This window comes from Lepidochelys kempii, chromosome 9 (genome assembly GCF_965140265.1).
Source record: "Lepidochelys kempii isolate rLepKem1 chromosome 9, rLepKem1.hap2, whole genome shotgun sequence".
Taxonomy (NCBI): domain Eukaryota; kingdom Metazoa; phylum Chordata; order Testudines; family Cheloniidae; genus Lepidochelys; species Lepidochelys kempii.
The window spans coordinates 27136076-27712791 of record NC_133264.1 but is presented as its reverse complement, the minus strand read 5'-3'; the positions used below and the strand labels follow the sequence as shown (position 1 = coordinate 27712791).

At 41.7% G+C, this 576716-nt stretch overlaps 13 protein-coding genes across 31 annotated transcripts in view; 3 read left to right on the top strand and 10 right to left on the bottom strand.

Annotated features, from left to right (window-relative positions):
- SELENOT (selenoprotein T) overlaps positions 1-3898 on the top strand; it is a 21605-nt gene extending 17707 nt beyond the window's left edge. Inside the window, exon 6 of the mRNA XM_073359696.1 lies at positions 3175-3898. The gene's annotated coding sequence lies outside the window, so the exon portion shown is untranslated. The remainder of the gene's footprint in view (positions 1-3174) is intronic.
- Positions 3899-14026: 10128 nt separating this feature from the next.
- Positions 14027-15369, top strand: LOC140916880 (glucose-dependent insulinotropic receptor-like). Its single transcript, XM_073358770.1, has one exon. The coding sequence runs from the start codon at positions 14027-14029 to the stop codon at positions 15065-15067; it is 1041 nt and encodes a 346-aa protein (XP_073214871.1). The 3' UTR covers positions 15068-15369.
- Positions 15370-16955: 1586 nt separating this feature from the next.
- On the bottom strand, positions 16956-58744 carry ERICH6 (glutamate rich 6). Of its 3 annotated transcripts, none has more exons than XM_073359692.1 (18): positions 58555-58744; positions 55979-56033; positions 54365-54450; positions 53306-53366; positions 52347-52453; positions 43613-43688; positions 41618-41733; positions 37588-37650; positions 36617-36675; positions 36399-36515; positions 35369-35470; positions 35132-35289; positions 28309-28376; positions 24729-24886; positions 23511-23596; positions 20090-20242; positions 18329-18560; positions 16956-17227 (listed from the first exon to the last, which is right to left on the bottom strand). In XM_073359692.1, exons 1-18 carry the CDS (start codon positions 58643-58645, stop codon positions 16964-16966), a joined length of 2052 nt encoding a protein of 683 aa, XP_073215793.1. In that variant the 5' UTR covers positions 58646-58744; the 3' UTR covers positions 16956-16963. The 3 variants fall into 3 exon arrangements, with proteins under 3 accessions (XP_073215793.1, XP_073215794.1, XP_073215795.1); XM_073359693.1 differs by having other exon boundaries at positions 58612-58744; XM_073359694.1 differs by lacking the exon at positions 37588-37650 and having other exon boundaries at positions 58555-58743.
- A 17622-nt stretch (positions 58745-76366) lies between these two features.
- Positions 76367-95981, bottom strand: SIAH2 (siah E3 ubiquitin protein ligase 2). The gene is made up of 2 exons (XM_073359691.1): positions 95015-95981; positions 76367-77870 (listed from the first exon to the last, which is right to left on the bottom strand). Exons 1-2 carry the CDS (start codon positions 95420-95422, stop codon positions 77313-77315), a joined length of 966 nt encoding a protein of 321 aa, XP_073215792.1. The 5' UTR covers positions 95423-95981; the 3' UTR covers positions 76367-77312.
- Positions 95982-126857: 30876 nt separating this feature from the next.
- On the bottom strand, positions 126858-158446 carry MINDY4B (MINDY family member 4B). The gene is made up of 13 exons (XM_073358889.1): positions 158403-158446; positions 151896-152015; positions 151637-151664; positions 149738-149914; positions 147057-147176; positions 143473-143567; positions 140356-140521; positions 139846-139911; positions 139141-139211; positions 138197-138269; positions 135866-136039; positions 129118-129298; positions 126858-126997 (listed from the first exon to the last, which is right to left on the bottom strand). The coding sequence occupies exons 1-13, from the start codon at positions 158444-158446 to the stop codon at positions 126858-126860; spliced, it is 1455 nt and encodes a 484-aa protein (XP_073214990.1).
- A 9345-nt stretch (positions 158447-167791) lies between these two features.
- CLRN1 (clarin 1) lies at positions 167792-181251 on the bottom strand. The gene is made up of 3 exons (XM_073358769.1): positions 180999-181251; positions 169377-169556; positions 167792-168060 (listed from the first exon to the last, which is right to left on the bottom strand). The coding sequence occupies exons 1-3, from the start codon at positions 181249-181251 to the stop codon at positions 167792-167794; spliced, it is 702 nt and encodes a 233-aa protein (XP_073214870.1).
- A 26672-nt stretch (positions 181252-207923) lies between these two features.
- On the top strand, positions 207924-529076 carry MED12L (mediator complex subunit 12L). 13 transcript variants are annotated; one of them, XM_073359674.1, is made up of 45 exons: positions 207924-208035; positions 226074-226178; positions 231007-231198; positions 233758-233917; positions 257182-257351; positions 262112-262222; positions 262692-262961; positions 265510-265659; positions 266253-266352; positions 267467-267603; positions 292277-292408; positions 293886-294012; positions 303791-304005; positions 304909-305013; positions 305502-305678; positions 434635-434782; positions 435383-435501; positions 436871-437014; positions 437845-438008; positions 439455-439586; positions 446874-447101; positions 451775-451916; positions 452865-452985; positions 453883-453984; positions 455349-455462; positions 459884-460080; positions 460736-460924; positions 468604-468678; positions 468802-468992; positions 469339-469500; positions 474004-474115; positions 475483-475572; positions 477364-477473; positions 478049-478184; positions 478568-478735; positions 480549-480911; positions 483215-483371; positions 488203-488414; positions 497817-497867; positions 504513-504602; positions 505282-505502; positions 512503-512674; positions 513864-513935; positions 521016-521097; positions 527971-529076. In XM_073359674.1, exons 1-45 carry the CDS (start codon positions 207937-207939, stop codon positions 528021-528023), a joined length of 6567 nt encoding a protein of 2188 aa, XP_073215775.1. In that variant the 5' UTR covers positions 207924-207936; the 3' UTR covers positions 528024-529076. The 13 variants fall into 13 exon arrangements, with proteins under 13 accessions (XP_073215775.1, XP_073215771.1, XP_073215772.1 ...); XM_073359670.1 differs by having other exon boundaries at positions 460718-460924; positions 478568-478729; XM_073359671.1 differs by having other exon boundaries at positions 460718-460924; positions 483227-483371.
- On the bottom strand, positions 311824-328669 carry GPR171 (G protein-coupled receptor 171). Of its 3 annotated transcripts, none has more exons than XM_073359688.1 (2): positions 328612-328669; positions 311824-313430 (listed from the first exon to the last, which is right to left on the bottom strand). In XM_073359688.1, exon 2 carries the CDS (start codon positions 313373-313375, stop codon positions 312425-312427), a length of 951 nt encoding a protein of 316 aa, XP_073215789.1. In that variant the 5' UTR covers positions 313376-313430; positions 328612-328669; the 3' UTR covers positions 311824-312424. The 3 variants fall into 3 exon arrangements, with proteins under 3 accessions (XP_073215789.1, XP_073215791.1, XP_073215790.1); XM_073359690.1 differs by lacking the exon at positions 328612-328669 and adding an exon at positions 322569-322628; XM_073359689.1 differs by lacking the exon at positions 328612-328669 and adding an exon at positions 315270-315426.
- P2RY14 (purinergic receptor P2Y14) lies at positions 322878-328700 on the bottom strand. Its single transcript, XM_073359687.1, has 2 exons — positions 328612-328700; positions 322878-325916 (listed from the first exon to the last, which is right to left on the bottom strand). The coding sequence occupies exon 2, from the start codon at positions 325890-325892 to the stop codon at positions 324900-324902; it is 993 nt and encodes a 330-aa protein (XP_073215788.1). The 5' UTR covers positions 325893-325916; positions 328612-328700; the 3' UTR covers positions 322878-324899.
- Positions 369745-373990, bottom strand: GPR87 (G protein-coupled receptor 87). The gene is made up of 2 exons (XM_073358867.1): positions 373921-373990; positions 369745-370781 (listed from the first exon to the last, which is right to left on the bottom strand). Exons 1-2 carry the CDS (start codon positions 373988-373990, stop codon positions 369745-369747), a joined length of 1107 nt encoding a protein of 368 aa, XP_073214968.1.
- P2RY13 (purinergic receptor P2Y13) lies at positions 397500-399259 on the bottom strand. Its single transcript, XM_073359683.1, has 2 exons — positions 399179-399259; positions 397500-398592 (listed from the first exon to the last, which is right to left on the bottom strand). The coding sequence occupies exon 2, from the start codon at positions 398575-398577 to the stop codon at positions 397564-397566; it is 1014 nt and encodes a 337-aa protein (XP_073215784.1). The 5' UTR covers positions 398578-398592; positions 399179-399259; the 3' UTR covers positions 397500-397563.
- On the bottom strand, positions 416221-424738 carry P2RY12 (purinergic receptor P2Y12). Of its 3 annotated transcripts, XM_073359686.1 has the most exons (3): positions 424454-424738; positions 417937-418986; positions 416221-417828 (listed from the first exon to the last, which is right to left on the bottom strand). In XM_073359686.1, exon 2 carries the CDS (start codon positions 418961-418963, stop codon positions 417971-417973), a length of 993 nt encoding a protein of 330 aa, XP_073215787.1. In that variant the 5' UTR covers positions 418964-418986; positions 424454-424738; the 3' UTR covers positions 416221-417828; positions 417937-417970. The 3 variants fall into 3 exon arrangements, with proteins under 3 accessions (XP_073215787.1, XP_073215785.1, XP_073215786.1); XM_073359684.1 differs by having other exon boundaries at positions 416221-418986; XM_073359685.1 differs by lacking the exon at positions 424454-424738 and adding an exon at positions 421466-421551 and having other exon boundaries at positions 416221-418986.
- A 2872-nt stretch (positions 529077-531948) lies between the features above and the next one.
- IGSF10 (immunoglobulin superfamily member 10) lies at positions 531949-554171 on the bottom strand. The gene is made up of 7 exons (XM_073358888.1): positions 554129-554171; positions 551111-551360; positions 548601-548730; positions 546257-546647; positions 540209-544648; positions 538658-539558; positions 531949-534233 (listed from the first exon to the last, which is right to left on the bottom strand). The coding sequence occupies exons 1-7, from the start codon at positions 554169-554171 to the stop codon at positions 532325-532327; spliced, it is 8064 nt and encodes a 2687-aa protein (XP_073214989.1). The 3' UTR covers positions 531949-532324.
- Between the last annotated feature and the right edge of the window lie 22545 nt (positions 554172-576716).

The following is a 576716-nucleotide window of genomic DNA, read 5'->3' as shown; positions in this document are numbered from 1 at the left end:
TTTAGCAAAGCTTTTGACACGGTCTCCCACAGTATTCTTGTCAGCAAGTTAAAAAAGTATGGGCTGGATGAATGGACGATAAGGTGGATAGAACGCTGGCTAGATTGTTGGGCTCAACGGGTAGTGATCAATGGCTCCATGTCTAGTTGGCAGCCGGTGTCAAGTGGAGTGCACCAGGGGTCGGTCCTGGGGCCGATTTTGTTCAATATCTTCATAAATGATCTGGAGGATGGTGTGGATTGCACTCTCAGCAAATTTGCGGATGATACTAAACTGGGAGGAGTGGTAGATACGCTGGAGGGTAGGGATAGGATACAGAGGGACCTAGACAAATTGGAGGATTGGGCCAAAAGAAATCTGATGAGGTTCAATAAGGATAAGTGCAGGGTCCTGCACTTAGGATGGAAGAACCCAATGCACAGCTACAGACTAGGGACCGAATGGCTAGGCAGCAGTTCTGCGGAAAAGGACCTAGGGGTGACAGTGGACGAGAAGCTGGATATGAGTCAGCAGTGTGCCCTTGTTGCCAAGAAGGCCAATGGCATTTTGGGATGTATAAGTAGGGGCATAGCGAGCAGATCGAGGGACGTGATCGTCCCCCTCTATTCGACATTGGTGAGGCCTCATCTGGAGTACTGTGTCCAGTTTTGGGCCCCACACTACAAGAAGGATGTGGATAAATTGGAGAGAGTCCAGCGAAGGGCAACAAAAATGATTAGGGATCTGGAACACATGACTTATGAGGAGAGGCTGGGGGAACTGGGATTGTTTAGTCTGCAGAAGAGAAGAATGAGGGGGGATTTGATAGCTGCTTTCAACTACCTGTTAGCCGACGGCCAAGGATGTTTGGTGAGGTGCCAGCTATGCCCGTTTATACCATCCGTGACTTTAACCGCTAGGACGCACTGTCCCTTCGCGGCGGGCAGCCCGGGCTAGGCTGACGGATGCCCCAAAGTCCTAACCACCCGTGACTTTAACTGCTAGAGCTCAGAGCTCCTTCGCAGCGGGCAGTCAATACTGACTGACAGGTGCCCCAATGGCAGCACTAAGAGCCTCTCCACACCCGTGACTTTAACTGCTAGAGCTCAGAGCTCCTTCGCAGCGGGCAGCCAGGATTGACTGACAGGTGCCCCAAGAGTTTGCCCCGTGGAGGTGGCACAACTCAACGCTAGGCTCTTAGTACTCTCACCTAATGGCCAGGCTTTAGAGCCAAAACGGCTGAGGTTCTTTAATTGTGTTGGCTGCTTTACAGTAAACCAGAGAAAACAAGTCAGGCTTATGCATAAATGGTTACCAAAATTTATTAAGCTAGATTCTAATCATGTGGTTACAAAATTGCTAGTGCCTACTTATTTAAATGTAGAGATGTTACACACACAAACAAGTTACAAAACTGAAGCCACAATCCCAAAGAAAGAAAACAAAGTATAGAGCTCTATTTCAAAATATGTGTACACTAAAGATAGGAGATCAGGTGTGGGTGCTTCTTACCCTCCTTGCATCTCTCGATTCCAGCGGTGCCAAACCAGGATCGGTCACTCAATTCCGCGGAAAGACGAATAAGGGACAAGGCTTAGGGACCCTCTTAGCTGCACAAGCCTTGGGAGGCTGTCACTTATCTGACCAGCAGATAGATAGTGAAAAGCACTCAAAAATCATGGTGCTGTAGGTCCCATACTTATACCTCTGTACTCCTTTATTCTCTTTCTCCTTTCTTATGCCAAATTGGGGCTGGTCTGTCTGGGTGACGCCAGCTTTCACAAGAGTAGTTTACACTTGCAAGGGAGAGAAACAATAAGTTTCGACTACTGGACATTTCTTTTATCAGGGTAAATATTTTCCCACCTAGGATGTTGGTGCGTGTGCATCACGCTATTTAGTAGGGGCTAAGAGCCATGTCTGTCACAGGGCCTCTGCCTGCTGTGAGCTTAATCGTCGTATCTGTTCCCAGAGGCACATTGTAGCAGCACACCTGTGCTTTCACAGCTTCAAAGGCTGTGCTGGAATATATGTTAAGTGCCCTGTTCCGGCTTCCTCCTGTGTTTCCAGCAATGCTGGTCTGAGAGGGGGGGCGGTGTCTGTCTGGCTACACTACCTGAGAGGTGGTTCCAGAGAGCATGGTTCTAGACTGTTCTCAATGGTAGAAGAGGACAGGACAAGGAGTAATGGTCTCAAGTTGCAGTGGGGGAGGTTTAGGTTGGATATTAGGAAAAACTTTTTCATTAGGAGGGTGGTGAAACACTGGAATGCATTACCTAGGGAGGTGGTAGAATCTCCTTCCTTAGAAGTTTTTAAGATCAGGCTTGACAAAGCCCTGGCTGGGATGATTTGGTTGGGGATTGGTCCTGCATTAAGCAGGGGGTTGGACTAGATGACCTCCTGAGGTCCCTTCCAACCCTGATATTCTATGATTCTAATCCTTCACTGGGAGGTGGCAGCAGAGCTCCCAGCTGTCAGCCAACAGGTGATGTAAGTAACATGGTATCTACACAGAAACTGTCTCACCCTAGCTACGTTTACCTAAGCACTATGTTTCTCACCGAGGTGGAGTTAGGTCGATGTAGTGGGTGACCTGCATCGGCAGGAGCGCTATTGTAGTGTAGACACTTACATAGGTTGATGTAAGCTGCCTTCCGTCAATCTAACTCTTCTGTAGACCAGGCCGAAGGCAGGTTTTATTGTACTATACTGTTTCTGGCTATGCACTTTTTTTCGTCTAGTTCTTTAACTAGATTTTGGCTAAATGTCCCAATTAAAGATCTTCCATAACTACCCTCTGGAGATGATTCTGCAGCAAATTCCTCTGTTAGAAAGACTCTGCTTTTCAGCCGTAATTTTTCCTTTCCTCAACTTAATCCCAGTACTCCTAGTTATAGCTCCTGTACCTTCCTATGTAGTTCCTTTCCCTTTTTAGTGTTTACATGCATAATATATTTATGGACAATGTCCCCCTCACACCCATTAGTTGTCACTTAACTGAATTATACGTATATATTTCTAATATAGGTGGAGTAGGCTATGGAGTCACATAGGTTTTCTCCATAGTTCAGGATTGAAGATGTTCAGACTTGCAACAGTGTGTACAAATACATCATAGAAACAACTTACTGTGGTTTTTATTGTTTTGACCTAATTGTCCACTGATACAATGTTTTTGTCTCACTGTATTTTCAGCCATTAAGTGACACTTTCCCAAAGGCAGCGTGACTGAAACCTATGAAGGCCTGTACTGAAGACAGCAAGCTGTTAGTGCAGACTGGATGCTTTCTTTTCAGTCATGTTGTACCTCCTGAAAAAACCTTAATGCAAGACATCTTTCGGTGCTGGCATGTTTCCAAATACTGCACAGTCATGGAGTGCAATAATACTGTATAGTGGTTTTTTTAAGAGTTAAGTCAACCAGTTCATAGCTAAACAATGCAGGCATTACTAACTGTAACTTTTGTTTTATATTCATGTGTCACACAATGGAAGATTGAGTTGATATCTTTTTTTCTTGGAAAAAGTTTGTCTAATCTGTTGTAATTTTATATGAATTTGTTCTTTTTGTAGTTTAAAATAGAATTGTAGGAATACTGATTTATTCCCAAACTGTTTTAAAGAGACAATTGCCTATCAAACATCTCTAATTTGGTTATGTTAGATTTGTATATTTTTTAGAATATATTGCAGAGTGAACAGTGCATTATAAATTATATGAACAAAGCTATATGCAGAGTAATTACCACTTTTGTGATTTCAGGAAAAACTGAAAGACCAACTGCTTCTCAAATTGTATTGGCCAGCTCAAGAGCTTTCCCTTGACCAGTCTATAGAATTGAAAAGCTGGGCCTTTATATGTCCTAAATATAAAGTAAGCAAATTAATTTAAATAAAGAGTTTTCATTTACTGTGTAAAGTATTGGTGTACTTTTATTACTTGTGAAAGTATGACCACACAGAATAATCAAACTGGATTCTTCCAGTTAGAGCTGAAAACAAACCTAGAAGAGGTACACTTCACAGGAGCGCTATTAGTCTTGTATTGACTTCTTGTTACTATTCCATCTCAGTGAATTCTCAGAGATACAAGACTGTTATCCAAATATGTTTAACTTAGCCTTGGGAAGTTCATACTGTAATATGTGGTGTTTTTTTTAAAATTGCTGAGTGCTATGTGTTCTTGACATTTTGGACATATGAGGCATGTAGGAGAGGGGAGAGAATGCAGTGTCACAGTAGTTAAAAAAAAGTTATTGAACGTATTGTAAGATACGGATTTCAGGAAACAGGTGCAGTTTAACGAAGACATACAATAGTTCTGTCATATGGAAATGACTAGTGCAAAGGACTGTATGCCCAGTCAAGTTCTGTGAACGCTGACAAAGTGAATTCAGACTAGGTAAGGATGTGGATGTGCTCAGTTAGATGTAAGTGGATGATAAGCCAATTCTAAGGTTCTTTGGGTGCCATGCTGAGGAGAAAGGTAGCATTATAGCTGTTGCAACATGACCACTTCTACCTGAAGGGAGTCCTGTGTTTTCTGTTTGCTTGTCTCAGGAGCTACTCCTTTACTTAGATGACAGTCTCCGTGACCACTGGATACCAGCACCTGCATTAGTTACAGAATCCTGACTGAGGTTGGCGTAGTGGCATATGCACTGGAATTCACAGCCATAAAGTCCAGAGCAAGCAGTACACAGAAGACCAAGAAAGCTCTTAACAGGTGTTGCTTAGCTACATGGGACACCTCTTCAAATGGTCATAACAGGTGCAGGGAGAAGGGTAGGAAGTGGGAGGAAGGTTTATTCAAATAGTTCCCTCCCCACTTTCTGGAATAGAGTTCTTCTAGGAGGGAAATTTAGGGGTCAATAGGCTCTCACTCTTTTGTGCTCAGTGAACTTCCTGAGAGAGATTTATCTAAGGGTTTTTTCAAGATGACATTGTAGATCACCAAAGTTTGCCTTTAAGACGTATGGGAGCTGGCCTTTGGGATCTGGACCAAACATAACGGTAGATCTCTTTGAGAAGACCCCAGATCGGTTCACAGCTATAGAGAGTAATGCCCCAACCCTCCTTCTGATGGCTTTACGGCCACTATTTCCTCCTTAGCTCAGTCACAGGAAGGCAGTTATATCCAGTGCTGAGATGTGATTGAAACTACTGGCTACAAAGATGCAGAAGTTCAGTAATGTGCCTGGCCCTTGTCACATCCAAAAATCCAGAATTGTCAAACTTAAAATTGGACACCTAACTCCCAGAGTGCTGAGCACCTGCAGGTCCTGTTGCCTTCATATGTTACCACTGGATATTAAGACCTGGTGCTTCTGACACTATTTAACAGTTTGGCAGTCTGAATAGAAACAAAGTGAGTTCCATAATCAACTGGAGGCATCTGTCACCTTAAATAGGAATTATTTTAGGCCCTTCCTCAAAGATTTTTAGGGACTAATTTGAATAGTGCAGTAACATCAAGACATTCCACCCAGCCACTCTTCAGTGAAACCACATGTATGCCTTTCAGCATACAATAACCTGAATTTGAAATTCTCCTTGCTTGCTTTTTAAAGGATAGCTATGTATTTCTGATGATCCATAAGCATGGCCACCCCATAGCATCCCATGTGAAACACAATTTCATGTGAAATAGATGAATCAAAATGTTTTCTAGTGTCATTACTTACATATTTCAGCCAGGTTTGGTGAAATTACTTGTTTTCCATCTATGTATATGACTGCTTAGGTGTGTTGCTAGGCTATGAATTTCCATACACCGTTATCAAGCAAAAAAATTCTGATATTTACCTAGTCTTCCCACTTTGATATTAAAATAATTGTTGATCTCTTTCCAAAGAGAATCTTAGAGCTCAGCAGTTTTCTTATCAGATCAAGACTATAAACAATGTTAGGTAAAGTGTATGGGTAACTATGCTGGTGTTTATTAAGTATGCAAAGAGTATAACCCTCTTTTACTGGCTTTTGTTATGGGACACACAGCTTTTCCATTGCCTCAATCCTGTATTTAATTTTGGGTCATAGAGTTCACCACATAGGTTTCAGTATAAATCATAAAAACAAAACTATTAAACAGTAATTCTATAGAATGTTTTCAATCAGAAAAAGGTGGTTGAAAAGAGATGTTGGCAGTCATTTAAAGGAAGTGTCACATGCACACCCTCTTAAGAGACAGTTGTACAGTGTTATCAGAATCCTTAATAGTTTGTGGTACTTTAATCAGGGTGACTTGTTTTACTCAGAAGATAGTTCTGTGAAACGGTTCTAATTTTCAGTCATATCTTCAGTTTTTGTGGTGGTCTTTGCAGTATTTTCCCCCCTACAGATCCTAATTATTTGCTGTCAAAAACATGAACACTCAATATGGTTTATCTATGCGTTATCTTAACATTGGAACTACAGTTTTAGTTCATCTTTCATGTGAAACCGGTTATTCTGACATAATGTTTCTCCAAAATGTTCAATTTTATAGGATCTAATTTTTAGTTCTCCTAGAAATCTTTATCAGTTATCATGAATCCACATGCAAAGAGCATGTAGAATTCTAATAGCACTATAAGAGGCAAACTCTAATTTCGTAATCTTTTTACTCGGTGTTCACTTAGCACAAGTGTAAATGAGGATACAAAACATCACATAGTGGTGAATCAGGCCCATTTATTCTAATGTTATGTGGATGTAGCTTCACTGACTTATGGGAGTTACTCTGGATTTATACCAGTGTGAATATCAGAAGCTGGCACTTATTGTGTAAACTGCTTGAGGTACAAATCAAGTCTCATTCTCATCTCAGAATGGTGTAAATCAGGAGTAAATCCATTGAAGTCAAAGTTGCAGTACTGAGTGAAATCTTTGTCTCTGTCTCTGAAACACCAAGGCCCAGATTTTCAAAGGTATTTACATGAATCTTTTCCAATTCTAATATCTTTTTTGAGATGGAGTGGCCGCATCTGCATGCAGTATTCAAGATGTGGGCATATGATGGTTTTATATAGAGGCAATATGATCTTTTCTGTCTCATTATCTATCCCTTTCTTAATGATTCCCGACATTCTGTTTGCTTTTTTTGACTGCCACTGCACACTGCGTCGATGTTTTCAGAGAATTATCCACAATGACTTCCAAGATCTTTCTTGAGTGGTAACAGTTAATTTAGACCCCATCATTTTATATGCATAGTTGGGATTGTTTTCCAATGTGCATTACTTTTGCATTTGTCAACATTGAATTTCATCTGCCATTTTGTTACCCAGTTTTGAGAGATCCTTTTGTAGCTCTTCACAGTCTGCCTGGGACATACAAAACACCTCAAGATAGTTATCTGCAAATTTTGCCACCTCACTGTTTGCCCCTTTTTCCAGATCATTTGTGAATATGTTGAATAGCACTGGTACCAAGTACAGACCCCTGAGGGACACCGCTATTCAACTCTCTCCATTCTGAAAACTGGCCATTTATTCCTACCCTTTGTTTCCTTTATTTTAACCAGTTACGAGTCCATGAGGACCTTGCCTCTTATCCCATGACAGCTTACTTTGCTTAAGAGTCTTTGGTGATGAACCTTGTCAAAGGCTTTCTGAAAAGCCTTTTGTGCCTTTAAATACGTCTCCATCCCAATTCTTATCTGTGCCTGGTTTTTGCCCAAATCATGGGAGCTGTAACCCCTGAGGGAGCAAGCGACTGAGATGGATCATGTGCTAGGAGACTGATAGCAGGGCCTGGTGTGAAAGCAGTAACCTTAGAGGGAAGAGACTGGGGGTGAGGGAAGACCTGAGGTCTGACTTGGCTCTGTAGGGTGATCTGGGGAAAAGACTACTGTAAAGTGATTAGGGAGAAGGCCTCAATATAGAGATTTTGGGGGGAGGGTGGCGGAATGTTATCCTGTGAAATGGGAAGACACACATTCTGGGAAGAAGGTGGTAGTCCTTGAGAGTTTAGTGTCCCAGAGCTGCAGTCTGTAGCAGAGGGAGGACTTATAATGCATTTTGAGGGTTGGTGTGGAACCTCTGTAACTCAGAGGAGAAGGGCTTATGATGCTAGCACTGAGGAATAAAAGAACAAGGATCTAACTAACCTGGGAAAGGCCAAGCAACTGTTTAGCGTGGTGAAAGCAACTGGTGAAGCCACAGAGATAAAGTTCCATGGCCTAAGGAGGGTCAAGGATGTATTTTGCTTTTGGGACTCTTATTACCCTGAAAATGGGGGGTGGAGGGCATTGTTGTAACAGAAGAGCTAAAGTATTAAAATTACCCAACCACCAAGAGAAGGAACTGTGAGTGGATGCATCCTGATGCTGTATCAGGTAAGCCACTTCTACTGCTTTTAGTATGTGATGGTGCTCTATGGATTACATGGTAGATAAATATTTGGCTCAGATTCATATCTCAATTAAACTGCTGAAAATTTGGATTTACTTCCATTACTTCAGTATTCAGAGTAGCAGCCGTGTTAGTCTGTATTCGCAAAAGGAAAAGGAGTACTTGTATTCGATGAAGTGACCTGTAGCTCACGAAAGCTTATGCTCAAATAAATTTGTTAGTCTCTAAGGTGCCACAGGTACTCCTTTTCTTATTACTTCAGTAATTTCTCCTGATTTACATCATTGTAAATGAAATCCAAATCAGATCCTTTATCTTAGTTTATTGAACGTGAACAATACTTAGTTTAACCATGAAAAAGCAATACTATTTTCTCAAGATAGATAGAAGCTTTAGTCCCTAAAAGGTTGACAAACACTGTATGTGAACTACCTAGATAAAATGGAACGGTACAAATCCCATTAAAACGGTGTTTGCAAAGCTGTTAGTGGATCTCTCATACTGGTCATTAACAAGGGCTGAAAATAATATCTTTCTTGGATTGGTTGACTTAGCATCAAAATCTGTAATAAAGGCGAGCTAAATGATTATAGAATGTTTGGCAAGAGGCTTAATTGACTAATTATTGGATTTTTTTTAGGTGAACCAGTTCACTCTGTGAAGGTGAAGTATAGGCATACAGAAGTGAAGATGACTATATATAAAATGATTTCTAATCCATAACAAGATATGAACCTCGTATAAATGATTTGATGAGTGCAAACTGTTCAGTAAATGAGGCCACAACTTTAATGAACATCACAACTAATCAACTCTAGCAAATTGCTAATAGTCCTTCAGCCAACCTGGGACCACACCTGCACTTGTCCCCTGCGCTGTTATAAATGAATACTCCCCATTTCCTTCTAGTCTCTACCATATTAAGAAATTGCCACATGTGGTTATTGCGGGTATATATGCACTGAAGCAAACAGCCAGATACTGCTTCTAATTCCCCCTGCAAATATTAAAGATACCTTCACCTGATGTCACAGATGTATGTTAGCTAGAGCATGGGAAGGAGCTGAACCCAGTCCTATCTCTTGCCCCTACGGCTCTTGTAATTAAGCCCCCTGGTATCTAGACCAAAGCCCATCTGTGACCCATGATTGGTGCCAGCTACATCAACCAGAGTGAAAACCAGGCCCCTCTGAGGTTGGGCACACACAGGATCAGAGGTGTAGCTTGGGCAAGTTCCAGCAGGTGAGGAAGTGGTGAAAGAAGGGATACAAATTCTGTCTCCCTCAGGGATCTTTCCTGCCACCCTGGTTAAAGTACAGGTGCAGAATTGGGTATCTCATGCAGAGGGAAAAGGAAGGTTTTCACACAGGTTTCATTCAGGCACATACATCTTCATCCATCACTTTCTTACCTCACATGACCAGACTGCAGTCCAGACTCCAGTATTACAAAATACTGGTTTATGTAAGAACCAAACAGGTGTGCTCCTAATTTCTGGGGACAGATAGCAGGAACCATCCTTTTGTTCTGTGTTTGTACAGCATCTAGCACAATGGAATCCTGGTCCATGACTAGGGCTTCTAAGCACGAGAGTAATACAAATAATACATCATAATACTCTCAGCTGTTCTATTCCTAGCTTAATGCATGCTGCTGGATAGCTATGCAGATCTGAAAGCAATGATTTAGGCAATGAGAGTCCTAGGAAGAGAGGTGCTGTGGCTGATTAATTTACTGGGCCAGAGGAAGCATAGCACTTTGGAGCTCAATAAAAATGTGTTTTTTTTTCCTGTATAAAAAGAAAACAAGGTTCAGTTAACTATGACATGACTGGGAGCATCCTGCAGCCACATTTCTTATTCTGAAGGTGATTCAAAATACTGTGAATTTGGAGTGTTCGAAAGTGTGTGGGCCAGAGTCAGGAAAGCTGTAAACAAAACCAGCTGCCAGGGTTATGCAGTACACATGCTGACAATGTTTGCTTGAGGCATGGGGCAAAAGGGTTTCTGTAAATGATACCATGTCACATCTGTGACACATGTATCAGACATATGGCCCATTCCTTGTCTCAGGCCAAAATACCATATGTTTTCATGGAGATTTCAAAATGCTTTTATATCTTAACTGCACTGGAGGGGATATTTGTTTAATTTCCTTCTCTGAGTTGTTTCCCTATAAATAAGGTCATTTTCTGTAATCTCACTGTGCAAAAACATTAAATGAGGACAATTTGGCTTCTGTTCATTGATTTTATAGTTCGTTCTAAGAGGTCACCCTGCATTTATACATATATATATATATTATAGTGCAGGTGATACATAATGCTGTTTCCTTGCTTGCATCTATATATAACCATGAATATTCATATGCTAGTTCTGATTTAGTACGGGGATAAATCACAATGCAATTATACATACCCCTCAGATGTGGTATGCTGGTGATGGTTGTGATAGGTATTTATCACCTGATTCCACTATTTATCCTGTTCTTTTAATCACTGCTCCTGCACTCTGGCTACCAACTCTTCTCCCCTAGCAATGATTTTACCAATCAGACCTTCTGAGCAGGTACCCCAGAAATGCTTTCTCTTCCCCTCCAATTGTGGAATTCCTCACAACTTCAGAGGTTCTCTTTCCCCCTGCCACCTGTAGGAATCTTCAGTCCTGAGTTAGCCACCTGGGCTCCTCATATAACATGTGGAGAGAGCGAGAAAGGGATCCCCAGATGCCAGCAAGCCAAGTGTGGAGCTGCCAAAGCTAGCCAGGAACTAAATGCCAAGGAGAGGGGAATTGGAGCCTACGCAGCTAACCTGGCTGAGCCGTCTGCTCAGGATCCTTAGCTGCAAATGCTCTCCTGCAGTTAGGCATCTAAGCTAGGTCAGACACTTTAGGTAGCACATGCCCTAGCAGTTGAAACAGTCTTATCTCCTGATCACACTCAATACCTTTCTCATATTTGCCCTACATTTCCCTGTGCCTACTGTGTGAGTGCTGGTCTGCCCCCTGTGACGGGTTGGACCCCCTGGGATGTCACCTGGTTTGCTGGGATGCCCCTGAGGCAGACTATTCTGCCAGCCTGAGCCCCCTTTTACCTGGTCTTGCTGGACTAGGCTCCCCTGCCTTTTCCAGCTAAGCACACAGGCAGGGCCACACCCAGTTTCACAGAGAGACAGAGATCCTCTCTGAGAAGGCTCACCTTAAGGGGCTTGCCACAGCACCCAGATGACCACCTACCACACACACACACACACGGAGTATAAACCCAAAATTATATGAAATTCATCTCCTCCCTCAATGTGGAGGAGGGTATGCACAACTTCTCTTCCTGCCCCCAACCCCATTAGAAATCGCATAAACTGGGTTATATTGTAAACCATAAATACATTTCTGAGCTATAACAGGTGTATTTTAAGTAGTTGAGGTAGCAGACAGAACAAGACTGATTACTAAGAAACTAGAGCACGCAAACTCAGCTTAATACACTAAAGAAACTGGTTACATGAAAGTTCTTATCCTAAATGTGGTTCTAATAATCTTCACAGGTCAGTCGCCCTTCCAACCTGGGTCCAGTTCTTTCCCCCAGTTCAGTCTTAGTTGTTTCCAGCAGTCATTTTGGGTGGGATAGCAGGGGAGAATTGATGACCTGGATTACCTCACTCCCCACCCTTAAACAGGATTTGCATGAGGTGGGAGTCCTTTGTTTCCTAGTTGCCCCTCCCCCCAACTTCTCATGGAAAAGTACAGAATTCAAGATGGGTTCCAGTATCAGGTGACGTGGTCACATGCCTCTGTAGGGCCCCTGTAGCCATTCTTCACAGGCTGACCCACATGTTCACGGGGAGACTAGGCTCTTTTACAGTCCATTGTCTCTCGCTGATGGGCCATCAGCACTATTGGGCTTTTCATTGTTGTACCTGAAGGGTTAGCAGGGGGTGTCACCCAAAGTAACATATTTGAAACATAGTCAATATTCCTAATTTCAGATACAGAAATGATATATGCATACAAATAGGATAATCACATTCAGTAAATCATAGCCTTTCCAATGATATCTCACATGATCCTCTTGCATGAAGTATATCTCAGTTATGGCATATTCATATCATAAGCATGTTGTCATAAAGAATATGGAATGACATGTCAGACCCCTCACTGGTGGCCTGCATCCAGGCCTTTGGGTGTGGGGTCTGACAGGTCTCTGTGCTCCGAGCACACCTACAGGATGGGGCCTGTGGGTGAGATAAGTGTTACTCATCCTTGTTTGAAAAGCCTGCTTTGGGGCCTCCATGATTTCCACTTGAACTAGGGCTCTGTGCTGCACATCAGCTGTGGGGTGGGATTAGGGGCATGTGGGGCATTAGGACTTTCGTGGCTTTGTGAATGGTGATCAGCAGAAACCTAGGTGCCTGGAGTCCTATTCGGTTAAGTGGCACAAAAATGTCAATGGTGAATGGTGAATTCAAGAGTCCTAGCGTGCGGTAGTGCAGCCTAGCTGATAGATCACTGGACTGGGCCTCAGGAGACCTAAGTTCTAGTCCTGGCTCTACCACTGGCCTGTTGGGTGGCCTTGAGCAAGTCTCTTCCCCTTGTTGTGCCTCAGTTTCCCCATCAGTAAAATGGTGATGATATCGATCTCCTTTGTAAAGCACTTTGAGATCTAGTGATGAGTTAGGGATTATTACTAGTGATTAGTCTCATTGCTAGATAACACTTTCCTGTTACTTGGCTAAAATTAGCCTGCTATACAAAGGTGAATTATTTTACACTGAAGCTTCTTTTTATCATTCCAGTCAGTGTTACATGCAAGATCTGAAACAACAATATGCTGTGCTGGGCACTTCTTCCTAGTGCTAGGCTGCTGTCCTTGGTGTTTTTAGCTGGGATTTTGGTGCTGTGTCTCAATTTAGAAGCACTGTGTTTAATGTTCATTGGTTACCATAGTTCCAAGAGTTTCTCACAGTCGATAGAAGAGAGATTTCTGAGAAAGCCATTTAACTGATAACCTTAGTCTGGTGTTCGGCACATAGCACTCACTGAGCATATTTTGTGAGTCTCTGTAGTAACTGAGATACATTTCCCTCTTTGGAACAAATCCTGGTCTCTCTATTATTAGCACTGTGTGTTTAACAATAGCAGTTATACATGGGGGATCATTTCCTGTATGGGTCAGGAGACTCTTCTAGTTTGCACTTATTCTAGACACCTGTCAGGGGTTATAATTTATCTTTGCTTTATTTGATAAAGACCTTTCTTATCTTTCTGCGTCAAAGACACATACAGGAACTGATTGAACAAGCAAACATCCCCAATCACTTTCTCTTCCCACCCACTGAGTTTATTCTGCCAGTAGCCTCCTGCTGCCAGCAGCTGAGGACTTCGGGTTTTTTTTTCACTCCCAGCACATCTCTGCCAGCAAAGAGAAAAATCTGAAAGATCTGGAAACTGCAGCAGACTGATGGCGGCTTGAAGAACAGAGTATGGCCATTCCAAGAGAACAACCTGTCTCTTGAAGAATCAGCCAAGAGTTAAAGGCACCAGGTCTTATTTTTTTTCTGCTGAAACCCCAGAAAGCATTGGGTCCTGCTCTTTTAGTCCAGACTTCAGCTGCACATTTCCTTCCAGCTTGGCTTTCTCTGTGATGGAGTCAATATAGACTGTGGAGTCAGTTACGCCTCTTGGAGCCAATGTGTCTCCCATCCTCACCTCCTAAGGAAGATGAGCCACATCTTTTATGCAGTGTTACATTCTCTCCTGGGCTTCTTCATCCCCTCAGCCAACCTGCTGGTAATCGTGATTGTCTACAGACTAATGAAGAAGCAGCAGGGAAGAAGCTACATCTTCATCCTCAACCTGGCTGCTGCAGACCTGCTAGTGGGAGTGATGTGCATTGCAGAGGCACTTGATGATATTCTGGATGGAGACTTTGACAAGAATTTATCCTTTTGTCTCTTGCGGACCTGCATGAGCATGACACCTTGCATTGGCTCCATTCTCACCTTGCTTTTGATTTCCCTGGATAGATACTTGGCAGTGAAGCGCCCCCTTTATTATCCTACCCTCTTGAACAAAAAACCTGTGGTCTTCTCTCTCACCATCCTGTGGGCCGTCTCCATCTTGTTTGGGCACATGCCTTTGATTTCTTCCTCCCTGCAGCAAAGCAACTACACAGGTTACTGTGGGCTCCTGTATGCAGCCAAGAGTGACTACCTATATGTGACCTGCTTTGGGATCTTCATCCCTTCCTTGTTGGTCATGATCTGCCTGCACATCTCAATGGGGAGGATTGCCTACTCGCAGCACAAGCGAATCAGGCGCATCTGCCTGCAAGCAGAACCCTTCACTGCTCACCTCCGCCACTTCAAGGCACTGCGGACAGTACTTATAATGATTGTCAGCTTCACCACCTGCTGGGGACCTTATTACCTGGCAGGCTTTGTGCAAGCTACTTGTGACTCCTGCAACCTGGCTGACCCGATTACAGATGTCTTATTCCTGCTGGGAGAAATCAACTCCCTCATCAACCCCCTCATCTATGCTCTGTACTGCAAAGATATAAGAAGCCAGCTGCCCAAACTGATGAAGTTCAAGAAGAAAGGCCAAGTAAAGCCTCTGGCTGTGGTTCACTTTAATATCCAAGCCCTTGATGGTTTATCCAATGGAGAGGCTAAAAGACCCAATTCATCTGGGGTTCAAGTCCCCAGTACTACTTCCTTCAACAGTTCTAGCCCCTGCAAAATAGTCTTCTCAGTGTCATGATCCAAAGCAGAAGAGAAGTTCTGCATGAACCACCAGTGAAGTGGAATGTGAGACTGACAGTTTTCTAGCGTAACAACCAACCAACCACCTGGACCTGGAGCACGTTGACTGGTATCCAGATTTACTACTTTCCCTTTTGTCCTTCTCTGTGTAAAAGGTAGCTGAGCTGGCTGGGAAAAAAAATCAAAACTTTGACACAAAATGGTGGGGGTATTGTTTTTTAAAAATAGCCTGTAACAGTTCTGTTTGGACAATTAAACTCTGCAATACTTTACTACCAGTTTTGTAAACCTGAACATACTCTGAGCTGCTGTGCACTCTTGCTCAGACCTGGGTAAATCAGGAGTAACTTCTTTTGAAGTTATGTATTCATCAAGGGCAGTTACGCACAGGATCATTTCCTGTGTGGGCCAAAGAGACTCTATCTGCACTTGTTTAGAAACCCAGCGGCAGCAGGTTATTACTTTATCTTTACTTTGTTTGGTGAAGTCCTTTCGTATCTTTCTGTGCCAGCCACATTCTGTGAATGAGTGAACCCGTCATCCTACCCAGCTGCTGTCACCAAGTGAAAGCCAGATCAGTCAGGCTCTGTATTTCCTCTGTATCAAAATATATTGTGCATTAGCTAAACAACACAATTCTGCTTTACCATATGTAAATATATATTCCTGAGCTTTTAAAATATAGCGGTGGTCAGAGGGCAGTGGCCCAAAGTTGCGGCCACCTATCAAGTGACTGGCTGATGGTTTATGTGACTTCAGCTTGAGCCAAGTAGTGCTCAGTGGATTGGTGTCCATATCACACAGGCCACCAGAATGAATACCATTTGGCAATCTTTGTTGGTCATCTCAGCAGTGGGAGCAAGAATCAGGTGGATATGGAGTTTGAACCATCCCTATAAGAAATCCCTTCTAGTTAAGGGTAGGAATGCACTTGAAGGACAAAATAGGAAAGCCTGCAGTGTTGCTAGCGGTGTGCAGAGAATGTGGTTAAGGCACTGGACTAGAACTTAAGGGAGCTGGATTCAGTTCCTTGCTCTTTCATTGACATTTTGTGTACAAGAGACCTTGGTCAAGTCACTTAATCTCTCTGTGCCTCATTCCCCAGCTGTAAAATGGGGATATTAATGCTTCCCTTCTGCATGCTGCTGATAGGGGAGTGAAGATAAGTCCACAAAATCCTTGTGTGGATTCAGCCACTACAGTGAGGAGGGAACAAAACAAACAAGACCTCTAGCCCCGGCCAACTTTTCTCTTTTTAACACAAGGTGAGTGTAATTCCTACTCAATACAGCACACTTATGTGCGCCTCTCTACTAATACTGATGTTAACTAGTCACAACCTTGAACATACACTGTATTGTTTGCACACCTCCTTCTAGTTGTGACTTAGCATTAAATATACTATTCTAATATAGGCGACACACACACTGGAATTTTACATTTCTGAAAATGAACAGATTAAAAACATTATTTTTATAGTTTGGGGGCAGTTGTTCTTTTTTTAAATATAGATCAAATGGTTCTACTCTCAACCACTATTAGAAATGAGCAAAGGCAGCATCTCTGACTCATGCCCCAATAGTGCATGCTTTGACTCAGTTAACATAAATCAGTGCATCCCGAAGGGCACCATTCCGTAACCACTTACCACTAGGTATAATGCATGAATAATCCCACTTATACTAATGGGACTACTAAAGGTAGAAAGCACTGTCTTTGGTGGACGGTGGGTTACTGGCCTCCTGGATAGGTGTTGAAGTAAGAGAAGGAAAAAAACTACTTTTTTTGAATGTGTATCAACAATGCAATTCTTCAATACACACACAGCTGCAAATATTTCTCAGAATAATTAAACTAATATTGTCTTTATGCAACACACACACTGCTAGAGACTTCAGACAGGTGCATTTATTACAGCTCTTATTGAACAGTCAACATCATCACTTACATCAGAATTCTTACAAAGGTACATTAATTTTAAAGCCTGTGTTGCAAGGTAGGAAGGGGGTTTGATTTTGTCCCACTGCTCAGTAGAAGGGAAGTTTAAACATCCATGTAGTCTATCAAACAGACGCTGAATCTTTATTTTGCATGCAAACAGCAGCAGGTCTTCTTCGCGTACATGTTTTGGTGGTGGACGTTCATCAGGCTGCCTTACCTTTGAAGGAAAGAAGGTGTGGGGGAAGAGTTATAAAATGTTTATATTTAGAACAGCAATCAACAGTTCCTCGAGGATCAAAACTCACAGGAGCAGAGAGAAACACGAGAGCAAAACTTGCAAGCTACAGGTGCCCATAAGCAAAGCTACACCCAGCAATGGGAGCATAAGCCTGGTTCTCCCATCCAAACCTGTGAGGGGGAGGTGCTCTCTTTCTCGTAGTAGTAGGTTGCATGTCCGGTACTCCTGCTAATTAAAGATTTAATTTGCTGTTCTCATTGCTGGCTTGTGATATTAGAAACAATGTGAACCAGGTAAAATGCTCAGTGATTGAAATAAAATATTTGAAATAAATTAAGATGGAGATGCCCCTCTGCATGCATCTTTCCTGACTCCAACAAACAAGGTGCTCTGAAGAATTTAATCCATTCCCCATCTCTCTACAATCTAAATAGCTCCCAGTGCAGATTACTGGTGCTTCTGACAGGAATAATCTGTACAGAGGGGCTGCGTTTGGCTGCTGCAGATCAATATATTGACTATTGACAAACTTGCAGACAGACTAATTTCTGCATAGAGGGACAGAATGATCTCTATTTTGAAACATATCACATGTCCCTTTGAGTTCAATCTCCTTCTCTGAAATTGTAAGTTTCATTTTATATAAAGATGTTTGCTGAAAGTTGTAAGGCTATTTGTAAAGAGCAGGGCCAACAGGGTCCAGATCAATTACTTCCTGAGAAGAAGAAGAAATCTAAAAAATGTGAGAGACTGTAAAGTGATCCTAAGAGAGAACATTGCAGAGCAACACAGATTGCTTGTAATGGATTCCTGTGTGAAAAGGCTAGTGCGGAACAGAAGCTGAGTTGTTGCGGTTTGTGGACAGGGAAGATAGTTTGACACTTAAGGATGAGGTTCTACGGAGGTTCGACAACGAACAAATTGACCATGATGATACCAGTGAGGTGTGGGGGAAATGGCCAAACATATTACAGAAAATGCCCAAGCTGCCTGTGGCCAAACAAAAGGAGACAAGTTTAAGGGCAAGGCGACGTGCGGGTGATCCAATGGGGATGGGGGGGTGTGTGTATGCTAAAGTACCTGCACTTTTGTTCCCACGTTGAATTTGGCTTGTTCCCCCTTGGCAAGAAAAGAAACCGCAATCTTGTCTTGTCCAACTATCCTGACACCAACATATTGGTTCAAGGATATAAATATGGGTTTAAATGAAACGCGGGGTACAGAGTCCATCAAACTGCTTGGCCAGGTCCACATTCGCACCCTGTTGCCTGCTTGGTCTGAATAATGTCCTCCCTGAATATTTATGTTTATCCTAAACAAGAAGGAAATAAATTAGTGCTTTACATAACAGATCATGCCTTGCTGTTACTAATACAATGTAGACCCACTCCTGCAAACTTTTTACTGTCCTGCAATCAAGGGACTACTCACGAGTAATGGTCTGGAGGTACAGGCCCTTACTAAACCTAGTCCACAGTCAGTGGGAGTCTTTCTCCTGCTGAGGTAGGTCATAAAACAGAGCCCTAAGGGCTTGACTTCACACAGTGTTGAAAGCACTCAGCACCTCTAAGCCCTGGTCTACACTAGGACTTTAGGTCAAATTTAGCAGCGTTAAATCGATGTAATCCTGCACCCGTCCACACGATGAAGCCCTTTTTTTCGACTTAAAGGGCTCTTAAAATCGATTTCCTTACTCCACCCCTGACAAGTGGATTAGCGCTTAAATCGGCCTTGCCGGGTCGAATTTGGGGTACTGTGGACACAATTCGACGGTATTGGCCTCCAGGAGCTATCCCAGAGTGCTCTATTGTGACCGCTCTGGACAGCACTCTCAACTCAAATGCACTGGCCAGGTAGACAGAAAAAGAACCGCGAACTTTTGAATCTCATTTCCGGAGACTGCGGGAACTGTGGGATAGCTACCCACAGTGCAACACTCCAGAAGTCGACGCTTGCCTCAGTACTGTGGAAGCACTCCGCCGAGTTAATGCACTTAATGCACTTAGAGCATTTTCTGTGGGGACACACACACTTGAATATATAAAACCGATTTCTAAAAAACTGACTTCTATAAATTCGACCTTATTCCATAGTGTAGACATACCCTAAGAGATGCTCAACTCCTATTCAAGTCAAAAGTTGCTCACGGGGGTTTTGGTCCCTTGCAGAGTTGAAACCCAAATACCCAGAAGTAGAAAAAGGAGAGGCTTTCACCCCACTGTTTTCTCTTCTCTTTAATTCACTGCAAAGTTTCCAGGGCTTTACAGTTACTGACTTTGCTGTATGGTATTTTAGGCAAATTTATTGCTTGTGTGGGTGGGGAGTAAAAAGTGGAATTGGTGTTAACCGTTTCCCCCACACATCATCCCCCTCGAAGGCTTCTCAGCTCCCAGGGAAGAGTCCCCGGTGCACAAAATGCAGCTCTGCAAATACTGTACATTTCAGGGGTTGTTACACGTCTAGTTCAGAGGGATTTACAGTTTTCATCTTAAGTCTTCACCTGTGATTTAGGTTGGCTTTGTATGTTTTACAACAATGGGCCCTGATCCTGCAAACATTTCATATGTGCTTAACTTTAAGCATAAGAGTGGTTCCATTCACCTCAATGGGCTTGCTTATGCACAACATTACTGGGCTGCATGATCATGGCCTCGGAACATAAATAAAACTTCAAGTTGGAAAGCACCCAACCTATGCTATAGCTTGGCATTTGAATTTATTTAAAAGGTGCTATTAAAATGCTCATTTTTAAACAAAGGGGGAAAATAACCCTGCTGAGCTACAGCTGTGTCAGCACATGCTAACCAGACAACCAGGGTGATGTGATTTACATGGACATACCATACAGTTCCGTTTGGATGATAGCAAGTACCTTTGCCACTGGACTCAAACACTGCTTGGATGTCTGCATTTTTTGGTTTGTCTTCCTGTACTATACAAATATAACCTCTCCGCTTTTGCACAATGATAATGGCCAGATTGCCAGATGGATAGCTGTGCTCAGATAAGGTGTTCAAAGCCTCATTGTTTGGCGAGTAGAACTGCCCTTTTATCAAGCATTCAATAGTTTTGATAAGTGTTTTATAATACAAAAGTTATCACATCAGCTAGAATATTGTTTAAAGCCTGTGAGACTGAGCTGCCAACATTTTAACCAAAGGGCTCTGTCTCAGGCTGGCCTTTTAAGGTAAGCTGGGCTCAGCCTTGCCTGGGCCCTGGCAGCTATCCCCCAGCTGAGTATGATGATGACTTAATTATAACAACTGACCCCAGCTGTAAGGGGGTGAGAGACAACTGCTTACACAGAACTGTCAGCTCAACAGAGGGAGACCTAGGAGAGGTGTTTTCTTTCGGGGAAGGCCCTGGGGGAGTTAGGTTGCAAGAGATCCCCAAGGAAAAGGTAAGGCTCCTGTGGGGGCAGTCCTGAGACAGGGCCTGTTGAAGCAGGGCTATCCTTGGGGGAAGCTACCACACTTCCTAGGGAAGGGAAGGAGTGGAGGGAAAACTTACTGGGCGGAAGCCAGCCTGGGAGATGCTTTTCAGGACCTGGGCTTAGTGGCCAAGAAGAGAGAACTCCAGTGCAACCCAACTGGGCAAAATAATTATTAGTTTCAATATTTATGTGGAATTATAGTTGGGAGAGGACTGAACTTTTAAGTGGCTTTTAACCTGGGGATACGACCATGTTAGGAAGAAGACTCTGACAGAGAGAGGCCATTTTTGGGCCAAGGAAATGGCCACCAGGGGGTGTTAGAGGCCAAGTCCCTTGCAACAATGTGTCTTGATGTCAGAGGATGAATGGTGGTAAGAGCAATTGCTTACAGGTTTCCAGAAAAATGTCTCGCTGTAGCCTGTGAGGAGTCCTGTGTACAGGTGGTCTGTATGCAACCAGCAAGGAGTGGTGAGGGATGGAGGACTCTATTAACGTGTTCCCTCATTTAAACAGAAATGATTCCTTACAACAGTAACCAAAGAGGCAGGTAATGCCATTTAACAAATATACACTAAAAACACATACATGGGCACCGACTCCGGGACTGGAGCACCCATGGGAATAAAATAGTGGGTGCTCAGCACCCACCTGCCACAGCTGTTCAGCAGCACCCCAATCAGATAGGCTGGGGGCACCGCCAAACAGCTGATTGGCTGCTGAGGCAGGGGTTTGGGGGAGGGTGGAGAGCAGCAAGTGGCAGGTGGGCAGGGCCTTGGGGAGGGGGTGGAGCAGGGGTGGGAAGAGGCAGAGCGAGGGCAAGGTCGAGAGGGGCTGGAGCACCTCCAGAGGAAAATAAAAGTCAGTGCTTATGGACACATCTGGAAAAATGTTCTGGGTATACTGAATCAACTTGTGTAATTGTAATGGAAGCAGTGAAACCCTGTAAGGAAATCTGGGTCAGGATGTATCCTCCCCATAGAAATAATCATGCAAATAAAAAACCAACCCCCCCCCCCGCAAAAAAAAAACAACAACAACAACCCCAAACACTTGGTGCAATCTGAAAACACTTGCTCTTTAGGAGTATCTTTATGAGCCCAGGGATAAGCTATCTCTGGTAGACTTGATTTAACATGCATCATACACATTTATGGCATCTTGTCATTTGACAATATTAATTAATAGCTCTATCCCTGGAACTGAGTAGGCGTGGGGGTGGTAGCAAAGGCAGGGAAGTTATCTCAAACCCATGTTCACTTTGGGAGCAGTATTTTAATAAATCCTCTCTGGTGTGTCACTGAGTCAGAAAAATGTTACTGCAAAGGAAAAACAACAAGAGGATCTTAGAGGTAACAATGGACAATGGCAAAGCTAGTTTCAGGACTAGACAGTCACTTGGAGATGTTCTATTTCTGTTGGGTTTAAACAGGTCTTGATGTCTTGTAAATTCATGGCTTGTAACTGTCTCTAGTATCTTTTACATGCTCCTTCTTAAACATAGGACACTTTTCCAAAAGGTTAATCTTAGATCTACCATTTGAAAGTCATTTTCAAGAATGGACACCCATGGGTGGGGGTATATCAGCATAGCTCAGGTTATAAAGTGCTTGCGCCTCCTGAAGAAGCTTGCGGGTGAACTTGGCCACACATTGCTCCAAATGATTGACACTCCAGTGCTACGCGGGCGGGGCAGGCTGTTTCACTGTGAGAGGTGCAACTCCATTTGAGGTTGTTAGACCGAAGCTCCAGCTGCAGGTAAATGATCTCCCAGTGCTCTTTCCAAGAGAGTGGCAGATCTACCTGGTGCCCTGGCCAACCGTCAGTACAGTACAAAGGTTCTAATCGCTGAGCCTCTGTGTGACATGCTGCAGGGCGCCCACTGGGAGCCTCAGTGCAGCACGACCAGCGTCCAGCTTGTGGCTTTGCAAAGTGCTCTAGGATACTTAAGGGTATTAAAGGTATTGTTATTTCGAACCAAGCTCTGTTCTGTTTTGAATGCATATGCTTTAAAATAGAGTATGCCCTGAAGCAAGCCAGTTTCATTACAGTGTGGCAGTAACCCCACTATCATTAAGGATTAGGAGCTTACTGTGTCTGTTCTTGATATCTCTGTAGCAATCAACCCAGTGACAGCTAAGACTTCAGGGTAGGTTTTGTCCTTTGCCATTCCCAGGTTTGGGGAAGCTTTGCTTCCCCATCCCCCACTGATTCTAAATTAGTATTTCCATGCCTTCTGTTACTGCAGGGGCGGGGGCAAATGAGCGGCTCCTATTATTGTGTTGCCCTGCCACCCTCTTACATAGAAATCCAGTCTAGTTCTCCAAACAGACATCCTCTTGTCATGAAATATTACCAGGCACTGCTCAGTCAAGAACGCATGGTGTTCAATTCTTGAACCGATCACAGCAGTTACACTTAGTACTTCTAGAGCAGCTGGAGTTCCTTGGCGAAAAGAGAAGTTATTCCGGTAATCAGAAACAGCCTTCTCAGATTGAGACTGGCGTCGTTTGTAGAACATGCCTTTATCATCATACAATACTAGTTAAGATTTAAAGCCTAAATTGTCACATAAGCAGTAATTTTTGGGTGCCTAACTTGAGACATTAGGAAGGGATCTGACTTTCACAGGGCAGATGTTCAGTCCTTCCTGAAAATCAGGGGCCATTTAAGGAGTCACTAGTTGGTCTTAAAAATCTAAATCATTTTGTTTGGGTGGCGATAGCAAAAGCGAGTGAGACATCAAGTTATTCTGAGGTAAAAAGGAACTAATCTTTTAAAATGTGATTAAATTTCTCGACTGCTCAGGTAAATGAGCCTTGTGAAGGATACAATAATTGTGCTGTGCCGTCTGGGAATATGGTAAGGAACTTTCCTCCTTGTTTGTAGGATTTTTCCAAGAACTGTTGCTTCACGAGCTACATATTAAAAAGAAGGAAAAAAAATGATGAGTTGGATCTTCACATCAACCTCACTATGAATGGCACAATTTCCCAGTTGTTCATGTGTTTATCTTGTTAAGAGCTTAGTGCCTTATTACACCCACTGCAGCAAAGCCTGGCTCCTAGCTTGGAGTTAAAACATTTGATGTTGATTTTTTTTTTCCCTCTCACTCACCCTCCACCTGTTACTTGGATCTGTGCCCTGAAGACCCTTACAGTCTAAGGCCATGGCTACACTTCCACTTTTGTCTTTATAACTGATGTTGCTCAGGAGTATAGAAAAAAATACCCCTGAGTGACATAAGTTACACCAACAGACGTACAGCGCTCATGGAGGTGGTTTTATTATGTTGACAGGAGAGCTCTCTCCCATTGGTGTAGAGTGGCTACACAAGCAATCCTACAGCGACACAGCTGCTTCGGTACAGCTGTGCGACTGTAAGTTCGCTAGTATAGACATCTTCTAAGTCTACAAGATGACTGTGGTCATGGTGGTCATACAATTACTTTAGACAGGCACAGAGAGGTTTGAAGGGCTAGGATTAGAACACTGATCTCATGAACCGCTTGTCTAGTGCTTTCATTACTAGATCATACTCCCCTGCTACGTGTTACAGCTCATTTTGTTCCTCAACAAAAGGACTTCACTGTATTCCCATTTCAGGCATAAGCTAAAATGGAGAGGACTACCAGGTAAAGGCAAAAAGAAAAGGAAATTAGCAAGACTCTGACTGTCAAGAAACACTATAAGCTTACGTTGCTAAAAGTGTCTCAATGGCTGCAGGCAAAGCAGCAAATGGATGAAGCTCCTTTGCTGGCCATGACCTCTGATAAAGCAACTGACACAGAACTGTGGGTCAGAATATGGTGGAGGGTGGAGAGACCAGCTCTCTAAACTCCTCGGTGTTGTGAGTTGCTGGCCTATTGCACACTGGGGGGTGAAACTCACCCCAATGACCAGAGGCAGTGAAAGTCCTACACATCATTTAAGTCCCACTAAGGCCCTTCTTAAGTGGTGCATGGCCTTGTGCACAGAGGTGAATGTCACCCTGGAAGGGTCAGACCCAAGAGTGGGGATCTATCACAGAGAAAGTACAGGAGCTGTTACCTTTCCACCCGCAATGGTAAAGTCACAGCAAGTAGTACTGTAGTTAATTCCCTCTTTCTCTACTCTTTCAAGTGTCTCATAAGGCATGAGAGTCCAACCTCCAGGGGAGGGTGGCTCATGGGAGAGCTGGTAGGAAATGGTTTTGAGTTGCTTTGAATCTATAGAGAAAAGAAAAGAGTTACATATTTATAGGTGGAGCAATAGTAGCACCATGTATTATTAAGTTTGCCCAACATTTCCCATTAGAAGACCCTGTTTTCAGTTGCTTATAACTTGCAAACTTCAACTTTTTGGAGCAGAAATTTTCCATGGTGGGTGTCTGCCACGGCTTGAAAATTTTTTGGAATATTTCAGCCAAAACAGATTAGCGATTTCAGAGAAGGTGGCTATGAAAAACTAAGTTGTTAAATTCTTGAGACCTTTTCTCTGAAACGCTCTGTCACCTACCCGCTTTGCAGCAGGGACTTGAAAGTTGGCAGAGGGATGGCCTTTGTGTCAAGGATGTGCATTTTGCCATCCCTGTGGAAATCTGCCCAAGTTATAAGCATTTGAAAAATTCACACAGTCTCTTTAGAGACTTGCTAAAGCTTAACAGCTAAAAATCTCTGAAAATTCTGTCCTCACTGGGCATGCTCCCTTCTCCGAGCTGTTCTCTTCTTTATTTACTACTCCCCCAATTTCTGTGTCTTCTGCAAGCTCTCAGTGATGATTTTATGTTTTCTTCCAGAACATTGATAAAAAATGTTAAATAGTGTAGGGCCCAGAACAGATCCCTGCGGCACCACACTAGAAACACACTCGCTCAATGACAATTCACCATTTACAATTACATTTTGAGACCTAACCGTTAGCCAGTCTTTAATCTATTTACTATGTGCTGTGTTAATTTTATATCATTCTAGTTTTAAATCAAAATATCATTCAATACCAAGTCAAATGCCTTACAGAAGTCTAAGTATATTACATCAATGCTATTCCCTTTATCAATCAAACTTGTAATCTCAACAAAAACAGATATCAAGTTAGTCTGACAGGATTTATTTTCCATAAATGCATGTTGATTTGCGTTTACTACATTACCCACCCTCTTTTAATTATTAGTGGCTCCATTATCTTGCCCAGGATCAATGTTGACAGGCCTATAATTCCCAGGTCATCCTGTTTACCCTTTTCAAAAATGGCACATTAGCTTTCTTCCAGTCTTCTGGAACTTCCCCAGTGCTCCAACACTTATTGAAAAGCATTATTAATAATCCAGTGAGCTCTCAACTTGCATCCAGGAATTTCAAAGGAGCTGGCTATCTGGACCTAACTTTAGTAGCTTCTGTGTAACATGCTCCAGAGATACAAATGGAATGGAAAGAGTGTTATCACCGGATGTGATTAAATCATTTTTTTTCCCGAAGTACAGAACAAAAATATTTATTGAATACTTCTGCCTTTTCTGCATTATTATTGATAATTCTTCCATTTCCATCTAGTAATGGACCAATACCATTGTCAGGATTCTTTTTGTTCCTAACATTTTAAAAACTAATTCTTATTGTCCTTAACTGTACTCTTCTGGCCACAGATTTCTCCTTGTGTCTGTTTGCTTCCCTTATCAATATTCTACAATTCCTAACTTCTGATTTATTTCATTCCTATCTATTTCCCTTTCTTTGTTATACATAATTTTTTCATAGCTGTCTTTACTTCTCCTCTAAACCAGGTCAGTTTTTTTTACCAGCACGGTCTTCTTCCTCAATTGTAGGATTTTGGGCACCTAGTAAGGTGTTCTTAAATGATTCCCAATTATCATTCAAGGGGAGATACAGATTAGAAAGGACTGGCTGGGCAAGAAGACAAACTCGGATGATGGAGCAGAGGAATGGAGACTAGGACTGGGTAGGAAAGCAGAACGGGATTGGGACAAGGAGTCAGTGGTGGGCAAGAGAAGACAGAGGCAGAGGGCAGAAGGGTCTGTGCACACTGGTACACAGTCACTTCCAGAGCCCAGAATGAAACTCAGGATTCCTGAATCTCACCATTCCTCTATCAATGAATTTCTGTGAAACCCACTGGTAATGGGCATATCCTATATGCTTCTGTGCTGGTTTGCATAGAGGATGACAAACCTCAATACTATCAGTTACTCAGCTCAAGTGACAGAGGTCTGTGCAGTGAATCCAAAGGTTCTAACCCTGCTGATGACCCATATGGGTGACAATATGATGCCACATGATGGAATTTTTTTCAGTTTGCTTTTTTCAAAACCTAGGACATTACACACAACCTACATTAAAAGATTATTATTAAGATTGCAAAGTCAAGCACTACAAAGTTAGGAAATGCCAGAATTAAGGTTAATTTGCCCCCCTTGTGTATATGTATTATGATACAGTCTTTAATTACATGATCACATGTTTTTTTCCCCACAGGACCCCTGTCTCATTCAGTGCACAGGCTAGACCTGCTTTGAGGATAAATCAGGGTTATGCAGTGAAGGAGACTGTTCTTTGTAGGACCCCTACTTCTTCTCTCCTCCCCCTGCCCCGAAATTGGAAGCTGTTTAGTGAACGAGGTTGGGGATTGCAGGAAGAGGAAGGATGGTCTCATGATTAAGGCAGTTGAATGTGGTCCTGGAGAACTGGATTCTATTCCTGCCTCTGCCACAGCATTCCTAGGTGATCCTGGGCAAGTCACTTAAATCAAACTTTTCACAGTTGGTCACTAATTGTGTGTTCTTCCTTTCACCCTGAGACCATGGGGCTCAATTTGCAGAGGTGCTGAGCACTCACAACTGCAACTGAAGTCAATGGGAGTTGTGCTTGAATACATAAAGTGCTACATAATAAATACACTGAAAAACCATGACCCAAATAAGTATATACTTTTTACCTTAATCTCTGTGCCTCAGTTCCCCATCTGTAAAATGGGGATAATACCAACCCTCATGTCACAGGGGTTTTGTGAAGATAAGTTAATATTTGTGAAGCACTTAGACACTGCAGTGATGAGCCCATTAAGAAATTAGTAATTCTCTCTTCAGGAGAGGCTTTGAATAATGTGCAGCAAAAAGGGCCCAGGACCACACATTGAACAATGAAGATAAAACAAAATGTTTGAATAGCTTCTCATAAACTGAGCACCACCCATCCTGTGCACTGAATGAAGCATGGTCCTGTGGAAGAACCAGTATGTGCTCACGTAATTACAGACTGTCATCATGCATACGTGCAAAGGGGCCAAATGAAGATTGCACAGGCAACCTTAATTCTGGCATTTCCTAACTTTTCAGGGCTTGACTTTGCAACCTTCATGTTCTATTAAGGTAGCTTGTGTGTGTGTAAAATTGTATATTAAAGCAAACAGTTCAAGCATAAGCCTTTGATGTCTGAATGAGAGAACCCACCTGGTGTAACACAACTGTGCCTATTTCTTTTTTCATGCTAGGAGCCACCTTAACGTAAAAGGCATGGCACACTTGATAATAAATTTGAGAGGAGGCACTGAAATCCACATTCCGTGAGAAAACCCGTTCCAACTCTGGCACAAATTTTCAGTTGAAGTTCGTAACAATAAAAAAAATCCAACTCACATTCAACAAAGCTGGCCTGCTCTGCAGCCATGAAGGCAAATTGTTTTGCTATTTGTCTTTCCTGTTGCCTATAAAGCAAAAACATACAGGACATAAATTCCAAACATCTTGCTTTGAAAGGTACAAGTACAATTCAGATGTCCTTGCAACAGTAATGCAAGTTAGCTGCTGTTTGATGGCTATTTGGGCCTGATTCTCCTCTTACTTATGCAACTGCAAGTAACTCCATTGGCTCCAGTAGAATGATGCCACTATGAAATCTGTGCACAAAAGGAGAATTGGGCCCATGTATAGATTACTGTATGATGTAAAATTTGACTGTTACTTGATTGTTTGACCAACTCTGCATACATTACAGTTTTTAGCTCATTAGTAAATATGCATCTTATATAGAAGAGATTTGACATCTTGCAAGATTCTGTAATTGATATTCTGTAACTGATATTCTGACAGAACGTAAGAGAAAGTACAGAATATGGAGTTATGGTGGCAGAGTTGGAAATTTCCTCTCTTGCTTATGATGATACTCACTGTGGTGATAAAATAACAAAAATTCTGCCAGTAACTCTGAGCTGGAAAACAAAGAAAGAATTCCTAAGCTCAGAATGGCTGAGATCCAATAAAAGATTGAGTCAGAAGATCTGGTTTTATTTTGCACTGAATGGCTGTGAAGTCTCATGAGACCTAAATTAACAGACTGTGTGCCAGATTTTATTTCACGGTGAAGACTCCTACCCTGCCATCAGTTATCTTGACAAGCTGACCCAGCCTTTGAATGTGCAACATCTTTTGAAACAGCTAGGGCAGTGGGAATACTGGATTTCAAGATGGAATTTATCCAGACTATGCAGATTTCTTAATACAGAAAATAATGGCCTCTCTCTTGCAGTTTTGTATCCAGCACAGCTTCAGGTATGTTACGCTGGCTAAACATACTTCTAAAGTCTGCTCGAGAATCTGTCCTAATAGCCAATGCTGGGCAAGCCGTGGCAAGAATGGATTAGGAAGAAACAAAACACATAATTGGGGGGCTGCTATTTAATGCTATTGTGAGGTTATTCTCTTTATCTAAGTTTATAATGTATTTGTCTTAATTTTAAATTTGGTACATAGTGCAGCATACTTACATTACAGGAGTGCATGGAACTCCTACTGTAACTGAGTGTTCAGGGACAGAAATGTTCTTAACATTTCCCCTGCCACTTTATTTTTGTTCTTTAAGTTTATGGAGTAGGCGCAGATATTTGCACGGGCTTTTGGCTTCCTTTTAAGGGCCAAGAAACTGGACATGCACAGTAAGATGAGCAGTAAAATGGGTGACCAGCCCATACTGCCGTGGGGATACCACTATCCAGCTAATCTCTTTTTATAACTCATTAGTTGTGCAGAGGGCTAGAATTCATTTATCTGGTTATTAGCCTTCAGCTTGGACAGGAAAAAGGCTCTACCAATGCCTTCTCCAAGGGCATAGCTACACTTGCAAGTTAGAGCGCATTAAATCAACCCAGTGCGCTCTAACTCACGACACAGCCGCACTGGCAAGGCACGTAGAGCGCTGCGTGGCTAGAACGCTCCTGGTACTCCACCCTAGCGAGTGGAATAATGTTTGATGCACCTCTGCTGGAGTGGCATGGCACCAGTGTGGATGCCCTGGTCTGTTCGTGCGCTCTGATCAGCCTGCAGAAGTGTCCCACAATGCCTGTTCTAGCCACTCTGGTCATCACTTTGAACTCTACTGCCCTGCCCTCAGGTGACCAGCCGTCAGACCCGCCCTTTAAATTCTCTGGGAATTTTGAAAATCCCCTTCCTGTTTGCTCAGCCAGGTGTGCAGTGCTCTCAGCGAATCTTTCCAGGTGACCATGCCTCCACGCGCCAGGCGAGCCCCAGTATGGAGCAATGGCGAGTTGCTGGATCTCATCAGTGTTTGGGGGGAGGAAGCTGTCCAGTCCCAGCTGCGCTCCAGCTGTAGGAATTACGATACCTTTGGGCAGATATCAAGGGACATCATGGAAAGGGGCCATGACCGGGACACACTGCAGTGCAGGATTAAAGTGAAGGAGCTGCAGAATGCCTACCGCAAAGCCTGCGAGGCAAACAGCCGCTCTGATGCTGCGTCCACGACCTGCTGTTTCTACAAGGAGCTGGACACGATACTTAGGGGTGACCCCACCTCCACTCTGGGGACCACCATGGACACTTCAGAGCCCAGTTAAACAAGGCAGGAGGAGGAGGAGCAAAGCAGGAGTGAGGGTGCTGAGGAGGAGGAAGACACTCCAGCATCCCTAGATGCATGCAGCCAGGAGGAAGGTAACCAGTCATGGCAGTCACGGTGCTTGGGGAAGGACAAACACCAGAGGTAAGTGGCTTTTATTTTGGGAAGGAAGTTATTTGGTGCGGGCTCTTGGGGCGAGGAGGGTTAGGGCTGCATACATGCCTAGATGCGGAATAGGGCGATGATGTACTCTCTCACATCGTAGTAATCGGCCTCAGTGATCTCTTCAAAGGTCTCAGCCAGAACTTGGCAATGCGCTTGTGCAGGTTTCGTGGGAGAGCCACTGTGGTCCTTGTCCCAGTCAGGCTAACTTGTCCGTGCCACTGTGCCATGAGGGGCGGGGAGACCATTGCTGCATACAGGCAAGCTGCATATGGGCCAGGGCGGAAGCCGCATTGCAGTAGAAAACCCTCCCTTGCTTCCCAGGTCACCCATAGCAGCGAGATATCTTCCAGGACGAACTCCCGTGGAAAATGTGGGGACAGTGTTCAGTGTAGGGGCACCCTGCAGCTGTTGGCTCTCCCCAAGGCACAGAAACCCAGAGGACAGTACAGCCATGAAACAATCAGTCCCCCTTGACCCTGTGCTTATTCACCATTTTGGAGCTCCCTGGGGTTATGTGCGCTCGCTTTGGGACAGGCAAATTATGCAATTGTGTAGACTGTGCTTGCCCTCCTTAAGTACGGGGGAATCATTGCTCTGTCTGGTGTGAACAATGCTGCCTCTGTTAAGTGTTGCATTTTGCCTTTACAGATGCAACCTCGAGATCTCAGCCATACGTGTTAGCACCGGCCGAGAGGCTGCAAAGAATCAGGAAGAGCCCACGTAGAAGCAAAGAGGACATGCTACATGAAGTCATGCAGCACTCCCTTAATGAAAATCAAAAAGTGCAGGAGTGGCGGGAGAGTGAAAGGAGGGTCCGCCAGCAGAATGTGTATCGCCAGCACCAAAGCACAGAGCGGCTGATAAGCATCATGGAGCACCAAGCGGACTAGATCCAGGTGCTCGTAGCCATGCAGGCGGAGCACCACCGCACCTGCCCCCGCAGCCCTCGTCCCAAAACTCTTTCCCTTGTGCCACCATGTCACCTCCAACCCACTTTCCTCAACATCCAGGTTCTTATCGCCACCAGCTGCCTCCAACACCTGTAGCTTCACCACCCAGCCCTGAAAACTACGACACTTACCCGCTGTGCTCAACCCCCATCACCATGCAGTATAACCATCCTGAAGAGCAGCACTCATTGCACAGCACTCCCAACAGGAAGGCTGAGTATGATAACAGGACATATGCAAACCTGTGATTGTACTGTTTCCCAAGCAGTTGTGTTTCTTTTCAATAAATGCATTTTCTTTTCATTAAATGGATTTTTTTGCTTTGAAAACATTCTTTATTATTGCATAACAATAATATACCTTAGCCCAGGAAAACAGCAGGCACTGCAAGTCAGTGCATCATACGTAGCAAACACAGATGCCTACTAACATTGGAACCACTGCACTTCACTCCCGTGCAGGGCACCAGACACTACTGGTGGCTTTCAGCCTCAAATTGCTCCCTCAAGGCATCCCTAATCCTTGCAGCCCTGTATGGGCCCCTCTAATACTCCTGCTCTTTGGCTGTTCAAATTCAGCCTCCAGGTGTTGAACCTCCGAGTTCCATGCCTGAGTGAATTTTTCACCCTTCCCCTCACAAATGTTTTATGGAGGGTACAGCACGCGGATATAACTGTGTGGATGCTGTTATCGGCCAGGTCCAGCTTCCCATTCAGAGAGCACCAGCGGCCCTTTAGATGGCCAAAAGCACACTCCACAGTCATTCTGCACCGGCTCAGCCTGTTGTTTAACCACTCCTTGCTTCTGTCAAGGCTCCCTGTGTAGGGTTTCATGAGCCACAGCATTAAAGGGTAAGCAGGGTCTCCGAGGATTACAATGGGCATTTTGACTTCCCCTACGGTGATCTTCTGGTCTGGGAAGAAAGTCCCGGCTTGCAGCTTTCTGAACAGGCCTGTGTTCCGAAAGATGTGGGAGTCATGCACCTTTCCAGGCCAGCCTGCGTTAATGTCAATGAAACGCCCCCTGTGATCCACAAGCGCCTAGAGAACCATAGAGAAATAACCCTTCCAATCAACGTACTCGGAGGCTAGGTGGGCTGGTGCCAAAATTGGAATATGTGTCCCATCTATCGCCCCTCTGCAGTTTGGGAAACCCATTTGTGCAAAGCCATCCACAATGTCATGCACATTACCTGGAGTCCCGGTTCTTCTGAGCAGGATGCAATTAATGGCCCTGCAAACTTGCATCAACACGATTCCAACGGTCGACTTCCCCACTCCAAACTTGTTAGCGACCGATCGGTAGCTATCTGGAGTTGCCAGCTTCCAGATTGCAATAGCCACCCGCTTCTCCACCATCAGGGCAGCTCTCAATCTTGTGTCCTTGTGCCGCAGGGTGGGGGCGAGCTCCTCACAGTCCCATGAAAGTGGCTTTTCTCATCCGAAAGTTCTGTAGCCACTGCTTGTCATCCCAGACTTGCATGACTATGTGATCCCACCACTCAGTGCTTGTTTCCCGAGCCCAAAAGCGCCGTTCCACACTAGTTAGCATGTCCATGAATGCCACAAGCAATCTCGTGTCTTATGCATTACTCTCATCGATATCATTGTCAGAGTCCTCACTGTCACTTTGGATCTTAAGGAGTAACTTGACTGCCAAACGTGATGTGCTGGCGAGACTCATCAGCATATTCCTCAGCAGTTCGAGCTTCATTCCCGCAGCCTGAAAGGGAAGACAGAGCATGCAGTACAAAAAAAGTAGAAACATGGCGCCAATTGTGGATGGAAGCAGAGGGATTGCTGGGATGCAAACCGATGCATCATGGGGCATTGGGATAGGACCCAGAATGCCCCCGCGTAAGCCACAGTGCCAGAATGGGAAGAGGTCCTCTGTGGGATAGCTGTCCACAATGCACCGCTCCCAGTGCCGCAAATGTCAACACACCAGTGCGCTTGTAGCTGTCAGTGTGGACAGACTGCAGCACTTTCCCTACTGCTCTCTATGAGGGCTGGTTTAACTCAAAGCGCTCTACATTTGCAAGTGTAGCCATGCCCTAAGAATAAAATTTGTACTGCTAAGTACTGGCATTAACCTATTTCTACCACTCCCTGTAGCTCCATCCTATTTTGCTTTTCTCTTTCTTTAAGGAAGGTGAGATTTCTATAAAGTCACCAATTCATTTGATTGATGGTACTGGAAAGTGTTGCTACTGTAGGTAGAGATGGAGTTTGGAGAGAACAGACAAACCTTTTACTGTTTTCTCATTATCTTGCGGTCTTGCACACCTGAAAGGTTTGGGCTTTTTTCTGTATTGCTACTGCTAGAAGTATCACTTGTTGCTAAAACAATCTAATACATCCCTCTAAACAGACTTCTCTAAGTAGTAATAATGTGGGATTGCAGGGTAGTTGCCATTGATCTTGAGTGCCACCTTAATACCAAGGACCTGGCCTGCTATATATGCATTACATACGCATACCAAATATAACTTTTAAGAAGTGCTGAGCACTCACAACCCAAATTCATGTCAATGTCGCGAGTATTCAGCACCTTTGACAAGTGGGTTCGAAGTGTCTCTCAGTTTGGTTACCCCAAAAACCAAAGGCATCCAAAATCAGTGTCTCACTGAAAGAATAAATGGACACAAATCTGAGATCAGGAATCATAACATTCAAAAACCGGTAGGAGAACACTTCAACCTCTCTGGTCACTCAATAAAAGACTTAAAGGTGGCAATTTTGCAACAGAAAAGCTTCAGAAACAGACTCCAAGGAGAAACTGCTGAGCTTTAATTAATATGCAAACTAGATACCATTAACTTGGGTTTGAACAGAGACTGGGAGTGGCTGGGTCATTACACATATTGAATTTATTTCCCCATGTTAAGTATCCTCACACCTTCTTGTCAACTGTCTAAATGGGCCACCTTGATTATCACTACAAATTTTTTTTCTCCTGCTGATAATAGCTCATCTTAATTAATTAGCCTCTTACAGTTGGTATGGCTACTTCCACCTTTTCATGTTCTCTGTATGTATATATATATCTTCTTACTATATGTTCCATTCTATGCATCTGATGAAGTGGGCTGTAGCCCACAAAAGCTTATGCTCAAATAAATTTGTTAGTCTCTAAGGTGCCATAAGTACTCCTGTTCTTTTCACTGAAAAATATGGCTTAGGCATTTGGGGCTTAACGCTGTCAGTTTGTGATTATGAGTCTGGCTTCACTTACTTTCTGGAGATTACTAAAGCCAAAAATGTCATATCACTAATATCAATGAGAAGACAGTTCAAGTGGGGCATGTGCTAACACATACTGACCAGGTCCTCTGTGGACTTTTCCTGACATATATTCCTCCTGTTTGGTGCAGATTCTTTTTTTTAATCCCATTTGCTATATTTTGAATTTCTCTGCATTGTCTCCCCCAGGTTAGAATGTTGCTACCAAAAAGAACTAACTGCACAGTTCACTATATTTTACCGGCAAATGGTACCTCTGATATTCTTTCTCCCTTGCTTTCTGCCTGTCCACTTCACTGCCGTGGGCTGCATGAGGGTGAATGGAGATTGACTCATTTCTAGCATTCTCATAAATCTTTTTTTCAGTAATGATGTACTCATAGAGATCCTGATTTTGCTCACAACAGAAAAACTGAAAAGCAAAGCAGTGGTGTTACTCCAGTAGGGGGTGATTCATGGAGAAGCTCTGTTAACTCTTTGCAATCGCTTACTGATTCATAATCTTCAGAGGCTGGGTCAAGCTCTTCATAGGAAGGAAATAATTTCAGCAAGCTGCCACAGTACTCACATGTTGCAAGAGATTCCTCTTCTATCTACAATGGGGGGGGTCGGAGAGGAAAACAAGGATTTGCACGTTGATGTAATGTTTCTATAATCCTCCTATTCTAGGAAAAGGAGGCACCTTCAAAAACGCCATGTTTTAAAGTCCTTTATTTCAGTCTATGCATGCACAACCAAGCTTCTGAGATGATTAGCATGACAGTTTGAAGACTATTGGCTCACTTTTACTTTCTAAGGCGATTGCCAAACACTGTAAGTTATCCAACTTATTTCATCAGGGATCTTGAAGAGCTGTCTAGCTTCTGCAAAGTGGTGACAGAGGAGCCTGGGCAGTGCTGCAAACTTTTTGTTGCCTGGGTTCCTGGCAAAAAGTATTTTCAGAGACTGTTTTTCCTCCTTCCCCTGTGGCTTATTTATTTATTTCACAGGGTGTTTCTTAGTCCCAGCACCCTGGATCAAATTCAGATAAATGATCAGGTGTGTTTCAAGGGCAGCTCTGGACAGTGGAACACTGTCTGCTTCCGGCTCCCAGCCTTACAGAATGATATTTAGATTGCTTGGCCACTGTCTCATTTCTGAAGCAGTGTTAGATAAACTCTAATAGACTCTATTAGATAAACACATACCACTTTGGGCTAACCAGAACTATGTACTACCAAGAACATTATACATAAACCAAAATAAGATTGTATATCTCAGTTTTAGTGAAAGAACTAGATTTTGCCCTAGAAATGTATCCTCAGCATGAAATAGTGTGGGATGCTTGCACAGTCTTAATGTATTTTGGTATGTGGATTACACATTTCAATGCCCTAGTGAATGACAACCTCTCACTGCTAATGAAACCCTTGCAAGTTGAGTTTGACAGATGGCAGCATCTTACAGAGATTTCATTTTTCCCTCCTGCAGCTCTTGGGGGTTAATACAAACACATTACCATGTAGCAGAAAGAAACATCACCTGTATCTCCACGTCTTCTCTTGATGATTCTGGCCTATATGCTAGAATAGTTGGTGGCCCAATATGGGACAGTGTGCGCAGAGATTCCTCAAACAGTCTTATGAAGTCTTCATTAAACTTAAATTTGAAAACAGCAAATTCAATGTAGAGTCAGCTCTTTTTCAGAGGGAAAATGGTTAAGAATAAAATGTATAATTGTAGGGACCAGAGAACCATACCTCCATGTCGCACAAAATGCCTAAACTGCTGAGGTCTTGTGACAGCACTGCATGTATATCTGAATAGCAGCAATGAGAATTAATTAGGGAAGGCGTTGTGTTCTAGGAGAGCATTTCTTCCTAGCATCTTGGGAGGAATTCCCTCCCTGGCTTTTCAACACCCCTTCTCCCCCTTCCCTTTCCTTAACACACGCCAGCTAGCTGGAACATCTTTGGAGTTTATCAACTCGCTGCTCCTAAACCATTGGTAGGGTTGCTGTCCACCAGTGTGGAGCCCTTCCCCGCTTTGGTGTGGGAAGGGACATATGGGCCCTGATCCCATACTGTACTTAAGCATGTGCAGTAAAGCATGGGCTTAATTTTAAACAAGGAATAGTCCCATTGAAGTCAACAGGACAGCTCACTGCTTAAAGTTAAGCATTTAAGTGAAGTGTTGGATCAGGGCTACAGTGTCTAAAGCAGTTCCCACCTCTGCTGTCTTGAGAAGCAAGAGACTGGAAGCTAGATATGGGGAAACTCCTATTAAGTCTTCTAATCCGTCCACTGCCAATGCAAGACTGTTTCCTATATTTAGTCCACACATAAATATCCCAAGTGAAGGGGTTTGCACCACTCCCCTCAGACAGCTATTCCCAATCCAATAGAAATGGTTGGCCAAAAGCTTTTCCTGATATCCAATCACAATGAATCCCATTACTCAGTTATATTTCCGTGTGCCATAATTCACCTTCCACCTTACTATTTACTTCCTTCACAACCTTGCAACAAGCCATATCCCCCAGTTATGGCTCAGAGAAGCCACACTTCTAGTTCTTTTAATCTTGCCAGTCCTTCTAATCCCAAACCATTTTTATTTCTCTTTTCTGAGTTCCCTGCCCTTTGTCACTATCCGATAGGTACTGGTGTGTGCAGAATAGAATGCAGCCCTCCAAGACGGAAAGCAGAAGCAGCTCCTCTGGGTATCAGTTTACCATTTTCATCAGCAGAAGCAATGTGAATGCTGTCTTTCTTGAGCTCTTCAGTCTTTCTCTGAACTAGAATTAAAATACACAGTCAACATAGGCAGTAGCCAAGCTTTGACAATGTGTTTGATCTCATCAAAGAAAAGAGCGGCAGGGAATGCACAGCTGGAGGAGAGGAAACACCAGGGAGGGATACCAAAATACATTGAGTGCTACTCTGTGGATGGGCCTCTCTTTAATATAGCGGTGTGGTGCTGTGAGACTAAAAGCCCCCGACATTCAGTGCTCCGTCTTGTCTCCAGTATTTCCTCTTGCGAAGTGTTTGTATTGGATTTTACAAATAAGTATCCGTTAAAGTCTAATTGAGCAGCCCTTTTGCACACGATACCCCAATCAACAGTGGTTGTCCAGATAACATTTGGATGATGCAGTGTAGTTGTAGCTCTGTTGGTCCTAGGATATTAGAGACACAAGGTGGGTAGGTAATATCTTTTATATAGAGACAAGCTTTTGAGCCAGTTTCCTTCAGGACACAACCAACTTTCTCTATAAATTCTGCAACATTAACCACCTGCCTCAGAACACTGTCCTCGCCACCATGGATGTCACTTCCCTATACACCAACATCCCTCACAATAACAGCAGAGCTGCCTGCCTCAAATATTTACAAGACAATGACAACCCTCAGATATCCACCCCAAACACATTGCCAAACTCATCCATTTCATCCTCCCCCCTAACAATTTTACATTCAACAACAAACACTTTGTCCAAACCATGGGGACAGCCGTGGGTACTAGGATGGCTCCCCAATGTATCAACCTCTTCATTGGCCACCTTGAAGAAGAATTTCTGGACAAATGTACCACAAAACCAATGATATACCTGAGATACATCAATGATATTTTCATCCTCTGGACAGATGGCTTGAACTCCCTCATAGATTTTCATCACAACTTCAACAATTACTACCCATCCATTAAACTCTCTCTAGAACACTCCTACACCAGCATCAGCTTCCTGGATGCCACAATCAGCTTCAACAATGGAACCCTACAGATATCTATATACAAGAAACCCATGGATCACCCCACTTATCTTCACAGATCCAGTAATTATCCCAAACAAACCAAGAAATCGATCTACAGCCAAACACTCAGATACCACAGAATATGCTCAGAGGAGAAAGTCTGGGATATACACCTTAACACACTCAAAATCACCTTCACCAAACAAGGACACTCCACCAGAGAAGTAGATTGGATCATGGAATGGGCCACCCAAATACCTCAAGAGAACCTGCTTCAATACATAAACCCGCTCCAACCGCACACTCCTAGTTATCACCTACCACCCCACATTGGAACCCATATGGGATATTATCAAACCCATATTTGATGGGGACCCCATCCTGAAAGAAATCTTTCCTGAACCCTGACTTCTGGCCTTCAAACAACCCCCCATCCATCACCTCTCCAAGCTTATCATCAGAAGCAAGCCCCTGACAGACCAGGACACACCATCTCAAATCAGCACCAGACCTGCCAGAACAACGATGCAAAACCTGCAGACATATATCCACTGATCAACATTCCCCACAACATACCTTTCAAGATCCATGGATCCTGCACATACATATCACAACATCTGGGGTACTGTCATCCAGTGCATTAAATGTTCCAATAACGACGTGAGTAAAACCAGACAATCCCTATGTTCTCAAATGAACTCAAACAGGAAAATGATAAAAGATAAAAACACCCTATCACACTTTTCACATAGGTCGGATATAGAGTGATCGCTATCAGTCCTCATCCTCAATGGAAACCTGCACAATACTTTCAAAAGATGAGCCTGGGAGCTTAAATTCATTACTTTGCTAGACACTAAAAATCACGGACCGAACAAAGATCTGTAATTCACTAACCCCCTCTTTTTGTCCTGTGACTGCAGAGTGTTAATGGGCCACTCTATCTTGAGTGGTCCCTTACAATATGTGCTAACTATTTATGCTAAACAATCTTGTCCACCTTGCATTTAGCTGTGATGCTCTGAGTACCTTTCCCAGATATCAGAGTAGCAGCCATGTTAGTCTGTATCCGCTAAAAGAAAAGGAGTACTTGTGGCACCTTGGAGACTAACAAATTTATTTGAGCATAAGCTTTCGTGAGCTACAGCTCACTTCATTGGATGCATGAAGGGTCTGTCTGCCTGTGTGATGCTTTTGCAGGGAACAGAACAGGAATGGAGTATTAGAACTTGTTAGTAAGTAATCTGGCTAAAAACGCATCAGATTTCGTTTTGTTTAAATGGCTGGTAAATGGTAAATAAGCTGTGCTGAATGGAACGTATATTCCTGTTTTTGTGTCTTTTTGTAACTTTAAGGTTTTGCCTAGAGGGATTCTCTATGTTTTGAATCTGATTACCCTGTAAGCTATTTACCATCCTGACTTTACAGAGGTGATTCTTTTACTTTTTCTTTAATTAAAATTCTTCTTTTAAGACCCTGATTGCTTTTTCATTGTTCTTAAGATCCAAGGGTTTGGGTCTGTGTTCACCTATGCAAATTGGTGAGGATTTGTATCAAGCCTTCCCCAGGAAAGGGGGTGTAGGGCTTGGGGGGATATTTTGGGGGGAAGTAGTCTCCAAGTGGGCTCTTTCCCTGTTCTTTGTTTAACACGCTTGGTGGTGGCAGCATAGGGTTAAAGGACAAGGCAAAGTTTGTACCTTGAGGAAGTTTTTAACCTAAGCTGGTAAGAATAAGCTTAGGGGGTCTTTCATGCAGGTCCCCACATCTATACCCTAGAGTTCAGAGTGGGGAGCTGTAGCTCACGAAAGCTTATGCTCAAATAAATTTGTTAGTCTCGTTAGTGCCACAAGTCCTCCTTTTCTTTTTCCCAGATATGAAAAAGAGCTCTGTGTGGCTCGAAAGCTTGTCTCTCTCACCAACAGGAGTTGGTCCAGTGAAAGAACAGATTTAAAAATTTTATTAAGATATTTTAAAAAAGTGAATGGTACAGAGTTTAAGCGTAGAAGTTTCTGGTAATCAGGGAATAACGTACCGATTATCAAGGGGTGTGAAGTTCGGTTTAGGATCGGATGGCGTAAGGAATACATAATCTGCAATATCCCCGATTGGGGGTAAAAGGTTGACGGGTCAAAGTACAGACATGGAGATATGAGGGTATGTTCATATAATGGCTATGCTCAGGTGTGGAGTCTAATGAGCGGATACGATGATGAGGATGGATTGACCCTCATTTGGTGAGATTATTACCTCAGTCATCCACCTCTCTAAGGGCCAGTCCACACTGGCAATGCTAAAGCACTGCTGCAGCACCACGTTAACGTGGCTTGTGTGGTCGCAGCGCTGGGAGGGAGCTCTCCCAGGGCTCCAAAAAACCATCTCAACAAGGGGCGTAGCTTCCAGCGCTGGGGGCATAGCTACCAGTGCTGGGGCACTGTTTACACTGGTTCTTTACAGCGCTGCAACTTGCTGTGTTCCGGCGGGTGTTTTTTCACACCCCTGAACGAGAAAGTTGCAGTGCTGTTAATTGCCAGTGTGGACAAGCCCTGACATTTGGTCCAATTTGGATGACTCAGTTGAGCAGCAGAAGGAAAGAGGCCATATATTTTCAACTCTATTTAGAGGCTTTGAAAGTTACCTTCCATAGGGATATGATACACAACTAGGTCTGTCATCTGTTGAGCATTCCCCCACAGACTGCTGTATATTCTTCTTACTAGCTAAACATTCTGTCACGTGTTTAATAATAGTTGTATTTAGAAGAAGTGCTAGCTAGTAGTTATAGCAAGGAGCTCTCCTGGGTTCTGTTCCCAAGTCTGACATTGACTTGCTGTAGAACCTTGCACTTGACTTCTGTGTCAAGTTTACCCTTGTGTAAAATAAGGAATTACACAAATCCTTGGTTACTAGGCACCTTATATAAAAAATATTATAAATGTGCAATTACTACTATACATGTTGGCTCTTATACAGTAAGCATCAGATATTTGAACTAGCAAAGCCATTTCTTACCGGTTTTTCTGTAGATATGTTCATAAATCCAGCTTGTTTCTGTCTGCATTGACACTGAAATTCCTAAAGATTTCTCATGAGTTGAGTGATCAACGTTATCAGATGTTTTTCTTTCACTACATATAAAACACAAATTGCAAATTAATCATGTATGGTAGCTGCAAAGAAGTTGCTTTTGAAAATCTATTCAAGCAGGAGGTTTTTCCAACTTGAGTATTTAATACACTATTAGAACTGAGAGTCACACATGTATGTAGGAAGGAATAAAGGCCTAGAAACATATTTTTGCTATCTCTAAGATTTATAGACTTACTCTCAATCAAGTCAGTCTCTGAAGGTCTCCAATGGACTAGACAATGAAAATGTCCTTAAAAAGGCCTTTGAGATTAAACTATGAAAATCTCAGACCAGTTTCTCTCTCAAAGCATTAAGTAGTAAATGAACACTAGGTTTGTTTTATACATTAAATACTTTAACACACACATTCTTGTCTTCCATGGTAAGAACTGAGATGAAAGATGTCAAGTCTGGGAAACCAGGATTAATCAAACCAGCGTTTAAAATTCCTGTGCTCCACCATCAAGGCTGACTGTTCCAATATTTGACATTTCTCTTCTTGTGTCTGATCGCAAAGACCCTGTTAAGTATCTAAGGCTTTTTGATTTATAAATCAATGCCAAGGGACCAAGACTCATGAGCAAACTTAAAAACAGCAAAAAAATAGATGCAGGCACGGGGAAGGAAAAAACGTTCAGTAGGTGAAGCATGATCAACTTTAAGTATCGTCTATTTTAAACAGCAGTGAGTTAAAATTTGCAAATCTACTTGCATATCCCCTTAATTTCCAACACCTTTCATATGCAGAAGATTATAATCCACATCAGCTGTATCATCCAATTTATAGTTAAAGCATAACATCATGTCTAAAATTAGGGCTGATCTACACTAGAAAATTAGATCGACTCAGCAACGTTGCTCAGGTGTGAAAAATCCACCCTCCCATCTCCTGAGTGACATAGTTAAAATGACCTCAGTCCCCATGTAGATAACACTAGGTTGATAGAACAATTCTTCCATTAACCTAGCTACCGCCTCTTGGGGAGATGGATTTATTACGGGGATGGGAAAACTCCTTTTTGCTGCAGTAAGTGTCTACACCAGTGGTTCTCAGGCTATTTACCACTGTGGGCTGCATATGCAGCTCTCTATTCAGTATATGGGCCGCATCCACATAATATATATACTACCTGTATGGCCCTGAGGATGTCACATGGGCCCCAGCTGTGTGCTGATTGGGCTGCAAGAGGCCCACGAGCCGTGAGTTGAGAACCACTCGTCCACACTCAAGAGCTATAGTGGTGCAGCTGCAGCTGGACCACTGTAGCATTTTAAGTGTAGACGTAGCCTTACAGACTAAAAGCATCATAGAGCCCTTCCCTTTTCCACTACATAGTGCAGCTGTCCTACTACCTTGGAGAGGTGAATTCAACAGTTGAGTTGAAAGCTTTAGCCTGCTCAAAGCTGTGAACAAGTAATGTATATGAAATATGTTGGTGGTCCTAGTACAGATCCTAGTGAACAGGCATTGCAAAAACAACCACCGGACAGACGTAGCACAAATAATCGGCACCCTTGTTGGTTATTTAAGTAGAAGCCAAAACAGGATGGACATAGAGAATGAACTACCCTTTCACTCGCAGATACTTTCCCTCCAAATCCAGGCTGAAGCTTATTCAAAAAGTAGCCCATGCTACCATGGCCCATGCTGTACCAGCTTTGTGGATAAATAGAAGACAGCAGTCTCTGTGGCTGTCAGACACCTTTTGAGAAGGCCTACATCTTAAAAGCAGGCGTGAACTATATTCAGGAAAAACAATGAAAGCAATGGAGATTTGTAAGTAGCTTTCTTCACTGGTTCTAAGTTTCCCAGCTCATGATCCTGTTTGACCACCACCAAGTCATATTAAGTTCTGTGGTAATTTTGCATGTGCTTACCAGCTTAACTTGTGTAACGAGGGAGAGGAAGTTTCTCTTCTAATTCCACCTAATATTGTAGGAAGGCCTTTTGTACCTGTTGAACACAACAAACTAGTCAATGCATACAATACAAACAATACTAAATGATTAAACACACAGACTCTTCAGTGCATCTGCTGGTCTAGGTACATGAGAGAGAATGTTAAAATCCAAACTCAAACATATCCTATTTTTAAATGGTAGTTCCATAGCAAGGTGCTTCTTAAAAGCAGAAATTTGTTACCTTAGTTCAAAAAGATGAAGTGTTGAGGACTAACTCCTGAATCGGTTTTGAGGGATTATTATTGCTGCATGCAGTCTAAACCTACTGTAAACCTATCCTCACTGGGCTTCCCAGGCTTCTGACCTGGAGATTCCAATCCCAGCAGAATTCAGCTACTCAGGGGCTCCTTTTGTCTAGCACTGAGGGTCACTTATGCCCACCCTTCTCACAGTGCCCTGCCTGCCAATATGCTATGTGTCTGTTTATAAAGCCCATCCAAATCAAGGACGTAAATACTTCAATGATCATCTTTTGCCCTAAACCCCTCCTTGGCTGTGTTGGGTCTGCTCTCATTCCCTGTGTTCTTTTTGGTTGATCATAGAGCACAAGTTTCTCAGTCAAAGACTTGCTTGTGGAACTAAGTCTTGGAAGAGGTTGACAAAATTTCTTCCTTAGTTGCCTTCGGACACATGGTAAGACACATTCACTGTGGTTAGCTAGTTCTAGATAGCTTGTTGCCCCCCTCCCTGCTTTATTGAATCTACTAACCCTTCCCCTCTTGCTCCCTTTTGTAATAATTGCACCTACAACTTTATCCTAACTGTGAGCTTACCTGTGAAAAGCAACTGAAAGGTCATTAAATGTTCCCGTAACCTATAATAATAATAATAATCTATTTGTGGGAAAATGTACAAAAGAAAGACAGACTACATTAATCTAAACAAGAAGGCCTATTGATAAAACTGAAGGACTATGTTAAAATCATGCTTAGTAAACAAGGGGAGTGTGGAACTGGAAATTAGGCCTAATTGCTGGACAAAATAATGAGGGGAGGAGTTATTTCAGCCAATCACCCCTTTTTGGGGCCCTTAAAAACAAATTTTGGGAGGGCAGGGAAGGACTACCACCACCACTGCTACAGTCACTGCCATGAAATTTTTCATCATGATACCCAGATGTTGGCACATAGTAGGGACATGTGACCATCACCGCTGCACCAGCAAGGACTCTAGTCTGCTACATGAGAGATCCTGCTCTGTCTTCCTCTCCCTTTTGTCTCTCTTTCTATCCCCCAATCTCTTGGCTTTTCACTTGAGCCTAAATAAAACTGCGCAGCACAGCTGGAGCACAATGAGATGAGACAGCCCAAGCAGCTCTGCTCAGCCTGAGAAGGACGAGTGAAGGAGAGGGACCTGACCACATCAGATGTCCCTGACAGGGGAGGCAAGCCAAGGTCCACAGCAACAGCTGTTGTGGGTGATGTGCCAGCCCAAAGCACCTATTTATGACCCACTAGCCCCCTGTTTCCTGAGAACATCAACAAAAGCCATATTTCCCCATCTTATCTCTCTTCTCTCCCTTCTAGGTCCATCTGTTTTGTCAAAAGCAGGAAAGTGACTATCATTCCTGACTCAGGATTAAACAGAACTAGCCACTTTCTTCCTCATCAAGGAGGACTGTTTGATAGAATAAGACTCACTGTGGTGTCCCAGGACTTGAAGTTTCCAATGTTCGCTGAAACCTGGTGGGCTGAGAAGCTGATTGGAGGAGCGCCCAGTCTCCACCGATTGGTCCAACCACGCTATTTAAGCCAGACGGTGGTACAAGAAGTTGTTTGAGCAACAAGGTGATTTCCTGTTGCGGCTCCATGGGACCCTGTTTCCTGCACCCAACCCTGTTTCCAATTCCCGCTCTGCTCCTGGCTTCTGCCTCACCCCTGCTTTCACTCCTGTTCCCACCGGGCTCATGCACCATGCTTGATTCTTGCCTTTCCTCCATTTCCTGCCCTTACCTCGCTTCCACCATCACTTACTAGTCCTGTCTCTGACTTGATCCCTAGCTCTAGCATTTGGTTTCTGACCTCGGCTCTGACCCTCAGCTTCGATTCCTGACTCTGACTTGATTCCTGGCTTTGGTAATTAGCAGTTGACCATGGTGCTGACCCTCGGCTTTGTTTCCCCAACCTGGGTGCCTGCTAGGCCTCTAGACCTGACTCCTGCTCTGACTACTAGACAAGACTGCCTACATCCCAGTCCACAGCACTCGAACCAATATTCCCTCTCTAAAAAGACTAACTTTGTTTTGCATAATCACTCAGTTTCAATTTTTTTTGCCTTCTTTTAATTCTTTTCTTTTTTGTGTGTTTCAATCAATAAATTTCTGACCTTTGGTATAAATTTCCTAGTGTGTTTTCCATGGTACTGATCTGGCTAAAGTCTCATATAACAAACTTTGTTTAGAACTGTTTACTGTGGAACAGTTACAGGTTATGTTAATACCTCTAACTTGTTGGGCCCATATACTCCATCATAATTAATACAACATCCCCTTTATTTATATAGGTGGGACACTGATCCCTTTTGTTGATGGGTGCTTCCCTGAATGTTTTTAGATTTCCACTTTCATAGATTCCAAGGCCAGAAGGAACCACTGTGGTCATCTAATCTGATCTCCTACAGGGTTATATCCAGATGACTTTTAATTTAAGCCTGGTCAACACTAGAAACTTCTGCCAGTACAGTAATGTCACTTAGGGATTTGAGGTTTTTTTATGACATTTTTATATCAGGAAAAGCCCGAGTCTGGACACAATTATATTGGGGAAAAATATGTTTTTGCTGGCATAGCTTGTTTTCTTTGGGGAACTATGATAAGCTACAGCAGTAAAAATGCTCTTTTTAAGCTACAGCAGTAAAAAAGCTGTGCCTACACTAGAAAGTGTTTTTGTTCTAAATGGGAAGTAGATACTTTGCAGGTGACCTTATAAACTACATAAAATAGGTTTCAGAGTAACAGCCGTGTTAGTCTGTATTCGCAAAAAGAAAAGGAGGACTTGTGGCATCTTAGAGACTAACCAATTTATTTGAGCATAAGCTTTCGTGAGCTACAGCTCACTTCATCGCATGCATACTGTGGAAACTGCAGAAGACATTATATACACAGAAACCATGAAACATAAAATAGGGTTACTATTAAACTGAATAGCCTAGTTGGGCCTGAAATCACTGTGGAAGGGAGGAACACTGTTCTTTTTAAGGTTGCAATTGTATTAGATTTTCCAACTATCTAATGAGACACCACCTCTCAGAGGGCAGATAACTAGGCAGGCAGGACACGTCTCTCCGGAATCAGATTGTGAAGGGTGGGAAATCCAGTAGTTACACTGTGCATATGCAATATGCATCTGGCTTTTATTCTCTGACCAATGCTTATTCTTAATCCTTTCTATGCAAGGAAAAATGATGCGCTTTGATACTGCCAGTTTTGGTGCTTTTTCAAGATGATGTGCCAGCTTCCAGTATGATTCTAAGGAAAGGAAGGCGTGAGAGCAGTAGAATAAGGACAGTGGACTTCAAAAAAGCAGACTTTAATAAACTCAGAGGACTGATAAGTTAAGGTCCCATGGGAAGAAAATCTAAGGGAAAAGAGTTCAGGAGAGCTGGCAGTTTCTCAAGGTGGCACTATTAAAGGTACAACTGCACACTATCCTGATTCTAAGGAAAGATGGGAAGAACAGTAAGAGGGAAATATGGCTCTAGGAGCTTTTTAATGACCTGAAAATAAAAAAGGAATCCTACAAAAAGTGGAAACATGGGCAAATTGCTAATGAGTACAAAAGGATAGAAAAGCATGTAGGGACAAAATCAGAGAGGCTAAGGCACAATATGAGTTACATTTAGCAAGGTAAATAAAAGGCAATAAGATGAAGTTCTTTCAGTACATTAGAAGCAAAAGAAAGACAAAGAAAAGTGTAGGTCCTCTACTTAGCAGAGAAGGAGAGTTAATAACTGATGACAAGAAGAAAGCTGAGGTATTTAATGCCTATTTCTCTTCAGTCTTCATTAAAAAGATTAATGGTGATCAGCTACTCAACACAATTAATATTAACAACAAGGGGGAAGGAATTCAAAGCTGGGAAAGAACAGATTAAAGAATATTTAGATAAATTAGAGACAGTCAAGTCGGCAAGGCCTGATGAAATTCATGGGTACTTAACGAAGTAATCTCTGAACTGTTAGCAATTATCTTTGAGAACTCCTGGAGGATGGCTGAGGTCCCAGAAGACTGGAAAAGTGCAAACATAGTACCTAGCTTTGAAAAGAGGAACAAAGATGACCTTGGGAATTATAGACCAGTCAACCTAAATTTGATACCTGGAAAGATACTGGAACAAATTATTAAACAATCAATTTGTAAGCACCCGAAGGATAACAGGGTTATCAGGAATAGCCAACATGGATTTGTCAAGAACAAATCATGCCAAAGCAACCTAATTTCCTTTTCTGAGAGGGTCACTGGCACAGTGAATAGGAGGGAAGCAGTAGATATGATATATCTTGATTTTTAGTAAGGCTTTTGACCAGGCCCGCCAACAAGGGGGGCAAAGAGGGCAATTGCCCAGGGGCCCAGGCAATTTAAAAGGGCCCAGGGGCTCCTGGCTGCCGCCACCGGCAACAAAGCAGGGCTAAGGCAGGCTTCCTGCCTGCCCTCACATCCATAGGCGCCGATTCCGTGGGTGCTGCGGGGATGGAGCACCCACAGGGAAAAATTAGTGGGTGCTCCGCACCCACCGTCAGCCAAGCTCCTCCCACCCCCACCCCGTCCTTCTCCCCTGAGCGCGATGTCCCCACTCCTTCCCCTCCCAGCGCTTCCCGCCTGCCGCCTAACAGCTGTTTGGCGGTGCTTAGGACTTTCCAGGAGGGAGCGGGAGGAGTGGGGATGTGGCATGCTTGGGGGAGGAGGTGGTAAAGAGGCGGGGCAGGGGCAGGGACTTGGGGAAAGGGAGTGGAATTGGGGCAGAGCAAGGGTGGTGCAGGGGAAGGGCCAGGGGCGTGGCCAGGGGCGAGGGGGGGGGTTGAGCACCCACGGGGCAGAGGGGAAATCAGCGCCTATGGTCGCTCCGCACTGCTCCCGGAAGCGGCCGGCATGACCCTGAGCCCCTGGGGGAAAAGGGGGTCTCCATGCGCTGCCCCGAGCACTGACACCGCACCTCCCACTGGCCGGGAACTGTGGCCAATGGGAGCGGTGCATGCGGGCAGCGGTGTGCAGAGACCCCCTGGACCCCCCGCCTAGGAGCCACTGCCAGAGGGATGTGCCTATAGCTTTCGGGAGCCACCTGAGGTAAGCGTAAATCCCCTGCCCCGCCCCCCTGCCCCCCAACCCCCTGCCCCAGCCTAGAGTCCACACCCCCTCCCACCCTAAACTCCCTCCCACAGCTTGCACCCTATACCCAAACTTCCTCCAAAAGCCCGCACCCCAACTACCTCCCAGACCCTGCTACCCAACTCCCTCTCAGAGCCTGCACCCCTCACCCCTCCTGCACCCAAACTCCCTCCCAGAGCCTGCATCCCACCAGGGCCATCCCTAGCTATTTGGGTGCCCTACACAGCCCCAGGCCTCCGAGGGGAGGGGGGCACCTGCTCTCCCCCACCCAGGGTCTAGACTGTGCTCAAGGCCTGTGGGGCCTGGGAGGCAGGAGCTGTGAGGAGGCACTTTGGGGGGCCGCACAGGCCCACAGTGGCTCAGGGGATTAGTGGGGGGCCAGGAGCAGCCCGCTCCGCTTCTCTCACCTTAGCCCCAGCTGTGTCGCTTGGAGAAGGGTGCTTGGGGAAGGGGTCCCCCGTCCCCTCACACTCACCGGCAGCAGTGGGAAGTGGAGCAGCCCGGCCCCAGCCTGCATAGGCGCCAACTTTTCCCGGCACTGGTGGGTGCTCGAGCCTCATTAAATACCCCAGGCCCACCCCAACTCCACCCCTGCCCCACCCCATTCCAACGCCTTCCCCAAATCCCCGCCCCAGCCCCACCTCTTCCCCGAGAGTGCGGCGTTCACCCTCCTCCCCCCTCCCTCCCAGCGCTTGCTGTGCAAAACAGCTTTTTTGAGGCAGCAAGTGCTGGGAGTTAGGGGGAGAAGGAGTCGCGGCGCGCTCAGGGGAGGAGGTGGAGGTGAGCTGGGGTGGGGGTGCGGGGCAGGGAGCTGCTGGTGGGTGCAGAGCACCCACCAATTTTTCCCTGTGGGTGCTCCAGTCCCGGAGCACCCATGAAGTCGGCACCTATGCCAGCCCGCTTTACTCCGCCAGCTCTGAGCCACGGCGCTCCGCTTCCTGCCGCCGGTGAGTGCGGGGGGCAGTCCTTTCCCCAACCTGACTGACACGGCTGGGACCGGGGTCGGGGGAGTGGAGCGGGCTGGGGCCGTGTTGCTCCGCTTCCCGCTGCCAGTGCGTGCGGGGCCCGGTCCTTTCCCCACAATCACCAGCGGTGGGAAGCGGAGTGCCGCGGCTGGGAGCTGGCGGAGGGGAGCAGGCTGGGGCTGGGTTGTTCCGCTTCCTGCCACTGCCGGTGAGCGTGGGGTCGCTGGGGGAAGAGCTGGAGTGGGGGCAGGGTGGACCGGGGGGAAGGCTAACAGGCGGGGTTGAGGGAGTTGTCCGGGGCCCCACACTCCCCTAGGGATGGCCCTGCCCCTTGAAGTGGGCGCAGCCCGCGGGGGGCCGGCCAAGGGATAGGGCTGGTTGCTGGAGCTGGTGCTGCCGCATATGCGGCACGCAGCTGCCTAGGGCACCATGAAATTTGGGGCAATTTGGTGCCCCAAATTTCATGGTGGCCTATGCAGCTGCATATTCTGCATAGGGACTTAGAGACGGCCCTGCATCCCCTCCCACCCACAATCCCCTGCCCCAGCCTGGTGAAAGTGAGTGAGGATGAGGGAGAGCGAGCGACGGAGGGAGGGGGGGATGGAGTGAGCAGGTGGCGGGGCCTCGGAGAAGGGGTGGGACAGAGGCATAGTCTCAGGAAAGGGGCGGGGCAGGAGATGGGGCAAGGGTCTTTGGGTTTGCACAATTAGACAGTTGGCAACCCTACCAGGCAGGCATGTGGAAGCCCTGTCTGTGCTGGAAGAGCGCACCCAGCAGCGCAGCCGGCAGCTTAATGGGCACCAGCCAGCACAGGAGCAGCACCACCCAAGCGTCAGGTGGACCGCGTCCGTGCAGGCGCGGGGTTTACTTGCGTGGGGGCCCATTGATTGTTCTGCCCTGGGGCCCGGAATTGCTGTCAGCGGGCCTGCTTTTGTCATAGTCCTACATGGCATTCTCATAAGAAAATTAGGGATATGCAGCCGAGGTGAAATTACTAAAAGGTAGGTGCACAACTAGTTGAAACACTGTACTCAAAGAGTAGTTATCAATGTGTCGCTTTCAAACTGAGTGCACAGGTCAGTCCTGGGTCTAGTACTAGTCAATATTTTCATTAATGACTTGGATAATGGAGTGGAGAGTATGCTTATAAAACCTGTAGATGACATCAAACTAGGAGGGGTTGCAAGCACTCTGGAGGATAGGATTAGAATTCAAAATTACTGTGACAAATCAGAGAATTGGTCTGAAATCAACAAGATGAAATTCAATAAAGACAAGTGCAAAGTACTACACTTATGAGGAAAAGAATCAAATGCACAGCAATAGAATGGGAAATAACTGGACAGACCATAGTACTTCTGAAAAGGATCTGGGGGTTATAGTGGATAACAAATTGAGTACGAGTCTTCACTGTGATGCAGCTGCAAAAATATCATTCTGGGGTGTATTAACAGGAGTATGTAAGATACGGGAGGCAAGTGTCCCAGTCTACTTGGCACTCATGAGGCCTCAGCTGGAGCACTGTGTTCAATTCAAGGGCACCACACTTTAGGAAAGATGTGGACAAATTGGAGAGTCCAGAGGAGAACAATCAAAATGATAAAAGGTTTAGAAAACGTTGACCTATGTAGAAAAGTTAAAAAACTGGTTATGTTTAGTCTTGAGAAAAGAAGACTGACAGGAGACCCGATAATAGTCTTCAAATATGTGAAGGGTTGCAATACAGAGGATTATGATCAATTGTTCTCCATGTCCACTGAAGGTAGGAGAAGTAGTAATGGTCTTAATCTGTAGCAAGGGAGATTTAGGTTAAATATTAGGAAAAACTTTACCCTGATAGTTGGAGTTATGCTCTGGAATAGGCTTCTGGGGAAGTTGTGGAATGCCCATCATTGGAGGCTTTTAAAAACCGTTTGGACAACCACCTGTCAGGCATGGGCGGCGGGTATAATAGGCTAGGGAGGTTGTCTCCCCTAAACCAAGCCCTGGCTCTGCCCATGCTCTGCCCTCCCCCTGGAGGTGCCCAAGCCAGCAGGAACTCAGCTATGCAGCCAGCTGGAGGCCAGTGGGCTGGCACTGGGGGCAGTTTGGCTGTGGCTCCTCTGGCTGCAGGGGCGGGGGGACACTTAGGGCTCTGGTAGACAGGGTGGGGTGGACACTCAGGGCTCCCACGGACATGAGGTAGGGGTGGGGCCTTGGGCAGAAGGGGCAGGGCTGTGTGGCTAGCCTCCCCAAAGGGGGAGCTCATGCGCCGCTAATGCTATCAGGTCTAAGTTTACTCGGTCCTGCCTCATTCAGGGGGCTGGACTCATTAACTTCTTGAGGTCCCTTCCAGTCCTACATTTATTTGATTCTACAATACCTATGTTGGGAGCTGGTTGCTGTGTGGCCCTCTTCTGGAGGCTGGTCTCGGCTCTGGGTTCTGTGGCCCCATCAGACTTTTCTGCTGAACTCTTGTCTTGAGGTGATCTAAGCAGGTGAAAGGCAATATGATCAGACTTTAGGGTAAAGGCTTTTTACCCACAGTGCCTTACTAATAGCCATGGTTAAGTCAGATGGCTTGCCATCTCCCAAGGAATTTAGATTCCCTGTTGTTAAAGACAAAATGCTACACTTAGCTGGCTGTTTAATGATTTAGATGAAATAAATGGGTACTCCTAATGTAGTTCCTAGTGGATAGGTATCCATATTCTAACAGCCCCATAACTGTCCTCATTAATCAACAGGAACAGAACACACAGTAATAGGCTTATACTGTAGCAGGGAAAACTTAAGTTAAATATTAGAAAAAATCTTTCTCATATAAGGGCCTAATTCTGCCCTGTGATACATGTGCAGAACTTTCACTAAAGGCAAGAAAAGTTGCACACAAGTTATCAGGGACAGAATTTCACCACTGTGAAGTTTCACAATGAAATATGTGAGTAAGGAAAGCTGTGGAATCATCATCACTGGGAATATTAATATGTAGGTACCCCTCCTGATGAATAACCAATTTTGCTGTGAAATTAGGGTGAGAGAAATCTACATGACTGATCATGGTGCTTTCCAACAAAATGATCATAATATAATGAAGGACCAACATCTGGAGAAGAGTGAAAGCAAAGAAGACAGTTAATTGTACTGATTGCATTGACTTCCTGATTGTACAGTCCCCATGTCAGGAATGGTTACAGCGTGCCACAGCTCAGACAATAATACAAACAAATTAAGTTTTATGTTGAAGTAATAGTTCAGCTAGAGCCTCATCTAACTCCCGTTGAAATCAATGCAAATAATTCCACTGAGTTCAAATGGGAGTTGGAGTGGGTCCTTCCTTACCTGCTTAATGTATCTAATGATGTGGAAATTTCTCTTCTAATTTCTTCTAGTACTCTGGAACCTGTAGCATACAAAAATCACTAGTATTTACACTAGATTGTATCTGTAAACTAGTAATAAGCATAATTCTGACCTGCTATAAAAGACTAAAGAATTATGTATTCACATGAATGTAAATTAAAAACAAAACTTGTTTTTTACTGAATTAAATACAACCAACAGAGCAAATGCCCCTTCTTAAATGAGAATGATAGTGAACTCCTTTTTCTGGCTTCAGAGAAGGGTGACCACCTTCCCTTCCCCACCTGAGCAGTGATTTTATGCTCCAGATTACTGAGGCAAAAGTGCTCAAATTTGGGTGCCTATAGCCAGGGCCATCCATAGGGGGGTGCAGGGCCCGGGACAACCCCCACCCCTCCAGCCCAGGCCCTGCCCCCATTCCACCCCTTCCTCCAAGCCTCCCACCTCTTCCCTCCCCTGCTCCCTGCCCCACTCCCCGTCCCTATTGCACCCCTTCCCCCAAGCCCCCGCCCCGCCTCTTTCTGGCTTCTGCCCCCTCCCCTGAGCGACACTGGGAGCTGGCGGGCGGGCTGGGGCTGGGTTGCTTGCTGCTGCCGGCGCCAGGTCTCCCGCTAGTCCCCCAGAACCCCGCATCCCAAAGTGTGGGGCCCTGCAAAGCACGGAGCCTGGGGTGGTTGCCCCAGTCCATCCAATGTCTAAAGCTAGGCACCTAAATCTGTAGCTAGGTACCTAAATGAAGTTAATAGAGAATGTGTGTGCTCAGCACCTCTGGAAAATCAGGCTACATATTTAGGAGCATAAATATAGATTTAGGTGTCAAAGTTTAGGCATCTAAAACTGAAAATATTGCTCTGACCCTATACCCCATTTCTCAGTGCACCTCTCCTTCTTGCCCCAAGGTATTTACTTCCTTTTCCTACATGCTCCAGATCACTGCCTCCTCCCTTTTTGTGTGCACTGATTTTTCTCTTCCCTCTATATGCCCAAGGCATTATAATCCCAGTCTCTAGCAAGGATGGAATTACATCATAGTTGTACCTGGGCCTGGAGCTGGCTGTTCTGTGGCCCCATCTTGGAGGCTGCTCTCTGATTCCATCTCTGTGGAACTCCTGTCTTCAGATGAGCTAAGGAAGTTGAAAAGACAGTATGTTCAGCTTACAGGGGAAAGACATCTCTGCAAAGCATTATTGTCTCACTAATGACCGCTGTTTATAATAGATGGCTTTATCGCTAAAGGAATTCAATTTCCCTCTCCTTGCACAAAGAAAATGACACATTAGGAAGAACATTAGTGTACTCTGTCTTGTTCCTAGTAGACATATTCATACAGTCCCTCCTCCTCCACTGGCACCTCTGCTGATCGTCTCAGCAGAGGCTCAAGGACTGAATAAGCACAAAGACTGAAATAAGGCTAACCTAGGAAAAATGGATACAGCTAGGTTTATTCAATCTGGGAGTGGGGAACTGGAGGGAGGAGGACAGTAACTAAAGATAAGGAGACAATCAATGAGGAAAGAACAAGTCATAACAGATGTAAAGTGCTATGCTAAGAAAGGTTTCAGAGTAACAGCCGTGTTAGTCTGTATTTGCAAAAAGAAAAGGAGTACTTGTGGCACCTTAGAGACTAACCAATTTATTTGAGCATGAGCTTTCGTGAGCTACAGCTCACTTCATCGGATGCATACCGTGGAAACTGCAGCAGACTTTATATACACACAGAGAATATGAAACAACACCTCCTCCCAGCCCACTGTCCTGCTGGTAATAGCTTATCTAAAGTGATCATCAGGTTGGGCCATTTCCAGCACAAATCCAGGTTTTCTCACCCTCCACCCCCCCACACAAATTCACTCTCCTGCTGGTGATAGCCCATCCAAAGTGACAACTCTTTACACAATGTGCATGATAATCAAGTTGGGCCATTTCCTGCACAAATCCAGGTTCTCTCACCCCCTCACCCCCCTCCCAAAAACCTTTACACATTGTGTAAAGAGTTGTCACTTTGGATGGGCTATCACCAGCAGGAGAGTGAATTTGTGTGGGGGGGTGGAGGGTGAGAAAACCTGGATTTGTGCTGGAAATGGCCCAACCTGATGATCACTTTAGATAAGCTATTATCAGCAGGACAGTGGGCTGGGAGGAGGTGTTGTTTCATATTCTCTGTGTGTATATAAAGTCTGCTGCAGTTTCCACGGTATGCATCCGATGAAGTGAGCTGTAGCTCACGAAAGCTCATGCTCAAATAAATTGGTTAGTCTCTAAGGTGCCACAAGTCCTCCTTTTCTTTATGCTAAGAAAGTTATACAGGCCATTTGGTAGGTGTAACCTAGGTTACAAAATCATCTTGGCTACATTAGATGCTAGACATCTTCCTATCAAGGATGGTTTTGGGGAAAAACCTCAATATTGCCATGATGCAAGGAATGATGGACTAGTTGACCCACTGGAGAGCTGCATAAACACCCAATGTTTCTAAGGTGATATAAGTAAGGACGGGTGGTGCATGAGGGAAGCCAGTGAAAGCAAAGAAGATTCCCAAGTAGAATATTGTGCTGAATATTGTATTGCTAGCTCTAAGATCACGTATGGCAACTGCGTAACACTGCTCAGCCCAGAATAAAGCAAATCAAAGTTATATTTCCATTTTCTTACCTGCTTCGCCCCTCATAGGATGAAGATGAAGTTTCTTTTCTATTTTCCTTGGCATCTGTTGAATGCAAATATATACAGACTAGTTGGACTGCAAGATATGCATCCGAACATGCAAGCATAACTCCCCAGTATGTGAGCTGGACTAGAGGAAAGGTAAAGAATTTTAAGGTAGGGTATTAAGGCTGTGTATACAGCATCTCCCATTCTCTTTATTGTCCCCACAGCAGGGGTGGAGGGGAGAGAAAGGCTACTCCATGTGAAGGACTCAAAGGGTTAAGTTTTGCCAAGAAGCCAGGTTCTTATAACTCTTTGGCTTCAGCTATCAACGGCATGGCCCCAACATGTGCTTTCTCCCAATTCACTCTCCAGTCACTATGCTTTACTCTAGAGCTGCTCAGAACATTTCAACACAAGTGAAATTTCCAACCAGCTCCCACCCCAGATGATGTCGTAAGTGATAAAACAAATGAGGCAATGGCTACAGCATCAGGGGCAGAAGTCTTATGCCCCACGTCTGAACAGAAATTATTTTGACACATTCCGCCATTGCGGTGCAAAAAGCAAAACATTTATTTTTCTCCACCCTGGGCATCAACAGTATCACACAGCAGGACTGGTCAGGATAGATGATAATCTTGTTAATCTCAGCTGCCCCCACTCAGTTACAGAGTTAGGGTTTTCTTCTCTATGAAGAAATTTCAAATTACTTTGCAGGTACCAGGTTGGATCTGGACTGAGAGGTCTGCCTCTGTGGCAACAGAGTGATGTCTTGAGGGGACAAATACTGAGTGCTCTCTTCTTGACTTTCAGAGGGTTATGAGTTCAATCCTTGAGGGGGCCATTTAGGGATCTGGGGCAAAAATTGGGGATTGGCCCTGCTTTGAGCAGGGGGTTGGACTAGATGACCTCCTGAGGTCCCTTCCAACACTGATATTCTATGATTCTATGATGTGGGTTTGCTTTGGGTCACAACCTGTATGTTCTTCTTGGCTGGGTGGAAGACCTGTGGGAAGTACTGAGCTTGTTGATTAAGACTGTCATTTTCCTACAAGGAGAGAAGTGCAGAGTGCCTGGAGTCCTTAAGGAGGCTCTTGCTAACCATTGACTCGTATCTCGTTTTTCTGTTTTGGGAGATCATTGAAAAGGAGGTGGCAGGGCAACTCTGGTACTTTCTGCAGTTCTTGTATTTCATTATCTTAGTCTATCACACTTTAGACCCTATCACAGACTGGACTGCCCTTTTAAGAGGAAACTGCTCCACCCCACCTATGCCTCATTAACAGTCTCTTGATTGGGTGTGACAGAGGAACTGATCTCTATAAAGAGTTAGAGGAGTGAGGACTCTCTGATAGAGGTTGCAATGAGTTGGAGGCTTCTGCAGGATACTGTTGACCAAGGGGAAGAGTTTGGGCCAGAAAGCCAGAGCAAGCTATAGAGAACCTGCAGGGACAGACCTTCAAACTAGGGGAGCTGCTTCAGCTAGGCTAGGCTAGGCTGGGCCGGGTGTGGTATGCCAACGTAGAGAAGATGCTGAGATACCAGAGGAGGTTTGAGACCATACCTCAGGTAGGAGGGGCTATGTCCAGCATAAGATATTTTTGTGTTTATTTTTATGCAAATAAAAATAGTCTCTAAGCTAGTCACTGAACAGAGAAAAGTCTTTCTGTAAGTTATTGAGATAGTGTGACAGGCACCCTTGACCACAAGAGGGTGCTCAGGAGGCAGCTGATGTAACAGGCCCAAATACCTGTCTATATGCACTTGTTTCTGTGGCTGTCTTAGCAATGGATAAAGACTGAATATCCATGGTGCTTTCTTAAAATCTCAAAGTCCTTGATGCTTGTGGCCATGAGGTTTTGCTGGTACTGCTGTGGTTGCTAGTAGGGATCTTTGGGGAAAGTCCTAAAGGGTAGTTTTAGAAAATCGCTCTTCCAGCCAAAGGACTCTCTGTGAGCCAGGCTACTCTGAGGTTTTTCTTGTAAATTTTTGCTGATACAGACTAACACGGCTACCCCTCTGAAACCTGTCTTTTGTAAACGTCACTGTCTCTATGGCCATTGGAAATGTTAATGAGGAGATATGGGCTGGCTGCAGTGTGCTGGTGGCACCCACTGCTCCATCCCCACCTACCTGACCCAGCTGATGCAGCAGAAAGAATAAGCCAGGCTCTTTATGAGACACGGGTGTAAACAAAGGGAAGCTAGCTCGGGCTCAGTCTTACAGATGAGATGATGTTGGTAAAGGGGAGGTGCAGCTGGAAAATGGGAAAGGCGGATCTCCCCTCTGCCGGCCCAACAAGGGACTCCACACTGCTGTCAGGAGGAGAGTCAAGCGCAGAGGTCATTGGATCTAGAGTAGCTCGAGGAGCAGCTGTAGCTAAAGGCCTTTAAAAACCTGCTTCTGCTGGGAAGCCCCGGTTGGCCTGTGACCCCCTGCCCCAGAGCACAGCGCAGGGCCCAGCGCCCTAGTTCCGCTACGGCCACCTCCAGACACACAACCCGCCGGCAGTCCCCGCTGAGGCGTGTCACGCTGGGCCGCGCCATCCCCGTGACCCCGCTGCCCCGGGGGCCACGTACCCGTCCCTGCTCCCCGCAAGGCCGGCTGTTCTCCGGGCCCCGGCTCGGCGGACCCACCGCGCTTCCGCCCCGCACTGCCCGCTGCCTCCATGGTGCGCTGCTGCCCGCGGGGCTGCGGCCCCTTTGCACGCGGGGGGCCCCTTCCCGGGTCCTTGTGACGCCAACGGTGGTGCGTTCTAATCGCTAGGGAGACGGCGTCGCGGGGCGGGGCGCTCAGAGCCCGCCCCGCCCCGAGATTTAAAGGGGCCGGCTGCTGCCTGCCCCCGGGGTCCAGGCGCCCCTCCCCGCTGCGGAGCAGCCGGGCCGCTCCACGGCCGCGCGTGCCCGCGGGCCGGATGCACTTGGCCCGTGTACAGGGGTCTGGCTTATTCTGGGGTGTGGCAGGGGAGGTGTTTGGGCGCGGGGCGCGGGGATGCTGCGTCTCCTGCTTTGCTGTCCCAGGGGCGCGGGGCCGAGGCGATCTCGCGTTTGTGAAAGCGGTGGCAGGTCTCCAGCCCAGCAACCCTTGGCGGCAACCAGCTGCCTCGCTGCACCCGCCCCACCGGTGTTTCCGCCAAAAGAACCAATAATGAAGTAGGTTTTAGGCCATTAAAGATCCCCTTGCATTTTCTGTAAGAGATCTCTGGACTGTTGGCACCTGTTTACCACCCTCGCCTTTCCCCTAGAAGTGGCGGCTTCGCAGTGGTGCTGGACAAGTGTATGTGACGTTTGTAAGTGCTTCGAAGTGTCCACCAGAGCCCGGCTTTATAAAGCTTGTGGTCTTTGCAGTATGCTCAGCATTTTGGGGAGGGGTATGGATTAGTGCTCTGGAGGAGGGGAGGGGGCTGTTTGAAAAGTTACTTGAGGGTTTTCTCTGGCAGTTAGAGCCATGACTTCAATATTCATTTTGAAAATCTCCAAAGGTATGAAAAAAAATCTAAATAGTCAATATTCTAGCCTCCTGAGATACAGGTGGGGGTGGTTGTTTTAAGAGATCAGGTGGGAATTTAAAAACAGTTCAGTACAACACAATGTACTGTAATCTGTACTCAATCTAATGTGGCAGGTAAAATTGAGCAGAGATAATTTCACTTCAGTTTACACTAACTCAGCTTCTTAATAGCTTTGGTTTGTCAAATTTGAAAATAAAAAACTACAGGAATTCTAGTCTGCGATAGGATGTCACGCTGTAGGTGGCGGCTAGGGGGAGATGTTGAATAATCTTTGTCAGACTGTTTTGTTAAACCTCTAGGACTAAATTCATCCTTGGTGTAACTCCACAGACGTCAATGGAATTGTGTGTGTGAATGCTGTAATACAGAACTCTGCTCTGGCTGGCATTGTTGGGTAATGCTGTTAAGCTTCCTTGGGTGTGGACAACAGTGTAAAAAGAAAAGGAGTACTTGTGGCACCTTAGAGACTAACCAATTTATTTGAGCATAAGCTTTCGTGAGCTACAGCTCACTTCAGCGGATGCATATTGGTTAGTCTGTAAGGTGCCACAAGTACTCCTTTTCTTTTTGTGAATACAGACTAACACGGTTGTTACTCTGACAACAGTGTAGTTTGCACTGCTCTTTTGCACTCCCTTGCAGTCTCTGAGAAGGCTGCCTAATTGTTAGTCTCGAGATGGGTGGCAAATTCTGAAGGAGGGGGAGATGCCATACTGATTGAGGGGAGCCGGAAAACAGTCTCAAAGGAAGTGCATTACAGTCTTACAACTAGAGCTGGTTGAATAATGAAACTTGTCTAAATGTTCCTGTGAAATTTTTAGATTGGGAAAATAGGGTCAACGTTTTCACAAGTTTTCAACCAGCTCTAGTTACAACTCTTAGAGGAAGGATGTTCCAATGTTTAAAACACTAGCCAGGGTTATGGGAGACCCCAGTTCAATTCCCTGCTCTGCTATACACTTTTTGTTTGTCCCCGGAAAAGGCACTTAGACCCAGATTTTTAAATGTATGTAGGCATGTAAGGCTACATCTCCACAGCCCATGATAGCAAGTCTCAGAGCCTGGGTTGACAAACTCAGTTTTGCATTAACATGCTAAAAATAGCTGTGTAGATGGTGAGAGTCAGGCCGGAGCTTGGGCTCTGAAGCCCCATCTCTAGGCTTCAGAGCCTCAGCCTGAACCTGTACATACCTGTTTTTAGCACGATAACATGAGTTTGAATCTGTTGGTCCTGGGGTCTAAACATAAACTTTGTCAGTTAGGCATTGCAACGCAGACTAGAGCAGTGCCTAAATGCCTCTAAAAATCAGTGTCTTTTTGTGCCTCAGTTCTTCTGTAAAATGGGGCTAATAACATTTCCCTTACAGGGGTATTTGAGGATAAATACAATAAAGACTGTGAGACCACAGAGACTATGAGAGAACTCCTTTCATAGAAAGGCTAACATTCTCTGTTTCTACCCATGTGATGGGTTGGATCACCGAAACCCCTTTGGAACTCCCATCTGATGTGCCTAGACTACCTCTGAGCCCCTTTTCCCTGCCAGCTTGGGACTTCAGTACCTAGCCTTGTTTGAGCCAGATAGGCTTGCCTGCTGCAAACACAGGTCCAAGTCTGAACCACATCCTTCACAAGCTGCAGGCTTAACTGAAAACCGCTTAAGAAGTGGTCCTGCTCCAGTATTCAGATACCCAGCTCCCAATGGTATCCAAACCCCAAATAAATCTGTTTGACCCTGTATAAAGCTTATGCAGGGTAACTCATAAATTGGTCGCCCTCTATAATACTGATAGAGAGATATGCACAACTGTTTGCCCACCCCCCAAGTTGTTAATACTTACTCTGGGTTAATTAATAAGTAAAAATTGATTTTAGTAAATACAAAGAGTAGGATTTAAGTGGTTCCAAGTAACGACAGACAGAACAAAGAGAATTACCAAGCAAAATAACACATGCAAGTCTAAGCCTAATACAGTAAGAAAGTGATTACAGATGAAATCTCACCCTCAGATGTTCTAATAAGCTTCTTTGACAGACTAGACTCCTTTCTAGTCTGGGCCCAATCCTTTCCCCTGGTACAGTCCTTGTTCCAGTTCAGGTGGTAGCTGGGAGATTTCTCAGGACTGGAGCCCCCTTTGTTCTGTTCCACCCCCTTATATAGCTTTTGCACAAGGTGGGAATTCTTTGTCCCTCTCTGGGTTCCCACCTCTCCTTCTAAATGGAAAAGCACCAGGTTAAAGATGGATTTTAGTTCAGGTGACATGATCACATATCACTGTAAGACTTCATTACCTACTTGCCAGCACACATGTATACAGGAAGACTTACAAGTAAACAGAGCCATTTACAACCAATTGTTCTTGTTAATGGGAGCCATCAAGATTCCAAGCCACCATTAATCACCCACACTTTGCATAATTACAGTAGGACCTCAGAGTTATATTTCATATTTCTAGTTTCAGATAAAAGGATGATACATTTATACAAACAGGATGACCACACTCAGATTTTAAACTTTGTAATGATACCTTACAAGAGACCTTTTGCATGAACCATATTCCAGTGACATTATATTCAAACTCATTTGCACATTTTCATAACATCATATGGAGTGCACCATGACAGCCCACACTAAGCATACTATAACTGGGACTGACTGTGTGAACTTGAACTCTTGAAATTTCTGTCTGTCTGTCTCTTATACGTGCATACACTCACAACTCTTATATATTAAAGAATAGATTGGAAAGAAAAGTAAATTACATTTATTGTATCTATAAGTACCTTTTGCTTGCTTAGTCCTCTGTAGGTACAGGGAGCACTTAGACGCCAAACAGTTTATCTGTGGCACTGCCTGAGTGTTGGTGCATGCGATTACCTAACAGTCTTCTTCCAGACTGATGGATAACAGTCGTACGGTGGACTCTTCGGTATTATTAGGAACATTCATACATGGTACATATAACATGTTTCTCATTTTATCTTACCTTTTTATCCCAACCCCTCTTTTTTAACATATAGCTAAGTCTGTTATCTGGTTAAATATGGACATTAGCTATTGTGGCAAGGCACCTTCTCAGTCTCGCTAGCCTGCACTGTTTTTAGCCTTGGTGAGATGGGTTTGGGGAAAAACAGTCCTGTTTGGCTGCACAGGGGCAGTCCGTCCTTCTCTCAGCCAGTGTTTTGGGCTTGTTTTTCTCCCTTATGGAAGGGAATACAGCCTCCTATCTTGCTACTCACCTACTGGTAACTTGACTCCTTTCCCCTTGCACCTAGGGGAGGGTTTAAAAAGGTCTCAGGCAGCCCTTAGTTGGAATCAGATGATCCTAACTGACCTCAGGTAACTCCCTCTCAGCTGAACTTGATTGACCTGTAGTCACCCCTCCCCAGTTTGATAGGGAGGAAGGCCTTTTAACCACCTGGGACTGTTTTCTACAATCCCGCCCCCCCCCCACCCCTGTGGCCATTTGTCTGAGTTTATCACACAATGGATATCAATGTTAATTTAAAATATCCTAGCAGGATCAGCTTTAATTTTTTTTTAATTTAGCATATTTTTGGATTAGGAAGGTGATATTTTGTTTGTCTGGTTGGTGTCCTTTTGAGGTTTAAAGTGTAAACCTATATTAAGTCATTTTAAAGAAGTAACCTCTTCCCCCTACTAAACAATACTGGATGTTATACCTCAGAACTCTTTTGCCAATCTGTGTAGTATGGGTGGGTCACAATGGTAATGTGTTTGTTATGTCCTAAGTTGTTTGTATGCACTAGGCTGCATTGTCTTGCAACCCTGAAAAATGGTGGTGGTGTTATGATGTATTATGGCAACGATAGCAAGTACCATTGGAATGCATCTCCAGTAGTTTCTCTGCAGTTTATGGAGACTAAGGCTTACTCTACGCTGGAAAAGATTTGCTGGTGTAGCTAATATAGATCGTTTCTACCAGCAGAAATGTCCTTTTTTATTGTATAGCTTATACCAGTTCCCTAAACAAAATAAGTGATAGTGGCAAAAGCACCTTTTTTGGCTGGTATAACTGCATCTGCACTAACAACAAAAGCTTCATAAAAACCCCAACCTCCCACCCCCGCAACACCCCGTTAACTGACGCTATCATATTGGCAAGTTTCTAGTGTAGATCTATCCTATGAAATGTTTTATGTGCAAATTTCATGGGCCTCCACATAACTCAGCATGTGTATATAAATCTATATCTATATCTATCTATCATGTGGAAAAAGATAATGTACTCAATGCTTTTTTTTGCCTCTGTCTTCACGAACAAGGTCAGCTCCCAGACTGCTACACTGGGCAGCACAGCATGGTGAGGAGGTGACCAGCCCTCTGTGGAGAAAGAAATGGTTCGGGACTATTTAGAAAAGCTGGACGAGCACAGGTCCATTGGGCCAGATGCGCTGCATCCGAGAGTGCTAAAGGAGTTGGCGGATGTGACTGCAGAGCCATTGGCCATTATCTTTGAAAACTCATGGCGATCCGGGGAAGTCCCGGATGACTGGAAAAAGGCTAATGTAGTGCCCATCTTTAAAAAAGGGAAGAAGGAGGATCCTGGGAACTACAGGCCAGTCAGCCTCACCTCAGTCCCTGGAAAAATCATAGAGCAGGTCCTCAAGGAATTGATTCTGAAGCACTTAGAGAAGAGGAAAGTGATCAGGAACAGTCAGCATGGATTCACCAAGGGCAAGTCATGCCTGACTAATCTAATTGCCTTCTATGACGAGATAACTGGCTCTGTGGATGAGGGGAAAGCAGTGGACGTGTTGTTCCTTGACTTTAGCAAAGCTTTTGACACGGTCTCCCACAGTATTCTTGCCAGTAAGTTAAAGAAGTATGGGCTGGATGAATGGACAATAAGGTGGATAGAACGCTGGCTAGATTGTCGGCTCAACGGGTAGTGATCAATGGTTCCACGTCTAGTTGGCAGCCGGTATCAAGTGGCGTGCCCCAAGGGTCGGTCCTTGGGCCAGTTTTGTTCAATATCTTCATAAATGATCTGGAGGATGGTGTGGATTGCACCCTCAGCAAGTTTGCAGATGACACTAAACTGGGAGGAGAGGTAGATACGCTGGAGGGCAGGGATAGGATACAGAGGGACCTAGACAAATTAGAGGATTGGGCCAAAAGAAATCTGATGAGGTTCAACAAGGACAAGTGCAGAGTCCTGCACTTAGGACGGAAGAATCCCATGCACCGCTACAGACTAGGGACCGAATGGCTAGGCAGCAGTTCTGCAGAAAAGGACCTAGGGGTTACAGTGGACGAGAAGCTGGATATGAGTCAACAGTGTGCCGTTGTTGCCAGGAAGGCCAATGGCATTTTGGGATGTATAAGTAGGCGCATTGCCAGCAGATCGAGGGACGTGATCGTCCCCCTCTATTCGACATTGGTGAGGCCTCATCTGGAGTACTGTGTCCAGTTTTGGGCCCCACACTACAAGAAGGATGTGGAAAAATTGGAGAGAGTCCAGCGGAGGGCAACAAAAATGATTAGGGGACTGGAACACATGACTTATGAGGAGAGGCTGAGGGAACTGGGCTTGTTTAGTCTGCCGAAGAGAAGAATGAGGGGGGATTGGATAGCTGCTTTCAACTACCTGAAAGGGGGTTCCAAAGAGGATGGCTATAGACTGTTCTCAGTGGTAACAGATGACAGAATGAGGAGTAATGGTCTCAAGTTGCAGTGGGGGAGGTTTAGGTTGGATATTAGGAAAAACTTTTTCACTAGGAAGGTGGTGAAACACTGGAATGCGTTACCTAGGGAGGTGGTGGAATCTCCTTCCTTAGAAGTTTTTAAGGTCAGGCTTGACAAAGGCCTGGCTGGGATGATTTAGTTGGGGATTGGTCCTGCTTTGAGCAGGGGGTTGGACTAGATGACCTCCTGAGGTCCCTTCCAACCCTGATATTCTATGATTCTGTGTTTACCAAGGGCTGTTGCTGCCAGTGCAAAAAATGTCCAGGATATATCTCATTAACATTTCTCCATCACAGTCAAGTCTGGCCTAGGAATTGATTACACAATATAACTGGGGCAGAGCTTTCCCTTGAAATCCATGTGTGATCACTCTACTTGCTCTGTAGCAAGCTTTATTAAATGACAAACACTTTAATCATATCTGTGCACCATATGCAATCAGTTTTCATTTAAAAGCATTTAGCTTCTGCTGGAAAATGATTGTACAGCCCTAGCTGACAAATGAATGAGAATTTAAACACCGGCACACAGTATTCCTCTACATTAGCTCATTGCCATACGGGAGCAACTTCAATTACCTCCAGTCAATGGAGCTGTGCTATTTTGGGGTTACCTCATTACCTTTATTAGTATGGCAGCCTAACCAAATGATGTCAAAGTTAATCCAGCAAGTATGTGATTGAGTTGGCTAGACACGAGTAGTAGAGTTTATGCTGGTGAATTCCTTACAGGGAATATCAGAAGGCTAGATTTAATGACCTGTTGTCCCCCTGAGTTTGCAGTGCTCCAGTATCCTTCCTGTTACTCTCATAACAGCAGAGGGGGTGCAACTCCACCCCAGTCAGCTCCTCTTCTGCAAGCTACTCTCTTCCCTTGGTCAGCTGTACTTTGTCTTGGCCAGCACACTCCTCAATCCCCTGCTCAATTCCTGCCTGCTGCTTTCTCATAAGCTTGGCAACCTGCTGCCTCCACTTGCCCCAGTTCGCCACACTTTCTCCTGCTCTTCAATTTCCGCACTTTCTCTGGCTCCCTCTGTTGCTTACGAACCCTCAGCACAGTGCCACTATGTATCTGACCACCACCACCCCTTTGGCCAGTGAAGCTGTCGGTAATTCCCCATTGCTACCAGGGTCAGAATAAGACATCAGAACTATAGGCCCATGTGTAGGGCGCCAGCTCCAGGAATCAGATGATCAGGTGAGAATCTTAGCTGTCATTTTGAAAAATGAGTAAGCCCTCTAGCCCTCATGGGTTGTGAAGAAAAGCTTGAAAAGGTGACCTAAATGTAACTGATGCATGGTTCTAGATAGCATGAAACAACAGCACGGAGAGATATGAACAGGGCCATCCTCTGGGATGTTAACTCCATGACCCACTGCAGCAGGAGGTCCCACCAACAACACCCCAGCCTAGGACTTTGTGCAGCAGGACAGCCTACCCATGCAGATACTTACACGATAGCTGTTGGGATATTTGGAAGCTGCTCTCCTGTTACCCCATTTCTCCAAGGGAGAGAGAAGGCCCCATCATGCTCTCTCTGCCTTTCTGGGAGGTTGTGGGCATTCCAAGTCAGGGTGGAGCCATGGGAGCATTTCTTGGTGTGAAGGACCCTTCTGGATTGCCTTAATCTGGCCCTGAACACCACCCCAGGCTTTTCCAAATAAACACTGAGGAATGAAGTGTTCAGTCTCCTACAGCATTCCAGAGAATATGTTTGGAGGGGGCAGTTCATAACCTACCTTATTACAGATTTTACTTCCGAAAAATCACAAGTGGGAAACCAAATATTAGTAAGGGAGAACCATTCCAAGAACAGACACTTTTAATAACCCTGGGTTCTCAATTTGCACTGAGGAAAGTGTTCGGAACCCATCTGTAGGCCTGGCTGTTTTCCCCATCTGCTCAGATAGTTTAAATTCCAGTCCGCATGTGTCATTCCAGTTTAAATTCCAGTCCACATGTGGCCCTGAGGAAGTTGCAAAATTCCTTGCCCAAGCAGTAGGTTGCACTCAGTTGTCATTAAAGGAGCAACTTCCATGATATGATCAAAAGGTAATGTATGTCCATTGGCACCTCAGTGTAAGTGTCCCCACAGAGATGTAGAAACACCATCCTGGGAACTGACTAAGAAGGACAGGTGCAATCCATTCTGTGTGACTGTGAATGAGGTAGCTTCTGGAATGTTGAGTAGCTATTCTTAGTACCTGTCTCACTTTTTAGAGAGGACTTGAAACAACCCTAGGTGATTTAGGAAATGGGTGTTTGTACCTGGGCAATGATGCTTGGCTACAAAGAGACTACCCAAGAACAGGCACACAGGAGTAAAATAATACATTAAAAGAGGGGGAAATGGCTGACAGCAGCAGCTGCTTTGGAATCATTAGTGGCAGTGCACAGTTGCTATTCAATCTCTGCTATTTGTATCGTGTGAAAAATTCAGAACAGTGTTAAGAGCATGAGCAGTGTTGTCAGATTATGTAAGTGTGTCCACATTTTTCTGTTTTAAAATCACACTGCTTATCAAATCAGATAAATGACTTGCTAAGGACTCACTTGTCATATTCTAGAAGGGTTGGTGTAGGCAGGCATTTCTCAGTCATTTCCCCTCCCGCTTTCCCTCCCTCATGTGAGGTCTGAATTTGGTTTGTGAGTACAGAGTTGGCAGTGAGTATGATTTGATGGGAGGCACCTGGAGACTGAAGTGCTGTGAAAAGTAACTCTGCATAAAGCCTTCCCCCAGAGCCACAGTGGAAGACAAGTGAAGAAAATTCATACAATCCAGACCATCAAAACTAAAAAAATTCTTGACTTAATTAAAATAAGTATATGTAAGTATAGTGATCAAAGATCCTGTCTAGTAATTCGGGCCCATAAAGCCCACTTTTGTAAATACAGCAAAAACAACTAATATCCCTAAAAGCTAGTTTCAGGCCTATGCACAGCTTCACAGACCATACATGCGATGCTGGTGCACTAACAGAGATAAATTGGATCCCTATTCCTTTCTGCTTATGTAAGTGGCTTGAGGCAGGTTCTGCACTTTGTTTGCTGCACTTAGTACAGTGGGGGCCCTTGATCCTGGCTAAAGGCTCTTGATACTATTGTAACACAAACAACAAATAACAATTAGAAATATGGGACAGGGGAAGGGGTGCCTACTAAATAAAAAAGGATTTTCTTCTGAGAGGCCAAAAAACCTTAAAACAAATCTCAACCCCTTGTCCCCCACAACCCAGCACCATTTAATGGTTGGACTCTGAGTAACCAAGACAAAGAAATTCAGTCTTCCCTTGAGGGCCTGACTTGCAATTAGCTCAGCTAAACCAATTTAAAAACCAGTTAGGGGCATAGGCTGAGATTTTTTTGAAGCCCCCTAGGATGCCCACTTCCCATTAATTTCAGTAGGAGATTTGGACATCCAATTCCCATGAGGTTCTGAAAATCTGTTAATGTAGACCCTGTTTTAGGGGTGGGGTGGTTTAAGGCAGCATCACATTTTTACTGAACCTAGTGGTCTCAAAGCCAATTCAGTATAAAAAGCTCTACACAACAATTTAAACCAGCTTTGAGATCTGGGTAGTTGAATCAAGTAGGTTTTTTTACTCAATTTTTTTTATTGATTTGTCATAACGAAAGAGACAATGAAAAAACACAAAACTGTAAATAACCTACAGCTTGTCTATGTTTCCAAATACCACATGCTTCACAGGGTTGCTAATAGAATAACAAAAGTTTGGTCTAGCAGCTTTGACAAGTTGTAAGACAACGCTACACAGACATGTTAGGGTGGTGGTAATAGTAATAAAATAGGCATACATGAATAAGGAGGGGAAAAGAGGCAGGGTTAGGTGGAATGTAGGTCTAGTATTCTTTGAGCAATCTCTTCTTTTTTATCCAAATGTATCTAGAACTAGTTTTAAACCACTTAGAAAATGTCCCCAAAGTAGGCTGGCCCTAAGTGACATCTAAGGCCTGGTCTACACTACGGGGTTAGGTTGAATTTAACTGCGTTAGATCGAATTAAAAATGACTGTGTCCACACAACCAACCCCCTTCCGTCGACCTAAAGGGCTCTTAAAATCAACTTCTGTACTCCTCCCCGATGAGGGGAGTAGTGCTAAAATCGACCTTGCTGGGTCGAATTTGGGGTAGTGTGGACGCAAATCAACGGTATTGGCCTCCAGGAGCTATCCCAGAGTGCTCCATTGTGATTGCTCTGGACAGCACTTTGAACTCCGATGTACTCGCCAGGTACACAGGAAAAGCCCTGGGAACTTTTGAATTTCATTTCCTGTTTTGTCAGCGTGGCGAGCTCAGCAGCACTCAGCAGCACAGGTGACCATGCAGTCCCCCCAGAATCTTAGAGCATAGAATGTTTCTACGCTCCCCCTATCATCTCTGTCCCTGAGGTTATTGCAGATTAGAAGGTGAAAAAAATGCACTCGCAATTACATGTTTTCTGAGCTCATGCAGTCCTCCAGCACTGATAGGGCACAGCTTAATGCATGGAGGCATTCAGTGGCAGAGGCCAGGAAAGAATTTAAGTGAGCACAAAGAGCGGAGGCAGGATGCGATGCTGAGGCTAATGGGGGAGCAAACGGACATGATGAAGCATCTGTTGGAGCTGCAGGAAAGCCAACAAGAGCACAGACCCCCGGCTGCATCCACTGCCTATCCTCCTACCCATGTTCCATAGCCTCCTCACCCAGATGTCCAAGAACGTGGGGGGTGGGAGGAGGCTCCGGGCACCCAGCCACTCCACTCCAGAGTATGGCCCAAGCAACAGAAGGCTGCCATTCAAACAGTTTGATTTTTAGTGTGGCTACAGTAAGAAATGTGGCCTTTTCTTTCCCACTTCCCCCACTCCACCTGGGCTACCTTGTCTGTTATCTCATTTTTAAAAAATTAATAAAGAAAGAATGCATTGTTTCAAAACAATAGTTGCTTTATTTCGAAGGGGGGAGGGTGGTTGGCTTACAGGGAATTAAAATCAACAAAGGGGGTTGGTTTGTGCTCTTCTAATAGCCCTGGCTGCTGGTGTCTGGCTGCTCAAAATCGGACGCCAGGTGATTTGCCTCAACATCCCACCCCGCCATAAACGTCTCCCCCTTACTCTCACAGATATTATGGCGCACACATCAAGCAGCAATAACAATGAGAATGTTGGTTGTGCTGAGGTCTGACCTAGTCAGCAAACAGCACCAGTGAGCTTTTAAATGTCCAAAGACACATTCTACCACCATTCTGCACTTGCTCAGCCTATAGTTGAACTGCTCTTTACTACTGTCCAGGCTTCATGAGCCATGGGAGCAAGGGGTAGGTGCAACTGCGCGGTGCTGCCAGCTGGGAGAGCAGCCTGAGGCAGAAGCCTCCAGCTCACATGATATTCCAGGCAGGACTGAATTTCCATGAGATGAAACTTAAAGAAGAGAATGACCTGGAGTTTCCGGCTCCCATTTGGTGCTCTAAGAGGAGAATAGCCATGTCTGACCAGGCGTCCCTGATCAACCTCACTGAGGTCTGCCAGGAGCACCCAGGAGATATACGATGGCTATCAGTCCTACTACACCATCTGCCGTGAAGGCAAGGAGCTGCTGCTGTGTAGCAATGCAGTACCACGTCTGCCAGCAGCACCCAGGAGACGTAGGGTGACAGTGAGCTGAGTGGGCTCCATGCTTGCCATGGTATGGTGCCTGCATGGGTAACCCAGGAAAAAAGGCATGAAACGATTGTCTGCCATTGCTTTCACGGAGAGAGGGAGGGAGGGAGGGGCACCTGACGACATGTACCCAAAACCACCCGCGACAATGTTTTTGCCCCATCAGGCATTGGAAGCTTAACCCAGAATTCCAACGGACAGCGGCGACTGCGGGAACTGTGGGATAGCTACCCACAGTGCACCGCTCCGTAAGTCGATGTTAGCCACGGTAATGAGGACTCACTTTGCCGACTTAATGCGCTTAGTGTGGTCATACGCAATTGACTGTATAAAACCAGTTTCTAAAAATTTACTTCTGTAAAATCGACCTAATTTCATAGTGTAGACATACCCTAAATATTGCTTCAATTGGACAGTGCTAAGTGGTATAAGTTTAAACCAATACCCATACACAAAATTGTGCTTATTTAGAATTAAGGTTGTTAGTTCTTTGCTTTTTACATTAGGTATGATGGCCAAGCAGTTACATCATTTAAAACTCCATCTGCACTCCATTCATTTGTTCTCTTTCTAAACCTCCACCACACCTCCCTTGCAACCACAGCCCACCCTCATCATAAACAGACCAGCAGTCTTAACTCTGACCATATGTATTGGTTAGACGTTACTGTGTTCTGTACAGCGACGTGTAGTGTCAGATTGCAAACAGCAGTTGCCAGTGGTTTTCCTGTAATGTTTAGGAAAACTTATGTGAATGGATATCTATGTATGTTGTAAATTTGGTAGACGTAGAAATTACAGGTTCTGGGGTATACACTGGTAATTATAATTGGGATTAAGACTATTTTATTGATTCAAGATGAACTGTGATATAGGGTAGGGGAGACCTGATTGGGAGGGAAGGATGAGGTAGTATGGAGGAACATGAGGAAAATCGGTGGGAGCATGGCAGCTGTGCTAGCAATCTGGAAATGGCACACATTTATGGGAGGGAATTATGGATTACAAGAGGAGTTTGTGCTAGCAGAGGGGAGGTACATTTCTGATGTGTACATGCAAAAGTAACACTTACCCCATTAGGGAGCCCAAAGTTCCATAAATAAAGTCACTGATGCAGAGTTTACTTTGGTAACTTATTGGCATTAAGACAACCTTAAAGGTAAAATAGAATCAAACCTGCAAGAGATTTTCCCCTAGAGAGTCACAGCCTAGAAAACCACTGCTCATTTAGAGCTCCTTCCTTGGAAGCAATGGTTACAGTAGTGAAGTAGTAACAATTACCAGCAATTAATTTTATTGAGCCTCATTAGGGATGCCTTCATGGCTTTGGGGTCATAATTTTGATCAATTTGATAATAATTATTGAATCACTGCAATGTCCTAAATTCACTACTGTATTATTAATATGCAGTCTGCTAATGATGCCAAATTCCATGATCAGCTTCAGTATAAATGTAACATGCATTTCCTCACAAAATAATCAGAGTCTCCTGGATATGGTAAAAATGGCCACCAACCAAGCTGAAAATACACTTAGAAGACCAGCTGCAATGCTTTAAAAAAAACTATTCATGAGCTCTTCACTAACAGAATACAACACAGAGAAGAGCTGAGGATTAGAGGTTTGTACAGTATGATGGGGTTCACTGCAACAGTCGTCAATTACCTCGACTTACTCCACTTGAACCAGCCTCACTGGAGTGAGTGATTGTACTGCAAAACAACACTTGGCCTACACAGAGTGACTGGGTTAGCAGCTGTTCCATCCCCATTGCATTACTATCTAGTGTCAGCAGCACTTGAGATTCAATCTCCCCTCTTCCACAGGCCAGCTAGCTGGATCTTAAATCTCTTGAACTAGAATGTGTGTGTGGATGGGAAATGGGTTGCTACAAAACTTGATTTATAGCTCAAGCTAACAATGAAGGGAAGACAAGCCCATATACATGCTAAATATTAGACACATTATATATGTTGACTTGTTACAAATAAAAACACCATATGAAAAGTTTTACATGAATTTAACTGTTATTCACCCTCTAAGACAGAGGTGGGCAAACTACGGCCCGCGGGACCGTCCTGCCCGGCCTCTGAGCTCCTCCCCCGCTGTTCCCCAGCAGCCAAGCCGCTGTGAGGGCAGCTCTCTGGGCGGCGGGGCTGCATGCTCATGCAGGGCAGAGTGGCAGCATGTCTGGCTCTGGCTGGGCAGCTCAGCAGCCAGATATGCTGCTCTGAGCAGCATGGTAAGGGGGCTGGGGGGTTGGATATGGGGCAGGGAGTCCCAGGGGGCAGTCAGTGGACAGAAGGCGGTTGGATGGAGTGGAGGTTCAGTGGGGGGGGGTTGGTCAGGGGATGGGGAACAGGGGGCAGTTGGATAGGGCAGAGGTTCGCGGGGGCAGTCAGGGGACAGGGAGCAGGGGGTTAGATAGGGGGCGGGATCCCAGGGGGCAGGGGATCCTGGGAGGGGGTGGTCAGGGGACAAGGAGCAGGGGGGGTTGGATGGGTTTGGGGTTCTGAGGGGGGCAGTTAAGGGGCAGGAAGTTGGAGGGGTCAGATAGGGGGCGGGGGCCAGGCTATTTGGGGAACCACAGCCTTCCCCACCTGGCCCTCCATACAGTTTCGCACCCCAATGTGGCCCTCAGGCCAAAAAGTTTGCCCACCCCTGCTCTAAGAGATGAATTCATGACAGTGTGGATTTGACTGATTACAGAAGTCTAACATCTCTTTATCTATTGTTTTAGGTGACTGCGATAGGATCAGCTCTGACAGGAGATACCAAAGAACCTGAATTCAGAACCTGGCAAGTAAGTGAATGAAAACTACTTTTAAAATTATATGGTTTTGAAATGTAAGTTTCTTAGAAATTTAAGACTGCTTAAATCAGGGGTGGCCAACCTGTGGCTCCGGAGCCACATGCGGCTCTTCAGAAGCTAATATGCGGCTCCTTGTATAGGCACCGACTCCGGGCTGAAGCTACAGCTGCCAAGTTTCCAATGTGCCGGGGGGTGCTCACTGCTCAACCCCTGGCTCTACCACAAACCCTGCCCCCACTCCACCCCTTTCTACCCCCTCCTCTGAACCTGCCTTCTCCTTCTCCCCCACCCCCAGAGTCTCCCACATGCCACAAAATAGCTGATTGGGACGTGCGGGGAGAGCGGGGGAGGTGCTGACTGGTGGGGCTGCTGGTGGGTGGGAGGCGCTGCTCCTTCTCAGGCTCAGGTTGGCCACCTCTGGTTTAAATATCAATTTATAAAAGTTAGCCATTATTTGTTTTTAGGCAGCACCTTTCATATGATTATCAGTTGCTTTACAAACACTACTTAAGCCCCATAACAAAAAGACGCAAGCATTATTCCTATTTAAAGATGGGGAAACTGAGGCACAGGGAGACTAAATGACTTGCCTACCTGCACACAGCATGACCATGGCACAGCCAAGAATGGACCATAGAATTCTGGCTCCCTGTTTACTGCTTTAGCCTCTACACGTTTGTAGTGTGAAGCCAATCCCTACAAGTCTTTTCAACTCATTTGTCTTTAAAATGGAAATAATTCCATTTCAGGGGGAGTTGCCAGCAGGATAAGGGTTAAACTAAAAAAAAAAAAAAAAGCTTCATAAGCAGATAAATACTCTGTTACCAGTATTATCTTCTGCGGCTGGAATTAACTAACTCTTTAAGAATATGCCATAGCGGAGCAGCAAGTATGATCAGTTTTGTTGGTCTGTAAAGTATTTCTCTGTCAGTTGTCAAAATGCTGGACAGACAAGAAGTATGATCAGAGACGTCCGAAGACGTGGTTCTAGGACTTGTTTCCAATTCCATACTACATAGCTTCTCTTCTTACTGGTCACTTCTTTAATAAAAAGTTCACTTGGCTTCCGTGGGGTTATCTAATATACTCCAGAACAGGACATGACCTTGCACCTATGCTACTTTCTTTTTTCTTGACGCACTACTGCATGGCTAGCGTGTTCTTTTTGTAACCCTGAGCTATAGCCATCAGAGAGTCACACCAGTAAAACGGTCTCCAAGAATATGTTTCAGGTTTGCTTCCTTAAGAAGTTAATCTGGTTTTTGGATCAAGTATCAGCTATCTGAGTTTATTGTCTAAATGGATTACACTTCTAACTTCTTGGCAGCAGGGGTTACGTATTCTGTATTCGAAGCAATAGATACAGCAAAACACCAAAACCAGGCACCGTAAAATCCAGAGTGAAAGGACCTCCCCCACAACTAATTTAACAAGAACTAAATGATGTCTCAGGTCTTAACTATGTGAGTAAATTGGTATACCAAGTCTTCATAAAATACACTTACTTCCAGTGAACCTTCATTTCTCCAACAAAGGTGTTAAATCATCTACCATGAATTGTGCAGTGTGATTTACAAAGAGTGTTAGGGAAATTTAATCTGGATTCATGAATACTGTTACAAACCAGGACTTTGTTTTCACTTTACATTTTAGTTCTGTTTAAATTATTGTTGTGATTCTGTCATGCTTAAACTAAGGGCCTTCTGCAGCAAAATTTGGAAAACGTGCCATTTTTCATTGTAAGCATTGCTAGGCTATTGGAATGTGAATTGCTTTTGAGAATTCTTGGTTAACTGGTCCTACGCAGAGCCTAGGCATTACCTTCTGAAGACCCAGAGCCTAAGTCTGATCTTGCGACAGCAGTGTAAATCAGTTCAATGAAGTCACTGGAGTTATGGAGTTATTGGAGTCATGAGTTGAAGTCATTGGAGTTACGCTAGTGTGAGATCCACCAATAGGACCCTGAACTATACTGTGTCATTAATAATAGTTCCAGGGAGTTCTTTCCATGATCTCACAAACCCTCATTTCCACAAAACAAACTAATACATATCCTACTATTGGTTCTGGTGGATTATTTGGGAGTACTAGCTTGCATTCTCAAGAAGTTGTACAGAAGCCCCCCTCCTCATATGAACTAGATCACAGAAAGGAAGGAAACATTTTGCCTGGAATATCAGATTCTTCTTCCATTTTGGAGCACATAGTATATTGTCCCATATGGTCACAGACACTGCTACACTATTAAAGGGAAGTCAGATTTCTACTATTCTCTAAGAAGGTGATGTGCTAGATCTCAGACCCTTTCTGGAGGAAGAAGCAGCATGTGTAAAGACCTAAATCTGCTTATTTTCTGTTTTTTTCTCTATATAGCCTAACTGGATAATAAAACTGTCGTCCCAATCCTGCAAACCTTCTACATGTGGAACTCTCACTGATGTCTATGGAAGTTCTGCATGTGGAGAGCTTACAGAATCAGGCCATAATGTGGTATCCTTTCCTCTGATTTGATTCAGATTAAAAGTTGATGTAAATGACACTTAAGAGTGAGAATGTGGTCTCAATTCACAGTAGCACAAGAGAAAATTTACATGTACAGAGAGTAAAACAACTTTGAAAACAACAGCTGCCACCATAATTTCACACAATTAAACTTTAATATGTGGGCACCTCTATCAATTAAACACGCCACACAATGTTGTTTTTGCAAAATATTTATTAAAAAACTAAAGTAAATATGGCAACAAAAACTTAAATAGCAAATGACATGACACTGGCCATAAAGCTTTTACTATATTATTCTAATCAGTCTCTGACAATATCAATAATCAAGTATGTCTCCAGGGGAAGCCACATGTAAACAACCTGAATGCACCTCTATATGGTCAACTGCTAGCTGTTTGAGAACTATTAGATATGCGCCTCTTACTTTACTAGCACCTGTTCCAGGGCCCTTGTAAAATGTTCCAGGCATACTCAACTTTAAACGAAGTGAATGGGAGCAGAAGATGCTCAACACTTTGCAGGATCAGGCCTGGTTCATTTTTAAAGACACAGCAAGTGATCCAACACAACTGTTTTTTTTTTCTTTTTCTTTTCTTTTTTTAAAATAAAGAAAAGGGAATCAGAGCAGCAAGGGAACCTACACCAAAGTACCTTTTGTTCCTCTCTGAGTCACAGTAACCTCTCATGGGTACCACACTTGAAGCTATTTGTTTATTCTCTTTTTAAAAGCCCAGCAGGGGGAGTAAGTCAAGAGGTGTCTGTTTTCTCCTTGGATAACTCCTCTTAAGGGGAGCTTTGGGTGCACATCAAAGAGAAAAACAGACCCTCAAGTCTATTAAAGACATATGTCTAATGGAAGCTCTGTTGTTTTTAAAAAGCGGTAAAAAATCTTCAAAAAGCATTCAAGAATTCTAAAAAAAACCCTTTTCCGGTTCAGATGATTGACAGGACACGCACTCATTTTGTCCGGTTAGCCATGACTTAAAACCCAAAGAGAAAGTTGTTACAAAATGTTGGCTAAATTAGGAATCCTAAGAGATATATATGAAGACATAGTTGAAGATCATTTTAAAAAACCCTTAAGAATGTAAAGCACTATGCCCAGACAACCCCAGGTTTCACTAATGACACAGATATAATCACGGACAACACGTAGAAATAGTCACATTGATGCCAAGGTTTCCATTGTCTGCAAAAAGATGTGCTATAGCTGTATCGAAAACTAGACAGTCGCTGTTCATGATGGCAGCAGCCACCCCATCGTGAATGGAGCGGGGCGTTGCCTCCCAGGTCAGCCTGCGCCGGTTACCATTCAGCTCCAGTCGATAAGCAAAGTTTTCTGCTTGTTTGCGAGTGCCAATGAGCAACACAATAGCAAAAAACTGCTGGTGACCCTCATACTTCTCCTGTTTCTCCAACACCAGCATGAAATGGTGGCCAAAGCAAGACTGCATCATGACCCAGTCGACGGCACCTGGCAGGTTAATGTCCGTGGCGAGAAAGACTATGTCTTCTCCCTGAAGGGTGGTAATGCTTTTGTGGGCGTGCATGAGGTGGGACATCACAGCTTCCAAAGAGCCCTGCCATTTACAGGAGGCACCAGGACATGGACAGGAGTAGGGACGGTATTCACAGATATCTTCATGCTCCGGCTTTTCTGTATGGTGGAGTGTCAGGGAACAGCCTGTAGTGGCATACTGGAAGGAGACAAAACACAGGCCATCAAGATATACACGCAGATTTAATGTTCTAAAGCTCCCAGCTGTGAACTGCAAAATGCAGCATCAGTAAGAGCCCTCATTTCATTCTAAATTTTACATTATATTTTTAAGTGCTCTGGATTCAGAGCTGAGATTTATTTTACCCCCAAATGGATTCCTGCTTCATATGCTTTTAAATGGGAATTGCAAGCCGTTAGATAAACACGAATATTTTATTAGAACACACACTTAGAAAGTGCAGCATTACTAGAATTTATGTCCCATTCAATGAAAGATTTTATTTTAATTTAAATGTTTGCAGTCTCACTCTGCCACTGCATGAGAATCAAAGGGAGTGAAACTGACTATTTTCACCATACAAGTAAGGTGAAAGCCTAAATAAGTGAGATTTTTGTTTAAAGCTCTGTTTTAATAGTCCCTGAGTCACACAGGTAAAGACATGTATTTATTTGTTTTAAATCAGAAAGTGCACCTTTACATTCTTATAGCAAATTCAACATTCCTTAAACAAAGCACATACTTCTGCATCCTTACACAGCAACAGTCCCTTAATGGGAAAGCTTTTCCCCTTCATCCCAGCACCTGATTATCACCATTGTCACAGCTGTGAGACAAGCCAGAGCACTTTCTACACTGACAGCAATAAGCCCTCCACAATACCTACATCCACAATTCAAAAGACAAAGGATTAAGCAAGAGTTTTCACTCTCCACCTGGCTAAAGAATAACAGTGTCTCAGACCGGAGCATAACAGGGGAGGCAAACTTCTTTTCTCAACCTCATCCCTTATCTTTTTCATGCACTGATTTATTTAGAGTCATTTTATTCCCAGTCTCTAGTTAGGGACAAGTCCAAAAACAACCACTAGCTGAGTCACTTTCCTGGAATACACAATGTTATATATTAAGTTTCTATGCAACACAGTTAGGAAATGTCAAGTGACCATTCTCATAGCAACCAGTACTTGGCCCTTGTGTAAGGGCCTCATGAAAAGTGCATCATGGAGTTTCCTGACTTTGTATCATCTAGTGTTTCCACTGATGTGCTGGTGTGGTGGTTTTTGTGTATGTATAACATGAGGGGGAAACGAGTCCAGGAGAGCTGGCTGTATTTTAAAGAATCCTTATTGAGGTTACAGGGACAAACCATTCCAATGTGTAGAAAGAATAGTAAATATGGCAGGCGACCAGCTCGGCTTAATAGTGAAATCCTTGCTGATCTTAAATACAAAAAAGAAGCTTACAAGAAGTGGCAGATTAGACAAATGACCAGGGATGAGTAAAAAAATATTGCTCGGGCATGCAGGAGTGATATCAGGAAGGCCAAATCACACCTGGAGTTGCAGCTAGCAAGAGATGTTAAGAGTAACAAGAAGGGTTTCTTCAGGTATGTCAGCAACAAGAAGAAAGTCAAGGAAAGTGTGGGTCCCTTACTGAATGAGGGAGGCAACCTAGTGACAGAGGATGTGGAAAAAGCTAATGTACTCAATGCTTTTTTGCCTCTCTCTTCACGAACAAGGTCAGCTCCCAGACTACTGCACTGGACAGCACAGCATGGGGAGAAGGTGATCAGCCCTCTGTGGAGAAAGAAGTGGTTCGGGACTATTTAGAAAAGCTGGACGTGCACAAGTCCATGGGGCCGGATGCGTTGCATCCAAGAGTGCTAAAGGAGGTGGCGGATGTGATTGCTGAGCCATTGGCCATTATCTTTGAAAACTCATGGTGATCGGGGGAAGACCCGGACGACTGGAAAAAGGCTAACGTCGTACCCATCTTTAAAAAAGGGAAGGAGGATGATCCTGGGAACTACAGGCCAGTCAGCCTCACCTCAGTCCCTGGAAAAATCATGGAGCAGGTCCTCAAGGAATCAATTCTGAAGCACTTGGAGGAGAGGAAAGTGATCAGGAACAGTCAGCATGGATTCACCAAGGGCAAGTTATGCCTGACCAATCTAATTGCCTTCTATGACGAGATAACAGGTTCTGTGGATGAAGGGAAAGCAGTGGACATGTTGTTCCTTGACTTGGAGAAAGCAGTGGACATGTTGTTCCTTGACTTTAGCAAAGCTTTTGACACGGTCTCCCACAGTATTCTTGCCAGTAAGTTAAAGAAGTATGGGCTGGATGAATGGACGATAAGGTGGATAGAAAGCTGGCTAGATTGTTGGGCTCAACGGGTAGTGATCAATGGCTCCATGTCTAGTTGGCAGCCGGTATCAAGTGGAGTGCCCCAAGGGTCGGTCCTTGGGCTGGTTTTGTTCAATATCTTCATAAATGATCTGGAGGATGGTGTGAATTGCACCATCAGCAAGTTTGCAGATGACACTAAACTGGGAGGAGAGGTAGATACGCTGGAGGTAGGGATAGGATACAGAGGGCCCTAGAAATATTGGAGGATTGGGCCAAAAGAAATCTGATGAGGTTCAACAAGGACAAGGGCAGAGTCCTGCAGAAAAGGACCTAGGGATTACAGTGGACAAGAAGCTGGATATGAGTCAACAGTGTGCCCTTGTTGCCAAGAAGGCCAATGGCATTTTGGGATGTATAAGTAGGGGCATTGCCAGCAGATCGAGGGACGTGATCGTTCCCCTCTATTCAACATTGGTGAGGCCTCATCTGGAGTACTGTGTCCAGTTTTGGGCCCCACACTACAAGAAGGATGTGGAAAAATTGGAGAGAGTCCAGCGGAGGGCAACAAAAATGATTAGGGGACTAGAACACATGACTTATGAGGAGAGGCTGAGGGAACTGGGGATGTTTAGTCTACAGAAGAGAAGAATGAGGGGGAATTTGACAGCTGCTTTCAACTACCTGAAAGGGGGTTCCAAAGAGGATGGATCTAGACTGTTCTCAGTGGTTGCAGATGACAGAACAAGGAGTAATGGTCTCAAGTTGCAGTGGGGGAGATTTAGGTTGGATATTGTGAAAAAGTTTTTCACGAGGAGGGTGGTGAAACACTGGAATGCGTTACCTAGGGAGATGGTGGAATCTCCTTCCTTAGAAATTTTTAAGGTCAGGCTTGACAAAGGCCTGGCTGGGATGATTTAATTGGGTGTTGGATCATATTAAAGAAGTTCTGTATTAAAATCACAAATGAATTTGATTCCCCATAGTTTAAATTCCAGGGTATTACTAATTAAGAGGTCTCTTGGCTTTTGGTACTGTTTCTCTCCCTCTATGTGTGAAACCTGCAAGCTGCTAATTGCATTAGTACATTCTAGACAAAGTCTAGACAGAGTCTGTTCTCAAAGCAATTCACACAGAGAGAGACTCAAAGCAATACTCTGTAACAACAGAAACAGCATCCAGAGACTCCCCGCCTTTTGTTGTATTAACAATTGTGATTAAAATAGAGATAGAGGATGTATGTGGATGGATGCTTGGTGTGGATAATAACTGAATGATCAGGGAGGTGCCAGCCTAAGAATCCAGTGTCCATCGGCTGAAGAAGGCGTCAAGTGGAAATAACCAGAGGACCCCCTGGAGGGCAGACTGGAATCCACCCAACAGCCTCAAGAATGGGAGAACCAAAGAACAAGATAACATTTGGCAGCACGGAGCCGTCAGGAATGTGCCATCTGCTGATTGATTCAGCAACAGCATGATGAAGCAATTCCCATAGACTGGCATAGGAAGAAATTCCTATAAAAATGGACTCTAGAAAGGGAGAACTTTGGGGTCTGATTCTGCAAACCAACTTCCAGGAGCATCAGACAAGGCCCTGCTCCCTCCTCATGTCCAGGCCAGCTGGCCAGTGGCTTGGCATGAGCAACTCTAAGGCTGGTAACTATGATAACAACCTTGCAGAACGTGTGTGTGTGTGTGTGTATGAATGTGTGAATAAATATGAGATTGAATGGAATGTTATAGCTATAACTAACTGCTTACTATGATTCTTTCTGTATTCACAATAAATGTGAAAAGAAAAGGAGTACTTGTGGCACCTTAGAGACTAACCAATTTATTTGAGCATAAGCTTGCGTGAGCTACATCGGATGCATCCGATGAAGTGAGCTGTAGCTCACAAAAGCTTATGCTCAAATAAATTGGTTAGTCTCTAAGGTGCCACAAGTACTCCTTTTCTTTTTGCAAATACAGACTAACACGGCTGTTACTCTGAAACCTGACAATAAATGTGGTATTTTGCCTTTTTCCCTTTAATAAGATCCTGCTGGTTTTTAACTTATTGGTATAACATGAGGATCAGTCCTGCTTTGAGCAGGGGGTTGGACTAGATGACCTCCTGAGGTCCCTTCCAACCCTGATATTCTATGATTCTATGAGTGGAGGGGGAAATGGTTACACTTCCTTCAGAAGGAAGAGAAAAATATACTTAGCTGTGCAGTCAGAACTCTAGAAATCATACATTCAAAGAGGAACTTCACATAAAGAATAGAAACAGCTGATCAGGGAAGATTCACAGTGGACAAGGTTAATGCTGACCCCCAAAAGTTTGTTTTGTTTTTTAAATTGGATTTGCACCCTTTGTTTATACTTTATACAAAGGAGGCCCCAAAGGATGTTTTTATTTAAGTTAGCAATATCAGGAATGTCAAGATCTGATGGAGGACCTTAGATGTTTATTAGAACATCTTACATGTGAACAGAGGACAGGTGAGTTGAATCTTTAAACACAATACCCTTTATCCAAAATGTTCCCCAATCCTTGGAGTTAAGAGGTGATACCAAAATGAAGCAAAAATAATAATAAATAGTAATAATAAAAAAAAAGGCCCCTTTCCCAAGGAATGGGACAGAGGACTAAGCTACCAGCTTTAGGTGTAAGAATGGCAAAAACTCAGTGATCTAGAAGCTGAATTAAATACCAAATACGAAAATACGAACAAGTCTGGAGAGAGTTTCTGGTGATATGAACAAGTAAAAAAAGGGTTGTTTCTTAATAATTATCTGACCAATTTTTTAAAAAATCAAGGTTAAATGCAATTTTTCCAAATGTTTAAAAAAGAAACAGCTATTTCTGAGTCAGAACAAGCACAAGGAATTTCAGTTCCGAGGGTTAAATGCCTGAGAAACAAGGGCTTAGATTCAATATCATCTCAGTTATTATACATATCATGCTGCTAACGTGTATAGTGGAAGAACACGAGAGTACAGACTTCTGTTTCAGATGTCACTAAAGAGTTAATGCATTTACTGTATCCACCCCTCCCCCCCACTAATTAATCCTCTGCTAAGAGATTTGTTTAGGTATGCCAGTGAGCAGACAAGCCATGAGTTCTGCACCACCACAGTGACAGTAGAAAGAAGTGGTCCGAGTGTCAAAAGGGGGGGTGCGCCACAATTGAGGCCAAATGCTGCAATTTGTCAGGATTGCAGCACTGCTGTTTGCACACGCATGTATGCAACAGAAGATTGTCCCAGACACACAATGATAGGTGCAGGCAGACGTGAAACAAGTCAGTCTTAAGCCTAAGCATTCTTCCCAGGAAGAGATTTTAGCCCTATTGCTGCTCATGGTGCAAATAAGTCTTTATGATAGTGACACACTTGTTTAGAAGTTAAAACAAAACAGAGAGAGAACTAAAGTTCAAGTATATTGATGCTCGTGGCACAGAAAAGGCAATGTTTTAGAGAAAGTCCAAGTGAAGGGACAGTTAGAAGAACCATCACTCTAAGTACTTTACATTTCTTTTAAAAAACATAGCCTATCACTTACCAAATTTTTTAAAAACCAACTTTCAACAATCCCCAAACACTGCACTTTGTTGCTGGAAAGCTGCTCTCGTGGCATAACACTCTTACTTGTCATTTAAGGACAGTGCCCCAAAGGGTTAAATAGGAGTTTCCGGATGGATGTTCAGTATTTGAAAAGTGTGAGCTCTGGTGATGTGGATAAGCCTTGCCCAAAATTATATGGTATGTGAGAGTGCTGCTTTAGCTTTTGACCTCATCCCTGCCACGTGAAGCATTCAGTTAAATATAGATTTAGATCCCCAACCCACAATGATATTTTTCTAAGCCTGTTACATAGAGTGTCACAGCCCTGAATCCCAACCGTCTCTTGTATGCTCCAGTACCTTCCATTTGTTAGCAGGCTTCTTAGTTAGAAGTAGCTAGCCCTATAGCACCCTTCGCAAACCTCTGCTTCTCTAGCAAAGCTGCATTTTCTGCTACTGCTAAACTAGGCTGAGGCCAAACAATTTTATGTAAAACGAAGCCAAGTAACTTCACTCAGAACGATCAACCTCAATTCAGCACAGTGCAAACAATGCAGAGGGGCTCCACTATAGAAGCGAGGTCTACATATTAAAAAACAAAACATAAGAACAATAAAATATCAGAAGGGTAAATACTGGGAAAATAAACATCCATCAGGAAAAGATAGAGAATGAAAGCAGAATTGGAACTATTGATAAAAATGTCAAAACATCATCTACTTCTTTCACAGCCTTGTGTCCTGCAAGCCTTAAAAGAACCTGTTATGCCTCAAAATTAGAAAGTATAATCTGATGTTAGACTCTTGTTAGATCTTGGACAAATGGAATAAGTAATTCAAATCAGAATCATAAAGCATAAGGACAGAAGGGACCACCAAACCACCTATATCACAGGCCACCAACTCCATCTCGCATGCACACACTACCCCAACAACTGAAATTAGACCGAAGTATCACAGCCCACAGGATGCTAAAGTATTATGCACCACAGTGAGAAAATAGAAGGGACTGACATGCACTTTTGCCTGAGATGCCTACAATGACAGTAAAATGGTTGAGATAATCCTGGCAAGTGCACCACACCCACACGCTGCAGAGGAAGGCAAAAACCCCCCCCCGCCCCCTAAAGTCACTGCCAATCTGCCCTGGTGGAAATTCCTGTCTAACCTCATCCACATATGCCTATCAGTTAGACATGTGAGCATGTGAGCAAGAACCAGCCAACCATGCACTTGAGAGCGAGAGAATGCTTGTTTTACCTTTCTAGTTTTGGAAGACTTAAATTAAGGTTTGAAGTCATGGGACACAATCAGTGCTAGATTACCGGGAAGAGAGTAAATAATATGCATCACATAAATATGAAATGCCAAACAACTGGCATAATATTTACCTGACTGGGAAAGCTGCCATTCTACCACCCTATGTGATGTGTTTATTTCTGTCTGGACAATTAAAATTAAGGGTCGCATATCTGTCTATGTATGTTAACAGTCAGACTTAGTTTGCCTTGTTTATGTAAACTTCTGATAAAGTTGCGAGGTAACCGTGAAGCACAGAAGGAAGTTCAATTTTTTTCTCAAGTCAAAAGTTAATTACACAATACTGTGAGTTTATCAGGTTTTCTTGTAATAAGTACACTTGTCTTTAGAGGGCTTAGAAGCATCTGATTATCTGGTGGTAGAGTTGGCTGGAAGGCAAGATGTGCAACTGGCGTATTTCTTGAAATGACATCTCTATATCTAATGTACCTGTGGTCTAACTTCATAAAGTGCTGAGCACCACCGTTCCCAGTGATGTCGGGAAATGTGGGTTTAAAACCCCTGAAAAAAAAATCAAGCCACTTACTTCCCTGAGACTCCTGGAATATATGCATAACGAAAAATACAGAAATCTGACTATTTCCTTCCTAATTTGCAAAATGTATTCTTATATCAAATTACTCACATCACTAAGAACCTATTTATTTGGCAATGGGGGGAAATCCTAAAACATTTTCAAATATATATATTTGTATTAAATGTAACTGAGCACATTCCATGTAGTTGCCCATTAGCAAGTTTGCTACAAATGTATAGGTTTCAGAGTAGCAGCTGTGTTAGTCTGTATCCGCAAAAAGAAAAGGAGTACTTGTGGCTCCTTAGAGACTAACAAATTTATTTGAGCATCAGCTTTCGTGATCTACAGCTCACTTCATATCCGATAAATAAATAAATAAAATAAATAAATTTGTTAGTAGTCTCCAAGGGACCACAAGTACTCCTTTTCTTTTTACAAATGTATAGAAGACATTCCCCCCAGTGGAGTCCTCAAAGCTAATACAAGGGGACTAAGTTTATGGCTGTGTAAATCTGAAGCAAATTCTATTAAACTAAAACACAAGCAGGCAGTAGCATGTGTTTTAACACTATCAGGAGTGCAGTTCTGCACAGGGTTCTGTCATTTCTGTGGCCACAGCAATGATCACTCAGGCATGAATGGTTCTGTTTGTGAAGTACTATCATGAAAGGTAATGCTAAAATATTGCAGAATAGACAAATATTGGTTAACGTGTAAATATATGAAGTCTCTGCAGTTTTATAGCTCAAAGTAAACAGCAGCATTTAAAACTCTAATTATTTCACTGCAAATTTCTGAATAAGTAGTTCATCTATAAAAGCACATTGCACCACTCAGTTCGCTAGGCCACATTGCAGTAGTTCAGTTGCTTAGGAAGATGAAATTTGGCAATAATTAATTAGATTTAATAGCCCTTCATACATCTGTGCGTTCACAAGGTTTATTTTCTCCAATCTACAGCATCCTTACAAAGACACCTGAGGCCACAAGAGAAGCTAAATCCATATAAAAAAGCCTCCCTGACTAAACAGCGCTTTTCTACAGCTAACCAGTTCCATATTTATTTAAAAGAGGAAAGGTAGTAAGATGATATTTCAGCATGTCTTTAACGAGGATTTTGAGTCAGAGGATGATGTGCATTTCTAGTTTTGAAAGCGTGCCTAGAGCATTCCGTAAGTATTTTAAAATTTCAGTGACTTAACACTTATCTCCTGTAAGACTCACCTCTTTCATAATGCCTATAAGAAGCACATAGATAATTATACAATGCTATATATATTTTCAAAAAGCCTTTGTAACCCATCCAAACGGGCACAGGGAAAAGTAAGAAACCACATGACCCCATTCCTATAAACCTTTCTGTTTTCTCTATTGTACACTTTTGGGCACTGTAAAACCAATAAATAGATGCTTTCTAAGCATGGAAGACAAATGCCAGTGAAAAATACCCCGGTTAATGTCACTTTGTTGCTGTTTGGGAGGAGTATGTGCAGCAGCATAGAAATTACTCGTGGTAAAGAAAGACACCCCCTCTCCCCCATAAAAAGAGAGGTTGGGAGAGGAGTAGAAAGTAGAAGAGATTCTTAGTATTTCCACCCCTTTTCCATCCATGAGAGGCAGAAAGCTCCTTCTACTTCCCAACAGCTAGCAGGAAGTAGGATTTCCAATTTAGCAGATTCCTACCAGCTGGAGCCTGAGGCGAAGGATGGAGCTCCAAAGATCAGAAACATCAGCCCGGGAAAACCCCAGCCGTCTCCCCATTCTCCAACAGTTAGGGAAGATAGAAGAGTAGTTAGTTGCCACTCCATCTTTCATATCCACCTCTGGCATGCTCTTCAGACCCTGTACTAACTGGTGCCTATATATGGCAATGACCCAATTCTATGTTTTCTATAGGCCTCCTGTGGGAGACTTGGATGCATAAAGAAATGCAAGATCAGGTCCCAGCCTGTTTCACACAGGCAACTGAACACTATCAGCATTAACAGCTTTCAGTCACTCAGGCTACATCTGAACTCATAAGACAGAGATGAAAAGCTCCAAATCCCATCACCAAGTAAGTCTCTGAGCTATCCAGTCCCCATGCCCCCCCCCCTCAATTATTCCATCTTCCAATCTAAGCTACATCCCTCCCCCTTTCTCAGTCAGTGTTAATGGTATCAGAGTAGCTCTGCAGGGTCAGAACATACCAAGCAAGATAAGTTAATTGCAAAGGTAATATTGGAAAGAATTTTGGAAAAATGGTTTCCTCAACTGCAACAGAAGTAAAGGCTCCAAAATGCAAATTTAAGCTTTGTAATTAATGTTGTGCTATCTACACCTCCACAAATGTTTCAAGCAACAATTGAACACTTTAACGAATATGTGGACTCAATTCACCATAGCTGGCGTCCTTCCCAAATGTATACTGACACAGCACTTAAACTATTAGTTTGGAACTTCCTGTGAATTGAATTGCCTTGCATCTGCACTGAAGATCAACAGTGGATCTGCTGGGACTCGCTGCCCAGAAATAGACCAAAGAGAAAGTCTGAGACAATTCTAGAGACGAGGGGAACGATATAAGTGCCCAACAGACAGTAAGATTATTTCTACTTGTTTTCTTCCACTCCTTATTTTATATTGTCTCTGTCTCACAATTAGTAGTAGTTTGCAGGAAAGTTTTTTTCCAATTAAACTATTAAGGTCCATGTACTTAATGTTTCCCATGACCCTACCCAAAACAAGATAACTGAGCTGCAAAAGGGAGTGGGGTGGAAAGGGTGTGTGGGTACATTTTCTTGCTTCTTTACGATGTTTAAAGAAGGCGCAAAAAAAATTCCGCTTAGTTTTATTTACATTAGTCAGTCAGGGTTTATCTGTGCCGAGAGCTTCTGGCCAACTGGAGAACTGACAGGTTAATAACAGATATACCAAAGAGGAGAAACTTGACTCAGAAAGAGATGAGGTGCTTTTTATTCAAACTGTTTAAATCTTTTTAGGTTTTATTGGTTACACCTTTTTATTTAAAGAACAGGAGAGAAAAGAACTTGGTTAAAGAATCAACAAGCCAATCTTTTGTTTTATCCTGTAAAGTGAACTGGTTTAATGTATTTGCTTTGCTAAAAATATCACTATAAAATGGAGAAAATAGCTTGATTAAAGGAAAGCCTGAGCAGAGGGAGCTGTTTTCACCAAGGTTTGTAATCGCTTGTAAGTATTTCCTACCACTAGCAGTGAGGCTAGGAGACATGTAAGTAAGTGTTTTTGAACTTGGGGGGAAAAAAAATCATCCTTTCAGGTAAGGTCTCAGAAAGCTTTCTGTGCCCATTTCTGAGTCATCCAAGATGCTCTCCAACAACAAAGACAAGTCTTGACATTTCCAGTATTTAACATCTACATTCACACACCCCTTTCAGGCCTCCTTTAATCATCATAAAGCAGCAATAAATAAATAAATAAATAAATACAATAAAGCATAAGTCCAACCTGTCAATGGCAGGTTTTCAGCCTAGATGGACCTCTAGTCAGTTTCAATACAAAATGAACTGTAATTTGTGATCAGAATAGTTGCTTTGGGGAGTGATGCATTGATTTTGTTAAGGGCAACTAGGAAATACTAACTGTCACTGAAGATTAAGACAGGACACTTTAAAAAATGAAAACTAGGCAAGCAAGCATATCTGAAAAGAATGCATGGAACGTTTCGGTCTTTTTAGGCCAAGAATGCATCACAGTGGGGCATCTGACTCGCTGAACTTCTTCCTATATTGGATTTAAAAAGAAAAGCTGTGTTTTAGTTCTACATTCCATGTTATTACAATCATGAGATTAATTCTCATTTGAAAATGGAATAGAGAGAAACAGACTCCTATGTTCCTAAAAACTCAATAAAACACCTAAACTCATCCCACCTTGTCCTGTGATCTAGTTCACAAGCTAAATAGGTGTCCCAACCAAGGACTGTCACTGAACTTAAAATGTTGAAGTAAGTGGCACTGATGATTCATTCAGGAGGTGTCATTCTTTCCTCTGAGTCAGTAATGAATCTTGCAGATTGTTATGGGGCACTATATGGCTATGGACTGGCTTTCAGAGGTTATACAGAATTAATGACCATAAATATCCCATGGCACCCTTCGTCAGTGAATGCATCCGAGGAAGTGAGCTGTAGCTCATGAAAGCTTATGCTCAAATAAATTGGTTAGTCTCTAAGGTGCCACAAGTCCTCCTTTTCTTTTTGTGAATACAGACTAACACGGCTGCTACTCTGAAACCTGATCTTAGCAAGTGTTCTGTTCAACCTGGGTCATTATGTTCTGCCTCCTTCTGTTATCAAGCATTCTCTCTCACGTCTTGTCATGAAGTTACATTCAACAGCAAAGAGAAGCAACACCATTCGGTGTCACAACCACTATTGGCTTCAGCCATTATTGTTGTGAGGCTTAGCTGTCCTGTCAGGTGCTTTGAGACATTATGAAAGTAAAAAGGGTTAAAGGATATCTAGCTAAAGTTTTAAGAATAATTGAATTACATTTGCAGCTCCAAAACCTATATTGGGAAAGATATGTACTTCAGAACAGTTCACTAAGTTTTAAAAAGAAAACAGTTTAAAAATGCAGTAAGATTTAAATATTTAATCTGCCTACCTGAAAAACTGTGAAGTTCTGAATTAAATCTAAAGATGTCAACTATAATTAGTGACAGGACAGCTTGTTCATCCCTCTCTCTCTCTCTGAAGGACTACAGAAAATTGGCTGAAGAGATGTAACAGATGCCCCATTCCCATGGCTAAATAGTTCTTTTAAAAACAGAATGAAGCTACCTCGCAAAACACTTCTAACTTCATAAAGGCAGGATGACTGTGCCAAATAGTAAGAACAAAAGAGACATTCTGCATCCAATTTACTGCAAACTAGAACGAAAGTAGTCAATTTAAAAAAAAAAAATTAGTGAAATTCATTTAATGCTAGTGATGTATGATGCTCCACACTGCTGAAGCATGTAGCTGGCCTATGGAGTGTCAGGTAAATGCCCTCTTCTTAGTACAGCGTGTGTTCTGTTTGCAAAGCTTTAAAACTAGGAACTGGAGACTTAGCAGAGCCGTACATACACTGTACTACAAAGGGCATTTACCAGATTCTTCACAGGTACAGCAGTGGAGTTCCACTGTGAGAATTACTTCACCTCCTTAATGTACACTGGGGCATTGCATGGAGCAGCAGCCGGAGACTCACAACTTCAGGCCTTGAAAGAAGGAAAAGCTCACAGTAAATATTATTTAAATTGAAAACCAACAGAGCATCTACCCCTACAAACTGCCAAACAAACCTGCCATTGTTTGTTTTTGATTAATCTGAGAAAAATCCTGGAAATCCTCCCGTAACTGCAAACTATCATATCTCTTGGTCTTGCTAGCAATGGGAATTTAATATAAACTCACTTATATTATAGTTCAATTAAGTGCTGATTATCAGAACTCTTGTGCATCAATCTCCCTGTGGTAATTTAAAATCATTCTTGAAGGAAATCCAGCAATAGTAATGTTTATTACAACTTTAGATTTCCAAACAATGCAGTTGGCTGAGAGTCACACAACCAAATACTCATGCATTCTTGCTTCACTCACCGATTCAGAGGGTCTGGTCTTTGCCCTGTAGCCTATGACCAGTCCCCTGGGAGTGACTCTTAAGCATATCAAATCCCCCGGGGTCACAGAGTTCCACAGAGACAGGCCCATGGCCTCCAAGACTGAGTATTTGTCTCTCTCTGTCGCTCCCTGTAAGGAATCTAGCCAAGCCAGACTCCTGCAGGAGGCTTGTACCCTTTGGACGCAATGGTCACAGTGAGCATTTGCTGTGATATGGGAAGCCTTTTCTAAACAAGGTAACAATTTATTAGTCACTTGGCACACAGAACCAGAACGTCCTTGGGTTAGCAAAGAGAGAAAAGTTCTGTCAATTCTGGTCAAACCAGTGCCATGAGCAAGCCAAGCTCTAATCTAATGGATTCCATCTCAGGCTCTCTCTCTCTCTCTTTGTCCACCCATATGACAGCAGCCATCCTCTTCCAGAAGAAAACTCTTGAACTCAGTGGTGGGCAAACTACAGCCTGGGGGCCTCATCCGGCCCTTCAGATGTTTTAATCTGGCCCTTGAGCTCCTGCTGGGGAGTGGGGTGGGGGGGTGGGGGGGGGCTTGCTCTGCACAGCTCCCTGAAGCAGTGGCATGTCCCGCCTCTGGCTCCTACAGTTCCACACACTGCCCTGCCCCAAATGCCTCCCTCGCAGCTCCCATTGGCTAGCAAAAGGAGCCAGAGCGGGGACATGCTGCTGCTTCTGGGAACTGTTTGAGGTAAGCACAGCCGAGAGCCTGCACCCTTGACCCCCTCCCACACCCCAACCCCCTGCTCCAGCCCGGAGTCCCCTCCCACACTTTGAACTCCTAATTTCTGGGCCCACCCCAGAACCTGTATCGCCAGCCGGAACCCTCACTCCCTCCCACACCCCAGTCCCCAATTGTGTGTGCATTCATGGCCCACCATACAATTTTGATACCCAGATGCAGCCCTCGGGCCAAAAAGTTTGCCCACCCCTGCCTTAACTCCTTTCTGTCCCAGATCAGTTCTTTGTTCTCAAGCTGGGGTCTCTTCTCAACTTGCCTGCTGAGAGGTGGGGAGAAAACCACCTTCCTCCTGGCCATTGTTTCCTAGGTGTCAATGTTCTGGCCCCTGAGGCTTTCCATTGTCTCTTTTGGACTCTGCATTAATAGGGGTTGCTTTCAGCAGGTTTCAGCCAGTTCCTCAACAACCCTATTCATTGCAGCCCAGACAGCAAGACAACACCCACACCTCATGTCCTGTGTGCTGCTCCCAAGAGCAGGCTTAACTCTTTTTCCTCCTCTGGGTAGCAATGCAAAGTACACAGGTGTTTCATAAAAATATTACAGAAAATCCTAACTTCCTCACAGCTTCTCTAGACGGTTAATAGCTTTTTGGAATTGATTGGCAAGACACTGGCCAAAAGAAGAGTCTGACCTGTCCTTAAAGACTTCTCAGCACCAGGCAACAAGGCTGGCCTGAAAGAGACTTCTCAGCACAAGGCAACTTTTATGCTGCAACAGCTAATATTCTGCTGATATCCCCACAATGTTCCCAGCCAGGTTTTAAGAACACCCTAACAGATCATGATCATACAATCCACCTCAGGTTTTACACTGAGACCAGTGCATAGGTGGAACAGGAGTTACTGACTTTCCACCCAGCACTGACTTAACTCCTCTAGTGAAAGAAAACAACATCAGTAACATTTATGTAAAAGCAGCAAAGAGTCCTGCGGCACCTTATAGACTAACAGACGTTATTGGAGCATAAGCTTTCGTGGGTGAATATCTACATGTCTACATGCATCCGAGGGAGTGGGTATGCCACAGGACTCTTTGCTGCTTTTACAGATCCAGACTAACACGGCTACCCCTCTGATACTTATTTATGTATCTTGCTATCAAGTCTCAGGGCCTTGCCTAAAAGAGCTCTCACTTTTTTCGGGGGTGGGTGGGATACTTTTGATTGGACACATTATGCATTAGAACTTGAGCCCAATGAGTAAGAATTCCAGGTAAGAATAAAACGTTTTAAAAAACAGGTGATGACAGACACTAAGAACTGAAGTAAATATCACTCCTGGAGCGCTGCTGTTGGCTGCATGTGACCCTGCAAACTAAACTACAGAACCTTAAATATTGGCAGGACACGAGGAAAAAAAATACTTAAAAAGGAATATGTAAAACAAACTGGAGTTTTAAGGACAAGCCTCACTTTGGAAAATCAGAGTGAACAAAAAATACTCTTAGCTGTAGAACACAGGACATATAGGGGGGTGGAAAATGAGCAGCCATTAATGGCCTGCTGTCACTTTTTTCAACCAGAAGGAAAATCCACTATAAGCATCAACTCCAGTCAAGGCTCTACATTAACGCAATGGAGTAAAACAGTCTATTCCTTTTGTAACATTTCCTATTGCCCCAGTTCTTCAAGTAGATGTGATAATATGAACTCTTGAGCTTGTGTGCAGGCTAACTGCAGGATCTGGGGTTGTTTGTAAAAATCAAAGTTCTGCTAGATGTAGCAAGAATCTGTATAATACACCTTGTATGCTTATTTCCATAAGGAAATATTTTAAGATATATTTCACACAATCTACTTTCAATGAACAGACACACCAAAGAAAACCAAAGCTCTTAAATTCAAATGAAACTTTTCTAAATATTCTTTGGGGCTTATTTTGGAGTGATCAACACTTTATTTAAAAGGACACTGACAATTTGAAATCTAATCAATTACAGAAGTGAATGAACAGTAGTCTCAGGTACTACATCTGTCTCTGATTCCCTTGGTCTATCAATCACATTACCTATTTTTTAAAATATATTTTTCTGTCCCTTGGTACTGTAAGAGAGACCCACCCAAACTACAGAGAACTATGCCAGGGGAAACTGATTAAATACGAAAGTGCTGTCTATAGGCATAAAGTAAGCAAACTGAAAATGAGAGGACAGGTTTTTTCTCTCTGATCTCTTGGAATTATAATAGTGTTCTAAACAAATAGGTAAAATGTATTCAGTGATCATGACTTTTAAAATATATTGTGTCCCTCTTAGTACAAAATTAAATCACAGGCCTACTTATATAAACCTTAACCCCCTACTTCTTTCCAGTGATTTAATTAGAGATGGCCATTTGTCCTACAAAAGAAGCAGTATATTGCATGAAGAATAATACAGTAGAGTGGTCTAAACCCTCTGCAACAGTGAAAGAGGTCTCTGCAAGAGTCTAAGTGTGTGAGATATTACTTTTAAAAATTAGATGCTTATGTAATTTTTAATCGTTGATTGTTTTAAAAGCCTTAATGGTGTAGTTACGCATTATGCCACTGTGTACCAGCATGGCTATCAAACAGGATTAAGGCAAGACAGCAGCTCTAAATTGTAAACAGGTATGCAGAAGAGCCACGCTGTCGGTATCTTTAAGACAAAGAACAATAGGATATATATTCTATGTATTCTTATTGCTCATGGGGGTCCCCCCCCAAAGTTCTCCTGGGTAAAGGAACTGTGCTCCTAGCAAGAGGCCATATGTCTATTGACCGGGCTAGGAGTGGAAGACCCTCTGTGTTTCTGCTGGAAGGGGGTGAGACAGGCTGCTACTGGGGTTCCTCAGGCTCCTACTGATGTGGGGAGCTTCTTCTGCTTCTGCTGGGAAAGGGGGCAGGGATTTGTTTAAAAGCCATATAAATAACTAGGACAGGAGCCTCCCTCTGGTATGGCGGAGAGGTGCAGAATGTTTCTGTTGACTGGAATCTGGAAAGGAGAGGCGAAACTTTCACGATCTCGCCTCTCTGCAAAATTCTGCGACATCTCGGGAGTTGAGAGGGCAGGTCCCCTTCTTAGTGACCCAGGGGGCAAGGGCTCCCTACTGGCAGCTCTCGGAGGAGCCTTTGCTTTGTGGCTCTGCAGAAGTGACAGCAGCATTCCGGTCCAGAGGCGATCAGAGGCACAAGGAGTTTAGCTCCATCCAGGCACCCCCGGGACCGTGTCGGCCGGAGCAGGCAAAGGGCTTGGAGGATGCTCTTACCTTGCAGGGGAAGAGGACAGCCGAGGCCACTTTCTCCATGGCCAGGTTCCTGATGCTTGGGGTCAGGGATCCCCTGCACGTGGGGCAGCAGCTCAGTTTCTGCCGGCATTGATTGCACACCAGATGCCCGGCCTGGCACTGCAGGATCGGGGGCAGCACATAGTCGAAGCAGACGGGGCACTCGAACAGCGAGGTCAGCTCGTGGTGCTGAGGCGAGACCGGCCCGCCGCCGCCGCCGCCTCCTCCGGGGCCTGAGATCACAGCGGCCGCGGCGGGTAGCGCGGAGGAGCCGGGGCCGGCAGCCGAGATGGTGGCGGCGGCAGTGGGGGCAGCAGCGGGGGACGGGGCGTGCTGCTGCTTGCCGCAGGGTTTGTTAGCACTGGGTCCGGCGGAGGACGGGCGGCTCATCGCGGTCCGAACCAACCATCGAACTGCGGGCACCTGGGTGGCCACTCACCGAAACCCGGCGGGACCCGCGCGACGGACCGGCTCCGGGGCCGCTGTCGGGAGCGGGCCGCCGCCAGCAGCCGATGGGCCGCCGCGGACGTTCCAAAGTGTAGCAGCGTTCCAGAGGGCTGTCCCAGCGTTCCGAGAGCGGCCCCGCCAACCGCCGCGCTTCCCGGGCCGAGCGCGCCACGCGCGGGTCCTCAGCCCAGCGTCTGCACCATTGGTCTGACGCAAGCGAGAGAGGCAGGAAGAGGGTGTAGCGCCGAAGCCTGCTCCCCGGCGGGTTCTGCTCCCAGTGCCTGGCTCTTACTGAGCATGCCCCAGCCGCCCAGGCTGCTGTCCCTCCTCGTCCTAGTCCGCTCTGGGATCCGCCCGGCGAGACGGCGAAAGGGAGAGGAGACGCGGGGGTGGGCGAGGAAATGGGGTAGGAGTTGCACGAGCAGAAGAGGAAGGCGTTTGCTGACACTCCACTGGGGGAGGCAGGCCCACACTGGCATGTCTGACGTGTAGGAGCCCCCTTCCACCGCCCGGGGGTGGTGGGGTGAGGGCCGCCTCTGCCTGTCTCCATGGGACTGCGTGGCTGCTGACATGGCTGGCGCAATCCAGTGGGGGAAACGGCACAGAAAGCGCCAGCAGGCACCGAGCTTGCACCAAGGGAGCTGCGATCTACTATGCATCCATCACCATAGCACTTTGCAGCAATAAAGGGTGGTGGAGGGGCTGCCACGCGGTGAGGTTCATGGGTAGGGTGACTAATTGCGATTCACGGTAGCAGGCCGAGCTAGTGTTTTTGCAGCGCACAGGTATGGTAGTTATTCTAAAAAATGGCCTGTGGCTGCAGGAGGGTACGCCAAGGCTCCTGCTGCCCAAGAGCTTCTTTGCGACGAGTCTCCGCCTCTTCGGAATCTCGTGCACGCTGTGGGATGCATTTAGTCCAAGAACAGATTTTTTTAATGATGTCATGCACCCATGTTTTGCGCTGAAACATGTATGTTGCTGATTTGACACACGAGTACTATGTGCGTTACAAAGAGACTGATCCTGATAAGGAGCGCACGTTGTGGGAGACCTGATCCATTTTTATGTGAGATGTGGTTGCAGTTCAGCAGATCCACTCATGTGCGGCTCATCAACTGGAGGCTTGATGTAAAAGCCACGTCTTATTGCTCTGCTGGAGTGCACACGTAGGTGGGGGCGGAGGCTAAAGTTTCCCATGCATTCCCTTCGCTCGGAGATGACGACCGGGTGTGTGGCATGTGGCTTTTTTAGACACAACAAATCCTGCATCTTGGCAGGGGCGGGGGTTAGACTGGATGACCCTTGTAGTCCCTTCTAACCCTACGATTCTATGTCTGCTGGAATTGCAAGTGTGTGTGTGTGAGAGAGAGAGGGCAAATAGAGTAAAGGCACCCTCCCGCATAGTGGATTATTGGTGCTGTGCACCGTGGCACATTTAGCACACTTTTAATACGTAAATTAATCTCAAATCATGTTACACAAGTCTTTTATGACTACCAGTCACACCATATATTTTAACTTTACATGAACACGTGACATAATCACTTCAAAAATTCCTTTGGCAGATTTTAAGATAATGTAAAATTCAGAGTGCTTTTTCAATATTTTCTATGGTTAACATCAGGGATGTGAAAGTTAGAAACCCTTGTTTGGCAAACACTAATGCATATACAGAATTTTGATACTAATCACTTGACTAAAGTAATGCACATGCCTAAGAGTTCGCAGGACCAGGGCCAAAGCAAGTGTAATTAAGCGTCAGAGAAAAACACAGTTCTCACTCTTCGGGTTGAGTGCAGCAAGTCAGATACACTTTATTTTCTCAAGCAATTGCACAGAGGGAGAGAGTGCACAAGGACACAGGGTTTCCCCCACCTAGGCAGATCTCTCAAGAGATAAACAATTGGAGCAAGCATTTATACCTTTATTACAGACAATAATAAGCAACAGCTGCATATTGTTTATACATATTCCTTCATGATATCTTATTTTTCTCACCAATTTCTCTTATAGTATACATTCTATTCTTATCTAATACAAGGTCACAACAGCCTCTCTCACGGTTCTTTTCCCACTCGCTTCGCACAATCCCTGCTTCTACAAATCCCACGTTATTAAAACTAGAGTTAGTCTGACTCCTGCTCATTTCAGAGGCCTGAATCCAAAGTCCCTTTATCTACTTCCACACTTCCCCCTTTTTGTGCTTCCAGCAAAACTATCAATTTTAAACTTCCATTCTCATTAAATTTTGTATTTCAGATTCTACATCAAATACTTCAACCTTCAGGGTTTTAATTGGATACAATGACAATGCATGGTTAGTATGGACATGGAGAGTATTATTATTACATCCTTTACAACAATAATAACATAACCCTAAACTAAAGAACAACAATACAAGCAATAACATGCCCCCAATGATAATATAATGGGGTTGTTGCACAGTTTTAGTCACAAAATACAATACATCATACTTAGTATATAAAGTAGATACTCTATGAGCGGTATGAAGGGCATACTTTTCAACTTGATACATATTTTGAAGCATATGAATTTGCCCTTTCAGAGTAGCTGCCGTGTTAGTCTGTATTCGCAAAAAGAAAAGGAGTACTTGTGGCACCTTAGAGACTAACCAATTTATTTAAGCATAAGCTTTCGTGAGCTACATGCATCCGATGAAGTGAGCTGTAGCTCACGAAAGCTTATGCTCAAATAAATTGGTTAGTTTCTAAGGGGCCACAAGTACTCCTCTTCCTTTTGCGAATTTGCCCTTGTAATTCAGAAATTTTCTGAATCTCTGGTAGGAGTAAAAGTAAATTTTGGAATCAATCAGGTACTAGGGTGGTCCAATTAAAGGGTATCTGAAACTTAAGGGCTGATTGTAAAATTCTATCCGCAGGTCAGTAAATAATATGATTGCCTGCAGCAGTGGTGAGATTAAAATGGATATCTTGTAACATGGTGGCCTGAACATGCACACAGCTATCATTAGCTTGGAAGAGTAGGTGTCCTGTCAGGGTAGTTCCTTGTCCCATACCCTCCCAACAAACATTGTCATGAATAGTTACAACTTCCCCTGGCTTCAGTTTACATACACACTGAAGCTGTGGGGGTTCTAATAGCCAGAATGTCCATTGTATCCCTATCCAAATGTTGGGTGTTATTCCAGGAGCACTGACTAAAAATCGATTAGGCATACTAGGTAGTCTAAGTTCCCAAATGTCTCAGTGAATTACCCAGTCCCACCTGCATCCTCCCCACGGACCTGGCAGGATTCGGTATGTGGGAGCCCACATCCCTCCAACTGGTCCGTATGCTTGGAAGGAACGCTGCGAACGTCTGCACCTCCACGCAGAAAATCTCCAAGTGTGTCTCCATGGCCATAGATCAGATGATACTCCTGACGTCTCTGTAAGGGCAGTAGGCCAGGCCTGATGCTCTAGAGTACTCTGAATGGCCGTCAGCTGGTCATTCAGGAAATCATGGATTTCTGAGCAAGCCAGATCCCACTGCAATGATTTCCCAGCCTCAGTGATATTCAGTACCATCTCTGTTAACAGCTTCTGGGTCATTGAACTAAGGGCGGAGATAACACGTAATTCACCCACTGCAGCCTGAACCTGCTCCAGTTATAAGGCCAGTGGCTTTTTCCAACTCTCCTAATTTCTCTTCATGTTCTTGGTTTCTATAAATATTCCAAATTGCTGCTGCACTATTGGCCCCATCCCATAGGGATCCAGCTAAGTCCCTCTTCCTTCTAGAGGAAACCTAGGACCTTTGTTGTGCTAACCTAACGGCAGCCCCTCTTGAGCAATTTGGATAGGTAGAGGTGATCTGAAAACTGGACAAGGGCAGAGTGAATTTTATAGTCCCTAGTGTAGTACTTTACCACATCTGTTGGCTAAACACTTTCACTTTCAACACGAGAGGCATTAGCATTAATGGTATAAGAAAGGGTATATTGCAATATGGTACAGGTTAAATTATTAGTTACTGCACTAACTTCAGTACAGGTAAAATTTCCAGTGACAGAACAAACTCTTTGGGTATACGTTTGGTTATTCACTAATTGGGTGACAAATAACAATAAGGGCCTCTTTCATCTAACATTTTACAAACTCCAGGAATGACCATCATCTCTACCTTGCTATAGAACCCACTAATCTCAATTTCTGATTCTTGGGGTTCATCTGTAGTGATATCATATGTTTCTATTTCCACTAGTCCATTTGTTTTCCATTCAGTTGTTCTCTCATATGAACTATTCAGAACCTTAAAAAATAGGTTTTCTGAACAAAATTTCAATAAATCACTTAGAAGAGTGAGAACTGTGTTTTTCTCTGACAATTTGGGGGCTTGTCCGGGATGGCAACGCCTGCGGAGACAACAGCAGCTGCTGCGGACTGTTCCCCTTCGAACCCCATGGCACCACAATTGAGGTAAGAGACCTTTCGAAATCTCTGTTGGGGTATCGGAGAAGGACTCCCGTGAGGCCATCTGTCCCTTTTGGGCTTATGCCATCTGAACTTATTGATTGTGCAGCAAGATCAGATGCAGAGTGGTACTGGGGATTTGTTTGCTTCCCTGAATAAGGTTAATTTGAAGTGGTACTGGGGATTTAGTTTTGCCACCCCAATAAGGTTAATGCATAAGGTTAATGCATTAGGTTATTGTACTGGTGCTGAGGGGTTGTTACTGCCTTAAAGGTTGTATTAAGTCCGGACATAAAGCATTAAGGTTACTGTACAGGAGATGCATCGTGGTGTGAAGATACAAGAGCCTTGGTGTGTATTTGTGGGAATGAGGGCCACCGATGTTGTACCAATAAAATAAAAACCAGCAGGATCTTATTAAAGGGAAAAGGGCAAAATACCACATTTATTGTGAATACAGAAAGAATCATAGTAAGCAGTTAGTTATAGCTATAACATTCCATTCAATCTCATATTTATTCACACATTCATTCATACAAACACACACCCACACACACAGGTTCTGCAAGGTTGTTATCATAGTTACCAGCCTTAGAGTTGCTCATGCCAAGCCACTGGCCAGGTGGCCTGGACATGAGGAGGGAGCAGGGCCTTGTCAGATGCTCATCTGGTGCTCCTGGAAGTTGGTTTGCAGAATCAGACCCCAAAGTTCTCACTTTTTAGAGTCTATTTTTATAGGAATTTCTTCCTATGCCAGTCTATGGGAATTGCTTCATCATGCTGTTGCTGAATCAATCAGCAGATAGCACATTCCTGACGGCTCCAAGATGTTATCTTGTTCTTTGGTTCTCCCATTCTTGAGGCTGTTGGGTGGATTCCAGTCTGCCCACCGGGGGGGGGGGGGGGGGGATCCTCTGATTATTTCCACTTGACGCCTTCTTCAGCCGATGGACACTGGATTCTTAGGCTGGCACCTCCCTGATCATTCAGTTATTATCCACACCAAGCATCCATCCACATACATCCTCTATCTCTATTTTAATCACAATTGTTAATACAACAAAAGGGTGGGGAGTCTCTGGGTGCTGTTTCTGTTGTTAGAGTATTGCTTTGAGTCTCTCTCTCTGTGAATTGCTTTGAGAACAGACTCCGTCTTAGAATGTACTAATGCAATTAGCAGCTTGCAAGTTTCACACATAGAGGGAGAGAAACAGTACCAAAAACCAAGAGACCTCTTAATTAGTAATACCCTGGAATTTAAACTCTGGGGAATCAAACTCATTTGTGATTTTAATACAGAACTTCTTTAATATGATCCAACATAATCCCCCTTTTGACACTAAGATTTATAATCGTCAGTGTCACTTTCTATGTAGCCTATTCAAGAGAAAGTACTGTGAGGCAATTTGAGTTTGTGATTCCAATTCATGCCACATACATGATCCTAGTGATGTATCTTTACTACAAAGTTCTGGGGCAACAGGCAAGGTGAGGCACACCCACTTTTGAGGAGTCCATTCGGTACAACCTCTAGTGTCCAATAGCTTCCCTCCCTCCCCAGCCCACTGGCTCAAGGTCCAGGGTAGCCAAAAGGATCCCATGTGTAATATGGGGAGTGGGTTAACCTTCAATACCTTTGCCTCCAGGGACTGTTGGTGTGCAATTTTGACAACAATTTCTCCCATTAACAAGTCTGGTTTACAATAGTGGAAACATATTGCATCCATTCATATTGATAAGTGTCAAACAATGATCTCTTTCTTTTTTAACAAATGCATCAAACCCTTAATATTTCCCAATAGGACCCAGAACATTTTGTGTTCCAAAGTAGCTAGTGCAAGTATCTGCATTTCAGTGCATCCCATAGTTATGGCTGTGTAGTTTCCTATTTCTAATATTTTTTTTTTCTTATGGATAAGCCATGTGGTAGTATTAAGCCATTACTAAAGATTCCATTGGCCTTTTAGGTTACCCAGACCAATTTGGACCAAGTCTACATTGGCATGTACTTGTTTTTGTATCAGGCTGTCCTGTAGCTGGGACAGAAAGCTTAATTTATTTTTAAGTTCCTGCAGGTCTTCAGTATTTTTTTTTTTAAACACACAACAGTGCGAGCAACAACACAAAACACAAGACAAAACATAGAACACAGAACACAATTTCTATTGTGACAGTAGATTCATGGTATTGGGTTGCTTTTCAGCTGGCAGCTTTTCCTGATTTTCTGAAAGACAAAAAGAACATGTTTCTACCCCTTTTGGGGTGGCAGATTATTGCTTAAAATATTTCTTTTAGAAATACCCTTGCTGATTGCAGGCAAAACAGAGAAATTGCCCCCATATTTTCCTGTTTTTGTTCTATAGGCAGGCCAGGTTTCAAAGGCTTTTATCTTTTAAGGGTTATGGGGAAATTATCCCACTGTTTAGTCATTAAATCCCTGAGTTTTCCTTCTTATACAGCAGACCAAGTTTATAATGTTTTTCCTGCTGTGTTAAGCTTTAAGTTGTATTTACAGGTAATAACTGAGAAGCATCATTACCATACGACCTTAAAGGATTTTTCCAAAAATCATACACACTATACGTTGTTACAGGGATACTTATTATCATTAAATGTATTAAAATTATCTTGTTATCCCATGCCTTTTATTTAGACAATTTGTTTGCTGACCAGGTATGTCCTTTATCTGCAGCTCCTTTGTGCTGCTAGTTCTTTCCTTCCTTTATCATTTAGGTAATTTGCATTTTCACAGAAACTTCCTGCTTTTGGATTTAAAGCCATCAGCAGCTCAGAGACTCTATCTTAAAAGGGACACAATCAACTTTCACCAGAGTTTTGATTACTTTTAACTTCTGCTTCCAAAACACACAGCAATCTGAAAAAGAAAACCCAACCTATTGTGGCTCCCTTTGGAGCCCTAATAGCATTTTAATTAAGTAGCATGGTATGTTTGCATTTCTTTTGCCCCTTCTACAATATACCCTGCACATGTTCTGGGGCAAATGCACATTTCTTCCATAGTTTAACTTCTATAACATTATCCAGATCCATTTTTACATAAGGTGTCACTATTTCTTTTTTTTGCTTACAGAGTTTTCATGTACCTTTATCAAAGTGACAGTCTGATTACTCAGAGCCATTTTAAGACTCAGTGTTTCTAACATTGCTTCTTTTTGTTTTGTGCACCTCACCCCTGCTGTTGCTTCAGAGAGGCACTGTCTTTTTTTATTTTTTTTTTTTTACTACAACTCTCATCTGCTATTTTGTTACAAAAACAAACAAACAAAAAACAAACAAAAAGAATCCAATTTTTTTTTATATATATTCTCCTGATTTTGACTGCCCTGCTGCAGCCACAACTTAAAAGCATTTTAAATTTTGTAAAGCATTGAGTTACCTTTTAAGGGTTAAATGCCAAATCCCAAAGCCAAACAACACTAATTACCTGTGTCTAGCAAAAAGGTCTGTCAGTTTTGCAACTTTGAATTAAAGAGTCAAATGGATTTTTAGTGGCATTAACAAAAACAAAACTAACTGGTCCTTAGAACTTTACATATTTACACACACACAGACAGATACATACACATTTTCTTTTCCTTCAACATCCCTTCCACACTGCTCTGTTTTTTACATCTTACATTCCCTTTATACATTTGACGCAGTTAAGTTCCAATAGAACCCTCTTATGTTCTTTTAGCAAATTTGACTAAATTGTCCAGTCAAATGATTTTAATCAGATAGTTTATTTTTGCCTGGCTAATTTACAGACATTCCTTTGGAAAAGGGCCCATTTTTCTTTCAGAATGGCTGCAAAGAAACCAAGAATGCTCTAACACTTTTCCTTTTTAACATTTTCGGTTAAAAGTTGTTTGGGTGAAATACAAAGTTTAACTGCTTAATTCCCTCCAGCCTCTGCAGAGTTAACTTTTTTTTTTTTTTTTTACTCTCTTTTCTCTTTGTAATTATGCCTGGGGGTGCCGTACATAGGACCTTCTCCCCCTTTACCTGCCTCCCTCCAGCCTCTGCAGAGTTAACTTTTTCACTCTTTTTGTATTCCTGGAGTGCCTCTTTCACTATTTTCAGCTGGCTTTGGATATTTGTAGCCAGCACCTTCCAATTGTCTGCTCCCTTTTCCATTTGTGCCTTTTCCTCTTTACATGAAGACAAGCGGAGAGAAGAATCCTTACATGCCTCCCACAACAACCAAATTGCTGCTGCATCTCTTTTGGCAGCACTAGAAGGTTTGTATATGAGGATATACTGAGCCAATCTATCCTCTAGGTCCGAAATAGTGCAGACATCAGCTAGGGCTTGTTTAGTCCAAGGACTGTGCCCAAATTTTTGAAGGATTTGTTTAAAAGGTGTAATTTCTTTAACAAAAGGTGAGGTTGGAGTTCCTTCTGACTCCATTCCTCCCTCTAGTACTGGCTTACCCTGTTTTCTTTTAAACATCTTAACATGGATATTTCAATCTCTTTGTCACTGCTGGTATTACTTAGCAAGTGACACAGCCTAGATTCTGAAATCATAGCTTAATCTATGCGTTTTTCCCCTGCTACCTTCCCGGAGACCAGCAGGTCCCCTGCTACCTTCCCAGAGGCCAGCAGGTCCAGTTAACCTATTTCTCCCTGCTACCTTCTCGGAGGCCAGCAGGTCTGGTTAACCTGTTTCTCCCTGCTACCTTCTCGGAGGCCAGCACGTCCGGTTAACCTGTTCTTCCCTGCTACCTTCTCGGAGGCCAGCAGGTCCTCTGCTACCTTCCTGGAGGCCAGCAGGTCTAGTTTAATCTGTTTTCCCTGCTACCTTCTCGGAGGCCAGCAGGTCCCCTGCTACCTTCTCAGAGGCCAGCAGGTCTGGTTTAATCTGTTTTTCCCTACTACCTTCTCGGAGGCCAGCAGGTCCCCTGCTACCTTCTCAGAGGCCAGCAGGTCTGGTTTAATCTGTTTTTCCTGCTACCTTCTCGGAGGCCAGCAGGTCCCCTGCTACCTTCTCAGAGGCCAGCAGGTCTGGTTTAATCTGTTTTCCATGCTACCTTCTCGGAGGCCAGCAGGTCCCCTGCTACCTTCTCGGAGGCCAGCAGGTCTGGTTAACCTAATAGAAATGCCTAGCTCACTAGAGCTGGCGGTGTGCACACCAATATTTACAATAACTGAGGTTTTTTACCAATATTCCCCCTTTCGCAATTCTCCACCAAAATGTTGTACCAATAAAATAAAAACCAGCAGGATCTTATTAAAGGGAAAAGGGCAAAATACCACATTTATTGTGAATACAGAAAGAATCATAGTAAGCAGTTAGTTATAGCTATAACATTCCATTCAATCTCATATTTATTCACACATTCATTCATACAAACACACACCCACACACATACACACCCACACACACAGGTTCTGCAAGGTTGTTATCATAGTTACCAGCCTTAGAGTTGCGCATGCCAAGCCACTGGCCAGGTGGCCTGGACATGAGGAGGGAGCAGGGCCTTGTCAGATGCTCATCTGATGCTCCTGGAAGTTGGTTTGCAGAATCAGACCCCAAAGTTCTCACTTTTTAGAGTCTATTTTTATAGGAATTTCTTCCTATGCCAGTCTATGGGAATTGCTTCATCATGCTGTTGCTGAATCAATCAGCAGATAGCACATTCCTGACGGCTCCAAGATGTTATCTTGTTCTTTGGTTCTCCCATTCTTGAGGCTGTTGGGTGGATTCCAGTCTGCCCACCGGGGGGGGGATCCTCTGATTATTTCCACTTGACGCCTTCTTCAGCCGATGGACACTGGATTCTTAGGCTGGCACCTCCCTGATCATTCAGTTATTATCCACACCAAGCATCCATCCACATACATCCTCTATCTCTATTTTAATCACAATTGTTAATACAACAAAAGGGTGGGGAGTCTCTGGGTGCTGTTTCTGTTGTTACAGAGTATTGCTTTGAGTCTCTCTCTCTGTGAATTGCTTTGAGAACAGACTCTGTCTTAGAATGTACTAACACAATTAGCAGCTTGCAAGTTTCACACATAGAGGGAGAGAAACAGTACCAAAAACCAAGAGACCTCTTAATTAGTAATACCCTGGAATTTAAACTCTGGGGAATCAAACTCATTTGTGATTTTAATACAGAACTTCTTTAATATGATCCAACACCGAAAGACGCCCAGAGCTCCCCGCGAAGCTGTAAGCTCGTGATTGCGGATATCTCTAACACAAGCTCAGTGGCTTTATCTTAGTGGATCGGTAAAAGATCCGACCCAAGGCGGCTGTCTCTGCATAGCATGACCGGCGAGGGGTCTGCCTGGGTCTAGGATTGTGTGACCCCATCTCTCCTCCTTGTTTGAACCACTGACTAGTCTAATCACCTCACCGGAAGCAATTAGCGTATGCGGCCTTGTCTGTCTGAGACTAGCCGACTCTCTTTGCTGAAGGGGGTGTTGGAGGGTCGTGGACATCCTTGATAAATCTTTCCTGTGTGAGTGCCTGAGGAGAGAGAGAGAATTCCTTCACTCATAAGCTGCTGAGCAGACAAGGCTCCTCCCCTGGTGTGTGTGATTGGAAAATGGGTGGGGGACAGTCTAAGAATTCCCCCTCACCCCCAAAGGGTACCCCTTCATACCACATGTATGTGTATTATGGTCCCAAAACCTGCAGATATTTAGAAAATTGGAATTCTTGCACGCATGATAATCCATCTAAACAATTCCCACTAGAAGGTACCTTCCATTTAGATAAACTTACATACCTCAGAGGAACCCTTACATCACCAAAAGCCTCTGATACACAGTGGGAGCAATTTGTATATTGATGGGAGGAAGTGACAAAGAGAATCCACAAGTCTCGGGTGTGGAGTCTAAAGGACTCCCAGGAAAATTAAAAACTCAAGGACAGGATTTAAAACTTAAATGCAAAGCATCCGGATGCCTCCCTGCCCGAGCAATTCCCTCTGTCCCTGTAGATCCCCAATTGGTCAAGACTGAGAGTGAGGGGGAAGCTGCTGAGGACATTGTGGATTTTTTCAGCAATGTTCCACGGCAGCAGCCATTGTCTCCTCTCGCCCCTCTGCAGGCTGCACTTTCTGGTGATCTCCCTGCAGCAGCAGCAGGCTCATCGCCGCATGTCTTGACTGTACAAATTGTTTTCTTCTTCGGGGGAAGGGCCTTCTTCTTCTCTGCCTTCTACCCGCAGAGAAGTGATTCCAATAATACCAGCCCCTCCAGCAGCTCTCCCGACCCTGTTTCTCCTGTTCCAATTGCCCTCCATACTAGAAGCCATATATCAGCACTCCAGGCTCCCTTAAGACAATTGCCTAGTAGTGATGGAAATAATCTGATTACAGTTCATGCCCCTTGGACACCAGAGGACCTTAGAAACTTGGTAAAGGAATTTCCTAATGTTTGGGAGGAGTCAGAAAAGTTTAGAGACGAGCTCTGGACAGTGATTCAGTGTTATAATCCATCATGGGCGGATGTTAATCAGCTCTTTTGAGTAGTTATGCCAGCCGAAGTTCGACAGTGGCTTTCCAGGCAGGCCGATTGGCCTGATGCTGACCCTGGAATTGAACGTGACTTAAGAGAGGCTAGGGACTGTCTTTTGAATCCATTTCGGAGGTTTGCCCTAAGAAAAAGGGTTGGACAAAGACTAACAACTGTAAACAGAACAAAGGAGAGCCCCCTGCTGATTATCTAGACAGACTGACTAAGGTATTTGAACAACACTTGGGAATTGCCCAGCCAGCTGAAAATGCCAGAGAGGCAGTAGGGGCTGCCTTTGTTCAGGGACTGTTGCCTTAGGTCCAGCAGCAGTTAAGGACTATCTGTATTGGTTGGCAGACTAAACCCCTTTGTGAATTGGTGGCAGTTGCCAACCATTGTACAGCTTGCATAAAGCAGAAGAAGGAAAGTACTGAAACAAAACTCTTTGCTTTGCAGTTGCAAACTTATCAATATAGAGGCCGTGGGGTAATGAGGGGAGGACGAGGACAAGGGCGAGGTTGGGGGAGAGGTCCCTCATATCCTACCGCGATAGGGAATACTCCATGCCACTTTTGTGGCCAAGAGGGACACTGGAGGAATGAATGCCCAAATCGACCATCTCAGAATCCTCCACCCCCTTTCCCAAATCCTGAAGCGCCTGCCTTTCCCCCACCAAACAATTCTTATTAGGACAGCCTGAGGGAATGTAACTGCATCGTGAATCCTTTAATTCCTATTAATCAAGAAGGCCCATATGTAACTTATAAAATTGCAGGACAATCTGTTGCTTGTCTTGTGGATACTGGAGCTAGCTGGTCAGTTTTAAGATCCTTAGAGTTTCCCTCTGTTCCTTTTTCATTCTCATCTATTAATACCGTTGGCATTTCAAATAGAGTAAAGGCATTCTCCTGCATAATGGATTATTGGTGCTGTGCACCGTGGAACATTTAGCACACTTTTAAAATGTAAGTTAATCTCAAATCATGTTACATAAGTCTTTTATGACGAGCAGTCACACCATATATTCTAACTTTACATGAACACATGACATAATCACTTCAAAAATTCCTTTGGCAGATTTTAAGATAATGTAAAATTCAGAGTGTTTTTTCAGTATTTTCTATGGTTAACATCAGGGATGTGAAAGTTAGAAACCCTTGTTTTGCAAACACTAATGCATATACAGAATTTTGATACTAATCACTTGACTAAAGTTATGCACATGTCTAAGAGTTTGCAAGACCAGGGCCAAAGCAAGTGTAATTAGGTATTATCCAGTGGTTCTTCATTTGGTGAGGTAAATGCTGGAAGATTGCTTGTTTTGTCCAACCAGTGAACATAAAACCAATTGACTCTGACATTACTGAATCTGCATTAAAGAAGACTGCCTAATGAAATGACACATATTTTGTTTGATTGCATCTTGTTTACACAGCATCATTTCAGACCATATCTCCTCTCATTAAAAAGGGATCAAAGGATCTTACTTGCCTAAAGGAAAGTGACTCTTAAGTATTCCCTGGGCTATGGACTATTGTTACCCTGGAACTCTGGGTAAAGACCTAAAAGCACTTAGCCACAGTAATACTAAGAAGTACGAAATGCATCTTCAGTGTTTTTTAGAAATTGACTTTTGCTGATGTTTTTGGATTGTCTCAAGATTTCCGTGTCTTGAAGCTAAGGCTCTGATTCCATTATTTTGAGAGCTGCAAACTCCTGCATTTCCTCCTGTATCCATTTAGCCATTGCAGCTATTGGTTCTCTAAGCCCCAATTCAGCAACAGCTACTTTAAAATTCTTCTGTTATATACTCTGATTAACCATGTAATGCATCAGCTGATAATGCACAAATCTGTTATAGTCGAGTTCTAGAAGTCAATAGCTGCAGTTCCTGGAAGGATAGAAAAAGAATCGACTTGTACTATCTGCATGCCAGAATGAAACATGCAGTACAGCGTTGACTGTATCATGGAATACCTTGTGACACAAGTAGAAAAATATAGCAGGCAGCATGTTACTGTTACCTCTGTGATTTTGGTGCTTGAAATTAAATTGTTTGTATGAAATCCATTCTCAGGAGTGGATGCAACAAAAACTGCCAGCATGTATGAATGAATAAAAAATACATCAAATGAGGATGTAACCCAAACTTCAATGGGATTGCTCCTGTGTAAATATAAACAGGATTGTTTATATTTATATACATTAGTGTTTGCAGGATTGGGGCCTGTTTTCATGAGATCTGTCAAGGTTCCTCCCCCACTCTGAACTTTAGGGTACAGATGTGGGGACCTGCATGAAAAACCTCCTGAGCTTATCTTTACCAGCTTAGGTCAAAACTTCCCCAAGGTACAAAATATTCCACCCGTCGTCCTTGGATTGGCCGCTACCACCACCAAACTAATACTGGTTACTGGGGAAGAGCTGTTTGGACGCGTCTTTCCCCCCACAATACTTCCCATAACCTTGCACCCCACTTCCTGGACAAGGTTTGGTAAAAAGCCTCACCAATTTGCCTAGGTGACTACAGACCCAGACCCTTGGATCTTAAGAACAATGAACAATCCTCCCAACACTTGCACCCCCCCTTTCCTGGGAAATGTTGGATAAAAAGCCTCACCAATTTGCGTAGGTGACCACAGACCCAAACCCTGAGAACAATGAAAAAGCATTCAGTTTTCTTACAAGAAGACTTTTAATAAAAATAGAAGTAAATAGAAATAAAGAAATCCCCCCTGTAAAATCAGGATGGTAGATATCTTACAGGGTAATTAGATTCAAAAACATAGAGAACCCCTCTAGGCAAAACCTTAAGTTACAAAAAAGATACACAGACAGAAATAGTTATTCTATTCAGCACAATTCTTTTCTCAGCCATTTAAAGAAATCATAATCTAACACATACCTAGCTAGATTACTTACTAAAAGTTCTAAAACTCCATTCCTGGTCTATCCCCGGCAGAAACCAGCATATAGACAGACACACAGACCCTTTGTTTCTCTCCCTCCTCCCAGCTTTTGAAAGTCTCTTGTCTCCTCATTGGTCATTTTGGTCAGGTGCCAGCGAGGTTACCTTCAGCTTCTTAACCCTTTACAGGTGAGAGGAGATTTCCTCTGGCCAGGAGGGATTTCAAAGGGGTTTACCCTTCCCTTTATATTTATGACAAGATCTAAAAAGAATTAATGACAAATAAAGAGTTTTGTGGTGGTGAATGTTTTGTTGTTTTGCTTTACGTTTAATATTTTCCTAGAGTGCATGAGAATCAGAAAGTGGAACTGATTTGGTTGTTTTCATTGTCTATGCTAAGTGAAGTTAGAAAATCAGATTTGATATTTTCAAAATTCCTTTTGTTTTAATAATATTACAGATGTGAGGAAACGGTTGTGAGGAAAAAATAATCTTACAGTGCCTCTTTACAATTTGAGTGAAATAGAGGAAAAAGAAGGAATCGTTTGATTATGGTTAGTAAAGAGTCAAACTTAAGTCTGGGTCTGTTTGTCTTTTTGTTCGATGACCATGTGTAGAGGTTAAAAACAAGGCTGAACTATTTCCTATATACAAGCGCCCATGTTCAGCATAACCCATCATAATGATCAGTTAGTCTTGAAGGAGTGGTATAACTAGTGTGCGTTTCCTTGTCAGCAAAATGAGACTATTTTCCAAAGAGTTGTTGTAATTTGACTCCGAGACTATCTGTGCTTACAGGAACAGTTTCTTACCTCATGGAGGCGTACATGTTTTTTTTGTTTGTTAGGCCTTCTATAATTAGAAAGGTTGCTATGGTATGAGCAGCTGCATGACTCATTCTTGACTTTAGCCACTAGCAAGATTCTTAATTAAGTTACTATCTGTACAGAACTTAGATTAAAGGGAAATTGTCATAGTTCCAAGCATTGGAGATCATTTTTTCCCCCATGTTCATAGAGAGTCCAGAGCTGCCCTGTAAAATCACAAAATCATATAATTGATAAGAAGAAAAAATGTTTTTGGCATTAGTACATGCATTTCTAGTGTCAATACAGCACTTTACAACTTTTTTAACTTTTTAGTAAACTGTTCAATAATGCATAATGCAGTAATACATAGTGAAAAAAGCTTGCATTTCATCTGACATTCATTAGCAATATCATAAGGGAAAAACATGTTGGGGGAAACGGGTATCAAAACACCAACTGAATTTTAATGGAGGATGAATACCCAAGTCCCATTTGTGCCTTTGCAAATCTTTTCCCAACTTCTAATTTTTCCTGATGACCATTGATTTTCTGAATAGTTTTTTAGTCAGGTTTTTTCTCAAAAGAGTCAAATCATACTAAGAAGTATAATAGCTTGAAGAATATTCTTAACTGTGGCTGTAGAAGTGACTAAAGAAGTAATGGATTTGATTCTGAGGCCTTTATGGGCTAAATTCATAGCTTCCCATACAGTAGCTAACAATAGAGGAAAATAAGCAAAGTATGTGAAGAGAGAACAAAATGTCTTTCTTACTGTTTTGTCCGCTCTCTGCCCTGTGCATCTGTGATGATAAAACTCAGAAATAATCAACATATTATTAGATAGCTAATATTATATTATAGTCACAGATGACTCCAAGGAGAGCCATTGATTATTAGAAATATAGAAAAGACTGACCAAATATTAGAATAATTTAGATAATTATAAAACTCTCATTTAAACAGTATCAAGAATAGATAATTACTGCACGGCAAGACACATAAAAGGCAGTCAGCACAGAAAGTTCAGAAACTGAAGTACTACAAGTAAAACAAGTGGAATGAAGCACCGATGCCGGCAAAATTAATGTTGCTTAGTGGGGTGCTTTTTCACACCCCTCAGCAACATAAGTTTTGACGACATAAATGGTAGTGTCGACATGGCCTTAGTTTTGGTGTCAGTGGTTGCTAGAATCACCACAGGACATTCTCAGATCATTGCAGACTTTCTCTGATGTGTGTTTTCTCAGGCTTGGTCTTCGTTTGAAAGCTATATTGGCAAAGCTATGGCGGTATGGGGTGGGGGAAAAATCACACCCCTGACTGACATAGATCAGCTACCATAACTCCCAGTGTAGACATGGTAATGTTGGTGGAAGAATGCCTTATCGATGTACCTTACGTCATGCAGGGAGGTGGTATTGCTATACTGATAGTAAAACCCCTTCCGTTGGTGTAGGCTGCAGGGCCATACTGGCATAGTTTTTCTGGTGTAGTCTTTATAGGGTAGAGATATTCTTAGTGAAATCATCTCAAGAATGCAAAGAAGGCAAGGTAGGCAGTAGCAATTATTCATTTTTTTTAGTCAAGCGGCTTTGTCTTTTACAAGGATCATGGTCTGTATGTTCTTAAAATGTCACTGAACCACACACTACACAGGGTCAGTGAGATTTAAATTGAAATAAGGTAGTTTTTGAAATACATGGCTGAGGCTTTTGAAAATTCACTGTCCTTGACTCCATCAGATGAGAGGTCCCTTCACTGCAAGCCATTGCTGCCAGTGCTTGCCATTACCGTAACAGTGAATAGTTCAGATCTTGCAGTTTCATGTCTGCGACTACACTGGTATTCATTCTCTGAATTTTTCAATCCATTTAAAATGCTACAACTTTACAATTACAGGGGCCAAGCCTGCATTCATTGCACAGCGAAAGCTCCCACTGATGTCAGGGTGGATTTATTAACGGGGATACTCTATACCCTAGTACTCTATACCCTCCATCATTGGAGAGTTTTAAGAGCAGGTTAGACAAACACCTGTCAGGGATGATCTAAGTAATACTTAGTCCTGCCATGAGTGCAGGGGACTGGACTAGATGATCTCTTGAGGTCCCTTCCAGTCTTATGATTCTATGAAAGAGTACAGGATAGAAATTGATAAAGTACAGGTAGGGAGTGAAGAGAAAAAGCCAAACAAAAAAAGTCTCATTCAGTTACATCACATGAAGGCAGACAACTAAATACTGATACATGTTATAAATGCTTGTATACAAATGCAAGAATTCTAAATCCTAAGATGAGGGAACTTGAGTGTCTGGTAGTAAAATGAGGATATTGATACAATAGGCATCACAGAAACTTGGTGGAATGATGATAATCAATGGGACACGGTAATATCAGGATACAAAACATGTAGGAATGACGGAGTAGGTCATGCTGATGGGTGGAGTGGCATTGTATGTGAAAGAAAGCACAGAGTCAAATACAGTAAAAAATCTTAAATGAATCAAAAAGAACTATTGAATCTTTATGGATAGAAATTCCATGCTTGAATAATAAAGAGTATAGCTGTAGGAATATTCTACCAACCACCTGACCAGGATGGTAATGGTGACTGTGAAATGTCTAAGGAGATTTGAGAGGCTATAAAAAGAGAAAACCCAATAATAATGGGGGATTTCAACTATCCCCATATTGACTGGGAACATTATCTCAGGATTGGCTGTAGAGATAAAATTTCTAGACACCAGTAATGACTGCTTCTAGGAAAGCTTAGTCCATAAGGGGAGAGGCAATTCAAAGTATTAAGTGGCGCACAGGATCTGATCCCAGAGGTGGACATAGCTAAACCGCTCGGTCATAGCAATCATAATGTAATTAAATTTAACATCCTTATCAGGGGGTGGGGGTGGGGGTAACTAAAGAAACTCACCGCAGTAGCATTTAACTTCCAAAAGGGTAGCTACACAAAAATGAGGTGGCTAGTTAAATGGAAATCATAGAATATCAGGGTTGGAAGGGACCTCAGGAGGTCATCTAGCCCAACCCCCTGCTCAAAGCAGGGCCAATCCCCAATTTTTGCCCCAAATGGCCCCCTCAAGGATTGAGCTCACAGCCCTGGGTTTAGCAGGCCAGTGCTCAAACCACTGAGCTATCCCTCTCCCTGAATGAAAAGGAACAGCCACAAGAGTGAGATGCCTGCAAGCTGCATGGAAACTTTTTAAGATACCATAATAGAGGTTCAAACTATATGTATACCCCTCCTATCCAACCTCCCCGCCTGAAACAAACAAACAATAACGGAGGACCAAAAAAAAAAATGCCACCATGGCTAAACAACAGAGTAAAAGAGATGGTTAGAAGCAAAAAGTCAGTCTTTAAAAATTGGAAGTCAAATCTCACTGACAAAAATAGAAAGGAACATAAATTCTGGCAAGTCAAGAATAAAAGTATAATCAGGCAGGCCAAACAATAATTTGAAGAATAACTGGCAAAGGACACAGAAACGAGCAATTTTTTTTAAAGTACAAAAGCAGAAAGCCTGCCAAATAATCAGTGGGGCCACTGGAGGATTGAGGTGCGAAAGGCCATTGTGGTGAAGCTAAATGAATTCACTGCAGAGGATGTGAGGGAGATTCCCACACCCAAGCCATTCTTTTTAGCTGACAGATCTGAGGAATTGTCCCAGATTGAGGTGTCAGTAGAGGAGGTTTTGGAACAAATTGATAAATTAAACAGTAATAAGTCACCAGGACCAGATGGTATTCACCCAAGAGTTCTGAACGAACTCAAATATAAAATTGCAGAGCTAGTATACATGGTATGTAACCTCTCACTTAAATCAGTCTCTGTACCAGATGCCTGGAGGATAGCTAATGTGATGCCAATTTTTAAAAAAGGCTCCAGAAGCGATCCTGGCAATTACAGGCCAGTAAGCCCAACTTCAGTACCAGGCAAATGGTTGAAACTGTAATAAAGGACAGAATTATCAGACACATAGATGAACTTAGTATGTTGGGGAAGACTCAACACAGTATTTGTAAAGGGAAATCATGTGTCACCAATCTATTAGAGTTCTTTGAGGGGGGCCAACAGACGTGTGGACAAGGGTGATCCAGTGCCCATATAATATACTTGGACTATCAAGAGACCCTCTGACAAAGTCCCCCACCAAAGCAAACTTAAGCAAAGTATGCAGTGATGGGGTAAAAGAGAAGGTTCCTCTCATGGATCAGTAACTGGTTAAAAGATAGGTAACAAAGGGTAGGAATCAATGGTCAGTTTTCACAGTGAAGAGAAGTAAATAACGGGGTCCCCCAAGGATCTGTATTGGGAGCAGTGCTAATCAACATATTCAGAAATGATCTGGAAAAAGGGGTAAACAGTGAGGTGGCAAAGTATACAGATGATACTAAATTACTCAAGATAGTTAAGACCAAACCTGACTGCAAAAGTTACAAAGGGAGTTCACCAAACTGAGTGACTGGGCAACACAATGGCAGCTAAAATTCAGTGTTGATAAATGTAAAGTAACACACATTGAAAACATAATCACAACTATACATACAAAATGATGGGGTTTAAATTAGCTGTTACCACTCAAGAAAGAGATCTTGGAGTCATTGTGGATAGTTCTCTGAAAACATCAGCTCAGTGTTCATCAGCAGTCATAAAAGCTAGCAGAATGTTAGGAACCATTAGGACAGGGATAGATAATAAGACAGAAAATATCATAATTCCAGTATAAAAATCTGTGGTGGGCCCACACCTTTAATACTGCGTGCAGTTCTGGTTGCCCCATCTCAAAAAAGATATATTAGAAGTGGAAAAAGTACAGAGAAGGGAAACAAAAATTGTAAGGGGTACAGAACAGCTTCCATATGAGGAGAGATTAAAAAGTCTGGGACTGTTCTGTTTAGAAAACAGACATCTATGGGGGGGGATAGGATAGAGGTCTATAAAATCAGGATTGGTGTGGAGAAAGTGAATAAGGAAGTGTTAATTACCGCTTCACATTACACAAGAATCAGGGGTCAGCCAATGAAATTAATAGGCAGTAGGTTTAAAACAAACATAAGGAAATACTTCTTCACAGAGCATACAGTCAATCTGTGGAACTCATTGCCAGGGGATATTGTGAAGGTCAAAAATATAACTGGGTTCAGAAAAGAATTAGGTTAGTTCATGGGAGAGGTCCATCCATGGCTGTTAGGCAAGATGGTCAGGGATGCAACCCCATGCTCTGGGTGTCCCTAACCTCTGAATGCCAGAACCTGGGACTGGACAACGGGATGGATCACTCAATAAATTGCCGTTTTCATTCCCTTTGGAGCATCTGACATTGGCTACTATTGGAAGACAGGATCCTGGGGTAGATGGACAATTGGTCTAACCCATTCTTATGTTCTTATGTCATAGAGTTCAATAAGAAAGGATCAGGTTCCTTTTTGGAATATCTTTTTCTCAGGAATGTGTTTTAAAATTAAGCATAACACTTCAGCATCATAGGAGAGCATGGGAATGCTGCTATATGGAGAGTTGTCAGTTTCCACTACAAACCCCAGCGTTGAGATTGTTTTAATTTTATATCTCAAATTAAATTTGAGCTGTAACTTCACATTTTAAGTGTCCATCCAGAACATTTTTATATATTAATACATTTTAAAGTTCGCTTGTTTTTTTAGAATTCACTTGCCAAGTATTTTCATTATTTTAAAACAGTGTATTTTTGCTTGTGGTTGGACCTCTCTTCTTACCAAAATATTTTTCCTCATTTGGGTACACACACTGAATTGTTGTTGTAGAGTTGCGCCTGAATGAATTGATGTGTATTTGTTTGTTTGTGGTGTTTGCATCTTCATTTTTTTTTCATTTTGAATAGAAGCATTTGTTTGGAAACACACTCATTTGTTTAAAAAAGACACAGATTTGTGTGTGTATTTGTAATGTGTGTATCTGATGTATAATTTAGGATCTACTAACCATAGCAGTTAGACTCAAGTTTTGTGGCTTTTAAATGCTTTTCTGTGCTTTTCAAAACAATTCCTGGTTAGTTTATACATTGAAAAGGTCTGTGTTGTTATACTGCTGTGGCTGCAGACTGTCAACAGTGCCAGCAGTGTAAAAACATTGTTCAGCTTCTGTGCAAGTAACTCTTAAAGGTTTTTAGCAGGTCTTGATACTCAGGTGTGACACCCTGGGCCTGATAGGGATTAGTGTGTCAATGGATCACACACTTGGTAGGATTTTGCAGTGTAATCAATAATAGCCGAGAAGGAAAGGTTAGTGTTGTCAGTAGTTGATTGCCTGTGTGTTCTCTCCGTGTGCTGTCCTGGCTCTGGCCAGGTTGCCGGCCCAGCAGACCTCGATTGAACAGCCCAGAAAGATTACCGACTTGGTTCTGTGGCGGAGGTGCTCATCTGGGTTTATTGCTGACAAAGCATGGTACCAGCCCCCCATGGACTCTGCATGGACACTAATACATGTATGCTTGTGACAGCGGACCAATTCAGTCAGTGGCAGGATCTCCCACTGTCCCTTCGGTCAGACAAAGACACTCCTCCTTTGACCCCTTCTTTTATACACGGATACAAACAAGTTACATAGTACCCTTCTGATGTGGTTAGGGATCACCCTACACCTTGTACCTGTTGGTTCAAACAAAACATCTCCATCCATTATCCTGTCCTTATCTTTAGGGCGTGCCTTTGTGTCCTTGTACCATCTTTGGGCAGTGTGTTTATATCATAACTTTGTATCGGACTGATCTAGTACTACCCTTCCAGAATGTGTTTATGTGAATGCCTAGTGCCTAGCCCAGAGGTGGGCAAACTACGGCGCGCGGGCCACATCCGGCCCGTGTGACCATCCCGCCCGACCCCTGAGCTCCCAGCCAGGAAAGCTAGCCCCTGGCCCCTCCCCTGCTGTCTTCCCTCCCTCGTAGTAACACCGCCGCGCGGGCAACGTAGCTTGCTCCCGCCCACCTCCCAGGCTTTCCAATAAGCCTGTCATGCCGCTCTGACCGGCATGGTAAGGAGGTGGCGGGAGGGGGGGGTTGGAGGTCCTGGGGGGGGGGCAGGAGGTCCTGGGGGGGCAATCAGGGGACAGGGGGTAGTTGGATGGGGCAGAGGTTCGGGGGGGGGCGGTCAGGAGACCGGGATCAGGGGGGGTTGGATAGGGGGTGGGGTCCTGGGGGGTCCTGGAAAGGGGGGGGAACAGGGAGCGGGGGGGTTGGATAGGGGGTGGGGTCCTTGGTGGGGCAGTTAGGGATTGGGGTCGCAGGAGGGGGCAGTCAGGGGACAAGGAGTGTGGGGGGGTGTTGGATGGGTCAGGAGTCCTGGGGGGGCTGTCAGGGGGCAGGGGTGTGGATAGGGGTCGGGGCAGTCAGGGGACATGGAGTGGGGGGGTTGGATAGGGGGTGGGGGTGTGGATAGGGGTCGGGGCAGTCAGGGGACAGGGAGCAGGAGGGTTGGATTGGGAGTGGGGTCCTGGGGGGGCGGTTAGGGGTGGGGGTCCTGGGAGGGGGTGGTCAGGGGACAAGGAGTGGGGGGTTGGATGGGCGGTGGTTCTGAGAGGGGCAGTCACGGGGCGGGAAGTGGGAAGGGGTGGATAGGGGCGGTGGCCAGGCTGTTTATGGTCGCACAACCTTCCCTACCCGGCCCTCCATACTGTTTTGCAACCCCGATGTGGCCCTCGGGCCAAAAAGTTTGCCCACTCCTGGCCTAGCCCATCTTAGGAGTGCCTGTGTTTTATCAACACCAGCCATGTTCTTGCCAAGTCCATGTACTGGATAGTGAACTTGTAAGCAGGCATTTGCTTTATAGCAGGGCCTGACCTTTGATCATAGCCTGACTTCTGCTGACTTTGGTTCAGGCCTCAGGCCTTGTACTAGGCCCCATGTGTCAGGGTCTCTCTTTCTACTACAATTAAGTCAATAATGTTAAAAGTGTGTCTTAAGTGTGTTGTTTAGAAATCCCCAAAATATACCTAATCACAATAGAATAAGTTAAAGATGGCATCTGAGGGTTAACTTTGGTCCTATTTATACTACACAACAACTAAACCAGTCAGGGGAATCAGTTACAACACACTTAAAACTTGGAGATTGGATTTAGCTGTGTCCCTGTAACAGTGCTAAAGCTTTATTTTTGTATCCAGTTCCCCTGATTTGGCTTTAATTTAGTACAGATGGGGGCCTTCAAAGGTCCTTGCTTTTGAGGGCCAAATTCTGCTCTCATTTACACATGAATTCTATTCAAATTAGTGGAGTCATTTCAGATTTACAGTGGTGTAACTAAAGTCAGACCTTGGCTCTGCAGATTTAAGTTAGACCCTTACAGCTAAGCTTTGCCTATGCTACCCCAGGAAAGTCGGTGCAATTTCATGAAGTGAAAATGAGGGCAGAATGTGCCCTTGTTATTTTTTGTGGTTTATTGTGTGTGCTGTGGTATGAGAAAGAGACAGAGAGAAATAACAACCTGCCGACAAATGGAGTGGAATAATATGGGCGTTTGTAGCACAAGAGTATCGTTTTGTGTAATCAATTAATAGACATTAATTTAAAATCATGTTACTATATTTAAGCAGGATCTAGTTTTCAAATCTTTGTATGTAGCTATTTCACTTTTTTTTCTATCAAAGGCTCCTGCTAAATAACTACCCTATCTAACACTTGTCAAAGACTTTTTGGGCCTGATTTTCAGTGCTAACACCCACAAAACTGACTTAAATAAATGGGAACTCAGCAAAATCAGGTCCTAAACCAGTTAGATCGGTACCAAAAGAGCATGCACATTTCCACTGCCTCACACTGGCTTGTCTACCAAGTTATGACTGTCCATTCTTGAAGACAAAGATGCTTGGAAAGGGTAACCCACCCTTGACACAAAATAGTACAGTACACACCAGTGCCTAAAAGGCTTGACAAGCCCATAGTGACCATTATTTCCAGAAAAAAAGGGTGATTCACAAAGCAGATAGTAAAAAAAATAAGAGCAAAAAGGATACATGCAAAGAGCTATCCATACAACAGATAGATCTATGTCAACAAAACAGAGTAAGCAGATACCTAAATAACTGAAGGGAGTTAGATCTAGAGCAAAACAACATGCTGCATATGGTGTTATGTATGTTTCTGTGAGTACCTTTGAGTGTCATTGCACTTGTTTATTACCTATAAGTAAGATGAAGAGAATATCATTTATGGCAAGAAGGTAGCTGATATCTAATCTAGCTGCAAATGCACCTTTCCCTGTAGGCATATTTTTGTTTTAGCCAATATTTTTTGTTTTTACCAATATTATTGTCGTTTTAAAAATAAAAGCTTCCATGTTTCATATACGATGTTACAGTCTAAGGACGGAAATATTTAAATATAATTAAAAAAGGAAGAAAAAATAGAGGCAGTATCGGATACACAGATGTACCCAAAATTTTCTGTGCACTTTGTAAGATTATGATGCTATAGTGAGGGAGAGAAAATTGAATTTCAAAGACCTACTGGAAAAAGCATTTTTTGCTAGGCTTGTGCATAGGGGAGTGTGCACAGTTAGGATTCCTATGTCTTGTCACCAGCATTTGGATGGTCTTTGTTGTTGCTGATGGGAAATGAAGCCCATGTAAAATCAGTCTTGTTTTGTTTTGGAAAATGGAGCTGACCTGTTTCAAAGAGATGAGGGCTTTTGTAACCTACATTTATTAGAAATTATAGAGGGTCTTTAGACCAGCATGGCCCTCAGAGGGATCATATGGGTGAGTTTAAAAGACACACCATCAATTTCAATTATCATAATTAATTATGCAAAAATTTCAGAAGGGATATTAACATGGGCAGCCGGTGGAGCCCCACTTTGGGAAGGCTAGTTCCCAGCTCCGCCCCTTCTGCCCATGCCCCTCCCCTGGGGCAGAGCCCCGAGTGCCACCCCTTGGACGGAGGAGCCCTGAGCCCCCACAACCTGCCTGAAGGAGCCCTGGGCCAGCTGTGCCACCCCTTCTCTTCCTTCCACTCCCCAGACCCCAAGCTGCCCAGGAAAAGCTGCAGCATGACACTGACTCTTCCCGGAGAATAAACTGAGCTTTTGATATGCCCCATGCAGATTCTGGGGCGGATGAGGAGGCAGTATGTGTTACTCAGATTCCTCAGTTCATCAGTAATCTCTCTGGAGTCCAGGCAGATTACTGATGAACCCAGGAAGCTGAATAGCACACACCGCCTCCTCAGCCACCCCAGAACCTGTATGGGGCATAATAAAGCAACACCTTCCCCCTGCCAAACCTGTAACTAGGCATCTGGCGGCAAGCGCCATGGGAGGCAGAACCGCCCCGGCCTATTATATCCTCCACCCATGGATATTAATCCTAGTGTGTCAGAGCTTAAACCTAACCATCAGAGAGCAGGATGAGGCCTATGTGGTGGGCAGATTATGCCACATCTGCCAACTGCGGGGCTCTTCTGAAGTGTCTGGTGCTGTTCACTGCCGAAGACAGGATACTGGACTAGATGGACCTTGGGTCTGAGCCGGTCAGGCAATTCCTGTGTTTCTAATTTTAAAATTGCACTATTCTCTGAATGTTTTTACCTGCTGTTGTTACCTAAGGTAGTGTAAGTGAATGAGTGAATGTGTCTAGAAAAGGGAAAGTTTTCCCCTGGTTTGCTTACATTGTCCATTTGATAGCAGTTTAGTCAGTTCTGTTATTTCCTATGGATAGTTAGCCAGCTTTCCCATTTGTTTGTGTGGATCTTTCACACAGCAATAGAGAAGAGAAAAATAGTTAAAAAGCAAACAAACAAGTGCGCCCCCCCAACCCCTGGGCCAAAAAAAATTCTGCTTATAAAACCACAGGAATTGGCAGGAGCACTCAGATACGCCTAGTGCTTGAAACTGCTTTCAAACTCCTATTTTTTGTGGCTTTAAGTGCATTTTTGTCCACTAATGTTTCTTTACAAAGACATAAGAGTCCAAAAAAGGGGGTTGTTGCTTTAGATTGTAGGGAGGTTGGCTTGTATGTGTAGACATAGACACAGGAGACAGTGTTCACTATGCTTTGAAGAGCTTCAGCACTTTCTCATGTGTTAAAGCTGGGCTGTTAATACTGAGCCATAATCTTTGTATCTTGGGGTGTGCAGTGGCCAAGTTAATTGGGTACAGAAGTAGGAGTTAGAAGGCCTGAATTCTATTCCCAGCCATGTCACTTTCTTATTCAAACTCTGTGGGCAAATCACTTGGTTTCTCCATGACACAATTTCCTCATCAGAAAAACAGAGAAAAAAAGCATACTCATGCTTTGTAGAACATGAGACTGTGGGTGAAAGTTCTGCATTATTAACAGTAATTAGTGAGGTGTGTACCACCTCTCCTGGCTGGATGGTGGCCATTCTTGTTTTCTAAATTACTTTCTAATTCCCAGTTTCTGGGTAATTGTTGGATATGGAAGCTACACAGCTTGGTGGTATGGAAAGATGTCCTGTCTGGTTCATTCCCTCCTCTAGCCTCTGATAAAGGTTGTTCACTGTGACTTCATATTTTAAGATGCCTGAGGAGATGGCAGCATTTAATCTTTTTTTAAAAATAGGAATTGTGTGGTAAGCTAATGTGGTGTGGGTGTAGGTATGTGAGGAGGGGCGTTGAAAAAGAATTGCTTGTGGGAAGTTACAGTGCTATGTATCCTATAAAAAGTGCTTTGCACTCCCCTAGTGCCTCCTGATCAAGGATGTCAAAATTCCTGGCAAACATTAGCCCCACAACACCTTTATGAAGCAGACATTATTACCCCCCATTTTACAGATGCTAAATATCCGTGTGACAGAGATGGAAACCCAGACTCCCAGTGCTGTGCTTTTCTGGATGCTGTTTCCTCTCTTTCGGCTTGTGTAAGCTGTTGTTATAATAAAGCACAATATTGAATACTAGGGGTAAAATCCTGGTCCCTTTGAGGTCAATGGCAAAACTTCCGTTCTCTTCAGTGAGGCAGGATTTCACCGCACGTGACTTCACCCACCTAATCCATGCAATATCCCCTAGAAATGCAATGTGTGAGCTGGCTAGCTGCTATTATGAAACAGAATTTATAAAGAACAGTGAGGAAAATGTACCCACTCAGAGTATGGGGCTCTGAATAGGGTGTGCCACCAACCATAGGTAGTCAAAAAGTTGAATTTATGTCCAGCTCTTGAAAGCCATCATAATCATTTTCCTCACTGTTTGATTGCTCTTGGAGTAATAAACTTTCCAGCTCATCCAGGAGTTTTCAAGGAGTTACATTGTTTGAATATTGAGGCTGGCTCAGGTAAGGTACCAAAATGAGTTGTGAGTTTCATTGTTTACATTGACTGGATTTGTTTGTGAAATACTTTGTCATGGCAGATAGTTGGCTTAAAAATGGAAGTCTGGCCTGCCTAGACTACTCATGGGTAAAGTTAAGTAGGTGTGTGAGTCTCTGCAGGTCTGGAGCCTTAGCCTGCCTTCTGAGAAGGAATTTCTGTGCTAAAGGTGGAAAGCCACAGTTATTTTAATTGTGATTAATCTCTTGAATGCAGAATTTCTCTGAGCAGTCAGAGCTGTTTAATCTCCACACCTGTTTTTTTTAAACAGGCTTAACTAATAGCCACCAGTCTGTTTGTTATTTTTAGAGCCCCCCAAAATGTGCTGCAGCCTCAGAGAAATGAACGAAGACACTGTCCCTGCTCAGAGGAACGTACAGCCTAGATTAGACATGATGCAACAAGGGGGATATAAACAGATGCTAGGCCAGGGCGTGGGGAGGGGCAGAAGAGAGGAAATCAAAGGGAAACAGTGAGGTCAGATAGTTTCTCAGCTCAGTGAGGCATGTGCACATCTTGACGTTTCTGTTCCCCTTTTTCCCCTTTCTTACTTCTTTTAGGTAAGACAGCAGAGATGAGGTGGCAGGGGAGGGGGGGATTTGAATGAGGCGAAGGAGGTGGTTTGAGGACCAGTGTTTAGGAAGGTGCTCCAGGCCCAAAATGGAAGTGGTGAGTTGTTTGCAAATCACAAGTCATGTGCATTTAGGGTGACCAGATGTCCTGATTTTATAGAGACAGTCCCGATTTTTGGGTCTTTTTCTTATATAGGCTCCTATCACCCCCACCCCCTGTCCTGATTATTCACACTTGCCGCCTGGTCCCCCTATGTGCATTGCCCAAGTTTACATGGGAATATTGCATAGAGCTTGCCCACATTATGCAGTCTCATGGTCACTAAAATCACCGAATACACCTGACAGATATTTGAAGAGGTTGCTTTTGGCAAAATACTCAGCTTCCTGCGTATGTGTTTTTGTACAGTAAAGGGTAAATTAATAGCTGTAGTAGCACCATCTTGTGGAGAGCTTAAATAACATTTAATGCAAGAGATTTTATGTAGAGCAGGTGTTTTAGGATATTGTTTATTGCTAAAAATGTTTGATTTACATGGGGTTTTTTGTGTGCAATAGATGCAAATTGTTCTCAGTAGTGACAAGTTCTTTACACTTTTATACTGTACTGACTATCTGTCTGTGCACACAATCAAAGGACACCATTCTGATAAGATCAATTTTCTGTTTATTTCATGGAACAGTTAATATCATATGACTTTTTACTTTTAGATGTTCAGGTATGTCATGTTACATAACGTTTACATGCTTATACATATAAACAGAATATTTGTATGTGTTTTCAGAGAAAAAGAGACAAAGAATGACAAGAAAACTGAGAGGAAGTGTATTGTAAAATGCAGTCACTAGAATACTCTGTTCCTGATTTGTCAATGTGTCTGGGTGTCTGAGGCAGGAATCAGTCACCAGTTCTATACCAGAGCTCTACCACTGACTTGTTGACATGATGTTGTTTTTCCTCTCATTGAAATTAAAATGCAGTTTTCAAAAGGGTTGGATGAAACTAACCCAGGGTGAGTGTTTTTTCTCATCACTGTAGTTCACCAAAATTATAAAGAAATTGGTCTAGATAAAATGTTTTGTCAGAAAAGTCCAAGTCCTATAATGAAGGGGAATTGTAAGAATTAATTTACAGTGGAAATTAATTTCCTGTTACAGTTTCATTTGAACAGACTACCAGCTTCTGTTTCCTCCATACCTATTATGGTAGCACTCAGTTGGTTAGTTGCCAGGGCTCTGTTGTTCCAGAAATAGATACTCACTCCATAGTAATAGTTTAACTTTTTTACTAGCAAAGTGGTAGCGACTCTGATTACAGTTAAGTTGGTGTGTGCAGTATATGGATGGGGTGACCACCTGTCCCGAATTGGGTGGGACAGGCCTGAAATGCAGAGTTCAAGTTCCGGTCCGGGGCTGAATGACTCTGGGACAGCATTTGTCCCAGAATCCCTCCGGCACAGCTCTGCACTTTCCCTGAGGCTCAGGGGTGGCACTAGTCTCTTCCGTGGCGGGGGTCTGAGGTGAGCCAGGCAGTAATAAGAGCTGGTCAGGTAGCTTGGGCCGCTGTGGGGAGCCTGGGACTGTCCACCTGCCCTTGGTGGTGTGGCTCGGGGGGGCAGGGACACTGGCTGGGGTCTGGTCTCGGGCACCCCAGCCCCCCATCCAGGGCAGGTGGAGGGTTTGGGGCTCCACACAGTTGCCCGGCTCCTTGGGCTGCTCTTACCATAGCCCGGCTCCAGCCTCTGGCCTGGCCAGGGCCTCTGGGTTGGGTGGGGTCTCAGGGGAAGAGGAGGAGGAGAAGCAGGGGGAGGGGCCACAGCCGGGGGTGCAGGACTCCTGCATATGTCCCGCTTTTGCCTTTTGAAAAGATGGTCGCCCTATATATATGGAATGCACACAGGGAAGGGACAGCTGTCCACAAAAGACCTTGTAGTAATCACTGGGCCAAAGGAATCCCTGTGTGAAACTGAGTCCTGGCACAAGGGTGCAACTGGAGTGCAGAAAGTGCAGTTCTACTCTCCACCATCCTGAAATTCAAGGAATGAATGTCATTCAATATTTGAAGCAGGGCTACATTCTCACATTTAAAGTCTTCGGGTGGGACTTTAATAATTGGTCAGAGTTGCCTCATATTTGCTCCCAGTGCGAGCAAAGTTAGGTCAATGCTGAGTGCATTTGAAAAATCACATGCTATTGTACCTTGCAACCAAAAATGCCTCAGAAGTGAGCTGTATCTAGTTCCCAGCTTCAAATCCTATGCTCAGTCCACTAGGACGCTTTCTTTACTTACAGTAGAAGATTTCTTTTTTTAAAGACATTAATTAAGTGACAAGTCAGAAGTGCAAAGAATTTGAAACATTGAGCAGCTTACATTTCATACACATCAGATGAACATAATGGTCATTTATACTATCCTCGCTTTATTGACTCTGATTTTATTTCCCCTACGTACAACACATATAGGAGATACTATTATTCAGTTAACATCACTGCTTGCCCTGGGAGAAAGTGATAGTGTTGGTGTGGCCCCTTCTTCCTCCCAAAAAGTTGCCATGCTCCACTTTTCTCCTTACTCTTTTTTCAGCCTGCAGCTGTGAGAAGTGTGTGTGTGTGTGTGTGTAGCATAAACTACACCCCCTCCCAGAATTCTTGTATAGATTAAAAGAGTTTAATAATGAATTCTTCTGTTTCATAAATGATAATTTATAACCAAATGCAAAGTGATTCGAAATGCCAGTCTAAGCTGGGAGTCCTGTTAAGATGGCAAAGATTGTTCTAATGGTAACAAAGCATTCTTTTCCTCAGTGGACTTCCGTACTTTACAGAGCCAGTCACAGGGCCGTGGATGCCACATTTGTGCAGTCTCTTTCTTCAGAAGAATGGGACAGCCCCATTCCAGTTGATGGCTGCCCCCTCCCACTTAGTTCTGATTGCCATCTCCACAGAAGGAAATCTCTTTTCTGGGTCACTTTCTTCACAGTGATTCTTTTCCCAATGATGAGAATGAGTGTCTGAAAGAGCAGTGCCCCAAATTCAGTGAAAAAACCCCAGCAATATGAGTCTAATTGCTACAGCTCCATTGGCTGTTTTGTGCAACCGCTGATCAGATTTTAAAATTCCACATTAGAAGCCTAATGGGACTGTGTGGTAATATTCGGCTCTTCTACATGCAGAGCTGGTCTAGAACTGCTAGGCAAATGCAGCTATTGCAGATGAAACTCTAGACTCATGGCAATATGCAGTTTAAATTTAACATAGGTGGCACTGCTTGCTTTCCAACAGTTCATAATTTCAAAGGCGACTATTTTAAATGTTCAATTTTTGGGGTCAGAATTTCAGAAAGTGAGGCTTGAAGTCTGTGGGCATTACAAGCATATGGGCATGCAACTGGAACGAACTGTTGGTGTAAAAATGGACAAGGACCTCACATCCTAAAAATCTGACCCTAGTTTACAATAGCAGTAATGACCTCTGGGTGGCACACTTCCTGGCAGTTTAAGACCAGCTATGTTAAAGGCCCTTGGGCTCTCAATCCTTCCCCTTGATTATAAATAGGCTGGAGAGGCCCTTTCCATCAGTTATTACTTGATTCTGAACTCAGTGAAACGGTTCAGAATGAAGTCTTGCTTTCCCATGGGTTATTGTGCCAGTCATTAGCTGTTTAGAAGGCTGTTATTGAAAATACATCAAAGTCTGCACCTGCAGCAGCATGCAAAGCTCAGGATATACAGTTTATTAAATCAGAGCAGCCATAACGTCCCCTAGTGGCTTTTAGATAGCAGTGATGGGGCAAAGGGTGGTGGGAAAGCTGCAGGTGGGGTTACAATGTAGTGCATGGAATGAAAGTATAATCGTTGAGTCACAGTTCTAGGGCCCATCCAACCAGAATGGCAGTCCCTGAGCCACCTCCTACAGATCCAGTTCCCGGCTCCAATAAACTGCTGTACCCCAAAAGACCTAGCCTCAGCGGCGTACAGTGCAGTAGAGTAGCAGCAGACTGGCCATCGTGGCACAGTCTCTTTCTGTACCTATTAGACACAAATGGATGATCTGGCCTATGGGCTGCAACATCGTGATGTATCTGTGCTATTGATTCATTAGGGGAGGACAGTTTTGCGATTAAGTCACTGGACTGGGACTCAGGAGATCTGGATTCAATTCCTAGGTCTGCCATTGACCTTTGGCAGGTAATTTAATCTCTCTGTGCCTCAGTCTCCCATCTGTAAATGTGGATAATAATACTTCCTCTCTTCCACCCTTGTCCATTGAGATTGTGAACTCTGTAGGGCAGGGGCTGTCTCACACTAGGTGTCCGTACAGCACTTGGTACAGTTAGGCCCTGATCTTGGTTGGAGCCTCAAGTCACTACTGTAATACATGTAATAATAATAATGTGATCCCAGTCCTGCATTTTGCTGTGCTCTCAATTCCTATTAATATTGGTGGGTATCGAGGATGCTCAGCATCTCAGAGGATTCTTGATATTCATATATAGATTCAAAAGTGGTCAATTCTACTGACAATGTTCTTAGATATCGCCCCAATAATAGAGCTTCTGCTCAAGAATATTGTCCCCACCCAACTGATTATGTCTCTTAAAATCAGCTTTTGATTTGAAAAAAGAAAAGGAGGACTTGTGGCACCTTAGAGACTAACCAATTTATTAGAGCATAAGCTTTCGTGAGCTACATTTGTGTGGGGGGGTGGAGGGTGAGAAATCATTTGTGTGGGGGGGTGGAGGGTGAGAAAACCTGGATTTGTGCTGAAATGGCCCAACCTGATGATCACTTTAGATGAGCTATTACCAGCAGGACAGTGGGGTGGGAGGAGGTATTGGTTCATATTCTCTGTGTGTATATAAAGTCTGCTGCAGTTTCCACGGTATGCATCCGATGAAGTGAGCTGTAGCTCACGAAAGCTTATGCTCTAATAAATTGGTTAGTCTCTAAGGTGCCACAAGTACTCCTTTTCTTTTTGCGAATACAGACTAACACGGCTGTTACTCTGAAACTTTTGATTTGAGCCATCTCTTATGCACTGTTTACTGTATCTTCTACATGAACAGACTAATATTAAACACTGATAGTGATATACATTTAAATACCTTTCTTTGATAAGCTTAAATGCCTACCTACTGTTAGATGTACTGTTTTTTTCTGTGATGGCTGCCCATTATATAAGTAAAGATCAAAGATGTGTTCCATTTTCCAGTCGGATAAGAGCAGCCTGTTTGTGCTGAAAAGAACACTGTATATGCCACTGATGTTGCACAGCCAGATGGGTAATTTAGGAGTCTTTAGCATGCTTCCAACCTGGGGGGGAAAAGGGTATTTCAAACATACTTTCATTATTAATAGGCACTTAATGTCTATGTTGCTTTAAAGGAACATTAGTTTTACTGCTCTGAATACAGAGTTACTAGGAGGTATTACTGTCCATTCCCTCTAGTAATATCTCTGCAGATACCTTTTAATCAGGACATGAGTAAATAAGTCAAGGTGGTATAAATGATATATGTCTCAAGTTGAACTCCAGCGCGGATGAAATCCTCACCTGTGCTTTCATGTCTATTGATTTACAGCAGCTGAGGATCTCACCCACTATGTTTTAGCTTGAGAAGTGCACTTTGCTTTATGGATAGTGTAATAAAAAATCTCCAGTAGATCCTAAGCCTGGGAATACATTTACGGGAATCAGCTTTTAAAAATAACACTGACATAATGGGGTTCCAAATGGTCTAAGAAAGGGTGAGATAATGAATGGGTTGTAGCCAGTTCAACAAATTGTGGACCCAATTCCACAGTCCTATGTTCATTCTAAAGTGCATTTGTGCAATTGCTACTGAACGTTGGTGCTATTCTGTCAGTAGGTCTATGTGGTAATGTAAGCAGCTAACATCAGCATCTGAAAATATAGAAAAGAAACAGTGGTATGATGTGGTGTGACCGTGGAGAGGAAGGTGTATTCAGTGGGGTTTGAAGGGCTGAACGTTGCAACAAGAAAAGTCTTTCTAAAAGTATGTAATCTATTTCTCCCCATGAGTAGCAGTGAACTCTCCCAGTCCAGTATGTTTCCAGGTAGTCTGAGCATTGCATTATCCTCCAGGACCTGCTTCATAATGTCTCTTCATAGAAACCTCAGACCTCTGGGCTAGGTTGTGATCTCAGTTACACAGGTGTAAATATACAGGAACTCTCTTGGGCATAATTCTCATTTCGCTTACTTATATAGGTTTTAGGGCTGTCAATTAATTGCAGTTAACTCATGCAATTAACTCAAAAAAATTAACTGCAATTAAAAAAAATTAATCACGATTAATTGCACTGTTAAACAATAGAATACTAATTGAAATTTATTAAATATTTTGTATGTTTTTCTACATTTTCAAATATATTGATTTCTATTACAACACAATACAAAGTGTACACTGCTCACTTTATATTATTATTTTTTATTACAAATATTTGCACTGTAAAAATGATAAACAAAAGAAATAGTATTTTTCAGTTCACGTCATACAAGTACTGTAGTGCAATCTCTTTATCGTGAAAGTGTAACTTACAAATTTATATATTTTTTTGTTACATAACTGCACTCAAAAACAAAACCATGTCAAAACTTTAGAGCTTACAAATCCACTCAGTCCTACTTCTTGTTCAGCCAATCGCTAAGACAAACAAGTTTGTTTACATTTATGGGAGATACTGCTGACTGCTTCTTATTTACAGTGTCACCTGAAAGTGGGCACAGGTGTTCGCATGGCACTTTTGTAGCTGGTGTTGCAAGATATTTATGTGCTAGATATGCTAAACATTCATATGCCCCTTCATGCTTCGGTCACCATTCCAGAGACATGCTTCCATGCTGATGACGCTCCTTAAAAAAAATAATGCGTTAATTAAATTTGTGACTGAACTCTTTGAGGGAGAATTGTATGCCTCCTCCTCTGTTTTACCCACATTTTGCCATATATTTCGTGTTATAGCAGTCTTGGATGGTGATCCAGCACATGTTCGTTTTAAGAACACGTTCACGGCAGATTTGACAAAATGCAAAGAAGGTATCAATGTGAGATTTCTAAGGATAAATGCAGCACTCGACCCAAGGTTTAAGGATCTGAAGTGCCTTCCAAAATCTGAGAGGGAGAAGGTGTGGAGCATGCTTTCAGAAGTCTTAAAAGAGCAACACTCTGCTGCGGAAAATACAGAACCCAAACCACCAAAAAAGGAAATCAGCCTTCTGCTGGTGGCATCTGACTCCGATGATGAAAATGAACATGTGTCAGTCTGCACTGCTTTGGATCGTTATTGAGCAGAACCCGTCATCAGCATGGATGCATGTCCTCTGGAATGGTGGTTGAAGCATGTAGAGACATATGAATCTTTAACGCATCTGGCATGTAGATATCTTGTGACACCGGCTATGACAGTGTCATGCAAACGCCTGTTCTCACTGTCAGGTGACATTGTAAACAGGGAGCAGGAGGCATATTCTCCTGCAAATTGTAACCAGACTTGTTTGTCTGAGCGATTGGCTGAACAAGAAGTAGGACTGCGTGGACTTGTAGCTTCTAAAGTTTTACATTGTTTTATTTTTGAATGCAGTTTTTTTTGTACATAATTCTACATGTGTAAGTTCAACTTTCATGATAAAGAGATTGCACTACAGTACTTGTATTAGGTGAACTGAAATATACTATTTATTTTTTTATAGTGCAAATATTTGTAATAAAAAATAAATATAGTGAGGACTGTCCACTTGGTATTCAGTGTTGTAATTGAAATCAATCTATTTGAAAATGTAGAAAACATCCAAAAATATTTAAATAAATGGTATTCTATTATTAACAGTGCGATTAATTGCTCAATTAATTTTTTAAATCGCTTGACAACCCTAATAGGTTTTATAGTGATGTAACACCACTTAAGTTGCTTTGGATTTATACAGGGGTAAGTGAAATCAGAACGTGCCCCCATAACTTAAAACAGAAAAATAATGGGGGTGCTCTCTAAATGGTATAAAATGTAATAAATACTGCTGTTACAGAGAACAGGCCAAATTCAGTTCTGGTGTAAGAGGACATAAGTCCATAGACTTCGATGGAGTTGTGTCTGCTTACAACAGGGCTGAATTGGCCTCTCATGAAAGGTCTTGTGTCTCTGTTGGCAGGCTATTGTGAGGATCACTTGGGGAAATGCAAATTTAATGTCTCTGGATGTGGCCTTTGAACCTTGTTTTCATTGCTTTTCCATTAAGTTTGGACTCTGATGTCATATGATATATATTTGGCAGTCTCAGACCAGTGCTTCATCGACAAACAGCTTGCATCCAATGACCATTAACATTAAGTCTGGTGTGTAAAGATGAATTACCAAGGTGAAATGAGATATGACCAATCTAGAGACAGAATAATTCCTCACTTTGAGAACAAAATCTGTCAGGCAGAATTAAGTACTGAAGAAGAAGGAACCCCCTAAACAGTTTATAGACTCTAGTCCTTAGACATATCCATGCAGTAGTTTATTAGGAAAGACAGCTAAGATTAACTCTAGCATTTGATGGTGTAAATAATTCCTCATACATAAAAGAAGAAAAGAAACTTTATGTTTTGCATTATTGTGTATTCTCTCTTGTTTGGGGAAGGGGGAAAGCATCCTATCTAGAAAGATTAATAATGCAAGTCAGCTGAAAAAAGTGAATTGGACAACAATGTCTTGTATGTCAAGTTTGAAATGATCACCATGCTATTGATGTATGTAAGCCTCAAGAGCATGACAATGAGAGTAACACATGTAAGGAAAGAAAGAACAACATGTATTGAGTCTTCTCTGGATAAGTGAAATTAACCCCAGAGGGTCATGTTTGCATTTGTTCTGCATTAACTAGATCTGTGAAAATATTTCAGTCTTAAAAAGGGAACTAATATAAGAAAACCTTGGCTCAGGTCCACAAAGGTATTTAGGATTCCAAATTTGGATCTGGGCCCTAGTAACTCAAGACCTTAAAATAAATGTCCCAAGACATTAAAAGACTCTTCAAGCAGCTTAAATCCCATCTTCATAAAGGGCAGACTGTGTTGTTTTAAACTCCTATGGGAGTAGGCAAAAAGCAGATGGAAGTAGCAGTTTCCCAGCATTGACAGTCTAGAAGTGTATTTGAATCTTTAAAGCAAATCGTGACTGACTAAACTTCACAGCACCTCTGGGAGATAGGTAAATCTTATCCTGATGTAAGCAGTGTCAGGATGAGCTTCACCCTGACATTTGGTGGTGAGGTGTGGCAAGTTGTGGAAAAGAACTTCAGGGGCTGATCTCATTTGCATAGGCACACCCACCCCGCCTAGAATGAGGCCATAGCTGCCCAAATGGTCACTTTGGCTGCTGTGGGATCCCCAGTGTCTCTGTTATTGGGGCAGGAAGAATAAATTGTTATTACCCTGATTATGGGAACTGTGCTTGGAACTGTACTTGGCCTTTTGTTATGATGGAGGGACTCACCATCAACTAAGTAGCACTCGCTAGGCAAGGGTCGTGGGTTTTAAAACTCTGTGAATTGAGAGAGGCTGGGGACAAGTATTAATACTTGGTGGCATGGGCCCCTTGGTGAGGGCCTTACATGCTAATTGCACTTTCTCCTCTCTCCACTGTGGAATATCAGAGCTAATTTTGATTCCATTAGGAGTCTAGTTACAGGCTGCTGAGCTCACTTTGGGCTAATGATGTACCAGCACTGAGGCTCCCCTACTACAAGCTGAATTCACCAAAGAGCTGAACTGACTAAGATTTCAGTGAACTGAAATCACTGAGCGTTGTGTTAAGTAGTGGGGGAGCCTGAAGATATATTGTGGAGCAGTTTGTGGGACGGCTGGAGTGCCTTGTGGACAGGCTGGTGGAGCAGTTCGTAGGATGGCGGAAGCTGCTGGTGGGACGCGGAGCAGTTTGTGGACCGGCTGGTGGAGCGCGGAGCTGAGTGAAGGAGTTCGTGGGGCGGCTAGCAGAGCGAAGCGAAGGCCTATGGAGCTGTGGGGTGGTCAGCTTCAGATCATGTAAGGTGCCTCTTACCCCCGTCCCATCTCCACCCAGGTTGGGAGGTAAAGCTCCGCAGATAAACTTTCAAACTCTGGGGCTGCCCTGACCAGGGACAGAGACTTTTGGGTCATTGGACTTTTGGGACTTTGGGTGATTTGGGGTTGCTGGACTCAAGAACCAAAGGGAAAGGGGCATCCCCCAATTTGCTTGGGGTGGGTTTTTTTGCTCATGGGTTGTGTTATGAATCCTGTTGCTGGTGTTTTCCCAACATAATGCCACATTGTTTCTCTCTGTTATTAAAAGGCTTTTTGCTACACTCAGACTATGTGCTTGCGAGAGGGGAAGTATTGCCTCTTGGAGGCACCCAGCGGGGGTGGTATATATTTGTCCCAGGTCACTGGGTGGGGGCTCGAGCCGGTTTGCATTGTGTTATTGGAATGGATCCCCTAGATATTGAACCCGGCCCTTGTTGCTGCCAACTCTGACGGGCAGAAGGGTTACACTTATTTTACAGAAAGGGAAACAGAGGCATTGACAGGGTATTTGAACTGCCCCAAAGCCACACAAGTCAGTAGCAAAGCCAGGGATTAGAACCCAGAGAATCATGACTCTCAGTCATGAACACCATCCATCAGACCACACTGCCCTTCTTTACATATACATCAGAGTGTTTCATTGTCTTCATTCTTTCCATCAGCGATACTTTCACTCTTCAGCCAATTTTATTACTGTGTTTGATGTGTTACTCTGAGGGCTGTAGCTTTGAAGCCCTGGAGTTTGCAAGGCAACACACTGAGTACTGGGGTTGTTCTCCTATGGCCTGAACAAGGGTGCTGGAAAATCCTTAGGGAACAAAGGAAAAGAATAGGGAGCACTGGAAACTATACAGCAGCTCCTCGGATCTGCTGGTGGTGTAGGCACGTGAGCAAAGTGTGGTTGTTTTAGCCATCTAAGTGGAAACTCCTGTGATGCAGCAGGCCAGGGATTGGACAAAAGGAGGGGGCAGGAGTGTGCCTTAAAGGTTCAGCATATGGGCATCTAGCGGTGGGGATTGAGTATGGGAGGCGGGTGGGAAAGTGTGGGAGCTGTAGACTGAGAATGTGTGTGTCTGTGTCCAGCAGTAACTGTAAATGTGTGGCCATCCATTGCCCTTCTGCATTGGCAGTGAGTGGAGTGTGACTTATACAATGAGAATGTGTGTGTGTGTAGACCTGGCTAACTGGGGCTGGCTGCATTTTGGCTTAATGCAGACATTGTCAGCTTTAGTTCAGATGGCTTTCTACAAATGTATTTCCATATTTTCTTTGCATGATCCTCCTTTTCCCCCTGTCCCTCCTCCCACTGACTCCACCTACTTTCTACCCAGCTACACTCAGATTATGTGCCTATGATCTGTTTTTATGCTAGTTTTGTGTGTGTCACTGTTGGCACGTTTTAGCTGCATGGCAGGGTGGCATTGAGACAACAACCCTGTAATTACCTAGTCTTCAGATGCTTTACTTGATCACTTATTGCCTATTCCCTTATTCCACTGCCTTTTTCCAATGCCATGATGTGGCCCCCACCCTCAGTAACCGTTGTGCTTTCATTATATTGCCCAACAGGAACCTTTCTAAGACGGTTTGCAGGTTTCACATGATTTGTCTTCATTAGTATTTTATCTTGAGTTACCTAACTCAAATTAAGAACACACTTTATTTTCCAGTGAAGATAAGCTCCCAGTCTACAGAGGCTAAATGAAATTTAAGGGGAAAGCTGATGATATATAGTGCACTCACTGTAATAATCTGAAGCCAGGGGAACTGAGCATAGGCGTGTCAGTGCAGCTCAGTGATTTGCATACGCTCTCACCTGGAGGGGTCTGTAACGCTCCACTTCCTCCTTGTTCCAGCGTAAATAGCCCACATCACTGCGGGCCAGGACTCCATGCAATAGTTCTTGCACTCCACCTTCACTGTCAAATTTCTGGAACCCATTAAATACATGTGGACTTGCTCTGCCTGTTAAAATGACGTTGAGAATTGCCTAGAGGGGAAATGACCTACAATTACACTTTCAGGCAGCAGAGCAGAAACTACGCTCTAGAATTCCTTGCTGTTGTTCATCTTTCCTATAGCTCCTTTTTTTTCTCTATATAGAGTAGGTGGCACAAAAGCATGATTTCATACACATCTGTCTTAGGCATTTTCAGGACACCTGTCACCCTGGTACCTACATGCCAGTAATAATACTTGTCATTACATAGAGCCTTCCAGATGTCACTTCCCTGTGACAAAGATAAGTATTTTGAACTCCGTTTTACAGATGGGGAAATTGATGCAGAGAGGTTAAGCAACTTTCCCATGGCCACATCGTGAGTCAGTGGCATAGCCAGGACTAGAACTCAGAAGCGTTGCCTCTGAACCCAGGCTCATTCTGCTAGACCATGCTTGTGTTGATGGAAGTTTCAAAACTGTATAATCAGTAGTAAAAACCCCATTGTGTCTATGGGAATGTGAGGATGGATTCATTATATTAATTAATGAAAATATGGGCAGGCAGCAAAACCAAACTCAGACTTCTGCTTACAACAGGTTGCCATCCATTACTTCACCAGGATGTGCTTGCTATTAAAGACAACTTCTGTTCTCTTCTCATTTCCACTTGTTTTGCAAGCATCCTCAGAGAGGAAAAGCAATTGCTATGATTCTGAACCCTAGGCACTTAAATCTTGCTTGTCACTGATGTCTCCCACAAATAATTGCATAGGTGCTGAAACTAGGGGTGCTGCAGCACTCCCTGGCTTGAAGTGGTTTCCATTATATACAGGGTTTACAGTTTGGTTCAATGGGCTCTCAGCACCTCCACTATAAAAACTATTCCAGCATCCCTGAATAACTGAGGTTTATTTTATGCTGCACAAGCACATATATCTATTTGCTTCCCCCTAACACCTGCTTGTACTTCTGTATTATCCTTTAGTGTGCCTTGAAGATAGACCTAGGTAGGCAATCTGTACCTTCTGATGCCTTTTGATTCAAGTAACTAGAAGTGGGAAAATATTTGCATTTACATTTGTAATGCTTGCCATGTGAGCATTTTTGCATTTTGTCAAAAATCCAAAACTGGCCCTATTTTTGAAAAAATCCCAAACTAAAACAAGCTCACTATCATGTGAACCTTTTTAATTTTGCATGTTTTTAGACTTAATTTCCTGTTTTTATGATCTTTTGCCCCCAAAGCCACATAATTTTCAGAGGTGGAAAAATACCTAATGAAGCCACCATAGCAGATGTCAGGAGAATGCCTGAAGCTTTACACAGCCCAGCAATGCCCTTGGCAATAAAACACAGCATTTTGCGACAGTAAAAACCATAATGATGGCTCTCAATCCTCATTGTCATTTCTGGATATAGACATCCAGCACACAGTAATCTGCTTTTCTTCTCTGCAAATAATAGGTGCCAGATCCTTAGCTGGTGGAAACTCATGTTACATCCATTGAATGAGGATCTGTCCCATAACCCTTTATGGCCTAACATTTGCCTTTTAGCAAAACATAGTAAAAGTTATGACTGTTTTTCTACCTCAGCCACCAAATGATGTAGGAAATCATCTTCATCATGGGTAACATTAGTGATTCAAATTCTGGGAGACCAACAGTCAGCTATGGTAGGTATATGAACCATGAACAGTAAAAATCATCTGTTTGATAGGACTTGTAGAGGCTGACGCAAATAGTTTTTGAGTGGGGTGGGATGGGGATATCTACTGGGCCTACTCTTTGCTGCCTGGTTTGTTCTGTTTTCTCATTGTATTTTGGTGTGTGGTGATATTTTTTGAGACTACAAGTTTAGTTGTGGCCAGGACATCTAGAGTTTGTGTACAGATGTTCTTTTTTATATTTTAAATGGAAAGTAAGAAATCATAAAAATATTTTTGTAATTGGGAAGACCTTGATGGATTCTTTCTGAAATTGAAAAGACTAGAAGCAATAATGGAAATTGACCTAAAATGCGTACACTAATGTTAAGACAGTCAATTAGGAGAGCACGATTCTAAAGTGTCAGAAATACCTTTTGACCATATTTGGAAGTGGAACCATTTACCTTTAGGGAGGTCTTATTAAGAATTGTGAATATTAGGTAAACTGATTACACATATTTTACAAGAACCATTCAGGAAAAAATCACATAGTCCTACCTGTCTACAGATGAAGTTTCCAAGACTGAATTGTAACAGATGAGATGTTGTGAAGTCTAGGTCTTTTTGGAGCCTGTGCAACCAAAAACAAAGTATTATTGTGGTGTCAGCTGAATGATAGGAATGACTCTGTACATCATTGTATGATTGTCAAGAAAAATTAAAGTGGCAATATGTTCCTCAGGGTTCTTTTGTTTTTCTTTATTACAGGCAAGGCAGTGGTGATTGAGCTATACTATTATTTATAAACCCAGGTTTAACTTTTATTCGAGTTGGATCTGAGATGCAAAATTCAAATTTAGACCCAGACCCAAACTTTCCCAAAATGTATGTATGTTTGGTTCACAAGGTTTGGTTCCGGGTGGTCTTTAGCATTTTCTGGTAACTATTATTAACAATTCTAATACCTATCTTTAGGAATTGAACTGAAAAATTAGTGGGTAACATTTTGAAAAGTGCCTAAGACCTGGTCTACTCACCTATTTTGTATGGCTATATCTATTTTTGTTAGGGGTATAATTTTTTTAAAACTAAAATACTGATACAATTCTGGTGTGGATGCAGTAATATTGGTATAAAAGTGCCTTATATCAATACAACTTATTCCCTATCCCACATAGGAATAACTATACTAGTATAAAGCACCTTTACACCAATACAATTGCATCCATTCTTAGGGTGGGGATAGAGGTTGTGCCACTTACCTTTATTAGTATAGTTAGAGTGATAATTTTTGAGTGTATACAAACCCCTTAGTGATTCAGATGTCTAAGTCCCATTGACTTTCAGTCACTGTCACCACTATCTATGTGATAAGAGTTGGTACAATACAGGTATAATTTGGCTTCCCTCTCCTAATTCCTCCCAGTGTCATGAGGAAAGAGACCACTTCATATGATATTGCTAAACATGTATAGAAGGTTTTAAAAAAAGACATAATTTACCTTTCCAACGTCCTAGAGAAAAGCAAGCTGTATAGAAATAAGATCACACCATGGCTTCCTTCACCTTTGAACTGATTAAAAAACAATAAAGAAGGAATTATGGCAGTTACCCATGATTGGTTGAGATACCCCTTCTGTTAACTCTTCAGATTTGTATCCCTTGCGCCTTTTGCTACAATCTTAGATGAAAATACTGGACCAAATGCATGAGCTGCTACTGCAGTCAATGGGAGCTTTGCCACTGACTTATTAATCACAGTAGGATCAGATCAAAAGGGGTGATAGCAATCTTTCATATCATTTCTATTATTTCATAGAACAAACTACAGTCCTATTTGTTGTTTTCTTTGTATGCAGATTTTAACAAATGATTTTAGTGACTTTACAATTTTTTTGTATTTTTACAAACCACTTTTTCATTAACATAAAATTTAGCTCCTGATTACATAGAGTGGAGTATCCTGATCCCATTGAAGTCACTGGCCAAACTCCCATTACTTTCACTGAGAGCAGGATCAAGCCGTGTAATGTATTGTTCTAATTTCCTGTAGTGAAAATCAGAAATGATTCATGACATGTTCATTAAGTTTCTGAAGATCACATTAAATATGATGTTATAAGCAAGATCAGTTTTTATACGAGAAATAGAATGGGTGGGAAGCAGCAAAATAACTCAACATAAGAAATTGCTTATTCCTCACTTACACATTGTATATGATCACAGATAAATTTCTGAGCTGCTTCTTTCTCAAAAAATTCAAACAGCTGGAGCTGTAAGTCAGGAACATAAGAAAAAAATAGAACAGAAGACATTAATTATATCCAAAAGTGGAGTTTTCAACCCACTGTTTTATTTCTTTCAGACAAACAAAAGAATAATATAGGAATCTAATCTGACTCTGCCTGAACTAAGGCATTCAATTATATACAGGAAAACTAAATAAATAGTTATAAAGTTAACATGTTTGCCCTTTTAGGAGGGTGGGAGAAATCATAGTTGTTAATCAAAAATAATTATAGCCTCTGGATTCATATAAAGAGATAGAAATACCTTTCAGAGCTCCAGCTGTGACATGGATCTTAAAGTGCTTATAATTTGTAATGTATCATAAGGTAGGGCACGGGGTTTTATGAGATTTTATATTTGTCTTTAAAAAAAAACCCACTTTTTTCTGCAAATCTTGTTTATAACAGGTACTGTATTTTCTTACTTACTCTTTCAGTCAAGTTATCTATTTTGTAGTCTATATTGGGTGTAAAATAAGTATCAGTGGTGACAAGACATACAATGGCTTTCCGACATTCCCCTGCTGTCCACAGAATATCTCCCAGAGATTTTGCAAGAGCGTTTTCTTGTTCTGTTTGGCTCATTTCACATAAACTGTAATGCAGGACACAAAAGAATATGAAAGGCATGGCAATGGCCAATGAAACTACCACAGGAAAATTCTAAGGCATTGTGTACGCTCAGGGACATCCCTGATTCAGCACTCGGTGCTGGCATCTAAACATAGACAGTGCCATACTGGGCTTTGTATCAAATGAGCTAAAGGACCGGCACAAACGCAGCTACACCAACTGCTGGCAATTGTTTGCTGAATCAGGGCTGTGCCTGAGGATAGCCAAGGTTGTCATGAACATTATGGTGTTGAAGGGTTTTCTTATTATAAACGAGAGCCCTGTGTTCTGACATGATTTGGTCTTTCCTGTGTTAGAACCATTTTATAAGCATGCTACAGAATTATGATACAGTTCAATGAAGGTTAGGGTTCTAATATTCATTCTCTAACCTGGGTTGCCTCTGTCTGCGAGGGGTGAGACCACGATGTGTTATGATATGGTCAGGATACTATATCATGTAATAACCTGATCCCTGACACAATAAAATATGTATGTAGATCGGCCTTAGTTGACAACCAAATTCTATCCCCACAGTAAAACCTGTGAGAGGAGGCCAGAGGACCTTGAAGTGTTTCTGGCAGATGATCCTCTCATGGGGATGAGCTTAGAGGGTTGGAGGAGGCCAGAGTATGAAAACGATAGCACTGAGGTACCTGCTTCTCTGCAGCACTGCCTCTGCCCCTCCCTAGAATCATGCTGCCATTGGCTGTCCATGTCACAGGCAATTTTGTAAGTTAGTGCTATTAGCAGCTGCATTAGCTCCTGCCTGGTTATCTGCCGCTGTTAAAGGGGGATGGGGAGCATGGCTGGAAGAGGTTTTAGGAGTTCTGAGAGGGAGGACCTTGCCACACTGGCTTCCAGCCCTTCGGATGCGTTCCCACTCAACTTTAGTGTATTAGCTCCCCTCCAAGCCTCACTGAGAGGGGTTTAAAAGTTTCTGTTAGATCTTTGCTCATGTTTTTGTCTCTCTCCTTTGGTTTCTCTGAGGGTGCTATTGAAGACTGTCACTGCCAGAGAAAGGAAGATCTGCCTTTATAGCAAGTGCAGCTTTACAGAGCTATCCTGATTACCCTGTTTGCCCTATCACCTGAACTAGGGCTAAGCAAGTTCCTGTTAAATCCTGCCTGATCTCTCTGAACCTTGGGCTGCTTTTTGTGGGTTTCAGTGCTGCATGGCATAACCTATAAAGAATTAGGGCCTGGTCCCATTGACAGCAATGAGGTTTTTTGGTTCATCAGGAAAAGGATTGGGTTCTTGGTTTGACCATATTCTTGTTGATTTACTTTCTAAATAACACATTATATGAGCCATTGAGTTATTTTCAAATAGTGTTTAGTGCAGGGGTAGGCAAAGTTTTTGGCCTGCAGGCCACTTCTGGGTATAAAAATTGTATGGTGGGCCATGAATGCTGCAAATTGGGGGTTGGGGTGTGGGAGAGGATGAGGCCTTTGGCTGGGGGTGTGGGCTCTGGGATGGGGCTGGAGATGAGGGGTTCGGGGTACAGGAGGGTGCTCCAGGCTGGGACTGAGGGGTTCGGAGGGTGGTAGGGGGATCAGGGATGGGGCTCAGGATGGCAGGCTCCAGGCAGCGCTTACCTCAAGGAGCTCCCGAAAGCAGTGGCATGTCCCTCCTCTGGCTCATACGCGGTGGTGTGGCCAGGCAGCTCTGCACGCTGCCCCATCTGCAGGTGCCACTGCCACAGCTCCCAGAAGCAGCAGCATGCCCACGGACGGCTCCTACGCGGAGGCGTGGTGCTGGCCATGCAGTTCTGGACTCTGCCCCATCCACAGGTGCTGCCTCTGCAGCTCCCATTGGCCATGCTTGGCGTGGGGGCAGTGTGTTGTGAGCCCCCTGTCTGCCCCTACATGTAGGAGCTGGAGGGGGGACATGCTGCTGCTTCCGGGAGCCGAATGGCAAGCTCCTGACCCAGCTCCCAGGCTGGAACACTGGAGCGGGTCAAGCCCTTGACCCCACTCCCTGGCAGGAGCTCAAGGGCAAATTAAAAGGCCTTATGGGCTGGGTGCGGCCGTATTTGCCCACCCCCGATTTAGTGGTTTTGTGCCTGTCAAAGTGAAATACTTGTCAACCCACATAGCCTGGTTTTCAGCTCCTTGACACCAGTGTAACTCTATTGATTTCAATGGAGGTCCTCCTGATTTACACCAGTGTGAGGAAAGAATCAGGCCATGAACGCCATGTGTCACAGCCTCAGCTAGTGTAGAGTTAAGCCAGTTTACACCAGATGAAAATCTAGACCGATGTGGTTACTCAGATTTTGGATCCATCAAGGAAGATATCACATTGGAAACTGGAAGGATTTGCTAAGAAAGGAGCTGCAGCAAAAACGGTTAAATTTTTTCCTTTAAAACACCGGTGAATTCCTGTTACAATATATTCAGCCAATTAGCCAGCCTGAACCCCAAATCTGGCTCTTTACCAAACAGTGCAGTCAGCACATGCATTTGTTATCTTAAGAAGGACCACACGTGCAGAGAGGGATAGCACCTGTGTTTTTCAGGGCTTTCATTCATTTTAGCGCTATCACATTGGTGTCCTTTGCAATGACTGCTGACCCCTGCCTTCTCCTTTCAAACACTGACAAAGAATGTGCTTGAGATCAGGGGAGGGTTTTAATTTCAGTTGCCAGTACAAAGGCCAGCCATGCAGCATGGAAATTGTCCATAAGTTCTGGTCACCACAACTCAAAATGGGCCAAACAAGCAAGTCCCTTGGCCATAAAACTAAAAGATTTCTGAGAGAAAAATCTATAGCAAATGGACCAGATTCTGCTCTTCACGCTTGGATTTGCAGAAGCATAATGGAGAGTAGACTCTGTCTCTGTATAACACATAGGACAACACTAATCTTTCTGTTTATGTCCAAATAATTTAAGTAATTCGTATTTTTTTGTGGGAAAGTACATTTTCTTACCCTTGGAGGGGAATATTTTCCTCTCTATTTCTTACGAACAAGCAGTATTTAATGATGTACACCTGTACAGCCATCAGAATTGCTCTTGCTCCCCCCTAGAAAAATTTCAGAGAGTTAAAAAACCGTAAAAGACAAACCCCCTGCCCCATATACTAGTGGAACCAAACTACAATGCGCTGTGTGGATTTTATGCTAATTCCAGCTGTCTCTGACCAAAGTTTTAGCTTTCAAATACCAGTGTCAGTAACTTGTCCAGCCTGTCTGAGACTCTAAAATGGCCACCATGCTACTGACAGCTCTGGAGATAAATGGAAAAGTAAGTAGAGAGAGGGCTTATGAGCCTAAAATTAGGAAATCACTACCCAAGAAAGGGCACAATTTTGACCCTGCTAGATGCCTATGCTGGGAAGATGTCCCCTTTACTCCTTTATGCTGGCTACAGCTATCTGTATGGTGCAACATGGGGAGAGAGCAGCTGCTGCCCAGTCACTACTTGTCATTCTGTGCAGTGGGCATGCAGGGGCAGAGCGTAGGTGGAGCCTTGAGTAGCTAGCACAGCAGTCTGCTCTAGATATAGGACAGGTTCAGGTTGCATCTGGCTACTTTCTCCCCCTCCCCAACAGAGTCCCAGAGCACCAGAGGGACCAGATTCTCTGAATTGCAATCTGATTCCTGATCTGCTTCTAGAGTAACACAAATAGCTCCTGACCCAGGGCTCATTGCAAAGTCCAACTAAGGCCTAAATTAATAAATTAAGCAATAGCAGACCCTTCAAGATTAGAAAGTTTTGGCCGGACTAGCTAAAAGTTTTTCAGTGAGGTTAAATGGAATTGCTAGAAAGAATTGCTACATAAATAATAGATTGTGGACATTCACAACATTAATTGCTTACTGCCGTCGTCTTGCTTTACTTTTAAGGCCCTGACCCAGGAAAGCACTTAGCATGTGTGTAACTTTAAGCACCTTAAAAAGAACAGGAGTAGTTGTGGCACCTTAGAGACTAACAAATTTATTAGAGCATAAGCTTTCATGGGCTACAGCCCACTTCATCGGATGCATAGAACACCCTTACTCTACTTGCACTACATTGATGACATCTTCATCATCTGGACCCATGGAAAAGAAGCCCTTGAGGAATTCCACCATGATTTCAACAGTTTCCATCCCACCATCAACCTCAGCCTGGACCAGTCCACACAAGAGATCCACTTCCTGGATACTACAGTGCCAATAAGCGATGGTCACATAAACACCACCCTATACCAGAAACCTACTGACCGCTATACTTACCTACATGCCTCCAGCTTCCATCCAGGACACACCACATGATCCATTGTCTACAGCCAAGCTCTAAGATACAACCGCATTTGCTCCAATCTCTCAGACAGAGACAAACACCTTCAAGATCTCTATCAAGCGTTCTTAAAACTACAATACCCACCTGCTGAAGTGAAAAAACAGATTGACAGAGCCAGAAGAGTACCCAAAAGTCACCTACTACAGGACAGGCCCCATAAAGAAAATAACAGAACACCACTAGCTGTCACCTTCAGCCCCCAACTAAAACCTCTCCAGCACATCATTACAGATTTACAACCTATCATGAAAAATGATCCATCACTCTCACAGATCTTGGGAGACAGACCAGTCCTCGCTTACAGACAGCCCCCCCAACCTGAAGCAAATACTTTCCAGCAACCACACACCACACAACAAAAACACTACCCAGGAACCTATCCTTGCAACAAAGCCTAATGCCAACCCTGTCCACATATCATAGGACCTAATCACGTTAGCCACGTCATCAGGGGCTCGTTCTCCTGCACATCTACCAATGTGATATATGCCATCATGTGCCAGCAATGCCCCTCTGCCATGTACATTGGCCAAACAGGACAGTCTCTACGCAAAAAAATAAATGGACACAAATCTGACATCAGGAATCATAACATTCAAAAACTGGTAGGAGAACATTTCAACCTCTCTGGCCACTCAGTAAAAGATTTAAGGGTGGCAATTTTGCAACAGAAAAGCTTCAAAAACAGACTCCAGGGAGAAACTGCTGAGCTTGAATTAATATGCAAACTAGATACCATTAACTTGGGTTTGAATAAAGACTGGGAGTGGCTGGGTCATTACATATGTTGAATCTATTGCCCTAAAGTTAAGTATCCTCACACCTTCTTGTCAACTGTCTAAATGGGCCACCTTGATTATCACTACAAAAGTTTTTTTCTCCTGCTGATAATAGCTCATCTTAACTAATTAGCCTCTCACAGTTTGTATGGCAACTTCCAACTTATCTGTATGTATATATATCTTCTTACTCTATGTTCCATTCTATGCATCTGATGAAGTGGGCTGTAGCCCATGAAAGCTTATGCTCTAATAAATTTGTTAGTCTCTAAGGTGCCACAAGTACTCCTGTTCTTCTTGCAGATACAGACTAACACGGCTGCTACTCTGAAACCTGTCTTTAAGCCCCTTAGTAATTACATTGAAGTTACATTGGGACTGCTCATGTTTTCAAATGTAGGTACATGCCTGCTGGATTAAAGTGAAATGTGATCACATTTGTTCCTTATGTGGATCTAGAAACATGTTGGGGCTTTCCTTATGGGACATATTTTAAATTGCCATTGGGGAGCATGCATATGATTTGAAGTCCTCTACAGTGCATTTCATGGAGAAAAACAACAAAAATAGTGTACGGCTATTTAAAGGATGATTAAAATGTTTAAAAGAAGTTGGAAATACAGACCTCAGGATTGACTCTATGGACTAGGAAATGACAGAAATCATGAGAAAAACTGTCTAGAGAGGGGACTGGATGAGGAAATCTGAAGGGACTGGATTGAAGAAACAAGTTTTATAAATAGGAGACGGTAAATCAACAGAGGAATCTGAACACCAGCAAAACAGAGCTGGTAAATCAGTGCAAAATAACAATACCAACAAAAGAAGAGCAATAGTAATCATATTTGGACAGTTATTACAGAGAAAAACAAAACCTTGAAGAAGCAAGACAAAAGAAACAGGAAGGAAAATCCCACTGCTAGATAGAGGAGTAAACTGAAGAGTTCTCTAAATGGTTAGATTCCTGTGTGCAGTTTCACTGCCTAAAGGAAGAACAGAGCACTTCATTACAAATCTCCTGGAAATCTCTAAATTAAAGAGTCCGCCAAAGGCATGAAAGGGGAAAAGTGCAGAAATGTCTCAAACTCTATTTCAGCCCATTACTTCTAGTACTATTATAAATAAATCCTCTCTCTTTTTGGTATTTATAGCCTTTAGATATTTGCAGACTGCTTTGTCCCCCCTCAGTCATTGCTTAGCCATGCAATATATTCAACTCTTGTAATCTCTCCTCATAAATCATTCTCTCCAGACCCATAATTATCACCTCTGAGCACATTCGAATTTGTCCATATTTCTGGTATTTAGATGCCTGGAATAGAGCACAGTGTTCAGGTGTGATCATGCAGAATTAGAGTCTGGTAAAATTAGAGTACATTTGCAAATCCCCGCAGTTCACTCTGTGATACTGAAAATACGTGGTCAGTCATTACATTAAAAAAATTTACCTTTTCTGCCTCCAAAGCATAGGATAGATCAGAATATGGAGCGTGGAACTTGAAACATGATTTTTTCCATTCATAGCTGAAGACGTGGAATGTGTTTCCAAATAACATTTTTCGGAGCCCCTTAACATGAGAGGAATAAAGATAGAATGGGTCAGATTCTCATTTACACTAGGGCCAATTTACACCATTTTGGCAATGTAGAGGGGCCTTCAAGTAGGAGTAAATTACATTTACATTCACTTTCAGGCACCTTCCCTCACATTGCCAGCGCACTGTAAAGTGGTCATAGGGTGCATCTACATTTGAGCTGGGAGATGTAATTAATTCCCAGCTTGCTTACATGTGCCTGTGCCTAAAAATAGCAGAGCGTCCCTCATGGCAGAGGCAGGGGCGTGACTAGGGGCGTATGGGCCTGAGTACATACCCAAAGGGCTAGGTGGGATTGTACTTGGGAGAGGGGGAGCCGCCACCAATGACACTGTGCTATTTTTAGGTGCAAGCTTGAGCAGAACTAGCATGGGTACATCCCTGCAAGCTGGGAATTGCACTTCCCAGCTCAAATATAGATGTACCCTTCGTGAGAAGCAGGCCCTATGACGTGAAAGGAAAGGAAGCATTTTTGGTTAGTCACGATGACTTATTTCAGGTCTCAGTTACAATAAAATATAGCTCTAGGTTGAATTATTAATTTTAGGTTATAGCACCTAGTTAAAAGGAATCCACTTTTTCAGATTTGCTGTTGCTCTTTTGTGTAATTCCAGGAATGAAAGTCTGGACCCACTGAAGTCAGTGGTAAAAATCCCATTGAGTTAAATGGGGCCAGGACTTCACCCCAGAGATGCAAAGGGGCCATAAAACTGGCTTAACTGGCTGCTTGGGAAGTCTCCTGTGTAAGGCGAAGCATAGAACTGGTGTGGCTGTTCACTCTCCCTAGTGGAATGCCTTCATCTCTTTAGTCCTACTCACATGAGTGAAGCCATGTATATATGTGTTTACCCATTCAAAATGGATAAAAAGCCACTATGCACCGATCACTTATTGTGCTGCACTTCTAGTCAGAAAACACTTAATGGGAACACCTGCCTGTGGTGTTCACCTCGTGAGAGCGTGGCATAGAAAAAAGAAGCTTGGTTTAGCCAAAAGAGAGCACGTTCCCCATACCAGTCAGAGTAGGGTGTTCCTGGGCAAACATCATGAGTCCCTCTGTGCACAGCCTCTGCTTAAGCTACTCCACATCAGAGATGGAATGATTTATGCACACAGGCTGTTGTATCCAGTGTGGAGAGATTCATTTGAAGTCAGTGCGACTACTCATGTAAACAAAGTCATTCATATACATGAGTCTTTGCAGGACTTGACCCTTACTATCTATTTTGTAAAAAGGAAAGGAGGACTTGTGGCACCTTAGAGACTCACCAATTTATTTGAGCATAAGCTTTCGTGAGCTACAGGTGAGCTCTAGCTCACGAAAGCTTATGCTCAAATAAATTTGTTGGTCTCTAAGGTGCCACAAGTCCTCCTTTTCTTTTTGCGGATACAGATTAACACGGCTGCTATTCTGAAACCTGTCTCTGTTTTGTGTGTGTTCACCAATGCAGTTCTCGTGTCAGAATTTTACCCTTAGTGTTAAATGCCTGAGCTTTATGTTACATGGGTGTTTTACATTAATAGATAACTGGGATTTTTATTGATCCTTACAGCCTGTAGGCACCAAAGAGCAATTCTGCAAGTTCCCCATCTTCAAAAATCCCATTGAAGTCATTGGAGACTCTGCATATGGCAGGATCATGCCCCAAAATATTTAGTGACTTAAAAAACTAGCCTTTTGGATAAGGGAAGACTGTTAACCTAATCTCCTGAATTTATGACCAGTGTTCTGACACGTAGGCCAGTGGTTCTCAAAGTGTGGAGTTCCCCCCACAGGGGACGTGGAGGAACATGTAGAGGGCACATGGGGCTGGAGCCAGCCTCCACAGGGAGCAGGGAGGGAGCTTCATGCTTCCAGTGCCGCTCCATCCTCACACCAGCTCTGCCTTCAACCCTGTTCAGCCCCGAGTCCTGCTCCACCTCCAGGTCCAGCTCCATCCTCGCTCCCTCTCTGCCCCCACGTGAGCTCCGACCCAAGTCACAGCTCCACTCCTCCCCAAGACTAGGTCTGAGCCCAGCTGCAGCTCCACTGCGCTTCCTGCTCAGGCCCCAGCCTGGCTCTGCCTCTTGCTCCAGCTCCTCTCCCATCCCCAGTTCTGCCCCCAGCTCCATCTTCAGCTCAAGCTCTGCTGCTGAGGAAGCTTTGGCTGTGCAGTAATGGAGGGGTGTGTGTGTAGACAAATTCCATTGCTGGTAATGAGAGGGAGGGTGTGACTGGAAAATTTTAAGCACCACTGCACTAGGCAACAAAAATATCAAATAGCAAAGAAACAATATCCTTTATTATTTGTCATAGTACCTGATAAACATTGTATTATATCAGTTTTGTGGCTTGTACAGCAACTGTGTTCTTTAAAAGCATAATAAATAAATAAATAATTAAATTTATATTCTTCTTTTATCAATACCAACAAACTGCGCTCTTGAATCCAATAATAATCTAATCCTCATATAACACCAGATAAATTCCCAGGTCTTTCTTGATTTGGTGAGGTTAAATTACAGCTCATGCTTAATTGACAAGATCTGCTTACCACTGCCATTTCTAGGGAGATAGGCAGGCCGCCCAGGTTTGATGAGACTGTAAGCGGTTTGGGGATTAAGAAAGGGATAGTGGATGGAAACTGTCCCTGCTTTTTGGAACTTCTAAACTGAGATGCTTCCATTCCATCCTTGTTGTCATAATCAGATTTGTGATTGTCTTGGTATTTCTATAGAGAGAAATGAACAGGACTTGTATATTCTTTCAGCTGCAGGAGTTAGAAGCTAGCTTATTCCTATGCTTGGTCCTACTAAGTTATTTCCTTCCCCCATACCCCCCAGCGTCCTTTTTTCATAACAACATGGACATGATGAAGTTAAAGTTATTTTAAAAAGTGGTAAAAGATTAAGAATACATATTCTTTGTCATATAATTCCAGATAGTTAAAAGGAAACTATAAAATATACACTGATGTTCTAGATTTGAAATAATACAGCAATATATTTAAAGAGACAGACTGACATGTAATTCTGCAACACTGCTCAAATGGTGCAATTTTTGTAATAACTGTATAGTTATCTTTCTAAAGGCGGTTTCAAGCCACATAATTCCTAAAATTTTCTGTTTATTGCATTGTGGAAACTAACACACACATAAAATCACTTTCAAGAGTCAAATTCCCAACAAGGTCGGACATTTCTATTTTTGCGGTTGGGAAAGGAATAAAACAAATACTTTTCTACTTACTATTTGGCTTTTCTTTACCTCTTCCTGCAGTATTTCAGTATAACTTAACTTTGAATCTACTCGTCTTTTGACTTGCTGTACTTTTGGACCGATGTCCATAGTTTGCCAGTGTAATGAAAGCAGTTACAGGAGAAGTTACCCAGTGACAGCTGAACCTTGGAAAAGAGAATTGCCTTCCTAGCTGTCTGGATTACCAGAGAACAGGAGAAGATCTCTTTCTTGTCTAGTGAATAAATCATCTGAGTCATAGGCAACTACTGGAAGAGAAGCTTTATTGCAAACAAAAAGACGAAGCTGTCACATCGGCACTTTGAATGTTTTTTCAACACTGCCACCTACAAAATGTTATTTATCTAATATGTATTTTTATTTTGTCTTCCTTCCTTATACACTTAGTTTTGAATAGGATTTCTAAAGAGTTTAAATTATTTCACTGTCCCCTATTAGGACATGAACAATAATTAATAATTAAAAAAATCCAGAGCTATTTCTGCTTTAGAACAAATTTGTTCAGGAAGCCATTTAAGAACAGACTTCAATAAAGGTGATGCCTTTAATTTCAAGTTAGTTTATTTTAAACATGCATGATATTGAAAGTCAAATATTGGTTTTATAACCAGAAACGATTGTTTTAGCCTAAATACTAATTAGGGTGAAAGAGTTATCTGTACATATTAATAGTTTTAAATTGCTTAATACGCAGTTTACTTGTCTGTCTGACTCACCTTTTATTTTTTTTATCAATGGTTGCCAATAACTTCAGCACATTCTAATGACTACAGTACAAAAATATATAATCTATGACTAAACTTTTTTGATATCTTTCAATTTAAGGTTTGGGGCAATACATACATTTTGTATTTCTGAACACTGTGTCTTCTTTCCTATGTTTTAAAATTGACCAAGAAACTCTTGACTTTTAGACAAAAAAGTTCATTATCCTAGATTCTTCTGTTACTTTGAACCTGATTATGAAAATTTCTCTTCCAAATATATGAAGGCTTGCTTCTCAAAGGAAAAATGTATAAGCAGAAATTGTTAAAACAGGCTTTTTTACAGTTTGATTATTATTTTCTTAAGAGAATACGAGCATCTAATGTGCTACATGTTACATGAGTAATCTCTTAAATACGATTGCCTACTGAAGCAATCACAAAAAAGGGCAGACAAATATAAAAATGTTACCTTTGAGAAAAACAGTTACTTGGTGAATTGTATTATTGATTTCCAACCTGCAAGTGAAAATAAAACTCAGCTGAAAAAAATAAATGCAGTATTAACCTAGTATAGTTTTCTTTGACCAGTGGGGAAGAAAAACTTAAAACCAAGGAATTATACTTGCATTTTGAAAATACATTTGAGAATGCAGACATAGAAATAAAACATTTAAATTTGTAAAACCCCTAACAAAAGACTATCTGGTTGTAAGAATATGTGAGAACAAAGCAGAATAAAAATCTTACCCATGGCAACTAAAAATTTCTCTCCATTTATCTCGATTTGAAATTTTGCTGGATATCTCAGCTAGTTCCATTTGTTGTAAGCTGTGTTCACCATTGGATGCCTCCTTGTACATCTGCACTCTGCACAAAAGTAAGAGATGTAAACATTAAAAATAAGGATATAAACTCCCTTGTATCTAAAAGAGAACTGACCCTCTTGGCACATATGCCTATATGAAGTGTCCTAGCTCATACCATCAGATCCTGATTAAACTTTTATTAGAGTTGGACATAGTCTGTTTTTTTTCTGCTCACTGTATATACAGCATGAATGTTTAATCCAAGACACAGATTTATACAAAAACAAACTGCAATTACATATCTGTTTCAGAGAAATCTGAATAATTAACTTGATGGCACTAGGCTTGGGAGAGTGTAATCATTTTCATATAGCACTGCAGGGAAGCCTACCTAAGGACCAAATCTTGATTCTATTCATGGCTAAATGCCCATTGACTACAAAGGGAGCATGATTTGGACCTTAATGAATGCTTGGTGCTGAAATAAGTTTCCTGAGGAACACATTTACTAAACAGATATCTATGAACTCTGACACATTCAACACAGTGATGTTACTGTGGGAGACAAGCTAGTAAAAAAGATGAAATTTAAGATGAAGGCTGACACCTTGTCTTTGACTGCCCCCCACTTGTCAGTGTTTAGAGTTGACTGTTAGACTTATAGACTGATAGACTTTAAGGTCAGAAGGGACCATTATGATTGTCTAGTCTGACCTCCTGCACAACGCAGGCCACAGAATCTCACCTACCCACTCCTGTAACAAACCCCTGACCTATGTCTGAGCTACTGAAGTCCTCAACTCATGGTTTAAAGTCTTCAAGGTGCAGAGAATCCTCCAGCAAGTGATCTCTGCCCCATGCTGCAGAGGAAGGCGAAAAACCCCCAGGGCCTCTGCCAATCTGCCCTGGAGGAAAATTCCTTCCCGTCCCCAAATATGGCGATCAGCTAAACCCTGAGCATGTGGGCAAGACTCACCATAATACAGACACCTGGGAAAGAATTCTCTGTAGTAACTCAGATCCCACCCTATCCAGTGTCCCATCACAGGCCATTGGGCATATTTACTGCTAATAGTAAAAGATCAATTGTTAAAATTAGGCTATCCCATCATACCATCCCCTCCATAAACTTACCAAGCTTAGTCTTGAAGCCAGATGTGTCTTTTGCCCCCACTGCTCCCCTTGGAAGGCTGTTCCAGAACTTCACTCCTCTGATGGTTAGAAACCTTCATCTAATTTCAAGTCTAAACTTCCCGATGGCTGGTTTATATCCATTTGTTCTTGTGTCCACATTGGTACTGAGCGTAAATAATTCCTCTCCCTCCCTGGTATTTATCACTCTGATATATTTATAGAGAGCAATCATATCTCCCCTTAGCCTTCTTTTGGTTCGGCTAAACAAGCCAAGCTCTTTGAGTCTCCTTTCATAAGACAGGTTTTCCATTCCTCGGATCATCCTAGTAGCCCTCCTCTGTACCTGTTCCAGTTTGAATTCATCCTTCTTAAACATGGGAGACCGGAACTGCACACAATATTCCAGATGAGGTCTCACCAGTGCCTAGTATAATGGTACTAACACCTCCTTATCTCTACTGGAAATACCTCGTCTGATGCATCCCAAAACCGCCTTAGCTTTTTTCACAGCCATATCACATTGGCGGCTCATAGTCATCCTGTGATCAACCAATACTCCGAGGTCCTTCTCCTCCTCTGTTACTTCCAAGTGATGCATCCCCAGTTTATAACAAAAATTCTTTATTAATCCCTAAATGTATGACCTTGCACTTTTCACTATTAAATTTCAGCCTATTACTATTACTCCAGTTTACAAGGTTATCCAGGTCTTCCTGTATGATATCCCGGTCCCTCTCTGTATTGGCAATACCTCCCAGCTTTGTGTCATCCGCAAACTTTATTAGAACATTCTCACTTTTTGTGCCAAGGTCAGTAATAAAAAGATTAAATAACATTGGTCCCAAAACCGATCCCTGAGGAACTCCACTAGTAAACTCCTTCCAGCCTGACAATTCACCTTTCAGTATGACCCGTTGTAGTCTGCCCTTTAACCAGTTCCTTATCCACCTTTCAATTTTCATATTGATCCCCATCTTTTCCAATTTAGCTAATAATTTCCCATGTGGAACTGTATCAAATGCCTTACTGAAATTGAGGTAAATTAGATTCACTGCGTTTCCTTTGTCTAAAAAATGTGTTACCTTCTCAAAGAAGGAGATCAGCTTGGTTTGGCACGATCTACCTTTTGTAAAACCATGTTGTATTTTGTCCCAATTACCATTGACTTCAATGTCCTTAACTACTTTCTCGTTCAAAATTTTTTCCAAGATCTTGCATACTACAGATGTCAAATTAACAGGCCTGTAGTTACCCGGATCACTTTTTTTTCCTTTCTTAAAAATAAGAACTATGTTAGCAATTCTCCCGTCATACGGTACAACCCCTGAGTTTACAGATTCATTAAAAATTCTTGCTAATGGGCTTGCAATTTCATGTGCCAGTTCCTTTAATATTCTTGGATTAAGATTTTGTGGGCCACCCGATTTAGTCCCATTAAGCTGTTCGAGTTTGGCTTCTACTTTGTATGTGGTAATATCTACCTCCATAACCTCATTCCCATTTGTCATCCTACCATTATCCCTAAGCTCCTCACTAGCCTCATTAAAGACTGAGGCAAAGTTTTTGTTTAGATATTGGGCCATGCCTAAATTATCCTTAACCTCACTCCATCCTCAATGTTTAGTGGTCCCACTTCTTCTTTCTTTGTTTTCTTCTTATTTATATGGTTATAGAATCTTTTACTATTGGTTTTAATTCCCTTTGCAAGGTCCAACTCTATATGGCTTTTGGCTTTTCTCACTTTATCCCTACATGCTCTGACCTCAGTAAGGTAGCTTTCCTTGCTGATCCCTCTCATCTTGCACTCCTTGTAAGCTTTCTGCTTTTTCTTAATCACCTCTCTCAGGTGCCTGCTCATCCAGCTTGTTCTACAACTCCTGCCTATGAGTTTTTTCCCCTTTCTTGGGATGCAGGCTTCTGATAGTTTCTGCAACCTTGACTTGAAGTAATTCCAGGCCTCCTCCGCCTTTAGACTGTTGAAAGAGCAATGGTCAGATATGTAGTATGCACAGTTGAGCTGTGGGAAATACATTGGTTTCATGTTGCAGGGGGTCATGGAAATATTTTTTCCCTCCTTTTTATTTCAGTTTGTGAAAACTCAAGAGTAAACCTAAGACAAAATTAATTTCAATGAGCTTTGCCTGGGTTCAGGTCAAAACTAGAGAGGAGTCAATACGTGAGAGCACTGATTTGAATTTCCCCAGGAAATGTATGAATTCAGGGCTTTGTTCCAGGCCTATCCAAAGAGTAAACCACATGAAATTACGAAGTTTTCTTCCTGAAAAGCAGAAACAAGGATATATATATAGGCACAAAAGTAGATTCACCTGGAACACCAAGCAGAGTGTGTCTCCACATCTGATAATTGTAGGCTTCTCCCACAGGAATTTGTTATGGAACTTTTTTCTTTTCTTCAGGCTTCTGATATTAGTAGGATAGAATTGTTCTACAATCCAAAATTCACCTTTCTTGTCAGCCTATACTGAGGCTTATTTAAAGCATGTTGTAATGGGGCAGTTTATGTAGACAAGCTAAAGTAAGCCAGAATCCTTGTGTCTGACAAAAACTGGCCTCTAGGCAGAGGTATCTAGAATCTCAAAAGTCAAGTTCAGAGACAAAAAAATGGGTCACATTTCCCCAACTTCGGAGAGTCCACAATCCTTGAATATCATGTAGCTGGGGAGAATGAGTATGATAGTGCAGAACTGTCCCATGGATACAACTGAGAGCTGCTTACACAAGGCCAATTTTGGTTCTCAGAGGCAAGTAAAAGAGTTTAATGTGGGGAAATGCCATTGGGAAAGTGGAAATTATAATCTTCCCCTTAGTCCTGAGAAGGGGTCCTGCTTATGGACCAAACCCCAGCCACATCTCCCCATTGTGAAGTACTTCAAATGCAGAACAGTCTCTAGCATAGGTGTGTGTCTGGGGGATCAAGAGGGCATGTGGACAGAGTGCAACTCCTTGAGGCTGCTCTACGTTTTACTGGGGGCTACTCTCAGATATTAGAAGGAGCAAAGGTAGCTTAAAGTATCTATGTGCCCTCCACCACAACTTGCCCTTGTCTACACCAACTGCAAAGTTGTGTCAGAATTGCATGTATTAGCTTGACCCTTCAAGATCTTGTTCCATCATGACTAGATTTTGTGGTGAAGACAAGCCCTAATTAGACTCTGTCTGGGAGAGTAACTCTAAAACTGACACAGGGATCAGGAGAGTTTTTCTATCAGATCCACTGCTCCTGTCTCTGCCTCAGGTTTCCCCCCATTTCTCCCCTACAGAGATCCCCCACAGTTTGATGCTACAAAGTAGGCCTCACATTCCCTATCTGTTCCTGGTGCAGTGGATGTGGGGTGATTCTGCTGTGTTTTGGGCACTCTGTAGTAGGCAGAGGGCCACGCGATTTAGCTTTGTGAAAGCCAGGCAGCAGCATCTAGAGCCAAAGCCCTGACACTGACTAGCATACACCCTTTCTCCTTAACCTTCCAAGTCTGCTGTGCATAATAAAAAATGAATAATTAATCAGAGAAGGTGAATAAATTACTTTAGCTTAAGGCATCAGTAATAAGATCTGTGTAAATCTCAGCTGTTGACAGCATAAATCCTTCTAGGTGATAGTTTGGCATTTCCTGTGCCCATAGCTGATTTTTCTCATACAAATTAATAGTGACTCTCCTGTTTTTCAGTTTTAATATATCCAATGGGCCCAGTCCCATGAGGTGTATGTATTTGCACAACTCCAGTTGGACTCAGTGGGAGCCCCAACCACAATGGGCTTGTAACACTGGGTCCAATATGAGCAATTACCTAACAAGCCAGTAACAATGGGTCAATAATCACAGGGAGGTTTAAATGTAGAGAAAGGCCACTGAAAGGTGGGAATGTCCAGCCCTTAAAGCCAGTGAAAGGCACAAGAGCCATACATGGATAGCTCTCATTTGCTGTTGATTCCAAGGGGTCTGTGAAGCAGACCCATGGCCATTCAGCAAAGGGAAGAGGATTTCCCTGCTTTGTATCTTCCTCTGTCTTTGTACAGTGCCTAACACAAGTAGGTCCTGATTCTGACTGGCGCTTCTAATTGCTACTGCAATACAAATAAAAATTTATAATAATCCCTCCCCACAGAATGATCTGGGAGCAACATTGTGAAGAGATCCTTGCAAAGTTCTTCTCACCCTTAACCCTTTCCTATGGGGTTTGGTCAGGAAGGGACAAGCTAAGCTCATATTAGGTAAAGGAACAGAACCATCTTTTATCCTAACACCTCCCTCCCAAAGGTTGTGAACATTTTAATATTTGTCCTCTCTATAATCTGCACTACTGACCCTGGTCTTAATAAATAAATAAAAAGTGGATCTGCCCTAGAGACTGACTTTACCACTTCTAGGATGTGTTATAGGTCAGTTTATTTGTGTTATTGTTTTATTAAGTGTTTAAATGACCAATGAAATGTATCAAAATTATGTAAAGGAGATGTTGGTATGAAGAGGTTGACACTTAATCAACAGTTTCTACAACAAAAATTTTTTATTTTGTTTCTATATACGCCCCCTCTTACAGTTGTTCTTGGTTTGTAAGATAGCCTTCGTCAAGGAACCATAACAGTCACGTGTAATGGCTTCTTACGTGCACTATAATGACTATTGTACTTTGATGCCGTACTACATTCCACCCTATTGTATACACCCCTCTCTGTGACACATCAAAACCTGTCTGAGAAGATGTGCTCAGTGGATGCAGGCATTCTTTTAGACATCATAAGGCACACAATTTCCATCATGAGACATTGTAGAAGACTATTTTTAACAAAAGTTTAAGTAGAGACATGTAGGAAGAAGCTTTACCAGCCCCTGAAAACTGATTCCTTTTGAAAAAAGTTAGGTTCTGAGGAATTAGCAGTTGTTACTGAACTCTCTCCATTACACCATTCAAAGTGCTGTTGAGTACATCATACCTACTTAGAAACATCAGGTGAAACATTAGGGGTTTTGTTGTGAAATTGAGCATTGTCCATTAGCCTGGTGTTTTTAATGAAGAATAACTTTATTGCTTCACTAAATGTGCTTAATAGTTATCTCTTCCTTATAAAAGGCCAGTATAGATGTCCCCAGCGAAGTTCAGAACATGGTTTGCTCCACTGAAATGGATGGTTAGTAACATTTATTTGATACTGGTAGTTATGATATAGTCAGACACATGGAAAGGAATGGGAGAGCTCACCTATTGTAGTATCACCACCTTTTAGGCCAGATTCTGATCCTCTGGGCAAAGCCCAAGAATGGAAAAACCTATGGAGAGACATGGACTCCTTTACCTCGACCCAGTATCCAGGCACTCCTTGCTCACTACCAGAGACATTGTGCACCTCCACTCAAGGATTTTAGGCTAGTGGATCCATGTAGATTGTGGGCTTGACACCCATACCCTAGAGCAAGTTTAGGTTTGAAGTAGTGCTCTGTGACACACGGGGCTCATGAAATGTCCCTGCTCTGCTTATCCAGGGCTCCCTCCTCACCCCCACTGTTAGAGGACCCTGAAGGCTGGGCTTGGCAGGAAGTACTGCCCAGCAGGATTTGAGTGGCAGCCCCCAGCAGCCTCCTTTTTGGCTGATACCAGTACTTAAACCAGGAAGCCATAGAGGGGAGTTGTCTGAGCAACCACGCAGACTGTCCTACTGTCTCTGCTTCAGATCGCGCTTGTGATAGACTCTGGCTTCTGCCCCTGGTTTGTCCTCAACTTTGTTATTCGATTGCTGTCTGTAACTTGGTGACCGACCCTGATTTCCTGGTAACCTGATCCTACCTGCCTCCTGTTACTGGACTCTCACTTCACTTTCTAGCCTGTCTTGGGGGTATGTCTATGCAGCAGAGAAAAACCTGTGGCTGCCCTGTGCCAGCTGACTCAGGTTCATGGGGCTAAGGCTGTGGGGCTGTTTCATTCTGTGCAGATTTCTGGGGTCAGGCTGGAACCCAAGCTCTGGGACTTTCCACCTCGCAGGGTCCAAGAGCCCGGGCTCCAGCCTGACCCCAGACATCTACACACCAATGAAACAGGGCCGCAGCCTGAGCCCCATGAGCCTCAGTTGGCTGGCACAGGCCAGGCATGGGTGTCTAGCTGCTGTGTAAATGTACTCTTGCACTTTCACCCACGGGTAACCTGACTGTGCCTGCCTCCTGATGTCTGACTCTCAGTTTGCCCTCTGGCTTGTCTCGGACTCTGACCTCCCGAGTGCTGCTCTGACCCAAGTGCTGCTATGACCACTAGGTAACACTGCCCTCGTCCCAGTTGTGACACCAACCCACCCTCGTGTTCAGTGGAACTGTATTAGTTCAACATTTCAAACTTTGGTTTCCAAATGGTTAAGTGGGTTCTGCTGATTCACTGAGGGAGGTATCTCATCACTCACCTAGATATAGAGGATGTGGTTGTTAAGAAAGGAAGAATCTAGGGTGTGGGCTGAGCAATCCTGAGGTAGGAGCCCTCCTGGGGGATGGCATGAGCTGAACTTTCTTATGTTAGTAAGGCAATAGTGTTTGGGCTTTGTTTTGAACAAGTTGTGAAAGACACCTGCTCACACAGCTCTATGTGTCAACAGAGAACTGCACATGTTGTTCTTCAAGCAGGACCTGCAAACTCTAGGAGTCAAAAGAGTCTGAAAAAATCATTTACCTAAACATAAATATAAACAGGAATTATATTTCAGAAGAGGTGTGTGCGTGTCTGGGTGGGTGTGAGAAAGAGTATATTTAAAGCGTTTTTACACTTTGGGCCAGATTTCGTCCTCATTTACACTGGTGTAAATCCAGAGTAATTCCATTGAAGTCAATGGAGTTATCCTAGATATATATGAGTGTAGTTGAGCAAGATTTAGCCCAGTATTTGTATAATATTTTTAAAATGTTGTCACATTAAAAGAAAATGTACCAAAAACATTTTATAGGAGCAATGCTATATATCGTACATCACCACACAGCTGAGATATGTGGGGATTTTGTATAATTGCTGCCCCTGCCTCCCCCAGGATATGTTGTTTAGAGAATTTCAGGCGCAACATGTTTCTTTGTTCCAAAAAAATCCCCATCCTGCTGTATATTTTTCAATTTGCCTGCCTTGAATTGTTTGAATCCTAATATTAGCACAAAAATAATACATTCCATCTGTAGATAGATCTTAAAATGCTTTACAAAGAAGGTTGTGTCAGTGTCCCCATCTTCAAGATTGAGAGGTTATATGACCTATCCAAGATCACTTATTGAGTGATCAATGGCAGGTCTTCTGACTCCAGGTCTAGTGTTCTAAAGGCAGCCTTGTCCAATGGGTAGAAGGGAAAAATTATTTAGCTGTAGACAGCTAATGAAAGTCATTGCATTTTTGTGTGCCAGTCACATCCTTAAATTGGGTGCCTAAAAACAGTTCAGCTCAGTTCACAAAATCAGTGAAACTGAGGTGGCAGAGATCTATTAGGTCATCTTGTCCATGTACATAGCCATGGTATGTGTTAATTTTGAATACATATGTTTCAATATGAAGCTTCCATCATAGAAATGTTGCAGCTAAGAAGCTGCAGAGTTAATTCCCAGGCAGGTGGATTATTAGGGGTAATAAATAAACCCTGGCTAGTGAAGTCAGAACTATTTTAACATTAACAGGTTTCAGAGTAGCAGCCGTGTTAGTCTGTATTCGCAAAAAGAACAGGAGTACTTGTGGTACCTTAAAAAGAAAAGGAGTATGAGTGAGCTGTAGCTCACGAAAGCTCATGCTCAAATAAATTGGTTAGTCTCTAAGGTGCCACAAGTCCTCCTTTTCTTTTTGCGAATACAGACTAACACGGCTGTTACTCTGAAACCTGTGGTACCTTAGAGACTAACAGATTTATTTCTGCATCCAGTGAAGTGAGCTGTAGCTCACGAAAGCTTATGCTCAAATAAATTTGTTAGTCTCTAAGGTGCCACAAGTACTCCTTTTCTTTTAACATTAACAGATGCCAGGAGCAATGAATTAGTGTTTTTAGGGTTTTTCATAATGTCTGCAGCAGTGAAATGTAAAGAGGAATCTGTTTTTCCCACTTTGCACCATCTGTTATTTATAACAATCAGTAATAGATAAGTTGTTCGTGTTAGTTACAGGAGCAAATTAGTTTTATTTTTAATTGTTTCTCCCCTCATGTGGTAGGTATTTTATATGAGGATAAGAACTGTAATCACTTGGAAGATAAATGGAAAGTTAGGACTTTTCCCTGTATCATGATACTTGGAATAAATCACCTTTCTTTATATAGGGAAACAAGTTATAAATAACTCAGTGGGTAACCTTTCATTAAAAGTGTGCTTCAGTTACTAGAAAACATGTCATTGAGGAATAATGCCTGCTTTTATGATTCATCCATATGGTTTTATAATCCCCGGTTAACACTTCTTTGCCCAGTGTATTTACTGGACTATACTCTCCCAGTTGTTCTTAGGCAGAACACCTCATTGATTTCAGTGGGGAGTTTGGATTAAAATTTGACAGCACAAGCCAGTCCAGTATGTGTAATTCCGACATGCTATATGCAACAGCGGTCGGTCTGTTTTAGATCTCATCTTTTCCATAAGTGGCTCTTCATTGCTGTCCTTCAGCTTCTGGGCTTTCTCCTTGTCTGCAGGGGTGAGAGACATAGAATTTAGGCACAGATCTTGTGGCCCAGGGAAAGGTGAGGTGGGATATTCTTTCAATCCACCTGAAGGGGCTGGTTGGCTGGGACTCTAACTGGGAAGCTTAGTACCGGTCAGTTCTAATGTAGATGTAGGGACAGAAAATAGGTTTTGCATTGTTTCTGTTATAGTTAGGGTATGTCTACCCAGCAAAAGTTGCGTGTTTCTGCTAGTCTACCTGAGCAAGCTTAAATCCAGCTAGTGCGGGTAATAGCAGCCAAGTCAGCAGAGTGAGAGCTTCAGAGCAAGCTAACAAGCCAAGAACATACCTAGGATCCATGCTAGGCTTGTACTACTAGTGCTGAAGCCCGAACTAGCTCAGGTGGGCTAGCCCGTGCACAGCTTTTGCTGTGTTGACATACCCTTAGTCACACAAAGGACCCTATTGTGCTTGACCCTTTCAGAGGTGCAGAAGGGGGAAGTGGCCTTTCCCTCCCTTTTGCATCCCCATTCAAGAGCTAGGCCCAATTGCTCTCTTCTGAGTTAAGGGACTGCTTCCTCTTGGCATCCTGAGGCATTCTAGTCACTCCAGAGAAGGTGGGAGAAGATGGGGTTATGGCTCTGCTCCTCTCTTCATGCTGGCCTGTGGAGTTGGCTGGCTAAAGAAGGGAGAGTATAGGATGTTGCACCTTCTTTTGCTCCAGTGGTAGCTGTGAGTCCTCAGAAAATCAGGTGTTTCAGTTTAGGCAGCCAAAATTAGTTGAATGCATCTGAAAATATTATAATTGTCCCTCTTCTTCCTCATTAGCACCTGGTGTTGCTGGTTGCTGGTAAGTCCCAGTACATATGTGCTGCAGCCACTGTTCAGGGACGATTCCTCTCTGTCATGCTCTCCCTTTTGCCTTTTAATCCTTTTAACTTCCTTCTTTCTTATCTGTAAGTGTCAGGTCAAATTACAAAGGTTTCCTATCACAGGCAGCACCTCCGTGTGGAAGGAGGAATTCTTGCCTGGTGGCGCAACACAGCTCCGCTGACTCTGAGTGTTCTCAGCACTGACTGGCCCATGTGCAGTTAGCATTCTTTGCACAGTTTCTGTGGAAACGTCCACACTGCTGCCCCAGCAGGGAAGTGGCTTTTCACCTCTAGGCGTTCACAGAGGGCCATTGTGATTAGAAAATTAATAATTTTATAAAGATAATACTTTGCATTTCCATAGCAACTTTCTTCCCAAGATGTCAAAGCACTTTACCCAGATAAGTGAATGACATGGGAAGGTGTTGTGTACTCCAGGAACATGACTCACCTAATTCTCCTTTAAATCCATTAGCCTGAGACAGATTTAAATGGATTTTACTTCTCTAACTTCACAGAAGATAGCTAGTCTTGCAAGTTCTACCCCCCCCATCCACATCTATCAACGGTTATAATTAGTGATTAAAGACTTAAGCAGGATAAGGGGAAAACATAACTGGTTTATTAGACAACAAGATTTAAACAACAAGGACCCCAAAAAGAAACAGAACAAATAATAATAGTCTGGTTGTTAATGATGATGTTGTGGACATGAATTCCGGAGCCCGCAAACCCTTACACAATAGGGGAAACCGAGGGACAATAAAAGGCAATCACAGTACCATCTCTCTCACTGACCCAAGGGAGGAACCCTGTTGCTACAAGATGATGATGACCGGTTCCCTGGACTGGAACTGGAACTCAGGAACACAGGGACAGAAGCTGGAACACAGGAATGGTGGAACAGGTGATCACTTAGGTAAGTGGCCAATGTCCTCTTTTTCCTCTATCTTCTGTTCTTGAAGATGTCGTCCTATGTGTGGTATGGAGACTCTTCTTTCTTAGATGTATAACGGTTGCATTCAAGTAAGTCTTGAAGCTGGAAGCTATATGGAACCTGAAATCACTAACAAGTCCTGGTTGGGCTGGACTCTAGCTCTTGGCTGCTCATGTGGAAGACTGCCTGCCATTCTGATGGACTGCCCAGAGTAACGGTTACACTACCCTTAAATAATCTGCAGTTGCTGGGCAGACTAGGCTGTTACATGACTTACCCTTTTCCTGCTCTAATTTGAAAAAGGCAAAAAGGGTGCCAAACTCTCCATGAAGGAGGGTGTCCAAGATGGAGACCTAGTTGTTGTTTTAACAAATTCAACATGGCGAATGGGGAAACCATAACAAACAGATTTTAACCGAACACTTTTACTTCAGTTTTACACCAGCAGAACTCCACTGACTTCACTGCAGTTACTCCTGACTGTTGTGAGAGGAAAATCAGGGCCACAGCATATGAAAAATGCCATCCCCAACAATGGGTACTGATGAGGAGCTAGAATCTTGAGTATGTCTTGAAGTTAATGCTACAGACTTTGGTCTGCCAGAGAGCTGGATGTTGATACATAATATTACGACCTCCTTCCCAATGCACACGCGTGCACACACACACACAGGTAAATATGATGATGATGTTGAAACCTTTTTAAATATTTTCTTTATTCCACCCCCATCACCATACAACTGCTTCATGCTTTCTGATCACAAAATATGTGAATATCAAAATGGCATAGGGCAGAGGTTCCCAATCTGAATTCTGTTTACTGCTAGTGGTTTGCAGAACACTTGCTGGTGGTCCATAGCAAGAAAGAACTGGTCACATGATGCTGGCTCTTACCTTTGCTTTCAGCTGCTAAAACACACAAATAGTTTCTAAGTAAACAATTGCTGTGATTGTAAAGGGGATGAGGATGAGATATGATCATGAATGGGAATGGTGTTGGTCTTCACAACTGAATAGGAGAGGTGGTGGTCTCTGGAGCATTCTCTCTAAGTGGTTCACCTTATGACAATGTTGTTTGGGAATGTGACAGGATGTGTTAGGCTCAGAGGCCCCCTGCTGGAACCCTTACAGTCTTACACAATCAGAAGGAGGCTGCAGGGAGCCGCCAATCCAGGCCCAGCAGGGCCATATAAATGCAGTTTCAGGGCTCTCTCGAGCAAGTCAGTTGCTGCCTGGAGTTGGAGGAGCACAAATGGTGTTCCTGGCTGAAGGCAGGTACAGGGATGGGATAGCTCAGTGGTTTGAGCATTGGCCTGCTAAACCCAGGGTTCTGAGTTCAATCCTTGAGGGGGCAGTTTAGGTGGTCTGGGGCAAAAAATGGGAATTAGTCCTGCTTTGAGCAGGGGGTTGGACTAGATGATCTCCTGAGGTCTCTTCCAACCCTGATATTCTGTGATTACCTGATTACATTGACAGAATAGGAGAAAGTGTTAATATGCTTTTTAAAAAGGGGGGAGGGATAGCTCAATGGTTTGAGCATTGGGATGCTCAACCCAGAGTTGTGAGTTCAATCCTTGAGGGGGCCATTTAGGGATCTGGGGCAAACATTGGGGACTGGTCCTGCTTTGAGCAGGGGGTTGGACTAGATGACCTCCTGAGGTCCCTTCCAACTCTGATATTCTATGACCATGGACAGAAGAGTTGCAGGCAGGGACTCAGGAAGCAAGAAGGTGCTCCTGGCTAATTGCTGGGATGGCGTACAAGATTTCAGCCCTACAGTAAGGTTGAAGTGGTCCTGAAGCTGCTGGGGCTGTGGAGAAGTAGTCCAGGGAATTGTAGCAGCAATGCAGTTTAGTTAAAGGGATGCTGTGGGTGGCTACTATTTGTAGGGTGCTTGGGCTAGGACTTGGAGTAGTGGGCAGACCCCAGTCCCCTCATTAGCCACTGTGGAAGTAGCTGAAATACTGAACTGTGCTAAGTTCCCAGAAGGGGAACTGAACTGGTAGGTGGCCTAGCTGGAGAGCTAGATCAGAAAGGCACAAAGTGGGCAAAGAGTCTCCAGAGAGGAAGCCTTGAGGGCATGGCCCCATACCAGGGTCGAGGGACATTTGAAGATTGTGGGACTGATGAGGACTGAGCCCAGGGAGAGCTACAAGAAGAGATGTACCAAGATGTACCAACCAAGGTACCAACCATGATGGGCCCTATTGAATTCTTTATCCTAAAGGGGTTGCTTGTATTTCACACAAACTGTATGTGACTTGGCAAGAAGGTTGAGTCACCGAACACCCACCTGAACTGAAAAAAAGCAGGCTCACACACCAGTTGACAAGGGGGCACTCTCATGAGGTGAGTGCACCCCATTACAGGGAACCTCAGTGATAGAGTATCTCTGGTTCCATGTAGCTAAAATGTATTGAAAATATTGACTTTTTTTACTGACCGCTTTTTGTTTTGTTCTTTATTTTACAAATATGAGTCCTGCTCCTGCAGTCGGATCTGCTATGGAGCCCACTTCATGCAAAGTCTTAAAAATATACAAATAATTTTTGTTTGTATATTTTTATTTTGATCCATTACATTAAAATTTCAAAGATGTTGCAAAAAATTTTAAAGTAGATAATCTTTATAACACACAAAACCAACCAGAACAGAACATCCTTTTTTTCATTTACTGTATTTCCTCATCACCAATCCTATTCAAATGATTTACAGTTTGTCTGCACACTTACTAATTGTTCATATTAAAAATATTTCTTGGTTGTGGCATACTAGAGTGTGCATTACATCTCATTCAAATTCCAATTGATATGATATGCTTTAGGAGACGATGGGGCGTAATGGATGGGACGCTGAGGTAGGAGAGCTGCATTGTATTCCATGCTCTGCCACTGATTGTCTCTGTTATCTTGGGCAAGTCACTGCCCTCCTCCCCCCTATGCCTCAATTTCCCTTCCTACCCTTTGACTCTCCTTCTGTTTAGAAAGTAAAGTCTTCAGGACAGAGAATCTCTTACTATGGGTGAAACCCTTGTGCTGTTGAAGTCAGTGGGAGTTTTGCCATGGACCTCAGTAGGACCAGGATTTCATACTATATGTATTCAAATAATAATTAATTTGGCCCCTTCTCCAACCAAGCAACAGGTTTTACTTTCTATTTCTGCCCTCTATGGTCTTCTGGGATTGTCAGTACCATGGTAGATGTGGTACCTGTGAAATATGTGTGGGTTTAAGTTGTCCGCTATCTTCCTCTAATGTTGTTTACCTGCACCACTGAGAACAAATGAGTTTTTAAAAAAATGGAGCTTCTATACTAACTAATTAAAAAAAAAATCTCCTGCTGTTCAAACTCTTGTATTGCAAAAATCCTTTGTCTGGTTAACCTCTCTTTTATTTTTTTAAGTGGGGGCAGCAGACAACACGTCAGGAAACAGAAGGCAGAAAGGAGACCTTTTTTTTGAGCAATTTAGGAGGGATGGAGGCGTATAATAAGGTTATAGGACAGTCTCTCTTTTATGGACTCAATAGTGCAAGGTACTCAGCAAGCCTGGGAGGTGCTGAATACTCAACTCCCACTGGACCCTCAATTTGGAGCATTTGTAACTATCAAGGCACAGCAAGCAATTGGGTATGCAGCCTGCTAGTTTGGTTACATATTGAATAACCGCCTCTGCCCCCCAGCATGGTTTTGAACATTACTTGTGGTCATTGTACTTGAGAGAGAGAATTCATCACCTTGTTTTGCAGGTATGGGCCCTAAATTTGTTACTTAAGCTGCAACAATACATTCTGTTTTCTTTCATTTGGTGTTTGCAGCTTTCTGGTACACTCAGCACTTTTCATTTGTTGGCCGGAGTGGAATTTTTAGTCCAGTCTTGATACATAAAACATTAGTAGTAGTCATTCCAGTACACCACTACCTTTACAGATATAGGCAAATGCTGTACTGCTGGTGTAAATGTTTGCTTTCCTCCTTTATTAAAGTACATAGGGCCCAGATCACTGTTATATCTTATTTCTTTCATAATCCCATTGAAACAAATGGGACTGCTGTCATGATAAGGTACTATGCGATGGGAGTAAGGATATGTTGATCTAGTCCTAATGAGGACCATGCATACTATGCCTTTATTGTATTTACTATGTTGACATTTATTTTAGATTTCTTCTTGATTTTAATGTCTTTCAAATTAATCATGTAAAACCAGATAGATTTGGTCATTGTTGAAAGTGTCTGAGATTAACCTTTTTGCTTGAAATGTTATTAAAAATTGACATCAGGCTAGTACATGAGATCAGCTGCTCCAGTAGTTGTTGTGTCTGACTCTTTAGATTTTGAAAAAGGAAATTCAAATCCAGCAAACCGTATTAGCAAAACATTCAGGAAGTGCACCAAGGAGCAAACCAGGATGATCCAGAATGAATCCTGAAATTGTTCATTGTGAGTTTTAAAGATGAAACTTCCCTCTTTGTAATTTGCAATTTTCTCAGAGAGGTGGTGAATTTTCACTTCTGAAGAAAATAGTATCATGATGAGACAACTGCAAGAACCTGAAATAGAACAAGAAACATCACTGCTCTGAGAATTTCCTAACAACAAATCTTTGAGAGACATAATAACCAAAAAGTAAAATGTCATTTTCATTACATTTCAATATATATTTTATGGTCACTTAACTGACTCCTTCCAAGGTGCTTCTTTTTCAGGACCTGATCCAATGGCCATCGAAGTCAATGGGATTCTTTCCATCGACTCCAGTGAACTTTGGATTAGGATCTAAATAGCCAACCATGCCAAGTGTTATGTCTAGTGTAAGGCCTCAGTCCAGCAAAGCACATATGTAAGTGCTTAACTTGACTATTAAGCATATTAATAATCCAATTGATGTTAATGGGACTGCCCACGTGCTTAAAGGTAAGTATGTACTTAAATACTTTGCTGATCAGGGTCTTAATGAGCAACATCCCTTAGCACAATTTTTCTCTCCAGCTAAACTAATAGTAAAAATTTACTCTAGTTAAAAGTCTAATATGCCTCATTCTTTTTACTGCAAGTGGCAGTAGATTTCCTATCCCTAATGGGCTTCTTCAAATAGGATGCTTTCCAGTTGCAACCCTTACAAAGTGTGAAATGTTGGCAACAAATCTGCCTCTTGCAAAGAAAGGCCCCTGAGCCTGATTTTGATCTTGTGCTGATGTCAATCAGGAGTAATCCCAGTGAAGTCAGTAGTGTTGAGATAAGAATCAGGCCTATTGTTCTTTCTAATAAGGTACTAATACAGAGCCCTTTTCTCCCCACAGTTACACCAGTGAAATTCCACTAACATCAAGGGAACGAATGGGAGAGTCAAGCCCAAGGATTCCCAGGTGGGTTCCCCAACAAATAAAAAAAAAATAATTTTTTTTTGTGTTAGAATTTGCTGATTCATCAAAAACAAAACATTCTATGGAGATGGTTCGAATCTGACAAATGGAACCCTGCTTGCCAGGCAACTTTTGAAACCCTACCTAGAATCCAGCCAGTTTGCCTGCCTGGCTCTCTGGGACCTGTCTGGTAGGGTGCTGGGGTGCCCAGGCTTCCAAGGTCTGTGGCTGCAGACGAACTAGTGGCCATGCTTCCTACCCTGTTATGGAGAATTTTGAAGTTTTGGGGTTTGTTCAGAATCAGAACTGCACCAAATTTTAAAATAGCACAATCCTCCAAAATGGAATATCTTTCTCCAGCCAGCTATAGTTTTCAGGTTTAGATTCAATACAGCGACAGTTCTCAGGATAGTATCATGTTTTATTAAATAGATCACTTATCTTAAGTCATTAAATATGAATAAGTGACTAATTTAAATGCAGAACTATACTAAAGTACTTACATGAAATGAAGCTCCAAAGATATAACCCTACTGGACCATGCAGAGTTTCATAGGGATTGCCAAATGCATTGTACATGAAGAAACCTGTTCCCACCAGAGCAAAGACTATCAGTACTGTACAGAAGAGAATGACACTTACATGGATACTTGCAGGGATAATTTTGAGCAAATCTGGAAAAACTAAAAACAAAATAGAACAAAAAATTACTACAAACATTAGACAAAATTATCATTTTAAAAATCTGAGCAGGGATTTTGTGCTGCTCTGTGCTAATTGTTTTAAATTGTGCTCCTCAGAACTCAGTGAAAGAGGAAAATGAAGTAATCAGATTTAATTATAAACAGATTTGTAAGGATGTTTAAAGAGAAGCACATTGTGGAATTCAGAAGTGCAAATTGACCAAAAGAGAGAGACTAGCTTTGTGGGAAACCTCATCTCACCTTTTAGATCACATCTACCTACATGTATTAATAATTACTGCCCTTTCTGTGCCAGAGAGTAACTCAAAACCTTACCTTGTGATGTCCAAGCTTTTAAGAGCATTCTATCTGAGCCAGCCTTATTGTGTTGAGCTTTTAAAGAATGTAAATTCCACATATTTGAATTTTTAAATGCTAAAAATATGCCCTGAATCAGCATACTAAATGTTCACTCCCTACTCCCAAATGGTGTTAGAACAAACTAAAGTGCTTCAACATCTGTAAGTATTGCTTCTGTTACACAGTGCCTAGGGAAGATATAAAATGCAGACTAGAGTACAACATTTCAACACCCTGGAAGTCTCTGGGCCAAATTCAGTACTGATGTAAACAGTGGTGCAAATTATATGTTGGGCATAAGTTGGTCAAGAAACAGATCCTGCTGCATGTAAGTTGCAAAGTAATGTAACTGGCACTCATTTGACATTAAGTTTTTAATGTCAGTTAAGTGAGCCAGTCATAAAACAGGAAGAATGCAGTGGTAAATCAGATCCAGGTTGCATAGGTCTAAATAATGACACAAGGTGCAAGAGAGTGGAAAACCAGGTCCAATGGTGGTGATAAAGAGTGTAACTTGCACACCAAGCTGGTGGGGAGAAGGGCGGTGGAGGGCTGGTGAGGGGGGAGAATGCAGCAAGAAAATGGTGTAAGAAAATACAGCTCTCACCTCACTTAATTGTTAGGGAACCTTCCCATTAATTTTCTAGGGCAAAATTCCACACTGGCATAGTGGGTTTCAACTAACAGGTTTCAGAGTGTCACATGATTATACAAGGACAAATTTTGTCCCCACCAAACCCCAAACTGGTGTAAGTTATACTTGGTTGACATACTTACTGAATGCCAAATTGTTGCAATTTATTGTATTTTGCTTAAACCCACTTAAATCAATTTTCTGACCAAGTTACACCTTATGTAGGTTACATTGACATTACCTAACATGGTGTCAAGTATCAGGGGATAGCTGTGTTAGTCTGTATCCACAAAAACAACAAGGAGTCCGGTGGCACCTTAAAGACTAACAGATTTATTTGGGCATAAGCTTTCGTGGGATGAAGTGGGTTCTAGCCCACAAAAGCTTATGCCCAAATAAATCTGTTAGTCTTTAAGGTGCCACTGGACTCCTTGTTGTTTTTATTGACATCACCATTAACTCTGGTCCATAGTGTTCTATAAGTAACAAAGAAGTGCTGGACTCTGGATTGTTTTGGTCATTTATGTAGCTGTAGCAAATGTATGGAATTAATTCAGAGTTTTGTTTGGAGGAGTTTGGATTTTTATTATTCTCACTTTATTTGCTGAGGGTCTTAGGTTGAGATCAGGAGTACCTTTACACTGTATCGTTATTGATATTGTGTTCTTTAATTTATTTGATGGGCGCCTATTGGAGCTTTTATAAAACTAAAGAAAGTTAATGATTAACTCTCCACCAGCTTTTTCAGTTGTAATTAAGGGTTTGATTTATACTGTAGGGGAGATTAATGCATTGTATTGTATAGTGTACTTCCTTATCTGTTGGAGACAGAAAGGACTTCCCATTGAAAATGCAAGTCTGTCATTGATAATGGAACTATATTGTGTGGGCACTTATATATGGTTAAGGGTGTCCCATAATTTGATTGATGTAGGTGCAGATAGCTACCCCAGTTTGTGTTTGTAAGTTTGTTCCTAGATAGTTCCTATAGTTTTGGGTCCAGGAACTACAATTCCCAGGATGCACTGGGGGAGGAAGAAGAAGGAGGTGGAGGAGAAGAAAAATAGGAAGAATGTGAGCTTTGTGAAAGAGTGAGGGGAATAAACCTTACCTTTGCTGTTATCAAGCTTCTCGAGCCTTCCTCAAAGGGGTTCAGATATAAAAAAAACTGGCAATGAGCATAAAAGAACCTCAGAGAAACACAAAGGTAAATTTATCTAAGTGCCTCATGATGTGGACTTACCACCAGCAAGAAGAAATGTCAATTCTGTACCAATTCAGTGACATATCTAGGACATACAATATGTAAGAATAACATACAACCCAGACCAAGTGAAAGCCATTTGTGATGCACTAGAGCCTGACAACAAGGGCAAACTTTGATCCTTCTTGGGACTGCGAATACTATTAAAAGTTTGTATAGAAATTTGCTATGAAAGTAGACACCTTTGCATCATCTCCTAAAAATGATGTAAAGTTTGAATGGGATGAAGCATGCAAGACCAGCTTTAATAAGATAAAACATACAATTTCTACCAATCTGCCTCTTAGCCCTTTTATTTCTGAGACGCAAACAATTTCATAACAAACGCTTGTGAGTACAGTCTTGATTCAGCTAAAAAATGGACAAGAAGTCGCTATTGCATTCACCTCCAGAGCCTTGACTGATCCAGAAAAATCCTAGTCTGTCACTGAGAAAGAAGCTCTGGTACATTTCTGGGCAGTAAGTCACTTCAGAAACTACCTGTGGAGTAGGAGATTTATCTTTAAGATCTGATCACAAACTTTATTCAGCATGTGAGGTTGTGGGAGAGCAACACCAAGAATTGCCAAATGGACCACCAAACAAATGGACTTTGATTTCCAGACAGTATATCTTCCAGGTGCCAAGAATACCACTGTAGATTGTCTGTCTCACCTGCCCATACCTTATCATGAGTTTAAATAGAGAAATATAATGAAGAGATTGTCATTGCCCAAATATCTGCTACAACCCAAGGAGTGATCGCATTCTGAGAGTGGGCAACAGTCATGAGAGAAAACATTGTACTTCAGGACCTAAAGATTTACATTCTCAACAGATAATCTTACAAGACAATGACACCAGAACACTTGCAACCATATAGACACATATCACACGAGCTGTCCCTTGTGTAAATGAATGGATTTTGAGAATTGACTGTCTTGTGCCTACACTTCTGAGTATGATTGATTCACATGGCACATGAAGGATATCTGCGGATGAGTCTAACCAAAAGACAACTGTGACAAGTCTTCTGGTGGCCAGGGATGGACAAGCAAGTTGAGGAAATAATCAAGAATTGCATGGCTTATGTTAGTAGAGATAAGTGACAGAAAACCTTCAGCATCCTTCTCACAATAGTTGACTATCCAAGCTGTCCATGGGAGAATATGGCTCTCAACATAATAGGACCATTTGAGGATCAGCCTGTTACGCAAAGGTTTGCCATAATATTGGTAGATTCATTCAAAGTGTCCAGAAGATAGATTCACTTTAATGGTTACCCCTTAAAGAGTGATTAAGGTCATGTCATCAGTCTTCTCCCAAGAAGGATTTCCCAAGGAATTAGTGTCTGACAATGGAATGCAATTGACCTCTGTTGAAATGCAAAACTCCCTCACTAGCAATAGTATCAAGCACAAAACTGTTTGTTTATACCATCCTAGAGCTAATGGTCTAGTTGAGAGAACAAACAGACTGGTGAAAGAATTTTTTGCAACTTATCAGTTTGCAAGCTTTACTTGAAACACTGTTTGCTTACAGGACCACTCAACAACAAGAGTATCAACCTTTGAACTGTTCAGAGGACACCAGGCCGATACACGACTTACTACCTGTCAAAGGCTCACATTCTCCTTTTTCAATTAAACCTTCCAATGAAACTATTTGTGAACGTGTTAAGAATAAACAGCAGAAATACAGACAGTATGTAGATCATAAAAAAGGTGCTACAATTTGAAATTGTGAGGTTTAGATTGTGTGAAGCTGCCATACAGAGTCAAAAAGGACATTCAAGATAGCAGAAATCCAGGGGATTCTGCTGTATTAATAGATAGAAAGAAATGGAACATTTCAAGATTGTCTGCAGCTCATCAGCCAGCAGCTGAAGAATAGAGTGCTAATTCTCCACCTTGGACCAGAGAACATCAATGACACCAATAATAATGATGGACAATCTATAGTAGTAAGAATTGCTCCACTGTTAAGTCTTGTTCCTGCCTTTCCAGGTATTAGGAGAAGTGTGAAACAAAGATTGGAAGACTTTGCTAGCGGACTTAAATCATGGTTTGGAAACAACTGTTAAAAGTTTTACAATGGTTATTATTAAGGGGAAGGCTGAGTTCTATCTACCTAGATGCAGATAGCTACCCCAGTTTGTGTTTGTAAGTTGTTCCTAATTGTTCCCATAGCCTTGAAACCAGGAACTACAATTCCCAGGATGCATTGGGGAGGAACAGACGAAAGAGGAAAAAGGAAGACTGAGCTCTATGAAAGTGTGAGGGTAATAACGTTACCTTTGCTGTTATCCAGGTTCCTGAATCCTCCTCAAATCCTCCTCAAAATTGGTATTTCCTTTTTCGTTTATGGACTATAACAATGAACTGGAACAAATGTGCTAGGTTTACATTAGAAAATTTCCCTTCCTAAATTCTCCAAATGGCCTGCTGAAGCTAGGAGCGGACAAAGGTCAAGGGTATTTTATAAGATCAGAACACTTCCCCTGAGTTGCTTTAAGTAAAACATTTAATGGAACGTTTTGTGTCTGAAAACATAGTTCTGCAGGTAAAAGAGAGGGGAATTAAAGGAGAAGTAAAAGAAAACAGTGAAGCCTTAATTTTAAAAAATGGGATGTCAAAATAAAGGAAGAAGGAACTAGTGGCCAAATAAGATGTATAGATATTGTGGGCCTTTTTCTGCTCTGTCTCATGCTGGTTTTACCCGTCTAACTCAATCAGTTTGGTCAGAAGGCATCCTCTTGTGGGTTGTTGCTTTGCTACTTGTTACAAAGCACAGTACTCTGTATGTAATAACTCATTAATCAGCACTAACTTGTAAGTCTATATTTGTTTTTTAAAAATGGCCTCAATATTTTGGCTACAATTTGTTGCATGTGCAATTGTGCTCTTTGTCCTGACCACCTAAAGGCATCTACAAAGCAAGCAGTTACCCATCTAATGGGTATAAACATGCACATTATTATGCCTGCAGTTTTGCACCCATACTTAATTATTACTGAAGGATAAAAACTGTACCTGCAAAACTGGAAACTATGTTGAGGCTTAGCTAAAAACAAGGCATATTTTATCAGGCACAGTGTCAAATAAAATGTTAGGAATTATATATGGTTTTGGCATCTTTTGTATTAGGTTTTAGCTATTAGTTCAAATTATGACCATACCTACACAGGTCAGGGTGGATAGTGAATCAGATTTTCTGTAAGTAATTTTTAATCATTTATGTGTTCGGTGACAACAAATATTTTAAAACTAACCATAGAACAAACTTAACTGCTGCTGATCCACAGGGGCATGATTAAACTGGGGGTAATAACTCCTCAAACTGCCTTGCTGTGATTATAACATGCTGAGAAAGAGCTAAGTAGGAGCTTCACATAAATTAATCTACCATGTAAAATGTTTACCAGCAAACAGTTTTGTAGCTGGCATCGCAGTAAGCATAAAAAAGCAGGTAATGCAACATTTATAGTCATGATTAAATTAACAGCAAATTAATTATATTTAAGCAAACATTCGTAAAATTTGCTAGAAGCTTTGCTAAATGTAATCTTTAATATTGTCTAAAAATATAAGTGTGCACTACAGCGAGTCCAGGCATTCAAATTCCCTTCTCCTTGCCCATTACCCTCTCTCAGCCCAAAGTGAGAAGAACGCTTTAAAGCACTATTCAAAAGATCTGTTAAAAACTGTACTTGTCTTGACCGGTTTTGATGGACAAAGGCATTATGTAGTTATGGTTTTGCCTTGATAGTCCCTGAGGGGTACAATCTCATCAATGTTTCTCTTATCTTGTGATGAAACATGTCCAATTGCAGAATCAAATCTCATAAAGTCAGAGTTATTAACACAGGAATTCCTCAAATACCAGTTTATATATTTCTAGCACTCACCAAGAACTTTGCATTTAAAACTAGCCATGTACATAAAATTCAATTCAAACACTTATAGCCTTTGTAGCGTAGTTACAGAACTGCTGTTCATCAGCAACAAACAACCCCTCTGGTAGTGCTGCCACCCCACCAGGCAGGAACTAAGCCTTGTCTATTTTCAAGACATCAGACTACAGCTACAATTCATTCCTTACTATATAGGGTCTCAGAGTAACAGCCGTGTTAGTCTGTATTCGCAAAAAGAAAAGGAGTACTTGTGGCACCTTAGAGACTAACCAATTTATTTGAGCATGAGCTTTCGTGTGTGCATGCCCAAAACTATGTACAGGATTGCATGCCTAATTTGCAAGAACATTTACCACAATTGCATGTATAAATCAGGTATTTGCAAATGCTATTTCTGCTGCGAGCCACTAACTACCGGTAACTAGACATTTGCACATCTGAATACCAAGTTTCATGCACAGTCCCAGTCACTGCACATGCATAGTTCTGAAAATCAGGCCCTTCATTTATTCTTTATATTACACATTTACTTTCTTACTACCCAAAATAGTACTTACTAATAGTACTTACAGTAGTATCAGTGTAAATGGTATACATTTTAGCACTATGCCAATTAAGTTAGCCATAAACTAGGGAAAACAAAGTCTTTAGTTCATGTCGACTTTCTAAAAGGGTATATCACACATTCTATCACAAATAAGGTTCTCCAGAATTAAGTCTTTCAGCACTAGTGAATGTTTTGGGATAAAGTACAATACGGCAAACTTAATAAGATCAATCTTTATTTTAAGTAAACATACAACTACATTGTATTGGCTGTTACCCTTGACAGCTACGTCTAGAATTTTAAAATTGTATAGGTGACATATCAGGAAAAATTAAATTCAGCAGAGATGTTGTTTTGAAAGAAAAACATTTCTTCATTATAATGAATGAATTTGTGTGCTAGGTGTGAATGCCAATGACCTTTAGAAAATGAACTGCCGACCCAGAAACTGATGAGAATCAGCCAGAGTAAATGAAGCAGAAGTCTTTTCCCAGCCTGACGGGGTTTGCTGGCAGACCAAATTCATTTTACAATTAAAAGAGATATAGTGGTCAGTAGGGAACATTTAATGGGAACAAACATAGAACTAAATCATTTAACCTATTTTCCAGACTGTTTCTTCTCAGATGTGTTACAGTGTACTTCAGTTCATTAAACTGTGGACACATATATCGTACTACTTCCTGAGACATTTATAATGACTTCTAGAAAGAATTTGTGTAGACGTTGTGTGTATTCCCACAGATATGGAGAATGTCAACTGTCTCTCAGTAATTGGGCTCTGTGCAGCTGAAATCCTTCCTTAGATGCAGATATTAAGCTACCTTATCATATTTAAACACAAAAATCACATGCATTTGCTCTTTCAGCTAAATAAAAAATAGTCTGAGTTATTTGTAAAGGGAACATTAACTCCTCCACCATCCACTCTCTGTGAAAGTTCACAAAAGACAAAAATGCTTTAGTGACTGATTTTCCAAAAGGGTGTGTTTATAAGATTTATGCTGTAACCTAGTTGCAGCAGGTCATCCTCGTGGGATTCTACAGTTTCAGATGTACACTAGGGCCAGTAATCACTTCCTGGTAGTCTCTTCTGAGGACGCTACAATGAAATATTCCTGGGCATGTAAGTAGGATTTACACTGGGCTTGTAATACAAGGGGAAAATCTATTCAAATAACAATGCAATGCCACATATTTAATTTAGATAAAAGGAAGGCAACATACACTAGTGGTTCACTTAGGGCAGGGGTGGCCAACCTGAGCCTGAGAAGGAGCCGGAATTTGCCAATGTACATTGCCAAAGAGCCACAGTAATATGTCAGCAGCCCCCCATCAGTTCCCCCTCCCCGCTCCCAACACCTTCCTCCCACCAGCAGCCCCGCCAATCAGCACCTCTCCCTCTCTCCCCGCACCTCCCGATCAGCTGCTTCATGGCATGCAGGAGGCTCTGGGGGGAAGGAGGGAGGGGTGAGGGCATGGGAGCCTCAGGGGAGGGGGTGGGAAGGGGTGGAGTGGGGGCAGGACCTTTGGCAGAGCCAGAGGTTGAGCAGTGAGCACCCCCAGCATAGTGGAAAGTTGGCGCCTGTAGCTCCAGCCCCAGAATCGGTGCCTATACAAGGAGCCGCATATTAACTTCTGAGCCACAGGTTGGCCACCCCGGACTTAGGGAAATGAGAGCTAGGAGGCCTGACTCTCTACTGATTTGTTTTATGTTCTTGAACAAGTCACTTAGACCCCTGTTCAGGAAAGCAGTGACATGTATGCTTAAACTTTAAGTACATAGTTAAGGGCCCTTCCTCAGGAAAATGGGTGCATTCCTGAATCAGGGCCTTAATCTCTTTGTACCTCATTTTCTCCATCTGTAAAATTAGGATGATAATATTTGCTAGAGTTTCTTGTATTATTCTTAACACAGCCTCTTTTTTTGCTTGTGAAATATGTGCAAACATTGCAATTTCCTCATATTTATTCATTACTCAAATGTATTTGATGAATTTTTAAAAAATATTTTCCCATGTGGAATGATCACATAGTTCACTGTGGATGGATTATCTAGTGCTCAATTTTTAACATTCCACACTGTGTTTAGTATGTTTAGCTGTGATTAGCTAGATACCTCACCTAGTATTGTTTCTGTTCATCTATTGGATGTGCATGCATGCACTTCTGGGTGCAGTTACTTGTAGGTGTGAAGCATAACATTCTGGTGAATGCCACTTTGAAATTAATATTTGGTGAACATTTGTGACAGTAAAGCTTGTTTGGACGAATGGTCCCAGAAAGCTCATCCAAAGGGTATATCTCCAGTGCAAAATAAAAAGGTGAGTTCTTAACTCACATTAGCTAAACCAAGATAGCTAACTCAGGTTAAAATAGCAGTAAAGACACAGCAATTCGGTTTTTAATTTGAGCTAGCAGCTTGAGTTAAAGCCTGTAGGGGAGTCAGGGGTTGAACGCGAGCTGCAAACCTAAGTTAAAAAACAAGTTTGTGCATCTTCAGTGCTATTTTAACTCATGTTAGCTAATGTGAATTAAGAAAACACCTTTATTTATTTATTTATTTATTTATTTTTTGCGGGGAAGACAAACCCAAAGAGTGCAAGTATGAAAAGGGAGCCAATTCATTTAAAATGGGAGTAGCTATTCATGGAAAATTTGTTGCAGTATTTTGCCAGCTCTAAACTCCACTTTAATAAAGCACTTTCAGATCCTTTGTATTATTATTATTATTATTATAAATCATTACAAACCTATTAAGAGCACATTCATAATTTCTCTTTATATAGAAACAGAAGTGATATCAGATTAGAAGTGACCAATTCAGAACAGACTAGTAAATCATTTTGGTAATGACTAGTTCCATGAACCCAGCCATCTTAGGCTAGGAAAATGCATTATAACCATTTTACTTTACAATATGAGGACAATGCAAGTGTTCTAATAACTCAGGGCCCAATTCTGCAACCAGAAAAGGAGTACTTGTGGCACCTTAGAGACTAACCAATTTATTTGAGCATAAGCTTTCGTGAGCTACAGCTCACTTCATCGGATGCATACTGTGGAAAGTACATAAGATCTTTTTATATACACAAAGCATGAAAAAATGGGTGTTTACCACTATAAAAGGTTTTCTCTCCCCCTACCCCACTCTCCTAGATAAGCTATTACCAGCAGGAGCGTGGGGTGGGGGGAGAGAAAACCTTTTATAGTGGTAAACACCCATTTTTTCATGCTTTTGTGTGTATAAAAAGATCTTTTGTACTTTCCACAGTATGCATCCGATGAAGTGAGCTGTAGCTCACGAAAGCTCATGCTCAAATAAATTGGTTAGTCTCTAAGGTGCCACAAGTACTCCTTTTCTTTTTGCGAATACAGACTAACACGGCTGTTACTCTGAATTCTGCAACCCTTACTCATGCTGAGTAGTCCCTATTTGAGTGAAAGTCAGAACTACTTGTCTAAGTAAATTCTGCTCAGTGTAAGCATTGCAGAATCAGGCTCTCTGCTGGAACTTTTGCCAAAACTCATTAGTGCTTCACACATTCCCAAGCTGCTGGGGAGACAACCTCCCCACTCCCCCCGCTAATCATGTGATTCCCAGCTTTCTCCTTAACCAGTCTTAACAACTCCATTATCTTAATGAACATGAACTAAATCCAGTCAGTGCTCTGTTGTGCTATCTGCATTATCATTTGCAGTTCATAATAATATCTACAGATGAAATCTAATTCCTTTGGATTTAGTAGACTGCTCTGAAAATTCATCCCAGACTGTAACCTGCAGGGTAGAACATCAGCATAGTGTGACAGCCGGGAAAGTAATAAAAAGAACTGTCATAAATAGACCCGTTATGGAATTTAGACATATCAAAGTTTAACAGTAAACTAAATGAATTTGGTCTGCTACCTCTGCAAAAAATAGTACATAGTAAATTTTTTCTGATGCATAATCTGGTAACTTTACACCACCACAGATGATTGATGCAAGCAATTTACCATTACTGTTTCAGAAGACTGCTTCCAAATTGTCTTTTGTAATAATAATTTCATGTGGCATATTGTAAGATATGTACATAAAACAAAGATCCATTTGTTATTATCCATTTAATATGTTGCTATATATAAACTGTATGTTCACTTGATCAATGTATTAATCTTTTTATCCTTGAGGATGAACAGGTTATGAATATTGCATGTAAATCAAAACAATTTCTAACTGTCTCCTTCCATTAAACTCTGTATCTGTCAGATACCCAATTCAATTTGCAGGTCAATTAATTGAACAGCTACTAGCATAAACCCGGTATGTTTTCCCAATTAATGCAGCAGATTGTTATCTTTTGCTGCTATATTCTTCAAAAGCAGTAAATGAGGCTTTGAGCTGTCTTTCTAATAAGGCTGCTGTTACCTTACTGCTGTTGATTTCACAATAGAACATAAAATAGATAAATAGACAACAAAATCATTCTTTCAAAGTAACAAAAAAATTATGGGGAAATAGCTATTTGTTGTAATAAACCATAAGAGAGGTGCATTGAAATTGTCACTAATACTGTAACTAATATTAGTAAGGTAATTTAAATGTTAAGATGGACACACTTCAGAAACAATACCATTTAATCTTAGAATATTTTGCACTTGTTAAAACTCTTAAGTAAATAAGAACGCTGCAGCATTTGTCTGCTCATTATCATGGTAGTGTGCACTAAGGTATTAAATAATTCAAATGTCATTGTTACTTACATGAAAATCGAAAAGGTCTCCCTCCTAGCCCACATTGTCTAACACGCTCCCCGTAGAAAAGCCCATACTGAATTTCACCAATAAACTTCTCCAGTTCTGGTCCTGTAGCGTTGACAAGCAGAGCTCCAGTTTTGCACAGTATTGTTCCTTTGATCCATAACTGAGTTCCGATGGCTGCTGCAATGCCTAGAGCACAAGCAAAGCTTAATACCCCAGCTATGCAAAATATGACTTTCTTCTGTTGGGCTGGCATGGCTGCTTGCAAAGTCCTTTCTAGGGAAGGAACAAAACTTTTAATAAGAGAGCAAAACGATCTTCATCACATCAGCAAAGCAGACATACTATCCAACTTGAAAACTGCAATTTCAACTCAGTGGTAGCCCGTCCCCTCATAGTACTAGTATGCTGCTATAGTGCTAAGTAATCTCCCCCCAAAGAAGCTTTTAATTCTTTTTTTCCCTCTCCCCCTATATACTCCTAATTTATATACACACATTTTAAAAGAAGCTGTAAAATAGAACTGTTTGCAAAGTGTTTTTCAGCATATCCTCTGTGTTACTTGATAACAAAGGTTTAAGATAACAGATGGAACCTTCTGTGTAATTTGATGAATGTTTCTCCTCTTCTTCATCCTTTGTCTGATTGAGTGAGCTGAAAATTACAGAAATAGGTTTGGCTGCCATGTGACATTATCAACTGTCCAAAAAGTTAACTTCTGTAGGTGGTTTTGATTTTCCAGTGATAACTCTAAAAACTAGCAACATATAGCATTTCTGCTTGTTTCACTATTCCTTGTGCAATACAGAGAACCAGAAACTGAGACAGAAGTCCTAGGTGGAATGTCCTTTTCCCCATCAAGATCTCCTTTACAACAGGGCTAGTGTGTTTTGCTCAATAGTATTTTGTTTAAAATATGTGGCTGGATGCCAGCTTCTTGGTGGAGTTTGGACAAATATATATTTGAATTTGGGTTTTAGATATAAGCAAATAATTTCCATTTGTTTTACTCTTACACAGTAATATGTTATTCACAGCACTTATGTAGTTAGGCCCTAATTCTGCAAACACTTATGCATATGCCTATTTTTGTGTGCATGTGAGTTGAAGTCAGTGGGACTACTCATGTGCATATGTTTATTATGTGCATGTTCTTACGTGCTTGCCAGATCAGGGCCTCAGATAGGACCAGATGCATCGGTGAACAACCTGGGATGGTTCATTGACTACTTGCCATCTCAACACTTTTTGTAAAACATTAGGGCCTTGTCTAGACTAAAAAGTTTCACCAGTTTAACCAAACCAGTTTAGAAATGGATTTAGTTAACTCAGTGCAAACCCTTTGGGTGAACACTCTTAAATTTGTTTAAAATACCTTATATCAATTAAGCTTAAACCGATTCCTTACTAATTTAAACTAAATCCATTACATTAATTCAAGCACTGGTTTAACTAATTGGTTTTAAAACAAGACTTTTTAGTTAAACTGGTACAAGTTTGTGTATCAACAAGACCTAAAATAGGATAGTGTTCTGTAAATAAAATAAATTAAATAAACCTTTGCTTATGGTTGTGATAGTAGATGTAACCAAAAGATGGCGCACTGCTTTATCATTAAAAGAAAAGGAGGACTAGTGGCACCTTAGAGACTAACCAATTTATTTAAGCTTTCGTGAGCTACAGCTCACTTCATCGGATGTAGCTCATGAAAGCTTAAATAAATTGGTTAGTCTCTAAGGTGCCACCAGTCCTCCTTTTCTTTTTGCGAATACAGACTAACAGGGCTGCTGCTCTGAAATCTGCTTTATCATTAGAATCCTTAGGGTCAGGCTTATACTATACTCTGCACTAAATGCATACGTGTTTGTAGCAGTACTTAATTTTAAAAATGATTTTGAAAATTCTTGGTCAAGAGGAAGGCCTTGAACACTTCCAGGTAACATACTGTGCAAACATCACAAGTACAACAGCACTGACACCACACACAACAAAGACTCCTGGGAATCACTTAAAAGAAAACATGTAGTTTAAAAATGAAAGAACTGAGGGTATGTCTACACTTGCTGGTAGATCAGCACTGCTGCAATCGATGCAGCGAGTGTTGATTCAGTGGGTCTGGTGAAGAACCGCCAAATCGATGGGAGCATGATTTGTATACTCCACCTCCCCGAGCCGCGTAAGGGAAGTCACATAGCGCAGTGTAGCCACCGCGGTAAGTGGATCTAACAGTGTCGACTTCAGTTACGTTATTCATGTAACTGAAGTTGCGTAAATTAGATTGATTTACCACGGTGGTGTAGACCAGCCCTGAGTGCTAACAGCACCACAAATCCCCTACCTGTGGCGATTTTTTTTGATAGGGCCAGTTTCTGATCCCCTTTCTCATTTTGAGTAGTACCTTACTCCACAGAAATTCATTACATCAATAATGTTACTTGTGGAGTAAAATATTATTCCGCATGAGCAAGAGGATCAGAATCTGGCACCCATTTTTTAGTGTTTAATTTAAAAAAGAACTAAAACAAATAAAAACCTCTAAGGGTCAGGCTCAAGACTCATGATTGCAAAGGAGCTACTCCAAGGGTAAGGTACTATTCAGCATCTTGCCTATAATCTTAAATTTAGCCACACTCTGTTTGTACTCTGCTGGCCTAATTCAGCTTTTACGCAAGTGTGAATTAGGAGTGACCCCAGTGAAATCAGTGAAGCTATACTGTTACAGCAGTATGTGAATGAGAGGAAAATCAGGTCCTTTTAACCATAAGGGTGGGGAATTGTTCAGTGGTGAAGTGGATTTGTGCTGGGTTGCTTTTAAAATCACTGTGTTTAGAATGTATTTTAAATGTCAAGGGGAAGTAGAGTGTATGGATAGTTTCCTTTTAGCATATTTATAAATCTAAATAAATACAATAAATCTCCTGATATACGAGGCAGATGTTAACTTTTCAGGTCTCTGCAAACTTGAGGCTCAATCCTGCAAACCCTTGTTCATGCAAGCAGTCCTGAATGGTCCATGAATAGTGTTGTTGAAGTCTATGACACTACTCACAAAAGCAAAGGTCTGAAGTATTGTTATTATTTCATTAATTTAACAATTCTATTGAGGTAGTGTCTAGAGACCTCAACCAGATCAGGGGCCCCATTGTGCTAGGCACAAACTCTTTTTACTCAGACTAAGTTTCCAACCAATTTAGGGCCATATTCTGATATCCTTACTTCCACAAAGTGGCAGCTTACTCCATGAGTAGTTCCATCAACTTTAATAGGATTACTGAGTACTCGTATTTTGAAGGAAAAAGGATATTGAAATCTGGCCCTTGGCAATTAAGGGTGGGATTTTTCAAAAGTGCTCAGCATTAGCCCAACTCTGCTCCCATCGAAGGCAATGGTAAAACTCCCGTTGATTACAAATGGGAGCAGAGTTGGGCCAATGCTGAACACTTGTCCAAATCCTACCCTGTATATTGAGCTATCTTAACTGAAATGCTTTTGATTTGAAGATAAAGTAGAGCCTTGCTAATCCATATATCACACATCTGCCCTCTCAATTCACAGAGATATCTTTGTGTCTCCCTATATGTCACTCAAGATATTATACCAAAATGCAAGTGATGTTACCAATAAGCCCTCATTGTTCATAGGAAATAGGCTGCAGTACAGCTACTGGTATGTTCTTTTCACAAGTAATTCAAACTAACCTGCAGTTGCTGCGATAAACAAGTGAGGTGCATTTTTCTCTTGGGTCAGCCTAACATTGGCCGGAGCAGAGGGGCTTTGGGCACCACACGCTTTCACAAAGAACCACTGTCAGTGTCAACTTGTCAGCCCTCCATCCAGTGCTGACGCTCCTGTCATACTCCCAATGATGCACACACTGGGGCAAATGGGGCAGACAGCGGGTGGGCCTCCTTATGCCCTCTCAAGGCCCCCCAGAATGGGTGCCTAGGGATGTTTGCTCATATAACTAAATACTGCTGCTCCATTACAAGAGTAGTTGAAGTTTTAGGGCAGGGGTGGGCAAACTTTTTGGCCTGAGGGCCACAACGGGGTTCCAAAACTGTATGGAGGGCTGGGTAGGGAAGGCTGTGCCTCCCCAAACTCTAACCCTATCCGCCCCCTCCCACTTCCCGACCCCTGACTGCCCCTCTCAGGACCCCTGACCCATCCAACCCCCCTACTCCTTGTCCCCTGACTATCCTCTCCTGGGACCCACTGCCCCTAACCGCCCCCCCCCCAGGACCCCACTCCCTATCCAACCCCCCCTGCTCCCTGACTGCCCTGCCCCCTATCCACACCCCCACCCCCTGACAGGCACCCGGGGACCCCACTCCCTATACAACCCCCCCACTAAAGCCCCTTTCAGAATGTGGCCCGGCGAATATGGGTGGAGGACTCAGGAGGAGCCGGGGTAGCCACGCAGCCGGAGAGAAGCGGCGGTTTCCCCTTCAAAGCGCCGCTTCTCTCTGGGTGGCTGTGCAGCCACCCGATGCTCCTCCTGAGTCCTCTGCCCGTGTTTGCCACGCTCCCACCACCCGCACTGCCCGCCTGCTTCCCTGTGGCTGCAGGTGAGCCTCCCTTCCTGCTCTTCCCTGCCCCCCGCGGTGCAGCCCGCTCCCGCGCTGGCGGTGCGGTGAGCTGAGGCCGTGGGGAAGAGGGGACAGCGGGGGAGGGGCCGGGGCTAGCCTCCCAGGCCGGGAGCTCAAGGGCCGGGCAGGACGGTCCCGCGGGCTGTAGTTTGCCCACCTCTGTTTTAGGGCTAAATATAAATAGTGGCTTCTCTGCAAGACCAGAGCAAAGGACAGCGACCGGTTGTGCTGTCCCAGGCAGGAGCAGAACCAGAGAGTCATAATCCAGTTGGTGGTTCCTTCCTGGCTGCAGGAGGGAAGGAAATTATACTGATTGTACAGATTATTTCTCTGTCTGAGCCAGCTCAGCTGCACTGGTCCATGCAAAAGCCATGGCTGGATAGATAGATAGATACATACTGTGCACTGGCCCATGCACTAGCCTGGGGGTAGAGCCAAGGATCCACCCATTCCCAGCCTGCCTGTACAGGAGGCAGAGTAGCAGCTCTGCAGAATGATGTAGGTATGCATAATCCTGACACGGGAAAAAGAAGCTGGCTTTCTAATGTCTCTTTACTCCCCTACATGCTCACATAGGGGGAGTGACAGTCTTGTCCTTTATAAAGATGGAGATTAACCCTTTCCCCACTTCTCCATGGCCAGGGTTTAGACACCTCATAACAGAGACAATGCAAATCACTGAGGTTAGTGAAGTTATAGTATATATAAAACAATACATTTTCAAATATAAACCCCATGATGTGATATAAGTTTAGAAGAATGAATGTGCTTTGAGGCGATTCAGTGCTGAGTTGCCGTTTGCCTGCACTGACAGGTGGGTAAAAAGGTATTTTTTATGGTTTTCAAATTTGAAGAATTATAATACACAGTTTGAGGCTGGTGGGGTGAGGTTCTGTTCTCATTGTTTTTAGCATTATTCAGGTACCCCTTTTCTTTGTGACCTTTCCTGAGCTTTTCTTTTGTGACAAGGAATCAGGAGCTGCAGGTTGGTACTGTTAATATTTCTTGCTACTGAATTGTGTCACAGTTGTCGGAAGCTTTCAGAGATTTAGGCCCTTTGCTGCAAGCACTTACTACTGAACATGTATTTCTTCAGTGGGGTTGCTCACAGTTGTAACCTTAAGTATGGTAGAAAGTATTTGTAGTCAGGCTTTAGTCATATGTGCTGTTTAGACAGGCCCAGATCCTCCAAAGTATTTAGTTGCTTTACTTCCACTGATTTAAATGGGAGTGAGGCCAAATCTACATTACAAAATGTTGTCAGTATAGCTATGTTGCTCAGGGGGAAAAACACTGCCCTCCCCCCCAGGCAACATAGCTATGCCAGCAATCACAGCCCCCCCTCCCCCGGACGCAGCTGTGCCAACAGGGGGAGGTGGTGTTACTATGCCGACAGAGAAACTCCTTCTGTTGGCATACCCTGTGTCTGCACTATGGAGCATTTGTAATATCGACAAGGCCTTAAGGGTCTAAATACCTTTGAGCATCTGAGTCATGCTGACTAGTTTAGGGCCTGCTTTCCTTGAGTTTAATGAGAATGGTTGGTGAACTAAGAATATAGGATCTAGCTCAGAATCAACCATTGCTGCATGCAATGCACACATTTCACAGCACAATCAATAACTATTATCTGGCTCTTCCCCCTCTTACATTGTATGATGCATTGTACATCACAACATACAGAGGTCATGAACAGTGGGGTATGTGTGTGAACGCCAAAGAGAAGTGGTGTGTTATCCTGTTAGCAACATCCACAGGACACAGATAAATATTTATTATTTATTGTGGCAGTGTATGCATCTATCTCTAAGGACTTTATCAAAAGGATCAGAGCTAGCTGTTGTTTTGGAGTAATGTTTGTTGTGTCTTCTGCAATTGAGTTCCAGGGTTTAGTACATAGGTTTGTTGCAAAGATATGAAGAAAATTCAATTAAGTCCTGTACTGCATGAGGAAAGAGAGAAACTGGATATACTGTCCTTCAAATTTTGGTACCCTAGGCAGTCAGATTTATCTACACAGCGTACAGATTATATTCTATAACAGAAGACTATTTCATTATTCCATGATTTCATTCCTTTATTAAGAGAGGCATAAATGAAGCTCTTTTGGATTAGGTCCTAGGCTAGATCCTACTCTTGTTTGAGCTGATGCATGAGGAAGAAAAAGGGCATGGGGCAGCATTATGCAGGGGAGGGGATATCTTGCAAGAAGCCACAGGAGTGTACAGGCAACTATGCATCTATGAGTCAGGACCTGCACTATGGTAATCAGGGATGTGAAAAGTAATCTGAGCAAAAAGGGGCATGGGTAGGCCTCCTGTGCTACCATTGTCAATAGTGTAGCAGTACCTGGCAGTGCATTGCAGTGAGCCATTGTATTCTGCTATGGTAGAATGCCTTTTTTTGCTGGATGTAGAATCAGCTAATCACCTCTCTCTCCATGGCATTGATTTCCTGCAGTCAAAGTTATAGATTTATGCATTTATCTTCACAAACCATTGTTATTTCTTTAAAGGGGTTTAATTTATTTCAACAGAAGTTAGGTGCCTATATCCTTTGAGGATCTTTGCGCTTGATTCTCCAGAGTGCTGAATACTATCAACCCCACTGGGGTGAAAAAAAACCAAACTTTTCATTCCCCTTCCAGCTTAGGGCTTTCCATGGAAAAGAATAATTTAAACTGACACCAAGGACTGGATTCATCTTTCACATACCCCAGTATAACTGAGAGGAGAATCATGCCTGATCATTCTTAAACTTACTCACTCTTTGAACAGGTGTACTGTACTCAGTAAGTAGAGACATGAAGCAAAAGCACCTTTCTAATGATCACCTGTATTCTGCATTCCCAAAATTGCAGATGAGGTTTCTGGTAGTGTCACACAAGCATTCCTCTGGCAAGAAACAGAGTATGGCAATGCAGATTCTCTTTGATTCCTGATCAGAATTCAGCTCTTGAGTTGCTATTAATAGGGATTTCTACTTTTCATCTCTCTTCTATATGCTTTATTAAGTATCCTTGGTGAGGGAAAAGCATGTTTTATATGGAAACTTGCCAGGAACCTCATTGATGACTCCTAGTTTGGATAAGATAAAGCTGATTAGTCACCTTTTTATTTTTACTGTGTCTCTATTAATAATGTCCTTCCACTCAGCTCAAGACCAAACATTGCATGCTGGGGTCTATTGTCTCTGTGGGCTAGAGGCCACATTAAAATTGAGGGCATCTGCAAGCTCTGTTGTAGAATTCTGGTCATCTCTCCTCTTTTTGAATGAAATTTCACACTGACAAGGTAGGTAGGTCATTCAAGCTTAGCATGTACTAATTAAATTACTAAATTAATCTTTATTAAATCTGTCAGGTGAATCAATTTCATGGAGCCTAAACCTAAAAAAGGCACAATTTTGTGAGCAGTAACTTCTCTCTAGCGGGGATCGATTTATCGCGTCTAGTCTAGACATGATAAATCGACCCCTGTGTGCTCTCCCGTCGACTCCTGTACTCCAGCGCCACGAGAGGCGCAGTCAGAGTCGATGGGGGAGCGGCAGCTGTCGACTCACTGCAGTGGCGACACCACAGTAAGTTGATCTAACTACGTCGACTTCAGCGACATTATTCACATAGCTAAAGTTGTGTAACTTAGATCGATCCCCTCCCGCCCCCCAAGTGTAGACCAGGGCACTATCAGGTTTCTGCTATGCCACTTTGAACCAAACTAGCTGCTATAGAGTGGCTGGTAATTTAAGGGGAGTTGGTCCCAGCCTAATATGTGATGGATCAGGGATCTCTCAGTTGAGACTGATTAGCTAGGAATCAGGTGATTGTAAAAATCAGGATAGAGACCTGCTGGGATTAGAGGGTTTCTGGGGGAAAGTCTCTTGGTAAAGCTATAGTAAGAAGATGGGCTCCTGTAACAGGCTGGTTCAAACAAGTGCCTGCTAATGTGAGAACCTGTAGGGAAGAGATATTCCCCTGCAGAGGACCCTGGATTAGGTGGGAAAGGATGATTGATATTCTGAATTTTTGTTAGTTGTTTAGAGGAAATAAAGTTGAATCCCTGAGAAAAAGGGCCTGAACCAGACTCTGAATGTAGTATCAATCCTTCCTGAGCTGGGGAGCCCACACTTGCCAAGAAATGTGATAATTTAATGTTACTCTGCAATGTTGTTTATAACGAAAGGCCATGGATGATAATGGATTTTATGTTTGTATTAGGAGAAGGACATGAGCATTAAAGGCAGAAGATTGTTTACTGTAACACCACCCTGCTATGCTCAGGAGGGCCTCTAAATTTCTGGAAGTCTTGAGACCAAATTCAGCAATTGTCTACACTGTAGTCCATGGTGTATTTGAAAGCAGAACTTGGTTCATCAGCACTGTGTGTTTAAAATGATACCATTGGTAGTTTGAAATACTAACCTACATGATTTTGGTTCAATGAATTTACAATGGTCAAATACATATGGTGTTTTAGATCACATATTGTGTATTAATTTTGCTATCATTCAACTGAGTTCCAGGGTATCAAAATAAATGTTTCACTTTGCATGGGGAATTCCCAGTTGCCTGTTTAGGGCAACTCTGTAGCCATAGTGGTACAAAGGAGTTGTTATCTTTGGGGTCAGGATTTAACTGTAGGTTTTTACTTGCAGTGCTTTTTTTTTTTTTAGTTGGAGTATCCATTATTAAATGTAGGTACTGTGATGGGTTCCCCGCGGGGTGCCACCTGGAACTGGGGTACTACTGAGCCTTCTGCCCCACCAGCTTGAGCTGCCTCTCATACTGCACCATTGTGACAAGCTCCAAAGCCCTCCAGCCTGCACTTTCACCAACAAACATACAGGTAGGGACACACCCAGCTGCAGTTACAAGCAGACTCTCTGACCAGCCCCTGCATGGGAAGGCTACTCCCAGCTCTTCAGGCTCCCCGTCTCTGTAGTATAAACCCAAAATTATACCATTTTGCACTGCACAAGGAACTGTACAGTGTAAGCTCATAAAATTTGCCCGCTCCCTCAATATGGAGAGGAATATGCAACAGCCTTTTGCCCCTGAGTTATGATTCAAACACATTTCATTCCAACTCACTGGTTTAGCTAAAGCAAAAACAAATTTATTTACTACAAAAGATAGATTTTAAGTGATTATAAGTGATAGCAAACAGTTCAAAGCAGATTACGTAGCAAATAAAAAAATGCAAACTAAGCTTAATATACTAAATAGATTGGATGATTCTCACCCTAAGAGATGATACAAGCAGTCTGCAGATTCTTCAGTGGTAAGCTGCACTTGCTTTACAGCTTGGAATCCCCAGGTGTTTCATTCACAGGCTAAAAATCCCTTTAGCCTGAGTCCAGCACTTCCCCCAGTTCAGTCTTTTTTCCTCAGGTGTTTCCAGGACTCTTCTTGTGTGGGGAGCAAATAACCAGATGATGCCACTCCCTGCCTTATATAGCTTTTGCATATGGCGGGAACCCTTTGTTCCCAAAGCTTGGTTCCCAGACCAGTCTGTAGAAAAATACTGACATCCCAAGATGGAGTCTAGAGACATGGTCTCATCACATGTCCTTGTAGAGTCATAGCAGCCATTACTTGGAGGTTGTCTGTAGCATTCTCAGGAAGGCTCCCAAGGTGGGAGATAAGCTTCTCCTAAGGCCTATTATTTTTTCCTAATGGCCCACTGCCCTGAATAGGCCCTTCCCCACCCACTATTTAGGCTGAAAGCATCTTGTCTAGTGGGCATTACCCAAGTGTAACTACATTTTAAATACAGATATGTAGTCAATATTCATAACCTCAGATACAAAATGATACATGCATACATATAGGATAGTCATATTCAGCAAATCATAACTTTTCCAATGACATCTCACATGACTTATTTCTCATAAAATACATTCTAATTATGTCATAATCATATAATAATATCACTGTGAAGGATATCGGGTGCAGTGTCACAGGTACCAGCTTACTTCTCTCATTCCTTAGGAGAAGTGGCTCTGCACTGAATAGATATGGCGATGAGCTAAACCCTGGGCATGTGGGCAAGCTCTGTACTGTCAAGAATTGCAACCCAGCAGTTTAGCAATGGAACTGAAAGGGTTTATTGGAGGAAGTTTCCAGGGCACTGGAGCAGTGGGTTAAATCCAAAAGGGGCCCCTATGAAATTCCCAGAGATGTATAGGGGGAGACTGGGACTGCGTGGGAAAAAACTTCCAATGAATAGTGCTGGAAAAAAATGCAGAAAAAAGAAGCAAAACAATTTTTACTGCAGGAACTACGTGTGTCTTTGTTTTCAGATGTTTATTTTGTATTATAGTGATGCAGAATTGTCTCAGGTAGTCAGTGTAGGGATGCTGGGCAGTTACTGACCCAGAACTGTATATGTATTCTCCAGTGATTTTAGTTCTCTGCACTGTGGCTGAGAGGTTTGATTTGCATGAAGATTGTATGGTTATTTCTCAGCCATACAGTGTGTAGATCCCTGCATACTATCTGGCTCAGGGCTGTTATTAATATTATTAATATGTTATTAGCTGATCAGAGCTCAGGGATTTATAGTAGACAAGCAGAGTATAAGAGAGAGGAGGAGGAGGAGGAGGAAGGGAAGTGCATTTCAGCACAGTAGTAAATATAACTATTTGTATTCTAACACCACCCAGAATGTGCTGACCGTCTCTGAATAACATTCCTGTTAATAAATTTGAAGGGGCCCCTGATTAACTCAGTAATTAACACGCCCTGCATTAATAAAAATTCCTAGGCTTTTGACCTTGGTGTTTATTTCCTACAGACACCTTAGCCTTTTTCTTATTGTTTTTCATCCAATATATAATTATTATCTTGAAAACAGGGACCATTTTTGTTTTTCATTTGATAACAATGAAAGTTATGGCTTGATAAGTCTATGGGCAGTCCAAAGTGCTGCTGGTTTTTTTTTTAATGAAAAAGTAATGTATGCTTAAGCTGGAGTAGTGGTATGATACTTCCTGGCTGTATTCAGGGTTGTGAAGCCTCTTGCTACCACCTGCCCTTAGGTGTAGGTTGTACACCTAAGCGTTGGCAATGGCTATTCTGAGTCAACTCCCCAGGTCCACAGGCAACACAAGTACTTGTCTTGTCACTCTACGGGTTAGCAATTGGTACACTCCAATCCTTGAGTGTTCCGAGCATCTTCCTGGAGTGTTCGGCCACTGGACACTTGCAGTATTCTCAGATTTGCTGCTTCCAAAGAAACAGTACATCTCAGCTTACCAATGCCACCTCAAATCACTGCTCCCCTTAGTGCACAGAGCACTTAGATATGTTTATAGTGAAATCAGGCATAAGTTACAGAAGCACAGAAATTCAAGTAGTATCAAGTGGAAGTATTGGAAACAGAAGGTTAAATATAAAATCGTAGCATGCATTCTAGAAACTAGACTTAATTAACAAGACACTCATCTCTTATAGATAAGGTTGAGATTCTTTCACAGGTATTTTTAGTAAAAGTCAGGGAGAGGTAGTGGGCAATAAAATATTCACAGAAGCCCGTGACTACTCACTGACTTTTACTAAAAATACCCTCGGGGGAGGGGGATGAACGATCAGAGTGCTGCTGGGGACTGACCTCCAGCAGCTGCTCTCGCCCTGCCGCTGCTCCAGGCCCATCCAACCTCGGCTGCTTCAGAGGTAAGGTGACCAGACAGCAAGTATGAAAAATCAGGATGGGGGTGGGGCTAATAGGAGCCTAAAAAGAAAAAGACCCCAAAATCGGGACTGTCCCTATAAAATAGGGACATCTGGTCACCCTATTCGGAGGCCACCAGATGCTCCGGAAGAAGTCCCAGAGGTCCTGGGAAGTCATGGAATCCATGATCTCCGAGACAGAATCGTATCCTTCCTTATACAGAATAGCTCACCCATAATCCTTGCAGCACTTTATAGCCAGGCTGGCTTGGACTCTCTTTTCATGAGGCAAGCACACTGTCTCCTAGGTGAAGGATTCACTGCGTCATTTTGTGCTCCAATCCTTCATCTTTATTCATAAATAGCACACCCCCTGCTGCATGTTTCTTCCTGTAGATTTTCTCTCTTGGAGAATTTGCGATCTCACCATTTGCATTTAGCTCAGTATATAAATAGGCATACAGTACACAAATGGCCCCATCAGTAGATAGGTGTCAGTTACCTCCTACCTGACTGGAGCATTTCCTAGGTATGGCACCTCCTGGTAACTTGATTTACCTCCAAGACCTTAAAAATATAATTTCAGTATAGATACGTAACTCCTGAAATACTGTCCGTACATACAGTTCTCAGCGATTATGACAACCAGTGGGCTAGTGGCTCTCAGTAGAAGACTCACATGCTACCCTTCAATGACCTGTTATTCAGATATTTGACCCCAGGGATTCCTGTAAAACCCTGTGCACCCCTCTGCCAGGTATCTTTATATATTATTTACCTTATATCATCCATTACAGTGTCTAGAACTATTACAGCAGCAAAGGTACAATTTCCTATGTGGACACTACAGTTCCCCTTATTAATAACAAGTAGTATTAATATGCCTTCTGCCTAAATCCATATGTTCTCTGTTAAATTCTGCTGTTAAAGTTCTGCTTGTGACACAAAAAAAGAATATTTGACAGGGCCTAGTGATTTATATTTGATAACACAGCTGCACATTTATTGCTTCCCCACTTGTTTACCTTCCTGTCTTCAGACTGTGAACTCCTGCGTGCTGGAATTGTGCTTTCTGCTCTGGGTGGAAAGTGTCTTGCACACTGTGGGTACTATTCGAAATCAGTAACATAGAGGGCCAGACCCTCAACTGTGAAATTAGGCACAGCTTCATTGAATTCAGTGGATATGTGCTCATTTACACCAGCTGAGGATCTGGCCAATAATATTAATATTTCTAGTTTAAAGGCTAAATTTTCAGCTGGCTTTGAACTACCCCGAGAACATATACCCAGAAGATGGGTGCATGTTTAATTTTGTGGGCACAGTGCTTTTGGGAGCAAATTTGGAGGCTGTGGCTGAGTTGTCCCTTCCACCATAGCTATGACTCAGTCAAATTTTTAAACAAATCCACATTTACTGCATTCATATTTTGTGTTCTAATATTTTAGCAAACAAGTTGGCTACCAGCAAGGTTTGCCAAAACAGCATAGTACAAGCCTTGGTATTTGAGTTGATCCTAAGAGTTATGCTCATCCTATCAGAAAACAGAAGCTGAAGCACACCTTATCATATCCATGCCCAATCCGGCAGCTCAGATATTGAATACGTGGAATGAATGTGTACTAGAACCTGTACAACTGCCTTAATCTAGTTTCCTGAAGTCCACTTTTTGATTGGTGTTTCATCTTCCCCATTAATAAATCACTGTGCATTACTGTTAATATTGTTCAGTAGCAAATTATATATATATACACGTACATAGGAGAGAGATATTATATAGATATAGGTATAAATAAAATTCAAAGATAATTTTGAGCTTGCTTTAGCTGCAGTAGTCATGCTGAATTCATTTGATATTCATGGGATATCACATGCATCTTGACAGCCATTGCACTGTAATGCAGCATTATCTTCTGAATGCTTAGAATAATATCTCCAGCTATCTTCGGCATTCTGTGTATCATGCAATTTACCAAAAAAGTCCCCACCCCATTATTTTAGATGTTGATGACATTTTGTATATAGGCAGAGAAAGGAGTCTCTCAGTGAATTTTTGCAGGTTTCACACAAAATGTCCTCCAACTTCTGGAGTACATGAAGCAGTAAATGCCCCCCCCCCATTTTTTTCCTGTAGGTGATTAAACACAGAAGTGAAACTGAGTCTGTTGATAGCCACACAACTCATTTTATTGCAAGTGCTGTATGCTCCAACTCCATGAATGTTACTCCTAATATGTGACAAGAGACCAGAAGATACAACAAATCACAAAATGAAAAAGTATGTGGGGGTGACTAGCATTTTTTTTGCCTTAAGAGCATGAGAAGCCAGACATTCTCACTGAATCATTGATGATGAGACTAAAGCAAGTTACCATTCAAGGGCCAGTTTGATAACCTAACATTTGTTCAAGGAGTGTTGTAAGTGGGGTATTGTGATTGGATGTTATCAGATGGGAAGGGATGATGTTTAATTTTTGTGGCCAGTAAGTGGCTGAAATCTGTTTTGTTGCTAGATAAGCTGCCACTTAAAGTATCACCAACCACCTTAAAATATTTTACTGTAAGGTTGTGACAGAAAGTATCCCTGTATTCACACCATTGTAATAATCTTTGTACAAAATATGCCTTGGGAGGTATCATTTGAAAACTAATAACTTTCTGGTCAATAATATCATGGTAAAATGTGTGTAGCAACACTGTATGGAAAGTTACAAAATCCCCCTGTATGATATTATTTAGCACATGTTCAAAATCACACAGCCCTGCCTAGGGAAAAGCTGTTAAACAGCTGTGTCCTAAACAAAGGAATGTGCATTTACCTTAATATACATATAAATTGTAAACAGCGTCCTCAGACAGTGAGAGGGTGAAGACGGCAGACAAGGAAAATCTGCATTTTAGCAAACCACAGCAGGAAATATCTTTCATTATGCGTTCCCATGTCTCCATCCTCACAGCTGGAAGGAACTTTATTTGGGGGTAACCCTCAGGAAAATGCATTTCAAAGGGTGACAACTATAAAAGAGAGAGGTGAAAACGCTCCACATTCTCTCTTCCTATCCATCTCTCTCTTTTCCACCTAGGAAGACAAAAGAAAGAGTCTATGGACTTTGGGAGCAGATCCTGATCTGTTACTGGGAACCTGTGGTAAGAATTTTACCTTGCACCAAGTCTAGTTTGTTAAGAGGAGAAAGCATCTTATCTTTATTTCTCTTGTAACCATTTCTGACTATAATGCCTTATACTCACTCAAAATCTCTCTTTTTAGGTAAATGTTTTATTCTTTAATCAAAACTAATCCAGTGTTGTGAAGAGTGCAGGTAACTCCATTTATAGTACCAAACTGTTGTATATTGATCCCTTTAGAGTGGCAGTGGACCTAACATATTTGGACTGTCCAGGCTGGACAGTGCAGAACAAAGATTTTTTTGGGGAAAATCTGGGACTGGGAGTGTGTTGGGGTTACCCTGCAAGTAGTAACCAAGGCTGCTGGAAGCCAGAGTGTGGCTGGAGTTTCCTAACAGGCTGCAGGGGTCAGAGTTGCTGGACCAGGGCTGTGGCTATACACAGATACTTAGAGTGTGACCTGCATGCTGATTGTGAGGAGCCCGGGTTGGGATATACAGCAACAAAATACTGTGAAGCAACCCATGTTGTAGAGCAGGGGTGACACAGCTCCTTACTGGTCTGAATCGCATTACAGAATATCATAAAGGTTTAGTCAAAAGTCTTGGTATGGCTGTCACCCACCTTCCCTCCAAAAGAAAACCTGAACTGCTGCTTAGACTTACATTCTGTCATCTTTGACTCTTTCTGGTCTTTCCCCCCACGTATCCAGACTGTTACTAAATCTTGTTACTTCTTTTGCCACAGTGTTTAAAAAATCCTAACTTTCCTCTCCATCCTGATAGCTAAAACACTCTCCTGAACTCTTTTCATCTCCTGTCTCAGCTTCAGCAGCCTCTTCCTCTCTGGCCTCCTTGACATCCCAGTTCCTTCCCTCTAGTTCATCCTAAACTATGGTGCCAACACAATCTTCCTTGGCAGATGATCAGACAAGGTGCTTTCGCTTTGACTCTCTCCATTGCCTTCCCTTTGCCCACACATAACAAGTTTAAACTTATTCTCCCCTTTAAGGTCCTGTACAGCTCAACCACAGCCTTTATTGTGGATCTTGTCTCCCATCATGTTCCTAGCTGACCCCTTCTCTTCACTAATGCCAATCTCCCACTTTCATTCCCTTCTCTCACTCCCACCTTTGTGCCTTTCCCCAGGCTGTCTCCTACTGATAGAATATTTTTCCATACCCAGGACGTTCGCCACTCCTCTTTCAATCCTCTCCTACTAAAGGCCCCTGTGTCCCCAAGGGCCAGGTACAATGAAAAATAGATTCAGGGATACACTTAAAGCTAAGTTTTATTTTTATCATTCTTCCCTCTTCCTCTTTCTTATTGCAGTCCCCTGTTCTTCCTTTTAGCTAATCCCTTCCTGTCTTCCTTCCTCACATATCCTCGTCTATCATATATTTAATAGATATAATATAGTAAGTAAAAGAAATAGAAACCTATCCAACAATAATTAAAAAACAAAATAACCGTCCTATCAACAAGAAATGGTGGCGGTAATATGACACTTGTATGGCTCTGTTCACAGTGTATATTATATCCTTTCCTGGCCCACCGTCTGCCTTGTCTATATAGATTGTAAACTCTTTGGGGCAGAGACTCAATACTTACTCTTGCGCTATTCTTGTATAGTGGCTAGTATAATGAGATCCAGTCTTGGATGGGGTTTCTATATGCTACTGGAATACAAACAATAATAAGGTAATTCCTTTTAATTACAATTTTGCAGCATGTCTCATCTTTCCATGTCTATTTTGTTACTGCAAGGGATCATGTCTTAACAGTTAATAACAATTTTGGTGGGTAGCCTAACCTGCTAATTACTTGCAATGGCTTTGCTGAGTGTTCTATATCGAAATACTGTGCACAGTGTATTAAAAAGAGGGTCTGGAGAATGTGGGGATTGTGTGTGGTATTTTTTACAAATAACACTTGCCCTTCAGGGTACCTGTGTTATAAGAGAATGACAGAGAGAAGAGTCCTTGAGGAAACAATGGGGAAGATGTTTATTGGGGAATACTCCCTACTTGGATCCACCTGGGCTAAGAACCATTTACTCTTCCAAAGACTAAGCTTAGGATCAAAGGGGGACACTAACCCATTACAGGACCCTGGGAAAGAAAGCGGTTTGGATGAGCTAAGTGGAGCTGCCCATGGCACCAAACTCAATTGGGCCTGTTTTGTTAGTAGGGAAATAGGGGTCTGCACCCCAGAGATATAGTCTGAGGAGTTGGACCATATGATTCCACCCATAGTAAGGTGCACTGAAGAGGGACAAAAAGGTGTCTAAGGAGCAGCTTGTCTGACAAATGGTAAGGAGGTTAACTGCCTTCTATGTATCAAGAGACTCAATCAGTATATATACTTCCTGGAGTGTTCAGCACTCTTTTTCCAAGGGAGCATGCCTTTTAGGTGTGGTAGGATACCATGCAGAGTGTCTGTATGAAAATAGCTCCTTTTTAATGGTCACATCTGTATGCTCTCTTTCAGTTATAGTGCAGCAACTTACTTAATTGACAAAAATAATTTTTAGGTTAGCTCTGCAGTGCTAAGAGCACAATCTGTGAAAAAGCATGCTGGGATCTATGCTGCCTAGTACATTATCAACAAAACTGTTAGCCACATTCTGGTTCCAAGATCTTTATTTGTGATGATATAATAGGCAGAAAAACCACAGCTGGATGTTCTGATCACAAGTTGATTTGTGCTGCTTAGAAAAACTTCTTTTGAGTTGTAAACTAAATAGGTATTCTGTGGAAGTAACTGAGATGCAATAAACTTCTCCATGTCATTTTTACAAAGTCACCTTTCAGAGTATGCTTTTCTGAAAATATTGGTGTAAAAATAAAGGTACACTTGACATAATGACCTGTTCACCTGCACATGTGTTGCATTTTATTGGATGGCAGTAGTGGCATAGAGCTAATGCACATGGCACAGAGTAAAAGAGATTTGTAAGAAGAAACATTGTGAGAATCCCCACAAAGATTACAAAGCTTGTAAGCATGAAGGTACTAGTTTGTCTGTATAATAGAAGGATGTCAGTGGATTGGTAAGTAGTATAGTAGAATCAGATTAATCTACATGTCTTGGTGGACACAGCAACAACAACAAAAAATCCAGCAAATCATCATCCTGATAATTAGATGCTCATAAGAATATGATGTAGTAAATTAAAATAATTTACCTCCCTCTCTCCCAGGGATGTTGTGAAGATTGATTAGTTAAGGATCGTACTGTCCTTTGTCGATGTAAAGAACTATATTCTATACATGCTAAGTGTTGTGTAAAGTGCTGGTACTGATATGATTTCAGTAAGACCTGTGGGTGCTCAGCTCCTCCCAGTACACAGTAAATTTTATTTAAGATGTATGTTGCCTCCATAATAGACCAGGAAAAAATCATGAGGTGAACAAAAGACTGAAAAATATGTTGAACTAGATATTGTGACTTGGTCCAAACTCGCTTCAAGGAAGGAAGCGGGAGTCAGAACCTCCCTTATGTCCCTACAGAGGGCAACTAGACCTTGGCTTTAAGAGCGTAAGAGTAAGTATTTTGCCTGCCTCCTACTCCCCTCAGAGCAGGTGGGTACAGAGTGGATATGGGTTAGGTGGAATCTTGGCCATAATCTCCTACATTCTGGCCAGTGCAACACAGCTGAGATGGGGGTGTTCTAATCTTATTGCTGGTACAGACCACAAGCAAATTTCTGCCTGCTGGCTCAAGGAGCAAGCACTGGAGGCATTGTAACCCCAACGGGTATTCCTGGGGCTACTCCTACGTAGTGCAGTTTATAAACTACTCATTGCTCAAGGTTTAAGTTACACTGTAGCCCATGCTAGCCATCACCAAATCATATTTGTAAACTAATGTGAATAGTCTTAGAGAATCTGGTACTGTACCAAGCATTCACTTAAATGCATTAGTATGCCATTGTGGAGATCTCTGTGATTTGCTACAGTCTTCTGTGTTTACTTTGCGCAGCACCTTGTTTAGATGGCTTTGTAAATCAGTACCAGTTGTTTGTTGGGATTGAAATGCATTGTATTGAATCTGCTCGCTGGCCACCATCTCAATCAAGTAGCTATGTTGTTATTTGTTAGTGTGCTGATGAAGTGTATTTTATTTTACTCTAATGATTGAAAGTATGTGGATCAGGGACACACGGAAGTATTAGGACCTCCAAAATTGCCTCCAGGTTTGTATGACAGATCTATAATTGGTGCAATGCATGGAAGAATAGGACTTTAACCTCTGGGACACCAAAATTCAAATCAACACATTCTATACGTGGAAATGATTTTGATCTGGTTCTAGTCCCCTTTGTCCTTGTCACAAAACTACTGCACAGTTTGGCTCAATTCAGCACAAGTGGCAGTTTCTGTTATAAAGACGGAAACAGCAGGAATAATGTAGATCGAAAGTGAGAGATACCAACACAGCGATCTGTGGGATGCTTACACATTACCTGCTTGTGCTCCACCTGACTCCAGCCAAGGCCATTAGTCCTTCACTACCATGAGCAATAAATTCACTTACAAATTTTGAGAACACGAGATGTCTGTAAAGAAAACATATTATTAATCATTAACAGGGTGATTTCAGAAGTTACTTTTTATTTTTAACTAAGAGGAGCTCAGAAAAATCAAAAGACGATGAAGGTGGATAAATTACTATGGGCAGATTCTGCCACCCTTCCTTACCATGTAACTAATTTACTTCATGAATAACACAATTAAATCAGTTTCCACGATATGCATCTGATGAAGTGAGCTGTAGCTCACGAAAGCTTATGCTCTAATAAATTGGTTAGTCTCTAAGGTGCCACAAGTACTCCTTTTCTTTTTGCGAATACAGACTAACACGGCTGTTACTCTGAAACCTACAATTAAATCTGAGGGACTGCTCGTATAGAAAGGTACAACTCAACTTGAGGAAGGCTGGCACAAGCTGACCTATTATGTTGTGACTAGATTAGAACCCCAAACCAGGATTTGCATTCCAGATAGGGATCCAAATTTCAAACAGCATTTCTGCAATGGTACATACTGACAGTCAGGTCAGTATGGTCCCAAACCTGAAGGTTTGAAATCTGATTCGGAATCCAAATTTCCCCAGATTTAAAGATATTTGCAAGCCACATCTGATACAGATCATTATAGAAAGCAAACAACTCAAATCCACATCTGAATTTAGATCTGTGCTTTTTGTTGGGCCCCCTCTCTGTGGAGAACATTGTGGGGATGCTGTGAATTTGTTTAATGTTTGTAAAAGGTTTGAGATGCTTGGATGGCATGGGATAGCATGCAATGTATTTCTATGAGATCACCGGACAATTTTGAATTGTAAGAAAGACACTAAAGGTCAGGATGCATGTAAAAATATTAAGATATGTTTCACAAAGTCTCAGACAGAAATAAAGAATGTAATGATATTAATCTTAAAATATGAAAATGTGAATTATTTTAATCTTTCCAAAGATATGGATCTTAACACTAATCTAGTTATTTTGCATACCAATGCAATTTATGAAAAGTTCTGAAGCATTCTTATCTGCTACTGGAGATGATGGGTAGAGATAACAAACACTGCTAACAGATGAGCATACTCTTGATTCAAGGACAGAATCCAATAAAGCCATCAAGGAGGGTTGTTCCTGAACTGAATGTAAACTTTTTCATGAGCTCAGACTTGTTGATCTTTGGCCTTTTGGTGAAGACTATAGCTTTAAGCATTATAAGTAATTTAGTAATAAGAAAACGGAAGAAGATTAAATTATTTAAACAGAGGGATGGATTTGCCAGTTAATAGATTTATTAAAAAATGAAACATATGGGGGCATTACTACCCTACCTGATACCATACTCTAGTTCAGTATCAGCCTTTAAATTCTCCTTGGAGAATTCATCACAAAGATTAAACTTTTAATTCTAGGATAAAAGAAGGGAGGGACCAGACAAAGTGTCCAGTATTGCCAACACCTAAAGTTCATGAATTCATCTGCAGAGTGACATTGTTAATTTTGTTAGGAGCCATTTGCTCACCTACTATCGAATGGAATTTTATTTATAAAGGATGCAATTACTGTCCTGGGTGGAGGCTTAGCACCACAACAGAAGCTGGTAAAAGCTGGGGATAGGAAGCATGAGAACTACTTTTTCTCTGTAAACATATTGCTGTCACAAATGCATCTGCTTGCCTGTAGCAAACTAGTTTCTATTTATATTAGGTGTTTGTAAGGTGCCTACCATCCTGGCATCTCTACCAAGCAATTGGAGACTTTACTGCAATAAGGGAAGTGAACAATTCTGACAGCAATTGCATGTCTATGGTAGGGACTAACACCCTGATTCATGAAGATAGGTAAGTATGAGATATCCTTACTCATCTTAAGTAGTACATTATTCTGGGAGAAGTCCCATTGAGTTCACTGTAATTTTCTTTTGCAGAATAAGTATTCAGAAGTTGCAGCTCATTCTACTGAAGCTGTTTTGTTTTTCCCATCCAGAGTAAGTTCCAGGTCCTGTGGCCCTTACTCATTGAAGTCTATGGGGCTATTCATGTGAGGAAGGACTGGGTTGGATAATTGCATAGTAACAAATGTACTTAGCATTTATACAGCAGTCTTCTCACAAAGATCTCAATGTACTTGACAAAGCAGGGTGGATATCATTAGCCCCCTATCCTAGATATGAAACTGAGGCACAGAGATTAGAGACAGAGTGACAGAGCCGAGAATGAAATTTGGGCCTCCTGACTCCCACTCACTGCCCTGTTCAATGGAGCATACTGCCTTTCCATAGTCTTTTTTCATGTATTGGGTCAGATTCTTGGCCTGCTTGTCGCAGACTGTACTCAGTCATGCAGGCCAGTAAGGGGAGTTACTCCTCTGCTCATGGGTGCCAGGTTTGTATAGTTTTTGGTGGTGCCCAGAACGGATCCAAGCAGAGACATCCCGTCCATAGGATGAACTAGGGCAACCGCCCTGGGCCCAGTGCTTCAGGTGGACATGGGGTCCATGGCGGCCTGGGGGATTCATGGGGGGCCTGGTGCTGGCAGCAGCAAGCGACCATGGTGCCAGCCCGTTCCGTGGCTCCCAGCGTTACTCGGGGGAGGGGGCAGAATCCGGAAAGAGGCGGGGCAGGGGTGGGTCGGGGCGGAGCAGGGGCAGGAAGGGGTGGAGTGGGGTGGGGCAGAGCAGAGTCACTTGCTGCTGCTGGCACTAAGCCTCCCGCTAAACCCCCAGGCCACCCTGGACCCCGCACCCCCTGAAGTGTGGAGTCTGGGGCAATTGCCCTGGTCCTTCCTATGCTCTGAAAATATAAACTGAAACATTTGTGGAGCTGGGCCCACCTTCCTGAATATTGGTGGAGCACAGGCACCATGGGCCCATAAACTTGCCACCTATGCCTCTGCTTGGCCATACTCAGATTCCTTCCCCAGGGCTGGTGTAGCAGAGCAGGGGCTACTTGCTTACTACTGCTCCTCCCTGCAAGCTTCCTTCTCATTCTGAGAAGAGCCTCCAAGAAAAGAGGTGAAGTAAGTTACTCCTCTCACAGAGGCAGTGGGTAGGAGAGAGGGAACTGAGACTCTGAGAATCCCAGTTTTTTTCCTGAAGTGATGCAGTTATGCACTAGCCTTTGCTTAGGCCAGGCTGTGAAGTTACAGTCTAGCCCTATCTGATAGTCTCTGCACCCTTGGACTCACGAGCAACTCAGGGAAAAATATTACAGTAATTGCAATATTATAATAGCATTTCATATAATAAGCTACATTTGTTTGCTATTACTCTAGGCCTAATCTTGCAGTCCCTACTCAGAAAAAAACTCCCATTCACTACAGCTATCCTAGCAAGGACCACAAGCTTTTTCCTGGGGAATTTAACAAATAGCAATAAAAACCTGAATTATACATATTGACACCATGAATCTTGTGTGAGAGCCTTTCATGCCTTTGCCACTTAACAACTGGGCAACTGTAATGTCGCTCTATATCTGATGTCCAGTCACAAGCTGAGGCTAGTACAGAATATGACAGCCCACTTAATAAAGAGCCTTTTTTACTGTGAACACCTGAAGCCAGAACTCTGGGATCTTCATTTGCTGATTTTTTAAAAACTTCTTGATTGAGTTTAAGGTGGCATTTTTGACCCTTTAAAACCCTAAATGGCCTGGGAGCAGCCTACCTGAGAAACTGCCTCTTCCACATGCCCTAGTACCACAGATGAGATCAGCAGGTGCACTCAGTGTAACAGAGAGAAGTCTGCCAGCTGAGCCTTTCCCTGAAAGCCCCTTTCTGTTGGGAATACTCTTTGCACTAGTTTAGAATAGCCCATCTATTTGAGCGAGTGTTAGATAATGGAAGAGGAAATCTGTGAAGGGAAAAGTGTGTGGTGTGGTGGGAGCATTAATCCATAAGTGCTTGGCTGAGAGATGCCAAATCTAAACAGTCTCAGGCTTTCTTCTTTAACCATCAGAAAGCAATCCCAAGCTTACTCAGATTGAAACCAGGAGACTCAGTCCTGATTAAAATTGGATGAGTGTAAATACTCGACCACACCATCTGCAGCCCAGGATGCTACCTTGATGAGACTGATCAAGAAACTGGGTGCAGAAGAAACAGAGAGCATATTCAGTTGTTTCCACATGCAGTTGAATTGCCATGATTCTAATCTCAGTGGGTTTAATGCAGGGAGATAATTCTGCTGAGATGGGTCTTAACTATTGAACAGGAGTATACACATTTGGGGTTTGATAGTCCCAACTGGACAAAATCTTGCTCAAGGCCAGAAAATGACCAGATCTGAACAAGTGAGGGAACCAATGACTTGTCTGGAGCTATGATTTTGATTTTCAATAATAATTCTGGCTAAGGATAACTTACATAGAAAAAGGGGGTGGGGGAATTGTGAGGAGATGTCTGCTATTTCTTTAAAACTTTGGTGTGAAGGCGGATGGAGGGTGTGGTGGGGTTGAAGGTGTGAGTCAGGTTCTACAGTGAAGAATAAGAAAGATTAGCTTTAGGGAATATACAGTTTTCCTTATTACAATAGAGTTCCATGTTGTTCTAGAAGACAATTACTTTGTAAATCTGTACTGTTGTCATGTGACACCCACAAGGGAAGGGCACCTGCTGTGCAACAACTGAGGAGACTCTTTCCCTCCCCCCACCACTTGACTTAAGAGACATGTTGGGAGTACACCTGCTGCACAATAACTATGGGCTTTCCTCCACCATCTACATAATATGTTCACCAGAAGAAGGGTCTGTAATAGCTGGTGGCCTCTTCAGCACTGCAAACAACACACCTGCCAGAAGAACAAAAGTAGCAACCTGCCAAGCCCAAATGTGGGATGTGATATAGGACAAAGAGCCAGAATGGGGAATATAAAAAACCATCCATGCAGAAAATTAAAAATGCTGTGGGATTCCTTACTTTAGTGCAAATGACTCCTTCTATAATGTATGCAGTGTAGTTGTAGCTGTGTCAGTCCCAGGATATTAGAGAGACACGGTGGATGAGGTAATATCTATTATTGGACCAACTTCTGTTGGTGAGAGAGACAAGCAATTGAACCACACAGAGCTCTTCTTCTGGGCTGGGAAAGGTATTTCTAGCATCACAGCTAAATGCAAGGTGGCACAGATGATTTATTATTTATTTAGCATAAGTAGTTAGCACATATTGTAAGGGACCATTCAAGGCAGAGTGGCCCATTATCAAACAACTACAACCCATACTTGATGCAGACCCCATCCTGAAAGAAATCTTTCCTGAACCCCCACTTCTGGCCTTAAAACAACCACGTAACCTCTCCAACTTCAGCATCAGATGCAAGCTCCCCACAGAGCAGGACACACCAACTCAAAGCGGCATCAGACCCAGCCAGCACAACAGATGCAAAATGATAAAAGAGAATCACCCCTTCACCTGTGGGTGAACACTTTTCACAAAGTGATCACTCTATATTTGACCTATCCTCAAAGGAAACTGGCACAAAACTTTCAGAAGATGAGCCTGGGAGCTTAAATTCATTACTCTGTTGGACACTACAAATCATGGACTGAACAGAGACACTGGATTTATGTTTATTACAACAATCTGTAACTCACTCATCCCTTTTTTGTCCTGTGACTGCAGAAATGTTAACAACCACCCTACCTTGAATGGCCCCTTAGAAAATGTGCTTACTACTTGGGATAAACAATCTGTTCCATCTTGCATTTAGCTGTGGTGCTTATACCTTTCTCAGACCTGAAGAAGAGCTTTGTGTGGGCTTGAAAGCTTGTCTATCTCATCAACAGAGGTTGGTCCAATAAAAGATATTACCTCACCCACCTTGTCTCCCTCTACAATCTCAGTTTTAGGATTCTTTATTTCAGAAGTAAATTATTTTCAACAGTAAAAGTGAGTCAGGAGAAGTGACACCAAGTTTGTTGAACGTAGGTATGTTTGCGACTAAATGAATAACATCTCTCAAAATAAAGTACAGTTGAGTGCTATGCAGAGAAGGTGTCTTTTTTCACAATAGCTATGGGTGTTTCTCCATAATACATCCACCAAACACACTGGAGTTAAGAAAGCAGTTAACCAGGCTGTAAGCCACTGTGAAAGTCTGCTGCATTTTGCAGAGCCCATATCCCATTTCCTTCACATTATTTCTAAGTGGAAGCACTTAGGGACAGCAGTTTCATTTTGAAGCAGTAGGAAGCAGCCACTTAACAGGCACAGCCAAAATTCCTGCAGATTCCCACCTGCCTCCCCCTCCACAATCTCTTTCAGGCCTCAGCTGTGCTCACTTCCATCTACTAGCATTTGTGGGAGTCACCCAAGCCCCCAGTGCTGTAGGCATTGACGGGGGGGGGGGGGAACACTTTATCTGTTTAAACATTTAATGTCAGAAATAGCCAAATAACACTTAAAAAAAAAGTTTTGCTTTGTTATGACCCAAGTTATTAGTCGATGTCCTGCTATGAGCCGATCTAGTACATCTCAGTTATGTGGAGATTAATGCTTTCTCTTTCACTTGGAGATTAATTTTAAACCAGTTTATTTCTGAGCCCCTCTCAGGAGGAAGGATTTTGCTCTGCGTTGCAGTCGGGCATCTACCATCAACCCCTCGTTCTGGATGCAATTGGAAGGCATCTCCCTCCTGATGAGTGACTTGGCTGTGTCTTTAAGTGATATAGTTGAAAAAGAAATAGCCAGGCCGGTTTGAAATCCCCTCAGTGAAATTATCCTAGAGTGAGAGAGGGAGCCCTGGCAGGGCTGGGGAGGGGGGACATACCCCACCCCCAAAACCCTCCCTCCAGCTGCCCCAGGGCTCACACTGCCCTGCCCTGCCGGACCCCCAGCTGTGGGGCACTTGCTTGGCAGCAGCCTGGGGGCGATGCTGGTGGGTGTCTGTCAGGAGGCAGCATCCAGCCTGCCTCGCTCGCCGCTGCAGGAGAGAGCGAGCCAGACGGAGAGAGGGAGCCTGTCTGCAAAGTGCTGCTCCCTGGTGCTCAGAGCCTGCTCCGTCTCCAACTCCCATTCATTTTGCCGGCTAACATGAGAGATCATGGCCGCCTTCGGGCTTCTCAGCTATGAGCAGAGACCTCTCAAACGCCCCCGGCTGGGGCCGCCCGACGTCTACCCCCAGGACCCCAAGCAGAAGGAGGTGAGAGCCCGAGCCTTCGGCTGCGCCGGGCGGGGGCTCCGCGGAGCTGGCGAGGGGCAGAAGTTTGCCCGGCGGCCACCTGAAGGGGTGATGGGGGCGCGGGTCTGGGGGTGGGGTGGTGGGAAAGGAGCCTGCCGGAGCGGAGCTGCTGCCAGTGTGGGGGGAGCCCTGAACCGGGGCGGTGATGTTTTCACTGGGGGGCTGCTCCCAGCCTGGGCCTGAGGCAGCCCCGGCTGCTGCCGCCCCATTCCCCTCCCCTCCCTTGTAAAGCCTTTTAAACTTTTGAAAAATGTCGGCTGGCAAGGCAAGGCAAGGCACCCCCCACTGACTTGCATTTTCTGCGGCGAGGCTGGGCAGGCATGACAGCTCTCTGGACCTGTGTGAACAGGAGACCCCCTTCTCTGGCAACCCTGGGGGAACTGATTTCCCTTCCCTCCCGCCTTCTGGGGCAGGAAATTCTGACCCAGAGGAGATGGACAATCATTATAGACGGACAGAGGCTTGTCTATGTCCATGGATGCTGTAGTGCAGTAGGCAAGTTATTTGGCTGTTGGTCAATGGTCAGTAACATCTGCTGAAAAAAAAGCTGTTTGCTTGACTTCTAGGTGCGTTGCTTCAGCACTCTGGGTGCCACTAGCAGGTACAGTGCAGTAACCATGGCATTCTGTAGGTAGGGTACACTGCAATTAACAAGCAATTATTTAAAAATAATTGCTTGTTAAAATAATCACTCTGCTACAATTTGTCATGGGACTTGTTTATTTTTTGACTCACCTGCTTCCCATCTGTCCTGTTTTGTACAGGTTAAAGCTTCAGTCACCTGTAAACCATTTTGCCTGGGTGACTTTCCTTTTCTTACCGTGACCTCAGCCAAATGGTAGTCATTGCCCTTATAGATATTTTGAATGTAATTGAGGGAGGGAGGGGAAATCAGCAAAGATAATTGAAATGAGATGGATCCTCAAATTTGTTGAGGTAAAACCTTCTGGGAAGTGCAAGTGTTCATGTCCTTCTGTTGTTAGAAAAATTTGGTATTTTTCTTTCTAAAAGTGCATTTTAAGAAAATGTGCCCTCGAATTGTTAATCTAGATTGTAAAATTACAAATCCCAAAATAACAAGTAACTCTTAAAAAGAAAAGGAGTACTTGTGGCACCTTAGAGGCTAACAAATTTATTTGAGCATAAGCTTTCGTGAGCTACAGCTCACTTCATCGGATGCAAGTTTATGCTCAAATAAATTTGTTAGTCTCTATGGTGCCACAAGTATTCCTTTTCTTTTTGCGGATACAGACTAACAGGGCTGCTACTCTGAAACCTGTCATCAAGTAACTCTTAGGCAGCGCTTGCTGATGTGTTGACTTGCAGGTAAACCAAATAGAGATCTGAGACCACAGAAGTAGGGATAATGATTCTAATTTCAAAGGGCAGCTGGATGCATGGCCATCTCAAGTGAGAATGTATTAATTACTAAAACATAGTTTCTTAAATCTTAAGCAGTGGGCTCTGAGTGACCTTCAATTCTAAGGTAAGATGCAGCCCAAGGAATTCAGAGACTTGAAAATGTATTTTTAAAACTTGGTCAAAGGGGGAAGGGGAAGGAGGAACCATACTTGCTGCTCTCAAATATTATCCAAACATTTGATCATAGTCTCTATGCTGCTGTTGTCTCTGGTAATATAACAAAAACATATCTAGAATTATGGTTAATTCCTTTATTGAGGACTTGGGAGAGTAATTCAGGACTGGCAATATGTTCTAGTTGGTGCTTCTCTGTAAAATCTGACAATCCATTACACTGTCAGTATATCTGCTTCCTGTACATTTTTTTTCCTTTTGCCAAGAAGATTTCCCCATTTCACCTTTATATTTCTTTTACGTTCAAAGCTCCTGCTTCAAGCTGATTATGCCTCTGGCTGTCTCTAAAGTCCTGGGGTTTGATCCAAAGCCCATTGAAATCCATGAGAGACTCGCTTTTTCCATTGACTTTGTTGGGCTTTGGATCAGGCTCATGGCCCTTTGTGTGGTATGAAGGCCACGTACTTCCATTCCCTGCTATTCCTCTCCTTAGTAGCTGTATGTACTGTTCCTAGAGCACTTCCAACTTCCACCCTTTCCCCACATCTTTTTTCGGTGAGTTCACCATTTATGAAAGTTGCCAGCCTGAGTTCTGGAGAATGAATCTCTCTAGTTATCTATGGAGCAAGTATAGCATGGGCAGCAGCAATGTAAGATTCTCCAGGTCGCCTGGTTATCATGGCCCATTCATTCTTTGGTTTCTTTGCTGAGACAGCCAGCAAGGATGTCAGTGATGCTAATTTTGATGGTGATTTGCGAACATGGACGCATCTGCTATGAATTCGACTTAAACCACCAACTGATTCATATAGGTCACCAAACAGTCATCAGATTGTAACTGCTTCTGGTGACGGCTGACTTCAGATGGATTTGAACTAGTGATTTAGATAAAAGCTCCATTTTCTATCCCATTACCAATCCTCTGAACTCTTGTTTCTTCCGGCCTCCGCTTCCATCCCACATGCTGCCCTTGTTGTCATATTTATAAATAAAATTGTAGGTTACCATTATTTTGTGACACATTGTATATTTTTACAAGTGATCTTGACCAAACTTACAGAACTGTATTTGGACTAAGGTGTGACTACATACACAGATCAATTTTTAGCTCAGGAATGTGATATATTTTTAGTTAGGAAGTGGACTGATTCTTGCAGATACATTTTATACATATGCAGTCAGTTACAATAAGCGTGATAGTGGTAAGTGTCCAGATGGTTAATATTTAGAACACACTGCATGGGCATATTAGTAAGTAGAAAATAACTGCAGCCGGCCTATTATTTGCCATGAGATAATTGATTGAAGCATAACTTAGGGGGAAGACTTGCTCACTTTATGTTCACATGTTGCATTGCTATGCGTTTGTTGCAGTGAGCATACACAGTATGAAATAACGCTACCAGCATCACTCCATCTCTGTTGTTAAACCATAGTCATCATTTTTGGAAAGTGGTAATAAGCTTAAAATGATTGATTGAAGAAAAGTTAGGAGCAAGTTAGAGTAGATATTTTTGATTAGTGTGGTGTCAAAAACCATCATTTCATCCTTTACCAAATTCACACTCCATCGAGAACAGGCAACACCTCATATGTTGAATTGTCAAGTTCTATATCTCAAATCTGGTTTTACAGTAAGTGGATGCAAATATGAGGTATTGTAGGCTTTAAGACCTGGTGTTCAATGTTTTTTACAATTGGTCAGTCTCTTTGGAATTAGTAATTACTTACAGATACAAAAGGATGGTTGAAGGCACACCTTCAACTTAAAAATCTCACTTCTGTCTGAATATATTTTTACCTAAAATTGCTATAAAAGAAAGATTAAAGAATTATTTTTTTGGTGTATTACTTTGGACAATACTTGGCACTTAGAAAGTTTTACTGTGTATTCAGCTTCATCTGTTGAATGACTGCATTTTTCACATAACATAAGAGAGAAAAACTTTGAAAAAAATTAAGGAAAATGTGATTGCTGGGGAACTCGGGGCAAGTGTAGTACCTAAACCTACTTTTTTCCTTTTTTTAAAAAAATGCTTATTAGATTTCAAGTTGACAGTGTCCCTTTAAAATAAACTCAACTCACATTAAATGCTGTCTAACACAGATCTAAGGCATAACACTTAACCTAAATAATACAATACAGCATTAGGGCCAGGTCCTCCCTGTTTTGCTCATATAAGTAGTTCCATTGACTTAAAAAGCATTATAGAATTTCATCCTTATAAAACTTGTATGAAGGAGACTATTAAATCTCAAAATGATTTACAGAATCAAATTCAAAGTATAACAATTTCGTGTCATGCACATCACTGTTGTATTTAAGAAGTGCCCCCAGTAAGGAAGGGGTTTCCATTGTTCTTTCCAAACTAGAAGCATACAGCATGACTCTTCCCAAACTTCAGTTCTCTCAGGTTTAAAATGCCTCCCATTACATCCATAACCAATACTTTATTTTGTTTCAGATACTGAATTGTTTCATCCAGCATAACAGGGAAATCTATCCCAACACGATTCCCTTATGCAGTTTCAGAACATGCCTATTCTTCTTAGGCCCTTTGAAAGTACATGTAAATCACTCCTTTCTCTCATGCTCTGTGGATCCATTTAATATGTTCAGTGTCTAATCTTCACAGCCTCTGATACACTCGGCTTTAGAGCTCAGTGTTTTTCCCTTTCCAAAGTAATGGAAGCACCATTCTGAATAGTTACCCTAGAAAGCACTAATTGCCATATTAACATTAAGACTAATCCTTTCCTGCTTCCTCCCCCACCCACTTGCAATGTATTGCATCGCCCATAAGAGGTAACTAGTATAATATGTTATCTATGTGCTTTCTCATCTGTTTTAGGGAGTTATTTCTTGATCTCAGTTATAAATCAGCTGCACTACTATAAACCATGTATATGCTGGGGATTTGTGCCAGGGCAGCCGCATCAGTGGCTAAAATCGCAGTATAGACGTGAACATAAGAACGGCCATACGGGGTCAGACCAATGCCAGGTGCTCCAGAGGGAATGAACAGAACAGGTAATCACCAAGTGATCCGTCCCGTGTCGCCCATTCTCCGCTTCTGGCAAACAGAGGTTAGGGACACCATCCTTGCCCATCCTGGCTAATAGCCATTGATGGACATATCCTCCATGAATTTATCTAGCTCTTTTTTGAACCCTGTTATAGTTTTGGCCTTCACAACATCCTCTGGTAAAAAGTTCAGAAGGTGACTGTGCGTTGTGTGGAGAAATACTTCCTTTTGTTTGTTTTAAACCTGCTGCCTATTAATTTTAGTTTGTGACCCCCTAGTTCTTGTGTTATAACACTTCCTTATTTACTTTTTCCACACCAGTCTTGATTTTATAGACCTCTATCTCATCCCCCCCCTTAGTCCTCTCTTTTCCAATCTGACAAGCCCCAGTCCTTTTAATCTCTCCCAATACAGAAGGTGTTCCATACTCTTAATTTTTGTTGCTTTTTTATGAACCTTTTCTAATTCCAATATATCTTTTTTTAGATGGGACGACCACATCTGCATGCAGTATTCAAGATGTGCGTGTACCATGGATTTATATAGAGGCAATATGATATTTTCTGTCTTATTATCTATCCCTTTCTTAATGATTCCCAACATTCTGTTTGCTTTTTTGACTGCAGCTTCACATTAAGTGGATGTTTTCAGAGAACTATCCGTGGCCTTACTTAGGAAGGGTTTGGGTATCCGAACTACTACTTTAGCCTGGGAGTAAAGGCCCCAAAATCCAATCCCTCTGTCTGTCGCTGCTGCCGGTTGAAAAAAGGAAATACGTTTTTGTGAGAGTTTAGGCCAGAGCTGAAATTAATGAGACATTATACATGCTTATCAGCTAAGACATCTGCTTTTTCAGTAATGTCTGTTACCTTACAAATGCCTACAGAGAATATAAAGATAGCATTACAAATGTAGCTGAACATGTGCAGCTCTGACTCATTCACCTGTCCTTATTGGTACATACTCTGGATTTAATTCTACATTTTTGTATTTCATTTTTTATCTCAGTTTTGTTTTCATTCTTAGACTGGAAAAATAAATACAAAAACACAGAAGCTGATCATAACAGCTTGTATACTGTTAATTTTTTATATAGAGCATTTCTAAAATGTTTAATAGTAATCCAGTAAGTCTGAAAATGCAATCCAGGTTTACTTTCAGTGTACTAGTCCTTGTCCATGACAAATTTGTTAGCAAATGACAGAAACAGGTTGCTATTCACATTTAATATGAGAGCGAGAAAATACCTGAAATAATAACAAAACTCTTCCCAGCTCACAAATGGTTTTGCAGTTGTGTGGCTCAAAATGTGATTTTTTTTAAAAAAAAAAATATTGACAGCTCAAAGTATTGTCTAATCACACCTAGTATTTTACGGGGGATGGGGAGAAGCCTCAAATTGTCTTTCAAACCTTCACATACCAACCTTAATTTTAAAATGGGCAATCTAAATGTGTACTCTCAGACCTGAACCTTCCTTTAGATATGCAGTTTATATGTGTGTATTTGTGCTGGTATAGTTTATAAGGAAAAAACCCAGATACATGAGGTAGATGATAGCTGAAGTGAGTGGAAAGACTCCCATTGACTTCTGCGGTCTTTGAGTCAGGCTCTTAATATTATGCTGTAATCCTAATTCCCATGATAGAGGAGATGTTGTCTTTCTGATATAGAACTCTCAAATTTGGTGTGTACTAAAATGCATCCTTGTATATCTCAAAAACAGCTTGTGTGTGTGTGTGTGAGAGAGAGAGAGACACACACACATGGCTACTTTCTCTGGGTTTATGTTTTATCTCTTCAAAGAGGTTTACAAATGTTAACTAATCCTCATAGCAACTGTATGTGGTAGGTAGTTAAGTGTTCCTGTTTTACAGAGAGGATGAGGGTCTGGCCCTGGCTATACCAGCCTTGTGTTGAGTTGCATTCTACGCCCATGGGCAGAATCAGCCCTAAATGCTTTATACAAGGTCACTAGGGTGTCAATGTGATTTGAACACACAAGTTCCTGGCACACAATCCCGTTTCATAACCACTATAAATCACAGCTTCATAATAACTCATTTCTAACCCCTTGTAGTTGCTTTGTGTGGTGTCATCAATGAAATACCATGTTACAGCATGTTAGCACTGTGTGCTGTGTTTCTTTATCTCCTAAATCCAACTGATAGCACTAATTCCTTCATATATGTTAAAAGATGACCACACCTCTGTTTGAAATCTCATCAGTCACATGGAAAGAAATTGTGTTAGGTGTGTTTCAAGATGGCATGTTGAATTAATCAGTCGTGCATTTACTTACTTACACACACCTCCCCAGCAGCAACTTCTGCAAATGGAAATATAGCCAATTTAATGGACACTTCAATTAACACATATAACTAATGTATTTTGCACTTTAGTGATAAGTTTTGTACATGTTTATAGTTAAGGATCAGTCAGGATTTTCATGATACAGTGGCTCAGGTCACTGTCACTTATGGGGAAAACCAACAGTTGGGAGCCAGAGAGGAGGAGAACTCTCCCAACATCTCTATGCTGTAAATTGACGAAGTTCAAGCTGTAACCAGGTACTATATCAAATCTCTTCTCTTCCGTGCAACAGTGCATTGAAGTTGTGTTGAAGTGTCCTGAGGCTTTGTGTGGCTCTGTGCCACTCAAAGCATCATCGAAGCCATCATGGACTGGGAATAATGCTTTGTCTATCTTGTAATATTGTACTAAAGAAAAAAGGTGGAAATGTAAAATGCTTAAAATAAAATAAAAAAAAAACCTTCCAGACTTCATAATTCACATAAGGAAGAGAATCCAGAGTTTAATATGGAAAGTATTTATTGTAGCTGTACTGTAAATAGTGGCAAAACAAGTACCTGTTAGTGCTGGATTGTGCATTTGAGCCTTCACAGCAAGGGTGGGGGCAGAAACTCCATCTTCCTTTTCCAGAAACACAGGCTTCTACCACTTCAGCTTAAGAGAAACTTCCTTAGCTCTTAGACATATAGGTAGAGCACTATGCGGATACAAATTTGTATCCACATCTGATGTGTGATCCACAAAAATGGTCTGGATAGCCGCATCCATGGATGTAAAACAGATATCCGCAGATTTGTAGGGCTCTATATACAAAATTTGTCTGATATGCAATCTGAAAAAATGGTCCGTGGATATCTGTGGATTTGCAGGGCTCTACGTACAGGACCGATGAGACACAAGCCAGTAATTCTGATTCTATCCAGTTGACGGCAGTGTCCCACTGTCAAGGTTCCTCCACCACTCTGAACTCTAGGGTACAGATGTGGGGACCTGCATGAAAAACCTCCTAAGCTTATCTTTACCAGCTTAGGTCAAAACTTCCCCAAGGTACAAAATATTCCACCCGTCGTCCTTGGATTGGCCGCTACCACCACCAAACTAATACTGGTTACTGGGGAAGAGCTGTTTGGACACGTCTTTCCCCCCAAAATACTTCCCAAAACCTTGCACCCCACTTCCTGGACAAGGTTTGGTAAAAAGCCTCACCAATTTGCCTAGGTGACTACAGACCCTTGGATCTTAAGAACAATGAACAATCCTCCCAACACTTGCACCCCCCCTTTCCTGGGAAATGTTGGATAAAAAGCCTCACCAATTTGCATAGGTGACCACAGACCCAAACCCTTGGATCTGAGAACAATGAAAAAGCATTCAGTTTTCTTACAAGAAGACTTTTAATAAAAATAGAAGTAAATAGAAATAAAGAAAGCCCCTCTGTAAAATCAGGATGGTAGATACCTTACAGGGTAATTAGATTCAAAACATAGAGAACCCCTCTAGGCAAAACCTTAAGTTACAAAAAAGATACACAGACAGAAATAGTTATTCTATTCAGCACAGTTCTTTTCTCAGCCATTTAAAGAAATCATAATCTAACACGTACCTAGCTAGATTACTTACTAAAAGTTCTAAGACTCCATTCCTGGTCTATCCCCGGCAAAGACAGACTATAGACAGACACACAGACCCTTTGTTTCTCTCCCTCCTCCCAGCTTTTGAAAGTCTCTTGTCTCCTCATTGGTCATTTTGGTCAGGTGCCAGCGAGGTTACCTTTAGCTTCTTAACCCTTTACAGGTGAGAGGAGCTTTCCCCTGGCCAGGAGGGATTTCAAAGGGGTTTACCCTTCCCTTTATATTTATGACACCCACGCACATGAGCCAGTTCGTTAGTGTCCTCTTATGCCTGTTGTACTTAGATTGCAGGGGGCCACACCACAGTGGCTGAATGTGACTACTATATATTATGCAATATCTTCTAGACACAAGAATGTGTAAAGAACGTTATTTTGCATTTCCTTTCTTTTGTGGGTTTAAGTTGGTCCCCTTTAAATTTGTCCTCTGAAGGATTCTCTCAGGTTAAAAATTACATTTTTAAAAATCCATTGTTTTTAATAACACTATTAAACTGAAATAATTTTAAATCTAATTTGCCATTCACCAGTTCTGCTGTCTGTTTACTTCATATGCTTCATTTAGCCTGGATGTCAAAATACACTGGGCAGTTCCCATTTTATTTTTCACTGTAATTTTCTAGTAATTTACTTTCTGATTCTCCTTCACTAGCCCAATGATGCAGTGACTGAGTGATAAACATTACTGGAGAACGTTGCAAAAGAGTCTCTTCAGATTTCAGCAAATTAAAAACAAATTCTTATACAACTATATAGTCTGAAGTACCCCACAGTGATCCTTTAACATTGTTTGAACATAATTATTTATGGTGTATTTGTATTCAGTGTTCTCTCTCTGGATTCAAAAACACTAATTGAAGTAGGCCTGTCATGTACTAATTGTGACCCTAGGAGCACCCCGATGCCAGTTGGCAAGGGGCTCCCTGGTACATAACAATAAAACTCAGCTGGCCTGACCAGCTCAATGCACTTCATATGCTGTTGTCATGATATTTATCTAAAAGGTGTTGTCATGGAAGGTATCATATACAAACTGGTAACATGCTGGTCCTGAAAATCATTGCATGGTGCATATATGGGGCTTGTACAAAGAGTTGTAAATGTGTGCTGGAATTCTGTTAAAATGTGTTTGGCAAGCAATGCATAAACCCAGTCTGCCCTAGAAAAAGGAATATGTATTTGCTTGTCTGACCTGCCTGGTTGTCAGACAGAGACAATGAAGGTACATATAAGGTAAATAAAGCTAACAAGCAGGGGAGAAGACAGCATGGTGTCTACACCCCAGCAGGAGAGAGAAGTTTTGTCTGGTCATACTTTTCAAAGAATATATTTCAAAGGTTTACTGGCCTATAAAAAGATGGGAGAGAATACTTATTTTATCTTTCATGGAATCAAAGAAACCAAGTGCTTTGAGCTCTGTGTGTTGGGTCTTGGCTAAAGACCGGGCCAACTATGCTATGCCCAGCTGTGCCGGGCCAGCTATGTAGTGAGAGAAACTTCTTTGAACAGAAGACTCTAGTTTTGTTGATTTTTAATCATAGAAGCATATTTTTAGTTTGTTTGTAACCATTTCTGACCTTATTCCTTATACGTGGTGTCACTTAAAACTATGTCCTTTCGTTAATGAATTTGCTTTACTTTTACCATAAACCAACTCAAAATGTTGTGATTGAAGTGGAGAGTTTAACCCCAGTTACGTTAATAAACTGCTTTTTACTATCCCTTTAAAGGAGCAGTAAAGTTTTGTGGGTGCTACTGTAAGAGGGGCTAAGCACCGCAGAGAAAGACATATCTGAGGTACTCAGGAATTGGAGCTCACTCATTCTTACCAGCTAGGCAAGGTTTGGACTGGTAGAGTCCTGAAGTTTGTTGGCAAGACAAGGGGGATAACCATAGCTTAGCCGTAGCAAAGCTCACACTTGCTGAGACTCAGAGGGGTAATACACTGGCTCACAGTTCTGGGAAACCCAGCAGATTGTTGTGCTAATATTCTGAAGGCTCTTTTGACTGCACTTGGTAGGTGTTGCAAGACTCTGCCATACAATGACAATGACAGTATATGGGGAGTGTAATAATGAAGGACAGAAATAAGTTCAAGGCCTGACTTTTTCTTCGAGGTGTAGAACAACTGCAACTTCGATTCAAACTATGGAAGATGAGGATGCTCTGAACATCAGCATTCTCATGTATTATCCTTTTCAAAATTTCTTACCTTTTATAAATGCTCAGCTACTATGGAGATGAGTGTTCTGAATGCATAGATGGATCTCAAAAATGCTCTGTAAAGCAATTAAGATTTAATAAAATTTGAGCTCAGCTACTCGGATGACTATTTAAAACTACAAAACAGTTTTAAATCTTGATTGGGCTTGCTTGGGGGCGCTGCTTGACATCTTGAAAGCAGGCTTGACATCCCTTCAAGAGCCTGCAAAATCCAGTGCAGTACAGTGTGTCTCCTCATAAGTGACAGCACTGTGTGGCATTCTTGTGTTTGTTGCTTGGAGATGGCTTGATTTTCAAGCTAAACCAAGTGATAGCATGCTCAACCTTTGTACATTTAGTTGTGTACAATTTAGGGTTGTCTACACGGAGAAAAGCCTCTGTAGCTGGTGTGCACTAGCTGTGCAGACACTTACTGTGCACTGAGTGCCTTTGTGTGCATTAGTTTAATTGGAGATGTACTAATCTAAACAGCTTGAGGGCACTAAGCAGTGTCTACACAGGGTGTTTGTGCAGAGTAACTAGTGCACTTTAATTTCACATGCTAGCTTCCTGCACGCTAACTTCTCTGTGTGGACAAGTCCTAAGTTTTTTACTGATGTTACATAATTAATTTGCTTGACATTTTTTTCTAACAAAGTTGTACTTTTAGGATCTGATCCTGCACCGTTAAAGGAATTGATATCTCTCTTTGACATTAACAAGAGTGGGATACAGTTCTTATTTCTGAATTTTTTAACCTTCCCAGTATGATGAGTGTTGAGTTATATGAATATGATTGGTTGAATTAAACTAGTGTGATATATTTGAATCTTTTGATGGTATCTGGTACCTGGATTAATCTCTGTTCTTGGTATGTTAAACTTCATTTATTAAAATCAAAAGCTGATGGGAAAGAAATTAATAAAAAAGTGAACCACTCCTCTGAAGCCCCACCTAGCTCTAAATTTGTTTGAGGCATGGATTCATTTAAAGTTCTTGTATCTGAACTGTTGTTTGACCAAGAAAAGTCAAACCAAAGAACTACAGTATTTGTGGTACCACTTAAACTTCAACTCATGCCATGGGTCAACAGTATGTAGGATATTGGAACACAATGTCACTTACGGACAGATGTTCAAAAAAGCAGAATTAAAATAAAAAGACAAACAGCAAAACCTTTTGAGGTCATCTATGCAGTGAGCAGTAACAGTAACAAATATATTATTTTTCTTTGCAGCTTACTTTACATTTTATTTGTTTGCTTAGAATTAGGGCTGTTGATTAATCGCAGGTAACTCACACTATTAACTCAAAAAATTAATTGCGATTAAAATATTAATTGCAATTAATCGAAATTTTAACCGCAGTGTTAAACAATAGAATACCAATTGAAATTTATTAAATGTTTTTGGATGTTTTTTCTACCATTTCAAATATATTGATTTTTATTACAACACAGAATACAAAGTGTACAGTGCTCACTTTATATTATTTTTATTACAGATATTTGCACTTTAAAAATGGTAAACAAAATTAATAGTATTTTTCAATTCACCTCATACAAGTACCGAAATGCAATCTCATCATGAAAGTGCAAGTTACAAACGTAGATTTTTTTTGTTACATAACTGCATGCAAAAACAAAAAGATGTAAAACTTTAGTGCCTACAAGTCCACTCAGTCCTACTTCTTATTCAGACAATCACTAAGACAAAAAAGTTTGTTTATATTTAGGGGAGATAATGCTGCCAGCTTCTTTTTTACAATGTGACCTGAAATTGAGAAATCACATGGCACTTTGTAGCTGGCATTGCAAGGTATTTATGTGCCAGATATGCTAAACATTCATATGCCCTTCATGCTTTGGCCACCATTCCAGAGGACATGCTTCCATACTGATGACGCTTGTTAAAAAAAACCTGAACTCCTTGGGGGAGAATAGTATGTCTCCTGCTCTTTTACCTGCATTCTGCCATATATTTCATATTATAGCAGTCTCAGAGGATGACCTAGCACGTGTTTGTTTTCAGAACACTTTCCCTGCAGATTTGATGAAACGCAAAGAAGGTACAAACGAAAGATTTCTCAAACCAAGATTTAAGAATCTGAAGTGCCTTTCAAAATCTGAGTGGGACATGGTGTGGAGCATGCTTTCAGAAGTCTTAAAAGAGCAACACTCTGATGCGGAAACTATAGAACCTGAATCACCAAAAAAGAAAATCAACCTTGTGCTGGTGACACCTGACTCAGATGATTAAAGTGAACATGTGTTGGTCTGCACTGCTTTGGATCATTATCGAGCAGAACCCGTCATCACCATGGATGAATGTCTTCTGGAATAGTGGTTGAAGCATGAAGGGACATATAAAACTTAAGCGCATCTGGCATGTAAATATCTTGCAACGCCGGCTACAACACTGCCATACGAATGCTTATTCTCACTTTCTGGTGACACTGTAAACAAGAAGCAGGCAGCATTATCTCCTGCAAATGCAAACAAACTAGTTTGACTGACTGAACAAGAAGTAGGACTGAGGGGACTTGTAGGCTCTAAAGTTTTACAGTGTTCTATTTTTAAATACAGTTATTTTTTGTACATAATTCTACATTTGTAAGTTCAACTTTCATGCTAAAGACATTGCATTACAGTACTTGTATGAGGTGAATTGAAAAACGCTATTTGTTTTTTACAGCACAAATATTTGTAAGAAAAAATAAATATAAAGTGAGCACTGTACACTTTGTATTCTGTGTTGTAATAGAAATCAATATATTTGAAAATGTAGGAAAACCCCAAAAATATTTAAATAAATGGTATTCTGTTATTAACAGTGTGATTAATAACAATTAATTTTTTTAATCACGCACTTAATCGCAATTAATTTTTTTAATTGTTTGGCAGCCCTATTTAGAATCCTTTTGATCGCTTTCATCTCTTGGTTGGTCTAATTTTCAAGGCTGTCTTGGGGGATAGTGTAGGTGGGAGGAGGGTTTTAGCACTTTGTTGTACTCATTTAGAATTCAGATTAGTGTTTCTGGCTGGCTTCATAAATCCTGCAGAGTGTTCAGAGTTCTCTTAAATTCAAAAATACTGTAGTGAATAATTCCTATGTTACCCTTCAGACTTCCCAGAAATACTCAAAAGCTCTGCTCCTTGTTGAGGATAACAAAATAAACCAAAAGGGGAGTTTCTAGGTCAAACTCCTTTTGGAAGACTGTTTTGCCAAAATAGATTATAGTCCATATATTTTTGGAAAAAAAAATTCTTCTGGCACAGTATTTGTTTAGTTTTGGTGAAGTTTAGGGAGTTGGAGGAGGCTGTTAGAGCAGGTCTTAATTGGCAAGTTACACCCCCAACCTGTAAAGACCTAGGTATGTACATGTGATTAGTTCACCGAACTCAGTGGGATTGCTCATGCTTTTTTGAGTTCTTATTGTCCCATTAATAGGACTGTGCACTTGTTTAATGTAAACACAAGCATAAATCTCTGTAAGATCAAGTCACTGTCAAAACTTTATAGTAGTGATAATCTCTCACCGTAATACTCCTACTGCAAAAGTAACACTCCAGAAGAAAGAAAAGGAGTACTTGTGGCACCTCAGAGACTAACCAATTTATTTGAGCATAAGCTTTCGTGAGCTACAGCTCACTTCATCACTTATTTATGCTCAAATAAATTGGTTAGTCTCTAAGGTGCCACAAGTACTCCTTTTCTTTTTGCGAATACCGACTAACACAGCTGCTACTTTGACTCCAGAAGAAGTAGGTTGAACTGCAAAAGGGGCACCATTGCTTCGTTGTAGCTGATTATTCCGGCTGTTTCAGTATGGGTAGTAAAGATTTGTTTCAGTTGTGGTTTCAGCCACCGAGCTGAAATGGTTGCATAGAAAGTTTCAGCAAAGCAAAATATGGTACAGACCATTTCTCTTTGTACCTGTCATAAATCAGATGCCGTTTTTGCTCTCTGCTCTTGGGGCAGGACTACATAGGATGGTGTTCTTAAACCCTGCCACAGATCTCAAGTCGGAATGAAGCTGCCTCTGTAATGCAGTGGGAACATATTTTTACCTTTGCTCTCTGAATTGCATTGGTTTCCTGTTTGTTTCTGGGAGCAATTGGAGATGTTGATTCTAATCTGTAAAGTTCTTCATTCTGTCTGACATCGTGTCTCTCTATGCACCATCACAACACGTGAGATGCTGACAGTTTCTAGATATGTGATCTGAAGGGCTGGAGCAGCGAGTCCCCAGCTGTGGGAGCGCTCTGCTTTGGGCAATCCAAAAGCGCTTTCAAATTCACTGATTTTTTTTTTTTTTCAGAAGGCCATGCAAGACACAATTTTTAGTCCAGATCTACTCTGGTTATTGATTGTCCCCGTGATATTTATAATGGCTTGTTAAAGCAACAGTGCTGCTTGTGCTTTCTGTGGTGAACAGTTTCCTTTGTTCTTTGTTAACTTGTGTCATGTGCCCAGCTGCCACAGCACAAGTGCATAAAAATATAGAAATGTTATCCCTTCTGTTTCCTACAGCTTCAGCTGAAAGCCTTCAGGTTTCTAATCCAAAAATAATAAGAGTTCTGGGTGCCTCTGAAATGTGTCTTGTGCTCTTTGGATGGTATAACATTTAAATACCTTCGGAAAGCTTTTGGTCATTGAGCATTGCGACGCATTCAGGTAAGTGCCAGAATTAGCTCAGGAGTGTAGCCGTGTCGTTGGATATACAGCATCCGCAACTTTTGATGCCAGTGTCTCTTTTCTGTAGTATTGGTAGAAGGACTGGGAGGCAAGGATCAGACATATAGCTCCATTTAGCAATGAGAAGTAAACCTAACTCTTGCCCCTCCACCTTGAAAATATGGAGCCATCTTTGGAGAGGTGGGATAAATGCTACTGGCTCTTCAGACATGAGTCTTGAAGGGCCTAAACTGTATGTAGAACAACTTTGTCATGGGATTTCCCTTTTACGGGCCAAACTAAATACATCTTTGAAGAAGGGGGTGGCGAAGCAGATGGAAAGGTTACATTTGTGTGTGTAGTAAGACCATGTTTGGCTTTAACAATACACTGGAGAACTTCTTTATGAAGACCATGTCATTTTAGAAAGTGGCCCTTGTAGTGCAGCCAAGAGCAGTGAGACCGATAATAGGGTCATCTGCGGAGTAAGTGCTGATAATGGAAGGCAGTGGTAGTGATGGCAGCTTAAATATTTATGTTCGGTCATTCTCCTAAGATGATACATTTGGGGGAAAATATATTTGTAAACATGTTTGTGTGTAGAGAAATTCTAGTGCCTCACGTGAAAGGGCTTTGCATGGGGAAACAGTGTTGGAGCTGATGGGAACACAGGCAGGCCATGGAATCTTTTTGCCTCTCACTCCCCACCAGAACAAAAGAAAACCAAACTAATAACAACAAAAACTGGCAGATCAGTACAGTTCATTGGCTGTAATGCTGAATACAACCTGTATGTAACAGACAAGCCGGAGGCCTGGCACCTCTATCACTGGGTCTCAGTTGGTATTCTGTGAGTTACGGTTTTTGGAGGGACTTTGTGACTGTTGCGAGCAAGGCTTGCTGGGAATGGGGAAGCAGAATATAAAAGGCAGGTACCACGTCTTGTTTGCCAGTGTGAAGAGAGACTTACAAAGAGCAGCATGCTGATGAGGTTCTCCAGTGACTCGAGGCCAGCAAGCAGGGTTCCCAGTAAGGGGCCATGCTAAGGCCTGTGGAAGGAGAGGTGAGATGGGCCAGTGTAGGAAGTGGGTCACAGAGAATTATGCATGGAGTGGGCAGCTGTTTTGCTGCTGTAAGATGTTAGAGGCTGGAGCCTCTGATTAGAGGGTGGCGCAGGCTTCCCTGTGGTGCTGCCTGACAGTGGTAGTGTACTGGCACCCTGGCAGTGAAGGGGGAAAAGGGCTGTTGTGATACACTGGAGCAGAGGGGGAAAATTCCAGACTTGTGCGGTTTTCCTTTGGGCCTTTGTTTACCCCAAAAGGGAATGCTTTTTAGTTTGGTCAGAGTGTCAGGCCGCCTTACCAGTAAAGGCAAGCAGAGGTGTAGATGGAGGAAACAGAGGCAGGGGTCCACCTAGCCTTGCATGTACCCCATAATGGAGGTTTGTGGCTAGCGGATCTATCCAGTTCCTGGACCTGGATTTATGTGTGTAGTCAAGTCCTGCCACACTCTTGGCTAACCCAGAGCTCGCCCTGCTGCAGAGCTCAGCCCTATGGCATACAGAAGACTGTGGAGTCACACTCTGCTCTGTCTGTGCTTCACGTCCTCCCCTCTCCCAAACAGTAGAACCATATTGGTTCTATTGTGTGTGGGCTTGATGTGCAGATACTTGTGTTGCCGGCACCCAGTGCCGAGAGGCTAAACAACAGCTGGAGTTGGTTCGCTATCTGGTGTGCTACACCCAATAATCACAATGGGGTGGAGAAGCAGAAAAGCTTATTTGCAGCTGCAAAAAGGTACAGGGAGAATAAAATCTCAAATCCTGCGCACAGAGCAGGAAGTTACACAGGCTTTTATACATCCTTTTTCCCAGCATACTTATCCAATAGCAAGCTGCCCTAAGTATCCATATAGCCAGCCAATCCAGTTCCCAGCTAGTGCCCCTGTTCTCTGTATCATTTCTTAAACCATACATAAAGCTGCTTTATTCAGCATTGTTCTTCCATATCTGCCCTGTTTGGCCTTGCTTAGTTTCAGGCAGTCTGACTCTGCTGCATATTGTTGCAGATTCTCAGCATAACTGCTGTGTGTGCCTCCAGGCGGGGGGCCAAGGACACTTGGGCCTAGTACGCAGAGCTGCTGCGAGTGCCTCCAGGAGGGAGGAGGGGCCAAGGACAATTGGGCCTAGTGTGAGTGGGCTTCATCGACACTCGTGGTCTTCCATCCCCTCGAGCTACCTAGTGGCCATGCCCCAGTGTCCCCAACACTTGGATGATTTGATCTCCAGGCAGTTTCTGTTCTTCCTTCTTTCCGTTTTTTATAGGAACCCTCCTGCTCCAGCAAAAATACAGACAGGTTTGAGCTGAAGCCTGGAAATCTGGAATTAGGAAGAACAATTTCATGTAAATGGGAAAAAGAGTTGCATACTGTCATCTTCCCTTTTCATACAATTTTAGAGAAAGCATATGTAGAGAATACACCGTCTACGTGCAAAATATACAGTGTGACACACCAAGACTTGCTTTTATAAAAATATGTTTATGCGAATGATCAAATTTAAAAAAAACCTAAATTCTAAATTTAATTCTTCGTAACTTAAAGATATGCTCTTTGCAGGATGAACTTACTGCAGTGAATGTAAAGCAGGGTTTCAATAATCAACCAGCCTTCTCTGGAGATGAGCATGGATCTGCTAGGAATATTGTCATAAATGCCTCAAAGGTAAGGCAAGGTTTGTTAGTTTGCTGGAATACTGATTTACAAACATGTATATTTTACCATTTAAATTACTTTTTTTGGAGGATGGGGGAGGGAAAGCGGTCTACAATTTGTAAGTCAACAGTGGTGTTTTTTGTTGCACTGATTGTTCTACACTAAAGTCTTAATATTTGTAGATCAAGATTGGATGTTTGTCTAGAAGATATGCCCTAGGAATTATTTTTAGGAAGTTCTGCGTCCTGTGCTATACAGGACGTCTGAATAGAAGATCAGAATGGTTCCTTCTAGTATAAGAATCTGAGTATTGAAGTTAATTGTAAACCTAGTGTAACAATGTTGAGAGTAAATTCCAGTTCTTCAGCTGGTTACTGTACTGGCCTTCAGATGTTAATAATAGGGTTGTAAGTAATAACCAACATACATTTGTCAAGAACAAATCATGCCAAACCAATCTAACTCTTTGACAGGGTTACTGGCCTAGTGGATAGGAGGGAAGCTGTAGATGTGGTGATCTTGATTTTAGTAAGGCTTTTGACATAGTCTCATAAGCAAATTAGGGAAATGTGGCCTAAATGAAATTACTACAAGGTAATTCAACTGGTTGAAAGACCATACCCAGAGTAATTATTAATGGATTACTGTCAAAGTGGGGTGGGGGTGTATCTAGTGGAGTTGCACAGGGGTCTGTTCTAGACTTGGTACTATTCAATATTTTCATTGATGACTTGGATAATGGGGCATGCGCAGGAGGGGACAAGCGGGACCATGCCGTGCTGCCCCCCCCCCCAATAATCAGCAGGGGCACAGAACTCCTCCTGGCCGCGGGGCTGTGTCAGGGAGCGCGAGCTACTCCCGGCTGCAGCGGGGACCCTCCAAAAGCGGTCAAATTCCTGTAGATGCCTCTGCTTATATTTGCAGATGACCCCAAGTTGAGAAGTTGCTAGCACTTTGGAGGACAGGATTAGAATTCAAAATGACTTTGACAAATCGGAGAATTGGTCTGAAACCAACAAGATGAAGTTCTTTAAAGACAAGTGCAAAGTACAACACTTAGGAAGGAAAAATCAATGTAGAACTACAAAATGGGGAATAACTGGCTAGGTGGGAGTACTGCTGAAAAGGATCTGAAGATTATAGTGGATCACAAATGGAATGTGTCAACAAAATGACGCAGTTTGATAAAAAAACGAATATCATTCTGGGGTGTATGAACAGGAGTATTGTATGTAAAACATGGGATGCAATTGTCTTGCTCTGTTTGGCACTGGTGCAGCCTCAGCTGCAGTACTATGTCCAGTTCTGGGCACCACACTTGAGGAAAGATGTGAACAAACTGGAGAGAGTCCAGAAGAAAGATACTGAAATGATAAAAGCCTTAGAAAACATGTTCTCTGAGGAAAAGTTAGAAAACACTGGACTCCTTTAGTCTTAAGAAAAGAAGACTAGGTGTGGGGGTGAGAGGAATGTGATAAGTCTTCAGATATGTTAAGGGCTGCTATAAAGAGGACTCTGATCAATTTTTCTTCATGTCCACTGAAGTTAGGACTAGAAGTAATCAATTTAATTTGCAGCAAGGGAGATTTAGGTTAGGTATAAAGAAAAGCATTTGAATAGGCTTCCAAGGGAGGCTGTGAAGTTCCCATCATTGGAGGTTTTTAAGAACAGGTTAGACATACACCTGTTCAGGGATGGTCTATGTAAACTTGTTCTTGCCTTAGCACAGAGAGCTGGACTAGATAACTTCTCGTGGTCCCTTTCAGCCCTCTGTGGAAAAAAGGGTACTAAAAACTGAGTACTGTTTACTTGACATAATACCAGATTGTAACATTTCAACCTGAAAAAGGTAATTACTTTTTGTGTTCAGTCTTATGTTTTCATGGTTTATAAAGGCAAGAATGACTTTCTTTCCCTGTAGGTAATCATTGCTGGTGTAAAGACACCTGCCTTGTGGTGGGCCGTTAACTGGTCCAGCTGTTTACTTACTGCCAGGAAATACCTTCCCCATCAGCCATTGTTGCTGCTTGTTTGATTCTATTCAAATGAAGATTTTTTAAAAATGTAGTTTTGAATTGGATTTACTAAATCTTCACATACTTTTTTTTTTATGAAGAAAGCTAAGCAAAAATCAAAGTACTGTAAAGCTCAATAAAATATAAGTAAAAGTCTTCTAACATGATAATTACAGCTTATAACTTAATTTTTTTTTTAAAACAAGGTTTTTCAAAGGAAACAGAGAATTTCTTTTTTCCTCCTCTGTTCTCCTCCCCCACTTTACCACTGGGAAAGGAGGTGGGGGGGAAGGAATTATTTATTGATGGAAAAACTGAAGTTTCAAGCAAAATGAAAAAAATCTTGATGAAGTGAGCTGTAGCTCACGAAAGCTCATGCTCAAATAAATTGGTTAGTCTCTAAGGTGCCACAAGCACTCCTTTTCTTTTATTGCATTTGTAATTTTTAATAGAAAACATTTATCTTCAGGGCTGGTTGGAAAAGTGATTTTATTGTGATAAGTAATCAACTGTTTTGTACACAGAGGACATGTAGCTGTTTGGAGAAGCATAAATATCAAAATATGGTATTTGCCAATTTATTCTTTTAAAATATTAAGAGATGCATATACAAATTGTTTGTATTGACAAAATACTAGTGCATTTGTGCTACATTCTTGTGGCTTTCGTATCCTCTAGAACTGCTACCTGCAGGCACTTGCTGTGTCATTTACCCTTTAATTAGTCTTGCATTGAATAATATTGTACTGTGATGAGATCTTAACTATTCAAAAATACAAACTTAAAAAAAACAGTTCTGAGGAAATGCTCAGAGCTATTAAAGCTGTTTTATTCTACACGACTTAAAATGTGTTCAATGTCTATTTTAAAGCCTTTTTGCTGAAATTAAAACTTAACCACCTGGAAACATTCTCCATGAAGATTAAAAAGCCCCCCACAAAATGGTTTTAAAATATCCATCTATAATATCTTATGTTGTGATGAAATACTTGTTTTGAGATCTAAATAAATTTGGATAACTTTTTTTTTTTCTTTATTGCATCTTTGTTTTTCCTGCTGTTGGTAGGGCTGCCAATTTTAGTTGTACATATTCCTTGAGGTTTCGTCACATGACATAATCTGTAATTAAAGATTAATCTTTAATTCCTGGAGACTGCAGGACAATTCTGGAGGGATGGCAACCTTAGCTGTTGGTTGAACCTGAGATTGCTGAAATACTGTAAAAGGCAGTTCCCTTGAGCATTTTTGGCTTAGAAATAGGGCTGTCGATTAATTGTAGTTAACTCATGTGATTAACTCAAATTAATCACAATTAAAAAAATTAATTGCGATTTATTGGACCTTTAAACAATAGAATACCAATTGATATTTATTAAACATTTTTGGATGTTTTTCTACATTTTCAAATGTATTGATTTCTCTTCCAACACAGAATACAAAGTGTACAGTGCTCACTTTATATTTATTTTTTATTACAAATATTTGCACTGTATACGTTTGTAAGCTACACTTTCATGATAAAGAGATTGTACTACAGTACTTGTATGAGGTGAAATGAAAGATACTCTCTTTTGTTTATCATTTTTACAGTGCAAATATTTGTAATAAAAAATAATATAAAGTGAACACTTTGTATTCTGTTGTAATAGAAATCAATACATTTGAAAATGTAGAAAAAATCCCAAAATATTTAAATAAATGGTATTCTATTATTGTTTAGCAGCACAGTTAATCGAGATTAATTTTTTAGTTGCTTGACAGCCTTACTTAGAAGAAATCAAGAAGTATTGGAAATCTCATGAATCTATGCTTAAACATTTTCATATACATTTGAACCTTTATATGCTTATCTGTACCTTTTCAGGTTTGAATATCATCACTGATGATGGAAGGGAATTGAATACTGTCCTGGTCATAACTGAGGGCTTTGTCTACATGGCAAGATGCTGTGTGGCAAACCAGGGTGTCAATCCACAGTACTCTAGGTCGCTGCATAGTAATGTCCCACATGGACACTGCTACAGCACACTGAAAGTCCTGGAGTGAGGCTTAGCAGATTACGACTTGAAAATACAGTACACTAAGTCATTCACTGTATTGTAACCGTGTCCACGTGGGAAGTTACTGCATGGCAAGCTGGTGTGCTGTAGATTGATACCCTAGCTTGCTGAGCAGTAATTTATCAAGCCCATAGTTTGCTTTTAAGCAAAGGGTGTGTGTGGGGTGAGGGAAGGGGCATGCACGTGCACTCTCACACAACGTGCTATAATGATGAAAGATGGAGGAACAGTGAGAAATGTATTACTGTTAAAGTAGTTATTTTAGACTTGTATTATGGTCTCGATCCAGCAAAGGATTTAAGCACACTTTTAACTTTAAACATGCGAGGAGTCCTGTTAAAATGGGACTATTCATGTACTTAATGTTTAGAAGAATTCTAAATTCTTTCCTGGAATGGGCCTAAATTGAGGATCATGTTCTATTGGAGAGACATGGAAGTATGGGTTATAGTGTAATCATTGGAAATATGGTGTGCACTGCATTTTTTTTTAACTTTATCAGGCATCTTCAAGAGCCTTTCTTATTTACTGCTTGGCTCTGTTGGCCCTTATCTCCTATGACTAGTAATGGTGCTCTGCTGCTTAGCATAAGGAAACTCCAGCTCCGAGCTCCAGGGAATTAAAGTGTAAGCTCATTAAACTGATAGCTTAGACTAGAGTGATGACTACCTCTATTCAAATGGAAATCCTATGTGTGTTAATGTACAATAGATGCTTATTTACTGTGTTGTCTTATATTTGTGTTTTTTGTTTTTCCACCAGATTGGCGCTTATTTTAGCAGCATATTAGCAGAAAAGCTAAAACTTAATACTTTCCAGGACACAGGAAAGAAGAAACCACAAGTAAATGCCAAAGATAATTATTGGCTGGTTACTGCTCGCTCTCAGAGTGCAATTCACAACTGGTTCACAGATTTAGCAGGAAATAAACCACTGACTATTTTAGCAAAAAAGGTATAAACAGATTTTCACTCCCTTTTTTAATGTTCCTTGGATTTTACAGAGTTGGAGTATTTATGTAATACTTTATTTATATTAACCAATGCATATTTCTGCATTTATTTATTAAAAAGTGACTTGATCTCATTCTGATCACAAAGTAGGCTTTCTTTTAATTGTATAATAAGGGTGTAGGTGGATATGGACAACTCTATATACATCACGTGGGGAAATGCTTTTTTTCTCTGTCCTGAGATGTATAGTAATGGGAAAATTGGCATACTTTATAATTGGGGTCCCCACTGAAATCAATATGATTTTGCCACTGACTTCAATGGGAGTAGGAGGATGCTTTGAAATGTTTGTTCTTGTCTTTGTATCTTCTCATTCAAAAGAAGAGGCAAGATTCCCAAATACCATCTAAACTGTAAAGTTGTTTGTGCAAATTGCCTTACTTCTCTTTGGCTATAGTTAACCTTGGGTAACGTGTATACACTTTATTTAGATGTTTTCTGTCTCAGTGCAAGAATTCTGCTCTACAGAAATTTCTCATAACAAAATAGGAAAGTGTTGGAGGTTGATGCAGTATTGAGAGAAACACCTTGCTTTTACTCCCACCCTCTTGAATGCCCTTTATATTGACACCAATACGTCCTTACTATCTCTTGTAAATTATTTTCCTTTCACCATTCTTACTCCTAAGATCTTGCTCAGGTTTGAGCTTCCAGCAGCTCAAGGATGGGGGAAGACATTTTGCTTCTTTTCAGGTTTCTTTCAAATAGCATGATGTGTCTGAAAAAAGAAGTGTGTGGAACTAGGAAAAAATTCTGTCAAACTCTGATCAGTTAGGAATATTGAGACAATCAAGACAAGTGTCAGTGTGGCTATGGAAATCTTACACTGTGCTTGAGATGGAAACTGGAACCAAAATAACTAAATTGGTGTCATTAGTTATTTTGGTGTAAATCTGTCTGTGACAATCTTATTGTGGTATAAGAGTGACCTATGAGTTTAACAGGTTTCAGAGTGGTAGCTGTGTTAGTCTGTATCAGCAAAAACAATGAGGAGTACTTGTGGCATCTTAGTGACTAACACATTTATTTGGGCATAAGCTTTCATGGGCTAAAACCCACTTCATCAGATGCATGGAGTGGAAAAAACAGAGGCAGGTGTATATATGCACAGTACATAAAAAAATGGGAGTTGCCTTACCAAGAGGGGGGTCAGTGCTAACGAGACAATTCAATTGAAGTGGAAGTGGGCTATTCTCAACAGTAGAATACCAAGGGAGGAAAAATCATTTTGGTAATGAGGCAAATGTAATCAGGGTGGCGCATTTCAAACAGTTGATAAGAAGGTGTGAGTAACAGTAGGGGGAAATTAGTTTTTGTAGTGACCCATCCACTCCCAGTCTTTATTCAGGCCTAATTTGATGGTGTCCAATTTGCAAATTAATTCCAGTTCTGCAGTTTCTCATTGGAGTCTGTTTTTGAAGTTTTTTTGTTGAAGAATTGCCACCCACTTTAAAGTCTGTTATTGAGTGTCCAGGGAGATTGAAGTGTTCTCCGACTGGTTTTTGAATGCTATAATTCTTGACATCTGATTTGTGTCCATTTATTCTTTTGCGTAGAGACTCCAGTTTGGCCAGTGTACATGGCAAAGGGGCATTGCTGGCACATGATGGCCATATGATATGTTTTTTCCACTCTATGTATCTGATGAAGTGGATTTTAGCCCACAAAAGCTTATGCCCAAATAAATGTGTTAGTCTCTAAGGTGCCAGAAGTACTCTATAAATTTAAGTTACATTGAGATATAGTACTCTTATTCCACAATAAGATTGTGCACAGTGAGACCTAAGCAGAGCTGTGAGTTACACCAAGTTTGGTTCTGGTTTCTGTGTTTCCAAGGCCTACGACTAAAATAAATAGCATAAGAATATATACCATCCATTGCCAGGAGTGAGTGTTTTACAATAAGAGCTATGTTCATTATCAACCAATAAGGTTAATTTCTTAACTTAAAAAAATGTTAATCTCAGAAGTGGTGATACTGAAAGGATCCTTTAGACTATATTCTTGCTTCCTAGTAAGTGGCCAGGACACTTAAATGTCTGAACAGCTAGGATAATTGACCTGCCAATAACACCACAAAGGGATACTAACATTGTCATGTGTCTAGTAACACAGAATGGACCACCACTGTTACTGAACACCTGTGAGATACTGTATGAAAAAATGCTATCAGTCAATGTCAAAGATCATGAAAACAGCCATTATTATACCAGGGACAGCAAGCTGAGCATTCACGCTTTACTCCACAGTATGAGTTGCTTTGAAAAAGTGTTAAATGGATATGTTTTCCTCCCTAGATATTGCTTCAAAATGCATTACAAAATTATTCCACATATATGCAAAAAGTTAGATGATCTCCTGAGTTTATGGATTAACATAAAATATACTTCAGAAAGAATTTTAGAATTAAATAGTCAAGGTCTATAGAAACCCAAGTTGGTTTCCTTACAATTGGTTACATTGGATTTGCTATAGTATTTTATTTTCTGTTTCATTCTAGGTTCCTATTCTCAGTAAAAAGGAGGATGTCTTTGCTTATTTGGCAAAATATTCTGTGCCACTACTGCGAGCAGCATGGCTGATCAAGATGACCTGTGCCTACTATGCTGCTGTATCTGAAGCTAAAATTAAAAAACGTCAGGCTACTGATCCAAATATTGGTAAATGAGCAAGAATTCTCATGTCTAACTGCACTGTAATAGTTGAATGGAACTGTTCCTTCTGTTCAGTGTTCTGGGGTTGCTAGGAAAGTATGTAGCAAAGATTCATTGATTAGTAGGAGTCTTATTTTTTTTCCATTTAGATTTCTATTCCCCTGGCCCCCACTCCTCCCGAAACCATCAAATAATACAGAGTGCTATAAGATACAAAATATTGCCCCATCCAATTACCCCTCCACCTGTCAAATCAAATCTCTAATCACTTTAGTGAAAAGAATATAATGTATTTTAATCATCTGCTGGTGACATTCATCCCAGTGTAGAGAGCTCACCTAGGGGCCTATCCATTCAAGTTCCTCTTATTATGAAGTTAAAGGCTTAAATGGCCAGAGGTCCTTCTATGCTAGGATGAATGTCATCCTGGAGTGAATTGAGCTGTTACTTTGAAAAGCCTGGAATTAAATTTGAAAGTTTATATTTGAGGCATAATTGTATTAAAATGATTGTGGGAGCACTTTTCATTTCACCAGTGGGGTTGAATGCTACCTTCTGGCACCAAAAAGTACTGGGCCAAGTACTGAATGTACCATGGATGTGAACATGAAAATCTAAAGAGCTTTCAAGAACAGTGAGAATGGCATGCTCTTTCAAGAGAGATGGGGAATTTGTTATGTCTTCCTGCTGAACTCCAACTTGAAAACATATTTGTAGGCTGTTCAATGCTGGAGGGATTACATTTCATGTCAGATTTTCTGTATGTACAGACAGGTTGGTTGCCTGATCCAGATCTGACTTGTATGTCTTTCTCAGCGTTGTCAGAATAGTTAAGTGTGAGCTGTCTGGCGCAGGGACTGTCTTCTCCCTTCCTTGTGTGTACAGTGCCTACCAGAATGGTGCTGCTGATTTGTGGTTCCTAGGTACTACCAGAACATAAATAATAATTGGAACAAGCTTCATCCTGGGGGAAATATGCCATTTTTCTGATCTGATATATTGCTAAGTCATTAGTATGGTCCATCTCGTTCCCGCTACCCATTTTCCATTTCCTCTGGGCCCAGCCCACCATTCCCACTGCAGATCTCTCTCTTCTGTTCTCTAGCACTATGTCCCTTATCTAAATCCTCCCTCTCTAGCTTCTTCCTGCCACTGTTCCTTGTTTGTGGGTTTGTACTAATTTATTATTTGTATTATGATAACATCTAGAAACCCTAATCAAGAATCAGGGCTGCGTTGTGCTAGGTGCAGTACAGCAAAATGACAAATAAAAAGAAAATCTAGGTATGAGACAGGACAAAATACAGTAGAACCTCAGAGTTACAAATACAAGAGTTATGAACTAACTGGTCAACCACACATCCCATTTGGAACCGGAAGCACACAATCAGGCAACAGCAGAGACAAAAAAGAAGAAGAAGAAGAAGAAGGCTTTCTTCCGGCAACTCTCAGAAGTTACTAGATCGCAGGCCCTGGTTCTCATGGGAGACTTCAATCACCCTGATATCTGCTGGGAGAGCAATACAGCAGTGCACAGACAATCCAGGAAGTTTTTGGAAAGCGTAGGGGACAATTTCCTGGTGCAAGTGCTGGAGGACCCAACTAGGGGCAGAGCTCTTCTTGACCTGCTGCTCACAAACTGGGAAGAATTAGTAGGGGAAGCAAAAGTGGATGGGAACCTGGGAGGCAGTGACCATGAGATGGTCGAGTTCAGGACCTGACACAGGGAAGAAAGGAGAGCAGCAGAATATGGACCCTGGACTTCAGAAAAGCAGACTTTGACTCCCTCAGGGAACTGATGGGCAGGATCCCCTGGGAGAATAACATGAGGGGGAAAGGAGTCCAGGAGAGCTGGCTTTATTTTAAAGAATCCTTATTGAGGTTACAGGGACAAACCATCCCGATGTGCAGAAAGAATAGTAAATATGGCAGGCGACCAGCTTGGCTTCACAGTGAAATCCTTGCTGATCTTAAACACAAAAAAGAAGCTTACAAGAAGTGGAAGATTGGACAAATGACCAGGGAAGAGTATAAAAATATTGCTTGGACATGCAGGAGTGAAATCAGGAAGGTCAAATCACACCTGGAGTTGCAGCTAGCAAGTGATGTTAAGAGTAACAAGAAGGGTTTCTTCAGGTATGTTAGCAACAAGAAGAAAGTCAAGGAAAGTGTGGGCCCCTTACTGAATGAGGGAGGCAACCTAGTGACAGAGATTGTGGAAAAAGCTAATGTACTCAATGCTTTTTTTGCCTCTGTCTTCACGAATAAAGTCAGCTCCCAGACTACTGCACTGGACAGCACAGCATGGGGAGGAGGTTACTAGCCCTCTGTGGAGAAAGAAGTGGTTTGGGACTATTTAGAAAAGCTGGACGAGCACAAGTCCATGAGGCCGGATGCGCTGCATCCGAGAGTGCTAAAGGAGTTGGCGGATGTGATTCCAGAGCCATTGGCCATTATCTTTGAAAACTCATGGCGATCAGGGGAAGTCCCGGATGACTGGAAAAAGGCTAATGTAGTGCCCATCTTTAAAAAAGGGAAGAAGGAGGATTCTGGGAACTACAGGCCAGTCAGCCTCACCTCAGTCCCTGGAAAAATCATGGAGCAGGTCCTCAAGGAATCAATTCTGAAGCACTTGCATGAGAGGAAGGTGATCAGGAACAGTCAGCATGGATTCACCAAAGGCAAATCATGCCTGAGTAATCTAATTGCCTTCTATGACGAGATAACTGGCTCTGTGGATGAGGGGAAAGCAGTGGACGTGTTGTTCCTTGACTTGGGGAAAGCAGTGGACGTGTTGTTCCTTGACTTTAGCAAAGCTTTTGACACGGTCTCCCACAGTATTCTTGCCAGCAAGTTAAAGAAGTATGGGCTGGATGAATGGACGATAAGGTGGATAGAAAGTTGGCTACGTTGTCGGGCTCAACGGGTAGTGATCAATAGCGCCCTGTCTAGTTGGCAGCCGGTATCAAGTGGAGTGCCCCAAGGGTCGGTCCTTGGGCTGGTTTTGTTCAATATCTTCATAAATGATCTGGAGGATGCTGTGGATTGCACCCTCAGCAAGTTTGCAGATGACACTAAACTGGGAGGAGAGGTAGATATGCTGGAGGGTAGGGATAGGATACAGAGGGCCCTAGACAAATTGGAGGATTGGGCCAAAAGAAATCTGATGAGGTTCAACAAGGACAAGTGCAGAGTCCTGCACTTAGGACGGAAGAATCCCATGCACCGCTACAGACTAGGAACCGAATGGCTTGGCAGCAGTTCTGCAGAAAAGGACCTAGGGGTTACAGTGGACAAGAAGCTGGATATGAGTCAACAGTGCACCGTTGTTGCCAAGAAGGCCAGTGGCATTTTGGAATGTATATGTAGGGGCATTGCCAGCAGATCGAGGGACGTGATCATTCCCCTCTATGCGACATTGGTGAGGCCTCATCTGGAGTACTGTGCCCAGTTTTGGGCCCCACACTACAAGAAGGATGTGGAAAAATTGGAAAGAGTCCAGTGGAGGGCAACAAAAATGATTAGGGGACTGGAACACATGACTTATGAGGAGAGGCTGAGGGAACTGGGCTTGTTTAGTCTGCGGAAGAGAAGAATGAGGGGGGATTTGATGGCTGCTTTCAACTACCTGAAAGGGGGTTCCAAAGAGGATGGCTCTAGACTGTTCTCAGTGGTTGCAGATGACAGAACAAGGAGTAATGGTCTCAAGTTGCAGTGGGGGAGGTTTAGGTTGGATATTAGGAAAAAGTTTTTCATTAGGAGGGTGGTGAAACACTGGAATGCGTTACTTAGGGAGGTGGTGGAATCTCCTTCCTTAGATATTTTTAAGGTCAGGCTTGACAAAGCCCTGACTGGGATGATTTAGTTGGGGATCGGTCCTGCTTTGAGCAGGGGATTGGACTAGATGACCTCCTGAGGTCCCTTCCAACCCTGATGTTCTATGATTCTAAGAAGAAGAAGAAAAAAAAAGAAGATACAGTACTGTAAACTACTAAAAAAAGGAAAGTTTTTAAAAAAAGATTTGACAAGGTAAGGGAACTGTTTCAGTGCTTCTTTCATTTAAATTAAGATGGTTTAAAGCAGCATTTTTCTTCCGCATAGTAAAGTTTCAAAGCTGTATTAAGCCAATGTTCAGTTGTAAACTTTTGAAAGAACAACCATAACATTTTGTTCAGAGTGACGAACAACCTCCATTCCCAAGATGTTCATAACTCTGAGGTTCTACTGTAAGTGGGCAAAAAGTACCAAATGGGTGTCTGGATGAGATAATATATGAACAGAGTTTTTACCAGATAAACAGGATTTGATGGATACCAAGTCAAGTTGTTAACCTCCACGGTTTAAGGAAAGCATTTTTTAATTTAATATTTAAAGTTTAATACTGAATGTACTTTTAAACAGTTGTTAAATGTAACTGAAGTACATCTCCTTTGCTGCTGAGTGTACCTGGTAAACCCTGACTTTCTGATTTAAGTGAAATGTCACTTTAAATTGGCAGCTCAGAACTGTGCCTTGGAATCCAGCATCAAAGAGACTAAAACTAAAAAATATTTAGCCAGTTTGGAAGTTGGAGAGTTTGCAGATTGTTAGGGATGAAATAATATGTTTACAACTCTTCCAGTACCTGAAATTAGTGATTCCCTTCTCCCGCCCTTTATTTATAATGTAAACCATTAAGTTAAAGCAAAAGCTCTTTGTTTTTCACCATCATATTACAGCACTTCTGTGTCCCTGCTATGAGCACCTGTAGGCTGTCATATCTTGCTAATATTTCATGCAAACATTTTTTCAGTTACTATTTGTGGGTTTTCAGCCCCTAAACTTTGCTTTGATTAACACATTTTAAGCTAGACAAGCATGTTTTTCATTCTTTAGCAAAAATCTTAGACAACTTAGCCCTCTAATGGGGATGTACAGAAATAAGTATCTGACCCAACTTTTCAAAAACTCTGAAAGTGTTTGTATTTTGGAAGTTATAAAACCGTAGTAGATAGAAGCAAAGAAACCTGTGGTGGTGCTGCATGGTGCTAGCATTGGTAATACTAGGTGTGCTACTTTATTTTCCAACCTGCATAACCTGGGGCTTCAGATTCAGAGTCAAACCAGGAAGGAGGCAAACTGAGGGTGCTGCGTATACAGCATTGTTTTTTGGAAACATTGCTGCTCATGCCAAATTCATTAACAGAAAAGAGTCAATTGATTATAAACTAATCAACTTGATTATGAAATGGACATTGCATTATAAAATACATTAAAAGAACATTAAGATTGCAAAATCCAGCACTCAGAAGTTAGGAAATGCCAGATCTGAGGTTAACCATGCAACATTAATTTGGCCTTTTAGTGCATATGCATTATGATACAGTCTTTAAGTACATGATCACAGACTCTCTTTTCCCCCACAGATCCCAGGGTCATTCAGTGCAGAGGATGATAATCTAGACACTCAAAAATGTTTGATCTAAAATATTAACATCTGTGGTTTTGCCCTAGGTTTTGGCCTAAAGTAAATTTTGTGTCATCGGACAAATGGTAGGAGTGTCTAGATTAGTATTTTAAAACTTGTTAGTTAATTGGCAATCAGCTAACTTGTGTTAGAACAGGAACAAAAACTCTAGTCTGCCTACTTCTACTCATGCTACTACAGCATCCAGGCAAAGGGATATGAAATATAAAAACTAGAATTGTTTCCTATAACTGAAATATTAATGATTTTTTCTGTAAAACATGTGGCATATACCAAATATATGGCATTTTGATATGCGATAAAGGTTTTAATAGTGCTTTTTTGGGATAATCTGTATAACTCACTCTTGGCTTTGGCAGTCTCTTACTAATACATCCACGCTAAACTGATGCTGATAAATCTTTTGTACCACACATATACGTTGTTTTGGTGTCTTCTACAAGTGTGCTCTGAGAAAAGTTCAGGACAGAAATGTATCCTTGCCCTCAGTACATATCACAAATCATTGAGAGAAGTAATCTGTGACTCTACAAGAGCTGGTCTTGTGTCTCAAGAGATGAAAGGCTTGTGCATTAACCCACTGTGCCAGCCAGTGAGGCACAAGTAAATGTGGATTTACTGGCAAGATGAGTTTTCAGGTTGCATTTATATCTTATTAGATAGAAATTGGGTCTTTGGAGGACAGTCTACTGAGGGATCATAAATATTTGAGTTTAAAATAATTATAATGAGAGTATTCTGCAAGTCCATATTTTCCTCTGAGAACCTTAATTTTATGTCTGTCTTTGGAAATGGGGCTGATTGTCAGTTTACCATATTCTGAGCACAGCTGGAGGATGGTAGGTGCAAAGGAGCAGTGTGCAACAACCCCAACCCCAATCCCAATCCTGGGGCTGGTTCTGAATCAGCTGGATTTTCAGTGTAGGTTAGAGAAGCTTGAGGGCTGCTCTAAACAAGGTTTGGGTGGAAACATCATTTAGGGATGAATTTATTAAAGGGGAAACTCTGTATGCTAGTAAAGAGGATAGGAAAGAAATTGGTAAACTACGGATAGAAGCTAGTGAGAAACGGTCAACTATAAAAGAGTCCCACTTAAACATAACACATGAAGGCAAATAACTAAATATTGACAAAATTGTACAAGCTCATGTGTACAAATGCTAGAAGTCTAAATACTAAGATGATGAACTAGAGTGCTTAGCATGAAATTAGGATATTGATATAATAGGCATGGAAACTTGGTAGAATGATGATACTCCGTGGAACACAGTACTATCAAGGTACAAAATATATAGGCATGACAGTGTAGGTCCTGGTGGTGGGGGATATGTGAAGGAAAGTATGGAGTCAAATAATGGAACCATAGAATCTCTATGGATAAAAATTCCATGCTTGAACAATAAGAATGTAGCAGTAGTACTGGTCTGGATGGTGACGGTGATTGTGAAATGCTCAAGGAGATTAGAGAGTCTACAGAAGCAGACAATGCAATAATAATGGGGGATTGCAACTATTCTCACATTGACTGGATATATGACCTCAGGAAGGGATGCAGAAATTAAATTTCTAGACACATTTAAATGATTGCTTCTTGGAGCAGCTAGTCCTGGAACTCACAAGGGGAGAGGCAGTTCTTGACTTAGACCTAAGTGGAGCACAAGATCTGGTCCAAAAGATGGATAAAACTGAACTGCTCAGTAATAGCGACCCTAGTGTAATTAAAATTGTGTCATTGTAGGGGAAAAATACCAAAGAAACCCACCACAGTAGCATTTATCTTTAAAAAGGGGAACTATACAAAAATGAGGAGGCTAGTTAAATGGAGATTAAAAGGAACAGTCACAAGGGTGAAATGCCTGCAAACTGTACAGAGGCTATTTAAAAACACCATAATAGAGGCTCAAACCAGATATATCCCAAATAAAAAAACAGAAAGAGGACCAAAAAATGCCACTCTTGCTAATCAGTAGAGTAAAAGAGGCAGTTAGAGATAAAAAGTCATCCTTTTAAAAATTGGAAGTCCACTACTAATGATGCAAATAGAAGGAGGCATAAACTCTGGCAAGTCAAGTGTAAAATATAAGGCAGGCCAAGAAAGAATTTGAAGAGCAACTAGCAAAAGACACGCAAATAGCATATTTTTTTTTAAAGTACATCAGAGCAAGAAGCCTGCCAAACGGGGCCACTGGACGATTGAGGTACTGAATCAGTGTTCCGAGAAGGCAAGACTGTTGCGGAGAAGCTACATTAATTCTTTGCATTGGTCTTGTGTGCAAAGGATATGGGTGAGATCCCCATACCCATTAGATCCTGTGCTAACATAGTGTGCTTGTACTTTCAGAAAGTCTTTGACAAGGTTCCTCACCCATATGCTCTTAAGCAAAGTAAAGAGTCATGGGATAATAGGGAAGGTCCTCTCATGGATCAGTAATTGGTCAAAAGATAGGAAACAAAGGGTAGGAATAAATGGTAAATTTTCACAATGGAGAGAGAGAAATAGCAGGGTCCCCGAAGGATCTGTACTGGGACCAGTGATGTTCAGCATATTCATAACTCTCTCTTCACTGTTAAGATCATTTAAGTCCAAAGCTGACTGAAGAGTTACAAAGGGATGTCACTAAACTGGGTGACTGGGGCAGCAAAATGGCAGATGGAAATTTGGTGTTAAGTGCAAGGTAATGAACCTTGGAAAAAATAATCCCAGTTCTATGTACAAATGGATGATATCTAAATTAGCTGTTCACTCCAAGATCTCTCTCTTCAGTGGTATCCTGGATAGTTCTCTGAAAACATCTGGTCAATGTACAGCGGCAGTCAAAAAGGTGAACAGAATATTTGGAGCCATTGGTAAAAGAATATATGATAAGACAGAAAATATCAGAATGTCGCTATATAAATGCACGGTACACCCACACTTTGAATACTGCGTGCAGTTCTGGTCGTCCAGTCTCAAAAAACATCTATTAGAATTAGAAAAGGTGCAGAGAAGGGCAACAAAGATGATGAGGGGGATGGAACAGCTTCCATATGAGGAAAGATCAAAAAGACTGGGACTGTTCAGCTTAGGAAAGAGATGACTAAGGGGGGGATATGATAGAGGTCTATAAAATCGTGAATGGTGTGGAAGACCATGAAAAGGGTGATGTTGTTTATCCCTTTGTGGAACACAAGAACTAGAGGCACCTGATAACATTAATAGGCAGCAGGTTTAAAACAAAAAAAAAGGAAGTAGAGTCACACAACACGTAGTCAACCTATAGATCTTATTGCTATGGGATGTTGTGAAGGCCAAAAGTATAACTGGTTCCAAAAAATTAGATAAGTTCGTGGTGGATACGTCCCTCAATGGCTGTTAGACAAGATGGTCAGGGACATAACCTCATGTGCCAAGTGTCTCTAAACTTTCAATGTCCAGAAGCAGGGACTGGATGACAGGAAATGGATCACTTGAAAGTGCCCTCTTCTGTTCATTCCCTTTGAAGCAACTGGCCCTGGCCCCTGTCAGAGACAGGATACTGGATTAGATGGACCATTGATCTGAGCCGTATGGCCATTCTTATGTTCTTATGCTAGCTGCCAAGGTGCTGTTCTGGTGTCTGAACATCATTAGGGCATATGGAAACTGTGTCTGAGCCCTCTCTTTCAAGGGCTGGGATGGATTTACCTAGAGAGCCTCTTGCACTGGAGGGATCCACAACTAGCCAGATTTAAGTCTGCCTTCTACCAGGAAAAAAGGCACAAAGCAGGCATAATCTGTCCAGTTATTTCCCTTTGGGCTAGCATTTTTAAAATGCAAATCCTAGATCTGTCACTGTTGGGGAAGATTGGGACCTGATAGGATGTTGACAGCTGGGATAGGCAGGCTGATGATGCAAATAACATAATGGGAAATCTGTTTTCCTCAACCACTGTGTTTTCTTGGAGGCTACCACACTCACTCCTGCCTAAGGGTTTAGGTGCTGCTGGCTGTTCCTACTCGCTTCCTTTAGGGCCCAGCTTTGCTGTTTATAAACCTAATTTGTCTGCTTTTTCTTTCCGCTGGCTAATTGAATTTGCATGGCATAATAGCAGTATATTTATAGAACATCCCATATTGTGCCTCTTAACGTAAAACATGGCAACCAGCTTAATTCAATGGAGAAGTGGCTGGAGGAGAGAGCAGGGTGTAGCGAGGAGGAGAGGTGGTGCATCTTGGAACCATCACAGACACCACTGGATCCAGCCGCAGCAAGGGATATCGTAAGTGCAGGGAGTCTAACTGTCTAGCTCTGTAGGGAACCTAGGGCAAAACCCAGTTCTGCAAGAACCACTGAGAACATTTGCTGGTGGATTGTCCCTCCAAAGAAAACAAACAAACAAACCCCAGAAAGATATTTGGGAACCCTAATCAGGTCTTTTAAGGAGTATACTTGAGTTTTGGCAGCCTATTTGCTGCCCTATTTGTCAGTGCTTCTCAATTTTATATATATCTGCTCTTTTCAATAGCATACAGAACTTTCTCTTTCAGCTTGTTTTTCTTTCTGTTGAAAGAATTAAACTATTTTTTTTTGTTTACTTGGATGCTGGTAACATGTTGCATTAGATCTAGGACATGGGGAGAAAGAGGCAGCCAAGCAGGATGCAATTGTTCATCTGCAATTTTTTCCAAATCTGAAACAGCTCATGTGCCACACCTGTGAAGAGTGTTTTCTGGATGTGGGGTGTCGGAGAGATTATTTTGCACTGTAGCATAGATGTGCCTTGATCTGTCCCACCAAATCTTGTAGCTTATTCTGTCTGGGACTGTGGTCAGGCCATAATATGGGCCAACACTAAGGGCATATCTACACTTGCAAAGTTACAGCGCTGGCAGTTACAGCACTGCTTAGAGAGAGCAGAAGGAAAATTGCTGTTGTGTGTTCACACTGAGAGCTGCCTGTGCAATAGCATGTTCACGTTTGTGGCACTTGCAGCGCTATTCAGAGCGGTGCAGTCTGGGCAGCTATCCCACAGAGCACCTCTTTCTCTTTTGCCCCTAAAAGGTGGAGGGAGTCGCGGGGCATCCTGGGTCCTGTCCCAATGCCCCGTGATGCATTGCTTTGCATCCCATCACTCCCTGTCCTTCTGTCCACATTTGGCACCATCTTTCAACGGTTTGTGTGCTGCGTGCCCTGCCTCTTTCGGGCTGCAGGAATGGATCCCAAACTGCTGACCAGTATGCTGCTCACATTGACCAACACGTCACAAGTGGTAGTGGAGTTATTCCTTAAACTACAAAGGCAAGAGGAGTGCAACATTGATCTCACCACGTGTAGTAGCTACGACACGAGATTGCTTGTGGCATTCATGGAGGCGCTGACCATAGTGGAATGCTGCTTTTGGGCTTGGGAAACAAGCACTGAGTGGTGGGATCGTGATGCACATCTGGGATGATGAGCAGTGGCTGCAGAACTTTCACATGAGGAAAGCCACATTCATGGGACTGTGTGATGAGTTTGCCCCAGCCCTGTGGTGCAAGGACACGAGAATGAGAGCTGCCTTGTCACTGGAGAAGCGCGTGGTGATAGCACTGTGGAAGCTGGCTACTCCAGCCTGCTACCAATTGGTCGCGAACCATTTTGGAGTGGGAAAGTTGACTGTTGGAGTTGTGTTGATGGAAGTGTGCAGGGCCATTAATCACATCCTGTTCCGAAAAACTGTGACTCTGGGCAATGTACGTGACATTGTGGATGGCTTTGCACAAATGGGCTTCCCTGACTGCAGAGTGGTGATAGATGACATGCATATTCCAATTCTGGCACCAGACCACCTAGCCACTGAGTACCTTAATCGCAATGGGTATTTCTCAATGGTTCTCCAGGTGCTTGTGGATCACGGTGGGCGTTTCACAGACATTACTGCAGGCTGGTCCTGAAAGGTGCATGATGCATGCATCTTCTGGAACACTGGCCTGTTCAAGAAGCTGCAAGCAGGGACTTTCTTCCTGGACCAGAAGATCACTGTAGGGAAAGTCGAAATGCTCATTGTGATCCTGGGAGACCCTGCCTACCTCTTAATGCCATGGCTTATGAAGCCATACATGGGGCAACTTGACAACAGCGAGGAGCAGTTCAACAACAGGCTGAGCAAGTGCAGAATGACTGGAATATGCATTTGTCCGTTTAAAAACCCGCTGGCGCTGCCTCTATGGGAAGCTGGACATGGCTGATGACAATATTCCTATGCTTATAGCCGCGTGCTGTATACTCCATAATACTTGTAAAGGGAAGGGTGAAAGCTTCACTTAGGGCTGGACTGCAGAGGCTCAGCACCTGGAGGCTGAGTTTGAACAGCCAGGGACCAGGGCTATTAGAGGGGCACAGCGTGGGGCCATAAGGATCAGGGATGCCTTGAGGCAGCAATTTGAAACTGAAAGCCATTAATTTTTGTTGCTATGCTCGAGATTGCAGTGCTTGTAATGCTAGGAGGTGATTGGTGCACATGATGCAAGAAGGGGCCTTAACATTATTGTATGTTGCTTTGCAGTGCTCTTTTTCGCTTTCACTTAATAGAATAACGATTGTTTTCAAACAAACACAACTCTTTTATTAAAAGACAACAACTGGAGGAAAGAGTCAAATGAAAGAATTCATCAGCAGGGAGGGGAAGGGGGTATGGAGGGAGGGAAGTTCTCAAGGGGAGTCGTCATCCTGGGACAGCTACAGCTTTGAGTATGTCCAGGGATCATACCCAACCTTCTCCTTTGGAGTACAATGCACCTGGTACTTCAGCAGGGCCAAACTGCAGAGGGATGGGTGTTGAGTGCAGTAGGTAGTGGGAGTCCACATTGTTGGACTGTGAGGGGGGAGGAGTGGAATGCTGCGGGTAGAGAGTGGAGCCAGGATGTTAATAAGAGTGTGTTGGCGGTGTCCGGGGAGGCACATGGGAAAGAGTTTTGTGACAGAGGCTGCAGGGGAAAGCAGGTGCGGAGCTGCTCTGTTTGAAGACCTAGTATCACCTGGTCTCAAGTATCAAGTGTCCACTTGGTGCTCCATAACTGTTAGGAGCTGCTCTGTGGCTTCTTTCTGGTGTACTGCCTTCTTGTTTCGGTCCCTCTTCTCGCTGTCTCACTGCTCCTTCAATTCCTGTTTCTCGGCGGCCAAGTGCATCATAACCTCACGCAGAAAGTCCTCTTTAGTTCTTCTTGGACGCTTTCTAATTCTCCGCAGCCATTCTGTTGCTGATAAGGGAGGCTGTGCTCCCAAGGTCATCTCTGTGAAGTTCAATTGCAACATTTTACAGAAGCAGTATTGTTTGCAACACAGACAACAGTGATTCAGTGCTTTAAAACACAGCCAGTACTCTCACACCTGTCAATAACTGGCTGACCCCAGGCAAGCACTCATGAGCCACAAGAGCCCCAAAATGGCGAGTAGCCTCAGGGGCAGGTAGATTGCTGTTCCCGGACCCTACTAGACACTGGGCACGTGGCACTCGGGTAGAGCCAGTACTGTAGCGGGGGCCTGATAATCATTCCTGTCCCCACACTTTCCACAGGACGTGATCATTTTGGAAGATATCTTGCTGCTGAGGGTGAGCAGGGAATCAAGGGATGGTCTTCTCCAAGCCTGCAGCTTCCGCCCTGGTGCCTATGCAGCTAGCCTGTGTGCAGCAATGGTCCATTTCTCCTCACCCCCCCGGTCACTGCAAGGTGGCGCAGGAAAGTTATTGTTAATGGGGAAAGAAATGAAGCAGCTCTGCCGAGGAGCCTGTGGCAGCGGATTGCCCAGTATCTCCACGAGAGTTTCCTGGAGATTTCTGAGGGAGATTCCCATGAAGAGAGGGAAGTCTATCAACAGTCTGTTCTGCCACTCAGACTAGGCAAGCGGTGGGAGACAAGTCTGCTTCCTGCAACCCTCCTGTCCCCAACAACTTGCTTCATCAATTCCCAAAATCAGATCCACTTACCAGGGGCCTCCTCTCCAGCGAAGTATCCACAGGGGCCTTCACAGTGGAGGAGGGGTCGCTGCCAAGTATCGCGTCCAGCTCTTTGTAGAACCGGCAGCTCGTGGGCGCAGCACTGGAGTGGCAGTTTGCCTCCATGCCTTGTGGTAGGTGTTCCGCAGCTCCTTCACTTTGACCCTGCACTGCAGTGTGTCCCGGTCATGGCCCCTTTCTGTCATGCATCGTGAAACCTGTCTATAGGTATCATAATTCCTGTGGCTGGAGCACAGCTCGGACTGGACAGCTCCTCTCCCCAAATGCCGATGAGGTCCAGCAGCTTGGCATTGCTCCAAGTGGGGGATCGCCTGGTGCGTGGAGCAGGCATGGCCATCTGGAAAGATGCGCTGAGACCACTGTACGCATCAACGAGCGAACAGGAAGGGGACTTTCAAATTTGCAAAGGAATGTACGGGGTGGGGCTGACAGTTGGTCACCTGAGGGCAGGGCAGTAGAGTTCAAACTGATGACCAGAGAGGTGAGAATAGGTATTGTGGGACACCTCCTGGAGGCCAGTCGCAGCGCTGTAATCGACCAGGGTGTCTACACTGGTACTGTAGCCCCAGTGCAGAAAACTGTACGCCTCTCGGCGGAGTGGGTTTTTTTTTTTCCAGTGCTACAACTGTGCAGTTTCTGTGCATTAAGTGGCTTGGCAGTGTGTACACCTCGGAAGTTACAACGCAGAAAGCTGCTTTACTGCACAGAAACTTGCCAGTGTAGACGTGGCCTGACTCATCCACTGAAGTTATTCCAAGGCCGCTTTTTCTTCCAGCTTCTTGTATGATACTCCACAAAGTAACCTGTAGTGTGCATAGAGCGTTCTGGAAATGCGAAAGAGAAAGTGGTGCTTTTGTCATTCAAACAAGTCCAGCAAGAAAAGTGCAAAACATGGGCTCAGTCATGCAGCCCTTAAATCATGTGAGTTGTTTCCCTGAAATGACATACGAGCTGTAGGATTTATTTTTGTAATGACTGTTACTTGGCTGTTTCTGTCATTAGAAAGGATTGTGTCACAGGATATGACACATGCTGAATGTACAATTGAACTGGGAAACACAAACAAGCAAAACAGCAAAGTAACATGAGAACACACCAAACAAAATAAAATCAAATCATATTTGCAAAAAAACTGCAAACTTGAACTGACTTGTTATAAGTACCAAGTATTTTTGTGTAGGATCCCCTGTCCTCCCCTCCTGTGCACATTGGGATGTTAGTTCCTTGAAAGTGAATAGAAAATTCCTTTTAATTAAAAGAAAAAAGAGAGGGCACTCTTAAAATTCCGAATCATTAGTTAGATATCATTAGATTAAAAAGGAGTTTTTTCAAAACTTTGCATGTTTCGTGCTGTAAGAAAAGCAAATCTGGCTCTAGGCAAGGAAGTATACTTTCAAGCTGCTGGACAAGGAGTTAGGCCCATATGGCATCTACAGAGGCTGCACAGTTCAGTTAAAGGTACAGAAAGATTGGAAGGACAGGATACATATGCCTCAGTGTAAACGCTAAGCATGGGGTGAGAGGATAGGAATTTTTGAGTTCTGATTGTAGCTCTTTCACTTACTGTCTGGATGACCTTGTAAAGTCATTTAATCCCCCGTGACACTTTCTCCACCTGTAAAACATGGGTAAAGATACTATTACTTCATTATTGAAGTGCCCAGAGTGCATGCAACACAGCATAAAATGTGGTCCCTGCCTGAGAAATTTACAATCTGAAAAAGACAAATGAAACATGCTAGAAATCCCAGGAGAGGGATTATTCGAGCATATATATATTTTAATTTAATGTGGCGATGACATTTGTACTGTCATGGACTGGGTTTGAAAGGAGTGAGATGCCTGGCATACTGGGAATAGGCTGTGGGGTCAGCAAGGGAGAAAGCATGAAGATGAGAGGAGATGTGGGGAGAAGTGAAGTAGGATTTATGAGTAAAGGTGATGGTGATAACTAAGAACAGCCAGGCAGAGGAAGTTTGAGCAGGACTAGAAGGCAAGCAGGGCAGTTGAATTTGGGTGGGGGTAGATGAGAGGAGGTCTTCAGTGGAGGGATTCAGGGTGAGGTGACATTGTCCAAGTGGCAGGGGAATGTTTATTTTAGTAGTTGCATTCTAAATGGAGTGGAGGAGAGCAATACAGGAATGGCGGAGGGCAGAAAGATGATGCTTGAAGTATTCAGGAGGATAATCAATGCGTGGACAAGCACTTCAGCCGTAGGCACTAGAGTGGAAATTTGGAGATATTGGAAAAGTGAGTAGGATTTGGTAACTACTTGGATATTGGGGAATAGGAATGGAGAGGAACTGAAAATAAGAGATTGTGAGCTTGGCTGAAAGAAAGGGTGGTCAGTCGCAATGGAAAAAGAAAGGAGAGAAAGTAGTGCCTAAGAAGAAAGAAATTAGGAGTTCTTTCTATCATATGTGGTAGGGGGGTTGTGAAGATTGCTTAATGTTTGTGCTGTGATTTGAGATACAGAGTACAGTAGAAATGGCAAATAGTTACAGCATTACTAGTTCTAGATGAAAACTTCATCATATTGCAGGTATTAAAGGGGGGAAAACAGTCCCTTAAGAGGATCTCATGTTCTGTGAGACGCACAGACTTTAACCAAACTCTAAAGATAAAGTTAGAGAAACTACCAACATTAGAAAATAGGAAAACTAAGTTATCCAAGCAGACTTAACTCTTTCCTCATCCCTGCTAACCTTCTGTTCTTTCCACTGTCACATCTGGATTTTTGGAGAATGTTTCTTTGTCAGGACTTTAAGAGGTTTTTGCAGCCTGTGGCAGTTTGGCTTTTTCACAAAGTGAATTATGGCAGCCTGAAAAAAGCCATCTTTAAATCTGAACAATTTTTTTTTAAGTTGTGTGACAGTGTTGTAAGGTTAGTTTAGGATTGGATAATGTATGACTATATAATACTATTGCAGCCGTTACTGTGACTGTATGTTAACTGCATATTAGTAGCAGCAAACTCCCAAAGCAATAAACTTGAGCTCCAGTGGCAGAAAACAGTGTTGTGTTAAATTAATAATCCTTGTTCAGGAGTCTAAATATGAAAACAGGTGAGAGCAATAGGCGAGACACTGAGGAACTAGAATGTCACGAAAAAGGTATAGATTCAGAAGGGGAAAAAGCAATGTTTACAGTGTAATAATCCGTGTATTTAATAGAGTGGCTTTAATGAAAGCAAATGAAACAAAGTTAAATTAATCTAGTTTAGTTGAAAGAAAAGGAGTACTTGTGGCACCTTAGAGACTAACTAACAAATTTATTTGAGCATAAGCATTTGTGAGCTACAGCTCACTTCATCGGATGCATTTTTCCCCCCCACTGAATGCATCTGATGGAGTGAGCTGTAGCTCACGAATGCTTATGCTCAAATAAATTTGTTAGTTAGTCTATAAGATGCCACAAGTACTCCTTTTCTTTTTGCGGATTCAGACTAACACGGCTGCTACTCTGAAACCTAGTTTAGTTGTGCATTTGGCAGTTAGGACCCAGTTTGCATCTCATCCAAAAGATGGGACCTTTGGCACAGTGCTGTCTTGCAAGAGTATTGATTTAGTACTGTCACAAACAGATAAAGGTCTCCTACTGAACTGGCAAAATGAATGAGTTGTGTTGTCCTGGGTTTTCCTTAGCACACTCCCATCAAACTTCTGTCCAGGTCTGGCCTTGCATATCTTGCAATCTAAGGATGACACAATTGCAGCTTGAAGCAAGTTTTTGCAACACTGTTGAAGATGGATTTTCCAAGATAGAATAATAAATGGTAGAGACGGGTCTGTGCCATGAGGCTTAGATCAGGCATTCTCCAATGTCTATGTGTGTTTGGACCCAGTGTTCAGGTTTGGTCCCAGATACTCTGTAATATGTAATGATTGCTGGAGTGCATTTCAGAACTCTGTTGAAATGGGACCGTGTCCCATCACCAGTGACTGGAAAAAGGCCAAAAACGTTGAATTAGGTTCATGCCTCCATGTTCTGTTCTTGTTTCCTTAAGTCAGGCAGTGAAGCCCCCTCCTGATATTTGATTTGGTTGGTCTGGGGTCCATGCCTTTTGTCTGTGACTGACAAAAAGTGCTCTTTGGCGGATAAATGTCTGCCTTTTTTTCTCCCTTCCCTCTCTGCTGCTGCTTTTTGCCCTTTTCTCTACAGGAGAAGCTCATCTCCATATCAGTGAAGCAGATCTGCAACTTTTTGGGGGAATGACCACCTTACTTATCTAACTCTAACTCCCTGTTTCACCCTTATCACTTTTTGTGTGGCAGAATCTCTTCTCGTTCGCCCCAAGCATTAGGGGTGGGGTACGCATTGCAACAGGGTCTTTCCAACCCCTCATGACCCTTCCAGCTCCTGTGTGTGAGTGGGTTCTCTGCTGCCTTTCCCCAGGCCATGGAGTGTAGGGTTAGGGCTTGCTGAAGCAGGCCCTCTTTCTCCTCCCTGTAGGGAAAAGGATTGGGGAGATGGTGGGGTGTTTGCAGTAGGATCCTCTTCTTACCCAGTAGAAGTGATAGAAGAGGATCCCTGGATGAGGATTCCCCCACCCCCCACTTCTCAGTAATGTGTGTGTTTTAATGCAGCTGCTGGTGGGTGGCTGGGCTGCTGAGTTCATCTCACATGTGAGTTCACATCACCTTCTTTTTCTCTTCTTCCTCCTGTGACAGTCGCTTATATCACAGCAGCAGGGAGGCAGAAGGCAGTGTCAACTCCTGATGAGGTCCAGCAGTCATGGATGGGGGAGATGGAGCAGGCAGGCTTCCGAGGGAAGGGAAAGAGACTGAGGTGGCACTGTGGGCTCTGTGCATCTTTTCCTTCCCCCTCCCAAGGTCTCTCCAATGTAGAAACCTTTGGGGAAGAAGAGTCTCTAGGACCTGACCCTCAACCCTGTGACCAGTGCTGCCTTGCTTCTCTTCTGCTTTTTTTTTTTCTATTCCTTTCCTGTCACACACTCTCTTCTCTCCTTCTGCAACCTGTTATAAGTTTTTATAGAACATAGTGTCCTAGGCACTTACTCACCTGTCTCCTATCTCCTGCTTTTGCTATTCCACCTTGCTATTCCAGTCTCTGACCACCTTTATCCTCTTACCTCTACTCCAAACAGTTTTAGGGATAGTCCGTAGGAGGAGTTACAGTATTAACCGCTAGAAGTAAGTTTATTGCTTCCCTAATCACGGCGATTAGCTCTGCTCATGATCTTCATTGAGACACCACATCATGCTATCCCAAGGAGATATAAAATGACACTGGATTAGGTTTGAGTACCAAAGGCATATCTTCTCAGCCTGGAATGAATATTGGTAATGCTGCATTTAAACCAAAGAATTCTCTCAAACTATCTTGACTTTTTAAAAAAGAAAAGAAAAATAAATACGTTGAGTCTTCTGAGCAAAATCAATGGTTCAGGTCCTCAGTTGGTGTAACTTGTGGCATAGCTTCAGTTTACACCAGCTGAGGCAGTATTTGTGAAGAAAATGTTGTTCTGCTTCCTGGAAAGGGAGAGACATTGGTACCACAGAGGGATAAATAGGTGGGTGGATACTTCTGGTTTCAGTTCTGTCTTTGGTCAGTTCCATGATGATAGCTGGAGGAGGCACATGGTTATCTGAATGAAACGAGATAACAGGACTGTCCTAAGGTTGATGCACTTAGTTTTTGTTTCACTATTATATTAGAGCTCCAACACAGATTTTATTTTGAATGTGCCAAATGGGTGCTAAAGGTTACATTATGCATGCAAGTTTGCTATTTTGCAAAGGTTATTTAGAGCTTTCTGAGAATAATTATACAGTACATCACTGATTAGTTTTTGGCAGTCTTCAAAATGTTTCAGGTCTGTGCCTTAAGTAATGAAAATCATTCATTCTCCATGGTTTCTAACTCAGTGGCACTGAGGAACTGGTAATAAATTGCCTTGGGAAAATTATCCTTTCATGGTGTGACATTGAAAAGAAGTGTGAAATGGTGGATTTGCAACAGTTTTTAGAAAATTGAGTGAGTGTTTTGAAGCAAATATTTACTAAACGTTTCTATATAGTTGGTTTAAGCCTGAAAATTACTCCACGTTTTTGTACCAGGCCACTAGCTTTGGAGAGAAAACCCTTTCAGTAGATGTTGATGGGAAGAATGATGAAGAAATTCAGGGAAAAAAGATTCAAAGATGAGCAAGCTAGCGTAAAGCCTGAGGAGCAAATATTGCACAGGCCACAATGAAAACTGTAGCCTTTCATATGGGGAGTCCCTGTAGTTCTGATAGTAAACAGGTTTAGACTGTCAAAGCAATGCTTTTATGTGTTCATAGAAGAATGTGCTACAGTATTCTCAAATATGCTGCATGCTGGTTAAACATAACTCTGTAACATATTTGTCTCTTGTGGGATATTAAAAAAATATCCCTAGTAAATTCAGCTGTACTGTTAAGAGGATGGAAAAGAGGAATGCTAAGGTAGGTAATCCTTCACCTAAATTATCACCCCTCGTTAATTTAAGGTTTGTCTAGACAAAGTTAGTGTGCAGCAAGCTGCGATGTGAATCTAAAGCACATTAGCATGCACGTATCAACTGTCCATGTAGACCCTGCTACCACCCACTCCTGCATTTGTACTAATTTTAAGAAAAGTTCCACCATATTTTGTGTATTGCTCTCATACTGGGTCCATATTTCTGTGATTATCTGAATAAGAATGACAGAAACGCAGCAATCACGTCATTATTGCAAAACTTCACATAGCCTTTTACTACATTGTTCACTTCACTCTAAACTTTAGAACGAAACACTCAATGAGGTAAATGGTAGTGGATTAATTAACTTCGATTAGCACTGTTCTGTGTATGGCAAGATCAAAGCTTGTCATGTCGGTGGTAGTTTGTATTCACAGAAATCCTCTTCATGTGCACAGATGATAAATGCTTAATTGTGTCCTGTGAGGTGTGCAAGTCAGACAAAAGACCGAATCTGCAAGATGAGAGGGGTGTTTGGTTTTTGAAAGGCAAGACATCAGAAGACTTTACAAATATTAATGTAAGGTTCAACAAATGGCTTACATGACTTCAGTGAAAATGTTAGGAGTTCAGACGAGCAACTGCCAACAGGAAGACCCAAGGTTTTGGGTGTAATGAGCTAGAAGGAAAGATTTAGGGCCAAATATTCAATTTGGAGTGCCTCAAAATAGGCATTTAAATTCATATTCAGATATGTTGAGGTATCTGCATTTCAAAGGAGGAAAAAAGAGGTCATGTTCGGGTAGAAATCTGAGGCATAACCTTTTAAAAGGAGCGCTACAAAGATTAGGTGGAGAAATTGTTCTCCGTAGCTATCAGCTGTAAGGTTAGAAATAATGGCTATTTTCTGAAGCAAGAAAAGGTACAGTTAATAGAAGAAGCTGTTTTGGTAAACTCAGCAGGGCAGTTGGACATACCACAAAAAGGAAAAAAAAACATTAGTAGTAGAAATCATCTGAGTCATATTTTGAGTAGCCAAAAGTGCTGAGATTAAAGTAATGGGAAACTCGCCCTTTTAGTTAGCAAAATTCCAGTGGGCTAAAACTGGAGGGTTTGGGTCACACCCCAAAAGTTTGCTTGGAATACTGAGTTTGCCATTGAGGCTTGACCACTCCCCTGACTACAGGGTGTGGCAAGAAGCTCTTCTACCTCTGCTTCTTATCGCCTACAAATCTTTGGGAAAGATCTCCCAGGGAGTGGGCTGCCTGCCTTATACTGCCCCCCACCTTTCCCCAATTCAGTAGCTTCCTGCCCATTCAGTACTGTGAAACTGGAAATTCTCCTTCCTGCTCGGTTTTGTAAAAGGACGTTTACTTTATTTGGGGGTCTGAAGGAGACTGATCAGGTCATGGAAATTGCATTCAAACCTCTGTGTAGAGCACTAGCACACATCTGATCCTATAAAAATATTGCAGAATACATTGTACAAGTAAAGAATTGATATCTTTTTTTTAATCCTAAAGGCTTTTGTATAATCAAACCTGTATTTCGTGACTTAAGCTACTTGAGGATGAACTTTTAAGTGTATTCACTGAAGTTGGTGATGGCTCAAGGTTTTAATATCCGTCTCGTCCTGTGTATAAAGGAGGAACGCAATATTATTTGTTGTGTATTGCTCTTTCTTGTGTGTGGACTCAAGTGGGCTGACACTTGCTGTAGCTTCTGCTGAAGTCAGTTTTGAAGTTCAGCACAGCCATCCCTTAGCTCAGTCACTGTTGGCTCTGACCATCTGGTCAGAGAACATCCTATCAGAGGTAGGCCCAGGTAGTAGGGTTGTATGTAAGAAAGTGCCAAAAGATTCTTTCACGTATGCAGTGGGGGAGGTTTAGGTTGGATAGTAGGAAAAACTTTTTCACTAGGAGGGTGCTGAAACACTGGAATGCGTTACCTAGGGAGGTGGTGGAATCTCCTTCCTTAGAAGTTTATGGTCAGGCTTGACAAAGCCCTGGCTAGGATGATTTAGTTGGGGATTGGCCCTGCTCTGAGCATTGGACTAGATGGCCACCTGAGGTCCCTTCCAGCCCTGATATTCTATGATTCTATGGTCAGGTGGAGTTGTGGCCATTTTGAGAGTTACACTGCAATCTTCTCCGGCAGCAGACTGGATTGGTCTATGGGTTATTTTTCCCTTTCTCCGAGCACCTTGCAAGACTCGCGTTGTAAGGCAGCTGTTACCCCTAGGGGTCGGAGCTAAGGACAGACAATGCATCTTTAGGTAGTCATGATTCCCTTAAGGGGAATCTTTTTGAGATAGTGAGAATTGTGCCTGGGGAAACCTTTGGTTCTCAAGTGGTTGTGCACCAAGAGACCAAGGGCGGTTTGTAGGGGTACAGTGAAAGGAGACTGCAAGGACTGGGTGCCCCTGAGGCTGTTGGTTCATTTTGATTTAAGGTTTTGGATAGAGGCCTTTTAAATAAATGTAAGATCTAGAGTTTTATTGGCAGTTCTGACAAGTGGCATAAGCAATGTGTCACTAGCTCTCTGAGATACAGAATGAATTGAAGTTGACCTTCTTATGCTTTGAGGTTGCCAAAGGTGACCTAGTGGGTGAATTTCTGCCCCTATGGTTTTGATGTAATTTGATGTACTAATTCTTCCTGCCCCCACTAAAGCATCCTGCATTGTAGACTCACTGGTTGGATGAGGCTAAGAGAAGCACTACTGCTTGCTGGTAATGTCATGACTATGTGACAGGCAGTGCAAGATGACTCAAATCTGTGATTGCGTCTTTGTCAGTCTGACTTGAGAACCGTCAAAGCAGTCTTGTCTTGATGCGTTTGATACTGCAGTGGCCGGTCTGTTGATCTAATAAATTGCTCTAAGAAGGTTATGTTCTGGAGAAAAAGTGAAATCAGAGTTGCTATAGATCAATTTCAAAGCATTATAAGAACGTTTTTTTTTATTTCCAATCATTCTGGCTTGTGTAAAATCCTGTTTTTGTTTTATTTGTTATAATTCTTTGCGGGGAAAAAGTAAGACTCCATATCGAAATAATTAATTGTAGTATATTCCTACACTTCTATGCAAGGTTGCTTTGTGATTGAATATTGAGCCTTGATGGAGCAGATGGGTGATTCCCTAAAGGCATAGCTGGTATTTGTAAGTTTTAAAATACAGGTGGACACATTCCTGGTGTGTACACTTTGAAAACAAAGCACAGGAGATGCGCACACACGCAACCTCTTAGTTCAGAGTCATGTTATACAATTGCTGCTTAATGTTATGAAAAGGTATTTTGACTGTAGAGGTAATTGAAAAGTTGTATTTTTACTATGAAGAATCAAATATGTCATCACATGAAAAGAAAAATAAGTCAATTTTTAACTGTAAACTTATTTCATAGAATGGACTCAGATCTCAACCAGATACCTTCGAGAGCAGCTGGCAAAGATTGCAGAATTTTATCATGTGTCCTCAAACCAAGGGAATGGCTCAGTAGCTATGCCTCAAGAGGTGGAACAAGCCCTGAAGCAGTGGGAATATAATGAAAAGTTGGCATTTTATCTGTTTCAGGTAACCTTGTAAAAAGTGCCTTTTTGGGGATGACTGTATTAGGTAGGGTCCAATTTTAAAATGCACTTAAAAGTAATTTGGCACTTTGCCTGCTCTTTCGTAATTTGCAGTTAGCAGCTTACAATTTATGCATGTTTTGTTAAAATTTGCTAGGTATGATATTGTTTTAAGTTTTCTCTGTATTAGATCTATGAGGTTAAATGCATTCAGATTTAGGGACAAACTTTCAACTGGTTTTTAATTTTGCGTGCCTGGTTTAGGACATCTTGGGTCTCCTTTCCCATGACTCTGGTGTACGCACAGTTATTGTCACTTTGACAAAGCTGCAACTTTCTTGTCTTACCACTGATTAATTTTGCATGAAGTGGATTTAAACCTTTTAATTTAGAAAGAAATGCACATTATTATCAAACTTCCCATTTTCAGTCACTGAAACAGATAATGAGCAAATTAATGTTAATTCAGGTGCAACCTGCTGATAGCAAACTTGTAGCTTCATATTTGGTAATGAAAGAGCTATTTGTTCATTATAGGATAGTGTAATTCAGCTCAACTGTAACTTGAGGTTATGTGTGTGTGGGAGCAGAGGGTGCTTCTTCCATAAGCCTAGTTTTCTGACCAAATTGTATGAATGAAGCATAAAGAGGTCAGGTACCATGTGTTGGACAGTGGCTTGAACAGGGTTAAAGCTCGAGATTCTCTGAGCCCTTAATTGATTAGTCACTTGCTCAGCCCATTAGACCCTGTGCCCTCCATAAATGCATTTTCAGCATGTATTTGATTCCAGTGCTTGTCCATACATATTCCATTCTTGGTACGCATGCACCCAGTGCACTTGAGTTTGGGTTCTTTTGGCCAGCAGTGTCTGTTGGGGGCTGTGCCTGTGGCCTGAGTGTCCTTGTACCTCCAACCAAGGGCATGAGGGAGGAGTGACCCCAGCTGCTTCTCAGTGCTTTCTCACTGCCTGTGGCTGCAAGTCAGATTTGCAGTGTCTGAGCTTTGTTGCTTACTGTGCAGCCCCAATCCCCACCTATCCCTTTTCAGGGCCCCTTTTCAGGACAGCACGCTACACCAGGAGGTGCAGTCACTGCCATATCTCAGAACAGTGGCAGAAGTACCTCAAGAGCATGGGGAGGGCTTTTACCCTTATTACTTTCTGAATCCCAGAAAGGAAGAGGGCTGGAACCTTTTCCAGGACCTGGGACAAATGAACCCCTTCAGGTACAAGTTCAGGTTGGTAACTGTAATTTTGGTGATTCCAACTCTAGATCCACACGACTGTTCATAGCTTTCACTTCCAAGACGCTTATTTCCATATAGTGATTCACCCTGCCTGTAGAAGGTATCTGAGATGACAAGTGGGCAGTTCCCACTACCAGGACAGTGTTCTCCCATTCTGCCGATTGACAGCATGATGGGTATTCAGAAAATGCCTGGCAATAGTGGGGGCTTACCTCAGGAAACAAGTTCATTTTTATCTGTGTTTAGTTGACTGGCTCATTTGCAAAAGTTGCATTGACAGGTTTCATGCTCCATACTACAGACTGCAACTTTTCATCCCTTAGATCATAGAAGATTAGGGTTGGAAGAGACTTCAGGAGGTCATCTAATTCAACCCCCTGTTCAAAGCAGGACCAACACCAACTAAATCATCCCAGCCAGGGCTTTGTCAAGCCGGGCCTTAAAAAGCTCTAAGAATGGAGATTCCACCACCTCCCTAGGTAACCCATTCCAGTGCTTCACCACCCTCCTAGTGAAACAGTGTTTCCTAATATCCAACCTAGACTTCCCCCACTGCAACTTGAGACCATTACTCCTTGTTCTGTCATCTGGTACCACTGAGAACATCTGAGCTCCATCCTCTTTGGAATCCCCCCTCACTCTCCTCTTCTGCAGACTAAACAAGCCCAGTTCCCTCAGCCTCACCTCGTAAGTCATGTGCCCCAACCCCCTGATCATTTTCGTTGCCCTCCGCTGGAATCTCTCCAATTCGTCCACATCCTTTCTGTAGTGGGGGGCCCAAAACTGGACACAGTACTCCCGATGTGGCCTCACCAGTGCCGAATAGAGGGGAATAATCACTTCCCTTGATCTGCTGGCAATGCTTCTGCTAATGCAGCCCAATATACCATTAGCCTTCTTGGAAACAAGGGCACACTGCTGACTCATATCCAGCTTCTCATCTGCTGTAATCCCCAGGTCCTTTTCTGCAGAACTGCCGCTTAGCCAGTCAGTCCGCAGCCTGTAGTGGTGCATGGGATTCTTCCTTCCTAAGTGCAGAACTCTGCACTTGGCCTTGTTTAACCTCATCAGATTTCTTTTGGCCCAATCCTCCAATTTGTCTAGGTCACTCTGGACCCTATCCCTACCCTCCAGCATATCCATCTTAGTGTCATCTGCGAACTTGCTGAGGGTGCAATCTGTCCCATCATCCAGATCATTAATGAAGATGTTGAACAAAACTGGCCCCGGGACTGACTCCTGGAGTACTCCACTTGATACCATCTACTAGGGCTGCCAACTTTCTACTCACACAAAAGCGGACACCCTTGCCCTGCCACTATCCCGTCCCTCCTCTGAGGCCCTGCCCATTCTGAGGCCCCACCCCCACTCACTCCATCTTCCCTCCCTCTGATGCTCACTCTCACCACCCTCTCTCACTTGCTCATTTTCACTGGGCTGGCTCAGGGGGTTAGGGTGCAGGAGGGGGTTAGGGCTCTGGCTGGGGCTGAGGGCTCCAGGGTGGGGCTGGGGATGAGGAGTTTGGGGTGTAGGAGGATGCTCTGGGTTGGGAACGAGGGGTTCAGAATGTGGGAAGGGGATCAGGGCTGGGGCAGAGGGATGGAGTGCGGGGGTGGGTGAGGGCTCTGTGCTGGGGGTGCAGGCTCTGGGGTGGGGCTGGGGATGAGTGGGGGTATAGGAAGGTGGGAGGGGGGATTCTGAGGGCGGGTGGGGGGATCAGGGTTTAGGCAGGGGGTTCGGGCATGGGAGGGGGTCAGGGGTACAGGCTCCGGGTGGCACTTACCTGAGGAAACTCCCAGAGGCAACGACATGTCCCCCCTCCGCTCCTACACGGAGGTGCAGCCAGGCAGCTCTGTGCGCTGCCCTGTCTGCAGGCGCTACCTCCATAGCTCCCATTGGCTGCAGCTGCCCCTACACCTAGGAGCTGGAGGGGGGACATGCTCTTGCTTCCAGGAGCTGTGTGGAGCCAAGGCAGATAGGGAGACTGCCTTTGCCCTGCTGCACTGCTGACTGGACTTTTAACGGGCCGGCAAGGTCAGCGGTGCTGACTGGAGCCACCAGGGTCCCTTTTCGACCGGGTGTTCCGGTCCAAAACCAGACATCTGGCAACCCTAAGATCTACAAGTAAACCAAGAAAAATCAATACTCACTCCAAGTCACAGAATGAAAATTATAGGAGGGGCTTTAGTATCCTTGAGGCCAATGGCCTACCTGTAGCCATTGTTTAGGTTGACTGGTAGCACTCACCTCCAATAATCTAGGCTGCTGCTTGTGAGTCACTAGCCATGGAATATGCATGAACAAGTATTCAAAGAAAATATTGTTACTTACCCTACAGTAACTGTTTCTTTGAGATGTGTTGTCCATGCATGTCCCATGACCCGCCCTTCTTCCCTGATACTACAGAGTCTGATAACACCTGGATTCTGTATTGGGGGAAAGAACTGAGAGATAATTGAGGCCATCCTGCTCTTTATGCCTATGCTCAATGCACGAGGACACTCAGTGTGTAACCATTGCACACCAACACATACTACTGGCCAAAAGAATCTGAATTCAGGTGCATTGGGCGCATTTGCACCAACCGTGGAATATATATGGACAACACATCTCAAATAACCTGTTATTGTAAAGTAAGTAACTGTTTCTTTCTATCTGTGTTGTTGTAAGTTAAAGTAATTTTGGTTTATAAGAAGTTTAAAAAAAGATGTGACTAGAAAATAGCTATTGTATAGACTAACCATTGTACAATTAGTATGGGCCTAAAGCCAGGTCACATGCAGGGATCCAATCTCGGCATTTGAGGGTTTCTTGATTTCCCGTTTGCAGATACTAGACTACACCATCAGACCTCAAAAACCAAGAACAACAAATTGGTGTTGAATCAGTTTTTTGCTCCATGAGAGTGTACTTTGTGGAGTTCCCCTCCTGGATGATCAGCCTTGCTCTCCTCCTGCATGGTCCACTGTGCACTCAACTTGCCTAGCCTGCCACTAAGCACCTCTTTCTAGTCTGATTATTAAAAATAACAGTAAAAAGGAATTCTGTTGTGGGGTAAATCAAGAAAGGTAGCGGGAGGCTGTGCATGGAGAGTGTGTACTCCCTGCCAAGCTGAAGGTCTGAGAAGGGGGAACTAAGACAGAAACAAGTCTCTGTGGTGCCAGGGGTCAGGCTTAGAGCTGCCAGGGGTCATGATAGTGAATCTGTCAAGGGGATAGGGTTCAGACAGTCTGGTGAATTTGAACTGTGTGCATAGTCCATTCCAGTTCATGGTTGCTTCTTCATCTACTGGGCTCTTTCAGTAGCATTAGTTCTTGCATATTTTTCTTTCTAGGTTAATTTTTAAAAAATCTTTGAGAGTTGTAGGGTCTTATCATCAAGTCTTAAAATCATTTTGATTTGAGTCAGGAGATCAGAACCAAGTGGCATGATAAAGGAGCATTTGTAACAAAATTATAAAGCTGCTTGTGTGCTGCTTCCAATTAATTTTGATGCAATCTAAAACAAAATTCTTTCAGGAGGGAATGCTTGAAAGACATGAGTATTTGACATGGATACTGGATGTTCTGGAAAAAATCAGACCTGCTGACGATGAACTTCTTAAACTTTTGTTACCGCTAATGTTGCAGGTACAGAGCATGGTTTAAAGCTATAGTTATTTTTGAAAACAATTATATTTTAAAATATCCCTTATATAACATTTTTTTATTTGGTGCTCTTCAGTATATTTGTAAAAATTGCTTATGTACTAATGTTCTACCTATAAAAAGTAGTGAAATCTTTTTCCAGATGCTTCGCATTTGGACTAAACTACAGTTTTATATGCATTTTTAATGCTTTGAAATTCCTCATGCATTGAATACATAAATTAGGTTTTCTAAATAGAAAAACAGGGCCAAAAATGCTCGTTCAGGACAGTAGATTTTTTTAAAGAGTCAGAACTGTAGACCAGTGTTTCAACAATGTTTTCTGTCTGAGAGATCTTCTAGATGCATTAGATGATCCCTTCTAATTTATGTATGTTAGATATCAGAATTGTAGTGAACGTGAGTACCTTGAAAAGTCTGTTTTGCTTAATATATTATGCATTTTTTTCAGTATTCAGAAGAGTTTGTTCAATCAGCCTACCTGTCCCGTCGCCTTGCTTATTTCTGTGCCAGACGACTGTCTTTATTGCTAAGTGATACTCCTAACCTCGTAGCTGCACACTCACCTCATATGATTATTGGACCAAACAATCCTCCTTTAGCAGCTCCAAGTCCTACTGCAACAGGTCCTGTGGTGAGCCCGGTACAGCTAGCCTGTTCAGATTTCTTTTCCTGCCCACAACATCGTCCACTAGTTTATGGACTGAGTTGTATGCTGCAGGTAGGTAGATGTTTTCAAGGCTCTAACAATTCTCATTGCAATGTATCTGGGGACTTGATGATTTGTGGGTCTGGTAATGGGATAAAAAGTCTTCTACGTAAAGGTCATTATTTCATATCTATCTGTGACAATTTTTGTTACCATCTCATGGTTGCTCACTGGTCAATTTGAAATGAGTGGTGTCAGACACATTCCTAATGTATAGGTGCCATATCACAAAAACCACCAGTAGGTTTGGTACTTCTGACAATTTCAGCTAAGAGATGAAGATCTGAATGAGCCTGGTCAATGAACATAAAGGTGGCTTCTCCAGGTTATGACTGAGAGGTATCAGCAGGAAGAAGCATGTGCTGGCTACTGTCCATGTTGGTACCTGTTGTGTGGACAGAAGCCCTCTGCTGGCAGAAATAATCAAAACCTCCCTCGGAGAGCACTCTGCTAGGCACGTTGAAATGCGTGGCAGTCTGGCCTGTTCTCAAGAAGCCAGCGTGTGACATCAGTGACTCTTGTTAATTTCTGCCTGGTGTCAAACCTTTCATTCCTGAACAAGGTCAAAGACAAGGTGGTAGTGCACCGACTCCGGCAGCATCTAACCTCAGAAGATTTGCTCGATTTTTCGAGGTTGGCACAGAGTCAAAACAGCGTGGGTCATAGTGATAGACAAGTCCCGGTGGCAATGAACCAAGGTGAGACAATGACATTCATACTACTTGCTTTTTTATCAACCTTTGACAGTATTGATCCTGAGATGCAGGTAACTCATTTACATGTGCTGGCAAGAGGTGACAGAACTAGGCTAATATAACTTTTTTTCCTTTCTAAAAAGGCTCAGTTATGATGAGCAGCTGCTTCTCCTCCCTAAGAGCTCTGACGCGCAGAGTACCTCAGGGCTCAGTTCTATTTCTGCTTCTGTTTAACATCTACCTGATGACATGGCTTGTGATGCCAACAATATGCTGATGACATGCAGCTCTATGTATCTCTCAGGCATCACTTTCTCACAGGCCATGGCACCTGAGGGAATTGAGAGCCTGGGTGAAGACCAGCTGGCTCAAACTGAACACCAGGGACACTCAATTAATACTAAGTGAAGAAGGTAAATGGGAACATGAGTACCTCTTCCTCCATCAAGGGCTTGTGACTGTACTAGGATAATGCAAAGTCTATGGACTCCTCACTGACTCAGGAAAATCAAATTGCAGCTAGAAGAGAGTTTTTACCACTCCCAGCTAGCAAGACTTCTCCTGTTCCTCTTGGACAAGGACCTGCCATTAATGTTTGTCGCCTCCATATTGGATTACTGCCACATGTGCTCTTTTTCTTTCTTAGCACAGACAAATTCATAAAGCTGGTAAACAACACAGTGGCTTATTTCCTAACTGTAACAGTCCAAAGAGACTATATAATGCTTTGCTACCTGCGCTGGTTCTCCTTGTATCACCAGATCAGTGCTGAGTTTTGGTACAGATTCACAAAGCTGTCAATGGGACATGCCCAGGTTATTTTCAAATGACACTTCTCGGGCAACCTGTTTAGCAGGTTACTGTTGTTGGAGTCCAGATCTGGATTTGTGAGAGCAGGAGGTAGATCTTCTCAACAACACAACCCAGGACTCTGGAACATGTTCCCAAAAGAAGCTGGGAAGAACCTTACTCTAGCTGTTTTTCAGATCATGCATTAAGATCCATCTCTCCTTCACCAAAAGAATTTCCAAACCACCAAGGCAAAAGAAAACAGAGTGGCAAGCTCAGAAGCAACTTAGAATTTATTTTCTTACTTTCTAAAAGTAATTTAGAGCAGGATAGGTTGCTGAATGGAACCCAGTCAAGAGGTCCTGCTTATACCTCGATGATGAACAACCCTCATGGTGGGTGAAATCTTGCACCCGATGAAGTCAATGGCAAAACTCCTATTGACTTCAGTGGGGCATGATTTCCCCCGGTGGATTTTAATCCTTGTACAGCACTAGATACCATAGCAATAGTCATTTTTATAATGGTTTATAAATGAACATCAGTCTTCATCCAGCACCTTTCAGGAACAGTAGATTTACTTAGAAATAAGGTGCATTTGAATGGCTCCTTTGTGTTTTAAAATCTTGATAGGAAAGCATATTTTAATTAATGACATAAATTTTAATTTTTCACACATAGCTTCTCTTTGTAAACGAAACCCAAAAATGACACCTTTTTGCTAAAAGTTATTCATGTTTCATAGGCAGTGTCTGATGGAAATTAGCCTTCAGTGGTGTCTTTGGCAGTATGAAAGCAATACAAATGTAAAGCGAGCAAGTATATATTTAAATTCAATTTTCAAATTAATAATGAATAAGGAAAATACCATTTTAATTTAATTTCCCGCACTGATGTTTTAAAAAGCAAATGGTTTTGCAAAGGCCTCTTTTTAGTCATTTTCACTGCACTTGTGAGGCAGAAGTGATTTAGTTCAAGAGACTATCTCCTTTCGTTGGTGTTTAGCTGTGACCCTGTCTGTGGCAAATGTTCTGCAAAGGAGATTACTTCTAACTACTTTACATTGTCGCTTGCAGACTGTAACTCTCTGTTGCCCAAGTGCCTTGGTGTGGAATTATTCCACGAATGAAAGTAAGAGCATTAATCCAGGCTCTCCTCTGGATTTACTTCAAGTTGCTCCATCTAGTTTACCTATGCCAGGTGGAAATTCAGCATTTAATCAGCAGGTAGGCTTGTTTTTTTACAGGGCAAAGGTCTATATTCTGTGTACCAAAGACATAACATTTCATGCTCATTAAGACTAGCAAATTTAGGTATGCCTATATTCTTGGTTTGGGATTAGTTACATGTTAGCTTTAGAATTGTATTAGTTATGGTATACTAAATTGTTTGGCAAATCTTTATGAATGATGGGATTGTTTGGATTAAAGTATTGTGCATTTGAATAGCAGTATTGTTAATGCTTTCAAAGGAAAGATCTTGAGTTAATTTAAATTGATGTTATTTAATGGCACAAAACAACAAATAGCAGGAGACTTGTTGCAGTTGCTAGTAAAGTTGCGACATTCATGACCTGAAAAACTTTCACTCATACAGTATTGTTGGGTTGAATATAAGTCCTGAAATGAAGATATTTCAGTATAGATAATGTTTAAAAAAAATTAAATCAGTTGAACACTCAGTGCTTGAGGGTACTTTTTCCTAATATAGGAAAAATTGCGATACATTGTTGTATACCTTACTCATGCAGAGAAATGTGCTTGAGATGAGAATTGTGGCTTCCCAGCCACTAGCTAATAAGCAACAATAATCTTTTTAGGTTCGGACAAAGATTTATGAAGTAGAACAGCAGATAAAACAACGAGGTTGTGCTGTGGAGGTGCGATGGTCTTTTGACAAGTGCCAAGAATCAACTGCAGGTAAAGCAAGTCAAATGCAATGTAAATGTTGAAAAATGTGGGTCCTAGGTTTTACATATTTGTGTGTGTTGGGCTTGATTACATCACATTGTGATTAATTTTAGGCGTAGATTTGATAGACTGACACAAAGTAACAGGCAGCATGTATTTTTTTTTCATTTTTGGATTGGTGGTGTGTTAGCATAAATATTAGTCAGGAGGGATCATTACAATTCAAGTTCTGGGCTTAGTGAATCCTTTGCTCTTGGACCAAGTGGGGATATGAAAATTTGCAGAAATAGCCTCTTCAGTCAGTAGGGGATAATCTTCCATGACTCACCTGCTGACACAGGACTAAGTGGTTTTGGGCTCCTGAGGGAAACCGTATGTAACCCATCTGAACTGTAGGATTGGTCGATGTGAGAAGGGAGCATGTAAAGATCCCTGGGGGTGGGAGTGTTTCAAGAAGGGCAGTGAGGACACCACCTAAGGACTGGAGAAACTTGCAGTTTTAATAGTAGGGTTTGTGTGTGCATAGATTTCTGGTAACAGACAGGATTTGGTTAATCTCTAGATGTATTTTTAGAATACAGGAAAGTATTTAGCATACCATATCTTTCATCATTGGATCAGCTATTGCTTACTAAACATCACCATCTGCAGCTTTGGTGGGCTGCAGTAGCTCAGAGGATTGATAAAGAGAGTGAGTGCGTTTGGTCTTGCATTGGTTCAAATCTAGCCCAGATTGATAGTGACTGACCATTCTTTTTGCTTTTCAGAGACCAACGGGGAAGCTAATTTGATTTTAGTCACGTTGGCTGAGGACAGGAGTCCATGTCAAAGAATCATAGAATATCAGGGTTGGAAGGGATCTCAGGAGGTCATTTAGTCCAACCCCCTGCTCAAAGCAGGACCAATCCCCAATGTCATCAGATCCACCACTGAAATTAGCACTTTCATAGTACCATAAACATTAAATTCAATTTCCCTCCTTTTTTAGGGGTGGGGTTGGAGATGGCTTTTGTGTTCATTTCACCCAGACGTTAGTGCTGCGTGCATCCAGTGAAAACAGTTTTAACAAAGAATTTTTCTGGTAAACTATTTGGTTACCTTTTTTTTAAACTTTCATATCTAGGGGTCACCATCAGCCGAGTTTTGCATACACTGGAGGTCTTGGATCGACACTGTTTTGACAGATCAGATTCCAGCAATTCAATGGAGACTCTTTATCACAAGATTTTTTGGGCAAACCAGAACAAAGATAACCAAGAGGTAATTAAGGTTCTCCCAACCCACTTCAGAAATTGTAGGCTCATGATTCCTTTATTCATTGCAATAATTTTATAAAAGTTTGGCCTTAAAGTTTCATGTCTTTGTTTAGTTTACATGCACTGGGTGATTAGTTGTTAGGAAAAAATGGTTCGTCATTGTTATGAGAGACTTCTTCTTCAGTGTTATATGACCTAAGCCCTTTTTTATAAGGAATACTCTTTCTCCACTGGAGCATAGCTCCCTTGCCCCTCCTTGTGAATAGAGGGAAAGGAGAGATTCCTACCCCCCTGATTCCCTCAAACTATCCCTCTCAACAGGTACAACACTTATTTTATTTCCTTAATAATCTTCTTTAGGAACCCCAGATCACATCCCCTTGGGGCTGCTCCAAGAGGCTTACTGGTGCTCTGGGCAGTGGCGGATTAGCCACTGGGCCCACAACCCCCCCCGCAGCACCCCTCTTTTCTCTGGCAGAAGCTGCAGGACAGGGGAAGCCCCCCATGACCTCACCGCTGGCAGAAGCCACAGGACGGGGGCAAACCCCCCCAGCAGTGCCCTGCTTCCCTGGCAGAAGTCGCAGGATGGGGGAACGCCCCCCCCAGCAGTGTCCCCCGCCCCGATCCATTCCCTGGCAGAAGCTGCGAGATGGGGGAAGCCCCGACCCCATTCCTGGCAGAAGCCACGGGACGGGGGAAGTCCCCACAGCAGCTCCTCCTCCAGAAGCGCTTCCCCCGTCCCCAGGAGAAACCCCTCCCCCAGCAGTCCTGACCCTGGCAGATGCCCCCAGGCAGGGGTAGCCCCCCCCAGTGGGTCCCAATCCTGTCTCTGGCAGAGAGAGCCCCCAGTGCCCCGAACCCACTGGGTGGGGTGGGAGAAGCCCCAGCGCCCTGATCCTGGTCCCCTGCAGAAGCGTGGCACCTGGACCCCTACTGCAGCCCCGGGACTGGAGGAGCTGTGACTCCCCGCTATGGCGGGCAGCTCCTGGTCAGTGGTGCAGCGGGGCTAAGGCAGGCTGCCTGCCTGTCCTGGCTCCGTGCTGCACCCCAGAAGTGGCCAGCAGGTCTGGCTCCTAGGCGGTCGGGGAGGGGACAGAAGGCTCCATGGCATGTGCTGCTCTCTCCTGCAGGCACTTTCCCCCAGCTCCCATTGGCTGGGAACCGGTCAATGGGAGTGCGGAGCTGGTGCTCGGGGTTGGGGCAGCACGCGGCGCCCATAGCGCCCCGCCCCCCACCTAGGAGCTGGACCTACTGGCCACTTCCAGGGCGGAGCACGGTGCCCAGGACAGGTAGGGACTAGCTTGCATTAGCACCGCTGACTGGGCTTTTAATGCCCCAGTCAGGGGTGCTGACCAGAGCCGCCAGGGTCCCTTTTCAACCGGGTGTTCCAAGTTGTAAACTGGACACCTGGTTGCCCTAAGAGCAGGCCATTTTCTGAAGGCTTTGAAATGGCAACTTTATTCCAGTATATGGTGGTGGGGAGTTATGAGGCATTCTCACAGTAATCTGTTGAAGTCAAACATACTTGTACGTTGGTTATATAGCATTAGCTGGTTAGAGGAATTAGGAGGAAAATAAACACATTTATGCCAGTTGGTTGAGAGACTTTAGTTTTCCCCTCCTGTCCTCCCTGTTTGGCTCCTACGCTTATGTTAAATTGCAAAGTGTTCCCTTAAACGAGCAGAACCTGATTAGGGTTTTCAGAGGATTGTAACTTGCTGCTTGTGTTGACTAATAGGAAGTGGGAGAGCCTTGTATTGCTGACGGGCTGTTTTCCAGTGTTTACTGAACATTATCTGATATTTGAGTTTTTAACAGTGGAAAAAATTACCACTTTTGATGTATGTTGTCATCTGCACACTGACTTTCAGAGAGCTCCTGCATCTTAATAACTGACAGGTGTGTGGTGACCATGAGTATAATGTAAATCACAGTCTGTGTGTTAGTACATGTACCTTGTAAATAATTTAGGAAAGTGTAGTTGAGCCACTAGGTGGCAGTTTGTTATGAGGCACCTTTATGGGCCTTGCAAGTTTACTTATACCAGCTGTACTTCATCTTTACCTTTGCAGAAGTCACATACGCAAGAGAGTAGATCTGTACTCAGCTAGAAGGCCTCTGACTTGTATCTGGTCTTGATTTCAGTCTGTTAGATGCAAGCTGTCTCTGTGTTTGCAACAAGAAGCTCTCAATCATGGGCTTATGCCTGTACTCCTATTTTTAGCTAACCATTTATGTAACATTGTGGCCTGTCCTTGTTTTTTATGGTGCTCACAGCACCAGAGTATCTGCACACTAACAATTATTTAAAGCAAAATTCAGTATGAAGGACTGTATGCATTATCCCTCATTGATAGGAAGCCACCATAGCATGTCTGTATGAGTTATCCCTGATTGATAGGACTGTATGCATTATCCCTGATTGATAGGAAGCCACCATAGCATGTTTGGCATTTTTTTTTCCTGCTTCCATGGTTGATGAATTGTAAAACTTCATCATGAAAACAGTAAATTATGGTAGTGTTTATTTTACACTATAGGAGTGCCCCAAAAGTGCTAGGCACTGTACAGGGAAGACACGCCCCCTGCCATGAAGACCTTAGAATGAAGAGATCAAAAAATCAGATGTTTGGAGTGGTGCTTTGCCACCATCTTATCTTATTGATTCCATGAAGGATTTTTTTTTATGGAAGAAGTAAAAATAAATCTTTTTATTTCTTTCAGCTGTCATAGAACAAATGGCTCTTAGGGAGTGTAGTGGGGTAGTTACCCTGCTCCAGCCCTGAAGGGGTTCAAGCAGCCCTGGAGAGGGCTGCAGCTGGGAAAAAGCTAGGCTGATTGGGGGGAAGCAGCCACAGCCGGGCCCATGCCCCAGTCAGGCCACAGCTGGCCCTATAAGAGGGCTGAGGGCCAGAAGCTGAGGGAGTCTCACTCTAGCCCAGGAATGGGAAGGGCTAGCTGCCTGAGAGTGAGGTGCCTTAAGCAGAGCAGTGCTGGGGAAGGGCAAAGGGAGCTGGGGAGCTCCAGCCTGGTAAAACCCCAGGCTGCAGGCCTTGGTAAAGTCCCAAAAGGTACTGGGGCTGCAGAGGGGCAGCCTGAGGATAGGCAGAGGCAGCTGGTCCAACCTCCTTGCCAGTGATGCGTGGCCATTACACTGTAATCTGCCCCAGTGAGTGGGGGCTAGATGATGACTGGCAGTAGCCACTGAGGCAAGGTGGGTTTAGAGGGTTGGGGGTTCCCCTGGGAGGGGAGACCCAGACTGTGGGGTACTGCGGTGGGCAGAACCCCATGGTAAGGGGCACCGGGGTCCAGGAGGGACACGGGGGGCCATAAGGCAGGTGAGACACTGGCCTGCAGAGGGCGCTCCGGAGGTTGGAGAGCTAATTCCCGAGATGACCAGCAGGAGGCGCCGTGCCAGTGAGTCGTTACTTTGCTGCAGGGAGACGTTTGATGAGGGTAGTGGAGTGACCTGGTAAACCAGCTGAGGAAGCGCAATTCAAGTATGGAAGTAGTGTGACGAAACAAATGTGGAAGTAGTTGTGGGAGAAATGAATGATGGGGCATCAGGGCTGGAAGAGTTTAAGGGCTGGGGGTAATGTGAACAAGGCAAATGTGGATAAGTGAAGGTGTTGAGTGAAAGTGTTAGGCAGGGCCTTGAAGTTTAAACTTTGTTGCAGTGGAGAAGTAGAGGATCAAGAGGGAGGCGATGTAGTCAGATTGGGCCAGAGAGATGGTCTTAGCAGCTTCACGAACATGTTGGGTAGCTGAGAGGGGGAATTGCAGATGGCCTCCCTTGGAGTGGATGGTGTGTGTGGGTGGGTGGGGGGCGGAATGGCATCAGTGACAGAGAATGGGGAAGTGAAGAAGCTATGGGCTGAAAAATAGGGGTTCAGCTTTGGCTATGCAAGTTTGAATTACAGCGACATATGCAGGGGAGGAGGTACATAAATGGATTGAGTAAGACAGTGGGCAGGACGATTTTGAGAATCATCAACATAAAGATGGCATTTTGAAACTGCATGAGTAGATGAGGTCACCCAAAATGAGGATCTAGAGGGGGAAGAGTGGACTAAATACTGAGGCCTGTGTGGGATACTTGCAGAAAGTGGGTGGGGCTCTTTTTCGAGTGCTTGCTCATGTGTTTTCCACAGTAGGTGTGCATGCTCACCACGTGCACCGGTGCTGGAAGTTTTTCCCTTAGCAGTACCCGTAGGGGGAGCATTGCTGCGACCCCTGGAGTGGCACCTCTGTAGCGCGCGATAAGGGGAGCTGCGCGCTCCCCACACCCTCAGTTCCTTCTTGCTGCCAGTGAGCGTGTGTCGGAACTACTTGCTTCAGCTTCGCTTCGCTGTAGCTCGTCCCAGAACTTGTCGTTTGTTGTTAGTGGCACCTGTGTGTGTGTGTGTGTGTTCAACAAGTTTCAGTTCAGTTAGTTAGCATTTGGGCCGGAGCATGCCCTGTGCCCCAGGGTTTAAATCGTGTGACTCTTGCAGATGTTCGATGCCCAGAAGTGACCCGCACGCCGACTGTCTCCGCTTCTTGGGTCAATCCCACATTAGCGACCGCTGTAAGATCTGCGGGTCCTTTAAACCTAGAACCAAAAAGGAAAGAGTCATTAGACTTTGGGCCCTTCTCATGGAGTCGGCACTAGCCCTACCCCAGTGTGACACCCAACCCCGGTGTCCCGAGCAGATTCGGCACTGGGCACCTTGTCTTCGGTGCGCAGTGATCCCCTGGCACCTTCCAGTGGCTGGCACCGCTCCCTGTCTAAGAAACAGAGAAAGGCCCCATCTTCTCAGCAGCATCAAGAAAAAGCAAGGGGAGAGGCTAGACCTGAGTTGGGCAGCCCCAGTTCCCCCCTGGGCTCCAGAGCTCCGACTCATGTTGAGTGGAGCAGCCCGGTTGCATCGACTCAGGCCTCTCCTGATGTCTGGATGCCTTTGACCCCGGAGGCCCTGCAGGCGGCCCGAGACATTATGACTCTGCAGGTCCCCGAGGCACCACCGGCACCCGGGCCCCGCTCTAGAGGCAAGCCGCTGCTGGGCTCTAGGCAGTCGACCCCAACCCGACGCAGATCCCAGTCAAGGGATTGCTCTTCGGCCCACACAGCATCCTGTCAGGGCACAGTCTCCAGCCTCCACTTTCGTCACCCACTAGGTTGTCTGGTCAGGTGCCGTCGGATTGGAGTTCCAGGCACTGCTCCATGCTGAGCAGAAAGTATCGACGGGACAGGCAAAGGCGCCGTATGCGCTCCTTTTCTCGTTGGAGCTACCATAGCCACTCCTGACGCGGGTGCCATTGCCATTCGCGCTCCAGTTCTCTCTCCTTGAGGCACCATGCCCATGACTCCCGGTGGGGATTGCCAGCTCCGCATCGTCGCGGATCTAGGTGTTGCAGCGTCTCGAGAAGTAGTGGCTCGAGGCGGCAGTGTTCCTCGATGTTGGAGTCCCGGTCCTGTGGAAGACGTTGTCCTCGGCACTATTGATCGTATTGCTCCCATGGTACTGATAGGTCGTTGGTAACCCTGACCTTGACCCACCCGCGGCTCCCTACGTCCCAGCCCAGCCAACCCGACCAGCTGGTTGTACGATCAGTGGCAAGGGCTCCCATGGCAGGGACAGTGGTGCCAGTGGACCCCCTGGCCCCCTCTGCATGCCCAGCCAGGGGCTCATTCGGTAGCAGGGGCATCTGAGGCTCCCTCCGCCTCACTATCCAGGCTTCCAAGGAATAGATCGGCGGGTCATGGATCCTTGGCACTGCACGTGGAGTCCGACCAAAGGGTGGATCCTGCTGCGCCAGCCGACGTGCAGAGCTCCATACTGGCCTCCTCCTCCACGCCAGATGACAAGGTTGCAGCCCCACCCCCCTCCGCACCACAGGAGGACTTCAGGGTTCACCAGGAGCTACTGAAGCAAGTAGCGTCGAGCCTCCAACTCCAAGCTGAGGAGATGGCGGGACCCTCAGACTCACTCCTCAATGTCCCCTCGTCTTCGGTACTGGGCCTACCACTGCATGAAGGGGTGGCTAACATTTCCAATGCCCTCTGGCAAATGCCGGCCTCCCTTGCGCCAATATCAAAGAAGGCAAAGCGCAAATATTTTGTGCACATGAAAGGGAACGAGTATCTTTATACCCACCAGGCCCCCAACTCCCTAGTGGTGGTGTCTGTAAATCCGAGGGAAAGACGTGGTCAACCAGGACCCACACCCAAGATAAGGACTCTAGAAGGCTGGACTTGTTTGTTAGGAAGCTTTATTCGTTGTCCACTTTCCAGCTCGGCGTGGCCAACCACTAAGCCCTCCTTAGCCGTTATGAGTTTAACTTGTGGGGGTCACTGCCCAAATTCAAACCCTCCCTTCCGGAGTGTGAAAGGAAGGAATTTAAGGCACTTGTGGAGGAGGGTGCCGCTGTCGCAAAGGCTGCTCTGCAGGCAGCATTGGATGCAGCTGACATGGCTGCTCAGTCCATGGCCTCGGTGGTGTCCGTGCACAGGTGTTGTGGCTACTGCTGTCGGGGCTCTCTACGGAGGCACAGTCTGTGATGCAGGATCTTCCCTTCGATGGCAAGGACCTGTTTCTGGAACAAACAGACGTGAAACTTCATGGCATGAAGGACTCACATACTACCCTGCAAACCCTCGGGCTTTACGTCCCGCCTGCCAAGGACAAGCCTAAGCCTCAGGCTCCTGCCCCGGCTCCCCAGCCAAGATATGAACCCGCCTATAAGAGGTCCAAGACCCAAAAGAGGCGACCTCAGAGGCATTCTCGCTCTGCCCCGCAGCCTGGGTCCTCGAGGGGCAAGGAGCAGGAAAAGAGGCGTTTTTGACTGGTTGCAGGAGGGTACCCGGGTGCCTCCTGAGAGGACCCTCCTACCAATAAAGTTTGCCTTTAGCAACCGCTTGTATGCGTTCTTTGCGGAATGGTTCCGAAATAACATCGGACCATTGAGTCCTCAACACCATTTCCCAGGGCTACACACTACAGTTTGTCTCACTCCCACCTTCCCACCCCCCTTTCTGGGACGGCAGAGGGGACCCATCACATGTATCCCTGCTAGAGCAGGAAGTGGGTCGGCTCCTCAGCTTGGGAGCTGTGGAGAAAGTTCCAAGGGAGTTCCAGGGAAAAGGGTTTTACTCCCATTACTTCCTTATCCTGAAGGCGAAAGGGGGGCTCAGGCCTATCCTGGATTTGCGAGACCTCAATTGGTTCATGGCCAAATGTCAGTTCCGCATGGTCTCTCTGGCATGTATCATACCCTCTCTGGACCCTGGCGATAGGTATGCTGCCCTGGACCTTCAGGACACATACTTCCATATCAGTATATTCGAGGGGCACATACGCTTCCTTCGTTTCTTGGTGGGACAGGACCACTACCAGTTTACGGTCCTCCCATTTGGCCTGTCTACTGCACCCAACGTATTCACAAAGCGTATGGCGGTCGTGGTGGCCTACCTCAGACGCTGAGGTGTCCAGATATTTTCCTACCTCGATGACTGGCTGCTCAAGGCCAGCTTGCGGTCTCAGGTACAGGATCATGTGGAACTGCTCTTGGCGCTCTCCTGGATGCCTTCAAGGCCACAGCCTCCCTTCCCCGGGCAGGTTCCAGACCCTGAAGGGGCTCATATCCTCGGTCACGGAGTTCCCCGTGACCACAGCCAGGGCAAGCCTGCAGCTCCTGGGCCACATGGCGGTGTGCACATACGTGGTTCACCACGCCAGACTTCGGATGAGGCCCCTCCAACTCTGGCTGGCCTCAGAGTTCTCCCAGGCCTGGGACAGGCTAGACAAAGTCCTCACGGTACCAGCGCTGGTGATCGCCTTGCTAAAATGGAGGTCCTGCCTGGTCAATATGCTCCAGGGGATTCCCTTCTGGGGCCCAACCCCCTCGCTAGACCTAGTGTCCGATGTGTTGGACTTGGGCTGGGGGGCCCCACATAGGGAGCTCACAGACCCAAGGGATGTGGTCGGCCTCGGAGTTGTCCCTTCACACAAATGTCAGGGAGCTCAGGGCAATACGCTTAGCCTGTGTGGCTTTCAGCTCACAACTGCATGGCAAGGTGGTCAGAGTATTCACGGACAACACCGCTGCGATATTTTACATCAACAAGCAAGGCGGGGTGAGGTTCTCGTCCCTCTGCCAGGAAGCCATCAGGCTCTGGGAGTTTTGTATAGCCCACGTCATCTACCTGAAGGCTTTCCACCTACCAGGAGTCAACAACACACAGGCTGATTGCCTGAGCAGGGTTTTCTCCTCCCAACACAAGTGGTCGCTCCACTTGGAGGTCACTCACCAGCTCTTCCAAGCGTGGGGCACTCCCCAAATAGACCTGTTTGTGACCCGACAGAACTGGTGTTGCCACCAGTTCTGTTCTAGGTGGGGATGGGGAGGAACGCGATCTCAGATGCCTTCATCCTGCCATGGTCAGGTCAATTCCTCTACGCCTTTCTCCCGTTCCCCCTCATTGGCAAGGTCCTGGAGAAAGTGAAAATGGACAAGGCACACGTCGTCCTGATCGCCCCAGCTTGGTCCCGGCAGCATTGTTACAGGACCCTCCTGAACTTGCTGGTGGCCCCTCTGCAGCTGTTGCTGCTCCGCCCAGATCTACTTTCCCAGGACCCGGTCTGCCGCCTCCATCCCAACCTGGCCACCCTCCATTTGACAGCGTGGCTGCTCAATGGCTAGATGCAGAGGAGAGAAGGTGTTCGGAAGGGATCAGGCGTGTCCTCCTAGAAAGTAGGAAGCCACCCATGTGCCAAGCCTACTTGGCAAAGTGGTCCAGGTTCTCCAGGTGGGTGGGTGAGCGGGGTACTTCCCCAGGGTCTGCCCCTCTCCGGCTTATCCTCCTTCACCTTAGACCTCACGGTCTGGCACCTTCCTCCGTCAGGGTGCACGTGGTGGCTATATCGGCATTCCATCCGCCAGTCCAGGGCTGCTTGGTTTTCTCCTATGCCATGACCGTGCGTTTCCTCAAGGGGCTAGACTGGTCCTTTCCATATGCTAGAACCCCCGTTCCACAGTGGGATCTAAACTTGGTGTTATCCCGCCTCACGGGCCCCTGTTTGAGCCCATGGCCACATGCTCCTGGTCTCGCCTTTCATGGAAGGTAGCCTTCCTCATGGCTATCACGTCAGCTCGGTGGGTTTCGGAGCTCAGGGCCCTGACCTGCAAGGCTCCCCGCCCAACGGTCTTTCACAAGGACAAGGTTCAGCTCTGCCCACACCCTGCATTCCTCCCTAAGGTGGTCTCTGCCTTCCACATGAGCCAGGACATCTTCCTGCCTGTCCTCTGCCCCAAACCTCATGCCTCTAATGAGGAACGCCGCCTCCATATGCTCGATGTGCGCAGGGCACTGGCTTTTTATCTGGATCGGACTAAGCCGTTCCGCAGGTCTTTGCAACTATTTGTCACTTCAGCCGAGCGCATGAAGGGTCAACTGATCTCCACCCAGAGACTTTCCTGGTGGGTTACATTGTGCATCCACACATGCTATGACCTAGCAGGGGTTCCCTCATCACCGATCGTGAGGGCGCACTCGACAAGGGTTCAGGCCTTGTCGTCTGCCTTTGTGGCCCATGTCCCTATCCAAGACATCTGTAGAGCTGCTACCTGGTCCTCAGTTCACACGTTCACCTCGCACGATGTGATTGTCTCCGACGCCGGGGATGACGCTGGTTTCGGTAGAGCTGTGCTTCAGCCAGGGAATCTGTGAACTCCTACCCACCTCCATCAGACATAGCTTGTAATCACCTTCTGTGGAATATACATGAGCAAGCACTCGAAGAAGAAAGGACAGTTACCTGTTCCATAACTGGCGTTCTTTGAGATGTGTTACTCATATCTATTCCACATCCCGCCCTCCTTCCCCTCTGTCAGAGTTGGTTCGGCAAGAAGGAACTGAGGGTGGGGGGAGTGCGCGGCTCCCCTTATCGCGCGCTATAGAGGCGCCACTCCAGGGGTCGCAGCAACGCTCCCCCTATAGGTACTGCTAAGGGAAAAACTTCTGGCACCGATGCACGTGGCGAGCATGCACACCTACTGTGGAATTGACATGAGCAATACCTCTTGAACACCAGTTACAGAACAGTTAACTGTCCTTTCTGCCCACCAAAAGAGTCCTTGAAGGAGAGGCAGGAGGAGAACCAGGGAGTACAGCATCACAAAAGGCAAGGGAGGACACCATTTCAGGCAGGAGGGAAGTGATCAGCAGAGATGGAGGATGTGAGAGAGTGTTGGCCTCAAGATTTGGCCATAAGATTGTTAGGATGTGCTCTAATTAGAGAGACTCAGACTGTATTCATAATCTGTCTTCATTTTGTGACCAGGACTAGTTGCTCCACAGCTGCATGAGGGGGGAATAGATACTGTATTGATGAAGTGAAACTTTAAGCAGGAGATGACTGATTGTTCCTGGTTTCTGATTGACTGACTGACTATACCTGTAGCTTAGCAGGGTGATGGCCTCTGCGTTACTAACTTTGAACAAATTGGCTTGAGGAAACAAAAAAAAGCCTTCGATGTGATCACAGACTACAGCACACATACTCTTTGCCTTATGCTTGCTTTCATGCGAGATACAGTAGATTTACCCAACTGTTTGTGTACAGGCCAAAAATCAATGTTCAGTCTGTCTGTCTCTGAGTCCTGGTCTACACTGGGGGGAGGGGAGGGAGCAGGAATTGATCTGAGTTACGCAACTTCAGCTACGTGAATAACATAACTGAAGTTGACGTACTTAGCTGTACTTACCGCGGTGTCCTCACTGCGGTAAGTCGATGGCCAACGCTCTCCCATCGACTCTGCCTGCGCCTCTTGCTCTGGTGGTGTACCGGAGTCAACGGGAGAGTGCTCGGCAGTTGATTTACTGTGTCTGGATTAGACGTGATAAATTGACCCCTGCTGGATGGATTGCTGCCCGTCGATCGAGCGGGTAATGTAGATTTTTAACCGTGATTTTTAACAATGAGCTGTCTCTTCAGTTCCATGGTATCGTAGTAATACTTGGGTGAATTCTTTAAAACCAAAGCATATGGTCTGAGCTCTCCTACTATTTTTATTTCATAACTCCTTACTGAAATTCATATGATGAGAGAGAGAGTGTTATGCTGAGCACAGTGACTAACCATTCACTCCAACAGTTCATTTACAACAGTTCAGCTCCACTGACTTGAGTGGAATTGCTCCTAATTCTCAGCAGTGGGATAGAATTGGGTCCTAAGTATCTATGATACGGCATAGGTAAATATGACTTTCCACTGACTTAACAACAATTAGCTACTTAATAGCTACTTTCCACTGACTTAACAGGAATTTCCTGTTCTATGATGACCAACCCTGTAGCAAAAAATTGTATCACTGTAGATTTTTAAAAAATTCATGCAGCTTGATATGTCATTTGAGATTACATGTATGTCTGTAGAATTGTTGTGCTCGGCTCAAAAATGATTAGTGCTATAAATATTATGACGCAGGTGTAATATTTTAAAATAAATATTGTGTGTGTAGCCCTCCATTCCAATCAGGCAATTTTAAGCAAGGTTAAATGTTTACTAAAATCAGCTAGATTTCAAATGAGTGGTTACAGTAAATGCAGTGAGCTGTAGCTCACGAAAGCTTATGCTCAAATAAATTGGTTAGTCTCTAAGGTGCCACAAGTACTCCTTTTCTGGTTACAGTAAGAATGCCTTTTAATTGGTCCTTTTTAGCTGCTAAAAATGCCTCTGGAGGTTTGGATTAAAAATAGGGCCCTTAGAAACATTAAGGCAGTATCCCATAGAGGCAGCCTAATGCACAGGGATATAGTACCAATTTCTTTCTGGACCTTAGATGAGTAGGTTTGCAACAAGATGTATGGAAGTCATAAATTATGTTTAACGCTCAGCAGCAGTTGCTAGAATTGCATGACTAGCAACTATCTGGTTTTAAAGTACTCACATAGCTTCCTTTTCACATTTGTGCACTGGAATTTAGTTTGGGCAAAATCATCACCCTACTGCACAGTCTGAATAACGGGGCTGTGTACTGAGCTGTCCCATGTGATTGTGAATAAAGGAATCCTCCTCACCCCAGGACTGTGCAGTGACTCTGTGGATGCTCAGGGATGCACACTATGCTTTTGCACATAATGCGCTTCTGTGCCTGACCCTCCAAAACCTGCAGGGAAGAACATCTGCCAGGCACCGATGTCAAGAGCCTGGCCAAGGAAGCCATGTCTGAGAAGGAATGAACAGAACAGGGCAATTTTGAGTGATCCCCACCCCCTGTCACCCAGTCCCAGCTTCTGGCAGTTGGAGGATTAGGGACACCTGGAGCATGGGGTTATGTCCCTGACCATCTTGCCTAATAGCTCATTGCTGGACCTATCTTCTGTGAACTTATCTAATTCTTTTTTGAACCCAGTTATATTTTTGGCTTTCACAACATCCCCTGACAATGAGTTCCACAGGCTGACTGTGTGTTGTGTGAAAAGTACTTTCTTATGTATGTTTAAATCAGCTGCCGATTTAATTTCATCAGGTGATCCCCAAGTTCTTGCGTTAAGTGAAGGGTTGAATAACAGTTCTCTATTCACTTTCTCCATATCATTCATAATTTTATAGACCTTTCTCATATCCCCCCTTGGTCGTCTCTTCTCTAAGCCAGAACAGCGCCAGTCTTTTAATCTCTCCTCGTCTGAAAGCTGTTCTTTACCTCTAATAATTTTTGTTGCCCTTCTCTGTACCCTTTCCAGCCTCATTCAACAAGCAATGGAAAAGCAGGAATAAATTCTGAGCAAGATTATAAAGTTTAATAATTCAGTCAGCACATGCTGAATTACTGTTTATTTGAAACTTGTCTATTTTTCTTCTGTGCTGCGGAAGTCCAGCATGAAATTCCTTCATGACTAAGGGACTATACTGCGCAAAATCACTGGTGTGAGGCAAAGTCTGCCCTATGACATTAATAACGTGAACAGTTTTTTAAAACAAACTGAACAAAGAATTTCTATTATTAGAAAAGTTGTAAAAGGACAATATTCTTAAATTTTTTGTTGAGTCCGGTCTGATTTTTTTAAAGCAAACGTGTAATACAATGTAGCATGTACCTCTAATCCGAGGCTTGTCTTCTGTCTTAGAGTATCTTGGTGTAGTGAGTAATGGCTCTCCCGTCTTCCTTTCATAACTTTCTTCCATTTGGTAGTCGCTGTCATGATGTCATAAATACATACACTATATTATTGCATTCTAAGTGCTTTCGAACAAAAACAATAAAATTATGAACTCTGTCAGAAATAAATTTCCAGGATGCAGTATATATATTGAGAGCTAGGAATCCGGGTCAGAGTCAGGTTGGAGTTGGAGACCAGGCAATGTCTGATGTTGTAGCAGGCCAAAGTCTGTGTGGCTACCCATACAACTTCTCGGGGCAACCCTTGGGGTTAAACGGGGTGCTTGGCCGATCAGAAGGCTGCAGGGTACCATCACTCTGGGTGTCCTGTGCAGCACTTCCTACAGCACCTGCTCTCCATAGTACTCCCACGGTAGCACCCAGAATACTATGCAAATGCACAGCCGGGGAGCATCAACCATCCCAGTCTCTGCAGACTTTTCTAGTCCCTGGGCCCTTACAGGAACAAAGGATTCTCAGGTAAGACCCGGAGGAGATGAGATGAATCCAGAGTCTGATCACCTTTAGGAGATGCTACTTGAATGTTAACTAAATTACAGTGTAAATAAAAATTTACAGCATCAGAAAGCAGGAAGTCCTGAGCTAAAGCTTTTATGAGATGTCGTGACACGCGCCCTTATGCACATGAAAGGTAGTCTTTATATATGAGAATTGGTGTGCTATGCTTTTCACTGTCATAGGTTTATTGATCATATACACAATTTGTTCATTATGTTGTGCACTTGACATTTAAAAAATGCTGTATTTTTGCACTCAACTTATCCATCACTTTAAATTGATAAAATAAAGACTTTTGGTGTTGGGCTCTTCACACGCATACTTTTGTGCACTGTGAGTGGTCTCATGGATGTCAATGATACAACTGACAACTGATAAAGTGAAGAATATACATAACTCTGCAGGATAAGAGCCTAAGAAATTCAGCTATTTATACTGCTCTTCATGCATGTACATTTTATGAAGAGTTCATTGTTTTTAGTCACTTTGAATTTTGAGGTGGGGAAACGTTTTAATGTTCTTCAAGTAATTGGAGCCTTGTATTTTTGTTCAACAGAGATTGTCTTTTGAATAAACATATTTACTGTGCTAGTGAAAAGTATGAAGCTGTAGAATCAGTGCCATGGTTTCTGAGTTTAATCACGTGCAGCCAACTAATGCTCCCGTTTTTTAATTGGCACCTTACTTTACCAAAAATTTACATTAATTTTATTTTGAAGGTATATAATCAAAATTTATTTTTGTATTTGGACTAGCAGTTGTACAATATTAACCAGTAAATGACACACTTAGAAATAGAACCAGATGTCTGCCCCTTTTCAGTTTCACAGAGCTGTTTTTCTAGTTTATTAGTTTATTTTTCTAGCATTAATAAAGAACATTTTTGAAAGTCTTCAGTAAGAAGAGAAATGATTGTCTCTTTAAAATATTCAGACAATTCTACTGTATAACCTGTTTAAATTTAGGGTGAAACTGGAAAAGATTTAATTTAATCTACAGATGCCTTTGTCAACTTCAGTGCTGTCCTCAGTAGGGTAAATGCATGTTTTTAATTTATTGCAAAGTATACAGAGTATACTTCTAGCAGAATTTTAAATTGGACCTTTGTAAATACTGTATCATTCAAATGCAAGAAGCCACAGCTGTTCTTGAGTCATTTTATAAAGAAGTTTTAGCTTTCAGATTACAGGGTCAGCTGGCTCTGATTTTGTTTTTGACTTTTTTTTTTTTTTTGGGCTCTTTCCTAACCAAAGTTAATTATACAAACTTTAGTCAAATAAGATATGTGATTAATGTTACTGGCATATATATTAGCTAGGAGTGTTCTTTTGTGTGTTTTGTGTGTGTGTGTGTGTATAATATATGTACACACGTATGTATGTATGTATAATAAATCTCATCATTCTTTTTATAAATCTACCTCCACAATTAGTGTCAGAGTAAAAGGTTTGAATGTTCTTTTTGTTTTTAATCACAGTGCCTCCTCTCATTTAGCAGCCAATCTGAACTTTCAGGTTGTTATTTGATAACACTGACTGCAGAAGAAGATAAGCTTTCCTAATGAGGGTTTAAAAAAAAATCACATATGAAAGAGAGGATTTGAGTCGATAAGCCTTTGCCCCTAGTTCCAGTTGGTATAGTACTTAATTGAAGCTCTGGTTCCTTAATAGAGCCTGTAGAAATGCGATAGTGTAAATTATTACATTTCTCCAAGTACTTAGCAGAGATGCTGTGTGTCTGATAAAGCAGGATTTGCAGTTTTCCACCATCTGTCTTCATAGTCTCAATAGACTCAGGAAAAATAGGTTTTGTGGTACTGACATTTCCCATCTTCCTGATATGTATCTCAGGATGAGCTTTGATGTGTACCGGGGACTATTATTCGAAAGCTTAATTATGCAGGCTGGAAGGAACCAGTGATGACGACCTGTTGCATTAAGTACACAAATTTAATGCACTCTTAGATGTAATTTACATTTTTGTATGTAGTGGAGAGGAAACCCCAAATCTGTTCCATCATCTTCATAGTAACATATATGTAGTCTGCATGTGTGAATCACTGTCCACTTGGACAATTGAAAAGAACTTTTTTACATTTGGACATTTGACAAAGGCCAGCTGTAATAATCATTGAGCCCGTGTGTGTTTATCATGTTTGTGATCAACTTCCTGCTGATTTAATCATAACATTAATGTTCATAATAGAATCGTATAACTTCACAAGTAAAACTTTTTACACAGTGTTTTCTTTAATGTTTCTCCTGCTCTTTATTAAATAGTCTTTTCTTCATATGGTACATTGAAACATTAATTATTACTATGTTTATCATAAACCTGAGGCTGGGTTAGGATGGACTTTTGCTACGACTTGAATTAAGCCAACAAGATACGAACACATTGAGCTTGGTGGGATCACAAGTGGGTTGGCTGCATGGTGCTAATTCTTTTTCATTTTTCATATTATTTTTAAATTATAAGAGAATAACGGATGAATATGTCTGATGGTTTTGACCATCACAGATACCTTTGGAAGAAAATGTTTGCATATTATGTGTGCAGATATAATTTTTGTAAAGAACAATAATTTCATTATATTTGTGCTGGGACAACCTGGTGAATGTGTTTTGGGGCAATTCTATGGAAAAACTTTCCTAAATTCATTTATCAGCGTTTTTGTCCTTGAAATTTCGCGTGTGCCCCGGGTTGGACCAAGATAGAAGCATCGAGGGATGTTTGCCCTCTGGTTCCACCTCCAGAAGTGGCATGGTGGGACCTGTTCAAGACTTGCTCTTTTTCTTAATTTCTCTGCAGTTTATTTTCTTGTCAGCTTCTCTTTCTGTTTCCTCCCTTCTGTTTCCCCTAAACCCAATCACTAGATGCCTTGATTAGTCCAAAGACCCGAATTGACCCTACTGATATTGGAGCTCACACAACTCTTCAATAACCTGCAGTCTTGCTGCGGGATTCTACATTTTATCATTTCCTTAGGGCTTGATTTTTCAGAGGTCTTCAGTGGGAGTTGTGGGTGTAAGTGTTGCTGAAAATGAGGCACTTGATCAGTTTGTACTAGGAGCAGCCATCCTTTCTGCTTACTGATGAGATAGAGATGATCTATATGAGGGGAGGGAACTCCAGCTAGGAATCCAAAGGAGTACTGTTGTGCTAAACACAGCACTGATGCAACTACAGGGATTTGATGATCTAAGAAACTTTTCTTTTCTCCCATTTAAGACTGCCCTTGGTTGAGCTATAGAGCCATTTCCTTCCATTTTTTAAAACTTGTTTTCTGTTGCTTGCAGAAAGGGGAACAGGTCAGTGTAAAGTTCAAACTACAATATCTTAGGGATTTCCTGCCTGGGTGTTGAAGATATGGTTTATCATTATTTGAAGATATTTGTTTCCATCCGCCACAGGAAGAAGTGTGTTTGACCCTTGTGGTTCCATTTAACCCTATGGTTCTATGATTGTTCCATTTGATTATGAAAGATAAAGTAAATATTTTGCCACCCTATGTTTGTTTGAAGGATTCTGTTTTTTACCGTTGATCTTTTCGATGGTTTTAAACTGTTTAATCTCTCTTTCTGGCCTGCCCTGCTTGAGCGCAAATGTAATATGTGGAAATGTTCCATTCAGTAAGTAACATAGCATAGTTTTTCTAGGTGAATGGCTTTTATGCAAATAATCATCTCTCTTAAAAATATTAATCCTGAAACAGTTAATCTTCAGTGCTTGGAGGTCTGTAACTTTTAATAGCTCTGAAAAATGTGTTTATTTTCTGGCTGTTTCATGTACGTTAGCCTTTTTACTTTTTAAACTCTTCAAATGTAATATTGATTAATAATCTAGAGGAAGACGTAAAGAGCCCATTTATTTAATTTGCAGATTATGCTAAATTCAGAGTGTTTCAAACACTAAGTGAAGGCAGGGTAGTAGAAGTATACACTGTATAGATGCAGAAAAGTTAAAAATATGGGGAGGAATTACCAAAATTGAGATGCAACTATCTAAATTCAAGGCAATATCTGAGGGGGAAAATATTTTAAAAATGAAGATGTTCAATGTGATGGGAGATATTTAGTAAATAGTTGTTTTTTCTTTTTTTTTTATTACAACTTCCTATCATGGCATGATAGAGAAAATTGGATATGAGCTTGCTGTGAGAGGAGAGTGGATTTTAAAATTATTTTAAAGCAAAACTAGTGTAGTTTTGTGATGCAGTACTCAGAGCTGTCACATCAGAGATCAGTGATATCCTCCTTTATTTGTCACTGGAGATTTAGTAGCTATTATATTTCATTCATTTCTGGGTACTTCAATTTAAAAAGATGCTGATAAACTGGAAATAATTCTGAGATGAGCAACACAAGTAATTATGATTCTGGAGGTATTTCTTTGAGCAACATTTAGCCAAATCAAACATATTTATTATGGAGAGAGGAGCAAGGTGATATGCTGTGTTCCTGCTAGGTGTTCTTGTTTACACACTTTTTTTTTAATGGAAAATTGGATTTTTAACTAATTTTTTCATGATCTCTACTTTCCACAGAATTTAATTTTTTTTCATCAATACAATTTTTTTCTGTTTAGATATGCTGCTGCAGCGTCTTATGGGAGTGATAGGTTCATTGCCTCATGTTGCTATTCTCTATGGGAAGCATTAGACACCCAAACTATAACTCTGATGGGGCAATTTTCAAACAGAAGTATTTCAGATTTCGGTCCAAGATTTTCATTATATATTTCAATTTTGGACAAAAAAGCAAAAATTTCCGTGGGGGAAGAAAATCCCATTTTATTATTTATTTGTATTACTATAGGGCTAGGCACTGAATAAAGATACAGCAAAAAGATGGTCCCTGCCCCAGACAGCTTACTGTCTAAGTCTGAGACAAGTCAAGAGATGGGTACTGACATACAGATGGGGGAGTGTAAGGAAATGAGACAACGTGGGTTAGTATGATAGGCAGTGGTCTCAGCATGGCAGTGGCCTAACTGTTACATTTTTTTTGTAGGCATTACAGAAAAGAAGAGTTAAAAGAGGTTTTGAAGGAAGATAATAAGGTAGCTTTGTGGATATTTATGAGGAGCTGCTTCCAAGCACGGGGGCAGCATGGGCGAAAGCACAAAGGTCCTTGTTTGAAAATTTAACAAGTGGGTGATGGAGGCAGGAGTTAATGTCTTGATGTTGAAAGAGAGTTAATAGGTAGGGTAGGGATAGGCTGTGAAGGCCCTTGAAAGCTACTTGTCTTCACTTATATTTGATGCAATAGAGAAGGAGGAACCAGTGGATGGATGCAAAGAGACGATGAAGACATGGTTAAAGTGACTGGCTAGAAAAATTATCTTTGCATCAATATTCTGAATGGATATGAGTGGTGCAAGGTTGCATTTGTCAATACCAGAGTAAAGGATGTTTCAGTAATTGAGGCATGGTGTGATGAGAATCTGGATGAGTGTTTTAGCTGTGTGAATGGATAGGAAAGGCTGTATCATAGAGATGTTATACATGAAGAACTGACAAGATTTAGATATTGCCTGGATTTGAGCACATTCCTAGAAATAAGTCCGAGTCAAAGATGACACCTGGATTACAGGCCTGAGTGACAGGTAGGATGATGGTGTTGCCCACAGTTTTGGGGGGAAGTTTATGGCCTCTGTTTTAGCAGTGTTTAGCTTGAGCTGGCAGCTAGACATCCACAAGGAGGTGTCTGAGAGACTATGATTTTTAATATGGACAGAAAGAGACAGGTCTGGAGTAGAGAGGTAGATCTGTGACTTATCTGCATAGACATGGTAGTAGAATTTGTGTTTGCTGTTGAGATTGTCCAAAGATCAGCTGAAGAGGGAGAGAGAAGAGAAGGGGGCCAAGAACATAGCCCTGAGGAAGTAACACAAGGTAGGAAGGAAGATGCTCTGGAGGAGAAACTGGAGAAGTCAGAATCATGGAAGCAAAGGGAGAACAAGATTTCAGGAAGAAGAGAGTGGTTGATTGTGTTGAAAGTGATTGACAGATCAAGGAGTGTGAGGCTGGAGTACTGGTCTCCACTTTGTCTAGGGACAGGTCATTAGAGACTTTGGCAAGAGTAGTTTCATTGGAGTATGAGAGGCAGAAGCCATACTGAAGATGGTCTAGGATGAAGTTGGAAGACAGGAGCTCAAGGAAGCAATTGTAAACAGTGTGTTCAATAAGCTTAGAGATAGAAGGGAGATGGGGCAGGAGTTGGTAAAGGATTTGGGTTTTTTTTAAGATGGGAGAGACTAGATCATGTTTGTATCGTGAGGGGAAAGAACCAGAGGAGGCTGAGAGGTTAAGGAGAAGAGGAAGGGAAGGAATGAGAGTGGGCACAATGATAATCAGGAGATGAGATGTGGTGTGTGGGGCAAATGAAGGGGTGAGAGGAGGAAACCAGCCATCAAAATTCTGTGCCTCTACTTTTTGGAGTCTTCAGTAACACCAGTAATAAGAGGGAACTGAGGGAGGGTTGCAGTCACCCTGTTCTTTATGCCCTCATATGGGACAACAAAGAGGCATACAGTGCATGCATGGCCCAATGGACATTGCTAATCAAAACATTCTGGTCTTGTGCACATGAGGCTGCACCTGCACTCATGCTGACTACATTATCTTGAAGAACCATAGTTATTGTAGGGTAAGTAACCATTCTTTGTTTAGCTAGGAAGATGGCAGAACTGAAAGAGGAGAGTATGAGTTTGAGAGAAGGCGATCATCTTGGTCGTAGGATTTCTGCCAGACACATTCTGAAGAGTGAGAGCAGGAACAGAGGAAACGGATGTTGCGGGTGGCATGGTGGATCTTGTGATGGAAGAAAGGGGCAAAGAGTTAAGAGTGGAGAAGACTGAAGCATGAAGTAAATAAATCACCATATTAGTGTGGGAGAGGGTCTGAGAACAGATGAGAAGTCACCAGTGCTGATTGACCAGATGTCATGGAAAAGATTGAGTGACAGGGCATTGAGAAGGAGCTTGAGGGTCAATTCTGAAAGGAACCAGAGGATCAGAGAGGAGGAGTGACTCAGCAACAGAGAGAGAGAAGTGCTTGGTGAAGATGCAGTTGAGTGAATGGTCCTTTTAGTGCGTGGGAGAGTTGAACCCGGGCTGCAGGTTGAATGAAGACATGAGGATGAGGAAACATACATCAAAGGGCTCAGATGGGTCATCAGTATGGAAACTGAAGCCCCTGAGGATCAGGCTGACGGGGAGGAATGGAGTGGACTGTAGATGACAGCAGAAGGGAAAAGTTGGTTATAGTGCTGTTCCAAAGAGGAGAAGGAATGGGAAGGGGGAGGCAGAAGGAGTTGGCAGTATTAGGGATGGGAGCAGAGAAACCCAGCACCACCTCCACAGTCTGATCCAGGGTGGGGGGTGGGAGCAGTTGACAAGCTCTAATCAGGGGATATTTCCTAATAGAATAGGCTGTTGTTCTGAGAAATAATCTCTCACGAGAAACAGAAAGTATGTAGACTTTTAAAACTAGTCTGGACCAAACATTATATGGACAAATGCAAATGGCTCTTACCAGTAATGTTTTAAAAAATTTTAATATTGGGAGAGTTGAGGTTAATTTTTAACATATTTAGGTAAATCAACCTACCTCATCTGGTCAGTGTGGCGGTTTGAATAAACAGGAAATAACCAGTGACTTGGTAACTGCATCCTTCTACTCTAGCAGAGACAATTCAGTTTTATCAGCTAGCTACAGATTACATGAGTGTAACCACACCTTGCCCACTCTGGGTTTTAGGACTCTCCCTTTGCCCAAACTGACTTCTGCCAGCTTCATCACAGCACAGTATGGTGATGGACATGGACTCCACAGTAGCTTTGACAGGTTTTCTAGGCCTTTAATTTTTCTCTTTCTGACTTCTTTAAGGACAGAAATCCGTCTCCTTTCCTCAGAAGCATCCAACGCTTCTTGTCCCAAACGACTGGTCCATGCTTCAGTTAAAATAGATGGAACTGAGCATAAAGTTTATTTGGTACTGGACTAAAGATCCAGAAAACCACAATAAAAATGAAGTTAAACAAAATAAAATTGACTTCAATATTAAACTTTGATGTGCATACAGTAGATAGCTAAGGTCTGACTCTTCGTTTACAACGTGTAAGTCATGCTGTAAGATTTTTAGCTTGCTTAGGAAATACAGTGATCTTCATAAAAGCAGCATGTTTTTTGTTTCTTTGTTCATCTTTGGGGTTCCAAAAAAGTGTCTTTCCATGGCTGATGTCTCACTATGTAACAAGAGAACCTCATGCTTATAGTTCTTTTAGATTGTGAAATCTTCATTAACCTGTTGCTGGTACCTGGATTACTTTTCTTGCTGAGCTAATGCCTAGAAAATATTAAAATCAGATTGTTCTGTACATTGAGTTTTCTTCCTAGAAGATGGCAGAATCCAATCCCCAAAGGATACAGGCTCAATATTTAACTTGTCAACATTTTAAAATACCTTTTTCTGATATTAATTTGATAAATCTGTCAACCCTTTAAAACATGGCTAAAATCCCAATTTCTCATTTTAGTGATCTACTTCGTGGTGTGCTGGATCACAGAAACCCCTTTGGGGCTGCCAACTGATGTGCCACGACAACTTCTGCCCCCGCTTTCCTGCCCTGGCAGCTTGGGACCTCAGTGCCCTGCCAGGTTTGAGCCAGACCCAGGTCTCAACCATGTCACCTAACGGCTGTAGGCATAATTGAAAGCAGCTTAAGAAGTGTTCCTGTCTTTAACACTCAGATGCCCAACTCCCAGTGGGGTCCAAACCCCAAATAATTCCTTTACTCTGTATAAAGCTTATGCAGGATAAACTCAAAAATTGTTTGCCCTCTATAACACTGATAGAGAGATATGCACTGCTGTTTGCATCCCCACCCCAGGTATTAATACATACTCTGGGTTAATTAATACTTAAAAAGTGATTTTATTAAATACAGAAAGTAGGATTTGAGTGGTTCCAAGTAGTAACAGACAGAACAAAGTGAATTACCAAGCAAAATAAAATAGAACATGCAAATCTATGTCTAATACAGTAAGAAAACTGAATACAGATAAAACCTCACCCTCAGAGGTGTTCCAGTAAGCTTCCTTTTACAGACTAGTCTCCTTCTAGTCTGGGTCCAGCAATCACTCACCCCCCCCCCCCCCCCCGTAGTTACTGTCTTTTGTTCCAGTTTCTTTCAGGTATCCTTTGGGGGTGGAGAGGCTATCTCTTGAGCCAGCTGAAGACAAAATGGAGGTGTCTCCCAGGGATTTAAATAGACTTTGTCTTGTGGGTGGATACCCCTCTCTCCCCCTGTGTAGAATTCAAGCTACACGATGAAGTTTTGGAGCCTCATGGAAAAGTCACATGTCCATGCATGACTCAAACTTACAGGTAGCAGCCATGGTTCACATGCTACCTTTAACGTCCTCAAGTAGACTTCTTATGTGGATTGGAGCCTTCCAAGATCCATGTCCATTAAGTGCTTCTTGACTGGGCACTTAACTTGCAAATTCCTTTCCAAAGAAGCTGACCAAATGCCTTACTAAGGCTATTTAAAATCAAACAAGTATACAGCCAATATTCATAACTTTGAATACAACAATGACACATGCATACAAATAGGATGAATATATTCAGTAGATCATAACCTTTACATAGATATGTTACATGGCATATGTAGCATAAAACATATTCCAGTTATGTCATATATACATTCATAAGCATATTTCCATAAAGCCTTATGGGGTGCACCATCGCATATTCTATTATGATTCTTTAGATGATGTGACACACACTAATCTGCTTTCTCTGACAACTCTGTTTATGTGTAGGATTTTTGCTAGTTGTACTCTGCTGACAAAAGAAAAATGGGCAATGCTGATCAATATACATCCCAGGAACCAAACCAAAGCTGCTTACATGTGTGGGGGAAGTCCCATTTTGGGGGCTGGGTGAAAAACTCCATGTCAATTAAGCATGAAAATATTTTCAGATCTTCTTGCTTACATGTGTTACAGAGTCTCTGAGAAGTGCAGTCCTTATTCAAAAGTACTTGCCAGCATTTAGAGTAAAATGCTTCAGAGAAGCCAGGGGGCTGCTGTGTGTATTCCAATTGATTTTAAGTTTATTTTAATGTGAGTATCTTAATTATCAGGTGCTCCAAAAGGTCAGTATTTGACTAAGTGTAGATATTTGTTTGAACATGTTGAGGTTCTTCCCTCTCTCCCTTCCCCATTAAAGTTCTGTGGTCCTCTGTTCACAAACAATCCCTTCTTTAAGAGGCCTCCCACCTAGCACTGGTCTGTGGCGAAGCTGGAGGAAAAGTCTGGGCCTTCTATTTTCTATTTCCCCTGACATACTGAAGAGAAGAAAACAGGGCTGTTTCCAACACTTAGTGATTTGAACAAGGAGGGATCCTTGGCGTGCTCTTCTTAGTGAATGGGGATGAACGACTTCTCCCGTCTTTCTCTTCCTGGGGCTGGGGGCGCTCAGGGTTACTCTTCTCTAGGGGGTGGGGAAAGTACAGACCTCCCTGTCTCTTCCAGACCTGTCTACGTTGGTGAGGTGCAAAGCTGAGGAACAAATTACATAAAACATGCATTGAATCAGCATGTGACAGGCATGAAATTTGTATAAAATTTGAAATATGGGGTGCTCTGCTACACCCAGCCCCAGATTCACTTATCCCTTGTTCATTAGTTACCGTTGTCCCTCCTCTTCCCCGTTATCCCCAGTATATCCCCCTATATCTGTTGATGCTTCTGTTGTGCCCCTTGCTTCCTTCTTCTGCTGCCACTATGCCCTCCCACACCCACTTTATCCCCTTAGAAGATAAAATGTGCATACACATGCATCAGTAATTTCTAAAAATTGCTTCACGTGGGTAAAACAGAATGCTAGTACAAAGTACATCACCACCAGCAGCCTGGTTCCATGCTGGTTCCAGCCAGCAAATAAATAAGCAGTGCTATTCCTGTGGAAGTGAAATGACTATTTTGTTTCTCCTTTGAACAGGTTGCCCCTAATGATGAAGCTGTGGTAACATTGCTTTGTGAATGGGCTGTGAGCTGTAAAAGATCTGGCAAACACAGGGCGATGGCTGTGGCAAAACTCCTGGAGAAGAGGCAAGCAGAAATTGAGGCAGAAGTAAGTTATTCTTTCTCATTTTAGAATAATATGTTGCCAGTGCACTTAAAATGAGCAGTTGAGGAGAAATTAGCTTGATACAACATAGAGTTTTTAAACTGTTGAATCAGACTTGGCAAATTGGATGTTATACCACCAATTTATGGTTCTTGAATCATGTCTTAACTTGAGTGATAAAGAAGCTTCTGAATAAAAATAAACCTTAAACTAGCTTCAGTTAGCTTTATTACTATTTATTTTTCCTGTCATGGTTTGCTTTTGTGTATTAGGAGTTTATATATAGTACTGTGTGTGGAGGCTTGCCATCTATTGTCCCTTGAAGAAATTAGAGTGTTAAACTGGGTTGACAGGTGCACGATTATGCATACTAAAGATTGTGCTCTGATGGCCTACAAAATCTGGAGAATTCTACAAACCAAGTGGTCAATTCTGAACCAAAATAATGTGTCTTAAAGAGAACCATACATTATGTAAAACTGGCTAAGTTTTTTTCCATTGAATCTGAGAGAACAGCAAAACTGTTTCACATAGCCTCAGGGCTGTGTCCTTGGCTGGTGTAAAAGGTGTGTCTTTATTGAGATAAATGGATCTAAGCCAATTTACATCAGTTGACATTTGGCTCATAATATTTCTTAGCTCCTCTACAACTCTTTTTCTTTATAAAATTAAACCCTCTCCACATTGGAGATCAAATGGAGATGCCATTGGTACTTCAGTTAATTGTTAATCTAATAATTGAGTACCTCAGGTCCTGTGGTGTGGTAGCCCATTGATAAATATTGACTTTTTAATGGTCATCAGTGTAAACTGTGTTTTTTTAAGCCATGTCGAACAGACTGTTTCAATAGATGGTCCTACTAACAAAGTTTAGCATAAGGGGTATCCAAAAGTAGGAGGCAAGACTGTATTGATTTAAGATGCAACAGTCTTTTTAATGCAGCCAGAGTACTCTTATAGAAGTGCTTCTTCCACCGGAACTGGCTACAGATAGCACTATACACACAAACATATTTTTACTTTCACTCTCCATACGCCCTGTGCTCCTTCAAGCTACCTCCTGCCCTGCAGCCAGGCAGTGAGGGGAAGGGAGAACCCATTACACCAGTAATGGGTAATGCACGCAAAAGAAGAAAATTAATTTCCTTTGTTAAAGCTGTAATTATAGCCTGTTTGTGTAATCAATCCAGAAAATTAAGTTTGTTTGAATTTTACTAAAACATTCTAACTATAACGTTTTATACAAGTGGTGATTCTATCCAATTCTCATGTACATCTTTTCCATAATTATTATATAACTCTTAAATAAGCACTTTAGAAGTACTGAAGGTAGACAGAGGTGGGAAAATGCTTTATTTCAGTAGTGCTTCAGTGGGATTTCTGGGATTTTGGTGGATATTACATTGTGAGGAGAAAGAGAAACACTGTCACATTTAGAGTTGCATGATATGCTAATTGGTTTTTTTCTCCCACTGTGTAGAGATGTGGTGAGTCAGAAGTGCTGGATGAAAAAGAATCTATTTCTTCAGCTTCTCTCCCTGGATCCAGCCTTCCTGTCTTTCAGAATGTCCTACTGAGGTTTTTAGATACACAGGCTCCCTCATTATGTAAGTATTAATTCATCTCTGTTCCAAAATAGGACCAGAGCAATTGGTCTTGTCCAGCTGCTGAATTTATTCTGCTTTGTCAGACCATATGCTGCTAATTTGCAGTTTCCATTATGATCCCCTCCATCCATTTTCACATTATCATAATTTTCCAAAATGTTTCGTTTTTGTGCTGAAATCTTCCCGTGATTTCTGTGCCCAAAGGTGAATTTTTGGAAAACTTGAGCAAACTCCTTTTATCCATGTTTGAATTGCAGTATTAGGATGGGAAAGATACACTTTTCATGCATAATTCATAATATAAAGTATTGATTTCATGAGGAATTAAAAATGGCTGACTTTGGTATATATTTAGTTCTCAGTGCTTAACTTGAAAAGAAAATTGGTCAGATTATAAACAAGTGGGATTTTTTTTTATTGGGCATGCTAAGTAGCCATCAAAAATTTCTTAGTCTAATGAAACTCCTTTATGATGTTTCATAACAGTTTCTCCTGACTCAGAAGTCTGGCAAGTACATGGACTGCTGACACTTTTTGCATGAAGGAGATTATAAATGTTTTGTAGAAACATACATAGTACAGTCCTTCAACAATGTACTTCCTTAGCAACAGGAAATTGTTATAAGTTTGTTGTAAAATCTGCATTTAGGTGCTAATGGTCTCATTTTGGTGAGGACTACCCAGGGCAAATACTTCTCGGTGTTTACAGTCTCAGGGACTGCGGACTGTTTTTGCTGTTTTAGATGTTATGTTGGATTCCTGTCACTAGGGGCTGCTCTTCTGGGCTTCTCCTGTTGGACACAGAGACCATATGTGTGGGCAAACTGCCCCCAGTTCCTTCTCTACCTCCTTGGCCTGAGACAGAGCTCTAGCTTGCCTGCCTTGAGTGTGCCTCGGCTATTTCGTATTCTTTTTATAGTAGTTTGTTAAAATTAGTTAGTTAGTAGTGAGAGGATTTCCCCCCCCGCCTCCATCTTTCTTGTTGGGGAGCCTTGTCTTTCTGGCAGTGCATGCCTGGCTTGCCAGGCTTCAAACACTGCTCTTCCTGCTGAGAGGCTATACCTGTGAGCAATGACCACTCTAAGTGTGTCCATTGTTTGTGGGAGCCCCATGTCACCCAGAAGTGCAATTGCTGTCTAGCTTTCAATTCCAGGGCAAGAAAGAACAAGGAGATTAAGCTCAGACTGTTAGTGATGGAGTGCTCATTTCAACCAGCCTCTGAGTCAGGTCAGGAGCCCACAACCCATACATCTGTCTCTAGATAGATTCAGTTCCCCTTATCTCTTGATGCAGGGCTCCTAAGAAGGGGAAGTCATAGGAGGCTTCTGAGAGGGCTCCCAAAAAGTGGGGTACAGATTCTCTTCTGAAGGAGCCTGCTCCAAAAAAGCCTAGGTTGCCTGTAAGATCTACAATCTCTGAAGCCTCGACCACTTAGCTTGGTACCACTGAGTCAAAGGACTCCTCCTCCAGTACCAGAAGATCTGGAAAGTCCTGGAGCTTGTGGGAGACATATGGCTCCAACAGGGCATCAGTCCCCTCTACCAGGGAGGAGGGCAAGCATAAGCATCCTGGCCTGCTATTGTCAAGCTCGGTCGTGCTTTTGGCACTTATTCATTTGGCACCCTTGCTAACGAGCAAGCAACTATGCCATTCTCCATTGGTGTCTACATCGCTACGCCTGCCATCAGCAGTACCATCAGCTTTGGCTACTATGTCCTTGGCTGCTACATCGGTACCAGCTCCGTACTGCAAGAGTTTAGATATTTGAGGGACCTGTCCATGATGGATGAGCTGGAATCCCCAATTCTCATGTGTAGTGAGCATCTTTCTGTACCAACACCTCGATCTCCAGACTTCTACTGTACCCTAGGGCTCCTACATTGGATGTTTTTGGGGAGAATGAAGGAGACTTCCAGTCAGCCTCCATTATATCAGTTCAGGGTTGTGTCCGTGTCGTCGTGTGTTTGTGTCCGTCCCGTCCCCCCCCGGTCCAGGAATCCGAGTTGCAGGGAAAATCATGACTGTCATCAAGGTTGATGGAACCAGCCCTGTATGTCACCTCCACTCCCATATGCCCCCCCCCTTCCCTGATGGCAGTACTGAGGTCCCTGAGCTGTTTACCAACAGAAATTCTCCAGACCACAAGTACTATCTCAAAGGGAGACTAGAGTTGTGCAGTCCTCTCCTCCCCAACCAGTTCACCCCACAGGAAAGAGACGTGAGGAACAGGGTTGATGCCAGTGTGGATAAGGAGGTTACCCCTCAAACACCCATTTCATCCTCGTCACCAGATGAAATGGTTATGTTTCCACCACCTTTCATGGCTCATGATTCACTGAGAAGGGGGATTAGTTTTTGGCCCTTGACCGACAAAATCTGTATTTCCATATAGTGGTACACTCTTTGCACAGGAAATATCTATAATTCACTATAGGCCAGGATTATTTTCAATACAAAGTGCTTCCCTTTGGCCTGTTCTTTGCCCCAAGGGTGTTTTCCAAGGTTCTGGTGGTAGTGGCTTCTTATCTCTGACAGGAGGCAATCTTCATCTTCCCATATCTTCAGAACAGGCTACTCAAGGACCATTCTTATGAAGCCGTGCTCTCTCCAAGCTAAACTGCTCTTGCTCCATTCCAAGAGTTGTGTCCCAGCTAAATGTGAGAAAATCCACATTAACCCCTGCAAAGAACATAGTTTATAGGGGCATCTTTGGACGCGTTGACAGCCAGAGCCTACCTTCCCTCAGACAGGTTTGTAGTCTTGTTAGGTTTGGTATGGACAATTCATGTGAATCATCAGACCACTGTAAAGAACTATCTTCAGCTCTTGGAACACATGGCAGCTTGTACTTTTGAGACTGATCGCACAAAGCTACCTCTCCATAGCTTTCAAGGTTGGCTCAGAACAACCTAGTTTCCAGTCAGACACATCTTGGCTAGATAGGTGATGGTTCCTCTTTAAGTGGGGAACTCCCTGGATTGGTGGAAAGATCAACTCAGTGTCTGCACAGGAGTTCGATTCTGCTGCCCAACTCCATCCCTAACTTTAACAACAGATGCATCACACTTAAGATGGGGAACTCATCTCAATGCTCTTACAACTCAGATGGATAACTCAGGAGACCAATCTCCACATCAATCTATTGGTGTCCAAGGCTCTCAGGAATGCCTGCTTTAATTTCCTACCTCTGATCATGGACAAATCAATAAGGGTCATGACGGACAACATGTTCTGCACTTTTTACATCAACAAGCAAGGAGGAACAAGTCCCTGCTCCTCTGTGCACTGAAGCTGTGAAACTATGGAACTGGTGCATAGCTCATCAGATACAATGCCACCTCCCAGACATTCAGAACACTGCAACCAATGTCATCAGCAGGCACTTCTCACAGGATTGTGAATGGGAGCTAGACTGTCAAGTGCTATACAATGTATTCCAAAGATGAGGTCTGCTGGAGGTGGATCTCTTCACCACCTTCAGGAACAAGAAGTGTCCTCTTTTCTGCTAAAGATGGGATCTGGGATGTAATTCTTTGGGGGACAGAAGAATGATCTGTTGTATGCATTTCCTCCAACTCCACTGACACAGGATTTATCCTAATAATACCAACCTGTCTGAGACAAGCTTAGTATCCTTATATGCTTTATCTATGCATCCATCCATTGCTCAAGCTCCTCACCACTCCTTATCTCCTCTCACAGGATGTGGGTTGCTTCACTCCGATCTAGGTGTTCTCTGCCTCTAGGTGTGATTCCTGGATGGTTTGTGGGAAGAATCCTCCTGTACTGAGGAAGTGCAACAGGTGTTATTGAGTAGAAGGAAGAAGTCAATCTGTGCTACTTACCTGCAGAAATGGAAGAGATTCTCTCACAGATGCTGTCATTGCTGCTTCCTGCCTGAAGCTGTACCTCTTTGTCATCCTGGATTATTTGGTGGATCTGAAGAATTCGGGATTATCAGTGAACTCAATTAAGGTCAATTTGGCTGCAATATCATCCTTTCTTCTGGCTATAGAGGGAGTTTCCATATTTGCTCATGCTATATCATGTAGGTTTATTAAGGGTTTGGGGATGCTCTACCCCCCAGACAAAAGATCTCACCCCGACCTGGGACATGAACCTGGTCAGGACCGGCTCTAGGCACCAGCAAAGCAAGCACGTGCTTGGGGCTGCACATTTCCAGGGGTGGCAACCTAGAGCCAGCCCTGGGTAGGAGCCCTCGTAGCAAAAGAACCCCTGCACGTTGACCGTGAAGGTGTCCATGTACTCGAAGTAATAAGCCAGCCTCATGTTCCCTGCCATGATCACCATCTGCAAGTAAAGCATGCTGGTGAGCGCAGAGGGCACTTGCAGGCGCTCCGGCGGACGGGGCAGCCCTCCCCCCCAGCTGCGGGCTCCGCCTGCTCCCCGGCAGCATCCACCGGGGGAGGAGGCGGCTAGTCCCAGCAATCAGTGGTGGCGGTGCTACCCAGGCGCAGGCTGGAGCACATGGGCAGCGCAGGAGGCTGGTTAGTCGCGGGCAGCTGCTCGACCCATGGGCGAACACTGGGCAGCTGCACCAGCGTGGCCTGGGCGCAAGCCCATGCCCATGGGCTGCTCCTGTCAGGCAGCTGCGCCCAGGCACAGGCTTGTGCACTGGGGGAGCAGATGGCGGCTAGACCTGGGCAGCAGCGCCAGCTCCATCCGGGCAAGTGCAGGGAAAGGCAGGTCCCCTCCTGGGAGCAGCCCCTGGCTGCCGGAGCAGGGAGCCCAGCTGAGAAGCAGATCCGAGGGTTCTCCTCTCCAGTGGCGCTGGGGCTGCAGTGTTCGGGCCAAGCCTACCCCCGGGCAGGTGCCTGACGCCTCTGCCCAGCGCCAGCCTCCTGCGGGAGGGAGGGGGGCGGGAATCCCAGGCACTCCGAGCCCGCCAGCTCAGTCCGCACGAGCCCAGCTCCGGGCAGGCAACGCAGCTGCTGCTCCTGGGCTGCCAAATCCGCCACCCTTTCCCATCTTAGGATTTTGTGTCTTTGTCCAAACAGCTGAAGCAATAATTGCCCGTGCTGAGCAGCCTTGTGCACAGCCCCTGCCACCGCCTCCCCCACTCTAGCTGTAAATTCTTTGACAGATGTACCAATATATTCTTCAAAAAGTTATGCTCTGAGATCAGAACTCCAAAAAAATAAATACAGATAACAAGTAACTTTCAGGTTGTGGCCCAAAAGGACAACAGCCAGAGACTATAGTCAAAAAGCTCAAAGGGTCTTTTACAAGGCCACACTGTTAACTTTAAATCCATTTTAAACTTTACTTGGCTTTGTTACTGCAATCAGTCAGTCTGATCTCAGTTGTGAACCAGATTTGCCTGTTATTTTTTCCCTCTCCTGCCAGAGCAAAGGAACCTCCACAGATTTTGTGTGTGCTTTACCTTTTTTCCTTTGCCATACTAACAAGAAATACTCCCTACAGAAGGACTGGCTTAGCATAGCATGGAAATGTGGCATTGGAACAACAATAGGCTTGGCAGATTCTGTCACTTTGGTAAAGAAAGTGCTAAACGGGAGAATATATTTAGAAAATGGGGAAAATTATTCTTGCAAACACACATACAGCTTTGAGAAAAGTCAGATTCATTTATACTGAAAAGTTGGACTCAGAATGTAAATTATTCATAGTTGATTAGACCAAGACAAGCGTTTCTCAAACATTTCTCAATGCTTAAAATTAAATGAATACAGTAATAGGAAATTGTTTTATTTCACTAACTACAAATTCTCTGGTTTCATTTTTTAAAAGATTTGAAACAGTCAAAACAAAAGAACAAAAACATTGCAAAGTGCAAACGTGAAAAGCCAAAAAAAAGGGTGTGGGGGGTGGCCAAAATTTTTTTTGCCTGGGGCAGCAAAAAACGTAGAGCCGGCCCTGAACCTGGTATACAATTACTTTATGAAACATCCATTTGATCCTGTGGAAACTTGTTCTTTACTCCATTTATCTGTGAAGATGGCCTTTTTAGTAGTCATCACGTTGGCCCATAGAGTTGGGGAGATTGGTGCCTTGATGGCAGATACCTGTTTTACGGTATTCTTCAAGGATAAGGCTTTTTTTGCGCTCACATCCTAAATTCTTACTGAAGAATCTCTTGTAGTTCCATGTTAACCAGTTTATTAATCTACCAGTGATTTTCCTGAAGCCACATAACTCTTCAGGAGTCATGTTTTCATATCCTGGATGTTAGAAAGTATCTGGTCTCCTTCTTGGATAGGACCAAGCAATTTCGAAGGTCACCAAGACTGTTCCTTTCCTTTGCAGATGGATCCAAGAGATCTATGATTTCTGCTCAAAGACTATCAAGATGGATATTTGGATGTATTGTCACTTGTTATAAAACCACAGGCATTTATTATCCATAGTGTTGCTTAAAAACATAATGGTGTCTGAGATACGTAGGAAAGCACTATGCTGTGGTAAACTGTCGTGTATGAAAGAAGAATTTACTCACCTGTGCAGTAACTGCAGTGCTTTGAGATGTGTGTCCCTGTGGGTGCTCCACTACCCAGCCTCCCTTCCCTTCTGCTTCAGACTGTTCTCTATGGAGATGTTTGAGTGGAAAAGGAACTTAAGGTGGTTCACCTCCACATCCCTACATAGCCTTGGTGTCTGGCGTGAGGAGGCACAGGACTCATGTGCAGGCCAGGGACATGCGCATCTGAAATGGAGTGCCCACAGCAGGTCACATCTTGAACTGCAATTACTGCATAAGGTGAGTAAATTCTTCTTTCCTACATGGTAGCTTACCACAAGTCTTCCCCATAGTGTTTTCAACCAGGATGGCTGAGATCCTTCTTTCATAAGTTCAAGCCAAATATCATTTGTCTTTGCAGATTGAAGGATACCCGGGGATTCATCTGCGCCCTAGATATAACAGGCCAGAACTTTGATCTTCACCTGAAAACAGGGTCCCTTTCCCCCCACTATTCACCTCTTCCTGTTGATTTCCTTCTAAAATTTCTGTAAACTCTTCATGAGCATTTGACTCAGTATGCTAATAAACTTCTTTTGTAAGATACACAATACATCAATGGTCCGGGAGGGAGTTAAGTGTGTCTCATCTTCTGTCTGGAGGTTTGTCTCAAGGAATGCTATTTTTGATTGATCTGCTCTTAACGACAAGGCCTAGAGAATATAATATTCAGCATCTATACATAAGTCCTCATGTATTTTCCATACTGTGACTGGGCAAGGCCAGATGGCTATGGAAAAGTAGTGGGAGATAGATATATTAGCTCCAGGCTAAACAAATCCTTAGTATCAGGATAAGTGAAATGGCAGCTGCTCCAGGTCAATTAAGACACCTGGGGCCAATTAAGAACTTTCCAGAAGGCAGGGAGAAGGCTAGGTTGATTGGGACACCGGAAGCCAATCAGGGGCTGGCTGAAACTAGTTAAAAGCCTCCTAGTTAGTCAGGTGGGTGGGCATGTCAGGAGCTGTGAGAGGAAGTTGTGCTGGTGGAGAGGCTGAGTAGTACACACCATATCAGGCACAAGGAAGGAGGCCCTGAGATAAGGGTGAAGTGGAGCTTCAGGAAGTGAGGGCTGCTGTGGGGGAAGTAGCCCAGGGAATTGTACATGTTATGTTTCTAAAAGGTCATTACCATAGCTGATACTATTAGGGTCCCTGAGCTGGAGCCTGGAGTAGAGGGTGGGCCCGGGCTCCCCCCGCACCTTTGTCCCCTGATTAATCACTGAGACTGGGAGACAACAGAGACTGTGCAAGGAAGGATAACTTCTCCTCACCTCCCTCGCTGGCTTATGATGAAAATGGCTCAGTAGACTGTGACCCTTGTCTCTAGAGAGAGGAGGGTTACGTGGAGGGTCACAGTGAGCCTCTGAGGGTAGTGAAATCCGCCAGGAAATGCAGGACCCACGGAGGCAAGGACAGAGCTTTGTCACAATACATACGTTTCACATTAATTATGATGACTAGTGTGACATGCTTTCACTAGGCCCCTTACATTATTTTGGTGATCCTAGTACTCTTATATATCCCTGTGCCCTCTGTTAACTCGCTTGTTCTTTAGAGATTTTTTTTTCATGTTGGGGATTTGAGAGAGCTAAATTTTGAATTATTCATTTTGTGAAGTTCAGTTTTCTTAGATCTTTCTGTTGGTTTTTGAGGTATCTTCTCCTTCCCTTCTCTTTTCTATCTGAAACATAAAACAAAAGTATGTTGAAATCATTCAGCTTGGTGTTTGTGGGGTTGCATACTGGCCTTCTTGTTAAACTTGTTGCAGAATGTATTGTACTTGAATACTTTTGAGATACTGTGTGAGCTACTCAGTCTCCAAGAATGAGAATACTGTGCAGATGGTATCGATCAATAGAGGAAAAATGGCTATACTATAATTGTACTTTTTTTAAAAGATACTTCTCTCACTCCTCTGAGTTACCACTTCTCTGCATCTGGGGGTTCTACTTTTGAAGCTGTGTGCAATTTTATCTGTCCTTTGAACAATTTTTTTTTAAACTTAGACTATTTTAATTTTATAGCAAACATTTTTTAGTGAGCTTTGGCTTCCTTCCCAATTCAGGAATTAACTGAAATTTTCACTTTAGTTTATCAGGTGTACACTTCTGATAGTTCTATTTTTAAAGTGAAAGCATAGCTGGGCTGTAACTACGTAACTGTGATAGTGTACTATATTGAGAACTACAACAAACAGAGTTTATAAAAGGTGCATTAGGGTGAAAAATAGAAGGGCTTTGTTTGTTTGCCAAAAGTTGGGAGTGACCTAGCAAACTCACTTGTTCATCCGTAAATTGCTTAATGTTGCAGCAAATTATTGCTGTTTGTAGAACAATGGTTGTATTTTGAACTAGTTTCAGATTTTACAGTGTAACTTCATTTTGGTTTCAAATACTTGTTGATGAGTTGAATTTGTGGCTAGCTGGAGGTGTTGTTTCCTATTAAAGAAGTTGTGGTAAAAAGCTACTCTGCTACCTCTGCATGATTACAAACATGAAATGCTTGATATATTACAAACGGAGTAAAATTTTAGTATTGCTGTGACAAATGCAAATTAAGTAAAATAGTCACCTTCAAAAATGATTATTCATTCTTGATTCTTTGTCAGCCAATGGTAACTCATTGGCAAAAGTGGATGATTCTTTCTTTCTTTCTTCTCCTTTTCCCCCCCTCAGATACACATGAGTATGTTTATCTGAAAAAATAAAGTTAACATTTATCTGTAATAAAATAATCTTCCAAATAGTTTTCTAAAATATTTCAAAGGATTTGTGTTCAAAAGGTGTTTACTAAGGACATAATTTCATATAGTCACCCTAAAATGCCCCAATAGATAGAAACATAATAAAATCATGAAGACTTCTTTGGCGAGGTGTGGGGGGGGGGAGGAAGAGAGAGAGAGAGAGAGCAATCCTAGTGTGTCCATTTTTACAATATGTAATATGCTCGTACATTGTTAAACATGGTAGAAATACATTAAAGAAATGAGTAGTGAATAGCCTGCTGGTAATGCAATGTGGGCAGAAGTCTATGGAGCAGAATGCTTTGGAATACACTGCCAGAAGAAAGTTCTTCAGAGAGATGCCCTGAATGGTAACAAGTCTAAGTATGCCAGTTATGCAGCACTGGATTAGAGTTGGCTTATTATGTAGAGAAGAAAAGCGGTACTTAGAAGACAAAAATAAAAAACAGCTATGGTTAAAAATGGTTTTAAAGACATTTTTATGGAATTGAAGAGCACATTTATGTTTTAAACTACAATTAATTTTTTTGGTAGCTGACCCAAACAGTGGATATGAGAAGACTGAATTTGTGAATCTGGTGCTGCTGTTTTGCGAGTTTATTCGACATGACGTTTTCTCCCATGATGCATACATGTGCACTTTAATATCGCGTGGAGACTTGTCAGTTACTGCAACCACTCGACCACGCTCACCTACTGGAGAAACTGTGGATGAACACTATTCTAAGGACCATGATGTGAAATTGGAGGTAACAATACACATCTTCACTTATTTCTGTTGCATTCAAGGTTCAGCATCAGTAGCAGACCTCCACACAAGGAGTGCAGAACTTCAAACCTGATCTTTTAGTAATTGGAAAAGAGGTGAAAATCTGTTGCATTTGGAGTCCCAGATCAAATGTGTGTCTATCCTGGTGCTTTGAAATACCCCAGCTGCAGTGCAGGTATAATGAATTCCCTTCAGCTGAAGATGATAATGCAAGGCAATGCTTCTGATACATGTACAATCCCAGCTGGAATCTCTGAGTTTCAGGAAAGCAGATCAAAGTAAATGGGGAAAGGCTGTCATTTAACTTCAGTGAACGTTACATCAGGTCCTTAATTTGTTGAGGTGAAATCATCCTGTAGCACAACCTGTAAAGTACCCATGGTCTGCTTCTTGTGTTTCCTCGGTTTCCTTTTCAGCTCCCACAGTCTCACAACCTGAACATATCCCATGTCCTCAACTTTCAATCAGATTACACCCTGTGGTGTCCAGAGGGACACATGCATCAGAGGAAATACTATCCATCAAAGGAGGGCAGGTAGCAATACTGGTGAAAACAGTTTTGAGTTCTATAGGAGCCCCTATGGGCAGAGTCACCCGAGTACATATGCTGATTCTTGGTGAACAAGATGTGCTATCTGTCTTTGTCTCCCTTTCAACCAGTCTATCCTTGATTATCTTTAGTATATAGGTATGAATTAGAAAACCTTTTATAAATTGGGGAACATTGTGAATATTGACAGTAGGAATGGTTTGTTTTTTCTTGATTTTAAACAATAAAATATTTCTTAATTTTAAATGGGTGGAATTTTTGGCTTTATGACCAATCAAACAGAATTTTCATTATAATCTGACTGGTGTTTTTTCTCTCTCTGGTGATTATTAGGAACATAGTATTATGGAACATATGGGCATTGACTCAGGAACCACTAATATTTTTGATGATGTAGACAAGAGTGACTTTAAGACAGATTTTGGTTCGGAGTTTCCAGTAGGTTTAATTTTTTATTTTTCTGCACACTATGCATTTCTTTGCCCCTTGCTTCCTATTTGCACAAACGTGTTCTCCATGATTCTGAATTAGAACCATCTTATTATTGTCATATGGCCAATATTCTTTCATTTCCAATCCTTGTAGTGTTACAAGTATAGGGTATTGCATCATAATCTTCATACACCCACCTGTTACAGCATTGCTTCATTTCTACATTGGGGAGCTCTCACTGATTTCCACAGTTGTCCCTTAGGCCATCTCCAGCATATCAAAGCACTATTAGTCTGTACATACACACTGTACAAATGCTTGGGGTAATGTTGTGTAATATATTTTTTACATGTTGAGCCTGATTCTCTATTCTCATGATGGTTTAAATCTTGAGCACCTCCATTGAGGTAAATAGGAGCAGAATCAATGTAGTGGTTGAATTGTGAATGTTTCAGTTTCCAGTAATCTTAAACATTTGTTTTACATTACTTTAGATTTTTTCTCCAATGCCTGGGGAGTCTTGTGAGAATGTCAACTGTTTGTTAGAGGGAAGAATTTCAGTGAACAGTGAGAAGTCAGTGAAGAGAGAAAAACTGAGAGAACTGATTTTTCCATCCAGTTATGACCTCCTTCGCCATTTGCAATATGCAACACACTTCCCTATACCTCTGGTAAGTTAACTCCTTACATTTAAATTTTATATGTAAATGTATAGATTGAAGATGGTAAAGCACTTAGATAAAAGAATAAAACTGCTTGGAGGGTAAGATTTATCACTTAGCAAAGGTATGGGGCACCACTAAAGTCCCTTCATTAGAAGGGACGTCCCTTATTTATTCATCTCTGTACAATGACATCGGGAGTTGCTGAGGATGGCAAAAAGCTGCAAGAAATACCCCTGGCAAATATAGGTGAGTACTGCTAATTATTATTTTATTGTTTATGATTATTTATTGCAGTGATGATACTGATGATAATATTGGGAGGAAGGGTGAGGCAGGAGTGCTAAAAAACAGTCCCTTATTTTTGAAATGTAATGTTGGCAACCCTAGATGGGTGTAGTATAAACACTTAAATATAACACAAGGCTTATTTTACTTTGATTTTGCTGGAAATTCCCAGGATTCACTGGAGTAGGGTTTTTTTAGGGGGGGAGGGGGAGAGGGGGTCTCCTGCCCTTCCCCCTCTTCTTCCTGGAAAAAACTGGTTATGTCAAATGTGGCCCTCTAAACAAATATCTGCAGTAATGCTACTAAGATCTGTTAACAGGTGTTAACTTCATATTAATATTAGTCTTTACTTCATGATGACGATGGAATATATTTGAAATTCTGGAAAACGTGTGTTTAAAAATTAGGTTTTGTTGTACTTTTTAGATTATTGCATTTTTTGACTAGAGCTTCCTATTGCACCAACCTGGGGATATAGTTGAACAATTTGTGTTCCTGCATTAAGAATGTGATTCCCATGCTCCTTGCAAATGACCCAACAGACTGTGTTTGGGGAACTGTGTGGATCTTGGCAGGGCAAAAACCACACACTTGCCAGTTCCGTATAGTTTTGTTATCCCCTTCCTTGCTGCCACTACAGCCTCTGTGTTAGAATTAAAGTTTCACTCTAGAGACCGCTCCTATACAGGCGTTTGCAACTGTGCACTTAGTGGCCTAGCCTGCCTCTCCTCAGGCCTGCCTCCAAACTTCTGTGATGGCCCGTGCAGAGTCAGCACAGAGCCTATCTCTGCCCTAGCTTGCCCAGGCAGAGTACTCCTGTCTATCCAGTCCACAGGGCCACCCACAACATTTTGGCACCTGAGGCGGGGAGCTCAAATGACACCCCCATGTCTCCTCGCTTGGGTCAAAACTTTGAAAGGTCTCAATTCTGCCTTCTTCCTGTTCTTCTCCTGTCATGGTACTGCTCTGCTACCTACCCCAATAAAAGAGAATTAACAACTTAAAATGCCTTGTTCAAAAATTTTAAGTAACACTTAACTTTCAAATGCCTGAACAGCAAATGTAACTTTTCTTGTCTGCGTAGAAAACACTGGCATTTTTATCTGTTTGAATAATCAAAGTGGTGCTTTCCGTGCCTTCTTGGTTGCAAAGATTTGAACTGCTTCCTGCTGAAGGTCCACAGTCTGGGCCAGATCATGCTTTATTGAGATGGTTGCAAGGCTGACCAGCCTCTTCTGTGTCATTGTGGAGTGCAGATGTGTTTTTATTAACTTCAGCTTGGAGAAGCTGCGTTCCACTGGCAACTGTTACAGGAAGTGTTAAAAGTATGCACAGAGCAACAAAAGCATTTGGAAAGAGGGTGATCATCTTATTTGTGCACATATATTCCAGAACAGCCTTTGGAGTTGATCCTGCTGAAATGTATCTTGAAAGGGCTTTCAGTTCATCGCCTAAATCACTCGCATCAATATCGCACATGTTATCATGTGTCAACACTGTCTCTAGTACCCTGCATTGCTGGTGTAGGTCTTCTTCAGGTATAGTGAGGAGTTTTGGAATATCATAGAACATCCCAAATATACTGCTGTGTTCCTTGAGCTGCGTGAAACTTTCTTCAGCTGACTGTATTGCACAATCTAGCACATGGTTAAAGAATTCAATTTTGAATTGTTGTTTGGGGTCTCTTATGGGATTATCCCGTGCCTCGTAATCAAAATGTCGTCATCTTCGGTGACTCTTCTATTCTTGAATGGGTGGGAAAATAGCTTCAGTGTGAAGTTCCTCCTCTAACTTCTGTGCGCTCTTCAGAATGTTTTGAAAGCCCTCATCTGACCGGTAAGACTGTAGGTATGACTTTGCTTTGTCCAGTTGTTCCATTGCTACAGATATATCAAGGACAGCACCTTGGAGTCTCTTGCTTATAACATTTATTTCAAACAGTATGTCATGCCACAACACTAAGCCACACAGAAATATAAAGTTATGTATGTTTCTGGTGATTCCATTTCCCTCTGCCACTGTTCTCCCATGAACAGTTCCTGTCATAGCATTATCCTCCATAATGGCAACGATGGCATCCTCTATCTTCCCAATTTGGTGTTTGATAGGCTTTATTGCCTCCACTTGACTTTCCCATCGTGTGGCACTCAGGGTTTGTGTCAGAGAGGATGTTCCCAGATGTTGCTTCAAAATTTGACGTTGATGAGTTGATGCAGAGACAAATACATAGATGCTTTGAATTACATTACAAAATTCAGCAGCCTCACTAGAAGCAGATGCTGCATCACTGAGCCCCAAGTTCAATGAATGAGAACTGCATGGGACAAAAAAAGCTCAAGGGTTTAACTCTTGGATCCGTGTCTGCACTCCTCTGTTCTTTCCTCTCATGTTGGCACCATTATCATAGCCCTGACCTCTCATGTCAGCTATCGCAATTCCCGTATCGTCCAGCTTTTTAAGAAGCACATTTGTCATACCAGCTCCTGTAGTATCATCAATGTCAATACATTCTAGAAAATGCTCTGACTGTCCCTGCAATGGTGACTTTTTCACTAGGTTCTGTTGTTTTACAAAATGCACCATTAAAGTCATTTTGTTCCATATGGGTGATGTCAGGTGTGCAGTCCAGAATAACAGAGTAATATCTTGCTGACTTCAGATCTGCCACAATCTTCTGTTTGACTTTTGTTGCCAGTAACTATGTGATCTCATTTTGAAATTGTTTTTCCAAGGTAGTGGTGTGTGTACATTTCTTGGGTGGTGACTCTTCTTAGACGCTCCTGGAGTACAGCATCAAACTCAGCCATCGGCTCTATAATTTTAAGGAAGTTTCATTGTTTGGCACATACAGCTGATCTGAAGTGCCACGCAGTGCTGGGTTTTGAGTAGCAAGCACTCACAATGGCAATGAGCCTTTTCAGAACATTTTGCCAGTAAAGAGACTCTGATGCAATCGTCTCTTGATGCTGATCATCTATGGTGGCCTTTAACCTTAGTCTCATCTCAAGCTCTTTCCAGCTATGCAATGCTCTCTGGTAATTTGCTGCCTTCTCATGGCATGCCAGATTTCTAGCCAGATTTTTCCAGTTCTTTGTTCCTGTGGAACCCAAGTGAATGGAACATTAGACTGGAAGAGTTTGCAACAAAAACAGTAAGCAGCATTCTGGGTTTTTGAGTACATAAACCTTGTCACCATTGGGGATTCCACGCCAGTAATGTGTTGGATGGAAACTTCTATTTTCATTGTCTTTGGGGTTTTTCACTTGCTGTGGCCCATGCAGCACAAGGAAGTCCCTCAGGCTACTGCTCAAGTGGGTCCACAGTCCTGGATCATCTACACTTAAGGAACTAAACTCAGCAGCAGGTGTTTCTTGCGCCTCCACCACACACTTCTCTGATCTACACTTTTCTTCAGGAATGTACATGGTTACATCCATTTGAGATGGAGATATGGATGCTGCAGTAGCTGCCAGGTTACCTGCACGCTGACTAACTGGAAGATCAAGCATCTCCTCACCACACACATCCTCACAGGGGCCGGAAGGCTCACCGTGAACATTTGTGTCTATGTATCTCAGGAGAACTCCTTCCTGCTTAGATAGAAAAGCTTCCTTTGCTTTCTTTCTTTTACTGAATGCTGCCCCAGAGGGGTGTTTTCTTCTTTCACTCATGACTGCTATTCTGTGCCAGCTATATTGGCTCTCAATGCTCAATTGAAGGGGACAAATAAGCAGGCTGGTAGCAGGGCCTGCGTGAAGGAAGATATCAGCGTCTTAAGGGTCTAACTGGCTCCTACTACTTCAGTTGACTGCCTGTTCTCCTCAAGTGGGTTCAGGGAAGCAGCAGGAAGCTCCCTGAGAAGCTAGTGTTAATCAGTCCAGGCTCCTGGGGATGCTAGACAGGTACATAAGAGGCTCCTACTCCTCTCTCTCCCTGCAGCTCCTGCTGCTTTCTGTTATTTCCTCTCACCTTGTCTCCTGCTTGCCTGTTATGTCTCTTGTGCCCTCTTTCCTCCAGCACAGCACTCCACCATTTCTGTGCATCTAGAGCAGAGAGAATACATATGCACCAGCAGCAGACACAATTTTCTGTGTGGGTCCTAGTGGTTCTCTCCCCCCCCCGCCAGTCTGACATCTGAGTCGGCCACCTCAGTTCGCCTCATGGTAGGGCTAGCCCTGCCACTCCACAGTTGCTCTTGTCCATAGTGGCTCTACTAAAGTGACGACCTTCAGTAGCACCTACTACACTGGGTAACTTTGACCCCAAAAGATTATATTTATTGTTGCTGTGACACTAATTTTATTCTTAACCCTGTTGTGCTATGCGGTGCCCAAATGCGAACCAATTTAGGGCACAAGATAATATGAGATGTAGCAAGGAATCTTTTTTGGTTACTTTGAGTGTTTTATATTTCAATGAGCCTTCTGAGTAGTTGTTTAGCTACAGGTGTATGCATTGGAAATAATAACACATGGTGATATGCTAGATAAAGAAAATGAGTACGGCATTAAAATACTCATTTAGGGATTATGGATCAAATAAACAATTATACTGAATAGAAAATTGGATACTGTTAGTCACTGGAATTTTCATTTTCTGTAGAATTGGACGACTGCTGTCTGGTTAACTTACCAATGCATTGGTAACAGTTTTTCTGTTTCATTTGCTGTTTCATTTTCTGAGTCATAATTGACAGTGTAGCTGAGAAATAAGGGAATCAGAATGTATGTATGAGATTAGTAATGGTGAAATGTGTAGGACTGAAGAATTATTGTAGGTTTTTCTTCTTTGGGTCTTTGTTTGTTTGTTGGCATTTAACTGTATGCCACTTGAGAAATGAAGGGAGCTAATTGATACATGTCCCAACCTGAGAAAATCCCACCTTTCCAACACATACCCTTGTTGGCAGCTTCAGAAGAGTGGCCTAATACTGAATAAGCCTAAAGGCTGATTATGTGTCTCGGCCCAGAAATGTTCACTGAAAACATAGGAAAACCGACACAATTTAAAAAAAAAAAGAGTACTTGTGGCACCTTGGAGACTAACAAATTTATTTGAGCATAAGCTTTTGTGAGCTAGAGCTCACTTCATCGGATGCAGCTCACGAAAGCTTATACTCAAATAAATTTGTTAGTCTCTAAGGTGCCCCAAGTACTCCTTTTCTTTTTGCGAATACAGACTAACACGGCTGTTACTCTGAAACCTGACAATTTTAAAAGACAATACAAAATTCAACCAACTATTGTAGCTATCAGTTCAAGAGGTAAGATGTGATGTGGCACTTATAATCATCTCTGCTTTAAAAATATAAGAAGCTTGGGTTTGAATTTTCTTGCTCTTAATTTCTTGCTATTAGATGTTGGATGAGCTGTCTGTCCAGAGTAATTTTGGGTGCTTGTTTACAGTTGGTCAAAATACGAATACGTTTTGTGGATTAGTAAACGAAGACAATCTAGTTTTTGTTTCATATTTCTGAAGTATTTTTGGTTTACCATTAGAACGAATCCAGACTGGCAATAACTTGTATTTGTCTTTGGTTTTTGGGTGTTTAAGACATTTTGGTTTTCTAAATGTCTGAGATGTAAATACCATGTAGCTATTTTATTGGTGTAGTTTTTTGTTTAAAAAGTCTTATAAAAATCACGAACATACAGAAAGAAAAATTGAATATTTTACGTTTTGTCTAGACACTTCGTGCTGTTCAGTTTTTCCCATTTAACCCAAGAATTTTACTGTAGTAACTTACATATTTCCATAATTTTAATACTCAGTGAAGTAGCAAAATGGGGAAAAAAGATGAGTATTACAAAATGAAAAAATTTATTTGTAAGCAATGACAGGGGTGATATAAGCAGATACAGTGCATTTTAAATCAGTTCAGCTTAAAATAACTTTCTAAAAAAAGTGCCTTTTGAAATGTTTGGTTTTATTATGGCTGTGGAGAGTCTTCGCAGCTTATCAGTTGCTGTTGAGTACATTCTTCCTTTATTATACCTGGTAAATTAATACAGAAAGCATTTAACATTATTATGTAGTAAAGGTGAGTCCAGATCGCCTCAATTCATAAACCTTTATTAAATATTTTTGAATCTTTCTTGATAAATTGCATTACAAAACATGTTTGGATCATGCTTCATAGGTATTTTTTGGGTAGGTCTTTAGTATGACTTCATATGTTCTTAATTAAGCAGTGTGTTAAAATATTCCTATGACTCGTATCGGGTCTTCTGATAGTACAGAACTGTATAATATTCCAAATCAGTGTATGAAGCTGTAAAATAATAAAGTGATCCAGATCCATCATTAAGCTTTCCTTCTGCCCAGGGTTAGGGTTTGACAGTAATTTTATTGACATTGTTAGCCATGTTCAGCAAACGCACAGCAGTTGTATAAATTACATATGCATACACAGTGTTGGTAGTCTACGTTGAAATACTACAGTACTTTTGTATATAATGTGCCTCTTCTCAATGTACTCCTTCTCCTGTGAGAATCTTTGTTTCTTTATGTGCTATAAAAGTCTCAGTAATTTTTAGTCTAAATGTCTTGGAAAGATAAAAATATAAAATAGGATCAAAACAGAGATTCAACACTGCCAACAGCAGAGTGGATTCCTTTGCTTTAAAGAGGGATTGTTTCAGAAGACAATCGGTTATAGCATCACTCTGGCTCAAAGTATAGGGGATCCGAACAATGTGGTAAGGAACGAAACACATGATGTAGCCTGCTGTTACTAACAGTATATTTATCTGAGCTTTCTTTACATTTGCATAACTCTTGCTGTATTTGTTTAGGTAAAGTTGTCTAAAAACAAGAAAATTGGAAATAAGTATCATGGCTGAAAAATTCAGGAATATTGCTGTACATATGAAATTGGTAAACACATGCCAATCTTTTCCAACTGTTGTTTTGAAATCAATACACCCCACAGTAGGCTTTTGTTCTATTTCTTTGATTGGAATCACCATGTTAGGTACCATTATAAGGAGAACCATTATCCATACAACTGCAGATAACATCTTGGCAAATCCAGGTTCTTGGATTCGATAGATCTTAGTACTGTGCATTAACTGAAGGCAGCGGTCCATGCTTACAAATCCCAAAAATATGATTGATAAATACATGTTAATATAGATGAGGCAAGCTGTGACCTGGCAGTGGAATATCCTCAGTCTCCAGGGGGCAATACCTAAGTCAACAATTATTTTTACTGGCAATGCCAGAGTCAACAGGAAATCAGCTGTTAGGAGGTTAATTAGATAGATGCTCATACATTTTTGTTTCTGATCCTTTTGAGTGAATGCCCATAGGGCAAAACAACTCCCAATAAATCCAATGAGGAAAATTAAGTAGTAAAAATAGGTAAATGGTTCCAGTTGTCTGTAGACACTGCAATTTGAGATATTGCTTAAGGACATTTTAATTATCCGGTGGAAAAGTAAGGTGTTTTGGCTGCTTAAAGATATCTAGAACCTGAAAAGTAAGACATTAGAGATAATTAGTGTGAGAATCTTGTTCCAGTATAATTTCATAAAAATGTGTGACAAGACTTGGTAATGATATTACTGAAACTGAAGTATTTGTATTTCTCAGTGTCTGGAATAGTTCACATTAAGTTGCATGGGTTTCATTCAAGTTTTAAGCAATTTATTGAAATATCTTGGGTCCCTTTCCTGCAAACACTTATGCTTGAGTATGTTCACTCATGTGAAGAGTTCATTTAAGCGAATGGGACTATTTGTGTGTGTGTATATAAAGTTACTTGTGTATCTGCAGCAGGGCTGCCCCTGGGGTTTTTTCTCCTCTGGGTGGAAAACATTTTCAGTGTCACCCAGCAGTTGACCTAAAAGAAATAAACCCCCAAACAAAACCACACAACAACAGATGAGTGGAGCAGCGGAGTAAAATAAATAACTAAAGAGACTGAGTGGTGTGCCCCCCCAAATGGTGATTTGGCACCATTAAAAGTTGGGATTCAGGGTGATCACCTTGCCCCTAAGACTGGCCCTGATTTTGCTGGATCAGGGACCTAGTCAGTTCATTGGAGCCACACTCAAATGTAACTTTTTATAAAAAAAATGACACTTTTACTCAACAAAACAAAAACAAACAAAAAACCAACCCAACCCTCCCAAATCCCCCCCAGTTAAGTTAATGTTTATAAAAATACTTCATATATAAAATATTACAGGATTAGTAAACATTAATAATACTCTGTCAAAACCAATAAGGGTCTATCCAATAGAGAGCTGTGCTCAATACTAAATATTCCTAAAATTGTTGATTCTTCTAGTTAAACAAAACAAAAATATATTTGATGAATATTTTATGTAGTTCAGAAAACATTTTAAAGAATCTGTCAGTCATTTGCATCATATTTTCAGGCTTCCTCAGACATTTAGGGAAAGGAAAGTGTATTTGCTTAGATGGGAACCTAAGTATTATTTTAACTATCTGAAACTACCATTGTATAACTTTTTTTATAGTAGCTACACTGGCATTAACTTTAGTTGGAACATGTTGACTGAAGAGGAAATGAGTGTTTTAAAGTTTTTCTGAGAAATAAGACAAGGAAGCAAGTCTTTGTTGAAATAGCATTGAACCATATTAGCTTTCTATTTATATAGTACTGTCTTTTTCATTTGCTAAAAATTCTGTTTGTTTTAGTGATCAAACATAATTCTAGGTTAAATGTTGCCTGAGTAGTAACAGTTGACAATGAATCAATATAACATAATTACTTGGCCTGTGTGTATTGTGTATATAAAAATGCAACTACTTGAAACTACTCATGGCTAGAAATAGAAGATCTATAACATTATTATAATCACCCTTCTGCAAATGGAGGATATTACCCTCCCAATAAAAGAGATTATTAACCTGAGGTTAAATGAAGTTGAATGCCCACAAGGTACAGAGGAAATAGTTGGTTTTGTTCCTGAGCCAACAGAAGGTAGGAGCCAAACTCCTGATATGAAAGAGAATTCACTATGTCATTCCACAATGATTATTCTGCTTGATTTCAGATGAGTTTGGGAATGAGCTGTATCCAGTTCTCTTTGGCTCAGGGGCTGCTCTACTGGAGGGCTTTTTTTTATGTGGAAGGAGCCAGGGTCTCCAAAGGGCAAGACATTCAAAATGGTTATAATGAAGTAACACTTAATAAGTGCAGTGAAAAACATTAGTGCTTTTAATATTTAACCTATTAGTTTTTCAGTGCAATTTGGCATATTATTTAGTATTTTATGCAATATATTTACCTTGGTGTATATGGACATATTAAAATGTATAAAAAGCATTTAAAATACATACCTTCCTTTTTAGATTCTGAAGTCTCATAGGCATTAGAAGAAAGTTTGTAAAATGCTTGATTAGTCTCAGTGGATAGTCACATCTTTGTCTGATAATATGTAAATCCTTTCCCCTTTGTGCGTAGGCTGCTTTTTAAGAGAAATGTCTCTGTGGTTTTTAAATGTGTAGATTGACGTAATTAAAACCAGCACTCAAATTACTAAACAACCTGGAAGTTACCTAAAAGGGTCATGATAGAAAAATGTTAGTGTTCACGGAACAATCCAAAGTTGCCTTTTTCCTCTTTGGGAGAAGATGATGTTATGGAACAATGTTTTCTTGAGCTGAAGGCAAACTGCCTGCAGCTGTCATGGGGCCAGAACTTGCACAGCCCTCTACACCTGTTAATTTCCATTGACTTCAGTGAGATATTGAGGGCACATTGCATCTTGCAGGACAAAACGAGAGTGAGCTGTGTGGGTAGAAGGCAGCCTCTTAAAGAATGGAGTTATAAACTCTGACGTGCTAACACAAATAGAATGGATTATCGTGCTTCAACATTTTGGTGGCATTTGGGTAATTTCTATCATTTTAGAGCAGGGGAGGGCAAACTACGGCCCGTGGGCTGGATCCGGCCCATCAGGGCTTTCAATCTGGCCCGTGGGATTGCCAGCTCCATGGTGCAGCGGGGCTAAGGCAGGCTCTCTGCCTGCTCTGGCCCTACGCTGCTCCTGGAAGCAGCTGGCACCACGTCCCTGCGGCCCCTGGGGAAGGGGGAGGGAGGGGCAGAAGGCTCTGTGCGCTACCGTCACCTGCAGGCACCAACCCCCAACTGGCACCAACTGCCATTGGCTGGGAATGGGGAACCACACCAATGGGAGCTTCGGGGGTGGTTGCGCAGTGGCGAGGGCAGTGCTCAGCGGAGCCACCTGCCACACCCCACTCCCAAGAGCCACTGCCGGACATGCTGGCCACTTCTGGGTGCGGGGCCAGGGCAGGCAGGGAGCCTGCCTTAGCCCTGCTGCGCGCCGCTGCCACCCCAGAGCCGCTCGAGGTAAGTGGCGCAGGGCCAGAGTCCGCACCCACAGGCTTGTCAATCTGTTGTAATAAAAATTAAGGTTAACAAACATTGATTTGATTGTGAATGAGGGATTGATGACTCTGCTCAAACCTTAATTTATTTTAAGACTGAAACTTTGGGCTTGTCTGGATGGTGATGGCAAAGCTCACTAGAGGTATGTGATTTGTGCTAACATGTGGGGCTCTAACTGCCCTGTGTAGACTCTGATGGTGCTCTCTAAAAGGTACCTAATTCACCTTAAAGTCATCCAAACAGGACTATGTTAATGTGAAGCAGGTACCGTTTAGAGACTGCCAGCAAGGTCTATATGGGGCAAGTAGATCCCAGCATGTTAGTGAACTTTATAATTCATAATCCCTGGCACGCTTTGCTGTGCTGTGTGGGGAAGCTTTGTCACATGTTCACTTGCGTTCCCCTTTCCTCCCCACTGTGCACTTTCAAGTTATGGCTGGAATTAGAATTAGAAGCGCCAAGATGCTGTAACTAAGGGCTGGTCTTGTGGCATGTGGTTTGGAAGCAGAAGCAGAGGTATAAGAAATCTTATGAGTAAGTCTTTTCTTGCAAGAGTTACAGCCCAGTTTGCAGACTTAAAAGTTTCAAGTGCTTCTAGTAGATATCTAAGCATATGGATGTCTTTCTGAACCAAATTCAAGTTTCAAATCTTCTGATATTTGTCCAGTCTCTACTAAAAATAGATGGGCTGAGCGAGCAGCAAAAATCTTCATATTTTTCTTTTTGAGAAAAACCCAGACAGTAGAACAAGCTGTTGAATTTAGCCTAGTTTCTCTGGCAGTAGTACAGAGAAACTAAAATGTACAGCAAACTCACTGCAGACAATCGTCAAGATCTCAGAAAGTCGAATGACATGCCAAATGGAAGTAGTTATCACCACCAACCAAAATACCCTTATTGCCTACAGGGTTGGGAAAATCCTTCGTAAAGAAACTACTCCGTGTGTCTGGTTTCAAGCTTAGTCACAAACTCAAAACTCAGACTATGTTTGTGAAATGTTTGGAAAGGTTCATAAAGTTTTTGAGTGATCCTGGATTCAGAATTGAGCAAATGTGGGTGGAGTTATGGCTTTCCACCTAAATCATGCAGACCTGGTAGTTCTGTATGTTTTTAACATGAAACCCCAGGTGCTCAAATTTAATTTCATTTTAAGATTTTGGAGTTCAAGTTGAACCCAGATCTCTGAGAACTTCCTCAGGTATATAAAAGGAGAGGAATCCCCCTGGATCCAAAAGGAATGAAATGTCTCTAGTTTTCCTAAATCTTTCTAGTTATTCAGAAGGGGAGGAGGCATGGCATTATCTCCAAATGAATAAAAATGCAATTTATGTCATTTTAAGATTTTTGTCTTTATTTCTGGATCAGCACCCCCTCAGTAAGCTCCCCTGTTTGTGTCAGTTATTGAATAAGTCAGTGGGGTTCATATATATTTTTACTTTTTATCATGATGGCTGACTGATCTAGCCAAAGGTATCAAGACACTTCTATTTTAAGCCCCCTTCTTGCAGGAGGCAATACGTCACGGACCCCAGCTTTCAGAGAAAAGGATAGGACTTCCGTCATAGTCAGAAGTTAAGAAGCAGCGGTGTGACTCTAAAGTGTATAAGGCAGTATGTAGCCCTTTCTCCCAGGAGGAAGAATGTTATAAACATAATATTCCCCATCTGATTAATTTAGAGTGTTGGTACTTGAATCCAGAAAGTTCACATCCACCCATCATTCAGGCCTTGATTCAAGAAAGCATCTCTATTTGGGAAAGCACTGAAGAACATGGTTAAATACTTTCCTGAATCAGGGTTTGACAATCATTTGTTAGGCCGGTTACTGACATACAAGGCTTTGCATACTTTGTGACCACACAGGGTATGTCTGCTCTGCAATTAAAATCTGTGGCTGGCCCATGCCAGCTGACTTGGGCTCAGCCTAAGGGGCTTCTTAACTGCAATGTAGACATTTGGGCTCGGGCTGGAGCCCAGGCTCTAGAGGACCTTGCGAAGTGGGAAGGTCCCAGAGCTCCACCTGCAGCCCGAGCACGAACACTACGCCACAGTTACAGCCCATTAGCCCAAGCCCATAAGCCTGAGTCAGCTGGTGCAGGCCAGCTGTGGGTTTTTAATTTCAGCATAGACATATTCACAGTCTCATGGGTTTTTCTCTTGTGGAGTTTCTAACCCTCATAAGAGTGAAAAAGATTGAGAGCTGCTGTATTCATCCTCTTACCTGGGATGTTGCTGATGGGCGTGAACACTTTGGTCATAGGGGTTCACTTTTGCCGTGTTTGTTGTCCTGAGTGCTAGAAAAATCTCTCTTGCTGTCTTTTGCTGTCACTTTTAAAAATGTGGGAGCAGGAAACACATGTATGTATATAATGCAGAACAATAGGAAGGAAGCAGGCAAAATGCTGGTGAGGTAGCTGAAAACAGTATTAGAATGGCTGTATTGGTTGACATGGCAGTGTAAATGGAGATTCATATGGCATTTTGCTAGAGAGGAGAGTTACAAGGCCATTTGCACAATCACATTACATGTGGGATGTAGGAGAGCAACATATTTAGAAGCTTGTTCAGGCCTCAGAAATACAGTAGTCCTGCCATGGAGTGAGTTACCGATGAGATGAATTTGGCCCATTGTCTTTGGATCCTTGTCTTATGTACAATGTAAAGTTGTATGTTCTGTAATGTTACAAATACAGATGTCAATTTTAGATTTCTCTCAGCTTTGAATTCTTTTGTGTGTATGTGTGGGTTGAGTTGCTGAACTCCAATATGTCTGTATAAAGTTGGAAAACACACACACAGGAGTTGGCATCTCACACACTAACACAGTCTAAGCTGAGAGAAATATGTGTAACATTGTGTTTGTAACACCCTAACCATAGTAAAAAAAAACTTTCTATATTTTAGAGAGAGAGTGAATGAGTTTGAAAATATAATTTAATGAGTTGGGGGAAATCTTTATTTTTTAATCCGGGATTTATGTTGATATTTAAATATTTACATGGTATTAGGAGGTGATCACTCTTGAAGATGTACTAAGTGTTTTTTTTTCTTTCAGCCAGTTACTGTGAGAGCTGAGTTTACTGGGTTTCTGAAGTTTATATTAATCAGGGGACTAATAAAAATGAGTCCTGGAATTTTCCTTTATCCCTTTCTCCACATCCATTTTGTGATTATAAGCTTTGTGACTAAAACTGTCCTTAAGGAGTAATTGTTGACAAGTTTTATTAGCAGCATTCAACCATGGAGTTCTTATGGTGGTTCTTTCATTTATGGTTTTCTTCCTGTTTGTTTGTTATGAGGAATCCAAGTAAACTCTGGCTCTGTTCGTACTGTCCCTAAGTCTCATGAGGGAGGCTCCTGCACGTCTTTTTGGGAAATAAGCAAAAAGAAGTTTTTCTGTACATTTTTAACCTCTACATATACTAGCTAGCAATTTTGGCACACTGTGTCTTGTGACTTTCATTTGACAGATTCATTGTTTACCCCATAATATATTTACAAAAACATCAAAAATTTAGATCCTGCCACAAGGGAGTTATATGAATTGTGATCAGGGTCATTTACTGTGGGGTTGAGGGGAAGGAATGGACTTTAATTTTTTGAGTTAAACATAAAGAATGGTAAATTATTATTTTGTAGTTCAGTGTAACTCCTGTCTCTTTAAGACTGTAATCTCTTTTGGGAGGGGCATAGTTCTTGTTTGGCACACTGCACTGCGTGCAGCCAAGCTGCTGTATAAAAATGGTAATGAGCAGGGCCTGTAAATGACCTAGTGCTGCACTTCATGGCAGCTAATGTCAGCTGCGTAACGTGATCGCAAGTATCTTCCCTGACAGGCTATGGTGTAGTGTTTTTATAATTTGTAATTAATTACTTTTAATTAATTCATGTTTACACAGTGCTTTAAAGATGTGCAGTGCTGTGTAAGTGATCCTTATTAGTTGATCTATTAAGAGATGTTGCTATTAAATATACTTCCATAAAAAGGATGCATGATTAAAACTTAAGGAAATCAGTCATTTTGTGGGTGAAATCCTGACCATGCTGAAGTCAGTGGAAGTTCCCCACCTGACTTCAGTGGGGCCAGGATTTCATCCTTTATGTTGGCAGAGTTTGGCATGAGCTTTCCTCCATAAATTAATTCCTATTTGCTGAGTTTAGCCCTTGCTTCTGGAAAAACTGTGGTGTTCTGTTAGTGGAGAAGGAATTTGAAGCTCCAGTCCAAAGCATTAACATAAATAACCCATTGCACGTTAATGGGATCATTGACGTTTGTCCGATGTAGCTCGTGCATTATCACTACAGGCTAGAGCAGGTGTATGAGCTGATGCATAAGTTAGTGTGAGATTTATGTACTCTACATTTCTGAGTTTTATGTGACAGATATATGTGCTCATATCTGGTTATCTCCTCAAGAGTTTGAGTGGCTGAACAAGTGAATCTTAAGAAAAAGATAGTTTTGAATTCCATTTAGAAATTTATGTTTAAAACCTTATGAGCAACTTCATTTTCACATTTATGCTTTAAATCTCCCTTGGCTTCTCATGCTGCATGTTACCTCTACCCAGGAGGAGAACAGAAATGGTTACCTCTGCAGTAGGCACAAAATACATTTCAGTCCCTTACTTCTCAAAAGGAACACAACCATGTTATTATAGTGGAGCCCAGGGTGTCATGAGGAAGACAATTCTTCTATTGCTTATGTAGCTGCCTAAAGCATGGGTTCTCAAACTGGGGGTTGTGAGGCTATTATGTGGGAGTTGCAAGGTCTCAGCCTCCACCTCCAAGCCCCTGCTTTGCCGCCAGCATTTAGAATAGCGTTAAATATAAAAAAACGTATAAGGGGGGGTCGCATTGAGAGGCTTGCTGTGTGAAAGGGGTCACCAATACAAAAGTTTGAGAACCACTAGCCTAAAGTGAACAGGCACATTTCTGTTTGGTTCTGAACCAGTGGAAGGAATTATAGAAAGTAAGTCCCTCCTTGGATGGTTGGTGACAGTGGCATGACTGCAAGACTTCTGGCCATCTGGGGAGGCAGTTGGGGTAGGTAGATAGTCTGCTGAAGGTATGCGACTCACTTTCTTTCAGAGGTAGAGTTAACCACCTTAGTGTAGAATACATTTCTGACCTCACCTGCAAGCCCTGTCCTTTCCAGTTTATTTAGCTTATTTTCAGTCCAAGTAAAAGTGAAAAGCACTGTGAGGGGAAGGGAGCAAAACTAGGTTTAATAGGCAGGCTGGTTGAGACTTGTGCCCAGTACAGACACCAAACTATTGTTGGTTCAAAGGCTATGGACGCACTGTTCTGCATCAAAGTTATCCAGTGATGGATTGTTTTTTAATAGGGCAATATAAAAAAAAAAAAAAAAAAAAGCACAGCGAGCAGTATGTTTTCCATTGTAACCCCCTAACATATATCTAGTCGTTCAAAGTGATAACGTGTCAACCTGTTTGGGTGGGGAGGAAGGATTTTTCCAGAATATAGATATGTTTGCATAAATTACTTTCTAGTCATGAAGATGAGATTTTACAAAGGCAGGTGACAGATGCTGTTTTCATGTCACTATACCAGTACTCTTTCACTGGCCCTTTTGTTTAGATAATGCAGCATATACAAAGGGGCACTTATGCAAGGTAGTAGGTGCTCTTGCCATAAATTACAATAAGAAAATTAAAATCTCTCACAAACCAGTAGATTCCCCTCCTTGACACATCTGGATTTCTACTGCCAGGAGGAATTAGCCTACCAATGGAACCAGTGCAGTTTCTCTATATACACTGTTCTGAAACCAGACTGACGTGTCAAAGAGACCTGAGGCAACATGAGAAATATTGTTTCTGATCTTAAAAGAAAGTTCAGACTAGATATGGACTCACTAGATATGTGACATTCAGATGAAAATCTAAACCTCTGTAAAATGTGGGGATGTGAGGGTCTGGGATTTCGGTGTGCCAATTCAAACAGTAATATCAATGGGACTCTAGATGGTTTTCCAGAAATGTGGTGTTTACTTCCTAGTCCCTTAGGGCAAATCTGGCATAGGTCAAGAGTGACAAAAAGCCATCACTGTGGGTTGGTGCTCTCAAATCAGTTCATGGTAGACATGGCCTCAACAAACAGATTAGGGATTCAGTGAATGCATTTATGTACTGATTATCAATACAGCCCATAGCCTTGTCACCAGGATGCCTTATTTTTAGTTAAAAATGCATATTAGTTATGAACTACCTTTTCATCCTGAGAGACTGTCCTTTCAGAACAGTGGTAAGGCAAATTGGCAGGATCCCTGTTGGAAAAATTCGTGTTGTTTCCAGCCATAGAGAGTAAAACGGAGAGCTTCCATTTGCAGAGGAGTCATCTGGAATCTTTTATAAACATTACGTTCACTGGCCCACTCCCCATGTAAAATTATAAAATCCAAACAAACCTAGCTGCATTGAAAAAGAGAGGTTTTATTTTTTTAGTATAAACACAATAAAACATGCGAGATGCACAATAAAACATATGTACACACAAAAATAAATGAAATATGGGTAGTTTTCAGTTCTTTGTACAAAGAAAAACAATGAAACAAAGCAAAATACCAAATCATTCTTTCCAAGTACACAAATGTCCTGTTTTAAAGAGAAACTAATAGCTCTGAGTTTTAGGTTCAAACAGCTAGTTTCAGTAGACTCTCCTTGCCTCCTAAAAATTCACTGTTTGTGAAGAAGTCACAGCCTCTTTGCTTTGCAGGTTTTTTGGTGCAGACTAAACTGCATGCTAGACAGTGTTTGTTCATCCCATAGATATAGTAATGACTCAGTCTCTGCTGATCTGAATGGGTGTTTAGTTTTTCATCTACTAAATCATCTGTGCGGGTCACCATTTTCCCTTAAATTTCATTTCCGTCTTTCTGTACATAAGCAGCAGTTGCTGTGTATACCTGGTATTAGAGCAAATTGACAGTCTCTTCTAAGGACTTAATCCACTCTCTGATATGCTGGCATGTATTTCCATTTGTCTTGTAAAATGTACAGCTATGCATAGTATGAGTAAGCCAATGATTTGACAAGCTACTGTATATAATAATGTGCATGGGCATGTTACCAAAAAGGACTGTGCTCTGAGAGAATAGAGCTGTTTGAAACTAGTCGTTGGAGAGTATGCAAATGATACACTAGGCATTATTTCAGCCTGGAGAAACAGGGATAAGATTGGGACCTCTCAAATTTTCCCAGTACTTAGTGGTCCAAAATGCAAGAATATTGGCCTCACATCTAACTCCAAAGCAGAATAGCATATTAAACATGGGACTAAACTGTTTCAGCAGAATTTCAGTAATGATTTGTGTGTTAATCAGTAGACTGGGAGACTTATAAAAAGGCCCATTAAAATATACTTTCTTCATTATGAAGTCCTGTAGAATTTAGTAGAAAAATACTTTTCTACAGGTTTGTAGAACCATCCTCTGTTGCTTAAAATAATATAGCATATCTGTGCTGTAGAATTCAGTAGGGTGGTTTCTAAAAACAGACAGGATATAATTTTCTGTTACTGTCTGTAGGTTGTGAGAATCACTCTTACAGATTCCTATAGTTTTGTTGCTCTTAAATAAGATAAAGGTTTCAAATAGATTTTCATGAACTATAAAATTACCTCCCGTCGCCAAATCATTCTAGGATTCCCCAAGCTCTATGCAGAGCCTTGAGGATCTGAGCTATGTTACACCTTTATTCTTTCCTATCATCCTTCAACTGTCCTTACAGTTGGTTGTGTGGAACTGTCTCCAGAATCAGTCATCTCAGCTCTTCATTTTGCTGGAGATTAATATAGGGCTTTCTCTCTTCCCTTCAGGGGCTGAGTACTCTGACTTGGTCTCTACCAGCCACTCCAAAACAGTCTGCTGCTGAGGTAGAAGATCTCCTCCATCCCTGAGCTGGGCAAATAACGGATTTTTTTTAAATTCAACATCAGTTGCAAAAAATAGGGGAAAAAAATTAGTTTGGGTTGAAATTCTTGAATCAAAAAGTCTGTTCCATAGTGAGAATTTGAACCTGGATCTACCACATTCAAGATGAGTGCCCTAGCCACTGGGCTAAAGGTTACGAGTGGGTGATAGCGTCACCAGCAGCAGGAGCGTCACTACCTCCTCATCTTTCTCCTCCTCCTTCCTCTGGCCGTTTTGTGAATGCCCGAAACTATTTATGTCAAATTCACGACTAGTTGGAAGCCAACTGAAACTGCATTTTTTTGTTGAATAAGCGATTTGTCCAAAATTTTTTGCGCAGCTTTGCTATTCAGTCGCTTGTTGCTAGCTTTCACTTCTTATGTGCTCCAGGTTGGCTTATGGAAGTTATAGTTTGACGTAATCTGGAAGTAGTGCACAGTACAGTGTGTGGTAATGCTTTTAAATATGGAAAACGAACAGCTGAAATGCTTTTTAAATTGACACCTTGTGTTTATTGTTGCACATGCTCTTCGTTTGTCCAATTCCTTTGTCAACTGCTTTGCAATCTGGAATAATTTTCCATACTGCATCTTATAAGGGATATGTGAATTTATGAAATAATTACGCTTTCATGTAGTGTTTGACCTTCTGGATCTAGAGTTTTCTATTTCACCCGAAGTTGTCAACTTGAGATGCAGTTGTTGGTATAACTTTTCTCTAAAGGGCTTGCAGAGAAATAAATAAATAATGGGGTCAAGGCACACATTTGCAGCGGACAGTAACAGAGTAAATTCTTTTGCATAGAACAGATTTTTGCTTGACTGACAGGAGAACTGAGACCCAGTTTGACTTAATGTGTATGGAAGTCTGCAAAGATGATATGGCACAAAACAAATGATAAATACAAACATGATGCTGAATATATTGCGATTGATTTTTTCCCTAGTTACTGTTGAATTTCTCCTGAACTTTCTGTAGGAACTATATATTTTTCTTGATATTGCACTGTAAAAAATGATTAACAGAAGAAACACAGTCCAGAAAATTCCTAGGCAAATATAGCTTGAAGCCTTATGCCATTGTAGTCCAAGCTCACTTTTAAGATTTACACACTTTTTGGAATTCTTCTCTGTAGCACTTTGGTTAGTTAAAATAATATTTGGCAGTGATAAAAACATGAGCAATGCCCATATGACTACAGAGACAATCTTGCTGTAATTAACTGTGTGAACAAAGGAGGTAAGCATAGGCTTTACAATTTTGTAGTATCTGTCAAACCCTATGAGGCCAAAAAATGTTATTCCAACATACATATTTAGGTAAAAAATAACAGCAGAATATCGGCAGACAATAACGTTGAGCTGCCAAGGCCCAATTTCCGCATCACTAAGAATTTTGAAGGGGAAAGTCAGGCTCATAAGAAGGTCAGCAGCAACAATGTTCTTGAGATAAACGACAAAGCTTTTCTTGCTAGGAACATGTAGGAAAATCCATGCTGCTACACCGTTTAGCAGGATTCCTCCTATGAAAATGAATCCATAAGCCAGTGGAATGACATGAGTAGTTACTGTTGAGTTGTAAGTACAGTTGTTTCCTGAAGTGTTTACGCTTGAGTTGGACATCTTAGAATATTTTAGTCTGTGTTCCTGAAAGCAGAGGGAAAACAGTTTTACCAGCAAGATAAATTGGATGTTTTCATGTTGAAGTTGTTTCCATTATTATAAAATTAACATTGATGTCCTTTGCTGTATCATCAGGATGCTTTTCAGGAACTGAAGTAAATATCATTTCCAATAAATGTGCTTAGTATAAATGTCTAATCACTGGTGTTGGTTCACTCTTTTAGCTCTATGAGGGAATAGTATTGTTTTAAATAAGAAAACAATAGATTCTCTAAGTCCTTGATGCCTTTCTGTGAGACAGGCTTATTGCAAAAAAAGTGGGGAAAATTGTGGGATGGTCTAGTTAAAATACCAGGGTGATCATTCACTTAGTGATCTAAATTTTGGGTGTCTACTGGAAGAAAAGCCTACCTACAACATTACTTATGTTAGAAGAAAAGGTGGAACAGAAGGTTTTTGGTTTTTTTTTTTTGAATTTTCAGCACCACTGATTTCCCAGCACCTCAAGTGCATGTTGCATTTTTCACTTTAACAAAATTATTATATTTTTAAAACACTGAAATATTTCACTTTTTTCCCCTTCAGTGTACTACAAAGTTGCACCCTCTAAGCATGGATGGTTCCAGACACAGCAGAATCTATGAAGTTCTGTTCTGCAGGAGTAATATGTAAGGCATGATTTCAGGTGTTTAGAGTAGGTCCCCGTTTTTTGTTATGTAGTGGAGACAAGATTGATGCTAGTGGGGGCAAGATTGGTGAATATATTCCTGCCCAGATCCATTGCTCACGAGGGCCGTAGGGGCTGCTCCAGTCCTGAGGCTGGAGTAGCAGCTGGACAGTCACTCAGTTGATACTATATTACTTGGGGAGTAGGCTTTCTTCCTGTCATGGCCCCATGGAGATACCAACTCCAGTTCCTTGGGCTAGGTACTGGGAACAGGATTTGGAGCATAGTATATGTGGTTTAATGAGTGCAGATATATGCAGTTACAAAGGTCTGGAGTTCTGAATTCTAAGGCTGGTATACTATAGATATCCTGTATGTTATTAGAATGTGTGAGGGAGAGAAATGTTGCTTCAGCAAATTTTAAATTCTGTATATTGCACTTGTAAACAAGAGGCATAATGCCAGCATTCCTTACGTTCTGTTGAAGGAAAGCCTTAAGTGCAACTAGCACAGCTTGCTCTATCTTAGTTGTTAGTGGCTTGATTATAAAGATGCGTTTGTACACTAGCATAAGGTGTAAGCTAGAAGTGTCTTCTAAGGCTCCCCAAATTAAAACATAAATCATTTCTTCATGGGCTCCAGGAAATCACATCTGCTGCCTGCTCTCCTTTGACAGAAGGTTTATGTGGGTCTATTGTCCTTGTTGGGAACTGAGTAACCAATACTGTATATTGCTGCTGTATTTGGCAAACTAAAACTTTAAGAACAACTGAGAAAACAAAGCTCTTTGGTGTCCCTTTGAAAGTAAAGCTTTTGCTTGTTGCCATAAGTTTGTTTTGCAATGGTCACAAGTGAACCGAAAGTTAAGAATAGCAGATCCATGGGATTCCTGTGCGTGGGAGGCTGGAACTCAGACACAAGCTCATGGTCATTTTAAATACACAACATGGGAAATTTTCTTAGAAATAGGACTGCACAGTTGGGTCACCTTTTGCATACTGTATTTGAAACATCCGGTTTACAGAGAGATTGTCAGGTTTTAAGTCAGTCACCTTTAACTTGGAATAGGATGGCATATGGTATATCACAGGTCCCAGATTCTCCCAGTAATAGGTTCAGAGGCCCACAGTTAAATCTTTTCCTAGTAGACACACATCCAACTGTAAACAACTTTAAACTCTAGCTGTCAATTTTAGTTGGGAAAAGAGGGGTGTGTGTGTGAGAGAGAGAGAGAGAGAGAGAGAGAGAAAGGTGTAGGGCTGTTAGACTATAGTCACAATGTTAATAGATGGGGAGGATCATTAAAGGGTCATAAGGTTAATTCACCTAGAGCTTGGGAAGGAATTATCAAATATAGGAAGATTAAAAAAAAATTGCTACAATTTCCCCAACTGAAATGGCTAAAGCTAGATACCTAAATCCCCATTTAAGCACCTAAACATTGCCTTATTTGTAGGCTCATTTTAAATTGATGGGAGTTGCATATGCTCATTATCTCTGAAAATCAGACCACTTTTATTTAGGTATTAAGGCATCTGTGTTTGAAAACTGTAGTCCTTGGGTACTGTCCTCTTCCCTAAACCCTTGTTTGTACTGTATTTTTTCTGTTTAGACTGTAAACTCTTCTAAGCAGGGAGCTGTCATGTTTGTCAAGTGCCTTGGAAATATTTGGGTGCTACATAGAAAATGAGCTATATGCGCAAGAATTTTGCTAATGGCTAGTGGTTCTGTATCTATAAAGAGTTTGGGCAAGTTCAGGTGATGGTCCTTGCGCAGATGCCGCACACTCTGGAGGGTTGTCTCGATGGTGTTGGCACAAAGAGGTGGGTATAGAAGAGCTTTGTATTTTGTCTCTCGCTTAAGTCCAAGACAGAGGATTCCTTAGAGAAAGATTACACTTTCAATTTCTGCTTAGTTCAGTTTCCTTTTAACAGTTATATAGTTCATAAATATATTATCTAGCCTATACAAGCTGGCTATATCTAGTGAGTGATTGAAATCACACACAGGACAGAATCTGTAAGTCAGCTGAAACCAGTGGCATATCCTTACCTGTTTTCTTCTGATTTGATAAGTTGCAGTGGTTATTTACTGAGGTGTCAGTGTTCTAAGGGAGTTTTGCATCCCAAGGGACTGGGACTTTTCCTTTCTTGGGTAATCTGTACATAAAATGAAAAACATACAGTTTAGTTGTGTGTCAATGGTTACATATCTCCTTAAAGGGTATTTAGGGGGAGCTGACAGTAACCCCTGTATTTAATTTGCCTAATATTTAACATTATAAAAGATTGTGGAGATCTTTTATTGAGAAGCTCTAACACTTCCATTGTTTGTAGCAGGCCTTTAAAATTTGGCAGAGACAAAGGCCCAGGGCTAGAGACTTCTGTTTTGCACATCGTGTGAAATTCCATTCAGGTTTAACTGAATTATAAGTTGATAAACAGTCATTTCCCTGCTTTGGCTTACGTTCCTCAGGAAAATTTTGGTAGTGCTTCAGAATAACTAACTATGAACATTCTAAGAGCCAGGCCCGTGCTACATTGGAAAGCCAGGGAGTTATTGGAGCAGCTGTTGTGAGGGGGTGTTGTGTATATAGCCCCAGAGTCCCATATCCTTCTGTGTGGACACAACATGAGGTAAGAGCTCACTACATTTTCGGGGAGGGGAGGGACGAGCTGGGCTGGAGTCCTGTAAGTTTCCTGGCCCCAGCATATAGCACTAGCAGCTCATCCCTCTCCTTTAAAAAAACAAACAAACAAAAAACTCTTCAGCTAATGTCAGATTTTAAAAGCTCTATCACAAATGTAGAACACTTAACACTAAAACTGCTATATTAATTATCCTTTTTTAATAGTGCATTAGAAAATCCACTTAGTTGGTAGCCTGTTTCTATCCTCATGTGAGAGCTATAATGCCTAAACAGACTTTATCCTTTTTTGCTCATTGGTACTGGAAACTGTTGTCCTTGACCAGAAGTTCTTAAAACAGCCTGTGTAGTTCTTGTTGCCAAGGCTGTGTCTTGCTTTTCACTAATCACTGTGATCATATATTGAACATTTGGTTTGGGTATCCTCTGAAGATGATGCTAGAATTCTGTACTGTACATCTTTATTGTTTATAAATGTGGATCTGCATTCACAGCTGTCTGGACGGTGCTTCAAATATATCATTTTTAGGCTGGCTAACGTGTGTAGCAAGTTTCTGTGACTTGATGCATGCCACCACCACTCTTCAAAAATAAAATTAAAAAGCAATATCTTATGTAGTGATCCAATATAAAAGGTCCTAATGTAATGGCCTCAGCACCATAGCTGCTCCACTAAATAACTCCTCATTTTCTCTCAAGTAATTCATCATTTTCTACCCTCCTATGTTCTGACAAAAAATAGATATGCCCCTGTGCAGCTGCTGCTGCCCCCCTCCTCTCTATGGGGAAGTTTGTGGCAACTGAACCTCTGGAACCACAAAGCCATTGGCCATGTCCTCCCAGTTTCCGTTGCATACACTACTGCTCTGTGGTGGCTCATGTGAAGGTGGCACAGAGCCCAGCCCCACCACATGCAGGGGATGCGCAGTCCTTCAATAGCTGTCCCTCACACCACCACAACAGGAATATCTTAGTTCCAGTATTGATTGGGGTTTTAATTTTTATCTTATATTTAGGTAGAAACAGCCCGTACTAAGCTTAGAATTGACACCTATATGTGTGGTTTTTTTCTTATCCAAGATAGTGGTTCATTGGGAAACTTATGCTGTCTGCCATTTGATTTTGTGTGTGGTTGAGGGATCTGTCTTTGCCAGTTATGTTGGAGGTGAGGGTGATATAAAGCCAACTGAAGGTAGGAAAATAGTGTCTTTCCTTGCTAGTAAATTTGTTGTGTGAGAAAGATTATAATACACACATTGGTTAGCAAATTTAATTAACCAGTTACCTTTACTAGCTTTTTCTTGGTTCTTTGGATTTGTGTTCCTTACATAAAGTACAGACTATACAACTATTATGAATTTGAGTTTTATTAACCAAAATAGCTTTGAAAACAAATGAGAAATTATGAAAAACAAAATAAAGATGATCAGATGATAGCATTCACAACGCTGAAAATTGAGCTCAACATGGGATGTTACAATTTTCAAGAGATAAATAAATGAGTTCAATTAATTCAAGGTCTCATTACAGTCTTGTTACAAAGACAAACTTTTATCCTTGTTCTACATTAGTCTGGGTGGTGGTTTTGGTATCAACATGGAACTATGGATCTTTAAACATAGATCCAAGTAGGATCAGTTCATATGTGAAACTGTGCAACTGCCACACAGATAATCAGGCCTTATGATCATTTAGGCTTTAAAAGATTTAACTTCATATTGACTTCTCAACGTACCATTTAAATGTATCAGTTTATTTAGTACAAAACAAACAGTTTGTTAGATATACGTCTGTTAGATTAATATGATAAATATTTATTTCTATTTAAAATAGACAGCATCTCCTGAACTGTATAATACTTTGTGGTCAGGTTGCCTAGGCAATGAGACATTCTCAAACTGAAAGCGTCTATTAAGAGAATGCTTTTAGATGGGTTTAATTTTCTGATATAATTTCTTAAACCTTAATTAATACACTTTTAAATTTATCTAATAAGATTATACCTTGATACTGTATGACATAATCTAGCATGATCTACTCTGTCTCTGTTACACATAAGTGGAAAGCGTATAAAATGGAACAAAATGGTAAAAGAGGAAATTACTTCACCCCTTATCAAGAGTTTGTGGTTATCTGACTGGTTTGCTGTTGTAGATACTCAACCTGTGTGAAACACAGAAACTCCATCTGCCATCTGACATGCTCTTAATGTTTAGGGCTAAAATATGCCAAGATTCTGGCCTTTGTCTGAATCTATGCTATTGTTAATAAGCACCATATTTCATATATTACAGCTATCATGCAATTTCTGTCCTGGCATTTGCTCATATACATATTAAAATGGTGTGTTCTAATTTCTCATGTAAAGATTACATGCTTGTTTTAAATGCATATTCCACATAACATGATGTAGTTTGTATATCATGCACATACATTAGTTGGTTGTACAAAGAAAGCAAAATTGACAAGCTGAGTTCACAAAAGTTTGATTCGGTCAAGCATATAAATACCCACTTCTTTTTGGGCTGCCAGTTCATTTTATAGTCTTGCCAAAAATGTGAAAGGAAAGTTTTATGCAGCTACATGATTAAAATGTTTGTATTCCTTCTATATTTAAACGCCTTATCCCCACCAAATAGGGATACCAAAACCATTGAGACACATACAACTTGTCTGTCAAATTCAGAAGTCTAAACATATAGTTCATAACCTCCTTTTTACTGAGTACCAAACAAGATTTGTGCAAACAGTCAGGCAAGTAACATAACCTTTGACTTCTATATGTGAGATGAAAAACTAAATTTTTTTTTCTGCACTCTTCCCTGATTTTTAAGCATTCCTTTTCTCATCCTGCTGCAAATGGCTGCTCTATAGCTACAGAAGACGTTAGCAGGCTATTTTTGGAAACTAGTGCAGCTGCTTGATCAGTGAATAGGCTATACGATTCATGGGTGAAGGAATTGTTGGCAATAGTTGGTGGTGGTGGAATCCTCTCTGCATGGGAAAACATGTCTACCCAGGGTGGCAAGACCATGCCGAATGTTAAATTTGAGTGCTTTGATGTCATGAGAACTTAGATACAAAGGAAGTAGAGTTTTTTTTTAAAAAAGCCATAAACATTATACAGCAGTTACAAATTATGCTGGAATCCATATTTTGAGGTATAGCTAATTTTAAAATCCATTTTGTATCATAGTATGGAACATAGGAGGTGCCCTGGAGTATGTGCAGACCTCAGCCGACCTTGGGTGCTTGAGTGCCTGGGGATAGAGCTCAGATCATCCTGTCCTGAAAATCCAGGCCCTGACCGCTTCAGCTAAATGAGACTACCCTTTAGTCGCCTGCCAGTCTAAGGCCTTTAGCAGCTGAGTAGTTCTGATTCCCTTTAGCAGAGAGCCATGGTACGCATACACACTAGCCAGTTCTTTATGGACCTGCCTACAGGAGAAAAACGAACTATTCTGAATATTTAGCAGTGTGTTCTCCCTGACCTGCCTCATTTGGTATTGAAAATGGTTTAAGGCCAGAAAGGACCACCAGATCATTTGGTCTGACCTCCTGTATATTACAGGCCACCAACAGCACCCCACATCCGCACACTGAACTCAGCAAGTGAAATTAGACCAAAGTGTTACAGACCATAGGAGATTAAACTATTATGTGCCACAGGCAGAAAATAGGAAGGACTGAGGTTCACCAGTGCCAGAAGCCCCTGGAATGGCAGGGAATTGATGAAGTGGAATATACCCAGATGTTCTCTGGCAAGTGACCCCATGCCCCACACCTGTAGAAGAAGGTGAACCCTCCCCCACCCATATCACTGTCAATCTGATCTATGGCTATCAGTTAGACCCTGCGTATGTGAGCAAAGACCAGGCTGCCAAGTACCTGTGTGAGAGAAAATTCTCTGTACCACCTCAGAGCACTGGCGTACCCTGACCAGTGTCTCATCTCCAGTTGTGGCCATCTCTGAAGCTTCAGACAAAGGAGACTCTCTCTCCTTCCCCCCTACCCCCAAAGAATACATTTCAGTGGAAGAGTTCTTCCTGACCCCTACAAGCAACCAGCTGAAGTGTTGAAGCATGAGATTTTAGGAACAAAATACATGAGACAAAATAGATCCAACATAGTTACAGAAAAAGCATGGTTTACCTTGACTGACTGACTTGAGTTAAAAGCACAACTGCATTGTCTACAGTAGGATTTTAATGTGCGTTAATATGTTAGCTATCATGTTTAGAACTGCACCTTTTCCCCTAGTGTGGACATGGCCTTTGAGAGTAAAGGATCAGAGAGGACCTATTGATGAAAAACATTCAGTAATATGTTTCAGAGTAACAGCCGTGTTAGTCTGTATTCGCAAAAAGAAAAGGAGTACTTGTGGCACCTTAGAGACTAACCAATTTATTTGAGCATGAGCTTTCGTGAGCTACAGCTCACTTCATCGGATGCATACCATGGAAACTGCAGCAGACTTTATATATACACAGAGAATATGAAACAATACCTCCTCCCACCCCACTGTCCTGCTGGTAATAGCTTATCTAAAGTGATCATCAGGTTGGGCCATTTCCAGCACAAATCCAGGTTTTCTCACCCTCCACCCCCCAACACAAATTCACTCTCCTGCTGGTGATAGCCCATCCAAAGTGACAACTCTTTACACAATGTGCATGATAATCAAATTGGGCCATTTCCTGCACAAATCCAGGTTTTCTCACATCCCCCCCACCCCCATACACACACAAACTCTCTCTCCTGCTGGTAATAGCTCATCCAAACTGACCACTCTCCAAGTTTAAATCCAAGTTAAACCAGAACATCTGGGGGGGGGTAGGAAAAAACAAGAGGAAATAGGCTACCTTGCATAATGACTTAGCCACTCCCAGTCTCTATTTAAGCCTAAATTAATAGTATCCAATTTGCAAATGAATTCCAATTCAGCAGTTTCTCGCTGGAGTCTGGATTTGAAGTTTTTTTGTTTTAAGATAGCGACCTTCATGTCTGTGATTGCGTGACCAGAGAGATTGAAGTGTTCTCCGACTGGTTTATGAATGTTATAATTCTTGACATCTGATTTGTGTCCATTTATTCTTTTACGTAGAGACTGTCCAGTTTGACCAATGTACATGGCAGAGGGGCATTGCTGGCACATGATGGCATATATTACATTGGTTAAATTTATTAATATATTAATATATTAAATTTAATTAGATTGCTTGCGTGATTTTCAGAGGTGCTGAGCACCTGCAGCTCCCATGGATTTCAACTGGAGTTGTGTGTTCAGCACTTCCAGGCTTTAAGTAATCAAGTAAAATTGTTAATACAATAGTTTGTGTTAAGTGTCCATACTTTCTTTTTAATACCTTGGCATGTGCAGGTGTTGATCATAGGTAATGGAGATTATACCTTCTGAGGGAAAAGGACTTGAGATACAGAAGGATAAGACACTGAGCTAGTCAATCTCCTTAGTTTTCCTTATTGATACTGCTACATGTTTCCTTACTCTGTTCCCTATGACTACTACTGTAAAGTAGAAGTTGATAGGATGCAGCACCATTGTAAAGTACTTTACACTGTAGATGGATCAGAGCTTGCTGCAGTCAGATAGGGCCAAATTCTGCACTAATTTAAGATCAGGGACCTTCGCTGAAATTGATGGGACTACTTAACAGTGTAAATTAGCATGGAATTTGGCCCACCATTATACATGTAATCAGCATTTGTATAAACAGCCACATTCCCAGTGTGTATATATGTCTCCCTCTCTTTGACTCTCCCTCCAGGGAAGATAGATAGATGTGACAAAAACAAAACTTGATGTCTTATTGTTTGTCTGGGTAATGCGTAGAATTACAAAGATGACTCTCTTTAAAATTTACTTGGCAATAGAAAGCATGCCTTTTACAGTAGGCATATTTAGTGTGGTTGGTTTTTATAATGGAGACTTTACAGACCACACTTATTACATTAATTTAGGTCATAACAGATACTTTATTGGCATTTGTGAGTGGTTTCTTATACTCTGAAGGGAAAAGCAGGAGGGTATAGAAATCAATTGCAGTAGATACAGTTCATTTTCTCCTTAAAGGTAGAATACCAAATTCACTGGAACCTAGCACAAAGCTCACGTAGTTGGGGATGGAGGACACCTAAAGGGTAAAGTTTTTTTCGCTCACTGCAGCACGCAGTTCATTTGTTCTTACTGTCCAAGATTCCCAATCAGTATCCATCCTTGCTTTTCCCCCTCAAAGTGTAGCATTGTCTTATTTTACTGATCTCTAGATCAGTATATATTTTTACCATTTTCTTTCTGGAGAGTTAGTTTTGTTCTTGTTTCTGAATTTTATATTAGGCTCTAAAGTAATTAAATCTAGCCCTTTAATCATAAATGCTTATTTGTGGATCTGTGCAAACTCCTGTACTTGCAGGGAGACCCACTGAAGTCAGGGGCACTTTGTTTGCATGTAGAGCTCTTTGTAGCATCTAGCCTAAATATTGGACTTATTTCCAATATATGAATTAAGCTTTAAAAAACTCCCTTATGCAGTCAGCCACAAGGTATTTCATTAATTGGAAAGTAGGAGGAGTAAGGGGAAAAGTTGACACGGGCATGTAGTGTGTACATGATGATCCTGACCCTCAACATCAGAAGATTAAAGAGAGATATTTGGCTTTTAGAAATATCAGCCATATCAAAATTTTGGTTCCTTTAAGCCATGTAAAATACTTTGTATGCATTAACATTTTTATTGTCCTTGAAAGCGAATATTTGAGTATGCAAGAGGTATTTTTTAAAAAATTACAGATGAGAAGGAATTAAAAATATTCCTTTTTATAATTTCATGTCTGTTGAATAATACATCTAAGTATTTTCATAAAACTCCTTGACTTAATATTAAAAGCATCAGACAATGGCAACCATCCTTAATTTTTAATATTTATATTCTATTGATCACAGAAAACTAAATGAAAATCTGGGGCAGGGGTGGTGGGAAGCACTGCTTAAAAGAAGAAAAGGGAAAAAACATCACAAACAAAAACCTACACTTTAGGAAATAAATCTTAAAACTACATATAAAGATGGAAAAGTCCTTACCTGTATATCTGTAGGAGGTAAGACTAGATGATCACAAAAACAGACTCCAAAGAGAAACTGCTGAACTTGAATTAATTTGCAAACTAGATACCATTAACTTGGGTTTGACTAGAGACTGGGAGTGGCTGGGTCATTACACATATTGAATCTATTTCCTTAAGTTAAGTATCCTCCCACCTTCTTGTCAACTGTCTAAATGGGCCATCTTGATTATCACTACAAAAGTTTTTTTCTCCTGCTGATAATAGCTCATCTTAACTAATTAGCCTCTTACAGTTTGTATGGCAACTTCCAACTTATCTGTATGTATATCGATTTCTTCTTACTATATGTTCCATTCTATGCATCCGATGAAGTGGGCAGTAGCCCATGAAAGCTTATGCTCTAATAAATTTGTTAGTCTCTAAGGTGCCACAAAACGAAAAGGTGCTACAAGTACTCCTGTTCTTTTTGCAGATACAGACTAACACGGTTGCTATTCTGAAACAATGGTCTGAGTCCTTACCTGAATAGATGTATGCTATTCTAGAGTGCCATTATGAGTACCATTGTTAATAGAAGGGGAGATGATAGCCTGGTTTTTTTTGTTTGCTCTTTGTACTATAGTTGCAATCCTATGACTATTGATATTATAATAGCTTTGCATACTACGTGAATGTTTCCTGTTCACAATTTTTGGAGTAGCAGCCCTGTTAGTCTGTATCTGCAAAAAGAAAAGGAGGACTTGTGGTACCTTAGAGACTAACAAATTTATTTGAGCATAAGCTTTCGTGAGCTACAGCTCACTTCATCGGATGCCACTGAATGCATCCAATGAAGTGAGCTGTAGCTCACGAAAGCTTATGCTCAAATAAATTTGTTAGTCTCTGAGTTGCCACAGGTCCTCCTTTTCTTTTTGTACACACTTTATCATTTTAAAGCATTTTCTTAAACACATCTAACTAATACTTATAAATGTTTGTATATTAACAAATGTAGGATTGTACAAAATATATTTTTTAAAAGATGTGAAATTAAAATGATCTTTTAATAGGACAAGCAATTAAATATAAAATTTTACATATGATTCTTGTTGCTAATTTAAGGCTAAACAAATATATTTCAGGAGAAAGCATATACAAATGTATTGGAATATATTACAGCAAAAAGTTTTAAATTATAGCGTTTTCTTTCACTCACCAATTATTGTGTAACCTTCTCTGTGGTATCCATTAATGTTGTTCCTTAGCAATCAGATATACTCTCAGTTCTTGACTGAAATATGCTTCACTCTGTTTTCTGCATAATCTTCTTAAGTAGTGGTAGTGCTTGGAACTGCTGCTTTAGTTCCCAAACTGAGGTATTTAAAGGCTGGATCACGCTGTCTTAATGCTTGACCAAATGTGGTTTTTAAATGTCAAGTACTGCAGATGCCAGTACTATTTTATTATACTTAGATGTACTTCCAGGAGGATCAGCATTGAATTGTATTCAGAAGTTACAAATTTGCAAAGTTTGGCAAAACACTAAACGAAGTAGAGTTGTTTTTTTTTAAAAATTGTTCTCATGCCTAGCTGTGACCTTCTCTAAGAAGTTACTAAATAGCTTCCGTATTTATTAGTGGAAGTGCTCTAAACTGGAGGTCATGGGTTGCACTGCAGTTGCTTGGAGTGTGTTGCGAAAATCACAAATATTTACTTTGGGGGAAAAGCATGATACATCTTTGGGTTTTTTTTTTTTTTTTTTACATCTTATGATTAATCTTCTTGCCTGCCTCCCTCTCCACATGCTTTACTGGTAGGCTCCCAGATCAACCACAAAACCTGTAAAATTAATGATGATACAAAAGCATGCATTCCTTACATTTGATTTTCACTTTTTAGTTATTTTCCTGGAAAGCTCAAAAAACATTGTCTTTTTTTCCCCTTCGTCCTCAAAACTTACTCTTGTATTTTTTCCTCCCAGGTTCACATTAAATATGTATTACATTCATTTTAAAAAAATAAAAACAATGTTGTTGCAAAGTCATGCAATAACAAAAAATTAGGAAATGCCAAATGTGCAACCTTAGTTTGGTCCCCTGGTGCATATGCATTATGATAACCATTTCCCCCCCCAAAGCCTTCTGCATAATTCAGTGCACAGGATGGATAATACGTTCACTGAATGGTTAGCTGTTCAGTTGCATTTATACTTGCCATTCAGTGTGTGATCCTATGCCTTATTTATTACACAGCATCCAAACCTTGCTCTGAGTACAGAATTACTAATTTCCTCATGGGCTTTTCTATGAGTGTCCATTACTGTAACATTAGAATTTTTCACAACCATTAATTAAGTTATCTTCACAACACTCCTATGACATAGGAAATGATATTACCCTGTTTTACCAAAGAGTAACTGAGAAACAGATTAAAGCCAAAATTGTCAAGTGACTACTAATTTTGGGTGCTGAACTTGAGATGCCTAGGGACTGATTTTACTCTAACATTTCTATAGCATTTTATGTTCAGTGCACAGCTCACATAGATTTTGGTTGCAGTTGTAAGTATTCAGCGCTTTTGCAAATCTGACCCCACGTCTCAAGTTGGGCACTTACAAAATAAGTAACGTTCAGTTAGTGGCCACCTAAAAAAAATTTTGGTTTACGGGACTTCACCATCATCACATAGAAACTCTGTGGCAGAGACAGGGATAGAATCCAGTTCTCCAGGGCAGCATTCACCTTCCTTAACCATGAGACTATCCTCTTTTCCTGCAGTCCTCTTGCCTCATTCACTATACACCTTCCAACTTCTGCAGTGAGGCAGGGTCCTGTGGACAACTGTTTCCTTCACTACGCACACCTGACTGATTATCTGAGCACCGTCCTTTTTGTGCACTGAAAGAGGTAAGGGTCTTGAAGGAAAAATGGTATGTGCTCATTAATTAAAGACTATCATAATGCATATGTGCAAGGGAATAGCGTGGGTTCAAATTAAGGTTTCACAGGTAACCTTAACTCTGACATATCCTCACTTTTTGGTGCTTTGCAACCTCAATGTTCTTTTAACATAGTTTCTGTGTATATTTTCCTAGGTTTTTAAAAAAACAAACTGAAAAAAATAGAAATTCTGTCATGTGGAATCATACCAAGCCTTACATGGGTCATCAGCAGGGTTGAAGCCTTTAAATCCACAACACAGACCTCTGCCACTTGACCTGTGGAGTAACTGATAGCAGTAGCAGGTTGTTATTCTCTGTGTGGACCAGCAGTAGAGGTGGCTGAGGCAAAACTTTGACAGTGGGTTTCACAGGTATTTGCTAGACAGCAGATTAATGTTGACTCAGAAAAGTTGACTATTCCAAATTCTGGAAGGGGGGAGTATGATCTAGTGGTCACAGACCCTTCTTTCCCTTTCCACCCTACCTGCCCCCTCTGCCTGTGCTCCTAGCATGTGTCCCCTTGTATCCTGTCTCTGCACTGTTTCTCCCTTTTAACTTGTCTGTTTCTATCCCTCTAATTTTTCTGTCATTCCCCCACTCCCTGCCACTGCCTTGTTGCCCTTTTGAACCTGTCTCTGCTTCCTGCCTTCTACCTTCTCCACATGCCTCTGAGTTGCAGTCAGGCTGCTTCCTCTTCTCCTGGGTGCCAGCATTGAGAGCGCAGGAAAGACAATCTCCCTCTTCTCGGTTCCTGTGCCTAGCACCTGCACAGCTCTAGCAGCTGTGCGAAGTAATTTTAGAGGCTTATAACTTGGCCTTTTACTGTCTCTGGGAAAATCTGTCCAGATTTGTCATCACGTGACTGTCACCGTGACCCTCCTGCCACAGCTCCAAAATATGGTGGCTCTAGGGTGTCTTAATGAAACAGTTGTAAGAGGTTTTTTAACTTGTAAAACTGTGTGTTTTCCCCTCACCTCGTTCTGAGAAGGAGCTACATTGTTTTTGGTGAAACTGTGCAAAAATGTCACATCTGGCAAGGGAATGGTTGAAGATTAGTAAAATTTTATAAGCAATTGAAAACAGGCTCTTAAAATTGAAAATGTTAGGCAGTCTAGGTAAGAATTCCTTTTTCTTTTTCCTGTTGTCAGTATCCCTCCGAACTCTGTGTTGTATTTTTAGTCTTATATTCACTTTATTTTCTCTGACTCTGAATCCTTCCTGCACCATCAGATGTCACTCAGAGCCCAAACAGGGCCACCATCCCAGGCTAGCCAGCCATTTGCCAGAATGGTTACATTGTTGTGCTTCTATAACTTAACTTTTTTTTTAACTAGGATAGACTGTTGGTCTGGAGACGCATGAACTGCATTTAATCTATTTCTGCCCTCTGACCTGTCCAGCTTGGGTGGCCCTACCATGAGTTAAAAGTCCTGTGAGCGTCGTTCCCAGTGTCATTGGAGCACACAAGGCTTTCACTTCTCCAGGGAAGCCTGTTTTCTCCCTCTCAATTTAAAACATTTATTTTATTTTAATCAGAAGACACTGTATGATTTCATGGATCTCATTTGATATTTCTGGATGGTTGTAGACCTAATGTAGCTTTTGAGAGGAATCTAGTTAGTGTCTCTGATCAGATGCCAGACTTCATGAGAGGACTGGTGCATGAGCTAGTAGCAGTGCAAGCAATCTATCTTAATTCATAATGGTGTCCACAGATCCAGGACATTCGGTCTCTGCTCTGTGCAGCCTTGGAGCTAGACCAGAGCTGTCAGTCTGTGGCAGGGAAGGGAAGGCTCCACCTCAGATACCCAGCTTGCCCGTTTTCTTCCACCTTCACAGGTGCTGGCAGGCAACCAGCTCTTCTGCAGAGTAAATAAAGAAGTCAATTAGCTTAAAATCACCAAGCTCTCAAGATCTACCTTTATCAGCAGAGGGGATTCCCTTCTCTTCCCATAGTCTCCAGGGCACTCTACCCTCTCTGCTCATCCATGTAGAGTGCAGCAAGGTGGAGAAGGCTAGAGAGGGAAAGTCAGAGACTGTTGTCTGCACCTCCCCACTGACTGAGTGAGTGCCTGCATGGAGATCTGTGCCTATTCTGCAGAGACCCAGGCCCCTCTCAAGTGCTCAGGCAGGGGATAGAGTTTCCCTACAGCCTCTCTCCCCAAGCATGAGAACTCCAATGAAGCAGTGACAGCTCCTCAGACCAAAATCCTCTGAGCCCATCACAGGCAGTGGTCCCCGCTCTCTCTGTGTTGGGAGTTTGGGTGAAGCACATCAAAGGGCCATGGAAACTTCCCTCCCAGCTGCTGGAGCCTGTATTTGTAGCCCCAGCTACTTGTATGGAGAAGCAGTTGCTCAGCCCTTCCCAACTGTGGCTGCTGCAAGTGGCAGGGTGCTACTGACAGGGATCCAGAGTAAAGAGATCCTAATAAAATGGGCCGAACCCCGCCCTCCCTTCTACAACAGATTGGGTCTCTCTGGCTAAGGTTGATGCAGCCTGTTCTCTATTCAAGGAGACAACCATTTCCACAGAGGGAGACCTATTGCCAAAGGACTCCACCGATAGGAGAATTGAATTGGCAACAAGGACTTCTCCGATAGGAGAACTGAATTGGCAACAAGGAAAAGATTTAAAGCAGCATCAGCTGCCGTTAGCTGCATCTACTTGTTTTGCTAGAGCGATGCTGGCCTGGGATGACAATCTGGTACAGTACTGCTAAAGTATAAAAAAGCCTTTAATCTGGGCACATCTCTTGAAAAAGCAGTCCTTAGCTGATGCATTTGTATCTGATGCCTCCCTGAATGCTCGCTGTACTCAGCTAGGTCTGTGGGCTACAGTGTGGTAGCATGCTGACGCAGGAGGCACTGGGTCTGGAAATTAGAGTAAAGGCTAAACGGCCTTTAGCTCATTCAAGATTCTCAAGGGGCAAGCTATCCAGTAACCCCATGAAAAAACTAATAGTGGATTCACTGGAAAAAGATCAAGAAATGCTGTAGTCCCCAACAAGCAGTATAGGGGAGATGAAGAACTTTACTCCAAACCAGGGCGGTCCTTTCATGCTAACCAGTGTAGAAAGCCTATCAGGAAGTGACTCAGCTGCATCAGAGAAAAATAGAACAGATGCAGGGGACCACAAGAGAGCGGAGGTGAAATTTCCACTCAAACCCCAGCCTCTTCAAAGCAATCCACAAGACCCGCCATCAGCTCAGTCTGGGGTGGAGCAGAAACTGATGGTGGTCTTCTTCAGAAGTGCAGAGGGGATTACTCTTTGATCTTTTCAGATACCCAGGACTCAGGTATATCCCATCTCCTGAGTCAAAGGATCCTCAGAAAAGATGGGATCTACAAGCAGCCATCCTAGATCTCCTACGAATAGGAGCAATAGAGCCTGTCCCTTCTCTATAGCAGGAACACAGGTTTTACTCCATCTTGTTCTACCATCAATAAAGGAGGACTTAATGGTGTCAATAGATTTGAAAGGTGCCTCTCTCTATATCCCAGTTTAATGTGTTCTGTTGCAAAGGTGGCCAAAGGTACTCAGACATGCCTTTCCTCCCTTTCATCTTCTTACCAGAACACTACAGAAGATTAGGCAAGAAGAAGCACTGGTGATTGTGTAATATCTACTCGTTTAGCTTCCAGAAAGAACTCTACTAACTCAGTGTATCAGGGCTTGATTGAGGTTTATCCATTGGTGCTAGGACAAGAGTCTCATCCTTTCATCTGCAGCAGTACAACAGATTCTCAGATTTCTTCAAGGTGGACTGAGACTAGGTTTGGCAGTTCAGGCACCCAAAGGTGAAGTTGCTACATTGTCTGGCATCCTTAGTGCAGCAAGCAAGAGGTGGATTTAATCTTACCCAGATGTCAAGCAGTTTTTCAAAGCAACCTTTCTTCAACACCCTCCTGAAGTGTAGTGTTTCTTCATGGGATCTTAACCTCATCTCATTGTATCACAGTCCCTCTATCTCAGGGGTGGCCAACTTGAGCCTGCGAAGGAGCCAGAATTTACCAATATACATTGCCAAAGAGCCACAGTAATACGTCAGCAGCCCTCCATCAGCTCCCCGCTCCCAGTGCCTTCCACCCACTGGCAGTACCGCAGATCAGCCGCTCCCCCTTCCTCGCCACACCTCCTGATCAGCTGTTTCCTGGTGTGCAGGAGGCTCTGGGGGGGAGAAGCAAAGGTACTGCAGGCTCAGGGGAGGGGGCGGGAAGGGATGGAGTGGGGGCAGGGCCAGTACCAGAGCCAGGGATTGAGCAGTGAGCACCCCCTGGCACATTGGAAGGTTGGCACTTGTAGCCCCAGCCCCGGAGTCGGTGCCTATACAAGGAGCTGCATATTAACTTCTGAAGAGCCGCATGTGGCTCCGGAGCCACAGGTTGGCTGCCCCTGATCTATCTGAACTGCTCATGAAGGTATCTAATTACTTGCTAACCATTTCACCTCACTACAAATAAGAACAGGAAAATGTATCTATGCCTTACCTGAAAATTTCCTTTCTTGGAGTAATAAGATCCACAGATGAACCCACTCTGAATGGGCTGTTAATTGGGGAAAATATGGGATTATTTATTAGCACTCAAAGTTAGTTATTCATTTGAATTCCTTGCTCTGCCAGACGATTATTCTGTTTGGTCTTAATGTTTAATTTTCCTTACTTGTATAGAGTGGTTAGAGATTTCCTACTCCATGGAAGTGTCTCAATTGGCAGGTTTCTCAGAGGTGGAGCAACACCTCGCCTGCTACTGATTAACAGGTCTGGTCTGCCTCAGTGGCTGCATAGAGCAGAGACCCAATATCATAGACCTGTGAACCTTATTACTCGGAGAAAGGAAACTTTCAGGTAAGGCACAGATAAATTTTCCCATTTTCACCTATTTTAACCTGTGTAATGACTTTGGTCCAGTTTTTTAAGTAATTAAAAAACTAACTTTAAAATTAAAAAACTTTAAAATTAAAAAACTAACTTTAAAATTAAAAAACTGACTTTGGTCCAGTTTTTTAAGTAATTTTGGAGCCTAAATATCATCTTCAAAAATAATTTAGGCACTTAGGAGACACAATCCAATTGGCTGACCCAAAGAAGTACTCTGTATAAGCTTGACAGCTTCTCTCTCTCACCCATGGAAGTTGGTCCCGTAAAAGATATTACCTCATCCACCCTATCTCTCTAATAACCTGAGACCAACATGGCTACAGTAACAGTGCATTGATGGTCAGTGGCAGTTTGGTTCCGAAGTTCCTAACTTCCTTTTCAAAATGAGATGCGGGCTCCAAAATCAGCTAGGTTGTTGCAACATTGAATGGGGTAATGCTGATTGGTAGAACACCTAAATACCTCTATTAATTTGAGCCTATAACTTCTTCAGTACTTTAAAAATGATACATTCATGCATATAAATGAAGTAATTGGAGTGATGCCAGAGTAAAACAGGTGTCAGTGACATCAAAACCAGGCTCAAAGACTGAAACTTTATGAACGGGAACTGGTAAATCTTTTAGACAATCATATGTGAACTGAAACCACGAGTTAGTCACAGTGCAGTCAATGGTTACAGAAAATTGCCATGTATCATTGTCCTCTATTTTGTTGGTCAGTGTGAAATGCCTGTGGCTCCAGGTTCTCAGGTTGTTCCCAAAAGCACATGCCTCTCAGACAATTGTGACCATGATGCTTTTGCTGTTTCAACAGAAGGTGACCCAGCACTGAAATGACCTCAGTAACTGTGTGATAGTGTGGGTAGCTTTGTATGACTAATGCGCCTCTGCTGCTGTTAGAGTATTATCTGAAGGCTGTCTGAATTAAGGACTGAATCTTGCAAGGTGCTGAGCTCCTCCTGAGGAGTGCTGAGTGCCCTCAACTCCTGACTTCACTGGCACTGAGCTCCTAAAACTCCCAATAAGGAGGGCATGATCTTGCATGGTCAGGCCTTGACTGCTGAGGGAAGCTGTCAATAGGATAATAAATAATATAAAGTTTTTAAAAGATGTTTGAAAATAAGCTCTTGGAATGGACTATAGCTTCTCTTCATGCTTTTATCTGTGCTGAGGAGTCATCACCATTTTATGAGACACTAGTGAGATCCATTCGCACTATAGTATCAGAAGAAGCAGAAGGTCACAGAGTCTGGAAGATAGGTCTAAATTTTCAAAAGTGACTACTTATTTAGGGTGTCCAACTTGAGACACCTGAAACTTGAGACACCTGGATTACCATGCACATTGTAGGGAGAGTGGTCACTTTGGATGGGCTATTACCAGCAGGAGAGTGAGTTTGTGTGTGGGGGGGCGGAGGGTGAGAAAACCTGGATTTGTGCTGGAAATGGCCCAACTTGATGATCACTTTAGATAAGCTATTACCAGCAGGACAGTGGGGTGGGAGGAGGTATTGTTTCATGATCTCTGTGTGTATATAATGTCTGCTGCAGTTTCCACTGTATGCATCCGATGAAGTGAGCTGTAGCTCACGAAAGCTCATGCTCAAATAAATTGGTTAGTCTCTAAGGTGCCACAAGTACTCCTTTTCTTTCTGAAAGGAGATTGGTTTTCAGAAAATGCTAAGTTTCTGCTCTTTTGAAAGCCAGGCCCTTTTCAAACATCTCAAGTTGGACACTCAAAATCACTAGTCAGTCTTGGAAAATTTAGACTTGGTATTTTAACATTTTGATGTAGTTGTATCCCTTATTTTGCAGGGGTGCTGGGTTGGATTTTTTTCTCTAACAGAGGATATTTTGAAACAGAAAATAGCACATTTTGAGGTTTTCAACCATTGTAGTTTTCCCTTTTAAATGCTGTCATTCTGCGTTGTACATACAGGAATGGTGTTTGTTATTACTTAGCAGCTGGAAAAGGATTAAAGGAAACCTGTCATAACACTTTGACATAATTTGTTATATTAATCTCTAAAGGAAAATTGGAACAGTGTGTTGTCATGTTTGTGACTGAAAAGTATTCTAGCATAAATCAGTTTTATTTGACCCAGTGTCATTCACAATAAAAAATATAAACAAAAGGCTTTAATAATGTAGGACAATTTCTCTTCTTAATTATGCCAATGTACATCCAGACTAATTGCAAATGAAGTGGAATTACTCCATATTTACTCCATCATAACTGAGACCAGGCCCTGATGCTGCAAGGAATCTCACTTACTGGAACTTAACAGATGTCTTTTATCCCCCAAGATAACCTAATGGTTTTATGACTCTGTTTGGCTCTGTATTTTTGTCTCTTGTAACTCCTTCCAAGGAAAGATGAAAACTACTACTTTTGGAAGCATGGGTTTATGGGCTGTCAGCAGGTTGGCAGTGTCTTCAGTTATTGCAATAGATTCTGACAGAATCCTACTTTCCATAGAAGGTTTGTTGTTAGAAAACAATTGCTTTAACATTTTTTTTTGGCTTTGTTTAATGTAACTGAATTCCCAGAAATACGTTTCATGTGGAGACAACAGAAAGCTTGTGAAATGTAATCTGTCTTTTGGACAGAATTCTAAATTTAGTTTTTTTATTTAAAGGGACAGATTGACTTAAACTGATCATTTAGATATTATTTTTAAAAAGTTTCAAAAGACCCACATTCAGTAGAATTTTTTTCACTATTTTTTCCTGATGAAAACAATATTTTTGAAAATTAAAGGTTTTCTGTATTGCTTGAACCCACAGTACAAAACCAAAATGAATGGGAAGTTGTATAGTAGGATATGGTGTGCAACCCAGACATTGCACCCTTGTGCTAGTGCATGATTGTCAGATGGTGAGTGATACTGACTTCCTTTAATTATCCAGAGTGAAATTCAAAAAGTAAATCTTTCACTTTTAACATTGAGTCATTAATATTGTAAAAATTATTATTGTGTTCATATTGTAAAGTGATAATGATAACATGGGGCGGTGTAAATCTTAAAAATAATTTTAAAAAGTAAATAAAGCCCTAACGTGTCCGTTTACTTTTGAAATCGTGAACCTCTCCTGTCATTGTGGCATTAAGTGGCAGTTCTATTTCCAGCGGTGTTATGATTGTGCTGGAAGCGAGAGGCGTGTCAGTGGGAATGTGCTGATGAGCAGTGATACTGTTTTTCCTCTATTTTACTTTCATTTTAATCTATTCATGTTGTCATAGCTGATGCCTATAAAATTTTCTCCAGCCATATCCACTGTTAGTTAACTCCAACAGTGCATTTCACTGTGTAATTCTGGCAAAGGGTTAACAATGGAATGTGTCAAAGGGACCTTATGTAAGCATATTCTAGTGTGCAACAGCCTGTTAATTTTAATTGGATTTTGTACACTCCTGATGTTGTCAGTCTAGTGAGCTGATTGCTAATATTGGCTCTGATACTGGCTAATAGTGCCAGTACAAGGATACTGTTGATATCTGTGGCCCTTAACCTGTTTGCTTTAGCTTTTCTGTCTGCAAAATGGAAAGGGCGGGGAAAAACCCACATCAGCATAAAATACACACGGTTCTCAATCCCTGTGAATGAAGCCAATGTAAATAAATACAGTCCATGTATAAGGCCCCCCTCAAACATTATTTATACGGGAAATGTTAACAGACCTTTTAATTGTGAATACACAATACAGATATAAACCCCATGTTAAATCTCCTCCCGTTTTGCTGAGCACAACACTGTGAAAGTTTGTTTGACAAGACACATACCTAATATGCTACGGGGCAACTTCTTTTGGCCTAGTGTGTTAGGGTATGTCTTCACTGCAGAGTTATCCCAAGCTAAACTAGCATGAGTAGAGTCACTGCAAAGCCCTACTTGTGCCAGACCCATGTGGCTGTGTCCACAATGGTGCTGAAATAGCCCGTGTGCTGGGCTGGATTTGTAGCAGGATATCCCATGATTCCTAATGGTACATTACATTGGGCCACTCTATGAATTCATTTACAATGTGTTGTGGGAGAATTTGTTCATCCTTCCTGGACTCGTGTGTGGAAGTTCTTTTGTGGGTTGTACTAATACCATGTCACAGCTTTACTAGAAGGCTGGTGTCAAGTTCTGGCCAACCGACAGAACAGGAGGATTTCTTGGATGTTCAAATGCTGTGGAAAGTTCAGTAGAAATAGAGCAGATAAATGTGGGGTTAAAACTCAGTGCAGGAGAAAGGAGCAGTTTGACAAACAAGTGCAGTGCAAGTGGAATTGTGGGATAGGATTGGAGGACAAACAGCACCTAGGCTTGGTTAGCTTGATTTCTTACTGCAAAGTAGGCAGGTTGCCAGCCTGGCCTGTACTAAAACCCAAACTCAAACCTATACGCTTAGTCATGCTAGTCAGAGTTTAAAGCATCCTCAAGCCTGGGTTTTTCTCTGGGGGTGGAAGGGAGTTAGGGGTAGCATCTGCACTAGAGCCTGGGCTAACTCTGCAGTGAAGACATACCCTTAAAGACTGAGTAGCTGTGCCAGCAGTGGGAACTGGGAAAGTATTTAGGGTCTTACTGTTGCAGAGTGATTCTGGGTGTGGATGCAAACAGGTTCTCACCACCACAAACAAGACGAATAATGGTAGCAGAACACTGGGCTGCTTTCCAGAACCTGGTAATGAAGTGCCACTGGACTTCCCCTGTGCTGAAAGTCACAGGGTGGCTGGATGTATTGGGAAAGGAAGGGTATTCTGGACTAGTCCATGTCATCTTGAAGATCAGGTGGTCTGAGTTAACTGCTGGGCTGCAAATAAGTTGTGGTTGGTTTTGGTTTCTATTTGAAAAGTCACACAGCTCTATGAATGCACTACCTTCATGTTCTGTTCCAGGAGGCTGAAATGAGTTGCAACACACTTAACAGAGAGAGAGCATGCAGCAGAGAGATCATGCTCAAGAAATCTTTGGGTTGTTGCACTAGGGGTGAATTTGGTCTGTTATATTTTGTTATCAAAGCCACATTATGATGATATTGCCCGTCAGCACTGGTATTTCATTCTTGGTTAGAAATGTCTATTTTCAGCTCTTCGTTTGTTCGCTGCAGCTTCATTTAAAAAACAAAAACCACCATAAATGCAATTTAACAGGTATTTGGTCATGAGAGTCAATCCTGCTGTCATATCTGCAAGTGCAGAGCCCGCCTAAACAGATTCATGAACTTCTTCTGTGTCGGGATGGGGAAGAGATTTTGAGAATAGGTGTTTTGTTTGGGTATGGACTGTAGAGATTGGGGGGTGCTAGAGTTATGGAGCCTATTCTAGCAGTTAACCAAGAGAAATGGCTCCTTTCTAGACTCGTTTGTGGTACTACATAGCTGAATTATTCTAGGTAGATAATGCTCTGGTGATGTGATGTCAGAGAGTTTTGGCAAGAGAACATACTCTACCACTCCCACCCCCACCCTAGGCACCATGAGGTCTGGTATTTTTAAAGGATCCTAAAGGATGCCCTAACCCCATTGAAATTTAAATGGCACTTAGCTCCTTTAGGCTTCTTTGATCATTTTAACCTTAGGGCCCAATCCTGTGAGGTACTGAGTGGCATAAACTCCCATGGACCTTGTAGGAGGTGTCCAGCATCTTGCAAAATCAGGCCCAGCTTTGAAAAGTGTACAATGTTTCTTAAAAGAAATGTCATCTGTGTTTTTGTTCTGCATACTTGCTGCCAATGTGAATAGGATAGGATTCGTTTCAAGATGTATAGTATGCTTGAACATAATTTAGATTTCTAAGTTATTTTGATTAAAAGGGTGCTTTTAGTAAAGGACTTTTAATGTAGTCATTAACATTTCAGGTAAGTAAGTAATTTGCACACTCCATCAGTATCCTAAGAAGGAAAAAGTTCACAGGAATGGAGTAAGTTCTCATGTGTAAAACAGCCATTCAGCCAGCATAGTTTCTGTAAATCAAGGAAGATTAAAATAGCACAAGCTTAATTAAAACTAAGTCATACTGACTAATTACATGTTTATTTGCTTTAATTCTAGAGGGCAAAACATAGTCTCAGGCTCCTCAAACTTCAGGTAGAGAGTCCTCCTTTAAAAATAAATCACGCTCCAACATACAATGAACTGTGGGCATTTTTAGTCATAAGGATATTGCTTATATAGGCAAAAGTCTAGAAATTCACAGTTAAGGCTGAAAATAGTCCCTTATTCACAAATAACTAACTTTGTATTTAAAAAAGGGAGAGAGAGAAATAGAATTGTTGGAGGATTAAAAGCTTTGAGGGAGGGTGGGAAGTCTCAACTATTTACATGCAATTTGAGCCTGCTAAAAATGGCTCTAGGCAGCTGTACAAATCAGTGGGTCACTCCATTTCCATTGTGCTAACATTGACATTTTCCAAACTATTGGCTAAATAGATACGTAAGTGGATCTACAGATATGTCTGGTGTCTCCAAAGGGTTAGAGAAAGAACAGTGGTAAATGTCAAGACTCCCTGCAACATCTAACAAACTGTAAAGCATGACATGTCTTGTTTTTCTACTTTTGTCCATTTAAGTCTAACCTTTTTTAAAAGTGGGAAGGGGTATGTATGATTGTAGCTTTAAAAATTCCATTTTGTGCCAATGTAGTTCTTGTGAAAGGGTGTCGGATTGACAGCCCTTAAGATTGAACTCCACTGTCTATCCAAAAAATGTATACAGCACAGATGTGGGACAGTGAAAATCTCTCTACACTGCCCTACCAACATTTCTCAGCCCTCACCTGCTAGGGCAGGGTGGGCAAACATTTTCGCCCAAGGGCCACATCTGGGTGGGGAAATTGCAGGCAGGGCCATGAATCTAGGGCTGGGGCAGGGGTTTGGGGTGTGGGAGGGAGTGTGGGGTGTAGGAGCGGGTGTGGTGAGCAGGGGGTTGGGATGCAGAAGCGGTACGGGGTGTGGCGGGGGTTGGGGTGCAGGCTCCAGCCTGGTGCCACTTACCTGGAGCAGCTCTGGGGTGGTAGTGGCGTGCAGCGGGGCAAAGGCAGGCTTCCTGCCTGCCTGCCCTGCGCCGCTCCTGGAAGCGGCCGGCACCACGTCCCTGTAGCTCTTGGTGGCGGGGGGGAGCAGAGAGCTCTGCGTACTGCCCTCCCCTGTGGGTACCTCCCCCAAAGCTCTCATTGGTTCCCCGTTCCCAGGCAATGGGAGCTGTGGGGGGCGGTGCCTGGAGGCGAGGGCAGCTCACGGAGCCCTCTGCCCCCGCTGTCCCCCAGGGGCCGCAGGGATGTGGTGCCAGCCGCTGCCAGCAGCGATGCGGGGCCTGCAGCGCCACAGGGGTGGCAATGCCACGGGCCAGATCCAAAGCCCTTATAGGCCATGATTTGCCCATCCCTGTGCTAGGGCCATCTCTAGGTATGGGAGAGACTGCTAATTCTCCTACCCATACAGTCCTTCACCTGTCTGCTGGGGTTGCCAACTAGGGTGTGTGTTACGGTGTTAGTTCTCTAATGTAGAACCCTAGTGCTGGGAACTGAACTGAGATACCCAAACTCAAGTATCACAGGCGGCCAAACAGCTGTAGTGTATTAACAACTATCTGTCACTTCTGATCTGTCCTAAGGTTCCATATCCCATTACCAAACCCCTTTAGCTATGCAGCCAGTCCCTCCCTCCTTAATAATTGTTTATAATGAAGAAATATTCAGATTATGTGATTGTGTCTTTGGCCAAAGCTCTCTAGGAGAGATTAAGGCAAGATGTCTGAACTAAATATTTTTAGAGAATAATCACAGTTGAAGACTAGTTAGAAATATGTGGGCTAGATGAGCTCCAGCTGAATTGCTCAACTGGCTGTGGAAATAGATCCCAAAGGTTTGTTGACTTCTTGAGATGAACAAAACCTTTTGGTTGTAGCTTTCTGAATATTAAATTCTTGATCTAACCTAAAATTTAGCAAAAGTATTTCAATATTAGTTTTTCTTAAACGTTTACTCTACTAAAATGGGTCTCTTAACTTTTTCTTACTAATTATTTTAACAGTGCCCAAAAGTGTGTTGGGCACCCCTCACTACGACAACCCCATAATACCTGCTCCAGCGAGCTTACCAACTAAGTTTAGGCATGACTTGGTGGCCAAGGATGAAAATGGTAGGGTGCGAGAGGGGAGGAAAGACCAGAGTAAAATAAATCATATTATTCCATGAAGAATAGTGCACAGCATATTGGGTGCAATAAATTATTCTTAATTTGGATAGATTGCATAAGTAGATGGAAAGTTTAATGATGTGATTTCTTGGAGGCCTTGCAGAAGAAATGAGTCTCAAGGAGGAATTTGAATGAAGAGAGGTTTTTCAGACCCAGCTCAGGAAAGCTGTTCCATGTGAAGTATGTGCACCTGCCAGATGTCATGCATTTTACATGATGCTTGGGTATTCCTCTTTGATGTCATGCTTTTTCTGCCTACTGTCCCTCTGATGTGACCTAGAATCAGTACTGCAAACACTCTTGAATTTTGCAAGTGATGTGATTTTGGTCTCTGCAAAAGGCACTCTCACAGTGGTGTAAAAAGTTCCATTCTTCGCAAAATTCTCACCTGGAAAGAGCAGACAGGAATGGGAGCAGCAGCTGAGTGTCCTCCTCTGTCTGCGTGTGTCGGGAGCACCTCCGCTGCTCTGGGCTCATTCATCCCTGTTATCCGCGGACTTTACCCCACCATTCCACTTCAACTGCCCTAACCTCTGATTGGCCACCTGCTGGGTCACTTCCACCTCTGCAGCCTCAACCCCTGGTAGAGATTGTGTTCCATTTGTGGCCCACAGTATGCCAACATTTTTAGGGCTGACTTAAAACAATGCTTCCTCAGCTCTCAGCCCCTACTCTACTTGTGCTACATTGATGACGTCATCTTCATCTGGACCCATGGAAAAGAAGTCCTTGAGGAATTCCACCATGATTTCAACAATTTCCATCTCACCATCAACCTCAGCCTGGACCAGTCCACACAAGAGATCCACTTCCTGGATACTACAGTGCCAATAAGCGATGGTCACATAAACACCACCCTATACCAGAAACCTACTGACCGCTATACTTACCTACATGCCTCCAGCTTGCATCCAGACCACACCACACGATCCATTGTCTACAACCAAGCTCTAAGATACAACCGCATTTGCTCCAACCCCTCAGACAGAGACAAACACCTACAAGATCTCTATCAAGCATTCTTACAACTGCAGTACCCACCTGTTGAAGTGAAGAAACAGATTGACGGAGCCAGAAGAGTACCAAGAAGTTACCTACTACAGGACAGGCCCAACAAAGAAAGTAACAGAACTCCACTAGCCATCACCTTCAGCCCCCAACTAAATCCTCTCCAGCGCATCATGAAGGATCTACAACCAATCCTGAAGGATGATCCCTCACTGTCACAGATCTTGGGAGACAGGCCAGTCCTTGCCTACAGGCAGCCCCCCCAACCTGAAGCAAATATTCACCAGCAACCACATACGATACAACAGAACCACTAACCCAGGAACCTATCCTTGCAACAAAGCTCGTTGCCAACTCTGTCCACATATTTATTCAAGTTTCAGAGTAACAGCCGTGTTAGTCTGTATTCGCAAAAAGAAAAGGAGTACTTGTGGCACCTTAGAGACTAACCAATTTATTTGAGCATAAGCTTTCGTGAGCTACAGCTCACTTCATCGAATGCATACTGTGGAAAGTGTAGAAGATCTTTTTTTATACACACAAAGCATGAAAAAATACCTCCCCCCACCCCACTCTCCTGCTGGAAATAGCTTATCTAAAGTGATCACTCTCCTTACAATGTGTATGATAATCAAGTTGGGCCATTTCCAGCACAAATCCAGGTTTTCTCACCACCCCCCCCCCACACACAAACCCACTCTCCTGCTGATAATAGCTTATCTAAAGTGACCACTCTCCTTACAATGTGTGCAGTTGTGTGCGCCCGCAGGACACCGCGCCACTGAAATGCTGCTGAGAAGCATTGCCGTTTCTCGGCAGCATTTCAGCAGTGATGCTTCTTGCTGTTGCCACTTCTCGGCGGCATTTCGGCGGCGCAGATTCTGGCACCTGTCAGTCTTCTGGGAATAGGAATATGCTATTCCCACAGAAAGGTTGGGGACCACTGGTCTAGGCTGAGGTTGATGGTGGGATGGAAATTGTTGAAATCATGGTGGAATTCCTCAAGGGCTTCTTTTCCATGGGTCCAGATGATGAAGATGTCATCAATGTAGCGCAAGTAGAGTAGGGGTTTTAGGGGACGAGAGCTAAGGAAGCGTTGTTCTGAGTCCGCCATAAAAATGTTGGCATACTGTGGGGCCATGCAGGTACCCATAGCAGTGCCGCTGACTTGAAGGTATATATTGTCCCCAAATGTGAAATAGTTGTGTGTGAGGACAAAGTCACAAAGGTCAGCCACCAGGTTTACCGTGACATTATCGGGGATACTGTTCCTAATGGCTTGTAGTCCATCTTTGTGTGGAACGTTGGTGTAGAGGGCTTCTACATCCATAGTGGCCAGGATGGTGTTTTGAGGAAGATCACCGATGGATTGTAGTTTCCTCAGGAAGTCAGTGGTGTCTCGAAGATAGCTGGGAGTGCTGGTAGTGTAGGGCCTGAGGAGAGAGTCCACATAGCCAGACAGTCCTGCTGTCAGGGTGCCAATGCCTGAGATGATGGGGCGTCCAGGATTCCCAGGTTTATGCATCTTAAGAAGCAGATAGAATACCCCTGGTCGGGGTTTTAGGCATGTGTCTGCACAGATCTGTTCCTGTGCTTTTTCAGGGAGTTTCTTGAGCAGACGGTGTAGTTTCTTTTGGTAATCCTCAGTGAGATCAGAAGATAATGGCCTGTAGAATGTGAAGTTAGAGAGCTGCCTAGAAGCCTCTTGTTCATATTCCAACTTATTCATGATGATGACAGAACCTCCTTTGTCCGCCTTTTTGATTATGATGTCAGAGTTGTTCCTGAACCTGTTGATGGCGTTGTGCTCAGCATGGCTGAGGTTATAGGGTAAGTGATGCTGCTTTTCCACAATTTGAGCCCGTGCACGTCGACGGAAGCAATCTATGTAGAAGTCCAGTCTGTTGTTTCGACCTTCAGGAGGAGTCCACGCAGAATCCTTCTTTTTGTAGTGTTGGTAGGAAGGATTCTGTGGTTTAGTATGTTGTTCAGAGGTGTGTTGGAAATATTCTCTGAGTCGGAGACGTCGAAAGTAGGATTCTAGGTCACCACAGAACTGTATCATGTTGGTGGGCCTGGAGGGACTAAAGGAGAGTCCCGAAATAGGACAGTCTCTTCCTTGATAGGATTGCTGGACTAGTGGATAGAGGGGAAGTGGTAGATATGAGATATCTTGATATTAGTAAGGCTTTTGACACAGTCCCACATGACGTTCTCATAAGCAAACAAGGGAAATGTGGCCTAGATGAAATGGCTGTAAAGCTGGGTGCACAGCTGGTTGAGAAACTGTACTCAGAGTAGTTACAAATGTTTCACTGTCAAATGGCGGGGAGCATACATAGTGGGGTCTCGCAGGGGTCAGTCTTGTTCTGATACAATATTTTCATTTATGACTTGGATAATAGAGTGGAGAGTGAGCTTACACAATTTTTTGTCAGACACAAATTTTATATGGGAGGGGTTGCTATCGCTTCGGACGGCAGGATAAGGATTCAAAATGACCTTGACAAATTAGAGATTTGGTCTGAAAAAACAATGTGAAATTCAATAAAGACAAGTGCACAGTACTACACTAAGGAAGGAAAAATCAAATGCACATCTACAAAATGGGGAACAACTGGCTAGGCAGTAGTACTGCTGAAAAGGATCTGCGCATTATTGTGCATTACAAATCGAATATGAGCCAACAATGTGAGGTAGTTACAAAACAGGCTAATGTCATACTGGAGTGTATTAACAGAAATGTGTATGTGAGACACAAGAGGTAATTGGCACTGGTGAAACCTGTTTGAGTACTGAATCCGGTCCTGTGTCCAGTACACTTTAAGAAAGATGTGGACAAACTGGGGAGAGTTCTGAGGAGAACAAAAAAAAAATGATAAGCCTGACTTATGAGGAAGGTTTAAAAAAAACCTGGCATGTTTCTTCTTGAGAAAAAGAAGGCGGAGGTTGGACTTGATAAGTCTTCAAATATGTTAAGATCTGTTATAAAAAGTGAGAATGGTGATCAATTGTTTTCCATGTCCACGGAAGGTAGGTCAAGAAATCCCGGGCTTAATCTGCAGCAAGAAAGATTTAAATTCGTTATTAAGAAAAATTTTCTAACTACAAGGTTAAGGACTGGAATAGCTTCTGAGGGAGTTGTAGAATCCCTGTCACTGGAGATTTTCAAGGACAGGTTAGACAAATACCTGCTCAGGGATCATCTATGTATTTTTGGTCCTGTCTTAGCATGGAAGGCTTGGCTACATAACATCTCAAGGTCCCTTCCAGCTCTACGTTTCTATGATATTCTGTCTTAGGGGGTGTGAATCCCACTATTTTAGTTACTGTGGTTCTTTTACATACCTTAGGAGACCTTGATGAAAATCGCGCAAAATAATCTCAATTATTAACCATGCCTGCTATTATTATTAGAGAGAAGAAACAAAAACGTTAAACAAAACAATACAAGTAACAGAATACAAGTGATAAACTAGTTACTGCTGTTCAATCTCTTCTGTATGTCTTTCTATGGAGAGCTTTGAGCATGGACTGCCTCTGATGTATTCTTTGGTCCTGCTTTGAGTGTAGGGGACTGGACTAGATGACCTCCTGAGGTCCCTTCCAGGTCTATGATTTTAAGTTAAGACCATGTTAGCAACAATTCCCAAAAGGAAATTTGAATTTCTTTATTGTCAGGTGTTCTTCATAACAAGTATCTGCACATTATTATAATATCCTCCCTTAGGGGATATCTCTGCTTTATGTGCTACAGACAATGTTATTGATATTCTGCTTTACCTGTTGCCCATCTGCCTCTCACAAAGGGTGTCTTCCAAAGTATAGTTAACATTGTATTTTCCTCAGCCAGAAAAGGGCTCATGTATACGTTCTAAGATGACCTGGTCATTGGAGCATACTGCCTGGAAAAGGCCTCCAAGTAATTGTCTCATAGCCCAGATTCTGTTCTGGAACAGCATGGATTAGTCAGCACCACTAGGAGCTGAATGACTCCACACAGTCTGTTATTTCTAGGACTCGTCATGGATCTCGGTCTCCACAGAAGTTTATTTCTACTGGAGGACAGGATGCAGAAGTTGATGGCCATAGGACACAAGGTTTGCTCTCCAGTCGTGTCTATCTGAGGTCTTGGATCTGAACATTGGTCTCTTGCATCAACATACTGTTTTAGTGAAGTTCCACCTGTCTTTTCCAGCAGTTTCTAAATTTCCAGGACTCATCATCCTGGCCCTCTCTTCTCCTGTTGGCAAGGGGTACTTTGAAGGTCACAGACTACAAGAATTGGAGAAGTTTTGTGAGGAAAATCTTTGCCATCTACAAGAACAGGAAAGCTCATTTAGGGAACAAACTGATCCAAGATTAATGGAAGAACAGACTTCCAAAGAAGTGTCAGTTGGCCCAAACTCAGAGCATACAGATATGTCCTAAGAGCTTTAGCTCAAATCCTAATCAGATGAGATGTAAAGGGTGATATTTTGCAATAATTTGGCAGTGGCTTTTATCAACAAGCAAGTGGGTACCAGATCCTCAGCCATCATACAATCATCTAATCTTCTCTGTTCCTGGACAAAGAAGAAGGAGAGGAGGAGGAGGAGGAGGAGGAGGAGGAGGAGAAGAAGAAGAAGAAATGTAATGTATATGTGGGGGATAACATTTCCTGTAAATATTGCCCAACACTTCCGATAAAGGACCCTGCTTTCATTTTCTTAGAACTTTTTTAAAGTTCAAACACTTGAGCTGAGATTTTCCATGCCAGATATCTGCCTCAGGATGATTTTTTTTGTCTTTGTTTTTCCCCCCAAAATTATCAGCCAAAGTGGTTCAGCCATTTCTGAGAACAAAGCTAGGGAAAATATATTGTTTTACTCATTAAAAATATTCTAGTGTCCTTTTCTTTGAAGAACTCTAGTGTACATGTTCTTTGGAGCAGGGACTTGAAATTTGGCAGGAGGGATGGTCTTTGTGTTAGGAAGATGCTTCTTGGCACCCCTGTGAAAATCTGCCCAAATTTGGCCAGGTTATAAATCTTTGAAAAGTCAGTTGGCATGTGCTCAGTAAAAACATCTTTGATATTTTAGCAGCTAAAATCTGAGAAGATCACAGAGCACGGTCAAGTCTCTCACAGCTCCTGTGTGTGACTAGACTGTGCATGTTCGATCCCCACTGAGCATACTCCATGCCCTCAGAGCCTCCTATGTGTGATTAGATTGTGTGCTCAATCCTTTCAACTCCTACCTGTGTTGACATGTGCATGCTCCGTCTCAGAGATACTTCAGTGAAGTCAGACTTGCCCTGCAGTGGCTGTTCAGGGCTAGGGTAGGACCAGGCAGTGAAACTGAGAGCAGGGAGCCTGTTTTTCCTGTGCTGTTGATGACCTACCCTGCTGGCACCCAGACAACATGGAGGAGGAAGTCACTTGATTCAAATGCTGAGGGGACAAAAGCTGGGCCAAGGGGGAGGGCAGGGAGTAAATTGAGACAAGGAATCTGAGACTGGAAACTTGGAGGGGGGTGACTTGAGACCAGGGAGAGGGAAGGCTGGAACTGGCTGAGCAAGGAGGCTAGACTGGGATCTAGTGAGGGAAATATGTGTCTGTGGAGGGAGGCAGGCTGGGAGCAAGTTGGGAACACGAAGGTTGGGTGAGGAGCTGGGGGAAGGGGAGGAGACTGGGACTGGCTGAGCAAAGAGACTGGGATAAGGAGCCAAGGAAGGACAGTACGGAAAACAGAGAATGGATGAGGAGCCCAGGGAGGGAGACTAGGTCTGGGAGCCAGTTGGAGGGAAAGGAAGAGGCAGATTGAATGTGGAGGCCAGAGGGCAAAATCAGCTGGGCAGGGAGAGTGGGACAGGAATGAAAATCCTGAGGAGTGGAGAGTGGTAATACGCAGGCCAGGAGACTGGGACAAGGAGCCAGGGATGAGGAAGAGGCAGCACAGGCACAAGGTTGGAGGGGGTCAGGCAGAAGGTTCAAGTTTAGGGGAAATGGGCAGAGGAGTCTCTGCTCACAACTGTATGATCCTATCCAGAGCCTGGAATGGAACTCAGGATTCCTCAGTCTCATCATTCCTCTGCTGTCAACAGATATCTGGCAAAATAGTGCTCTAGTGCCCCCTCTAGTGCTGGTCCTCATAAAAGATAACTTACACCTGGAATCAGTTCCTCCATTAGCGCAAGTGGCAGAGGTCAGTGTGATGGAGCTGAAGGTTACAACCCTACTGCTAAAGCATGTGGGTATCAGTATGATTCCACATGATGGAATTGTTTTTCACTTTCTATTCTAATAAACTAGGAAATTACACACATGTACATGCATGCTATGTTAAAAGAACATAATTAAGGTTGCGGTCAAGCACTCAAAAAATAGGAAGTGCCAGAATTAAGGCTGCCTGTGCAACCTTAATTCATTCCCTATTCTGGATATACATGATAATGCAGTCTTTAATGATGTGATTGCCTGCTTTTTTTCTCCACAGGACACCTGCTTTATTCATTGTACAGGAAGAATGAGGGTTGTGTAGTAAGGGAGCTATTTTCTGTAAGACCAAGAAGTTGGAAGGTATTCAGTGAATGAGACGGACGCTGTGCGTAATAATAAGTACATGGAGGATTTGGGCTCTTATAAGCATTGTATAATGTGGGACAGAAAAACACAAAGACATAAGACATGAAGAGATCACTACAGGAAGGTTTTGTGAAAGAAGATATCTTGGACGAGAGAGACTGGGGTAGATGTACCTGCTTGTCACTGGGAGGCCTTGCAGGTTATTCTAAGTGCTAATGGGTCACATGGAAGATGGTGCAAAGCAGAGATTATATATATCTCTGCTTTGCATCATCTTCCATGCGAGAGAGAGAGAGAGAGATACATATATAAAATATTAGAACTGTAATTGTTCAGCATAGCTTGGCAGGCAATTAAAACAATATTATGATTATTACTATGCAGACTGTGAAACAAAGGGTACTCCTACTGCATGTTACCTTGTTTATTTCTATCAGTAGATGAGATGTTGAATAAATTAGTCAGTGTGGCTTCTTTTCCTGTTTCTGTTGCAGTCTATGGGCATGAATCTGATCTTTGATGTGGAGCTGAGAAGTATGCTGCTTATCTTGTAAAATCAAGCCCTTGCACTTTTTTTCGGTTATAACTCTTGTTATAGAGTAGTTGAAAGCAGCCATCAAATCCCCCCTCATTCTTCTCTTCCACAGACTAAACAATCCCAGTTCCCTCAGCCTCTCCTCATAAGTCATGTGTTCCAGTCCCCTAATCATTTTTGTTGCCCTCTGCTGGACTCTTTCCAATTTATCCACATCCTTCTTGTAGTGTGGGGCCCAAAACTGGACACAGTACTCCAGATGAGGCCTCACCAATGTCGAATAGAGGGGAACGTCCCGCGATCTGCTGGCAGTGCCCCTACTTATACATCCCAAAATGCCATTGGCCTTCTTGGCAACAAGGGCACACTGTTGACTCATATCCAGCTTCTCGTCCACTGTAACCCCTAGGTCATTTTCTGCAGAACTGCTGGCTGGCCATTCGGTCCTTAGTCTGTAGCAGTGCACGGGATTCTTCCGTCCTAAGTGCAGGACTCTGCCCTTGTCCTTGTTGAACCTCATCCGATTTCTTTTGGCCCAATCCTCTAACTTGTCTAGGTCCCTCTGTATCCTATCCCTACCCTCCAGCATATCTACCTCTCCTCCCAGTTTAGTGTCATCTGCAAACTTGCTGAGGGTGCAATCCACACCATCCTCCAGATCATTTATGAAGATATTGAACAAAACCGGCCCCAGGACCAACTGTTGGGGCACTCCACTTGATACCGGCTGCCAGCTAGACATGGAACCATTGATCACTACCCGTTGAGCCCGACAATCTAGCCAACTTTCTATCCACCTTATAGTCCATTCATCCAGCCCATACTTCTTTAACTTGCTGGCAAGAATACTGTGGGAGACTGTGTCAAAAGCTTTGCTAAAGTCAAGGAGCAACACGTCCACTGCTTTCCCCTTATCCACAGAGCCAGTTATCTCATCATAGAAGGCAATTAGATTAGTGAGGCATGACTTGCCCTTGGTGAATCCATGCTGACTGTTCCTGATCACTTTCCTCTCCTCTAAGTGCTTCAGAATTGATGATGTTAAAACATTATAATATAAAGTATTATTTTAAATGTATGTAATATAAATAACACATGAACATAATGAAATTAATATAAAAGTCAAAATGACTTAAACAGTAGTTAAAATGAAACGTTTTGGCATTGTAGAAATGAAATGAGAAAGTTTAAATGAATTGTTTTGACTTTTTCCTGTCAAAAACTTTTCTTAAATAGATAGATATGCTCCCATAAAACTTAGATTTTGCTGAAACTGCATTTTCCTAAGAGAAATTTGTTCTGTCAGATTTGTCAAGCAGATGTCATTTCTATATTAAAAAGGTGATTTATTTTTTTTTGTAGAGCAAAGCAAATGCATGGTGGACTATTGCCACCTTCTGATTGTGCAGTTTAAGTGCACTGCCTAAGATACATTTAAACTACCAGCGCTCAGAACACTCAACAATGGGGGCCTGTAATCTCTTGATTTCTGTTTAGATTGGTGATATTTTTGTACAAACTGCTTCTACTCTAACCAATTTGCTTTAATCCACACTGAAATACGTATGATTGGAGAAGAGGAAATTCACAAAAACATTACACAGTTTACTGAACTTGACTCAAACAAGCAGACCCCTTTTGCTCCTTTTAGCGAAATTTAGTTTGACTGCTACTATTTTCCGTTATGATGCTAGTGTTCCATAAAGTTGCATAGTAGCACTCAAAAAAAAAAAAAAGAGAGAGAGAGAGAGAGAGACTTGGGCTACCCTGCCTGTATTGACAGTGTGAAATATTGCTGTTTAAGCAGTTTCACATTTCAGATAGTTACTGAAGTACTCATTACCGTAAACAGTCAGCAGTGATGTTAGTATTCCCTGCCAGGTAGAGCTTGGTGGAGGAAATTTTAAAATTTTCAAATGGAAAAAAGGAACAAAATTTTCGTTGTTAGCTCCACTGCCCAGGGAATTAATTACTACTGCTGGTTTTTTTTTTTGTTTGTTTGTTTGTTTTTTTAACTTAGGGCTTGTCTTCACTACCATGCTAAATCAGCACTGCCACCATCGATGTAGCAGTGCCGATTTAGTGCATCTGCTGAAGACGCATTACGTCGATGGGAGAGCACCCTCCTGTTGACATAATTACTCCACCTCAATGAGAAGTTGAAGCTATGCCAGCAGGAGAACGTCTCCCTCCAACATAATGTAGTGTAGACACCACTTTATATCACTCAGGTGGTGTTTTTTTCACACCCCTAGTGACGCAACTTATGTCAGTTTAAACAGTAGTGTAGACAAGGCCTTCAACTGGGAATACCATGAACTAGTAACGAAAGGCATGTTGGTCTGGTGGATTAAGTACATAAGAGTCGGTAACTTCTTAACTCTAATGCCAGGTCTGCTGCTGACTGTGTGTGCTCACAGATAAGGTTATCAGTATCACTGTGTTGGTTTGATCATTTGTAAAATGAGAATTAAGCAATTTAGAAAAGAAAAAAAGATATAAAGTACCATGTCCAAACCAAAATCCCTCCAACAGTTGTTTCTGCATTATAGAACAGAAGTCATGATAAAAGTCAATTCATTTGAAAAGAAGAATGATCTCGTTTTTCAAAACCTGTTATGCTGTCTGTCACCTGGAGTTGTAATAGCCAAATATCGTCAAACTTGCTTGATTTTCTTCATTGTCAGGGGGAAAAAAGAGGGAATGTGACACAGACACATCGGCATTACCATACTGGATCAGATCATTGCTTCATTATATCTAGTATTGTATCTCTGATAGTAGCCAGATGCTTCAGAGGAAGATGCAAGAAACCCTGTAGTGAACAACTGTGTCCTCACAGAAGAACGTTTCTTCCTAATCAAAGTTAGTGGTTGACTTTTCAGCTGAAGGTGAGGCTTTATATCCTGTCTAAATGCCAGAGCTCTGATTGGGTTAGTAAATAGTGGTACAGCATTCTGGCACCTTTTTCATGCTGGCTTCTTGTTCTCCAGAACCTAAGCTTTTTTTTTTTTTTTTTTTTTTTTTTTGGTATGTCTCTAGATATTTGCTGAGAGAATGTGTGTGCAAAAATGTGTTCTGATATCAGTGATTTAGTGATCTCTGCCTGCATTTGCAGAACCTGGAACAATATCTCTGAGAGGTGCACTGTTCATCTCCGTGGGTACTAACTCATCTCCTCAATGATAATACATTAAATGTCCACACTGTTAATTATATCACTGCGCATAAGCATATAGGAAAGGAGGAGGATCAAATTATAGATATTTGCACAATGTAGTGTGATTAATGCCTCATTTCAGCATTATAAGTGAGTGGGCTTAGGAGGTACCACTTGTGATCTTCCCCACAATAAACAAACAAAAAAAACCAATGCCAAGTTACCTAGCAGAGCATCTGAACCCTGCAAGGGAGAGATAATATCAAGAAGCCCAAAGGAGCGTACAAGACTCATTGAGACAAAGCCAAGTAGTAGCCCAGCAGATCCCATGTGTATTCAGACCATGCGAAGTCTGAGTCCAGACATCATATGTGATTGCATTTGGAACATCTGCTCTTAGTACTGTGGGAAGCATCTCTTATAAGTAAAGTTTGGAAGAGTACAGCTGTGTTTGATTTTCCATTTTGACTCCTAACTGTAAAACTCTGGGTGTTCTCATTATCTGTACAAATGTTTAATATGTTTTGAATTATTATAAGCTTTTGACTTCAGTCATGTCATGACAATGAGTTCCATAGGCATTTTAATAAAAAATATTTCCTTTTATTTCTTCTAAATTGCTTTTCAGTTCCTTTGAATGCTCCCTTGTCCTGTATCATGAGAGAAGACTACCCAATTTACTTTCCCAGTACCATAATTTTGTATAAGTCTGTCAGGTCCCATTTAATTAGTCTCCTCACTAATGTAACATTTCTGATTTTCCCTCCCCTCCCCTCTAATAATTTGTGTTGCTTATCTTTGAACTCCTATTTCTGCCGTACCATGACCAGAACTGAACAAGGGTGAGGGTATTCCAGGAGTTTAAGTGATGACATAATATTTTCAGTATTATTTTCTATCCTATTATTTATACTTCTGAATATTTTGTTTACCTTTCGAATGCTTCTGCACATTAAGATGTTTACATTGAACTTTCCATAATGACCTGTAGGTTTCTTTGCGTGATTAGTTAATTTAGTTTTCCTGGATATGAATAGTTCAAATTATTTCTTACAACCTTACATCTTTTTTTTATTTTGTTTTACTTATCAGTACTGAATTTCACCTGCCAGTGTGTACAGCCCCTGAGGGTAGGCTTATCAGGTACTTCTGAAGGTCCACACTATTTAGTCTGTTCTTGATGAGCCAAAGTAACTTTGTGTCTATTTTACTTTTTCTAGATAATTGATGAATGTGTTCTATGGTATTTATTGACTTGAGTAAAGTATTCAGCATCATTCCATATGGTATGGTATTCTTCCTGAGAAACTGAGTTTGGACAGAATTGCTTGAAGATGGATAATACAGTTGTCTAAACAAATAAAAAGCAAGTTAATTTAATGACACGATATGCTATCATCATGATATGGGATATCGAGTAATGCTATGAATGTCAAGCATTTTTTTAAAAGCATAGAAAATGAACACATATCTAACTAATTAGAATGGTGGGGAATACATGGGAAAGACAGAGAACACGTTAGAGGAAAATAAAAATGCAGCATGGACTTGATAAACTAGGGAAATGGGATTTGAGATCAATAAAATGAGATTCATGAAGGACAAATGCAGCATTGTTCATCTGAGGAGGATGAAACAATTGCACAAATTTAGAATGGTAGCATACTGGCTAGTGTTAGAGAGAACTAAAAAATCATAGAATCATAGACTTTACGGTCAGAAGGGACCATTATGATCATCTAGTCTGACCTCCTCTACAGTGCAGGCCACAGAATCTTACCCACCCACTCCTGCAATAAACCTCTCACCTATGTCTGAGCTATTGAAGTCCTTAAATCGTGGTTTAGAGACTTCAAGGTGCAGAGAATCCTCCAGCAAGTGACCCGTGCCCCACTCTGCAAAGGAAGGCGAAAAACCACCAGGGCCTCTGCCAATCTGCCCTGGAGGAAAATTCCTTCCCGACTCCAAATACAGCGATCAGCTAAACCCTGAGCATGTGGGCAAGACTCACCAGCCAGACACCCAGAAAAGAATTCTCTGTAGTAACTCAGATCCCACCCCATCTAACATCCCATCACAGGCCTTTGGGCATATCTACCGCTAATAGTCGAAGATCAATTAATTGCCAAAATTAGGCTATCTCTTCATGTCATCTCCTCCATAAACTTATCAAGCTTAGTCTTGAAGCCAGAATTGTCTTTTGCCCCCACTGCTCCCCTTGGAAGGCTGTTCCAGAACTTCACTCCTCTGATGGTTAGAAACCTTCATCTAATTTCAAGTCTAAACTTCCCGATGGCCAGTTTAGATCCATTTGTTCTTGTGTCTACATTGGTACCGAGCTTAAATTCCTCTCCCTCCCTGGTATTTATCTCTCTGATATATTTATAGAGAGCAATCATATCTCCCCTCAGCCTTCTTTTAGTTAGGCTAAACAAGCCAAGCTCTTTGAGTCTCCTTTCATAAGACAGGTTTTCCATTCCTCGGATCATCCTAGTAGCCCTCCTCTGTACCTGTTCCAGTTTGAATTCATCCTTCTTAAACATGGGAGACCAGAACTGCACACAATATTCCAGATGAGGTCTCACCAGTGACTTGTATAACGGTACTTAACACCTCCTTGTCTCTATTGGAAATACCTCTCCTGATGCATCCCAAGACCGCATTAGCTTTTTTCATGGCGATAGTCATCCTGTGATCAACCAATACTCTGAGGTCCTTCTCCTCCTCTGTTACTTCACAGTGATGCGTCCCCAATTTATAACAGAAACTCTTGTTGTTAATCTCTAAAATTTAGGATTATGATGAGTTGTATTTCAAAATTTAACACTGATAAAATGAGAGGATTCACATAAGAGCAAAAACTAATCATGACCTTTGAGGAGAGATTAAAGAAAATTTAATTTCTATAGCCTGCAGAAAAGAGAGAGATTTATGAAGGTCTTTGAGTATGTACAAGTAGTTCACAAAAGAAGTGTGCATGTGGTGAGGAGTCCGGGGAGGATTATTTTCAGTAAGCAGCAGATATGGAACAGGAAGAAAAATTTTATGTTGAATAGAAAGAAATTTGTAGATAATGAAACAAGTTTTCAAGGGAGGCATGGAATACTTAACAAATAACTGTCGAGATACTGAGGAAAAAATGAATACTGTCCAAAGGAGGAGGATCTAGATATGAAGCCTCATCCATAGCTTTATAACTATGTCTGTGTGCTTTCTAAATTCCAAAATTTCTCTCATTTAAAAAACCCAAGCCCCCATTTTAAATTTTCCATTCATTCTTTACAGAGCTCATTTTATCTATGCATATATGTGTTCCCCCTATTCCAAATTTGCTTCTTCTCTGGCCACAAAGTAAACTTAAGCTTATGTGTTTTGTCTCATCGGGATTATTGATTTTTACACAGCCTCTTTATCATACTCTATCTCTCAGTGCTAAAATGGCACGAACAATTTAAACATACGGGAAAAATGCAAGAGAAGCTTATAAATCAGCATATCAATAGTGTAGAAAATATATGATAAAGGACAAATTATGCTGTATTATTGTTAGCCACAATATAACCCTCATTTAAGAATGTGTCTGTGAGCATTTTTTCCCAATATGCAATATAGTAATTCCTTATTACTCACTTATAACTCTGAGATGAATTGTGTACTTACCCTTTTCTAATTATTTCAGATTGTTAATCGGTAGGTAAGATCACTGCTATTTTGACTGCATTTTAAAAGTAGCTCATAGTACTTAGTCTGGGGATAATCTGTTAGTCAATATGTGTCATGTGGCTAAAACCCTGTACGTTGCTTTGAAAATGTACCATTGAAAGCTTTACTTTAGAATGTGGACCATCTGAATTAAATGATGGACTGACCAGTTCACAAACATAAGGCTTGTCAGTGTCCATTCAAGGTAAAAAGTGCTGGCTCACAAAGTTTGCCTAGGGTTCAATTTAAAAGAATTCCTCACATATTCTTCATTCATCTGGAATAATTCATTAGTTAGCACCCTTCATTTTGGCACACTCTGATACACTAATTGATGCTCTGTGCAGCTTCCCTCCCCCATTCCCCACCAATTATGTCAGCTCTTTCTTTACTCATCCACTGTTATGCTATTCTGGATCACCTCTATTTCACAGTTTGGAGTAATAGCCCCTGTGAAGGGACAATATGTGTATCCCATGGCACAGAGGGCATTGTGGGAGCTCTTCTCCAAAAAGTGAATTTCACCTGCTTGCATACACAATATTATATTTTGCCCTAGCTTAAAACTTCTAGAGCTTGAAATGCATGTGTGAGTGAGCATATATCTAGACCCTTGTATGCTGAAATAGACACTGTACTCATTTTACAAGACAAAAGTATAGGAAAGAAGAGAGTGCCATCTTTTTCTGTGAATGATTTGAAAATTTAGGGTTCCATCATACATTTGCTGATATGCTGTAGCTCTCATTGTCATCACTGGGGGTTAAGTTGCTCAGCACCTCACAGGAGCAGTTTCTTAAGTTTTTGTTCATGTTGTACTTATGCACACATAAGGTAACGGTATGCAACCTTTTTGTTTCCTGTTCAAATGTTCATATATCAATTTTCAGTAGACGCGATTGTTTCAGATGAATCTTTTCTTTTACCAACCATGACTTCTTTATTGTGCTTTTCTCACTAAAGTCTGGGGGATGGGTCTGGGGAGAACTGGAGAAATTAATTTTTTTTTTTTGTATTTCATTCTCTTTTCTAAAGTCTATTACTATAATCTTTCCTTATTTAAAAAAAAACCACAGACACAGAATTAAGTTAGGTCATCAGTCTGAAATCCATAAATCAAGGTGAAATGAAAAGCTCTGTTTGATGCAGATGGTAGGTTTGAGTCTAGATGATACTGTGGTTGGCACTTTATAAATCTTGGAGAGCTAGATATTTTGAAAATAGAAAAAGGTGTCTCCGCTAGATGGTGCTGTGTAACTTGTCTACTTTTATAGTAAGCAGAATCTGTTGCTGAGCCTCTCATCCATTAAAAATTAGTCCTATACCTCTTGCATTCATAACGAACTTTCTTAGCTCTGAGCTGAAGTTATTACAGTCTTCTTTCGTGTGTCATACAATATAGCAGTATGTCTAGCAAAGAGGGAAGTATAATACTTTTAGTTTTATTTCATTGTATGATTATTTGATCTGAGGCATTTAAAAATTAAAAAAATAAAAGCAGGAGGCAGGAATTACACCTAGGGTATTGCACACCAGCACAGGAATTAGTTTCCAGCAAGATAAAACCATCCCCTCCCTATAGCTATTTCCCTTCTAGTTGGCTAAAAAGAATTTGACTCCTCAGCTGTACTTCAGGGGCAAAATGCTGTACTGTATTGTTTGGTGAAAATACAACATATGGAGCCTCTTGCCTGTCACCCCAGAATCCAGGCCTGATACTTTCCTATCATCATTTTAAGATCTCAGATAGTAATGTACTTGCTGGTCCTCTATCCCCCAGATGTGCCCGGGGCATGCTCCTAGTCCAGCCATCAGACATATGTGCAGGCAGCCAAGATGGTGCACATTCTGCTCTGTTTCTGAGCTGCCGTACGGAACATATTGCCTCTAATCCCACTGACCAATCTGGCCCAGTACTAGTAGTGAGAGCTGTGAATTCTCTGCTGCCCACCCTCTTGCACCTCCCTTTAACTGGGTTAGGGTACAATGTTGCCTTTAGTGTCCTTGCTCGTTTCTACAGAGAAGTAGTGCCGAGTATAGGCAGGGATTCAATGAGAATAAAGATTGATATTAAACATGTTCCTTCCAATTTTTGTTAAGTGGGATAGTCAATGGAGCTAATTAAACTTCAAGCCAGACGGAATAATCCACCTAGGGATTAGTGAGATTGCTCTTAGTCAGTAATTTAAGGTAGATAAATGCTGTTGCTTAAATTGCTGCTGCTTTCTGGTGGCCTAAAGAACTTCTACCTGGTGAATATTGGAGAGTCTGCTATCCTGGTCTTTTAGTGTAATTTTTTTTTTTAAATTAAGGATAGCTATTAGAAAGTTGAAGTGAATAAGAAGTAAACAGCTGGTTATTACTAAATTAATATGCATATTCAGATTTTGTTCGGCTAAATGTATGTCAAGCACACAAATAATCAAAAGAGTTATTTTATTATTTACATGCTTTACAAATATATTCTTGCAAATGAACAAAAGTCTCTGTGAGGATAACCTCACACATCCGTGTATTCATGATATATGCGCACTTCTGATCTTCTGATGCTTTGAAGTGACCTGATACTTTCACTCCTGGTTCGCATATTTGATTTCTTGAACAGCCTTCGTGAAAATGATCTACACATGAAAAAGTAGATGATTGGATCCAGACATACATTACATGCAGACAGGAAAAGTGTCATTTCCTTGCAGTAGTACAGAATTTTATGTGCTGAATCATCTAAAAGTTTATCTATGTGGCTAAAAGTAAAGGGTATTCTACACAAATGATACGGGAGAAAGCATGTGAAAAATACAGCTACAACAACTCTTATGCTTTGGTTGTGTTTTCGTTTTCTGCTTGATGAGCTAATAAATTGTTTGCTTGATTTGTATATGTACCTGGATATAGCAATGTAACAACCTATTAGTACTATAAGCACTGCTACAAACATACAGGTATTGATATAAATGACTACTTCATGCCATTTTACTCCCAAGGGAGTTTTAAGTTTTATGCAATCATCTATATTTTTCCTTGTTGGATATTCATTGGTAAGAATCAAATTTGGTAAGGCTAGAAAAGCCATAACAACCCAAACACATGCAGACAAAATCTTGGTGAAAGTAATACTGTACATTCTGGAATCCCCAAATGGCTTTACCACTTTCAGATATCGGTCAATGCTAATGAGTCCAAGAAATACAATTGTAGTATACATGTTTGCATAAAACAAAACTGTGGAATATCGGCATAGAAAAAAGTTGAAGTGCCATGGTCCCAGTCTTGAGTCTTGAATTATTTTAAATGGAAATGTCAGTGTCATTAGGAGGTCTGCAACCACAATGTTTTTGAGGTAAAAGATAAAACTTGTTTTGTTTCTGATGTGGAAGAAAATCCATACCGCTAGACCATTCAGTAAGATGCTTGCTAGGAATATGATGAGGTAAAGCACTGGCAAAACAATGGTTGTAAATTCATTTTGTGTGGAGTTCCCAAGTAGACCTGTTGTGGAATTAGTTGAAATAATGTCGTCTTGGCCCAGATGATAATCTATAGGAATGATGGAAAGAAATAATGTAAGTGTGTTTTGACAGTTTGTACAAATGATTGTAGCAGCTGTTCTCCAAGGCTTGTCATGTTGTCGTCTTCGGCTGAGCCCAAATGATTCTCAGATTAACCAGTTTAGAAAATCTGAACTTCTTTAAGACAATATCCTTTTATTATATTTTTTAAAATAAAAGCATATAGCACTTGTTAGGCACAATAAATCAGAATACTGTAGGCATTGGTGGTTCCATGCTGCTGGAACATAAAGACAGTTCTGAAATTTAATTGATAGAAAAAACCTATGAATATGGCTAAAGCTGATCATACATTTTGACTTTCTCCTTTGATTGGTAACTATAATACTTACTTCAGTCTTTAAAGCATGTTACAAAAATTGCTCCATCTCAGTTACCGCATTATGGGGTAGGGATCCCACACGTCCCCAGTAATAACCCTACATTTACAGGTGGAGAAACGGAGGCAGAAAGGTTAAGGAAGCTGCTCAGAAGAAGGAGGTCTGCTGAGCTTGGCACAGTGCGCCTCACTGCCTTGTGAGGTTGGGGGCAGGTGGAGCTTTGAAAGATCAGCTTGTAGCCAGGCTATCCATTTTATCAAGAATACACTGTTACACTACTGCTTTTCCAAGCATGGAAGAGGGCTTGGTGCTACAGCCCTGGCCATATGGAGGTGTGATATGTATTTCTATGCACTGAGCAGTGGAGGCTGGCACGCCTGCCACGCAAGCATGGGTTGTACTGTCACAATGGCATTGGAACAGTTTTTATAGTGGAGTGCTAAAAGCCATGGAACAAAACTGTATCCGATGGAAACCACTTCAAGCCAGGGGGTGCTGCTGCACCCCCAGCACCCTTAGTTCCAGCACCCCTGTACTGTCCATGATTTTTCTCCTTTGCATCCTGCAAGGGCTTGTAGGATCGAGTCCTAAGAGATTTGCCTGGGCCACTAAGGATACCGGTGTGAGGTGCTGAAATTGGAATGGGGGCGGGGGGGAGGCGTCTCTCTTCCCTGTCAAGTGCTCCCATTTTGCTTCTCACTGCTGTACTACTTTTATTTATTTTTAATAGCAGGCCAAATGAAATGTACTGAAAGCATCATGCTTTAAACAAATCTATTTTGTATAAACTAAATGCATGGAGGAATTTCTCAAGACAACGTGCCTGATACTTCAAGCTTTCATCCCTTGCAGCTGAGCTACTACAGCAAATGGTTTTTGTGATAGCTTAGGAAAACTTCCTCCGTTGCCCTATTGTCAAAAATCTCAGGAGAGTTCTCATATAAGAAGTATAGTAATTGAACTTCTGTTACTCTTAGGATAATTTCTGAAGAAAATGTGCATTTGCAATCACTTCATTAAATTCTGCTGTAAAGTAAAAAAAGAAGCAGGATGTACACATGCGTATGAAACTTTTTTTTTATATATATAACTTTGCGTTGGCGTTTGTAGCTAAGAAATCTATGGTGGTCGTTATTAAACCACAGTGTACTGTTACATTTAAAGATTCGTTCCCAGCTCAAAATTCCTGCTAAGGCGAGTTTATTTGTCTCTTCAATTAATTTTTTGTGGGGTAACTGAGTACCCTGAGGCATGAAATGGGGAATAAACGGTGTGCTGTCTTTCAGGTTGAAAATATCTTTCTGTGCTTTGAATAGAACTTGCTTTGTGTTGGGTCACTTGGAAGAGAGAGGATAGTCTCTGCCTGAGCAGTAATGTGCTAGGATTTAAGCCTGAATGGAAGAATACACTGACATCGCATGATCCTTTTGGGTACTTCAGTTGCACAGGAGAGCCAGTCTCTTCCGTGCTGCACCCATGTCTTGCAGGGATCAGCTAGGACAGTGCGAGAATGGGTGGTTTCTGTTGGCACAAGATTTACATTAGATGTGCAAGGCCATAGAATTTGTGGGTGGAATGATGGCTTGGCACCCATATAAAAGGCCTTGTGATCTACTAGGGAAATAAACAAGATATTTGGGTGGAATCACCCAGCTAACAGGTTTGTTCTCAGCTGCAAGGACTCTCTGCCTGCAGATATAGATGTGGTATCTTGTTTAATGAAATTGTGACCTATTTTTGCTATTATATTCTAATCAAACACTTCTGCATAGCACTTTAAATCTCCAAAATACTGTACTAGCATTTGTTAATCAAAACAGTACTCCTGTCAGACTGATTAGGGGCATTATTATTTCCATTTAACTGATGGAAAGAGATTGAGATACAGAAGGTACAATTCTTTATTGTACTCACTGGCTCAGAGGCCATAAATGCAGTGGAGTCAATCACCGGGAAATTCTTCTGTTGTAAAAGGAGTAAGGTCCATAAGTGTAGCACAGTGGATACACCAGGACCACCATCCTCATAAAAAATAAGTGAGACCATCTCTCTGCTCTGGCTGTTCCTGGCTGCTGGAATAGTCCATAGGGCCATAGACAACCAGACACATGCCAAAGTAGCCCTCTGGAGGTCAAAGCAGCCGCTTGCCAGCATCTGAATAGAGTGGCTTTATGCCACTTCTGTTGCTTACCTGCATCTACTCTGAGCAGAACTAGAAATGAGTCAAGAGGGGTTAAGTGCCTGAGGCCATACATAGATGAAGTGGCGAAGTGCAGTCCCTTCACCTATCTGTGCCTATTATTTTGACCAGCAACACGACATTTTAAAGAATTGTAATGCTGCTTTTCAATTAAAAGGTAGAAGGAAAATTAAGTATTTGTAGGGATAGTACTGTACATTTATGACCTGAAATACTTTTTTTGTGAAATAGATTGTACAGTATTCTGAGCGAGAACATAAATGAATAGCAGATAGCCCATAAGGAAAAGTAGCAAATCTAATAGACTTTTTTTGAGCATTCAGCAAATTAATTAAGGTGGACTCTAACTGTACAGAGGAATATTTAATATCAATTTATTAAAATTAATAATTATGGACCAGGTCACGTTAAGTTACTGATTGACCTTAGCTCCCTTTGACTCCAAGGAGAGCTGAGTGCTCAGCATCTCACAGGATTAGGTCCTATGTTTTACAGTGCGGATATCATGGCTTACGTAGGTGTGTAAAGATTTAGTTGACGCAACCTGTGCAAGTGCAGTATAATCAGAATTTATCTGTAATACTTACCAATACACTGGGAGTGCACTGTTGATCTTAATTTTAGCTTCTCTTTTGGCTCTTTGTCATAGCAGAACATTGTCTTTTATTTAAAATAATTTATTCACCCAGAATTGGGAAGGTGAGAATTCTGTTTGGCCCTTATTAAATTGCTAAATATGAAACTCGGTTTACTTAAATTCACAAAGCAAAAAATTATAGTAGTGGATTTTAATGTTTCGCATATAAATATTTGTGATCCGACGTCTAACATCAATTCTGTAATTGTTAATAATTTATCTAAATGTTTCTTTTTAAAAATAATGGCAAATAATATTGTTTAAAATTGCCTCTACCTTGAACTTCTGTGGTGTTTTAAATCAGATTGGAAATCCATTGAGGAAATGTCTGGCAAAATTTTGATGGTCTTTTTTTAAAGGACTTATTTTTTAAAAATATTGCTCTTGATAGTAATTATTTCACAAATAGGGAACACTATAAACGTTTCTCAGTTAACTCCAAATTTCGAGAATTCTTTCAAATTTACCTGATATTTTTCCATATGACAAGTTGAACCCCATTATTTTTGTTGCTGTTGATTTTCAACTGAAATACTTTTCAGGAGACACAGGGTTCATGGGCCTTGGACTCAGCCGGGGCTGTACCAGCTTTAACTTCTGAAAAATATAGGAAATAAAAAATAATTAAAAATAAACAGAAGTTTTTGTGCAACAGCAGCATCTTCCAGCATTTGAGAAACAAAACTGATCAGGGAACACAGACAGCTGGTTGTCTGAACAGTGGTTCTATTCTTCCACTTAAGTATTCCCTAATTCTTTACTCCTGTGTTCTCTCACTACACCTAAGCATCTTTTAAAGTATTGAACATCAGCATGGATTGGTGAACAGACATATGCTAATATTAAAACATAACTGCCTCACTTTGCTCAGTCTGTTGTCCTAACTACTGAAATGCCCTTGTTTGCTACTTCAACAATTGTTTTCTTTCCTTATGACCTGCGCTTGCAATGGACAGCTTCTGCCTTGATGAAGAACCTTGGCTTTATGCTCATCCCTTGTTGGATGAATACATGCTTAAGTTTGTTCTCAGTTTTGGAATTCCTGGTGGCCAGTTTGGGCTGTTGCTCTTGTCACTGGATCCTCTAGTGCAGTGGGTCTTAACTTGGGGTACACGCACCCTCTGGAGGTGCAAGACGCCCTTTCTGGGGGTGCGAGACATGCAGGTTTTTTTAGAAGGTAAATAATCAAAAACACAAATTAAGCACAGGCACATAAGTACAACTACTTTGTTTCATCAAATCTATGTATTTATTAACATTATACTTTTTTAACGATTACAATATACAAACAAAAAATATATCTAGTTTTAAAGAACTGACCTACTTCAACGATTTTTGATAAGCGGTGCGAGAACATATTTTGAGAACCAAAGGAGTGCAGGCTGCAGTAAAGGTTAAGAACCACTGCTCTAATGGCTTTCTGTCTTGACATATTAAACCTTTATATGCCCTCTATGGATAAACGGCAAGGTATAAGAGAATGTAGCCGAGTAAAATACTGACTATATCTTGTGCTATGAAGAAAAATATGAAGAAAAATGTATGTTAAGTGCAATAACTTTTATTTTTCAAATTAAAAAATTTAATACACAGCCACAGTATACATCCATGGTGTTTTTATTTATTTATTTATATATATTGTGTGTGTGTGTGTCTGTGAGATATCATTTGCTCTCGACTTAATATATGGAGTGTGGTGTGTGTTTTATCTTTTTTTTGCTGGAAATTTTAATACTTTTTGCTCACTTCCTTGTGGTTTGTATGGTGTGTTTCTATTGTGTATCCTGTTGGGAGGTCAGCTTGAAGAGATAGCAAGAAAATCGGGTCTGAAGGGACTCTGAATGAAAGAGTGAGACACTACAATGGCAATATTATATTGCTTTGACACTGAACATAATGTGTATCAAAGTTTAATTATCAGAAATTTTCTCCCCTGTTGATTTATAAAATAACTTTGCGAATTGCTGATGTGTTTGTTATAGGAAGTAACTGTAATAGATTCTCCACTTCTGGCTCTCCAAGCTTTTTTATGTATGATTGTTAGGAAAAAACACAGCAAGGCAGACCATTTCTCAACGCTAAGCAGTGACACCTTTTAATGGCTCTGCTTCTCAGAAGTTGAAAGGAACTCCAAAGCACACAATCAATTAAACCCAACAAAACTTACGTATATTGAAGGCCAAAACAGTGTTGAACTAAGTTTTACAAGCTTGTCACCCCTTTATCAGGGACTGACAATTAACATATTTTAAGATGCCACTACATGGTAATAAAACATGTCACTTTTTTCCCTACTGCTACATTTTAAGTACAAATGAAATTCCAGTCCAAACTTTTAAAACTTTATTTTAATTTTGTTTCTTAGTATCTGGTATTGAGGTCCATTTTGGGACATTAAATGAAAAGAGAAGGGGAATGTAGATGACAACTGGATATCTCTCAGGCATAGGAAAAAACGTTACTGGCTTATATCACTATCAGTTGTAATTGTATAAATCTAGCTACATCATCCATGGTCCAGCAGACACTGGGATTGAAATATGGTGAACCGTATTATGATATTTTATACATTCTGAGTGGTATTGTCTAGCCACCTTTCTTCTGAGCTTCTGTTAATCCATGTAAGCCCTTTTTCTTGGTGCCCCAAAGGCACTCTACTTTGCTAGGACCTGATAGCATAATAGCATAGGAAGTCTCTCAAGGGTCAAACTCGCTGGATGTCAGGTCTACAATGATACAACTGCAGTGTGGCAGGCACTCTGGATACAGTTTTGGTTTGAAAGGAATCTCTCGGTTAAAGACAAATTTATGCCTCTTCCCTTGTCTGATGGACAGTTCTCTGAGGGGGATTCCTTGACTAATTCCTTAAGGAACAAGCAGCAAGTAATAACTCTATATGCTTACCATATAGGAAGGTTCTGCCTAGTGGCTTTAATTCAACATAACAAATGGATATTTATCTTTTTATAAACCAAGGAGAATAGGGGATCATCTTTAAGACGCAAGGATCACAGTCTCACACTTACAGGAAATCCTAAATAACTTCTATCATAATGGATTCTACCTGGACAACCATTATTCCTATCATTCCAGGGAGTTATTTACAACCCATAGGTCTCCAACAGGCTTACCTGCATTTACTGATGACTCTCTAGCACCAACAATTCCTCCTGCACTCCCTCAGCAACCTACATCTCCAGTGTCTCACAGTCTCCTTTGGCCTCTCATTGACTTCCTGATTTCATTGCAGTTGTAGCAAGTCACCTCTGGAAACAGGGTTGCAGTCATGGCCTATCCCCACAAGTGGCTAGTGTGTGGTAATTCTTTTCAGGTGACAAAAATGACAGCATCCCAACTCTTACATCTGTTCAGACTTGGGGTTTTATAAGTGAATCCCAAAGAGAGTTTGTTAATTCTTGCCCAGAATATCAATCATATGAGGGGTTCTCTGTAATACAGTCCTCAAGGAGAGCTTTTCCAGCTGCATAGAGCATGGCGAAAGTGAAGTCAGCCAGGGAATTCCAAGTCCTGTAGCACTGTTTGTCAGAGAATGTAGCTGCTCAGGCCTTACTGTACCTTCTCTTGAAATAGTACCTTGGGCTTTCTTCTGGTTCTGGACCCTATAATTGCTCCTCCTACAAGTCAGCCAGGAACAAACCTCAGAAAATCAATAAATATCCCTCTCTTGTTTAAAACTTTCTTATTCCTTTTGTCTAAATGTCTTTGATTTTAAAACAGTTATAGGAAGTACCAAAATATGGACAGGAAGCAATAACAACAACAAAATTAACAACAACAACAAACACTTCACAGAAGTGCAAGTCTTGACTGTTTCACCACTTCTCTGATAAAACGCTGTCTTCTGGGAACTCCAGGGCTTCAATCTCTTAAAGGGAACTCCTCTATCTGATGAGCTTCACTATGATTATTCTATTGTGATGGCACCTAGAGGCTCCAGTCAAGATCCCATTGAGCTAGGAACTGTACAGTTGCATAACAAAAAGATCATGCCTTTCACAAAGATCTTATCAATGTAATGGAGTTTTTGGGTAATGATTATCCGTCTAGTTAGGGAAGCACATGTTTTGAGGTAGTACAGTTGTGAAGAACTTATTCTGCTTAGAGTTAAGGCTCCATATAGATGTTCTGAAGAGAAGGCATCTTTGCCTTCTGTGAAATTCTGTCAGGTCAACAAGTTAGTCAGGAGAGACAACTTATGTGTAATGAGGTATCTCAGTAGGAGGGTGGGGTTGATGAATGAGAACTGTAAGCTTATCTTTGAGAATTAGGGATCACCAAATGAAATGAATAGGCAGCAGGTTTAAAACAAACAAAAGGAAGTATTTAATCAGTCAACACACCATCAACCTGTGGAACTCTTTGCCAGAGGATGTTGCTAAGGCCAAGACTATAACAGGATTCAAAAAAGTACTAGATAAGTTTATGGAGGCTAGGTCTATCCATGGCTATTAGCCAGGATGGGCAGGAATGGTGTCCCTAGCCTCTGTTTGCCAGAAGCTGGGAATTGGCGACAGGGGACGGATCACTTGGTTATTACCTGTTCTGTTCGTTCCCTCTGGGGAACCTGGCATTGGCCACTGTCAGAAGACAGGATACTGGGCTACGTGGACCTTTGGTCTGACCCAGTATGGCTGTTTTTATGTTCTTACCCTAGTATACTTCTGGACTTCTTTGCTTTAAAGCAGCCCATATTCACAGGAAATGTCATCCTGCTCATGGTGTGAGAAGAAACATAATATTCCCAGGAGAATTCACACTCTTCCACATATTGTTTCACCTTCAGATTTGGAAATGAAAAGTCTCCTCCTTCCTCTCCTCTCTCTTTTAAAAAAAGGGGGCAGATCTTGATGGAATGCTACAAGGTCTCATTTAGTTGGTGACTGACTTTGTCCGCTCTTGAAACAGACCCTTTTCCTTCCATGTAAATGGTATTTCTGTGCTGGATGAGGTTGGTCTCCACCTTCTTACAGTTATTTATTGCCAGTTACCTCAGCTTGAGTGAAAGTTTTTTTTCCCTAGCCCAATTTCATTCCATGCAAGTGTGTCATACCTCCATCTTATACATATCTGTACATCTATAGTAAAAATCCTGCTGTTCCATGGGTCCTTCATGCCTATTCAGCTGTGACTCTAAGGGTTCAGTAGAACCTGCACCTTTACTCAGCTGGACCTTAATTCACAATTTTTAGCATTTTTGTGGTTTGTCTCTGGTTGGTTGGGTGTGTGTGTGTGTTTAGTGTCAGTAAAAATAAAAGGTTGGCAGTTGCAATAAATGTAGGTTAAGTACATATTGTTGCATAGATGGGGCAATCTTTTACTACCAATGTTGATAGACTAGTTTATGTGCATGATTGATATAACCTCATACGAAAATTTAAATAATAGGTTACAAGACATTACACAGGGAGATATAGGATGAGTCAATAGTGTTTCTAATTACTACAGCTTTGAGTTCCCTGACCTGTTTTGGAAACATTGTGCAGGGAAGAGTTTTAGAAAATATATGAGGGGGGGAGGGAACATAAGAATGGCCATACTGGGTCAGACCAAAGGTCCATCCAGCCCAGTATCCTGTCTACCCAGAGTGACCAATGCCAGGTGCCCCAGAGGGAGTGAACCTAACTGGTAATAATCAAGTGATCTCTCTCCTGCCATCCATCTCCACCCTCTGACAAACAGAGGCTAAGGACACCATTCCTTACCCATCCTGGCTAATATCCATTAATGGACTTAACCTCCATTAATTTATCTAGCTCTCTTTTAAACCCTGTTATGGTCCTGGCCTTCACAACCTCCTCAGGCAAGGAGTTCCACAGGTTGACTGTGCGCTGTGCGAAGAATTTCCTTTTATTTGTTTTAAACCTGCTGCCCATTAATTTCATTTGGTAGCCTCTAATTCTTATATTATGAGAACAAGTAAACAACTTTTCTTTATTCACTTTCTCCACACCACTTATGATTTTATATACCTCTATCATATCCCCCCTTAGTCTCCTCTTTTCCAAGCTGAAAAGTCTTAGCCTCTTTAATCTCTCCTCATATGGGACCCGTTCCGAACCCCTTATCATTTTAGTTGCTCGTCTCTGAACATTTTCTAATGCCAGTATATCTTTTTTGAGATGAGGAATGAGGTGAGGAATCTGCATCTGTAAATCTCATTGCTCTTTTCCTGATCTTTAATTCACTACTTTTCTATTTTATCTTACAACTTTTTGTTTTCTCTGGACAATATTGCATATGTTAGGTCATAAGTCTAATATCTGTTTAACACTTTTTAAAATGTGAAACTTGTGTATTACAGTATAACTTTGATATATTGCATTTGCCAATTACTCCAGTCATCACCATTCACATTGGCTAATAGTTGAATTAAGTGTTTAAAAGAGAATATTAAATTTATCATTGGTTGGCTGTATGCGTGTTCATTTTGATACCTAACAGAACCAATTCTTTACAAGCTAATTTTAAAAGAATACAGTTTAGGTTGCAATGTAATACAGTATTTTTGTGCACATTACTTTTACAAGCACCCTTGTCCCACTCCACCACTGGAGTAAGCCCCAATGCTTCCTTTGTTTCCTTCTTCCCGTCCCATCCCTGTGCCTTTCTTTATGCTGCCCCTTGTGCTTGGAATGGCCTATCCAATCCATGAATCAGGCCAGTCTACCCACCCCTCCGCTTCTCAGGTCCTTCCTAATACACTTGTTCCATGTTGTCTGTAAGAAATCTTAATTTGTCATTTTAGGGGAACAAATAAACAATCTTTAATGGGACTCTTGGGATGTTCATGCAACATAACTGAGTAACCATACAACCTTATTTCTGTAATCCTTGCACTTCCTCACCCCTAATTGCTACTGTTCGTTACTTTTACTAGCTGTGTAATGTCCAAAATGGATGATCAGAGACCATGCCTTTGTATTTTTATTGTTAAGAGCTGTACACTTTTAGCACACTAAAAATAATAAAATAAAATAAGCACACTTTTGAGAGCTGTAGAAATTACAGTAAAAAAATCAATTACTCCATTCAAATACAAGTTAAGTATAGCATACACATTGTATGACATGTTACCAGGTAATGTTTGTAGCTATCATTTGTTAAGAGGTCAAGAAAAGTTGAATGCCTATGTTTCAGGGCAAATGTTTGCACCTGGGAAACTAAGAGACTCATGGGGAAGGATTTGTGGAGGGCTTTGTTTATAAAAGTGAAGTTTGTGATTGAGAAAGATGCTAGATGGACAGTCCCAAAGATGAAAGTCTTTTTATCTAGGAAACAATGCAGCCTGGACAAGCTACACTGTGAGCTTCGGATACCACAGCTTTGTGCCTCAACTCAGACCTGGAGAACAGTTCAATGTACCTGTCTGTACAATACTTGGTGCTTTTGCTGAGACTTCCATAGGAGGTGTTAGTTATCTCTGCCCTGAGCCATTAAATCATCACTCAATATTTCCTAGTGTTAGAAACGCAGAGCCAGTGAGAAGAGATGGCTATTGAAATGGGGTTGAAGAGAGTCAGGAAAGCTGTTCTATGATGAGGCCAGTTTGTGAGGAAGTTCTACGGCTCTTTGGTTGAGTGATAGTGTGGTGTTGGAGGAGCTTAAGAAGAGATGAGGTGAGGGTTGAGGGGAAATCCAAGGAGGGACTAGGAGACCAAACAGGATATTTTGTACTGAGCACAGAAATGCACAAGAAGTTTTCTGCGATGGGAAAACAGTTCCTATTTCTCGGTATAACTAAGGAGACTGCCGTTACATTTTAATGAAACTGCAGTTCAGAGAGATAATAAAGGAAATAAATAGATCCTGGGTCAGATTCTCTTATCCTTTTGCACTACAGATTGCCTGGAAATTTGCAGCATCCTTCCAGCTAAGAATCCTCCCTGGTATGCTAGTATTCTCACCTGGCATAGAGTCAATGTAGCCAGCCTTTACACATCTCTTTCCCAGCCTGTTGTACGGGGCATTCTATGGGGTATGAAGGGCCATTGATAGGGTGCTATTGCTCTCCAGTTATTCTCAGCTGATGGACAGCCCCTTGAGGACTGATACCAGCTTTCCTAGATTAAAGCAACCTCTCCAGACACTTGTAGCCCATAGCATGGCTGGTTTAGACTCAGCCTGAGAATGAAGGAGTTGTAACTGGATGTCTTATGGCCCTCAGCTCTACTGGGGCCTATAGAGACTGCATGCAGTGAAGAGTTTGGGCCTAAAGTGCCTACTTTACTATTATTAAGCACCTACTATCTAACAGGCCTAAGCCAGGGCTACAGTAGGAGTGCTTTGACCATACAGCTATACCAGGGTTCTGTGCCATAAAGAGGCATTCTGTGGCTTCGGTCCGGGATACCTAGAAGACAGTCTAAAGCTTTAGAATGAAGATCTTGATCAACAACTATGCTCCTCTGGCACAATGGAACTCACCAATAAGGGTAAAGCTCGTATGTGTGGGAGACAGAGCTTTCCCAGGGGCTGGTCCAAGATTCAGGGACCTTATTCCACAAGAACTAAGGACCATCATAAACCACACCTTTCACTCCAACTGCAAGATTCATTTCTTTGACCTGCCTTCTCTAACATAAATACATAGCAACATGTATATTTAACAAAAAATGAACTCTCCCCACAAAATACCCTACCAAACCAAGGCGTTCCACTGTGTGTGTTTCTTCTTTTGGGGATGGAATGAGAGAACAAATGCATGAGATGTTCAGCATTTCTTAATGCACTATTGTAAGGCACTCAGATACTACAGTGATGAGTGCAGTATCACAACATACATAGACTGGATTAATATAATAGAATCATAGAATATCAGGGTTGGAAGGGACCTCAGGAGGTCATCTATTCCAACCCCCTGCTCAAAGCAGGACCAATCCCCAATTTTTGCCCCAGATCCATAAATGGTCCCCTCAAGGATTGAACTCTCAACCCTGGGTTTAGCAGGATAGCTCATCCTGGCAAAGTGCTTCTACTGTGGACATACCTTATACTGGCAAAACTGTACTTTTGCTGGTTTAACTTATTCCAGGTCCACCGAGTGAAATAAGCTATTAGAAGTGAACACTCTTATACCAATATAATTGCATTGACACTGTGGCTTTTACTGGCTTAGCTATGTCAACAAAAAATCTCACCGACAAAGCTATGCTGACAAACTGTTCTTGTTAGACCTGCTCTTAGTGTCAAATTATGCGCTCATCTAGGCTGGTTTAAATTCAGAGTAACTTCGTTGACTCTAGATTTACACTCATAACTGAGTAAAATTTGGCTCTTTCTACATAACACTGCTCAAGCCCATTGTGGACAACGGCATGAATAAGACTTACTGCAGAGCAAGAAAAAGATAATACTGTATGCAAGTTTAATTTCAGAGCTGGCAATAGGTACTGTTATAGACCAGAAAGTTGTAGGAGGCAAAAAAGAGTTTAGAATCAAGACACCTATGTCCCTGAAAGTGACATGAGGATAGAGGCTTTTGGAAGGTATATTTTTATTACTTAGTAGCTTTTTTATTTTGAGTGTACTGATTTGAAGGAAGCAGTGCTGGAACCAGGTGCAGAGAATGTTTTAGGTAAGTTCTATGTAGAATTGTAAAATAAGTCCAGTGTTTCTAAGTATAAAATCTGCATGCCAGCTTCACAAAGCTTGCATAAAATACTGTACCTCAAATTCTCATCTTTACTGTTAATACTGCCAGAACTTGCATAGTATAGTGTTTTGCATAGGCAGACAAAAGAATTGTGATATTTTACATGAATGATTTTTTTTTCTTTCAACCTAGTACTGAGTTCAGCGTGCCTGGAGGTATATCCAGCAACATGCATGTACAAAGGTATATGTCCTCAGGGTGTATGACTATTTTCCCAGATTAAATTTTATGTTTAGTGGAACCAATTTTATTTTAAAGCTATGTTCATAACAGCTTTGCCGTCACTAAGCCGTAGTTTCTTTCAAACCTCAAATTTACTCCTATGAAATTTCAGTTTTTTCTTTGTGTAATATCAGTGATTTAGTAAGAGCTTATATGAACCCCTCGGTGACTGAAGGCACCACTTCTTGATTTATAGGCCTTTCTGCAGGTCAGTTGGGGGAATGGAGTAATGTTTGCTAGTTACATGTGTTTTCAAGTCCTCTTTCCTCAACTCCTCTTTCTGCTCTCTTCTCTCATTATTGACTAATATATTTCAAAATGTTCTAATTCAGATGTTAACTTTGACTTTCCATATTGATTTGTTTGCTGCTGTAGTTTCTTACCTACTGATTTCTGCTAGGGCTCAATTAATGAGTTTTTTCAGGATATCTTTTTCTTCTCTTTCTCTTTCCTCTTGATCTATTGCTCATTAGAAGTTGACTAAACATTTTCTTTCAGGAGCACATTATATTCTGTGCTGTAGCTGTATGTAGTCCAACAAAGCTGTGTTTTTATAACCACTGATTGAATACTTTTTGGTGATTTTATCCTTCTCCTGGAATATGCGTAACAGCTTGACAGTGATGTTGATGAAATATTTTCAGTGCTTTGTTATGCTGGTGATAACATATCCATATTTCATGGTCAAGCTGAGGATGATATATACAAAAAAGGGCAAAACTACAAGAGATGCAATGCTAAACACATCTCTCTTAGGCTTCGTTTGCTATAAGAAATGGATTCAAGAGGGCCACCCACAGGCATGGCCTGCTTTTCCATTATGTAATTGACAGATGTTTTTTCCTGTGAAGGACAGAGGAGTGCCGTTGAATGGCGGCAGACTTTGTGATGGCCCATTCTTCCTGAATCGGTCAGCCTCTTATTAGGTCATGGATATGCTTTCATTCCTGTGGTGGCCTGAGCACAGAGAAGAAAAGCTGGGTAATACCCTCTCCCCTCTTCCTGTCTGTAGTCCCTTCTACAGATATCTGGAGGCGCTGCTGCAGCCTCACAAAGTGGCCTTCTTAGAACCCATGTTGAGAATCTCTGTCATAAAGGATGCAACTTTCATACTTTAATATACTTGACCTTCTCAACAAATGTGATCTATCAGTCTTTTGTTTTCCTCAGCAAAATCTTGGCCTCTGGCTCTTAGAACTCTCTTTCACCATTCATTTCTTACTGATTAACTTGTCTCCTTGAATCCTCCTCCTGCCTTGCTTCCTCTCTCATCCTTTTCTTCTCCTTCATCATTAACCTCTCTCTCTCTCATTTAACGCCTTCACCATAGTTTTGATGTATATTCAAAGGGGGAAGGAAAAAGACCCTTTTTGACAGTGTGTCTGTCTGTCTTAGGGTTTTATCCCAGGCTCCATCACATTAGTAACACATTCAGTTTTGTTGTCTTGGAACCCCTCCTTTCATCCCTATGTTTGGGTAACCCCAGCTTTTCTCATGGCTTCAACAACCACCTTTATGCAGATGATTCCCAAGTAAACTTCATCACCTCTGACCTCTTACTTCATTCAGTTTTACACCTGCTTTTCTTTCTGGCGGCTTTTGGGTGTTCTGCCACCAACTTAATGGCTAAAGTTGAACTCCTTTTGCCATCCCCTTCCTACCCCAATCCTTTCCTCTCTCCCTTTCTTCTTCATCACTGTTGGTATTTCATTATCCTCCCCATTACCCAGGCTTGATCTTCTTTGTTCCTCTCTCTTGTCTTCTCTCACCATATCTAGTCTGTTGCCAAATCAAACAAGTTTTAAATCCACCCTTTCCTCTCCATCTCGTCTGCTAAAATTCTTGACCATGGCCTTGGACATCTTCCTCCTCCTCCTCAAACCTTGCTGCCTTTGATCTATCCTAAACATGACTGAAAGAATAAGCTACCGCTTTTGCTGCTTGGACCATGTAATTTGGCCATTTGAATTCCTTTTATTAGCTTCCCCTTGCCCTCTGCATCAAGTACAAATTTCTAGTTCTTCCTGGCAAGGCTCTTTACACCTTCACTTTGCATAAATCTCTGTATGATCATTTCATCCTCTTCACTTTGACCAAGCCTTTCTCTTAACCACTCTCTTCACGTCCTCCTCCATGCTGCTCCTTAGCCAGGAGCAATCTCCTATCAAGCAACCTCGCTCTCATCAGGCAGATACTTCTTTAAAAGACACATAATCTGTATTGCATTTAAGTGATTATCTTCCAAAGTTATTCTAAAATAATAATAATAATGTATAAAATAGCTTAAATCATTATTTAGGTTGGAGAACTGAGCACTTGAATGTTAGGAAATACTAGATTTATGGTTGCACGGGCAACCATAATTTTGGCTCCTTGTGCATCCATCCTGTGCACTGAATTTGCAGGGATCCTGTGGAAAAAATAGTATATGATCATGTAATTAAAAATTATATTATAATTCATATGTACAAGGGGGATGAGTTGACAATTCATGGCAACCTTAATACTGACATTTCCTAACTTTCAAGTGCTTGACTTTACAACTTAAATTTACTTTGAAATAGTTTTTTGTATACTGTTTTTCCTAAGATTTTACGTAAAAAGGGAAAAGCAAATTCTGGAGATTTGAAATAGTTTATATTGCAACCAAATCTGAATGGAATTTCACGGGACAAAGAAAATATACTTCTGGAACTCAAAAGGTTTGCCGTTGTTGTATTTCAAAGGCTTGTTGTGGGGAGTGGGGAGGAGGGCTAGAGTATCTTAAGAAAAGGTTGCAAGAATATTTTATGATGGAGAGCTCTTGACAACTAAAATATAGGAGTCTCTGTCTTCACTATCAGCACTTGGACTTCTATTCCATTTAACCCAGTTGCATTCTGAGGAAACAAGGTGTTTGAAGATGACATGGAGGACTCTAGAGAGGCACTTCACGTCCTTTCTTTGTAGTGGTATGGAAACATCATTAGCAACACTTCTTCAATATAAAATATTTTACAATATTAAATTAACATAGCACACATTGTTAGACCATAAATTTGACACTACAAAGTCTCCATTACTGCTCTCCTGGCTGATTTCACCTACTGTTTATTTTGGTCAGCCAAATAAATTTAGATGTAGAAATTACTAAACATGGATCTCTCTTCACAAAAAGAGATTAAAAGACCTTGGGATGTCCAATGAAAGGAAGGAAATGCCTCCATTCCAGTTAATCAGGTAGTTTTACTAAGACATTTTTTGGGGAGCTATAGAGTCCACTTGCCCTTCTCTGCAGGTAATATGACCAGATGCTTGTATGCAAGACACTAGATGCTTATATTTAGAACAAAATAAAATCTCAGATTAAACACATCTGACATGCCTGCTCCCCCATTCTGATGCCTTCTGCTGGTCTTGGCTCCCTGTGCAGTTTAAAGGAATGCAGGGCTCAGTGTTGCATCGTCTTCTGAATGACTTTTCAATTCAGTTGCTCATGTAGTAGCAATGCAGTCTAGGCTGTTCCAAAATCCAAAGTGCCTGAGGACCTCTGGTGCTTGGAACAGCTCAGACTTGATTGCGTGCTAGTGCACGAATGGTTGCAGTTAGGGAGTGGGGGACTAGGAATGATATTGCAAAGTTGTAATGTGAAAGGAAACTGGAAAAAGAGGAGGAGAAGGAAGGGAGACAAAAAAGGCCATGGGAGGTGCAGGAAGTGCAACACCTGTGACAATCCATCAATTTGTTTTTTACCACACCTCTACGACAAAAAGTTGCCTTCTGTTTCTAAAACCCATTCACACAGTCCAACCTCTGTCCTGCCTCCCGCCATCTCATCTCCTCCACTTGCAGATTCCTTTAGTCTTTTATCCCTTCTTACTCCTTATAGGACCCAAGCCACGTCCTCAAATCCACATGGGACAAGTATCCCCTCTCAAACAGATCAGTCTCGTCTTCTCCTAAACCACATAGGGCAGTATCCCTGGCATCAGAGTTAGAAATGAGAGGAGTGGTAGGAAAGCTAATTTACAAGTAAATAAAAAAAATGAATTAAAGGCTTTTGTGAGGTGACTGATTTTTCACTGAAAGGGTAAAAAGATGCCAGGAAACACTTCATTTCAATCCTAATTTCAGAGAGGCCTGGGTTTCCATATGATCAGACTGATACAATTTCTTGTGAACATTGACTATATATGTTGTTTGATGACCATTTGTAGTAAGAGTCCAAGTAGACATTGTTTTAAAGCAAGCTGCAAAACCTCTAAATACCACTTGATTTAAAAACAAAACAAAACCCCTTTTCCTAACAAAAGGAAACATGTAAAGCAGGAAGAAGTTATAGACTACTATAGTACATTTGACACAGTACACAACACACATTCATTTTTAACAATATAGAAATTATAGTCTCACTGTTACTTTTGAGTCCTTGGTATCTGAGAATAATCATTCAAGTGTAGAATAATCATTAAGCGATCTAGGTTTTTTTGGAAGTGTCATAGTTTGATAAATATGTTTTGCCTCCTGAACTTAGAGACTTATCAGAAGTACAGCTCATACAGTTGCTAAGTTGTTTAATAGCTATGTGGTTCTTCCAAGTGACTCTTAAACCTAACAAGTTTTAACATGATTTCAGAAGCTTATGAAGGAAGGGAACCCTTATTCTTTATAGTATAATTAACAGAAGTCAAATATATTTTTCCCTTTTTGAAAGAGGCAAAAAGAGTTGAACATAAACCTTTTCTAACTAATTTGGAAATTTATGGCGTTTATTTTCAATATCAGCTACTCTGCCTTTAAGAAACAGCACTTCAGTGAGACTTTGAGCTCCTGCCCTTACATAAATATTGTAAGGGAAACAAATAGAAAAAATATTAATCTTTTTAACTTTTGGGTATAGAAAATACAATGTGTTTTCATAACATTTTGAATGAATTGAAGATTAGTAAAATGTCATTACTGGGCACAACTTCAGTGCTTTACATTAATGTGATGTCTAATTTATGATTCTAAGCACTTTTAACCAGTGACATTTTCACGCCCATTTTCTACTTACTTTAGAATGGTTAAAAACAAGGTGGTATTTATATTTTTAAACACGTAATGAACACCTTATCTGACCCTTTTGACAGCACTAAAAAATCACTTACCTGTCATCATTATTGCACTCTGTTTCTCTTTGCTGTGTCTTGAGAATGCATTAGGCTCCTCAAAAATGCATCTTGAAACTTAAACCAGGAATAAAAGTATATCTTCCAAAAAAGTAGTAATAGAAATTATTTCTGGATGTTAAGCTTTTTTCACTTAATGTGATTCTGCCACCTTCTGATTGCTTTTTGTGACACCTGATCAGAGAGTCAAAATTCCCCGTCAGGAACAACTGAAGCAGCTGCCTTTCTCATTACTGGGAGTGACTCACATGCCAGTGTGGAGGTAAGATCTGCAAACTTCCTGAGTCTGGAGTAATACTAGCTAAAGAAGCAGACAGTGATTCACCTGGAGCAGTGGGTTAGAGTCTTAAATCCAGAAACATTCAAGTGAAGAGTCTGAAAGCATGTTTTACAGTAACTATGTAATGATGCCTATGTGTTTCAGTTAATGCTACTTTGTTAGTAGAGAAAATATTAATTTAATGTGATGCTTAAAAATTTTGTGCTGGACATATGTCAATCTATCTTCTGTTGGTCATGACCATAATGTTACCTGTTAATTTTTTTTAAGCTGTCTATATTTAGATATTTTTTAATGTCCTTTGATCAGATCTTCTGTTCTAAATGATGTATAGAATGAAAATGTTAACGTACAGATTTTAACTAAGAAAACTAAATTTTCCATTCACTTCATACTGATTACTACAAGAGTATTCTTTTGAGGATCTGAGTTTCACTTGTGCCTCTTGCATCTCTACAGTTAAGGGTTCCAGGTATGTAGAAAGGCAGATTTGTATATGTCTTTGTTTAAATAAAGAGTGAGGTTAACGGCTGCTGTTTATTGAGAAAGTTGGGGAAAGGTAACTTTATTTTAAACCAGGAGAAGAAGAAGGTGGTTAATTCACCATTTCTCCAGTCTCTGCAGGGCTCTGCCAGGTCTCTGAAAAAACTCTGGCCTTTATTAGAACTTCCCTGCAATGACCACTAGGCCAAAACTGCTTCTGGAGCATATCAGAGCACCTATGGGTTTTCCTCTGTCTTGTACATATATATTGTCCTTCTCTTCCTCAAAAGTCTGTGATAGTGAACTTATTCCTACCCAGCCATGCAAGAGATAGGAGGCAGTCCTCCTCTTTCTCACTTTAATGTCTTAAACAGACCTCCTGCTTGGAAACACAGTGCTAATACCAGATGGGTCTAACCATCTGCTTAATGGGGAGCCTCTATCCCTGTACTGGTGAACTGTTCTACCCTGCTGCCTGTTTAAAATAAAAAAAAAGAAAAGCCCACACCAGAGTCTGAGTTGTGAATGCCATCCATCCATGCATTTGTGCTTTTTTCCGGTTCTGGTCACAGGTAGGTAATGCCACCTGCTTCTCCATTTCCCCACAGAAATAACATGTGCTTCCCAATTTCAGGAATTTCGTGGTGTTATCTGTTGCTGAAGGGAATGGAAGTCATACAAAGTGAGCCAGTGGAAACATACACTTCTGTATATTACCTTTTGTTCTTTTATCAGAACTTGCAAGCTCATCCCAGTAACCAAGTTATTCATTTCAGCTGGCTAGTTACACTTTGATCACCAACGCTTCAGCTACTGTAACCAACTGCGGTTGCAGTAGTTTTGTTCTGAAGTGTTATCAAGTGCTAAGATAATTCCCGGTAGGTTTTGTAGTGCTTTCCCCAAGTCCATGCAGGGTAGAAGGTCCTTGCTGGCATTGTTGTAGACACTCACTAGTCTGCAAGCCTTACTAATGGGTTATCCTCATTAGTACAAATTTGTGAAGTTTTTTTATAATGCACTCAGGCCCATATCAATTCTTCCTTTAGGGCATAACTTGCCTATAAAATGTGGGACGGACAGACGCGCATGCGCATGCAGATATGCATACATACGCACACAATTAAATGAAAAATTAAGCTACATTTATTTGACATTGTTTTAATACTTGTTAGAAAGGTCCAAGGGTTTAGTTATTGGTACCCCAAAATACAATAGATGGATTTTTTTAATCGTGATTAATTACAGCTGTGGTGGTCATGGTATAAATAACTACATAGACTAAAAGGGATAAGAGTATGAAAAGGTTAAAAATAAGATCCTACATGCTTTTTTAATCCAATTGTGTGCGCCAGTTCTCAAGCTGAAGCTTGTCGAGGCTAGTCAGTGTCTAAAGGGAATACCATGGGGTTAGTCATGAAAGTGATGTGAAAGAAATGTAAAACTTTGATGAAGAGAGCAGCTGAAAACCAACCCTATATCTTTATTATTCAGATTATTTAAAGATTCAATGTGCTTGTGTCTATATATTATTCTAGTGATTATAGAATAATTCTTATATTTCATAAATCTTGAACAACTTTTTTTAGAACAGTTATTATGTTGTTGCTTCATACGACATCTTTTTATTGTCATGTTTGAAAATACAAATGTTAGGTTTATTTTTAATACACATTTACCACCTGGATAATACCTGTGTGATGTATTTATGGTGTTTTTAACAGAAAATTGGTGGAATGAACCAAGCTTACAATATGGGCATGAAGAAAAGGAGTACTTGTGGCACCTTAGAGACTAACCAATTTATTTGAGCATGAGCTTTCGTGAGCTACAGCTCACTTCATCAGATGGGCATGGTTTCTCACGATTTCTAAAGTGGTGTTCAGCAAAACTTCTCAGTTCTGTGTGTTTCAGCTGCAGAGGCCAAAGCTGATGTGTGTTCTAATGTAATTCTGAAACCTGAGTTTTGACTGCAAGTAGCAAATTCTTCTGTTGGAACATGAAAACGTGCCTACCTCTGTGTGTACCTATGGAAAGTGGTGCCATTTCATGAGATGATGTCGACTTAACTGAGTGTGCATTAGGAGAACAATGACATAACCACATCAGAGGAGGTGCTCAGAGTTCATATGGCACTGTTCACTAATCACCTTCCTTTAATTGGAAATGCACACATTTTCTGTTAATGCCTGTTCAGGCTCCTCTAATGGACATTTGTAGGGTTTGGCTTATGATATATGATATTTTTTCTTACTGCTTTACTCAAGTCATGTACTTTTACCTTTGTCTTGATCCCCACCCTACTAAAGGGGCAAATAAAGAGAGGATTTCAATAAGAACCAATATATGCAAAGTATCTCTTATGTGTCTTCCCTCCATCTTCAGCCCCGTAGTTTTTTCACCTCAGCGTTAATGGATCACTAGTTGGAACTATGCCTCTTGTTTGTTTCCTCATTTCTGAAGAACCATACAGCTTGTATTTTTGACTCATTTGGCTTAACTCCTATAATATTAGGATTCTGCCAATATCTGCCTTAGGATTGATTTCACATAGGACCTCTAAGCTTGAGTACCGTGTATGTTAAACATCTTGCATATCTTCCTTGGATTCCCAACTACCGTCTACAACACAACCTTTTATTTCTGCATCTCTGATGAATTGAGAATATTGCTCTGTAGTGAGAGAGATATTGTTGCCTTGTTCGAAGGGTTTGCACTACCGTTTCTTAAAAATTAGGTGTTTATATGGGGTCTAGAATTTGTGTTTGTGAGGCATTTTGTGAACTCTTGATGCCTGATTGAGTTATTCCTGGAGCTGATAAAATGTGAGATCTGGTGATCTGAAAAGCGGACATACCATGTGAAGACCAGCTCTCATATATATATATATATATATATATATATATATATATATATATATATATATATATATATATATATTTTAACAAGGCACTGAGAAACAGAGACAAGGACTGTATTAGGGCTTATCAAAATAAGACTATTTAGCACGTGGGTTTCTGCAGAATCCGGCTGCATGGCCCTCTGAAAAATGCTTCTGTTAGAAAAACAAAATGACTTGTGAATAGATTGAAAGTTGGCAAAATAAACTCAAGTGGCTGTCATGGGGAAATGACACAGAAATACCAGACTGCAAGTACTACATAAAGGAATAGTGCTCAGGGTCTATTTGCAGTGTTGTAAAAGTGAAGAGGAAGAGAGTGGTGAGAGAATAGGGGCCTGGAATCAGGTTTATTTCTCAGAACCAATTCAAACCACAAAAAAATGTTCCAGTTCAGACAAGAATGAGGTTTAAATTGGTCAGCTGGTCACTATGTAGTGTGTTTTGTTCCTTTCCTCACCATAGTGTAGCACATAAGAGAGAAATTTGATGCCCAAATTAAAGGAAAAGCTCTTCTTCAGTAATTATGCATCAAAACAAAGGAACCTAGAGTGAAATTCTTTACATGTTATTTTTTTCTTCCTGTGTGGTTGCTGTATAAGGAAACACCAGGGTATTTCTGTAATATCAGTTGTGGTGTCTGAGATGCTCCAGCCAGCCCTGTTAAATCACATTTGTGAAAAGGGTCAGGTTTGGAAAAGCCACCAGAAGTGTGAAATGTTTGTTTGTTCTATCTGAACTATGCAAAGCCATTCATTGTGCAAAAAGAGCTGAAAAAGAACAGCCTTTGTGGTGAGGTTTTTGGTACTTTCTGGCTGTGGTAAAGACTGACATCTCTCATGAGTGTCTTCTTTTGTGATATTGAAGTATTTCTGCTTGCAGCTTCAAACAGAAGCAAAAAGGATGGAGGCAAGCTGTGAAAATGGAAAAGCTTTCTTGAACTTTCTGTGTGTGTATGGGAGGAGAGAGAGTTAGTGAGTTTCAGGAAACTTTGGTTTAGGGGGAAGTTTATCTCTGATAGTTTGTCCATTCCTTATTTTAATAAATGCACTGTTACCTCTTTGGTTTATCAATGTATGCCAAGTTGGTTGAGACAAGGTTACGTGACTTCCGGTAAAGAAGCTATGGGTTTTAATTTTCTTTCAAGCTATGGGGTATTAGATTTCCATTATAAACTAGAGTTAGGCAAATCAAAAAGGTTTTCCAGTCTATCTGTACTTCATGAGTTGTAAAATTGGGCTGGAAATCTCAGGAGAACATGCTTTTTTATATTTCCAAAATGCTGTAAGGCCAGCTTTTCTCATGGTATTTTGATAGTTTGTTTCCTGTTCTCCAGATAGAAACCTGAATTGCAAAAACATGTGAAACATTTCAAAACCTAATAGATGCTTCCTTCTAAAGTGAGCAAAAATTGGGTCTCTTATTTTTGCAACAAGTCTGCCCTTCTATACTATAAATGTTTGTATTTCTGCCTCTCTGTCAGTGTCTTAAGATGAAGGCAGCTAAAAAAAGCTGATTCAGACTTCTGTAAAAACCTTTGGCACACCCCTGTTTTAAGGAACGACTCAGTTTATATTGTGGTTACACCCACCATTAGTTGCAATCTTCTTGCTACTTGTGCTGTGCAGTACATGTGCTATTAAATAACTGCAGTGTTTCATAAACAGCAGATAAAAGACAAAATCAAAAGTTTCCTTCTCCTTCAGTTTCTGTTAGAAATTTGCATCAAGCTTTATCACAGAGATATTGTACAATGAACGACATGACTCTCTCCCATTATCTGCTTACACTAAAGATAAGCTTGAATTATAGTTTAGACTGAGAAATGGATCCATATCTGAACTTCCTGAAAGTCACAGAATTGTTTACATTCAGAGTTCTGGTACAGCCCATTACAAAGAGATGTCTGAGTTGCAAAGTTTGGTTCTGAATCCGTTCCAAAGTTCCCCAAAATACAGGAATTGGGGGTAGAGGGCAGTAGGTTTTTAGATACAATGTTGTGGTTTGGGCCTAACTCTAATTTACTATGAATTGCTTATTCATTTTTTTTTAATTTAGCATTAGCCATGGTGGAAATGGTTATGATGTGTGAGTGGGATCAGCAATGTGTATTCCATCTTCTGCCTCTTTCCTACCACTTTTCTTTAAATAAGTGATAGAGCTGTGAAAAGTGTTTTAACTTCCAGGCACTACTGAAATAAATAACTATGGTCATATGTTCATTTTTGCCAAAGCAATCAAAATAATTCTGCTAAGGATTGGAGAAACAATTGAACGCTCAACACCAATTTTTACTGAGAGGAAAGAACTGATTTAAAGCATTGATAATAGAGAAGTTTAAAATTAAGAACTACTTGAAAGAATGTGTTCACAGGCCTCAACTGTACAAAGCTATTATAGTTCAGGAAGGTGCATTTTGTGGAACTAGCATATCTAGTGAATAAGTAACAAGTATTAAAATACAAAATAATATTTAAATCCAGCAGTGTGGTGAGGAATCCTAAATGCTACTATAGTTAAGGTATAGCAGTCTAGAACTGCTTTGGGGAAGGGGAAAAAAAAAAAAGAAAAAAGTCCAAATAGCTACCAGTGTTGCTGAAAAAGGTTACCTTGGATATCAGAAGTTCTGAAAATAACCCATGGAGAAAAGTGGAAGGGAACCAAAGAAAGTGTCTGATGCTTTTAGAGGAAAATAATGACTGAAGGAAAAAAAGAAAGGATTAATTATAGTTATCCTAATGAATGGGAGAACAATGTTATTAATAAGTAGCTCACTCCACTCCCTCTGCCAGGTTGCTTCACAACATCACAACCCACAAATATAAAATAGATAACCACATACTGTACAGCCATTAAAAAAGGGCTAAGAAGATCCTCTACAAGGGGTGATGGATTAAAATAGAAAACACCTTCGGGGTGAGGGGTTTGAATTCTGATGCATTCTGACCTCTCAGTGTAACCCTACAAAATTTTCACCTGCCAACTCAAGACATGATGGTTAGAAACAGGTAAAACTATTTTTTTGTCCCAGAAATGTATTTTCGGAGCGATGACACTATTTGCTTAACTTGACCTGAATTCAACAAATAGTATCAGCCATAAAAAACAAAAAAAACACCACGGAAAAAAATTGTTTTGGAAATGTCAAAACACTTTTGTTTTGACACTTTCAGAACAAATCATTTTGACATTTTGTTTTGAAAATGCCATTTTAAGTTGAGCTGAACAAATATTTTTCATTCTCCCCCACCTGAAAAATTATTTAATTAAATAAATAAATTTTACTTCAAAACTAACTTTTTGTGGGGATTTTTTGGTTTGTTGTCCTGGATGACAGATGGTATCAGAGGACAGGTTGGGTTTAGCCAGTCAGAAGGAACTAAAAACACTCCAGAAACTTGGCAAGTTTTAATATTATTTTATACTGTTTGGTTAGTTCAAGACTTTAACTCAATGGTCATTAGACTGTTGGTGGCTTAAACAACAAATGTTGCCAGCCTTTAGACTGGAAAGAATGTGACAACTCCTTGGACTCAGCCCCTTTTGAATCCATCTTGTATTTGAATCAGGGGACCAGTATGGCCTCAGCAGTTACGCGAGTGGAATCTGGCAGGCAGTTCAGGGTGGGAGGGGAGGAGAGGGCTTATCCGATATTATGTATTCCAGTCTCTCTGTGCAGTGTTTTTGAATTCAAGGTGATTGATGTTCACGGTGGGGGACAGGAGACATATTTCCGGGCTTACCCACTCATGGGTGTTGAACAGCTCTCAGCCTAGTCTTCCTAAAACACTGCAACCCAGGGCTCTGCGTGGACCTATGGGAGAAGAGGATTCCAGTGCCTCATAGTCCCTGAGTTGATTCCTGTTGCTCCAGGACCGCCTCCCAAACACAAGTGTTTTCTCCTTTTGTCATCACTACACTGATGAGGAGGGAAAAGTGGGTGATGGAGGAGGCAAGAAAATGAGAGATGCAATGTGCAGAAGGGGAGGGACGGGGGATGACTTGCCTCATACACATCATAATTTTCTGTATCAAGCAAAGAAGTTCTTCCTCTCCCCTGCCATGTGATTCCATATATGGTAAGCGACAACTAACAGTGCCATTTGCTAAGAGCAACAAAACCTTGATGTTGAATAGGAGCCTCCACATTCAATATGCAAAAATCTGCTGTTTGTTTTAGATGGCAGTAAATTTTATACTAGTTTCTCATATGCAGTAGATAGAATTTAAATATTTGTATACTCTGCCATGTGCCTCTTGTTATCCAAGTTAGGCAAAGTATTTTTAGTCCATCTTCATATTCACCATTTCCAATCACTGTGTGTATTGTCCTTATCTACTTGTTTTAGTAACAAAAAAGCTTTTAGTGCTTTCTACTCCTGTTAGCCCAGTGGAGCCAACACAGCAGTGCGAGAGTGTGAACCGGATTCTGTTCCACCTAATGCGTTGCCATCAACGTGATTTTTCACTATGTCCTAACACCTGTGCAACCCCATTGACAGAAGTGAAGTTGAACAGTTATCACTTGGGGTACAACGTGAAGACATTGTGGCTGCACAGGTGTCATTGAGGAAGGTTTGGCTGGCGGAACTTTTGTTGGTCATGATGATACTGCATCAGGTGGAAAGAACCCAGCTTAGTTCTTGGACTGCAAGCTGAGCTTTTGGGTCTGGCAGTTAAAGAAACAGCATTTTATTTGTTAAGCAGAGTACCTTTTGATTGTAAAAATGGCATAATGTAACATTATACTAAGTCACATTTCAGAGAAGAACGACCCTTTAAGTTTCAGTTCTAGAATAAAACATCTTGACACAAAATATCCTTCAACCTTTCTGCAAATATTTTAGTGCAAATTACAAAAAGCTATAAAGTTACACCAAATCAAGAATCTACACAGATATTCCGGTGTCCAAGGGGACAGTTGGATTTTCCCGAATTGTACTTCTAAATTTTTTCATTTTGACACAGAATGCTTTTTCAACAAACGATCTGCACAAGATTATGTATATCAAAGGATCCATGCAAATATTTGTAGTAGCTAGCCAAAGAGTACTTTCTTTAGCAATGAATAGTAGATTCTGTACATTGCAGTCACTTGTACTGCCAGTTTGACTTAGTGTGTATGGTACTCTACAAAAATGAAATGGAGCAAAACATATGAAAAAGACAGCTACAATGATGAATACTTTCCCATTAATCCTCTGTTTGCTTTTGCAATGTTTCTTTTGAGTTTTTATATAAGACTTGTATACCTTTTTGGTAATGATTGCATAAAATAGAAGCATTAGAATTAGCACAGTCCAGAAGATAAACTGACATATGTAATTGACAGCTGCATGCCATTTCAGTCCTAAGGGGTTCTTCAGAGAAGCACATTTCTTCACAGAAAGGGGTGTTGATTTGTTGTTTGATAAAATCATATTTGGCAAGGAGAGGACAAAGAAGAAAAGCCAAACAAGACCTGAAAGAATTTGTGCAGCAGTGACATTTTGCACCCAAAACTTCCCAAAAGGTCGCACAATCTTGAGAAATCTGTCAAAAGCAGTAAGTCCAAGTAGTACTATGCTAACATACATGGATTCATAAAATACCACAGCTGAAAAGCGACAAACAAAAGCTCTAAGTTGCCAGGGTCCCAGTCCTGAATCGGTAAGAATTTTCAGAGGAAGCGTAAGAGTCATTATGAAATCAGAAACCAGTGTGTTTTTGAGGTAGACGATGAAAGTAGAGGTGCTTTGAATTTGGAAAAAAGCCCGAATAGCTAAACTGTTCAATATAACTCCAATGAGGAAAATGACAGTGTAGAGGATTGGGAATACCACATGTGCAATTCTGGTGTCTCTGTGGCATTGTCCAGAGAAAGATGTTGTCCCATTGGTGGTGGTGATGATACTCCAGTTCATTGTTTAAAACAGAAGCTGAGGAGGAAAGTTATTTTTAAAAAAGTGAGAAATTTAATATTTAAAATGTGACATGGTACTGACCTGTGCATAATACTTTCAGAAATTTCTTAATATTCATTGCATTAACAACATCTGTTGACCAAATTTGTGTTCTATTTCCTACAAAAGTTAAACCTGTCTTTTTCCTGTGTAAACCTTAAGGAAAAAGATATTTTCTGTATTACTTTATTATTATTTTCTAATATATTAGAAATAACATATAGTACATTAATATAGGACTCTATTAATATACTATAATAGCTTGGTATCACAGCCAAGTGTCTGGAAGACAGCTTATCTTCCCATGGAACATAAAAAAAAAAGAAAACCTGTTTGAGTTTAAATATCACGGTTAGGGCTTAAAAGCAACGTGTTCTAAGGGGAATAACTGTTCTGTGGGTTACTAGTAGCATTCAGGTTTTTAACATTTCTTGCTTAATGCAAACCATATTTCATTTCTCAACACAATTTTAAAACAATCTGAGCAGAAGACATACAGTATAAGTCATTAGCATAGTCTATATATTTAATACATCTTTATGAACATAGATATTGAAGGTACCTGTATGAAGGTTATGATAAAAAGAAATTCTCCTTTGTGTTGAAGGAATACTTGGTTGCTGTTCCTATGCTGATTGTTACCTTCACTGGTACATTAAGAATAGTGAAACTTGTCTTCACAGCGGAACATAATTGTGGGGTGGCTTTTTTTAAATTTTCCTTCCTCATTTTCATGCACTGAATTAGTTAACCCATTCGGTGTCTACTAAATTAATCATTAGCTTTCATTTTAAAATAATATATTTACTATTTACTAGAAATGGACCCAAGGCCAAAAAACTCTAATGTGAAATGAGATTGAAAAGACTGGGACTGTTTATCTAAGAGAAAAGGTAATAAGATTGTTATGATGAAACTACAAAATAAGGAGTGGTACAAAGTAGTAGATCATTCAGCCTCTTTCATAACACAAGAGCAAAGGAACAGCCAACACAATTGGAACGTGACAAATTCAAAACTCAGAAAAAGATTTTTTTTTTTTAAACACAACCCACAGTTAGACTGTGGAACTTATTGCCACGTGATATCGTGGATGCTGAGACCTAAGCAGGAGTCAAAAAAGGAATAGACATTTATATAAATAACAACAATGTCCAAATATGATAGTAAGTTTTGAGTTTTGGAAGGAATGTAAACCCTCAAGGTTTAGGTTATAAGCCTGCTGTCATGGATACCAGACTAGCTCCACCTTTGACCCCTCTCTTGTCTCTTAGTACACCCCCACAGGTTTCAGACTTCATGTCTTTACCTCTCCTGTGATTCTCTCACTCTTAGCCCTGGTCTACCCTACGAGTTTAGGTCTAATTTAGCAGCGTTAGATCGATTTAACCCTGCACCCATCCACACGACAAAGCCATTTTTGTCGACTTAAAGGGGCTCTTAAAATCAATTTCTGTACTCCCCCCCCCAATGAGGGGATTAGCACTGAAGTCGACATCGCCAGGTCTAATTTGGGGTAGTGTGGATACAATTTAACGGTATTGGCCTCCGGGAGCTATCCCAGAGTGCTCCATTGTGACTGCTCTGGACAGCACTTTCAACTCAGATGCACTAGCCAGGTACACAGGAAAAGCACCGGGAACTTTTGAATTTCATTTCCTGTTTGGCCAGCATGGCGAGCTCATCAGCAGAGGTGACCATGCAGTCCCAGAATCACAAAAGAGCTCCAGCATGGACCGAACGGGAGACGAATCTGTGCTATCAGAACTCCGTTCCAAAAGACGAATTGCCAAAATATTTGAAAAAATCTTCAAGGGCATGATGGACAGAGGCTATAACAGGGACCCGCAGCAGTGCCGCATGAAAATTAAGGAGCTCAGGCAAGCCTACCAAAAAACCAAAGAGGCAAATGGCTGCTCTGGGTCAGAACCCCAGACATGCCGCTTCTGCTACCCCACCCTTGTCCGTGGACACCTGCAAGGGGGGAGTCTCATGCAACAAGGATGAGGATTTTGGGGACGAGGAAGATGAGGAGAAGGAGGATAGCGCACAACAGGCAAGTGGAGAAACTGTTCTCCCTGACAGCCAGGACTGTTTATCATCCTGAAGTTAGGGAATCCCATTGCAGCAGAGCCATCCACTATGACCTGCACATTTCCCAGAGTCGCTACCCTTGATATCAGCAGATCTTTGATTGTGTTGGCTACTTGCATCACAGTAGCCCCCACAGTAGATTTGCCCACTCAGATTGATTCCCAACTGACCGGTAACTGTCTGGCATTGCAAGCTTCCACACTCGCTTGCAAACTGTGAGGGTTGCTCTCATCTTGGTATTCTTGCGCTTCAGGGCAGGGGAAAGCAAGTCACAAAGTTCCATGAAAGTGCCCTTACGCATGCGAAAGTTTCACAGCCACTGAGAATCATCCCAGACCTGCAATGCTATGCGGTCCCACCAGTCTGTGCTTGTTTCTCGGGCCCAGAATCAGCGTTCCACAGCATGAGCCTGCCCCATTGCCACCAGGATGTCCAAATTTCCAGGGCCCATACTTTGAGAGAAGTCTGTGTCCATGCCCTCCTCACTCTCGTCACCACGCTGCCATCGCCTCCTCGCCTGCTTTTGCAGGTTCTGGTTCTGCACATACTGCAGGATAACGCGTGAGGTGTTTACAATGCTCATAACTGCCGTGGTGATCTGAGTGGGCTCCATGCTTGCCTTGGTATAGCGTCTGCAGGAGAGCAGAGTTGCAGCGGAAGCGATGGCTGATGACGGATGCCACGAGAATAGATATTTATAGAGGAGAACAACAAGAGGACCTGCGAGGTGGATTCATGAGGGCAGGAGAGCAGAGTTGCAATGGAAGCGGTGGAGGATGACGGTTAACACCGCGCACATTTCCCGAGGAAGAATACACGTACCTGGGAGCCCATGACAGACAACATGGAGAAATTCGCTATTGAGACAGCAGCAGCAGAGCAGAGTTGCAGCGGAAGTGGTGGATGATGACAGTTAGCAGTCCTACTGCACCATCCGCTGAAAGCAGTATGGTGTCCCCACACAAGAAAGGCCTGAAATTATTGTCTGCCGTTGCTTTCACGGAGGGAGGGGAGACTGACAACATGTACCCAAAGCCACCTGCGACAATGTTTTTGCCCCATCAGGCATTGGGAGCTTAACCCAGAATTCCAATGGGCGGCGGAGACTGCGGGAACTGTGGGATAGGTACTCACAGTGCACTGCTCCGTACGTTGATGCTAGCCACGGTAGTGAGGATGCAGTCTGCCGACTTAATGCACTTAGTGTGGACATATGCAATTGACTGTATAAAATCAATTTTTAAAAATCGACTTCTATAATATCGACCTATTTTCGTAGTGTAGACATACCCTTAGACTGAATCCTGGGCTGCAGTACCCTGTGTAACCAATGTTCTTACCCTGCAAGTCTGACTGGGTTCAGTATTTGCTGCTCTTACCTTTGGGACTCTATCCACCGGATTACCTTTTACAACAAAAGTGTTATTTGCGTAACCATAGAAACAATGCATAATTTACAAGAAAAAATTTTGAAACGGAAGGTGTGTGCGCTATGTCTATCTTACCTGGAGTCTAACCACACTCCTGATGGGGTCTTCCATAGGTCTAACTCACCAGGACTGCCACACAGCAGTCCTTATATTCTCAGTCTCAAATCAATCTCTCTCTCTCTCTCTCATGTGTCTCTTTGACACCTCCACCTCCTCTTCAGGGACTGGTTCATTCCTGGGAAGCCCAGCGGGTGGTCACACCAGAGAATCAAAGTGATGAATTGCTCTTGTATTGTCTCAGAAGTGTTTGTTGATAAGTATCTATCAGGACCCACCCTTCCTCCTCTTTCCTGTATGCATTTTTGGGTAATCCTGTTAACTAAATAGATGCATACAGTGGACATCACAATCACCCGGTCAGCAAATAATATTCATAAATTATTTCTGGCAACTCCAAATCTGTCATATGCACCTCTAACTTTTGAAAGTTCAGAGGAAACTTTCCCTGTGGGCAGGCTATCCAATATCCGCCTACTGCAGATTTAATGACATTAAAACCATTTCTTAGACCCTGAGTACCTATTGAGCAAATATATATACTTAAAAAACAGAAAGCGAGAGAGGAGAAGGGGAACAGAAAGAAATATTGTATTGTTGTTACTGTCTTTCCCTTTAAAAAATGCATGATGCTAACAAAAGCATAATTTAATCTACACAGTAATAGTTCTGTTACTGTACTGTTCATTAACTCAATTGCATATACCAGTTCATAGGAAAGCTGTTTCCAGTGTTCTGTTACAGATACACAGCTGCACTTATTTCTGCTCCTGATGCAGAAGGACCATAAAGCAGTGGAACCTTATGGTTCTGCTGTGTGGGGAAGTCAGATTACAGGGGTTCTGTCTACATGGCACACTAAGCCCAGTTCTATGGGACCTGGTCTTGTGGACTTGTTTCCAAGTCCGTGCTTAAGTGTCCACACTGCAATGGAAACCTGGCCTTCACATTTGTGCTGGCATGTCCAAACTGCAGTAGTCAGCTTTGAGTCAGAACTTTATTTTCTGTGGGGGTGTGCTATTGTATCCCAAGGTTCCTAGTGCCCTCACCAGCGGAAGCTGCTTGTGCTTTTTTCATAGTGGGTTATGGGAGAACTTGTCTGTCTGTCCTGGGGCAATTGACTGGAAGCATTTTGGGTGGTTGTAGCCCACAAACACATCTAGCTGGGCCATTTTGTGTCCATATGCTTCCTGCAGGCAAAGCCAAGATGGATGCACCCTGGTGGAAAGACTTTTCTGCCTCATGCTCTCAGCCCTATTTTTGGGACACAGATGGAGCATCTGTGAGATGCTTGTGGACATTTCAGCGGCAGGTTTTTGAACTGCCAAGGCATCTCTTGGAGGAGGATACTGACGTGCCAGCTCCGTGCCGGCTCCAAACCAGCTGATGCTGCTCATACCTGTTGGCTTAGCTGCAGCTTCCCTTGTGTTGACCGGTGCTTCCTGAGCAGGGCCAGAAGCACAGATAGGTGGGATCACACCGTCTTGCGGACATGGATCCAGAACTTTAATGTGAAGAAGCAGACGTTCTTGAAAGTCTGTGAGCAGCTTGCCCCAACCCTTCAGCGCTAGGGTGCACACATGATGGGGGCCATGCTGATCCAGAAGCAAGTCACTATAGGTATCTGGAAGATGGATACCTCAGAGTGCTACAGGTCTGTGGCTAACCAGTATGGAGCTGGCAAATCAACTGTGGGGGTTGTGGTGTTGGAGGTTTATGAGGTGATCAGGACTCTTGATGCACCCCAAAATAGTGGGCATTACAAATGTTCCTGAAATAATTGCAGGTTTTCAGAGAATAGGCTTTCCAGACTGCACAAGGACCCTTGATGGGTGCCCTCTTCAAGATGTACATGAGTACATAAACTACAAAGGATACTCCATTATTATGCAGGCCCTGGTTGACCATAGGAGTAGAGTCATCAGTGGGAATGCACTGGTAGGGTGCACAATGCCACAGTGCTCGGAGATTGGATTTTACCTTCATTGAGAAGCTGTGACTTTGTTATAAATGGAGTCACTATCCCCGCTGTTATTCTAGGGGACCCTATCCCCTGTTGACATGGCTTTGGAAACCATACGCTATTTTCAAATGACCTGGCAAAAGAAGGTTCAACTATATATATTCAGTACCTGTAGAATGGTGATGGAATGTGCATTTAGCAGACTGAAATCCCATTGGCACTGCCTTCACAACCTCTGGATGCCAGTGTCATTAATGCAGTCAGCATTATTGTGGCTTACTGCACTCTGCCCAATGTCTGAGAGGAGATCGGGGAATCTTTTCACCAGGAATGGACTTGGGCACTGCTGGATTGCTGAACCAGTATACGCAGTCAGACAGTGCACCTGTCATGATTAGTGCATGCTTACTGTGCTTTCACTGTCCCATACATGAGGGGAAATGAAATGGTATTTGAGGTTGCTCTGTGTATGAGTGTGGGCCAGCAGTGGGAAGATTTTTGTAAATGTGTTGGTATTGTGCATTATGAATTATAGAGATGGGTTATGCGTTGTATCCATACTGGCAAGGTACTGCCATTTACAGTTTATGGAATACTGTGATGAGTTTATAAATTTTTATTACGAAAGTTTGAGATTGGGCATGGGATGACACTCATGAAAGTTTGTGCCACTTTTAGTATGACATTTAATAAAACTTGTGGTTGCAGCCTTGTGTGCAAATTCAACATTTTATTTTACATGAGTATTTACATGTCATAAGAACCAGAAATCCTCTGCAGGGCACAATAATGGAGAGGAGACTCAGGCTGTGGGTCAGGTGCAGGAGCTGAAGGTGGCACTTGAGCCTGCAGTCAGGTAGCCATGAGTGCAAGTAATTGCTTGAACAGCTCCTGCTGCTGTGCTCTGTCTTCCTCCCTCAGCTTGCAGTCATGTTCCATGAATCTGTCTGCCAGTTCTCCTCATGCTGGGCAGCCTCTGTGTGTCTCTCCACCCTGTATGCATCCTTATGCTTTTGGTAATCCACGTGGTCCTTCTGTACCTGCTAATTAATTTTATGTAGCAGGTCTCCTACCAGCTCATCTCACACTCTTTTTCTTACCCCACAGTAGATTAGTCTGCACCCACAGGCTCCTGATACCATGTGTTTGGAAGGGCCTTGAAAATAGAGAGAGAGAGAGAGAGAGAGAGAGAAAATTATTATTTGAGCACAATAAAAAATACATTTCACACTTTATGAAAGGGGCTGCTTTAATTCAAGATCAGAATTTATCAATGGGATGTATTCTGTTCTATTCACACCAAAAACACTATCATTTTGGATATCCTTTTGAGCAGCATTAAAAACTAGCAGACATCATGGTAAGAGACAAATTGAAAATTCAATTCAAATTATTTCTATATCGTCTTCGGGGTGGGCGGGGGGTGGGGGTGGGAGAGGAGTTGTTTGGGGCACACTTATGAGAGGTCTAGTTACTAGTGATGATTGTTCGGTCCAGTCAGGCAGGGTAGGCTCTGGAGAACACTGACCTTTTGGAGGTCCCCAAGTGGAAGTATGAACTCCTGTTTGGGGCCAGCCATCTATGTATGGTAAGGAGCTGTCTAGGCATCTGGAGACCCAACAGCATGTCATGGAATGGAGGGGGCTTGAGAGTTAGAGGCAGCCCAAATAAGAATGCTCTGTCCCAGAACATAAGACTGTTTGGAGTTCCTACTCTGTGAGAAGTTCACTTTCATCACCAACCAGCAATGGGTGAAAGCTTCTACTGATTTAGCACAAAGACACGGTACAGCCTCCTTACGAGCACACTGTGTCCCTGGACAACCCCTGACTGACGGCCAGCCATTGGGATCCCTAATACAGTCAGCCAGCCACCCTTTGCTGTAACTTGGACTCAGACATTAAAGCAAGCGATGGATCAGATGCATAATGTGGCTTGGTTTGCATTCATAAGAGCCAGGTTTTTAGGGACTCAGTTCATGGGCAGTCTAGGACAGTTTGGGTGCGGATTTATAAGGCATGTGATATTATGTGGGAGGGGTATGTGAGGCTGTGAATTGTGGAGTCCAAACCCACACTTATAACAGTCAGTGAGTAACTAGTAAAAATTTCATGGGTAACTGCTTGTTTAACATTTTTCCTCTTTTCGCCGTGTGCATTTTGAAACTATGTGGCGTCGGCGGTGGGGAGCGGTGGGAGGCAGAAGGTCAATAGAGAAGTGGTGTGGTTTCTGCCCTGAATAGAAAATCACAAAAATCCCAGTTTGTATTAATAACTTCATAGGCCCATGAGCTGGCATCCTTGACTCCGTGGTAGTCTGTCTTCAGCCACATGATTCACTCTCTGTATTCTTCTGCTGTCCAGTCGATCTCTAATGCTGCCAGTCGTGCCAATATAATTTTATAGACATGATCATTCCTTGTGCTCTTGGTGAAGTCAAGTGTATTGCTTGCTTGATAACTGAGGTTAAATAGAAGCCAGCTATGTTCCTTTGGTCAACTAGCTGTGTGCTTTTGATGTCAGACTCCATCTTGCTGCTGGGCATAGCTAATGCACATTAGTGTTGACTGACTGTGTTGTTTCCAGTTGAGCAGTCCGCATGAAATGAAGGGTCAAATGCCAAGAGGTTGCATTTGAATCAGGAGGTTGCTTCGGGTTCTGGGGAAGTGAGTGCCAAGTTTTGGATTTGAAGGGCTCGGAAGCACAGCACAGGGGATTGTGGGATAGCATTGTCAGACTCTCCAGACCCAAGTCTGGTGATCTGGACTTGAGCGGCGTCCACACTGCAAAATGTCGAGGCTCTGTCCCGGGTCACAGCACCACTCTGACGGCAGGCTTGAGTCCAGAAGGGTTCCTGGCCCTAGTCAGACTAATTTCTGTGTGAATGGAAAGGGGGTCTTTGGCTTAAATCTGAGTCAAAGTCCAGATTTAGTGTGTTATGTAGACTGTGCAGATGTACCCTGTATACGACAAAGGATTGCTGTGCAGTAGCTTCTCTGACAGAAGTTTGGAGCAAAGATTTTGGAGAGTGTGGTCAGTTGGTCCATCAACAAACATCCCCACTTCCCTTTTTCTTGTCTCTCTCCTTCCCCTTTCCCACCTGATGTTTAGGAAAGCTAGTACTGTGTACATTCTTGTCTTCCCTTCTGTTAGAGAGAAGCACTTATTGGATCAAGCTGCTGAAAACAGCAATATAGCCAAACATGCTGGCCCTCCGCTGTATGCAAAGCCTCTGACAATCAGTGTGGTGTTTGAAGTTATTACCTTTGTTCTGTCCTCCCTTCTCTCAGTATATGGAATGTTTTCCAACATAACAATCGGACTCTCACTGCAACATTAGTATTAGTTTTTGTGTGTGAATTCCTGTATATTTCAACACAGTGCTAAAAGGTCTTTAAGTGAAACGTTTCCTGATTGTTACGTTGCCCATGACTATCAGGGGTTCCCATAACTATTTCACCAGTAATAGGAAATCCTGTCTTAAGTAAGCACGAAGAACCACAGATTTGCTCAACTACAAAATCATGAGAGTTGCACGGTCATGTGTGTGAACTCTATTCGATAACTGCGTGGCATGGGAAATTGTCTCCAGAGAGTGAAGGGAACTAGAGGCAAGAATAACCTTTTTAATATTGCAGTGAAGGACTGGGCATTAAAGTCTGCTGAATAATCACTCCACCTGGAGTTTACTTATCGTGAGTTGGTTTTATTTTTAAATGTAGGCCATAAGCAGCCTTCAATTGTGCCGTGAAATCATACTTTCTTCACTGAGATATTTTTGCTGATACTGCACGTGTGAGCCTAAACTTGACCATTGATAAGCATCGGTATGGACGCTGCTGCTCATTCAGATCTTTCAAAGGCTGACTCAGCCTCACTCAGCAGTCCTACTTCTTAGCTAGATAACCACTTCCCCAGGACAGCGCCATGTGAGACCCAGTTAACCAATTTGTTGTCACTAATGTGGGCAACCTCTATTTGAAGTTATTGTAATGTTCGTTGTGATGCATGCATTTCTTTTTAATAATCCTATTCTGCTTCCATGGAAGCCAATGTCAAAATTCCCATTGAACTTGATAGTAAATTGCCCTTTAAGAGCATTGACTCCACAGCTTCTGTGGTGAAGTCACTGTTTAAACCTCCTGACTTCGTAAGTGTAAATACGGTGGAGCCATGTGCTGTGTGCGTCAGAGTAAAGTGTAGTTTTAAAGATCTGTCATTCACGTATGAAGTCCATTGTGCTAATAGATTCTTTACAGACTTATTGATCTCCCAAATCTTCCACAGTGGAAATGACTGGTTGTTAGCTACTGTTATTTCCCTGAGGACAATATGGAACTTAGCAGCCTGCAGAGATGCCACCTTCTGTGCTTATCATCCTGGGTCTGCATGGTACTCCATTTTTATTTGCATGGTCCTTGTGGTTTGCGGCTGGATCACAATTCTGAATACATGGTGTTTTCTATTTAACCCTTTCTGTGCTGCTTTTAGAAATTTCTGGATACTCTGCTTCGAAGTGCTTTCTCACAGCTGATGTACAGTAGCTAGGCACAGTGTTCCTCTGAGAAACTGTGAGTGCTACTTTGAGTGATTGTTCACACAGATACCATTCTTGGTGCCCAGGTGCCAAATGCTAGAATGATTGTGTTCTTTTGGGCAGCAGTGTCTGTTGGGATCGTGCCTGTGCCCTAAGTGCCCCTCTCCCCACCCAAGGTCATAAAGGGCAGAGTGGGCCAAACCACCCCTCAGTTCCTTCTTACCACCCAAGGCAGAGAGAGATCGATCCCTTGCAGTATCTGCTTACTCTGCACACTGTATGATGTATTAGCACAGTCAGTGATAGTGTAGTTTTCTTTTTAGGTCGATTGGTTAAATAAGTACAGTGTATAAAGACTAGAAAGTTGAGTTATTATAGGACCACCCCAGAGTAATGGCAGAAATGAAATCACCAGGAATTTAGATCTGTCCCTCATGTGGTGCTTCAGTGCCATCAGCCATGGGTGCACTTTGTGCCTGCTGTGTCTTGGAGATGTCCCAGTGTGATGCTCTGTTAGTTGCACTTTTCCCAAGTTTACCAGAGAATGAGGGAGGCAAAACTGAAACCTATTCTGGTTAAAGAAGTTAATGCAGGCATTCTCTTAGTAAGTGCCCTGTTGAACCTGGTAACACTTTGAGGTTCTGGGCCACATCCACTCATAGGCACCATTCGTCCACTCCTTCGTCAGCATTGACATTTGAGGGGGCAGACAGAAGCAATGTTGTAAGGATGAGCACACATGCAGATTTCCTCTCTGTCACCTAGCAAGAGACTGAAGGGTCATTAGCTGCATGACTCCTCTCGGGCTCCTACTTCCAAGGACCAATATGCTGAGAGAGCCCATTCTGGTACCCTGGCATTGACTTTCAAGGCAGCGCATACAGTAACTTCTAAATCAGCAGACCATGCTACCCTCAGTACTAATCCCATGGCACCAAGCCCTACATTGAGTCCTTCTATTATTGTAGCAGTACCTTACGCCTCAGTACCGATTACCTCTGCAATACCTGTTGTCTCAGTACTGACTGTCTCAGTATTGAAACTTTATACAGTGTCCTGTGACTTATCAATGGGCCTGGTACAGGAGTCCCCTCTGAATGAAAAACTTAGAGAGGTGACTACAAAACCCCCAGCCCTCCCTATATAAAGACAGGGTACGCCTGGCAGGACTGCCTTCCCTCCTCAAGGAGGATCACCGCAACAGCTGACCAACTCAGTTCCAATAATTCTAAAGCTCTTTGTCTCACTAGATTTCATAGTCTACAGGCAGAAATCAACCCTGACTCCAACTCAGAGCGCAGAGTTCACAGTAGCACTGTTTTACTCCGAGATGGTGAGACTTGCCTCCCACAAGAGAGATTTCAAACATCAATCAATTTCAAGCCCACCCAAGAATCAGTGAGAATATGTCTGGCTTCTAGAACACAGAGCCTCATGGACTTCTGTCACACAGCATGCCAGACTTCACTTTCACTCCATGCAAGGGTAGTTGAAATCAGTGTATCCGCCCAGCAGACACTGCATGGACGTGATCGTCATACTCCTACATAAAGTCCTCACCATGGTAAAATAGTGGAAAGATCCTCTTCAGATGTGCAATGGAATATTCTTCTCTGCACCTCTGCCTAGCAAGACTCTACCTGTCTAGGTTTTTATAGTTTATTTTGCAAAACAGTCCAGTAGAAATCACTTAGAGAATTGTGAAAAGATACCAGTTAAAGGCTAGATTGTGACTGGTCTAATGCACCTCTGTAGGGATATAAGGGATGGTGCAAGGTGTGCCCTTTTCTTCCCTGTGCCTGCTACCTGCATTGTTGGTAGCAGTGTAGGAGGGAGAACAGCTTCCGTGGCATTGCTATTACCCATCCTGTGCAGGTGGGTGGGGAGTAGGCAGAGTGTTGGGTTTTCCCATTCAGTGCACCAGCCAGTGGACCAGAAGAACTAATCAGTTCTCGTGTCATAGATTGCTTCCCTCGCACCCCACCCTGTCCCATCTCACCAGCTTTTAATTACTCTGGTCTTACCCTTCCCTGCTTTTAATTTGTCTGGTCTTAGTATTGCCTGTTTTACAATGTACGTTTTACCTGTGCTTGCCTTGAGTGCCTGTAGCTTCAGGGAGGACGTTTAAAACTGTGTGTATGCATGAGTGTGCACCAATGGTTCCTCTAATTTTTTCCATCCGTGTGCGTAATACATTTTGTTATGTGTAATGAAGTAATGTGCGCCACCAGTGGAAACAAAAAAGCTAGATATAATATATATTTTTAAAAAGTCACCATAGGGATAATTACTCCAGCCAGGACATTTTAGGCATTTTAGAACTCACACTTTAAATTTAATTCTTTGAGTAGAAAGCGAGAAATAAAAATTGCAAAGTGCATAGACCAGTCAAAAAACTAAACCCCACACTTTGAAAGAATAAAATTACAGAGAATATATGAGCATTGTAGGAAATACCAAAAAGTAACAACAATAATAATACAGGTATGTGTTAGGAGGTCAGTATGGAAGACTGTGTGCGACAGCGTGTGTGACACAGAGACTGTGGGCATGTCTACACTGGCAGAGTTACAGCACCACTCAGAGCGCTGAAGGAAAACCGCTGTTGTGTGTTCACACTGTCAGCTGCTTGCACAATAGTGTGTTCACACTTGCGGCACTTGCAGTGGTATTCGGAGCGTTGCACTCTGGGCAGCTATCCCACAGAGCACCTCTTTCTCTTCTGCCATTAAGAGTTGTGGGAAGGCGGAGGGGGTTGTGGGGCATCCTGGGTCCTGTCCCAGTGTCCCGTGATGCATTGCTTCTTATCCCAGCAATCCCTGTGCTTCTGTCCACATTTGGCGCCATCTTTCAATGGTTTGTGTATTGTGCACCCTGCCTTTCTGGGCTGCAGGAATGGATCCCGAACTATTAACTAGTATGCTGCTTCCTCTGACCAACACGTCATGAGTGGCAGTGGAGTTATTCCTTAAACTAAAAAGGTAAGAGAAGTGCGACATTGATCTCGCCACACGTAGTAACTATGACACGAGATTGCGTGTGGCATTCCCGGAGGTGCTGAGCAGAATGGAACGCTGCTTTTGGGCTCAGGAAACAAGCACTGAGTGGTGGGATCACATTGTGATGCACATCAGGGATGACAAGCAGTGGCTGCAGAACTTTTGCATGAGGAAAGCCACATTCATGGGACTGTGAGATGAGCTCACCCCCAGCCCTGCAGTGCAAGGACATGAAAATGAGAGCTGCCCTGCTGTTGGAGAAGTGCATGGCAATTGCACTGTGGAAGCCGGCTACTCCAGCCTGCTACTGATTGGTCTCTAACCAGTTCGGACTGGGAAAGTCGACCATTGGAGTCGTGTTGATGGAAGTGTGCAGGGTCATTAATCGCATCCTGCTCTGAAAGACCATGACTCTGGGCAACATGCGTGACATTGTGGCTGGCTTTGCACAAATGGGCTTTTCCTAACTGCAGCGGGGCAATAAATGACACGCATATTCCAATTCTGGCACCAGACCACCTAGCCACAGAGTACATTAATCGCAAGGGGTATTTCTCAATGGTTCTTCAGGTGCTTGTGGATCACCATGGGTGTGTCACAGACATTACCATCGGCTGGTCTGGAAAGGTGCATGACACACGTATCTTTCGGAACACCGGCCTGTTCAGGAAGCTGCAAGCCGGGACTTTCTTCCCGGACCAGAAGATCACTGTAGGGGAAGTTGAAATGTCCATTGTGATCCTGGGAGACCTCACCTACCCCTTAATGCTATGGCTTATGAAACCATACACGGGGCAACTTGACAGCAGCAAGGAGCGGTTCAACAACAGGCTGAGCAAGTGCAGACTGACTGTTGAGCGTGCTTTGACCATTTAAAAGCCCACTGGCGCTGTCTCTATGGGAAGCTGGACCTGGCAGATGACAATATTCCTAGGCTTATAGCAATGTGCTGTACACTCCATAGTATTTGTGAAAGGAAGGGTGAAAGCTTCACTCAGGGCTGGACTGCAGAGGCTCAGAGCCTGGAGGCTGAGTTTGAACAGCCAGAGACCAGGGCTATTAGAGGGGTGCAGCATGGGTCCATAAGGACTAGGGAATCCTTGAGGCAGCAATTTGAAGCTGAAAACCACTAATATTTGTTGCGATGCTCGGGAGTGCAGTGCTTGTAATGCTAGGAAGTGATTGGTGCAGATGATGCAATATGTGGGTTTAACATAATTGTATGTTGCTTTGCAGTCCTCATTCTGCTTTCAATTAATAGAATAAAGTTTGCTTTCAAACCAACACAATTCTTTTATTAAAAGACAACAACCAGAGGAGAGAGTCAAACAAAAAAAGCATCAGCAGTGAGGGGAATGGGGAAAGGGAAGGTCCCAGGAGGAGGAAGGGTCCCGGGATGGCTAAAGATTTGTGTATGTCCAGGGACCATATCCAACCTTCTCCTTTGGAGTACAGTGCAGCGGGTACTGTGCTTCAGCAGGGCCAAACTGCAGAGGGACGGGTGTTGAGTGCAGTGGGTACTGGGAGTCCGCAGGGCTGGACTGTGATGGGGGAGGAGTGGAATGCTGCGGGTATACACTGGAGCCAGGAGGTTGATAAGAGTGTGTTGGCGGTGTCTGGGGGGTGCATGGGAAAGAGTTTTACGACAGCGGCTGCAGGAGAGGGCGGGTGCGGAGCTGCTCAGTTTGAAGAGCTAGTATCGCCTGGAGCATGTCTGCGTGGTGCTCCATAAACTTGAAGAGCCTCTCCGTGGCTTCATTCTGGCGTGCCGCGTTCTCCTTTCGGTCCCTCTTCTTGCTATCCCGCCGCTCCTTGGGGGGAAGGACAAAATGCAGAAAGTTCTCCTTAGTTCTTGGCTGCTTCCTAATTCTGCTCAACCGGCGATAACAAAGAGGGAGGCTGGGCTCCCAAGGTAATCTCTGTGAAGTTTAAATGCAGCATTTTACAGAAACAGTGTTGTCTGCAACATAGAGAACACTGATTCAGTGATTTAAAACACAGCCAGTACTCTTACACCTGTTACTAACTGGCTGACCCCGAGCAAGCACGCATGAGCCACAAGACCCCCAAAATGGCAAGTAGCTGCAGGGGCAGGGTAAATCACTCTTCCTGGACCCTACTGTACACTGGGCATGTGGCTCTTTGGAAGAGCCAGCACTGTAGATGAGGCCTGATAATCATTCCTGTCACCACGCTTTCCACAGGATGTGATCATAGAATCATCGAATATTAGGGTTGCAAGGGACCTCAGGAAGTCATCTAGTCCAACCCCCTGCTCAAAGCAGGACCAATCCCCAATTTTTGCCCCAGATCCCTAAATGATCCCCTCAAGAATTGAACTCACAACCCTGGGTTTAGCAGGCCAATGCTCGAACCACTGAGTTATCCCTCCCCCATTAGGGATGATACCTCGCTGCTGGGGGTGAGCAGAGAATCAAGGGACGATTTTTTCCAAGACTGCGCCTTTGTCCCAGGCCCTTATGCGGCTCACCTGTGTGCAGCAATGGTCTCCCCTCACCCTCCCGTGATAGCACAGTGATGCGGGAAAGTTACCGTTAACGGGGCAAGAAACAAAGCAACTCTGTTGAAGAACCTGCAGCAGTGAATTGCCCAGTATCTGCATGAGAGTTTCCTCGAGATCTGAGGGAGATTCCTGTGACGTGAGGGAGTCAATCAACAGCCTGTTCCACCGCTCAGTCTTGTCTCCCACCGCATGCCTAGTCTGTGTTCTGCAACCCTCCTGCCCGCAACAACTCATTTCAGCGATTCCCAAAATCAGATTCACTTACCGGGGCCTCCTCTCCTGTTTGCGCTTCGCCAACCCTGACAGCTGTGACTGGCTAGCCTCCTCTGGGGTAGAAAAGAGCTCCTGGTTGCATGCATCTCTGACCTCCTAGTCATCCTCTGCCTCTGGGTCCCCCTACCCCTCCAGTCTTCATCCAAGATTTTCTCCTCTTGGCTTGGTCCAGTTTCGACTGGCATGTAAGCCACCGAAGTATCTACAGGGCCCTTTGTAGTGGAGGTGAGGTCGCCACTGAGTATCACATCCAGCTGTTTGTAGAATTGGCAGCTCATGGGCACAGCTTCTCACCCCTTGTGGTAGGTGTTCCGCAGCTTCTTCACTTTGACCCTGCACTGCAGTGTGTCCCGGTCATGGCCCCTTTCTGTCATACATTGTGAAATCTGTTCATAGGTATCATAATTCCTATGGCTGGAGCACAGCTGGGTCTGGACAGCCTCCTCTCCCCAAATGCTGATGAGGTCCACCAGCTTGGCATTGCTCCAAGCGAGGGATCGCCTGGTGCATGGAGCAGGCATGGCCATCTGGAAAGATGCACTGAGACCACTGCACGCATCACCGAGCAAATAGGAGGGGGACGTTCAAAATTCCAAAGGAATTTACGGGGCAGAGATGAGGGTTGGTCACCTCAGGGCAGTAGAGTTCAAACCGATGACCAGAGAGAGACAGAAACAGGCATTGTGGGACACCTCCTGGAGGCCAGTCGCAGCGCTGCAATTGACCAGGGTGTCTACGTTGGGACCGCAATGCTGTAGTCCTGGCGCAGAAAGTGCTATTCCTCTTGTTGGGCTAGCTTTTTTACAGTGCTACAAGTTCACAGTTTCTGCGCACTAAGTGGCTTGACAGTGTGTACACCTCGGGAGTGACAGTGTTCAAAGCTGCTTTACTGCGCAGAAACTTGCCAGCGTAGACAGGGCCTGCGTGTGCGCTGGCTGCTGGGGAAGTTTCTGAGAGATGTCATGTGCTGTCTCTTTAAGGCATGCCCTGAAAGCTGTCCTGCTCCTGAGCCATGTGTCCCCTCCCCGGCTCTGGGGGGATGGGGTACGTTGGCAGGTGGGAGGGGGAGAGACTCTGCATGCGTGTGCGTGCGCGCAGGCTGCTGGGGAAGACTCTGAGAGACCGCACTCTCTCTTCAAGGCACTCACTGCCCGGAAGGCTCGTTCAGAGCTGTTGCAAATCCTGAGCCCTGTCCCCTCTCCCCTGCTCTGTGGAGATGGGGTACAGGGGAGGGGAATGGGGGACAACCTGATTTCAGTACCTCCTCCCCCCCCGCTCTGCACAGCCAGCGGGAGGATCCCTGGAGCAACTGCAGGAGCAATGTGGCTGCAAAGCAGTGTGGGGGAGGGGCACCTGAACACACACTGCCAGATGTCTGCGGCTCTGCGAATCAAGTGCGCGGCACTTGAATCACTCCTGGGCCGCTGTGCAACCATGCAGCTTAGAGGGAACACAGGTGTGCACACAAAAGCGGAAGTAAATGTTGTTTAACAGATCATTGAGAAATCTGGAGTTTCAGAAAGTAACTTGAACTGCCAGATCCATCTAACAATAGTAAACTAAAGTAAATGACATATCCCCCTCTCCAAAGAGCTACCCATATTTTCTTCTGAATTTCATTGTACAACTAGAGGGAGGAGAAATTAAGACATCACTTAAATTATTAGTAACTACACTTTATAATTAGGCTTGGCAGAATTCAGTTTTTATTACAATTTCCGCACATAATATTGATTATTGTTAAGTATCTTTTCTGATATTTATCTATTTAAATTTTCACAGTTACAGGAAATTGGGGGTCATCAGACAATGTAATGACAGTAGACACTGAGTTAAATTAGCTGTATAACTATTAAAACAAAAATGGTCAACATCACATGTCAAAATATACAGTGCAAATATCTTTTAAATCAACAAATCATACCAGTTTTTACTATTCAAATGCTAGTGCATTTGTAACATGCCTAATTCAAAAACCTAAATCACTGGGTTTTGTCCTTAAAATCTTACTTTGCCTGTGTGCACATTTTGATTATTATCAATGAAAATATTTTTCATCATTTTGTATGTTTGTGGTGAAATTGACGTTGACTCATAAAAATCTAATCCTTCCAGGCGTATTTATAATTACAGTTGGTATGATTTATTGGATCAACAGAATAAACCATAAAACATGTATTACAAGTTCAGTACTAAAATTTATATACAAGTGAAGAACATTTTAACAAGTTATATAGTATTTGGCCTCCATCCTACAAACAGTTACTCCTGTGTGTGCTTGCAGTGGTGATAGAAAGTATACAGAAGGTAATATCTGTTTGTAGGATCAGAGCCTTACATGTTAGTGAAAGATTTTTCAGACTCAGAGTCTGGTTAGTAGTTGTATCAGCAGTAAGTCTCTTAGTGGTTGTTTATAGCAACCTAGGGCCATCTGCAGTCAGAATTATGTACACAATTGTTACTGAAAAAATTGCATTCCTGATTTCCCAAACTAAAAATGCATCATAGCTGTAACTAAAAAGCATAGCTAGAAATCTAGTATAGTGAAAAGAAAAGCTGATGTTAACTCTCATAATTGGTTTAACCCTTTCAGTGCTTCTATCCCATGAAACCCAGGGATTTTTATTGGTGTAAAATTAGTTTTACTGAAAATGGTCATTTATATATTGCTCACCGTAAAACCGTGGTTATTTGGTTGGTCTTTCAGAGTGTGTTCTGGGGTACTCAAAGGTTTAACTTCAGTCTAAATAGATTTGCTTAATATACATTATTTCTGGATACAGTTATTAATAAAATGGTCAGCAACTTTAAAAATGCAAATGTATGATGCCAGAAGTGTAATGTTCATTCTGCTAATTCAGCACACATAAATAGCTTTTCCCCTGCTATGCTTAGTTGTTTGGCATTCGGATGCAAGGTGATAGCTTTCTTTTTTAAAAAAATATCTGGCTTATTGATATTTTCTTTAGTTGCATTTTTCAGATTTTAATTGGTATGGGTGAAATCCTGGCTCCCACTTGAAGTCGGCGTGCTTTGTCACCAACTTCAAGGGAGCTAGGATTTCACCATTTCTCTGCTGAGCCCTCACAGTTTATAAATTCATCTATTGTATTCTATGACTAAAAAGCTGTTTCCCCCCCCCCCTTTATAATCGTTTTAATAAGCATTCAGGCCTGGATCCAACATATGCTTAAAACTCAAGCACAAGAGTATTCCCACTGACTTTCGTGAGACTACTTGTATGTAACTAAGCATACACTTAACCACTTTGCTGCATTGGGGCTATAACCAGTAAAGTTCCTCTGTTCCAGTGTTTCTGTGCTTCTGTCATAGAACCTAGATTCAAACAACACAGATTCAGTTCCCAGAGAAGTAAGTGGGAGTTAGCCATTGATTTTATTGGAGTAAGACCTGGGTATTTATTATTAATAAGCATGTAAATACCTGTATTATTTGCTATTTACCCAATGTTGTAGCCTTACATTGGCGTCTCATCGCTACCGGCTCCATTGTTCTGCTCCTTGGTGCGTTTGTGCAACATGTTTATCAAGGATTTTCTAAAGGACTTACAAAGGAAAAAATATATGAATGGATCTAGGCACGCATTTAAAGATGTTAACCAGAGGGTGCTCTCTTTTATATAGAACAATATGTTCTGAGCAGAGCATTGAAAAACATCTCTTGTTTGGCTCAAGGTATAGGGAATTCTGGTAAAATGGAATGGCACAAAACAAATAAAGAACACTGCAATAATGATAAATACCTTAATATTTACAGGCTTTCTGGACACCTTCCCCGTGCATCTTGTTCTTTTATATGATTTATACAGTTCTTTTGTTATGAGTATGTAACATACAACTATGATGACCAAATTAACCCAGAAGATAAACTGGCAAATGTAGTTCACAATTTCATGCCATAGTAACCCAAACTCTGATTTCAAGTGAGCACATTTCTTCACTGTTTTACGTGTGGGTTTTTTGTTTGTCAGAATCATGTTAGGTAGTGAGAGAATAAACATTAATATCCATATTACCATGGACAGAATCTTAGCACCTAACAGGCTGCTAGTGCTTGATGTTTTAAATGGTCTGGCAGCTTTCTGATAGCGATCAATAGTTATTAGACCCAGAAACAAAATACTAATGTACATGGTGAAGTAAAATATGACCTGTGTGACCTGGCATACAAATCCCCTCAGTGCCCAAGGCACCATTTTTGCGTCACTGAGAATTTTGAATGGAAAGGTCAGGATCATGAGGATGTCAGAAATGACTGTGTTCTTAAGGAAGACGATGAAATTAGATTTACTGGAGATTTGAAAAAACACCCGCATCGCCAGGCCATTCATGACAATGCCCACGAGAAAGAGAACAGTGTAGAGCAAGGGAAAGAGAACTTGACTGATTTTGTTATCACTGTTGCAGTTGCTTTCATTTCCAGGATAGCTGAAGTTGTATTTGGCATTCATTTGTACTTTGATATCTTTTCCCCCTGTTAAAACAAAGGATACAGGGTTATCATTTATCAGGTAGAGAACTGCAGCATTCATTTTATTCAGGGTGGATAAACATCATTGATATAATTTTTAATTGGATTTTTAAATTAAAATACAGGTTTATTTTTTTTTAAATATAATCTCTTTACTTAATTTTGAAATTGACAACTTATGTTAAGGCATAAACCTATTACAATTAAACTCATTTAAAACGTTTAAAAATTATATTAAGCAGAACATATTTGCTGCCACATTTGATAGCAAGTCAAATCACAGAACTAGTGGGAGCACCTAAGCACCTGTACCCTGAGTTTGTTGAAGTGCTAACCTAGCTTTTGACAATAGTAGCGTGTTCTGCAGGTTCAGAAAGGATATCTTTTTCATTTCAGTTTATTCAGCTAGTTCAGTTCAAAGACTAATTCATTCAAAGTTAAGAAGCCTGTTGGGAGTTGAAAAAGCAGGAAAGCTTGTTTTCTTATTCCAATCTATTAATAAAAGCTAAGTGTAAAAGGATGAAATCTATTCGCTCTAAAATCTTGAAAGAAACAATCAGTCCACTTCAGTAACTATAGATAATACGTCCTTTATTTAATAAAGCAGTCAGTTTTAAATGCAGAACATGTTTTGATAAAGAAAAAAGTTATGTATCCAGCATGTTTAAGGTAGTTTCATTTAATTAAAAAAAATGCTCCTTTTGAATTTCCATCCAAATAGAGACTGACACAAATCACAAAAAATTAATCTAGTAAATAAGAAATGCATCATCCACCATTTTCTGACATAAAAATGTAAAAGTTAATCTGAATAAATGTAAGTTAACTAAATGTGTAAAGATATATAGACCCTTTTGATTAGCAAAAAGAAGCACCAAATTTAGTATAAAGGTTATATTTAGTTGAAAATCAACATATTTTAATGTTGAGAGAATGTTGAGAACTCATGAGAATCAACCTTTCTTTAGGAAAATAACTAAAAAGTACAAATGCAAAATATGATTAAAATCAATTATTTTAATCAAGGGTTTGTGCTTGCTGATTTAAATCATAATTAAAACTAGTGATTTAAATCAATCTACCCACACTGTATTCTGGTTATTCTATGTATATGAATGTTGTTGGTTTTTCTGCTAGCATAATGTCTTGGGTATTTATCACCACACCATGGATGACAGATCTGCAGATACAGCGTTAAATTCAGAGGCTGTTTTTCTAACAATAATTGAGAGTAATTTCAACCACGATCAGTTCAGACAGAGATAGGCACCCTTAAACCCAGTTAGACTCTCTTAGACATTGGTAAGTTGGAGAAGCTTGAGTTTCAAGAAGCAAGATGAAAGTAAAAAAAAGTTTAAATTTAGATACGGTGAAGGCTAAGGAATTTAAGCCCTTTTACAACCTTGTTGCCTCTCCTCTCTTTTGACTCGCAGGGTCAAAGAGGTGATGTGCTAGGGGTGTGGGTAAATTACACACTGGTATCAGTAAATGGATGTTGAGTCTAAACTGGTCTGACACACAGACAGAGGGTTGGGAGTCAGAAGAAGGTGTAAGACGCACCAAGAGTTTCCTCTCTGAATATGCCCCACAGATTATTCCTTTTGGAGATGCATGATCTTTCCAAGTGGTTTCCTAGTACTTATGTTCTGTGGGGAATTGCTACGCAAACTCTAACCAACTACTGTATCTGTGCAAATACCACCTTGTGGATGACCACAATAATGCTCTCTACACAGTTGTGGCTTATCGGTCTTTGGCCACAACTGCTCACTCACAACAGCACAAATGATGAATTCAGGGGCAATACAGGGCTGTCATTTCATTTTTTGCCTGTATAGTGATCTTTCCAAACCGCAGTTTTCAAATGGGGGAAGGAAAATGTTGTTCTCATTTTTTTTTAAATTCAGGAATGGGATTGCTTATATTAGTTGCTTTTGGCTACAGATTTAGTTATCAGTGATAATTGGATTAGCTGCTAAAAGGAAACCATATATAGTGCTCAGTAAATTATCTACTAACTTTTTTCCTCTCTCCTACCTGAGTCCTCCATCCTAGGACTTTTAGGCAGCTATGAACCTATCTCCTCACCTAATTATTTTTATTTCCCTTCCCGGTTGCCTGTTGTTGCCCCAGTCTCCCTCTATTGTTCTTTTCCCCCCACTGCTCCTGTGGTGTCTTTCTTGCTGCTGCCCCCTCTTGCTGATCACCTCTCTCAGTGCTGTTTCTTGACCTCACTTTGTGCCTCTTCTAAAAGTCATTCTTCCCCTGTCTTCCTATGCTCTGACTTGTCTCTCTCCTTAGACATGCAGCAGCCACTAGAGGCTTTCCCTTCCGAGTGCAGTGGGAGGGAGGGAGGGAAGGAGGAAGAACTTTTGGATCATCTCTCCTGCTGGCTGCTGCCACCCATGGATGGGAGTGGGTGGGCGAGGATCTGCTCTGCCCCAGCTTTGTCACCGTAGACTGGCTTCAGATTCTACCTTACCCCGTCAACTTCAGCAAGAAGGTAGGAGGGGATTCCAGCTGCGATCTGGGGGCACGAGGCATCTCTAGAGCTGCTTTCTGTCTTCAGTACTCTATCCGGCCAACTCACTGGCTAACATTCTGAGGCACCTTCGAACTCTCACGCCAACTGCTGAGCTGCAGTGCTTGTGGGGAGGAAAAATTGCAGGAAAAATGTATTCCTGCTGCATGGTCCTCACAGTCAGGCAATCTGTTTAAAACCCCTCATAAATACCTGCAGTCACCTATTATTGCTGTGGGCCTTAAACCTTTAGGCACCAGGAGGAGTGGTACCCCAAACTGCAAGTCCCCTAACAGTCCATTTTCTGAGGGAGACTTGAGCACTTGCATGGGGGCAGGGATATGCTTTGCAACTGTGTCCTATAAGGTTTGCCTCCCCACATACTGTCGCTGTCCCACCTCAAGTACCAAACTCTACCCCGGTTTTGGGACAAAGCATGAAGACACCATGCTGCTAGGGACTCCTGTCCTACCTTCCGGTTGCCACAATAACATGAAATGAAAATCTTGAGGCACAGCTCAGCAGCCTTTTGCGTATTCCATTGTCGGCGATCCCCAGCCACCTGTCAGACCAAAAGCTTCTTAAAGTAAACAGGTCCAACTCCTCAAACAGTGATCCCACAGGAAAGCACAAACCGCATAGAGCATGGCAGATCCACCATTAGGGAAAATCCCTTCCTTAGCCCCAAACAGCAACTGGTGTCATACTTCACATGTGACCAAGGACCAGCTATCTCAGATCTTCATAGATATTTAGGTCAGAAGGGACCATTATCATCTAGTCTGACCTCCTGCATAATGCAGGCCACAGAATTTCACCCACCACTCCTGCAAAAAACCTCTCACCTATATCTGTGCTATTGAAGTCCTCAAATCGTAGTTTAAAGACTTCAAGGAGCAGAGAATCCTCCAGCAAGTGACCCGTGCCCCATGCTACAGAGGAAGGCGGAAAACCTCCAGGGCCTCTTCCAATCTGCCCTGGAGGAAAATTCCTTCCCCACCCCAAATATGGCGATCAGCTAAACCCTGAGCATATGGGCAAGATTCATCAGCCAGATACGACAGAAAATTCTTTCCTGGGTAACTCGGATCCCACCCCATCTAATAGCCCATCACAAGCCATTGGGCCTATTTACCATGAATATTTAATTACCAAAACCATGTTATCCCATCATACCATCTCCTCCATAAACTTATCGAGTTTAATCTTAAAGCCAGATAGATCTTTTGCCCCCACTGCTTCCCTTGGAAGGCTATTCCAAAACTTCACTCCTCTGATGGTTAGGAACCTTCGTCTAATTTCTAGTCTAAATTTCCTGGTGGCCAGTCTTGTGTCCGCATTGGTACTGAGCTTAAATAATTCTTCTCCCTCTCCGGTATTTATCCCTCTGATATATTTATAGAGAGCAATCATATCTCCCCTCAACCTTCTTTTAGTTAGGCTAAACAAGCCAAGCTCCTTGAGTCTCCTTTCCTAAGACAAGTTTTCCATTCCTCGGATCATCCTAGTAGCCCTTCTCTTTACCTGTTCCAGTTTGAATTCATCCTTCTTAAACATGGGAGACCAGAACTGCGCAGAGTATTCCAGGTGAGGTCTCACCAGTGCCTTGTATAACGGTACTAAAACCTCCTTATCCCTACTGGAAATACCTCTCCTGATGCATCCCAAGACCGCATTAGCTTTTTTTCACAGCCATATCACATTGGCAGCTCATAGTCATCCTATGATCAACCAATACTCCAAGGTCCTTTTCCTCCTCCGTTGCTTCTAAATGTGAAAGTCATGCTGAGTGCACAACCAGTTCATTAACTGCTGGACCTGACACCCAGCTGTTGATATTTAAGACCAAAAAGCCAAGTATGTTAAAGTGCTTTGAGATCCTGAAATGCAAAGTCCTACAAAAGTGTAAATTAGTATTACTATTTACTACTTATTAATTGTACATTGCTTTCTTTAGTCTTTGTAAGGAGGCTCAAATAGTTTTGCTGTGCCAAAAGGGAAGAATGGCAAAATAGGACGTAGGATGGGAAATGCTGCTATGAATAATTTCCTTTAATTACAGCTAATAGCGTGTTATAAACAAAAAAATGTATATTTAAACAAAACTTAGTTTGAGATGTCAAAATATTTACCAACAGATCCTTTCAAATAACTGAATATGATGCAACTTTATTTTCAAAATTTCATATTGTCACAAACAGGAACATCTGTGATCTATGACCATCAGAAAAAATTAGAACCTCACTAATTTGCTTGTTGATAAAGTGTGTACTTCATAATATGTGTACAAATGGCAGTCTTTCCCCACTTTTCTGCAAAGATTAAGCTGTGTTGGTAGTGTTCTGTAGCTTGGACTCATGTTAAGTTTTTGTTCAACCTTCACAATATTTAGTAATGTACTATGAACTGTTATCACTAAGAATTAAAGTGCACTTGTCAAATAAATTAACACAGTGCTGCTTTGTTTTGGTAGTTGGTTTACCTGTTGTTTACAAAAGTAAGAACATTGGTTTTCGCAGCAATTAATACAAAAGTATGATCTAAATGGTCTGCTATGTAATCCAAAGATGTTTAGAAAGAGGGATGAAAAACCATATAAGGAAGATTGCAAGAGCAAAGTTTTAACTGAGCAGTAAACTTCAAGCCCTTCAGTGATACAATTATAAACATTACTATACTTCAGTATTATCCCAGTAGGAGTGGGGGGTTTATAAATAACTTTAGATGCTCTGAGTTATCAGATGATATTTACATCTCTCTGATAGCTTCATTATTAAAAGGTGCTCACTTGTATTTCCATCTGTAAAAGATTATATGACAGGAATTTATGAAACATCATGTATTTTAAAATGTAAATATATTTTTAGCTGCACATGTCAATTGTAATTAAATGGCTATTACATAAGCTTGAGGGAGCAGAAAAGAATATGTTGAGAGAAAGAAAATTACCTTACAACCGCTGAAAAATGGTGAAATATTAGGTCTTTCCTGTGATGGGAAGTTAATATTGCTGGCAGATCATCATTTGCTGTTCCTTTTCCCCTCTGGTTTTCTTTCCTTTTTTTAAGCTTGAGACTCAGAAGATAGCATTAGTTTAGTAGCTTACTTCAGTAAAAATACTTCAGATGAACAGAGAGAGAGAGAAGGAAGCTGTACATCCCAGCTTTAGTACTTAGAAAGACGCTCTGCTCTCCAAGTTAAAACTTGTGTTTCTTAGCTGTGCATACAGTTTCAAATTCCAGGCGACAGCCTCGATGCTTCTGCTTTTATTTCCTGTAAAAGAGGGAAAAGAGACTTGGTTAAAAAAAATAGAGACATTAGCCTTCTGCTTTCAATCCATTGAAATACTTTGTGAAAACTACAGATAATGTTTTTTAAAAGCTTTTATATAGTTGTTACTTTGTACAACTCCTGAGAAGTTCAGACTAATATGATCAATATCTTTCTAACTTGTGGTAATATATCTATTATTACAGAAGATGTTCCAGATTGTATTTTTTTATTTTTTTTCTTTGAAAACATTTAATTGTGTTTAAACAGAAGGTGAAGTGGTGATTTATTACTGTTGAGCAGAAAATTATATTACTGTACAATTTATTGGTCTTTTATGTAGATTTCAAAATATTTCATATCATTTTCCCAGTTCTGTTTCTGCTTACTTAATAATTTATATTTTGAAACTTTAAGAATGAACAAAATGTAATTTTCCCTCAGTTAAAAATTGATTTGTACAGTAGTAACATAAATGACACTATGGTATGGCTCACCATTTTGTTATATTGCCACCGAGGATTAGGATTAATAAATACAGATTTTGAAAAACAATAAAAATACAACTTTGTGAGAAACAAGCTAAACATGTCTTTGTAATAGTTCAGGGGAACCTGTTTACTTACAAGCTATGAATTCTGTTTGATTTTATGAACTCTCTATATATCTATATCAAACTACAAACTCCAGTTTGTTTTCTGAGCACACTTTTGATTATAAATCTGTTCTGTGAGTTCACTGTGGCTCTTTAGCCTCCATGTTGAGCTGGAATATACAAGAGGTTTCAGAAGAAATTTTTGCACCTAGCAGAGAGTTAACAATGAAAGTTCTTTAAGTCTTGATTGTTGTCTATTCAAATGGAAGCATCCTTGGACAAAGAGACAGCTACGGCCCAGGGCAAAGCAGTTTTTCAAATGTTGATTCCAGGTGTTTGGTGATCTAACACCAGGGTGCCTGACAGGGAATTTTGATCACCTGTCAGAGTTTTGACCTGGTGACTGGAAGTCTATAAAAAGAAGTCTCTCTCTCTCTCTCTCTCTAGCTGTTTGAGAGAAGAGACCAGAACCAGAAGGCAAAGCTTTTCGGGGGAGAGGAACGACCTTGGGTTTCCTAGAGAACTCTGACCAAATCCCCTAAAATGCTCAAAAGTGGCAAGGAAATTGAGCTGGGGAATTGTGTATAGCTGTTCCTTATTTTGCACAGATCTGTGTCTCTCTTGTGCTGTATAAAGTAAAGAATGATTGCTTTAGACATCTTTTTTGCAAGGTCTGTTAATTTACTTTGATTATCACTTGACTCTGAACTGGTAAACTATAAATCAGAGTGCCCACAAGGTTGGAGTTCTGGGAAAGTGTGTTACTGGGGAGCCTTTGCGGGGATGGATTCAGCATTGGGCTTGGCGTTTAGGGCAGTTGGACCAAGCGGGGTGCCAGACAGAGTGCCTCTGCCTAGGGAGTGGGCTTAGAGGCTACTGGGAATTGACATGAGTCATTTCTAAATGAATAGGTTTGGATAATTGTACTGATTGATTGGCTTTGGCCTAGTTTTGACATGATTGTTGCCTTAGTGACCTTATTATTAAGTAAACTTGCTAACAGTTGCTGCTGTATCGGACAAAGATGATATTTTGACCATGTGCTTTAACTGGAGAATAATGGATACACAAAATGTGCTGCCAAAAAGCCAATTAGAGAAAAACAAGTCTGTAAATCACGTAAAGGGTAAAAGTGGTCTGATCAAGCATGTATCATCAGTGCATGGTCAGTAATAAATCAATTAGGAAAGAGAAATAACATGAAAATAGCAAGGACAACAAAATCAAGCCAATTGACGTTTACACATATGTACTGTAATGAGTTGCGTAAGACACACAATATACGTAATTCTTAATGGTGATATGAAGAGTATTCATGAATATGTAATTTACATGTGTATAAAATGTGGTAAATTATAAGGGGCAGTTGGTGCTCCATAGGAAAAATCTATCATGATCTTTCTGTGTCTCAGGAGAAGATAACTGGCCATTGTCTTTTTCTGCTGTCTGCTGTTTTCTACTTTAATAGTGATTGTAATTGCAAGGCGTGTGTGATTCAAATACAGATTGGAATTAGTAAACCTGAGTGTCTCAGGCATGAGTGTGTGGCATTCTTACCCAGGAAGGCTGAAGAAGGAGACAGTGCTTTGAGCCTACCCACACCAAGGGGGATACAGTCCCCAGCCTGTCGGTCCAAATCCAACAGCTTGATGAGTGCCCAGCTGGGGGCACTTGACCCAGGCTATGGCAGTCCTACAAAACCCTAAATGATTTAGATTTTCTTTAATTTTTGTAAGAGAGTCTGATTTGCTTCTCCAAGTTTCTAAAACAAAATTCCGGAGTGGTCAACGATTAGAGTGAAATGTCATGAGGGCTTATGGGCTGCATTTAGAATTATTTTCTTTCTCTGACATGCAAAATGGGGATTCACTGAATAAATGTCTGCAGAATCCAGTAAACAGTAAGTTCACCACTGACTTCCTTCACATAAGTTTTGTTTCAGTGCTCAGATGTGTGGAGAAGAAACTGATATGTTTCATCTTTCTCTCAACTTTTCTCTACCCAGGTACGTTTTTCACTGCTAGCAAAAAGAAGTTGGTAGTGGTTTGTCTAGGAAACATGCTAAGTTATGTTTTTAGCTAATGTAGCTCCTGTGGGTACATTGCAGTCAGGGTGTGAATGGCAGCCTGTGTAGACGTATCCTATATATATTGGTCCCAGAATCCTGTAGATCTCTTACCCACTTTATGTTTCAGAGGAACAGCCGTGTTAGTCTGTATTCGCAAAAAGAAAAGGAGTACTTGTGGCACCTTAGAGACTAACCAATTTATTTGAGCATGAGCTTTCGTGAGCTACAGCTCACTTCATCAGATGTTTACCGTGGAAACTGCAGCAGACTTTATATACACACAGAAATCATGAAACAATACCTCCTCCCACCCCACTGTCCTGCTGGTAATAGCTTATCTAAAGTGATCAACAGGTGGGCCATTTCCAGCACAAATCCAGGTTTTCTCACCCTCCACCCCCCCACACAAATTCACTCTCCTGCTGGTGCTAGCCCATCCAAAGTGACAACTCTTTACATAATCAAGTCGGGCTATTTCCTGCATAGATCAAGGTTTTCTCACATCCCCCCCACCCCCATACACACACAAACTCACTCTCCTGCTGGTAATAGCTCATCTAAACTGACCATTCTCCAGGTTTAAATCCAAGTTAAACCAGAACATCTGGGGGGGGGGGTAGGAAAAAGCAAGAGGAAACAGGCTACCTTGCATAATGACTTAGCCACTCCCAGTCTCTATTTAAGCCTAAATTAATAGTATCCAATTTGCAAATGAATTCCAATTCAGCAGTTTCTCGCTGGAGTCTGGATTTGAAGTTTTTTTGTTTTAAGATAGCGACCTTCATGTCTGTGATTGCGTGACCAGAGAGATTGAAGTGTTCTCCGACTGGTTTATGAATGTTATAATTCTTGACATCTGATTTGTGTCCATTTATTCTTTTACGTAGAGACTGTCCAGTTTGACCAATGTACATGGCAGAGGGGCATTGCTGGCACATGATGGCATAGATCACATTGGTGGATGTGCAGGTGAACGAGCCTCTGATAGTGTGGCTGATGTTATTAGGCCCTGTGATGGTGTCCCCTGAATAGATATGTGGGCACAATTGGCAACGGGCTTTGTTGCAAGGATAAGTTCCTGGGTTAGTGGTTCTGTTGTGTGGTATGTGGTTGTTGGTGAGTATTTGCTTCAGGTTGCGGGGCTGTCTGTAGGCAAGGACTGGCCTGTCTCCCAAGACTTGTGAGAGTGTTGGGTCATCCTTTAGGATAGGTTGTAGATCCTTAATAATGCGTTGGAGGGGTTTTAGTTGGGGGCTGAAGGTGACGGCTAGTGGCGTTCTGTTATTTTCTTTGTTAGGCCTGTCCTGTAGTAGGTAACTTCTGGGAACTCTTCTGGCTCTATCAATCTGTTTCTTTACTTCTGCAGGTGGGTATTGTAGTTGTAAGAAAGCTTGACAGAGATCTTGTAGGTGTTTGTCTCTGTCTGAGGGGTTGGAGCAAATGCGGTTGTATCGCAGAGCTTGGCTGTAGACGATGGATCGTGTGGTGTGGTCAGGGTGAAAGCTGGAGGCATGCAGGTAGGAATAGCGGTCAGTAGGTCCAACACGAGTTTCTACAAGCCATTACCCTATGATCCCACTGAGAGTTACCAAAAGCAACTACAGCATTTGCTCAAGAAACTTCCTGAAAAAGCACAAGATCAAATCCGCACAGACACACCCCTGGAACCCCGACCTGGGATATTCTATCTACTACCCAAGATCCATAAACCTGGAAATCCTGGGCGCCCCATCATCTCAGGCATTGGCACCCTGACAGCAGGATTGTCTGGCTATGTAGACTCCCTCCTCAGGCCCTACGCTACCAGCACTCCCAGCTACCTTCGAGACACCACTGACTTCCTGAGGAAACTTCAATCCATCGGTGATCTTCCTGATAACACCATCCTGGCTACTATGGATGTAGAAGCCCTCTACACCAACATTCCACACAAAGATGGACTACAAGCCGTCAAGAACACTATCCCCGATAATGTCACGGCTAACCTGGTGGCTGAACTTTGTGACTTTGTCCTTACCCATAACTATTTCACATTTGGGGACAATGTATACCTTCAGATCAGCGGCACTGCTATGGGTACCCGCATGGCCCCACAGTATGCCAACATTTTTATGGCTGATTTAGAACAACGCTTCCTCAGCTCTCGTCCCCTAAAGCCCCTACTCTACTTGCGCTATATTGATGACATCTTCATCATCTGGACCCATGGAAAAGAAGCCCTTGAGGAATTCCACCATGATTTCAACAATTTCCATCCCACCACCAACCTCAGCCTGGTCCAGTCCACACAAGAGATCCACTTCCTGGACACTACAGTGCTAATAAACAATGGCCACATAAACACCACCCTATACCGTAAACCTACTGACCGCTATTCCTACCTGCATGCCTCCAGCTTTCACCCTGACCACACCACACGATCCATCGTCTACAGCCAAGCTCTGCGATACAACCGCATTTGCTCCAACCCCTCAGACAGAGACAAACACCTACAAGATCTCTGTCAAGCTTTCTTACAACTACAATACCCACCTGCAGAAGTAAAGAAACAGATTGATAGAGCCAGAAGAGTTCCCAGAAGTTACCTACTACAGGACAGGCCTAACAAAGAAAATAACAGAACGCCACTAGCCGTCACCTTCAGCCCCCAACTAAAACCCCTCCAACGCATTATTAAGGATCTACAACCTATCCTAAAGGATGACCCAACACTCTCACAAGTCTTGGGAGACAGGCCAGTCCTTGCCTACAGACAGCCCCGCAACCTGAAGCAAATACTCACCAACAACCACATACCACACAACAGAACCACTAACCCAGGAACTTATCCTTGCAACAAAGCCCGTTGCCAATTGTGCCCACATATCTATTCAGGGGACACCATCACAGGGCCTAATAACATCAGCCACACTATCAGAGGCTCGTTCACCTGCACATCCACCAATGTGATCTATGCCATCATGTGCCAGCAATGCCCCTCTGCCATGTACATTGGTCAAACTGGACAGTCTCTACGTAAAAGAATAAATGGACACAAATCAGATGTCAAGAATTATAACATTCATAAACCAGTCGGAGAACACTTCAATCTCTCTGGTCACGCAATCACAGACATGAAGGTCGCTATCTTAAAACAAAAAAACTTCAAATCCAGACTCCAGCGAGAAACTGCTGAATTGGAATTCATTTGCAAATTGGATACTATTAATTTAGGCTTAAATAGAGACTGGGAGTGGCTAAGTCATTATGCAAGGTAGCCTGTTTCCTCTTGCTTTTTCCTACCCCCCCCCCCAGATGTTCTGGTTTAACTTGGATTTAAACCTGGAGAATGGTCAGTTTAGATGAGCTATTACCAGCAGGAGAGTGAGTTTGTGTGTGTATGGGGGTGGGGGGGATGTGAGAAAACCTTGATCTATGCAGGAAATAGCCCGACTTGATTATGTAAAGAGTTGTCACTTTGGATGGGCTAGCACCAGCAGGAGAGTGAATTTGTGTGGGGGGGTGGAGGGTGAGAAAACCTGGATTTGTGCTGGAAATGGCCCACCTGTTGATCACTTTAGATAAGCTATTACCAGCAGGACAGTGGGGTGGGAGGAGGTATTGTTTCATGATTTCTGTGTGTATATAAAGTCTGCTGCAGTTTCCACGGTAAACATCTGATGAAGTGAGCTGTAGCTCACGAAAGCTCATGCCCACTTTATGTTGGGCTTTAGATAGATCTTTTGTTTAGAAAAACTGTTATTTCACCTTATCTTAAATAAGATCACTGCGGTAAGAATTGATCGACTGATCTGTGTATTTAAAAATAGGATTCTATGAAAGTATATTAAATCATAAAAGAAGCAAATGACAGTCCAAGTAAAGTGTGTATTATTTGAACTTTCTGCCGGTCTGAATAATGAGGGAAAAGTAATTCCAGCACAGCGCTGTTCTGGCAGAATCTGCTCTTCTAGGCAATTAGTCAAATCTGATGGGTGGTGATATTGAACCAGACTGCTAAACATCTGTTGAAATGCTGCTTTTAAGACATTTTGTTGCAGGATGCATTTGAAACGGATCAGGCCAACAGGGTTATAAATAAAAGATGTCTGCACAGAATGAACACATCTGCTTTGTGTATGTTTGAATGATCATTCATATAATTTTCTCTGAGCACTTCACTTCAGTGCACTGTACAAATGATAACACGCACAGCACCCTATGTGGTAGGAAAGTCACTGTATCACCTTTTTATGGATGGGAGAATTGAGGCTAAAAGAGGTGAAGTGACTTGCCTGCAACCATGAAGCAAGTAAATGGGAGTGCTAGGGTTCGTTTCCAGGCCCATGTGCTTTCCTTTTGCTCATGCTGCTGCTTTAATCAGATTCTTTCTTTGGAATGTTGCCCATCAAGGTCTTTTCCTGTTTCAAATGGCATTTCCTCTAAAATGCACTAATAGAGCATTCCAGTAAACTCATGTTAGATTGTTTGGAGAGGATCCTAAAGCAAATGTACTTTCTATGGAATGTATTATAGCTTAAAGGATAAAGTCTTACTGTGCTGATTTATCACAGGACTTGTGTGGTTTTTCAGTTGTACCAATGGCTGTTAGTAGCATATTTGTGCTGGTTTCTGGAAAGGAAGCTTATATCTTTTATCGTTGTTGTATCAATACAGAAGGGAAATGTCTGAATTAGTACTGCTTACTGCAGCCCTAACTGACATAAAACGGTTGGGTGTGGTGGAGAATCTGAGTCACATCTGCTTTCAGGGTGATTGTAGGAGTCAGTGGCACAGGCACCAGTGTAAAGTTTGTCCAGATGCTGGCCAAGTGTTTCTGAGGAGGCACAAATGCTCTGATGCTTCCCTGTGGTACCCAGGGTCATGAGGCACTTCACTACCACCTGCACTTAGCATGAAGAAGTCTTGCCTGTGCTTGCTATGGATCATCTCCCTGATGCCACCAGCCTCTGGCAAAACAAGCGCTGCTTTCCAGGCCTCCACAAGACTTGCTCTCTCTCCACAGGTTAGCAATAGACACACATCAATCCCCGAGTCTTCTGATGAGCCCTCTAGAGTGCCCAACCTCTGATCCACTGAACACTAACAGAAGTCTCAAATTCACTGCTCCCAAATGAATAGTACACATCATGTTACAAGATTCAATCAGGATCACCACTCAACTTCACATACTGTGTGTGTGTGTATGCGCACATATATATACATACATGGAAAGTAAAAATATTAGAAGCAAATGGTTACAAATAAAATCATAACACTCTTTCTCGAGCCTAAACTTAACTCACAAGGCATTCCTCTATCTCCTACAAGTTAGCTTATCCCAAATACTTTCCCCAGCATTTTCAACTAGGCTGGCTGATAGAATCATAGAATATCAGGGTTGGAAGGGACCTCAGGAGGTCATCTAGTCCAACTCCCGCTCAAAGCATGACCGATCCCCAATTAAATCACCCCAGCCAGGGCTTTGTCAAGCCTGACCTTAAAAACCTCTAAGGAAGGAGATTCCACCACCTTCCTAGGTAACACATTCCAGTGTTTCACCACCTTCCTAGTGAAAAAGTTTTTCCTAATATCCAACCTAAATCTCCCCCGCTGCAACTTGAGACCATTACTCCTTGTTCTGTCATCTGCTACTACTGAGAACAGTCTAGAGCCATCCTCTTTGGAACCCCCTTTCAGGTAGTTGAAAGCAGCTATCCAATTCCCCCCTCATTCCTCTCTTCCGTAGACTAAACATCCCCAGTTCCCTCAGCCTCTCCTCATAACGCATGTGTTCCAGTCCCCTAATCATTTGTGTTGCCCTCCGCTGGACTCTTTCCAATTTTTCCACATCCTTCTTGTAGTGTGGGGCCCAAAACTGGACACAGTACTCCAGATGAGGCCTCACCAGTGTCGAATAGAGGGGAACGATCACATTCCTCGATCTGCTGGCAGTGCCCCTACTTATACATCCCAAAATGCCATTGGCCTTCTTGGCAACAACGGCACACTGTTGACTCATATCCAGCTTCTCGTCCACTGTAACCCCTAGGTCCTTTTCTGCAGAACTGCTGCCGAGCCATTCGGTCCCTAGTCTGTAGCGGTGCATTGGATTCTTCTGTCCTAAGTGATAGACTCCTTACATAATAGCAAGCCTGTTTAGCAGCTTGTCATCACAAACTGAAGGATGCCAGGGTGTCTCTCTGCATCTCAAGGTACGCCAGACCAAACTTTTGATCTTCACCTGAAAACAGGTTGCCCCCCGAACTCTTACTGTTTACCTCTTCCTGTTCGTTTCCTTCTGAAGTCTCTGCAAGCTGGTCATTAGCATTTGTCTCAGTATGCTAATAGACTTCCATTGTAAGACACACAATACATAATGACAGGTTTCAGAGTAACAGCCGTGTTAGTCTGTATTCGCAAAAAGAAAAGGAGGACTTGTGGCACCTTAGAGACTAACCAATTTATTAGAGCATAAGCTTTCGTGAGCTACAGCTCACTTCCTCAGATGCATCTGAGGAAGTGAGCTGTAGCTCACGAAAGCTTATGCTCTAATAAATTGGTTAGTCTCTAAGGTGCCACAAGTCCTCCTTTTCTTTTTACAATACATAATGGTCCACCAGGGAGATAAATGTCTCCCACCTTCTGTCTGGAGAAATTTATCTCAAAGCATGCTACTTTTGAGTGACCTGCCTTTAACTACAAGGTCTATAGAACGTAATTTTCAGCATATACTGTATACATAACTAATCACATATTTTCTGTACATACATCTCACAATGATTATGATGACCCATGTGACACATACTTTCTGTAGAGACCTTATGTGACCCCTTTTGGTGAATCCAGGGGATCCCTGTGCCATTTGCCAGTTGGCATCAATAGGTTTTTGGGTCACAGGTTCATTAGGGCTTGTTTTTGCTTTTGAGATCTCTGCTCTGTATTTCGTATGGGAGAGGGTGAATAGGGAAAGTTGGCAACGACTAAAGTGAATACTGCAAAGTTCATATTTATGCATCTGAGTTTAAGTGATTTGAGTTTCAAAAGTGCTGTGCACCTGGCAGCTCCAACCTTGGCAAAATTAATCTGTACTATGTAAGTAAATCCAGGTTGTACTTAGTGTTGGAAAGAGAATTAATTGTCTCTTCTTACTCCTTAATAGCAATCAACAAGAGAAAATTAAAGCTGCTTAATTTGCTTGCTTTTCTTGTTTCTCAGGATGAATCTTCTAGTCATGAATGTAACCAGCGCATGATTCTTCTTTATGGTGTTGGCAAAGAGCGTGATGAGGCAAGGCATCAACTGAAGAAGATTACCAAAGATATCCTGAAAATCCTGAATAAGAAAAGTACAACTGAAACGGGGGGTAAATACTGTACTGAGCTTTCCAGAGTCTGTCATGCATAATGTAGGAACTGTGTAGAGAAAGTTCTGGTTAGAGCCATGCAAATTTGTAATATAATTCGACTTTCTTTCCTTCCTAATCAACCAACCAAACACTGGCACTACACCTGCTGCATGAAATACCTAGAATAGATCTGCCTTATAACTGTACCAGTACACTTAAAATCATTTCAACTATATGTCTCCCTATCCATATGAATAACTTGGCTGTAAAAATTATGTTCAGGCTAAAATCTGGAATACACTATGTCAGCGTGGAAAGATTTATGTTTACTACCATGTTAGCAAAATTGTTTAAATATTTTCAGCCCTTGCTAAATGTCTTTTTTTTTTTAACACTTGAATTACTTTAAAATGTTTTTCCCCGAAGTTGCATCATGTTATATGCTGTGAAATGTTTTTTTCTAAGTGCAGTAGAAAACTGGTGTGAACGGTGTTTTATGTGGTCATATAGAACCAAGCATTTACATTTTTTTAATTTTGTTTTTGAAGCAGTAAAAATGCAAAAGTACATGGGCTCTGTTAAATATAAAATGACCAAAATAATGTTTTATCTGTTAAGTTGGGGATGAAGGGCAAAAAGCCAGGAAGAACAAACAAGAAGTATTTCCAACTCTGGAGACAATGTTCACAAAACTGCAGCAGCTGTCCTATTTCGATCAACATCAGGTGACATCTCAGGTACTTCCTGTGCATAACATTGTAGCCATTTAAGTCGCACTCTTTACATATCAAGTAGGAAGAAAACTGTAATAAAAAAATCTGATCCATACATAGTATTAATTTTTAATGCACTAGTACTTTAAAGGCAAGTGAAATACTCCCTCGATATTTTTAAATACCTTCTCCAAATTGTTTATTTTGTACTGGCAAGATGTTAGCAAAGCTATTACTAATGTCATGAATATTGTACAGTACATATGAAATATTTGGAACTATCACTATAATATTCAGCTATCTCTATGCATAGATTATTAATTGACTGCAATGTATTTATTGCTCATTACTAAATTAAATGCTTCTTTTCAGTTCATCAGTTTTGTGCAGTATGCCACTCATCAGTCTAGGGTGCAAATTATCATTAACTTTTTTCATGAAAGATGGTGAAATCTTTTCCATGTTTCTGTTTAACGTCTGTGTGAGAGAGAGCTAGAGAGAGTGAGAGATTAAATCTTCACTTGATTTAAATTTTTTTGTAGGATTTAAACATTTTAGCTTATTTTTGCTTCTGCTATCAAAGCTACTTTAGTAAATAACTACAAAACACAAATAATGTGTGAATTGTTTTAAATTACACGTGGACTTTCCACAGAGAGACTTTTATCAAGAACTGCAAATTTGTTTCCATTCAAAACATGCTAGTTTGTCAACATAGACTTTCAACATTTAGTGATAAAGTGATTAGTGCTAATTATCATTATAAAAATGCCATTAATGCCAGTAATGTTTCCTTTAAATATATTTTTGAGATCGGCACCGAAAACAAATCATAAAAGAAAAGTGGGCATAAATTCAATAGATTTAAAAATCTTGTATAGAACATTCATGAGAAGTTTTTTGGATGATTTTGCTAAATATGTTTGTGATTGATTTTTGTTAGTAAAGCATCTTAGCAATTAATCCTAATGATCAACAAAATAAGTATGAATTTTAAAATGGTCAGAATTCCTAAAGATTTAAACACGGATTCAACACTACAAATTACATTTTTAAAACATCTCACAAATAATAGAAATGAAATTGCAAAAATTAAGAATAAGTTGATCCATTTAGGTGACAAGGCAAATTTTTTGTCTTGTTTTTGCTGGCATAGAACACAAAACTGAGTCAGAACTGAATATACATTGTAGTAAACCAGTAAGTAAAAAACCTTTCCTCAGTTATCAGTTACTAGAGCATTGGCATGTAAGGTGCTTTTGTTATCTGATGCTTTGGTGAACAATTATCGAAAATCACTTACCTAAATTGATGTTAGAAGTGTTAATATTTAGGAAGAGAAATACTCAGTTGTTATAATGTTTTAATACACAGATGTTTTTCATTTTCACAGATCTCGAGTAATGTTCTAGAACAAATAACTAGCTTTGCTTCAGGTACATCATACCATCTTCCTTTGGCTCACCACATACAGCTTATCTTTGATCTTATGGAGCCAGCACTCAATATCAATGGGCTTATTGACTTTGCTATACAGGTAACAAAGTGATTGCTTTGTTCTTATGTATGTCAGGACAAAGCTACAATGTGATGTTTCCATAAATGGTATGCGTCTAACAAATAGGCTTGTCGTTTGTATAACAAAGTCACATGCAGAACAGTGACATGCTGTACAAATAAACATTCTGTGGTGTTAGAGTAGATTTTTTTCCACTCACATCATAAATATGAAATTATTACCTTGATATTAAACATATATCTGACTGGCATGTGTCCCATGGATAGGACCTGTCCTGGTTTTTAGGAGATCTGGGTTCTAGATTTGTGACTTTGTGCAAATCACTTAACCTACCCATGCTTCAATTTCCCTACCTGTAAAGTGGGCCTGCCAATGCTTAACTTCCCTTTTGCAGTCCTTTGAGATCTATGGATCAAACTCGCTATATAAGAGCCTTTTGTTTGCAACTGTACTTTTATTTTTTCTTAATAATTGGAGAATGTATTCCAATTGTCTTTGAAATGTGCTGTAATTTTTGAAAAATAGCAATTCCAGAACATCTGAGTCCAGAATGTCTTATTTAATATGGTTTCAGTGTCTATTTTAATCTAAAGAACTTCTCTGTCTTATGCAACGGTTGTCTAGACACAAGAAACTTTCTACATCTGTGAAGAAAAATTCTTTGTGTGTGTGTTTTTTGTACTGTTTCAGTACTTTCTTCTTGACTTCTAACTTATTAAATAACAATGAATTTTAGCATGTTATTGTATGATGTTTCAGTATCTTTTCTCATTTACGATTCTTGGAAATGTTTTGTATAGCTTAATTTGGAAAAAGATATTCAGTTCAGTATTTATCTTATACTTTAGCTGTTAAATGAACTGAGTGTTGTGGAAGCAGAACTGCTGCTGAAGTCATCCAGCCTGGCAGGAAGTTACACCACAGGATTATGTGTGTGCATTGTTGCTGTTTTACGGCGTTACCATGCCTGCCTAATTTTAAATCCAGAGCAGACTGCACAAGTTTTTGAAGGGTTTGTAGCTGCTGTATTTTTTCTATGTTTGTTTATAATATGCATAATTAAACTAAGAATATATTCAAATATGTCAGCTGTATACATTGCATTGCATATAAATCATTCAAAAACCATTTAAACTAGTGCAAAAATTCAGTTTGAATGGTTTATTACGATTAAGCTTAAATCATTGAGGAATTGACTTAAGCTAACTTGATATAACCTACTTTTACACTGAAATAAGGATTTTACGTTAGTTTAACTAATTTTTTTAAAATTATTTATACACAATGCAATAGTTTCTCTGTAGATTTTTGCACTGATTTAGCTAAACTGGTTTTAAATATTCTTTAAGATCTGAAGTGGTTATCTGTCTTATTAGCTGTGGGTAGTTACAGAATGGTTCACTCAAAGGTAACATACTGTTGTTGTTTTTGCTTTGTGTTACAGTAAGTTCCCAAGTGTTCCACTGTGTTGGGCAGTATACAAACATCAGATAGGACAGTCTTTGCCCCCAAAAGCTAACACTGTAAATAATGACAGGTGGGCATAGAACACACTGGCCTCTCAAGTGTGACAAAAAAGGGCAAACAGTAGGTAACTGTCCCGGTATAAAATCATTGATGCAGAGGATACTGTGGTCTTCCTTCCTCAACAGTGCCTTATTGACAATCACTGTAGACGCAGGGAGAGCCAAATAACATATGAAATGTATGCTTCCATGTACTGTTACAGTGATATTAGCTAAAAACTGAATTCCATTGGTGCAAAGCCCAATTAAAATGTGAAATGCTTAGTCCTTCTCTTTGCTCATTAAGATGTTGCTGTGCTAGGTTAGTAATTGTTGCACACTTTTGTATCATTATTATTAGGGAACAGGGCTCTAAAACTTTGATCTGTTTTTCATGGCCCTGATTGTGCAATGAGCTCTGTTTGAGCAGACCCCTGTGGCCTGTGTGGAGCCCTCTTGATGTCGGTAGGAATTCCCTTGTATGTAATTCACTGCAGGATTGTGGCCCATATGTGAAAAATACTATGAACACTTAACTATTTTCATTTTAAAATTGTGACACTAGGTTTCAGGTGAAACCCTTTATACCTATTGAGAATGCATTCACTTAGACTTTTCTATGGACGTAGACCATTGTCTAGTTATTGGCATGGGTATGTTAATTTTATAATATTAAAATGTATAGTTAGGTATGAGAGAGTCAAGGTGGGTGAGGTAATATCTTTTATTGGACCAAATTTGTTTGGTGAGAGAGGGCAAGCTTTCAAGCTTATGCAGAGCTCTTCTTTAGGTCTGGGAAAGGTACGCAGAGAGTCACAGCTAAGTGCAAGGTGGAACAGGTTGTTAAGACAAGAAGTTAACACTTTACAAGAGACCATTCAAGGTGCAATGGGCAGTTAATAAGTTTTCAAAAGTCTGAGTTGGAATTAATCTCGGATTTTTTTTCCCTCCAGATTATGTGGTGTTGTCAAGCATGTTGTTAATCCATCAGAATGTTCTTCTCCAGAAAGATGTATTTTAGCTTACCTCTATGATCTCTATGTGTCATGTAGCCACCTGAGAAGCAAATTTGGGGACCTTTTCAGGTTAGTAGCACAAAGATGTTACAAACTTAAATTTAACTGTAGAATCTACTAACAAGGAGACTTCTGCCTTTATGTATTGTAGTAATGAACTTTTAATTCAATTTATCTGCTCTTTAAAATGCACCTTTTCTACTTGCTAGTTTTCCTTTGCCCTACTTGTGAACCATTTTGCCTACACAGACTGTTTCAGGTTTGAAACAGGTCATGATACTGCTTGAGTGCTCAGAACAGCAGGCATACCTCTGTGCCCACTGACACCTCATTGAAGTCAGTGGAGCTCCATGTGGGTACACAGATCCACCTGCAAGTTGCTCAGTGCAGGAGGGACCTATGAGGGTAAGTGCCCACGTTCTCATGCACACATACAGAATAGAAATAATGCTAGCAAAGTAGTTTAATTCTGTTAATTGCAGTTTAATTTTCATTAATTTAAGATCCTCCGTAATGTACTAGTACTGTAAATCTACTGTAATAACTATACCATCATTGAAAATAATGACGGCTTAGCTGACACCAGTACAATACTCTGCTTACTAAATCTTTCATCAGAAATAGGTAGAGAGACATCAAAAAGTGTGTCGTTTTTAAGGTGCTATATTGCAAATTTTCAGTTCCTCGTTCTAAACTGGAATCTTACTTTAGAAACCCCAAAGTCAGTATTTTTGGCTATTTTGAAAAAGACCTTTTGTCTGTGCACTTGCTTATTGTGAAAGTTACAAAACAGCTTACTCACATTTTTTCCCCACTTATTCTTGTGGGTTTGATCTGCATGTTTCATGTTCGCATTGCATAGTTATCTGAGAGAGTTACCAGTAAGAGAACCTGTAGATATTGTAAATGGATTTACAAATGCACATGGCCAGTATTTCTACAATGTTGCTTAGTAAAAAATTATGAAATATGGGGTAGCTTCTTAACTACAGATGTGTCTAAATAAAACAACAGTGCATTTATTCTACTGCTAACCTCGTCCCCAGATTTTTCAACTCCAGAAGCTACGGCTTACTAGAGCATATAAAATGGCAACAAAAAACCCACCCACCCCCGCAAAAAATCCCATAATCAAAAAAGAATCTATTTTATTGGTGTCCTATAATAATACTTTAAAATGGCATGCTAATAACATGGGAGTTAACTGTGTTAACTGTTAACTGCATCCGCACACAGCACTTGTTGGACAGGTTTTCCTGTCCAGCATAATTAAAAATGACTGATTTAAAATACAAACCCTCTGAAGACTGGTAATTTGTAAAGAAATACAGGGGGTTCCTTAACTATAGCAGTGCACACAAGGCACTAGCAGTACGATAGTTTAATCTCTGATGGTGCCTTACTGTGTGTGACGCACAATAGTTAACTACTTCAATCACTCTTTCAGCTGCCCTCTACCACACTGCAGGTCCCATTGGTTCCCTCTTCTAATAAATTTCAAAATATATTAAAATGCTGTATTTAAGAAAACATTCACTTTATACTTGACTTTTACCTTCTCTTGACTTCAGGCTTCAAAGGTGGTTTTTCTGGTATCATCCTAAACAGCTGACATAAGGAAGCCTACTGGAGCTTCCAGACGTTTTTATTTACTAATGTTTACTACACTTCCTTTTTTTAAACTCTCTCTTCACATTTTTTTATGATTCTGATCTTCCGGTCACTCCCTCAGCATAACATGTTATCAGAAATTCAGTTTACAAATCCACTGTGTTAAGATATGGTTACCCTTGTGACCATTAGGAAAGAAGAATAATTCTGTTTTGTGTTCCAATCTGTGGAATAGATTTAGTACAAAAATTTCTGAAGTAGCTAAGTCCCATTTTCCAAAGCACCTAAGAGGAAAGACCATTTGAAAGTCAATGGGATTTGGGCTCCTAAGTGGTGTCAGTGCTTTTGAAAATGCTGTCCGAGTCCCTAATTGTTTGGTTTTGGCCTTCTTCTGCACTGTATGCGTACTGTACTAACGTTGTTTGTCAGGAAGCTAATGTGTTCCATAAGCCTGTTTTACATCTATTAACAAAGTTTGAGCTGATTCTGGCATTTATTAGATTATGTTCAGACTGTGCTGCATGGGTTGGGGGATGGAATGTAATGAGCTTTCCCCCTTCTACCTACACCACTTGTGAAAAGGCTAGCCACATTGTGAGTAGTGAGTGAAGCACCCCGCTATATGCTACAATTCCAACAGTACTGGATTCTTTAAAGGGGCAGGGTGAGATGAGGACCATATCCAGTGTAACTGGCCAGGCTCAAGAGGAACACATGCAGCCTACATTTTTAATGGGTGGTAGAGCTAAGGCTGCAGTGTGTCCTTCCCCCAAGTCTCAGGAGGAATTCTGGCTGAGTCTTTCTGAGGATCCTTCTGCAAAGTGGGCCCCAACTTGCCAACATATAACTGGGTCTTTAAGACGTAATCTAGCCTTCAATCTTTAAGCAGCATGCAAATGATTAGAAATGTGGAATAAGAAGCCCCATTTCAGGAACGGTAAGCTACTTATCTCAAGGAGAGGAGTTTTGTTAGTATTGAAGAAAAAAAAAAAGCCAGATTTTCAGGTGAAAGTCATGCGAGCTTTTTTACCTTCTAAACAATGAGTTGTATGGAAGTAGAAGTATGGTGAGCAGCAAAGTTCTGTAGGCTTCAGTGAAGTTAAATGTGGACACAGGTACAAAGGCTGATTTTACAAAATGAGAGGAAAACAGAGATGATGGAGAGAGGTTTTATCAAATAAGTAGTGAAGTAAGTGGAATTGACATTCAGCATCTTCAGCAACAGGCACTTCCTTCCTTACATACCAAAAGAGTAGCTGGTTCTGCAGGGTCTGGATTATCCAGTACCTCTGGTGGTATACTTTTGGCTCCAAACTACATAAAACTCCGGTCTCATTACTTTGCTTCAGCAAAATGTGTGCCAAAGTTATAGTGCTGATTCATTGATTAATTCATTCATTACATGTACAGCTACTTTGAGCTATTCCATTGGATAAAATACACAAAATAATACAAAAAGGATGCACATGTAAATAACCACTGCAGCTCTCAGCCCACTTTCTCCTCAAAAGCTTAAGGGAAGAGAGAAAAGATTGACTTCACAGTTGTTTCTGCGGTGTTCATATTACTTTGGTGTCTTAATAATTACAAGCCAACTGCATCCCTTGTTGAACTACTGACTTCAGGGTAGTTGCATGAAGGATAATTTTTGTCCACTTAAGAACATAAGAATGGCCATACTGGGTCAGACCAATGGTCCACCTAGCCCAGTATCCTCTCATCCAACAGTGACCAGTGCCAGATTCTTCAAAGGGAATGAGCAGAACAGGGCAACCATCAAGTGATCCATCCCCTGTCATCCAGTCCCAGTATCTGGCAGTCAGAAATTTAGGGACTGCAAGCCCAGAGCATGGGATTGTATCCCTGACCATCTTTGTTAATAGCCATTGGTGGACCTATCCACCATGAATGTATCTAATTCTTTTTTTAACCCAGTTATAGTTTTGACCTTCACAACATCCGCTGCCAATGAGTTCTACAAGTTGACTGTACATTGTGTGAAGAAGTACTTCCTTATGTTTGTTTTAAACTGGCTGCCTATTAATTTCATTGGGTGACCCCTGGTTCTTGTTTTATGTGAAGGGGTAAATAACACTTCCTTATTCATTTTCTCCTTGCCATTTATGATTTTATAATCTTCTATGATATCCCCCCTTAGTTGCCTCTTTTACAAGTTGAAAAGTCCTAGTCTTTTTAGTCTCTCCTTAGGGTTATGGAATAGCTCATATGGAAGCTATTCCATAACCCGGATCATTTTTGTTGGCCTTCTCTGTACCTTTTCCCATTCTAATATATCTTTTTCAAGATGGTGTGACCAGAACTGCACCCAGTATTCAATTGGTGGGTGTACCAAGGATTTAGATTGTGGCATTATGATATTTTCTGTTTTTTTATCTATCCCTTTCCTGATGGTTCTTAACATTCTGTTTGCTTTTTTGACTGCCACTGCATGTTGAGCGGATATTTTCAGAGAACTATCCACAATGCTCCAAGATCTTTCTTGAGTGGTAACAGCTAATTTAGACCCCATCATTTTGTATATATGGTTGGGATTATGTTTTCCAATGTGCATTACTTTACACTTATCAATAGTGAATTTCATTTGTCATTTTGTTGCCCTTTTTAAGTCTTTCTAGTCTGCTTTGGATTTAGGCTGTCTTGAAGTAGTTTTGTATTGTCTACAAACTTTGCCACCTCACTGTTTTACCCGTTTGTCCAGATCATTTATTAATATGTTGAACAACACTGGTTCTAGCCCAGATACCCGGGTAACACTGCTATTTACCTCTCTCCATTTTGAAAGCTGGCCATTTATTCCTACCCTTTTGTTTCCTATCTTTTAAACCTGTTATTGATCTGTCATAGGACTTTCCCTCTTATCCCATCACTGCATAGGACTTTCCCTCTTATCCCATCTTTCCCTCTTATCCCATCACTGCTTAGTTTGCTTAAGAGCCTTTGGTGAGGGACCTTTTCAAAGACTTTCTGAAAGTCCAAGTCCAAGCTTGATTTTTGATACTTTTTTGTATTTTTTTAAAAGACAAATTTAGCTACTCTCGTCCTTTCTTTTCATTGGTTTCCCTATGATTAGAGAATACTTTGAATAATGTGACTGTGTGATGCCAGAGGTCTGGATTTCCTATTGTGGATCCCATTTGCACTGATGGAGATGACAGCAACTGATAAACCAAAAGACTAATGGAGCTCGTCTCTGTACAATACCATTTAACACCATAGACACATAGAGCAATGACCATTTAAACTGCTTCTGGCTGTGGAAGAGGTAGTGATGTATTTCAAGATAAAAAAGGCAAAAATCCACAAAAAATTGTTACTGATGGTTTCTTGTTTCTAGTAGCCACCTCTCTCTCCCAGTGCATATGTCTTCCCAGCCTGAGGTCAACATATACCTATGGCACTCAGTGATGTGAAAAATTCACACAGAAAAACCCCTTCCATCACTATAGGATGTGTCTAAGCTATGGCACTAGTGGCATAGCTGCAGTGGCATATCTGTGCCACTGTAACACCTGTAGTGTAGACATGGTCTCAGATTCAGTGCCTTTCTGCCTCTCACCAGAGGTCAGAAACTCCTCTTCCTGGTCTTTGAGAATGGACCACAGTGAAAATCCCAAGAATAATTTACGACCTAAAATATATTAAATGAAAACAAGTTTGTTGGAAAATGGAGTTTAAAATTAAATTGGAGCTAAACAGTAGTAAACTATACCCAGCCTCTGGTAGGCAGACAAAAACCTTATTTGCAGGAGAAATTAAATGCTCAGACCATTAGAAAATTCCTGCCTCTGCGGATATGCCTTCATTGCGGAGTTAACCTAGGTGGTTGCACCCTGGGTTAGCCTACCCCAGCTGTGAGGAGCCATACCCACACTGCTGTGTCCTCACTGGTGCTGTACTCACCCGTATGTGTGTCGCTAGGAGTTCTGGGGGCATATCCCATGGTTCTTTGTGCTGCTGCATTAAGCTAAGCCACTCTGTGATTCTTTCCAGTAAATTACGGGACAACTTGTCTGTCCTTCTGGGCATGTGGAGGAATTATGGGAAGGCACTGGAGGACTATCAGCACTCCAGTAGTTTAGCCACATCCTCACTGCAAAGTGGCTGGGTTAGCAGCCTGAGTAATAACCTCACCCAGCCTTTAGCCCCACATAAGCTAGCTAGCCTGGGAAAACACTAAACTTGGGTCAGGTTTTTGTGTATATACAGGATGGAGGTTAGGGGCAACACCCGAATAAGAGCCTGGATAACTTTGCATTGAAGACATACCCTGAGGGATTTGCTGTGTTTGATCTCAATGTCTGATCTCCATTTCCTTGGTGATTACAGCCATCTCTGAGGTGAAAACTACATTTCTGACCCAATAATACTTCTTCCCCAACTTGTGTTAGATCCTATCCATACATTGTAGTTTCACCAAAGTTATACCAATTTAGTTAGATCAGTGCAACCCCTGTGTAGACTTTAATTGATTTGAGTGTTTTATGTCATCAGATTCAGATTACACTAAATTGACATAAGAAACTCTTAAATTGATTTCTGAATTTAGTAAAATTTACTCGTGTAAATAAGGCCTTAAATATGGAGTCACATGTTAATATCCCAGCCTAGACTTTCTCTTTCTTTTGTGTTTATTGTTAATGTCATAAAAACATGACATTCTCATATCCTCTTTTATTTTTTGATTCTGTCAGCCAAGAAATCATAGATGATATCCAGTTCACTGTGTCAATAATTAAAAAGTTATTGTCAAATATGTAGTCTTTTTAAGGTGTTGAGGTTTTATATTTTAAAAAGAATTTAGGTAGGATCTTGATATTTCTTGGCACTTAATTAACCCCTCACCCCCATGCATGTTCCAGTTCATTCAGTATGTCGTGAAATGTAAAGGAGGAATAGCAGTCTTCTGAAGCAGCATCAGCATATGTTTACAAGGCATGTTGTACTACATGAAATCCTTGCCAAAAACGGTGAATGCTTTCTGATACATCTGCTGCTCAGGCTTTGAATAAACATATCACAAAGCTGGTATGGGAACTTGTCAGTTTATATTAATTGCAGGAAAACTTTAGTCAAATGGGCTGTGTGCTACCTGGGTTTGTCAGACTCTCTGTAAAAACACCACAGCTTTCTGAAACAGTGTACAGAAGAGTAATCCAAATAGGGTGAATTTGCTTGTGTGCATGGGCGACATGTGAACCGCTGGCTGGAGGAGGCTAGCTCATAGCCCTGCTCCTTCTGCCAGAGGCCCCGCCCCTTCCACCTCCTCACCCCCAGAGCCCAGAGGCCCCCCTACTGCTGCTGCTGGCCCCCACCTCAGGCTAGTGCCCCCAGCCCCGGAGTTTCCCAAGCCTTCTCCCGCAGCCCCGGAGTGCTGGGAGGGTGGGCGGTGTGGCCCCAGCCCCAGAGTGTTGGGAGCACCAACCCACAGGGAGACTGGAGCCAGGCCAAGCTGGAAGCAGGAGGGTATCTGGGGGCGGAGCATGCGCGAGGCCACGCCTCACTGTTTGCTGAAGCACAGCCTCCCCCAGCCTATGATACCCGCCACCCATGCTTGTGTGCTCCAGTGCCTTCTAGAGAAATATATATTTTCTGGGATTTAACAATATATCTACTAGCTCTGCGAGTAGTAGTTGGTAACCATTTTGTTTTAATCTGCATAAATATTTCAACAACCCAGGAGAAGTGAATAATAATTTTGTGTCTCCTTCTGTTTTTAACCCTTAGTAGCGCCTGTTCAAAGGTAAAGCAAACCATATACAGCAACGTACAGCCCTCAAACTCCAACTTGTTATGGGATCCAGAGTTCATGTTGGATTTTATCGAGAATCCCTCTGCTCACAGCATCAACTACTCAATGCTAGGCAAGATCCTCAATGACAATGCAGCCAATCGCTACAGCTTTGTCTGTAATGCACTAATGAATGTATGTATGGGGCACCAAGATGCAGGAAGGTAAGAGAAATTGATTCAGAAATAGAACTATGGAAGTAGTTGAAATTGCTGTTAGTGGTGGAGTGAAATGAAGTATCTGAGATATTATTAGAGCTGGCTGGGGCTGTTTATGTGCATGTTTTCCTTCCTTCCTTCTTTTTTGGCTCCCTTTGTATCTTTTGGTATTTTCTTCATTTACAGATTTCCTCTGTCTCACCGCTTCGATATTGCACTGTTTTTTTGAGTGGGTTTCCGTTCACCTAGACTGCATCAGACTGGTTTGCATAACATTACAAGGATTGATAACAAATGGCATACTGCAGGTGTAGGCTTACATGATTCTGACATCTCAGAATCTCAGCTATCTCAGCACAATCATCATCACACCCTGATAGTATCCTCATTGTCAAGGAATGTTCAGTACCAGATCAATTCCTTCCCCAGATGAACTATATTATTAATTAATTGAATTATGGAACTCCTAGCCACAGGATGCTGTTGAGGCCAAGTACTTAATAAGTTTAAAAGAGGCATTGGACATTTAAATGGATAACAAGAACATCCAGATTTGTTATAGCTAATTCATTAAAGAAGAATTTTGGAAAAGAAATAAAATCTCATGCGTCAGCGTTTAAACCATTCTCTAACTATTAGGATTAGGATGACACCTGCATGTGGGTCACATTATCCCACAGCTGCCTGCTCTGGGGCTTCTTGTACCTTCTCTGAAGCATCTAGTGCTGGCTGATGTTGAGACAGGATACTAGTCTGGCATTTCCTATGTTCCATGGTATCTGGTCTCTAAATGGAAAGTACCTGTGGCAACTGAGAAGAAAATAGACTGACGTTCCTGTCAGCTCAGACTTTCAAGATAATGACTAGTTCTTGAACAGAAGGCTTTAAGGGACTATCAAAGTGGTTCCCAGCCTTTTCTGGTGATGCATCCTTGCAATAGGCTGGATAATGATAGGGACCTTTTCCTTTTCTCTCCTGGCACTTCGCCACCATCTTTTTCTTTGTCCGGTTTCTCTCTCTTGTCTGTTTCTGCCTCTGTTTTTACCTTCTCTCTCTCTCTCTCTCTCTCTCCCCTCCCCGGCTAGGTCTTTGCTACGAGCTGGGGTGTGATTCCCCTGCTTGTGTACACATACTCATGTTCGCTCTCATCCCACTAGTGTGCATATGAATAACAGCGTACCTGCAGCAGCACGGGTAGCAGCGGCAGAGGCATGGCTCAGCCATGCTGAGTAAAAACCTTTCTGAAACCGATGGGCACGTATTCTGCACTGCCATGCTACTGTGGCCACACTACTATTTATACTTAGGCTAGCTCAATGAGAGCTAGCCCGAATACGTGTACACAAGCAGGAGAATCTCACCTCAGCTCGTAATGCAGATATGGCTTCTTTCTCTTTTTAATTGTTCAGCTACCGTAGGGATCAATGTGAGAGCAAAAAAGAAAGGCAGGTGGCTTTCAAAGAACCTTCTCTGTATTACCCATAGCCACAGTTGTGTATTTGCGTTGGAAGAGCAGATCCTATACCATGCACCTTTTCAACCTCCTGCACACAGACGTCATCCTCTGTGTGCCCTGCCCTTTATGCCCCACCTGAGAGTCTGGATCCTCCAGGTGACAAAACATTGAAGGACTGCTATTGAAAGATCACTGTTACAGTGATCATTTCAGCATCCACAAAGGACACACTAAACTCAAATTACATTATTAAAAGAAGAAGAGTTGCCAAAAGTGTTAGATTTTGTGGGACAAAACACTGGTTTTTCCCATCTCATTAAAATTATCCTTTGACGCTCCAAATTTGGTCCTAGGATTTTCACTCCAAATCAAGCATACCTCTTCTAGGACAGAACTGAAAGATCTTCTATGTGATGATTCCCTTTACTGTTGTCCTTTATGACAAACAATAATTGTCTCCTTTATCCTTGCATTTTGGTATGGCGTTGAAGAGTTCTTCAGTGTTTGGACCTCATTTAGAGATCAGCTTTCTCATAAAGATTAGTTTTTTCTTCTCACCATTACTTCCTTTTCTTAGGATCTCTAACAATAGGCAAATGTTAAAACTATTCCTTCCATCCAAAAATAGCATTGGATTTCCTTGTTGGACTTGTTTTTCTTAATTATCTGTTCTGCAAACCCCATAATGCAGGTAGAGAAGAGCCTGAATTTTACATCTGGATTTCAACCCCAGTTCCCTCAAAATCAGAATGGTTGAGATATGGAGTTCTGGTTTGACTCCTATTAAGAACACTTAATCAAGAATTCAGTCAGAATTCAAGGGCAGATGATAAACTTTCCATGTTCAAGGTTGTTCAGATTTAATTCTGACCCTTATCTAATTCAGACATTGAAAACTGTCATCCTCAAGGTCTGAGACTCTATAACAGGGTTAGCCATATCATAATGAGTGAATTTAAGTAGTATCTTGGATTTTGGAATCATTATGAAATACAATGTGCAATATCTATTCTTCTAACTTCTTATAGATATCTTTTCATCAGTCTTTCTCTTCGTCCTCCTTCGCTTTGGTAAAGCTACTGAAAAGTCACTGATGGATTAAGGAAGAGAGAGGGAATTATCAGCTACGCTTCATAGCAGGAATCTTTTTTCCCTTTCTGAGTGACACTCATGTAGTAGATCATTCCTTCCCTTCTTCCCTAAAGAGCATATTGATATTTTGTCATTTTACCCTCCAAAACTCAGTCTGAGGCAGTCTAGGCAACTGAGGGAGTATTGGCAATGTGGAGTGGAGGAAAGGGAATGATTCATTAAGTCAATGAGAAGGAACACCCCAAGGTTACCAAGGGAGTTTCACTCTGGAAGGGAAAAAGGAACCTGGCCCAGGGTGGGTAACCCACATTTCTTCTTTCTTAACCAGTCAACATGGCTCTTAACATTGCACTGAATCACAATTAATTTAATCTATAGGTAATCCACAAAGTGACAATGACACACTTGATTTTGTGTCACCTTCTTGCTCCTAAATCAGGAGACTTATTCTAGCTACATTGCAGTGAGGCATGGTTTTCCTTACAGTTGATAGCTGGCAGAATGTCCATGGTGGCCTAGGATCTGTGCAAGATATGGTGGTTTCCTAATTTAGCTTTTGTTACAATATGGTCCATTTCTGAGGGAATGATTTGGCACCTTGAACAAAGCTGGAGCTCTTCTCCCCATGCCACCACTGCAGGAGTGTCAGCTTGTGTCACCTGGAAGGGGGAGCAGAGCACGTGTCACTATGGGGTGGAGCCAGGAAGGGTTGTATCCCTAAATTCACCTTTCATGGTTGGCCAGCAGGTGGGGGAAGGTGATTGAAGCATGTTGGGGGAGACAACTGATAAAGGAGGTGTGATTTACCAGGGTACAATCCAGATTAGTGAGTAGCTGTGTCACCCCTGCCCTCTAACCTGTGGTGCCCTTTACAATGCTTTGCTGCTGTAGCCTCCACTGTGGACTGCTATTAACAGCCTCCAGCATACAAGTTTCTCCCAGCTGTGTCTGCATGTGTGCTACAGCCAGCCAGCCAGCCACACCTTGACTCTGACCAGCCTTGATTATACAGCAGGATGACCCCAAAACAGAAAACCCCACCCCCAGTTTTCTGTTTCCCCCCATATATGTATGTCCTGTACTGCCCAGCTGTCTCCTGGATAGTACACATTTATGTGAAGTCTGTTATATTTTAAATAGAAATAACAAATGGAGTTTCCGAAACACATAACTTCAAACACGCTGGATTAGATAAAACAATAAAACAAGTTTAGAGAGAGAGATTTTAAGTGAATACAAGTAATGAGGCATAAAAGTCAGAAATGTTTACAAGAAAATAAAGTTAAAATGCTACTGGTGCCCAACTTAACAAACTATATCAGATTCAAGAAAATTTCTCACCATATGCTTTCAGCAGTCTTACTGACCAAATCCTCTAGGTCAGGACCCCTTCTCCCAGGGATTCTTCTCTCTACGAAGGCTTCTTCTGTTGCTTCAGGTGCAGCAAACTGATGGGCAGGGAGAGAGGAGGGGTGCCTTGGGGTGTTTGTCCCTCCTTTTTCTAGTGTCAGTCTCCCTCTTGAAAAGCATTTCCAGCTGAGATTCACGAGGCCGAGTCTATGTGGAAGGGTATTCCCTGATGTGTTTTTCTATCTGTTTTTCTCTGTTTAAACTTCCTTTGTCTCTCATACCTAGCTGATTACTCTGCTTAATGCTTAAACGCAAATTAAACAGAGCTCACGTTCCTTTCTTTGAGATGGATCTCAGTTTGGAATATGTGTTAATAACACCATATAGTAGAATATTATAACTTCACATACAATGTAGCTACACATATTTTATCAGGACAGTACTGACCAGCAAATGATAAGTTTTCAAATGATACCTTAAAAGTCCTAACTTGAACCAAGATTATTACAACAGGGTGTGGGGTGTAAACATGGGTACATTCTGTCATAGGAGGATCTCTACAAAATGCAGTGCCTTGTGCAACAGCACATTAGACTCATGCCAGTCACTGGGGACAATGCATGTACCAAACGTTGTAGTTAGCAAGAATAGGTCTCCACAACTGGAGAGACCTAGATGAAATCTGAAATATAGATCTGGACATAAACTTTTATTTATCTCCAAAATATTTATTGCTAATGAGCGTTTTTCTTCTGTTAACTTGTTTTTTCTTGTCTTCTAGAATTAATGATATAGCTAACCTTTGCGCAGAGTTGACAGCATGCTGCACAGTGCTAAGTTCGGAATGGTTAGGGGTTCTAAAGGCTCTTTGCTGTTCTTCAAACCATGTCTGGGGTTTTAATGATCTGCTTTGCAGTGTGGATGTAAGTTGAATGTATCTTGAAATATAAGTACCAGTTAAACATATTTATCTTAAGTTGCCTCTAGAAGACCCATCACATAGTATCTAAACACTATATATTGTGGAACAGGGTTTTAGAACTGTATCTGTTTATCTTTTCAAAGCATCTTCTGAAACTCCTGAATTATGTTTTCTGCATTTTCATTGTTTCATTCAAAATGAAATATAGACTACATACAGAGTTGTGTTTTTACTCAAATACATTTTTTTCTCATTTCACTACTGTAGTGTAGTGCTATAGGTTATGGGAGGTACCTTGTGAAAGAGATAGGCAGATATCTATATGCATAGCTTCCTTCTCAATCACTGTTTCCATGAATTGAACAGTCCCACTCTTAAATAGCATGCCTCTGGGCTGGCACTTAGTCATAAGGGTGTAATACACTTCATTGATCCTAACTCAGCTGCTGTAAATTGTCAGAGCTCCATGGAAGCCAGTGGGGTTATGACAGTTACCATCAGTGGAGGACCTGGCTTGATATATTTATCCTAGTACTTTAAAAGATTGGTTTATTCTTTGACCATGCATGTTAAAGGATGGCTGTGTAAATCTAGAATTTTTCTTGCTGTGTGCTAGCAGCTGAGGATTGAATATGTGTGCCACTAATTTCTATTTAAAGGTTACATCTGTTCCATCTTTTATAAATCAATTTTTGTCTCCTCTTCATTTAATTAAAATTTAATGTATGAAGAAAAAAACAGTACGTTTTGTAATTAACTTAAATCAATAGACGTTTGCTATTGAAAATATTTGGGAGGTGCATTAAAAAGTGGAGGAATCTGCTTATTTGTGATAATTTTACTCTTCATTAGTAAGCCAAGTTCGCTTTTATATCTTGGTCATTAATCACAGCAATGAAGATTTGTGTATCATAACGTGAAAGCATTCCAGTGTTGTTTTTCTTTCAAGGTGAGTGACCTCTCATTCCATGATTCACTGGCCACTTTCATTGCTATTCTGATAGCCCGGCAATGTTTTTCTCTGGAGGATGTAGTTCAGCATGTTGCACTTCCCTCTCTCCTTGCAGCAGGTAAGAAAATATCAATATCAATCTAGACACATTGTGATGTTTTGTTTTTAAAAACTTTTTTCTTTCTGTTGATTGCACAAATTTACAACTCATTCTGAAACCACTTTCTGATGCAGAATGCTACTGCAGTATGTGACGGCCAGGATACTCTCTCTATACGTTGTAACAGACTGGTCCCATAAGTAGTATTAATGTCAGGGCGAATCAAAGAATCTGTGTTTGATAAATGATATAAAGGTCATATAAAATGCATTCTACTTCTTTGACAACACCATCCTTCTCCCTATTATCTAGGTCCCCTATCTCCATATGACATATGACTTCTTTGTGTCTTGCACACAACACATCCAGATAATTGCCAAAGCGTGTTAGTTCTTTCACAACATTTCAAAAATCTAACCCTTCCTTCCAGCCCTCACAACTTAAAATTCTCATCTATATCTTGGTTACCTCGAGCCTCAACTACTGATATCACTTTCTCTTGCTCCCTTCTAGTCCATTCAGAGTTGAGTAGGTACATTCTTCTGCCTTGCCCACTGATCAGACCATAACACAAAATGTTTGGAATCCCTCCACTAGCTCTTTCTCACCTTCTGTTTCACTTCTGTGATGATCCTTGCTTTAAATGCTCTGCACAGTTTCACCCAGATCTTCATTTCTGCTCTCATTTGACCACTTCTCCCCTTGCTTTTTCCTCCAACAATTAGTTCTGCTTAATTAACCTCCCTTCTTCCAAAAACCTACAAATGCTGACTCCCATCAAATAAAATGCTCTAGTTGCATTTGAAATAGGTTCTGTCTTACAGAATTATTTCTGTGGATCTTCCAGTGAATTCTGTATATGATTTCTAAGCTCCTTGAGAGAGGTGCCTTGTGTCAATGTTCCATTTTCCATAGCCTGTGGGGACCCAGATGCTGAACCTGGAGCGAGAATGACATGCCGTCTTCTGCTTCATCTCTTTAGAACACCCCAGCTCTACCTGTTACCCCAAGCAACGGGTAAGTTGACAGGCTTTATGTTCTTTTCATTTTAGAAAATGAAGTGAATTCTGAAACTTCTGCATAGGCCTCCTGCATCATACTTTCATTACTTTTTTCCACACTTGGGTTTGAAAATTGTAGGCAATATTAGATAAAAGGGGCAGAGGCCAAACAGTCATTGGTATGGAAGTAATCAGACCATTTCAGTGAATAAAATTCTGCCATGGAATATAATGTTCTCTGAGAAGCTGAACAATGATTGTCTTTGCATTTTTTATTTTCATTTTTTAAACTGTGGATGTGCAGTCAAAAGATTCTTGCATACTGAAGTATAGTTAAGCAGCACATACTTCTGATTTATCTGGAAAAATAGGGCCTTTAAACCAAATGGTTATGCAGATGAAGCAATTTCACTGCTGAACTCAATGGATTATGGATACCTGAGCATTAAAATGTTATCCTGTCAATGTAGAACTCCAGCCTTTGTCATAGTAAGTTTAACAAAAGTTCAGTTTAAATATAACAGCTGTGTATAGTTCTGGTGAAGACAACTAAACTGGGAGAAATCTTTTACTGCTACACTGCTCTTGCCTCTTTCAAATTCTGAAGATATGTATCTTCAAGAACAATTATTTTGTTTTTGACTGTATCATGTACAATCTTATGAGATCCTAACACAGACTTTCTTAAAACATATGCATAAGTGGATATAGCAAATCTTATATGTTCAACCGCCATTTTCTCATTTCTTGACTTTGGGCCTGGTCCTCCTCCTGCTGAAGTGTGGAAAAATATCCAATAACTTCAGTGGTGCAGAATCAGCCTGAACTATATATACATCAAGAAATTTGTATTAAATATACTTTGTTAGATTTATATAATAACTTTGTTGTGGAAGAGGATGAGGGGGAAAAATTCATAAACCTCTATAGCTGAAACCAAAATAGACTTTCCTTTCCTTGATAACTTACCAGTTTAAATTATTGAATTTTATGTTTGAGACACTTCTTTAAGGCTCTTGATTAAAGGCAGGATCAGAACCGTATTTTCCTAGATTTAAATGACTGTAGCTAGTTTTGTTGTTAGCATGCTACTACTTACCCCCATTCATTTTAATTAACTACAGCTGGGTCTACAGCTTCAAGCAAAACAGCATTTTACCTCATCAATTAGTTGTTGATGCATTGTAGAAAAGTTCTTGTATAAAGAAGTCTGTGCTGGTAAAGAATAACAGTGAGCTGTAGCTCACGAAAGCTCATGCTCAAATAAATTGGTTAGTCTGTAAGATGCCACAAGTCCTCCTTTTCTTTTTGCGAATGCACACTAACACGGCTGTTACTCTGAAACCTGAGTATTACATATATCTCTTTCTCTGCTCTTAGGGAAGTCATTCCCAGGCATTCGCTCTTCTTGTGACCGCCACCTTCTGACTGCTGCTCACAACAGCATTGAAGTGGGAGCTGTGTTTGCAGTCTTAAAAGCAATTTTGATGCTTGGTAAGATTATTCAGAGGTGTGTGTGTGTGTGTGTGTATGAAGATCTTCAGTTTAACACTTGGCTAAAAAAGGAATCGGTTTTATTCATTTTCTTGAGAATGCTTCTGTGATTGGGGATCCTTAGTTATTAAAGTACCTGACTGAAGACAAATTTGGATTCTTCCTGTGCTTCCTTGACACCAATGAGTAGCTTTCCCCCCACAGGTCAAGAGACAGAAGTTTTCTCTGGTGAGTCAGCCCCAGACTTACGTGACTTTAAGCAGATGTGACTCTTGCGCACACTTCCTGTCAGAAAGTCACAGTAAATTTTAACTTGACCTCGTCTAAACATGTTTTAAGACATTTCTAAGGGGAGTGTCCTGAATCCAACTCTTAAGCTTCACTTATTCCCGTGTTTGGACTTAGAAGTAAATCCTAATGCCTGAAATTGAATTTCTGAAGTCTTGAAAGAACCATTGTTAAACAATCCTTCCACAGCAGAGCACTCACTAACGCTCCACTTGTGTCAGTTCTTAAGCCTAAGGCCAGCTGTACACTAGAATCACTTTGCTGGTAGAGCTATAATGGTAGCGTGTAACATCAAAGTACTTCCAGTGGGGATGCAGCATATTCCAACAAACTGTGCTTTTGCCATCATACCTTATTCCAGCCCTCCTGAGCAAACAAGCTATACTGGCAAAAATTCAGGCGACATTATACTTTGAGCTATTGCTGACACAACATAGTTAAACTGACAAAAGTGTATCCTAAGTGGAGATTTATAAAGTACGGGCTGGTCTACGCTCCAAAGTTTTGCTATACTGTATACTATGCTAAAAGTATACCTATGCTGGTTTAAAAAAAAATCACACCCTAAATGACATAGCTATACCATTATAACTTCTCTAGTATACACCTACATTTGGGGTGGATTGAAGTGGAGTTAAAATCATACTTGTGGCTAACATCCGTACTTTATTGCTGTTTGCAGTGATTGGATTAGAATTCTTATTTTCCTGCATTGCTGAGGTTTGAATAAATGACTAGTGCACGGGTTACATTATGCATTGCAATGCAAACTCTGTATTTGCAATGCAATTCAGTGCAAACTCTCTTACAGGAGCTTGTGTCAGTTAAAGGCTATATGGTACAGAGATCTAGAATACCCATTTCTCTAGCACCGTCCCACCTCACCTCACCTTAATAATAATCAAAATATAATATTTTAGAAGATGAAATATTGATGTTTTTAAAAATCCCTTCTCACATTTCAAATGAATTTCTTAAAAATTGCACTTAATTTATTGAGAAAAGCCTCAGGTATGCTATACCTAATGGAGTTAATGCTTAATAAGTAATTAATTTGGGGAGCAGAAATCAGTTTTAGAAAATTTAATCTCTCCCCAAAGTGAAAGACATAGTTGTATAGTGAACTGCAGTAGGAGTATATTCAAGGTAGTCTTTTCACAAACCTTACTGCAATGTTGTGGTTTCAGTTCAGAAAAGTAGAATTTTTTTAGCTTCCTTCTGTACAATAAATAACTCGTAACATCTGCGTAACTAGGTCTCCCTTGTTTAGGCTGACCAGACAGCAAGTATGAAAAATCGAGACAGAGGGGTAGGAGGTAAATAGGCGCCTGTATAAGACAAATCCCCAAATATCGGGGCTGTCCCTATAAAATTGGGACATCTGGTCATCCTACCCTTGTTGGTATGTGATTTGCAGTTGCAAATACCAAGCTTGATAACCATAACACCATGTAGATGGTTATGGTGTGCAAGAAAGGCAGATTCGGGCTCATATGTCATTATTATCCATTCACATACATTTTGTCCTATTTTATGTCATTCGGTCTGTTTTTTAGACCCGTTTTGTTTGTTTTTTTTCTGTTTTATGGTTATTGTTGAAGCACTGTAGATTGGACTATAGTGGCATTACCAGAGTTGGGCCCAAGCCCTGCAGGTCAGATGCGATATTCCATTTCTGACTAATATCTATTAATTATAATGTGCCAGATCCTCAGATCATTAGTCAGGCAAACTCCTATTGACTTCCATGGCCGGGGGTTGGCTTAGAAGAACTGAGTAAATACTGTATAAATATCTCATGCTTAGGGCCCTGTATGTTTTAACTTATTAATTCCTTTAATTGTTGGTTTAGTTCTGGGTTATGTTAGTTTTGGGGGATTTTTTTTTTTTACAAGATTTCAGTTTTCCGAGATATTCTTTTCTTATTTTCTTGCTTTCAGTCCATTTGGAAATATGTTTGCCATGGCATTGATCTTTTCTAATCAAAATTAATAAAGAGTTATTTTTTTAAAATGTTGCTATGGTTTGTTAAACAAGTAAGAATTTTAGAAATGTGTGTAGAGGGATTTTCTGCTACATATCAACACTACCTGTGCCTTCCATGCTCAGAAGAGAGGGGCTGGATGTAGAAACTCTGTTTATAACTATTTCTCATAAGAAGTCATAACTGTAGTACTTGATTAGTGGCAAGTCTCCCTTCTTACCATAAATGTTAGTTCCAAATCTTGCAACTGACTGCCTGGGTAGGGCTCCACATGAGTGTGGAAATATATTGGCTTCAGTAGCCCTGCACATGGGTGCAGGGATCCCACTGTGCAGAGTTAGTTGAAGAATCAGCTTCTCATCAAGCTCAGTCAGTCAAATACACTGATATATCAGCAGGTAGTGATCTATTTTATACATAAGAAGGCAGTGTTCAGTTACAAGCCAGTCTATCATAATGTGTCCTCTAATTTTGATGAGTAAAAAGTACAGGTGGTTTTAATCCTGTTAAGGAGAGATTCAGGGTACTGCTTATTGGAGAATAACATCGACGTGATACAAACTGTGAGGATTTCATATGATGAAATAGATCTTGAGATAAGGACATTTTTCCACTGGTGCAGCTTCCCACTGGTAATGGTGGGAGAACAAGCATTGTACACAGGTCACCAGCAGCTGCTGACATTTTAAGCATTGCGTTGTGCAGACTTGCTCTGAGCAAGTGTAGACACGATTGTGGTAAAAATGCCAGTGCTGCTTATAACTCTGTCTACATCAGCAGTTTCTTAGTTACCATCACTGGTATTGCTGTGGCAGTGGCAGCAATGGTATAAGATTTTAACAAAAAAATCCCATTGTAGAGACAGCCAAAAAGCAAAATTTGGTGTCTCTGTTTTAAAGGACTTGAGCTGGAATAGCAGAGAGACTTTTAACCATCAAGGACAACAGGAAGATGGGCAGATGCTTGGATGACCATTTAAATGGCGATTGACTTGATGGGGATGTTTTAATGGAATATTGGTTCATGTGGCTGTATCAAGGTGTTTTAACTGGCTGAATCGTCCGGACTTCCTGTGCCATATTAGTTATTGAGATTGTCATTAGATCAAATTGTGGTGCTTGATAAGTGCTGGAGAGAGCATATGGCTAACCAGTTAAGGTCCACAAGAGTTTTCTGCTAAATGCTTGAATGGGTATGTTGTCCCACTAACTTACATATCACCTGGAAACATAACTATTTTCCTACATAATGCATGATCTCAGACGGTCCCACAACAGTTGTGAAATTATATTTAACATTCGGGGCTTATTTCTCACTGTTAAAAATAGTAGTTGCATCTTGCATTGTGAGAGAGCGCTTTGATGTAAGATTTCAAACTCTTCAAAGGTTGTTAGTTGCCATTTCAACATAGGGCATTATGCAAATATTTATTTCTGCTTCTTGCCCAAACAATCTTACTTTGCTTAGTCTGTCCCCTTTCCCACTGCCAAAATTAAATATTGAGGTTAAGTTTGTGCAGTTGTGCTGATGATTTGCAGAAAGGATGGGTTATTCAGTGTTTGCCCTTTCTGACAGGGCTCCCTCAGCATGCATTGCCCTTTTCCATTCCCAGGAAAATAAATCTCTCTTGTCAAGAAGTTCATAGTAAGGTGGGCTAAGGTGACCACCAGTCAAAACTTGTCTCTTGATCTATCGAGAGTTAATAAATCAGAGTAAGAGAGAAGACTTGGAAAAAAGGGACACCTAAAAGGATGAGTAACCCAACTTTTCCTTATTTTACAGCCAAATCAAGTCTGTGTGCCCATGAGTACTCGTTACTGGGGTACGAGGGGTAGGGTAGGAAGGATGTAGTCTCTTTCTTGGTTTGGTTTGTGTAACTTTTTCAAGTTCAGAAAAAGTAAATTTCATTTTAATGAAAAATATATGAAGCAAAATAAGGAAGTAACATTTTCAAAAATTGTACTTTTCTAATATCCAGTTTTTATTTGTGTTGCCTGCTGTCTAATTTGGCTGTGCACATACTTCATTTCTGCATTGTTTCTCAGCTAGGACATTCCTTCGAATGCTTCCTTAACTGACTGTGCAAATTCAAAATCTCAAGACTTCAATAAGATTTTCACTTTTGTACTCCTGTGCTTCTGCTGTGTAGGTGATGCTGAAATTGGCAGCAGCGGTGTTAACTCTTTGAAGAATGAGGACTTCACTATGAGAGGTTTATTAGATGACCTTAATGATGATGAAATTTGGGGTGCCTCTCACACACTGAAATGTGGAAAAGCTATTTCCATAGAAACTGCTAGTCTAAGTGAATATGCTAGATATGTGCTAAGAACTATTTGCCAGCAGGTAATTTGTAAAACTGTGTTTCCTAGCTTTTCTTTATAGACAACATTATTTTTGTCAAAAATCTGTCATGTAAGAGGCTTTAATATGTTTGAATGCAAAACAGACTTTGAGGATGTACTATACGTCTTTTTCTTATGGTATTTGAATCTGAGTTCTCCCTTGTAGTTGCTTGGCTTTGACCAGAGGTCATTTAAAAGTCAGTGGAGCTAAAATGGGGGTGAATTTGGCCTATAGTCTTCAGTATGTTCCAGTCTTTTAAATTAACACTATTTTTCCCAGTTGAACCTCAAACACCCTGCCCTTTTGGTGGCTGGTATAGCAGGCCTTACCTGAGAAATGCCAGTGATGTTCCATGAATTAGCTGGTAAAAAATGCTCATGCAACTTGTGGATATCATTTGGTAGAATCAGTTAATTATCAATCTGCTTTTAGTGTTTTTAAGGAAACAAATTCTGGAAAACAGTTGAAAGTGTACTGTACTTTTAAGGGTTATAAATTACTGAATGAAGGTGAAATTTCAAGTATCATATAGACTTATGTGGAACTGGTTTTCAGTTTGTGAATATCTGCATGTGGAAAATGTGTTTTGTGTGCATTGCATATGTGAAAAATAAGTGTTATATTGACATCGATCCAGCTGTTTGATTACTTTCAGGAATGGGTGGGAGAGCACTGCTTGAAAGAGCCTGAGAGGTTATGCACGGACAAAGATCTTATATTGGATCCTGTTCTTTCAAACAAGCAAGCACAGAAACTACTGCAGCTTATCTGTTACCCTCATGGTATTAAAGAATGCACAGAGGGTGACAACGCTCAAAGGCAACACATCAAGCGCATACTTCAGGTAATAAAATGTAAAATTATTCCAAATTACTTCTGTAAGATATTAACTCGTGAAGTCTCATTCAGCAGCACCATCAATTCAATGCAGATGTCTTTCAATTCCCAATATTACCAACCCCCAAAGTTCAAAAGTAATTACTCAGACCCCCTCCCCTCCAATCATGAGATGATTTTTTTTTTGTCAATGCATTTTGGGCCTGTCTTTTGCCCACCCCAGCCCCCATGAGAAACAATTAGTGTTGCCAATGCCAGTTCTCCCAGATCTGAGTATGATGATTTTGTCCCCTTGCTGCGGGGAGCTCTTGATAACTGGCTGTTCAATGCTTCCAACTTCTCTTCAGAATTTTAATTAATTAGTGTTTTGCCCACCTCCAGCCCCAACATCTGCCTGTACAGCAACTTCCATCTCTGCTCCTCATGTAACTCCTTGGGTTCTTGATCCCTCCTCCCAGGCCTGGGCAGGTGCTGCAATTGGGTTCTCTTATGCCTCTTCCTAGACCTGGGAGTGGGGCAGCTCCAGGGGTTCTTCACCCCCTTCTCTCTTTTCCCCAGCCTTGGGGCCAGGCAACTTCAGGGCCTCTTCACACACACCCCTTTCCCTTTCTAGGTGTTGCAGGAAGGAGGAGGAGAAAGGAGACTTGACCCATTATTCTCAGGAGAAGAGAGGGGAGGAGGGAACAGAACCACTCTGAGATACTGGGCTCTATCTGCTCCTTTCTCCCAGCTCCTATGGAGAGGAGCTGGGGCTCTTCCTGCTTCCTGCAGCAGCCCTGATTAGCTGTACTTCTCCAAGAGTGAGGGAAGTGGAAATAGCGGCCAATCAGAGGGGATTTCCTTTCCAGGTAGGGCTGAAATTCATGCAAGGGCTGGAGCTTCTTCTGTCATCGTGACTCAGGCTCCAGCCGCAACCAAAAGCAGAAGAGCTGACAACCCTGAGTTCCCTTTCTCCCTGTTTTTTGTAGTTGATAGATATTTCCTGTCAAGTACTTTTATTGACCAGCAAAAGTTTCTATTCAAGCGTACTTTCCAAAATCAAATCCACGTTTGTCCATTTATGTATTTCATCCTCTGTTAGAAGCACAAAGTATATTGGCTGGAGTTTCGAGATCTAGTCCATGTCTAGTCTAGGAGTGTTTGACCATTATAATAATACGAGTATGCTATACAGGCAGAGAGCTCCTGGTGTGGGTGTACCTATTACCAGCAAAACTGCATTTGACAGCAGTATAGTAAAACTATGCCTAACAAGTGAAACCTAACTATATCAGTAAAAACACAGTTTTGCTGCATCTACACTACAGACTTCTGCTTTCACAGCTGTCTGTCAGGTATCACGCTACTTCACTGACCAGCACACCATGCCAGCAGACGTCTGTAGTTTAGACATAGCCATCCTCTGATTACCATAGTTTTTATCCTTTATCCCTTTTATCCCTAGTTTTTATTTTAACATATTGTATCCTACTTCAAAGCAGCAAGATAGAAAGTTTAACATAAAGCTTCTTACTGGCCCTAGAAAAACATGAGGCATTTTAGAGTAAAAATTCTTAATCTGTCTTTAACCCATCCAACTGGATCAAAATTTGTAGCTCAAAACCATGTAGTATGTAACATCACTATCCAATGAGATACTTATAATGCAAAGCTGTGGCTTTGAATTTCTTTGCTTTTGTAAGTTTGTTACACTCAGCGACTTTTGAAGTGTAGATTTTAAGAATGGGAACTAATAATTTTAACAGGTATTAAAAATTTATTAAAGTGCAGTGGATCTGTGAAATCTACAGCAGCACGCAACTTTGACAAATGTTTTCAAATAAGTAAGAGACTTGAGATGAAAAGAGTTTACAGAAATAGTAAGCAGCCTTTTAAGATATTTAGATATCTTGGAGAGGTCAGAAAAGAGAGAGAAAATCTGTTCTGAAGACTCACTATCACAAAACTAACTCTGAATCTCTTTCAATCAGTTCAGTCTCCTTCCTCTTTTCTGCTCCTGCTGTCACTAATGGCATTCAGAAATTTGGATGATTTAGATCAGTGGTTTTCAAACTTTTTTTCTGGGGACCCAGTTGAAGAAAACTGTTGATGCCCACGATCCAACGGAGCTGGGGATAAGGGGCTTGGGCTGTGGGAGGGGCTCTGGGTGGGGCGGGGGGCTCTGGGCTGGGGCAGGGGGTTGGGGTGCAGGAGGGGGTCATAGAATATCATAGAATATCAGGGTTGGAAGGGACCCCAGAAGGTCAGCTAGTCCAACCCCCAGGGCTCTGGGCTGGGTGTGGGGCCAGGGATGTGGGGTTTGGGGTGCAGGAAGGGGTTCTGGATTGTGGGGGCTCAGGGCTGGAGCAGGGGTTTAGGGTGCAGGATTGGGGTGCGGATGTACCTCTGGCAGCTCCCGGTCAGCAGCGCAGCTAGGGTGCAGAGGCAGGCTTCCTGCCTGTTCTGGCACTGTGGACCGTGCTGCGCCTGAAGCAGCCAGCAGCAGGTCTGGCTCCTAGGTGGAGGCATGCAAGCAGTTAGGGTTCCTGGCCAATGGGAGGAGCCAGTGCTCAGGGTGGGGGCAGTGCATGGAGCCCAGTGGCCCCCCTGCCTTGAAGCCAGACCTGCTGCTGGCCACGTCCGGGGTGCAGCGTGATGTCGGAACAGGTAGGCACTAGCCTGCCTTAGCTGGGCAGCACTGCTGACAGGACTTTCAATGGCCCGGTCGGTGGTGCTGACCGGAGTGACCCAATGCCTTACGTGCCGCAACCCATTACTGGGTCAGGACCTGAACTTTTACAAATGCTGATTTAGATGATAAAGTATTACATAAAAAATAAGAATGACCCTACTGGGTCAGATCAAAGATCCATCTAGCCCAGTATCCTGTCTTCCGACAGTGGCCAATGCTAGGTTCCTCAGAGGGAATGAACATAACAGTTAATCATCAAGTGATCCATCTCCCGTCACTCATTCCCAGCTTCTGGCAAACAGAGGCTAGGAACACCATTCCTGCCCATCCTGGCTAATATCCATTGATGGACCTATCCTCCATGAATTTATCTAGTTCTTTTTTTTGAAAGCTGTTATGGTCTTGGTCTTCACAACATCCTCTAGCAAGGAGTTCCACAGGTTGACTTGTGTGAAAAAATACTTCCTTTTATTTGTTTTAAACCTGCTGCCTATTAATTTCATTTGGTGACCCCTAGTTCTTATATTATGAGAAGTAGTAAACAACACTTCCTTATCTACTTTCTCTATCCCAGTCATGATTTTATAGACCTCAATCATATCTCCCCTTAGTCATCTCTTTTCCAAGCTGAAAAGTCCCAGTTTTATTAATCTCTCTTCATACGGAAGCCATTCCATACCCCTAATCTTTTTTGTTGCCCTTTTCTGAACCTTTTCCAATTCCAATATATCTTTTTTGATATGGGGCGACCACATCTACAGACAGTATTCAAGATGTGGGAGTACTATGGATTTATATAGAGGCAACATGATATTTTCTGTCCTATTATCTATCTCTTTCCTAATGATTCCCAACATTCTGTTCGCTTTTTTGACTGCCGCTGCACATTGAGTAGATGTTTTCAGAGAACTATCCACAATGACTCCAAGATCTCTTTCTTGAGTGGTAACAGCTAATTTAGACCCACATCATTTTATTTGTATAGTTGGGATTATGCTTTCCAAAGTGCATTACTTTGCATTTATCAACATTAAATTTCATCTGCCATTTTGTTGCCCAGTCACCCACTTTTAAGAGATCCTTTTGTAGCTCTTCACAGTCTGCCGGGGTCTTAACTATCTTTAGTAATTTTGTATCATCTTCAAAATTTTCCACCTCACTCTTTACCCCTTTTTCCAGATTATTTATGAATATATTGAATAGGACTGGTCCCAAAACAGACCCCCGGGGGACACCAGTATTTACCTCTCTCCATTCTGAAAACTGACCATTTATACCTACCTTTTATTTCCTATCTTTTAATCAGTTACCAAACCATGAGAGCACCTTCCCTCTTATCCCGTGACAGCTTTCTTTGCGTAAGAGCCTTTGATGAGGGACCTTGTCAAAGGCTTTCTGAGTACACTATATTCACTTGGTCCCCTTGGTCCACATGCTTGTTGACCCCCCTCAAAGAATTCTAGTAGATTGGTGAGGAATAATTTCCCTTGACTCTTCAACAAATTATGTTCATCTGTATGTCTGACAATATTGTTCTTTATTATAGTTTCAACCAGTTTGCCCAGTACTGAAGTCAGGCTTACAAGCCTATAATTTCCGGGATCACCTCTGGAGCTCTTTTTAAAAATTGGCATCACATTAGTTATCCTCCAGTCATTTGATATAGAAGCTGATTTAAATGATAGGTTACAGACTACAGTTAGTAGTTCTGCAATTTCACATTTGAGTTCCTTCAGAACTCTTGGGTGAATACCATCTGGTCCTGGTGACTTATTGCTGTTTAATTTATCAATTTGTTCCAAAACCTCCTCTAATGATACCTCAATCTGGGACAGTTCCTCAGATCTGTCACCTAAAGAGAATGGCTCAGGAATGGGAATCTCCCTCACATCCTCAGCCTTGAAGACCGATGCAAAGAATTCATTTAGTTTCTCCGCAATAGCCTTATCATCCGTGAGTGCTCCTTTAGCACCTCGATTGTCCAGTGGCCCCACTGGTGGTTTAGCAAGCTTCTTACTTCTGATGTACTTTAAAAAAAAATTGCTATTACTTTTTGAGTCTTTGGCTAACTGTTCCTCAAATTCTTTTTTGGCCTTCCTAATTGTATTTTTACACTTCATTTGCCAGTGTCCTTTCTATTTTCCTCACTAGGATTTAACTTCCACTTTTTAAAGGATGCCTTTTTGACTCTCACTGCTTCTTTTACTTTGTTTAGACACGGTGGCTCTTTTTTGGTTCTCTTACTATGTTTTTTAATTTGGGGTATACATTTAAGTTGAGCCTCTATTATGGTGTCTTTAAAAAGTTTCCACGCAGCTTGGAGAGATTTCACTTTTGGCCCTGTACCCTTTAATTTCTGTTTAACTAACCTCCTCACTTTTGTCTAGTTCCCCTTTCTGAAATTAAATGCTACAGTGTTGGTCCGCTGTGGTGTTTTTCCTGCCACAGGGATATTAAATTTAATTATATTATGGTCACTATTACAAGCGGTCCAGCTATATTCACCTCTTGGTCCAGATCCTGTGCTCCACTTAGGACTAAATCAAGAATTGCCTCTCCTCTGGTGGGTTCCAGGACCAGTTGCTCCAAGAAGCATATTACACTGTAGATATCTGGTGGCTGTCTGTTTCCTCCAAAGGAATGATTCACCCTCTATGAAGCCTGGTCTGGAAACATGACAGTTCAGAGTATAGCCTATTAGGGTGCAGTCACATCATGCCTGCAAACCCTAAATGTTCAGATCTGCATGTGGAAATTATTATTTACAGTAAACGCTCAGCAGGTGTAACTTCCCTTGCTTTCCATATATGCCCAAACACCAAAATGGGTGCCAGGTCACCCCAAGCTGATCTATGTGATAAGTGTCCCTACCCTTCATGGAAAAGAGAAAGTGGTCTGATGTCTCCCCAGCACCTCCCACGCCCACTACCAAAGAGGGTTCTCCAGAGGAGTCAGAGACCTACTTGTGGAAAAGACAGGGGCACTACTCTAATCACTCCTATCCCATCCTAGCAATCACCAGGGAATCCAGTGAAAAGTGAATAAATTCTGGGGCTGTATTAACTGATAGGTAAAAAGAAAAATCCCTGTGCTGTCTTTGAGGTGGGTTCCAGAGCAGCCGTGGGTGGAGCCATTGTTGGCAGTACAGCTCTGTTGAATATCTGAGCCAGTGCAGAGGCACAGGGTTTTGGGGACACAGCCCTGAACTCCAACCAATCCCCCAATGTCTTTGTTGTTTATTATTTGTGTTATCATAGTGCCTAGGAGCCTTAGTCATCCACCAGGATCCCATTGTGCTAGGAGCTGTACGAACACAGAAGCGGGGAGCTGGAGCATATGATTTATGAGGAGAGGCTGAGGGAACTGGAACTATTTAGTCTGCAGAAGAGAAGAGTAAGGGGGGATTTGATAGCTGCTTTCAACTATCTGAAAGGGGGTTCCAAAGAGGATGGATCTAGGCTGTTCTCAGTGGTAGCAGATGACAGAACAAGGAGTAATGGTCTCAAGTTGCAGTGGGGGGGGGGGGGGTTAGGTTGGATATTAGGAAAAACTTTTTCACTAGGAGGGTGGTGAAGCACTGGAATGGGTTACTAGGGAGGTGGTGGGATCTCCTTCCTTAGAGGTTTTTAAGGTCAGGCTTGACAAAGCCCTGCCTGGATGATTTAGTTGGGGATCGGTCCTGCTTTAAGCAGGGGGTTGGACTAGATGACCTCCTGAGGTCTCTTCCAATCCTGATATTCTATGATTTTATGAGAACAAAAAGACCACCCCTGCCCCAAGGATCTTATAATCTACATATAAGAAAAGACAATGGCTAGATACAAACAAATGAGGGAATACAAGGAAACAAGAAACAATATTAGTCAGCATGGTAGACAGTGGACAGGGACCAAACCCCCATCCATTCTTCAGGTGGTAAATCTCATCCTAATGATGGAATTATCTCGAGGTTGTGTTTCCCCTATTGATGTGGGGAAAATAAATGAAAAACACTTATAGAAATTACTGCACCTGTGTAAAGCCCCAGTGTGTCAATGGGAAAATAATCTGCTCTCAATTAACAGTCTACAGTAGCTGAGAGGTGCTTTATTTTTGGCATTGATTTGACTTGGAAGTTGTTTATCCACCCACTCAGGTTCTTGCTTTTTACTCTTATGTAAAATTTGACAGTGGAAAATAACCACTTACAGAGCCCCTTAGAAAACATAACTGACAGCATGATTTTAGCCATGTAATCACCACTTCCAGGATAGATACAGTGGATTACTTTCACAACATCACATTTGTAATGTTAATTTCCTGGGCAATACATAAGATGATTGGGAACTCCCTTTGCATCCGAATGACTGTATATAAATAGTAGGAGGTACTAAAGCCAAGAACATATTAGCTACAGGACAATGTTTAGAAGAGTACAGAATTGTTTTTACTTTGTTACAACAGTGATTTCAAGCCTAGTGGGTTGTTTTACCATCTACTTCCTCTCTGGGCATGTCTTCACTAGAAAATTGTATCATGTTTGAATACCATTGTGAAGAATTGAGTTAGCTAACATGATGCTGGCCAGTGTGGACAAGGACAAATCATATTCATCCTCACATCAGATAATTATGATCAAACCCTGTTGGAGTTATAGTTTAATCATATTTAGGTGACCTAATGCTGAGCGTGATTTGGTCTGCATTGATGACCAATCATGTCAGTGAATTCAGTTTTTGATCGTTTTGTCTGAACACAGTACAATTTGTAATGAACAGCCATTACCGCATCAGAAAATTTGAATTGGTTAAAAATATTGATGAGCTGATTTTGAGGGTAGGGAGAATGCAAAGGGATAACAATTGGGCTGATAGGTCCTTGAATTGCTTTGAAAAACTTAAAGCTTCAAAAGTTTTAAAGAACAGTGTGGTGATCTACTGTGGTGACATGATTTAAATTGTTCCAGTTAAGAGAGTTAAAAAAATTTCTACAATAAACTTGACACAAATGTTTTTCATTTTAATAATTTTACTCAGAACTTAGATCAATGGACTCTCAGGCAATCTTGGTTGGAGCTCCAGCTAATGATCAAACAGTGCATGAAGGAACCTGTAAGTATTTGGTTCTTTTAATGTACTTACAAAATATTTAATTTATTAAAGTATGTAAAATTTGAACCTAGCCCATGAGCAAACATACCATGAATATGCTAGTTTACTTATGTTTCACTGTAGGGTTCTGGGTCTGTGGCTGAAATGAACAGCTTGTTGGATAATATTGCAAAGGCGACAATAGAGGTGTTTCAGCAATCCGCTGATCTAAACAATAACTCTTCTAACTCTGGTATAGGCCTCTTCAATCCAAACTCTGTTGGAAATGCTGACACAAGTAATACAAGACAGAATGGTAAAAAGACATTCCTAAGGTATTTTTGTGTAGCACCTTTTAAATTATTTTAACTGACATAATGGTTAATAATGCATAGAATGAAGTGAAAACTTCGAAACTTATAAAGGCTTTTTGCACTTGAAATGGGAATGTTTAGGAAATGTTACCTGAAAGTCACTGGTTTTTTTACTCTTGTTCAACAGTAAACATTGGTGTTATCCCTGAATTTTTGGAATGTATCATTTGTGGCTGCTCAGCAAATGCCTAGCTATCCCAGAAAAAACTTTATCATCTGTCTCATTGCAATTGGTTACAATGACTGAGAATGATGTGAAGAGTAGATTGAGATTTTGGATGAAATAAGTTTGTGATTCTGCTTTTAGTTCTTCTGAACGTCGAGGCGTATGGTTGGTGGCTCCCTTGATTGCAAAACTGCCTACCTCAGTTCAAGGTAGGGTCCTGAAAGCAGCTGGAGAAGAGCTGGAGAAAGGTCAGCATTTGGGATCGTCCTCAAAGAAGGAGAGAGATAGACAAAAGCAAAAAAGGTACAACCTTTGAAAATATTTGTATACAATTTCAGAAGGCATGTTGAAAGCAGAGGTGTGCCGAGGAGGCTGTCTTTTTGCTGTTGCAAATCTCATCGGTCACCTTTTGGTGTTGCAAATCCCCAAACCAGGTGTGGTTCAGATCCTGGTTCCATTTTATCTAAAACAGTCAGTTTCAGGGGGGGAGTGGAGGGAGAGATGGAAAGATTTCTGGATGGGTGTACTGGACTCTGTTGATTAAATATTATGCAAATTTCAGTAATAAAGGGATTTGAAATGGATAAATATTTAATACCCCCAAATCACAATTGCCCTCTCTTGCCTCCCTCCAGCACAGGGTGTTCTCATTACCATTAAGATGTCAGTCTCAATTACTTTGAAAATGTTGCATCTTGGCAGTGTCATACCTAAGTTTACACGCACAGGTGGCTATCAGAAACTTGCCAGTTTTGCAACCTTAGAGTTACTATAGTAATTACCCTGAATACTGCTAGTAATTACATCCTTTAATTTTAAATACTTACCAACCTCTCCTTTTGTGTAGTTGGTCCAAGAAGCAGTTGTTTAAGGTGCCAAATTCTCTAAAACTTGTGATATTTAATTGTTCTATATGCAGGCAGTTGAAGTCACCCATTATTGCAACATCATTATATTTTGTTACCTTTTTGATTTCCCTCAGCATTGTGCACTTAGCATACTTTTCCTGATCAAGAGGTCAGTAGTATGAACGTACCAAAACATTTGTATTCTTATCGCTCAGCATTTTTATCCATATGGACCCTACTGTATGGTTCTTGTTAGATTCTATGGAATAATTTTGATACAGTGCTATCCCCCCACCTCTGCAACCTAACCTATCCTTCCTGTATAATTTATAGTATATTTTATTTTGTCATTGCAACATATTTCAGAGATGCCTATTATTTCAAGATCATCTTCATTGCCAGGCATAATGGTTGGTATTGAGACATGTAGGTTTGGTTTCATTTTATTTGCCATGTCCGTATATTATTTAATTCCTTTGTCTTGACACACTTACTTTTTTTTGGAACTTACCTCTCTGATCTCAAGCTGGTTCCTTCTCCAATTCAGCTGTAATTTCTGTCCTACCCTTTATTGGATACAAAGATACCTTTGGGTTATTGACTTCCTTAGCATATTTCTTTGACTAACTTGAGTACTCCTCAGTACCACTTGGTTTTTCCTGAACTCCTAGTTTAAATCTCCCAACATTTGCTCATTTGCTGTTTCAGTAGCAAGATTCCACTTGGGCTAAGATGGAACCAGTCCCTTCTGTCTAAGTACTGTGACAGGGTCAGGCTAGATGGCTATAGGAGAGTAATAGAAGGCAGATATATTAGCCCCAGGCTAAGTAGGTTCCTTTTCCCTGGATAAGGTAACAGGGAAGGTTCCAGAACAATCAGAGACAATTAAGACAGGCTGATTAGAACACCTGCAGCCAATCAAGAAGCTGCTAGAATCAATTAAGGCAGGCTAATCAGGGCATCTGGGTTTTAAAAAGGAGCTCACTTCAGTTTGTGGTGTGCGTGTGAGGAGCTGGGAGCAAGAGGCACTAGAAGCTGAGAGTGAGAACGCGGACTGTTTGAGGACTGAGGTGTACAAGCGTTATCAGACACCAGGAGGAAGGTCCTATGGTGAGGATAAAGAAGGTGTTGGGAGGAGGCCATGGGGAAGTAGCCCAGGGAGTTGTAGCTGTCGCATAGCTGTTCCAGGAGGCACTCGAGACAGCTGCATTCCACAGGTCCCTGGGCTGGAACCCGGAGTAGAGGGCGGGCCCAGGTTCCCCCCAAATCCTCCCAACTCCTGGTCAGACACAGGAGGAGTCGACCTGGACTGTGGGTTCAGAAAAATGGCCAAGCTGAGGACTGCCATGAAGCTCTAAGGCGAGTAAATCCGCCAATAAGCGCAAGACCCACCAAGGTAGAGCAGGAACTTTGTCACAGTACTTCCTTCCCATAAAAGTTTCCTAGTGCACAGAAAATTTAAATGCCTCCTTTGAGATGATCTTCTCATGAACATATTAAGACTTGTAAGTTTCTTCTGCCTAGATATCCCTGTGCACGAAACCAGAGGTACTCAAGAGAAGGCTATCATAGTCTTATCATATCTATTCTTTCTGTGTGCCTTTGAGTATGTCTGCACCAGAGCTGGAAGGTGTAATTTCCAGCTTGGGTGGACATACCCATGCTAGAGTGCTAAAAATAGAAGTATATCCATGGCAGCAGGAGGGGCTAGCCGCCCAAGTATGTACCTTTTGTTTTCAGATGGGATCGTACTTGAGTGGCTAGATTCTCCTGCCACTTATGCCATTGTGGATTCACTTCTATTTTTAGCACATTAGCTCAATCAGAGCAAGTACAGATATGTCTACCCAAGGTGGAAATTACACCTGCAGTGCTTTAGTGAAGGCATACTGCCTGAGACATATCTGCTTATGTAACCCGCACACCTTCTGGGTGTGGTGTTCTGTCCCATCGGGGGAGGGGGAGAGAGAGAGAGATTAATGAGTGTGCTCCACAGCCTTAGCTAACAGTCAGTTGGCTTTTAGCTCATGCCAGAGAGGCTCATGCACTAAGCTCTAGAGGTCCCCAGTTCGATCCTGCCTGCTGATGACCAGAGTCTGTTGGCGTTACACTTACTTGATAAAAAGACAGGCTTTTACTGGTGCTTGCATGGCAGAGCCTGTACCACTATGGGAGAGTATTAAACTCTGTTTTGCCTTATACGTCATCATCATTGTCAGATAAGTCCCTGATTGGAGAATTTTTATTACCATTTGCGGTGGTGGTTGTGGTGATGGTTATGTAAAAGTTGGAGGATGCAGTTTGATTTTTCAGATCAGATTGAATGGCAATGGTAGCAATTATAACAATCCATGTTTGACTTGTCTGCGGAGCAAATGTGTTATGGAAGTTATTGAGAGAATAAATAGGGGTTGCTTCAGTGCCATCCTTAGAGCCACTACTCTGGCCCAAATCACACTTTGACTTGTGCTTTCAATAGAAAAGATTTTCTGCATTGCTTTTTTTATAGCTTTGGAGTTTTTCTAGCTACTTATCCCCTGAATTATGAGAGCAAAAATTAAATGCCAAATACAGCTGTTGAACAGTTGTACATAGATGTTGAAATGAATATGTACATTTGAGTTGTAATATATAATGGTGTACAGAACTTTCAGTGAGTGTTACACAGCAAAAGCTACGTCTACGTTATGCGGTAGGAGTGTGATTCCTCTGCTTGTTATACATATACTCTCGCTAGGTGTCATTGAGCTAGCATGAGTATAAATAGCAAAGCTGCCTGAAACTGGTGGCTATGTACTATGTACTCTGCAGCCTCTATCCTTGCAACCATGGCTATACTGCTATTTATACTCATGCTAGCTTGATGAGAGCTAGCATGAGTATGTGTACTTGGGTTGCCAACCCTCCAGGATTGTCCTGGAGTCTCCAGAAATTTAATATTTATTTTTAATTAAAGATTATGTTATTTGCGGAAACCTCCAGGAATACGTACAACCAAAGTTGGGAACTCTAATGTATACCCAAGCAGGAGAATCACATCCCTAGATCATAGTGCAGACGTAGCTTAAAACACTGGTAAAATAATTGCATGAATTGAATTTAGATGAATGCAAAGGCCTCTGCTGAAATTTTTTTTTTTTAACTTCTTTCTCCTTTCCAAATTTATGTCAGTTTCTGTTGGAATATATCTTAATATATATCCCATCGTCCCATTGGACTGGGTCTTGACCGTCTTACTCTGACACAGTACCTGTCCCCTTTAGTGGTAGTTTTAGTGCAGCTGTGTCTTCAGAAAGTTATCTTTTTAATTAACTAACCTTTGTTAAAATCCCTGGACAATTTCCCAGGATCCACTAACATGGATTAACCCTACAATGGCCTTGTCTTCACTAGAATTTTAACACTGGGTAGTTAGCTTTAGTTAAAATATACCTGTTAAAATCCTAGTGAGGACAAGGCAGGTGTAATTTTAATCCATGTTAGCAGAATAAGGTAAACTTTCAGGAGGAGTCTGGGGTTTACCTTGTCCAGCTGACATAGGTTAAAACTATACCTGCTGTGTGTTCATGAGAATTTTAACACGGGTTAGTTAACATAGATTAAAAATGACTCCTGTTTTCCAGAGTAAGGCTTGAGTGTCTCCTGCAAGGTTCTGTGCCTCTTCATCTCCTATTGACTGAACCAGGAGTTGAGGGGTTCAGCACCACAAATGTAGGTTCCAAGTAAAGACTTCAGGATTTGTCCCTTTATGCTTTGATTGGCCCACTTTATACACTGTCTGCTTTACACTTTGTTTAATTTCTGGCTTGTGAGGCTGTAACTTACTAAAACAGACACCAAGATAGATCTGAGCAGCATTTTCGTTCAGGGGAAAATTATAGGGAAGGAAGGGAATGGAGACGGGAAGTATCAAAATAACCTTACTAATTGAATCTTATGTGTTTTGCCTCTTTTAAAGCATGTCTCTTTTGAGTCAGCAACCTTTCCTTTCTTTGGTACTTACTTGCCTTAAGGGACAGGATGAGCAACGGGAAGGGCTTCTAACATCACTGCAAAATCAAGTTAATCAGGTAAAACAAACACATAATACTGAGCACCCTCCGTTTGATATTTGTGCCATCAGTTTTATGTGTACTGGATCATGCAAAACTGGGAAAGTTCTAAAGGTTCAACACACTGATTTTCAGAAATGAATTGTCAAATGAAGGAAGAATCAAAGATGAAGAGAACTTTAATTTATCCGCTCATAAGAATGACTAAATGTTCCTTTAACAGCAATTTAAAAATAACTTTTCCCTTTGCACTGACCAATAACTTTCTTCGAGTGTTTCTAAAAATAATGGAACAAAAATGTAAGTAATCCAGGGCCCGATTTCAGACCTTTTCTGAGAAGCAATGGTAGATTGTTTTCATGACAGGGAAATGCCTCCCAGTGCTTCATGTCTACTGAGTTTATAAAATCATAAAAACTTAGATTTTTCTGGAAAAAAGGTCTCTTTCTTGAGTAAATGCATAATTAGAAAAAGATAAATTATTAAAAAAATTATCCCCAAATTATCCCATTCCCCAAAGCAAAGCAATCCTGCAATGTTTTTTCAGGTAACTGACACACATGCACATACACCCTCTCTGCCACTTCTACACCAGTTCCTTTGCTCCCACCAGATTCCCACCAGATTCTAACCCTCAAGACTGTAAGCTCCTGAAGGCTGATACTGTCTTTTTATCAGTGTGTGGACAGTGTCTGGTACAATGGAGCCCTGAAACTTGTTTTCAGTCTCTAGATGCTACCACCATACAAATTAATAATAACAACCTTCCCCCATATTCTCACTCACATCAGATCCAGTCCCTGGCTTTGCTCCCCATCTTTATTTGATCCATTCCTTGATGCTGCTTTTCTCCATTTCTGCTACTGCTCCCTGGCCCTCCTCTTTTTTTAAAACTATTTTTATAGGTTCTCATCTAAATCCATCTAAACTCTGACTTACACCCTCTTCCTTGCAATCCTGTCTTTGTTGATCTGTGGTGTCCAATAGGACAGAATGGAGGAGCAGCAGCTGATGTCTGTGTTCCATGTGTCTAGCCCAGGGTGCTAGGATGTTTGAGGGAAATTATTATTTTATCAGAGTGGATGACAAAACTGCTTATTTTCTCTTTGAAGGAACAGTAGTAAGATATAGCCTCACAGTCAAAGCCAACAAATAAGTATCTCATCTATTCCTGTTCTTTGTAGATATAAACATTAAATGTGTGCGTGCGTGTGTGTGTGTGTGTGTGTAGGGGGGGAAATTATTAAGCCCAAATTCAATGAAGGCATGAAGATTAAAAGTGAGACAATTCTTCCATAGTTCTTTGTAAATAAGAAGTGATGGGTAGAAATATTTAACAGTTAAGTGGGAAAAACTACTTTTATTCAAACGGCTGTTGTTCTTAGATCCTAAGTAACTGGAGGGAAGAACGATACCAGGATGATGTTAAAGCTAGGCAGATGATGCATGAAGCCTTACAACTACGTCTTAATTTGGTAAGAAAGATGTATGAATATATTCCTCTTCATATTTATAGTATCTAAATTCGAAAATAGCCATTGACAGAAATTAGTTTGCAGTTGATGGTAAGAGGCAAGGGAGATGGAGAGTAACGAAGTCTGACTGCCTGTCTATTGGGTTTTGTTCTGCTGCCCATCGCCAGGGTATCTTAGCACCTTCTACATAAAATCAAATAGCAATAGTAAAGTCCTTAGCAGATTCAACTCTTTTTTTTTTTTCTTTCTCTTGTTATTTCTTCCCTGTTTTCCTCGTTTCCCTTCCCTGCAGTATCACTGGAGAATGTCACAAATGTGCTACCTTTTTTTGAAAGCTGAAAGCCAGAGTCCTTACCTATTTGGTCACTATATGTTGATATAAAACTGACTTTTTTTTTTTTTTTTTTTTTGGGAAACAAGCACTTGTCAGCTTAGAAAATCTCAACCATAATTAGAAGATTCACCCACATGTGGCAGCTACATGGCTAAATTCCAAAGTCAGCTTTGACAGTTTCTAAATGAGAGGTGGCCTAACGGCATTTTCTTTTTTTTAATGACAGGTTTCAGAGTAACAGCCGTGTTAGTCTGTATCCTCAAAAAGAAAAGGAGGACTTGTGGCACCTTAGGAACTAACAAATTTATTTGAGCATAAGCTTTCGTGAGCTACAGCTCACTTCAGCGGATGCATTCAGTGGAATGCATCCGCTGAAGTGAGCTGTAGCTCACGAAAGCTTATGCTCAAATAAATTTGTTAGTCCCTAAGGTGCCACAAGTCCTCCTTTTCTTTATTTTAATGTAACTCCCAATAAAGGCTTAGCTCAGCAGAATAGCCCATGCTTGGAAGCAGCACGTAAATCCAAAATGGGGAAGCCCCAAAATGAAACAGAACAGCTGGGTGTAATCAGGTGGCAGGTTTTAGCCAAGAAAGAAGGTGCAATGCTGTGCACCTCTACAACCTGCAGGTCCAGTCCTTCTCCTATTTAAGTCAATGTCACAAGTAATGTGGACTTCAGTGGGTGCATGACTGGGACTTAGGACTGTTACTCTGCAAATAGTAAGAACATTCCTTGTACAGAAAAGCCAGTGTGGAAACAGTGATCTTTAAAGCTTTAGACTTCACTGAGGAAAACTGAATTGTGTCTACAGTGAGAAGCAACAAATAAAGATTTAATTATTAAGTATCTTCCTAGCATGTGGCTTCAGACCAGAAGTTAGCAGTGATTTTCCCTCCACTCTAATCTTGACGAGGAGATTGATTGACAAGGCACTGGGTATGGAGTCCCAGCTCTTCAGCAACTGAAGTGTGAGGGACAGGTGCTTCCCATGGAAAAGGCATCAGACTAGTTGCAACCATTCCAATCTAACTATGAGCCAGTGTCGTCGATCAAACGTGGGCTCAGAAATATCCTTTTCTTCAGATCTTTCAACAGCAGCAACATTAACTATTTTTAATCAAATTTTAGATAAAGAAAAGTTATACTCTTTAAGGATATGATTCAACACCCTTTGAAATCAGTTAGAATCTGTCCACTGACCTCAGTGGGTGCTGGATTGAGCGTTAAATTTGTTAAGACTGATATTGCTGATCTTTCATTTTTCAACACTTTTGTGAAGTGTTGTTGTCTTGAGGCAGGGAGAATCAAGTCTTTTTTTGCCAAAAAATTTATCAAGTTAATGTATAAATTATTTCATGTATGAAAAAAGCCATCAAATATAGTGTAACTAATAAATATTCAAAGATAGAAACATGTATGTATTTGAGTTCTCTGTGTTCTGTTGTTTTGCATGTAGGTGGGTGGAATGTTTGACACTGTGCAGAGAAGCACACAGTGGACTACAGACTGGGCACTTCTTCTCCTTCAGATAATTACTTCAGGAACTGTCGATATGCAAACCAACAAGTGTGTTACTCTTATTATAATTCAATAATTCATTAATGTCTGTAATGCTTTGAATGAAAATCCAGATAGTCATATTTATGTTTATCGGAGCTTATTGTAGTAACAGCCCTGATTTGGGGAAGCACTTCTGGGAGGGACAGCACTTAAGCAAGAATTTAAAATAAAGCACCTCCTTAAATACTGTTCTGAATAGAGATGTATTTAAGCATGTGCCTAAGTGCTTTCCTGAATCAGGTCCTATTTTTTCTAATGACCATTTATGCCAGCAATTTATGTGATGTTACAATCTACAGTGGCTCCGATTTGCAAATATTTGTGTTCATATATTTGACCATGCACCTGCATGTGTTCAGGGGTAGTACAAGCTCCCTGGAGTTTATGTATGCATAATATGCTTGAAAAATCTGGTTCAATATGCCCGAATAAGTGTCCGTAGTCTTTGCCATAATCTATTTCCGAGAGGTATTGACAATCGTGTTACTATAAACATGATAGAATTTTAAATGTTGAGTTAACAAGATGTGTCAGTATTGCTCTCTAAGATGCAACATACGACTTATCTCTTTACCTCTTAGTGAATTATTCACGACTGTCCTTGATATGCTGGGCGTTCTCATCAATGGAACTTTAGCTTCTGACCTATCAAATGCATCCCAAGGGGGGTCCGAAGAGAACAAAAGGGCATACATGAATTTAGTGAAAAAGTTGAAAGTAAGTTTTGGACCTCTGATTTTTAACTGCATTCCTGTTAAATCACATTTTAGGCCCATCTTTTAATCTTCACAGTTTTATTGTCAGGGTGGTTGAAAGGAAAAGATCCTTCAGCAACAAGTGCCCTAGCAATATCTGAAGGAGTATCATCATACTTTTAGCCATGTTTGAGACTTTTAAATCAGCCCATTTCACTTAAATCCTGTTTATATCTTCTGTTTTCAAATAAAAAGCAAGTGCACAAGGCAATTTATAGGTGCAACAAAGGCCAAGCTAAAATACTTGATTATATTTAGTAAAAGTACAAGGAAGTGATTCATCTGGGAACTTGCTGTCTTTGAATTGTGAAGCATTGTAACATTTTAACTTCTCTTTTTTGTTAGAAAGAGCTAGGAGACAAGTGTTCGGAAAGTATTGACAAAGTTCGCCAGTTGCTACCTTTGCCAAAACAGACGTGTGACATTATCACCTGTGAGCCAATGGGATCTTTGATTGACACCAAAGGAAACAAAATTGCAGGATTTGACTCCATAGATAAGAAACAGGCAAGAGTAAATGTTTACCTTAACATCTCAGTTTTGTTATGACTTTCTCATGCATATGAAAGTCAAATAAACAGTTTGATGTAATTTTTTACAGTGTCTGACTGTATCTGAAACTTATGGAAGTACTGTACTTCTGTTTTAATGTACCTTCCTTAAAAAACAGAAACAAACAGCTGATCTTTCTATGCATAATCACTCCTAAAAATGGTCATAATGTTACCAAGTTGAGAGGAGAAATGGATGTTCTTGGTAGATCGAGAATTCTCAACCTCATGGAACAATACCTTTTAGAAAAATCTTTTTCAAGATAATTGATCTTTTACTGGTACAAGTATGCTTTAATGTCAACAGAGATAACATACATTTTAATTTGAGCTGTATGAAAATTCACACACAGTGGGTGACACTTTCTAGATTTCCTTACCAATAAAAACTCAGTCCATCCTCATGTAACAGCTCACCGATATTTGCAAGTGTTTTGAGAAGCTTGGATAGATTTGGTTTTAGGTGTAAGCAATGAAAAATTGTATGGTTTTTACATAGTCTTGTGTAGCCACCAAGCAAAATTCAGCAGTTTTGATTGTTTCACTTCATTTTTTATTTAATTAATTTATAAAACTGGCAGTACAAAACCCACACAAATTAAAATTGAATGAAAGGTTACTATGAACTCCTACAAACAAAAGCCCCAGAGTTTGAGATTCAGGTTCAATTCCTATCTATTTATTTTTGAAATTTGTATTGCTTCATTTTACAATCTAGGGTCTTGACTGCCATCTGATATGCATGTTACCAAATGGAAATAACCTATGCCTTGGAGGCGACTACTGGAGTAGCTCTGAGAAAAACTGTTGCCCCACTGGGACACAATCATCCATCCTCACTAACAGCCTTTCCCTAAAAGTGAAGTGTGCCCCCACCCAAGGTCTAGCCACAGGGCACATCAGGCATATAACTAAAGACGGGTACCTTTAAAAATCATTGGAGGGATTTGGTAGGAGTTAAAGAGCCCAATTGATTTAGTTTTCCTGAAGGGAGAGAGTGGTCCCTGCTTCTCAAAGCTGCTCTATAAAGCAAGTTAAATCATGCACATTTATTTCTCCTTTGAAGGAGAGTCTTTTTGGGCTAGAGTGAGCCGCTTCAGTTTTCTCAATGCTACTATGTGAAACTAGTATGTTGGGAACACATTTCTTATTCCAGACATTTCACAAACGAGCAGTGCAAACCAGTTTCCTTGGATGAGTAGTCCTCGGAAAACTGTCTAGCTTCATGTAAATTTACATAATTTTTGACCAAAATTTTAGCATGAAAAAGAAACGCTAGGATATTTTTTTAGCTGTACCGCTCTTTCCAAGGGCAATTCAGCTTTTTTATTTTTCAGGAAATGAAGTATAGTGCTGACACTTATTCAGTTGTATTTTAAATATATGTACTTTGAGTGTTTTGGTCCTATGTTTTAATCTGGTGATTAATAATTTTTGTTATTTAAAAGGTAGATTGTTTGCACTGATGTCCAAGGAAGCTGTTGCATGATAGATAAAACGTAAGAAATTTATTGGAAAATAACCACATTTTCAAAAAACCCGGTACAGCTATCAACATACAAAACTATGAAAATGTAGCTTGATTCATTCTAACAGGTGTCAGCCTTGGATGCTAGTTGAATTCCCATACAAACATGTAAATGATAGTTTTTGTGTTGAGGGAAAAAAAATCCATACAGTGGTTTTAACCATAGTACACAAAAGCAGGTAATTCACATTCTTTGTTGTTAAGGTATCATTTTAAGAGTGCTGTGGTACTTTGTATTTCGAAACAGGGTCTTCAGGTATCAACAAAACAGAAAGTGTCCTCTTGGGATTTATTTGAGGGTCATAAAAATCCTGCTCCACTCTCCTGGGCTTGGTTTGGTACAGTTCGTGTTGATAGGAAAGTGATAAAGTATGAGGAGCAGCAGCATCTTCTCCTGTACCACACCCATCCCAAGCCCAAGCCACGAAGCTACTACCTCGAGCCCTTATCACTTCCTCCAGAGGAGGAAGAGGAAGAGCCTACTACACCCGTTTCTCAGGAACCAGAAAGAAAATCAGCAGAGCTGTCAGATCAGGGAAAGCCTACCACGGACGAAGAGAAGAAAACAAAAGGCAGGAAAAGAAAGACAAAATCAAACTCAAGAGCAGATGTAAGTGACTAAATGTACAGCGTTAAACAAGTACCCAGGTAATTAAAGGCTTCTTGCTGCAACGTGCGATTGTCTTCACCACCTACAGAAGTTGCTCAGCAACTTGCAAGATTGAGTGCTAAGAAGAGAGTAAATTGTAAAAATTAAGCAGTAAGACAAAATGTTACCAGACAAGCCTGCCTAGAGGATTGATGTATAGGAATGCACTGTAAATTAATAATACTTGAAAATTAATATGAAATCTACTGAAACATACTACAGTCACACCTCAGAGTTATGGACACCTCGGGAATGGAGGTTGTTCGTAACTCTGAAATGTTCGTAACCCTAATAGGACATTATGGACTTCAGCCATAGGGTGGGTTGGGGCTGCAGCTGAAGAGTGGGGGAAGTCAGGGCTCTGGGCCGGGGTGGGGAGGGGTTGGGGCTTCTGACACTCAGGATGGTGGGGCTCTGGGCAGGGGACTTAGGGCTTCTGGCCTGCGGGAGCACAAGGGCTCAGGGCTTTAGACCTGGGGGGAACGCTGGGGCTCGGCGCTTCAGCCCTGCAGCTCCACTCCAGGTTTTAGTCTCATGGGGGGTAGCCTCTGTTCCTGGCTTCCAACCCAGGGTAGGTGTGGGGGGAGTGATTGCCAAGGCTCAGGGCTCCCCACAGCTCTGCTCTCAGTTTCAGCTAAAACTGGCACTCCCCCTGTAGCTAGAGCCCTGGTGTCCCCCGCCCTGGTGTCCCCCGCCGAGCTGAAGCCAAGAATGGAGCCGCATGGCTGAAGCCCTGGGCCCCAGCACTCCCAAGGGTCTAAAGCACTGGGCCCTGGTGCTCCCAAGGGTCAGAAACCATTTGGAGCCTTACCTCCCCGACCCTGCAGCTGCAGCCCCTCTCCCCCTCCCCCGCGTGGTTGAAGCCCTGAGCCCCTGAGGGTAGTACAGTATTTTCTGAGGGAAGGTGTCTTGTTTTGTCTCTGCTGCTGCCTGATTGATTACTTCTGGGTCCACATGGTGTCCGGTTGACTGGTAAGTTTGTAACTCTGATGTTTGTATCATTGAGGTTCTACTGTAGACTGGATCTGAATCATTCAGGCATACCCACACATGGTTATTATTTGTTCCCTTGCTTGCATTAGAGAAGCACCTGAGTTATAGTTTGGATACATTTCTAAATTTACCAATATCAGTGTGTGTTTGGAACTTGGGCTTTGGTTGAGGCCTAGTTCATATTAAAGGGACATGGACAACTTGAAACAGGTCACTAGGATCTAATAAATGGATGCCATTTTAACTTTCCATGGAGTTTGTTGCAATTTGTTACCAAATTTTTCTGTTTTATGCTGTATTTTGTGTATGTGGTTGGAGGGTGTTGCTGTCTGAGACTCACATAAACACCAAGGTCCAATGCACATGCACAGTATAGAAAACCTCTAATGTGGCAAACTTAACCCTTCTACAGTAGAATCTCAGAGTTACATACACCTAAGGAATAGAGGTTGTTCATAACTCTGAACAAAACATTATGTTGTTCTTCCAATAGTTTAGAACTGAACATTACTTTAATACAGCTTTGAAATGTTACCATGCAGAAGAAAAGTGCTGCTTTTAACCATCTTAATTTAAATTAAACAAGCACAGAAACAGTTTCCTTACCTTGTCAAATCTTTTTTTAAACTTTCCCTTTTTCTAATAGTTTACATTTAACACAATACTGTGCCGTATACTGCCTGATTACGTACTTCTGGTTCCAAATGAGATGTGGGGTTGACTCGTCAGTTCGTAACTCTGGTGTTCATGACTGAGGTCCTATTATATATGACCTTTTCTTCACCTAAGGCCAGAACTTCATGATTGAATGGCAAACCCACAATTTCTGAAACCTTTTCTTTATATAATAAATGTTTTAATACTATAGTCCAGATGTAGTGGTATTATGTAAGCTTAAGACTAGCTTGTGAATGTGTTGCATATGCAGATACAATAGTGGTAACTTTAATGTAGGGTTTGGGGTTGTTTGCCTTTTGTGATGTTTCACTTTAGATTCCCCGTGTTATCTGTGGGTACACTATAAATTGTGTTGACGTGCTCTAGCCTGTAGAAGATAGTTTTTATAAGATGAAGCAGGATGGAACATTTAAGAGAAGCTGTCATTTTTAGTTACCTGTAAATAGTTTGTGACTCCATCTATTTTTTACAGGAAAGTAAACTACAATGGGAACAGTCTCCAATCCTTAAATAATTTAGTAGGAAAACTGGCATTATTTATGAGTGAGTAGGGTATGAACGTCAGTAACATTCCTTTTTATGGTATGTTCAAGGAATATCCACAGAACAACTTATACAGAGTGCCTCCCAACTATTCACCAATTTCCTCTCAAATGATGCATCATCCCCAGTCTGCCTTGTGGGGTTATAACATTATGGGACAACCACAACAGCCTAGTTTCTTTGTTCAGAACCAGCCTCTTCCAGCAGGTATGTGTAGGCTTTGGAAGTAAATGGAGATATGTTATTTGTTGTATAATAAGAATGTTACTTCTTGAAATAACAGCAATATCTTATTTTTACTTTAGTTTTTTCCCCAAAACATGATGTGTCTGCTGAAGCCTTGAGTTTTAATCCTTTAGTTCACTTAATACAAGGGCTTTACTTTCTCAACTAAAAAACTTTGAGGATCACCTCCATTAATGTATTACATTTGTGTTTTATCACTGGGCACAAATAGATCACTGAGATGTGTTAGAGGAATTCTGGCAGAATGCTGATAAATAGTTTAATGTGGGAGGTATAAGAAAATATAATTTTTAAAAAAATAATGGTATTTGCCTTGTTACTTTGATTCATGATGTGTATTTTGATACTAATCCAATCCCGATTTTTGGTTGTTTGTTATAAATTGATCAATGTCCATTATAAGTGGCATATAAATACCATGGGATAACACACATCTTCAGCATTTGCTTGCCATGTGTGTTTGCATACATTATTTTGTTTTTCATTTCATGTTCATGTCCAATGAAAATATTTTGCATACTCTAAGGGGAAATATAGAAAATCTTTAGATGCTATAAAAATAGCTACCACATCATGAAGGAAAATTATACAACATAAAAATTGTATAAGTTTGGTTACAAATATGTAAACATAAAATATTTTTTCTGATGTTTCAACTATAAGTAGATTTTATTTATTCTAGGTAAAAAATATCTAGAAAATGTCAGATGATTGTAAAAATTAAGGAGATGAAGTTAAGAAAGCTGCAAATGAAGTCAGTTTTCCTTCATAGTAAACACACATTAATTTATGTCAGGCAGCACACAGAGAATAAGAGATATTTGGCCTCTATTATGTCAGGGTGGAATGGACTTATTCTTTTGCAGATTGTCATAAAACTACTCACTTTCTGTTAATGAACTGTCATGGATAATTTTTATTTTTCAGGATAAAATGTGTTGTACAGTACATCGCTTTATCATCTTCAGTACCAGGAGTTAGCATTCACAGACCACTGTCAGTCTTCAAAGCTATTTTTCAAACATTTGGTGTCATGAACTCAGGAGTTTATGGTTTGCAGTCCTGTGATCTCAAACTGCTAGACTATACCTATTGGCACAATCCAGCTGTACCCACCTCAATCAGGAGGCTGTTGGAATGCTGGAGCAAGTGTGACTTGAGAGCTGCTAGCCAAAAATTCAGGGTTTAGTAGGTTGTTCCAATTGGAAGTAGAAATTGAGTCTGGTATTTCTTTTGTACAACTTTGTTTATTTACAGAGAATGTACACAGTCCTGTGTCTCTGAATGCAGAAGGAATCAAATAACAGGAAACAGATTATTTTGCTCACAGCACAAAGAGCACTCTTTTAGCCTGCACCCTTGATCCCCAAAACCTCTTCCCAAGTTTCTTCCAGAATCAGCCACTATGCTTTCAAATGCTCCTTGAGGCTGTCTGACTGTCTGTCCTTGTCTGTCCTCAGTTTCTATGTGATCTCTCTTCCCCTCCCATTCTCCCAGCCCTCCACCCCCCAAATGCATCTAGCCAAAAGAATACTCAACCAAAAGCTCCTGGATGGGTTCTCACACACCTTTTGTCTTAGGTGGGGCTTATGCTTATAGTTATGGTAATTGAAGGATGAGTTTACACCTACCAATTTCAGTGGGGTTTTAACTCAACCCATTACAAGTTTCACACAGTATCTGTTAGGGGTCCCAACAATGCCAAAACCCAAAACAGTACTCAGTAGGGGTCCCGATGTTGCTAAAACTAGTGAGCCGAGCGTGGAGAAGGACAAACGATCTTAGCTATACACCACAGAGAACAATGAGGCTGAACCTTTGGTACAGAACTAATTCAGACACACAGACTCCACACTGTTACAAACTGACCATCTACAATAATCATGTAGGGAATGGAGCCTCTCGGAAAATGGACGTTTGCAGAGAGTGAAAAAGAAGGGATATAAACCTCTGTGCCTAAATCTCCCTGATAATTCAAATAGGCATTTTTCTGTGCCGTTCTATTCGCAGTGATCATAAATGACATAATTTTGATAGTACAGGTGTGGTATGTAGGCTCTTGTCACTTTGACCCTTAAACTTGGGTATCTTCTGTGTATCTGGTGAACCAGAGGAAAGCAGCACATCTTACAAGAGGGGACTCCTAAGACCATGCCATTTGACCAAGATTCCAAAGCTGGGTAGATTTCAGACACTCTTTCATAACTGCCACCTCTTGGAAGCTGAAAGTTGTTTTACCTCTTTGTGACCATCTGCATGAAATTCTTGACCATTCTAAAATCATCTGGATTTCAGTAAAACAAGATTTAGGAATAATAGAAGTAGGAAAAATAATATAAAATAAAAGAAGCAGTATATGTAACATAAGTAAGGCTTAAACTTTGCCTATACTAATCTAAATAGGTACAAAGTGTAGGCTAAACTATTTAGGTTGTTACAGGGAATAATCAATATTTTACATTTCTCCAGAGAGCATTCTCTTTCTCCCTGTCCCTTTGACAGAATGGCATTAGAGGGATTAGAGGTCTCTAGTCATCCTCCTTGTTTCCCTGAGGTGGTCCTCAATTATACATGTATTGTTATCCATTTGTATTACAATAGTGCTCTCACAGTGTTTGCTACTCATGGGGTCCCCCTCCTGGCCACTCTGGGGATTAGCTCTTTCAGCCTGAATGCCCTTGTCTCACGGTTTGCCAGCTCGTCATCTCGCTCTGTCGCTCTGCAATCGCTCTCTGGTTCCTCAGGAGCGGCAGTGCCTCATGTTGGTGCCTTAACCTTCCGGCCAAGTCATAATGGTCCTCCCCTTCCAGAGTTCTATCAAATCCTCCATGGCATCCTAGGCAGTCCTTAAGTCCACTGCCATGGCTAAGTCACTTCCTCAGTGACTGGGATGAACAGTCCCAAATAGTCTTCAAGATCACTGCCCAGATTGTGCCACTCATTCATTGGCTGGTAGAGGAACCCAGGCCCACCTGCTACTCTGGGTTCCAATCCAGAGGCCTCTCTCCAGCAGCCAACGTCTGCACTATGCCAAACCTTCCTGCCTTTCTCCTGGACTACTTCCTACCTTTCCTATCCCAGGCTCACATTCTCCACCCTAGCTAAACCCCTATCTCCGGTTCTGCTAGACAAACTCTTCCTCTTTGGTCCAAATCCCTTTCTCTCCCATATCACAGAAAGACTGACTGCAGCCCTTGCTCTGCTACCAGCTCCCTGGTTTTATAGAACCCCCTCCTGTTCCTCCACAGGGGAGCTTTCCTTAATTAGGGCTCTCATCTCAATGTAATATCCCCCAGCTTGCAGCCTAATAAGTTAATTATAGACTCTCAGGACTGGAAGGGACCTTAAGAGATCATCTAGTCCACTCTCCTTCACTCATAGCAGGACGAAGTGTTATCTCTAGACCATCCCTGACAGGTGTTTGTCTAACCTGTTCTTAAAAGTCTCCAATGATGGAGATTCTACAGTTCCATAGGCAATTTATTCCAGTGCTTAACTACCCTTAACTTCCCAGTCGGGAAGTTTTTCCTAATGTCTATCCTAAACCACCCTTGTTGCAATTTAAGCCCATTGCCCTATCCTCAGAAGTTAACGAGAACAATTTACCTCCCTCCTCCTTGTAACAACCTTTTGTGTACTTGAAAACTGTTATGTCCCCTCTCAGTCCTGTCTTCTCCAGACTAAACAACCCCATTTTTTTTCAGTCTTCTCTCAGAGGTCATGTTTTCTAGACCTTTAATCATTTTTGTTGCTTTTCTCTGGACTTTCTCCAATTTGTCCACATCTTTCCTGAAATGTGGTGCCTAGAACTGGACACAATACTTTGGTTGAGGCCTAATCAGCAAGGAGTAGAGCAGAAGAATTACTTCTTGTGTCTTGCTTACAACACTCCTGCTAATGCAGCCCAGAATGATGTTCGCTTTTTTTGCGACGTTGTTAACTCATATTTAGCTTGTGGTCCACTGAGACTCTCAGATCCCTTTCCACAGCACTCTTTCCAAGGCAGTCATTTCCGATTTTCTATGTGCAACTGATTGTTCCTTCCTAAGTGGAGTACTTTACATTTGTCCATATTGAATTTCATTCTGTTTACTTCAGACCATTTCTCCAGTTTGTCTAGATCATTTTGAATTTTAATCCTATCCTCCAAAGCACTTGCAACCCCACCCACCTCACCTATATTGCCCGCTTCCAGGCAAGTTTGGGGCAAGCATACCCCATCAGAAGGGCCTAGAATTTAGGACCATTCACTTTGATCTGCCCCTCTGAAACATTTCCTAGAAAGGTATTGCTACCGATGTACTCCTCAAAACGTTCTGATGGTCTCTTATTAAATGACCTTTGTAGGTTTCCCAAATCCATTCAGGATTGTATTCATTGCTTTGGGCAAGGACTCTAGTTTCTGTTTCTCCAGTGTCAAACTGTTGCAATTTGAACAGTTATTTTGAATGTTGTTTGGACGCAGTAATTGTCTCCTCTCTCATCTTCACATCTGAGGCACTCGGATATTACAGTTTTGGGCACCAGCTCCATTATTAGAACCTAGAAAATGGATAGACTTCCAGTAAAGCTCTATTTTAAAGGTGCTCTGCTCTTTTTTGTAAACTGTGCTTGCCTGTTAATTGTTCTGGCTGGGAATATTAATCTCAATCCAATTCTCTGCCTTTAAAGAGACAGACCGCTTACTATAGTTTATTTGTATTTGATATGCAATAGAATAGACAGATTAACAGTGATCTGTCAGCCCTTTTGCTTTAAAAGACAGGGAAAACATTTATATTTTGTTTTTTAGGTTCCAGATTGGATCCTACAGGCTCTTTTGTTCCAACGAACACAAAACAAGCCCTGTCTAACATGCTACAGAGGCGTTCTGGTACCATGATGCAGCCACCCTCCATACATGCAATTACGTCTCAGCAGCAGCTGCTCCAGATGAAACTTCTGCAGCAGCAGCAGCAACAGCGGCTACTCAGGCAGCAAGCCCAAACAAGACCTTTCCAACAGGTTTGTTCAAACCCCAAAACATGGAGAGGGAGGCCTTTCTTTCATCTTGTATTATAGTTAATTGCATGTAGCCGATGAGCCATCTGAGGTTATTTTGATCTCAGTTTACTGCTACAGCAGCAGGTCCAAGTCGTTTTCCACCAGGGCCATTTATTCTTTAAACTTTATTTGCCAAACCAACTGCTTTGTCTGTGTGTCCTTTTTAATTCTACTGCAAATCTCATGAAATCATTGGCTGGTCTTCTAATGCTTAATGTCCTTTAACTTCCCTCTGCTAATCTGTTTAATGAGTGTACTGATATTTTAAATGTATGTAAGTAGGGTCAGACCTTTTTTACAGGCAACATGTGTAGAATTGAATATGTTTTGTAAAGCACTACAGAAAGGAAAGTATCATTAGAGATTGCAAATCCCTACGACCCTATTCTGATCTCAATTACGGGTCGCTTACCTTATAAAACTGGGAGTTACTTAAAACTTCAACAGGTGATAAAGAAGAATAAAATTCTACCACTGGCCCATGCCAACTGACTCTGGCTAAGGGCTGTTTCATTGGGGTATAGACATTCGGGCTTGGGCTGGAGCCTGAGCTCTAGGACCCTCCCACATGTTCGTCATTCTGTTGTGCACATTTTGTTGTGGTAAGTTGCAGTTCAGCTTCTAACATCGTTTTTGCCTTTCCTATAACCCTGAGACTGAATCTGAAATAAAAGGCTCCTATGAATCTTCATACTGGTATTGTCAATATTACGTGTACTTTAGGAGAATACTACAGACTTTTTATTATTCTTGGAGCTGCATATAATTTTTAAAAAGCACATCACCTTAGACTGTTTCTAAATTCCGTCAAGGTGAGAATCTGAGAGAGCTTTTCACATTCATGCTGCTTGATCCAATATACTGCCAGACTGGGTAAACCAAATTTGCTCTGTTTCTGCTGTTTAATAACAACCTTAATTACATTTAATAATTCCAGAATTTCCAGGGGGAGCCATTTACACACACGGGGGAGTGTTTCCTCTCTCTCTCTCTCTAAAAATTTCTGATGTTTCATAAAGAGCAACGAACAAATGTTATACACAAAACCACTCTTATATGCTATGTAAGTATGTGGGAGGTGCACAACTTGAACCTAGTTTCCTGGAGATTGCTGCAGGTCCCTCCCAAAGCTGATGGCTTAATCAGAGCTAAAGAACAGTATTTAAAAATAAAATTGGCTTCCAGATCCCTGTTACAAAAAATTCATATATGAAACTTGAGTGATTTGTTGCCCTGCCCTTTCACATCTTGCCCTTACTGCGGATTGTGTTTTCAAATCTTTCAAAATCTGCTTCTTGGACATTCTTGGAACAAAAACTTCATCTTTCCTGTAAGGAAATCCTTGGCACCAATAAATATACAGTTGAGCATCAAGCCATTTTTTTTTCCTTTGGCTTATTGCTCCGAGGGAGTAGTTCTTTTTTCTAGGAAATGTTTTGCTAATCTGACCTTTGTAAAATGGTATGTTTGTCATCTCGTGCAAGTGACTGTGGATGTGTTCATTATTGGCCGAGAATGGATGAACAGCAGCTCCTGATGTACAATATACACAATACATACATAAATGAAAAGCAAATAAAATAAGCCAACTCAACACAAGTCCTAAGAAAGTTGATGAGTAAATTCTATTGTTTTTCCAGTATAAGTTGCAATTTCATTGCCAATTTGTTGATGGTAATCATATAAAGGATCCATTTGTGGGTAAAATTTGCTGAAGAATTTTGTTTCCCTAAGAATAAGGGCTTCTCTCATCTGATTATTCATATATTGGGGGCAGGGAGGACAGACTCCACTTAACTGTGGTAGAGTCCTTGCAAAACTAGATCAGCAAGTTGTTTAGCTTGTGGAAACAACTTAAATCCATCAAATTTCCATTTCCCAAGAATGTGTTATGCTTTTCTCAATAAGTGAATTTAACGCTTATGAAAAGTGCTGACTGCACAGTCCTGCAGACACTTGTCTTCCGTTTTTATCCATAGAACAGGTGAAACCCTGTCAGCAGACCTGCAAGCTCCCACCGCAATAGATCACCACATTATATAACCTGTCAATCTACCTGCAAGCTCCCACCGCAATAGATCACCACATTATATAACCTGTCAATCTACCTGCAAGCTCCCACCGCAATAGATCACCACATTATATAACCTGTCAATCTGAGTTATCTGTCTAGGCTCGGTGTTTATATACAGGATATTGATAGACAATTACTGCCCAGTGTGTGAACCAAATATAGAATGACCAGCATTTCCCAGAGCTTCATTTTGTTGAATTTTATAAACAGTGTAAACTATGTCAAACATAAACTACCCGTCTTCACCTTTAAGGCCCTTTTGGCCTATCCCTATGCTATATATCATCTCATATACTATCATGATGTCGACTTCTGCCTCCACTCTGACAAAGATACCTGTCTTGATTGCCCATTTATCAAATTTTCCAGCAAGTATCTACCTGCTTTGTCCTGTGCTGCATGAAAGGAGCTCCCTGTAAATATCCATAAAACTATTTCATTATCCTCCTTCAAATCCCTTCTTAAACCTCTCCTCTGCTGTGATGTCTACAAAAACCTCAACAATGATTAGAAAGCTGGTATGCTGAGACAGCTGCTTAGCACATTGTTCATAATCATCTCATTACCTTGTGCTTTCCCCATATGTCTGTTGTCTCTTCATTAGACTGAAAGCTCTGTACAGCAGGGACTGTCTTTTTGTTATGTGCTTATAGGGTGGCTAACACAATGGGGCCTGTATTGCTCTTTTGGGGCCCTGAAGTTCTACTGCAGCACAAATAGTAAATGATGATACATAGCACTATTCACAAGCGGTGGCTTGGTGTTTGACAGCCAAAGAGAGAGAGAAACTCCATTTGTTCGCTTCTCTGTACTTCTCAGATGGAAATAGGAGAAATTCCAGCACTGTTGTGGTTTCTTCCTTGAGGATTTTCTTTCCTCATGTCTGTTGTCCCTCAGAATGAGGCAAGATACTAGCATTTAGAATTCAGTTAGTTCATGCTGTACAAATGCTGTTGATTTTTGTTGGCACAAATACCCATAACCAAATACTACTGGGGCGAAGAGCTACTCCTCTGTAGGGCCAGGAAATTCACTTCCTTCTGTTTGGCACTGAAGAGGGGTTGACTGCAGGAAACTATATGAGTCTTAAGATCCAAACAGATATTAGAACACCCACAAGATATTGGGGGGTTTTGTGTGGGCTTCTCCCATCCCCATGGCGGACATGGGGAACTTTCCATATTATAAAACTGTATTGTGTTTGACACACTGCTGATTGTGACTTAGTGATCAGTGTAGAACAAATGAGCCCAGATACTACTGTAAGGGATGGCAGTACAAAACCCATAAATAAGAGAAAAACTGTGACAGCCAACCTGATTAAACCCCAATCGACTTGTACTGTAGACAAATCCAAGGGGAACTTGGGAGGGTTGGCAGTTGTGTAGGAGATACTGCTCTTCTGAACAGCAGGAACTTCTGTGCAGCTTTCCATTTAAAATCCACCCAGATCCCTGGGGACCTACAGAGAACAGCTGTTCCTTGGTTTCTTCCCACTCCTAGTCCTAACCCCGGCAGACACTATGGTCTGTCACTAAATTTAGGGGGCTCATCAGGGCAACAGGCAAAAATATAACTATGAAGAGCAGAGAGTAGTATGTTGGTTTCAGATATTTTATTATTGTTATTTATTACTGTAGCGCTTAGAGACCATTGTGCTAGGCATAGTGCAAATATGTAACAGTGCCTTCCCCGAAGATCTTTTATTGATTACTATTTTCTTTTTATCAAAGAATTAAGAAGTGGTTTAGAAAGAACGTCAGTCAATAAAATATAAAAAGAAAAAAAACCTTCAATTGTTTTGCTTCGTTTTAGTTGCAGGTTAAAAGATAATACAAATTACAAACCAGATAAGACTAAAAAAGATTCCCACTAATAAGAAATAAGATCTCAAATTATATTAAAATTAAGTGTAATGATCAACCATATATAGCGACCCAACATTTCCTATTTCATAGAAAGTAATCCAGCTACAAGATTTCTTATATTAAGCAACATTATTAAGGGCCCAACTCAGTACTACTTACTTAAAGGTCCCTTGGCTTCATATTCACAAGATAGAATATAGAGATATCAGCAAATCTCTGCCTGAATAAGTAGTGTTAAATATACAGAAGCCTAAACGAAAATCCTAATTGTTTTATCCTCTCATTTAAGAACACCCCTAACTGTAATAGTTATGCTGACAAAAAAATCTGTGCAGATGCAAAAGAGTAATACATTTAATTTAATTTGGTAATGAATCAGTTTCAGCTACATCAGTATACACCGGATTTAAATCAGTTTAAGAGTATCCAGATAGGTGTTTTGCATTGGCTTCACTAAATTAGTTTTTAAACCTTTTAGTTAAATCTGTGCAGTTTTATGCATAGACAAGGCTTTCACAACATGCAACAGGGCTTGGTACAGACATTTGGGTTGGCCACTGCCAAGGTTGTGTATATAATGCCAGGCTCAGGCTCTTTGTGGTGTCATCTGTTTCCTGGGACTTTTATTTGTGATTAAAGGGCCTACTGACAGCATCTGTAGCTGTCTATACTAAACATATTACCAAAATATTCCCATCATTGCGAACACCATGTGACCTACTTCAGTGGTGGCAGTTATAGTTGAGAGATGGCTCCTCTGCCTGCTGGCATTTTTAACACCACATAGTTTAGATCTGCTCTGAGCCTTATCTACACTGAGGTTTAATGCACTGGTGGAGTTGCACAGGTGTTAGCAACAATGGGGAAAATTTTGGCAAAAGAATTCGAGAGTCGATAATAGCTTTAAAAATATAAGTTGATTTCACAGGCCTCCCAGGCACATGCTGTCATACAACCAGAAATTCTTGTGAACGCTCTGCAGCCTTTTCCTCCATCGTTCAAATACAGTAGTGGGACTGAAAAATTTGCCAGTTTTACCTAAGTGAAAAAGACATGGTCATGTCAGCATTTGCGATATTTCTTTTTATTTCCCTGGGCTTAGTACAGGAAATAACTTGAAAACTGGAAGGTAAAAAAAAAAATGTTAGCAGCTGCAAATCTTATCTTTATTTAAGGCATTTGGTAAGTTTTGGGCACCACCATCATGAGCTACATTTTTTTAAGGGGTAGTGAAGCAAAGAGAGTTTCTTAAATATTTCTATTTCTGTATGTTGCTGCCATCTGGAAAATTGGAGATGTTACTCACTAACATAAGTAGCACGGTCTATTTCACAAAACATCCATAGTATGCAATTCTATAGGACCCCCTAGATCCTTCTATATAAATCCAGAAGGAACCAACACTTTTGAGCTGGTGGGACTGTAAATGCCATTCTGTTAAAAACTTTTAGCTATAAAGTAAACAGTCTCTATTAAAAACTATTATTTGCTCCACTGATTTCAAATATTACATATAGAATAAAAGGCTACTGTGAATTACAAGGAATCCTATAATAGTTTATAGACCGTTTAGAATTCCTGTACAGAAATCTTATAACAATGCTATGCTTGATTAGCACCATAAAACACCTGTAAGCAATTTTTAGTGTTCCTGAAGGACAATTTTCTGATGGTAAATACAAATAGGCAGTATAAAGATTTTTGTTTAGCTAGGGAAAAAAAGTATGTCATTTATTTTTTTTCTATTAATTTATTATGTACAATGAAGAATGAAGGATTAATACATAACAGTTGCCTTAGATATTTGGAAATCGCTTTTTTGTGTTATTTTGGTGAATGAATTTACTAAGTTGTAGTAAGGTGATTGCTATGATTTAAATGACAGAGTAAAATTAGTTGATATTTTTATTACAATAAAATAGTATGTTTCTTGGCTGTTAGTTTTCTGCAATGTATAACCTAGATCATTTTAAAATAAGATACATTAAGACATAAATGAGTCACATTATGACCAAAGTTACAGTAGTATAATGCCAGAGTAATACCATTGACTGCAATGCAGCTACTTTGCACTTACACGGGTGTAGTTGTATCAGAGTTGTACCCTAGAGTAACAGCAGAATCCGGCACCATTTCTTTATTAAAGACAAAACAATTACTGATGCAAAGAACATGTATTTTACTATTTGTGATTAAGAATGTAATCATCCACTTTCATGTAGAAAATGTCTGTGGTATTGACACTAGACTTTCAGTTGATTTTAATGGTAATTGTAAAGATTCAATGAGGGAAACCATGAATTACAAATGCTTGAAGTAGGGGTCCAGCCTGAGTTTCACAATGAGAGCCTAAGGGTATGTCTTCACTACCCGCCGGATCGGCGCGCAGCAATCAATCCAACGGGGATCAATTTATCGCGTCTAGTCTAGAAGTGATAAATTGACCCCCAAGTGCTCTCCCATCGACTCCTGTACTCCAGCGCTGCGAGAGGTGCAGGCAGAGTCGACGGGGGAGCGGCAGCAGTCGGCTCACCGCAGTGGAGACACGATGGTAAGTCGATCTAAGTATGTCGACTTCAGCTACGTTATTCACGTAGCTGAAGTTGCGTAACTAAGATCGATTTCTCTCCCTCCCACCCCCCCAGTGTAGACCAAGGCTAAGTGCAGTTAGGTATGTTGTGTTAAGAGGATCAGAAGATAACCAGCCAGTCAGTGTAGTAGATGAAGCCCGTGAGTGTGTTAATCTAGCTATGGGTCTAGGAAGTTGTGGTTGAGATCTAAATTCCCTGTAGATTTATCTGCTACAAAACAAACTCTTTGTGATATCCTGATATCAGTATTCTGACAGTTTGTAAGATCATCTTAACCATATTTCTCTATTCCCAGGAGATGTGATGTTTCTGTGTCAGCTATGGCTAGAAATGAATCACTTATTGATGACTTAGTGGTTTTTATTCCTCCTATTCATAGGAGATCAAATATTTGTTTTTATTAGATCTGCACGGTAATGCAAAACATGTTACGGAACGCAGTCCACAGATGCAGTGTTTACTCATCTTCCATATTTTTGTTCTGAGGAACATATAGAATATGCATGTTCTTCCAGTGTGGGAAGTACACTTATTTTAATTATAACATTTAAAATACTGTATATTCAGGAAAAAAGTTCTTACTGACATTATTTTACCATGTTTTTAAATGAAAATATTTTGTAAAAAATTGTTTTAAAAAGTGAACAGTTAAAGGACTTTTCTAATATGGCCTACCGCAGGTTTGTACTCCTTCAGCACGAGTTAAAACGGTACCGGATAAAGAACATAATTTGATGATAAATGTAGTTGCTTAGATGGATATTTTTCTGTGAAGTGCATTACTATGAAGTTGTTTGTCAAATGCAGTAATCTCATTGCTGTTGAACAGCTGGTGTGTCTGTAACCCGTTTTCGATCTGATACTCTGAAACTACTACTTGCCCTCACATCACATTGATTTCAGTGTGTGTTGAAAATGCTCAATATCTCTCAGTGACAAGGTGCACAACACTTTTGAGGATTGGATTTATGGAGAAGAGCAAGTAGAGTGTATGGAAGTATTGTTTATATCGGTGTGACCTGCACCTCCTCTAGCTCTCATCTCCTCCCTGGTCTGTTGACGTCTCCTCTTGTGTTCTCCCTCTATGGCCAGCTAGCAACACCAGCTGATTGTGATTGGGCACCAGAAACTGTACACAGTAGCCTCTCTCCTTGGAGGTTCTGTTTGAGGATGTTTGCATGGAAGTGTCCACACAACAATAATCTATATATTTATTAAAAATAGAGGAAAAATGTAATTAAAACAAAAGAAACCATTTGCTTAACACATCTATATTTACACTTCCCATAATCTAGATAGGGCATTCTCAGGTAAATTACAGAAGAAAAAAGGAAAGGGTTGAATAGCTTACATCTCTTGAAGGTAATCCCATCTCTGTTAAGACTGTCAGCCTCCTTGCTCTCTAAATATCAGCTCTTCTCTAATGTCTCCAGGACCTGCTTATCAAACTGCTTTTTACGGGTCAGTTTGCATGTTCCAATGTGCCTTTCCTAAACAAGTAGAGAGAGAAGATGGCATAGGCGCTGACTCCGTGGGTGCTCCAGCGCTAGAGCACCCACAGGGAAAAATCGGTGGGTGCTCTGCACCCACGGGCAACCAAGCTCCCCTCCCCGCCCCCTCACCTAACCTCCGCCTCCTCCCCATAGCGCGCCGCGTCTCCGCTTCTCCTCCCAACACTTGCTGCTGCAAAACAGCTGTTTCGCAGCGTAACAAGCTCCGGGAGGGAGGGGGAGGAGTGGGAATGCTGCGTGCTTAGGGGAGGAGGCAGGGAAAAGGTGGGGCTGGGGCAGGGATTTGGGGAAGGGGTTGGAATGGGGGGGTCAGGGGTGGAGTTGAGGTGGGGCTGGGGGCGGGGGGGGTGTTGAGCACCCACCAATGCCAGCAGAAGTTGACACCTATGGAAGGTGGTGAGGTAATATCTTTTATTAGACCCAGTTCGGTTGTTATGCTTAACAATCTGTTCTACCTTGCATTTAGCTGTGTGGCTTGGAGTCCCTTTCCCAGACCTGAAGAAGAGCCCCAGTGGTGTGGCTCAAAAGCTTGTCTTTCTCACAAACAGAAGTTGGCCCAATAAAAGATATTTCTTAATCCAAGGCAGTTACTCCCAATTTCCAAACCAGATTCCTCCATTTACCTGTGCACACAATAGGGTTTGGGAATTTGCTGCATTGGGAGATGGACCATTGAGGACATGTTGACCTGTTGATGATGATTAATAGCTGTCTTTCAAATGCGTAGCTGCCTAGCCCAATGACCACATTTCACAGAGCAAGTTGTCTGGTTGTGTCTAGTTTAAAATCCATTCCAGCAATTTTTTTCCCTTTTGCAAAGAAATGAGAGTTGTGGTCAGGTCCCCAGACCTTCTATGATACCCTGAAGCTTTTTACTCTTAAACTCATTTATTTTAAATAGGTTGTGCAAAACTGTTAAACATGGGGTGCATTTGAAATCGTTTGTCTCAGATCATATTCACCTATCATGTTCTCAGTTGTTTATCAGGTTCTTCCAAATGGCAAAAGGATTAAAAATAAAAGGGTGTAAAAATATCTGATACTAATCCTTCTAAAGATAATACATTTGGTAAGTGGATTGTGTTACTGCTGATGGTGGATGTATAGTAAAATGATAATTATTTTCAGACTCTTATGAAAGGATGTCACTAGCCTTTTCTCATCAATGCAATAACTATGTTATAAAAATGTCATGTAAACTGAAGTAATTTATATATAATAATAGTGTTTGGGTTAAGGGAACAACTTTGCTAATGAACTAAAGCTAATATTTATTCTCTGTATTGTTTGCCATTTTCTTGCCTGTTCTTTTCCTTCAGGATGTCTGTAACACTGCTGTAGCTCTTCAAGAAGGCTTTGACAACGTAATGGTAACCACACTGCTGTCTTCAACTTTTTTTTTCTTTTGCACAAACATGCATTTCTTTCAACTCACAAGCTGCACAGTTTGCTGTAAATGAGAATGATATGCTTTGAGCTCCCCTGTTACTCAGATACAGTGTGCGCATGTGTGTAACTAGGGTGACCAGATTGCAAGAGTAAATGGTGGAGGGGCAGCCACAGGCTCATAGCCCCCACTGGAATGATGGGGGAGGGAGGTACACAGCCCTAGGAAGCTGCAAGGTGGGGGGGGGGGGCACACGGCCTGGCTCCAGCCCCACCTGCAAACTGCAGGGACGCACAGCCCCAGCTCCAGCCCATGCTGTGGGTCGGGGGGCACATGGTCCCGGCCCCAGCTCCAGCCCCTGCAGAAACCACGTGTCGGGGGCGCACGGACCTGGCACCAACTGCATGCTGCAGATCTGGGGTGCACAGCCTGGGCTCCAGTCCTGGCTGCAATGGGGGAAGTCTCAGGGCTGAGGCAGTGAGTTGGGGTGTGGGAGGGGGTTCAGGGTGCTGACTCTGGGAGGGAATTTGGGAGCAGGGGCTTGGGGTGCTGGAGGGGGTGCGGGCTCTGGGTGGCACTTACCACTTCTGGGGAGCCACCTGAGGTAACATTTCCCTCTGGATCGCAGGTGGAGGTGCAGCTAGGTGGCCCTATGTGCTGCCTCGTGGGCAGGTGCCACCTCCACAGCTCCCATTGGCCGCGGTTCCCAGCCAATGGGAACTGCAGAGCCAGCGCTCATGGCGGGGGCAGCATGTAGAGCCCCCACCCAGGACCCAAAGGGAGATATTGCCACTTCCGGGGAGCTGTGCGGAGCCAGTCAGGTAGGGAACCTGCCAACCCCACGTCAGCTGGAGGCCTGACAACCCTACAATATCGGGACACATGGTGTCCCGATCGTACATCGGTCCAGACGCGGGACAGAGAGTTCAATCTCAGGACAATCCCAATTTTATCGGGACATGTGGTCACCCTATGTGTAGATTACATATACACATGCACACATGGAGTGTTCCTTTAGACACGTTTCCTATTATTTTCCTGTTTTAAATATTTCATATTTTTTGTTCTACAAGATTAAAGGAGAGATGTTTCTGATGCCACACACATCTAAGCATGACCCATATCTTCACAATCTGCCCATATCTTCATGCTGATTGCTGGTTTTGCTCCAGTTTTTACCTTCCAACACCTCCCTGCCTTGAGCTTCTATTATGCCAGCTTTAATCTTTTAGTAAAATGAGACTTACGGGATTCTGCAGTAGTGTTCCCAGTACTGCTCCATGGACTGACTGACAGATGAGCTGTAAAAGTAGTGTGGGCAACATGCTTCTCAGCACCCTATTTCATGCCATCAAAAATTCCAGAGAAGCAATTAATTCCATTTAGATTATGGGCATAGGCCTGTTCCTGCTCCCACTTAAGTGGATAGTAGTTCTGCCATTTCATCAATGGAATCAGAGTTCTTCCTTGTCCCTCTGTTCTTGGAGCCCCCCCTCCCCCCCCCCAATGCTTGTGATCTTGGATCTCGTGCGTGCATGGACTGTGCACTGCACTGCTGTCATATTACTGAGCAACCTTGGAAAGCAAGTTTTATAATAAATGTATTTTAGATTTTGCATCAAGTAAAAGAAATATCAGTACAGCATGTTGACATATGAGTGCTAAATATTGAAACATAAACCCTTATCCCCATTTCAGAAGTCAGAAGATAAATGATGTTTCATGATATAGTGTGTAGCATATTTTACATTTTTGTATTAGTACTGAGTTTTTATCAGAAATTGGAGAAAATCATATACATTTTCTAGCTAACCTTTTATGAAAGGATATTGTGTCTCTGGGATGTCTATTATCCAAGGGTCAAGTTTTAATAGAGCGTAGTTCCCATTTAGGTACCAAGATAAATGGCCAAGTTTTTAAAAAAATCTCAGCATGCTAGGCGGTCTATTAAAGCTGAGATCTTTTAAAAATCTGCTTACAAATGTCACAGTGGGAACCTTTTGAGTGCTGAGCACCTTTGAAAATCTGACTTAAATGGCTTGTGACTTGACATTTTGTCAGCAGACAAGGGGTAAAATCTTGACCCTGTTGAAGTCAATAAGAGTTGTGCCATTGATTTCAATGGGGCCAGAAATTTCATCCAAATTTAAAAAAAAATGAATAAAATTACTTGATTAAAAACTAATCTATTGTTGTGGCTTGGTGAGGTTCCTATTCTAAAAGCTGTGTTGATGGCTTGCCGGGCATTATTGATTGGGAAAGTTAAGTTTCAAAGTTGGTTGTATGCTTTACTTCCAGTCCTGGGGAACACTGTTTATGTTGGTAAAGCATTAATTGACAGAGAGAGACAAACTAAATCAATCTTTGTAAAAATATCTGCTGGATGCTGTGATTTTAATATTTTATATATTTGCAATAAATATTTTTATTTACTAGAGACTTGGCAGCAAAGGGATATAGTTTGGCATCTGTGCAGTTCATAAAACAAGTCTAGATTTATTGTGGGCATACAGTGGAGTCTTTCATTTTATACAAATGTATCAAACCATGATATTTATAGTCTAAATCATAGAATATCAGGGTTGGAAGGGACCTCAGGAGGTCATCTTGTCCAACCCCCTGCTCAAAGCAGGACCAATTCCCAATTTTTGCCCCATATCCCTAAATGGCCCCCTCAAGGATTGAACTCACAACCCTGGGTTTAGCAGGCCAAAGTTCAAACCACTGAGCTATCCTTCCCCCCAAATAAGTGTTAGTGTTTTGCTCTGTTTCCAAACACAGATTTTGTTGCCAACCTGGCTGAGGTAGCTCAGGCTGCTTAAATGGTCGATGTCAATTCTATTGCCTTACTATAAAAGGTAACTTATGACCACACAACTTACCAGACAGTGTATTCAGTTCAGTTTCAGTTGCAGTGAGCTTTGCTGCATTTTATTTTATACATAATCAGATCATAAGATATCATTGTTACTATTGTAAGCTTGCATCCGCTCTCAAAAGTGCTCATTTTTGTTACATGCATGCACGATTCCATTTCTCACCAATTCACTTGCATGCTAGTTTACTCCTGACTAAGTAATGCCTGTTCTGATTAGCCTTTAGAATTTATAAAAAAAAAAAAAAATCAGAGTACTTGCTTACACCATTGGAATTTTCTCTGTGGTTGCCTGCTGCTCTGGATAAAGTTGATTTGTATCCTGCCTAGCTAATAGCTTTTTGTTTTAAAGTTCACTTTTGCCTATACTGAGAGCTCTTGTCTGACCTAATGCCTCATTGCTCAAGTGGTACCCCTTAGACTGTGGTCATAAATAAAAATATGCTCTGCTTTGTAACTCACAAAACATAGCCTGCTGGGCTTCAGGTTGTACCTTTTAATTGTTGAGAAAAGTCTGTGTATGAATTTTATGAGCAAGAGTAATTAAATTTGGGGGTTCCTGCCTACAACTTGGTTCTGTCTGTGAAATCGTACGTCTAGTCAGCATTTTCTTCATGAATTAGGGCTCAATTCAACTCCTACTGAAGTTTATGGAAGTGTTTCCATTGATTTCAGTGGGAGTTGAATGGGGCCATTATTAAATGAGTGGACAAAATTCCATTCTCCATTGACTTCATTGCCAGTTGGACATATTTATCAGTAGAAGAACCAGAAGCAATGATGACAAAGGGCTGACACATTCCACTGAATCCCTAGAAAAGAATGTGGGCATCTGGTTTAGGCCTTGAGACTTTTCTGCTACTCTTTTCCCAGAGTACAGTACAACTAACCCCAGGTTTTCAGGGGGTTGGGCTTTGTCTGGCTCTCCAGCCAAACTCAGTTACTCCTTGTCAGGGTAATGTCTCTGTGATGGGGTTCCCTGGACTGTGGGACCGCTGAGCCCTCTGTACCACCAATCTGGTGTATCCCTCTCACACTGTGATACTGTTGTTAAGCCACAAACCTCTGGCAGGTGCTGCACTTACACAGACATCCACAGGCAGGGACACACTCAACTGAGTTACATGAATGCTTTCCCAGTCACTCATGAACCAACAATAGAGAGTCCCCAGCCAATGCCCCCGCCGCTCCCCAGCCTTGTACCCCAGAACTGTACCATCTTTCCCTGGTCAGAAGCCTGACCAACGTAAGTTGATTACCCAGTCTGCACCTCCCTTGATGTGGAGAGGACACACACTAGCATTTGTAAACTGAGCTGAGATTTTCCAAGCACTTCAACCAAAGCACACTCTTTTAGGTAAAATATAAAACAGATTTATTAACTACAGAAAGATAGATTTTAAGTGATTATAAGTAACAAGCATAGAGATCAAAGTTGGCTACTTAAGAAACAAAAATACATTCGTAGTCTGTTCTACAAACTAGACAGGATTTGAATCAAACAATGCCTCACCCTGACAGCTGGTAAAACCACCCTTTCCAGTTCAAAGTCTTTGTCCTCCAGATGTTTCTTCCAGGTGTTGAGTTGGGGTGGGGGGGGATGAGAGAGGTCAAGTGATGATGTCACTTCTCTTCTTTTATAGTTTATTCCAGCTTGCTGGAAAGATCCATGCTTGTGACGTGGGGATCCGCCCCCTTTTGTCAAGCAGTGTCCATTGTCTACGTGCTCTCTCTGAGAAGTCTTCTGGGATGGCTGTTGGGAGAATGGATTCCCTTTAATGGGACATCAGCACATCTGGCTACTCCGTTGTTGCACCTGAAAGACTGGTTGTGAATGTTCCCAATCTCTCAACATATTTCAGTAACACACACATAGCAAAACTTCCTAACTTTATGTATAATGATAGCACGCACAATCCAACAGGATATTAATGTTCAGCAGATCAACACTTTTAAACTGATACCTCACAAGGTATACTTTGTACAAAACATATAATAACTTTATGACAGTGGTGAATTTGGGGACTCCAGGGGCTGCTGATCTCTTTATGCCCCAGGTCTATTTTCCTGATGCTTTTGTGGCAGTGTCCAAATAATAGTTAAATGTAGGGCTGTTATTTACTTATTTTTGTATATATTTACTATCACATTTCAGTAGTTTGTATAGCTTCCAACAATGTGACTATTAACAGGATGAGAGTGAGTGATAAAGAAAAATTCCTGTTGCTCTTGAGGCAGTATCTCCAAGTGGCATTACTCTTTGTCTCACTGATGGTACTCGTGGTAACATTGCTATTGGCAGTGTGTTATTGTCCAGGTGGCTTTGAATGATAGTGCCAGTGTTTTGCTTGAATGTGGTGATAATACATCTGATGTTTTGTTTTTCTTTTGGGGCTTTTGGGTTTTGTTTCTTGGTTGTTTTATTGTTGGGGAAAGTGAAGCTCAATGCAAAATCTGGACTCTGAACCTTAAAGCTCCTGTAATTTGACGTATGTCTACAAATGTTTGGTGGCTTGAATCCTTAGGCCCAGATTTTTGGTATTTTTCAAAGGTGATTTAGGCACTGAGGAACTTAAATTTCATCTACTGTCAATAGAATTAGGCTCCTAAGGTACTAAATCCCATTTTTAAATGAGACTTAGACTCCATAATCAATTAGGGGTTGCAATGCTGAGCACAGCAACGCCTAAATACTCTAAAAATCTGGGCTGTAGTGACTAGGACAATTGTCCAATTAATCTGTTAGAGGCTTCAGAATCACAGAAAAAATGTAAGTTTCATTATACCTCTCTCAGTTTTTCACTTGCAAATTGGTGACCCGCTTGATCTCGAATTTGTGCCCAACACTAATATTTTCTTCATCATTCTTCCTTTCAAAACCTGTAGACGAGTGGCACTTTAAATTTTTTAGTATTTTGTTATTCGTCGGGGACATCACCACTAACGTGTTTGCTTTTGAAAATTAAATTGTAACGAACTCTGCTATTGCACCACTGACCTCACTTGCTTGGGTGCATTTCGTTTGTATGGACTCTGGCTGTGTCACAATTTATATATACACATATAGGAGACCATTTAAAATCAACAAATGGGGGTCTTTATGAGCAAAAGCGCTGCATGTGTTTTCAGGCTATACTGGAAATGGTTGCATTGTCTGTCTGCCTATTCAATAGGTATTTATATTTCACCATAATATCTGAGCACCTTATGATAGTCATAGTCCTTTATTTTCATTGTTTGCGCTTTCTGTTGTGAGGGATAGTTCTTACAATAATTGATCATAATGGCTTCAGAAAGTTATTCTTTGTATATTAAAGCAAGTGATTTTCAGTGTATTGATAAGTCTCCTGCATAATTCAGTGCACTGCCCTCAAGAATTTATTACTTTTTTAATCGAGAAGGACCAGTTGTATTCCAGATCTTATTTTTAAGTTATAGCCTCTCTACTGTCTTGATGATCGTTGGTTTTTTCACTGCATTGCTGTGCTTACAGTAGTGTTTCTGAGCTGAACAAAAGATAACCTTTTTACCTCCTTTCCCGACACCTCCTGCAGACAGATGTAGAGGCACGTATTGTTCAGTAGTCAGCTCAGTGTCAGAAAACAGAATTTTCTTGAAGGAAAAGGGTTGGAAACTGGTTCGTTAATTCTGTTCAGGACTAAACTGCATGAGCTGTTTGGATCCATGGACAGAAACAGAAAGACTTGTATTTAGATTAAGCAGATTTTATTTGATTTGTACTTTGTCTTTCAGGGCCAGCCAATAGATCAGTCTGCTATTTTCGCTCAGCAAGTACGTCCTTCTTCCCAGCTTCCACAGTATCCAGGGTTACAGCAGGCACAGGTACTGAGCTTCTCCTAGGGAACATTTGCTACAGGCTGTAAGGTATACACATGAAACTCACCTCAGTGCAGAGGGTCCAAGCAGTGCCCTACATCCCATTTAAGACCTGCATTAAAGGCTTAATTGGGACTTAAGTAGTGAGTCTTAGAATTTCACCCTTAATGAAAAGTTATTGACAGTTCTCTAGTTCCTGCATAGTTTAGTCAAACAAATCTTTTTGGCAGGCTTCTAATCTTTTCCCAATGATCTGCCTGTAAAGTCCGTGTGTGCCACAGTACTGAGTCTAAAATCCAGCCTGGTTAGAGTGAGGTTGGGATCACTGACTTTGCTCCCCTCATTGTGTCATCATGATGCTACTGATACCGAAAAGAAGTGTTGGTGCTGAAGACCCCAGATGCCACTCCTGATTAAGCACCGAATAACTAGGCAAGATATAAATTAAAAACAGAAATGAATGTGTTCACGCTGCAGCTGAGGGAGCCTATTAGAAAAAGAGAAATACACTATTAAAATATAAGGGTAATTGCTGTTTGGTATAATTACACAGTTGAATGTTTTACTGAGGGCTCCATTGTCCAGATTTTGCTTTTTAATAAAGGTTACCTATTTTTCTTTAATGGCTTAAGGATACGAACATGTGGCCTTTGTTAAATTGTACCATGGGCTGTTTTCCATGCAGACTGTGCCTCATGGATACACAATGTACAGTACTCAGATGCCTTTGCAACAACAGCAGGCTGGTGGTGTAGTGCTTTCACCCAGCTACAACCCCAGAACGTATCCAGCAACTCATTCCAGTCCAGCTCTAATGGAAAGACTAAGACAGCTGCAACAACAGCCAAGTGGGTACATTCAACAGCAGGCTGCTGCTTATATTCAGCCTTTAACAGGCACTCAGCGGTAAGGCTTTATATGTTCTTCTGGTTTATTATATTACAGGGACTTTGCGGTCTTGATATATAGCTCTAATACTTGATTTAAAATTATGTCCATTAATCAGAATGAGGTTAATGGCGAGTCTTGCTACTGTTACATTTGTTCTCCCTCCCACTTCCCGCCCATTGTTTGTTAGTCACTTGTTGCTTCTTGTTTTCAATTACAGTAGAACCTCAGAGTTATGAACACCTTGGAAATGGAGGTTATCCATAACTCTGAAATGTCTGTAACTCTGAACAAGACGTTACGGACTTCGGCCACTGGGGCGGAGGGGTTGGGGCTGGGGCTGCAGCTGCAGGGTTTGGTGGGGACAGGGCTCTGGGCAGGGGTGGCTTAGGGCTTATAGAATCATAGAACCATAGAATATCAGGGTTGGACGGGACCTCAGGAGGTCATCTAGTCCAAACCCCTGCTCAGAGCAGGTACAATCCCCAACTAAATCATCACAGACAGGGCTTTGTCAAGCCTGACCTTAAAAACTTCTAAGGAAAGAGATTTCACCACCTTCCTAGGTAACGCATTCCAGTGTTTCATCACCCTCCTAGTGAAAAAGTTTTTCCTAATATTCAACCTAAACCTCCCCCACTGCAACTTGAGACCATTACTCCTCGTTCTGTCATCTGCTACCACTGAGAACAGTCTAGAGCCATCCTCTTTGGAACCCCCTTTCAGATAGTTGAAAGCAGCTATCAAATCCCCCCTCATTCTTCTCTTCCGCAGACTAAACAATCCCAATTCCCTCAGCCTCTCCTCATAAATCATGTGTTCCAGTCCCCTAATCATTCTTGTTGCCCTCTGCTGGACTCTTTCCAATTTTTCCACATTCTTATTGTAGTGTGGGGCCCAAAACTGGACACACTACTCCAGGTGAGGCCTCACCAATGTCGAATAGAGAGGAACAATCACGTTCCTCGATCTTTTGGCAATGCCCCTACTTATACATCCCAAAATGCCATTGACCTTCTTGTCAACAGTGTGTCCTTGTTGCCTCATATCCAGCTTCTCGTCCACTGTAACCCCTAGGTCCTTTTCTGCAGAACTGCTGCTAAGCCATTCGGTCCCTAGTCTGTAGTGGTGCATGGAATTCTTCCATCCTAAGTGCAGGACTCTGCACTTGTCCTTGTTGAACCTCATCAGATTTCTTTTGGCCCAATCCTCTAATTTGTCTAGGTCCCTCTGTATCCTATCCCTACACTCCAGCGTATCTACCTCTCCTCCCAGTTTAGTGTCATCTGCAAATTTGCTGAGGGTGAAATCCAACCATCCTCCAGATCATTTATGAAGATATTGAACAAAACCGGCCCCAGGACCGACCCCTGGGGCACTCCACTTGACACCGGCTGCCAACTAGACATGGCGTCATTGATCACTACCCATTGAGCCCAATAATCTAGCCAACTTTCTATCCACCGTATAGTCCATTCATCCAGCCCATACTTCCTAAACTTGCTGACAAGTATACTGTGGGAGACCGTGTCAAAAGCTTTGCTAAAGTCAAGGAACAACATGTCCACTGCTTTCCCCTCATCCACAGAGGCAGTTATCTCGTCATAGAAGGCAATTAGATTAGTCAGGCATGACTTGCCCTTGGTGAATCCATGCTGACTGTTCCTGATCACTTTCCTCTCCTCTAAGTGCTTAAGAATTGATTCCTTGAGGACCTGCTCCATGATTTTTCCAGGGAATGAGGTGAGGCTGACTGGCCTGTAGTTCCCAGGATCCTCCTCCTTCCCTTTTTTAAAGATGGGCACTACATTAGCCTTTTTCCAGTCGTCCGGGACTTCCCCCGATCGCCCTGAGTTTTCAAAGATAATGGCCAATGGCTCTGGAATCACATCCGCCAACTCCTTTAGAAGCACTCTCGGATGCAGCACATCCGGCCCCATGGACTTGTGCTCATCCAGCTTTTCTAAATAGTCCCGAACCACTTCTTTCTCCACAGAGGGCTGGTCACCTCCTCCCCATGCTGTGTTGCCCAGTGCAGCAGTCTGGGAGCTGACCTTGTACGTGAAGACAGAGGCAAAAAAGCCTGAGAGCACCCGAGCTCAGGGCTTTAGATCTGGGGGGATCGCTGGGGCTCAGGGCTTCAGCCCTGCGGCTCCTTTCCCAGCTTCTGCCCTGTGGGGGGCTCTGTGGCTTGGGGCTCCCCACAGCTCTGCTCCCAGTTTCAGCTGGGTCGGGGGGTGCCAGGTCTCAGGGCTTTAGCTACAGGGTGAGGACTGGGGCTGAAACCGGCACTCCCCTCTTAGCTAAAGCCCCGAGCCCTGTCGCCCCACATGGGGCTGAAGCCAAGAACGGAGCCACGAGGCTGAAACCCAAGTGCTCCCGAGGGTCTGAAGCCCTGACCTCATCCCCTGCCCAGAGCCCTGACCCCCCTCACTCTGCAGCTGCCGCCCTAACCCCACCCTGGTTAAAACCCTGAGCCCCATGGCTAAAGCCCTGAGGCAGTAAAGTATTTAGTGTGTGTGTGTGTGTGTCTGCTGCTGCCTGATTACTTCCAGTTCCAGAGGGTGTCCATTTGATCAGGAAGTACGTAACTGGTGTTCATATCTTTGAGGTTCTACCGTAGATTATAAATTGTTTGGGCACAGACTGGGCCATCCTCTGTATTGGTGCAGCATCTGCACAGTGGAGCCCTTCTGTGTATAAGAGCATTTTGAGTCCATAATACACAGAGAACTTACCAAGTTAACACAATACCATAATCTGGTTTACAATCATAAATCCTGCAGGATCCATAGGGAAATAAATGCTGGAAAGTCTAGGAAACACAAGATCTGTTCATTCATTGAACTAGCGATGGGCAATTTTACTTTGCTTATGTTTGAATGCATTAGATCATTACTAGTTTGAAAGTTCAGCTCAGATGTAGTGGCATTTACGTTCTGCCTAGGAGAGACTATCAGAGAAGTCGCATAAAGGGAAAATCAAGAGTGGGAAAAGGATGTAAAAATGGAACAGAAAGCAGGCAGAGTGAATGGAAATTAAATCAATGGAGAGAGGGGGAAAGAGGGAAATTCTAATGAAAATGTAGGCTAGGATTTTCAAAAGTGCCATGTGTTGGCCTAACTCTGCTCCTATTGAAGTCCCATGAGAGTTTTACCATCAACTTCAATAAGAGCAGTGTTAGACCAAAGCCAAGTGCCTCTGAAAATCCCACTGGCACTGTATATACCAGCCAGTCACTTGTGCCAGCCTAGCTTTTAGAGCACTTTTCTGTCCCTACTATGGAGCAAATTTTACCCTTCAACTAGAAATGCACATTTTTATCCAAATGTTCCTTGAAAAAACAGGTTAAAATATAGGTGAAAAAGTTTTTCACAAACTCCAAATTGTTGTGAAAACAAAAAAACAAGTTTTCAAGATTTGCAAAATCTCAGACTCTACAAATTTATCTGTCCCTACTTGTAATGGGATAGAGTGATTCAAAAGGCTGTTTTTAAAAGGACACTTTAAAAGTCTTCCCACGCTTTGTTAAAAGTATCTCTGAGGTCACGTTAACTATGGGGACTTGAGGATAGAATAGTTGTTGGCTTTCTTTCACTGCAGATGTTATTTTTCAAAGTCAACATGAAGCACGTTGATTCCATTTATTAGTTATGTACGTTATCACAGTCAAAATGACTAATATGACCAAGGTTTTAGAGTCTAACACATGTACAATACCTGATATTAATCTTGCATAATATGCTGATTTGGGTATTGTAGAGCATTCTCAAACTCTAAGAATAAAGCTTCATGTTTGACCTAGGACTGTAAAATATTTCTAAAATATGCTTAATAACTTATGGCCTGATGCAGCTCCCAGTGAAGTCAATGATAGTTTTCCTGTTAATGAGATAGAATGGGTTAGTGGATAAGGCACTGAACTGGGCATCAGGATTCCTGGATTCTACCACTAACCTGTTGTGTGGCCTTGGGCAAATTGTTTCCCCTTCCTTTCCTCTATTTCCTTTTGCACACTTTGGTTTGTATTTTTAGACTGTAAAGACTTTGGTGCAGGGACTGTTTCATTATGTGCTTTTACAGATATTGCAATCCTATGTCTTTGAGAACCACTATATTAAATTTATTAAAGCTGTATGTAGGTTTGTGTCCTGCTCCTTGGGATGGATTACCACAGCTCCTCTAGTAACTAAAAACAGTAGGGGGAGACTACCCCGGGACCGTAAACAACTTTGGAGAAGCACTAGCTCCTGAGATTTGCATATGCTGATTCAAGCTGGGTTTGTCACCAAGTAAGCAATAAAGAGAAAAAGTGGGGTATTTAAAGGGTGAGTTTAAACAGACTGAGGACCTTTTTTCTGAGCGAGCAAACAGACAGGATTTTTGAAGGATAGGAAGGGGTTCTGGCTTACCATGCTCCCCATGTGGAAGATGGGTGAATTCAGGTATGCTTAGTAAGCCTTTGGTTTTATTGGTTTTTTATGTGTTTTCTCTGTGATGCTTTGCCCTAAGAATAAATAAATAAATATATTCTGCTGGGAAGGAGCTGTGTAGTAGCATATAACTGCTGCATATGCTGGTCATTCTCCGAGTCAAGAAAGCAAAGCACGGGCACTGGCCATAGTGGCATGCTGGGATGCTGGCAGACTGGCATGCTGGGGATATCACACTGTATGGCAGGGAGCTATACAACCTTAAACCCTGGTCAGAAGGGAGTGGGACATGGGTCCCTTCCCAAAGACAGATCATGGCTGGAGGCCTGAGACCTGACTGGGCACTCTGGGGGTGGGGTTGGGCAGGGTTGGAGAACATGGAGGTGAAGGGAGTACAGGGGCAGTTATCCTGAAAGTGTGAGACCTAGCCCAAAGCTGCTCCTATAAAAATAATAATAATAATTAATAATAACCTCAGTGGGAGCTGCATAGGTCCACAGGATAAAATAGAAAAGCCTTAAGAGTTGTTGCTTGTTTACATAAACTTTTGTATTCATGAACTTTTCAATTTTTTAGTAGGTGAATTGGTTGCTTAGAAAAACTAAGTAGCTATCAGTCCCGGCTAAAGACACTATTTTAAATAGATCATAGAAATAAATATATAGGTATTAAAGTATTGTAATTTTAATTTTACCTTAAAACTTCATTTTTATCATGACATGATCTCAGAATCAGTACCCCTTCTGTCCCCAGTGGTGGGGAGGCTGGCTGCATTTCAGGTTTCAGCCTCATGCCCATCACCCAGACACTCTGGAGATCTCTTCAGCAGGGTGAGGACTTGATATATTTCAAATCATGAAAAAAAATATGCAGGAAAAAATGTAACCGCTGCTTCCCCCAACTTAAAAAATAAAAAGGTTAAGGCCATTTTTATGCACACCAATGGAGCAATAAAAGGCATTTTCTAAATCTATTTCTGCTGGGATTTTCAAAACAGCCTAGGAGAATTAGGCACCCAGATTCCATTAAAATTCATTGGGACTTGGATGTTCAGTTCCCTTTGGCTCCTTTGAAAATCCTAGCCTGATTGGAATAGTTCCAAGAGGCCCTGATCAGGATCAGGTACAAATAGAGGTAGAACAGTCATTGCCCTGAAGTGCTTGCAGTCTGTTCTGCTTCACAGTTCACTTTAAATGTCCTCAGCATTGTTAAAAATTATAATCCTGGCCCACACATTGTAGAGTAACTGATTTTTATCCTTAAGGTCAAATATCCATTTTTTCATCTTAGCAACAGCATCAAGCTTGTGTCCAAGTTTTTCTTCTGTTTCTCCTTTCTTCTCTGTTGGTGAAGAGATAATTTCCATCTTCTGATGACTGCATAGTGGGCTGCTAACAACAAAGCATTAATCATCTTGGGTTTGTTATAAAAATGTCCGAGCCTTGGCCATGTTTCAAAACTAACTATCCTGTTAGGGAAATGAATTGTCTCCTTCAGTGTCCAACCAATGAGATATCCTCTAATTTGGGTGTATTTACAATTTTTACTGTAACTTTGGCATGTCTTTACCTCACCTGATTTTCATTACTAAATTACACCACTAGTGGAATACACTGACCACAGTTTTATTTAATCAGCTTACAAATAAATAATCATTAATCATCATGTCGAAATCCAGGTCATTCACACCATGAGAATGTATCCCACACTGAATTCTATCCCACATATTCTGGAGTAACACTGATTTATCAGTTAGGGAATAACGACCTATGCCCTGCTGCCTATGACACATGATGTTCTTCTTTCTCTGTGTGAATTCAGTTCTAAACCAATCCCCAGACTAAAACGCCCCTTTTGAGCCCAAATGTCAAAATGTGCCTAAATCACTTCCAATTTAAGAACAGCATTGTATTATAATGGGAGGAAATTAAAAAATATTTAGTGTGTTCAAAAATCAGTTTAATCTAGGACTACAGACATGAATGTGTATTAATCAAATTGTACATTTAATGCATAGTGTTGCTAGAGGGCAGAGATAAGGTTGTTTTGGTTTGCTCACTGTGCATTTCCATGCTTTAACAGGTTTGGATTTCTTTGAAGTTGAAGCTTAACTCTGAATGTCCTGGGTTTATAATGCTTGTTTTGGAGATAATTACATCATCCTTGCAATGTTTTTATTAGAAAATACTGATATTCTTAGCCTCAAGTTCATCTTAACATGGTTTTTGTCTAGAACTAAATCGTAAGGCTGGTGCAGAATGCCTGCTTCCTAGTTCTACAATAAATGTTACATGCAGTGTAGAAGCTGGCTGCTCATTCGAACAGTAGCTGGATTTCTTCTCTTTAATTTAATTAATGTACAGATATTGATTTCAACCACATATTACTATCCAGTTCAATTATTAGATAATAGCACTGTAGATGTTTCCATTAAATACTTTTTTCCTAAATATTCTTGCTTGAAAATACAATCGTCCTGTAAAATTTGTGTTTCAAATATACAAAGAACAAATTTTAATCCAGGGAGTTGAACACTCACACTTACTTGATCTTTGTCTGTAAATTAAATACTTACCCTGAAATAGATTCTTCTCATTCAGACTGACTCACCAACCTTTGCAACAGAGTTCCTTGGTCGGAGGGGGACTTGATACTGTACCAACCACAGCTCCTCACCCAAACCTTAATTCAGTACAGCTGCCTCAGGAACAGATGAGACAGAGACAACAGCAAATTCGACAACAGCGACTCCTTCAGGTGGGACACATGGTTGTGTTAATGAAAAGCATATGTGGGGCCTTATTCGCTGAATCAGGTAGTGGCTTTAACCTGGATCTCCCGTGTCACAGGTGAGTACCTTAGCTGCCATGCTGTGGAGTCAGTCAGTCAGTCTCTCTTGCTCTCCCTCCCTCTAGTCCAGTGAATATTTAATTATTTATACAAAATGGAAGAGCTCCAACAGGAGAGATTGGGAGAGACCCATCCCAGAATAGTCAATAGCCTGGTGGTTAGGGCCCTAACCGCTGGGCTATTGGCTATTCTGCGGTCAGTCTCAATCTCTCTCTCTCTCTCTCTCTCTCTCTCTCGTTTTGAACAAAAATATCATCCTGGACCTGAGAAACCTTCCCAGTGAATCAGCATTTTTCAGCAAAAAAATAATTTGTCAAAAGATTCGTGATGAGCCTTAGTTCCTCTCCAGTAACCTCCTCTGTGCCTCAGGCTATTGAGCTGTGACGATCGCAATTTATAGTTTTAGGTTTTTACAGTATTAATTGGCAATAAGAATATGTATATGCCAGAATTAAAGTTGGGTGGAAACAGCCCATGTCTATAATATTTTTGATTATTCTGATTTGATGATGTACTCCAATTTGGTAGTTAAATCTCAGTTTGGCAGTTAAAAAACAAAACTCCACCCTGGGGTTGATATAGAGGTAAAAGCAACACACATTAAAAATACTTTGTGTTTTTGGTGACGGTATAATTATTTTCATGCTTTAACTCTAATGCCAATAGCTCATTTTTAAAAATATTATCAAGAAACTTATGTGAGCATATAGTTAACAGCTGAATATACCAAACAGTCTTTTACATCTGTTTCTGCAGTGATGTTTCGACAATAGATATTATGAACACTGTATTGTAAATATTTGTTGTTCATCATCCATGATATGGCCAACACTGTGCAACTGGAGAGAACAGCAGGGTCCAGCTCCTAAATATTATAGTGAGGAACATGCCTTCCTCAACCAACACTAGAATCATAGCTTAGAAAGATAAGTAATGAAAAGGCAAATTCCATGATCTGTATCCCTGGAACAGCAAGAGGCTGCTATGCCTTCTCAAATCAAAAGGCGGCGGCTGCTGCTGCTATTGCTATTAATCATTTATATAATATTATACATGTATACATATTATTGTTGTTACCATGGCAATGTTCTTTCAGTTGCAGCAGCAGCAACAACAGGGTCAGCACCAGGCACTTGGTCTCCAAGCAGTGCAACCACAGCAGCCTTTGGTAAGCAGACGTATTAAAACCAGACGTTTTTGTGTGCACATAAGGGTGCTTATGGGGTAGATGTTGTTACTCCTGGAAGTAAAGCAATCTAGGAACAGTGCCAGTAAGGGCTGTATAAGCTTACTCAGACGGCTCTGCCTTTGCATGTCAGTGCTGATGAGCACAACCCTGTAGTTTCATCCAGGGTCCTCTCTGACAGTCTTGCCAAATGGTGGGATGGGTCTGATGATATGGCTAAGACAGGTTACCCAATGACTATCTTTTCTTTTTTTTAATGTAAAGCCCAGATTTGAACACGTGTCATAAAGCAAAAGGCTTGTGTATTAATCCTTTGCCCCACCTGGGCTACCTAAAACTCAGCATTTTAGTTTGTCTTTTAGAAACACTAGTTCTGGGACTGGTGTACCATGAACTACCCAGTTACCCCTAGATGTCAGTGTTCAGTTATACTGGGAAAGTTGGAACTGCTCTTACTCACGTCAAAACTGTTGAATAGCTAATTAACAGATGCCTACTTCTGTCAGTCTGGAAACTTTCATGAGCACTAAATTCATTTAATTATTTTAAATTCATGAGTTCATAGGCTCTGAATATATTATCTGAGTGTGTGTGATGATGATGATCAGCCTGGGTTTGGGATGACCATATTGCTTACATGCAGTGATTATACCTTACCCATGCTGATAAATCCTATATATTGCACCAAACTATCTTAGATTCTATATATGCCACGCACTTAACAGAAACTCTGTTTCTGGAACTGTTTGAGAATTTTTTAAAAATGTGATTGGAACTCCCTCTGTCTTACTTTTATTTTGTTCCCCCTGTAAAACCAGGTTGCTGAAAGGCCATGAATCCTATTATGCAGACTTGGAGGCAGAGAGAGCAATATAACCAATACATTTTAAAAACCTCTCAAATTCTTATTTGGATGCTAGACATTAAAATGCCACTCTTTCAAGCTCTGGTATAACAGCAAGGGCTGGTGTAATATTGGAAACCTGGGAATCTCTCCATTCTAGGGTGTAAACCGATAATGTATTAGCCTAGAAGGAATGAGATATTTGAACTTAACTTTTACTGCAGCAGCATATGTTGACCATATATTCGGTATATACTATGTATTTTATAAATTTCCTCATGTTATTGAGTAATAAAGAACTATCTTCACTTGCTATGCAGAACTCAACTTTACAGGAAATTTTTTGCAGCATTGCTAATGGTTTTAGCCTTACATTTTTATACAGATTTTTGTTTTAAAACTTTTATGTGAAAGCAGGATAATATGATTGAGGCCAGTTATGAAACTGTGTGCACTCTCATATGAACAATAGAATCCAATTGGAATTCTAAGGCGCTTTATATTTTCCTTTGACAATTTAAATATATTTGTATTATATTTACTTGATTTTTATGGGCTCTTCTGGTGTCTAATTTTAAACAGTGAAAATTCCACTATCATATTTAATCAAAAACTGCAGTTTGTAGCTTAATGCCTAAATATGATTCTAATACAGATAAACGGGTTTAAATCCTGAAGTAGTTGTCTTGATATACTGATAATGTGTGCCAAATGGTTAAAATATAGTCACTCTCTTGTATTTTTGAAACTAAGATGTAGCTGCCTGTTATCTGACATTTCAATGTGTATAAAAAAGGATCTGTGGCCGAACACTCTGGAATGCTGTTCTGGTGTTTTTGTGGGGATCCAGAACAGAGTAATGGCATAGTGCCGGAAGTGTGTTCTAGCACTTCTGTTTTTTGGTTAGGACTTGAGCATATAGTAACTCTGTAGAGATGCATTTTACTGATTGGTCATGTACTGCAGTTGCATGGAGAGTACCATATAATCATAGTAACTTTCAGAATATTTCTTTGTTAGTCTATAACATTGGAACCTTTCATTACATCTAAAGTATGAAAGTATCTTGGTAAAAACATTTGAATGACCTGGTCTCCTCCCAAACCATCGAGTAATTTTCTGCGAACATGTTGTTTTACCATGTACTACGTTTGTGTATTTACACTGGAATTTTGAGAACTTTCTATCCTTGGTTATATGTCTTTAAAAGTAGCTAACTAAAGGAACTCAATTTAAAGAGTAAGCCACACAAAAATGTGATTCCTACAAAAAGAGCCAGATTAGAAACAGGTTCCCAACTTAAATGAGCAAGTTTAAAGAAAATATCAGCCCTTAGTGCTAAATTGTGCACCCTGAGTTTTTGAACTAGAGTGTTTGTATTCTGGGGAACCAAGTTACCCGAATTGCATTGTGTTTAAGCTGGATGTTAAGTTGGATGTCTAGCCCTTTTCTTAGGTAGCTGGTTTATTATCATAGGTGTAACTTGTGGATTGTGTATGTCTGCGTCAGCTTCTCCTGAAACCGTAGTTATGAGCTGAAGATTGTACCATAACATGCAAAAAGTACTTTTCATTAGATTTACAATATGATCTTTGATGTGACCCATGTCTTTGAGCTCATAAAGTAATAGTGATTGTGACATGTACCATATAGCTAAACAAGCTGTGACCAGGGCCTTTGAGTTTGGCAGAGAAAGTATTAATCATCTAAGGTCTTGTCTACACTGCCACTTACAGCCCTGAAACTTTCTTCGCTCAGGGGTGTGAAAAAACACCCCCCCCCAAACAATGCAAGTTTCAGTGCTGTAAAATGGCAGTGTAGATAGTGCTACAGTGCTGGTAGCTGCGCTCCCGGTGCTGGGAGCTCTTCCTCTTGCGAAGGTGGTTTATTACAGCTCCGGGAGAGCTTTCTCCCAGCACTGGAGCCCTCACTACACAGCCAAAATCAGCTGTGTAGACATACCCTTAGAGGCAGAATCACTTCAGGTGGTGCAACACAGCAGGACTAGCCTATCAAGGAGGAATTAACATACTAGCAAATCTCAGGGAGAGAGCTGGGGTTGGAGCTGAGAGAAGGCAAGGGTGGAAATTGCTCCTTGCCCCAATTTCAAGATGCCTGAAATAAGTCAGAGTTAACACTGGTTTGGAACCATGGCTGAGGACAGCCTAGTATCGCCTGCCACGGCCTTCAAAGCACTGGATCTTCTTTGTATTTTCTTGACCCTGAAATACACCTCCCAGCTGTCTTTTACCTGCAATAAGCACAACACAATGCTCTACATAAAATAGATTTTTAAACAATTAAAATGATCTTTTGTGCCCTGAGAGTTTTTCAGAGTGGCTGAAAGGTGCTTCTGAAAAGGAGGAGAAAGCCTCTTTTGTCTCCTGTGAGCCCAGGAGGCTTCTGAATCAAACCCAGACCTGAAGTGAAGAGAAACTTCCTAGCTTATTCAGAAGGACCATACTGGTTCCCAGAGGCTCAGTCTAATCACTGAAAGGACCCTTTTAAAATTTTTTGCAGCTGTGTCGCTAAAAGTAAGGTAGTGTAAATGCTGTTTATCAGCACTTTTGCCGACAAAATTCTTCCCCCCCCCTACAAGCGGGGTTCGCGTTGTTGACAGGAGAGGGTTCCTGCCGGCAACGAGCCTTTTACACTGCCACTTGCCAAGGCAAAACTTTTGTCTTGGAGGGGAAGAGGGGGGAGTTTTTAAAGCACTTGTGAACAACAAAAGTTTTGTTGTTCAATTGGCAGTGTAGACAAAACCCAAGTGAAGATTGGACTGTCACCTAATGATCTGTTTAAGCTGTATTGTCTGTGTCTGTATTGTCTGTGTGCTGCTTGAGCAAAGACTTTCTGAAAGTAAAATATATTAGACTATGGAATTGCTGTGGTGGTATAGCTGTGTGGATCCCAGGATATTAGAGACACACGGGGGTGAGGTAATATATTTTACTGGATCAACTTCTGTTGATGAAAGAGCTGTGTAGCTTGAAAGACAGAAGTTGGTTCCGTAAAAGATATTCTCACCCACCTTATCTGATTAGACTATAGAAAGCTTTTGAAGCCTCATTGCTTTGGGCATCTAAAACTTTCTAGACTATGTCAATCTAATTTAATGTAAAGAAACAATCCTGTATTGGCTGGTGGGGCTATATCAGAGCTGATACAGTACATCTTTACCATATGTCACTTCTTTGCATTTGAGAAAAATCACCATCCTCCTGGGAAATTACTTCAATATTGGGAAATCCTACTGATGATCTGCTTAATGTACTTTCATTATAGTAACTTTTGAAGGCTAACAGTGATGGCTGATGTGCTAAATTAAATATCAAGGATACTTGCAAATACAGTGAAAAATCCTGTGACATGTTTTGTTACTAGAATTTGGGCAGTTACCTTTTTGTTTTAAAACACCTCAACCTGCATGAAGATATTTTTATCTCCTGAAATAAGTGTAAATTTTAAGGTTTATTTTGGCCCTTGCTGTTCTGTCTCCTCAATGACTTTTAGGTCTTAATCCTACAATAAGATGATGATTCTTTCCCTGCTCCTACACTGCACTTAAGGACATGCTTAAAGGTAAGCACATGCATAGCACTTAACAGATGTGCTTAAGTGCTGTGTAAGATCAGTGACAAAGTGCTCAGCGCTTTGTAGGATTGAGCCGTTAAAGAGCAATTACCCAAATTCTGGTCTCAGTCACACTGGTATAATTCAGTGGACATTCTCTGGATTTACAGCAGTATAATTGAGAGCAGAGTTTAATCCAGGGACTTTACAGAGCCTGAGCCTGTTATACTGTATATTATACCCAGTGATAACTGAATTTTAATGTGATTTATAAATTATTCTTTTTTCTGCCAGTTTTCCTAGCTTTTTCCTTGCTCTTATGTCTGAGACATAGCCATTTATAATGAAGCTTTGAGATAATGCCATAACTACAGAATTAAGATAGAAAAACTCTTTCCAAATATACAGTGAATATTCATGGCTTGTTTTGTTCATTTAGGGCCCAATAATACAGCCATTTCCAAGATCTCCTTATGTGATTAAGGGGTTACAGGAATGGGTCCTTAGTCTTTGGAAAACTGAAAGGAAAGTATCACTTTTAAAGAGAGGTTTGGCATAATGCAAACATCAGTGTAATGGTAACTCATTAAAATGCATAAACCATTGTAACCTCTTATTCTACCATGTAAGAATAAAACTCAGGTTTTACCAATTGAAACTATTCAGAATAATAACCTTTTGAAGTCAAATGTCAGTGGTGACAAAACCACACCATGATCCGTATTTACTCACTTTCTCCCATTCTATAATTTACCTTCTCAAGTTGCTATGAGTTGCATAAGGAACATCTGGAGTTGGGACCACAGTTGTTGTTCTAATTCAGCAGCTTGATTTTAAGATATATATATATATATGATCAGCTACCTACAGATAAAAGCTCTTAACAGAGAACAGTTTTCTTTAGAACTGCAGCCAGAAGCTTGGAAAATAAAGTGGGGCTAGTCCTGCTGTGTGTGTTAATCTGAAACCCAGACTCCTGTGTAGAAGGGCTGGGAAGCAATGCATGTTGATGGAGAGGCTAATTTAGGGCCAAATTCTGATCTTGTGCCAGTATAGATACAGAGTAACGTCACTGAAGTCAATGAAAGAACATTGGTCTAACCCCAGAGTAACTGAGAGCAGAATTTAGCCCTTAAGATTTATTTCCCACCAGTTTTCTATTGGTGTAATTCCATTTACTTGAAAGAATTTGCACCTATCAGCTTTGGACAGGGCAGATGATCAAATCACTTTAAAGTACTTTCCTGGATGAATGCTATCCGCTGCAAAGGTAGGAAAGATGGATGATCTGTTTGCAGAAGACTGAATCTATGTCTTGTGTCTGCCTGGATGCATGTGTGATATCTTATAACCCAATAGGAAATTTAGAAGATTCCAGAGACTGAGGAAAGCTCATAATTTATTGTATAAACGTTAACACTTTGTTCCATCTGTATTCACTATTTATTACCAACAATTTTGTCATGTTCTGATATCATCGATCTCCAGAAATGTCTCTTTCTAGTTGCTTTTGCTTTTGTTGCCAATTGCATATGGGATTTTCAGGAAGTGAGAAGGTTTTCTTTTCTTTTTACAGTTAACGCTTAGGGAAACTGAAAAGAAACATCTGCTTCTCCCTAGGATGTGATAGGAGAATCTGAGCAGTTTTGACTTCCAGAATGTGAAAGACATATATGTATAAATGCTCCAAAATTCTCTCTCTCTCTCTCTCCAAGGAACAATAGTCTCGGTGACAGCAGGGTCAGCACAAGCTCCAGAACTTCACTGGCGCATTTTGTTTTGTTACATAGAATCTTCTATCTCCTCATCTGCTATTTTCTGTACATGCCCAAAATCTCTATTATTGGGTTTGCAGTGCTTCCTAGCATCTACACTGCAGCTGGGTGTATGCTTCCCAGCTTGGGCAGACAGACAAGTGCTAGCTCTGCTTAAGCTAGCATGTTTAAAAAAAAAAAAAGGCAGTGTAGCTGGGGGTAGCAGGAGTGGCAGCTTGGGCTAGCTGCTTGAGTATGTTCCAAGGTTTCTGGTGGATTTGTATTCAGGAAGCTGCCCTTGGCTACACTGTTATTTTGAGTGCACTAGCTCAAGCAAACTAGAGTGTCTGTCTACCCGTGCTGGGGAGTAAGCTCCCAGCTGCAATGTAAACATACTAGTGACAGCAGTGAGACACCAGAGATTTGGAGACAAACTGGAAATTAAAGAGAGATGATGGAGGAGGAAGGGAAGAGAGTCTGGAAGAGGACCTGGCCAATTCTCCTCCTCCCTCTCCTCCTCCTCCATTGTCTTCAATAACAACACAAGAGGTGCAGTTCCCTTGAGCGCCAGTGTGATAGCTGTTTGGGAGGTCTTTTCACGGTATTATACATATTTAGTCCTGCTGTTTATTACTAACTGCTTACTACTCAAGCCAGGGATTGGTGAGCCAGATAGTCCAGGAAGGATTTCCTGTTTCCCCAGTTCATTAATATCTATATATACTGTTATATGTTAAATTCAGCATGCTAGTTGTTTTTTAATATATAGATATAATATAAACCTTCGCTTTCCCTTTGTGTGTTTTGAGAGAGGCATAGACCATACTCCTTTGATAAGACATTGATGTGTCATTCTGAATTGTATGAGCATTTTTCATCTTCCTGTTGCAGTTTCCAAGACAAGGTTTGCAGCAGACACAGCAGCAACAGCAGACAGCTGCTTTAGTCAGACAACTCCAAAAACAGCTCTCTAGTAAGTATGCCTATCTATAAGAGGCATCTATTTTTCTGCAGTTTCCTTTGCATATTTAAAACAAGAAACATGAAAATGTAAGTACATCATCCTATTGACACCTTCAGTTCTGGTCTCTAGTAAAAGGACAGTTCTGAAAATGATGTAACGGCAAACACTGAAGATCAGATTCTGGATGTGACTCAGTACCAGTGCATCCATTGGTTCCCATAGGTCTGAACAGAAGCACCAAGTCATTTTCAGGATTGGGGCCTGGATGTTTGTCATCCTGAGTTCAGTCAATGTTATTTTCTCCTTTCATGTCCTATTTTCAATTGTGGGGATAAATCAGGAACATCATGGCACTGAATTTTTTCCTTGTTTTTCTCCAGCTATTTCTTGCTCACGTTTCAAACACTGTATTGACAAATTTATTTTATTATTCAAAACAATTGTATGTATGTGCACATCAAGGCCAGTTTTTTACTAAATTTTTCATTTTTTGGAAAAATTTCTTAATGGTACATTTAAAAAAAAATGAAAACAAATATTTTTATTGTTTTTGTTTGATTTGAAATAGTGGGAAAATTTCCACTCTGTTTCCTTTTCCTTTTTCCGTTTTTTTTCTTTCTGGAAAGTTCAGCACATTTAGAGAAAAAATATTTTGAATTTGGGTTTTTTATTCCCCCCAGCACATTTTTTTTTACCCTTTTTTCCCACTGGAAAAGGTTTGAGAAAAGCGGAAAAGAAAAAAAAAAACTAACATTTTGAATTCCACATCCCTCTTTTCCCCCCTCTCTGGAAAAAATGGCAAAAAAAAAAAGTGAGGTGGGAAATAAAAAATGAAAATCTTCTAACTGAATTGAGATTTCTCAAAAAAATGTTTTAGAAAAAAAGGTTTGAGTTTTTTCACTGAAAAAACTGCTTTTTGAACAAAACAAAAAACATTCATTTTCGTTTGAAAATTAAAATTTCAACCACCATTAGTGTAGAGACTTCCTTTCAAGAGACTGAAAAGGTTAAGACTTTAGTTTAGAGTGGAGATGAATAAGAAAGTTATGTAACATATCATAGTATTTAGAAGATAAATTGGGTTCTTGTTCTCCAAGAACAAGGTTACAGCCAGTGAAATTGAAAGGCAACAAATTAAAAACCAATAAAAGGAACTACCACTTTACACAGCACATTCTCTGCCTCTGGAATTTATTGACACATAACATTATTGAGGTGAGCAGTGTTCTGAAAGGGTATGAGAGTTGTATGAAAACAACTAGTTTCTAGTGAAAACATCCCCATTTACATTACATAGGATTAAAAAATGAATATGGAATGTAATGCCCCCTTATGGTTCAGGGTGTAAACCAATGAGAGAGTGATGGGGGTTAGAAAAAACATCCCTCATGGGCAGGTTATTCCATTAGGGATGTCTTGCACCTTCCTCTTCAGTAGTGTCAGAGACAAGATATCAGACTGTATGCCCCTGGTCTGATCCAGTATGGCGATTCTTGTGTTGCTAGATAAAAATATTACAATTTATTGCAATCATTTTTTAAAAAAAGCTTAATTCTCCAGGACAGGTTGTAAATGTAAGACATAAAATAGTGAGTATGCGGCCTGCTATGATTACCAGGAATTGGAGCATTCAAATTTCCAGTGTTGTATAGTGCCAGTGAATTACCCATATTCAATGCCTACGGATCTTTATTCATCTATTTTTTTAAACAGAAGCATTATTTCAGCAGGACCAGTCCCTATGAGAACTGAGGATAGAGTCTCTAGTTGGAAAAAGATATGCAAATAAATTACTATTCAAAGACCTGATCTGGATAGATTCTGAGCACTCATGTCTCCTGTGGAATTCCAGCCAGAGCAGAGGTTGCTCAGACCAGATCAGGCCCTACATTTTTCAAAGTAAGCTTGTGGTTTTTTGGTCAGAATACTAACTTGATGGATTGATTAAAAATTTAAAATACAATGTCACTATTTTCATCTTTAAAAGGTTTTCAAAACATAAACAAATCTTTATTCATTGGCAGGCTTTTCATAGAAGTTTTGATCTGACTGTAGTAAGCTAGGTGTCAACCTATTTGTTAATGGAGTAGCCAGTGCGGCAGATAAATGTATTCTCCTGTTGTATTAATTTAAATGGAATGTATGGACCTAAGGTGTTAACTGTAACTCAGTCACTGTCTAACATTAAACAGTGTTAACCAAGATCCAGGGTTTGGTATACAGAGACCTCACCCTGCTTAGCATATGACACCCACTATTAAAAATCCTTCTAATCTTTTATTAAACATAAAGGAAAGAAGGAAAAAAACAGTTAAAGCATTTGAAATGTGAAGTATTAAATTAGGCCTTTGCTTTAACAACATCCCTTGTTCCCTTTCCCTTTAGCTGGAAAGAATTTTTAGAAGGGAAAACCCCCTTGTTTGATGGTCTTTTAGATGATGATAAAGTTAGTAATAGCTGTCCTTTTGGGGAAAAGAGAAGAAGTTAGTTGCGATGGGCTGGAGCTGCTGCTATTATGTTTAACATCTGATCCCATTTTATCCCAGGTGGTGTTATGGGATTCGACTGGAACTGGTAGAGTGGCATGTCATTTGGGTCCCTCTCTTTGCCCTGGTCTGGTCATGACTTCTCCCAGGATCAGGACAGTGAAGGTGTGGGGTCCCAGGAGAGGGTGTGGGGGTGGCAGTCAGGATGGTGAAGCTTGTTCCCGTAGCCAGTTTTTCTCCCAAAGTCTCTTTCTTTAAGGACCCACAAAGGGAATGGTGGCCACAATAGTCCATCCCATTTTTATTTTGTTCACCAAGTAGGTCTATTTTCTGACACACCGATTTTTGGTTCAAAGATTTCTGATTCCACACTTAATTTGTTTACTATACATGATCTCAACCCATACCGAGTTATATCAGTAAGACCCTTTAGTTTGTATATCAGTCTTTGTCTCCTTTTATACCTTTTCCCATTAACATTTGTTGTTATAGGTTATTGTGACAGCTTATGAACATGTACTCACGTTTTTCAGTTAGAGTAAACTTATCAGCCCAATTATCACAACACCCCTAAAGTCAGGACTGCAGAATGGACTTTCACTTGGGTCCCAGAGGAGAACTGTTTTTCATTACTAGTTAAGAAAAGCATTTTGACAATTCTATTATTTTTTCTAACAAATTGCAAGTATCAACATCCTGCTAGATTCAGTATGCATGATTAAGTAATATTGCTTTGAATGGACTTATTTATGTTATGCAGAATACTACAATTCCAGGATTGCTTCATATTCAAGATATCAATGCTGTGGAACTGCTATGGTTGGGAGAAGCTCCCACCTGTAGAGTGCTGGAAATTTTTTCTCTAAACTACTTGCAGGAAAAAAAAGAAGAGAGAAGAATAAATATTGTCTATTAGTAATAGCCAATTAGGTATTGGAACCTCATAATCTGTTAATTTATAGTTGGTCCATAGAATTTATTCTATTCGCCACGAGTTTTCAAAGATAATGGCCAATGGCTCTGCAATCACAGCCGCCAATTCCTTAAGCACTCTCGGATGCAACTCGTCCAACCCCATGGACTTGTGCACGTCCAGCTTTTCTAAATAGTCCCTAACTATCTCTGTCTCCACAGAGGGCTGGCCATCTATTTCCCATGTTGTGATGCGCAGCGCAGCAGTCTGGGAGCTGACCTTGTTCGTGAAGACAGAGGCAAAAAAAGCATTGAGTACATTAGCTTTTTCCACATCCTCTGTCACTAGGTTGCCTCCCTCATTCATTAAGGGGCCCACACTTTCCTTGGCTTTCTTCTTGTTGCCAACATACCTGAAGAAACCCTTCTTGTTACTCTTGACATCTCTCGCTAGCTGCAGCTCCAGGTGCGATTTGGCCCTCCTGATTTCATTCCTACATGCCCGAGCAATATTTTTATACTCTTCCCTGGTCATATGTCCAACCTTCCACTTCTTGTAAGCTTCTTTTTTATGTTTAAGATCCACTAGGATTTCACCGTTAAGCCAAGCTGGTTGCCTGCCATATTTACTATTCTTTCGACACATCGGGATGGTTTGTCCCTGTAACCTCAATAGGGATTCCTTGAAATACAGCCAGCTCTCCTGGCCTCCTTTCCCCTTCATGTTAGTCCCCCAGGGGATCCTACCCATCTGTTCCCTGAGGGAGTCGAAGTCTGCTTTCCTGAAGTCCAGGGTCCGTATCCTGCTGCTTACCTTTCTTCCCTGTGTCAGGATCCTGAACTCAACCAACTCATGGTCACTGCCTCCCAGATTCCCATCCACTTTTGCTTCCCCCACTAATTCTTCCCGGTTTGTGAGCAGCAGGTCAAGAAAAGCTCCCCCCCAGTTGGCTCCTCTAGCACTCGCACCAGGAAATTGTCCCCTACGCTTTCCAAAAACTTCCTGGATTGTCTATGCACTGCTGTATTGCTCTCCCAGCAGATATCAGGAAAATTAAAGTCACCCATGAGAACCAGGGCGTGCGATCTAGTAGCTTCTGTGAGCTGCTGGAAGAAAGCCTCATCCACCTCATCCCCCTGGTCCAGTGGTCTATAGCAGACTCCCACCACTACATCACTTTTGTTGCTCACACTTCTAAACTTAATCCAGAGACACTCAGGTTTTTCTGCAGTTTCGTACCGGAGCTCTGAGCAGTCATACTGCTCCCTTACATACAGTGCTACTCCCCCACCTTTTCTGCCCTGCCTGTCCTTCCTGAACAGTTTACTATTCATTTACAATTCATCAAGCAGGTCTCTTTCCAGTGGGGTCCCACAGGGATTGATTTTTGGTTCTACGCAATTTAACATCTTTATCAGTGAACTGGAAGAAAATATAAAATTATCACTGATGAAGTATGCAGGTGACACAAAAATTGGGGGAGTCATAAATAATGAAGAGGAGAATAGGTCACTGATTCAGAGCAATCCAGACCATGTAGTAAACTGGATGCAAGCAAACAATATGCATTTTAATGTGGCTAAATGTATATATCTGGGAACAAAGAGTGTAGACCATACTAATAGGATGGGGAACTTTATCCTGGGAAGCAGTGACTCTGAAAAAGGTTTGGGGGTCATGGGTGATAATCATCCAAATATGGGCTCCCAGTGCAACATTGTGGCCAAAAGAATGAATGTGATTCTGGAATGCATGAACAGGGGAATCTTGAGTAGGAGGAGAGTGGTTTTTTGACCTCTGTATTTAGGACTGGTATGACCGCTGCTAGAATACTGTGTCCAGTTCTGGTGCTCCCAGTTCAAGAAGGATGTTGATAAATTAAAGAGGGTTCAAAGGAGAGCCCAAGAATGATTGAAGGATTGGAAAACATGCCTGAGAGAGACTCAACTCGCTCAATTTATTCATCTTGACAAAGAGAAGGTTATGGGGTAATTTGATTACAGATTACAAGTACCTATATGCGGAACAAATATGTAATAATGGGTTCTTCAGTCTAGCAGAGAAAGGTATAATATGATAAAATGGCTGGAAGTTGAAGCTAGACAAATTCAGACTGGAAATAAGGCATAATTTTTTAACAGTGAGAATAATTTACCAACAGTTATGGTAGATTCTCAATCACTGACAATTTTTAAATCAAGATTGGATGTTTTTCTAAAAGATATGCTCTAGAATTATTTTGGGGAAGTTCTATGGCCTATGTGATACAGGTCAGACTAAATGATCACAATGATCCCTTCTGGCCTTAGAATCTATCAAATAGGCCCCAATCCTGGAAATACTTACATACTTTATTATCATGAGGAGTCGTATTGAAATCAATATGGCTACTCACAGTAGTAAAATTAAGCACATCTATGAGTATTTGCAATCCTGGGGCCTCAGTGACGAGCGAGTCTAATGTGACACTTGTCAACATTAAGTTTTAGAGGAAACACCTCAGCAATAGTAATTAATAACTGAAAGCAGTTCATACCTCTTGAGTCTATAGTGTTTCAGTCTGTCTACAGACTCAGGAAACCCTTTTGTACTGGTTTACATTTGGAAATTTTCCTTCGGATGATAAGAACTAGGAATTTTTCTTCATGCAGAAAGGGACTAAAGGATTACAAAAGGGGATAAGGCTTCCAAGAGATTTTTCTTGCAAAGATTTTTCTCCCGTATGGGGTTGAGTGGTACCAAGGTTTGTTCACCCACAAATTCTGCCGATTCCCTGATGGTCCAAAAGCCACTAGTTGTGTCCCCATTGTCCATGACTCCACTGAAGCCAAACTGCTGTAGGACAACCCTTGCCTGCTTAAAGGCAGGCACATCCCCACCATGAAGAAGGCACAGCACAAAGTTAACAGGGTCTGGGACTATATTATCTTTTCTCTCAAATCTCCATATGATGGGAAGGGGCTTAAGTGTATTCACACTCATCCTGGCGACTTGCAGGGTGTTGGAAAAGGATAGGATACTTTCTTGGAAGCACTGAGCCACCCTTTCAGAGAGGGGAAGTGTGATCCACATGTGGATCAGGGAAATACAGGTGCAGAGTCCTCCCTTTTTTTAATGAAAGGTTAAATGCTGCAGAAACTGATGAGACCATCAAAGAAATGTGGGTTATCCAGGAAAACAAGTGTTACAAAACCGTTGCTTTTAACTTTTATTGTTTTAGTCATCTCATTTGCTTGCACGTAATTATTGTTTGAAAGGTCATCTTAAGGGCCCATCCTGGAATTTTGTGTGTGGTGGGTGTGCAAAATCCAACCCTTAATTTGCAACTGTTCAGCCTTGAAAAGTCCTCATTTTCTGAATGGATTGCTCTGACCCTTGTTTATTGCTTATTATGGTGATTTGAAATATAGGTATTTATTCATGTATAATTTTGTACAGCACACACAACACACGTAAACACTTTGCTTTATTTTTGTTATTTAGGTAACCAGCCACAACAAGGGGTTAACCAATATGGGCATTCTTCACACTTCTGAATCTGGAAGGTGGAATCAAGATGTAGTGTTATGTTTGCACTGAAGAAAAATCAAAATTCAATGCACTAGTTATTGCTAGAAAGCAAATTTTTAATTTTTTTCTCTTTAATTTTTTCAATACGTATTTTTTGTGCTGCAATTGATGTGAATATGTAACTAAGTGAAAGTTTTTTGTTTTTTGGGGGGGTTTTTTGCATTTAACTGGAATTAAATGTATGATTTGTGGGCCTATTTAAAGAACACAGTTGTTGCAAAGAATTTGGTGCTTTTTAGGGTACTGTTACTTTAAAAGGGTTAAAGAATGTTGGATTTATTTATTTGTGGGAAACATTTTTTCTTTTTTTAAGAACTGCACTGGACCAAACTACTGATTTGAAAGGCACTTCCAATTTTGGCATAAAGATTGATTTGTTCATTAAAGTGTTCTCCTTAGTTCTTCAATAGTAAAATAAGCATTGATTTAAATCATATTAATTTTGACTGTTTGTAATTTTCATAAGCACTTTATAAAGTTCTTTGTTTAAAAGTACCCAATTTTCTCTTGCTTTCATTGTGGAAAGAAGGTGCTGAAGTGGGTTTCTTGCTTGTATTAGAACTTCCTAAGATTCATCTAAAAAGCTACAATGTAACATTAATAAACCTACTAGAAGTAGCTGTGCTTCACATTTTTCTTTTTAATGCAAATTTCATTGGAAGTGAGGGTACAAAATGTGGTAACAAAAGCCTGAATAGCCACAACAGATTTTGCTCTAAATCATTTAGGGCCTGAACCAAGTCCTGTTGAAATCTGATGGCAATATTTCCATTGACTTCAATGGGAATTGGATCTCTGGGTCTCGTGCTAGGTTCAACAAAAGTCTCTTTCCAGCTTTTGCCCTGTGGAAGCTTGTGCCAGGGTCGAAAAGCCCCGCAAATCCCTTTTGCTGTTGCCACAGTGCTCTAGCTGGGCCTCGCATATATTGAACTTGACCTAAATGAGTTCTTCCTCTAATAGATGTATTTATTATTTATTTTGTATGGTAAGTACTTAATTTTTTTAATTTAATTCTTAATGTTGGGTGATAGTCTTGGTTGTGTAATGCATACTGCATTTATAAATTTGGTGCAAAAGCACAAGTTATACATTACATTTATTATAAAGAGATATAACTATTTTAACTTTGTTCAAGTATGTGGTATATTTGCTCATATTAGAGTAAAAAAATCAGTAAATTTACTATGGGTACATGTAATTTAAGAGTTACTCCATATGATATTTTTTTAGAATTAGATGTACAAATTTTGAATGTGAAACCTGCAGGGCATTTCAAAATATATGGGAATTTTGTTCTCATGTTCTGTATTAACTCATCTTTTAATTTGCCATAATATAAGTGTACTGTGTAGTGTCATAGTCAGACTTACATTGAATAGAAGAGAGTCAACACTCAGCAAGCATTGTAGAACTGTATGACAGCCCAGATAATTAAATTTTCATAAACAGTTTAGTGTGGAAAATCATAATATCAGTAATTTGTATCTAATTCTGATTTCCACACTGCAGAGTCTTACCCATGAAAACAACCAGTAGGATCGGTCAGCATCTTTACTGAAATAAAATTCTTGTGAACTGCTTTGTACACTGTCAAAATTATTTAGCTCAAAAATTCTTCACTTGACCATCTCAGCTTGTATCAAAAGAGAGAGGCCACTCATTCCACTAAATGAATAGGTTGTCTGTTTTGAAAAGTTAACATGTACCTGTACATTTATTTTCTTCTTTTTTTTACATTAGGTATTTCAAAAAAAGCCTGATGAAAGTCGATATCCCTGTCCTTTCAAGTGACTGCATATTACTAGAATAGTATCAACCACAGAAAAGCAGACTTAAGACCAGTTTCTGTCCTCAGCCACATCCACACAACACCATTGACTACAGTGGGGCTTCGTGGTTTTAGCTGAGGGCAAAACTGGGAGGTACATGTTTACTTAGTAGAATTTGTTTGTTTACAAATTAATGGCATTGAAAGCGTCAGAAGCAAAATACAATTTTAACTTTAATTTTTCTTTCGGAGCAAAGATTTAAAACTGTGTTAAACAAAAATAACCTAGATTACCATATAATCAATGTTCAGTGGTCCCCGGGGACCTAGTCAACAAAAGGCTGCCTGTGCCTTGCAAAGCCCCAGAAGTTCTTGGGTCCTGACTCTGCTTGAGTCAAAGTTATTCAGCAAAAAAGATCAGGTTGAAACAAAAACTCTTTTAAAAACAAATGAACAAGCTTGCAACTTTTTGATCCTAAGGTTTTGGAGCTGGCTAGGAAGCTCATGTAAATAACTTTGCCACCAACTCATCGTTCCTAGTTACTTTTAACCTCTCAGCAAATCAGAGTAATGTCGTGTGTGACCACAATTAGGAAGACTTATTAATACCATATTAGTGGCAGGTCTTTGGATAGTTCTAATTTTTGCTGCTTTTTCGATGAAAATGTGTTTTGGTTTCCTGTGCACTGGGATTACTTCCCTTCACTGTCCCTTGAATGGTTTATAATGGGAGTGAAATTTTTGTTAATCCTCTGGGCCACTATCCTTTAATGCTCTTCACTGGGGACTAAAGACATTCCTGAGATTAAGCAAACAGACCTATTTAATCCAGCCAATTTTCCTCTACCTCTCTATCAGTACTAAGGAAGGAACAAGCAGCTATTATATATGTGGCTGATCTCAAGAAGTGATTGATCCACCACAAAACAGTCAGTCATGCTTTAGACTGTGGCCTCTTTTTAAAGTTTTTCACCAGCTGACTAAAATTTAGTCAAATGGGGTAGAATCTGCACTCAGATCTTGGAAACATCCTGAACATGTTCTGAGTATCAAGAGCCTGCATGACCTATGGATTAATTCAACTGATGGGTTGGGGGGGGGTGTTGCTTTGTTAGTGTACAGGGGTTTCTATTATAGGGCCTTTTTAATGTGTAATTGAGCTATACCTATTTTTTCAATGATAGTTTTAAATATTGTATGACATTTTGCTGATGTAAGGTACTAGGATGGTATTACATGGTAGGAACTGCTCTACACCATTTCCTGTATCTAACAGATTTTCTGTGGTTACTGCTAAAGAGGCATTAATTTCTACTCTGCAATCTATGATCCCTGTTGGAAGGGATCACAGAGCTCAGGTTATGGGCATGGGAACCAGTCGCAGCAAAACCAGCCTGCCATATTGCTGGTGTGGAAAGGACCTCAAGGAGTAACACTGAGGGGCTTCTGCTCCATGCATATGTCCCAAATTTGTGAGTTTAGGCCCAGCATTCCCTGCAAATACTCAGGTTCTGCATTGGTGTTGGAGCTGTGCCGTGAGCCTACATTAACACCTCTCTTAGAAAGACAAGTCAGTTAGTGATTTAAGCTTTTGAGGTTTATTTGCCCCAGGGAGTCCAAAAATCTTCTCCGGCGCAGAATGCGTAAGTGGCCATTTCCTGTTGAAACGGGGCTTTCTCCTGAATTTGCAGGAGGCAGATGCTTGGGAAGACTATTTTCTATTTGACTGAGCCCCTTTCATTCTGAATTCCAATACAAATTGATGCACTTATTTTTTTAATTTGATTTAATTTGATCAGAAGCTGAGCGTGTGGTGAAAGTGACGTACCAAGCTACTCTGTTTTAATAAGCAGGTTTTGTTGCTTTTGAATTTTTAAACAAAGATTAATAGAAACCCTATTGTCCATTTAGAGAGCATTATTAAATCATTTTGTATTTCTCCTACTGCCCTGGAAAAAGTTCTCCATTGTGAAAGAATAGAATGTCATATTATTTAAAATAGCTAAACACTTATTTTCTGTGAAATATTTATAAAAGAACTACAAAATATTCATACATATCAGTAAGGCAATTTAAATCACAGTAAAATTTCCTCTCTTTTGTTCTTAAATATTTTTGCATTATGTGTGCCATGCTTATCATAGTGATACAAGATGGACAATAAGAAACTAATATTAAAAAAAGGCCATCCTTTACTGAAGATTTTTCAGGTACATCTCTGGAAAGCAGTTTTATTTTGATGTTAACTATTTGTTGGCAAAATAAAAGTGCCTTATGTTTTTAATTGAAGTCCATTTGTCATTGAGTAAATCCATTCTAGTTCATACTGCAAAAATTTTTCCCAAGTCTTTCTCTTTTGCATGTTCATTGTACATTGATTATTGTAAATGTATTTGGATCCACCTACATGCTTCTTGGCTGCCTTTGATTAAACTTCCACAAATAAACTCAGTCCAGATGGAGACTTTGTTAACAACTGCTCAGCCTGTATTTCTCATTTCAAACAACTTGAATATATGTTATTGTGAAATCGCTGCCAAACTGATTCTTAGCTATGCACTTGTACATGCCAGAATCTGAAGATTTTGGATTCTGAATGATTAATGTCCCTTGGGGGTGAAGAAGTTCACCTCCAGATGGTCTGCCTTTACTAGCTGGGGAAAGCACAGAGTGGTCTGGCAGCTCCCATGTGATTTCTGGTTTTGGTATCCCCAGTGCCATACAGTTGAGCTGAACTGCTGCCCCAGCTGTAGTGCGTATACTCTGTGGTGGTCTATTTGTAATCCGTGGGGGATAGGCTACAGTCATGACAGGAACAGTTATAGACGACTCTCCAGCATTGTTCTGAGCCTTACACAGGTAGTTTCCTCTGTCACGAATGGTTGCTTCTCGAATAACTAAAGTACCATTTTCAAGTAATATGTATTTCCCAGTAATTTGAGGCCGATCTAGCACATAGCCACTTGGTACTGTCCATATAATGTTTGGTTTGGGGCTTCCATCAGAGAGACAGTGAAGGGATAATGATTCCCCACTGATGCTCTTTATTGGCCCTCTTGAATGGGTAAGAATAGTGGGCTTCTGACCAACTTCCAAGATGATCAGCTTTTCAATGTAGCCTACTTTATTTCTAGCTGCACAGCGATACTTTCCTGCATCATCTTTGGAAGGATTATAGATGATGAGGGTACCATTACTCCCTATGTGATACCGGGAAATTCTGGCTCCATTGGAAAATCGTGTGCCATTGGGTAATATCCAGATGATTTCAGGAGGAGGGTTTCCATCCACTGAACAATTTAATACGATAGTTTTTCCTGCTTTTGCTATGATTTTTTCATTGAATGGATTTCTGAACATTGGTCGTCTTAGCATTTCTAATACCTCCAACTGTACTACCAATATGCTTTCTCCTCCATCATTACGTACCAGGCATATAAAATCTGCTGTGTCTGAAGGCCTTACATTCCTAATTTCAAGTGTCCCATTTTTGTGTACTGTTATTCTGCTCCCATAGTATGGAGCTGTTAGGAAAATATTGTCAGGCATTATCCACATAATTTGAGGGGAAGGTGTCCCTTCTGACATACAATCTATTTGCTTCTTTGAGTGCCTTATTGCTGTTGCTTTAATGACAGTTTTGTTTGTATATAAACCATTTATTAGGGGTGGTTTAGAAATAACATCTAGTTTATAAAGTTTTGTGTCATCTCCACCAGGATTTCGGGCAACACATACATACTCCCCAGCATCCAACAGTTTCACTTTGCTGACTGACAGTGAGCCATTAACGTGCAGTAAATATCTGTCTGTTGAAGATGAGATCATGTCACTGGAAGGTAGCAACCAAAATATTTTTGGCTTGGGTTCTCCAACAACCTCACAGTCAAATACTGCATTATCCCCAGCTTTTACTTTAGCATATGTCTTGTAATTCTGCTTTATACGAGGTGAAGCTGTTACAACTGTAATGTGTACCTTCATTTCATCTTTTCCTAATGTATTTTGGGCATAACAGGTATAGTTGCCCTCTTCAGCTATTCCAACCTTGTTGAAATACAGAGTTCCATTGTCAAAAAGAATGTATCTCCGAGACCTGCGTCCATTGTCATCTGCTTGCATCACATTATTAATCATGGTGCCATCTGGCAAACTCCAGGAGATCTCTGGCTCAGGTGACCCAGAGGCTTTGCAGTCCACTTTGAAGTCCTTTCCATATGGTACCTGTTTTTTAAAATACTGTTTTTGGTCAATCTTTGCTGGTTTCATAGTCACACTGACTTTCATCAGGATCAAGTCATCTCCAATTCTGTTTCTTGCTACACATAAATAGTCACCTGCATCCTTTTCTGTGACTGCCTCGATAAACAAGGATCCATTAGGATAAACATGGATTCGACTTCCCATTCTAGAAGAAAAAAAGAATTGTTTAATATGTAGCCACATGCTAAAGAAGAACACTGAGCCCTAATAAGTGATGTAAAGATGTATGGACTCAAGTGGATGAATTGCTGTGGGTTTTTTTCTTCTATATCTTAAAATTGTGCCTATCCCGTGCTGTAGGTACATGTACACTATCCATTTTAAGGAAAAACAAAGATATATCAATATCTTTCCCAACCCTGTTCCCCCATTTTTGTGAGGACTAATTTATCTTCCCCCTTTGACCACATCAAACCGCCCCCCCTCAAAGACTGGGAAAATAAATCTTGCTATGTGCCATGAAAGTCATCAAACTTGGGCTCTATCAGATCAATAGGAGAAGAGAGATCCAGAATTTATGGGCCAGTACTTCAGCCAAAGCCAAAAAGCAGCTAGCATAGGTCAGATGGTTGTATGCAAAGCAGACTTAGAGCTCTCCTTTACACTTCTCCCTCCTGCAGCAGTTGTGGGTATAGACATTTTTCTCCTGCATTGTGTTAAAACAACCTGATGGCTGCTCTAACACCAGGGGGCTGAAAACACAACCCAGGATCAGCATGGCATAAAGGGCATCATGACTGTTGTCACATTTCCCTATGACAACTGCAGCAAGGGGAGTGCATGGTGTAACAGCCACTGCAAGATCATCCTTATAGTAAGATGATTGATTCCTGGATGCTTAAAATGAATTTAGAGCCAGTTTATGCTAGCAGTGTGACACATTAGTTAGAACATGCTGCACCAGATAATCTGGACCTTGGAGTCTGATTCTGATCTCACACCAGGTTTTGCACTAATGTAATTCTAATGACTTCAGTGGAGATTCTTCGGAGACTCAGTGGTGCAAGTGAGTAGAATTAGGCCCTAAGGAAAACATTCCTTCTACCATTTCCATCCTGTGTAAACTTGGGGCGGTGGGGGTAGAGTTATACCCAGGTTTTATAAATCATTTATTTGTCTTATAGTGAATAAATGTATAAAATAATAATCTGGATAAACATTCATAAAATGAACATTAAAGGGAATGTAATTAATTTTAAATGGGAAACCATTTATTATAGCTACCTATTTAATAATACATGCTTATTGGGTTATCACTTGTAAAGTGAGGGTCATATATTGCTCTTCTGCAGGAAAAATGCACATGGGCAAGAGAGATGGGCGAATTCTGACCCTTTACAGCTGCAGAAGAAAACCTTCATCTACAGTGTGAGAACATGCCTGGTTTTTTAATTAGGGTTTTGCCTTTGTTGCACACTGTATGAAAAGCTTTGTTTTTTCCTCTTCATCTCTCCCATTCAGCCTTTTTAAGACTACCTAGTCCGCACTAAAGAAAAAATTAGGCTAAATTATAAATGTTCTACACACCAAAATTTCAGGACCAGAGCTCATCTGAATCTGGTAATAACCATTCCATGCTTGCGGAACTTAGGAGCTCCTTAATACTGAGGTACCATTTTTGTGAAGCTAGTAAGCTCTGCCGCATCAAGTGATCCTTTCCGTTTTACAATATTGCTGAAAACTCTGGAAATGAAGAATCTGTGCAGTTGACACCTTCATAGACCTAGCTTTTCCTAAGTAAACCCTGTAGACCTACGTTTTCCTAAGTAAACCCTCAACAAGTCTCTTTTGGGAGGAATTCTAAAAGTATAGGTTTTATAATTGTGGAAGTTGTTCATATAATCAGAAATCTAATCTGCTTGAACTTTTTGCTTGGGAAGTAAGTTTCAGAGCATGAAGCAGTCTCTGGAGTTGTAGAATGAACCCGACCACCCCCACTGCCCTCCCCCCCTCCAGCTCTTTGTTCAATAACTAGATCCCAGAAAACAGGAGAAGATGAGTGAGGAACTTTAGTGGCAGGCTTTAATAAACCTTTCCTCAAAACTCTGTGTAAAAAACATCTTAATTTATAATGCTTCTAGCAGCCTATAAACAGTGATATATGGTGATAGACAGAAGGTTCTACAGCTTTTTTGGTGTGCAGGACATAGCTAGAAAGCTAGGACTCCCTTGCACTGAAAGCAATATCACGTTGAAACTGGCAGTAACTTAGACTCACTGGAATATCTCCTGCTCTACTGATTTTCAGAAACAGAATAGTTAAGTGTAGGTGAAGTCTTGCATTTAACCTGGGCACATCCCCTTGTTTCTTCCATCTAAAGCTCATCCACCATGTTCTTCTCCACTAGTGGCAGAATTCCAGATCTGGCCATTTAAGATCAGTGTTAATAAAGTGACTACAAAGGAAGTATGTTGTGTGTATGAATTTGGTAGACATTACAATAAACTGCAAACTTTTATTTAAATCAACTCAGTGTCAGCAGATTTGATTTTTATTTATTTATTTATTTTTTGTTAAAAATAGACTGTCATTGTTGAATTGGGCCTTTTAAACTGCTATTTACCATTTGAAATAATAATTTTAACACTGCAATGTAAGCTGTGAAACAATTAATTTCTTTGGTCATACTTACTGATTGCTGGTAACATACTGCAGTAAATTTGTTACCAACTTTCAGTAATTGGACTATAAACTCACAGGATTTTGCTTTTAATACAGTAAATGAGGTTTTATAGGTTTTCCCTGTAGGGGATATTTTCAATCTATAAGTAAACAAATGAATACTTTAGTAATGCCAGTCTGTCTGCAGCCAAATGGCTGGCAACTGGTGTATGCACATAGTCAAAACAAAGTATGTTAACTGGTACCCCAGTCTTAGCTGCACTCATTCTGTAACTGGCTAGGATGTGAGACATGTCAGCTCAGCCATAAAATACAGAAGTCAAAGCAGCTGTCAAAGGTTGCAAGAGTAATCAAGACCCTCATTTTATAAATTTGTGTTCTCACTATATTCCATTTGCTTTTCAGGAGAAACTATATTCACTAGATTCTGTTTCTTAATGAACTAGTAAATGGCTTTTCATATTTTTAGCAATTATATTAGTTTTGGAATTTTGCAATCAAAACTTTTATTTTGTAACAGTTAAACTGTCCCCACTTCTGCTCCAACAAATTTAGATTCTATTGTGCAACTGTTTTAAATTTTGTGATGGGAAAGCAGTTTATTTTTATAAAAATAAATTGCTAATTGTTACCAATTAAATATTTATATGATATCCAACTATATCCGTTTGCTTGCTACTACATTCACAAACTATCATTGTCACTGCTAAATTGTTTTTTTTAACAAGCAATCTTACAAAGCATAATTAAATTGTTACTATGTATACCAGATTTATAGTAAGTTTATTATATTTCTCTGTAGCCATTGTGCTCTGAGATGCCTTTAATTTAATTGATTTATGTTAAATCTCTTCTGTGGTACATATGGCATGTAAAAGCCTTTCTAAAGTAAAAATCCTCAAGCTTACTCTAAAGCAGGGGTGGGCAAACTTTTTGGCCCGAGGGCCACATCTGGGTGGAGAAATTGCATGTAGGTCCAGGGCAGAGGGTTAGGTGCAGGAGGGAATGGGGGGTGTGGTATGTGGGAGGGGGTGTGGTGTGCAGGATGGGGCTCAGGGCAGGGGCTTAGGGTGCAGGAGGGGTTTGGGCTCCAGCCCAGCACCGCTTACCTGGAGTGGCTCCGGGGTAGCAGCAGTGCGCACCGGTGTCAGGGCAGGCTCCCTGCCCTGGCCCCGCGCTGCTCTGCTCTGGAAGGCGGCTGGCACCATGTCCCTGCAGCCCCTGGGGGGAGAGGGGACAGAGGGCTCCACGCATTGCCCTTGCCTGTGGGTACCTCCCCTGAAGCTCCCATTGGCTGTGGTTCCCCATTCCTGGCCAATGGGAACTGTGGGGGGTGGTGCCTAGAGGTGAGGGCAGTGCACAGAGCCCTCTGCAATCCCCCCCACCCCCGGGACCACAGAGACGTGGTGCCGGCTGCTTCTGGGAGCAGCGCGGGGGTCGCGGCACTGCAGGGGTGGCAATCCTGTGGGGCGGATCCAGCCTGTAGACCATAGTTTGCCCACCCCTGCTCTAATGTATATATCCTGCATAAGGGTCAACTTTATATTAACATCCAAATCCTATTCAACTGACATACATATGTTGAGGATTTGGCCTTAAATCAGAACAGAATAAAATGACCTAAATTCAGCCATTGCATGAATAGATTAGGCTTCACTGATTTAGCTGGGCTGCACCCGCTTATAATAGGGCTGAATTTGGGTCATTAATATTAGAAATATAACAATAAAATTGCATTTTCTGTCACTAGAGATTACTCACTTTTATCGCGGGTTAAAAACAAATTTGGCTTCAGTTAAGCAGAGTTCCAGTACGTTAGGCATTTATGCTTGGCAATATCACAGGATTGACTCTTTAAGAAAATTCTTTCAGTGATTTGTGGTCTGCAATGTTAAAGTAAGCACTAGAAAAATAAAACGAGCTCAGTCACAAAGAAACATTCCTACCTGTGCCATTGGTCAACAACTGCCTTGGAAGGCAACCTCCAGATTATTCTGGGCTTTGGCTCCCCAGTAGCGGAACAGTTCAGAAGCAATCTGTCCCCAAAATTCAGCTGAGTCATTTTCAGAGATGCAGTTGCTATTCTGGGAATTGTATCTTTCTGTTCCACCATGAGATTTACCACCCTCCTCTCTGAGCCAGTGGAGCTTGTAGCTATGCATTCATAGTTCCCACTGTCAGAAGGAGCTATGTTTCTTATGTAGAGGGTTCCATTGGAGAACAGGAACAGTTTGGCATTTACAAAATGCAGAGGCTTCACTGCTGTTCCATCGAAGAGGACCCAGTGAACACTCGGATGAGGGTTTCCTTTTGCTGTGCAGGGGAGTTTCAAACTTTCACCCATAATTCCTGCAATGTGTTGTCTCTTCTCTTCCAAAATAACAGGAGGTGCCACAATCACCTGTAGTTTTACTGTCAGCGTATCTGCACCAGCTGGATTACTAGCCATACATGTGTAAAGCCCTCTGTCATAAACAGTGACTTCCTTGATTATTAAAGTGCCATCTGATTGCATAGATGCTTGTTTACTTCCTGGAAAAGATTCCGAGACATACGTTTTGTTTGCTAGAATCCATGAAATGGTAGGGATGGGCCTACCTTCAGCTCTACACTTCACAGACACAGGCTTTCCAGAATGGACAGTGATCACTTTTGACCTGCCCTCTAGGATCCTCGGTGGATATGCCACCACAGACAAAGTGACCAGGAGCCGATCTGAGCCATGCTGGTTGGCAGCAATACACAGGTACTGTCCGCGGTCCTGAATGTTCACATTCTGGATGGAGAGGGTGCCATTAGCAAATACTTCAAACCTGTTGTCACGCTTGCTTTTTGATACATCAGTCCCTAATTAAACAAAAAAAGTAAAATATATTTATATTACATAAGAAGCCTTTATTTATTTACTTTTGCTTTTTATCTAATACAATAATAATTGCTAGCAAAAAACCAGCTGCCTTGGTTTTTATCCTGCACTCATCACCATGGTATCTGAGCACACTTTTTGTCCCATAAGGGCTAAAGAACAGTGACAGGAATGAGAGGAATACCAGTGCATGTGTTTATGTATATTGTGAGAGATGTATTACGGAACCAACAAAAATCAGGGGGTGGGGGGAACAGAATTGCTCAGCAATGGAGCGCAAGATCTTATTACAGGTGGATTCTTAAGAAACATGATCTTCTGTATAGGCCTCACTACAATAATGCTATTGTTAACATATGCTGAATATGGTAAACGTTAAATACAGATTGACCTTTTTTCCTTTCTCTCTCTTTCTTGAAAAGCCATTTTATAAATACAGTAAGACACTTAAGGATGTATGTGCAGTGCTGGAATATTACTACTTTTCAGCCATATGTAGTATTCATCTTATTGCTTTATGGCTGGTATCCACCTAAAGCATGGCTATATCCCAGCATGGTGCACCTAGCGCCTGTCTTATTGCTAATATATAGTAGAAGACAACCTTTTAAACAAGGCTTATATGGCTTACCTGATGACACTTTAGTCCAGTGAATTGTGGGAAGGGGATTACCAGTCGCTTCACAAGGGATGAAGGCATCTGAATTAGCCAAAACGGTAAAAGCAGCCAGTTTTCCTCCCACTATTCTAGGCTTTGCCAATCTATTTTTATATAAAGAGTCTAGGGCTATGAGGTTGTTGTTGGTTTCTTGATCTGCTGTCTTGTCAAACCAGCTTTTGACAGAATTGTCCTTGTCCCTTCTCCTTGCAGGAGTGTATGGAGTGGAGCTCTGTGGGGATTTTAATGTAGTCAGAGTATTAACTGTTAATGTTTTGCCTATTTCTGAAACTTCAGGAGACTGTTTATGCCAAAACTTGTTTTCCCACTGGGGAGATAAGGTGATTTGCATGATACTTGCGTGTGGTGTCTCTGTTATTTGGGATGTTAATGGGGTAGGATGCTGTATGCTGGAGTTGATCACATGGGTAGTTACAGCAGGAGATTTGGTACTGAGCTCAGCTTTGTCAGGAAATGTTGCCTGTGCTGTATGTTTCTGCTGAATAACTCTCTCTCCCATTTTTTGGTGTGGTCTTTTACTTACCATTACAATAGTTTTGTTTTGTTGATTAGGCACTGATTCAGATGTTACAAAGGATGTGGCAGGTAATATTGTGGTGGTGTTGAAAGGCTTCAAAGAAGGTGATATGGCTGGGATTGTAATGGCAGGTTTTTCAGTAGAGAAAACATCAGATGGTAGTTTAACAGGTTGAGTGTTCCCAGCTGTTGTAATTCTAGTTAATGTTTGCATAGTTGTTACAGGTGAACCTTTAGTTACCTCTTTTGTGTGAAGAATCTGTGGCACAGTTGTAATTGGGATTACACTTGTGTTCTTATAAAGAAATTCAGTGGGTATGGGGATGGTGGGCTTAGTTAAAGACTTAGCTGTTGTCAGGATATACAAGGTTGTGTTCACCGATGAAGCACTGGTGGTGCTATGGCTTGTAGTAATGCTTTGTGAAGTCGTAATCTTCTGGGGCTTTTTCCTCCTTTGATCTCTCCTCCTTCCAGCTCTGAATGCTTTGATTTTAGTGATTTTCATTTCAGTGTGGGGAACAGTAGCAGATTTAAATGTTGGCATTGGTCTTGTTGCAAGTATTTCTTTCTTCATAACAGTTGGAAGATTAGAAGAATAGGCTGAAGATGGCAGTTCTGCAGTAGTAAGAGATGGAATGGGAGACTGTTTCTCGGACATACTATTGTCATGACTGATAGGTTTAGTTAGGGATAAGAGACCATCAGTTTGATTCACTTCCACTGAAATTGTTGTTAAATGTAAAGGAGAAACTCTATCTATGGATAGCGTTGCAGTAGTTTTAGGAAGCATGCTGGTTATTGCTGATGATGGCACTGTACTTGTTCGTCGTCTGGGTAGCTTCTTCAATAGCTCCTTTTGAATGTGTGTCTTTCCAAAGAGATGGTGCCAAGGAATTTTTCCTCTTAAAACTTTGGAAGAAGTTCTAATTTTAGTGGTTGGGAGGATGGATTTAACATTTGAGGATGTCTTGCTGTCTGCAGAAGTTGTAGTTTCCATAGATACACTAAGGGTCTGTCTTGCAGTTGTAGGGAGTCTGACAGTGTGTGTTTGCAACGGTGAACTGTCCTCTAGTTTCCTTTGCAGGGTACCCTGTGTGCTTTCACTATAGAAAGGCATTACAGTGGGAGTTGTTTTTTCTCCTTCTGCAGTGAGTCTGTTTTTCTCTTCAGCCAGGAATGCTGTGGTTTGACTTGTAGGCTGCTCTGATGTGAGTTCTGGTATATCCACTTTCACAGGTGGGGGCATATGTGTTTCTGGGCTAAGCAGTTCAAGTGAACTTCTGGAAGGAGTTGCGGGATGTGAACACAATAGACATTTTGTGTCCAGCTCCATAGCTGGAGGCAGAGTTGTACTTTCTCTACTGGATTCTTGTCTCACAAAATTATATCTATGTCCTCTGATAGCTGGAATTCGATCTGGTCTAATAATTCGTCTTCTACCAGAAATTTTCCTTCGTCTTCCATATCGTTGTCTTGACTGTAGTGTATTAGCTGTAACATCTCTAATTATCTGAATCTGCTGATGAGTAATAATAGTTGACCCTGGTGGTAGTTTAGGAGTTGTTATTTTTTGAGTACTGTGAAAATAAATGTGACCAAATTCAGTGTTTGGCTCGCTGACTGTCACTACAGATATTCGATGATCTGATTTAGCTGAAGTCTTATCAATAGACTCAGTAAATAAATCAGGTTTTTCAACTATGTTCTGGGAAGTGACAAGGCTGGTAATTTCAGTAACATCTGCTGTTTGTGTTGTAGATATGATTTTTAAATACTGATTACTTTCCCCGAAAGACACCAATCTGTGTTCAGGATTAAAGTCTTTAGCTGTACTATTCACTAAACTAGATGTAGTTAATGGCTGTATAATAGTTAATGATGTTTGATTTAATTCAGAAGTTTCCAATGAGTTTGGTCTTGTGACTGCAGATGTTAGATCTGCATTTGGCTTTTTGCTCTTGGGTCTTATAGACTGTGTAATCCATGGACTAACTGTTGGAGCTACTGCCTCTGTAACCATGACAGAAGTTGTTTTAGACTTGAAATTACTTGATGTAGTTTTAGGTTCTTCAGTTACAATAGTTGCAGAAACCTTTTTCAGAGTAGGTATAGTTGGTGCTTCAGATGCTAGTATAATAAATTCTTCTTCTGGAGGTATATGGTCACCAGATGTTTCTTCCTTATGCCCAGACACCTTAGAGGATAGATGGTCTGGTGTAGGTGATTTTGTTCTGGCATTTTCTTGTTTTTCTGGCAAAGTGGAATTCTTCTTTGTTTTTTCAACAAATGCTGCCCAATGTTGTGGGTCAATTCTCCTGGCTGAGGAAGGGAATTGTCTTCTGTGTCCCCTAAATCGTCTGTTTATTTTGTCCCCATTGCGTCTGTAAGTCATCTCGCTATAGTTATTCCATTTATTTGCAATCCCTATAGGTTGATTTCTGGATGCAGAATCAGTGGGTGCTTTACTTGTTACTGAAGTTTGCACAGTAGCTAATGGATACTTATGTTTTGTAGCAGCTCTAAGCTCCTCATGACCAGATCCATCTCTCTCTTCATTTTCTTCTGGAGCTGTCTTTTGTTTTTGTGAAGCACCCTCATTCACTTTAACTAGCACTTGGAAAATCAAAAAATCCATACCATGTTGATTGGCTGCTACACATCTAAAATAGCCACTATCTCGTTCTGTTATCTCTTGTATTTTTAGTGTACCATTGTGGAAAATATGTTTGCTTCTTACAGACTGATGAAGAACTGTGTGCTCAGGTAGGATCCAACTAATAGATGCATCTGGGACACCAACAGACTGACATGGAAGGTAGAGTGTGTCACCAATGAATGCCGAAAGTTGAGCCCCATTAACGTTGTTGTGTTCCACGTAAGTATCAATCACTGTGATCCTAAATGTTAGGACATCTGCATCGTTATAATTTGTGCCTATGCAGTGATAAACTCCAGTGTCAAAACTATCAGCTGTCCGCAGTGTGAATTTTCCACTTTTAGCTATTATGATTCTTCCATCTTCACTAACATATGGCACTCTAACTTTGCTCCCATCAGCTAATATCCATTCAATGGTAGGAGAAGGCTCACCAAATGCCTGACAGTCCAGTTCCACGGTCCCACCCACTAAAACTGTGTGTTCAACTCTTGTTTTATTATCTCTTGAAATTATGGCCCAGCTGTGTCTCAACTGTTTTTCATTAGCATTGGGCAAGATAATTTGAGCATCAGTTACATATCCAATATGTAGTGTGCTGAATGTGGTTGCTGTCCTGTCTAATTGTAAGGCCACCTGGCCTTGGAGCAGCCAAGAAGGTTCAGCTGTCAGTTCACTCTCTACACTGGTAAAAACTTCTTCACTTTCAGAGTACGTCTGTTTGTACTTATAACTGATGTAAGGCACTTTGGTCAGTAAGAGATTCCTTTCGAGTTTCAGGGGAGAATCACTGTATAGGGCCAATATGCTCCACAGCTGTTGAATGTGTTCATAATCAATACTACACACCAGAAATGTTGAAAATGATACTTTGAGTACTGTATTATCACCATCTTTGTCAAATGAGAGTGGGGACATTTTTGTGGGTTTTTGAACATTGCAAACCAAGTTAGCTTGATTTCCTGTTTGGTCTGTCATATTCAACATCATGGTTCCAATGGGAGCTATAAAATCTTTGGGAGAGATGGAAATGAAGTCCCCTTCATCTGGCATAGTGATGTTTTTAAATTTCAGGGAGGGGTCTATGGTTGGCTTACTACAGGTTAAAGATGCAGATGGGATGTTAACTAAATGTTTGCCTTTAGAATTTCTGGGATTGGCACAAACTGGACATTGCTGGGCACTAGAAGAACCTCTGTCTTTCTTGCACTTTATAATATCTAGGGGGAGGAAAAAATAATGTAAGTTTTTGTGATACTAGTTCCAGTACCAAAACAACAACTTATATTTTGCTGAAAGATCTTTCCTTGAATAAAGGGCTATGAAGTATTGACAACAGAGATCTTTAAGTCATCACCAAGCTTTATTTTAACTGTTGCCTATTCCATTAGTGAAACCTTCAGTATGACTATCATTGCTATCACAGCTAGTCAGCATGCCACAGCCTTGCCTTGGGAAGCACACAGCTCCAGCAAGAGCTGTAGGAGGCATTGTTCTATTGTGCCCAGATCCTGTTCAGGGGTGCAAAAAGGAGAAGAAACTCCTTGTGCCCTCTTCTTCACTTGTGCACCTTCCCTGTGGTCAGGCACAATATGGCCCTAATTAATTGAGGCTTACCATTGCGAGGTAGGCAATTATTACTTTCCTTCTTTTAATGACCACAAAGGCAAGCTTTGGAGAAACAATGGGACTTATCCAAGGCTGCCTTTCTTCTCCTTTAGCCAAAAGACAATCCTTCCCTTTTATCTCAAGCTTTCCAAAAAATCATTTGTCACACATCTTATAGTGGTTTGGTAACATCATCTGGTTATGCTTTGTCATGAAAACAATTTATCTCAAAAATTTGTCTGAAGAAAGCTGCTTATTCTTGTAAATAATTATTATTCCTGAGACTAAGACTGCAAACCATAATACCATAGTATGCTCTAAAAATATAAAAACTAACAAAAGTATTTGTTCTGGTTATCAAATTGTAAACTACACAGAAAATATTACACATTTAATGCATCTCTCTATCCGCACTTCACCTAAAATGTACCTCAGTCTAGCCCTAGAGGGAACCACTTAGAGAGAGAGAGAGGATAATTCATTCTCTTTCAACATTTTCACCTGTATAGAGAGAAGATAATTCATTCTTGAACATTCAGCTTTGGGCACTGCCAAAAAGGGTTCCATTTAGAGATACCTGAGCTTGGAAATGTATTGGGACCACTAACCTCAGTTCATTTAGGCCACTAAACAACATTCAGATATTCCGTTTGCATGCGTGTGCGTGCACCTTGCTAGCCAACAATAATGGAAATAAAAGAGATGCATGGTAATTTAAGGGAATAAGGCACCATGGGGCCATGGAATGGTAAGGAATAACATTTTAAACAGCTGACAAGGAAGTCACAGAAGATCAACAGAAAGTCACAGAATAAAGTGTTACACTTTAAAAAAGTGTTGTTATAGTAAATGACCAATCTCTTACTCTTCGTAAATAATTTAATTACTAATTTGCACACACACAAAAATAGATGACTACTATAATGCCTCTATCCAGACATTACTAACTGGTCATCATAATACTTTGCACTTAAATAGTGCAGTTCAATGAAGAATCTCAAAGCACTTTCAAAACCTGGAAGCTATTTTCTCCATTTTAATGGTGGCTTAGAGAGGTTATGGTCACACATTAAATCAGTGGCAATTAGAAACAGAACCCAGATCTCAGGCTCACCCTGTAGCAACTAGAGAATGATGCCTCCTTTGCAAAGACCCCATGGGAAGTCACCAATCTAGTAAGAAGGTATAAACAAACAGAAATCTTTCAGCTCGTACTGTACCTGGCCATTGTTCTGCCCAGTCTACAAACCATTGTAGATCACAATCACAGGACCAAGGGTTTCCATGAAGGTATATGCTCTCTAGTTCAGGCATGTAAGAAAACATCTCTTGTGGTAGTGATGTTAAGAAGTTGTCAGACAAGTATATATGCTTTATGGAGGATGTTTTAAATATCTGGATGTAGCGCAAGGTGACAAAAGCATCTGGATGAAGCTGTTTAAGTAAATTTCCTTCCAAGTGCACCAGCCTCAGTGATATAAACCCATAGAAAACTTCTGGGTGTACAAATTCAATTTGATTGTGGTCCATATGCAACCGTACCAAGCTCTTGAGACCATGAAAAGTGTCCTTCTGAAGTATTCTGACTTTATTATAGCTCATTTTTAAGACCTGTTGGTGAAAAGATAGGGATAAAAAGTCTAATAAAAACCTACATTATTTTGGTATTAGTAGAAGAATTCTAGCCAACTTTGAATTATTACTACTCAGGTGAAGTACCTAGATATATGAGTCATAGGCACTATGGGAAAAAACAACAGATATTATCATTTTTATAAGTGGTTATGGTCAGACATGACCTCAAATATTCAACAGGCCAATGTATGTATACACTTTACATACCAATAGTCCCAATCAAACTGCTTTTGTGAAGAAGGTAAGCAGGGTTGGACCATAAAATAAGTGAGTGTATATTTTTTTTCCTTCACTTACTACTACAATGCCTATACAAATATGGAAGAACAAGCTGGATTCTTGGCCAACAAATATTTTGTCTGACAAATAATGAAAAGAATTATTAACTTTTTTATGAGAGAGAATGTGCTAGCCAAACTCAACTTTCTGATGGCACTTTGTTTGCAGACTTGCAGTCTAAAATGAGCAAATTTGGCAAAAGGTCATTGAGTGCTAATAAATATGGAATGATAAAACCATTTTTGCAATCATTTTTCAGGTTGGAATCATACTTTACATACTTTAGTATGTATGTTCTTTACTGGCTTCCTAATCCTCACAAAGAACTGGTGATGCCTTTATGAATTACTGAATGTTGCAAATTAGCGAGTAAACAAACAATACAAAAAGCAACAATAATGCACAAAATCTACTTTGTTGAAGTATTTGCCAAATCTAATTGTTATAATTATTTACAGTCATACTTTGTGTTCTTCTAGTTAATAGCAGCTGTGGATCAAAGTTTCAGTTGGGAAACTTTTAGGCATTGTCTACATATGGAGCCATTCAGGAGTAGTTATTCCTGAATAACTCCATATGTAGACACTCTTGTTCCAAAACAAGAGTGCTTTATTCCGGCATAAAAGTGTCCACATGTAGAGTTATTCAAAAATGCTGTTCCTGACTAACTCCATGTGTAGACAGACAAGCCCTTATTCTCCTTAATTGCCAGAGGACTCTTGAAATACAAACCAACAAAAACCCTCAGCTCTCTACTGTAGCTTCCAGGCTGTTCAATGAAGTGCAAAATGCTCTGAAGTCCATCTGTTAGAGCTACCCCTAGTGAAATATGCACTAATACAGCCAGAGGCATTGCAGCAGTTACCTTAGGTGGAAAGTAGAAAGTCAATAATTTTAAATTAATATGTGTGAGCTGCACACAGAGTTGGTCTGAAGATAAGTATATTTTATTTAATTTTCTAATATTTCTGAATGGCACAATGCACCAGCTGCTTCAATGCAGAACTTCCTCTGAACTGGTAATTTACTTTATAAAAATAAAGTAATTGTTATATATGACCTTCCTATAACAATCTTCTAGGAAATCTCTGCAGAGACATGCTAAGAAACCCACTTGGTTCTGTGTGCAAATGATGGGATGTGCAATTTAGAGAAGATCTACTGTCATAAGTTTACTAATGTTTTATTTTAAATAAGCAATAAAGCACCAAATATTATAAACCTGTCTCATCCACTGTAAATAACATCAAAGAACTGTCCTTAATATTAGAATGTAGCATTTTCTTTCTGTCATACAAGGAGCTTTGCAGCAATACTCTCCCTTTTGTCTTGGTGGATATGAATAAGAATTGCAACTGCTAGAAGTACTAGCTAGGACAGTGCTGGCAGATATTCACAACACTCCTCAGCCTGGTATCTAAGTGCCAAGCTGGGACAGAAAGAAATTTCCCCTGTGGGTACAGTATTTCAAAATTAATTACACTGGGAAGGGGAAGAGCATGATTTCATCTGAAGCATTTTTCAGAATTACCATTAGAAACAGGATATCAAGATAAATGGACGACAGGTCTGTTCCTATAGATTTGTACCTTTTGTTGATTTTTCTGTAGCAAAACTAAGATGAGACCACCTTCTAATTTCAGTTCTTACCTGTAATGCATTTAAATCAGTGAATGTCTTGTCGGGGATTGTATGGATCTCATTGCTGTGCAACATCAACAACTCCAGTTTCTCCAGGCCGGAAAAATCTGTTTCGGTCAGTTTAACCAAGCTGTTGTAACTGTAACAAACATTTCATTCCAGATCTGGGTTTAGTCAGTCAGCTAAAGTTCAAAAGTAAAAAACAAAAGAAAACTTTCTTTTGCAAATGCATAACAAAGGTAGATTTTAGTTCTGATGTGACAAGGCAAATTCTAAATGCTTTTTTCATCTTAGCAGGTAAAACTCAAAGATTTTGCTAGTCTGGCACAGACTGATTCCTGTGGACTGTATTCAAGTAGGTGGGGAAATATCTGCAGTAGATGGATGCAAGAACATGAGAAGAAAATTGCCATCTTTGGACTCTTGTGTAGGAGGAGGAGAAGGAGCTTCAGTACCGGTAAATGTCTACAATAATGCATTGAATTTTTATGATTTTTTTTTCAAAATTATTCATGGCTGGTGAAAGGTGGGATCAGCTGGAATCTTTATTACACAGAAAATACAAGCTTCCCCACATTACCCCATCAACGTGCCTTAACAGCAGATGGAGTCGAAAGGACGTAGTTCACGGTCATTGCTCTCTGCTGCGATTGTTAACAAGACTAGATTAATCGTTTCAAAGGCCAGAAGAAGTGATTGTGATAATCTTGTCTGACTTTCTGTATAATGCAGGCCATAGAACTTCCCCAAAATAATTCCTATTCAAACTAGAACATACCCTGTATCTTTTTTTAAAAAGTCCAATTTTGATTTAAAAATTGCCAGTCATAAAGAAACCATCACAACCACTGGAAAATTGTTCCAGTGGTTAATTACCCTCACTATTAAACAATGTGTGCCTTATTTCCTGTTTTAATTTGTCTAGCTTCAACTTCTAGCCATTAGATCTTGTTATATCTTTGTCTGCTGGATGAGAGCCCATTGACAAATTTTTGTTCCCTGTGGAGGTATTTATGGACTGTGATCAAATCACCCCTTAACCTTCTCTTTGTTAAGCTAAATAGATTGAGTTCCTTGAGTCTATCACTATAAGGCATATTTTCTAATCCTTTCACCATATTTATGACTCTTCAGTATTGACTACGATCAGGGATATGGTGATGTGGATGCCTCCCCACCAGGACCTGGACAGAGAATTGAAGCTTATTTTTCATGGGCCAAAAAATCACCGAGTAGTGGTGGTAGTTGTTTTTAATAATTATTATTATTTATATTATCATAGAACCAAAAGGCTCCTATCAGGATTGCGGCCCCATTGTGCTGGGCACTTGATCACTATGGGCCTGATACCATGCCCACTTAAGTAGATGGAAAGGCTCCTGTTGACTTCAGTGGTCAAGATGAAGTCCTATCAGCCTGGGCTGGATTTGAACTGTGGCCACTGTTAGCCAGCCCTTTAGCGGGCCCTCTAATAATAATGATATGGATTAGACACACTCAGATACAGATTTTTTTAAAGTTGCTGGCTGGTCTTGTTTGATTGTATTATCAAGACTTTCACAACAGGGCATTACAGAAAAACAAATTTGAATAGATAACTTGAAGGTTAGTGAGAAATAAAAGGGGAGAAACCAGTATGGATAAAATAAACATCTATTCCCTCCCTAATTTACCCAATTATAGAACAGAATAGTTTCTGAGACAAATATTCAGAGAAGTGTTACTTCATATCCAATTAGCAGATAGAAACAGAGGAGGCAAAGTATCATATGAAAAGTTTTTCTCATGGTACAGTATGTGCAAAGTGGAAGTGCTGGTACTAATCTTCATAGTATCTGAGACCCATATATGTTAATCAATTTGTTCTCACAACAACCCTGTGAGGTAGAAAATATTATCATCCTCAGAAAGACTAAATGGCTAGCCAAATGTTACACAGGAAGTGGCAAAGCATGAATTTGAACAGACCTATTGAGTTTGCACTCCAGTCTTAACCTTTGTAAGGATGATCTCAATTCCAGGCAGGAATCCTCTGAATTCACTTTTACAGACTCAGTAGGTTCAGATAAGTATAAAAGAAAGAACTGTATACTCCAAATCCTTGGAGGTTCTTCCATCCCTAGTGATAACATGATTTTGCATTAAGGTGGTGGGGTAAAAGTAGTGGGGAAAATCAAGTCTCAGACTGCCAGTTATGGAAAAGGGAAAGTGGATGTCTATTCTTGTGCAAATTATCGTTCAAACCAAATACATTTTGTTTTTATCTGTTTTTAAAAATTATATTCCTTAAATTATTTAACAATTGGCCCCTAGAATCTGAAACCTTGAACTCCCAATCAATGTGGGAGAACATTAGGTTTTGCCAGCTGTTACTGTAATGAATTCTGAATACTGCAAAATAGTAGATTTTAAAGGTTTTTAAAATCAATTTTAACACAAACCCAGAAACTCTAATTATATTTTGCAAGGCAACGAGAGTTAACTGCACAGCATAGATAAAATGCAGATGTTAAACATACCCTAAATTGATGCGCTCCACGTTTTGGGGGATGTGTGGTGGGATGGCTGTGAGGTACCGGAATGTACAGTGTACTTCAGTAGGGACATAGCAGGCACAGAGCCTGGGGCAGGTACTACTGCTGGGAAGAGTAGCCAGGCAGAAACTGAAGAGAAACTCCAGCAAGCAAGGTTTGCTTCTGCCTTTTACTTTCATCCTGCGTGCTAATCCTAAAACAACATCCCTCACAGCAAGCACGAACAAATGCAACCCTGCAAACAAAACAGAAAACACAAGCAGTCATATTGTGAGATAAGTATCAGGTATCTTACACCCGGGTACTTGTACAACTATTATAGAAAAGTTTGCTACCATAAAAACTGTAGGGTTTTCCTCATTTTTCAAATTGATACAATAGCTTGAAGTATTTATAATTTTAAAAAATCCTGCACGGTTTCTTACTTTTAATGAGAAGCACTAGGCATGCTATTGCTTACAGGTGTAATAGTAGTAGAAGTAGTAATAAACCTGACACCCTAAAGAGACTATTGTTACAAATATATGATTTTGGTTATTTAAAACATCCATAAATCTGCTTGTGATTTGTTCTTGCCAAAGAACACGTCAGCTCCTTTCTTGCCAAATAATTACTCCAAACAAAATTAACAAATTTCAAAGAATCTGAGCTAGTTTAAAAATCAGCCTGTAGAAGAAGCATGACTAATGCCACTCAAATTTAATCCTGTTCTTTCTATTCTTTAGACTATATCCAAGCAATGAATCCCCCCTCCAATACTCTGCTTCTGCAAGGGTTGGCATAGAGTTCCACAGCAGAGATGGTTGTTCACCAGGAATGTCTATAATCAGCTACTAGAGTTTGGTACTTAACAGTCTGGTATTAAAAGCTTGTTGGGATCTAAACCTTCCCTGAACTGAGCTGCATTGGTAACAGTCTAACTACAGACAAGTTCAGAAGAAGAGACTATTGCATTATTTTGAACTGTGAATTTCTTTTTGTTCAAAAATCTGTGCCCTAAACCACGGAAGTGCTAAGCACCCTCATCTCTCAGTGAAATCAACAATTTACTCAGCATCTCTTTGGATCAAAATCCAAGGGATGTTGGGAGTTTAAAGAGTCTATAGGCTACATCCAGTTCCTTTGATTCTTGCAGTTAGCACAACTGACTGCAATAAGCCTGCTCAGGTGAATAAGAGAAGCCAGATTTGGTTCCAGAGCTGCCTTTTCACAGCACTTTATAAATGATGAATAAGTAAAACTCTCAGCCCTTTCAATGTTCATAAACGAACTTTACCCTTAAACCAGTTACTGTAAGTCCAGTCTTACCTGGGCAAGGAGCAAAGGTGAGACGGTCAGAGCGAATATTGCAAAGACCATACAAAAATGCCCTAATACCATAGAAAGGACCGTACCTGAGACTCAAAATTGTAATTAGCTGGTTTTTTTCTCCGTCAGTGCCGCTTTCGGTTTATGAATGGAAAACCAGCAGCGAGACACACGCTAGGGGGACGGGAAGACCGGCCCCCACTGGCACTGAGAAAAGGCCCTTTGCAGCAGCCAGTCAGGTGAGGGGCAGGGCGCGCCCGGGGCTCCGGAGGAGCGGTCAGAGGCGCTACCTTCCCCCCGCCCTCAGCGAGGCGCCGGCCCCCGAGCCGAGTCAAGGTGCATGGCCCGAGTGGCCGGCAAGTCTCCCGCGCGCCGTGTTCGCCTGGCTTCTGCTCGCGCACAGCGCTCCTCCCGCAGCCTGAACCCCGGGGTCCGGAGACCGTGCCCGTGCCCTGCCCGCCGGCTCTCTCGCCCCTCCCTGGGCAGGTGCCGGGGCTCTGGGCTGCGCCCGCGTGTGCGGCTGCAGCCTGGGGGGAGTGAGGGGCTCCCGTGTCCTCTCTTCGCAGCTGTCAGCCCCTCTCTGTGCCCTGCACTCCCCGCACGGGCTCGGCACGCCCCCCGGCTCCCGCGGCACGCTGATTGGGGGGAGAGAGGCGCCTTCTCCCGCGGCCGCCCCGGCCCGCTGCTGGGCAGCACCAGCAAGAGCCGCCCGCAGCCCCAGGCTCGCCGCTTCTCCTCTGGGCTGCAGCTACGGGACCTAGGTCCCCGGGGCGCCTCCGGCGCTCTCCTGATTCTGCCCCTCTCCGCCTCAGTCCGCCCACGCCGCCCTGGGCACCGGCCCATGTGCCCCCGCTACTGCCTGCGCTCCCCCCCGCACTCTAATTCCCTATCCCCCACCGGGCTTATTGCCCCGGGGCACGGCCCCTCTGCCCCCTCACTCTAATTCCCAATCCCCCACCATGCTCATTGCCCCTGAGCACAGGCCCCTCTACCCCCACCTCTCTAATTCCCCATCCCATACAGTGCAAAACTTCCTCCTTGTCCCTTCTCCCCACTGCCTCTGGTCCCAGAGTCCTTCCAGTCCTGCCTCCTCTGTGCGCTGGTGTGAAAGACTCTGGACCACTGTATCTGGTTTCTGTATACCTGTGTCATGGATAATGTTCTACTATACCATCATCTAAACATCTCAAAACGTCTCTGTAAAATCATATCAGGCTTCATCTCTCTTAAGGGTATGTCTACACTATGAAATTAGGTCGAATTTATAGAAGTCGGTTTTTTAGAAATCGTTTTTATATAGTTGATTGTGTGTGTCCCCACACAAAATGCTCTAAGTGCATTAACTCAGCGGAGCGCTTCCACAGTACCGAGGCTAGCATCGACTTCCGGAGTGTTGCACTGTGGGTAGGTATCCCACAGTTCCCGCAGTCTCCGCCGCCCATTGGAATTCTGGGTTGAGATCCCAATGCCTGATGGGGCAAAAAACATTGTCGCGGGTGGTTCTGGGAATATGTCGTCAGGCCTGCCCTCCCTTCCTCCGTCAAAGCAACGGCAGACAATCGTTTTGTGGCTTTTTTCCTGGGTTACCTGTGCATGCCATGGCAAACATGGAGCCCTCTCAGCTCACTGTCACTGTACGTCTCCTGGGTGCTGGCAGACGTGGTGCTGCATTGCTACACAGCAGCAGCTCATTGCCTTGTGACAGCAGATGGGCAATAGGGCTGATAACCATCGTCATCATGGCCTAGGTGCTCTTGGCCACCTCGGTAAGGTCGAGCAGGAGTGCCTGGGCAGACATGGGGGCAGGGACTAAAATAGGAGTGACTCGACCAGGTCATTGTCTTCAGTCCTGCTGGCAGTCGTAATGCACCGTCTTCTGGCGAGTAGCCAGGAGATGAGGATGGCTAGCAGTCCTACTGCACCGTCTGCTGCCAGCCAAAGATGTAAAAGACAGATGGAGTGGATCAAAACAAGAAATAGACCAGATTTGTTTTGTATTCATTTGCTCCCCGCTCCCTCCCTCCCTCTGTGAAATCAATCGCTAACAATTGTTTCCATGAGGTCTGTCAGGGGCACCTTGAAAAATTTAATGGAGATTCAGTCCTGCCTGGAATACAGAGGGGAGGGATAGCTCAGTGGGTTGAGCATTGGCCTGCTAAACCGAGGGTTCTGAGTTCAACCCTTGAGGGGGTCATTCTGTGTGACAGTTGTTCTTGTTTCTCCTTGATGTAAAGCCACCCCCTTTGTTGATTTTAATTCCCTGTAAGCCATGTCATCAGTTGCCCCTCCCTCTGTCAGAGCAATGGCAGAGAATTGTTGTGCGTCTTTTTTCCACGTAGACGCCATACCACGGCAAGCATGGAGCCCGCTCAGATCACTTTGGCAATTAGGAGCACATTAAACACCACGTGCATTATTCAGCAGTATATGCAGCACCAGAACCTGGCAAAGCGAAACTGGGCGAGTAGGCGATGTCAGCATGGTGACAAGAGTGATGAGGACATGGACACAGACTTCTCTCAAATCATGGGCCCTGGCAATGCATGCATCATGGTGCTAATGGGGCAGGTTCATGCCATGGAACGCCGATTCTGGGTTCGGGAAACAAGCACAGACTGGTGGGACCGCATAGTCTTGCAGGTCTGGGATGATTCCTGGTGGCTGCAAAACTTTCACATGCGTAAGGGCACTTTCATGGAACTTTGTGGCTTGATTTCCCCTGCCCTGAAGTGCCAGAATACCAAGATGAGAGCAGCCCTCACAGTTGAGAAGCGAGTGGCAATAGCCCTGTGGAAGCTTGCAATGCCAGACAGCTACCAGTCAGTCGGGAATCAATTTGGAGTGGGCAAATCTACTGTGGGGGCTGCTGTGATGCAAGTAGCCAACGCAATCAAAGATCTGCTGATATCAAGGGTAGTGACCCTAGGAAATGTGCAGGTCATAGTGGATGGCTTTGCTGCAATGGGATTCCCTAACTGTGGTGGGGCTGTAGATGGAACCCATATCCCTATCTTGCCAACGGAGCACCAAGCCGGCGAGTTCATAAACCGCAAGGGGTACTTTTCAATAGTGCTGCAAGCACTGGTGGATCACAAGGAACATTTCACCAACATCAACGTGGGATGGCCAGGAAAGGTATATGATGCTCGCATCTTCAGGAACTCTGGTCTGTTTCAAAAGCTGCAGGAAGGGACTTTCTTCCCAGACCAGAAAATAACCGTTGGGGATGTTGAAATGCCTATAGTTATCCGTGGGGACCCAGCCTACCCCTTACTGCCATGGCTCATGAAGCCATATACAGGCAGCCTTGACAGTAGTCAGGAGCTGTTCATCTACAGTCTGAGCAAGTGCAGAATGGTGGTAGAATGTGCATTTGGATGTTTTAAAGCACGCTGGCGCAGTTTACTGACTTGGTTAGACCGCAGCAAAACCAATATTCCCATTGTTATTACTGCTTGCTGTGCGCTCCACAATATCTGGGAGAGTAAGGGGGAGATGTTTATGGCGGGGTGGGAGGTTGAGGCAAATTGCCTGGCTGCTGGTTACGCGCAGCCAGACACCAGGGTGGTTAGAAGAGCACAGGAGGGTGCGGTGCGCATCAGAGAAGCTTTGAAAACCAGTTTCATGACTGGCCAGGCTACGGTGTGAAAGTTCTTTTTGTTTCTCCTTGATGAAACCCCCCACCCTTTGGTTCACTCTTCTTCCCTGTAAGCTAACCACCCTCCCCTCCCCCCTTCAATCCCCGCTTGCAGAGGCAATAAAGTCATTGTTGCTTCACATTCATGCATTCTTTATTAATTCATCACACAAATAGGGGGATAATTGCCAAGGTAGCCCAGGAGGGTGGTGGAGGAGGGAAGGACAAGGCCACACAGCACTTTAAAACTTATTGAATGCCAGCCTTCTGTTGCTTGGTCAATCCTCTGGGGTGGAGTGGCCAGGTGGCCGGAGGCTCCCGCACCGCATTCTTGGGCGTCTGGGTGAGGAGGCTATGGAACTTGGGGAGGAGGGTGGTTGGTTACACAGGGCCTGTATCAGCGGTCTGTGCTCCAACTGCCTTTCCTGCAGCTCAGTCATATGCTGGAGCATATTAGTTTGATCCTCCAGCAGCCTCAGCATTGAATCACGCTGCTGCCATCTATCAGCTTCAGCCCTCTCTTCAGCCCGCCACTTACCCTCTTCAGCCCACCACCTCTCCTCCCAGTCATTTTGTGTTTTTCTGCACTCTGACATTGTCTGCCTCTACACATTTGTCTGTGCTCCGTCAGTGTGGGAGGACAGCATGAGCTCAGAGAACAGTTCATCGCAAGTGTGTTTTTTTCGCCTTCTAATCTTCGCTTGCCCTCTGGGAAGGAGAAGATCTTGTGATCCTTGAAGCACATGCAGCTGGTGGAGAAAATAAAAAGGGACAGTGCTATTTAAAAAGACACATTTTATAAAACAGTGGCTACACTCTTTAAGGGTAAACCTTGCTGTTAACATTACATACATAGCACATGTGCTTTCGTTACAAGGTTGCATTTTGCCTCCCTCACTGCGTGGCTGACCCCTCCCCCCTCCCCGTGGCGAACAGCGGGGAACATTTCTGTTCAGCTACAGGCAAACAGCCCAGCAGGAACAGGCACCTCTGAATATTCCCTTTGGAAAAGCACCCTATTTCAACCAGGTGACTATGAATGATATCACTCTCCTGAGGATGACACAGAGAGAGAAAGAACGATGTTGTTTGAATGCCAGCAAACATATGCTGCAATGCTTTGTTCTGCAATGATTCCCGACTACGTGCTACTGGCCTGGCATTGTAAAGTGTCCTACCATGGTGGGTGGAATAAGGCTGTCCTCCCCAGAAACCTTTTGCAAAGGCTTTGGGAATACATCCAGGAGAGCTTTATGGAGATGTCCCTGGAGGATTTCCTCTCCATCCCCAGACACGTTAGCAGACTTTTCCAGTAGCTGTACTGGCCGCGAATGCCAGGGCAAATTTAATCATTAAACACGCTTGCTTTTAAACCATGTATACTATTTAAAAGGGTACACTCACCAGAGGTCCCTTCTCTCCCTGGTGGGTCCGGGGGGGTACTGGCTCCAGGTCCAGGGTGAGAAACAGTTCCTGGCTGTCGGGAAAACCATTTTCTCCGCTTGCTTGCTGTGAGCTATCTACAACCTCATCATCATCAGCTTCCTCATCCCCAAAGCCTGCTTCTGTGTTGCCTCCCTCTCCATTGACGGAGTCAAAGCACATGGTTGGGGTAGTGGTGGCTGAACCCCCTAAAATTGCATGCAGCTCATCATAGAAGCGGCGTGTTTGGGGCTCTGACTTGGAGTGGCCATTTGCCTCTCTGGTTTTCTGGTAGGCTTCCCTCAGCTCCTTAAGTTTCACGCAGCACTGCTTCGGGTCCCTGCTATGGCCTCTGTCCTTCATGCCCTGGGAGATTTTGACAAATGTTTTGGCATTTCGAAAACTGGAACGGAGTTCTGATAGCACGGATTCCTCTCCCCACACAGTGATCGGATCCCGTACCTCCTGTTCGGTCCATGCTGGAGCTCTTTTGCGATTCTGGGACTCCATCATGGTCACCTCTGCTGATGAGCTCTGCATTCACCTGCAGCTTGCCACGCTGGCCAAACAGGAAATGAGATTCAAAAGCTTGTGGGCCTTTTCCTGTCTACCTGGCCAGTGCATCTGAGTTGAGAGTGCTGTCCAGAGCGGTCACAATGGAGCACTCTGGGATAGCTCCTGGAGGCCAATACCGTCGAATGCATCTACACTACCCCAAATTCAACCCGGCAAGGCTGATTTCAGCGCTAATCCCCTTGTCAGGAGTGGAGTAAAGAAATTGATTTTAAGAGTCCTTTAAGTCAAAAAAAAAAAAAGGGCTTCGTTGTGTGGACGGGTGCAGGGTTAAATCGATTTAACGCTGCTAAATTCAACCTCAACTCCTAGTGTAGACCAGGGCTAAAATGGAGAGATTTTTTATCACCTACTTTTAGTTCTAAGATACCCCTTGGGCTCATTAGTCTGTCTTTGCTTAACTCCCAAGGCCTGAGAGACAGGAGGATAGTCAAACTCAGCACTTCCACAAAGGAGAGCAGAGTCACTAAGACACTGGGCTCTTAGTGATTATTATTAATTTTAGTATGGCAGTGCTCAGCAGCTACAATCAGGATTAGGTAGTGTACAATCAGGATGGCCCATTTCCAACAATCACTACAAAAGTTTTTTTTCTTCTGCTGATAATAGCTCATCTTAACTGATCACTCTCATTAGAGTGGGTATGGCAACACCCATTTTTTCATGTTGTCTGTGTATATCTATCTATCTATCTACCTCTTCCTACTGTTTTTTCCACTGCATGCATCCGATGAAGTGGGTTTTAGCCCACAAAACCTTATGCTCAAATAAATTTGTTCGTCTCTAAGGTGCCATAAGTACTCCTCATTCTTTTAACATTAAATACATTCCTTCATAATACAGCATGAGAGAATATAAAAATCAACATAACCGCTATGGGTCTGTATATGACCAGTGTATGTTTTCTTATCAGTGTTAGCGGGAGCAAAAGTGTTCATGTCACTTTGAAACAAAACAGACCAGGATGAGCCCTAAGGATTTCTCTCAACTTGGTTTTGTATTTTATTTTATTACATAAAATAGCCATCAATAAGGGAATGTATGCTAAACAACTCATAAGCATAAAATATAAAATGTGTAACTGTGTGAAGCTCTTCAAACTTAAGGGGAAAGTTAGGTTAGCAATAACTCAAACAATATGAACTGTAATTGCATTGTTGTTTTTATTAATAAGTAATAATTTTTGCATCAATGTTTCACTCTCACATGGCCAGTTGTATTCTTTCTATGTTAAGAGGCTGCTGCTGGCCAATTTCAGTGCTGGGAGTTGTCAGGGCTCTTGCTCCTCCCTTGCTGTCAAAGGCAAGTTGCATTTAATTTTTTTAATTGTATAGTTTTACTGTTAAAAGTCTTGTTTAAAATAATTGTTCCTTTTAACACATGCTAGGTAACTAATTAATTATGCTTTAGCTTGGCTAGTTCAGCATATGTTAAAGGCAACACTCCTTGTCTGCACTGGACTTTAAAACCTGTTAGCTAACATGCTAGCATAACACTGTAAATCCTAGGCTAAATAAAGCCTATGGTATCCAAACGCACTACATAAGCATATTAGTTGGATGTTTCTGCTAAAATGATTAGTAGTGAAATGGCTCTTATTGATGTTTAAATTATCCCTGAGTTTCACTGTAAACACTGCATGCACTGAATGGGGGCAGTTTACATCTCTTACAGCTTATTGTCTGTTTGCAGACTCTGGAAGACAGCCATGTATCTATCACTTTATTTTCAGTTCAAGTTCAGAAGGCTTGCTTTGCAACCATAAGAGTTTCAAGCTTTTCCCTTTAAATGAAAACTTAGACTCTGTAGGAGCTGGAAAGCCACTGGTTAAGATTTGGAATGATTTTATAGCCCATCTCTTCTACTTTCAAGCCTTCTTCCTTTGGACTTGAAAAATGTGATTATCCAAAACTCATGTCATCACAGATACAATATGAGTTAAAAAGACAAAACAACAACAAATTATGCATACTCAACATCAACAAGACTCTTCTAAACCTACCATGCTTTTGGTTCCTAGGCTCTTTATAAATTTAAATATTTTAATTAAAAATTGGCTGATTTAAAAACTGCCTACATTATTTTTGTTGTAATTATTTACTTTTCTCTATTTAGGCATTTCCTCATTTTCAGATATCCCCCTTTCTTCTGCAAAAAAAAGAAAAAGAAAAAAAAAGGATTGGTTAAAAGTGGCAAAAATTGTCTATTGGTCATGGGGGGGGGGCAGTTGAGTATTTATGGCTGCTTGTTTTCTTAAGAAAACTCTATCTTCCTTTGCATTGTGTTCTGCCACAGACTGAAAGGGAGTAGTTTATGAATTATTTAGATTTATGTTGCTTGTTCACATACTCTCTGATACTGTATTTCATTTGATGTTATTGACTGGGAAGGTTATATCCCAGCTGTAAACTAACTGAGGATTTATGACAGTTTAGTGAGATAGAATGAAATGCAGTCCATTTTCCATCACTTCTCTTCAAAGTTATCTGACTAAACCAATAGTTCATGATAATTAATAATATTCCACTTTTTTACTACTATGTGTTTGATGCTGGAAACCCCTTTCCACACAAACAGTCCTTACTCATCTGAGTAGTCCCAGTGAGGTTAATAGGGCTGGTTCCATGATTAAGGATTACTCACATGAGTAAAACATTGCAGGATCATGCCATGATGGATTTGTGTATGTTGTCTATACCTATATCAAACTACAAATTCCATTTTGTTTTGTGAATGCCATTGTCGTTGTAAAAGAGTTCTGAGCCTTCAAATGTGGTGATCTTCTTGCACTGAAAACCCCAGGAGGTATCAGGAGAAATACCTATACCTAGCAGAGGCTAACAATGGAAAATAATCAAGAAGCATTAAACTGGATCATTGACGGGGTGAAAGTAAAATTTCTCTCTTACTGGTATGGGAGTGGAGGGAGGTCGGCTTTGCCCCCCTCCCCCCTGGATGGGGTGGTGCCTCAGGTGGAAGAGGTGGGGCTGAGGGGGGTCAGCGTCCCCCAGCCAGCCCATCTGCACTGCCTGGCCCGTGCCGCCCGGAGCTCCGCCCGCACCGCCCGGGGCTCCACCCACTGGCGCTGTTGTCAGCCCAGGGGGCAAAAGGGGCAACGAAAGTGCTGCCGCAGCAATGCTTTAAAGTCAGCTGTATGGGCCGGTACTGGCAGCTACTTTTTACTAGTATGCTGTACTGACCCATACCGCCTTACTTTCACCCTGATCATTGACCATTCAAATGGAAGCACCGTAAGACAATGAGCTGGCTAGAGCATAGAAGAACCAGTTCTCCCAGGTGGGCTTGTAACCAAACAACAGCTCACCTGATGAGAGTCTTGTTCATGATAGGTTTCAGAGTAACAGCCGTGTTAGTCTGTATTTGCAAAAAGAAAAGGAGTACTTGTGGCACCTTACAGACTAACCAATTTATTTGAGCATAAGCTTTTGTGAGCTCGCTATAGCTCACGAAAGCTTATGCTCAGATAAATTGGTTAGTCTCTAAGGTGCCACAAGTACTCCTTTTCTTTTTGTTCATGATAATCACTCAGGAGAGTCACTTGACAGAGGAGGCTAAAACCTTATAACAGGGAGGGCTTTCTCACTGGCCTCTTTTAGACAAGAGATCAGAAGCAAAAGGCAAGCGATGTAGATCCTGGACTCCCTAGAAGACACTGACCAAAACCCAAAAGGCTCTCAGAGTGGTGAGGAAACTGAGGCCAGAATTTGCATGCAGGTTTTTGTTATTTTCTTTAGATGTGTATATCTCTTGTACTTTGTGAGTTCAGTGTTGTTGGTTCAAAATTCCTTTTTCCTGAAACTGAAACATTTTAGGTTGGTTTGACGTTAGTCTCTGTCTGGCTGAGCTATCATGGTGCCTTATGGGAGTTGTAGTTTGGGTGCCTCAGACACTGGTTTACCTTTATGGGATAAGCTCATGGGCTGGACTACATGTCCCATTACGTAGGGGAAGAAACACAAAAATTTTTAATAATTAAATGTTCCAGACATATTGCCACCCTCTACATAAACATTAATTTTTGAAAATGATATGCTGACTATTACATTAAAGTACTTTTTTAAACGAAGAAAATGCAGAAATTATGTATACAATAATATTTTAACTGCCGGATCTTTCAACAAGATTAATAGTAAAAATGAAATATGCAGCCAGAGGAATTAACAAATGTTAGAATAATTATCTACAGATGTTGAAAAATACTTAAATATCTGTTTTGCTATTGATTTCCATTCAAGTGCTTTTTAAATACAGTGGAGTACAAAGCTTACTATTCTGGGAGCTTGCTGATTTATAAAAATTAAAATTTCCCTGAAGCAAACTTCTTCAAACTAAAAGCTGATAAAATCACAATGGCTTTTGTTAAATTTTCAAAATCAACAGGAATATACTATTGTATCTTCATGACAATATCACATGCTGGCAGATAAAACTGGGCTATTGTAATAACAATAGCAAAGGAGTGAAACTAGGGATGTCCAAATAAGTTAAGGATAACAAAGACAAACGTGAACGTCTTGCTACCATCAAAGCAAACATGAATGTTTATGAAGTTTAGGTCAGTGCAGATACATAACCTAAGAAAATCCTCCAAGCTCATCTCGAAGGGTATGCTACCTGTCACAATAAGTTTCCCTACACAGTTGCTTGGAGATACTGCCTAAGGTCACCCAGCATGCCAGTGGCAGAACCAGGAATAGAATCCAGGTCTTTTGTGTCTCACTCCAATGCTCTATCCAATGGGCAACAGATCATTAACTTTTTTACTGAAAAAAATACTTACTGCCATTACTATCTCACTACATTTCAAAAACAAATACAGCAGTGTTGCATGCTGGCATTGCAAAATAATCTATATTAAAACTATGTGACAAAATTGCAAGCAAACTATGTTAAAATTATTCACTGACACTGCAGCGGTCTTTCTGGGGTTGGTGAGTAGACATTGCCCCAAGAATGCTTCTCAACATATTTGTAAAAAGGTAGCCAGAAGAATGGTCTTTTACAGATTTGAAAAATTGATCTTTTAATGTCCACTAAAATCTCTTTAGAATTACTATCAATTTTACTTAAGACCAATAAAGGACATAATGGGAAGGGATAGCAAACCAATGAAACAAAACAAGTGCCCTGAATTCTGACACATGCTGTGCCCGCAAGGGCTGGGGGGAAGATACCAGCAAAGGAGGACACTCAGGCCTAAGAATAGTAAACTATGCTTTATTGAAGGAAGGAAGAACTTATGCTCCAATCTGCACGGGGAGCCCCTAGGATGCGCGGAGGGACTGCAGGGGACTCTGGCCGTTCGAGACAGCTGACCAGGCAGGACTCCACCCGGGGGGAGTCCTCTGTGGCGCTATATTCTCCGCGCTTATCTCGGAGTTACATGGGATCAACAGCCGGTTACAGTCTTATGTGTATAATTTATGCTTATTACATAAACTGACTTGTTTACAGGCAAAAATATGCTGAGCTATGCTACAATATCTTTTGGCAGGGTCTGCTGGACAAAGTTCATTGAAACTGCCTGCATCCTCCGCTTACATCCAGTCACATACTCAGTCCACCACTTAGCTCCTCGCCAATCTTCCTCAACCTTGCCCCTACACATGCACTCATGGAAGGTTTTTGTTCTTGTTTGCTGGAATGGTTAAAAATTTCAGCAGTGGTTGGCTCTCTTAAATTATTTAATTTAATTGGCCTAATTCTATGAATAAGTGTGCTTTAATCCCTCAGGCTTTACTTATTCGGGGGGATAAGCGAGTCATGCTGTGTATCTTCATTGCAAACACTGAGACTGAATAGTGTCATCAGTAAAGACAAGATAAAGCTTTTAAAGACATTTTGAGATTTCTAAAAGATTTCAGGATGGTTTCACAAGAAAACAAATGAGTGTTTTGATAAATCTTAATGTGGTTCTTCATGCTTACTTATTCAGAACAGTTCAGTTGGCTTAAAAAAAGTTTTCACGATTTCTGAAACTCTAATATTGTAGCAATGTAGTAAATCTTTCTCTGATGGGCTGTAAATGCCTCAGGAAATTAGTAATGGAATACATTGCCTTTTACACCTAAGTCACTGATAGAAGTCTTTCCTAGGTAAACACCATGTAAAAGTCAATATCATTTCAGTGGTGTATTTGTGAATTGGATAGGTCTTAGTCCAATTCCTAAAAGCTGCTCAAGAAACAAGAAACGCCATACTGGTTGTATTAATTGGCTTCCCTGCCCCTCAGTCTCAACAGCAAGATCAAGCATTGAGTGGCATTGAACTGTTCCTCTTTGGTAAATAAATCCTCTTCCTCTTTGGTAGATAAATAGAGGACTTCAGCACTATCCATCAGGCACCTTTTGTAAGTACTAAATTTAGTCTGAAAAGAAACAAGTGAATCACTTTCATGCATTATTTTGCTCTGCTAACTGACTGAGGGTGAGGCTTTTGCAGTGACACATATTGATGCTGCTTTTCTTGTTGGTGAAAATGTGACCTAAAAGAAAGTGCAGGAATGATTTTTGTACAAGTCATCATAATTTGTGGTGGAAACAAGACTGCATTTTTCTTAAGACAGTCTCCAAAAACACATACTTCAAAATCTGTATTTTTCTTTTTTATAATACAATGTATGTAGTTAAAACTTAAGAAAAGAAGTATTCATCTACATATATGCTATACATTTTGTAATTAAATCCCAATTCTTACTATGCATCTCTGAAACACAGTATTCAATTACAAAATATACAAAGTTCTTCCCCTAAGAAGGTTGCTGAAAAGTATATGGGCTATTTTACACTGTAGTGTGGTTGTGATTTAATGGGGCTGCCTTAGAAAAAATATAATGGTTAGAGAAACCCACACTGTTGTCTCTGTTTTGCTAACAAATCCTGGCACATGTATGGTATGGAAAGATGTTGCTTTGGATGGAATTCATTACTGGAGAGAAGCAAGGGAGGTTGTTTTTTTTTAATGAAACTATTTTGGCAGGATAGATTGGCTCAAGGTAAACTCAGCAGTACTAAAAGAAAAAAAGGGAGCGAGTGAGTGAGCAAAATACTCTGAAGTGGAATACTAAGTCTACAGAGCAAAAAAGTATATGAATACCAACATCACCACACAACTAAAGAAAGCAGTTCCGTATGATTTATATAACTTTGAAAGCATAAATCATTCACAAAAGTAAGGCTGTGTTCTTTGCTGCTACCTCAATTAAAAGAAACCCAGTTGCAAACAGAATTCTAATACCATGCTTTTCCCCATACGTATAGCTTATATGGCCTATTATTCGGCCCTCCGCAACACCTATTGTTGTTTTCTTAGAATCCTGTATCTTAGGGTATTTATTTGTATTACAGATGTAGCAACCAAGATCAGGCTCTCATTGTGCCATATGTTGTACAAACACATACCATAAACCAGTTCCTACCCTGAAGAGATTGCTGTTTAAATGGACAAGGTAGAGAAAGGGAAGAGAGGAAATATTATTATCCCTTTCTTTGTAGGTGGGAAATTGAATCACAGAGAGGTTCCCAGACATGTATGCATGTGAGTAGTCCCACTGGCTCCAGTGAACTACTCACACATTTAGATTTAAGCATGTGTATAAAAGTACCTAACTCATGTGCCCAAAGTCACACCGGAAGTCTGTGGCAGACTAAGGAACTGCACAAGCTCTCCTGAGTCCTAGTTTAGTGCCTTAGCCACAAAACCATTTTTCCTAGGCTTCGGACCTGAGCTCCTTACTCAGGCAAAAGTCTCATTGAAATCAAGTTGAAGAAGTGAGCCCTATGGTTGAACTAATAGCTATTTTGTAGTTATTTACTACTTAGTATCTTTGGAAAGAGACACCACTCTTTAAGATGTTTATTTTAGTAGTGGATGATCATGCTTATCTAAACATACATGCTCTCTCGTAAGCTGTACATCTCTGAAAGGCGTCATGGTATTATTGTTCTCAAACTACCTACAATAGTTTGTCATTAGTCCTCTCCTCTCCCCTAGCAGAAATGGAAAATGAGCTAAGCTAATTTATAGAACAACTTCTTTTGGTTCTTCTTGTTCTTGACATAAAAGCAAAATCATTCTATCATTTAAATATTCTAAGATTTTCATTTCTCTACCTGCCATAAAGGTGCTTAAAGAAGAATCCTTAGCTAAGCAATTTTTTTGCCCAACTCCCTCATACACAGATTATGTAGTGTTCAGGAGACAGAAGGTTTAAAAACAAAAGTACATTGAATTAGATCCATAAGGGTTTACTGAAAGTTGTAGATTTATATCTAAGCAATAAATAAATGTCATCTAACAAGCTGTCCCAGTGAGTAAGCTTCTGTAAAACAATCTCTGTAAATATCTTCAAGTATACCAGTGCACGTAAAAAATATAGAGAGCATTCAGAGAAACGCCTCTTAAAATAGTGCTCAGATACACTGGTGATGAGTGCTCTATAAATAGATAAAATGGATAGCATAACATATTGCAAACACATACTAATTACACACCAAGTACTGCTATTACAAAACAGACATATGTTGGATTATGATAGGAATACTTCACTATATTCAAAAATAGTTATTTATTATTTTGCATAGCTCCTAGGACCCTAGTCAAGGACCAGGACCTCATTGTGCTAGGTGTTGTACAAAGACAGAACAAAAAGACAGTCCCTGCCTCAAAGAGTTTACAATTTAACTCTTAATCCTTGAGCTTTACACAATCTTTTAGATATGCTAGACTGAGGCCACTGGGTGCCTTGAAGCTAAAGAGAAAGATTTTGAGCTTGACTTGATATTTTACGGGAAGCCAATGAAGAGAGCAGAGGACCTGTCTGAAGTGTTCACAGTAGCCTGTGTTTCTGAGATGTGCTAGAGTGTCCTGTATCAGTTGGAGTTTCTTAAAAGCCCAAGTATATTGCATTGCTACAGTACAGATGAGAGGTGAAAATGGCATGTATAATTGATACCAGGTCATTGTCTGCCGGAGTGGGACAAAGTATCTTAGTCAACTGGAGATGGTAGAAAGCATTATTCATAGATGCTGCTGTGTGCATACTTCATGTCAGTGAGGAACCCAGGAGAATTCATGTACTCTGATCTTAATTGGCCAGTTGTGGGTATGTGTCTTCAAAGGAGACTGCACTGTATCTGCAACTCTTTAAAGTGCTTTCTCTGCCCACCAGTATAACCTCTGTCTTGTTAGTATTCACCATCAACAAAATGTTCTTCATTCATTAGCTAATCTTGTACAGGCACTGTGCTATTTTGATGGTAGTGGTAGAGTCGTTTGTGGTGAAAGATGGGTAGAGCTATGTGCCATCTGCACACATGTTGTCTGACCAGTTCACCTAGTAGTTGCATGTAGGTGTTGACTTGGGACCAGAGAGAGAATTATTCCTTGTGGGATTCTATAAGGGCAGGGTCTGGTGGGAAGCGGCAGTTTTCTCTCACTACTCATTGGGTGCATCCCTCCAGGAAGGACTTAAACCATTTTAGTGTATTTCCCTGGACTTCGGTCATGTCTCTCATGTGAGAAAGCAGTCTCTCATGGTCAACAACACTGACTGCTTCATAGTGTCCCAGGAGGATGAGAATGGATGTCTGCCCTCCACCCATAGACAGCAGGAGACCATTCACTGACACCACCAAAACTATTTCTGTCCCATGCCCTGGCCTGAATCTAGGTTGTGCCAAGTCTAGGATATTAACTACAGTTGGATGGCTTTGGGTTAGCTTCTCTGTTAACTTGCTCAGGAATGGGAGATTTGACAATGGGCAACAATGATTACAACTGATGTATTCAGGGTAGGTTTCTTCAGTATTGACTGGATTATTGCATATTGAAGAACAGAAGGAAGGATTCTTTCCCCCCAATGAGGGGTTAGCAATTTTGAGTCCTGAATGGCTTTAATTGCTCATGACTCTTTCACAAGCCTAGAAGGGCATAGGTCAGAATCACAGGTCTTAGGTCAAGACTCCTTTACGATGTTCAGGGCCTCTCAAAGAGTTAATGTACTGAACTCTGGGAATGTAGGCAGGCTGCTTATTGGCCATATTAAAAGGAGCAGATCCATACTATTAGAGAAGCCTTTCCAAATGTCCGTGATCTTTTCAGAGAAGTACGTTAATAGTTCTTTGCAGCACATGGTGCTGTGTTCTGCTGTGAGCTCTAGGCACTCAGGATTGAGAAGGTAGTTTACCAACTTAGATAGCTCCTTAAAGCAAAACTTGGCAGCTTCAGTGGAATGTAGTAGGAAGGTTCTTTTGGCCTGTAATACAGCTTTAACAAAGGCTAGAAGAAATTCTTTGTTTCAGACTCTGGTTTCTGCCACCAGCACTCAAACTTTGACCCACTCTCTTCATCCATAACAAGGTGTCATAAAACCAAGATTTATGTGTGTGATGGAGAGCAATAGGCCATTTGGGGGCTCGCATGCTGATGGAGGTAAGAAGGACATTTGTCTCCCTCTCCAGTATTGTACATTAGATGGTAGGTGCTTTATGGATTTATTTTCTTGTCGCTGGTGGACACAAGGCACCGGACCTGATGATCATATGGTTCTATCCAATATAGGAAATCCAGTGTTGTTAAACATGTTTATTTGGGATAAAAAATTCCAAAAGTGCACATGTGACTTAGAAGCATAAATTCCATTTTCAGAAGTGACTTAAGCACTTAAGTGGAACTACAAAGGTCAAGCATAATAGTACAGTACCTTCTTTTATATGGTTTGTGACAATACAAAGTGTACATTATACTCCTGTTTATCCAAATAGCACTGGGGACACAGATTTTATTTGGATAATCAGGAGTTCAGATAATTGGGAGAATAGACTCTTATCCCAATGCCCTTGAGCGCTCTCCCTTGCAGTCAGAAACAGTAGGACAGGGTACAGGCTTTGCTGTTGTCACTAAGCATGCATGGTAACAGCAAGGCAGCAGACTCTCTAGCACCTGGGTTCCTACTGTGGCTGCTCAGCTTGGCATGTCCCAGCAGTGTCTCCTGAGGGCCACCCAGGGAGCAGCATAGAGGCCATGTTGAAGAAAGAGCTGGGCACTTAAGTGCTGCATCAGTCAGGGTTGGAGCTGTGACACCGACCAGGTGAAGAACAACACCATGGTGGAGATGCAGGGACAGGGAAGTGGGCAGGGGGAGGGGATGTCCATGCAAGCACAGGTGGCAGGGGTTTCACTGAGGTGTTGCATGCCAGCAGCTGGGCAAGGTGGGTAACTTGGGGGCAGGGGTTGCACACATGCAGTTGTTTTTGGGGGCAGGGACAAGGAAGCGATTCGGATAATGCAGTGGTTTGGGAAGTAGGGTTCAGATGAACAGGAGTATACTGTGAAATATTTTTACAGCACGCATAAATGTATTATGACTTCAGACAGGTCTCATTGGAAAGCTAATTACAGACATACAAAGCTTAATACGAAGACAGTATATCTGTGTCTGTTGTTCTAACTAAACGCATTAGCTGGAATAATGCAATTAAAAAAATCAGTCCTTACTGAAGCAAACCATCAATTGTCCTCAGTGGGAATTCTGCCCAAGTAAGAACTGCAGGATTTGGTCCAGTAAAAATCAAATGAATGAAACAAACATGGTCAGGAATTGTATTTCAGCCCCTTGGGTTCTGGGAGTGGTTATAGTTCTGCTGTTTTGACAGAAAGCAGGCTCCAGTATAACTAACCACAAATAGTCCTCATCTATTGAAAGAAAAAATTATTTAAATAAAATTCACAAAGTCATCACTGATGGAATGCCATTGATTTGAGTGCAGATACACTAGGGACAGACATAACCGAACATGTTTTGGATTATCTGCTAATCATATTTGTTGTTGCTCTTAATTTACTTTCATATTTTAAATAAATGCAAGTTACATTTTAAGAATGAAAATTTTACATCTTCCTTTTAATCAAACAGTTCAAAGTTTATAGCCTGGATTCAATAAGCAAAAAATTGTCAAATTTCACATTGTAGATTCCTGTGTAATGTTGTATAAATTCGAAAAAAACACAATTCAGATTTCTTTGCAACAATTCGTCTTTTCAGTGAAATTGGTGTTTTTGAAGGAACATATACAGTGGGTGCACTGGAAAAGTTCATTCCAGTTTTAGTGATATTGCTGGTTCCAGTTATGTTTTAAATTTACTTAAAATGTGAAAGGCTGCTAGAAAAGGAAATATACCTAACAAGTTCATCCAACTATTAAGAGCATCCACTATAATGAAACCTTACTCTGTTTTGGCCATTCATCTATTGTCAGATGTTCTTATAAAGCATTTGTTTTATTTATCATAGTTTTTAAAATGAATTTTTAGGACAGTTGTCTCGATATTTTCTATTTTGTAGGAATTATCAGGATGTGTTTTTGAGAAACTAGATTCTTTTGCATGTCATTTGCATAGAAAATATACTAATAACAGCTACAGCCACTCCAGGTTTATCAGAGAGTCTTGAAGATGGCAGAGTCTTTCACGGTTTGGCAAATCTGTAGTATGAATTAGAGAGAGAATGGTGTGTCTGTTTGGTGGACTCTGCAGTATAGCTCTTCTCTTCTGGGATCTGGATAGTGCAGACCTGTTTCATCAATGAAAATGAGCTATGGAGAATCTCAACTTCTCTCCTGGGACATGAATGGCTTCAGTGGGATTTGGATCAGGCCTTTGGAGGTGGATTTCCCTTCCAACTTTTGTGAAATATCATGTGAAATTATTGTGTGCTAAGCTATTGCTCAAAGGCTATTCCTGACTAAAGTCAGTGATGCATGGATTCAGTTGTCTGGTGTCAATTTCTGAATACCATAGAGACACAGGATAAGCTCAAGTGACTGTGAAAAGGACTTAGGGGTCATGGTAGTTAATTAACTGAACATGAGCTCTGAGTGTGATACTGTAGCTAAGTGGGCAAACACGATCTTTGGAGGCATCAGAAAGAATATCAAGTAGATGCAGGGAGGTGGTATTACTTCACTATATGGCATTAGTGAAACCATTACTGGAACACCATGCCAGTTATGCTGTCCACGTGTAACCCATGCGGTGGTCTGTCCCATCAAGTGGCACTGAGACCACTTAGAGAGAAAATGAGTCTGCTCTACAGCCTTAGCTAACAGCCAGTTTGCTTTTAGCTCAGGTGATAGAAGCTCATGCACTAAGCTCCAGAGGCCCAACGTTTGATCCTGCCCACTGATGACTGTCGGCGTTACACACGCTTCAAAATAATTGGAAGGGGTTCAGAAAAGAGCTACAAGAATGATTCAAGGTCTGGAAAACATGCCTTATAGTGAGAGATTTAAGCAGCTCAATCTGTTTCTTTTATCCAAAAAAAGGAGGATTGACTAAATGATCATAATGGTTCCCTCTGGCCTTAAAATTTATGGATCTATGAAAAAGAGGGGACTAGAAAGGTGCAGCAAACAAGATGGGTGAATTTGGTGATGGGTATAATAATCTCCATTTGTATTTAGTCTGAAAATCAGGTAGGAGATTCTTTGGGATGTAGTATGTAATGTGATATTAATAATATAGGGTATGATCTAAAGACCACTGAGGTTAATGGGAATCTTTCCATTATCCTAAATGGGCTTTGCACCAGGCCTGTAGAGAACTAGTGGATACTCTGGCCTATATCACTCATGACATTTAAGCAGATCATCCACATTTCCTTATATATTTTTCACCATGGGCATAACGAAGAATGTGGGGTTCGGGGAGAAGACAAAGTGACTTCAGCTGTGAGTTTCAAAATGTTTCTCAGGTCCCTGCAAGTGGCACAGGTCTGCAACCATTAGACTGTCACTTGGGGTGTTCCAAGAAGTATTGTGTCATTTATAGTCACCCAAAGTCCATTTCTTATTCCAGAAAAATTTGTACAATTGAAGTGGGATGGGGATGTGACAGCACCTTGGGCAGAAATAAATCTTCAGGTCATGGAGTAGCATGTCACTGCTACTTCAGGACAGTCCAACAGTCACAGGGATGTGACCTAAGAAGTTTTTTTTTTTTTTTTGTTTTTTGGTCACTTATAGGCAGTCAAAGCCAGCTCATTATTGGAAGAGCATTTTCAAAATGGAAATGGGTTTGGGGTGTAACATGTGGCAGCATTTTGAGCAGGAATATAGCTTTGGGTCAGGGGGAACTGCATGTGCCAGCTCCTTCAAAACAGTTTAAGTCTCAGGGATATGTCTCTTGGAATGACTGAAAAAGTATTTTGTTATTTATATATCATCAAATATCAGTAACTTTTTCAAATTTCACCTTGTGGGACTGTAGTCTTGCTTGAATATATATTGTTATAAAATTCAGTCTCATTATTTTGGTGAAATTTCTAAAAAAAACCCCAAAAAACACTTACACTGGTGAATTTTAAAAAAAACATAATTTGGCCTTTGACTAAGGAACTGGAACCAACTTCAGCTTCATGCCAAGACAATGGTGGAGAAAAATCTTCGCTCTACATTTCTGAAGAACGATGGAGTGAGTTTTTCTTAATTTTTAATACTTGAATTAAATCAGGAGATTTTTTTCAATTAATTTTGATGTATCTACATATTTTTCTTAAGTATTTTGGGATTTTCTTACATTTTATGATGATGATTCACTTGCACTTGAAGGAGAGAAGAACGAGTATCAGCCTTGTATTTCTCATGCTGAATTCACAAACAAACAAAATTAGCCTGAACATTGATGATCTATTATTGAACTTTGTAAAGTGTTCCCTTTTGATAAAGCGTAAACAATTTTTGTTACTAGTATAGGGAGAACAAAGTAACTGACTATAGAAAAAAGGGAAAAACAAGATTCCCTTCCTATTTCCTAGGGCCAAAATATTGTGATCATCATTCATTTAGAATTCGATCCGGCTCCCATTGAAGTCGGTGGCATAACTCCCATTAACTCCAGTAGTGTAGGATTGAGTTTATAATGCACTTTTAATTTAGTGGGCCCAGTTCTTTTCTCTGATCCTGGTATAATTTAGGAGCATCTCCATTGGCTTCAGTGTAACACTACACCAGTGTAAAAATGGTATGAGAGGAAAATCAGGCCCTATGAGTATGCTCCAGCCTATGATGACAGTAAAATATACATTACCTTCTTGTACCAACTAGAGCAAAATATCTGTGTTTTGGAATTATCACCTTTAAATAAGTATAGCAGGTCCTTTTTGAGTTCTAATGTAATATGACATGCTTGCCAGCTAACATCATATCACAGAGTGCAACTTAAACTGACACAGCCTTGTCTCTGGGCAGAATTTTAGAGCTAGCCAAGTTGAAATACTGTCTTTTTGATGTGGAACTTACCACCTCCTGACATCAATATTGATTCTTCTCAGCTCTTTGTAACATTTCAGAACATTGTATGTGGTGTCACTTTTACTTACTTGAGATACTGCTTATGGAACTGAGTGCTAACTGGGTGTTGAGTCATAGCCATTACCAGAAAGAAATCTTTTCAGACAGAAATGAAATATGACATGCCCAGAATGTTTCTCCTAGGTGTCATGGATAAACATGCACTGGAGTCTCACAAGACTGTAAGAAATCTTATGGGGAAAAAAAGTGTGTGTGTGTGTGTGGATGGATGCCCATAAATGAATATACAGATGTGTTCTCCTGTGGCATTTGAGAGGTTGTCTTGATATATGACAACAACAATTTTTGTGCCTTGTAGTGGCATCTGAGGAAGATTGCAGTTTTAGTTTTGTAATAAAAATAGTTCCAGACCAGTTATACCTTTTTGGATTCATAGTGCAGATGATACCACAATAGTTTGAATGTGTGCTATTTTCTATGAAATCTTTGTCCATAGAATTGAGCCATTGTACATGTGAATGTTCTTTATATATAACTCTCTTGCAAAATAAGTGTCACGTTCCTTTCTAGTGGTGGTTTCACTAGGTAACAGCTTAGTTCTGTTGCCAGCTAATAGAGTTAATCCTTTAGCTCCAGTGGTAGGGATCTGTGCTTTGCTGCTGAAGCTCTCAAATTCAAACCTGATAAAGGAGCCATTCAGTGGCCCATTCCGTGTGGTTTAAACAAGATATCAACAGCCAACTTTTCAAAAGGTCTTAATTCTGTAAGCCTGTGTACGCATATAAACGTGGGCCAGATGCCGGCTTTGTATATGCAAATGCTCATTTGTGTATGCAAACTGAGGATTTTTGTTCACAAATTTGATGCGCTCAAAATATGGAGGTCCTTTGAAAATTTGGTGCTCAACTTTTAATAGACCTATAGGTTGTATAGGTATCTCGTATATATGTTGTATCTTGTCATGATTCTGTATGGTACATCAATTGGCTGTCCTTTCTATCTGTGATCAAGGTGGGCTGTGTTTTGGCCTGCTTTGGTTTCTGAACAGTCTATCTTTTTCTGCAAATCAGAAACTAGAATTGTTCATCCCGTACCTATGCACAAGTCCTGGTTCATTCGAAGGTAAAATAACTTGATCTAGAACCATGTAACTTTAAATGACTATTATTTTCTTTCAAGTCTTTTTCACTTATTAAAGTTCATGTTTAAAGTGCAGCATTCTCTGTGAATATTTGAATGTGCTAACAATAGCTATAAAATTATATTCTTGTTTTATGTCACACTATTTCAGATTGTGGCTCCAGTACCAAAAAATGCTAGAACCGAGAAATTAGTATTACATTGACACCATGATTTTCTGTTATGTGCCTCTTGAGTTTTCCTTATGCTTTTTGGATTTGTAATTCTGGTGCTCGCCGTTGCTGCACCCTGGTCTGACTTTCATTTAAGTGCCTACTGGCAGAAACATGAGGCCAGATCATTCTCTCGCACTAGCTTAAGGTCAGAGTAATTCCATTAAGTCTATGGAATTACACTGTATAACTGGTGTGAGGGGAGAAGTAGACCCATAAATGAGTAGTGTTGTTTCCAGATTCTTTAATGTAATTTTCCTGAACACTCTTGTATGTTTTTTCACCACTAAATTGTAGTTACAAAAAATTCTAAATTGTATATTTTGGTGCTTTTCTAGTGATACTGCTATTGGTTATGCCATCATACGTACCCATCTGTTTTAACTTATTATTAGGTTTTAGAACAAACTGATCATCTAAACAGTAATAAGTCACCAGGACAAGATGCTATTCACTCAAGAGTTCTGAAGGAACTCAGCTTTGAAATTGCGGAACTGCTAACTCTACTGTATAAGCTGTCATGGAAATCAGCCTCTGTACCAGATGACTGGCAGAGAGCTAATGTAATGCCTATTTTTAAAAAGGGCTCCAGAATTGATGCTGGCGATTACCAGCCAGAGAGCCTAATTTCAGTACTAGGCAAATTGGCAGCAACTATAGTAAAGACCAGCATTATAAGACACACAGATAAACATGATTTGTTGGGGGAGAGTCAACATGGCTTTTGTGAAGGGAAGTTGTGCCTCACCAATCATTAGAATTCTTTAAGAGAGTCAACAAGTGTGTGGATAAGGGTGATTCAGTAAATATAGTATCCTTGGATTTTCAGAAAGCCTTTGACAAGGTCCCTCACCAAAGGCTCTTAAGCAAAGTATTCAGCCATGGGATAAGAGGGAAGGTCCTCTCATGGATCAGTAGCTGGTTGAAAGATAGAAGTCAAAGGGTAGGAATAAACAATCAGTTTTCACAATGGAGAGAGGTGAGCAGCAAGATTCCCCAAGCATCTGGGCTGGGACGAGTTCTGTTCAACATATTCATTAATAATCTGGAAAAGAGAGTAAACAGTGAAGTGGCAAAGTCTGCAGATGATACAAAATTATTCAAGATAGTTAAGTCCTAAGCAGACTGTGTGGGGTTACAGAGAGATCTCACAAAACTGGGTTACTGAGCAACAAAGTGGCAGATGAAAGTAAAATGTTGATAGGTGCAAAGTAATGCACATTGGAAAAAAATAATTCCAACCTATTATAAATTATGGGTTCTAAATTAGCTGTTACCACCTGAGAAAGAAATCTTGGAGTCACTGTGGATAGTGGTGACTGAAAATGTCTGCTCAATATGCAGCACTGGTCAAAAGCTATAATGGTATGTTAGAAACTATTTGGAGAAGGATAGAAAATAAGAGAGAAAATATCAGAATGTCACTATAAAGTGCCATGGTGCGCACTTGAATACTGTGTTCAGTTCTGGTTGCCACATGACAAAAAGGATATAATGGAACTGGTAAAAGTTTAGAAAAGGACAACAAAGATGATCAATGGTATGGAATGGCTTCCATATGAGGAAAGACTAAAAAGATTAGGGCTGTTCAGTTGAGAAAAGAGATGATTAAGGGGGGATATGATAGTCTACAAAATCATGAATGGTGTGGAACAAGTGAATAGATAAGTGTTGTTTAACCTTTCACATAATACAAAAAATAGAGGTCACCTGATGAAATTAATAGGCACCAGGTTTAATACAAATAAGAGGAAGTACCAGTTCACTCACCTAACCTGAGGAACTCCTTGCCATTGGGTGTTGTAATGGCCAAAAGTATAAGTGGGTTCCAAAAAGAACTGGATAAGTTCATGGAGGACAGGACCATCAATGGCTGTTAACCAAGATGGTCAGGGATGCAACCCTATTCTTTGGGTGACCCTAAACTTCTGACTACCAGAAGCCAGGAGTAGAAGATAGGGGTGAATCAC

Excerpts from the sequence above, each read along its gene's own strand:
- MINDY4B (XM_073358889.1), bottom strand. The coding sequence starts at position 158,446 with ATGTCTCTGGTAGTGAGCAAGGAGTGCCTGGATACTGGGTCGAG. Across the intron at positions 149,915-151,636 it reads TCAATAATACAATTCACCAA|AAATACCAAGACAATCACAA; the intron begins GTAACTGTTTTT and ends TTCTCTCTATAG. Across the intron at positions 138,270-139,140 it reads TTCTCTAGGACGTTGGAAAG|GCTCCAAAAAGACCTAGACT; the intron begins GTAAATTATGTC and ends TTGGTTGCACAG.
- LOC140916880 (XM_073358770.1), top strand. The coding sequence starts at position 14,027 with ATGAGCCACATCTTTTATGCAGTGTTACATTCTCTCCTGGGCTTCTTC.
- P2RY13 (XM_073359683.1), bottom strand. The coding sequence starts at position 398,577 with ATGAACTGGAGTATCATCACCACCACCAATGGGACAACATCTTTCTCT.
- ERICH6 (XM_073359692.1), bottom strand. The coding sequence starts at position 58,645 with ATGGAGGCAGCGGGCAGTGCGGGGCGGAAGCGCGGTGGGTCCGCCGAG. Across the intron at positions 35,290-35,368 it reads CCTCTGAAGATTATGAATCA|TTTTTCTGTTGTGAGCAAAA; the intron begins GTAAGCGATTGC and ends TTTGCTTTTCAG. Across the intron at positions 18,561-20,089 it reads CATCCAAACGGAACTGTATG|GATAAACATAAATATTCAGG; the intron begins GTATGTCCATGT and ends CTTCTTGTTTAG.
- CLRN1 (XM_073358769.1), bottom strand. The coding sequence starts at position 181,251 with ATGCCAGCCCAACAGAAGAAAGTCATATTTTGCATAGCTGGGGTATTA. Across the intron at positions 169,557-180,998 it reads GAGACCTTTTCGATTTTCAT|TTTTTCCAGATTTGCTCAAA; the intron begins GTAAGTAACAAT and ends TTTTGTTTTTAG. Across the intron at positions 168,061-169,376 it reads TCTTTGGAGCTTCATTTCAT|GTTCTTGCAGTTGTCTCATC; the intron begins GTAAGTACTTTA and ends GTTCTATTTCAG.
- P2RY12 (XM_073359684.1), bottom strand. The coding sequence starts at position 418,963 with ATGAATGCCAAATACAACTTCAGCTATCCTGGAAATGAAAGCAACTGC.
- GPR171 (XM_073359688.1), bottom strand. The coding sequence starts at position 313,375 with ATGTCCTTAAGCAATATCTCAAATTGCAGTGTCTACAGACAACTGGAA.
- SIAH2 (XM_073359691.1), bottom strand. The coding sequence starts at position 95,422 with ATGAGCCGCCCGTCCTCCGCCGGACCCAGTGCTAACAAACCCTGCGGC. Across the intron at positions 77,871-95,014 it reads CTGTCCTCTTCCCCTGCAAG|TATGCCACTACAGGCTGTTC; the intron begins GTAAGAGCATCC and ends GTCTCCTTCCAG.
- MED12L (XM_073359669.1), top strand. The coding sequence starts at position 207,937 with ATGGCCGCCTTCGGGCTTCTCAGCTATGAGCAGAGACCTCTCAAACGC. Across the intron at positions 292,409-293,885 it reads AAGCAGAAATTGAGGCAGAA|AGATGTGGTGAGTCAGAAGT; the intron begins GTAAGTTATTCT and ends CCCACTGTGTAG. Across the intron at positions 453,985-455,348 it reads CCTGTTACCCCAAGCAACGG|GGAAGTCATTCCCAGGCATT; the intron begins GTAAGTTGACAG and ends CTCTGCTCTTAG.
- IGSF10 (XM_073358888.1), bottom strand. The coding sequence starts at position 554,171 with ATGACGATGGTTATCAGCCCTATTGCCCATCTGCTGTCACAAG. Across the intron at positions 539,559-540,208 it reads CTGGACTAAAGTGTCATCAG|GGACTGATGTATCAAAAAGC; the intron begins GTAAGCCATATA and ends TTGTTTAATTAG. Across the intron at positions 534,234-538,657 it reads GTTGTTGACCAATGGCACAG|AATGGGAAGTCGAATCCATG; the intron begins GTAGGAATGTTT and ends TTTTTCTTCTAG.
- GPR87 (XM_073358867.1), bottom strand. The coding sequence starts at position 373,990 with ATGTTCTGCTATGACAAAGAGCCAAAAGAGAAGCTAAAATTAAGATCA. Across the intron at positions 370,782-373,920 it reads AGTGCACTCCCAGTGTATTG|ATTATCATCTGGGCCAAGAC; the intron begins GTAAGTATTACA and ends TCATTCCTATAG.
- P2RY14 (XM_073359687.1), bottom strand. The coding sequence starts at position 325,892 with ATGTCCAACTCAAGCGTAAACACTTCAGGAAACAACTGTACTTACAAC.